The sequence below is a fragment of the Falco cherrug genome, chromosome 14 (assembly GCF_023634085.1).
Source record: "Falco cherrug isolate bFalChe1 chromosome 14, bFalChe1.pri, whole genome shotgun sequence".
NCBI lineage: Eukaryota > Metazoa > Chordata > Aves > Falconiformes > Falconidae > Falco > Falco cherrug.
In genome coordinates, this window is record NC_073710.1 from 4,995,950 (window position 1) to 5,507,706 (window position 511,757).

At 39.1% G+C, this 511,757-nt stretch overlaps 4 protein-coding genes across 14 annotated transcripts in view; 3 read left to right on the top strand and 1 right to left on the bottom strand.

The window, feature by feature from the left end:
• Positions 1 to 3,755, top strand: part of IRX3 (iroquois homeobox 3) — a 4,019-nt gene extending 264 nt beyond the window's left edge. The window contains exons 1-4 of the mRNA XM_055726759.1: positions 1 to 379; positions 907 to 2,032; positions 2,596 to 2,662; positions 3,404 to 3,755. The exon at positions 1 to 379 is cut by the window's left edge and continues 264 nt beyond it. Coding sequence (XP_055582734.1) covers positions 158 to 379; positions 907 to 2,032; positions 2,596 to 2,662; positions 3,404 to 3,458 — 1,470 coding nt within the window. The 5' untranslated portion in view covers positions 1 to 157 and the 3' untranslated portion in view covers positions 3,459 to 3,755. The remainder of the gene's footprint in view (positions 380 to 906; positions 2,033 to 2,595; positions 2,663 to 3,403) is intronic.
• A 110,411-nt stretch (positions 3,756 to 114,166) lies between these two features.
• Positions 114,167 to 374,679, bottom strand: FTO (FTO alpha-ketoglutarate dependent dioxygenase). Its single transcript, XM_055726390.1, has 9 exons — positions 374,491 to 374,679; positions 327,774 to 327,851; positions 321,712 to 322,372; positions 313,245 to 313,388; positions 303,877 to 303,956; positions 301,917 to 302,060; positions 294,741 to 294,860; positions 259,917 to 260,041; positions 114,167 to 121,156 (listed from the first exon to the last, which is right to left on the bottom strand). Exons 1-9 carry the CDS (start codon positions 374,527 to 374,529, stop codon positions 121,006 to 121,008), a joined length of 1,542 nt encoding a protein of 513 aa, XP_055582365.1. The 5' UTR covers positions 374,530 to 374,679; the 3' UTR covers positions 114,167 to 121,005.
• Positions 374,353 to 449,632, top strand: RPGRIP1L (RPGRIP1 like). 7 transcript variants are annotated; one of them, XM_055726383.1, is made up of 26 exons: positions 374,353 to 374,486; positions 379,052 to 379,143; positions 379,929 to 380,073; positions 382,377 to 382,675; positions 385,536 to 385,635; positions 387,614 to 387,757; positions 393,803 to 393,908; positions 397,584 to 397,730; positions 398,906 to 398,979; positions 403,011 to 403,150; positions 408,225 to 408,331; positions 408,559 to 408,609; positions 409,696 to 409,875; positions 410,509 to 410,626; positions 411,691 to 412,143; positions 412,955 to 413,106; positions 415,363 to 415,729; positions 418,051 to 418,265; positions 418,533 to 418,616; positions 419,868 to 419,930; positions 421,484 to 421,658; positions 422,787 to 422,884; positions 432,488 to 432,671; positions 438,592 to 438,676; positions 445,575 to 445,708; positions 449,039 to 449,632. In XM_055726383.1, the coding sequence occupies exons 2-26, from the start codon at positions 379,059 to 379,061 to the stop codon at positions 449,140 to 449,142; spliced, it is 3,810 nt and encodes a 1,269-aa protein (XP_055582358.1). In that variant the 5' UTR covers positions 374,353 to 374,486; positions 379,052 to 379,058; the 3' UTR covers positions 449,143 to 449,632. The 7 variants fall into 7 exon arrangements, with proteins under 7 accessions (XP_055582358.1, XP_055582357.1, XP_055582361.1 ...); XM_055726382.1 differs by lacking the exon at positions 374,353 to 374,486 and adding an exon at positions 374,701 to 374,820; XM_055726385.1 differs by lacking the exons at positions 374,353 to 374,486; positions 382,377 to 382,675.
• A 46,548-nt stretch (positions 449,633 to 496,180) lies between these two features.
• AKTIP (AKT interacting protein) lies at positions 496,181 to 510,918 on the top strand. Of its 5 annotated transcripts, none has more exons than XM_055726363.1 (10): positions 496,181 to 496,273; positions 500,769 to 500,884; positions 502,178 to 502,383; positions 504,366 to 504,430; positions 504,530 to 504,630; positions 505,929 to 506,017; positions 506,099 to 506,197; positions 506,415 to 506,522; positions 507,209 to 507,269; positions 509,998 to 510,918. In XM_055726363.1, exons 1-10 carry the CDS (start codon positions 496,264 to 496,266, stop codon positions 510,103 to 510,105), a joined length of 963 nt encoding a protein of 320 aa, XP_055582338.1. In that variant the 5' UTR covers positions 496,181 to 496,263; the 3' UTR covers positions 510,106 to 510,918. The 5 variants fall into 5 exon arrangements, with proteins under 5 accessions (XP_055582338.1, XP_055582337.1, XP_055582340.1 ...); XM_055726362.1 differs by having other exon boundaries at positions 496,182 to 496,273; positions 509,995 to 510,918; XM_055726365.1 differs by lacking the exon at positions 496,181 to 496,273 and adding an exon at positions 496,281 to 496,373 and having other exon boundaries at positions 509,995 to 510,918.
• The last annotated feature ends 839 nt before the right edge of the window (positions 510,919 to 511,757 follow it).

A 511,757-nucleotide genomic window follows, 5' to 3' on the forward strand; every position in this document is an offset into this window, starting at 1 on the left:
CGCTGAAAGTGCGGGCGGCCGGCGAGGGCGAGCGACCAGGCTCCCTCCTCCGCTCCCGGCCCTGCTACTTTTTCCCCTTTCTCTCCCTTCTTCCTCTCTTTTCCTCCCCCCCCCTCCTCCTCCTCCTCCCCCCCTCCCCTGCCCCCGCTCCCCCACCATGTCTTTCCCCCAGCTGGGCTACCAGTACATCAGGCCGATTTACCCGGCGGAGCGCCCGGGGAGCGGCGGCTCCCGCGGCGGCGCCGAGCTGGCCCCGTCCGGGACCCTCTCCAACGTGCTTTCCTCCATGTACGGCGCGCCCTACGCCGCCGCCGCCGCCGCCCAGGGCTACGGAGCCTTCCTGCCCTACGCCGCCGAGCTGCCCATCTTCCCCCAGCTGGTAAGAGGCCACCCCGGGCTCGCCGCTCGCCGCCCGGGACGCTCGGGCCGGGGCCGGCCCGGGCGCGGTTCGCGCTGGGGATCGGCCCGCGGGGCCGCTGCGGGGAGACGCCGGGAGGGGCTGTCGGGGGAGCCGGGGCGCGATCGCCGCCCGGCCCCGGGAGCGCCGCCGCCGCCGAAGCGGGGCAGGGCTGGAGCGGCGACCCCGCGGCTCCCCCCCACCGCCGCCCGCGGGGCTTGACGGCTGCGGTGACCGGCCCCGGCCGCCGGCGGCCCCGCCGCGCACACGCACCTGGGGAAGCCGGTTCTTCCTCCCTGACGCGCCGCCGGCAGCCGGCGGGGCCCGGGCCGCAGCGGCCGCAGCGTGCCCGGGGCCGGGGAGCGCGGCGGCGCGGGGAGGCGGCTCGGCTCGGGCGCCGCCGTGGTGCCGAGCGGGCTCCGCTGCCGGTAACGGCGGCGGGATGGAGGGGCCCCGGGCCGGGCCCGGCGCGCCGTCTCAGCCGGGCCGCCCCTTCCCTCTCGCTGCAGGGTGCCCAGTACGAGCTGAAGGAGAGCCCGGGGGTGCAGCACGCCGCCTTCCCCCACCACCACCCCGCCTTCTACCCCTACGGGCAGTACCAGTTCGGGGACCCGTCGCGGCCCAAGAACGCCACTCGGGAGAGCACCAGCACCCTCAAGGCCTGGCTCAACGAGCACCGGAAAAACCCCTACCCCACCAAGGGCGAGAAGATCATGCTGGCCATCATCACCAAAATGACCCTCACCCAGGTCTCCACCTGGTTCGCCAACGCGCGGCGGCGGCTCAAAAAGGAGAACAAAATGACCTGGGCCCCGCGCAGCCGGACGGACGAGGAGGGCAACTCCTACGGGAGCGACCACGAGGGGGAAGAGGACAAGAGGGAGGACGAGGAGGAGATCGACCTGGAGAACATCGACACCGAGAACATCGAGAGCAACAAGGACGAGCTGGAGGACGAGCTGCAGGACGCCGACCTCCTGCACTCCGACTCCAAGACGGACTCGGAGGGCTCCGAGGGCTTCGAGGACCTGCCCGGCTCAGAGGAGCGCTACGTCAAGGCCGCCGAGGGGGAGCCGCACCACCTCCGCCACCACCACCTCCACCACCATCACCACCACCACCACCACCACAAGTGCGAGCTCCCCGCCGCCGCCGCCCCCGCCGGCCTGGAGCCCCTCAAGCCGCCCCTGCAGCCCCCCCCGCACCACCTCTCGCCACCCTCCTCTGCCTCCTCGTCCGCCGCCTCCTCCCCGACAGACGGCGCTTTGGCAGGCACCCTGCCGAAGCCCAAGATCTGGTCGTTGGCCGAGACGGCCACCAGCCCGGACAACCCCCGCAAGTCTCCCGGCGGTGGCTCCCCGCCGGCGGCCGCCCCCCAGCCGCTGCCGCTGCCCCCCCCGCCGCCCCCGCCGCCCCACAGACTCGTCTCCTCCTGCCCGCTGGGCAAGTTCCCCAACTGGACCAACCGCGCCTTCCCGGGCCACCACCACCACCACCCGTCCCCGCACCCGCTGACCTTACTGAACACTCCCCACCTGCTGGGGCTGGGGGCTGCCCCCGCCGCCCCCCCCGCCGCCGCCGCCGCCTTCCCGCGGCCCGCGGACCAGGCGCAGAGCGCGGAGCCCGCCGGAGCAGGTGACCGCTGAGGGACGCGGCGGGGACGGGACGGGACGGCGGCCGCCGCGGGGGTCCCGGCGGTGCTGCGCGGAGCGGCGCGGGAGGCCCCGCGGGACCCTGCGCGGGGGGCCGCCGGGGGGGGGGGGCGGGGCGCCGCGGTTTTCGGACCGGGTCCCCGGGCCGGCGCGGCCGTCGGGGCGCAGGTGGCGGCGGGCGGGCGGCCGCGGGGGCGGCGGCGGCGGCAGGGGGGGTGCCCTGGCCAGGCTGGGCTCAGACCCCGGGAGTTACCTTCCTCCGACGGAGATAATTTTTGTTGCTGTTGTTGTTGCTGCTGCTCAAATCGTCTTTGTGGGAAGGACCCGGCCGTAAGGCTTGCTCCGGGGCTGGCTTGTTTTCCTTTGGACGGTCGCTGCCGCAGCGGAGCAGTCGTTCTGGCGTGTTTGCAACTCGCTGAGAAGAGATCTTGAGTCTAGAGGCTTAATTCAGGGATGTGTGTGTGTGTGTGTGTGGGGGGGTGGTAGAAGATAAAACGGGGGCTATAAAGGAACGCTTTTTTTTTTTTTTTTTCTTTCTCTTTTTAGATCGATCTAGTGCCTTGGAAGTAGAGAAAAAGTTAATAAAGACAGCTTTCCAGCCAGTGCAGAGGCGGTAAGAGATTGCTTCCTCAGTCTCCTAAGGATATGTGGAGGGAGTTGTAAATGGTTAGCTGATTTTCTCCGCTGCTTTAGTTCCCTTTCCAGGGCGGTTTCTTGTTCTTCCTCTGCGTGCGCGGTGGGTTGTTCTGATTCTGTATTTTTGTCGCTGTTTTTTCTCTTCTGGACTTTGCGAGCGATTCCCGCGGGCAGGCCCGAGGCGCGTGCAGGGCCCCGGTCCGTGTCCCTTTCCCGGTCCGTGTCCCTTTCCCGGTCCGTGTCCCGGGAGGGCGGCCAGCAGCGGCAGCCAGCGCCGGCCTGTCCCCCAGCCCCGCCGGCCTGCCCGCACCGCGAGTAGCAACCGCCGGTGTCGCCGGGGCTGAGGGCCAAATGCAGCGGCGGCAGGGAAATAGTAAACTAAAATATATCATCAAATAAAATAAAAAAATCCCCGGCTAGTACTCAAACTTGCGAGGCTGAGACTTGCCGTCCTGGGCTCGGCGCGGCAGCCCCTGCCGTCAATTAACTCTTGTGATTGATTAGAACCACGGGGATCGGGCCCGTGGCATTTTCATAGCGAAATAAATTTGCTGTGAGTCGCTCTGAAAACTTTTTATGTTTAGAAATCTATTTTTTAAAACAATAACAACAACAACAACAAAACCAGTGCTACCTGCAATGAAAAAATATTGTGCCAGCCCAATCTGACTAGAAATCCTATTAAATATATTTTTTTTTCTGTGTCATTTTTTTCCAGGCCCCAGAACCAACTTGATGCCGCTATGGTTCTATCGGCGTTGTCATCATCATAGTTAATTTTTTAAATTGTTGTTGTAATGATTGTAAAAAAAAAAATAAATCTCTGTATAGTTACAACTTGTAAGCATGTCCGTATATTAAAACTAAAAAGGAAAAAAAATACCCGCTTCTGTACTATCATCTGGATTAGCTGAGTTTGTGAGGTTTTTTGGAAGTCCAGTGAGAATTAGGTGTTTTGATTTTTTTTTTGTTGTTTTTTGTTTTTGTACATACAGTAAAAATGTACATACGTGTGAACCAAATTGTACAAGAAAGTATATATTTTTGGCTAATAAATAAACTGTTGCCACTTTGACTACACTCTCTTTTCCCACCTCTGGAGTTATTTTTCTCCCCCGCCCCCGCAGCACCCCCCCCCCCCCGCCCCCCCCCCGCCGTTACTGTTTTGCCGGGGACGCGGCGGGAGCGGTACATCCTCAGGCAGAGCGCGGGGCGGAGCGGGGCTCGGCGGGGCCGGCTCGGTGGCGGGGCCGGCTCCCGGGCCGGGCCGGTGGCGGCGGGGCCGGTGGCGGGGCCGTGCGGCCGTTGCGGCGGCGGCTGGGCCGAACGCTGGAGCCGCAGCGCCCCCTGCAGGCGCCGCTGCCCCGTCCCGGTGCCGGTGCCCCGCGGTCGGTCGGTCGGTTCGGCGGTGGCGGGGCAGCCGCGCCGCGGACCGGGTGTTTGTGTGTAGGGGGGGTGTCGGTGTGCGGGGCCGGGGGCAGCGCCCTGCTCCGGGGAAGCAGCGGACGGCGCCGGGGAGGAGCCCGGGGGCAGGCGGCAGCGGCCCGGCGATGATCCATCGCCCCCCGAGGACCTTATTACCGGGTGCCGGCTATCGACCGGCCCGCCCCCTCGGAGCGCGGCGGCAGCACGGGGCGCCGGAGGGGTTAATTGAAAGGAAATTTCGGGGGCCGTCGGTGTCGCAGCGGGTCGGTAACAGAGCAGCGTTATCCCCTGCCCCGGCGCAGCCCAGGGGTCAGTCCTGGACACTCCCCCCCTCGCCACCGCCGGGTCTGCTGAGCGGGGAGCGGGCCCGGGGCTGGCCCAGGCCGCGGGGCTGCGCGGAGCGGGCGGCGGGGCCGGGGGTACGGCCCCCCCTCCCGCTCCCAGGGCTTGCAGCCGGGCGGGAGTTACCGACCGAAACGGCGGCCCGGGGAAGCGGGACAGCGGGGCACAGCGGGCAGGGACCCCCGCTCGGCCCCGCGCCCCCCGGGCTGCCCCCGCCGGGAGCTCGTAGCTCCATTTCCTCGGCAGAGCGCTGGGAACTGGCCCGATCCGGGAGGGTGCGGTGGCTGCGGGCGGCGGGGGGAGCCCGCCCCGGCCCCCTCGCACCTCGCAGCCAGATGAAAACCATCCCTAGGAAATTTTGGGTGGCTGGGTGGGTGGGGGGTTCTCCCCCCTCCTTTCATCCCCATTGACCACCGGCAGCCGGTGCCCGCAGATGGCCTCACTCATCCCCAGGCCCCCCGGCTGGCGGGGGCAGCTTGGGCAGGTAGAGCTGGCAGGGGCCGGCTCCCTCCTGCTTTTGTTTCTCGGCTCTTCCTTAACATCTCTGTCTGGGGAGGGTGTGTGTCTGTGTGTGCCCCCCACCCTCCCTCTTCTTACAGTCCTGGAAATGGCATAATTACGGAGGTGGTGATTAAATAGCTGGTGCTTTTCTCATTTTGGTGACAGACCCTGCGGAGGGGGAGGGTGCTCGGAGCTAGGAAGCAAGAGTTAAAATGAAGTTAAAGTACAAACAGAAGCACATAGCTGACATGCTTCAAGTTTAGACAGTACAAGATATGCAAATGTGCAGGGCTGCGCGGTATTGACATTTTGAGGTCATACTGATAGGAATGTATTATTTATAGGATTGGGTTGCACTAGGCCGATAAACTACATTTTAAATCCTAGGCATTTGTAAGTGATAAGATTTATATACATGTTTACACTGTATATGTATGTGTGTGTATACACACGCATTTTATATACGTGTGTTCATATTTCAGAATTAATGTTCTTCCTGGCAGATACGGTGGGGAGACCCCCACCCGGTGCACGCCTGCTGCCTCCCCGGGCCGCTGGCAGTGATGGCTGCAGTGGAGCCAGCCCTGGTCCTCCAGGGAGGCCAGGGAAGGGACCCACAGATTTTGTGGCAGCATTGCCATCTCTGCTTCCTTCCCTTGGCCTCCCTTTCCTTTCCCCAAACGTCCTCTCCCTGTACCGTCTGCCCTAGACGCGGCGTTTGCCTCCTCGCAGCCCCTGCAGCTCTGCCTCTCTGCCAGCAACTGTTCCCCCTCTTTCCCTCCGACAGGCTCCCGAAACCAGGGGAAACTCTGTGGGTGGGTGGTTAGAAAACAGAGTGTTTCTCATGTAAATTTTACCCAGTCTCTGCACTTTGTATCCCCGCTTTTTCCTTAGCCAATTCTTGCTGAGGAAAAAAAGAAAAAAAAAAAAAAAAAGATTAATGGCATGTAAAATGGGAGGGGTGGGGGAGAGAAAGCTAGAGGCAAATTTCCACATCCCCTTCCTCTGGACATCCTGGTGGGTTTTCCATAGAAACTTTCACACAGTGGCCAGACAGATGCTTAAAGGGGATGGAAGAAAATAATGAGACCACGATGGGAAAACAATTGCATCCCCAGCTTTCTACCACCATTAAAGGCTCCTTTGCTTTTGTGGCGGAGCCCCTCGGCTCCCCGGCCCCGCAGAGCCCTCTCCCTTTGCCGAGGCCGGGATGCTCCCGCAGCAGCCATGGGAAAGCCGCCCCTTTGGCTTCTGGAAGTGAGAACTTGGTTTCTCTGCAGGGGGAAAGCAGCCTTTGTGCCTGCCTGGCTTCCCTAATGTGGAGAAAATTCCCATTAATTTTGTGAGGAAACATTTTGTTACGCGTGTTTCAACAAAACATTAAAAATCCTACTCCTATTTTTTTTTTAGAAATCACTCTCGCAGCTTGACAGCCTCACTGGAGCCCCAGCCAGGCCTGCCCGAGACGGCGCAGAGAGGCCTTTCTCTCCCTCTCCCTCTCTGTTGGCTGCTCTTTTCCTGTCTAATCAATTATCTCCCTAGCTAGTCCTTCTCAAAGGTGAGAGCTCATTATGCATATTCATAAATCACAGCTCCCAGACCTGACACTGATTGATGTAATCATCTCCTGCTCCCTCCCTGTCTGTGCGGGCCGGCTGGAGGAAGCTCCAGCGAGGAGGAGGAGGAGGAGGAGGAGGCAGCAGGAGAAAGAGACTTCCAACTTGTCAGACCCACTTCTGCTGGGAGCGGCTGGCCGGGCGTAGCGGCTGTGTCAGGCTTCCCATTCACCGCAGCCAAAGTGCCCATCACAGCCCGGGGATCAGAGAGGAGAGAAGCCCTGTGAGCTGAGAAACACCAGCGAGCTGCCTCCGGCACAGCTAACCGCTATGCCGACAAAATTACAAGAGTAAGGAAAAGGTCCAGCACAGTTCTCACAATCAAGGATCAGACCATGCATTAAAATATGTGCCCACCCCACCTCGATCTTTCACGTTAGCTCATGCGCTCGCTGTGATTTTTTTCTTAGATAAAGCTGGTTCATCCCCGTAAGAACAGATCTGTTCTGTGTGGATTCTGGCCATGAGTATACAGATACAGGATATAGCAGATATCTATCTTCAATATTATACCTGCAGCTGCTCTCAGTAGCTATACTGTACAAAAAAAAAGTATTACAAAATCCTTGTAAATGATAGAAGTCACTGCTGCGAGGGTCTGAGGGCAAAAGGGCTCCTCAGCACCGAGAACCAGCTTTCCAGACAGGAACGCAGCGTCTCAGCTATGACAAGTTTCCCAAAGCGTGCTTCAGCCTGGCAGTGTTAGAGATGCCGTTCAGATTATGGGGTTTACCTGTACGGTTAATATTTACACTTTTAAAACACCTCTTTTTATCGCTTTGATCAGAACCATCAATGTACTAAAGTAATAATACAAAAATATATGCCCTCAAAATCACAACAAGATACAAATCAAAGGGAGCCCTAATCAAGTACTTTTGAAAGTGTTATCTGCCTTGTTAACAAATGGTAATAAGAAAATTAAGGCTTATAGCTTGCTTTCGTTTTATCTAAGAAAACCAATAAAGATATCAGATGTTCTTTGTTTTATATGTTTGAATGTAAAGCAGAATAATGAAGAACATGTACCTTCTAAGGCTTCATTTGCTTTATGGGTGTTAACCCTTTCGGGTGCCAGTGAAATTCTGAATTTGCAGAATGAGGACGAGACTGTGCTGCCACCCGGGGTTTTGAGGCCTGTCTTTGCTGCAGTCAAGACAACATCTTTTTTTATTAAATGCTGAAATTGGAACAAAGCAACAATGGCTGCTTGCTAACTGTGCATGTCCAACAGGCCTCTTCACTATTCAGCAAATGGAAGATATTAAACAACATTTTGCTTAGAGGTACACTGAGGCCATTTCCATTAGGACATGGTGTCATTCATTTATTCACATGTTAAGTGGATGTCCTTGTGGCTAATGAGTAATAATCAACAGTGACTCCACTTTATTCCTTTGCTCCCAGCAATGTTAAATACTCTGATGGAGTCTCATTGCTGACACACTAGAGAATATGGTTAAAAAGTGCTAAAGGACATTTTCAGCGTGGAGCAGCCACATGCACACATGCTGGAAATAGCACTTTTATTACAGCCGATTCTATTAGGCTTTGTTCCTGTTTAAGGTATGGAAACTGCTGATATTTATTTGAAGGTACTTTATGCCTGAAAAGCCAAGAGCTCTTTCAGTTTGAGAGTCAACATGGTTATTGCTGGGAGACGAGCTCTCGTCCAGCTGGTTTATAGAAAAAAAAAAAAATTAAAAAAAAAAATCAAACCTCATCTTACGGTACTTTTCTAGATTCTGTATGCGACTTCAGAAAAACGTTTAGTGGAGGAGTGATTTAGGATGAAACCTTTCCTGCAAAAAAAACCCTAGTGTGACATTTATTTTATAAAATAAAGTAATTCCCCTACCAGCTAATTAATCCATTTTATTACATCAACGGCAGCAGCTAAGTAGGCTAATAAACTATATTAATATATATATTTTCCTTTAAATGATTGCTTACACTGGAGTCTGCAGCTTGGTTGTCTCCTATGTCAATTCCTAAAGTTTGAAAGGTATAAATGAATCATTCTTGGCCACGATTAAGCTTAAGTTAGAAATAAAATATGTCAATCAATCTGGCTGGAAATGTTCCTGCTGTCTAAGTTGGTTATGCAAAACACTCTTAAGGTGTGTAGGCATGCTCAATTAGGTCAAGGGATCTGATGGCACTCCTAGCCATAAATGCGTGTCACTTGGATTCCTCATTATTTTTAGCAGTGGTGAAAATGCATGTCAGTAGGCCAGCTAGCCAGGCTAGAATAAAATTACTTACCAGGTATGCATAAAACTGAGGTTTTAATACGTTAATATTATACTTATTTTCAAGCAAAACAGGGAAAAGAAAATCTCTCTCTCTCAAATATATGAGTCACTCTATTGGATTTCTCAGCGATCATCAGTATAATTCACATTGGACTAAGCAATACTCAAGATACCTTTGCAGTAAAATTTAAGTGCCTAAAAACATAGATGTAACGTGAAATTAGATATAAGGAGTAAAACATCGATTTGCTCTTTTGCAGTCTAACTTGCTTCCAAGAGAGATAAAGCTTCACTAGGAGATTAGACCGGCCCTATTCCAAAATAATTTAATGAAAAAGGACACTTGAGATGGCTATTGAACAGTAGCGCCAGTGCTGCTCTTCTCAGGCGGAGACTTTTGCAAGTGATTCCTACAACAGACAATGCCAGAAATTTATGCTTGATAGACAGGTTTCCTCTGGTGTCCCAAATCATAGCCTGATACTAACAGAAATATTTCCATGTAATTCCAGGAAAAAAAGATGCCAGGAAAAGCAAGTTTTAGTGCTCATGCTTGTCCTCCTGGCATCTCGTGTAGCTGCTGAGATTACCTGAATCGGCTAAACGACCAGGGTTAAATCCTCTGGGTTTAAACTTTCCATGCTGGTACTTTGAACCATGCCGAGACCTTGGGCTTGGGCACAAGAAATTGAACGAGAAACCAGCTAAACACGGCACTCCAGCCTGGTTTTGTTATGCAACAACCGCCCCCCCCCCAAAAAAAAACCCCATAAAAACCAACCCCGAAACAAACCAACAAAAAATACCCCAACCCCAAAACCAAACCAAACACCCCCAAACCCCTAAATGCAGGAAACTGGCACACTAAAAGGAAAATATTGCTTCCAAGGCTCAGAGGCAGGACTAGCACTGCAGGTAAGGCTGGTGCCTCTCAAACGTGGTTCTTAACTGCGGTGTTAAAGGTGGCGGTGTCCCTTTAAGAACAGCACCATGCGGCTAATATTTTCTTTACTGCCAATAAAATGCGGTTAAATCTCATGAATTAATATATTCACTTCAGGAAGAATTCCCATCCTTTCTTCAGATATCAAAATGGAGCCATCACCAGTCAGTTAGTTAAATAGGGGAATCCGGAGAGTAAGTAAATGGAAGAGCTTTCAAATGCAGGGCTGAAAATGCCCAATGAATGTGTAGGGGGCTTCAATAAAAAGATTTTGACTTGTGTTTTCACCCCTTTCCCACTTTGCTCATTGTTTACTGACACTGCTATGGACACAGTATTCAGTCCCTGCCCGCCCCAGCCCTGGGATGTAAAAATGTCATCTCTATTGTGCTGCCGGGCTGGCTTTGATGCTGCCGCAGCCCTTTGTGTGCCCTTCTCAATCCCTTTATAAGGCTGTCCTGATTGTCCATACTGAACATCGCCACAAAAGCTCGTCTTATTGAGAAAATAAAAAAGTCAGAGAGGGGCCAAATGACGGGAGATTGGGCCTTTGCTGTAAAAGACCTACTATTCACATTCAGCAGTCATTTTTTTTCACCAAGGAATTACCAAGTTGGGACTGCGGCCATGTCAGCAAAAACATTTTTGACACTTTCTTCTTAAACTGTATTTATCATTACTATTATTATTTTTTTTTTTTAATAAAGATTGTGTACTACTGAGGACGAACATTAAATCCTACAAGCAGGTGCGGCAGGCTGTTTTCGCCTTTCCAAAGGAGAACTGCTGTATAACTCTTACGTGCCTGTTTCATCTGGGAAGTTCAGACTGGCTATGGAAATTCAACTACATATATGCTACAAAAAGGGCTCGTTGTGGTGATGAAGAAAGCCAGGAACGGACCCCATCTCCCCCCGCTACGCGGGAGCACGCATATTTACAAAGAGAACCCAAGAGCGAGGGTTTAAATCGTTGGTCTGGAAAACCTCTGCCGGTTGTTCTTCCCCCTAACGCTCTCCTGACTTGTACCGAGCGTCCGTGGGCAGGCTGGAGACAAAGGCTGGATAAGGTCTTATTCTTTGGGAATGGGCTATCGGAATGGGAGGACGGTGATTTCATGGCTTTTGTTACCGAGGTTAGGGACCGAATTCTCTCACTGAATTAGAATGGTAACAAGTGGGACTGGGGATCTCTGGGGCTTTTGTAGTGCACTCATCTGAGAGATTGCGCTTTTCTCAGCCCTTCAGATTTATTTTGCCAAAGTTACAGGGCAATTATGGAAATGCGCCCTTTGAAGCTGGGCCGATTTCTCTTTATTTTCTCTCCCCCCTTCCCAAAGCAAAGCCTCCCTCGCCTCCTTTCTTCAGCAAGTTGGCAGTCATTAGGCAGCGGGGTTTCGAGTGGCCATTCAAATATTCTTTTCAATAGTGCGAGAAAGTTTTAATAAATATGTGTTAAAAAATAGACTTTGAAGCTTTTTGGGAAGGAAGTGTAAAATAACAGCAAGGTAACAACGTCCTGGAAAATAGGCTCTGTGTGCGCAACGTGCTGGACCATGAAATGCTCCCCATGAAAAGAGGCTCAGTGCACCAGGGCTGGGGCCGGCCGGTGGCACGCGGGGTGTTTGGCCAAGTGGCCACCTGGGCGCTGCCGGTGCTTTGCCACAGCAGCAGCGCTTTGCTCCTCGTCCCTCACATCTCCCTAACGGGAGGTCCAGGACAAACAGAATTGCACTTTCGCACCTTTGTACATTATTTACCATCCGAGTCTGGAATCTCGGTGCTGCATGTGAACTAAGATGACATAATTTCTACTTTACTTGATTTGCAGACGGGGAGCCAGACACAGACTGGAGTGGGGCAGGCTGTGACCAGGACCACTTTTTGCCCAGGAATTCAGTTCTCCACACCTCTGTTCACTCTGTTTCTTTATTGCATCGGGCTACTTTGCTCTTAGAAGATAAACTGGCTGTTTTCTGAGCCAGTTAACAAATGCTATGTTACAAATTCAGTTACAAATGCTAATAACAAAATTCAGACTTGATGTAAGAGTGAGGAAATATTGGTATCCTTGAGAGTTATATACACTTACACAGGGCCTGAGCCTGGCCTGAAATGTGGACCTTCCATCATGAGCAAAACACAGTAGGAATATTAAAGTTTCTTGTCTGAGTTTTGTAACTGAGGGGCAAATATCCATTTTGCTCTCTATGGAGTTAATGAGGGATCCTAGGACTGCATCTACAGCAGCACTGGACGTAAGAGATTTGTGTTTTCTGGACATTAGGGCTTACAAATTTTGCAGCAGAAAGTTCCACTTAATCATGAATCTATTCAAAAGCATGACAACCCAGCTCAGACCTCTCCAGAAGTGCGCTTACAATAAATTAATACTAATACCTCTCATGATGGGTGCAGAAAGTTGACTGCTGCATCTGTAGCAGTCAAGCACTGCGCACAGAGGCCTCAGCCAACAAATGTCATGTGAGCTGGGCTCAGCGGAGTTGCAGTGGGTACCGTGGGAATACCACCACCTCTCCAATTCTCCTCGTCCTCCTCCCCTAGTACCCTTTCACACACCTAAATTTCTTCCCCAGCCTCGCACAAGGGCTGAGGATTCCTTCTTACTCCTCTGTACTTTCCCCCAGTCTAGGATCATCTTTAATTTTTTCAGGAACTTATCCCATTATTGGGATGAATTCCAAACCTGCGCAAACTGGATCTGTTGTTTAAAAGCCCTCCAGGAGCTTTGGGGTATCTGATTCATTTCAGTATGCAGCTGGGTATGGTCTGCTCTCGTTTTGTTTGTGATAAAGAGAGAAGGACTTCTGGGATACAGATCTAGGTTCAAGTTTGGCTACAAAACCTCAAAATGGGTTTAGGTTCCAATATGCTGGTCTACTACAAGAACATTTCTAACCTTAAAAACTTAAAAGTCAAGTTAAGAAAAGGCAAACTTGCTAATAATTTTAAGAGCTATCCCACACAGGGTGGGGAGTTGACTCCTCTGAAAAATGGTAGTATTTGTACCCTCGGTGCCCTTTGACATAACCCTAGGAGATGTTGCAAACCCTCGCAATAGCAAATGACCATGCCTCGCTGGGGAAATAATTTAGGGAAATTAATGCAGTCCTTCTATTTCTGCCTTTGATGATTTATATTTATTTATTTATTTCATAATCTACATAAACCCCAAAATGCACACTTGTGTTTTGAGCCTCAAGCTCGTCACAGATGCTGCAAAGGGTCAGCTGGCAGCCTACAAGCCAGATACCACCCTCAAAGCCACAGGCTGAGCTTGCCTAGCTGGTGGCCTTATTCCTGGGGGAGATAGAGAATAGCTGTCTCGGCAGCACAACCTGCCTTTCTAGCTCCCTCACTGCCCTGTAGAACCAGGCACCCGCGTCCTCAAGTCTGCGTAGGAGGAGGAGACATACCTTCAGGTACCTTTGAGATGAGGAGGACCTGTGTCCTGTGGCAGAGGACAGCTTTGCATGCTTTCATTGTAGCGTGTAGCTGTATGTAATCGCTGTGCACATCCCCCCTGAAACGCACTGTGATGTGACGTGGTGCTGGGCTCCTCAGAGAGTCTGGGTTTCTAACATTTTAAGCTTTAAACACCAATAATTAAAAAGGTTTTGAATCATACTTACTAATGTGGCTTGCCATGCGCAGGGTTCGCCAGCGTCCCCAGGTGAGGGCCCTCGAGCAGTCACACTTCTCCTCTCGGCAGCTCCAGCCTGCAGGTGGTTTTGGGGCATGCGTTGTAGTAATCTGGCCTTAAGGCCACAGGGACATAGATCACCATGACAAAGTCTCTGCCTGGAGGAAAAGGTCACAGATTTTGAATACTTTAGATATTTTGTAAGACATTTTTGAAGATTGTAAAGAAATGGGTTTCCGTGTTCAGCGGTGTCAGAAATGACCCTCGGGATGCAACGCTTCTCTGCGTGCTTGGGTCAAAGCCCACCAATAAGTAGGGCAGTCGTCAACAGGGTGAGGTCTTCCAGATGCCTTGCCTTACAGGGAATAATTCAGCCTCATCCAGGCTGAGTTTTAATCCCTGGGCCTTGTAGTGCAAACAAAACAGCAGGTCAGAGTTGCGACAGTCAGTGTCTCGAGGGTTTAGAAATAGAGGGATGGGCATTATAAACTATAATGATAAACTCATTTACGGTACAAGAGAGGATGTCTCCCTACTACTGCTACAAATAGGCTCTAGATACGGGTGTCTACTATGTGACTGTCAGTGGGAGGTGTATATCTCATAAGGCTCTGACCTGGTTATCTTCTAACCCTGAGCAATTAATCACCAGCAGCTAATAGCAGCTGTGCGCGGGAGCGCTTGGTGGCCAGCCTGTGCAAAATAACGCCTTCACCTGCTCTACAACTGTCGGACTTACAGCTGCCCTCAACGTGGGACCACTGCTTTCCTTTGGAAGGAGAACCAGCACAAAATGAACCTCCCTCAGTAAGGTGAACCCACCAATTCCAGTCTCTTTAAAAACCAAATCAAAATAAAACCCACTAACGCACCCAAAACAGAGCAGCTTTATGCAGTAAAGCCACCAAATACCAAGGTCTCAGTTACCAACCATGCTGCCTGCGGAAGCAGAGGCGAATGGAAAGGGTCCCTGTTCCCCCTCCACGTGGGTTCCCTGCATTTCTAGTCCCTGGGTCTGCGGGAGGGGACTGGTGAGGACCAAAACCTGCTGTTCTGTCACGTTGGTGGGGAGGGCTGGGGACTTCACCCACCGTCTCAGTCGTCAGCAAGAGGAATGGCTTTGCCTGCAGTGGGCTGCGCAAAGTTGGAGTAAGGTAGTGAAGAATCAAACCCCATCGATTCTTTGTAGTACTGGAGCTTTGTTTTGAAGTGCAATAAAAATACAGGTGGCGGAGGAGATAATGCACGGTACTGTTCCTTTGGGACACTCGGGGAGACGGTAAGGAATTCCAAAATACGGAGCGTGTTTTTTTTTCTAGCATTGATCACAAACATTAGTTCAAGAAAACACCCAGAAGTAGTAAATACGCAAATCGGTTGTGCAAAAAGAACCTACAAGTACCCATTATGTTACAGAATTTGTTTAAGGATATTTGATCCTCATGCAGAGTTTATCAGATTATGGGTTTAATTTGTCATTCAGGTATTGTTTTTTTAAAAAAGGGATGATTTCGCTTTTTAAAATCTTCTCTCCCTCTCCTGCTCCAATACTTGCACTGGAGCTATCTCACTTCTGCTAAGATACAAGAAGTGTGTTTACAGTGTAATATAAATCTGGGCTGGAGAATACCAATTTCATATAAATTAGATGGCAGAGTACTGTTCCGCTATTTTGTTGTCTAAATTATATGGAAATTGGTCTTATGCAAGGAGTAAGTCCTCACAGAACAGGGCCCTTAGGCTTTTGGTTTAATTATCATAAGCTTCCATTTAATTAAACTTATTAAATGGTTTGGTGTAAGAGCAGACTATCATTTTGCAGAAGCTTTCTGGAGGAGAAAAATGTTTATGCCCTGGCTGCTTGGGAAAGAGGGAACTCTTTCCTTCAGAGCGTTTCCCTAGGTTTAAGAGTGAGGGTCACCTGGGCCATCCCCCCAGGCACCTTCAACCTCTTCGTACCCAGAGGCATTTCAACCAGTTCCTTACTACAGGACCAGTAAGTTCAGTTTGTCCTGCACCTGGTATTTCAGTTTACAGGCTAGAAATTCTAGGACAATGTTGGCATAAGAAGAAGCAGATGTAAATGAACCACGAATACCTGGAAACTAAGAGAAAGCCCTAAGCCATCAGAATAGGGAGGTTTTGTGCCAGAACAAATCCCCAAACCAACCAACCCCCCCACCCCCCCCGCCCCAAACCCAAACCGAAACCAACCCCCCCTCCCAAACAAACCCTTATTTGCTTTCAGATCAGCTCGATAAATTCATTTTGGACATTACGTGAGAAGGTGCCTGTATTAACAGGAGATGGGACCTGATGACATGGGAAGCCTCCTCCAGTCTTTTTTTCATAGTCCACCCTTTTGTAAGCCTTTACTTTCATGAAAATACGTAGCTAACGTGGTTCACCCCAAATGTGCTTTGGGCCACCTTCATATGCAAACATTGCCCAGCATATACATCCATCTATGCAGGAAAGACCTTATCTGAGATTTAGATATTATAAAAATCCTTATTCTGATGATTTTGACTCTCGGTGACTCCCTACAGAATCCTGGCTGGCTTTATTAAGTCAAGTCTATAACACAATTACTGGTACTGCTGGCTTCTGAGAAACGTTACACCTCTAATTTTATTCTGCAAAACATAAAATCTTGTCTGGATTGAAAAAAAATAAATTTATTGATACTATTTCTCCAAACACAATGCTGTGGAATAACACTATGTATTGAAACTTGTGGCACTGTGTACTGACTCCTTTAAAAAAGGAATAATTAGAAGAATAATTAGCTGAACATGTGAAATTGAGATGCTTCTTCAGGCACATTTAAGAAACTGATTAATAAGAGGAAGGAGGGCCACTGTGTGTCATGGACCTAATACATATATTTAAGGACAAATAGGTAGAAAAGGAAAGTACACATTACTAATGTTGATAGAAAGCCTTAACTGCCTAATGAATTTCAGAAATTGGTTGAGAATAGTTAATCTGTGTGATAACATGACCCTCAGGGTTAGTTAGATCTGTGAATTCTTATCCCCCAGGGGACTTAGCAAGTTTCCAGAGATTCACACCAAATTCTTACAAGGAAAAGGCATTCACAGTTAGAAGATTTCATGCAAGTTTTGCTTCTGAACGCTCATGTTACACAAAACCCAATATACTGAGATAGTGGCAGAGAGCAAAACTCGGTACTAGCCGCACTGTTAATTAAAATTTTCACTTTCTAACAATCACACACATTTGGATTTATTATGGAATCACATATAACTCCAGATGAAAGGAAGTCTTTTACCATAACAATACTTGATTCTTACTTGCTTCTCTGTGCTAAATTAAACTCTGCATGTATGCCGAAAAGCAAACGTATCAGTTGGTATTTTCTTCATTGGATCAGGCATTTCTTACACACCCTTTACAAAAATTTCATGGGAAACTCACAGAAAAACCCACCTAAACTTACATAGACTAGAGCTATAAAGTGCTTCGTAATTGCAGTCTCATCAGTGTTTTAGGAACACTGCCAACAGTAAGGCAAAACACGTATTTTAGAGGGTTCAAAAGAAAACCCAGGCGGTGTAACGCGCCGCTGACCTGAGCAGAGGCGTGATCGACAGATTTCTTCTTCCAGATGCAGCGGGCAGCGGTGCTGCTGGGGGATCAGAACGCATCCCTCTGTGAGCAGGGGAGCCTGGAGATGCCGTTTCTTGTGTGCTTGAGAGGCTGTGTCCTGGCTGGCCTGGGAGAGAGGTGCGCAATGAACACTCCCCTTCACAGAAGACAGTTTTTACACCCTGTCCCAGAACTATTAGACTGGGATTTCCAAAAGAATTTAGGGCAGTTAGGCACCCAAATCCCACTGAAATCACCTCTGGAAAATCTCAGCTGTAGCCATTAGTGACACGGTATAGCTTTTTCTTTTGAAGAATAGGATGGATTTAATCTAAAAGGTGCAGAAGGGGGCTAAAAAGGAAAGACCCTGAGCCCGCAGAGTTGGCAGTACTGTGGATTGAAAGGATGTGTACATCCCTATTTGTGTGGGGAATCCATAGATCGGGAGCTGCATTCACTTCCAACCTGTCCTTTTGTCCATACTGTAGCCCAGCGTTTGCATTCTTGCACAGCATAAAAAGAGGTAAGTGAGCGCAAAGGGTGATGATCCTGAAAATAAAATGCAGATACACATTTGGTGCATGTATCTCTGAATATATACCTCCTGCTCACCCTCAAAAAAAGAAAAAAAAAAAAAAAAAGGCAAGATTTGTTTGTAACAGTGACATTAATAAAACCGGTATTGAAGGTATGATTTTCAGCTGATACTGCAAAAGGGAATGCTCACCGCATAGTTCTGCATAGGAGGTCCTGCTGAAAATACTTATATATAATTTAACAAAAAAGAAGCTTTTGTACTAAGAAATTATGGCTTAAAGCTTTCTTATTTGGGAAAATTCCAGCCTCTGTGCACATATCCCAGTTATTACAGTAAAGACTTCCAAATGGGAGATATTTTAGAAGAAAACAGTACCAGAGTGATAAGGATACTGTGCTTATTTTTCTTCAAGCAGTGGTATGCTTTTAGTTTGAGAAGGAATTTTAAAAGGTTCTAGATGAGATGGCACAAATCAAACATATTCTTACAATATTTACATGAAGTATGTCAAGAAAAAGGAATGACAGGGACTATTATAAAACATTGCCTGAGACACAAGAACACGAGCAGGGCCAGAATGCATCTTACTGACCACTGCTCTACAGAGCAAAAAATGCATGAATTGGTCTGCAGTGCAGGTCAATAAAAATAATTTCAGAAACACAAATGAACAACATCTCATTTGTCATTCCATTTAACTGTCCATTAAACATGGCTTTTGTGGGAAGACGTATACCTAGAAGACTTGCATGGACTGCTGTTGATAAAAATACAAACATTGGCCAAACCGAGGTGATGCCTCTTGACTCTGGAATTAGTATTTGCTACTACAGTATCTTTTCCTGTAGGGATATTAACGTACAGATAACATTAACAGAAAGAAAATTTATTAGCAATGACAGAAAGGCAAGGAAGATTGGTGAGGAAGATCCAAGGGTATGAGGGGAAAGATCAAAAAAACATCACAGAGTCTATCATCAGTCTGTACCTACAAGAGAAAGTGAAGCTTCAAAAAGATGAGAAGAAAGCTGATGGTGGGGTGACAGAAGCAGCTCCTCTCCAGGACAATGACAGAACAGTAATTATAGACAACGATGACATGTGATGGAGAGCTTTACCCTCTGACTTTACAGGAAATGATCTAGGCAAAACACATGTATCAACACACTCTGTGATAGGAGGGATAGGGAATGATCGGGAAGGTGAAACGCGGCCTCTGCCACAGCTGTATCACCATGCTTATGGTGCCAGGAGCGAGGCCAGCCTAAGGCAAGGGAGGCAGATAGATGTGTCCCTCTTCAGAAGACAAGGGGGGCACTTCAGGGTCGAACGTGTGGCAGCTGGGCAGCCCCTGCATCCTGGAGGATGCTCGGGGCTGTGCCTGGGAGGCTGAGCCCTCCCCCCACGGCACGCCAAGAGCCTGCCAGACCCACAGCTCAGCGCTGGATGCCACCAGCAGCGATCCCCAGAAGCAGTACTTACATAGGCATTTAAATCTGTAACATATATTTACAGCGCTTCAAGATTTCACAAAACAAAGAGAGCGTCACAGGAAATGAAATGCCCGAATGGCAGCTGCTCCTCCAGAGACACCGAGTGCCGGCCGAGGTCGGACGCCAGCCGACAGCCCCTTACCACTGTGACCACCCCTGCAGGCCCACAAGTTGGAGCAGCAGAAAAGCAGCACACAGAGGTGCTGATTCAAGCAGGGTTTTTTTTGAGTCCCTTCTGAAATACGCGGGCAGTGCCCGGCTGCCCCCCCACACCGAGGGCTGGTGCTCGCCCACGCTCCCTGCCCACCGCCATCGCCTTCCTGGTGCCGCGAGGGCAGCAGTGCCGCTCGTCCTGAGCTTTCCAGCACTGCACCTTGCGGTAGGGCGTGTTTTTATTCTGAAAAGAGGCCAAAGGGAGGCTGGGTGTGAGAAGGACGTGGTCAGGAGGCTGTTTCAGACCGTAGGGTTGGGTGCCTTAGCGTGACTCCCGCCACGGGGCCAAGCCGGTTGGGATCAACGTACCACGGCTTCGCCCTCCGTTACCTCCTCCACGCAGGCAGGGGCAGCCCGTTTGCCTTGGGCTCAAAGCAGAACAAAAGCAAAATACAGAGATTCCGTGTTTCAGTTTCAATAAGGCACCAGAGAAGTACCAGTTAAAAAAAAAAAGTGGCTTCAGTGAATAAAAGTCTGCTTCTGAGACCTTCACTCTTTTCATAGATAATATTCAAAGTCGTAATTTTAATTATATCGCCAATCAAGTCCTACTGACAGCAACCAGCCCACTGCTAAACTAGCAGATACTATTTTCCGTTAAAACATTCCTAGCTCGTTTGGCTATAGTTATTAAAATCTCTTTTACATACCTCATCTTGGCAAGAACAACTGCTTACGTGAAGCTCCTGTCAAAACCGCGTGGCTTTCTGCTTATGGTACATCAGCATCTACAGAACCAGGCAGGGCCCGATTGTTGGTGTAGGACGGTACATCTAATTAACAAAGACCATCTAAGGGGACACACTGAATGCTCTCCTGTAAACTGGGAGCTCAAGGTTGCACTCCACGGATTTCTGTCCCACCGTACCGCTCACATCCCGACCTGTCCTTTGCTGCTGTGTGTGCCAGGCAGTGGGGCGACCAGCTGTGGAGCGGTGGGAGCATCCTGCCAGTGCCGCCCGCTCACGCCATGTGGTGCGGAGAACTGGGGCCCACGCACAAGCATTAGATGTAGCCGGACATCCCAACTGTCAGCTCAGCACAGCGCCATCGAGAGCGTGCTGTGAGAGTCTGGAAAGAAAGAAACGCAGACATTTTTCCTGCTTGCATGCACACATGTGTGCTCTCTCTCTCACACGCACAGGTACTATAAGGAGCAGTAAAAGATCCAAAGCAAATAAACAAAACAAATTAATGAAAATTAAGTGAAAGGCTGTAATCACACCCAACCATGCCAATAATAATGAAAAAAAGGGCAGGAAAAAAAAAAAAGCAGCTCTGAACAAATTAGTATGTAATACACTATTTCAGACAGATGTTCAAATAGGAACAAAAGGAAATGAGGAAACCCATACAATGCTGGCTTGAGAGCTTTCAGGCATATGAAAAAAAAACCCACCAAAAAACCAGAAGGGATAATTTCCCATTTAGCCTGGAGCAGAAATAAAGCCAGATTCTGATCCATTGAAGATACTCTTCCCGTTGCCTTCAACAAAATCACCATCCAGCCTCTGCAATAACAGCTGAGAAACATGTTTCCTGAACAAAAAAGGGCAGGGCTGTGCCTCACAGGGCCCTGGGCTCCTGGGCATGGGTTAGCAGTTAACCCCAGTCACAGGGCTCTGATTCACTTGCGCAGTATTTTTCTTTCTGTTCCTCTATTATTGCCCACTATTTTTAACCATGAAAATCACAAGCGTTTTCTTTTGGAGCGTTTGATTTCAGTTGGGATTGTAAATAGATAAAAGAAATCCTTCTGCCAGTGTGAGAGCTGCAGTGTGTAACTTTAGGGAATGGCTACAGCGATAAACAGGGTACAGAGCATCACATCGCACCTTTGCAGGCACGACTGCCAGCTCTCCCAAACCTCAAAAGTTTCTCAGTCTGCTCTGTCTACCCCGCAAAAAATTAAACATGTCACTGTCTGAAGGGAGAGGGTACCCACAGCCCTCAGTGCTTCGCAGGAGTTTCACGTGCTCTGCATTTTCAAGCATCAAAATATTCAGTTTTATTGCAGCCATGTAACTTGTTTTCAATTGACTTCTTTAAGACAAACCATATTGGATGTGGATTGATGCCGGTAACTTTTTGTAGATTTATCACTGTTATTTTGCCATTTCAGAATCACATTCTCAGATACTAGAAATGCGCGTCTTAAGATGCAATATACACAACAGATTAATAAAATGGTCTTCTCAGTGGTGCCTGATATTGTTAAGAAACAGAAGGATTTGGGAGCAAAACCAGTTGTTGAAAAACAAAGCAAAACACCTTCCCAGAAAAGATTCACATTTTGGAAAACCCATTGCTTTCTTTGCCTCACAGCACAAATGGCCGCAGGAGCCAGCCATGTGCTGACTCTCATGTCCCCCCATGGTCCGGTTTGTCCCGTGACCTGCAGCATCACCACCTCTCTGCTGCACATTTGGTGCATCACCTGCCCACTGCCTGCACAAGCAGCCCCTGCTCTGCTGCCCTCTGCAAGTTTGGTCTCAAGCGGGTGGTTATCCTTCGTCAAGCAGATGCTTAAACAGCTGGGACTTCCCCCTCAAAAACGCATCAAACAATTATCTTTTTTTGTACCTGTTTTCTGGTTGTCTCATTTCTGATGTGTTTCCACTGGCTGACTTTACTCAGCCATCTGCAACACCTCATTTGAAGGTCAGCAACCTTTACACGTTGATCATCCTGAAGGTCCGTGTTTGTTACACAAGCCATCCTTACAAACAAATAAAACTTGAGCAGCTTGAATTTTCTCCAGCGGACTATCCTTCACCTTTCCTTACTGACTTGAAGCCCTGTGTTTTCCCATGTGGATGGGCTTTCTCATTAGCGTAAGACTCTGCACTGCCCACCTTGTTGCTTGGTTTAGGTCCTGTTCAGCTCTTTCCTCCACAGAGAAACATTGCCCCAGCCACACTGGTGTCCAGTCTAAATTATTTACTGGTACTGTGGAGGATGCTCCCTGGCTCAACAAACCCTTCATCTCCCAGAGGGGCAGGGTCATCGGTGAACCTCAGATTACTGTTGGATTGCCAGATTGTCTTCCACCTGAGGTCTTGACCACCACAGTTCTTTCCACTGCCTTCTCAAGATAGATCCAGAAGGGGCCAGGAGACACCAAAACTTGTCCATTGTTGCCTGTAACCTTGAAGCTGCCACCTTGCCTTGCTGTTGGGCAGACTTGATGATTGAGTCTCTTCAAATGGGGTTTTAAGAGTTCTTGACTAATCTTAAGTGGTTCTTGACTCATCACCCAGATTGAGCAAAATGCTTTTTGCAAGCAAGCAAAACAGTTGAAGACTTTCCTCAATTTGCCTGCAGTCGGTTCAAGCACAGGACCTAGTGTGCTGCCCTACCTGCACTCTGAATCTTGGAAGAATTTCTGAAGAAATCAACTCCCTGAGTGGTAAGATCATGAGTCTGTATACTGTAAAAGGCTGGAGTCCAGGAACATAGCCACAAAGCTGAAACCTCATCCCTCCATATCTCAGTTACATCTGATAGCTGGGGAAAGGGAGAATTGCTTATCAGTAATGTTATACTGCAGAAGTGCAAGCTGGACCACCCTGCTGCTGTGCATGAGGATTACTCATGACACTACCAAATCAACTGGGAGTATTATTCTGCTGTTCTCTGTTAAAAAGCAGGGTGAGAGGCGCTGGAGATCTGGAGCGCTTATGAGCGTCGCAGTGACAACACTGCAAATTTCCTTGTATTGTAATTATTAAGAAGGGAAAAGAAACTGGCCCTTGCTGAGAAGTATGCTGCTGCAGCAAGATTGCTCCTGACCTACCTTGTTTATAAAGTTATACATTTACTTTTGAAGTCAGTGGAGCTATCACGGATTTGAACTTCATGTAATTAGAAGAAAGCATCAAGTCATAAAAATGCGGAGTATGTCCTACCAAGTGAGGCAGGCAGGCTTTGGTGGTCTTGATTGGAAGGAACAACACAGAACCAGAGAAAGTATATTCAAAAGCAAACTGCAAAAATTGCCGTTTGGCTGTGACACCCATCTTGATGGGCTTTACAACATTATCATAATTCATCTGTCCTGTTCCCTTCTACCAGCTTCTTTCCCACCCATGCAAATACTCTTCTCTGAGCTAAAGCTCCTTACTTTGTCCTGAGGGACATGCCTCTCTGGCTTGGTATTATTATTTTTTTTTTTTAAAAAAATCTATTCCCTTATGCCAAAAGATAAACATGACAACTCACTCAAATAATTAAAGGCTTATTATTAAAACAGAAAATATGGAGTAAGTTAATGAAAATATTTAACGCATTGTGTCTTTCCACTATTTTACATAGTGCACCAGGATAATACTGACACGCTCTTGAAGTGAATATACTCGGAGACTCAGATTCTTTCCTAACTGCCGTAGTACAGAATGGAAGCTAGGAACTGTTTAACAGAAATGTACATTGAGGAAGATTTAACAGAATTAACTGACAGAGAAAGATGCCTGTGAGCCACCATTTACCCTCAAACTGCACATATTTTTTTCAAATACCCTCAACCCTTTTGGGGTAAAACGAAAATGTACTTGATTGAGTACATACATAGTTGTGTGAGGCAATAACAAAGTCTGGAATTATATTATACCAAAATATTTTTGTAATTGCCCCTAAAAGTCAGCAATTTTCCGATGCTTTATTAGATCATAATATAATACCCCTTACCAGCTGAATATATGTCCAGGGCCAAGCAGCCCTGGAACAGTATTTATGTTAATTAAAAAGAATTTCTTTGCAAAAGTCTTAGTCTTAGCAAACAATTTAAACTTAATGTGCACCTCTGAATTTACCTTTCTTCTTATGTCAAGAAAGTATTTGCAGCAACATTGTCATTAGGCAGTTATGTCTGTGATATTAGGTACATATGATGGCAATTAGAGGCAGAACCTCCGAAAATCCTGGTAGTACACCCAGGCATGGTTATAGCTATTTTAAGCAGATTTATACTTAGAGCATCAAAGAATGTCACAGAGAGAAGAAAATATGGTAACTGTTGCTTTAAATTATAGCTATCATTACTTCAAAAGGATATTCAATCAGAAACCACTGCAGACTAAAACTATTTATGTCTTCTGACACTGAAAGGAAAGTAGGCAGTTTCGACCTGTCATCTCTTAATTATTTTTTTTCCTCTTGTTTTTTTTTTTTTCTTTTTAATAAAATAAAAGTACTGTTTGGTCTGTAAGAAACAAGTTATAAGTAAAGGAGGAATGAGTCAGAACAGGTCTCCTGCTTGTTTTTGACCTTTTTCCCTGCCTGTCAGCCTCATTAAGTACTGCAGGTTCTTTGCTAAAAATTCATATTATATATATAAAAAATATTTTGTATATACAAAAGCTATTGGAAAAATGAAACCAAACTGAGCAATGGTGCTGCTCTGGCTGCTTGGACATAACACGCAGCAGTGTTTGCCCAGCAAAACAGTTCCTGTGCCAAGTAGTAACAGGTAGAGCTTTTTTAACTCACAGGAAAACTTTTCCCTACAAATCAAAGTGACAGAAGTGAAGCCACGGTTGCTTGCGGAGTAAATTTTGAACAAAACCTTAAGCTCATGATTAAATTATCCAGGGGGACTCATGACCTCTTCTAGCAACAAGAATAAATTAGTAAAAAGTTTAAAAGCAAGGAACGTTCTATTCATCAAAACCTTTAGAGGTTGGCCATGGGGTGGCCTGCAAAATTAGCAGTTAGAAGCTCCAGAAATTAAGTACAGTAAGAAAAAATAATATTATAATAAAAACAATTAAAAAAGGGTCATTTTCTTTTGATCTGCTTTCTACCCCTTCCCTTCCTGATGCACTTAATGTGCTGAGCAAAGAGTGACGATGAAGTGTCATTAAATAAAAGAAGAAACACCTAAACATGGGTGAAAAGGATCTTGTGGCATGAGGGAGGAGAAAAGGATTTGTCCTCCACGCAGAAAACATTCCTGGAGCGAGATGAGCCCCCCCATTGCCAGCTGTGGGGGAGAAGGCAGGCAGGCAGGTCTGCCATCAGGGGGGTGGGTGTGGGGTGGTGGGTGCTGGGGGGAAATTCAGGCGACATCGTGGTCCAGGCTTTGAGAGGCTCCAACTTGGAGGTGAGTAATTACACCAGGCAGACGTAAAGAGCTCATGGCTGAGCTTGTGCGGTTCCTGTGTTATGACGTAGTTTGAATTACAACACGTGCATTATACAGATGTATGTACACGAGGCAAGAGCAGAAGAGCCCACATCAAGAATCAAGCCTGTTTTGTTGTTTCCAGAAAGTGGGACCGTTTCTGGAGAACATTTCTGATTTGAACCAAGTGGCTCCAAAAGCCCTGGCCACAACCACAACAGTGACGAAGGGTTTCTGTGAGGGTCTGTGCAGCATGGAGAGCAATACACCAGGTAAGCGGCCAAGCCCCTCCACTCTCAGATGCTTCTTGGTTATTTTTGTTCTCAGGATAGCTGGTTTAAGACCCAGCTACCCAGCAGAGTAGTGCTAGGCAGGATCACAGCTTGGAGGAAGGCAGGGGGGTGCTTCAAACCAAAAAAAAAGGGCAATTTCCAACCCAGCATCCCACAGCATGTAGTGCCTGGAGTGCCTCCAGAGCAGCCGGCTGCATCGGCCAGCATTGCTAACACCATCCTTCCTTATCCAAGCACTGATGCCACCCTGGTTCTGCTTGAAGTGGATCCTCTGCACCTATGGTGAGAGAGAAGTCAAAGTCAAACACGTTCAGCACAGAACACAGGATCTGAAATTTAGAAAACTGTCCAGCAAAAAAACCAAGTGTACCATGTGTGGCCGCTTTTTTCATTGCTGGAGTTGTAGCTGTGTTTCAAAACATGCACATAGCATTTTTCACTATTTGCTGTTGTGATTTTTTTTTCTTTTTTAAAAATCTTTCCTTGGTAAAATCCATTTGTGAAAAAAAAACCCAAAAAACCAAACAAGCCACCCACAAACTTTTACCTTTCTCTGCTTCCCTTTCCAATTCTGCAATATCAGCTGATCAGCAAGCAGTTTGCACTGTTTATAGATTTCTACCGATCACCACAGTGAAAATGCAAGTTACCCGACTCACATCTAAATAAATTAGCAGTCTCCTGTTGATATCTACTCTCAGCAAAATTACTGACAGTAGTTTGCTCAGGCACAGAGTCCAAAACAGCTTTTCCCCACTGAGATTCATGTGCCTTTTGGTCAGAAACGTCATCTCAGCTCGCTATGCTGTTTTTTGCTGCATGAGCAGGAGAGAGCACAAAGACTAGGGAGCAAGAGCAAATATCTTCCCTTATGTGAATTAAAATAAATAAGTACTGCTAAGAAAAAAAATAAATCACTGCACACCTGAAGGAAATTAAAGACATAGCAAACACACAAATGCTACATGGAGAAGTAGCTGAAGAATAAGCATGTAAATGGCACTGAAAACAGGAAGAAACGATCAATACCTTCTAAATGTTGCATTCCACGGGGCCACAGCCCCTTCCCAAGGGAATCACTGCTCTTTTAAGATGTCCTAAGCTACCTCCCTGATGATAGTTGGTCTCAGCGGAGACACAGATGCAACAAGACCGCTGGCACCGGAGCAGTCGGTGCGGTAAGTCATGGAACGGGCAGAGGGCCGCTGGCAGTCAGCGACGCGTCTTTCCATTACAGGTAACTACCGCTTTAAGCACATTGTTTCAGGGATTGGAATGTAGCAATAACTGATCTAATTAGCGTAGGCTGTAATTTAGGAGGGTTCGTTATGTCACACGCATTATGACTCTCGGGTATTACTAAAGGACTCATTTGTAGTACTTGAAATGAATTTCTCTGAACCCATACAATGTCACCCATATAACTAGTACGTAGCTTTAAGATGATCTGACGTACTTAAAAATCACTGACTTTGAACAGCATGAAGTTTCCAGACAGTAATAAACAAATCAGCAAATAGTACAGATTTACTTCTTGCCAAGAGAAGGGGAAAAAAAAAAAAGTAATTTTAATGGCTATATCAGATTGAAATGGCAAGTAAGCTCTCTGACAAAACTACAAAGGAAACTAATAAATCATGCCAAAGGAAATATATATTGTGATTAAAGACACACACATACAGAGCTCACATACGATACCTGTTTACTTCATCCAACAAGGAAAAAGTTTAACGGCTTCTCAAGAGAAGTCAGTTATTTATTATTTCTGCTCTAAAAGCTCCTGTGAGCCTTCCCGCGGCAGGAAAGCAAGCCTACACTTCAGGTAACCAACCCAGTTCCATGAAATACATAACAAGACAAGCACATAAGCAGGTTTCAATAGTACAATGCTGAAATAAAAACAGTTATAATTAAGTTCAAATCGGTAATCTGAAAAGGTTACAAATATAGCCTCTATTATTTGCTTCCCTTCAGGAGTCTCTCACCGACTAGGTATTTCATAGTTCTTTGCTTTTATGACCTGAAAAGTTCAATCTCACAAAGATACAAATGTGTTTTTCGTTTTTACTTACATAGTGATCTAAAAAAAGGAAAAGTCTTCTGGAGAGCGCTTATGCAAGTGCTTAACATTAAGCAGTCCATGGAGCCCCTGCCTGCACCTTCTTAAATCAATATTAAAGCCTCTGATAATTTCATTTGTTCATGATCCCCACTCAAGGGGAAAACGCTATCATGACATTGACACTAGTGACTTCTACAATGTTCTATTCAGAACACACTGATCTCCGGACCTGATCTAAAATTAACTGAAACTAATTAATTCTTTACTTACTTTCATATGATTTGCATTGGACCTGTCTTATTTGGGGGAGTCAGAACTCAACGTGTTATTTCTTTCTCAGCTTCCTTTTGAAAATCTGAATTTTAGAGAATTAATTTTAAAAGTCCTACTTTATAAGGTAGAATATTGGCATTAGATCCTGCACACAGAATACAGCATTGCTCAATCAGAAATGGGTATGTCAAGTTGTGCGTGAAGCCACAAGGAAAATGCTGCAGCACGAGCTGCTTTTGTTTCGTTGCAATATGTTCCAGGGGCTTGGAGCACCCCTGGGCTTTAAAAGGTAAAAAAAACCCAAACCCTTTAGAAACTTTAAAAATTATTTTGAAAAAAATCTTTCCTGTGAAAGCTAAAGACCTAACTGGATGACTTATTCCCATTACTTCCCAATACAGATGGGGGTTCAATATCTCTTAAATGTTTTTTAAAAATCTCAGATATAAATTTAATTTCCAGATACAAATTAGATTCCCATTCTCTTACAAAACCTTCCTTAATGTTGTTACCACTGGTGTCCTTTTTGGCTGCCTAGGTATCAAATATATTTCTAAGTGGGTACTGAACCAGCTAGGAAGACTGACTGCATTTAGTCTTTAATTAAATGCTGGTGGATTTCCTTCAATAGCATTAAGCTCAGAAGTGAAAAAACATAATTAAATGATGCTTCTACGCAGGCAATGATCAGCATTCTTGCATGCAAGGTGTGGTAGCAGAGTAAGCTAAGGATTACTTCTCAGTTTTAGTTTTCATATTGAAGTTCTCATAGTTCATGAGGAACCTTATTCCGTATGCATGAAACATAAACCAGGCAACTGTCCTAAGGATGCAGTGGATTTATAAAAGTCCATTAATCTGATTAATAATTGGATTGCTGACAAGTTAAGTGTCTCAGTGCTGTTAAAACTAAGTATATTTTAAACGTATCTGACTTCCTCCCATTATCTGTCATCTCACTGAAGATGTGGGCAAATAAAAGGTTGCCATCATAAGAGGTTGCTGTCCCGTGGAAGCCCCTGTAGTGTTAGCAAGCAGAGGAAAGCCCCAACACAAAGAGCTGGTGGATTGTACAAGGTTTTTGAACATACTGAGGAACAGAATGACAGCAGAAAAAGGGCTGTCAGGGTTAATCTTTAACACTCCTGTTCTAAATGGAAATATTTCCAATACTGGCGAACTCCTGCAATTTCCACGTGTATATCTAAAACATTCCTTTCGTGTGGACATGTTCTACGTGATGGCTTGACAGAAACCCAGAGATACAGACTCTGATCTGAGCTTTGCCACTGACCCGCCCCATGACCCTGGATAAATCATTCCACTGTTCCATTTCTCTTTTTGCTTCTTTAGAGCACAAGTTCTTCATACGAGGAGCCAACCTCTAGTTACCTTTTTATCCAACATGTTGAGCCCTGATCTCTGATGAAACCTTTAGATACTCCTGGAAATAAGGGGAAGAGTGGCGAGGAACAAATGGTACTGACATTCACAACCCTCATTCCATCTTGGGAAATACACTAGAGTCAGCACAACTACACCTACAACACTTCGTCATGGATTTTGGCCATGAGTTAGGGGCTAGAGCAGCAGATGACTTAGCTGGGGGTACGGGTGAGAAAACAGACCTCTCTAGTCATTTCTGCTCACTGCTGGAAGTCTAATTTACATTAAATAACAGAGTTATTTTTCCATACTGCAAACATCATACTAAGACCACAAACTCAATTAGTCTGAAGAGCCAAAGGAAATTGTATCACCTACCCAGGCTAAATTGAGATGAGTCATTCTTTGTCTTTGACTCCCTTCCCTAGCACTGGCAGAATGCAAAGATAAAGAAAGAAGTGCTACTCACGCTAGAATAAGGCAAATCTGCTAGTTAGGACAGTCCCGAGATGTGAATTTGAACCCCTCCAGCCAAGTAGATGCCACATCTCACCCACCTCCGCAGAGCACTTGAATGATCAGTGTCCTTTACGAAAGACTGGACATACTTCTGCCTCCTCTTGAGGCTACGTTTCATGAAGGGTTGACCATGCTTTGCTGCTTTGGGCCACAAGCTCAGGAGATATAAAACCTGCTCTGACTTAGGGTCTCCATTAGGAACACACAGATTCCCAAGAAGGGCACAACTCCAGAAGGGCTGTCTCTAGCACCTCCTAAATTTTCCTTACTCAGCATTCTGGCTGCTATGATTTCTGCTCCAAGTTGCCTGAAATCAGCTGACTTGGCTGAATCCCTCTACACCCTCATCTTCCAGGACGACATGCTCCAGCACAACCTTAGCAGCGGCGTTACAGAAGGAGCAATGTAAGGAGGCCCATCCTACCCTCCAGCATGGGGATGGCCAACCGATGACACTGGAGTGTTGTCATGTTCATAAGCAGATGAAGTATCGCTCCCATGCTAAAATTGCATCACGTGCCTGGCACCAGGACTGTGTTGGTGGAAAACCACCTGGGTAATTCACATCTTCAGCTGTGGGACGCTGTAGGTCAGCAAGAACTGCCAAAAACAGTATTCCAGGACTGCGCCGGGATGCAGCTGCATGCCCTCTCCAACCCCAGCGAGTGCTGCAAAGCTGAGATTCCCCCACACAGCTTCCATCACCCTATGCCTGCAAACTTCTGCCTGTGTCTCCAGGAAACGTGTACCTGCCCAGTGCCTCTCAGCCACAGGGAAATTTTGGTGTATAGCCTGAGCTGGAGGAGGGGTTGACCATTTCCTCACTGTCACCTCTGTCTCTGCCAGCAATACCATAGGCCTCTTTCAACACCAGAATTTTGGTTCCCTGGGAACTTCAGCAGAGAGGTGAAAGCTGTCCTAAGGAAATTAGATAAATGAATATATACCCTAAATTGCTAGGGCGGATTATTTATAAGAGCTCTGCACCACTTTTGAGTTGAGCCACATAAAAAGCAAAGGAAACTAGTGCCAGCTTTGGTAAACAGGCTTTACTAAAGAAACTACTGTGGACCCCAAAACCTACTCAGAAATACTGAATAAAGCTAGGACTGTAAGGCACAAGAGACTAACAGTTTTCATCCTTTCCTCCCTTTACCCTTCCTCCCTTTTTTTAAAGTAAGCTTGACCTAGTGTGACTCCTAGAAGTTACCCGCTGGGCACATCAGAAATATATCAGTAACTAGAGAATGAAGAATATATCTTAGGCTATGGAACAGAAACCAAAATGAAAGCTTTACCATTAGGAATATTAATGTCAGTACTGTCTGAGTTAAGACAGCTACAGACTGGAAAAATCAGTTGCTGCTCTTCGTTTGTGTAAGTAGGAATATCAGCAATTCATCCTGTGAAAAATAGTACTTCAGCTGGTAGAGTTGGAAGGGAAGAGAGAGAAATTGAGGCCTTTTGTCTTGAATTACATGTCTAAGGGCTAGAAAAAACCCTACTACCTCTTCTCCCCCCCCCCCCCCCCCCCCAAGAAACGAAGAAATAAAACAAAGCAGAAGGAAAAAAGCCCCACGACCAATATAGCAACATGACAGTGATGTGTATAATGATCTCTGGCAGCCTAAGGTAAGATCACAGCCCTTGGGACTGGTGGAGCCTGAAGCTAACAGACCCCTGCTTTGGGGAAAAAATGAGAAGTGTACAGGGAAAAAAAGTTCAGTTCTCAAAAAGAAAAAAAAATGTTCAGTTCTCAAAAAGAAAGGAGAGGTATGTTGCTAAATCTGTTCCTTCTGAAGAAACCTCCAAAAACATAAATGTATGAAAACATCTGAGTCACTTCTGCATCCATGAGTGAGTGGTCCCCTCTACCCTCACCAGTAATTCCAGGAAGGGCTGCTCGACCCCCCGTTTGCCCCAGGAACTACTCTGTGTGCAGATAGCTCCATCGTTTTTTTTCAGTACAAATCACTCTGCAGATATTATTCTCCTGTTGTAGTCACTTTATGTTTCTTTTTTTTTTTTTTTCAATGCCAACTTGTGTGTAAATTTAAAATTGAGCATGAATGAGGTTCATCTAAATTACTGCTTTCACTATCCTACCTCCAAATCTCCCTCAGATATTGCGATCATGCCTGTTCTTTCAGGAAGGTTATTTGAAATGTCTGTAAGATAATGAAATTAAAAAAAAATAATAATCAGTGCAGTTCCAAGAAAAGATGCAGAAATTCCTCAAAGTCCATAAGTGGCTTTGTTGTTTCGATTGATTTTAGATGGAAGGTGTGAAATACGACAACTAAAAGGCAGTACTGCTGAAAAATCAAGTTATTTACGGTTCTCTTCAGTTGGATCAGGTTCTCTAATTCCTTGGTTATCTGCATTAGTGTTTGGACTAGTGCAGTGCAAGGCAAGAGCGGGATGGAGAAAACTTGCTTTTTTGGGATGCTATTTAAGCACATGTCAAACCGTGCCCTGGCTGCTGCTGAATATCCTGAGCTCTTAGGAAAATCCAGTCCTTTCACTGGGTACCGAACAAAGGCAAGCCATGTTCCTGGTTAGCTTCAAAGCCTGGTACCAAAAAAAAAATATCACAGGGTTGGCAGCCCCATGCACATCTGAACAGAGGAAAAGACACTGTAATCAAATACTGAGTGGGTGGAAAGAGCAGGGAGCAGTGGTTCCGTGAATCACTGCCTCCCCAAGGCCTTGCTGTCACTAGGAGTACAGGTGTGGGGTTTTAAAAACACATGTTGTCCATACTGATAGTTTAACAAGCGTTAGTCAAAGCAGTAGCAGTTTTAACAGGCATTTACTGGTCAAGATAAAGCTTAAGCTCCCCCCTCTGGGTTATTGCAGTCAGCTAACATGTTAAAACTGTAGCTGCCTAGTCCAAGAAAGGATTTTAACATGAGTTAAAACGAGAGTCCTTTTTGTACACGCATGGCTTAAGAAAGAAGAGTCCAAATCCCTTCTTCCAGCCAGAAGAATAGAAAGAAGCAGAAGAAAAAGGATTAGAAGCAGCATATGTGCTCTGTCCTCTCCCTGCTTTCTTCCCTAGCTTTTATTTTGCTTTGCTCCACTTACAGAGGGTGCCGCTGGATGCCGACCCAGTTCATTTCTGTATTACCTTTCAAACCAGGCCCACATACGGAACGGGGTCACAGCAGGGATTCCTGCTGCCAAGTGCCCGCTGGTAGAGGAACAGGTAAATGTTTTGCGAGGCAAACGCTCCTGAACGCGGCGGTTGCCGTCAACTCCAAAGCTGTCATCTCTTTAAAAACATTAGAAACAGAGCGAGGGAGATGTTCTCGCATCTATCCAGCTCTGCCACAGGCTATACGTCAGAAAAGCTCCCTGGCATTTTCCAAGGTGTAAGATGAGGCAGAATTTGCCCCAGAAGCATGAAGGCAAAGTTTACATCCATTGCTGTGCGACTGTATTTACACTAATATTGAATTCGGAGCTCAATGCCTGGTACTAATCACTCATTCTGAGTCAATTTGAACATACCTCTCTCTGGAGGCAACAGAAGTCTAAACTGAAACACCGTAGGAAATAAAATGTCATTTAACTGGGAAGAGGAAAGAGCCTTGTGAAAGTAAGAGAATCCAAGGGGCACTCCTTTCTGCTGTCATTTGTCATGTATGACACAGGAATGTTGACATCATCCTCTGATAAATGACACTGGCACCTGCATCAGAGAGATATTCTTCAGCAAAATAGAAGTTTGAAAATCCAGCAGCAGGGCACTACTAGGAGGTTCCAGGAGCTTGCAAGAAAGGAAAGATAGATGATGGTAATTTTCTTCCAAAGAGAAACATAAGACTTTTTAAGAACCATTCTCTGTTGCTTCCCCTTCTGCTCCCTCTGGGCTTTGGGAAATGATTCTGCTTTCTAAATATAATAGTGGCTTAGACACAAGCTATACGTTATCCGAGAGCTAACCTGTGGCATTCATGCCACCACCCAGTCCAGGGGGTAAGTGTCAGGCAGAGCTCTCTGGAAGGCATGCCTGGGAAAGGGACCCTCAAAGAGGCCAGCCTGGCCGCCTCCGGTCCCAGGCCGGTTAGAGACCTCAACAAACAGCCTAGTCCAGCACTAATCCTTCCAAATCTCACCTTTGCAACCACAATCTGCAATGTGGACACTTTCTCTTCTTAGAGAGCACGGGAGCACCCGTCTCCATCCCACCCCAGGAGGGATGCTGGGCAGCTGCAGGTTGGGCATGTGGCAGAGGGAGGTCCTCAAACAACTTCTGCACAGCTGTGCAAAGTCTGCCACGGTGGGGTCTGGCATCAGCAGGCAAAGGTAACTGAAGAGGCCTTTTTACCTAAGACAGATGCATCACAAGTTTTCCGTTTTGAAAAGCTGAAAAGCGGTGGATTACCAGTGTTTGTGAGGGAAAGTCCTGCTACTCTTAAAAACGAAAAGCAACTAGATCCATTTTCTCTGTCAGAATTTTCCACTTGGTTGGCTCATGGAATTTATGTGTAGCTTGACTTTTCTTCTAATTGTATGATGTATTTATCCCAGAAAAGAAGGAAAAAAACCCACCCCTTATTTGCTTTGGAACAGCAGGTTGGGAAGGTGAGTACACAAGCTCTGTGAGCAAGTAGCCTGGTTCAGCCCCAGGAAATCTGCGTCCCGTGCCAGGGACCTCCGTAGCTACCGGCCAGGCCCACTTTGCTCTAGCTTGCTAACTACTGTCCACTCTATTTATCATTTGCCATCTCTAGGGAGCACGGCGCAGTGATACGGACTGATAGCCCAGCAATATGCCAAGGCACATCCTTTTCATCCTGCACAGCCAGCACTGTCTTCCAGACCTCTTAGTGCATGAGGGAAGCTGGAATCTGGATGAAGAACAGCTGGCTTAAAACACACCCTGACAAGCCAAATCTGGCTGAAGGGAGAAAACCCTGGAAGAATGAAGCAGTACACAGGCTCACCTCCATTTGCAGGGCTCTTTCTCCAGGACAGTTAAAATATTATCCTGCTTTGGGCTCTTACTGAATCCACCTTTGGTACTGAGCACCGGAGCAGAAGCACCCTCCCCACTCCTGATTCTCCTGCTGGGATAAGAACCCCACATATGTATCTTCATTTTTTTCAGGTTGGATTATCATAACCTGGGCTTCATAACACCATCACTGGGAAAGTAATTCCATCATCCAACCCAGAGAAGCGAAAGAGAGCACATCATACTGTTGTGCTTTTCGGGCTGCTTTGGACTAGAGGGTTATTACTGAAGCTGCAGCCTTGTGACTGGTGAGTCCCAACCAGCCGGGCCGGGCGCCTTCCCCTTCGGAACGCCCAAGCCCTTCTGCATCCCAGTGCAAGGGGAACCAGAACCCCAGAAGCTGGTCCCTTGACTCGGTGGGGTTAGGTCAGCCCCATTGGAAAAGGTTGCTGGGCAAAAAGCAAAAAGGCATTTTGGCTCATGGCGTCACACAGATGCACGGCTGTGCTCAGCGCAGAAGACAGTGCTGCAGTTTCCGTACTCAAGCACATACCGGATTGTAAGTGTTTCGGCTTGGATGAACAACTTTCAGCAGCCTGTTCTTCAGAAGAAAACCGTAACTTCAGGGGTTGAGGGAGAATATGAGTTATTATGATGGAGGGTGAGACAGGGAATTGGTTTTTATCGTACACATTTTCTTCAGCAAAATACAGACATTTATTACCTTTGCAGTCTCGATACTTTAACAACTTTTCTGTAGCAACCTATTACTTGATTAGCTTATACTGTTTAGAGCACAGCAATGATGACATAATTCTGCTGTAATGAAGATAAATATTGTCTCAGAATGTCAGAAGGCACCACATTACCCATAATGATTTCAAAATACCCTGAAGAAAAGTCTTCTGGGCTAGTTGCAGGAAAATACACACACATACGCGTCTGATTTTGATTAGAATACAAGTTATTGAAATGCTCAGTTCAGTCCAAGACTAGAATCAACTGTTAAGCCCCATAGATCAAAACACAGAATAAGAGGGGGGAAAAAAAAATCATCCTAGGGCTCTCCATATTCTTTATGCATCGGCCAGACAATGATCTAATAACAGCAGCGACTCTGGGGATATTTGTTTATCTGCTCTGAGCCCAGTGAAGTGACTCAGAGGCGACAGGGCATTGCACTGCAGTTCTGTTGGACCAAGCTGTGTCTTACTAGTAACTTTATCCTAAAGGAGGCTATTCATGGTAAGCGTTCAGTACTGCTGCCAAAGTGACAATTTGAAGCCAGTTGCAAACACATTTATGCATACAAACGAGGCAGCCACAAGTCTTCCTATTTTACCTGTGCAAATGCAAGCATAAAATGGCAGGGCGGGGGTCCTGAGGGTTTCTCCCAGGGTGGCGATGCTGGACTGATTCTTCTAACATGCAATGGGGTGGTATCTTAATTGTTTTGGTTATTAGACTCCTGACTATTAGTCAGAAGAGCAGAATCAGGCCCTCAGCAGTTACAAAATTCTGAGCTCAAACTTTTCTGACCTCTGATTTGAAAGTATGTTTGCAAAATACAGAAGATTGAGGAGATGGGGGCTAGAAGGAGAAGAGCTGAAGGAAAATCTGAACTGGGTCATATAAAATGATTAAGTATAAAAGACAGCTTTCTTGTAACATCCAGCTGTTTCTCCTAAATATTTCTAGCAAACCTACATATGTACCATTTTAGAAATGTACCAAGAGGGAATATTAGTACTTCGCTTAAAAAAACCCCAACAACCCACTCCATAGGATTACTAGTGGTTTTGAAGCTCTAGCTCTGAGATCTGTCAGGATAGGGCAGGAGTTATTTCAACAGTGCTAAATAGCTCTCCCACAGCTTTACTGTGGATTGATCCATTTTCACCCTTTCTTGCCTTTTCTGCAGTCACACACAGATGTAAAACAGATTAAGGCTCTGTGGAAGTAAAATAAAATAAAAAAGACACCTAGGACTTCTTTGACTTCTCGTTCTATAAGAGTGCAGGGTGAGCTGAATAAAGCCACAGGAGAGACAGTAACAAAATGACAAAGGTCCTGGCTGATAGTTTATTGAGATGACAACTCAGTGAGTTTTTAGACATCTCTGGCATGAAGACTATTTTTTGTCTTTCCACAAGTTAAAACACATGTACGATCAAGACGCCTGCCTGCCTATCTGTTGAAGCTTGTTTCTTCCCATTACCTCCCTCTAACAGAACCCTACCTGGCTGCAAAATGTTCCTTCTGCATTTTAATGTACTTTAAACCAACAGATGACAATGCTTGAAAAGAAACCAAAGCAAAACAATACACCATTATCAATATATTATTTATGCAGGATCCAAAAAAGCTGAGAAACATCGCTAACAAGTCACTTATTTTCAGCCACAGATCTTGAGCAACGTTATCCCTACCTGGCTGCCGGGGAACGGCTGCAGGGTCACAACCAGCAGGGTTTGATTGCTGCCTCTTGCAGCAATTCTCACCACCGTGTAGCAAAGGCAAGAGGCTTTGGCTCTGCCTTGGCAGCATTTTATACCCTGTTTCTTTTGGTGCAGAACTCTGCACGAGCTCCAGAACCACAGAGGACTGATCCCTGGGCTCCTATTCCCTGCTAAGCCCCCGACCTCCGGCACTGGGTCCTTTGGTTCCCAGCCCAGAGCACTGTCAACTGGACCTCGCCGCACACGGCATCTAGGCTCTGGAATCCTCAGATTTAGCTTCAGAAACAATAAGAGTTACAAGTTAGAGAGCACAGTGGGAATAAAAGAGATGTGTTGTCCCTCTGACTATCCATCACTGTTTCTCATGTCTCTGGGCAAAAGCAAAGCAAAGTAAAGCTTTCTCAACAGCTCCAAGTAAAAAATAGGTTGTATGTGTTTTTAAATGTTATATTTTCCCACTCTTAGGCTAATAAAAGTCAGAAAATAGAGAAGGCATTGATTTTACACTTTCCAAAGTCACCAGCATGACAGCGCCCCTACAATTAATATTTTCAAATGATAAAAATATATTGAAGCAGAGTGAAGTAGTTAAAGTAACATTTTTCATCTCAAAGTGCTTAACACTTCCATGAAATGCAAATTTTGCCATCTCTTTTTTTTTTAAAAATCTACAGTTAGTTTAGGCACCAAGCAATTAAACAAGCTGCTGCACAGTCCTATGGCAAGTGAGAACCAGCGAGGTTGTATATTTGTTTTGAGGTTTAAAATGTGAAATTGACTGAAAACTGGATGGTTTTGAAATGAAGAGAATGCTCATACCGAACCTGAGCCTGTCATATGATCGTCAGCTCTCAGAGACGCCAAACAGAATTTAAAAAGAACGATTTTTGTGATGATAATGCCAAAAGTCAGAACAACATTGGATACTTCGAGGAGTTCTGGTTTGTGTCTTCCTGGCCAACTCCAGGAATCTGTCAGGGACTGTTGACTGCTGAAGGCACGACTGTCATTAGCCTGAGATTAAAAGATCTCAAGGTGATGGCTGTAGATGGGGCAAAGACAGAGCGCTGAGTTACAGATACATATGTCTAGTAGTTTATTATTATTAAATTTTAGAAAAGCCCTGAATACATACACAGATACACACAAACACTCATGCACAAAAGCACGCATTTTAGAACAAGGCTTCCCTGACAGCATTTGGTGTACTTTGATGTCAGTCTAAGGAAATATGTTGGCAGCTCCTCCACACAAAAATCTATTTTCCACAAACAGCATATTCTGCCAGTATAAAAATCATCATCCAGCCATACAAAGGACACAGGGCCAAGGGGCTTGAGTGACACACCAAAAACCTCAAAACACATGTCTGAGCTGCCACATGACTTGTATAACACTATTCATGTACGGCATGAAACCGGAGCTCTGCAAGCTGCATCTTCATAATATTTTGCAACATCCTGTAAACTCATTGCAGGGAAACAATAACGGATACTCAAAGCGGTTTGGCCACTGCAACGACAGAGATCCACTAATTTTATGATTTTTTTTTTTTTTTTTAAAGGGGCAGATGATGAATGGAGGGGAAGTTGGTCATGCTGTTCATTCAACACTAAATACCTGAGCCATGCATCTTGGTAAAGGAAAAAGGTACGTCACATCTCAGCTGCTATTCAGTAGAAACAAGGTACTGCTGAAGTCATATAGCCGGTGACTTGTGACCACAGGTCACCTCTGAAATTGAGATAATTCAAGGAAATATTTTAATGATATAAGGAAAAAGGGCCACTATGGGGAAATATCTTTAAAAAGTATGGGAAAAAAAATAATCTTCATGGAACATTGCTTTAGTTGGTCCTCCAGGACTGAAATGGAAAGATAAATGTCACAGCCAAGCCAAATGGATTTGTGAAAGAGATAAGAATTATCAACATCCTCTATCCTCAATTCCTTCTGGTTTTATCCCACTTTTCAACACTGGGAGAACAATTTAGAAATTGTTCATGAAATGAATACTAATAAACACCGAGGTGTTTTATCGTTTGTCCTGATGGATGATTCCTCAGAAGGCAACAATTTCTGCAGGCTTTAGTGGTGTGCAAATAAACCAGCAACAACCCAAAACTCGGAATCTAAAAACTGCAGAAAAGGAGAATTCAGCTCTGTTTTCAGATCTCAGTTGAATAAATCTTTTTGGTGGTTTTATGACTAATGTAAGACTGAAAGTAGGCACATTCCATCTGTGGTTCATCTGAGCAGGGGCAAACAGGCAGCAACAATGTCATTCTATGAAAAAAGAGCTGGACAATTTAACGTGAGACCTACAATATTTTAAAGGCAGGAAGTATCTTTGTGAAAACGCCCTTTTCCCTTAATTAGAAAAATCAATATAAGTTGAACAGAGAGAATATTTGTATTTTAAATAAGTGTGACAGATTGTTACAGACCACTTCTAGCTTACTAATACCTAGCTGCTTCGCCTGCCAACACCAAGAAATATCTTTATGCGTTGGGTGAGCAGCCGCCTTGCACAACAGTTGTGCTTCCTTGTCCAAAGCCGGTTTGTGTGCAGGAGGGTTCTGCAGCCTGAAACCACCAGCGCACAGCCCAGGAATTACCCCTCGCTGTGCTCTCGCGGGTCAGCCTCATACCTGGGCTATACACCCATGACTAGGGGCTTGCAGCATCCAGCTTGTATTAATTTGCCTCCTTAGAAATTATTATTAGACTGCTGGGGCAGTACCTGCCCCAAGGGGGATTTGTTCTCCTTGCAGCAGCCCTCTCCATTGCTGCTTCTCGGGACCCTACGCTATGGAGAGCTGCAGCGAGCCCTGTGACAATATTTCAGGGGTAAATTCTCTTTTGATGCTGTCTGAAAATCCTTGCCAAGCTGACACTACATATTAAAGAGTCCACAATAACAGAAGGCAGAAATTAAATTGAACAGGATATTAATACCTTGTAGTTGAGGAAATGATATTTCCTTTTGATTTTACTTTTTGCTTTGTGCATTAGCCAAAACCTGCAGCCCTGCATAAACTGAACCAGCTCACCAGGTTCTCCACAAAGAAACAGCAGTGGCTCTCCTCCCGCCAAGCACGCAGCGACAGCAACCACCTCCAATGCCTCCCCCGCTAAAAACTCTCTTCAGAAACCTGGCAAGTTTAAAATAATCAGGTCTACTTCATCCTGCATCCCCTCCAGATCTTTTTATCCATCCTATTAGTTTCCACAGCAGCAAATATTAGTTGGCTTGTGATTAACTCATCTGAACAGCCCACAGATCCGAAGAGAAGGTTCAAAACATGAAAAAGGGTTTTCGCAGTCCGATGTTTCTTTCTGCTGTGCGCTAAGATCTTTTATTTTCCCACTCCCTTTATTGCTACAGAGAGTACTTGAGCACACCCATCCAAACCCACGAACAAGCGCTACCTGGGCTAAGGCAGCTGGAGAGGCAGAGCCCCCCCTCTGATAGCCCCTCTGTGTTTTGAGCTGAAACACCACAAACTTAGTAACAAAATTATTTCCAAAAAGATTGGAAGGGTTTTCTGTTGCATGACATATTCTGGCGGGTTGAGGACACTTTGCTTACACAAGAAACTCTTACTGACCCGCTGTGACTTTTTAATGCTTCCCACTCTGGAGCGTGAAGTGGCGATTGCACGTGGCCGGTGAGACATGTATGTTAAGGTTTATGTAGGGTAAAACATGCTATGGTCTTTCAGAGAAGGATCTATCACACTTTGCCAAGCTAGACATGAGAAACCACCTGTGTCAAGGTAAGAAATACCATTTTCACAGCTGCTAAAACTGCCTCTTTACCTTCAGTGGTAAAGAAATTGACTACTGCAGCCAAAAGGTGCAGGTTTGCAAACCTGTAGCAATAGAGGGCTCCAGCCCTGTGCACAGACCCTGGCACCCCCAGCCTGCCCTGCCCCCCCTGCAAAGCATCTTCCCAGGACTCCATCTCCCGGTGTCCTCCAGGGGCAGGACATGGGTCCACGGCATAGACCAGGCTGTTCTTCCTTTCCCCTCTATGCAGCAGGTGACAGGAGAGAGCAAGGGCTGGCTGCCATCCCTTTGTTCAACAAGTTTGAGGAGGGCTGTTTTGGTTATATCTAGGGAGCTCCAGCACGTAACAGAAGAACCACTTCAGGAATAATGTGCCAACATACTTTTGTTAACTGGATCCTTGCTACAATCTGTATACTGGCAGGAGAGGCGCATGCATATATGCACGTATTTAACAGAAACTCATCTGGATGTATGCTCTTTAGGGACTAACTCTTAAAAAACATTAGGTTGCAGTATTTGTACATTATCCAGGCTCAATTTAATACAGCTTTCAGAGTGCTGGCATGGCGCAAATTAGTTGGTCTGCATGCCAGCAGCCATCACTAGTGTAACAGCAGAGCCAAACTGGGGAAACATTAAGAAGCACGTTTTGTGTATATAATTGTATGTTTACAAATGAGGCATTTGAATATTATATAGTTAGTCCAGTGCAACATGGAGATGGGAGTCATAAGACTAAGAAAATTTGGCATCCTGGTATGAAACTCTGGCCAAAACCATCATTTAATCCAGACAAGGAAAGAGATTGATCAATTATGCCAGTAAGTTTGAAACAGCACTATAAAAAGAAAAAGTGACATGGCACAGGTCTGTGGTTCCCAGCTAATAGAGCTAAACCCTAGCATCAGATGGTTTGTATTTTACATTATTGTCAAACAAAAATAAATCATCAAAAACATGGTAGAACCAAGCCTAACTGGCAGGACATACCATTAAAAAAAACAGCTAGCGGTTGAAGTGAAAATTAAGAAGTGCTGTTCATTCTCCCAGAAATGCCAGGGCTAACCAGAAGAAGCAGCTTGCACTTACAGGCTTTGCAATTAATTCTCTTTTTCTGCAAGCAAAAGGCTGTTAGGCCATATAGCTGAGTTCTGCTCCAGTGAGATTTTGCTTCCTGATATTCAGAGATTAGCATACTAAGTACATTATGTACTGGATTTACATAACTATTGTATTAGGGCACAGTTAAAATTTTGTTGCCGTTTCTATTGTAAACCCCAGTTTCAGAGCCTAGAGTCGTGATTAAAGATTATCTCCAGACGACCATCTTTACAGGGGTCGGAGAAAGGGGAGATTATGTATTTATTTTTAAAACATATTTCGCATTTCCAAAAGAAACAATAAGCTGCCAAAGACACAGCAGTCTAATCAATACATCAATACTGGAAGGGAACAAGTATTCTTCCAGGAAGAATTGACAGGCAGATGCTCAAATGACTTTATCATTCTTTACATTAACCACCAACCCCAAACATTCACTCACCGTGACCTGGGCCCCCAGGTTAGAAGCTCACCTTAAAAGTCATGGGACCTAAAGATTACAAATGTAGAGATGGTTTTATGTTCCTTCCCCTTTTTGAGGCTATCAGCTTCAACATTATCAAGCTTTTCTTGGCCATTGCACAGGCTATACATTTGCTAACTAAAGAGTACACCATCCTTTGCAGCCAGGAGATAGACCTATGTAAATGAGAGTCATGATACAGCCAGGAAAGTTGCCAGCCCTGTATTATAGTGTATTCTAGGTTATTCTATGCCTTTTGTACCTGTCAGAAGGAGAGTTTAATTTCAAACCCCTTCTAGTCTGTGTTTCTAATCGCTCTCATTGCCCTGTGCTTTCCCTGGACCAGCATGATGTGCGAGGTGGCACTTTCAGCGACACCCTGGCGCGCTGCATAGCTGCTTGTCCCCCTGGCCCTGCAGCCGCTGCTGCACTTTATCACTTTAAAGCCATCACTGGGCCATAGGCTATGGCTCATCATCAGTGGGCTGCGCTTGGCTTCAGCCACGGACTGATGCAGAGGGCTCAGGAAACCAGGAAAATCTTCCTGGCAGGGTTTGCCCAGCAGAGCTCTGTGCTAGTCTCTCCTGTGGCCCTGGCATCACGGGCCACCCACAGCCCTGAGCGGCCCTGACCCCTGCCCTCCTGGCCAGCGCAGGATGGTACAAGGACTCCATGATTTCATCTGCTGCGGTGGGTTTCCCTGCCGGCACTGAGCACCCGCGATGGCAGCAGCACTGCCGCTGCCTCTCCCACCAGCAATTTCCTTGCAGCAACCGAAGCAGAGCGTTGGTTTGCAGCGTTTGCGCTTGATGTCCTCCCGTCTTTGCTATAGTTAGGACGGGGAATTAATTTAGATTTAAATAGCCACATCAAAAACTCAAGCAAGTTTTACTTTAAATTGCTAGCGTAGACAAACACATTGCTCCAGCTGACTTGGCACGGTGTCAGCTCACTTTCTGAGCGCAGGACATTCAGACGTGTCTCAGGGCCAGATTCCCAAATGCAGTCAGGTGTCTGAAAGAGCAGGAAAACCTCTACGTGCGTTTGAAAAACAATGCAAGCGACTATTTGAATCTTTAGATGCTTTAATTCTGGTGTATAGGATTCTAAATCCCAGTGACTCTTGATGAGACTCAGGCTCAAAAGTGCCTTCGTTGCTTTATCGAGAATGAGTCTAAAGGCCAGATTGGAAAAGCCATTTACATCCTTAACTCTCATCTGGCCCTAAGCCACTGAGCAGCTTCGGAACTGGTACCCACTCCCTCTTCTAACCAGAATGGAGAAACGGAGAGGATGGTGACATCTTTTATAACAAAAATTAGATCCTGCTTAAAGGAAATGGGACTCTAGAGGAACACTGGGGTTGCCCAGCACCACAGCCCTGCTTCACAGACATCACAGATGCCTGTGCATTGTCACTCAGAAAAATGAATAAATCAAGTCCTCATTCATAATTTTTCTTTGAGAAGTTACTTCTTCAGGATAGAAGTAATACCTTTCTACTTGTAAACTTTGTGTGTCAAAATAGGTTTTGTTAAAAAAAAAAAAAAAGTTTTTTTGGCTTATGTGACATCCCAGATCTTTGTCATGAGGAAATGTTTATCTATAAATTATAATGTCCTGAGAAAACATGGTTATAGTAGGAATAAAACCACATCCAGACCATTAGCTGTAACGGCAGGCTGGGGCAGCGTTGATACTTACACACACATATCATATTTATTGACAAGTTACAGAGTTTACCAATTTTTAAAGTTCTGAAGTTGGAAAGTCTGTACCATATGCTGAGCCAAAGGCTAAGGGCAATATTTCACCACTAAGGTAACTTTTTGAACCCATGAATTTACCTGGCAGTAGATCATCTTAAAATATATCATGTGGCAAGTCCACATCAACGAGCAGTTCTCTCAGTCCCCAAGATTACCATAAATAACATTCATCGCACTGTGCGGACGGAGGTAAAAAAATCTTTAATACACTGAAGCATCTCACCTTGCTAAAGTAAACACCTGCCTTGTTTTGATTAACAGGAAAGCGGTCCAACCCGTGTCGAGCAAACTTGGCCATTCTCCACTCAACCAAACACTTAGGAAACTTCAGTTAGTTTATCCTTCCAACATATTATGGAAATATTAGTATTTGCCGCTCTGAAAAATACTTTTTTTGGCATCTTCATTTCCCATCCCTATTCTAAGATAAACACTGACAGCTGATGGTATTCAGGAACATTGCCATATGTTCCCTCAGAAATGGAATTCTGAAATATGGCTGTTATCCACCAATCGGCATATTTACTAATTAGCACAAGATTGCTCAAATATATTCATTTCTCCCCCAAGGGAGAATCCCTCTGAAGAGTTCCCATCTGATGCATCAGGATCTCCTGCTCACCACTTACCCACTCTCACAGTTTCCGATTTAATGGTTAACACAAGGAATCAAACAACTCTCCTAGGGAGCAAAGTCAAACTGTTCAAACTGTACATCTTCAATTGCTATTTTTTTCCAGACAAGCAAGGCAAACAGCACTCATAGAGTTAATATTTGAATGCCTTTTCTAATAAAACTGGCTTCCAGTTTTTCAGTCTTTTGTGCAAGTTTAATAAAATAAATTTTGAATATCAATGGAGTACATTCTATTTTTCTTGGCATGTCTCTGCCTTGCTATGTCCTTCTATTGCAGGAGTCATGCCATAGGGAGAGCACTTTTCCACAGTCCATTGAAGTTGTGCCATAAGGGCTGGAGATGATTTGCTAAAATGCTCCAAAGGTATTCAAATTTCTTTAAAGAAGAAATTCAATTTATGTGCATTTATATTGCAGTGTCTGTCAGGAAGAAAGGTTATAATCACCAACATATTTTAGATTTACATTTTCTTCTATACATGAGGTAATGGTATTAGAGGTAAACTATGAGGTTTAAAGTTGAATTCGATGTATGGTACTATTTTCATTGCTGCTAAAAGCATGTTTTTGAAGTTCTTGAGGAAAGCATATGTTAGCATATGTTACTGAAATATCAAGAACAGGATGCTGGGTGGCTTAGAGGATAAACCATTTGTCTTTTTTCTCCACATTCTTATATAAAGCATGGCTGGATTTCACGAGCAAAATGAACAGAGGATTCTCAGCTCACAGATTAGCTCACATCAGAAAGTTGCAGCGCGGTTTTGTTAAGCAGAGCTCTCTGTGAGGCGCATTTCTGAATTAACATGCGAGCTAAACGTGCCTTTCAGTGGTACCACGGAGGAAGGGAAGGAGGCGGCTTCGAATTTTGTGATGTCGCTTATGTAACCCTCAGAAGAACAAATACTCATCAAAAATTAAAAGGAAACCCTCTCAACCATATTGCTGTGGGACGCGCTTCGCCTCGTTTTTCTCTGAAAATTTACTTCATTTAAATTTCCTGTGATGGTATTAAATATTTAGATGTTGATATTTTCACTGAGCAGAAAACATTATCACAATTCTTATTGAGTTGGAATCCTTTTAAGCATATGTTAAAGTTATCTGATAATTAAATTGCCACGCTTATCTCATTTAGGACCCCACTAATTATAGCCTGAGTTTTTCAGTGCATCTGCAACCTGTTTTGGAACTGTAGCCGAATGTCCTCTCTTAAATAAACACTCATGGCTGGCCCATAGATTTCTATTATAATTTCATTGCTGCCCCTGCAATCTCTGTCAATAAGGAAGCGTCAAAGCTATTATGCTGGGTTTTTCCATAGCAAGCTAATTGTATTTTAAGCCTGCTTCCAAATGAATTCCCGATAGCTATCCAACTTTGTAAACAGTGGTTTAAGCAGCACTCTTTGGGGAAGCCAGCGTGCGCGTGCACACGCTATTTGCTTCATAAATTTCCACAGACAGAAATCCTGTTTCATTTCTCACAGAGTGTTTATTTTTAATACCTTGTAGCCAGATACAACAACATGTATTTTCTGAGTACCTGAGTGGCCCTAGTCGGGACTGAGCTTCATTCCCTCAGTCAGGTTTAGGAGCTAACACCCCCTGCCATGACTTTTCTGTGTGCAAAGAGTATCAAGATGCAGACATACTTGGGGAAAAGAAAGGAATCTCAAGAGAGCGGCTCTTTTATTTGTGTAATTGTCTATGGTTTATCTATGTGTCAGCCTAATTCACAGAATACTCTTTTCCTTGCCCTTCCCTCACAGGCTTCTCCTATCAGATATGACGCGAAACATCGCCATAACATGGGGTACTTTGGGAAGCCTGTGTGGAAAGTTTTGTATGATATTTAATACCATTGCGTGTGCAGACACACATGCAGAGGGCTTCCTTTTGTGAAGCGTGGAAGTTTCGCTTGGTTGCACAAAGGTCCAGATACAATGCAGGACATGAGCATCTCCTGACAAGAGCCAATCCCTTACCTTCTCACCAGGAAATGGCTAACCCATCGGTTGGGAGTTCTCCACTGACATGGATGGACCACCAAGTGAACTCTTGTTTTCAGTCTAAAGTCCTACCCCAAGTATTCTCCATTACCATCTTCCCACCAACTAACCCCCCCCCCCGCAACAAAACGTCATCTACAAAACCTGACTAGCGGAGACACAAGCAGTATGTAAAAAAGCTTTTGCTGAAGAAATAATACAGAAGAAAAAGAAACTTGGGGTGTACCCTGCACATGGGGCCATGCTGCAGGGATTTACTATAAAGCAGACAACTAAAGCAACTGAAACCAGAACTACCTATAAAACAGGGTAGGAAACACGGGTATGTTTCCCCCATTACTTTGCAGTTTGAGCTTTGAATACAGCTCAGTGTGCTCAGCTTTGGAGGGCTTGTTCTGAACGTTTTGCATTCTGTCCCTTTCTAAATGGAAGTAATAGTTCAGTAATGCATGCATTATCATTTATTTAGGACCTGAGGACTTTTTCTTTCTTTCTCTTGTCCATTCCTACCTTCCAGTTATTTTCCAGAGCGGCCCAAGTCTGTTTTTCTTTTGTTTCTTCTCTGCGGTGAAGCCAGCCATCATTAAGAAGGCCAATAAACTGCACCTACCATAAAAGACTTTCATAAAAATAAAGTATAAATTTCCAAAATTGTATGCTTAAAGTCAAAGTTAAAAATCAATCACAAAATTGCTACCAGATTGCTATTTACATTTCTGTTCACTCATCTGAAGGCCATTTGTTTAGCATGGGAAAATTAAAATGTTGCACATGATTTACCTGCTCTACACTTGCCTGGGAACTCTTCCAACTTGCACTATATTTTGGTGCAACCAACAGCGGCAGGAGTATTAACACACAACAGATAACAACGTTCTTACTATGCTGTATTATCTGGGCGGGTTTTGTGCTCTTCCCATTGTTGTTAACAGGCACTGGAAGATATTGCCCATACAGTAGAAATATTCAGAATGAATCCATCTACTGGGTAAAACCAGGACTTTTGTGCACCTTCCAGTCTTTAGTCTATACAGTACAATATGACCAGAGGTTAAAAAAAAAAAAAAAAAAAGTCCAATAGCTCAGTTGTCGACAGCATTACTTAATTCTACGTGTAGTTTTCTGAGAGCTTGATTGCAAAATGGATTTCCAGCAGCAGCAAAGCCAACTTAAGGAGTTCCCATCACCCTCAAGCTGATCACTTCCATGCTGGGTAACAGCTTGTTCACAAAACCCATCCGTACAAGGTGCTGGGGCCACAGCTGCATCACTACCATGATTAAGGTTAAGAAAGCAAGCATTTTGCCACCAGAGGGAACATACTGACACCCTCCATGCCTCAATAACATCAGCAGTGGTGACATCACCAGCTGGTGACCAGGTTTCCTGAAAGGGTTCCCATGCAAGGGGTTCAGGTGACACCTGCCAGCACCAGCGAGATGCAGCTCTATGACTGTGCTCCTGCATAAAGTCTGTTTGCAGCAGGGAGGGGAGGAAGCTTCCATCAGCCACACAGAAGCGATCAAACAAAGGAGAGGTTAGCATGGAGGAAGGGACAGGACAGCATGTACAGTATTAGATAGCAGATGTCATTTACAAGAATTCTGCTGACTCCTGAATCTGATGAAGTTTGGAGTGAAATCAGATTGTTTTAATTCTTACACTCTCCATATTCACCTGTAATAACAACAATCTATGCTTCCATACTGTAACTAGAACGGCTGTTTTACCTAGTGCTAAATAACGAATACAAAGAGCAGTGGCCTGCTACTGGGCTTCTCTGCATTCCTTCCTGCACGTTGGCTGTAACAAGTGTCTTTAATGCTGCTAGAGGTTGGGGCTGATTTTCAGCTGAGAAGTGCAGAGTTGCTCCTGAAACACAAGAAAGGAAAGAGCCGAGTGACGGGCCCCCTGCCACTGCTGGATGGGGCTTTTCTACTGAGATCTTTTCAGGAGGAAACACCAACTGATAGAAAAAGAAATGTTCTGTGGCAGCACAATAGATTTTAAACTGGGAGGAGCCCAGAATTTCCAGGTCCACTGCATGGCACGTGATGTGCTCTGGAGCCCAGCACCAAGGACACCCCTGCCCCAGGACAGCTCTAGCATCTGTATGGCACAGGTGGTCTTGGAGAGAGTTTGGAACATGAAATTTGGGGCTCTTGCTCAATGCCATGTGCAACACACCGGTCTCAAGGATACCTGCTGCTGTGTTCAGCCCTCAGCTGCTTCAAATTCAGGGAACATGAGCCCCGAAGGCAGCCAGGAGGTCGGGGCTGCCTGCAGCTGCAGGAGGGCCAAGAACAGACTTGAAACTGAGGTGGGCTGAGCAGCCCCATTCATTTTGAAAACGTTGTGTTGATCTTATTTCTCTAAACTTATTTCAACAGGAAATACCAATATCTCTGCATTTTATTCCAGCAAGAAATGACCCCCTTAGTATGTTCCTGTTTCCTCCAGCTGTAGCTAGTGAAGAAGATGGAGATGAGCTGTACCACTGGGAAAGGAAGGTTTCCGAGGCTCAGCAGTCTCGTAAAGGTCTGACCTATGCTCAGAGCTTCAGGAATGGGGTTTTTTTTCCTATTTCAGTATTGCTGAGCTTTTCCCCCTCATGATACTAGCTTGTGCTGAGCTAAGCAGGCACAGAGATGCTACATGGTGTTATTGCTGAGCCCAGGACAGCTCCTTTCTGCTTAATGCTCACAGGTAGGCAGGTCTGTACTGGTACGACTGGTGTACCAGGAGCTCTGTACCCTTCCTGCCCTCACTTGGTGAACGTGGGCACTGCTTGCTGCCCAGGTACAGGTACCATGGTGCAAGTCCTCTCCAAGGCCTGGCTCCACAAGACCTGGCAAGCTAAAGAAGTGGAGATTCATCCCAGGAGCACGGAGTGGGCTAAGGCAAAAGGAGGAGCATGGGAAGGGGACCAGTGGAGCAACAGCCTAGTTCACAGACTTCCCAGGTCACCTGGTGCAAAGACAGAGCAGGGTTTTGCCTCCTCACTTGCATCCAAGTCTGCCTTTATACCTCCATATGAGAATTTATGTTGTCAGCACAGTGCAGCAACACGGGCACTTCCTTTTGCTAAACAGATACAGTTTTCTAGAGGCAAAAATTTCCTCCCCCCTTAACACCAGCACCAACGTCTACAAGCAATACAAAGGCTGAGAAGTTTAGTTTATGTGTGAATTGAATCACTTGCCATCTCATCGCAACATGTAATATTCAAATTCCTCGAAGGCTCCTCAGATGTACTTTCTGATGCCCAGTTGCACCACTCTGAGCAGCAGTTTCTCACATGAAGCAGCATCCTCCCGCCCTGGCACTCAGAGCTGTGCTCTGCCAGGTCACCAGGCACAGCATGGCCACTTGGAGCAACAGTGGGGAAATGCTCCTGCTTCTGAAAAGGTACTTTTGAGTAGGGATGGATTATATTTCCTCACATTTGCATTTTCAGTTGATATTCAGAGACAGAATGTAGTTCCCTTTACACTGGCAAAGCAAATAAGTGTTTGGATTCATGACGATACGGACAAGGATGCAGCCCTGTACTTCCACAAGGCTTTGTAACACTGAAGGGTCTCGCCCACCTTAAACCTCTTGCAGGGCACAGTCTGCAAGTTCCTCCCAGACTGAGAGGAAACTGCAAAATAAGTAACAGTGATAAATCTGTACGCTCATCTGCTGCCCCAGTCCGAAAGATATACATTCCAATTGCTGACACGTGAAATCAAAAACATAGGAAAAAACTTTAGGAGCTTGAAAGAATTTTCTGAAGGGAAATCAATTAAAAAAAAAGGCACATCTGAAATTCAAAACAGTCCTACACGTTTGGATCTGTTGAAAGATATTACATGAGAAATCACAACCACAGTCAGTTCAGTGAGTAGCACAGACACTTGTCTGCACTGTGTTTCATTGCATCCCTGCACATGGTACTTCAAAAAGCATGGTAATTTGCAGAAGTAATTTTGTAAAAGCTTCCATACATCTCCTGTTAAGAGCAATTTGGCTAGTATCTGTTGCTAGCTGTGAGCATGCTTTTAGATATTAGATGGATGAGTGCAGACTAGCAGAAGGAAAAAAAATGGAGAGGATAAATACTTGGCAGTTCTCTAACAACTTTCACTAGAGGATCGCAAAGTGATTTACAAACATCAATTAATTAAGCCTCAAAAAGCCCCAGCGAGATAGGTAAGTATCATTACTCTCATTTCACTAATGCGTAAACTGAGACACCGAGAGAATAAGTCTTTCACCCAAGGTCACACAGCAAGCAGCTGGCAGAGCCAGGGATAGAAACCAAGGATGCTGCCTTACCTTGCTCCTTTCCTACTAGACCATTATATCTCTCTTAAAACAGTCTAAAGCTTCTCTCACAAGTGATATTAGTAAATACAGTGCCCTGCAAACCCAGTGAAGTTTCCCTCTGCGTCTGGGATCACCAGCCAGAAGGCGTCACCGGTGCCAGGCCGCACATTACTCCTCCTGCGTAACACATGAAGGTCCCTAACCCCTTGGTTCCTAGTTTCTATTACCTAGTCCCAGACAGGTCATAGGGTCAACAACTGGAGATAGAATGGACACCCCTGCTCCATTAAAAACAAACCACTCAAGCCAAAACCAACCAAACAAAAAAACCCCTCCAAACCATCACCAAATCCCATGAACCCCGGCTGGGAGCGTGACTGGTACTGTGCTCTGGCCCTGGGACATGCAGCACTGTAGCATTGCTCAGCCCTGACGAAAAATATAACTTATTTTTTATTGTAGCTCAGCTGAAGGAGCAGTCAGATTCACAGGCAGCACTTTTCAGGCTGGGATATATGCATGGATATACAGGCTTGCCCCATACAGAATAAAAGCCAGAATGGTCACGTTGATAGCACTAGGTAACACCATGCGCTTGACAAGTGGCACATGTTTCTGTTTTAAACCAACAACATTCAAGAAAACACCTTTTGGTGCCTAGGGTTACTACTGAATACATTACCAGAGATTAGTTTACAAGGATTAGGGCATTACTTAAAAAATTGGAATAGTGTCTAGAAATAAATATTTGCAATATTTAATAGGTACTCAATACAGCTGCACCAGGACACAGACACTATGTATAAAATATACATATATTTTATATCAGCATATTACGTGTTATCAGCAGAAATAAACTCCCAGAAAACAAACAGCTCTAAATAGATTTGTTTCAGCTCCAATTACGTTCATTTATACACATACATATATACGTAGACAACCAACAATAACCCTTCACAGGCAAACAGATAAAGGATAGAAAACCTTTGCACTGCTGCCCAATAATCCTCAAATTTGGATGAGCCAGTAGGAGAAACAAGTGCCAAAGCCCCTGAACTACCCATATTCATACAAAAGTGCTCTGCCTGGTAATAAAGTTAACTAGTTGGCTGCTGAGATTTGGCAGCTGACCACAGAAAAAACAACAAAACCAAAAAAAACCCCGCACAACTGCCACGTAGCTAGCTACATGGTCATAGAACCAGGAAGGAATTTGTTGTCCAATGACCATAGATATGACAAGAAATGCCCACGTTGTCCATTTAGCTATTTAAAATTGAAAACAAATCAGTGCAGAAAGGAAAATCCTTGCTGTTTGCCCACCCTGCTGTCCCATGGAGAGAACGGCCAGGACTGGCAGAGGAGAGGTATCTTCTTTCACATGGATCCATCGTTACTACCAGATTCCCTCACCAGAGAGCATGGCTTTCTTTTCAGCGAGAATTAGGTGACAGCCCCTGTGATTTTGTGGCTAGGAAGGCCCCTCACATGGCTGCTTTAGCATCACTTGGGTAATGGGTCTGGGAGCTGGACCAAAACGGTTTCAGGAGTTACATCCTCCCAGAGCTTCTGTGCAGCGAGAGTCTACAGCAGAATGGGAAACAGCAGCCGCGGCCCCTCCCCCCCCCCCAGCCTTCAGCTCTTGCATTGGCCTAATGACTCAGTCTCACTGTATTTGGTACGTGCGGTTACAGCAAAGAACTAATCAAACCCCATTCTCAGTTACTCGTGGGTGAGCTGTCAGGTTGTGGATTAACCCCTTTCCTCTCTAATCAAACGTTCTGCCAGGGGCCGGGAGCATACACCACTTGCTCGCTCTCTACAGAAACCCACCTACAAGCAAACACACCAAATTTGTCCTTCGAGGGTAACTTACATAGGTTTTATTGTATAGGAGGCTTGGCTTTGCATTTGCCTCGTTCCACCGCTGCCCTGGTTCACAGATGAGTAACAGAAGACAGATGGGCAGAAGGAAGCCAGCATCCCCACGCTTCCCTCCGCGCACCCTCTTTCTATTCCTTACAGCCAACGCCACAAACTAGCTGCAACCCCAATCTGCTAGGTTAGCACATCCACAAAAACAGAAACATAAGAAACAACTAAAATCCAGGCAGACTACACGCAAGGTCATTCTTTTTACATTTATCCATTTATGTGTAAAACAATATTAGTAAAACTGTAGCTTTTCTAAAACAATTGGCTAATGTATTTACGTGCAAAAAAGGATATATGCGGTATGCTCAGCTATTGCAAATAATTCTGGTGTACTCCCCCAAAAAAGAATTTCAATTTAAATTATTTATTCAAGATCCCATATTAAATCATATAATAAAATACCATTCCTACACAGAAAATAGATTTATTGCATACAGATGTGCTAAAAGCAAAACATCTGCACATGAAAAATCATCAATACCACCATGTTTTATCTACTTTGTGCAGATAAAGCAACCAACTAATTGCTTTCTGAAAAATTCAGGGCAGAAATTTAATGCACCAAATATTTATGGGTTAAAGAGAAATGTAGTAATTACAGAATCCTGTATCACTTCCATTTGTACATGGTATATTGGGTGTACGCACATGCCATCAGACCTCAAGTAATGCTTTGTAGATTGATGAAGTCTGACTCAAACAATATGTCACAACAGGAGCCTGACAACTGAAAGCATGCTTAATGTAAACTTGTAAAGACTTCGAAAAGAATGCTAGGTTTTTAGCCAGTTAATGATTTGAGCAGTGGGCTCTTTTTAGTGCTACTGAAATGAAAGACTTCAGCAATCCTTGCGCAATTTACAGATGTCCTTCTGTATCAAAATCACGTGCCACTTTTGCTTCTTTTAGAAATCAGATGAAACTGAGCTGGATCTTTTACTTCTTCCTAACTGGCTGCAATTAGTAGATAGACATTATTGAACAGGACTATTGAATGATTTTCTCCCCAGTCTAATCTGTTTTGCAGTTTTCTGATTAAAAATGTAAGCCAAGCACCTCAGCAAACAACTCCGTTCATTACTTTTGATACAAAGGTTCATAACATCTTGTTAGGTGGGTGGTTTTTTGTTTCTGTCTGGCTACCAACGCTGAAGCCATTTGGGACGTTTATTAAAATGCATTCAGCTGCCCTTTCATGTGATGTTAATTCTGAATTTACGCTTCCGTAGAGCTCCGTGTATAACACTATGTTTTTTAGTACTTTACCCACATACAACTTTAGCTTGTTTAGTACTTTACCCACATACAAAAATGCTGGCTGGAAAAAAAATCAAGGAATACTAAGAGTGGTTGAGTTGTGTGAGAAAAAAAGCACCCTATAAAGGTAAAAAATCTACTGAAATTGAGGCAAAAGTATTCTTGCCTCTTTTGAAATATACTTTTAAAGAGCAAGGACGTAGGTGGAGAAATTTGATTAGCAAATATCATTTTAAGATCCCTAGCTTCTAGAGGAAAGATGACTATAAGGATGGGTTTTGTACTGTAGGAAGGGATTGTAAAATTTAAAAAGTTGTGCCACATTTTATCCTAAGATGTTGTCTTAAATATTTGATGGATACAGGTGCTCGACCCTACAGCTTATGTGACACACCTGATCTTCTGAGATAACAATACTACAGTCCTCATTTTTATTTAATAAATCTCATGTTGAAAGAGAAGAAAAGAATGGTTTCTGAGTAGGGAGTGTATAATTTGAAGGAATAGGCAAATTGTGACACTTGGGCAGCTGTTACTGTGCCTAAACAAGATGCCATAGCAAAGCTGGAGCTCTCTGTGGGAAGGATGGATACAAAGGTACAAACATTTGGTTTGTGATCAATGTAGAAAAGACAATGGAAAAAACGTCAGTATATCAGATATAGCCAGCCTATAGCACCAACCTGGAAACCAGCCTCACCGGACAAGTTTCCCTAAAGGAATATCCCACCTAGTCATCAAAGGGAAGGATGAGGAGTTGCTTCTTTCCCACAATATTTATGAAAGGTGTTGTGTTCAAGCTATTGAAGGGGAAGACGGCCTTTCAAATTGGGTCTTGGAACTGTTATTGCAACAACCTAAATGACTCTATGATAAGCTCTTTAACTATACTTTTTCCACATGTCCAAAATCCATGTGGTCAGGGTTCTGCTAAAAAAAAAAAAAGACAAAAAAAAAAAAAAAAGACAAAAAGGAAAGCCTTCTAGGAGAGCCTCATACCAGAGACTATTAATTTGTCAGCTGTATATTATCAGAGGCAGTTTCCACATGCCTCTCCAGGCCTTTGAAACTTCATGGTACATCTGTCTCCCTGTAACAACATTTACAGATGCTCTTTTTCTGGCATGCCTATGGTGCCCGGACCTACGCTATTAGCACAGCAAGCTCTGTTTGAAATCTTGGCTAGCCTCTATAAAAAAAGCACATGTAAAAGAACAATTAATATTTTCTACCCTCTTTATTTTGCAAACCATTAAATATATTAAGAATCAAATGAACATATAAATACCTTTAGTATTAAAACTGTATGTTGAACGCTCCTACATTAAGAAACCGAGTAACAAGCAACAGCAATATTATATTGTACAGGATTCAATAAGACCAATAGCTAAAGAAATTCAGGATTTTGTTTTGCTGCATGGAATCGTGAATGCCTTGATGTTTTAAAATGAGACACTTTGTCAGCGTTGCTGCTATTTAATAGTGCTGTGCTTGTTTGATTTGGGAACCGGCTTTTATCGCAGCTGAAATCAGCTGAGTGTTTGAAAGAGGAATAAAGACAAAGTCTAGTTTCCAGATCTCTTTGGGGATGTGATGTTCATCTGAGGACAGTGGAACAAGCTCAGCGCTGCAGGCCAGCTGGAGAAGGGGAGTGGAAAATGGCTGTAAACCAGCTATCTGTCGGTGGCTTGTTCAGCGCCCGATGAGTCAGGCTCTAAAAGCACAGACCCAGACAAACGCCTTGATTTGAGTCTATGAACGGCCAGTGTTAGGCCTAAGGATGGCAAGATAAGAGTGAATGAACCTGTTTTCTATGACCTCCTAGAGCCTTGCTGTGTTCCAGCTTTTCCTTCCTGAAAACTCCATGCCTTTCCTCCATGGCACCACCCAGTTTGAGGAGAGGTTTCTGCTCCAGGGTGCTGCTCATACATACAATCTATATCTGCATTTGTAGAGATTTGGGGACGTGGCGCAACAGGACTGTGATTGCACCTGGGATACTCAGGTGTTATCACAGGCTGAGTACGTTACTCAGTTTAGTAGCATGTGAATGCTCACTATACAGTCATATGGGAGCCACAAAGGGAGTCACGTATTTGTCTTCTTGTTGATGTATGCTTAATAGTAAGAAAAAAAAATAGCAGAAGAGTGACTGGAACCTTGACAATTATCTACAGAGTACCTAACAATTCTGTTGATCCAATTCTGAAGCTTGGAAATGAGCAGGTTGCTCTAAATCACTCACCAGGTGCTCAAGAAAACCCCATAAAAACCCAAAGATGTAAAGAAAGCTCAGCTCGCATCTTCTGGTATTTTACCATAGAGATTTTACATGTATTTTACACAGCTAAAAGTCACTCTCGTGAAGGATCTGGTCGCTCAGATCCCCTGCTGTAGGAGAATTTCAGGGACACAGCAAATCGGCACTAGAAAAGACCTGTGACCATACCGACTGTGGATGTGCGGAACCACCCAGGTCACCTTAAAGCACCCAGGGGTTACCAGGCCAGGGAGAAGAACGTCCTTTCTATTTACTGAGGATCTCAGTCTGTATGTCTCATACCTCCCTGTAGCTCTTTAGCCTTCCATTTTGCAATCACATCTTATTTTGTAATTATTGAATAGTTTTGTGATGCCTGCCCTGTTTTTTGAGAGGCACCTGGAGCATCCAGCCCCTGGCGAAGGCCAGGTGTGCCGTGGTGCTCTGTGCTGGGGCAGTTTCGTTCCTTGCACTGCTACAACTGTTCTCACAAAGCAAAGGTAAACGTCTGACATTTTTGTCTAGCACCCATTTCGCTGTCACTTCTATTAAGTGTGAATTGCTGCAACTAATACAAGGAAGTAGAAGCAAATCTTTCAGTAACAGAGCTTTGCACAGCCTTGTTGTGCGTTTCAGTGTTTTCATCTAATCGCTCCATGAAATCCTTCTGCTGTGTCCCAATGCATATGGAGGGAAATCAATTCTAAACAGAACTAGGAAAACAGAGCTCAAAAGGAAATACTTGGATATAAATTATTTCATTTACCGTCTCTCCTAGGAATGTTGTTGCCCACTATTTAAAATTATGTCTCTCTTTGTTCTTTTCTTCCCTTTTATGTGCTTCAAATATACCAGGCCAGTTTCTACACAATCCAAGCTAGAGAATATTTTTGGGGAAGATGGCTGATGTCACATCTCTCGCATGAGAATGGGAGTTTACATCACCGGGAAAGAAGCGTAACACTTAATTCCTGGAGTCAAACTGTGTCCTCCCTCTGTCCTTACAGCACTGAGCAGACATAGAAGAGGAGTTACAGGGATGTTTGCAAATCCAGGTCACATTTTATGCCACGTTGTGCTACCTGAAGGCTGGTGGTACAACAAACTTTTCTGTAAGAGGATTCTGTCCCTTATTTATTGTACAGAACTTCAGATGCAAGAAAACGACAGAATTGAGTGCATCCTGAGAATAACAGTTTGCATTACAACTTTGCCAATGTACGCTTTGACATCGGAGAAATAAATGTCTTCTTGCAGAACATTTAAGTTTCGTTAGAAAATAAACACTGCCAAGCGTGGACTGTGATATGTGTGACTAAAGATCGTTCTTAGCCCTGAAGCAGCGTACTGCAATTCCGTCGGGCAAGAAGGGTTTGATGGTGGGACACAAACACTCCGGTAGCTGGGCAGTTGGGTCAAGCAAACATCGAGAAAGCTCTAGGAGACCTTCCCCATCACCTCCGTTTGGAAAACCATTCCACATGCTGACACTGATGCTCAGCTGTTCTAATCCAAACTTAAAACCTGTAACAGGACCTAACATTTGGGAATCTGAAAAGCCTTATTTTTTAACACATGTTTTAAAGAAACACTAACTAAAGTTTGGCTACAGTCAGATTCTAAGAACCCCAGCCTATCCTCCCAGCCATAAAGATGTTTTGCTGCAGACTGTGAAAGAATATACAGTCTTTCATTTAACATTATTATTTCAAGAACTGAAAAATCCATCATCTTTCAGTCACAGATTGTGATGGTGTTAACCATTTCATGTATGTGTACAATGACACACATGCACACATACAAAGAAAAAAGATTAAGTAAAGTAGATGTGTAACCATGCAAGTGCTTATGCAATGAAGACAGATAAATGTCAGCAATCCCCAACCTTAACTGAAATAATCTGCCAAAACAAAACATATAACATAGGGCTGCAGACCAACTCCTCTTTTCTTGCCATGTTCCAGGAATCTTTCCCTAGTAACCCGTTACTTTTCTTGCTGATTTTTTCTGTCCACGTTCTCAAATTTGGCTAAGTCTTGCCAAAGGAAATGTAATGACACTGATTTTATTTAATGTTGTCTATCAGCATTCAAAAGCCATATTTCTTTTAAACTCCTCTAGCTCCTATTTCAAGCCTTTTTTTAAATAGCTATTACATTTTAATCATTTTAGGAAAATGGATGGAGGTAAAATAGCAAAACAGAAGAAATTGCTAAGTTCAGCAGTACAATTAATGCAGTCATCATTGGCAGGTTGGAAGAAGACAATCAACAATCGATGGCTGGAAGGTGACCTGGCATCACAGTTTTCTGCCATCACAATCAATATTATTCTTACTGCGGACAGGCTACTCTAGATATGTGATGTTTAATCTCCATGGCTTTTATTCTTGTATAAATACTTTAAATAAATAGCACAAGGAGAACACCTAGGGCTTCTTTAAATTACAGCCATATCACACAAGGGTGAAAGTACTTCTACTCGGTAGAATTTGCCCTTCTGTCCAAGACAAGATACTTTAAAAAGGAAAAAATGGAACTTACGTGTTATTTACACATTGTGCAAGTTTGCATTATGCTGTTTTCACATTAGCAGAAACCATATCCAGTTTGACAGAATCTAGCCTTAGTAAAATGGCAAATTCCTGTAATTCCTTGTTTCCAGATGAAACTTCAAGGGGCACTGATTTTATTTATATGTTATTTTAAGAACAGCAAAAACAGTCCCAAAGCAAGTACCATTTGTCTAACCATTTTTTTCTTCAGAAAATACTGTATAATTCCCTCAAAGATTATATGATTTTTTTTTTCAAAAATTATTTATCAGATAAAACAAGCTTTATCCTCCATCCCTTTTTTGTAATATATAAACAGATTGGAAAATCATTGTGCAGTTGTTCCAAGATAAAAAATAACACAAAACTATTGACAAACAATTGGTTTGGGATGTTGTTGACTAATAATATTACTTATGTTTGGACCAATATAGTCAGGAGCACATCGGGCAGATCCTTTACAAAGACACTTCTTCAATTTTTTCCATATATGCAAGGTTTCCCCAAGCATTAACACCACCTTTTTCATCTCTACACCCAGACTAGCTTCTACAGAAGCCTGTGGGAGTCTTTCCATCAGCAGAGAGACACAGAACTGTGAGTTTCTTTCAAGTGTACTCTGTTAATTTAAGACAGGCTAAGAAAATGCCCTCACATCTGAAACAAAAAAGTTCCAGTAAGCTAGTAACTAACTTCCATGCCAGGCACTATATTCTCCAGATATGTCCCAAATAAAAGAAATAAGATAAAATTCTTCAGATAGAATGTATTTGTAAGGAACAGTAACACACTGTTTAATTATATGAAATCAAATATTTGAATGGCAGTGCATGACCTTACGATTACTGCTGGAAACCATACTTTTAATTATCTGAACAAATGCATCTTAGTAGCTCCTTATGGCACACAGATTGCGAGACAGTTAGGCACCTTCTTCAAAGCCCCGAACATGGGGTGACCCTGATCACAGAGCAATTTGTCCCCAAGGCTGAGCACTCCCATGCTAGATGGTCTGAGAGGAGCAGCTCATTGCTCCCATGTGCAGATTACGTGTGGAATCGCAAGCAGGTGGCATCAGTTCAGGAATTATTTTCAGATTTGTTTTGTGGTGGCTATGTTTCTAGCAAATACTGAAAATATTATACTAACTACTGAAAGCACGCCCATGGCCCTCAGGGATAGACAAGTACATTTTATAATCAAATTACTATATGCTTCTGGTCCTTAATTCAACAAGCTGTACCAGTACACACTCACATCCTTACATATGGGTATATGTAAGCACATGCTTAAGGATAAGCACATCAATAGATTTATTTTTTTATGGCCAGGATCTGGGAAAAGAAGAGCAGAATAATTTGGGTGCATGATATCTTTAGGAGAAGGACAAAAAATATCATCCAAATGAAAACATACCCTGGACAATAAACTTCTGACACTAACCAAATGCCTGTTTCAAATTATGCCCCAGTCCTGCACCAATTCTTTCAATCTCAAAGAACTTCAGAAAAAAAAAAAAAAAAAAAGGTAAAAGCCAAACAGAATGGAAGTATATACTCAGTAACATTACTTGTCTTACGGTAGTTAATGTTACATTCCTTTGGCTCAAGGAAAAAGAAATTATATTCAAATTGCTTTATTAGTGAAAGATTACAAAATATCTATTGAAAGCACAGAACATTTTTGCCTCTGATTAATAGGTGGGTTTTTTTAAATTATGAAGGAGCTCATCACCAAGCTTTCTTGTTGCTAGAGTCTATTAAAGAATCTCAAAAGTTGCAGAGCGATGTGCTTTTAACAGCCACTAAGCATATGTAAGGATAAGGCCTGGTTTTAAATGCACGGATGTAAGTTATCAAACATAACCATTCATTTGATGTCAGTTGTAATATTCCCAACTTCATATACTTTTGATGACTAACTGCTTGACTTGTATCCTTAGAAGCGATAGCCTTTGTCTCACGACACCCAAAATGAAGAGTGGCAACTAGAGTTTCAGCTCATCTAAGCACGTCAGTAGTCTTACCAACTTTGATTAAACTACTTACACGTTTTAAAGTTGGGCAGATGCTTTAGTAATTAGCTGGATGGGGCACAAAACCCAGTAAGTATAGTTAGATTTCCTCACGTTCCATTATATAGAAATCAAGGCATAAAAATTTTTAATGAACATCAGAAGACTGTGTCAGCATTGTTCTAGGAGAACTACAGATTTGTACAGTTTAGATATGTTCTAATTTAAAGATTTCCACAATGGGGAATTAAAAAGACCTGAATTATAATTCCTTTAATGGCAGATCACTTGATAACACTGCCATCTCCAGCAGTTCTATTTTAAAATGCATGGTAGTGCAGACAAATACTTTTTGAAGGAAAACTGTTTAACATTATCTTTTAACTTTGTCTAATTAGCTGAATACTGTGTTTTTTCACCCTGCAGCTCTTAAAAAGCCGATCTAATTTCACAATGAACACTTAATGCCATTATATTTGGAAATAGTTGCATTTGCCAACTCTTGTGCAATCACCGTTCACCCGGCTGCCCTCACCCCTTGCTTCTGTTTCCTTGGGAAGGATTCTCTACTTTCTGCCTAGATAAGCTCCTTCCATTAAAACAACTGTTTTGCTGATTCAAAAAGTCAGAAAAGTTTCTCTGTGGATGTATGCAGATATCATACCACTACATACTAGCTCCTTTTCAAAGAGAGGATGTTCACCCTCCACATGTATATTCTACCCCTTCCATCCTTGGAAGCTCTCCAACAGCACTGAAATTCAGATTCAGAGGAGATGCCATGCTCACTGTGTCCCTCTTTGCAACTGCCAAGTGCCAGAATCACCCAAAACAGATGAGGTGGGAAGGGACCTCCAGAAAGCATCTAGCCCAATCCCCCTGTTCAAACAGGGTCAGCTGGAATAGTGTGCCCAGGACCATGCTCAGGTCTCTTTTGAATATCTCCAAGGGTGGAGACTCCACAACCTCCCTGGGCAACCTGTTCCAGTGTTTGATCACCCTTACGGTAGAAAAGGGGGGGTTATGTTTAAACAGAATACTCTGTATTTCACTCTATGCTCTCTACCTCTTGCCTTTTCACTGGGCACCACTGTGAAGAGCCTGGCCCTCTGTCTTCTTTACCCCCCGTGGCACCGGGTATTTATTTGCACTGATGAGGTCCCCTGAGCCTGCCTTGAGAAGCTCGCTTCAGCTCAGCTCGCTCAGCCCCTCCTCGTATGACAAACGCTCCAAACCCTTCCTCACCTTTGCAGCCTTCTGCTGGACTCGCTCCAATACGCCCATGTCTCCAGTACTCAGAACTGGACACAGCACTCCAGATATGCTCCCACCACTGCTAGGCAGAGGGGGAACGCGCATCGTTACCACCATTTGCAAAATAAGTTTATCCTTTGCAAAAGCCAGCAAACCACCTGAGCCCTAGGCTGTGAGCACACACGTCCTTCTGAGCTCAGCTCCCTTAGCTGACAGATGCCTAACCCTAAATGCCTGGCAACACTTCCCTTGGCAAAGCGAACAGGACTTGCTTACGCAGTTTTCGTGACTGGTCTATGCCAGGTTCACCCACCCGACACGAAGCAAGGTGCCCAGCAGGGCAGCAAAGGTGGCAATGGCCGGGGAAGGGCAGTCCGCACCCTGCGGCAGGAGCTTCCTTCAGCCAAGCAGCTGGATGTTGAAGAGGGGGTCTCTCCACTGCTTAACTCACTAGTGGTGAGCAGGCTTAACGGTGCCAAACTTGTGGCATGTTCTCGTTGCTCCAAAGCTGGGAAAGCCAGTTTCAGCAGCACCGGCTGTAGTGATGCACATCTCTGAAAATACATCTGTAGTGATATGTACAACTGGGGCTGCCCAAGATGAAATATTAATATAATTGATCAATCAGGACAGCTATTGAGCATTTCACCGCTTCAAAAGATAAATACATTATATAGTAAAAGGAGACATTGCCTCAACCTTCCTTTGACTCTATGGCTGCAGAGGGAGAGCAGCTCCCAGCCGGAGAAAGGGGCCCTCAGCACCTATAAACTGCCCGAGACATGTCTGCATACATTTTAGACAAACATTTCTTCGAAGCCAGGCAATTGTTTTTTCTTCCATTTTCATTTTCCATTTGCTTGCTCAACCTCTGCAGCCCCTTTGTTGCCTGGTAATAGGTGAGATAGGCAAATACAGGCTCCGGGCACTGGAACGAAAGGGCCTTTCATGTTGTCGGCACCGCAGAATGAGCAAGTGGTGTAAGCCCTCGCTGCAGTTTACATACTGTAGTGGCCTGCTATAGAAACTATGTAATTTGGTTTGCTTTGTTATTTGATAAACGGCAAAGGAAGCTTTGTAGCATGTTGACTGACCCTACTTGTAAGGTCATAGGCCAGCGCCGGAGTGAGAGGACACAGCCGCCTGCATGGTCCCAGCATGCCTCGAGATTGCCTGGGAGAAAGCAGGCTTTATTAGAGGTACAAAGAACTCGTGATGAAGAGCAGCAGCTCTTAATCAGGAAAAAAACATTGGAGGTGTTTTCAACAAAAAGATACCGAGAAGTCTTAACACGACACATAACGTAGCACATAGCGCACAACATACAACAGTAAGTCATATAACTAATGCTGCCTGCTTACAAATCTACTCTAGCCCATCCCGGAATGCTCCTTTTTTGACCCACTTTTTCATCCTGGATGGGCCTGTTCAAAATACCCGAGCTGTAAAACAGTCTTCCTTTTACGTTTGAGAAAAATATATTTCAGGGAGCACTGTGTTCACTTCACTAGACTGTTACTTGTAGCAACACCCAAGGAGGGGTAAAGAAACAGAGGGTGGAGAAGATGCAAACGAGCCTGTTCATATCAGCTTTTACCTCCAAGAGCTGCCTGACACAAATTTGTTAAGAGGAGGCTATGCTCAACATTAGCTCTGAACAAGGGGGACTTCTGGACCCCAGTTGGTTGAAACATGTGGAAATCGAAGAGAAAAGGAATTTTAGTCAACAGTTTCCATCCCTGCTATATTCTCCCCCGGCTCCCACTCCCCTCATGCACCAGTGGGATCACAAACTGGAATTTTCCTTTACCAGGTCCGAATCGGCTGGTATATATTAAAAAAAGCTTGCAAAACACAGCAAGGAAGAGGCTGTGGAGCACCAGCACAGTGAGCAGACTGGGTAGAAGCGATCTGAAACAGGGCTGCCCACCTAGATTTGAATCAGAGCACAATTACAGTACAAGCTGCTGTATTTTTATGTATCACAATTTTTCCCTCTGAAAGTATTTGACTTACCCTCGTTCAAAGCCCTGCATTTCTTATGTACAGTTAGATCTGTCCTACTGCTGAGGATGCACTGACACCAGCTGACCCTGAAGACATTCCACAGAGGTACCAAGTTAATGGGAGTAGCTACTGTATAAGAAAAATTCAGCCTTCCACAGTGGAGTATATAGGGCAAGAATTCAGTTGTCATTTTATTCAACACCTTCTGCTATACAGTTAACTTAATATTCTGAGATGCGTACAGATTATAGACCTATAACCATCATTCAAAGCACTGTGAATCCAAACTCTGTCTCTAACGAAGGGTGGGAAGTTCCCAGAGAGCAAAGGAATGGAGGGGAGCCTGAGCCACAACAGTTCTGACCAGCTGGGAAGATGCTGATCCCAAGGAGCAGGCTCAGTGCTCCCGATGAGCCTGCTGCCAAACGACAGATGTATGACAGGAATAAAAGTCAGTGCCTGGGAAGCCTGCACATTAAAGCTGGAATTTACACCTACCATTTTGATAGTAGATACAAGGTAGATGACAAGACAAACTGAGCTCTCTCTTCTGAGTTATTTGGCTTGCTTCTTGTTTATTTTACTTCATTCCCTACCAGCTCAATGTTGTGAGTCAATGAGAAGCACTAAGTGGAAACTCCTTCTTCATCACTTGGTCAGAGCTGGACTACAGAGAGCGCCTTACCAAGAATCTCTTAAAACACAGAACCAGGGCTGAATTAGCCCAGGAAAACTCACCTGGAAAAGCAAGCTTTTATGAAGGGTCACCAAAGTCTGACAGGCAAGGGACGAGACTCTAATTAAAGCTAGAGAGGGGAAGAGAGGAAGGAATTAAATGCTATTTGGGATCACACAAAATATAAATAACTCAAAATATGAAATATTTATTATTTGTAGCTGTGAGGGGTTATTTGAAAATATTTTATTGCTCTTCCTCTGTCCCCAGTGCTTTTTCTGGGAAGGGAGAAAAAGTGGATTACTTCAAAGGATGTGAAACAGGAACAGGAGGAAAAACTGGGCAGGGGTTAACTCACATACTTCTGGTCTCTCTTTCATTCTCCAACTCATTCCACCTGAGCCTTGGATCTTACTCAGGTTGAAAAGCCAATGCACACAGATTTGGAAGCGGTAGGACTATTCTCACTCCAAGTGATGGTTCACTCTCCTTATCAGGAAGCTGGATTTGGGGTAACTCATGGCACCCTTCCCTGGCTTTGAAAGCCTTCCTCTTCTGGGCAGCAGAAGGGGACGCATTACCAGTAGGAGGTGTGGAGGTATCCTCACCCCCTCTTCAGGGGTCAGGTTGCTCACAGCATAGCCGGGCTGTAATATGCTTTGAAACGTGGCAGCACATATGCGTATAAGCCCTCCTTTGGTTCCTGCAGAAGAGGGATTCAGCCTACTCCTAGCCTCTTTGAGGTGTCAGGCTTACTGAATTATTGAGCTTTTCTGCTCCTTTGAGCATGCTTTCAAAATAGGTACTAGCTAGTCGTTAAACATATGGATGTATGGATTCCCCATATTAAGCAATACTCGTTGCAGTATCTGGGTTCTGTTGATTGCAACACTACTATCCTCCCTTTAATCATTGCCATAAAACCTTTGTAAAATAATAAGTTCATTCTGGATTTTGTTCCCTTTTCCCTGATGCTAACTTTATTACACTCACATTATTTTACAATTTTCTCCATAACTGGATAGGCTACAAATTTCTGTGTGTATATTTTAAATGAAATCTTAAAGCTGGGGTCCAAGAAAGCCATCAGTTATCATAAGACATACAGAAATTCACAGAAGTTGATAAAGCTGGAATCTTCATCCTAAAAGCACATTGTAAATGTTAGGTAATCACTGCAATATCCACCTGAGTAAATAGTATTATCTTCATGTAGTGGGAATGAGCTAAATCCAGAAAGGGACGTGTGTACTACTCAGCCAAGCAGTGCTGCCTCCAACTGCTGCTGGCTGCAGGGAGCCCAGCATTTCACTGCCTCGCAATGCTCTGCGGAGCCGAGCCTAACATAAATTGAAAACTGAACAAGTCATCAAACTGCTGCATAACTTCACACAGTGACACATTTTCTAAGGTGTTTAAAGTTTGTCTTCTATTAAATACCATAGTTATTCATGCCAACTTGCTTATTCACCTAAAACTACCTTCCTTTCAAGCTTTCTTTCCCTGGAGAACACTAAATGCTCTTGTGTGACCGTATCTTTAAGTTAAATAAGGAATTGCAAATGCCTGTCTTCCAAAGGAAATGCTGTACAGATCCAGTGCAGCAGGGGAACGACATTAACAGAATCCTACAAAAGAGAACAGCTTAAAGCAATACAGACAGGACAAAATGAGAAGGTATCCAAGAGTCCCCTGTCCCTCCTCAAGCATCCTAAAAAATTCTGAAGTGCATTTAAGAAAGAAAATTCTCTTTATTATCTTCAAGATGAACTAACACTTTCAGCATCTGGGTAAGGAGGTACCACATAAACAAGGTCTCCAGCCAAAGATTTGAGGAATAAGGTAGCACTGTAGAAACTGTCAAAACTGCACACAGCTTCAGGCAGCAGAAAAGATAAAGCTAAAGCCACCAAAGGACAATGAAGTTATGAACGTAGCCTACAACATTTTTGTGATAGAGACTGCTGCTACCACGCTACAGACAGTGGAATCCCTTTCTTTATATCCACCAGAACATCTGCATTAGCTGCTGCACCAAAAGGGTAGAAGCAAAGCTGGCGTGCAGAGCTAAAACTGCATGTCTACACGCAGGCTGAGGTCACCACCACCGAGCACAGATCCCCTGCTCCAGCACTCATCCAGGCCACCCTCTGCACCCCGAACCAAACCAACACAGGGGCACTCCAGCCTGAGACAAAGAACATCACTGCTTGTTTCCCCAACGCCACTTACAGACCATGTCAAAGGAGAAGCCCCCTCACGTCCAGCTGCCTGCTGTCCAGGCCAACAGAAGAGCCCACCCCAACAGGCTGTCGTGGAGGGTGCGGGCCAGTTGCTCTCCAGTAGTTGGTAATGTCAGAGCCACCAGGGCAGAGCTCATCCCACGGTACAAGATGAAGCCGAGGTCAGGCCAGGAAATCAGTTGAGTTCTGGGTTCTGGCTCAGCAGCCCATGGCTTGGCAGGGGACCGGGCGAGCTGGAGCCCAGCACCACTACAACAAAGATCTGACCACCCAGGGCTTAGAGGCTAGGGCTGAGCTGAAGCAAAGCACCTGGGCTGGAGGTGTGGGGAGAGCCCAGGTGGGGCTAGTCAGGGCCATTGAGACTTCAGAGTGCCCTCAGGGCCCTGACAGCTCCAGGCCTTTTATCCCACCTACAACACACCCAAAGCTTTCCCTTGGAAATAAGTTTCTGCTGAGAACGGTCTGTGCCCATCTGATAGCAAGAGATGGAAAGTTTGAACACCTAGTGAGCATCTTTTAGCCAGGAAATCCATGGTCTGGTATTCAAACCTGAAAATAACTTGAGGAGATAAGTAAAGAATTAATTCTGGATTAAGGTATGATGGGAATTTAATTTGCTACAGCATTGCAAAGCAACTGAATTAGCTTAGTTAGAAAAAAAGCCACTTATTGTCTGGTTCCTGGCTGAAACTCAGATGGGTTAGGAGGTCATGGGTGCCTCCCCCACACGGCTCACCTCCCCTGAGCCCTGCGGCTGCTCCCTCATCTGCCATGAGCCATTGCTTTAGGAAAAGAAAGTGTTTAAATGAAACCAGATAAGCCTGACAAAATATGACTGAGAAATGTGTACCGTTGTGCCAGGAGATATGGCAAACAGTGACCTTTAGTAAGGTGAGTGTATGTGTGTGGGGGAAGCTCCTGAACTGCCCAACCCTGCTCAGCTCGAGCAGGATGGCACAGCTGGCTCTGCTCCCCTGAATTCCACAACTGGGCTGTTTTCATCTCCCTAAGCTGGATGTCCCTGGTCGGTTCTGTGCTCATGGGATATCCCACTGACTGGATCTGGTTATGTACCTACTCATAAATAATCCCTTGGAATACAGGTAAACGCTCTTTTACAGTTATATCTAAAAAAAAAGAAGGGATATAAAACATAAACTGAATGCTGTTTGTGTTATTTCCCATGTAAAACACCAGGCCAATATTGAACAATCACACAAGCTTTCCAAGAGAACTGGCCATAAACCAGTTCTTTTACCAGGTGTCAATACTGCAGCCAAATAAAATCTTTACACATTGCATTGATCTGCATCTATCACATCTTGATCAAAGTTTCCTGCCTTCTGTATAAGGTGCTAATGATTTCCTAAGCAAAATCAAACATGGCTACTTCAACCGCCTGAACAAGTTAGATGAAGTCACTTTAATTGCTGACTTTGATGCATCTTTTCTTGCATACCAATTTCAGCTAAGTAAGACAGTGAACAAAGATTAAGTGATGAGAAAAGGCGGTAGCAGAGCTAGCTACAGGTAATCTTGCAAAAAGCATCTCATTCCTAAGCCTCAGTTTTAGGAACTTTTTGTTCTGTGTCCAGACAGACCTGTGACAAAAGGTCTTGCTCCACAACCAAATAAACAAGAATATCCCAACGACAGTTGCAACTAACAAATACAAAGATTCACACTATTTTTTCCTGCTATTGTGCTATTATTATCTGCTGCTGCTTTTGTGGGGAACCTTTTACTCAGATCCAAAGGGGGAATCTGAGGAACAGAATGAAAATTTAAAATATATAGGCCTGAAGTGCCTTCTCAAAACAGCTGTGGCACACGCTCACCCTGAGATTTCCTGGTGCCTCAGCCCTCGGCAGCATCTCTTCTGACGTGGCTCCATCTTTGCCTCTTTAAAATTCCGTATGGAGAGGCTCATGTTTTCTGTCTGTGCTTGCAACGTGATGAAAGGGAAAAATTAAAGGGAATGGGATTCTTATAGTAACATATTTGTATTGCTATTGTTAAACTTGTGTCAAGAGCTTAGAACTTTGCCATAGAATTATTTGTACTTGGAGGAAATCTGGAAAGAAAGTGCTTGGCCCCGGAGGGTCTTTCATAAAATACCAAATTAAGAAATGTCAATTGGGTTTTTAAATTACGCAAAGGCAAAGCAAATAAGATACATCAGTGGCTTGAAGTGCTCTTTTGTAATCAAATGGTTTGTGTTTCGAACCTGAAATTTGGCAAGTAATTAATTCCTTCTGCAGATTTATTTTGTATGTATTTTTCGCGTTTTTTAGAAAAGATAGATTGCATCATAACGTAGAAGAATATAAATTCTATGGCATGAATTTTTTAGTCTGTGTCTGGTTTTTTTTTTTTTTTAATTACTTGTTAGAATATATGAGTGCTCTTGGAAATTCTTTCTCTGATTTTACAATCTGCGTCTTGCAAATTTTATCTCTGACACGTTTGCTTAATTTTTGGATGGCTGCCATTGTGTGCACCAATTAGGCCTCCTGTTTTGAAGTGCCAAGCCCCTTATCCATTACATTTCCCATTGCTTTCAACAACCATTCAAGCTGGGATGTAAAGGTCCTTCCCCTGCACGGTGCAGGACCGGGCCATTGGGTCACATGTGCGTATCAAGGAGTTGAACATCTAACCTGCCACTTGGCTCTCGCAATTACTGCTCGTGAGCTTACGTGCCAGTATTTGCACACATGAAGGTTTCCCACAAAAGAATAAGTTAAAGAATGGTTTTCAACTCCAGTGGGAGAGCTTAGTGCTCAGGACTTCTACAAACCTGTCAAAGAAATGCTTAGCATAGATTTAAAGCTGAGTTGATCAGCAGCCTGTGGCTTCTGAAAACATGGGGAAGTCTTTCGAATAGGCACATACAAGCAGTCAGCATCTGGCAGATACTCTTAATTCACTTTTCTCCTTTTCAAGTCCATGCCTGAGTCATGATGTTTCATACCTGCATTACACAACCTAGAAAGAAGCTCACGCACCACTCTGTTCACAGTGCAGGTGTCCAAGAGATTGATCATCTGCAAACTACGGGTTTCCATTAGGCAAATTGCAGTGGAAAGGATGCGTGCGGGCTGTTGTTTCAGTACACACAAGTACATTTGGAAAAGGTCAAATGTTCACAATATTACATACCACACTAATTTTTGCTGTGCTGTCATATGATACTTCCAATGGATTCGTGCTGAAATTTCCCTCTATTCTGCAAGTCACTACGTACATCTGCCAGGCTTTGGTATGGCCCTGGTTGTCTCTGCAGTCTAAAGGAGGGAGCCCTTCCCAGGGCAAGTAAAACTTTGCCTAGCTGTGCTTCAGCAGCAGTGGTGGAGAGGTATCACTTATTACCAGCCAGCCAGCCCAGTTCTGACCAGAGTGAAGGACTTCACCAGCCTCAGAAGATACCCAGGAACACCTCAGCAGTGAGGGGGACGTTTGCCTGAGTTGTGCTTGCAAGAAGCCTGCTATAGAGCCACCTTTCTAGTCTCAGGCTCCTCTTCTCCAGGCACAAGTAGTCTGTTCTGGGGACAGAAAGAGAGCATTGCCAAGACAAATGTGTTTGTACAAGCAAAAGTAACAACTTGACCCCCTCAGGCTGTTCTGTCCCCTAGCACTAATGACCTGTCTCTTTGTGGGACTTCAGAGGAAGGAGGATACACTGACCATTCCTCTGCCTTGGGTGAGTTCCCTGAGAGAAGAGATCTGGTGGAGTTGACAGTTGCCTAGCGTGATGGGAGACAGCTCTAATACAAGAAAGTCTTGTATTTTGATCTCCACAGGCAAAACTCTGTGACCACTGAGAACTCCACAAAGTTCTCATGCACGCAGGGATGTACTGGGTGCAGGGCAGGGGCAAAACAAAATAATTTGGCCTAGATCTCAAGAAGTCATTTTCTTCAGCTACGATGTTGCTCTCATTATGACTACCAGCATATTAAAGTGTTAGCATGAGCCTAACCTCATCATATTCATTGTATCAAAGCATAATATTTGTTATCAATGGAAGGAACGCATCCCTACCTCAAGTAATGAAAACAAGCGCCCTTTCAAAGAAAGTAGAACAAGGTACCTTTTAATATACCACAGGCCAAATTACTTCGCTCACTGAAAGGTACATAAATCTCCTTGCAATGTCATGATACAGTTTTTAATTCGAAAATTATTTTCTATCCTGTCATATAATCTGAAAGTCCTGAACCTTCCTTATCAGAGTGAAACAAGGTGCATCTTTCCCCCTCTCTTTTTGTATCTATTGTACCTAATGTTGCTACCATGCAAAAGGTAAACTATTTTGGATTTGTATTTCCCTTTATGCCATAACACTATTCATTTAGCATTAACAACAGAAGTGTTTGCAATCTCCAGGTTTGAATGAATGCATTAATTGTTCTTTGTGTTTGTGAGAGGCTTCACTTTTGAGGTTGGGAAATATTTCTACTGTAAACATTAGACCAAGCAGCACAGATTCCGTTTTCATTTTTCTCCATAGTGATCTTTGCATACAACTTATGACACAAAAGTGAGTCAATGCGTAATACAACAGCAACAAAATGTTTCAATAAAAAGAAATTCCCTTTTGTTAATATTTCAGTTGCATCTACAAACAAAAGATTTGCTGCTATGCCTGTGAATGGCTGGTTCAGCTGTAAGGTGCAAGGTTTGTGTAAGGCTCACAGTGTATGTGTTGCCCTTGTACTGAACTGCCCTGAAGCAGGATGGCCATGAAATGTCTTCCCATAAACTTATTTATGTAAGACTGAAAACCAGCAGGACTTCAGCTGCAAAGCTGTGAACTCTAGCATGTACATGGATATATATTATGGAGTAGAACTAACAAGAACTAGTGCAAGTCTGAGACAAAATCTTGCATGCCTCGCCTACTTCATGTGTCTGAGTTTTTTGTTTGTAAAAAGAAGTTCAGTTATTAGGCCATTTACTTCAATTATATATAACAAAATGTTACTCTGTGCCATCATATGTATAGGTCACTCCTAAAAAGCACACATGTGCACAATGTTTTCTTTTTTAATAGGTACCTTTTGTATTAAAGCCTCATCAACAGCCAGCGAACCAGGAGAATGCTTGTTCTCAAAGTCTGATTTCCACTCTGATAGAGGTTCACACACTTCCCAGTGTTACCCACTCTTACCAACACACCCATCTCAGTGCTGCGCATAACCAAAAGCCACTGAAATTCCAACCTGAAATCATTAATTAAAGAGGATGCTCTCTTAAAATAAGTGATCAGTGGCTTAAAATCATATTCATGTTGGAGACTCAACAATCCATTTTTCTACTTTCGTGTTAAACTACTGCATTATGAAGTTATAATAAGAAAAAAGTCTGATTTCCCTTTATCAGCCGTGGGTCTAAGTCAGAGTAAGATTTTTGCTATTAAAAAGCCTCCCTAGGTACACCGCTCTGTCACAGATCTTAACTCAAAATCATTTATTTAACATCTGTTCCACAATAATTTCTTAAAGATTTACTCCTTTTAAACACAACTGGGACACTTGATCCTCCCTTGTTTCAATCTGCAATATCCTTAAAAATAACAGTAAAAGATGTTATGAATACAAAACCAAAGCTGACACCAATAAATTTCAGTGACTCATTTCTCTTGCATTACTCCTGCTTGGCTGCTTTCTGGGAGGAGATGAACTGTAGAGACACTCAGAGGCAATGTAGTGGTATTACAGAAAGAGCCATTCATTCTGGGTTGAAAAGATATTCTCAACATTACAGAACACTTTTTTTGGGGGGGTGGGGGGCGGTGGGGGGGTGGCAGCGAAAGAGAAAGAGGAATTTCTCAGGTAAGAAGCCCCCCATCACTGCCAGAGCTCTGTTCAGAGCGGAGCGTGCCCCCAAGCCTGGCCCGCTGTCCCTTGAGAGCAGGTGATGCACGAACACCATCACTCTACGTGGTCACTTTCAGATTAAAAAGTTGCTTTTCCTTCGCATAGCAGGTTATCTCTGCAAAATTCACCGTGGGTTTTTTTTTTTTTGCCTCCTTAAAACTTCTAGTATATTGAAAGTACGAACGGATTTACCAGGTGTTAGGAGATTTTATGTCAGCCTACGATGGTGTTGCCATGGACTTGTCCTCATTTTTCCACCTGGAAATTTTGCCTCGGCTGAATTTAAAGATTCTGGCCCTTGTTCCAGGATTTCTGGCAACCCAGTCAGAGCATTAACTACTGCCAAGCTGATGGACATCCAGAAATGCCAAACAAATGGCTCCCAAGCAAGTACAGATCAACTGTACAGCGTGAGCACCCACCAGCCGCACGGGACACGTGCTGTAGGTCTCGTGTACCATTGATTTGCTGCAAATGCACAGACCATCTGTGCTACACATGAGCATATATTTAAGTCCAGGAAATCCTGGACAGAAATAGGACTACCTGAGCTTGCTGCTGCCCTCCCCCTTCCTCAGCAGGCATGCTCCAGATTACAGCTGCCTTCCCGTCCGTACCCCGACTTTACCAGGTCTACCACGGTGGGCTGCTTTGCCATTGTCTTCAGCAAAGCTCAGGATCCGCAGTGCACCCTCTGCTCCCAACAGCCAAGCCAGGTTACATTTCCAAACAAAAAGATGAAGGTGACAGTGCAAATCTTATCATTTCATCAAGGGTCTTGCAATGGTGGTTGTTCCTGCGGTTGAACTGCTGGAGTCACAGGATTTTGTGAGAATTGTAACTTTTCATTTAAGAAAAAAGTTTTTCAGATTAGAACTCTGTGGCTGGGAAAATGTCAATTATCTGATGATCTGACTCTAGACTATAGCTTGTCCAAACACGTAGAATAAAGAGCTTGCAAATGTGACCTTAGAGACTTGAAAAGCATAGGTATATAAAAAGAATCCATAATATTTTGTTCCTTGTTAATAATTTAAGCCACTCATAACTCAAAACTACTGATAGGTCTGAAAGACCATATCCTGCTGATAAGCTGGGCAATTTTGTGCGGATGAAAGTTTGACTTAAAAATTAGATTTAAAATGTTGGGGTTTTTTTGTGTGCCTCTGAAGCGTTAATAATAATTGTTGTGCAACAGATTTTCCTAGATGGAGGCTGTAGCAAATGATCACAAGCGCCTGTGCTGGAGATATTTCTCACAGCGAGTGCCCGAGGTCTGCTCCCAAAGGGCTGGAGGGTCCGTTCCAGCCGGCTGTCGGGTCGTCTCAGTGCCAGCCTACTACAGTGTTTCGAATGGTGTGTGGTTGGGATTGAATTGGCATGGTCAGAGATCATGGACCCCAATAATTTGTGTCAAGTATCAAGGAGGCGGAGGTGGGAGGGTAAGCTGACATGCAAAAAGTGTGACTTATTCAGAAAAAAATAATGGTGTTTTTCTCAGTCTTACAGTTTCATGCAAACATTTGTAAGAGATGGCAACTGTATTTTCAATTCTATTCTTAATAGCAATGTTTGTGAAAACAGGTTTTTGTTTAAAGTGAAATAACTAGAAATCTAAAAAAATTACTCATTCTAATTTTGGTTAGTCTTAAAATTAGCAACACAAGTTTTCTGAATATATATAATCTGTATAGGTTTCCCTTAAAATTATTCCAGACGTATTAGCTTACAGATTTATTTCTCTTTTTTCCAACAGTACAAATCAGAAGAAACCCACTGAAATCAGTGGTGACATGTCAGTATAAGAGCCGTATGAGTAGGTGGAAAATCCATCATGACTGGAGTAAGGCATTAAGCCTGGTCCTCCCTCAACCATAGCACAGTTATACAGCTCCAGCCAACGAAAAGTACTTAAGAAGGGAAATGAGACTCACTGTGTAACGAAAGAAGTCTCGTGGGACGTGGTACCTCTTACTGAAACGCTGTTTCAGGAAAGCCAGTCAGTGCGGATGCTGCAGGAGGGCTCTGCCTCACCCAGCAGCCCTGCCCCATGCACACCAACCACAGCCGCATTGCCGCGTCCTGCCCAGAAGTTGCTTTATTAAGGAAAAGCAGTTCCACATCACTAATATATTACATCATATATTATATTTATATTACATAATATTGTATATTATTATAGTACACAAGAATAGGGAACTGAAAGCTTTTCAGCTATCTCCTACGCCATCATGACTTTACAGATCACGTTTTCAAAGTGACTCAGAGTTTCCCAAGGTGTCTAGCTTCAAAGAAGCTGGGCAGACCCAGTGACCCTGTGCTAGCTTCCTCTCTCTGCATTACGAATCCCCAAAGTTACTGTGCCGTGCTCCTTCACGCAAAAATCCTGATGGGAACCAGCCAGAATTCAACCAACTAGTGAGCGAACAGGCTGCGGTCCTGCTCCCAGTTGTAAACCCATGGGACAGAGCCCTCATTAGCTGTGGGAGGAGAGATTGCAGGGCTGTGGCCACACTTGGAATAAAGTATAAATAACCAGGAGTTATTTCAGTTGCTTCGATGCCTAAAGGGCCATCACTTTTCTATAGAATCAGCTCCTTAATCCTCCAGTGCCCAACCTGAACCTGGCAGAGAAGCTGGAGGCAATGTCTGAGGTGGCTTCCTCCCTGCCCTGGGTTTGCCAGCTGTCCTGCTGCTGCATGCCCTCCCTTTCTTGTCACTGCAGCCTCTGTCCCTTTGTCACCAGTCCCCCACATGTGACCCCCCCACCCCAAATGCACCCTATCAATCACACACTGCTCACAGAAATTCCTCACCCACACAGCGCCTGGCTCGCCTCCAGAAGAGCGAGACAGCAGAGGTCTCCACCAAATTCCTTCTCAAATGCCTTCTTTGCCATCACACCCATACAGAATGTGACAGCTTGGTGGTGGCTTAGCTGTGCTCAAACCTGGGTTTGTTGTTCCGACCCTTAGCGCTGTCTGTGCCTTTCTGCCTTGGCCCCCTTGGCTAACCTGCCCCACCGCCACGCGTTTGCACAGCGCCGAGCGCAGCAGCATTCCGGAGTCCAGTGAAGCATCTGAGCCCATAACTACAGCTCCTCAACACTAGAATACTGTAAAACAAGGCGTGACAACTTGCCTTAATCCTTTTTGCCAGAGTCATTGAGTATCATTATTTTAAGAGAAGAAAAGCTATCTCGATTTGAGGATATGCTTGTCCTACTTGTGAGCATCCAAATTTGGAATATTGCTCAAAACAGTAAGCACAACAGCAGATTCCCACACAAACGCAAATGTACACACACTTTTACTTCACCTAGTCAACCTTTTTTGCTGGCGATGAATTGTTTTAAATACTCATCAGTGCTGGCAGCAAAACCTCCTGCGTACAGCAGCAGGAACCACCCCCAGCTGTGAGTGGGTGTCTCTAACTTCTCACTGCAGTGGGCACAAGACCCCGAACACGTTGCCCACTGTCTTTTTTGTGCTTCAGTGCTACTAGGATGATTGCACCCAGGTTTGTGAACTTTCTAGTAACAGCAACGCTGTGCATTCCCACAGCTCCTCCTGGCAGCCCTGGTCCTACACGGCTGAAAGCTGCGTTAGCAGCTGGATGGGTGGGTGAGAGCTAGAGGAATTTCAGATCATGTTATCCTGAATGCATCAAGGTTGCTGCTTGTATTTCAGACCTGAAAAAGGAGCTCGTATGCTCAAATACTTCTCTGTTTCTCCATAATTATGTCTAATGTAACTATAATCCCTGGAGGTATATAAAAGATGTGTAGATGTACACCACTAGATGTGTACACCACGTAGGGATGTGGTGTGGTGGTGGTCTTGGTGGTGCTGGGTTAATGGTTGGACTCGATGATCTTAAAGGTCTTTTCCAACCTAAACAGTTCTATCATTCTATAATGTCTATATTGCCTATAACTAATAAGAGATACTGAATCTTCTCGAAATATCTTGCCTCACTTGTATTCTAAGACTACCATGACTACAACACCACTACTAATATGAACACTTTAAAATCATTAATGGATTAATCTTCACAGCACTATTGTAGAGATAGAAGACAAAAGCACAGAGATAAAGCAAATAGCTATTTAAGTCAGACACATAGTAAAAAAGGGAAAAAAACACCCCAGAATTTCCAGTTGCTTTACGTTCTTGTGTCTGCATTGCAGCTCAGGCTTGTTGTTTGATTTCCATTTTAAGTTTTTTCATAGCATTATTTAATATTTCAGAACTCAAATTTTTCAAAGCTATGAAAACCTTTTTGTTTTGAATTGCAAAGAACACTAAACCTCCACAGAAAATCCTGTTGCAATCTAGAAGAAACTGTTTTGCTCAGCATTTTCCATATAACAATTTTGACCAGTTCTGGTTTTGACAACACAGCTACCAAAGCAAAATATGATTTTGCTGAAGGCTTTATTGTAAAAAATAATGGCTTCTTCAGTAAAGCCAACTTTACAAGTCTAATTACTTATAGGCAAGAAATTATTGTCATTTTACTGGCATAGGGATACTAAATAACTTGTGAGGTTAGGATCAGATAGGAATCTAGAGCATGGTCATTGAATTCCCACAAAACCCCCGGCTTCCCGCAGGTGTGAGCTTTTGTGCGGTTGTTTTCATTTGTGAGCAGGGAAGAGCATCTGGATTTTCAGACTAACACATTTTCACTGGTTAATGGGCTAAAGTGACCAACACGTACGTGCTTGAATACCAGTGAGAAATATGTCCAAACATACACACTTGTGTGAATACAACAAAGTTAATGCTATCTGTGTGTTGGGTTTTTGTTCCCAGCCAACTATATGAAAAAATGGAATTTATTTATCTTAAAGCTATTGAAAAAACCTCCTCTGCTGGATCTGCTCTAGATTTCCAATTCCTTCACTTTTCTGTATCAGCTATCCTGCACAGATGCTTCATTCTTCAATGAGAAAGCCAGAAAATTAAAATCAATATCTTCGTTATGTTTACAGTGTTTTTCTTTTCACCTGAGTTTTCCCTATCTTAATGTCTTACTATAACTTAAAAATCACTGGTTGGTTTTACTGAAATATTCCATCTTTATTCCTCTCATATAAAGGTTAGGAATATGGCAGTGTACATCTTAATTTTTTATAATGTGGATTATGAAAGGACTAAAGTATAAATTTCAGTCTGCTTTCCAAAATGTCCAACTGAGTGTGGTATAAACAAGTGTTTTTATAGTATCTTCTCCTGTATTGTAAAAATAATAATAATTACTCAAAAATGGAACAATTACCAGGGATCTTTTAAATTCATATTCTCATTTCCTGACAATAAGAATTCTTCCTGCACAGCTCTTCTTGGTTTTTTGCATATACAAAAAATAAATAATTGACATTTTGTACTATATGAACTTCATGTATTATTAATTTGATGGAAATGAACACATGATGGAGCACCTTCTTTATCTTTGTGATTGTTTTCACAGATATGTCAGTAACACTGATACTGAATTGTATGATGTGTCCTAGGGACTGTAATATTTCAACAAAATATCTCCAGAAATATATGTGCACCCACAATGTCATCTAACAAACTCACCTTTCATTAAAGTCATCTACAGTAAATCTGAGCTTGAATTTGCAAGGCAAATCTAAAAACCTATTAAATGAACGCTGAAGGTAAAAAAATAATAATTATTAATACAGCAATAGAGCCTTAGAGATTACTTTTCCCATAATTCTAATGATACAATAAAAATAAAAATTCAGAGATTCAGACTTGACGGTAACATAGAACTTCCTTCATGAGAATATTTGGGGTCTTCATTAAATGATCTCATCTAAAATTCTGGCACCTCTTGACAATGTATTCTCCCAGTGATATGCACATGTGTAATCACTCATTTACATTAATGGGATTATGGATGTTTTGTATCTAGAAGGGAATACCTTTTTTTGTTGTGGTTGTGGGGTTTTTTTTTTTTTTTCCCTTTCCTAAGAGTAGTTGCTCACTATGCACTTGGCAACTGAGATGTATTACAGTTTTTCTCTAAACAGGAATTAAGTCTGTGCTGTACAGCATGTCATACTTGCCTGAAAGCAAAAATGCTGCCTACTAAGCAATAGACACCCTAATTAAAGTTGCCCAGCATAATATCAGCCCATTAGTATAAACTAAAGACCAAAGAGAATAATGGAGGTGGTATTAGGGTACCCCAAAACATAACCTAAGGTCAAACAAAGATTACTTTGCTTTGGGTAATTTTGTTCCTAATTTATACATTTTCAACCCATTTTCAGAAGCTTTCTGAAGACAAATGTAGATAGGAAAACGCATATCAGTTTTTAAGCCCCTGCCCAAGCAAAACCGATAACAAATAAACTGCAATAAAATAATTGTCAATCAGATGCTTTTGCATCTTGCAATAATGAGATATAATAAATATTCATCAACACATAATCCATAAAGGCACATAGAAGCATATTTTATGCTTGCGCGTAACCTATTATGCTGGACAGTTACAACTGATCGCAGAATAGTAGCAGTCTTATTAAGCTTTCTTGCACATTTACAGTTTCTTTATCCCTTACACATAGTCTAGCAAATCTGAACCCTAACAAATTGTGGGGAAAGGAGGGGGTAAATACTGTGCACTTTTCAGCCTAGTCCTTTTTGCAAGGCATTTTTTAAAGCGGGTGGGCAAAGCTCCAGAAAACAAGCAAGCTTGGAATTTCTGTTTTCAGACTTCATGTTTCTTCCATAATCACACCTTTAATGGTGGAATTTTGAATATTCTTGGATTGTTTCAGATTGAATCACTTTAAAATACCTCACAAGCAAGAAAGTAATTAATTAATTAATACTGCTGAATGATGACCTGTAAAAATAAGTGTTGGGTTTTGTTTTTTTGGTTGTTTTGGTTTTTTGGGGTTTTTTTTTTTGGTTTTTTTTTGTTTTTTTGGTTTTTTTTTAAGATTCTGATCCTTATAGTTTAACAAATAAAGCAGTAAATTATCCAGGTTCATTAAAAATGGCTTTATGGCACTTCAACAAATAGCAATGTGCTTCAAACCAGGAAAATCCTCCCAGCACAGCTGATAAAGGGAACAGCTTGCAGACAAACTGTTTTTGTTTCATATTATAAGCAGCACCTAAATTGTTTCTGCTGCGTGTCTATCATACAGTTCTTCGAGCTATTTATCACTGGATTCAGGGAAATAAGCATTAGGTGGAGCCACAGGCACTCCTCAAATTAAGACAAAGGGCCAAATCCTGCCCACACAGCCCGCAGCCCTTTCTGGCATCCCACCCCAGAGCTGAGGTTTTTCAATAGACACCTCTCCGAGGTCACTCCCAGCCCTATTTTCTACAGCTCCAGAAACCTGGCTCAAAACATAGGTTGAAGCCTTCCTTTTCTCACCATCCTCACCCAGGAGGACAGGGATTGCGCACAATGCAGCAAAGCCCAATGATGACCAAGGGGTACCTACAGCTTCAGGCTTCTCCATCCCCTCCCCCCCCTACAGCCCTATAGGGCACTGGAGAAGATACCTGGTGACAGGGTCCATCCCAGCCTCCACCTGCTGTGAGGAGGAGGAAGGAGAAGGTGATTTGGGGAGCCAGGCTCCCCCTGGGCTGCTTCAAGGGTGACACAGGGCTGCCCAGGAACGGCACAGTCCAGCCCTTGATCAGTTCCCCTCACTTCTAGGAATAACCTGAGCTCTTTGGCTTGTAATTTAGACTTGATTGCAGGAATTCATTAAAATAGCATATATTGTGCCAGGGATTCTGCCTCTGGTGCACCAAATTAATTAATATGTATATCAATATTTAGCTGTTCTCTCTGTAAACAGCTACCAGAAATGCTTCTACATCTAACACTTTCACCGGCTTTTATTTTTCAGAAGTTAGGGGGGGTGATATGGTGCATTCATGTTATAGGCTCATAGTCTAGATTTTCTCTACGAGAAGTGTGCCCAAAGACCAAATGTAAAAGGAATACATCAGTAAGGATATATTAACAACCTGATTGCCCGCGCCTGGAAAGCAGAGCTCTGATACAGTGCAAGCTTTGTAAGGGCACCTGGAATTTAGACATGATACGTCTTGTCTATTTGCCAGTGGTCTGCAAGTATTTGATAGTTACAAAATTGTCACTGGTAGGTTGTTTGGCTAGAAAATAACAATAGCTGCAAGAAACATTTGAAATCTTTTGCCCGAGTGACTGCTTTAGTGAAGGTCTGAGCTGTTCTCATTAAAAGTCAGCAGAGAGGATCCTACTGCTTTCAATGCTACAAGCTCAAATCCTGCAAGCATCATTGTGCAACTGAAAGTAGGTCTGTAGAAGAACAATTACATAGCACAGATCCCAGATACTTGAGCTCTCTTCAGCTGTGCAAGACTTCTGTTATCACATTTGGCAGTGGTGCTCAAAATAAGGCTTTCACAGGTTTAAAATGGAGATGACAGAATATCTCGTAACGGGACCCTTTGGGTGAACGAATTCCTGTGCTCCTTGAGCGGTGTGATTAGATAGGCCTGGCTGGAAGGCATGGAAAGAATGACCTATCTGTACCGCCGGCGCGCACAGGTTTTTGGAAAAGATGGGTGAGACCTCTCATGATTGATGATGACCTTCCTAATCTTATACGATGGCGTAGCAAGGTGGGCAGGAGCGGCTAGAATGGTCACACATTGGGCAGTAACTGCAGTGCTCGTGATTTGCTCTAAGGAGAAATTAGGGAACCTGGGTATGACTCAAACCCCCCAAAGGTGGCGAGTAAGTACGAAGAGAAGCTCTCTGGACCCAGCCTTGCTATCATTTCTGCCCAGGACCCTTCCAGTAGCACTGCAGGGCTGCAAACCCCGGTCGCTGCCTGATGCTCTGGTGCTGTCTGTGGGACACTCCTTGCCAGGAACAGCTGGGCAGTGATCAAGGTGACACTGGCACATCTGAGCCTCAGCCACCCGCCAGCCCTCCTCAGCCCCCAGGGTTCCAGCGGGCTGGGCTTTTTAGCTGGGCCAGACGCATAGTCTTGTGGGTTTGATCGTCTCTACGTTTCATCGAGGTAGCCTTGGGCCACAACCCAGTAATTGCCAGGGCTTTCCAAATGCCAGGATGAAAACAAACCCCCGTCAAAATTGAGTGGCTCTGCCAAGTTCAAAAGGTGAAATAAATGAATCTTTACACATTATAAGAACAAAATCAACATTCTTCTGTGGCATAAAGTGCCTGAAAAACTAGCAAGTAAAAGCAGGTGTGATGTGCTCCCTGTCAGCTAACGACACTGATAAGCTTGCCATGCCTGGTTCTGCTTCATTTCAAACAGACTGCTGGAAAAAAGGGGGAAAAGCCAGAGCAGAAATAATTGCTGGAGCTTCGAGTTAGCTGAGAGAGCCTGCAGGCTAAGATCAACGCGACTGATTTCATCCTCTTCCTTTTATTTCTATAACCTTAAACGTTCTGCTATTATAAAAGTCATCATGTCAGCTTTCCCCCAAGCCTTAGCCGCGGCCTATTTTAAAATTGTATCAATTGGTAAAGCTCTTGGCTGGAGTATTTTCATCTTGATTTATGGTTTTCGAGCTTTAAAGATGAAGAAAACTCCACTGACCTGATCCAAGCATGTATGCGCGTTGTCCCACGCATATGTTTATAATCAGACCCTACAGAAAGAGCGCACGCTTAGGGAAGTTTTAAAATTACAGGGAAAGCAGCAAATTGCGAGTGAACGCTGATTATCCTGTATTTGTCTCCGACAAAAAAGCTCCACCTATTTTGATTCTCGATGTTTTCTTTCTCTGCTTAATATCAGGGATTTAGGGCTTCCTGAGGCCATTGATAAGGTAAGGGTTTTAGAATTAAGAAACTCGTAAATCAGTGTAACAAATGCGGACATATAATACTGTGGCCTTGTCCTTGCTTCTAGATCAATGTAACTGATAAAAGAACTCAGGCTGGTGAGGAAGGGGGCAAAGGGACTCCTGCTTTTTTTTTTTTTTTTTTTTTTTTTTTTTTTTTTTTTTTTTTTTTTTTAAGCAGGGAGTGATCAAAAGCAAGCCCATAACTTAGACTATTTCAGCAAAGCAGCAGCCATCCAGTGCTAACGCATATTGCTTCCTTTTAAACACTTGCAGCACGGACCCCAGAGATTGCGTTATTAAAATGTTCAAGAGGATCATATTGGGGCTTCAGAATAAATACTAACTTCCCACAATAATCTTCACACATTCGTCCGTAGGGAACGATGGAATAATGACCCTTTGAATTTGTAATACAAAGGCGAGGCTTTTCTTCTCCCCCTCTCCTTGCCAGCAGTGCAGTGGCATCACACACTACAGAGCCTGCCGTTAGCAGAGAGGTTAAACTGCTGGAGGAGGGGGCTCAAGAAGAGAAACTTCATGGAAAAAGATGGCAACGCAAGCAGGCGCATGGAGGTGAGGCTTCCTCACCGAAGGGGGAAATGCATATTGCAAAGAAGACACACTGGTGGTGCCCCCGGGTTATGGAGGGGATCACCTGCAGGGCCGTTCTGACCGGTCCATGTCTGCCCGTCACACATGGAAAACACTCTCCCTGACACAAAAAAGGTTGGAGCGTTAGCAGCATTCATGAGGTCCTCCGTCCAGAGGATTTCATTTTTTGCTATGAGAACTAACCCAAATAAGACCTTAAATAGTCTCAGGTAAGCCATCCATCACAAGCGCCATTTCTTACAATGTGGGCAGAACAGAAGCCCCATCCAAATCTGAGAAAATTCTCTTTGGCTTAAGTGGAATTTCGACGGTCCCCTAAAAATGATCTATATCTACTCTTCAGACAGACAGCAGGTCAGAAAATGTTGTTGTTCTTTCAAGGCGAGCTGGTAGCCGTGTTTCTGAAACAATTCTTTTTCCCTGTCTCTTCTCTTTTGAGAAATGGCTCGACAGAGCTCACCTTACCGAGGGAGATGCTTGATAGATTGCACGCGAAAAAATCTGATCTATCCCTTTTCCCAGGACAGAATTGTTCCCTACAATATACTTTCGTATCCATTATCAAACAATTAAAACATGCAAATAGGAGAAAGGTCTTTCAAGTTATCCTGTTGCTTTGAAAGAACCTAAAGCCACAATTTATGGCAAGTGGGAGTCTTTTAAAAAACAGCAACTGCTTTAGCTGAGCTGGGGGGAAGAGAGGTTGTGCATGCAGTCAAAGCCATAAACGCAAGCCTTAGTCTGAAAAAAGGTAATTGTGCTGCGAATGCTGACAGGTTTGACAGAAAGTGTCTTCATTGAGAAATTGCATTTTGAAGTTCTTCCCGTTCCTTCAGAAATAAATGGACTAAAGCAACAGGGTTGGCTCTGACAGGAAGCGGGGATTCGGGACTTCAAATACAAACATTATGAAAAACAAGCAACATCTGCAAACAGTAAGTACTTATTTATATTTTATGGAGTGTGTGCTTGGGATTTTGACAGGTTTTTAAACAGAGCCTATATTAGGCCCATACAAAGGCGAGAATGTCCCTTTTTAAAAATACATTATGCTGCTGAAAAGCAGTCTAAATCTGCAGTCCAAGCCTCAGGTGAGCTCTGACCCCTCCTAACCTGGTCTAACAAAACACACATGTGGTGTTTGCAATAGAACAGTTTACTGCTACTTTCTCAAGGTCAGGACAAGACAGACACTTGAGGGTTAGTATTCAGCAAGCTTTTCCCTCAGCTGCCAGAGTGCCTTTGAACTTTTCCCTTTTGAACAAATAGGAAGCGAAACTGTGAGGAAACAAGTGCTTGGAATCATAGAGAGGAACACATACCAAAAAGAGAGCAGGGGGAAAAAAAACCCCAAACTATAAACAGACCTTTTGCAAGCAAATAAAAAAAAAAACCCCATATAAAAAATATCCAAACCCCCAAACCAGCCTGACATCTAATTTAAGGGTTTAAAATTATTCTGTGTGTAGTTCTGAAATTTTAACACACACTCCTTTTCACATGCTGCCCCCTTTTTTTTTATATAACAAATAATATCCAGTTGGCAGGTATGGTGCACTGTGCACTATAAAATATTTAGTAAGGCAATAACGACTCCCTGGGCAGCATAAGAAAACCGCGATTATATTCAGAGAGAAAGCCATGAACAAACAGAGGGGGAAAAAAATACAAAGAAAGATAAAGGAAGGCCTTTCATCAGGTCTTCCTGTCCAATAACACACTCAGGCTTGATCCATATGTTTTGAGAAAAATCAAAGTGTCACGACTACCAAAAATGTCAATAGCTCCAGTAAGGAATATTGTCTAACATTTTCTATTACACTGTTGAAGAATTTGCCTCCCAGCGCAATTTGGAAGAAAAGTCTTTTATTTCTAAAACACTAAAAAAAATGAACAAGGCACGCTTCTGTGCAATGTGTAATACAATAATGCTGTGGGCTTCCAAACTATCCTGGAAACCGATACTTTGATGAAAGTGAGTCCTTCTCCACACCTCTCATATTTTCTGTCCTCTGCGCATAGACAGGGCTGCGAGGCACATCCTGGTCAGTGGGATCTGATAGCCCAATGCGCCGCTCGACTGGAAACTGGAGAAGGCAAACTTTCATCAGCCTTAATATTTTTATAATCCTGCATAATGACCCCCAGGAGTGGCCAACCCAGCAAAAAAGCAAGGAAGGGGAGGGGGGGACACTGTCCGGGAAGGGGGCATTAATTGTCATTTGCTCAAAGATGTGCATCTGCCTGTGCACTCTTTGCATCCCTGTGCATAGCTTGCTTTTAAGGACATCCCATTTCTGCCTGTCATCTGTAAACAGGCAATTTATTGCTGTCTTGGCAAAATGTAAACAAAACTTAGCACCTTGCCCTGGGGAGAGCTGCAGCTAACATACGGTTTGTCTGTACCTTGGTGCACAATTTCTTTTGTATTTGTCTTTTCCAGCACCCTTCAAATTCCAGAGGGAAAAACACATCAGTGCTGCTGTGTCTTTATCCTGTGGAATCTAAACCAGAATTGAGCGTGTTGCAGGCAATCAATATTACTGTGCAAATTAGCCTTTATGACTGAACCACTGTTTGCTCACAGGAAAAGAAAAAAAAAATAGCTGGCCTGAGTACAGTGCACCTAACAAATTGGTGCTGTGAGCACACTGCAACTTAGCTGGTGTCCTGGGGTTCTTTTCCAGAGGGTTCAGCATCAACCTGCCCGAGGAGTGCCACCAGGGTCAGAGAGCTACTCAGCACTAAGAAGGACCCAGAATTAATTTTTTAGGTTTAGGCTAGCCCGCTCCTAGCGTCTCGCTGGAGGAGCTTGCTGACAGCCAAGGAAGCGGGTGGGCAGGGGTGCTGCTGCCGCCCTCGGGAGGGCTCACCGGGTGCTTTCAGTGCTTGATACCTTCCCAAAGCAGCAGGCACAGCAAGTCCCTGCTCCTGTCCCAGCAGGCTGCCCAAGCCCTGACAGCCTTAGGGAGGAGGTCCAGCAAGATGGTTGGGGATGGAGCGTGTGCCCTGTAAGGACAGGTTCAGGGAGCGTCACTTGTCCAGCCTGGAAGAGGGAAGGCTTTGGGGGACCTGGAAGCGGCCCCCAGAACCTGCGAGGGGTTTAGTGAGGAGGTGGAGGCCAGGCTCCTTGCGGTGGTACATGGTGGGAGAACCAGGCGCTGGGGCAAAAGGCCATGACACAAGGCAAGTACAGACTGGAGATCAGGCAAAAATTCTCCCAGAGGCCAGCCAAGCAGGGGCACAGGGTGCCCACAGATGTGCAGTCTCCATCATTGGAGGTTTTCAAGAAAAAGCCCTGAACAATCACTTCAAAGCCCACAGGTGACTTTCAGCAGGAGGCTGGAGAAGAGACCTCCTGAGACCCCTTCCACCGCAAATTACCCACCCTGGCCGAGTTACGGATAGGAACGCCTCTTACTTCAGTGAGACAGCTTTTTGGAATGAGATGCATGGTAGAGCATTTCAGAATCTGGCCTTTGGCACACTATTTGGCATTAACTTTTGTACTCAACATATTCCAGTACAGTATTTACAAGCTTTTATGTGAACACGCCTGATTACATATTGCTGCATGCAGAAAATCCAACAAGGCTGCCCTGTCAATATTTGGTTTTATAGCTCAGTGCAAAGTAGTTTGTTTTCTACCTGTGTGTTATTAAAGGGGAGAGCTAACACAGTAATGGACATTAGTAGTCAATAAACTAAGCATTGATACTCATCATGTTAATAAGAAGGCGTTCAAAAGTGAAAATAAATATTGCTTGCCTGAACAAATCATGCAGCAAGCGGAGGAAATGTTATAAGGATTTATTTTGCAGAGGATAAACAATAGAAAATAACTATTACTGCGATATGTGCAATGAACTAGTTATTCCACAAATATAGCTCCTTTTTCTTGTTTGCAAATTATCTGCAGATAGAGAGTGAGCTTGTGTATCTATTTGCTACTTAGAATTACTCAGCAAATGGGTCATGTCAGCAAACTGCTGCCCGTGGTGCTTTACTGGCAGGTTTTTTACCACAACTGTTACTTTGAATATATGTTCTTTGTGCAATCAACTACTTGTGCTCAGCACTCCCTCACCTGAGTCACACGGTGTTTTCCCTCCCTCCCTCTCCGTTGGGTTAGCCAGTTCCCATGCCAGCAGGGAATGCACAAGATGACCACCTACTTTTGGCACCAGTGGTTTGTAATCACGTGGGTTCTTTCCACAAATGCTTTTGTGCACAGAAAAGAGCTCATAACGTTCCCAGGAAGCAAACAGAGATGGGACAAATACTGCCAGAGTCACCACAGCTTTCAGTTGAAGTAACACTCGCATATAATTTTTGCAAGCATTCACACCCCACTGAAAATAACCCCTCTTGACTTCCTGCTGTAATAGTGGGCTATATTCTAAATAACAGGTTTTAAAAGGATCATAGAATCCATGAAGTCTTCCTTCCTTTATGCACTGGACTTAGGGTGTTTTCTTCAGCTATCATACAACCTAGAGATTGCTTATGAGGTTACCATACGTAGGAAAAATAGCCAGAAAGGATAAGACTGGATCAGCAGTCCTAGCTTCATATTCGTTAATCCCCCTTCCAAACGGATGCCAGGATGCGATCCTGCTCCTCCTAAGGCCAGCTGCGTTACTCAGGGCACACTGAGCCATCACTACTTTGTCAACAGCATTTTTATTTGCACTCACTGGCTTTCCTGTGGGTCCGTTAGCCGTGTTTTCATTGTACATCACTCTAGCTGGAACACACAAAGACCGAGCGGCACGATAAGCGTTTCAACCATTTTCACTGCTTACGCTGTGGTTTTTTTTTGAGAAGTCATCCAGCAAGAGATACTACAGCTAAGATCTCAAGCATAATACTGCCAGAGATATGACACCGTCTTATTCCTTCAGAGGAAAAATGGTCCCCAGATGACTGAAATTTTCTTCTAGTCAGTGTCAGTAAACAGCAACAGAAATCAAAAGTCACAAGGGTGCAATTGTCATTAGTATGTAAATTTTAAAAGCTCAGCCAAAAATATCAATACTTTCCACTTAATTTATTACTATATAAAGATGGATGATAGTAAAGTGAAGCATTGATTTTCAATGCCCTTTAAAAAATGGTGACGAAGAAAATACTCAAGGACAACTACTTCAAAATACACAGACTCAAAATTAATTATTGTATTTTTTTACAACTACTTGTTCAGTTCAATCCTATTTGATTGCTTTTTTTAATGAAGAAAAGGAATAGACCATTTATGTAAAGAGCCATTTCAAAATTGATTAGATGTAAAGACAGGTTAGCATTTTTACAGTATTGACAGAAAACCATTAACCAAGCAGCCTATAGACACGGTCACTGAAAGTTAATCGAAGTGAATGGTGATTTGGTAGGGCTTTGCGTGACAGTCATACAAGCTCACCGCTTCTATTCACAGATTTCTGTTGTAACTGATCTCTGAGACGCATTGAACTGTCTCTTTTGAATGCAATGTATAATTACTTTTTGATGACAATCATTGAATTTAAACATTTTTGATAGCCTGTAACTATTGTCACACTCTTGTTTCTAAAAATTAACTACAGCATCTTTAACATTGCATAGAGACTTGGATTTAAAAGCACTGTAAGCAGTCTTGGGTAATAACTTTTCTTTGATTATTTACCTTTCAGATTACTTGAGTCTACATTGTAAGATAAGGCTAAAGCTAAGAAATTATTTTAAAGGAAACAATACTTGTGGGCATTTTAGGTCGATGGTTCTGCAACAAATTCCACGCCACCTGACAAACGTCACATGCTTGCAGCAAACATGTTCTTACTAGTGATAAGCTGCACCCAACCGCTTTGTCAGGTGGTTCTGAAGTACGAAACAACCCGCAGAAGTGAAACATGCAGGGCAAACTCAATAGAGGAGCTGCCGATTAAGGGGATACCCTGTCTAATAATGTAGATAGCAAATAAACATATTTCCTTCCACATGTGTAATTAGACTGCAGATTATTAAAATCAGGGCAATTAAAAAAAATTTTTTTTCTTTTAACTCAACTTCATGCAATTAACTCAACTTTCTTTGTTTCATTCACATTCTTAGTGCGTTATTTGAGCAAAATGCACTGCAGGTGCTCTTTTTTTTTCATTTTATTAAAAATATAGGAAGAAGTGTCTGCCTAAGTATGAGATAGTTCAGTCCCGTGTTGCAGGGATAAAAAATGTGGAGCTTTAAGCTTCTTTCTAGATTTGAAATATTTAATCAACTAGCAACCTTGTCGACAACTTCCTGGAAAAGGCTCATTCCAGATAATTAAGCTCTTGATAAAATTTTATTTGCTGGTATCGGGAAGGTCATGAACTTAATACAGAAAAGACGAAACCAGGGTTGAATTTTATTTGCATTTTCCATCCCCTGGCTTGCATGCCCACTGGCAAGGTTTCAGCAGTGACACGGCTAAGCTGGAGAGCAACGTCCTTGTAAAACTAGTTTTTCATCACCTTATTCTCTAATAAGAACAACAAAACCCAAAAGGACGGAGCATTTTGACACAACTTCCCGAGTGATGCTGAGGGAAAGCCCTGCTTTCCACCAAGCCCTTCAGCAGCAAACGCCCATGCTGGTTTCAGAAGAGAACTGACTGCGGCGAGACCATCCAGAGGGACCCATGTGAACGAGTTTGACTTCCCTGCACCTTTCCCTGGAGGTAGTTTTTAATACAGCTAGAGGAGGCAAGTTAGCCCCTGTTCCCTGCTAACCTAAGGCTACCCAACTACTTGAAGGGCACACAAAGCCACTCTACGGAGAGCCCTGGCTGTGAGCAGCAGGAGTAACCGAGGAGCTACCGCATTAATCCTCCAAAGAAAAAGACAGAGGCTGTTTTCCATCCCTACTGAAAAGTGCTCCAAAAACATACCTGGGAATTTTTTTGCTGAAGGTCAAAATTTGGCCCTTGAGCAGAACAATATTAATGGGGAATTTAGAACAATGTCCAGCGAGAGAGACAAACTGGTCATTAGGACAATCTTTAATCAGCCGAGCATCCAGCAGCTTTGGGAGACAGAGCTGCCTCCGCACACCTAAGCAACAGCAAGAATCATTGCTCCTGGTTAGCTCCATCACGGAAACGTCATGAAGAGCATGCGCTAAGGAGCTGCAGCGCTGCCAGCGTGCACCACGCCATGGTCGCTGGGAGCCCACCAGGCTCACCGGGTGATGGGTCCCTGCACTCCTCCATGCATTTCAGCTGTCAGGGCATTTTAAAGAGAACAAAATGAGAAGCTGGAGTATATTCCTTGTCAAACCGAGGTGCGGTTCAACCTAGAGTTTGAATATGCGGACCTTCCTAAAAGGCTCGGTTTGAAAAGGCTAAAATTGTTTCCTTATTTGTCTTGAAAGGGAAACAGGAGGAAAAACGCAAAGATGCCAAAAGCTCGGAGGCATGCAGACTCAGAAACACAAACTAACGGCTGTCTCAACCTGCAGCTGTTCCACAAAACACGCTCAAAGCCTTCCCTGAGTAAATATCTTCCTTGCCTGCCTCTTTATTAGCAAAAGCTATGAACCCTGACCCAGCTTAGAAAAATTTAATATTTTCCTCCTAAATACTTTAAAAAACAGATTCAAGGGGCCTGGTGGAGTCAGGAAGTCTGGCGAGAGGTAATTTGACATCTGAATTATTTCAAGGCCAATATGGAAAGCTATTCAAAGGCTTGTTTGGAGATACATCAGTCAAGAGACCACTTCTACCAGAAAGATGGTGTTAGGAACCTAGGCAGCTTCCAGAAAGCCACGCTATAGAGCAAGGGAACTACGGTGGATGTCACATCTCAATCAAAGATGTCTACGATTAAGAAAATTATCTTGGTAACAGGCCTATTTCCACACCTGTAAAAGCATTTAAAATGTATTAAAAATGATAAGCGTAAACAATGAACATGGTGTAAAAGCTTCCCTCTGCTAATTTGGTTGCACTGATTAAGACTTTACGTGATGCTTCTAAATCGGAATGTCAGCCCCGCGCTTCATGGTGGGGCTTCGCAGCTCGGGTCCGCGGTGCTTTGGTTAAACAAGTGGCCTTTGAGGGCTTTGCTGCGTCGGGGGGCTGGCAACAGTAAACATCCCTTCTTTCATTTTAGATAGAGTGTGGATTATTTAATTATTCTTTACTGTCTATGCAATGTGGCTTAAAATAAAATGGCCAAGCTTCTGCATTGCCTTCTCTTAAGGTACTTCACTCCATAAAAAAATAATCTAATTATCCACTATTAAAATTTGAAACTGCATCACGGTTGTAATTATGTAAATTTGGAGCCATTTTGCTAAGAAATGCCCAAGCTGTGTCTGAAATGTAAGCAGCAGTGGAAAAGGAAAAAAAAAATTCTGTTCATTTCTGCAAATTATTAGTAGCAGCACGTGGCTAACAGCTACTTGGCAGGGAGAAAGGAGGTGAATGGATCCTGGGATTACCTATGTGAGATTCTTTTTTGCAAGTAACACAGAACAGTTGCTCAGCCTTTCAGTTCATGGCCTGATTGTTTTTATACGAATCCTGTTGTAGGCACTGCTACCACGCGTCGGTAGCAGCAGTGACGGGGTTTGCTGTTCCACCGCCCGGTGCTGGGGAAGAAGTACAGGCAGTTGTAACTGTTCGGGGATCAGCTCTGGCATGAGACAGTTGGAAGCAGTTTATTTTCATGGGTCATTGCCATACATTACAGACAATTAAAACTATTTCTGCATTGTGCAGGGACACATATGACACAGGGCTACACAAGCAGAGCAGTACCTCTGACTGAACAAGGCAGGCTACCACTTTCTGAATGCAGACAGAGTACTTGAAAGCACCCATGCACACATACATTTTAGCTTTAAATGCCCAAGCAACATGTATATATGTAAAATGACATTTCTCATCTATTGGTATAGCTGTGTTTGTGGCATTTATCACCAAATATTAATGATAAAATTAGACATAATGTAGTCTAAGGTGCTGGGCAGGCAGTCCCTCCTAAAGGCAAGGAGCATTGCCTGGATCAGGTCTCCAGGTCTTTGGAACTGCAGCCACAGAGCTAGGTTTAACTTCACAAAAGGTTCTTTTTTCTGGATTTACACACACAAAGCTGCTGATTTGTTCCTTAAAATAAAAATAAAGAAAATAAATAAACTTTCTTTCTTCTGCCATTGGCATTTTCTTAGTACAAGCAGCTCTTCTTACCTTGTTCAGCATGTTCTATGTTATGGCACCCAGGCTCAGATTCCAACATCCAGAATTTTTAGGTAATATCAGAAATATCACCTCCCCCCCCCGCCCCCCCCGCCCCCCCGCCCCAGGTGCTCTCCAAGGACAAGAGCCAGGCGTGTGCTGGCCGCCGTGTGCCGAGGCACCTCTGTGCTAGCTGTGCCCCTGCACCTCTGCTGAGGGATCCACTGGGATACAGCCGAGCCGCGGCGATACTGCCCACCTCCTCCCAAGGAAAGAGAGGCCGGTATTAAAAAGAAATCGGCACTGTCAGCTGTAGAAACAGATGGGCTCCCTGCTGCTGTGCCATTTATCAGAAGGGTGAAAGAGCTCCCGCAGGTTGCGCCCTCTGTTCTCCAGTGCAGCCATCTCTCAGAAGCTGCTTTTCTTTCCCGTCACTTGCCACCACTTACATCCCAGCGCGGCAAGAAGAACAGGCAGGCCCAGGCCCTTCCCTGGAGGCCAGCTTCGCTCCAACCTCCCATCAGCTGCCTTAGCTCAGCCCCACTCTTACGCTTCCCAAAGATTTTATCCACCAGCAGATCTCTTGCTAAAGGCTTGCTAATGCAGCGCTGACTGGAGAGATAGCTAACGCCTTACTGCCAAGTGATTCCTACTCTAATTGCATGTTAAGTCTCTTTTAATTGGTCCTCTCAAAGTCTGGCACACTGTAAGCTGCATAAAGTTATACCGTGTGTCTTAACTAGTTGTCTCGCAAAGTGTGTTCTGTAGCGGATTCTGCCCTGGCGTTCTGGCCTTTCCATTCATTACCTGGAAGGAGAAGATTAGCCAACGATTTGGATGTTACTGGTGAAACAGTGGCTCTGGAGTTACAAATCTTCTCCTTCCACTAGAATTTTTAACAATTCCACATATGCAACACAGTGGATGACACCATCCTAATCCTCACTAATAGTTTCTGACCTTTAGCTGCAGGCATATATTTTCCTGGGTTTTCAGGAATGAACCCCAACGTTTTGCTTCCTAGCAAGCTGTTTCATCTCTCGGCACACTCCTGAGTTTAAACTTTCTGCTCTGTCTTGGTATTCGCAAAGCCCACCTATATTAAGGCCATACTTCCATTGACTTTACTTTTAATATTAAACAGGCAGTACATGATACCCTCAGTATTGACTCTACTAAGTCCATTAATGACCCTTTTGTGGCTTCACTTTAATTTATGCTTTGAAGGAAACCTGCTGCATTATGAGTCAGGGGTGAGAGAGAATATTGCTTATATTAAAGATCTGTATAAAAAGAATATCATCTCTGACCTACTAAGGCAAAGTTGAACACTCAAAATAATTCCTACTGTAAGGCACATGAAAAATATTATTATGGAATGCCCAGGCTTTCATCTGACAGGGATGATTTAAGGATTTCATTGTTTATGTACATAAGAGGAAAAGGTCTGTAGTTTTTTGTTGCAGCCAAGCTGCAATAGAGCCAGAGTCACCCAAAGTCACAATACATATATCTATCTCAAAATCCATGTAATTATACCGACCCGAAGTGCCGCACAGAGTGTATTAAAAACATCGGCTGTTGAGAGACATCTTGAGTACTTAAACCATACAGGTCACATTAAAGACAGAGTTTCAAAACTTCCCAAGTCTTGCTGGTTTAAGTGGAATTCTTAATAATTCAGTATAGCTCTGTACGTGTATATCAGACCCTGCGGTAGACCTTAGGCACGTTGTAATGAGATAGGAGCAGATCTGCATTACAGTGAAGGATGACATGGGCTAATGGCTTCAGCTACAGCATAAAGCATGAGATTTAAATTGACTAAAGTGAAATGCAAGGGTGAGATTTGCTTGAATGCGGTCATCTGAGGCATATTCCTTCATATTGCCCTAGGGAAGAAGCAGGTTAGGAAGGACACAGTGGAGTCTGTCAAGGAGACCATGAGGTCTCCAGCCTGCTCCTTTCAGAGCTGCTGGGGGTGAACAGGAGGGTCCTGCCTGTCAGGGCTTGGGGCCCACAAGGCCTTACCATTACCAGCCTACAGACAAGCATTTAAAGAAAGAAGTCCAAAGGCTCCTACTACATGCCAAAAAGGTGCTCGAGACACTGAGCAGCTGCAATAAAAAAGGTAAAAGACTTACAGGTCAATGATGCATTAAGAAATGCTAAAAATAATTAAAGGCAGGGGACAGATTCAGAGGGGGGTTCAAATCAACAAACCTCTAAGTGTACAGGCACAGAAGATGCCCTGCAAAAGGCTGATGAGCTGTATAGCTACTACATAAACATTTCTAGTGCAGGTTTTGCAATAATAAAGGTGTGTTGCTTGGGAAATTGCAATGAACTGTAAGACCATTGCAAGGAACACTTAGAAAATTTTATTTTAAAAAACTTCCTCAAATAGCAGTTGGGAAGAAACTAAATACTAACAGTCACTGGTCCAGTGAAACTGAATTGCATTGGATGATAACTATAAAAAGGGCAATTACTGCACTTTTCCCGTGAGTCTGAAGAATTTTCTGTACCATCTCTGCCAGCCTAACATCAGCTATTGACTACAACTTTGAATAGGAAAAAGACAGGCACACTCATCCAAAACCAAATCTACTGGAAGGAGAATATTTTTCTATAAAGATCAAAGGTGGAGAAATACACATATATATGCGTGTGTGTGCATAAATTGCATCTGGTGCACTGTTTCTCTTCATCTGGCCAACACTCAGTAATCCAATTATATTTAGGTAAAAATGTGAAACATCCCTTAGCATTTTCCAACAGAGTCCATGCAGTAAATTCTCAAGCAGCAATCCTCTCCCCCACCCAGCCACTCACCCTCAGTCCCAAACCCCCTGTTAATTTCCATTAATTAAGTCCAATTCCAACTGAGGAAACCAAAGCAAGGCCTTTTTTAAAGCTGAGCGAAGTGTGGAGTCTCCCAGTCCAACAACAAGAACCAAGAAACCTGTTATAATTATACTGACCCTTTTCCAGCCAACAGCTTCCATAGCCAAAATAAAGCCTGGCAAGATGCAGCTGGGCAAATGTTCACATAATATGCTATTATTTTTTTTTTTTTTTTTTTTTTTACATTTCTGAATGCCTTGTAAAAATCTTCAGTGAAAAACACAGATGTGGGAGAAACATCTCTGCAGCCTGGAAGGAACAAGGCTACTTGTTGTTAAGGGGGCAACACAAGTTGTTTTGGTCTTCTCCGTAATTGCTCTGGACTGGTGCTGGGGAAACAGACTGGGATCAACCTGAATAGCAAACAACTTGCCTTCCCAAGCCTGAGCTCAGAGGTCAGTCCTCCTTACAGTGAGCAGTGCCACTGAGTTGCAGTGGACCAGCGCTTTGCCCTGCCAATACTTTAACAGGGGGCTGCATCTTTCTAACACTTCCCAAAGGAAACTGTTAACTGAATCCCCACCTGCGTGTCTGTGTCCTGTAGTCATATCCCTGTGCGAGAACTCAGACACGGAGGAAGAACAAAGCTGCTGAACAGAGCTCGTGCGTAAACCAAACATAGGGCTTCATGCCCCCCAGGTAAACACCGTTCCTGTCCCCACACCAGCTGGTTCTGCTCACCTCTCCTCCGCTGCAAAGCTGCGCTGTCTCCCTGCGCAACGTCCCTTCCGTAGGGCTCTGCCAGTCTCATTGCCATGCAGGGTACGGGCATCGCACCTCCACAGATTCCCATGGAAAGGTGACGCAGCAGAGCCTGGGATCCCATTACTTTCACTGCACAATGAGCAGGTGTTCCTGTGCCCCTGGGAGCGTTACTGCAGAGCAGCCACACTACATGGTGCCAGCGGGAGCCACAGCTACTACAGGTATCCTCAGTGTATCAGTGCATGTTTCCTTTTGTGTGTTAGTACAGACATGGAGCACGCTTTTGAGGTGACCTGACCACCACCACTTCCCATGCCTTGCTTTACACTGCAGAGCAGAAAGCCACCGTGTGAACTAGGATCCTCTCAGGTGAAGCTAAACCTCACGTTCTCCAGCTGCAGGCAAGCATCAGCGTAGGGGAACAGACCCAAGCTACATTTGCAAGAAGCTTGCCTGCAACACCCACGGTGTGGCCATCAGGGCTTTAGCATCATCTGTTTTGCTTTACAGAGCCACTCTGGCTGGGTTGGATGACCTGCTGATGTAGGCTTGGCCTTGCAGACCCAGAGACGGCTAACGACAAACAGCTGGTCAGGAGAGCAAACCTGCTCTGCAGGAGCCGTGCAAGGCAGTGTCTCTGCAGGACCTCATCCCAGCCCCCTGCAACCACAGACGGACAACATCAAGCAATGCTTAAAGTGCTCCAACTTCCCCCTCTTCTCACTGTCTAACCAGAAATCACCAAAAAACCTCCAGTATTTGGGCTATTTTCTCGATAGGTGCCACTGTTCCCAAGCTGGGGACCAAGTTCTGCAGCTCTTCCCTAATAAATACATGATTGCAGTAGGAATTTTTTGCTGAATGAAAGACTGCCGACTTTAGCCCATTAATTTTACAAATGTCTTGTCTTCAAATGCTACAGTAATTAGCTTAACTCCTTCACACTTTAAGATGCTTTAAAGTGTGCTGCAGGAATGTCTTAGATTTTAGGGCAAAGCTAATTTAAACTTCACTAGCAGTATGATCTCCTGGGATACTGCAGGCAATATTGATTTTTATCTGCAAACTCTCGTCTCTTAACTGTTGCCAAGGTTTTAAATTTTATCATAATGTATTCACAAATATTTATGGAAACTATAACTCAAATATGCATTGGTTAAAATTAAATGTATTTTACACAAGGTAATATCAGGGCCAGTTTATATAAATAAGACTTCTTAGCTGCTTCAGCAGGCTTATTTGTCATGTTTAGGAAAAAAACACCTTTAAATCCCGACAAAGCTGTCTCATAAAAGAAAGCTAAATCTGTGGTTATGGCTTACTTGCCAACATACCTTTCTAGCATTGCGGTAGCTATTGCAGAAGTCACCGTGGCGCTCAGAGCACGGCATTTGTCTGGCCCGGGGGGTGACGTTAGTGTTGAGGTGCACGGGCTGCTCTGTAGAAAAGTCAAGGGTTCATCTGCCGTACAGAGCGCAGCAGAGCAGCACGGAGCAGGGCTGAAATCTCCCAGACGTGGGGAGACCCATATCTCTGAATCCTGTACATTTCTGGGGAATGAAGATTTTCCCATGATTGATCTGACTATGGGAACACTTTTGACACCAAAATGATGCAGGTAAAATAATACTCATTGAAACTTTTCAGAGAAAATAAGGAAATGCAATATGAGAACTCGTCAACTTCTGGACGTTACAGATACGGAACTTGTTCAGTGTAATAAAAGAATCATGGGAAAAGCAGAGGCAGAGGAAACAAAGCAAAAAAGGTACTCAACATTCCCATGGCATATAAACCTAAATTCAGTATTTTAAGTGTGAATATTTATTGTTAGCCCTGAAACCTCAAAAATGCCTATAGTATGTGCATGTCATTCATGATTTTCTACAGTTTTAATTCAGCATGGTACTCAAGTGGTGGGGAGAAAATTTGTGGGGATAAAGGGCGACATTGAACAATGGTAAAATTAACTTTGCGGTGACCAAGGCTGGAATCCAGCTTGGCTTCAGAAAAATGGATTTATATGTTCTTTGCACTGGAGTTGGTGCTTGACCCAGATTAGGCTAGTTAAGGGTTTACCCCTGTGAGGACAGTTGCAATGCAGGAAATCTTTAAGTCATGCTGCCACTATTTTAGTTTGGCCTAATTAATTGTAACTGGCAAACCTTCTCATTAACCCCATAACACCATCACTCCTATGTCATTGACTAGTTTTCTACCCACTTTACCTTTCTTCACCGGGTAAATTAGCCTATACAGAGGTCTGTGCTGTTACAGTTTGGATGTACGTTAATAGGATCACTGAAGGGTTGAGGTTGGAAGGCACCTCTGGAGGTCATCTGGTCCAACCTCCCTTCTGTAGCAGGGCCACCTGGAATAGGTTGCCCAGGACTGTGCCCAGATGCAGGTACTAGACCTTTTAAAGTTATTCAGCCAAAAGGAGGATGAATCCTTCCGAGCTCATTAAAAAAGGGAATGGCTACCAGGCAGAGCAGATGCACAGGATACAGGGGTTATAAGAGCACATCTGGTATTCGCTTACAGTGAACCTTTCCTCAGTGGCAGATGACAGTGACTACAGTATGTCTACCTGATGCTGGAGTCACCTGTATGCATGGACCCAGGGCGCTGAAGACAGTTTTAACTATTTTTCCCTACTGCGTTGGACTAGGTTATTGCTCTGTAGAGGCGTTGTGCTATCACAGGTACTAGCTAGGTGTGTCTATCACCTTTAAAAGCCCTCAACTACACTTTTAAACCACTTGTTCTCTGGTTATTTTCTTGACTGGAGTTTTTTAAGTTCCTTTGACTCCAACAGAAATGAAGAACCACACGAGTGAAGCCATCAGCTTAGATTCCCTCCCCCAGCCCCCATAAAAAAGTGTGACTAAACTGACAGTCCTGCCTTGATCTTCTATGCAGGTCAAACAAAAAACAGGGAAGGAAAAAACACTATCAGTATTTGAAACACTTATTCCTTTTATATGTTGTTTTCGGTTACATACTGTGTTGCATGACCCTCTATTTTCTAGGCCTTCTTGGATTTTTTCTCCATTTCCACTCGTGTATGATATGGCCACTGTTGGAATTATGCTGCAGCCCACCAGGATTGAGAGCTAGGTACTTCTCATAATGGGAGGTCAAACTAAATGAAAGTCGGAGCCCCACCAGTTCTCACAGCTGAATTCCAACACTGGATATGACATGGCCAAGGGGAAAATATTGGATTTATTTTTATGAGTTAGTCATAACCCTAATGCCCTTAAGAGGTACTGTGAGAAGTGAATCCATTCATAAGGCCAGCAAGGTCACTTTTAACTTGTAAAAATAAATCCAATATTTTTCACTATGTCTTATTAGGTTTGTACAATGCAGCAACCACAGTGGTTCGTTTTAAAGACGTCACTTCCCACAACTGCTTATATTGCTTTTTAGCATGATTCTCCCCTGTTCCTCTGCCTCTCAGCTCCCGAGGTCTGTACCGTCTCTTCCAGCCGTTTGTGCTGTGAGATGCACCGACAAAACGTGTCCCCTTACTGAAAGGCCTCTCGAGTTTTATGTTTACCCCTTGCTCTAACACAGCTTTCTTGTCACAACTCTTTCTTCCCTGCCTTACACGTTTAAGGCCTCCTTGGCATTTCTCCTTATTGTTTCCACACAGCCGTAGCCTTTGCTGACCTGTCTCAGTGCCTACTGCTAATTGAACTGCAACCAACAGAAATTCCAAGTAGCATATATAATTTGTGGGTTAGCCTGGTCTGAGAAATAGTCTAATCATCAGCTTAAATCTGATAACTTCTTGAGCTTTCTCTTCCCCCCTCAAGGCTTCAGTAGCCGTCCACTTAGAGAACAGAAGAGCCGGGAAGTGACCTGGGATACTTGTCCGAGCCCATGAAATCTGCCATTTCAGGCCACGAGAAGTCCTGCAGCCCTCCGGAGTGTTTATATTTGACCATCGTTCCCCCCCTCAGCCAGCAAGGGACCATTACACATTTGCCTTATCTCTCTTGTAGCGCACAGCATCATTTCCAAACGGGCAGGAGAAGGCAGAGGCTGCCCCATGTCTGCCACAGCCTCACCGCCGAGGGAGGGAGGTTTCCAGTGACTGTTGACACGCAGGGGAGTGGGAAGACTTGGGGTGGCATAGTCACACCTCCATGTTTGCAAGAGAAAAGCAGGGCAGCACTCCGTGCCCGGTGGAGTTTGAACAGCTGAGCCTCAGAAAGGTCAGGAGAGATTACCGGGGTAAGGCAGGGAGCGCCTCAGAGGTGGTGAAAGGCGGAATGAGATGCTCATCTCTTCAAAACACAGGGCAGAATACTATTTCAGGGATGACACTAATACTTGCCACCAAGAAAGCGAAGGAAAGCAGTGGATCAAAGAACATGGACAGAGCAGAACAGTTTGCTCTTAATATAATTCAAATTTGTTGGCCAGCTTCTGCTTCTGGGCAGAAGCTTTACGGGCATTCATAAAAACCTAATGAGGAAATAACATCTCTCTCATGAATTATTAGCTCTCCTCATATCTGGTTGTAATGCATTAAATTAAAGTCACAAAACTAGCAAAATATACTACATCAATTAAAAAGGAGATTTTTATGTCAATCACATTCTGTTGCTTCCTTTTCAAACACTTAAAAAGAAATGCTGGTTTGTGCCAAGAAGCCTCTTTAGAAAATATTTGCTTTTTCCCTATAGGAGTGTTCAGAAGTTTCCGAAAGCAATGAAACTTGTGTTTTCTCTCCCCTTTAAGACTAAGCAAAACAGAAACCAAGCTGTGAACAGTTAGAGGAATTTAAACCCCTGTCTCTCTTCTTGGTTTTCCCCATGTACCCATCTGTACGTCCCCATTCAATGTGATGATCCGGCATTTTTCCTGGTGAAGGCAGAGCAGGATTTGCCTTTGACCGATCCATAAATCAGATCTACACCACTATAACTTGTTCACCACCCTTTACCCAAATCCTGAACTATATTCTTTCCCATTTTCACTCCCTTAATACCAATGTAAATGGTTGCATAAGGCGCAAGGGACAAACAGCTCTCCAGCTGTGCAGCACGGGGAGAACCAGCACTGCGCCACCAAAACAGCTCGAGCCGCTCGCACACAGTTCCCCTAAAAATGGCACGGACATATCTGTATAATTTCAAAGCTCCAGCTCCCTCTTTGAGTAGCAGCTCTGGATCATACAGTGCAATTTGAAATCTTGGCACTTGGCTTTCAATAATTCCCTGTTAGATTACTGTCTGTGGAAGAGTATATAACACAACTGCTACAAATGCTGGGAGCAAAATCCTCAATAACAACTTAGCGCATATGATAACTTTCCCAATTTCCTGCATCTACACCACCTATCTCTTTACTCTGGTCTGTAGCAGCTTGTTTCTTTATTGAACATCTGCCTTGGGATCCCCTGTCATAAAAAGTAATAAACACATCAATCCAAAAGAAAGCGTATTGCAAGGCCCAAAACTACTTAACCAATCAAATTGGCAGCTGGTAGCATGAAACTAAAGGGATAAAACTCAGAGGTACTTTTTATACAGAGCATTTCTAATGATATTACACACCTGCTGCCATTTTGCACACCTAGCTGCCTGAGTGCTTCTAATAAGTTAATTATAGTTTCTAGCACCAACTATAGATTTCAACCTTTGTGGAAATACCAAGCAATGGGATTAATTTGTAAATCTGCTATCTCACTGATATTTGACAGCTATTGCTTTGGTTCTCCTTCCTACAAAATACAGATAGATCATCTTGGGAAAAAAAGAAGCAGCATTCTTTAACTAAATAATAATAAAAAAGTACAATAAAAATGCCTTGTAGCTTATTATCTACAGACCCCACAACTTGTAACTGTGACTGTAATTATAGTTGTTCGAGTTTCCCCTGTAGGTTTTGCTAAACAAACAAATGAAAAAGATATCCAAAAGGAAAAACAAAAGCAATTTATGCTTTCCAGTTATCATAATATAAATATCCGTAGATTACTTGCATAAAGAGTAGATCGGATCTAATCTTTCATTGGAGTCTCTTGTAAATTAGAAATTACATTTACTCCAGGTGTATGTTGTTTGCCCAGTTCATATCCAGCTGTAAATTAGAGCAGTTGCCCCTTTTGGGAGAAAAAACTCACTTTTGAAATGTGTCTTATTGACTGTGTATAGATTACCAGCAGCTGATCCATGAAGTAGATTTAGAAGGTAGAACTGCCTATAGGCAATGTTCTTTATTGATTGCAGATTGATATTCAGTTGATTTTAAAGAAAAGCAAAACAAAATAAAGCCGCAATGTAATTGCCAACTCTTTGTAGGAATAACAGAAACATTATTTTGTGTAATGATGGGATTTGACAAGCTATTTGTTCTTCATCCTAGGACTCGGTTAGTATGTCTGGGTCACCTTTCTTTTTGGTGTTCCCTTCCTGCGAGCTGAGGGAGGTGGTAAGGGGAGGGAGCCTGCAGCCAGCTGGCGACTGAGCATCCCACCGCCCCCACAGCCACGGAGGTCACCCGCCTCGCTCCTGGGCAGTGCTAAGCTCTGCATTAACCTGCAGCCTGCCACACATCTCCCTTAGCGAGAAAAAGATCCCCACTTGGGGTTAAAAATTCTGAACAGTTGTTTTGAATATGGTGTTTGCTTTTTAAGCTTTATCACAGTAACAAAAAAGACCCCGGTAGCTCCCTGAGCCATACGACCCATGAATTTTCACTTGCTGTGGAGCTCTGTCCCATAATTTCACACCTGTGTAAGTTAGCCGACTTCTAGTAGGACTGAGCTCTCAAAACAGCCTTTTCCTTACTGGTATTAATAAAACCTCTATTCTATTTTTATGAAACCCGCAGGCATTTACCCTCTCCTTCAGTGAAATTTGTTTCAAATAGGTCCTTGGTTGTTAAGGTATAGAACCAACAGGCATGTGTCTGAGAACACAGCGCAGCTGTGACCATACTGCTTTAGGAAACCAGGTTAATGGTTTATTCTTCTGAAATGACCTCTGCTCAAAAAGTTAGAAAATTGAGGTGCAGAGCACCAGCCCAGATCCAGCAAAGCACTTACATATTTTCTCAAACTTGTAACTTAGATGTAAATATACAACTCTACACAGTGTGTCATGCTGACTACTACAAGCAAACATGAATTAAGAATGTGTGTCCATCATGGATAATTCTTGGAAGCCTGATATACCTTAGCTTTCATACAGCCAGATCACTTTAAATAACATTACCCCTGATTTACAAGTGTAAAACAGAGAAACCCCTGGTTTTCCCAGGGTAACCAGAAAGAAGTTGTTTTGTGAGCAGCAGAACTAATGAAGCCTAATTTCCCATGGATTCACATTCTTTGTCGCCAAGATCCTGCCCCTATCCCTTCCCCACAACAGCCCCGCTCTCTCCCCACCGCTGGGTGTTTCCTGCACAGGACGCAGACCCTGCTGTGACCCCCTGCCCCGCTGGCTGCCGCAGAGGGACGGCGAGGGTCACCTTCTGCCGTTCCTGTACATCTCTCTTCTTCTGCTGTGTGCTGAACTCCACAAAAAATGCTGAACTTTCATCTCTGATACTTGAGTTTTTGTTTCATATTTGATTAAAGTTGGGCACAAATTAACAAGTCTTTAGGACACATTCTTAGAGGCTTCTCCCAGTTTAGGGGAAAGAGTCAAAAAGCATCAGAGCAAGCAACAGAGCCTGCTTTCCCAAGCCAAGCTTGGCCCACAGGGGCACCACAGACTTGTTCCTACAGGTGGAAGAGTCATCCTGGAAGACTTCCATGCCTGAATTTGATTTAATCACAGAACATGTTAACTTACTCTACCAAAAGCACAACTTTCTGCTAAACACTGTAGTAAGCTCAGGACTGTGAAGGAACCCTCCCACCTACCTTTCTGCCTTCAAGCGTGTCCACCAGCTTCTTCCAGCCTCTTTGAGTTCCTTCCCATCACATTTCTAGCTCACTCCATTGCCACAGGCAGCTGGGAAAGCAAACAGAGCTTGTGGACGTGCGCTTCCATCCCCTGCCACCTCAGGCTTACTACAGCTGTGGATAACCCCGTCCGCCATGTTTCAGGCCCGGAGGGCTGTGGCATCTTGTGACATCAATGAACTGCAATCATCCTTCACCAAAGGGAGCCATCCTTGTGCGTTTGATGCCACTATTTTGATTCTTATGTAAGCCCACACTTGTGGGATAAGCACCTTCATGGCTTACGCAAGGCAAATTGAGGACACAAGAAGCCCACCAAAGCAAAACACTACTATTTCCACTAACACCACCCAAAGTATCGTTACTGCAGAGAGCACTAAGTGGTAACTGTGAACTGTCTATGGAACGAACTACTAAAGCATGCTCAGCAGCGCATCAGATGTGTAGAGTGCATAATGTGATGCACTGCTCCTTCCTAGCTGGGACTTCTTGGTTTTCCTTTAACAGGAATATTCAAAGGACAGTATTTAAGAGGAGAAACTGCTATAACAACAAAAGGTTATACTCTGGTGCACAGTTTTTGAGGTGGGCCTATGTCTTCTTTCACTGTTGATCAATTCATTTCTAACCCAGATTTCAGTTTCCATATTGAAAAAAAAAAGTCCTCCAGCTCCTATCTGGTACTGGTGCCTTTATATAGCTCCACAGCACAGACTCCAGTAAATACACCACCTTTGAAAGGTATATTAAGTATTTTATATCTAAATCCTAATTCCTAACGAAAATCAGCTGGTAGACAGCTAATAATTACATGCAGCTGCTTCTCTTATTTGGGGCAGTTGATTTTGATGTATGTGGTTCCTCGTAAGTGTTTGAGGGGTTTTCTTCTCTCTGATTACATTCTCTCTAAAGCTGCTGGCCAGGCCCCTTGCTCGAGGAGGGTGGAACTGCAGTGCAGTACTTCAGAGTACATCATTTGGTGATAGGCAATCAAAATTACTTCACTGGGTGTTTATCTGCCCTCCTAATGGACGTCAGGTCTGAAAACCTTTCCCTGTACGGCTTTCCTCCTATGCTTAAGTACACGAGTTCTCTGAGCTATTGAGTTTGCTTTTTAGCACTGGGCATGGCACAACGATTTACGTTGCTCTGTGTGACCATACCAATCATCCATCACTATTAGTTACAATAAAATCTTTCTCCTTGTTTTAAAAAGCCCTTTGAATTAGATTCCAGTACGAAGTTACACTGCAGATGGTCACGCGGAGAAGGCAAACGCTCTTCAAAACTACCTTTGTGATCTATCTAGGCTTCTGTGTCTGGAGAAATTCAAGGGGCTTTGATGACTAAAGATGACTTTCTCCAGCCAAATTTAGCTACTTGAAAGTTAGATAAGCAAGTTACCTTAGCTCTCCCTAGAGTCCGTGGGAAGAGAAAGGCTTCTTCAGAGACAGTTCATCCTAACCTGAAATAAATACCAAAACCAGGTGGAACGATTAACCCTCTGGGGCTGCTTCTTGCTTTTCATTTGTTAGGGAAACCATCTTAGAATATGGACCTAATCATCAAAAGATCTTCACTTAGATAAAAGGGACATGCAGTTTCCCCAGTGGTTCCAAAATTATGGCAAACTTGTATGTAAAAAAGAAACAGATAAAAACATCTGAGGGGAATTCATAAATATCTGAACACAATTATGCTATTTAAAAACCAGATGTATCATATTCTTCTACTGAAGGTGGGGAAATCATACTAAGGGTGAACACGACAGATAGTTTTGTCTCTCACAAAAGAAATAGCATAGGCTACCTCTCTTCTCCATCTGCAGAATTTCCTTTAAAGTAGTTACAGCTAGGTGAGAAGACAGTACTTCATTTCTATTCCAAATAGGAAACGCAAAAGTATATTTAAACTATGCCAAATCCTTCCAGTGAGGGATTCAACTGCACATATACTGCATCTTTTTAAGCACCGATCCCATCCTATCGCCCATCAGCTTGTATTACGTTTATTTTTGTTCGAGCTGCCACGCTAAACTGCAGGCACTCCCAGTACCGCCACCACTACACGGGGCAGGCAGCAGCGACGGGGCTGTAGTTTTGTTGCTCATATTTCTAACTGCTGTGTCTGTATTTGCCACCTAGTGTCTGAGCCTGCAGAGCTCCCTTCCATTCCGTTCAGCTGTCAACACAAAGCCTAGAGACTGGCTTCTTGTCTGAGAGCTAAAACAACGTTCCGCCAGGAGCACTCATTTCCAGGGCTTGAGGCTTTAAGTAAAATACCAGATATTGCACGCCTTCCAACCGACGGGAGGACACTGATGTGAACTGATCAGTGTTACGGCAAATCAACCCCCTGTCTTTTGATACCTTCCTTCTTCTTGGATTTGGAAGATCCACACAGAATGGCCTACTTCCCACGTCACCGACCTGCCAGACCCTCAGCCTCTGTCTGGGCCGCTAAGGGCAACTGGAATGCATGTCATAGGTTAAAGATGTTCTTTCATCTGTAAGAGCTGACCTGTGTCTTCTCCCCCCGCCTTTACAGCCGTTTCACTTGTCGGTAGATGAGCAAGGACAGCAAGGGGTGTTGGCAGAGGCAGAGGTGTTGAGGGGGGGCTGGGGGGGCTGGCTCACGCGTGCAGCTCTGCCAGGCAGGCACAGCATAGTCCTTGCTGACATGCACTTGCAGGAGCAGGAGACGTTCAGTCAGCAATACCTTGGCCACTTCTTAGGTAACAGGAACATGCCAAAACCAAAGGCTGAAGGGATTTTTTTTTTTTTTAAATTTTAAAAGAATTGGTTCGCCCCCTCCCACTTCCTCCAGAATGTGGCCGCCACTCCCAGTCAGCAGGGCTAGAGCATTAGCATTGCTCAAGGACAGACATACTGGGATAAGCTTGCACACAGTGTCTTTGTACTACCTGATTTTTCTGGATTCGCTCAGTTTTATGCCCGTATTCTGAAGAAGACTACTTACCGCTCCCCTGAAAACACGGCTCTTGCAGTGCAGAACAACCCTCCGTTGACCTCGTCAGTGGCATACCCACCATACGTCTCCAGTTTAATTTTGCTACTTTGATCTGGTTTATGTTGTAAGGATATTATCCCCTATGACCCCCTGTTTATCTATTTTTAAACCAAACGTATTAGGTGTATTAATGTTTCATCATCTGCTCTTACTGCCAACTCCGGGAAGCCGTGCTGCAGTAAACTGTGGATATTTCAGTGGGACCTTACTCATCCTATGTGTCAAGAACAGCCCTCCGAATGGCTTTTGCTACCTGTCTGATTATGAAGGAGTTAAAATCCTAATTTTTCTATTGCAAGGCACTTGAAAGATAAACCCCTTTTATTACAGCGTGGCTCAAACCCTTGGCTCGCACCAACATTGCTCAGCAGAGCATTTGGTTTTCTCTTTACATCGCATTTTAGCGAATGTTGTGTTTTATAAGATAAAATGATAAATGGCCTGACTTAAATGACCGGAGGGTATCTACTTTCCTGCTACTCCATTTAAAAGGTTTCTGTGAACATTTTACACACCTTATTGTGTGACTGTGGCTGTCTAATAGCAAAGGAAACAATAGCCTCTGATGTCCACAAAGGCAGGGCATACCACACAGGTGCCATGTTTTACAACACCACTATATCTTGTCATTCAGAAGTGCTCCCTGAACAAATTGCCTGTCATATTTAAAGATAAAATCTGACAGTGCCAGAGCTGACAAGTAGTCCTCAACCCTGACATACAACACAGAGCTGAATTTTGCTAGATTCACTGTAGATGGATTTGTCTTTAGAGATTCACAGCAAAGCCAACCGCTGGCAGAGCAGCAAAAATTATTTCAAAACATTGCTAAGTGTCAGACTTTATTAAATGGTTGCTTTAAAAAAAAAAAAAGCAAAAAGAAAAAAAAAAGCTTCTGTTAGCTCTGGAAAAGAACTGTACAGAAATGTTTTTACATATTTTACTTCATAAAATAATGCTCTACGGTGTTTCTAAATAACAGAAAATACTGCAGTACATTTCAAGAAATGTATATTCATCGCTCCTTAACACCAGGACGTATTTACACTACAGGAGCTTGTATTCTTTTATCTTTTACCCTGTGAGTCTCTGAAAGGTCTGTACAGTAAATAAGAATTAAGAAGGAATGACACAGCTGTTTCAGCCCTTACCATACACTGCTTGGGTGGGTACTGGGGGAAGTGGGGGGGTTGCCTTGGGTGAGTAAACACGGCTGCTTCGGTTCTATTTACCCCCAGCAACATGGGAGGGAAGAGAGGATTTACGTTACAGACCCATTGAACACAAGTGGCGGAGGCCGCAGCAGATGGGCAGAGGCAGGCGGGTTCCCTGCAGGTGTGTTCACATCCCAGCTCAGCCCCTTTAAGTTCTGTTTTAGGGTTCTGAGGGGGGAACGAGTCACACACACATTTGTCTGCTCACTGTAACCCTTTTATACCCACATTAGAGCACTCCTTCCTCGGCCACAGAACGGAAACTTTCCATGTATAATTGGAGAATTTTTTCTCTTCCTGCTCGTTAGCCATGAATAAGGAGCTGCATTTGCTTGCAAGGAGGAAAAAAAAAAAAAAAGGTCCTAAACCATTATCTAGGGTTCAACGTGCCACCTTGTGTCAAATCATTTCACGCAGATGGCCCTGACACCGAGATGTCTCTTCATACCTATTCCCAGTCAGGCGCTGCCCTGAGGTAAAGGGAAGATTCCAGAAGCATCGCCCCAGTGCCACTGCCTGGCCAGCCCGCCCGGCACACCCTGTGCTTTGCCTTAAATCAGCCCCCGCCTGGGGGATGGGGGGACGGGAGAGGACCCCACCGACCTGAAGACAGGAGGCATTACACAGAGTGCGGGTAGGGGCCAGTCAGGCCGCAGGACGTGAGTGGGGAGAGGCTCGGCTCATCGCCAGCCTCCCCAGACGGCAGTCACGGCCAGCCCGGACGGCGTGCCGCGGGGCTCCTCTTCTGCAAGGAGAGGGACCCTCGCTGCCGCGTGGCAGAGGCCAGCAAGGAGTGCAAGTAGGTGTGAAAAACCAGGGAAAGAGACAAAGGGGCTAGAAGGGAGGGCTGAGGCGTCTCCCACACTGGGTGAGAGCCAGAGCCGGACAGCGAGCACGAGGGCTGCGGCCACGTTTCCAAAGGGGCTGTGGTGCCACCGTGCAGCTTGATCTGCTGACAAACTAGTGCCAACGTAGGAGGCTGGGCCAGGAGCATGATGCAAGTGTCCTGGGTATCCAGAATGGATGACTGATGCAGGTTAAGCTAGGAGCGATGACTGGAGAGCCTACTGTTACATCCCACATGGAAAACCAGCACGTGCAGAAGGCTGTGGAATTACAAACCCGAGGATGAAGTGGTCAGCCCCTCGGCTGAGATTTAAGCCATGGGACATGCTAAGCCCCAGAAAAGGGCTGCTCAGGTGCGAATTCTAGTTATGGTTCTAACTTGATTGCGGCAGCCGCTTCTTAGTGGCTCTTTCACTCCGTGTCTCAGCCGCCTCCCTGAACTTCAACTCCAGGGGCGGCTTTTCTGTTTTTCACCTGTTGGATAAAAATACCTATCAGCATCGCCAGCTGTGCTTAGCACAAGAAGAAAATAACTTTGACTTTACCAAGATGACCCGCACAGGGACACTTCTCACTGTCTCCAACAGAAGAGCCACTTACGTGAGCTTCATTTTCTCTCTCACAAAACGTTTCCATAGCACGGACCTATCTGCTAGTCACTACACTACAAAAGCTCCCTGAGAACTCCATCATCCTCTTTCCTACAAAGCATGACTTTGCCTTAGGAACAGTGTTAGTAAAAGATGTAATTGTCATTCTCCTGGGCTGCATTAAATCTTATTTAAGGGTGGATCTTCTCTCAATTTCTCTTAGAGGCACTTTGCCTGAGAGAGAACAAATCCATTATTGGAAGATGTTTTGACCTGATTAGCTGGGCAGATGTGTGTTTGAAGTACAGACCTCTGAGCATCCTCAGCCCAAGAAGACAGGCTCGGGCCATGGTGTTGACAAGGGATGCGTCCTCAGAGATCCCTTTGCATCCCGCCAAATGCACGTTGCGTAGGCAGCTGAGACATCGGGATGTCCAACGGGTGATTGAAATGAGTGAACATAAAGGTATGCAGATGAATAAAAAAACCTGAGAAGTGTTACTTTGGACATACACTTTGTTTAAAAATCAGCGTTGAAAAGATATTCTGTATGATTTATAGTTCTCATATTGGCACGTACTAAAAATTAGTGTGTAATACGGACATTTTTTAAAAGACTGCTCTGCTCCCAGCTTGCTTCATGCATGTTTGATTCTGGCCCTCTGAGAATACCAGAAGCTGCATACTACAAGCGTTTGTAACCTTTAAAAGTGGAAATGTCATAACTTAGTCTTAGTTAGTTAATTGTGGCCCTGACTCTAATGAAAGTGCTGATGCCCAACAAGCTTTGCACTACATTGATTTTTCTTTTATCAGCTGGGAGTTCTGGTAAAAGAACAATAGATCTAATAATATCAGCAAAGGAAAGAAAGAAAGGCACGGTGAGCTCTTCAAAATAAGTAGGTCAAGCCACAATCAATTTCCAGATTTGAAATTATGTTTTTAAAATTTATGTTTAATACAAGACCTTGTTCTATGACTATCAAGTCAAAGCATGTACAGTTTAAAGTTCCTGAACGACTGCTTTATCAGGTAGCCCAGAGTTAGGCCCCAGAGGTTCAGCAATAAAGAAGAAACAAAAATAACTTCACAGTTTCTGCAGCTAGTAGAACCCAGCAACAGCTCCTTAAAACAGCGTTTAGATTCCTACGGTTTGAAATGCCATAAAGCCACAAGATGCACTGAAAAGCTATGAATTTGTAAAGTAGGATTTCACTTCCTCCTGTTATTAGCGGTTATAAAATTTATTAGATGTTAGTAAAATCCTTGTAAGCAGAAAAGATGAAGGCTTATAATAGTGCTCTTTATTCTAACCCTAATAATTAAGATGCAACCAGGAATAGGATAACAGAAGCCTAATTTATGAAGTGCTGTTAGTTCCAAAATCTTAGTGATACTTACACAAAAATTTTCACACATATTTGCTGAAATGAAATATAATTGTGCAAAAAGGATATCATAGAGATTAGATGAAAACTTGCATGTATGCTATCTTCAGTGGGTGAGATGATTCAGTTACGAACTCTCAAATTGTACTCTTCACTCACTGAAAAAGCAAGTATCCAGAGTGATACAGACGGTCTCTACTTCTTTTTACCTATTTACAAACCCCGTGTGGCTCTTCTGAGATGATGGTTCTTTCATTTGAACGATCTTGGAATAAAACTCCCAGCACTTCAGAAAGCATTTTGTAAAAACCTCTTCTGGTTATGACCATATGACCGCAAAATAAGGACGCTCCGGCTGACAGACAAATTGCACGCCCGCAACTTCGATATAACTTGAGACCTTTTAGTTCAGAAACAAAGTCTTATCACTGAAAGGGAAGGGAGAATATCTTTTAGCTACAGCATGGCATATAAACTTTGTGAAACTTATTTGAGGGGTGGCAGCTGTATGTAACAGGGTGCTAGAGTTTTTACAATTAAAAGGACAACTACAAGTCTCTCTCCTCAAAGACAATTTAGGTTTTCACAGCAGATTTTCTACAGAAAGCATGGAATTAGGGTAAAATTCCAAATTCAGCAAGCAATGCAACCTGATGTAGTCTCTGCCTCACATAAGACAAACTGCTTTTGAGTGCAGAGACTAGAAGAGTACGTTACCCACGCCCCCCCCTGTGAAGATACCTACTCTCACGTGGAGCGATGTCTCCTTGTGTTTGTATCCCTCCAGAAAAGGTTCCCTGATAGTTGCATCTTTTTTGGAAAGGTCACTACTGCCATGAAAATATTTTCCTATGAAAAGGAACAGGAAAATCTAGGGAATCTTTGGCTCTGAGAGGACCAGAATAAAAGGAACTGCTCAAGGAACTCTAGATCCCAGGGGTGCTCATACTGGTCTCTCTAGGTAGATGTAATATATGTTACAATGAATTGTAAGAAATGTTTCAGAATAATGCGAGTTTCGCAAACGAGCCTCCATCCAGTTGCTTGTATACTGACTTTTGATTAAACCAATCAAACTTTTTCTAAAGCCAATATAAGAATATTTTAGGCTAAAAAATCAAATTTCTTACCTCTTGGATGCCTTGCTGACTCTAAGCTGGAGTATCTGTGAGTAATGCTGTCAACTCTTCTTGGCCTGGAGACTCCATTCCATCCTGGCAGGGAATGACCTGGCCTCTGTTATTCACGCTTTCGTCACCTCCTGGCTGGAATCTAGTAATGCAGAATAACTTGGGCACACAGCCTTTGGCATCAAGAGAACTCCAAGTAACAGAACACTGCAGTGCATCTCAGCCACACAGGCATGTGCAAATCAAGTCATGCTGCTGCACTCTACATTGGCACTCTTTAGAGTAGGAAATTTGCAGTATTGGTCCTCGCCTTGCTCTGTGACCTGGATCTGGGGTAGCTTGGACTTTAGTCTATCCCCAGCCCTGAGACAGAGACAACTGATGCTAACTATTCCCTTGACGCAGTAGAACACTCGACAAAATCTGCTGAGTGAGAGATTAAACCGTGAAATGAAGTTCCCTGGAAAAACCACCGATCACAAACCTCACCACCTTTTACTCTATGTGCAAGACACATTTCTTTGATATTGCCTTGTTTAACATGACTGTGTATGTTTTAAACTGCAAACTACTGTAACAACCAGAGAACAATCTGTTTATTCACTCAAACAGGTAGATGCAGTGCTGGGAGGCACCAAGTTCCTACTATTCACATAACATAAGCGTTTGTGTCAAGTATGGGAAGTATGAGGTTGCACAGCCAGAGGAATATCTTCTAAACATAGCAGCAGCGTCACAAACTTTTGCTGAAGGAAATTGCTACAGGGGGTAGAAGTGAGTCATGAACATTTATGGCATGTCTTACTAAAGTAACAGAAATTAATCTGCCTTCCTTACTAGAAGATTTGCAATGTAACCAGAATTTAATTCTCTTAATTTAAAAAAGAACAACAAAACCCCAGCATCTTTTTTATCTATTTCCCATTATTAAATTGCCAGCATAAGCAGATGAGGATAACTATGCCATCTAACTTGGACTTGCAATACAGGTCAGGTGGAGAGAGATGCCCCGCTAAAGACTAGATTCAGAGCATCTTTGAGTTTGCTTCTTTGAAGAAGCTTACCTCTCACTATTCAACATCTAAGAAGCTTAGTGAAATTAATTTTCTCATTTTCTCAGTAGGCATCTGAAGTTAGATGGTATGAAAAATAAACTCCTCTTCTTCCATGCACTGCAACAAGAAGGTACTGAAGACAAAGCCTATCACCTTCTGGAGGACAACTGATGGACAAAGAGATTCTTTAAGTGATTTATTTTATAAATGTCAGTAAATTAGCAAATACATACAAACTTAAACATCACTGCATATCTCACAGTGTTGTATAAACAGTCCTTAATAAAATTTACATGTAGTAGTACCAAGTAAGCAAGCAGCAAAAATATTCTAATAAACTGGTTTGCAAATATACATACTTGAGAGAATGCCAACCTGATAAATAGTTTTTAAGTTTTCTCACTTTAAAGACATGTCAGCCTAACAAAGCACACAACTTGTTAATAATTTTACTGTTAATCCTGAGACAAAAAAGGAAAGAAAGGGCACCAGTGGATAGAAGAGAAAGAACAGCAACGGAAGAACTGTGGAATGCTTTGATAATGTTTGGGTAATAAATTATTAGGATGCTCGTCAAAATAACTAGAAAAGTAGTGCTCTCAGTAAAGTACTACCAGACTACCAAATAGGAGCCAGACAAAAGTGCTAACAGGTGCATAACCAGCATTCCAGTTTGTTCCAGCAATGCATCTTCACCTTAAAAAACAGCACCCCAATACCCACAGGGTATTTTTTTACGAGTTTACTAGTAGAGCAGTCATACCACCTTGTGGGGTGCACAGTGGACACACTTCAGATAGAGCTAAATGAGTGTGGATTGTATAACATTACATTATATCGTACTATATAATGCATATCTGCATATTATCCATGGAAAAATTGAATAGTTCCAATAAAATTTACCTCTCCCATTGAGACCTCAGGGACTTGCAATGTAACTAAAAGATTCACTGCAAAGTTTAATCAAACATTAGAAGGCCTGAAAGATCTCTGTTACATGAGATGTATTATTGTATGTGATGCAACTAAATAATATGTCAAATATGACATGAGGAGGACAGATTCCAGCTCCATAAGATATATCTTTGGAGAGAAAAAGTTCTACGAGAGCATCTTTTAATCTGTAAACTGAGCTGATTAACGGGAAGTAATTGAGACACATAGCGATGGAGGATTACGTATGCTCGGTTCCAGTGTCAGCAGTCAGAACACAGCCGCACTTTTGACCCCTGCCTCAGTTTCTCTGTGTAAAGCATCCTAAGATCTTAAGATAAAAAGCCACTTGAAAATATTACTACAATTAGATGTTACATTTTTCAGTGAAGCTTTTGAGCAGAGGACCTTGGAAAATTTCTTCCCATTCCATATACCTTATATGTATATGTACATATATAAGTATCCTTGATGGATACAATGAAATAGAAGAAAAATGGAGGAAAAGCTTCTGCAAATATACAGGTGATTTCACTATGTTTGTTTTCTACTTTTTTATGTAGACATTCATCTTCTGCAAGAAACCAAGCTCCTCAGGACGTGCTGGATAGCAACAAGCCCTAGTCATACATGCTTAGTTTCAAAGTTACGTTACTCCTCAGAGGGAGAAATCAATGTATACTATATTAAAAACAATCATCACAGCCCTTTAAATGATTGGATGGTTTAGCTTTGAATGCAATTCAACCTAATAGAGGCTTTAATGACTTTTGACAGATTGTTCCACTGATCAAGGGACATGTACGAAAATAACTGCCTACCAAGCCCTGATTTGATTTTAAGAAAAGAAAACTGAAGGTTAATGGTAAACAGAAGTTGATTGTTCACATTTTCACTGAAATAACTCTATCTGACCTGTTCTTAGAAGCAGTGAAATAAAGGATAATGGGAATCCTATACACCTGACTTTTTACTTTAGACTCTAATCAAGGAGACTAATCAGACCAAGATGTGTTGGCATGAAAGCAAGTATTTGATAATACAGAGGGGGAGGAGAACAACTTTCATGACCAAATTCTGATTTGGCATGGACAAGCACTGTAAAACTGGTGGGGTATTAGAGGATGTACACCATGGCTTAGTACGTCCTTTTCTATCCTGTGAATTATGAATGCTATCTCCAAAGCAACAAGAAGATAAACCATAGTTTTCACGTCATGTGTGAAGGGCTCGCACCCAAACATCAGCGTTTTAATGTGGTAATTTTATCAGTTATTTGTTGGCTTTTATTTGAGATGTTACTCAGCCAGTTCCGCAGCCTCACTAAGTACGGTCTTTTTTCAGTCGTATAAATGATCTTCTCTTGTTCAATGAGTGCCCCCAGGCTAAGGTGAAGAGGACATATGGCTGTAAATGAAGACGTAAGCCCAGCCACATTGAAGGCAATGAGTCTCGGTTTGGGCTGGCAAGAGAAGAGCAGAGGCTCCATTCAGGATTCCCTGGGCACTCGCAGGTGGGTGAGGAGACAGCCAGCACCGGGCAGGTTGGGAGTCCTCACCAATATTGAATGTTGGTGGTTTTGCCCGAGTCTTTCATCACCAGCTGACAGCTCCCACCCTCTACTGCCAGGTTAGTGCAGGGCTGAGCTTGTCGCTCTGCCGTGGGCAGTGCAGTGCTGCCTTGTTTCAGCCAAGGCACCTCGCTGTGACACTGTTCTGTTTGTTTGTCTGACCCTTCCCCGCAGCAGCTCGCCATCCCGCTGGGATCGTTCGGAAGATGAGCTGCAGCAACTTCCATCTCAAACGGGAAACAGATGCTGTGTGGAGGTACTCAGTCCATGGAGGTGTAGTAGGATAGTGGCGGAGGTTGAAGCTGGGGATCAGGGTTTCTCCTGCCTGTGCTACAGTGGAACAACTGCTCTTCCCAGCCCGCTAACCTTAGTGCAAGAAGACAGTGGTCGGCTCCTAGCAGAAAGCTGAGGACCAGCTGTCGGGGGCACGAGGAGGGTTAAGGAGCCAACATTAACTTTGCACCAGGTGGTAACAATTAAGGGGGAGATCCTGACCTGCACTGTACATGTTACTGCTCAATGACTCCCATATGGGTTCAGTTAATAAAGTTGTGGCCTTGAGAAAGCTCATCCCTTGTATCTCATCTCATCTCTCTTCCCCTCCTCTCATCCCAGCTTGGAAATCAGCTCCTGGGCTAGTTTAATCTCTGTTACGTTAGCCCAAATTCCACTGCATGGACTATCGGCATGACACTACTATAGCTGAGAAAGGAGCAATGGCCGCTCTTAACACACTATAATATTTAAGCCATCTATCATGATGGATTTCAGTATTCTTTTAATTTCTTTTTTTTTTTTTTTTTTTTTTTGTTATGGCACCGGAATACCTGAATCTGTCCCACAGCATTAAGAAGTCCAGTATGATTTTTAAGCACATCTTGCATCATCACAAGTGGAACTAAAGCTATACTCGGATGATAATAAGACAACTGATTTGGATATTTATTATGTTGCATGTTACCCATCCTGGACAGTCTCCAGCTGGCAATTCCTCATGGCATTCTTATTTATACTTTAGATAACCAGAATCTACTGTAAAGCTTAGAGCATGAGCATGATGCCTTCAAAATCTACTGTACTGCGATTAATATTTTTTATTTACATAACCTTTTAAAAGGAAGAAAGGACCTACAGGATAAAGTATTTTCATATACAGAGATATGAATAAAGCATTACAAAAACATTTCTAATTACATTGCATAACACAGCAGTTTTCTATCAAATACTTAAAAACGGCCTTCACCTTTCATCCCCCAAATCACAGAAACAATGAAATTTTTCATTTTCTGCCAACATTTTCTTTCTATCAGTGTAAAACCAACTCTGTATCAGATTTTTTAAAGAAAGCCCTTGCCTCGAGCATTTCATTTGTATTGGTTCCATGTTTAGTCAGTAGCTTTTGTAAAACTGATGAATATTGTCTAAAGGCAAGTGCAGACAGGCAAACAGATCTGTATCTTCTGCAATCCATTTAGCCTGACACACACGTGCAAGTGAACTATTTTACCTTAATTCTTTCATGGCTGATGAAAAGTAAATGTAAGCAAAGTCGTGAACTTCACCATTTAAAAAGAATCACCGAACCTAATGTTAGAAGCTAATTTATGCTCTCACCTCTTCCCTGAAAAACACTGACCTTGGTCCTCGTGCCTCTGGAGCACCCAGACTTGGCAAACAGTTGCTATACACAGAACAGCGATCAGAGGCTGTGTCTTTCAGCTCATCCTAAATGGAAACGGGTTATCTAATGCTGAAATATGCATTAGATATTCATATATATGAAGAATATATATAATGAATAATAGTGCTAAAATATCATGAGCTGTACTATAACTATTTGAATAAAATAAAGAAAACTTCCAAGTATTTGTCTGCTTCTAGTACATAATCCAAACACAACAATAATTTACACTTGATCTCTCCATTGCTTTAATAGATCTTTACCTGTAACCACGTCCTCCCTTTGGGGTACCCTTTGGCATTACTACATGCTTCAAACAGTTCCATCCACCTTACTTATGTCTTTGCTATCAGCTCCTGCGGGTTTTGGAGATATGAAATCTTCTTACACTTCTGTACTTCAGCTGAACTCAATCAAGTTATATCCATTTAGGATATACATATGGATATACTGGACTGCCACACAGAGCATTAGTCCCCTTTAACCACTTGATTATTGGGATTTTGCCAGCGAATCCTAGGTCTTAGCCATTCCAAAGGTGTTCATGTGTCTATGTCATTGCCATCCATGGCTCAAATGAGCGCTATCTGACTGCATCGAGGCTAGTACTAGTTCAGCTAATTTAGTAGCTTAAATCTTCAGCACAGACAAGACGTGGAATCACGTATTTTTTAAAATTCTATTATTGCTGCCAGCAGTCTCCTAATACAAGAAAAAACCCAGTGGTTTTTCTTCACTACTGCTGGAAATAATTATTTGCCAATCATTTTTTTATAGCTGTGCCTCCACTTCAGCTAAAAACTACAATGTTATGTGCCTTCTCTACCCTTTATGGCTGTCAGATTCATTTCAATACTGCGATCCCCACGGTTTCTAGCAGCGCTTAATTAAACACAAAATAATCATAAAGTAACAGCATAAACAAACAATCCCCTTAAATGCTGCGTTAACAGTGTTACATCATTAGCTTGTTTGAATTCATCTTGCTCATTTCCAAAGTAATATCTGTTTCTGTGAGAACTGCCTTTTCAAAAGCAGAATTCCCACATCTTCAGCTCATTTTTCTCTAAGTGATCTCCAAAGTAAACAGCATTTAGTGTGGCATTAATCCAAATATATGCTATTTGCCCACTGGTAAAGCCAGCTTTAGCTAGTGCAGGAAAGAAAAAGCTATGCCCACAACAGTATTTCCAAATGTTAAGAATTAGGTGGCACAAGAGACAAAGGACAAATGTACGGATCAAGGGTACAACATACTCAAACCTGCTTTAAATAGTAATTTATTCTTCAGAGACTCTTTACATCCTACAGGGTGGCTAACAGCTTTTGCAGAGTGAAATGCTGGATGCAGGTCTTTCTACTTTTGCTGGCCTAGCTACGTCAAAGGTGTTAAGAGGTACAATCTCTACTCGATATAATTGTCCTGGCAAAAGCTGGTAGGTGTGGACACAGTTTTATACCACTAGAACTGAATTTTTGCTGGCACAGCTTCTTTAGCTCCAGGGAGGTCTGGCATATGTTATACTGTCACAAGTACAATTTTTGGCGGTACAAGCCCCATCCACACAGGGAGCACGCTGCCAGTACAGTATACTGGTATGCTCTGGGTAAGCCTGGCCTCAGCAGTCATTTTAAACATAAGATTAACACAGGAGGCACATTCATTTCTTGGTGGCAACGTCAAGCTCTGAGTCTTACTGGTTTCTTTTGTAGTGGTAATACAGACTGAGTGCTGTTTCACCATAATATGATTTGTTTCTGCTTTTTATGACAAAGGCGTACACCAGCTCAAGTTAAAACAGCAACTTAACCAAATGAAAAATCTCTTTTATTCAGGAGCACCCTGTATCATCCAATGTAGAACGGCTCTTTTTTATAGCATGTTACTACAAAACAGATCACAAACAGCCTAGTTTCTCAGAGTCTTCTGGTTTTGCTCTCCTACAGCTCACTAGGTCAACACAGATGCTGCGGTGCTCCGTATCACACAACCGAAACATAATCTGTCAGGGGACCCCACACCCCAAATGGAAACCCCTACTTAGGTCTGTCAGCTCTTTAGACAATGTGGTGAGAAACCTGGCCTCAGAACAGGATTCACAGCACGCAGAAACAAAGTAATGGTTAGGAACCAACCTCTGAGCTCAGGGAGCCCAGGAGGTGCAGATCCACGTGGGAAATCTCCCCCAGTACTACTCAATTGCCATGAAGAACAGCACAAAAGTCTTGGGATCTGCATCAGGACACTCCCCCACAGCTCCTCCTCTGAAAAAATGCTCCAACGAGGAGCCAGCCATTGCAAAAAGGACATTCTCCACCATCTGCTGCACCTCTGTGTTAGTGGATGAAGAAATCAGAGCTCTATTCTGAAGGCATCCAGCAGGCCCACCCCGAGTGGGGTCTCACCAGGATGCCCAGAATCATGGGTCCTGCCTTGTCACAGATGTGAGCTATGCCTTGCGCTGCTCAAACCTGCCAAGCCAGAGGCAATTCCAGGCACTCATGGAAGCGGAAATTTAGATGCCAAGGGAACTTGTGGAAACAGGGATATCCATGGGCTGTAGGGTCAACGGGAGTTAGAGCAGAGAAGGAAAGATCTGAGGCTGGTAGTGTGGACCTCAGGGCTCCAAAGCCACCTGTTTCTGTAGATTTGGGGCCTGTTTTTTTTAAATTATGAGGCTGTAGCAAAGGTACCATGTGGAGCCCAGTAAAATCTGCACTGATGCATAAAATAACACCTGATCAAGGAATCATAAAGCTGAAAAGATTTATGTTGGACTAAAACGCTTCTCTCCAAATGACAAGCATCAATAATTCTAGGCTGGAAGGTCACTTGTTATTCAACCCACTGAACAAGACTTTGTAGATTAGCAATTACTTCTTCAAGATCATATGGCAGAGGCATATTACATTCATCATCTGTCCAGAAGGGACGGCATTCTGGTTTCTGGTCTTCTGGCAAGCTCTCTGCCGCTTCTGACTGGCATCTGAAAAGAAAGGTAAGAAGATGAACTACTTAAGTAAAACTGTATCAAGAAACTGAATACTCAGCGAGGATATATTTGTGATTAATTTAAAGAGAGAGATGATAATAAAAAAGAAATACCCCATCTTCTGACCAAATGGATTGCTCATTTCCAGTGAAGTTGATTTCTGTTGTAGGCTTTCTGTTTTCTATAGGGATTTCTCAAAAAGCCAATCACAGAGAAAACTCAGTTAGTGTACCTTTATATGGTGAATTATTTTTTCATTATCTCAGCTGTTATTTAAAGTATGTGATTAAACCATTATCAGATTTAAATGTTTGCCAGTTTCCAATGTATTACTAGATTATTGAGAAAGATTAAACTGAATTTACTGCATTAAGGTCAGGGGGGATAGATTAAACAATATTAAAGAAGCTGGACTAGCATTGTAGATTCCGGAGATTTACAAGTGTATCAACCTGCTTAGCTCTGAAAAAGGCAATATAAAAAGAGAAAATTCTATAAAGATAAATGGAAATGGAGGTTAATAACAACTTCCAATGATGAATAGGTGGGCAAAACTTCAATAAAATTAAATTAAGAGGTTAGTGTATGTTAGTCCCCAGAGAAAATGTTTAAATTACAGTGTTTTTTATTAAATGGATTATTCATCAATACTAGTGAAGTCTAATTATAATATTCAACTGAACTGCAGCCTGCAGAGGAAAGTTTTATGTGGCAACCATCACATCCCTTAAGATTAGGGTGTAATACAACATGCTGCATCAAAAAAATTGTCACAGTGCAAGGACGATTTCTCCCCTTCTCTTTTCCCCTCCCCTCAAACAATTTGCATGTTGCTGATTAATTAGTTAACATTTGCAATGTGGCAAGACAAAGGAAAACGCTAAGCACCACTGTAGTTTTGGAATATACTGCAGGTCTACATAGCTCTTTGGAGGAAAAAAGCAGATTGTAGAAATACACCTTTAACTCTTGGAAGACATTTTTTAAAATTCATGTTCTGTAAAGCACATAATTACTGCAACAATTTAAAAGTTGTTTTAAATGTATATGCGTCTTTCATCTCTGTAAAACGAACTCTAAAAACATGGACACATGCAACTTCCTTGTCTACACCGTCGGCCTTCTGGAGGGGACTGTTTCCAAATGAAAGATGCCTTCTTCTCTTGGGAATTATTAATGGCAGTGTAATCCCCAGGAGAAAACATACTTCAGCTTTACACCCATGTTGGTGTGTGGTTAATTGCCGCACCAGCATCCTGGGCACTCAATCCATCGTACATTACACTACAAGGACAGTATTAACACATAACATTCCAATATATCTTCAGCTCTCCACATCAGCCCCTGATAATAGCATCTGTTAACATGCACTAAGTACTATTATGTAGCACATCACTTCATAAATAATAAGATTAGCCGACCTCAGGGCCCTGGGAAGAGTAATGTGTTTAAATGTTCTCATTATTTATTTAAAACAAGAATTAAAGGAACAGAAGCTACTTGTGACAATCCTCTTAGCATAAATATTAAACTGTTTGCATTGATAAGCTGCACTGTACAGAATAACAGAGGATTTGTTTTGCCGGCTGCTTTATAATAGTTGTTAGAGCAAATGCAGTTTAGTGTATGAGTTCTGAGAAGTACTTAACTGATTGTGCCATCATGTTCTGAAGACATTTTCCAAATTATATAAAGGAACAGGAGAAAATTAATATGCAGGGGAAGCTGAAACTAATTACAGCATAACTCTATAAGGCTTTAAAAATCTCGCTTTATTTTCTGTCTTGGCACAAAATAATATGCTCAGTTTGCTGGGTAGTATAAGATATTCCAGTTAAAGCATTTCAATCTAAAAATGGATAAATTAACCATGTAGAGATTATTGCAGATGACAAATCAAGAAGCGCAGTCGGTAAATACTGCAGGCGTGTTATGTGGTCTGCAAAACTCAAATCATAACAATAAACATCCTCTCCCTCGCACATCTGCTATTAACAGCAGAGCTCTCACTGAGAGGAAAAACATATCAGCCCTTAGCCTCCTCACCATTTCAGTCCGTTTTTACCCTTTGTGTCCTCTTTTTTCGCCCTTGCCCTTGCACATAAATGGATAGACCAGCTTTCCCCTCACATCTGAGGCTCGGGCATTGGTGTTGCCATAAATGTGGCAGCAGCGACGGCCCTGCCATGGCTGGACAGCCCATCACAACTCTTCTCATCGTGCTTTCCCTTCTCTGCTTTTCTTACCAGCAGAGCCACCTCTGAAAGGTCACCCCACAACGAATTGTGTGCCCAAACTTCCAGGCACTCATGCGCTTGGGAAGTTTTAGCCATATCGTGTTCCACGTGAGGGATTAGAGGGATAGAAGTGTGTCAGGTCCTCAGAATTCCTGCACAAATCTGATGACATAAATGCACCAGTGCATAATGCAAAAGTGTAGAAAAGGGGAAAGCAGTGCCACAATATTGCAAGTTCTGCAAACCCATAGCTCCTTCATCTTTCTCTCCAGGGTTTCTGTTGCTTTGCTTTCTAACACTAGCAAGAACAGCAGCGAACATTACATTTTTACATTTTCCAAGGCACCTATTTTGACCAAAATTGCAATCCCTTGTTCTGGACCTGCTGCCATCAAAGTCAGCTCAAGTTGCTCGTATTTCATATGTAAAGATACGGGGCTGTGTTCTGAGCAGCCATCGCTGCACCTAGCAGTTCATGAAGCAATTCACCAGAGTGGCATCCACAAGCTCGGACGCAGTCACCCAGATATGTGCTTTCTGACTCAGAATTAAGAACAGTCCCAGTCCTTTCCAGAGGATTATATTACTATTTATTTTAATAAATTTCTGTGGGAGAAATTGTTCCTACAGTGGTCTTTAACTTACAGCAGAGTAACAGAAGATCCTGCAAAAGGACAGCAACATTTTTAACTGAAGCAGAACAATCAAAGGCACTTAAATAATTGCACAAAACTGTTTCAAAATCCTTTGTACCTGGGAAAAGATAGCTAATGTAAGTTAGCAATGATCACTTGGGATAAACAGAAATGCTGTCTTTTCCCAGATACAAAAGAATTTATGAGGTTCCACGTAGGAAACACTGCAAACATCAAAGTACGGTGGTAGTGGGAAAGTGCCAAGATTTATAATATTTTAAGTTAACTAAAATATTAAATATCAATAAACCCCTGTTATAATAAAGTCAAACCTCCGAAGAGCAGATCTAATCTGTGTACATCGCATGCACAGAATGTGTTGAGTGGAAATAACACATGCTCTGAGATACAGAACAGATGCCAAGTCAAGGGACGCCTTTCATACCTTATTTGCAGCAGGAGAGCAGAAAAACTGCTATGATATATTTCAGAGCAATTTAGCTCAAACACCTTGATAATAAATGTTCACAAACATATTATAGAAAGGATGATTTGTCTAAAGATGTGCAGCATGCACAAAACTCCACGGTCCCTACTTTCTTGCTAGAACAATCAGGACCTGTGCCAGTTACAATTAAAAAAGCCCATTTTTAAGGAAGTTAGTTTCTGTTGCAGTGCACATTCTTACTACCCCTCCTCTGTAAACTTCACAGATTTTTGATCCCCTTCTTGACTATTTTTACCAAATGGACTTTGCTCATTAATATTTACCCATAGCTGTATATTAATATAATCTCAACTAAGTCATGACAAACATTTATGTGACTGGATGACTATTTGTATGATAATATATGATAATTTCCCTTGGAAGGTGGCTACTTTCACTGTAGGCAGGTGAACATTCACTGAGACAGACAGTTGCCTGGTTATGGTCCCCTGGGCTACACTAACATTTTGATGATCAGGGTGTCAGCTACATTAGAGGACACTGATCATGATGCTAAAATTAACCAAGCTAGCTAAAGTGTGTGTTAATTATGAGTATGCAAGCAGTCAATAAAAGGTTAATGCAAAAGTCAAAGGAGAAATTTATTTCAGTATTGCATCACTCTACTGACTAAATGACTAACATTATGCTTTGTTTTTAATCGATATATTTTACAGTAATGCGTGAGCAATTGATTTGAAAAACAGTCTTCTTTCTAACTGTTAAGTTTTGCAACTATTAAGTATCAGTATACTTCAAACACTTTTTTCAGAGCAGGTATTTTTTTGGGTCTGTTGTCAGGAACAGGAACGCATATGAGCCAGGAGGTGGCCTCGGGTTCTGCTGCTGAATGTGATTAATGCAAATAAGAATTAGTACCTAGGAACCTAAATAAGGTGCTGTGAATTAGGGTCCCTGGATTCTATTGCACTGTTTGTCTACTCCACAGAAGTGTAGTCAAATCAGATCAATAGGGGTCAAATTGTGGCTCAGACTGCACAGGCGTGTTAAGAGTGAGGAGGTGACATGAACAGTCCTGTTTCCTAGATGGTACTAATTTAGCTGCCTACACCCGGCAGCCCAAGGACCAACGGAGATCACGTGGAAGTTCATAAGGTAAGTCAAAGAGCAGGGGTCTGGCCATTTTCCCCATGGACTGATATGGTCAGAAAGGGAGGACGGAATATTTGCTCTACATGTACAGAAGTACACACTCACGCATACATGTTTACTCCAGCAGTCCTGAGATTATTGCATTTTATATGAGAGTTATTTCCTCCCTCCATTCATGCTAGAATAAAAGTGTTATTGAGCTGCTATTCAGAACTTCAGAGCATCATTTCTAACAACGGCCCAGGTCAAACCAGCATTTGGACCACCCTACTAAGCCAAATCCATTCATTAAACCCATGCTGATGTTGGTTAAAATGACACAACACTGGTAACAGGGATGCTGTTCTGAGTAAGAGTAACAGCAGCAGCTTCTTTAGACAGCATCTTCCATTCTTAAGTTTCACAATGACTTTGCAAATTTAGCTCTAATAAAAAATGGGTTACTATTGCTCCAACACAGCGCTCTGCTGTGGGAACACAAATCCTGACAGTGCAGGTACCTGGTACACCAAGGTTTGCTTGCAGGTTTGGATTTGTTCATCCTTGTCCTTCAAACCTTTCCTCTGCCTGGAAATTATTATGCAAACTATGTGTAGTTACTCTAATCTCAGCGTTAGGATTATCCCATGTCATTTCAAGCTGACATTCTTAGTTGCCAGAGCATGTACAAGAGAGTACAGTGCATTCCCAGCAATCTGAATTGTTATGCAAAGCGCAGAGAAAATATGAGATTACATATATGAGAACAATTACTCAAATCAGCCTTGATTTTTCTTTTTTCTGAATAGTGTTTCATCGACAGGTATGATGACAAACCTACTTCTGCTGCTGAATGCGTCACAATTAAGACCCAATACCACTTAAGTCAAAGTTGAAACTTCCAGTGATTTCAAGAAGGCAAAGATTTCAATGCAAATGCTTTTCCAGAAACCACTCAGAATAGACATGAGCTAGTAAGCATAATAATAAAAAGGATCCAAAAGAAACTATGGAAGGAATGAAATACGCTGAATATAGTATCTCAAAGTGAAATTTAGCAAGGGATACTCCACTTAGATTTTTTATCCATTTAAAATGGTGGTTAAATTACTGGCACTGTAGGTCAGCTAATACAATGCGGAGTAACAAGATGTGACGTTCTGTAACTTCAGAGTTGCCACAGAAAGAAAAAAAAAATATTTATTTTATCAATCTGAATTGCTCAGTAAAGCACAAAAAATTCTACTCAAATTGGTGCTGTGAACAGACATTCTCCTTTACCTCTGGACATGGATAGGCTATTGGGATAAAGTCCCTAAAAAGGATTGAAAAAGTCACCCCATTAAAAGAAGAACTGAACTTTCATTTATCTTCATGAAAAATTAAAAGGTGGAGGGGATAACCGTCACTCACGATAAAATGGAGTGGCGGTGAGTAATCTGAAATGCAGCTGCTTTCCAGTCGAGTGCCCTTTGCAGCGTCAGCAATATCAGAAATTACAAGGTGCCTAATTTTAAGTTTTCTTCTAGTCCAGGCACCTGTTTGGTCACAGTACCAGCTAAGAAGCGAAAATTTCCAACCACTGATGAAGGTTTGAGGCCATCGCATAGAGTGCTGAGAACAACCTTTGACCTAGATCCATTTGTCAGCATGCCCATTACATCCCAGTGGTGGTCGCCACTGACCAGTTCAGAGCTTCTGGCCTCTGCCATCAGGCGTGGGGCACCTGAAGCCTGCCTTGCTGCTCCCTGGCCACATGGAACAACACAGGGGTAAAGTGGCGAGGGTGACTACACATGTCCTACCTCAGGCAACGCTGCTCGGGCGGTAGCGTACCCAGAGTCGAATTCCAGAGCTCAGCACAAACCCGAGACAGCTGTAGGAACGGACGAAACAAAAGGTGCTGGGTTTCAGAGGTATAAGGTGGCTCCCTCACCACTTGGGAGAGCGGGGACATTGTTCTCAGACAACGAAGAAAACAAACACGGATGAAAAAAATGGCAACTCTCTCATTGGGAGCAGAAAGTGAAATAGCCCTCGTGTCACTGGTGCCCTCATCCTGCACGGACACAACTCCAGCTTGGATCAGCTATATCAGGGGAAACCATTCCTACGCTCTCCCAGGAGCACTTTTTCTGGAGAACTAATCCAAGACATGAGATGTACACAGGGAGCTGGAGCTAAACTCTTTTATAGTTCAAAAATGTTGAAATCTTGACTTCTGGTTTGGCTTGTTTTAGAGGAGATAAAACGTAAAAAAATAATGAGTATTTCAGCTGGAACTTCACCAAAATTTAAGGGTGTTCGGAAAATGGGCATTAGTTAAACGTAGAATCATTTAGCTTGGAAAAGACCTTTAAGATTATTGAGTCCAACCATTAACCCAGCACTGCCAAGCCCACACCACCACACCGTGTCCCTGAGCACCACGTTTACACGTTTTTTAAACACCCCAGGGATGGTGACTCCACCGCCTCCCCGGCAGCCTGTGCCGATGCCTGACCACCCTTTCGGTGAAGAAATTTCCCCCCACACCCAACCGACCCCTCCCCTGGCACAGCTCGAGGCTGTTCCCTCTTGTCCCGTCGCTTGTTCCCTGGGAGCAGAGACCGACCCCTGCCCACCCCCTCCTGTCAGGTACTTGTAGGGAGCGACCAGGGCCCCCCTGAGCCCCCTCCTCTGCAGGCTGAGCCCCCCCAGTGCCCCCGGCCACCCCTCAGAAGCCTGGTGCTCCGGCCCCTTCCCCACCCCCGCTGCCCGTCCCTGGGCACCCCCAGCCCCTCTGCGTCCCCCCTGCCCTGAGGGGCCCAGAACTGAGCCCAGGGCTCCAGGGGCGGCCGCACCAGCGCCGAGTGCAGGGGGACGGTCACTGCCCCGGCCCTGCTGGCCACACCGTTTGGGATACAGGCCAGGGTGCTGCTGGCCTCCTTGGCCACCCGGGCACACGGCCAGCTCATATGCCCCATTATGACACAGGGTTAGGGGGGAATGTCTTCTGATCTCTGCTTCAACTTTTAAACATAATCAAACCAATAATTTAAAAATCCCTCACTTGGTATTATGATGAACTTTCATAATTTATAACCTAAAAACTGTTTACCAGAAAAACACAGGATGGAGAAAATAGAAACACACTAAAAAATAACAATACAAAAGATATTTTCTTTATATGGCTATAAATGCTTTGCCTCTATCACCAACAAAAATCTATTTTTTCATGCTAAAACTTTTGGAATTTTGAAAGCTAGTGAGTTCAGTCTAAACCTTAAACCACAGATTTTCTTAGCTTTTTTGATTATCTGATCAGAAAGTTGTCAGCCTTGGCACAGAGTACTTCTTTCAGTTGTTCCATGCTTGTCCCTACTGTGACTCTGCAGAACTAAAACCTTCCCAGGTTTACTCAGCCTTTTAAGAGCAAAACAAATTACATCAATATTTGACTTTGCAAACCAGATTTCAGAAGTACTGGTCCCAAACAGGCAGTGAAATGAAGTGGCCAGATATAAAGACAGCAGTTCTTTTGAACATCTAATCCCCAGAGTGTTCCCAAGGAGTCTGTCCCATTGACATTGTCACTGCTGATGTTCTTTCATGTGCTGTAAGTGGAGTGTGCCCAGCCGCAAGTAATAGCTGAGACCAGGGCTGTATTTATAGGAGGGACAAAATGAGTTTGTTTCCAGGTAAGATATTTGAAAAGACAATGCCAGATTTAGAAAAGGGATGGAGGCAACAATACCAGTTAAATTTTAATCCATGAAAAACACATGTATCAGCTGTACAAATATGCAAGTACATTACACATGATGGCATGTTGGAAGATCTTTCCTGTCTGCCTTTTTCAAAAGTTGGTGATGAGTTGTACTACTGATGCATTTGGCCCTCACTACAGAACCAAAGTTAACAGTCACCGACCCAAGAGCTTTATGCCTCCAAAGTCAGCTCTTCCATTGGAAATGAGGATTCTGCTAAAATATCCTGAGGCATCACTGGAGACACAGTAGGATAGCCTGAAAACAGCCGGTGTCATCCTTGTGTGTACTTCTACCCAGTGAATCTATAACAGAATCCATCTTTCTTCCCTGGCCTGCAGAGTGCATTTTGCTGTTCCACAGGGAGGCAGGAGAGAGATCAATGAACCTGACACTAAAGAGGTTTAAGTGACAGTTCCGTGAACTTGAAAATGCCAGTTTCTATTATTAGTCAAATTGTAAATCAGGCAAACATGAGAAAAACTCAAATTGTTAATACCCTCCAAATGTTGAAATAGCAGCAACCAAAGCATTGGTGGAGTCCAACTGCAAAGGGTTTTCAAGTGGTGCACCAACATGTTTCACACATATTTGTAGAAATACATGAAAAACTCACAAAACTATATTTAAAGAATGTTTTGCTTTGCCTTAACTCCAGAGAAATTAAAATAAATTTTCATCTTTTTTTTGGCTACAATATTAATTAAAATCTGTAAAAATATACTTTAGTCTTTCAAAACTATTTAGCTGACAAACCATGGGAAAGGATAAAGATTTGCTGCACAGTATCTTCAGCTGCAGAGTGGGGATTGTAAAACAAAGCCCCAAAACCTCAGCGACCTTCCAGCTCTGGGCAGAAAGAATGGAAGGAAAGAGGACACCAGAAGCTCCTTTCTCTGCTATATAAATCTCTACTGTGGGTGAATAAATAAACAGAAATCTACCCAAAAGACACCTCTGATGAGATTACCAATGACCTTCCTCACCGTGTCCACTGATTCCACCCTACCAAAGGGGTAGTAGTAGTAGTAATAGTAGTAATAGTGCTGGTAGTAGTAGACAGCAGTGCAGCAACCGTAATGCCACTGAGAAGAGTGCAGGCATCGGATGCATGATGTAAACTTGACTTCTTCAGACAGAGCTTTTCCTCTGCTTTGTGGCCTCTGTCCAACAAGCCTAGAAACTGTCCATGAGAAAATCAGCATGCCTCCTATTCCCACAAGAGACCAGTAGTGTGGGGCAGCCTCCATTCCATGTTTGTTCGATTTTTTAATTAAGAAACATCACTACTCTCTAGAAAGTGTAGGGGGTAGGGAAATCCCCCAGAGAAACACTGAATAAATAACATGGCATTTGCTGAAAGATGAAGTTTAATCCAATTTAACCTATAGGTCTACAAATTTTTCCCTTTCAGCCCTGCTTCTCAGCTGCTTTTGCTTCCTTTTTTTAGAATAATATGTGTACAAGTAGTGTGTCCTGACTGTATGAGAAGCACGTTTATGCATATTTATATACACAGCCCTTTATACCCATACTTGCAAAAAATCCCACCAGTCCAAAAGAGACAGCATTTAAGAGGAAATTTTCAGCACCACAGACATGGATTTAGTTACATACTTTTCATGATCAGCAATGGGATGAGAGTTATTTCCTCTGTGCTGAGAATATTTGGCTTTGACTTCAAACAACGTAGAAATATATCAACCTCAATATAATTTATATTCTCTCCAAAGGAACCTAAAATGCTCTAAGCCTTTGCCGAAGCAACTGATGTTCCAGTCCCCTCTTTTGCACTGTATGATCAGCTTTTATTTCACTTGCAATCCTTGCTTTCCTATGATTTTTTCAGACAAAGAAACAAGATGTCTGCTATATGCTGAGTATAAGCACAGCTGACTCGTTTTCCCCAAAGTATTGATTTTATGCACTTTTAAAATAACTATTTTCATTCTGTTTGCATAATCAGCTGGGGCATTGTTCCTCTACATTTGCAGAAACACAGATGGAATTGCTGATTTGGAGCCTTTGGAGAGATTTTACAGTATTCTCCAGAATCTAAGCTTCTATTAAAATAAGGTTTCAAGCACTTCTGGTTGTGAAGATAGCCTGGACAATGTAAATTGATGCATGGTTATCTTGTTGAGTCCACCGCCAGACAGACAGACGCAATAGCACCAAGGGAGCCGTCAACTTCCCCCACTTATTTTATTGGGTGTTTACGTGGGGCCAGATGCTCCCCTCTGTTGCGCAGAACGGTGTTAAATGACTGAGAAAAAGAGAGGAAAAGGAAATGGAAATAAAAACCAATAAAGAGGAGAAAAGGAAGTCTCCGCAGCCTGCTTCCCAGGGGGCTACAGATGCCCTCCCTTGCCAGCATTAGTCTGCTGGGAGATTTGGGGCTGAGCCATGCTTATGGCACGTTTTCCAAAAGACATGGTATTTTCTGAAAGAATGCCACCCGAAAAGTTAATGATGCTTCCACCATCACTCACTGTTCCACTTTATCTTTTGCACTCCTTTTATGTGGATGTCATACAGCCCAAGGAAAAACGTAAACACAAGGTGGTTTTAGATGACATCCTGCAGGATGATGGCTCTTCCATGTAAACAAATCCCATTTCCCAAAGAACTTCAGGGTCTGCAGGCTCTGCCCTTCTGAATTCTGCCCTGAAATGTCCTCCTTGTTGATTGTGCATTTTTCCATAAGGCAACTTTTCACCTTAATAAAAATCAAGTGCTGTATGCCAAACCCCTATTTTGCCATATGCGGAAAGTAAAATCAAAAGAAGCATGACTGAATGCAAATAACAGCAACCACATTACTTGATCCTTAAATCAGACTGGACAGAAATGGGCTATATCTTCTCCTCATCAAAGCTGTGTAATCCTCTCAGCCTGAAATGCTTCCGGCACCAGTCATGCCAGCTGCCACTACAGTCCCCCCTCAGAACCCCACAGCTGCCATGGGGCCGAAGAAAGGTGACACAGAAGGGAGCAGAATGGAACCGCAGAGCCCAGGTATCTGTAGTAACTACTGTGCAAGAAGGACACCGCGTATGGTTTGACATGGAACGGTCCTTTGTGGATGCGAGGTTCTTAGGGAGAGCGGTCACAAGGGGAGAACCGTGCCGCCTGGCTGCCCGCGGGCTCTTACTGAAACACCTACAGCTCTCACTACCCTCGGTCCATTTCAGCGCATTTGCATGTTCCATCAGCCAAAAGGAAACGGCGACAGAGCACCAGCGAGCACCGTATGGGAAAGCCAAACCACCACAAGACTAACTGTATCTGCAGACTGAAATTAAGATCTTGCTTCTCACCATAACTTGCGATATAAATACGTATGTGTACATACATACATCTTTCTCTGTATATATAGATACATACATAGTCACATACATATATGTGGGGCTTATACCATATTTTCTTCGAAGAGATAGGGCCTTGAACTCCTACGTGGCTTAGGGAACAAACAGGGGGGAAAGAAAAAAAAAAAAAAAAAAGGGTTTACAGTGCTGCAGAACTACATTGTCTTCCCTGTGTTGTGCAACTCGGCTGTAGCCTGCAACCAGAATGTTTATAACATACATTGGAACTAATACTATAAAAGCAATGCAATCCTATGGACCAAAACACAGTTTCCTTTAGGTCAACATGAGGTCAAACAGAAGCAGAAGGGAACAAATAATAGGGAAACGAGAAAACAGATACAAGAAAGGCAGAGACTCTCAAAAAGAGGAAAAAGAAGTTTAGGAATAAACCAAGAAAGCCTCATGGAGCTAATCACATTTCAATCGCTGCAGAATTTCTCCATGGCTGCTGCTTTACTCAGTGATATTTTATGGATAAATCAGTATAAAAATATACCACCAAAAAAATTCCAGTGCTGGCAGAGAAACAAGACTTGATGTCCCAGGAAACAGTACAGTACATCCAGGCACAAATACAAATCGTATGGCAACAATATGCTCTGTATGTTTTTCCTCTGCTTCTGTAAGTGGAGTAAATCTCTCCGATTACCAAACAAGACCTCAGGATTTCTTCTATTTACCATTTGCATTTCAAATAACTGGAGACATTATACAGAGATGTTAAATATCCTTTTCTACTTCAATTTGTGAATAACTACCACCACCATCCATGTACAATGCAAATAAATGCTTTTTTTTTTTTTTTTTTTTTTTTTTTTACTTATTTTCAACTGCATTAAGGGAAGAAATTATGTGTAAAAATTCAGCATCACTATCCTTCAAAATTATGCAATTAATGTAATTCTGCAATACTCTTAATACCAACTAAAATTCCTGTACAGACTGAATGATGATTTAAAGTTACTAGACAGGAACACACTTTCCCTTATGGAATACGATTGCATTCCAACAATTTAAACGCACGATAAACTACATGCATCGGATCCTGCCCTACTTTCACAGACATTATTTCCATGAATGCCTAAAAAAAGTGGAATATCCTGATGTACAACGTTCTGTCAGTGGACTTGAATTCTCTCAGCACCATGAAGACTTATCCTCCCAAGTGAGTGCCAAAACACTACCAGCAGGCGAACCTGAAAATATCTATTGCAACAAATGCATATAGCTCTTCATATTATTTTCTGTGGTGTAAAGAATCATTCTGACTGCAGTATCAATGACTTTAAACCACAGACTAAGACTTCAGACCTTTCGGTTGTGCCAACTCACTTGTTTTATATGCTATGATACATAGTCCTGGCTTTCAGCTCTCTCTCACTACTGATGCTTTTGATGCTTTGTTCTCTTTTTACTTTAGGATGGAAAATAACAAATAATGCTGAGTTCCCTTCTTACTCTTGAATTCTTCTGATGTCTATCTTCAGAACTCTTCTAACATCCAATTTATGTCATTCTTTTTCTTTCTTATGCTGTGAATTTGAAACGAAAGAAGGTAACATAATATCATAAGATCTACGGACGACTGAAATGGCCTTCAGAGTAAACTTCAGAGTTACTTGTAAAACTATCTTGCCTCAATAGAAAGTAAAAAATTGCTTTTCGACAGATAATGCAACTACTCTTGAAATTCTTCTTGGATGAAGTTATTGCCATAGGGAACACTCTAATGTTAATAAAGTATATGGTGCCAACGCCTTAAGAGCAGTTCAGGTGGATTATTTTGTTAGTATTTGCAAGGCACAATTCAAACTCATTCTCAAACACTTACATGCTTTCTCTTGACTAACTCTTTAATACCAAATGGCTACAAAACCTGAAGTTTGTTAATGAGAGAAGCTGTCCTCTGCTGTGCTGATTGACCTGCAATGCTACTCTCACATTATTCTGCAATAAAATTCCTCTTAAACATCGCATCAGAATTCAAAAGACCTCTTCTGTTAGTTAATTAAGGACCTGATTCAATCCTCTATCAGTTTTGAGCAAAATGCATAGTCACATATTGAAATCTCACTTAGTTCAGTGGAACTTTCAAATATATTTCAAGTTCTGCACAGGCTTAAAAGCTCACTGTGCAGGGTCCGCAGAGACCAGCTCTACAGCCCTGCTGGATGCACAGCCGTATATGTACACATGGTTAACTACAAGTTTTCTCAAGGACCTGAGGTAGCCATCCCACCCCTACCCCAGTCCCTCTCTGTCCTCACGTTTAGTCTCCAGCCCCTGCACTGCACTGACCCCTTCTCTCTAATTCATCACACAACGGGCACGAATCTCCCATGCATTATCTGAAGTAACGCAGGACTACAATCGTGTAGTAGCAGCACCTTTCCAGGGTTTCTGTCAAGTAACCTACACGGTCTGGTTCAAATTCTGTGAATAACGGTGTAAATTTTTGACCCTGAGGAAACAGAAAGCTCTTGTTGGGTCCATCCAGAAGCCGCCCACCACTCTGTATTTTGTGCAGATTCACGCTAAATCAAGATATACCTAATGAAAAGTACCCGTTTCCTTACTCTCACAAGAGTCCTACTGCTTTGTTCCATGTCTGCTAGAGAACAGTTATTTAAACTTCAAGAGAAGTGGCTGGTCTTGGCCTTCCACATGTTTTATCTTGTCTATGAATGTTGCATTTCAGACTCCATTTCCCCCAGTTTATTGCTTGCCAGCTGAGCTACATTAGTCACTCCTTTCAGTGAACTGCTGATGAAATTTCTTCTCTCCCGGTGTTACAAGAAACACTACTTCCCTGAGCGTGCAACAGACCTAATATCCCTCCTACTTAGTTTGCTTTTTCAAATGATATTGTGATGATATGAATCTAAAATGCAAAGTATGCGTTCACCTTTTTCTTTGCTGAAATGCTGTTACCCTAACGTGTCTTAATACCACAGAATTAATGTAAACTTTAAGGGCTTGGCAATAGCTACATAATCCTCCCTTTTTTTGGTGCAAACAGGAGGTGTCTTTTCTTCTTTTTTCCTTTCTTGAGCACTCCTGAGGAGTTATTAATTTGTAGCTGTATTTCTTGGGTACGTGCAGTTCTACAGGGACATTTCACACACTCTCCTGTTTATTGAAGTGCCAATGAGAGCATCTAGGGAAGCTAATGACATTCCTCAGCAAGACGAAAAGCCCATTTTCTTAGATCCTCTCCCACAGCGTTTGTCCTTTCCACTTGCACTTCAGCTTTTCCAGCATTTCACCACCACTGAGCATGTAGAACGCTGCCTGCCCAGACGGTGCCAGGCCTGGGTTAGCTACTTGCTGTTAGCAGATGTGAATCTGATCTCCCTTTTCCAAGCCTTAATGACTTTACCAGGCTCAGTTTCCTTCGTGTTGGCTTGTCTGCCTAGCCAGAGCGAAACGCTGGTGAAATCACACTGTAACCGCAGGTTCTTTTCAAGCCCTTGAGGGCTGCTCCATGCACCTCTTCCCCCTCTTCCCCCCCCCCCCTTCTGACAAGATATTAGAAAAATACTGTAAATTTACATTTTTCTCCTAATTTAAACCAGGTACCAATCTTGTAGAGATATCTGTGACCTTTCTAGTTGGAAGGCTTAGAATACCTTCAAGAGAACATCTCTGCATTATGAAAACTTTGGTGCTTAAAAACTTTTGTTTGCCAGTCTGCCTTTTGTATTTTTTTACTCAGAAACAACGAAAGGTGTTATTCTCTGCAACTCTGGATTTTAGGAATCAAATCGTCTTCTACCAATGTAAAAAGCCCTCTCTGCAGAGGTCGGCTAGGGCTGTGCCAGGAAGCTTTTAGCAGTGTTGAGACCCATTTTTTTCTCCATTTGCTCCGGAATACACATACACACACACACACACACAAAAGAGCAGTATCCATATCTGCACACTGCCAGCCCTCTTCGGGATGTTAATGTCTGCCACTATGCTGTGGTATTAGAACAGACTGAAGAACTCTGTGGCCCAATAACATTGATTTGAATTCTGGAAATTATAGAGACCGTTACAGTGCTACTATCACGACAAAGGACACGGAGTGATCCATGTATCTACAGGCCCTGTAGCACATCATTCGGAAACAGAGAAGCTGGTACTGGATTCACCTCACAGGTAATGTGAATATATAAAACATGCCAATCATTATGTTTTTTTTCTGGAAAACAAATATTATTGGACAAACCCTTCAAGATGAAAAGTTCAGTTACTAGAAGAAATTATGGAGGAATAGGATGAATTGATTTAAGCTAGCTGGTGAATGACTTTTTTTCCCCCCAAGTAGCACTGAATGTCAGCAGAACACACCACAAGTAAGTAATGGCAATCAAGTAGCGTAAGGACAATCATCAATGGGGAATCACCACTGAATGGTGACCCTCGGAAGGGATTCCTCCAGGGACCAATACGGTGGCTAGTACTGGTCACATTTCTTCAGTATTCTGAAGGTAAATGGTGATGCTGGCAAGCTACTGGACAAAATTGCAGGTAACACAGAGACTGATATGGTTAAAAAGCCTGTGGACAGGACTCAGCCATGCCAGATCACTTAATGATCAGGAGCAAATGTGTTCTAGAACTATCTGCAATGATAGGGAGAAGGATGACTGGGCAATTGATGAGTTTATGCTCACAACCACTGCATTGGAAAACAATGTAGATATTATCCTAGACAACTCAAAATTAATTCCCAGCACAGTACCTAATCCTGCTGTATTTCACTAGGTAGACAAATATGAGAGTAACGTGGAATAACCTTGTTTCCAGCTTTCTAGAAGTATATTGAAGACAGCAAAGAGACTGTGGAGACAGGTGGAAAACAGGCAATAATAATTAACTCAATTTGCTTCACTTACCAGATTTAAAACTGATAGATTGAAGGAAAATATCTTGTATGAAAGAGCTCTCTTGTCTAGCAGAGGAAGCTGGAATTTGAAAAAGAACCCAGAGAAATTCAAATATGCCTGCTTTTTACAGTGAAGTCAATCACACACTGGGACAAACTATTAAAAGAACAGAATATTCTTCATTTCTGACATCTTTGAATCAAGAAAAGATTCCTGCCTGGAACCCATGCAGTCACACAGCTAGCACAGGGATGAAAGGATAGAATTTAGTAACTTGTGATAGAAGTCAAAACAACTGACATAAAAAATCCTAAGTAAAATGATGCTCCAACTTTTACTCAACCATTCTTTAACAAGTTTACTTTGAGTAAGACTTTAAAAATTTCTTGTAATACACCTTGCTGTAAAATTATACATTCTGATTGGAATGGATATTCCAGGAGAATGAAAGAAGACAGAAGACTTCTGTTGTCAAAGCCCCCAAAGTATCAGCTTAGCCTTTGAACCCAATACCACTATGGAGAGCAAAACCCTGGTGCAGGGAATAAGCAACTTCAGAAGCATCTGTATTTTCCATTCTCTTGCACTTGGTATAGACAGGTACAAGCCTAACTTTTAAATATACATAGGTTTAACTGAGAAGAGAATTAGCCAAAAGGTACACACTCACACACACACTTAATTAATATTACAGTTTGCCATGTAATTTATGAAAAACATTCAAGATACGAAAATGTAAGTAAACAGCATGTTTATAGTTTCTTTTACTTAATTTCTCTTAAAGCACCCTGGAATCACCAAAACATACAAGGTCACACTGAATCAAAGGACATCATCTGCTTGTTCAAAACATCATTATGGAAGAATCAGGAAAAAGCAGCTGTATCACAAGTCGCCTTTCCAGCTCTCAAAACCAAGCTATTAATGGAGAAAGCCAGTCCTTTACAGCGCATTACAAGACCAAGATCACCTGGGAAACCATAAGGCCCCACTGGCTAGCCACAAGACCAACCTGAATAGTCCCAGTGACCTCCTGCCCTTGCCAAGGGACTGATGGAAAGTTCAGTTCTTCAGCAGACTGCTATCTTGGTGTTCAAGCTTTTTAGATGCACAGTTATACAGACTAAAGTGTCTGAGATTCATCTGAGGCACCTGCAGTACTGCACAGTGTTCGCTACTGTCTATCGGAACTACCATGAGCATTGTAATTATGTTGATAGTCGCAAATTCTCCAAGTACAAAGACAGTCTAAACTCAGGGTTTATGTCAGAACTCATGTCTGCTAGAGTGTAACTCTGGCATAGTAACTTGTTCCTTTTGACTGCCATAAATCAGGCAATAGGAACGCATCACCAGGAAATATGTTGTCTTGAAAATAACCTGTAACCACATGCTAGACACTTTTTAAGTGCTATCTTCAGAATACAGATAGGCTAAAACCACGCTTCCAATTTCAATACCTGCAAAAATTATGCACTCTGTGTTTTCCATGTACAGAATCCTCCATCACATTCCCATAACAGCAAGCAGTTTGACCTATTAAAACATAACCAGCTCACTCCAATAAACAAGTTACATAGATTATATGAAATGTGTGAGAACCCAGTGCACTTTCCTTCTATATCTTTATTATGTTTTAGTAACCAGCTACATTAGAACACTGGAGAATGTTTCACTGCATCAATGACAGGTTATATTAAATCTGTAGACTGGGGGAACCTCATAAAATAAGGTGATATGGAAAAGGGGGAAAAAAAACCCCTCTAGGTTGTAACCATTTCTTCCACACATAAATATTTGGTTTCAGATTCTCTTTATTACATCCTGTGTACTGGTAAATGAACAGGACTAAGTTCTTTATGTATCTGCCATAAGCCCTTTGAAGATATTATGGTTTTTTGTCATGAATCTAAGAAAAGTCCTGTGATTTTCCTCCTAGGATGGTCATAGTAAAAAATGCGGTATCTTTACCATCATTTTCTCAGTAGAATTACACAAATATGGGCCCACTCAGCAAACAAATTGGTGTGTTTTATTATACAGATTTTTTTTTATTTGCTAGCAAAAAGCAATTTCTGAATAATGGTGAGAGCACCCCCACCTTCACTGACTTTCTGTGTAACTCCTGAATTTGACCCCAGATCTGAGCCTGGCCTGGGGCATCTCATCTAACTTTATGTTGCTGCAGTCTTCTGAGCTGCAAAGAATCAATCATAGTTTCATACCAAAACACTGATGAGAGGGTGTCCATTATGTTTAATTGTTTGGCTTTCTCTTTTTTACAGCTGTCTCCACTTCAAAATGTTCAGCTGGATGCACCTCTAAGGGTAACCAAGCTGTGAGTTCAGACAACAAGAACCAATATTAGGAGAGACCTGAACATGACATTTATGCTGCTTAAAGAATATATAAACATTTTTCCTGTAATGCTTAAATCTGCCACCTGAAAGGAAATGCAGTTTTACAAATAGCTATAAATTTGTTTTATTTAAAGCCCTATACAATTAAATTAAAGTTTTAATTATGTACAAGTAAGTGCAATTAATTCAGCATTATCCTAAAACAGTGGAGAATTTTGGACAGCTTTTCATTTTGGTAATTTAAAAATTTTATTTCTGCGAATTAGTCATCATAATATGAATCTTCAAATATGTGTATATTTAATTTATTAGGAATAATTCCCCTTAATTTCATTATTACTATGGATATAGAAAGTGCTTTCTTTGACTAAGGCTAGAATAACAGAAGTCATACATCCTATTTGCTCTAATTCTCTGTAAATTTGAAAAGAAGTAACAGCTTGTTTTAATTCTCTACGTCTTTTTAATAACTTGTTCCATTTCCAAGACAGCTTTCTTGCATTTTTCTCCAAAGCATTTCATTTGGTTTCAGTTAAGTAATTCTTTGAAACCTCCACACCTAACTTTAAATATACCAAATTTAAAATGAAGACTTCATGTTTTAATAAATGCATTCAGTACTATATACCGCTTCAGTATATTGTATTTACCTGTAAGCTCATCTGCTTTTAGTGCATATTTAATTACTTTCTACGCATCTATGCATCAATGCATGGGAAATCAGCACTTGAACGAGTCAAGAACTGAATTAACTTCACTAATCTTGGTATGGTGCCTAACCCACTGGACAGGCTGCCTTCCCATCAGCATGCTGCTGCCTCCTCCTCCTCCCCGTTCAGTTCTCTCTCCATTTGGCCAACGTGCCACGTGCTTTCAAATCAGCATCCGAACTTACAAACAGTGTGATAGGGAAAGAAAAAAGCCCGCTGAAAAGCAAAAGAAAAGATAGATTATGGGTGTGCTGAGCATCTTTGCAGAAGTTCCAGAAATTTAATTCTGTGATGAAACGTATTTAAAACACTTCCTTCAAAGTTCAGAAAGTGCTCTGTCACTTAATGCCTCTTCATCCACTCCTTCATAGATGACAACCGGTTTGAGAAAAGAAACAAGTATTTTTCATCACCGATCCTCATCTGATCATTGCTGTACAGCAACCTGGCACAAAGCTTCCCTACTTTTCTACAAAAATAAAAAGTTATGACAAACGTACCTTTAAAACATTTCCTCATTAATTTGCAGCAATCTCTCACTACTTTGGAGCTGCTAGAACTCTCTGTTCTCTAGAGATTTAATGCTAGAAGGTGCTGAACATTCATTCTCAGTGATGGAAATGGGAGCTGACGGCTCTCAGCAGCTCATCGCATTAGACAGGAGGGATTGCTCACAAAAAGAATGACAGCCATACCTGAAAAATGTTAAGCAAGGTCCTAACAGCTCAGTTACTGCCTGGCGTGCACCCAGAATTGGACCACAAAGTGACGAAGAAAAAGAAAGCATCACAAGTTACGCTTACTTAAAAAGCATTACACTAAAAAAAAAAAAAAAGAACCACCTATGCATTTTATGCTTACTTAAAAAGCATCACATTTTAAAGCTATGCTTATTTTAAAGCATTTATATTGTTTCCACTTATCCACAATCTATTCTGAGAGAATGAGCACAGTGACACAAAATTCTCTATCAGAGGTACTCACAGGCAAAGTTTCTGTTCATAGCACGATGCAAAGAACCTTTGCAACAATGACCTAGTCATCTTAAATTTGAACACACCAGTGTAGAGCATTTCTGAGAATTGATCATATTATAATATTTTAAATATATGAATTTCTGTTTAATATTTGCCATTATACCTTATAGTTGCATTAAAAGAGTCTTACTTCCTCATTTAAAAAAATCCACTAGTAAACGTGGTCATTCTACAGCGAGTATATAACTACATTTCAGATTTAAACTTCTTAGATGGAAAAAGATGCATAGTCCAAGTCTCACACCAGTTCTACATTGCCTTAATCAAACTGATTTATCTTCAACCTTGTCTATCAGTTTTACACTTACTTTTAAAATTATTTTTAATACCATTTAATAACCATTGAATTGAGCTCAATGGTTATTCTTATTTACACCTAAATAAGTGATCAAGGCCACCGCATTTCTTTTCATGACTCGAACACGTTGTCCAAGGATCCAGTAAAACTACATGCTTTCAATTCCATGCGGGTTTTTACAGACACATGACACACACACAGACAGACTTTGAACAGTTATGCAGGTGATGAGGACTGATGCCATTTAACCTGAGTCGGTTTTTTTTCCCCCTCAAAAGGCAAGGACATTCAGGCCATTTCATGCAGTCATATCAGGATACATACAGCATGATCTCTACTGGTAAGAAATTTCAATTAGTTATTCTTGGCTTTCAGGTACTGTAGCCACTACAGCAATTTAACTTTAATTCCATCTGACTTCAATTGTGTTCAAATTATAGTAAAAAGGAAGAAGACAACAAGCTGTAAATATGAAAAGAGACAGAAAATCATTGAGAATCATGCCTTTATGAATATTTGATGAAGAAAGGTTAGATCTACTGCTGGTAAATTACAAGAAATTATGTCCATCATGTGACTCTGTCAGCAAAGGTTAATACAAATAGGTTTGGATTTAGTTGAGATGACAACAAGGATTAAAAAAGATTTGTCCTGTCCTTGCTGCAATTAGTTTTTCTCCTATTATTATTGTAACAGAGTTTATCATTGGGATTATGGCAACGGAACTCCTGCTGAATGAAATAATTTTGTTTTTCATAATACTGTGGCAGTTTCGCAATAAATGTTTCATCTCTACTAATCTACCTCTTTATTGCACATTTGCTGGAGTAGAGAAACATTCATTAACCCATTTCTTGCTGTAGTAGGTCTTGTTTTGCCTGATGGGCACTTGGGGCACTGTCTCACAGGCTGCAGCCATGCTGCCCCACCGCAGTGCTCCATCGGGCAGCAAGGGAGGAGCCCTTACTTAGGTGGGACATCACACCAGACCCTTCAGACAAAACTAGCGATCACATCTGATTTTGCCTGCAGTATCAGCCCCTCTGCGCTTGTGGCAATGGGAAAGGGGGAATCTGGAAGGTTCTACCGTATACACATGCACACCAGCCCAAAGGAAGAGGTCTTGAAACATCACACCCATCCTCTCACACTGTAACTGCTTTGCAGCACAAGCTAAAGCTGATTGAGAACTTGATAAATGTTTTCCATGGTAAGAATTTTTTCATAGAACAACTATCAAACAACTACGCAACAGATATCAGAAGCTAACGTGAAGTTAGGTTTTCTTCAGGCATGCATTTCAAATTTTAAATTCCAAGTTCCAATGCTACATTGGTTCCTGTTCTGACAAACTGCTTTAAATACAAAATTATGCCATCCTGGAGTCCCTGTTTTCTTTGCCCACTTTTGAGTTCGAATATAGACTTTTAAGAATGCATGTTGTAAGTGAATCAGAAATTTAATTCAGACTTTGTTTATGTCTGATGAAAATAAAACTTTTTGGGTAATCTCATAAAAGCATGAATTAAAACTCTGGAAGTTACATAGTATATTAGCAGGAGTACACAGAATTGCGAGAAAGCATTAAAAGTGACTGGAAAATGACTAATTGGAATTGGCACGCGCAGCACGGTTGATGGCAAGCAGTCATACTTTGGTGGTGTCCACTGAGAGTTACTTCTGCAGCTACACATACTTCTGCCACACTTAACGCCACGTGAAAGAAGGGAATTTAACACATCAGGAAGCTTGCTAGATTATCAGACCATCTAATCAATACCATTGACAATGATTCTGTCTAAAAGCATTGGGGCAACCCTAAGTAAGACATGGAAAGAGACATTCAGGACCTTTGCCAATAGATTACCTTTGACCCCGTGTTTCCACGCCGTACCCCAGAGGCAACGTGGCTTCCTTTCCCCAGCTTTTCCACCTAACCGCTTTCCAGCTGCCTAGTTTAATAAAATGAACCCTTCGCGGTAGCTTTGACCCAGCTAAAACCAAAACAAATAAAAAAAAACCCCAAACCCCCACGAGCGCCACAGCTCCTGAGGCACGAGAAGCAGTGATTCAGGTCATGCGGTTGCTACCCCCACTGCAGCCGTCTCATCACTTGCATAGATTGGACTTGTGTAAATCTCGGCGATGTTCTCAATCTTATGGGACTCAGTGGGATACAAATGGCTTCTTCATGTACCAGGCTTGCTCACGGAGATTTAAGTTACCTGTGGAGCAACTTTCCCACTCTCTGACATACACCTGGTGGTCCTGAAAGACATCACGACAAATTTCCACTCGCCAGATTTAATGCTCTAAAAAGCACCCAGATTTTATTGCTTAAGTTGAAGTTAACTCTGAAAGACAGAAGACAGGGATGCATATGTCTCGGAATACCTCAGGCAGCGTTAGGGAAATGAAGTGCAATGGAAAAAACATTAAACTCATAGTATGTGCAACATATCAAGTTTGACTGTTGCTCCCATGTACTGGGATGGTAATGGCCACCTTTCTTAAAAAAAGAAAAGAGAAAAAAAAACCAGGGGAAAAAAAAAAAGGAAAAAGAAAAAAGTGATCAGCCTGTACTGAAAAGGAACATCTTGAAGCACCAATGTACTACACAGGAGTCACGGATCAGTATATAAACTTATAAACATGTTGGCTGCTACAAAAAAAATCAGGAAGGAGTACAACAGGGGGATAATAACTATTAACTAAAATACGCACATAACTCCTAGAAAAAGAATTGCACATCACAGGGCAGGAAAAATGATTTTGTCATGTTATCACTGACTTGACTGTGTGTTTAGCCCTGAGCCCAGGCAGCCTGTGAGAATAATTCTTCTACGTACCACTGCAAGGCAGTCCATGGAGGGCAGGTTATTTTAAGGACAATATCTAAATTCCAATGCTGCATCAGTCACTAAATTTTGTAACTTTTAAATAAAAATGCGAATATTGCTTTATGATTGCCCAAACTGTCACTTTTTCAAAGACTGCTGGATGAGTCCCCAGAGACAGTCCTTTAACTTAAGAATATCTTTTTACAGTGATATCAAAGTGAAAAAAACCACCACCAAAACCAACACCTGAGGCCTTCAGCTTTAAAGACAACATAATGAGATCAGAGATTCTGCCTGCAAAGAAATTAACTTATGGCTGATTAATGAAAGTAACCTTAAATATCTGGCATATTGCCAAGAACAGGATACTATAACATATGGGTAAGAGATAACAGGTAGCTTTCAGGGGGCGTGAGAGCGGCAGCCTAGAAGAGAAATTTGAGCAGGATACCGCTTGCAAATTTGATCCTAGATTCTAGGAATCACCACATAAGTCACATCCGCTATAAAGTCCTCTGTAAATTTCCCCCTTCCGTGCATCCTATAATAATGCAGATAATGGGTTTAATTACTTTTTGGTGAAAAACGTTACTATATACGATCCATAATAAAAATTTTGCTTGTTTTTATAGGAATTCCCAGAAATAAAAAAAATCTCCTAGGCCCTATGAACCCTAAAGGTCCTCAGCTGTACTCAAAATTTGCTCCATTTTATGTCAGCAGTATCTCTTGTCTATTGCTGTAATTCATATTAAGTACCTTAGGACTCACTCAATTACTATTGCTCCCTCTTCACTTTGGTTGGCCTCAAAAGAATGAGCTTCCAAAAGACAGTTAGTTGGTCTCTTTGACCTTTTTGCTACCCCTTCTGGCCTCAAATATGCTTGGTTTCATGTTCATACAGTTGCTTCTTTACCAGCCTCCCACAGTCCCTTATTACATTTTAGTACATTCTCTGGCCCACCCAAAAAAATGATCCACCTTAATACTTTATTCCACAGGATTGTTCAATTTCCTTTACCGTAAGTGCTGAGGCCTCAAGCAGATGTAAAATGACAGGGGTTTTGGTTTTGTTTTAATTAGCTTTGCATATCTTCAGCTTGTTTCACCTTGGTAACTGAAAGTAAAACTTCTCAAAAAATAAAAGTGAGAGGCAAACACACATTGTTGCTTGGATTGTGCCTCATTTTCTTCTCCTTAATTTGTTAGCAGGAAATGCTTCTAGGCACACAAACTCTATACCATGATTATCATCACCAATGGTTTGTAAGCTTGCCTGGGTGCTTATGTTCATTTCAATGATAAAACTAGTTTCATTTTTACCGATCTGGATGACATTTTTCTTGCCATTTTCACCTGCCTACATTTCTTCCAAATAATATCATAAGCTGCCCAAAAGCTGGTGGAGGTCATTTGTGTATGCTTTTTCCAAGCCCCTGATATGAAATAACAAAAAGACTTTTTATTCATAGTGGACCTCTTTTGTTTTGTTTTGTTTTTTTAATAGGCTTGCTGATATTTTCTTACTATATCTGCCAAAGAATAAGCAAGCTTATAGTCTGGTACCAAGGGAAAATCCTACAGGCTGTAGTAAAGGACGGAGATGCCGTGGCACTCTTATGTGCCCTTCTTTTTTCAGTTACAACCCAGTCTTCATCTGCTTAAATTTATTTTAGATCTCCAAATTATATCTTTAAAAGTCTTCATACTGCCACTTAAAATATTCAAACAGAACTTACCCTTTGCTACTCTTAATAATTCAGGGGGAATGTTTTCAACACCGGTGCTTTGTTGTACCTGAACACTTTCACTGCCCCTTCAATTTTTTCATGATTTGTTCATGTTGTCTATATGTCTGGTGGGGGTTTGGTCACCTGCAATAATCTCAGCACCAGGCAGCTCATTAAAGCACAATTTTTGGCTTTCTGTAACTAGACTTTAGCTACAACTTCCACAATTAAGGTTCTTGCCTTCATCCTTTTGTATGGTATTCAAACACTGCCATGTTTTGTTCTTTGTTGTTCCAGTTCTTATCTTTTACCTGCTTTTATCTCTGATTATCTACCACTCACTCTTCTTAACATTCTCTCAGTAATTTTTCAGACTTTCAAACATGTTAATTGCTATCCAGTGTTCCTGCCTCTACTTTATATCCATCAAAGAGTTTCGTTTTAGATCTGTTTCATTCAGCACTTTACTGTCACCAGGAGAGGAGGACTGGAAACAGTACATACTTTGAACTTGCGCTGATCAGATATCCTTGCTAAACTGAGGGAATGATGGGAGACAGGTTACGTGCAAACGTCACTGTCTTGCAAAAGACAAAATGGCAGGGAAACCGGTCACTGTATTAGCAAACCTACTTTCTTCTACAGGGTAGGAAAGAGTAAGTAACGCTATATACTCAACCATTACTAGATTTGTAATCTAGTAATCAGTAAACAAATTTGCTATTTAGGAATCAAAGGAAAACAACAGAGCACTGAATTCATCAAAATACACATTCTGTCAAAGAATGAGCAAATTTGAGTACGGTATAAACTTGATGAAGAAGTTCAATAGATACATGATAGTCTTCCAAAGTAGGATGTTCAAATCAACCTGTATGACGGTGATGCTAAAACTGAGAAGAAACAATGCAACACCGACAGAAACAAGCCAGTTTAAGAAAAAAATATTTTCATTGAATATACGGTATGCCTGTGAAGAATCTTATTTATTCATGTTAAGAATAATCAAAAGGTATGATGTATGTGCAGAAGGGGGTTAATGTCAATCAGATTAACCATACACTTCTCGTTTCAAGACACGACAGTAATATCGATTACAGCAAAAATCTAGCAGATTAACTGAGTTCAGATTGCTGTCTTCTAGGAAGATGGCAACATGTAGATTTTCCACAACAAACAGCTGAGCAGACGAGCTGCCTAGACCATTTAGACCTAAACATTAACACACTGGCTTATGCTGTCTTTTAAAAGCTGCTACTTCTTTTCCCCTTCAAAAACAGTGAAAGAACGATTACAGAAAAACATTTTGACGGAGCATTAGAGATTAAAATAAAATCAAGACATTTTGCTCAGGCACACTTAAGTATCTTATCGACCCTGCATCTCAATAAATTCCTAACTCAATCCCACAAAATTTTGTGTACTCTGGTTCTGACTCAACGAAGTCACTCAGCACGCACTCATCTTCAGACATGGGCCTCAACAGAATTACTGATTCTCTTACCCAGAGATCCATATAGCCTGCATAAGTAGGCCTGGAATGCTGAGCCATCTGCAGAATGAAGCACACATGCAATATTGACATGAATGTATCCATAGAGCAATTCATGACTTCTACAGGAGGAGGTTAGAAGCTCCAGTTGCCGTCTGAAATCAGCAAAATTACCCATTGCAACAGAAACTGCTATAAATTTGTATGTTATTAGAAATAGATTTTCCTGAAATAAAATGAAATCGTTTCACTATGACCAGGTGAAGACAGTAATTTCAGTGGTCTGAAGGAACGGAAAATGTGTTATTCTACAAATCAGCTGGCTTTATCAATGGCTGTCAGAAGTAAAGAGTTTGATATTATCAGGGGGGTTATATTCATCTCTCAAAATTGCTCATGTGTGGCTTTGTATTTGATAGTTCAAGAAGAAACCAGGCAACCATACATCGGTTTTCATGTACTTCCTCTAAACCTAATGCCGGACACATGAATCTGATACAGCTTGTAATACTATGACATGCTGACAATGAGCTTTTTCTCATCAATCTTATATTAGCTTCAGTGCTCAGTTTCCTGTGCAAATGTAAACTGTGCACTTCTGTAAGAGCATATACTACATGCCATGTTGCATGAAAATTAGCGAAGTTAACATGAATAAAGTGATCAAGATGGGCAATGTTATACCATACCTTGTTTGTTTAACTAATGTCTATTTTAAGGGGGGTGTGTGTGTGTGTGTGTGGGCAGTTTTATCCCTCATATTAAAGACATTCATTCAGAACTGAACCTAACTGAACTCCTGCTCCAGGTCTGTGGAACGCTGAATTGAGATGCGTGTGAAATATGTATTGGCAGGCTCTTAATAGTGATTATTGTAAATGAGCTCATGGTGCAGACTGCACGGATGCAACGTAAAATTGATTTTATTTTAATTTTTCAAATATGAAAACTTTAAAATGCTAGTTATAACTTGGCGTGAATATGGTTATACATCACTTTTATGCTCCTGTAAGACTAATGATTTAATTGCGTTTCACCTACATAGAACCTAATTAAGACACTGAAAAACCAAATGCCTTGTGCACATTACCAAATGCAGGATTTGTCTTATACAGGAACCTACAAACAACCACTGCAGGAAAAGATCATCCCAGGTCGAACAGACAACACCTAGAAAGGTAAGAAAAAATAAAACCTGCTTTGATGATGTGTGTGTGTGTGTGTGAGAGAGAGCATAGTGGTTAATAGTTTGCACTCCACCTGGATGTCAGTAAACAAGTGAAGTACCACAGAGGTTTATAGTAGGACCTCTTGTTTAATGGCTTCATCAATGGTCTGGACCAGGTAAAGGACTGCATGCTGATCAAGCTGGTAGAAGACACCAAACTGTCAGGGGACATGACTACTAGTCAATATATTCAAGGGCATGGGACACCTACAGACTGGAGGAATGGGTCAACAGGAACCTTATGAAATTTAACACAGAAAAATGTGAAGTCCTCTACGTGGGAAGGAATAATGATATAGGACTAACTGAAGGATAGCTCTACTGAAAAAGACCCGAAGCTCTTGGTAGACAGCAAGCTGCATGTGAGCCAGTAATCCCTCTTGGCAGCAAGGACAGCCTACAGTATTAAGGGAAGCATGGCCAGCAGATCAAGGGAAGTAATCTTCCCCCTCTACTCAACAGTTTTACACATCTGGATACTGTGTCCTGTTTGAGATCTTCCAACACAGGACAGATGTTGAACAACTGAAGCAAGTTCAGCAGAAGGCTGCTAAGATGGCTGGAGGCTGGGGCACCTGCCCTGTGAGAAGCAGCTGATGGCATGGGGCTTGTTCAGCCCGGAGAAGTAGCAGCTTTAAGGGGACCTGCCAGCAGCTTCCTAGTATCTATGAGGAAGTTAGCAAGAAAACACTGGAGCCAGGCTCTTCGGAGTGCTGCACAGAAGGAGGGCAAGAGGGAACAGATATAAACTGAAGCAAGAGAGATTCTCATCAGATATAAGAAAAAAACTTTCCTTCCATGAGGACAGCCAAGTAGTGGAACAGGTTGCCCAGAGAAGTTGGGCAGTCTCCATCCTTGATGGTTTTCAAGCTCCAACTGGTTAAAGCCCTGAGCAATCTGATCTGACCTCACCGACTATAATGCTTTGAGCAGGCTGGCCTAGAGAACCCCTCAAGTCCCTCCTTCCAACCTCACTTGTTCTACAAAACTGCAAACTAAAGCTTCTGACCTTGTTTCATTAAAGATATTTTAAATGCAGATTGTCTGTCTCTTTTCAGAGATGTAATCTTGTATCTGCTTCCATAACAATAGACAACTGAAACCTTCTTATGTTGCAGCTAAAAATGTTGACTTACTTCCAACTTCCCAAAGCAGGATGGGCAAGAAAGACAAACCCCAAACCTTTATTGACATAAACCAAGACAGTGTGGCTTAAGTTTTCCCAAGTATTAACATTATAATTAGGAAACAAGAGGTTTTGTTCCAACTCTGGGTTTCTCACAACATCCTGCCTTAACAGGATCTCTCGGAATTTGTGACTACTTTAAGCACAAATTGTTCTTCCAAAGAGATGTTGACTTTTGTGGTCTATTAAGCAAGCAATACAAAATTGTACAGTGACGCAAGTGCTTCAGGCTAAGCTGTACATAAATCAGCTCCTTTTCCCTAGGGATTTTGTAAAAGTATAGACAAGATTAAAAGTAAACTTCAGTGCTTCAGCAGTAAGTGGTCAGGAAACAAAAGCAATTCATACAAGTTTGCTCACTGTTTCATTTCCAGGTGAAAAGAGATCTGCCTACCTACAGAGAGACGGAGTAATTGCAAGGGGAAAAATACAGACAGCCCAGCCTTTGGGGTGAGTGAACACCAACATGCATTTCCACACCTTTGGATCCTTGTTCCAGAGTATCTCCCATTTACAGAAGGCTGCTGGGGTAGCCCTGGCCAAAGACACAGAAAAATCTACACTGCTGTCTGTAGGACAAAAAGGCACAGAATCAACAAGTCAGCACGAGCAACCACAGCAGGAACTGTTTTAGCCTGCTACTGCCTCCAAGAAATCCTAATGGGCACGCACCTGGGCTCAGACGGAGAGCAAAAACCAGAAGGTAAAAAGAAATCTTCACAAGACAATGTTTTACAGAGCAGAAATTCCACAGAGGTTTTTTGTTTATTTACTTTTAAATTTTGCTGTTGTGCACTTTTTTCCTCATCGGTGTGGAATGACCTACCAAACTCTCTGCTGGAAGACCAAGTTCACCAACAGTATGAGGAAACAGAAGCAAATAACAAAAAACTACCCACATCGGTGAAAATTCTGATGACCTCATTTGCAGAAAAGTTTTCTATGTCATTTTTTGGCTAACATGCTAGATACAAGGACAGTTTGAGTTTGCATTTGAACTATACAGATTCTAGAGGAAGTCAAGGAATGGGTGGATATGAGGTTTTTATTTTAGGATAGTTCTGTTCTGCAATATTCCACGTGAAAATTAACCTGGAAGCTGCTAATATACTGACCGCAACCAAGGGCCCAGCATAGGACTACTTCCCAAGTACTTAGGCTTTTAGACACATTTTGCTTAATTGCATTTACAGTCAGTGGTCCCCACCCATTGAGAAAGCTGTCTTGTATATAAATAACAAGAAAGTTTCATGAGGCTTTATTTACTTTTGCCAAACATACTCGCAGTTCGCCGTGCCTCATATTAACATATACAGTTTTATTCTGTTCTTATTCAGAGAAGACTTGTGTTCACTTTGATACGATGTTCAGTATTATGTAGGAAGCATGTTCAGAATTAATTTATCCCAAAAGGTAAACAGCAAATCTTTGGAGAAATTATATTAATATGCCAGCAAGATTAACACTATACATTTTTTTCCCCCAAATATTGGATTACCATTGCTTTTTAATGTAGACCTTACTTCAAAGTGTTCTTTTCTTTCTATTCAGATTTCAAAGCACACCAGACGCTTGTGCCAGTTTCAGCAATTAGAAGCATTATTTTCTTCTAAAATAACCTATTTTAATTGATGTTTCATAATGATACATGAGTTCAGGTATCTGATATATGAATGTAGTAAGTCCACCGTTCATAAAAGACCAAGATGTCATGCTTTGTGAGATACTTTCTTATATTCCAGTCAGCAAAGCTGTAAACTGGTAAACATATTACGCATCAAAATTTTAACTTCAAAAATAAGTCCTTTCCACTGGGAGCTCACGCTCAGTTTGACAATTCATGAGATTTTATTTGGAGGCTTTAATTGTTCAATTGATCTCCGCCTGTATCTCAGTAATCAAAACAACAGCATCGAGTTTTTGACAACTGCAATAAAATATTAGTAATGTGTGTGGAAGTTAACGCTTGTACAATTCAGAAGGGGAAGAAAAGGACTTTCTTTTTAAAGTCTTTGACAATTAAAAGTTTTTCTACAGAACAAAAATAACTCTGCTTATAATGTAACTTCCATGTTCCAGCTTCTATTTCTCCCAGCTCAAAGCACTTTATAACATTGGTCCAAATAGTTCATGCTTTATGCTTGGAAGCACTTTCATTAACTATTTATGCAGGTACAGAAAGCAAGATTTGGTCATGATAAATAATAAATCTTCAATAGATTTAGCTGGGATCTTTTCAATGAAACATGCTTTCCCCAGAAAATCCTAATTTCTTGAAACCATAAAAGTTGGTGGAAAAGGTCAGCTTTAATTTATTAAACAGTTCAAAGGTATTTTGGAAAGACATTTCCAAATTGTAAAAAAAAAAAATATCATTTTAACATATTCAAAACAAGTAACTTCCATTTGGAAATTTCAGCTAAATGTATCCAAAAGACTTCTCAAAACTCATATATGTTTGGGGAACACAACATACTGTCACTAGCCTGTGCTACAGTGCCTTTTGAATTGAAGGTTACAGTAAATTATTTTAAAAGAATTTGGCTTTTTGTCTTTATAGAAAATATCCCAAATGTTGACATTTTTCCTGAGACCCTCATCTGCCCTTTACATCAGTATCACTTACTACTATCTACATTTTTCCTGCAGAGATACAGGTAAATTACTTAAGATGACAAAGTAATTGGATTTTAGAACAGCAAGAAACAAACCCAGAAACATGCTGAAACCGTATTGTTCTTCACTTCTGTGAATATAAACTTACTAAAGCCTAACTCACAATCCAAAGGTGGGATCGCGCTCCTCTGAGGATCCCTGAGCTAGCCGGGATGCAAGGAGCGGTTTGGCTAACAGTGGGTAGCGTAGAGTAAATGTCTTTGATCTTACCAAGTAAACCAGGACCTCAGCAAGGTGACCAACCCTATATGGCCATGCCTCACCCGTACCCAAGGGCAGTTCATCTAAAGCCATCTAAGGGATGACTATCCAGCATGAATTTACTGCACTGCACTGTAATTTACAATAGTGGGTCCCATCAGCCGATCTGTAGATGAAATAAGAAGGGACACACGGAGTGTTTCTCCCATCATTTTAATTACTGGTAAAGAACTGGACACAACCCATTCTGGCTGAGTATTTGCTTGTTCTCTAATCACAGTAAGTGCTTAGAACCTGAGAGAGGGAGGAAGCTGAAGCTAAGCAAAAAATCCAAGCCAGACATGGCACAGAAAGAATATCACATAGATGCCAAGAGTGTAATTAAGAGAGCCCTATCAAACTAAGGAACCAGTCTCACCCAGTCTCACCTCCCCAGCCTGCTGCTAAACCCCATAGCAGCTTGCCACCTCAGCCATTCAGTCTTCTATGGCCCCACCAGGCAAATACTGATGTTCCTGGTCCAATTCCCCACCAAACGCTAAATTCAGCTCCAGGTCTGTTCCGAGACAAACCCTTCCAGGATATTACCTGCCACCACAGAGATTCCCAGGATCTCCCACAACAGCAACCCCAAAGTAATGCAGTCATTTGGGTTAAACACCAGAAATTACTGATTTTGGACCAGAAGTGAAGCAAAGGTGATTCCTGCAGCAAGGCGGTCCTGTCCAGCCTGTCCTGCACAATTCCAGAATTTGGCTAGCAACTTCTCATATATGATACATATTACAATATCATAAACATTACAATTACTTATGATAGCAAACAGGAGAGTCTACCATTTGTACATAAATGGATTCTGGAAAAAAATATTTGTAGGATATGTTCTCAGAGGTGGCTTAAAGAACAAGAACTTGAAAGAACTTTCTCTTCGTGATTTAGTTTCAGCAGTTTTATGCAGTTACAAATAACCTGAGGCATTCAAAATTGTCACGCTAAGGTATCATAAAGGCTGAGTCAGGACTTACCGCCACCATCAAAGACCCTGAAAAGTAACCAGAATGCAGTCATTTGTCCTTTGGATGTTGTTTTGGTACTAGCTCATTTAACAGGGTGCAGGGAACCCAACAAAATCAATGTCTCTGCCAAGGTAAAGTTGAGGGTTTGGCTTAAATTAACAAAGCATGCCAGCAGATATATAAACTTAACTAAACACAAAAGTCTCAACTGAGTGAGAATTTTAAAACAGCCCAAGTGGAGAAGTTTTCATTTTCTATAAAAAAAGTAGGAAAAAAGTAGTGATTTTGTCACGGGGGGTGGGGGGGGGTGGGCAGGGGGGCAGGTTCTGAGCCCTCCCTTTGCAATGGCAACAGAGAACCCACTGGCATCCACCAGGAGACCACCCACAGCACATATAGTATATTGGAAATGTCAAGAAAGAACTGCATGTGAAAATAAAGAATATATGCCCTATTTCCTATGAAACACTTTAATATGGCATGCATAATGTTTTAAAATTTTCCACTGAAATATTGGCTGTAGCTCTGGACCAATCTGGATTGTCACTCAAATGTCAGGACAGAAGGAGAAAATGCCAAGCTAGGTTTTTTCCTTTGCTTTAAACTTACCCGTAATTTTCCTGTCAGTCACCACCTCCTTCTTGCTACTACTGGTAGCCCCGACAAATCTGAGAGCAGATTTCTAAAACCAGCGCTCAGCCTACCTAGGGGTGGGCAAGGAGACGGGGACATTACACTGTGTGACCTCGTAGCAGCTGGTCCCCGCAGGTCTGAGTTGTCGGATTCCCAGTTCCAACACAGACACTGATTTCTCGAACTGTAAAATAAGGCACTACGTGCCACACTGCTATCACACTGCTGTAAGGAAGGGTCTTTTCTCTACCAAAAAGATGACAAAGTGCTGAAAACAAGGGCACATGCAGCTGCACAAATGTAGCCCGACAGTCCAATTCTTGAGCAGTCAGAATGTTGTTACTGAATTATTTTCCTGAGAAAAAAAATCTTCAGAGAGACAATGGTGAGATGCTTTATCAGATAGACACGTATATTAATACTAGGTCATGCAGCAAATTCCACAAGGTGAAGCTGCAAGGTACAAATATGACATCATATTATAAAAAAAATAATCCTGGTTTAGATTATTTTCCAGTATGGAAAAAACCCAAAATCCAAAAGCGTGGAAATGAAATATGCAGGTCATCTGTGTTAATTTGCTGCTCTGACTCAAACCTCTAGATTTTAACATAGAAATGCAAAGCACAACTTGCTAACATTCCCTGGTAAGCAGCTGCTTTATGAATAACTGGAAGAAAACCTTTATGCTTGGTCACACCACCAGCAGGAGACAACTGGCTTTTCTCATGTAATACAGGGAATTGCAGCCAGTACTTCATTAAAACACAAGACACTTTGGCAGACATGGATGCTGAACATTGCTTACTGTTCACATCTGTGGGTAAATGACAGCAGGCTGAAACTGTTGCCTTCCACTAAAGAGCAAGTACATGATCCAGTGCAGTTAATCAATAAGATAATGGAATGAATCAATAGCAAAGATTTTTAGGAGGTCTTAATTAAACAAACACTTGCAGATACAAATGATGTCTTCAATCTATTGATGATACCAGGGTGAGGGGTTAAACAGGAACAAAACCATCAACTTTATTTTACCAGCATGTATTTCTCTAAAGTACCACATAGCTTCTTGGCCTCTGCATCCCTACTCATTTTTACCATCACGTCACAGAGGCAAATCAGCCCATATTAAAGGAAAAAAAAATAATAAAAAATTACTGAACAATTCCAGATGTGATGACAAAGTAGACAAAAGTCACTGTTATCCACTGCTGTTTCTTCTCTGTGAAAGGTGCGACTACCTAGCCAGAAGTCCTAACAAAGTCAGTTTCCAGCTGCAAGGGGTACAGTTAGAATAATTAAAGAACACCTAAATTGATGGACCCATTAATGCAGGAGATCTCCAGTGGGCCTTCTGCACAAACATGGTAAGTCGATATTTTTGATTCCCCCAATGGTTCTGTGCTAGGCACTGTTTTAAAGAGACATCAATCTATGATGTCAGCATTTATCTAATGAACCTTCAAAAATCAATGTCAAGATGGCCTGCTACACATATGCACCCAATTTGTCTGTCCTCCAAGGGATACTAGGCAAACCAAAAACATTATAAGAGCAGTGAAAACTGACGGTGACCACTCTACCCAGCCTTCAAGATGTTAACGGAGGGAGTGAAACTTGACCTGGCTGTAAGGCATAAACAAGGTTGCCAAAGACAAATGGTATTCCAATACCTACTATGTAATATATATGTATAAACAACAGATGTTCCAAAGAGAAAAGAAAATGAGGGGACTTAATATAAGCTAGAAGTGCCTTTGTCAGCCTTACAGCACAATGACAACCCGGGGGTTGTCTTTTAAATGACTATCACCAGGATTCTTAAGGATAATAAAATTGCTGTGGCTATTAATACAATCCTCGTCCCCGCTGCCAGTAGCACTTTCCTTGGCAGAATTCTGGTCTACACCCGACAGCCAGAGCTCAGTCCATCTCACGGCCGTTGGCAAGGATGGCCACAGCTCTGCGGAAGCTGCAGATTCCTTTAGCTATTTTCTTGTTAGTGTTCAGACTCAACTTAGCCTCGCTATTCTGTCCACAAGATTCCCCGAAACCGATGTTTTGACACTGCGTCAGATGGAAAGTGGGGGTCTAAGTTAGCTCCTTCCTCTCTCCTGTTTGAATAATAAACTGGTCTCTCTCGTTGCTACGAGGTAGGGCTGCCTCCGGCTTGTAACGGGAGGTGACAGGTATTCTCGAGCAGATGGGCTGTCTTGTAATCTTTTTCTTTATTCACAGCAACTCTGTCTCTTCCTTCTGTTCAGAGTATTTACTCTTGTTGGTAGCATGTAAACAGTTTGGTATGCCTTAGACAGTTCAAAGATATGTTATGTGGGTGAATTAGCTGTTGCAGGATGCCTGTCTGCCTTCATTCATATGCTTCTTTCAAATGTTCCCATTGCCAGATTTCTGCACAATTAACTGACGATGGCGGAGCCCAGTCCTGAGCTCCTCGCCCAGAGGAAACCTCCCCTGGATTCAGGAAAGTCCTCAGGGAGCTGGGGATCGGTCTGAAGATGTCACAGTTTCTGCACTGTAAAACGCCACATTCCAAACGTGTAGTAGACTTGCAAAACTTTTACAGTCTTTTATCAAAGTACAAAGCATGTAATTTAACTGCTTTATCATAAACTTTGCATTTCTTAGTGCTACACAGGAGCTGGAATGGATTCAGTTGTTTTTTTTTTTTTCACCTAAAAATTACAGGGAAAAATTTCCTTAAATACATGTATTCTATGGCAACCAGGGCAACGCTGACAAACGGGACAGTTTCTCCAAAATACTGTCGTCTCACAACACGTACACTAATGTTTCATAATGGCTTTTTTTTTCTTTGCCTGTCGAAGTACTGCTGATTTGTCTTTATTCACAACCTACACTGTGGGGCCAAGTTTTCTGTTTGATGAGATCACATGAGGACTGAATTTGATTGCTGATATTTTGGCAAATGTAGCCAGGTTTTGTATTTTAATGCCAACAATGTTCCAACTCGTCTCCTTTCAGGAAAACTAATTCCTCATGGAATTAAGTTGCCCTCCACATAAACATCCACTCTTGCATGTATATGAAATATTCTAACTTTAAAATTTTTTTTTTAAGCAAGTAAAATTTTTAAAAGTGTCCAAGCACTTCTGGCGCAAACCCCCACTGACCTTCCTAGGGATTCTGTATTTAATTGTGTTTAATTTATCACCTTTCTTTTATTAAACAGAATGCAACTCCATTTTCAAAAATAAGCATGCAAATTAATTTCAAAAACTACGATTCAGCTCTTCAAAAATATATCTTCTGTGGATATCTAATGCTATAACAAGCTTGGTAACACAGTATTTGCTGTGCAACGTGCACCGCTGGTCAAATAAGTAAAAATTTGGCAGTTAGCTCACATTTTAGTGGCACAAGAGAAGAAATTTTTCTATACTTTATAGCACCTACTTTACTCTGATTCTTTGGAGGGTTATGTCAGGTTTCCTAATGATATGTAAACTGAAGATAAAGATTATGGTCTACTGCTGTTGGCTAAAAGAAATAAAAATAGATCTATTTATATATCTAATTGATAACAGTCAATATACATGCTCTACTGGTCAATTTTACTAGGTAATACCATAGGCTTCTACTTCATCCTTGGGTATTTCCTACTGTAAGTATTTTAATTTTATATTCAGGCTTTTCATTCTCTGGGGGATGCTGCTAAAAGCATGTGCCTCCACGGCACTTTGACAGGTTAACTTATTAATCAAAACTTCTGTGGAAAGACTGAATAGGACAAGCATAAACCAAGTGAAGTCACTCATTCTTTAAAGATAAGCACTTGCAGAAGGTATTCAGCACTATACACCCATCTCTAGCAAGTGCTGAAGATGAAAGTTGCCCCAAAGTCCTTGTTTTACAAATGGTAGGACATGCAGGGAATGAAATAACTGGCTTTTCAACGTCTTTGTGAACCTAAGCCTGAGCAACTACAGACTTGTACAAAAACAGGTCACCACTGTCAGCATAGCATCCCTAGTATTTATGCCAGAATATTCCTTAATAGCTCAGAATGCCTGCAAAAATAGCCAACTATTCTTTAGGAAGCATTAAGATACTCCTTCATGATGTCTCAAGAACTGACTGGTCTCAATCTTGCTTGAGAGACCTTTGCAAAGCAAATCTAGACTGGAAATATTACGCTCTGGCGATTTTAATATGTGGGATTTGTATTCTTGTTAAAAAGGTTGAACTGAAACTCTAGCCGGACACAGCATGTGTGCTATGGTCTTCTGAAGCATGATATAAACCCAATCTAAAATCAATAGCAAGAAACAATTACAGCATCTGAATACCATTTGGGTGAAATAAGCTGATGGTGGTGAAGCAACCAGCAGATGTATGTCAATACTTGCAACAAAGTATTCTACAGCGTTTGCACAAAGAGGGGTTGAGTAAATATCAATAAAGTAACTCCTACTACAAACAGTAAAAATGATAAAATCAATATTATAAAATAAAAAGTTAGCACACGGATGAACTCTGTGATCTAGACAGTGCCGCGTTAGGAGTCTTCCGAAGCTCCTGGATCTCAGTAAACGAACAGACAGTGGCTGGATTTGTCCAGTGCCCTGATTAACCAAGAAACCGAAGTATACAACAAATGGTATGCAAGCGTTGTACCATAGATGCTCGTACAAAAACACATTTATGTCCTACAGCAGGAGGAATCACATCTCTCCTGCACCTGCTAGTCCTGTGCACTGTCAAGAATCCATCTAACAGCCCACAACGTGCTGCACACTGCCAGCACTGTCTGCTTAATGGGAAGACCCCGAAGGACTTCACATTGTCCGTGAAAAAGGACAGATTAAGAAAAAATAAACCACCCTTGCCAAAAATTTATACGGAAACATCAGATCTCAGTAAATTCTTTAAAAACCCAGCAACGAAAAGGGAAAAACTGTGAGTGACAGCCCATCTGCAAGATGCTGTCTGTAGCTCTGACCTGCATTTAAAACAGGGCTGTTTAGCCTTTTGAGCACCCAAAGTTGGTTCTGTTGTTTGCATTTCATAGAAACTACTTTTGAAAGTAAACAAGAACCTTTAGTGAATTATTTAGCATACAAATAAACCAGCAAAGAAGCCTAAGTAGGCCAATATGAACTAACTGGATTGAAATATTCATCTGTAAATAACTTTTCAATCTGCTGCTTTCACGTACAAATACTACATGGAACATTAGACACAACTAGCTTCTAGGGATATTTAGGCTCACTGGAGAGCAATTTTTATGTCTACTGGCATCTGTGGGTAGTGATATGGACTGACTGTTAATATAACCAACATAAAATTTATGTGAACACTCACTGCAATAGCAACACACTGTCAGACAGCTGGTGGTTGATGCGTAGCACATGCGGATTTTATATGCACTGTGTAAACTAACCTTTGCAATAAAGATTTAGCAGGTTTATTAGTTTAGGAAATCGCTATAATTAAGGATAATTCATAATGGCCGCTTATCCACTCTGCAGCAATAGCTGCTTTAATTTAGACTCTGTTTCTTTGAGCCATAAATAAGTGTGCTGATATCTTCTGCACAGATGTGGCATTCAACCTGTTCAAGTTGGTTGAGTTTTGCTTGTGTTTTAATCAAAAGAATTAGTAGATAAGCCCATAAAATGCATTTTGCTTGAAATAAATTAGCAAGAAATGCGGTTTGGAAGTTTTGAAACTCTACTAGTAGCTTCTTCTTCTGGGAGGATGGAGGAGAACACAGAAATTTTCCATAAAAAAGGAACACCCTACATGGTCATAGACCTGACCTGAGACAGAACACCAGATTTGCATAATTAATCATAGGAAAAGAGATATGTCTGTGACCTGAGTGTATTATTTACAATCTATTCAGTTTGTAATTGAGGGTTTGACCTTTGTGAGCCCTCCAAGTAACACTGTGACTTTCCTCCTTTTGTGCACAGCCCAGGGCTTCTCCGCAGAAGCATATGTGTGGTGTCTCATTACTTCAATTCTATTAATAATTCCTGGGAAACAATTCCTTGTGTCCACACCGCTTATTCAGTGGAAAGTACTTTTCTTGAATTTTCAGCCACCCCAAGTTCTACCCTGTTGGAAAGACTGTGGGTCTCTCTAACCATAAACACCCACAGAGGCAGTTTTCTTTCCATGCCCTCCCCTTGGACAAATTACATGGTCTCAGCTTAGGTATGACACTGACACTCAATAGCATCACTCCTAAGGAACGGAGAGGGAATTTGCCCTTTCGGGTACCTACGTAAGGCAAGGCAGCCCAAAGCATTTCCCGTTGGGGTCCACTGAAAGGACCACAGATGTGTCCCAGCAGATGTTCCTGGGGTTTTTGCTGGTATCATAAACAAGGGGGCTTTAAAATGTTAAGTTTTTAAAGTGAAGACTCAACCTCTTGTGACTGGTAGTTGCAAGAGCCACTTTCTTTCCAGCAATTAATTTACTAAAAGATGACTCTACTGTAAATGTAACCAGGGCTTTCAGATAGCTGGCCCAACTCCAGAAATGCCCATTCCCCTCCTTATCTAATGCTCCCCAATGCTTCTCAGAGAATTTCCACACCATCTCACGATAAGGGCCACGTCTGCACACACAGACACACACACACCCATCCCCATACCTACACTTACACAATTCTAAGAGCAGAAGCCTCCCTTGGACTAATAGTCTAGTGAGAAGTGCAGTACATGACGTACCAAGCTGTAGATTTGTAGGAGAGAACAGAAAGTGACTGTACAATTATTAAGGAGGATATTTGCAGGAATAAATATCATAAACAATAGAATCAATACCATAACTGCCCTACATTGCTCTTCTCTACACATCTGCTCGTGGTCACTGCTGGAGAGGGACACTCAGCCAGATGGATCCTTACCCTTCCTCCTCTGCACGTGTCTGTATTTGTGTGAGATGAAAAAATATTCTACACTAGCTATGATCCTGATGCAGGAACACCTGGCTTACTGCAGTGTCACACCCAGATATAACACAAGTACTGGCTCTCCACGGGCATTCTTAGTAGAAACTTTCCACAGATAACTACTTTACTAATCATGGAGTAGTACCAAGGCCTACAATAACAGACATATCAAATTAGCTGTTTTGACAAAAAATCTGCTTTGTTTGCCACTTGTGACCCCATTCATACTTTCGTGACATATACATATAAATACACATAGTTCATTTCCATGGACAATGAGTATCGGCCTACCCAACTAAGAAATTACCATCTGAGGTGTCTATCCGAAAACGTTTAATAAGATGGTTGATGCAGCAGCTTGAACTATCAAAACTTTAGAAGTAAATATAATCCAGATTTCCCCGATCCCAACTATGCTTCTTCTCTTTCTTTGGGAGGACCCCAAAGCAAAATGCCCAGTAAGAAATTTGGGCACTGAGCTTTGCGGCAGATGAATAACAGCTCAAGGTATTATTTCCTCCTGTGTAAAGAGAAAAATCTGGAGTGTTATGGAAAACTATCTAGCCTTGTAAGTCTCCTGCCACAAAATTACTAATACATTGCCTTTTCGGGGGGTGAGAGTCTAAATTTTTTTTCCATTTAGATTTTGCAGTTACCTCAAAAGCGACAGCAAAATGACAGACATTCACAGAGTGGCATGGCAGTCAGTGGAACACAGTACACATTCACTCATTGGGACCAAGTCAGTAAAAGATGAAATTCTCCTGGAATTTTTCCCTCTTTTTTTCCCAACAGCCCAATCTACACTTTGCCTGAAAAATGTGTACCAGCCAAAGCACTGGATCTATGAGTTTAGTAGCATGGTCCTTCTCTGAAAAGAAGATACACCATTTTTTTGTAAGGAAGAAAATACAACAAAATGAGAAGTAACCTTGCTTGCAGTCACCAATAAAATGCATGATAATCATGGTTATCAAAGGGAGACGATGTAATCATCATGCATACTGTATTTCAGATTATGTAACCCAACCATTTTCAATCTCCTCATGACAAGTGACCACCTCACTACTCATTTCCAGTCCAATCTGAAGAGGTATTCCTTCTGACATTCATACTCCATTAATAAAAGAATTCTTGGCTAAACAAAATACTAATTTTGTAGGCTATAAAATACTGCTGAACTTCAGAATGCAGAAGCAGGTTCGGTCAGACTATGGCTTTAGCTTTGCATCATCAAACACCCAGGCTAAGAAAGGTAAGTCTTGAATGCAAAATGTATTTACTAGCAAAATCTGTAAGGTTAACTAAGATCAATTCAAGAACACAACTCCTAAAGTCTTTAAAAAGTTTCAATTACACTAGTGTGCACAAAGACGGCATACATTAAAAAACATAGGTCATTCATTATTAGCAATATTTATATTGTATATCACGCACATATTTTATATATGCATAGGTTATACATCAAGCATGGACAGGTCAACATAGCTTCAAAATTCTTTTCATGGGGAAGACACAGACACATAAATGGAAAACAGTCAGAACACCTAGGCAAAATGAACATTGTTTAAAGAAATGTGAGGACAGATACCCCATTATCAGTTTTCTAAAGTAAATTATGTTTCTAATATGTTGAATTATTACATTCGATTTTTTTCATGAGTGTACGGAAGAAAGTATAAAAGCATAAAAAAAAATCTTACAATTCCCTTTGAAAATCCATGTGGCAGTAAAGCACAACTACTGCTTTAGCACCATTCAAAACACAAGAATTGCAGTCATTGTGTACCTTCTGGGGAAAGGCACTACAAAAAGAGAAGGAAAATAAAAAAAAATGTTTCTAAGCAGCGACAGGAAACAACTTTATTTTCCTTCCCCAACTCAGAGCCAAGATTAGAATGGAAATGGGAGAGATGAGCTCTAGAGCTAGAAGTTTTGCTGCCAGTGCAAGACACCTTTTGGCAGTATCCTCTTGCTCTCTGGGTTCCGACTAATATGTTTCGAAGGAGATAAAAGCTCCTCCATTAGCATTCAGTTCAACCAACAAGAGCAAATGACTATAGAAGAGAATTGCTTTGCCAATGGCATATTGCACATAAGCTGAGTGAAAACGCAAATCTCTGTGCCAGAGGAAGATTTCAAATTTCCATTGCTTTTTTATATATTGCATTTTTTTTAATCAAATAATGCCAAAATAATTCCAGATTGCAATGTTCACTGATTTGTAGACCTGAGCTGAAACACTTGGGTTTTAGTCAGTAAAATATTGACCTGGATTCTTCATAGTGCCATATAGCTTGATGGGAGTTGTGGCAGGTGACCCTGACATTCACATTCACACTATAGTCAACATCCCTTATGGGAGACCACATCTCCTACAAATTTATTCAGCACTCATTTAACTCCTACAGGCCATTACACAGCTTTATCTTACAAAGTCCAAAATACATCAAAGATATACTATTTTTGCCAAGAAGCTGAACAAACAGAACAGTTCTAGAAAACAATTTCAAATCACGCAAAATGAAATGTTTATAAATAATCAGAAACCTGAACTATTATACTTGAGATCAAAGTCATAGAAAATTAAACAGTTTTTCTTTTAATAATCCAGAGATATTTACCATGGAAAGCTTTAGCTTTGGAAAAAATTGCACTCTTTAGTGAAAAAAGATTTGACTTTATTTTCGATTAGCTCAAATAATTTTATCTCGGCCAAAATGTTGTAAAATGGTAAGAGTTAAGACACCACTTTTAAAATTCTCATTAAAATTTCACAGTAATTGCTGCATCTTTATTAAATAAGTTTTTTGATGTGAATAAAACAGGAACCTTAACCTCTGCTTTAAAAAGGTTCTACTGTTCAAGATTGCAACAGAAATACAAATCCCACCTGCCTAAAGTAGAAGCTGAAAACACATTAGAAAGGGTATTTTAGAATCTAAAAATGTAAGTTAATTAATGACTGGAGGACAGGACATAATCTTTAACACTTGTGACATAAACTGATGTTTATTTAACCAAAATTTATAAATATCTCTGCTTTTCTCCTGAGACTTTTTTTAATGTAAAACTGTTCCACAAGTATTCCACAAAGTGCTGTAACAATCAGAAAGAATCAGAAAAAACCCCAACCCTTACACTAGGCTAAAATGGCCACACATGATTCTCAACAAAGGTAAAGCCTGTGATAGCCTTGGACAAGGAGAAGGAAGCAGATCAAGGAAAAGAACCCACCTGCACAGGCTGGTAGACATCAACAGAAGACCTGCGAGTGACGGAAGGCGTGTCGGAACGGGGACTCTACCGCAAGGGATAGGCAAAATTTAAAAAAAAAAAAAAAGAACAAAACCAACAGAAAAGGCTAAAGCAGTGCAGGAATGTAAGGGGGAACATCCTGGGGGCTACAAATATTTTGACTTAAGCCTGAAAAGTATTCTGTGATGAGGAACCTGAGACAGGGAGGGGCAAGGCATAAAATACATTTCAAAATCTATTTATTAGGGTTTGCTCTGTGCTTCAGAGAAGACATGGCACTGGAGAAGCAAGCTAGACATTTGCTAAATAGTTCTGAAGTGCTGGTGATGATGACCAGTGTACCTTTCCGCACAAAAGCTCGTTATGTGGCTTGTCATTACTGGGATGGGTTCCTGAGGTAACCCAAATTCATCTTCTTCAGGACCTCCAGAGGAAGGCATCCTCAGGAAAAGATGTTCATGCCAGAGCAGCGCAGGGAGAGGGTGCCTGTGAGGTGGGGAGGAGGCCAGAGGGGCCACCATGTCCCACCTAGCACAAATCATCCAGAAAACCTGTGCCCAACGCTATGCCAAAGAGGCAAAGAATAAAAAAATGGAACCACTAGAGTATGAATTCAATAATTTGATAGGGTTTGCATGTGACGTATGTAAGCGTTCAGCACGGGAGCTGGGCCTGGCACCCGGGGCCGAGCAGGAGCCCGTCCCATCCCGCTGCCGCCCAGCTAGGTCACGGCGTTGGAGGGAAGGGAACTGGCGCTGCCGTTCCAGCGTGCTGCCGGCGTTATTCAGGGGCTGGTGGTGTGCAAGGGAATTGAGGACACAACAATGAACTTTCAGTTTAGAAGAAAAAAACCCCAACAAACCCAAACCACTATGGAAAAAATAATCCTGAGAGTCTGGGGTGTGAGGAAACGTAAGAGTGGCGGTTCTTTCTGCTCTCTGTTCCAGGGTTCAAAATGACTTCAGATGCTGCCTGCAAAGGATGGCTTCTTAAAAGTGAAAGCCAGAGGCCAGACTGAGAAGAAAGGGGGAAAAGCAGAGATTATGAACTAAATAGAATAAACCCCCAAGCACATCATCTGCCTTTGGTTGTAACTTATTTCTTTCCTGTGAAATAATCTTTAAATTACCAAATATGAGTAACGAAAAGAAGGTCACGAAGAGCGCCCAAATTCAGAAGCAGTCTTCACGGTTAGATGACATCCCTTTGTCCTAAACAAACAAAAGAAGCACTGAAAGTGTCATTAAGTTTCTAAAGGCTATTTTAAAAACGGGAAGTCACTATCTTTTTTACAAAAAGAAATGCACTTGCAGTAGGAATTAAGACAATCTTGAACATAATAAACAGCAAAGGGTTCGGTACCAACTTCTAGCACCTATGGTTGAGTGCAACAGCTGAAGTACAGTATTTTTAAAAGCAGAATGTATTTGTTAAGTCACAAGTTTCTTCATTTGATTTGCAGATGGGGACCTCTATTGGTACAAAATAATTACTAAACAAATGACACCTAGGAACGGACCCATTGGCTCCCATGAAAATGCCATTGGCCAAGTTCTTATTTTCATTACGTCGATGTTAACCTATACTGATTGCAATTAAAATCACAGGAATCGGCCCAGTCAAATGTAATTAACAGAAGAATTTGGCCCTATTGTGAAAAACACCAAGTATTCTTCTAAAAAAAATAATAAATCCTACAAAGAAGAACTAATATACTTTGAAGTTAACCTTCTCATACTTATGCCTGAGGGCTCTTCTGTGCGCGTGCCTTATGTGTATTTTTACTACAACCTTCGTGTAACCGTGCAGTATTCTAGCTTTGGACTGACATATCTCTGTGTTGGGCAGGATTTTCAATCCTTCATGACTATCTATTTGTCACTGCAGGTGAGTGGTAGCACTCAGGCTGATCCCCAGCCACTTTCACAGTTACTTATCTGTCTTTATGGATTCTTCCTGTGTGTCAAGTTGGTGCATAACAGCATTACTGTCAGGGTGACAAAATTGTCCCCAGAGTGTCACAAATGATTCCCTAGCCTTATGGCTGCAAGCAGGTAGTAACACACCGACACTGCCTTTCTAAGCTCATCTTTCTCCAGTCCTGCCACCTGCCCATTATTCCACACACATGTGCAGACATTCCCCTGTACAGATGTAACTCTCAGTTAAGAATTAAGACGGTTCTCATTTTGGTCCTTTAAAATTACCATGAAAAATGAGCACCGGTTACTTTCAGGGTGAAATATTTTTCTCTGAAGACCGTTCCACTGCCTTATTTTTGAAGAGTTTGGGGGGAAGGAAGAATACACTGCAGAATTCCTGTTTTCCAAATACAAAACCCGTGATTACAAATTCAAAACAGTGGCTAAGACAGCTGTACATAGTGAATTTTGTTGAATTCCTTATGCCACCCGAGCTCTTACCTTCTTGATGTGTTTCTATCATGCAAAGCCTGGTGGTTTTTTTCCCCCTATAATTTTGTTGCATTTTTTTACTTAATTATATTCTGCATGCAGTAACATCTTTTTTTTTTAAAATAACATTTTCCCCACTTCAGCGCTGGGTGTGAATCTGTGATAAATGAAAATTCTTATTTGACAAGGGCTGGTTTAAATAGACACCCCCCACACATGCCCCCCCACCCCCCAATGTAAAATCATTCCAAGGAGAAAAAAATCCATCAAGTTAAAACAATTTATATGTTATTTGGAGAAGGCTGAGAATCTTGATGAATGTATAAAAAAAGAACGCTTCAGCAGCAAAGCTTGCTCAATAATCTAAAAACTATTTCATGGTCACATAGTGCAATCTAGGATTTCGATGACTCTTACATGAACCATGTTTTATGTAAATAAGTTTTGTTATCTTTAAGTCCACTGTACTTCAATTCTTCGAAATGCCTTCCAGGGAACCGTTGGTGGAGCTGGCAGGGCTCCATGAAGGAGAGCCGCCGGTGCTCCTGGGCTTCCACCCCCTTGCTGAAACAACTCACCTCCCCCTGCCTCAGTTTCCCTAACCGCGAACCAAAGAACATTACACCTATTTTTCACAAAGGCGCCGCACAAACTGCTGAGCAGTGAACCTAGCTAACGTGAGCCGTGCGCTGAGATAAAATGGAAGCCTTTTGTTTGGAAGATGAACCTTTCGAGAACGATGGGGGGAAACGCACGGTCAGGCTCTGCTGCCTTGAGAGACGCAGCCGGGCCAGGGGTGGGTGATCCTCGTCGATGCTGGCACAAGGGAGGACAGAAGCGTTCCGGCCAACACGCCTTTGGGTGTCCACACACACCCCTGCCACCCCTCAGCCCATCCGTCCTTCACCTGATGAACGCAGTTGTCTGCATTTCCAGAGAGGTTCGGTATGATTTCTGACACTAGAAAAAAACAACCTAAAAGCAATTTAGAAATACCTGCCCATGAAGTCAAAAGGCAAAATATCTAAAGCTTCTCCTGGAATCTCTGACCTCAGAGGCTGACATGGTTTGATGGGAAATTTAATGTAATAGTCTGAGAAAGCCAAAAGGCCTATTGTCAGCAATGAAGTCTGAAAGTTAGCAGAATTAATATAACTGTACAATGGAAGTGCCCTCGAGGGACAAGGCGGCGGAACCAGGGCAGAGGGAAAAATGACTTTTGAAGTCATTTCACTATGACATTCTGTCATCACTGCTAAACGGAAATAAAAAATCATCTGAATCACCACATGCTCCAGTGTGTGTCCCTTCCTTATCTAATAGAAAGTAATAACACTGACGTCCCGCGCCCCACCTAAGCTGGGAAGGGGCTCTGCAGGGACTCGGGGAGCTCCATTTTGAATTGCCAAATGCAATAAGAATAAATGCAAGTGGGAGTCTGTTTAGCAGAGAATGATGTCTGGTCTGTAGCCCATCAAAGCCCAATAAATCTCAATGCTTCAACAAGAGATGAAAATGGTTATCTCATCATTTCAGTGCCAGGGTGAAATTTTCTCCGAGCCCGAGTATTTTTACAGATGATTTATGTCTGGGAAGGGTAGTTGTTTAACAAAATGGCAGATAATGATAAATAGAAAGCAAATAGAAACAGCAGCAAGGGAGTGGTTCTTAGCTGCAGCAGCGGAATAAACAATATACTTACATAAAGTATATGTCACATATAAGTGCCATTATTCTAAATCCTTTGAGTTATATGTTACTCGTAACACCACGTAAAAGATGCGGTAATGCGATTTACAGGATAGAGAATTTAACATGTATGCAAGGCAAATGAGTATCAAAATTCTTCTTTCTGTTACACCTGTGTTAATCCCACTTCACTGAAATTACTGGATTTACAATTTTACAATAAAAAAACTGCCTCTGTGTTTGCTAGGTTGAATGCATTATTATATTAACACGACGGGGATCAGGAGACGGGCTAATTCTGCCGTCCCTAGAATATATTTTTAAACACAACACTTGTATTGACAGCTTGCTAAAATACAAACACTTTTACGGAAAAGGGAACGACTGATACATACACTATCTGGACATGTTTTTTAGAAAGTCAACTGAAAAGAAAACTTTTTTTTCTTTTTTTAATATCTTAGTTGGGATGACATGATAAAACAAATATTCCTGGAGTTAATGATGAGAAGGAAAAGCGTAAAAAGCACACAAAGCTGCCTTTTTGAGTTTTTTGAATGAGAGACACTGTAAACAACGTCAAATTGGAGATAGAGATTTGAGGTCAGGGTGCTTGGTTTGGGTTTCTTTTTCTTTTTCTGCATTTTTTTCCTGTGGCTGTACACAAAGGAAAAAAAAATCTAATTACAGCTTTAAATGCCCAAAATGCCATGTCCACCAAAAGCCCGATGCTCATTAGTACTAGTAATTAACTTTACAACTGTCAACACAAACACCACACAGGCTGACAGATAGATAGTAGCTCTGAGGGTGCTAATAAATCCGGAAATAACAACTTGACACGCAGATGCACAAAAGGATGCAGGTGATAAAGAAATGTTGACATCAAATCTAATTATCTTCGAAACGGCCAACTACTGCACAATCCACAGTAATGCACTGTTATTGCTAGTGATGAGCCCCACTGGAACGGCTCTTAACCACAGCATACAACGGAGCTTTTACAGCCCCTTGTCATATCTAGTGAGGACAATATCAAAAAGGAAATTATGAGTGTCATGACCCCTCCAAGTCAAAAATCTAGTGATGAATATAGGCTCAGCAAGGCATAGCAGATTACCCCCTTACGAGTTTTAAAGCCAGGATGATATATGACATTTTTATCAGGCACTTTCTCAGGAATGTCACCAAGAGGGAAAATAAAGGCCCTGAAAAGAGACGACTAGGTGAATTATGCAACTGTAATTGCCGATCATAACCTGATATGAGCTGAAATTGCTCTGTTTTCATATTGAGATAGCATAAAATTGTCGGGAAATGCAATGGCTCCTTAATGTGGCCTAGATGAGTCTAATATTCTGATCATTTTTCACTCAGCTGCTAGGTAAATAGTGCTTCTTTAACACAACCACCGTGGCCCAGGGCAATCTGGGGGCCCAATTTTACACTTGAATTGAGAAAATATGTGTAAACTACAATTTTTCATATTTTCTGCATACATAAGAAGATGAAACATCTTTATCATGTGTATTGTCTGGCTGAGCTTATACAAAATATTAGTTTATCTCTCCTACTTTGGTTTATTCCATAAGCAAAACACATAGATCTAAAGGACAGGCAATATTCTATACCCAAAATAGGTCCATCTTTTATGCAGCCTCATATGAAGAATTCTACCATCTTGTCTTTGAAAAGCGGGCAATTAGCAAGTGCAGATTTTGCAAAATAAATTAAAATATTCTAAAATGCTCACACTTTTCTGCAAATAGTTGCGAAAAAAACAGAAAACAAAAGGTCACAGAAATATTTATCTGCACAGCCTGAGATATTATTTTAAACAATAACCTCTAGGAGAAAGGGAAGGTGAAGAGCAGTTCTTTATTACCACGCTATAAGAGAAATTTATTTTATCAGAAATCTGCTGTATTAAATGGTTCATAAAATATATTTGCTTAAAAAACAGCTTGAGCCATAACAATAATAATAAAAAACCAACACAAAACCCCCAATGAAACAAAAAGCATGCTACTACCCATTCTCAGATAATAATCAGCAATAATACCTGGGGCAGAAAGGTCATAAACCATACTTCCAAGACAGGAATAATTCATTGTACTACTATGTGTTTAAGAATTAGTTTGATAGAGTCACTATCTAGACTGTGAGATATTGTCTATCAATCTGACCTTCTAAAAATGAACGAACAGACTCACACTTGGTTCAAAACCTCTTTGCTTTTATGATATGCAGCGTCTTATTTATGATGAATTTTAGGACCGGTCTTACAATGACTGCAGCATCATTTGCAAAATACATCAATGTAAAAGTGAAGCAATACAAACTATTAAATAATTACACCTGTCTTTCTAAATTTCTAAACATCTTTTTCCCCAAAAGGTACCATACTGAAATCCAACCTCTTTTTGCTCTTCTGCTTAAGAGTCAGTTCAGAAATAAACAAGTACATAGGAGGTCAAGAGGTTTAAATTTCTTTGTTTGCATTTATGTTATCTGCTCATAGTTCCTATACATCCACCTTATCTACGTGCTCCAACGCTAATTGCAAAGCAACACTGACTAGCAGTAATAACCAGCCCTTGGAAAAACCCGGCGTCTTGCTGGTTACTGCAGATAAGAGCCCCTTAACAAAGTTGACTATTTCTGCCTCAACTTAACTTCGAGCTCCCTTTAACATTTTATGCTTTCTAAAGGCTGAGATTTTGTACTAAATAACATAGCGAAGTGTGATACCTCGCTCTACAGAGAGGCTCCAAGCACAGCAGGTTTCCAAAGGCTTTGGGGTGTGGGAAGTACGGTACTGAAAATAACACTGTCATACTTTAGTAATCACACGAGTCTCTGTAAAATATTTCACTGGATAAAACAAAACAGGATTGAAATAGTGTTCCTAGCAATTAATACTGTGTGATCCTAAATGTCGACTTGCTCAGATCTCAAAAGAATTTAAAATTGTAGACCCATCCATATTTATTACATTACCACTAACCCTATTATGAACAGTCTTTATGTAATTAACATACCAGCAGGGAATTTAAGAGGTACTTGGCATTAATTTTCAATCCCTATTCTCCATGAATTTGGTACTCAATTGTAGTGATAAATAGAAGACACATGGTTATGATTATGCATTTTCTGTAACGATTATGCACCACAGTAGAAAATACCTCGTAATGTAACACAGGCTCGCAGTGAGCAAGAAAACATTTACTGCTACATTTTCGTTCCGTTCTAGTAATTCAGAAAGTCAATGACCAGCTTCCTTTTTTTTTCCTTTTTTTTCCTTTTTCGCAGGATCTATTTACAGAAGACTTTTCCCACAGTCGCTGGCACTTAGCAGAAAAATAACTTACAACCTTTATCATTCTCTTACAAAGTCAGCCACGCCGAAACTGTATTTATTTCATCTTCCTGTCTCTGTATCCCCCTTCCGGAGAGTTGGCGAAGAGGCTGCAGCGCCTGTTGCTAAGCAACGACCCCATAGCACTGCATCACCAATTACAGATTTTTTTTCCCATCATTTTCAGCCTCACAAATTTGGGAGCTGGTATAATAATAGGAAGTAGTGTGGATAACAGAAGTATTATCCATAGACCGGTAAGTCAGCAGATAAAAACTAAAAAAGGGACTACTGTAACAGTAACACTGAACAATTATATTTCAATCAGGGGCTTTTTTCTTCTTTTTTTTTTTTTTTTTTTAATCAGTGCAGTCTCAACAAAGAACTTTACATATTCACTATGTGTGAATGCAAAATTAGTTTTGAATTCTGACGATTTCTTGTGGGCCTTTCTGTGCGAGAGAGCAGTGCAATATCTGTGCTGCTGAAAGCTAACATGAGATCTATTAGTAATCACATTTCAGCCCAGATTTTATGGTTAGTCTAACCGAGTTAATTTCTCTAATGTTAGCAATTCATGGAAGAGGTCTCTTGTGGCAGCACAAACCTGGGATCCACAGCAGCTGTCAGAAGAGACTCTGAGGAATTCCTTATTAGCCAGAATGCAACCAGGCAGAAAACTCATTACACAGTGCTAAATATACTTAATCACATCTATTAGAGAAAAATGAACTTGATAATTACAACAAATAACTAAAGAGCAAAAAGTGTTCATGGAAAAACCCACACCAGAACGTGTAAGAAATGGGGCTGCATGCGGACTGTGCGCCGGAGAAAGCCGTGCCTCGCAGGAAACCCTTCGGATTCTAACAGGGAAGGATTGCACCACAATGGAGAAATGATTTAGGTTCCCCTTGAAAGTGAAGCATTTACATTGAACAGCTTACATAAATTTAATGTAATAAGTAAATTAACTCCTTAAATTTTAAAAATTAATTTGGAAAGCTCTTCTGAGAGCTGAGAGAACCAATTCTTCCCAACATGCTTCTTGGAAGAAGGAAGTCTGCTACTGACATTCGGCACGATAAATGAAGGTAATTTCACAATAGCTAATACTGTACTGCAACATGTAACACCAGCGCTCAAGGTCTTTCTTGCTGTCCAGCATTTATTTTCCTTCCAGTGGGGCTGGGTTGTGGGGTGACACGTGGTCTGCAATTTGGCCCGTGGAGCTATCTATACGTTAAAACACAGTTGTTGAAACTGAAGGTATCAGATATTGACCTCATCAGGTAATTAATCATAGGCTGAAACCAGACATAGGGTTCACGTAGTCTTCGTGGAATCACACACCAGACACAACCAGATCTGAACACCACCAGCCGACACCTCCCTCGCTGCGCTGTCCCAGACGCGCCCGACGCCTGCACGTTTTCACCTGCCAAGTGGCAGTGCTCCAGCCTCCCAGCAGTTGATACCTGGATAGACAGGCACCTGCAGGAGACAACAGAGCCCCGAACTGGGCTCCTAAGCCCTAGAGCTGGCCGGACTTTTGTCACTTCCCAACAAACTCCCCCCATATCTGAGGGGCAGCAGCTCATCCTCAAGCAGATCTGTGAGCTTGGTTTGGAGACATTTTGAACCCCAACTTTATTTTAAATTCCCACCCAACCATATGTATGTTTAATTCTATGACATCTAAATAAAGAAATCAGGCATCCTGCAATCACCAAATAAAATCTGAGAAGGGATGCTCTGAGGTTTTCGTATAATTTTTGACTTTGTTGGAAAAGGGCAGCTAAATAATGCACGAAGCAAGGCACTTGTGTTTTCTTTTGTATTCAGCCATAGAACATTTTCACTTTGATTTCTATGAAATAAAATATTACATAGCACCTAGCAAAAATAAGACAACTTCTTCACAGCTATATACAAATAAAGGCAGTACACAATGGCCACAGAAAGTCATTACCTAAAGGCTGTCAAAGACGGAGTAAAAGTCAATGCTTTTGGAAGCCAGAGTTCGGGACCTAGGTAGGTTCCAAGTGAGAGGTCTACACTGCCATCTCCCTCTCTTCACCTCATTCCTTTCCTCCAGCTGTCATGAAGAGAGGCAAGAAATGCCAGATTTCCATTTCCTAGGACCATAACTTAGAATGGTGGAAATTAGGAAATAGGATTTGATTCATTATGTGGCCTAACAGCAGTGAGAGATCCAACCCCTGCATGATGATAAATTAAGAGCAGATGGACAAGACTTTGAACTGACAGAAGAAAACTTCTTTTACTGTTCCTTTGCACTTGCTTTCCTTTGTTTTAGCTGATTCATACCTTCCCCGGGTCATTTCTGCTGTCTCTGTATCTTGTCAGATTCTGAATTTTAAAATAAAAATAAAAAAAAGTAGCCACAAAGCTCAGGCAGTAGCTACTTCACAGACGTTCAGCGCCACATATATACCATTTTCAAATATGTTCCTTCCAATGAGTTGTACTTATGGACTGATGTTATTTAAAGGAAGAAAAAAATGCAAAAGGTATTCTAAAATTGTCTAAAAATTGAACGCTTTTTCTTTTCCGAGGAAAACCTACCATCCCATACATACATGCATACAGTCCTTTGCTTGGCTGGGTTTTAGGGCAACAGAGTGTAATTTGGTGGTGACAGTAATTCTGGGGATCTTTTTGCTCTCTTACAACCCACTGTTTATCGAGCAGACAGTGTTCTTATAGAAAGAAGCTATCTAACCTTGCAAAAATTATTGACTTTATGATGTGCATTACTTATCCTGTAAATCTGAAGAGTGAACCTTACTATAGCGAACACAATACAGCATTCCTCATGTGTGAACAAAGGTATCACAGAACATATATAATTGCTTCCTCAGTTCTGTACATCTATTAAATCATTTGTTTTTATTTGTACAAACTGAAATTCTAATTTTAGGCCGTCACTCAGAATTTAGCACGTACATCACATCATGCTGAAATCAAAATTAATCCAGGCACACATGACTTAAATTATGGGCACAGAACTGTACGTGAAATTTTAAGTTGGCACAGAATTGTACGTGAATTTTAAAGTTATTTTTACAACTTTCTACTGTATTTCAACAAATTTAATTCCCACTTAGTTATACCAGATCTCCTTCACATAAATATCCAGTAAGGTTGAGAAGTGGAAAACTGGTTTTTGTCTTCCAGCATCCTTTCTCTCTGCTTTTTATGCTTTCAAAACTGGGCACAGTTCAGATTGGATTACTGAATTAGCTGGACCTTTCACCTGAACTTTCATAGCAGTTTTTGTATTCTTATGACTTAGATACTCTTTACCCTAGAAAGTTAAGTTGGCAACACAGATGTGACATTAACTGATATGAACAGAAAGAGAGCTATGGTAGCAATGATAAGATAAAAAAATGAAACAAGCAAGTTTTAAAGGGCTTAAAAGGCCACGATCTTTCTTTATGTGTACAGAAAATGCCTACAATTGCATCAGGATTTTGTTCAAAGAGTAGAAGTCGTCACTGACTGCTCCTTTTAGAATATCAGCCTTCATTGCCACGGTTAAAGGTTTGGACAAGAAAGGTAGGTTCTGTAATACTTCTGAGTGATACAGTATGAACTCTGAGCATAAAGAATCCATACATGTATAATTGTGCAGTGCCAGCAGTGACACAAAGGAGGTATAATATCCTTATAAAACCATCATGTTCAGGAAGGCTAAACATGATGAGAACACCGTCAGAATTTTACCGTTAGTGTTTTGGGGATAAAGGTCCATTGCAATCTTTTCTGTCCTGCTATTCAATAAACAATAGTAACCCCCCCGCACTTGAAGCAGAAATATCTATTTTAACAAAAAAGTTCATTAGAATTTACTGGGAGTTAACAGGAATGGAAAGGCTGCTGTAGAACTAGAGTATTAATAGTAAATTAACCGCAGATATTTCCTTTTTAATCTAGATAATTCTTGCAGGGTTATAAATCCCTATTCTTATTTTTAATTCTTACTATTAAATTTAATTCTTATTATTCTTATTCTCTCTGTTGGGGAGCTTACGGATTTCTTTTTTGTTTTTTTTGGTTTTTTTTCTTTTTTGAGGAAAGTTGTGTTCTGTTCCATAAAACTGTAGTATTCTAAACAGGAAAAAAAGAAATCTGTGAGATGTTTGTAGAGCAAGTTTATGTTTGAACATGAAGAACAGTTTGGAAGTCATGGCAGAGCGATGCACAGCAGCAAACACAAGAGCAGAGGAATCATTCCTTTTGCCCTTTTGCAGTCCTCACTGACGGTCCCAGGATTCCACAGGCACCAACTTTTCCTAAGAAAAAAAGAATTCTATTTCACAGCAGCAAAAGCAGAAAATCTGACTAAAATGCCTAAACCAGAGCTTTGTTGTTACGAAGTACGGGAAAACCTCAACAGCTCCAGGCGTTCCAGTTTGTTGTGAAGCTTTTTGTAGTTTTTTTTCTGATTTTCCAACACAGTGTTGCACCGAACACCCTTGAAAAATATGGAAGAGTTAGGAACAACAGTGACAAACAGCGCAAGCAGCAGCAGCACGGTGTGCGAGCAGCTGCAGTAGCAGAGGACTGGCAGTAGGACTGAACACATGGCTGGCACTTATCAAACAATAGAGACAACCACGATATACCAAGGATGGGGTATATCTCTGCGGGGTTCCACCACAAGAAATGACAAGAAGAACTGTATCTATGACTTTCTCTAATGTTCATAACTCAAAAACTCCGACCTTGATCACTTTAGCAGATGGTTTTGCTCTGCTGTGGTTGCAATTAAACAGAGTGTGCCAAAGTGAAGAGCAAATTACCCATGCTATCTATCCCAGTTAAAAAAATCTGCAGTCCTCCAGTATCTAGTGGGACAATATCCAAGATTCTCCAGCCCCAGCCCATGCTGGATTGCCATTATATTTTATGTCAGTCAGTACTTCAGAGAGTCTAAGACCCTTGGCATATGTTCTTAGTTAACAAAATGGAAAATTAAACTTTGTAGCAACCCCCTGCCACTCCCAAAATAAAAGAAAAATTCTATCTACATCAATGAGCAGGAAGTCTGATCTTCCTGTGCCAGCCAAAAAGCCTGCAATATAAGGACGTTTGGTTGAAGAAAGGAATTTAAAATAAGCAAACTAGCCTAAATTCACACTCCTGCATTTCAGGTACTGAGGAATATCTGTGAGGAATGAGAATTTTAAAATCACCTCTGATACGGACAAGTGTAAGTTAAAACTTGACAGAGCTTTCATGCTTTTTAAAAATGAGTTGATGGTTCGAAAATGTTACCCCACAGAAGAACTGCTCCCGAGTTTCTTCAGCGCACTAGAAATACCAAAGTCATGAACCCAGTACATAAAAAGAAAAAAAAAGTACCGCAATAAACCAGGAAGAGGTATCTAAGCATCGCAGCATTTTCACTAACCAACGACCATGTATAAGACCCCATGGAGTTGGAAGGACAGAACATGACAACTTCTGAGTATGAGACCCAGCCCTCAGTTCCCAGCTATCAGAACATACTTGCCTCTGGGCTACACTGGGAAGGAAACATGAGCAGCATCTGCTCGTTGCTTCCCTGGCACCGCTGAACTGGAAATGCCCAAGTACAGTAGTTTTTCAAATTAAACGCATGAAAACCGCAATGAGCAGACCTACGAAAATGATATTTGAGAGTAGGCATGAAGATGAAGAAGATATGTAGATAAACTACCTCACTGGCAAACTCGCATCAAGTTTTTTACAGTCCAGATGGTAAGGGGTAAATGAAAAGGGCACATTTATGTCAGAGCTTATACAATAGGAATAAGAACGTTGATATGGTTTCTTTTTTTATATATAGCTGGGTAAAGAGATCACAGAACACTGGAACGTTAGCCAAAACAAGTTATCCAGCTGCACTGTGTTTCATCACATATCAATTTTTACTGAAAGAAAACCATACAAATTCAATCAGTTCTTCATATGGTAATATTTAACATTTTTTCCCAAGTTGTTTGATATTATTGTTTTAAAAGTTCCTTTTCCCCCTCCCTCGAACGTGATGTGTGATAGTGGTGAACACAGGGAAAATATCTATCCCTGGCAAGACTGAAAGTCTCATTTACAGTAGACTCAGTAATAAATGCACTGGCGTCTGTGTCAATTGACTGTCTCAATGAAGAACAGGTCGCTATAGGGAACAGTACAAGCAGCGTCTACATTTGAACTCCCACATCCTCATCCCATGCATGTTTGTAGCATCAGTAGAAATTAAATTACCCTAATAAACCTTTCTGCCTCCTTCCCTCCCCAAGAAACGGGATTTTTTTTTTTTCTCCTGACATCTTAAACCACATGGGTTTTCCCTCTTTTTTGTAAGGCTATCATATGGCATTTGTATGGCACTTTTAATTATTTGAAAATATATAATAGAGTGGAGACATGGATCCCACTTATATAAATGCCTATTAAAAGGCCATTTATTCTCTCAGTAACCATAAAACATAAAACACCTCTTAAAAGAATATAATTCCTTTGTTTCTAAGCCAAACACATATAATAAGACAGCTTGCTCCTTTTAAGTAAATAAAAATGATTTGTATTAAATAAAATGAAATATTGTATGCACTATATAATTTAACAATAAGACACATCAAAGTATGCATTACGGCGAGCTAACCCATGCCTCAGAGGTGTTGCTAGCCAAATACTTTAAACGATCCAAGAAACATGTTGTTACAGCAAAGCAAAAACCACAGCGCGTCATAAACCATCGGTCAGATGAGATGTAAAACCCAGCTCCTAACCACTTGTGGTCACTAAAATCCCCTGGCGCTTACTGTACCCTCAGAATGTTGATTTTGCCCACGCTGGAATGTTTTTAATACACAAGTTTTCTGCCACCTAGCTTTATTCCTGGGTTCTTTAGCGGGAGCTCCCCCACCCACTCTACGCCGTGCGCCCTCGCTGCACTCCGCCGTCAGAGCGGCTGCCGCTCAAATGCTTTCAAGAAGCGTCTTGCACGTAAACGCGTTCATATGGATCTCTACATGCTCTCCCAGTTACAGCCCATTAAAATGGGTGAAACTAATGGGATTTCTTGGAGGTACTTGATCGTGAAACTTGAGCCATAGTTTGTAACACAGTTTCGAATCCCTCAACTATAATGCAAGTAATAAATAACATGATTATGTTGTATATAACCCCCAAATAAAATGAAACCAAAAATGTAATCATTGAGAATATGGCAAACCCCATGACAGAACACAAAGGACGTTAAAAAACACAGCAAAAATAATCAGCATGGAAAAGCTTATACATTGTTTGTGTCAGTTTTATATGGATTTAAACCACCACAGTGCATCCACATTCCCCATTTATGAACTGCTCCATAGTTCTGACTGCTCTATTTGTAAAACCTTTCAATGGAAATACTGTCCGCTCCATCGGAATGCTTACAAAGATGATGAGTCAGTAGTTTTTCTGAAAAAGGAGGAGTTTTCTCCCCAAGAGCACTGGCAAATACAGTGTAGTTTAGGTTCTAGTTATGCCAACTGCCTAGGAGAAAAAAAAATCCACCGTTGCTAGCAATAGTAGTAAATTTCTTTTAAGAAATATGCCCTGCGGCAACGAAATACACTGTAAACCTATGGATTTCTATTATTTGTGAGGAGTGCGTGAACGGTGCCACAAAGTGAAATGTGAACTGGAAAGTTAGTGAGTTAGAGAAGAGTTTACAAACACTAAAGCTATTTAATGAAAAGAAACCTCTCCAAAACACGACAGAACCGCAGACCTCCCACTGCATCCCAAACCGTCAGCACTACATCATTAACTAAGATAGTTGCTATATCTTAATTGTCATTTCCATGACTAAATATTTATTATACAGTGCTCCTAATCCTGAAGAGATCAATTGTTGTGACACTTGCCCTGCGGCTGGCACTGCGCGTAGAGCAGCACAAAGAGCCGCTCTCCGTGGCACAGATGGGTAGGAGACGGGAAACTCACGCTCTGCTCATCACAACACTTGTACGTTCCACCCACAAAATGCCCCACCAATGGCAACAGTAATTTATTTTATGCTGCTTGAGAAAACTCTTTTTAAGTAATAAAACAATCCTAACTAAAGAAATAATGAAGCACAGTGGAGTTTTTCCAAATAACTGTAACCCCCAAATATTTTACTTTATGAATCTAAATACATTTGCTGGGTGGGAGGAAACCCACTGACACGAGCACACCATCCTTTTCAGTCTATTTTTACAGAAACGGCAGAAAAGACATTAACATATTTCAAACATTTATATAAAAATATCCACGTTAAATAATAATATTGAGGTAATTTTTTTTTTTTTCATACCACAATGTCAATGAAAAATGAGAGCATGATTATGTAATTTTTTTTGTTAACTTTAATTAGCAACTGGACCTTTTGCTGTTATTTTGCAAATTAACCTGCACCTGCAGTTTCTTATGGCAATAGACTTCACCACCAAAAGTCATATGGTGGTACAGTAATATTTAATAAACACTTTTTATTAACCTTTCTTCCATCCAGAATATTACTACAGTCAGTAAATGTTACAACAACATTATTATATTGCCTAAAAATTGTTATTAATTTGCATTTGATCGACTCCATGTGTCCTACGAGCCTAACGGCATTGCTAACTGTTTCTAGCATGGAGCTGAAGCTCTTGTGAAGCAGATTCACACCCATTCACACCCGAGAGGATGTGCCCATCGCACAAACAGAAGCCAAATCCTCCTTGGTTTGGTTGCTCTAGGAGCGCTGGTGAACTGTTCATACTGATGGGCATCATTCAGTTTTCAATAAAGTGACAGATACTTGTGGAAATAAACCGTCGACAGATTTGCTAAGTTATGTGAGTAATTAAGTATGTTAAGCTACAGATGTTGAACAATAGTGCCTTCCACCAAGATGTATGCCGTAACATCAAAAAATAACCTGGCATCTGGTTTCTTTATTTAAGTACCTTTCTTAGGGTTTGGATCTTAATTTTTTACAGTTGACAGCAATGTTATTTGAGCCAGTCAGTGGCATCTGGTTGCTGGGGGGGTGGGAAAAAAAAAGGAAAAAAAAAAAGAGGAAAAAAAAGAGGGGGGGGGGGGAAAGGCTCTGTGCACTTTAATTAATTGTGGAGAGATTACATGGTCTTCCAACCGTGTAGTTTGTCATCAGAGCACATTACAGATTTATATTAGATGTTTCTCCACAGTGTCAAGAATAATTAAAAAGGGATAGGAAATGATGCCAGCTAGCAATGCTTTACATCAGTGGTGAAAGTTTTATATTTATTACAGCCAAACAATTTTAAAAGAAGATGTCAATTTTGTAGTTATACTGTGCAAGGAATAAATATTAGGTGGGTAAAGCAGCCAATACATTTCAGCTGCTTGAATAATGAGAGGTTCATGTTTAATCTATCAGACCTACCAGAATTGGTGTGACATGTCAGAGTTATTAATGAAGCAGCATCCCCTTTTCTCATAAAAACATCCTCTCAATACAATAACTAACATATGTTTTTCTTTTCTTCCTAAAAGGATCTCTGCCCAGCTCTTCCTTCTGATTCCTGTAAGAACAGACATGCCAACTGTACACAAATTTTTTTTGCTCAATTAATTTGCAATACCTTTGGTCTTGGGCTGTGCTAACAGTGCAGTGTTTACGTGTACTCGAGCTCCCAAAGCACTCACCATGAAGGGCCACATTTCTCTCCTCCCCTGTGCACAGGGGATTTCTCTGTACGTGGGGATGAGAGAAGCATACGGACCTAAATGCAGCTTGCAGCCTAAGGAACAATTTCTACCCAAATACTACAGGTTTCGTTTCTGCCCTCATGTAGAATCATTCACAAATTGCATCTCCCAAATCCCCTCAATGCATTTGCATTTATTTCATGCAGTTTTATTAATTTAGTTTCTGTTGCTTTAAACACTCCGTAGCAAGAAACCAGTGTGAACAAGTCGCCTCCTTTTGCTATGAAATAGCTTTCAACCTCTGAGCTCAAATGGAGACCTTCTTTCATGTGTCAATGTTAAAATGAATTATTAAAAGCAGGTGTAAATTGTCCCCTCTTTCCTCCTCTTTCATGTTTTCAGAATCACGATGAGAAAATGATTTCAGACAAATTACTACACTTAATGGTGATCAAATCACTTGGCCCTCGCTGTTGTTTTTACGAAGCCCCAAACGGGAAACAAGCACTCCTGAATAAAAGGGCTAGCTCTCACATTCAGCGCGTCTCCTTCAGTGAGCTATATTCTATGCAAGTAAAAACGTAAGAATTTACATCCGACATCTACAGTGCCATCCAAACACGTGCCGAGCTCCCAAAGCCACGTGCTGGCCCGTGGGAAGCTGGAGCTTCTCTCCGCACAAGGTAGGCGGGGAGCTCTGGCCACACAGCTCCGGAGGGAGATCCCGAAGATGGTGATGCTTGACCTCGGATTGCTGGGAACTCATTTACGGTCTTGAGTAAGTCTCTCTCTTTTCTTTCCAGTTTGCGACTACAGACAGGGCCATTCGTTTCATTTAATTTCAGGCACTTAGGCATCTGTTCTTCGCCATACACAATGTTATCCCAATTAAGAGATGGAGTCCTGTATGTTATTATAACGCGCATAGCTTGAAAAAAAATTTTCAAACAGTCTTTCAATCTTCAGTTGTTCTGACTTCATTTGAGGTGTGTAACCATGCAATACAACATTACTGGCTTAAGGTACCGCAGAACCTTTCTGCTTATTGAAGCTTTTCTGGCATGCTTCGTAATTGCTTCCTAGCTAGCAATGGACACCACACCACCTGCTTTGGGTTGGTTGTGTTTTCTGCTGAGTGATTACTTCATTTACCATAGAAAACAGTGCAACGACAGTTCTGTAATGTTTCGTATCTATAATAAGTCTATTTGGAAATGGTAGCCAATGCACAATTAGTTTCCTAAGTGATGGTTCTCTAAACACTGCAAAGCTCTGCAATGGAAATTTCTATTTACTGCTGTCTTTTAAGCACATTTTAAAATGCAGTTTGTCCTGTAAATTTCTAAAACTTGGGGGAAATTACCCGTCCGAGTGCCCTTTTTCTCTCTTTTCACCTGCCCACGGTAGCGACTGCTGCAACTGTACACAGAAGAGATGCCTAAGAGAAGCAACACCGGCGAGTGAGTGGGATCTCTGAAGACAGATTACTGGCATTTTTTTTTTCTTCCCTGGCATTCCCTTTTCCCTCAGAGTTGAGGAAGCATTCCGAGCAAAGTCAGGTAATGGCTGTGGGGAATACTCAAGAGACTTGCTCTGATTATTTCTAGGTTGATAAGGTATTGGATTTGATCGGAAGAGGGAAGAAGAGAAGAAACTGTTGGTGGTCTTATCAAATAGGATCAGATTTATTTTAAGATTATTTGGAGCACTGACAGCAAGATATAGTAAATAAAAGATGAACACCAAAAAAGGAGGAGGAAATTGTTCGCAGCTACATACTGCATTACATACTGCACTTTACTTAGCTGATGTCTTGCAAGTGCCAGTCAAAACAAAGTTTCAGCTCCGCTCAGATTTCTGTGTGCGAGTACATGTGCCACTGACAATTCAAAGCCTTTTCAGTCTTCAGAGAACTAATAAACATATTCCAGTGAATTCAAGAGGTGCTAAAGAGGCAAAGAGAAGATATCTTCCCTTGTGCCCAAATGTCCTTTTATTTTGAAATTAAAAATTAGTCCTCTAATCTCAGTTCAATTTCCTCATCATAAAAGATCACTTGATGAAAACCCACGGCTAAGAGGAAGAGATCAGCTATTCACAATGACCGACACAGCTTTTCACGTACGGCTAATGTCAACGCACCAAACATCACACCGAGTAGTATCTCCTGGAGAATTAAACCTGGACCTCAGTGTATCTCCCGAACTACAACTCCCAGCTCACTCAAAGTCGTCCATCTAAAATTACAGCGTAATACTCCAGCCTCTGGTTTCAGATACAACCCAGGGACTCGAGTATCACAAATGTGTCTGGGAAAATGATCTCCCCACCATGTTACTTTGTCCTCTGAACTGCTCTCCCCCTCCCTCTCTCTACAGTTCGGTGACAGGCAGACAGCAAGAGCCATTAGTAGAGATATGGCTGGTACAGTAGCTACTGCATACTTTGATGATCTGCTTTGATCATCTTGCATCATATTCATTAGAGAGCTTTTTACCCTTTCCATTCTGTAGAGGGTGGATATCTCGTTTAAAAATCCCCTTCTCTGATTACTATCAATACTAGGGAATTCATAGCTTGCAATGTAGCCTTCAGCTCTGACACGCCCAGAGATGACAATGTTCAAATTTAATGCTTCAGTTGCATCAATATACAACTGCTTTACGGTCAAATCAATCCACTGATTAACAATATTTTATTATTGACTTGCAATTTTGCCAGGCAGAACACAAGCAAGTTATTAATATTTGTTCTGATTTTCCCTACCCTAACCAACACTCAGCTGCTACCTATTTTAACTATAGAATATGTATTAACTAGTATTTAGAAAAAGAAAAGGATTATCTAAGTTTTGGACATCTTCCAAAGCATATTAATTTCTTATGAGACCCATTCAGCCTTCCTAAAAAAAATAAGCACAAAAGCCATTAGTTTGCATGAAATCAATGAAATGGATAAAGCATAATTTTGGCTATTTCTCAAAATATTTATCATAGCAATGGCTGCCTTATCCACCCCCACCCCACCCCGAACTTTTGTAAGGAGTAGGATTTAGAAGAAAAGGTCACAACTTCAGCTTTTCCTAGTCTGGTTCTTTACATTCTATACAAAAGCATTAAGTAATTATTCCACTTCCAGCCCACCCTGCTAACACATCTGGGGGCTGCAAAGGCAGCTAAACCACAGTTAAACCATAAAGACTAATGACAATTTAAAATGTCTTCTTTTAGGAGGGGATTTTGAGGAAGGGACATTGGATGTGGAAGCTGAGGAACATTCCCAAGCCAAACACTTACTGAAACAGATGGTGTTAGAATGCCAACGCGGTTTTCCAGACTTAAAGTTCCCAGATACTTTGTGACTCATGCTACAAAACGATGGTGAATATTAGCAGGACAGTCAATGGGGTAAGAAACAAATTAACTCTTTTCTTCTGCATTTGTATGTTTGCTCAACAGATGAACTAATTTACAAAAATACTTACCGCTTACTTTAGACTGAGCGAGGTCTAAATGTAATCAAAGTTTGTTGACGTTTTTAGTCAAATGAAAAAAATTAATCACAGTATTTTAATCATAAAAATTAAACTCATTCATGCAACTGCCAAAAAAAGTGATGCTTTTTCACCAAAAGCTTTACATCAGAAATTAAAATGCTCTTTCACCGAGATGTTTCTTGAGAGCTAAAGGTGTGCATGGGCTGGCTGCTGTTGCTCTGTTCTAAGTTTCTCAAAGCTGAGATAAACCCACTGGCCTTTGGGAAGGGGATTTTTCAGGTCTCTTCCAACAAACTGTTATTATGACAAATATTTAAAGTGAAATATGCTCTCAAGAATGATAATGTACTGTATATTATCGAGGTCTTCATCAAGATCATATGTTCTTGATAAAGGATATACGCACATTTTTTCCAGAAAAAGAGTTAACACCTCTTGTATTCCCATCGGGTGATAATGCAGTGGGTGATTTTTTGATCTACGCCACCATCTTCCAGTACTTATTATGACTCAGAATTATGAAATATTTCACACACAGCAACCACAATTGCAAACATTCAGATACTAAACAAAAAAAACCCCAAACACTTCAGTGGTGTCGGTACCGTTCCCAGTTTAGCAGGGCCTGTGAGACTACACTGCCTGCTCAGGTGGCACGGAATACCTGGGAGAAAGACAAAACCACACTGGTCAGACTCGGGACCCAACTGAAGCACAGCCAGCACTGGCGATGAAGAATTGGCACCGGTGGCTTTATGCCAGAGCCCACCACTATGTCTGGACAAGCTCGGGGTAGTGCGGCTGCTGGGGCTACAGCCCCTGGCTGGGTGCTGGATGGCAGCTGCAGCCAAGCACTTACCCGGGCAGTGTAAACAAAAACTTTGAGAGGCAGATCTTTTGGAAAGACCACAGCTTTGGTTTCTGAGCAATTCACACGTGAAATGGCACTACGTGCAACCGGGACTGTCGGATTTCCCTGGCTGCACTAACATCACCCAGGCACCTCTGCTTTCGGGTGCAAACCAGCAGCTGTTCAGGCGCACAGGTGAATTTTAGATTCACACACCTTGCTACAGGAGTTTTCATGTGCAGTCAGGGGTATAGCCTTGGGCAGCTGTCCTTTTGGAAGTTAAATCAATCCAAAAATAGCAACAGAAGGAAAACAGAAAAAAAAAAAAAAAGTCTAACTAGGACTTGCCCAGAGTCCATAGCATGCAGAAGCGCAATAAGGAAACTACCTAGGTTCATTTGGTAGAGGGAAACTATTTCCACTTTCTTTTCCTCTACAAATCTTGAAAGCATTTCTTACGCATATCACCAGGAACTACACCTATGTAAAGAAAGATAGGTAGACAGATAAACTTAATGTACTTTAACATATGTTAATATTTCTATTTATTTATTCAAAGCTCATCAAAGTCACCATCATGATTTCTCTTCACTGCCGATGACAGCAAGATTGGATCTTAGTATTATAGTCTTATTTTTCTTCAAAATAACAGCATCTGTTCTAACCCTAGTCAAACTCCAGTTTCTTCACTAACTATAGCTCTACTAATTTACAACAGCAAATATTCTTGAGCTTAGGTACGTGCAGCTGAAAGTTAAACTGAAGTGGCTTAAAAAGTCTCTTTAAGATCTGAAATCATAAGCAGCATAGAAGTGATTCTGTAAAACTAGAGATTATTTTTTGGAAAAAAATGGAAAGCGCTTTTCATTTTTAATCTGCCAAATAAAATGGTGACATTTCCCGGTATTTTTCTTGTGTACCTCCCATCAAAATCAATGGAAAGACTTTATTGGCAGTTGACCTGGATGCTTACTGTTTTTTGTGTCAGTACTTTTGAAAAGAATTTTACTTCTTTAAAAGGCTACTATGTGCTGTACCACAGGTGCAATACCAACATATGTTAAGAGTTTTCTAAAGTACTTTGGGATCCTTGAGGATATCCTTGGGGATAAAAGGTGCTACATAAATGTAAGATGTATATTTTTAAATAACAAAATAGTGTCTCCCTTATAACACACATACATCTAGATGTTTGCTGTCTGTACAAGAAGCTACATTTTTGTCACCGTGAATATCTTATCACTTTGACTCCTTGTGGGAGACCCACTAAAAAAAGAAAAGTTAGTAAAAACCAAACCCAAACCAAAAATAAAACCAAACCCCACAACCCATATATTTAGATTTCAGGCTGAAAACCCGACAGGCCTTTTGTTATAACACCCATATTAAGCTCCTAGTAAATCCTGTTCTAGGTGTTTATGAAAAAATGCATAGATAAATAGGTACATGTTAATTATCACTAGAATGGTTAAAGAGCTTTTATGCTGAATTCTAAAATATGTGCAAGTGCTTCAGAAATAAACAGCTTTATATTTTATTCCTTGATTTCAAATAGTCCAAACATTTTCACATTTGATGTGCCTTTACGCTCACAGACTTTGCAGTGCACCTTTTGACCTTTCAGCACTCAAAAGTGAGGCTGAGATAACTAAAATCTGGGAAAGGTAGTAAAACATGGAGCACATAATAAATTAAGGAGTTGGAAAATTGTGGTAATAAGCCCTTTGGGGTAAGCCTCCTTTAAAGCAGTAGCACTGTTTAACGCTACTGGAACAATTCTTGTTTTATTTAAGACTTGTGTTATGGAGCTTCACCTACAGGTTACAGATATGAAATGTGTTTCTGTTAGGATGACACGATTCTGTTCCAATGAGTTTCTGGCTTAGTTCATGATATCTTTAGCTCTCTGTCTAAATAAAAAGACAACAGTTGGGTGAAATGTTTAGTTCCATGTACCCAGAAAGACAAGCTACTCCCTGCATCAAATGTTTCCATTCTCAAAGCGTGAGGTTTGGGGAAGGAAAGTAGGTGAATCAGTTGCCTAAAATGAAAATTAATTTTGGCAGTCTTCCACAATGCCTTGTTTCTGCAAAGCCATGTATGAACAGGAACCATCATTACTGTCCAGATGTCACCTACGCTCCTTTATAAAAGTGCATGCTAGAGAGGGGACTGCCCTCGCAGAAAGGCAGAAAAACCAACACCTGGATCCAGATGCTGGAACTATCATGGTCATGAGAAAGAGGCAGAAATGATAAGGAATACCTGACACCATAAAGAATATTTGCATGAAGCCCTTAAGGAATGCCAGTAAGTTGTGATAAAAGTAGACTTGTTTTTCATGGAAATTTGGTAATGCAGAGACGGTGGTCGTGTACAGGCACAAACTCTGGGGAATTCTGTTCTAAGCCGAGTAAGCTGAGAATCATCGAGGCACAGGAAACCTGAGCCTGTTCTTTAGGTCTTTGACATCTATATGAAGGGAGGCAGACATGTATACCTGGGGAAAACACCCAGCCACCAGGCTCCAGCATTGAAGCTATGAGGACAGGCACTTGATGAAGGAGTTCTCGTTGCTGCCTACAAATCCGCAATGAGAACAACGGATAAGCAACCAGCAATTTCGCAATGCATGAAAATCAGAAATTAATGACTGTTAAATAACTGTTAAAAAACAAGCCCAGGTGACTGTCTAGTCTATCCTCCTGCAATGGGGCAGTACTGATGTAATTATCAGCATTCATGCTCTCAAAACAACCAATGTGAAAACATGCTAAAGGTGTCAGTTGACAAATGATAGCAAACATAGATCAAAATGAAGCAAGCAAATTGGCAGGAAAAATGAGTGACTGAATTGCCTGAGGGATCACACAGGTGTTATATATATGACCATGTGAACAGAAATGCATACAAGTATTCACACAGAGCATCTTTTTACCAAGAACATTTTTTATCTCCTCACCATTATAAAACTGTCAACTCAAATACATTTATTAGCATTCTAAAGAAAAAAACAGAATGACTCATTGCTATTTATTAGTTTGATATGTTAACTAGCAAAAGGGAAAAAATCCGGATGAATTAAGTACGTGGAGGCTGCCGACTCTTAATAACTCTAGCAAATCTTTGATCTATGTTAATCTCATGTTATTGTAGTATGCATGCAGGACCATCACTCATCTCACATGAGCAAAGCACTCTTGCGTGTCATGATAGATTTTATCAAGAAGAAAATGAAGTCAAAGGTGGCTGTCAAGGCAGCTGGGTTTTGAGTGAGTGGAGAACCCCAGAATGGGATTTTTAACTTGCAGAATTTGATGGAGGAACACACACAATACTTCAATGATCATCAAAAAGCTTTCCTTATCTAAATTTGTATAGAAAAAATATCTTGCCCTCTTTACCAGGTAGAGGGAACTTGTAAGGTAATCAACAGCAGTTTGGTGCACAAATGAAACAATAGAGGAGTTTGGTACTGGAAAAGGTGCCCTTTCGTTATTCCATTTAAATGTTACGGAGAGATGGGATTTGAGCACAGCAGTAAATGCAGGGCATGAGACTGTTGACAGGATATTAGAAGGAATCCTGTGGTGGCAAAGTCAATGTAATTCTCATCACTCCACAGAAACAGGTCTATGGTATTTTATGAGCAGTGAGTACAAATAACATTCACTTCGGCTTTTAGCAAAGTAGTGACTGGCAAAAATACAAGAATTCTTTTAAAAACAAAAGCCATAAAAAGGTGTTGTTGTTTTTCTTTTCTTTCATATTTGCCAGGCTATGCTAAAAAACCAAAAAGGTAAAATTAAAAGTACATTTTTCTTTGCCCTTGAGTGTCACTTATTTAACTTTGGTGGTTTTTTTTTTTTATTATTTTTTTTTTTAGCTAGTCAGTGTTGCATTACAGGATGGCACACAAAAGTTCTCTCTGACGTGCAGCAGATACTGAAGGCAATTCACTCGTGCTGAAGTGAACCAGCAAAGCATCTCACTGATCATCACTGAGAGGAGTTATTGTCCTCACTGTCTGCAACAGAGTCAGTACAGACTGGATGAGCATTAGAACCTGACTCAGTTCACCTGCTGATACTCTTTGAGTGGTTAGTGCTACTGGCATCCTTACTCCATAGCAGTTTTCAAGAAGTATTTGCACTGGGACTTCAGACAGCATCTGTGCAGGCATACTGGAAGTCAGGGAGCTTTTGAGCTCCTAGGTAACTGCAGGAAAGCATCTAAAGCATGGTTGCAAAGACCTAGCGTTATGGTTGCTTATTTAACCTCAAGTGAATACAGGCATTTATACCATGGTGTTCTGAGCTTATCACTAAACAACAGTCTATTTCCTATCCCACCTTGCTGTTAGCAAGGTATTAGTACTGCAAGTTACTGCTACACTGTACTGAATTCCCTCACAGCCAGAACAGTAAAGGGCATTTGGACATTAATTTCTGCTATATAAAACATTGCATCTGCACATTGCTGTTTTCTGGGCTTAGGGGTGAATACCTAGACAATAACTGGTACTTTGTGGCTTTTCCTTTTACTTAATTATTTCAATTTTTAAAAAGGTGATTAAGAGAGAAACTGTACCCAGGCAGAAGAGTTTACATTCTGCTGGTAAGGGACTGCTTTTAGCTCTGCGTTAAGGGCTTTGACAGAATTTAAATGGCACACAATTCTCACGGTAGCCTGCTGCACAAGAACCAGCATCACGTATAACCACCGTCTGCACAGAGGACTTCCCATCACATTAATATGTAAATGCTACCTGGTCCCCACAATCACAAGCACTGTAAGATTAGCATAGCAGAAAGAAGATGTGTTGAGCTGATGATGAAATTAGAGGTCCACACATATATTGTGCTCATACTAGTGACACACCCTAAAATTAAATTAAATGAGAATAAAAGGTCTATATTTAGGCACTGATGCTTGAAGGTTTTTTCTTCTTCTACATGGAGACAAGACTCCACCCACACTAAAAAAGAACACAAATGAAACATCAATTCTCTCCTTCATTTTCCCACACTAATGCATTATTGACTACAATGTTCCAAACTTGCACTTGCAGTCTTACCCACTATTACAGCACCTTGTATCAGTACTTTAAACATTGCTTAACAAGAAAAATATGTCAATATACAATGAAAGCTTTCATTTATGCTTTCAAATTCAGCAAACTGCTGCAAGCTATGTTGTAAATTACCCCCAAGAATGTTTAACTGGGCAAAATAAGAGAACAAATTTTAGTGACATCAGACGTGACTGGATTCATAATTAGCAACACTTAACAATATATTAAGTTTATCTCCTTTCTATTCCAGTGACCCTTTCAGTTCTGAGCACTGTTTGCATACGCTACCATAAATCATGTCTCAGATTTGTCAACAAGCTCCGAGTACTTTCGTTATTCGTGAAAATTACAAAGTGAACTAACTCCAGGTTCAAAATTTTTTCGACAATGCTTTACAGGATGGGTGGGAGCTGCCTGATCTCAGCTTCACTCCAGTCTCTCCTGAAACTGAAAAAGAACTACAGATAGTGTCTGTGCCGAAGTCCATTGCTGCAATAACTGATGCTACTGACTGGTGGGGCCATGCCAAACTTATCAAAACCAGGTGCTAATGCCAAGTTAGCACTCTGCCTAAAGCAACTGTCAAGCAGTGATAGATTAGACAAATCTGATTGCTCTATCAAAACATTCATCTCAAATCTTGATTAGTAAACCTATTGAATTATGATTAATTCACAAGAGTGCTGCTGACAGATAAGGTACTTTATCTGACAATGTGTAGTAGTTGCTTTGCCTGAAGCAGAAAAGCTCTGAAGTTGCTGGTAAAATAAACAGTATCAACTGCAACGTACCAAGAAGGATAATGAGGCTACACGCACCTTTTAATTTAATAAAGGCTGATCTATGAGAACCTAGCTTCAGCCACGAAAACATAGGAAATGGAGGATAAGGGCCAGGGAATCACAGAAGTAAACGGCAGGAGAGGAGGCAAAACTGCCAGACGGAAAGTACAGAGCTGAAAGCTGCACTGGATGGGCTGCAGGGACTTTTAGAGCATCTAGGATGACTCAGGAAATCCAGATATCTCTGGCTCTGAGGAAAAATCTGTTTCAGAAATTCTGGCATATGGCCTCCACCTATCGCATCACCTTGGTTTTACCGTCTCATGCAGGAGTGCTACGCTACGGAATATAATGCCTGCATGAGATGTGATTATCATCTGCCTTGAACATCAAGGGAATGAAACAAGTGGTTAAAAACTGAAAATTTTCTTTTAATACGTTACACTAGAAGAAGAGACTTGCTTCGGTGAGACAAAAACGATATTAAAAGACTATCTTTCAGTGTTTATAATTTGTCATAAAATTCAATAATAATAAAAAAAACCCATTATGTCTCTGCAGCTTTTAAAAGCTACCTACAACAGCAGCATTTTTACAATTAATGAAAATGCAGTGTCATGGAATCATCGAAAATCTCTCAATGCCACCTCTGCACACTCAGCATGAATTTGTCCCGGACTCCGTGTATCATAACAGACCTTCCTTCACAGGGTAAAGTGAAACCCTCCCCGTTTCAGCTGAGTTTTGCTATCTTGATAGCTGCATGTGCACAGAGGTAGATCAAGAGAAAGCTCCCCATTACTGGAATTTACAGCACGGTCAGTGAAAAATAGGTATTGTAATACTCGGCTCTGACTTAATGAAGAATCCACCTTCTCCAAGGCACTTGTTAGCTTATCCTGACCTAATAATTTTACAAAAACCCTAATGCACTATAATTATGTTTCTCCCCAGCCAGTATTAACCTTTCTGTGACTCTTTTTTCTTTCTTCTCTCTCTCACATATTTATTTATTTTACCTAGCCTCTGTTAATCAATGTGAACTGCAGATGGGGTCAAGGAAAGCTACTTCCTCCTTTGATAGCCTCCAATGCTTTCACTCCTGGGGATAAAAATGCTTTAAATGGAGTTATATTCTAGGAAAATCAATATATGATTACTGCAAAGATTTGTATCGATTGCCCTGTTGCACTGCAAAAAGGCTAAAGAAAAATTGCATGGCACATTCCCTTCATTTTCTACTTCACAGAACTTGCTGCAAATATTTTGAGTGAGTAAGAAGCGCTGGAACTTTATTTAATAACCTAAACTTTTCTTAGTTTAATCCTGCTTCTTGTATTTTCACTTTGAAAAAAAATCCCCTTTGACTTCTCTTTTGTGATGCCTGAAATCAGAGTGCTGCTTGTGACCCTGACAAACAAACGCACCGCAGTAAATATCTAGCTCTCAATAACTTCACCAGTTTTACGCATTTCACAAAAACAGAAAACCAAACCAAAATTCCTATTTTCACTAGTTTACCAGAATTGTTGATGCTTCTTCCCAGCACAGACACCACACCAAGGATTCAGGCTGGATCTTGTTTTCACAGACTGTAGTGGTGGAGGAACTGGGTTTCCTGGCCTGGTTTCATTTCTCTTGATGTAACCAGAGCTAGGCTTGTCCTCCCCACCAAAAGTCCTAAGGATTGGAAATACAGCTTCAACAAATATTTCACCAAAATAAAATAAATTCTCCAACAGAAATGGATTCTCACTCTCTTCCCCCATGCTCCCAGCAATTAGCTTCAAGTTTGAAGAGGATCTTATTCAAATCCTTTACAGGAATCTCAGTTTTTTTAAATGCATCTTTATTTTGCAAGAATAGCCTTAAATGCTTTTGACGAATCATTTTCAGACAATGGTTTCCGTAAACTTGTTTCATGTATCACCTATTTTTAATTTACATTACATGGTATATTATCCAAATATCAGACCTTTGGTCTTATTGTTGGAAAGAATAATTTAAAAATGTTACATAACTTAACACACCATGATACTTCAAAGTCACTTTGTATAAGTTATTGCATTTCTCTGCTCATCAGTTTCCTGAAAGTTAATATTATTTACCTCTTTGTAAATTGTTCAGAGATCTATTGCCAATAAGTACTATGCAAGAACTAACATAACAACGTTTGCGCTAGTGAACTCAAAATACAAAAAAATATTTTAGAAAGTACTGGATTTGTACCAAAATGTACAAGCATTTCCCTGAATGCACACAAATACTTTGAATATTCCAAAGCATTAAAATGAGCTCCGAATTTTCAACTATCTAAACTTACTGCTTTTATTTCCAAACTACATTTTAAAATCAGTTCATCTAATCCTAGTACCCTAATATTTAAAAAGGAGTTGTTAGTCAAATCCTTCCCGATTACAAAATGTATATCATGCAGATCTGATTATTTTCATATGTTGAGTGATTCACATTTAACATACAGCTTCTACTGCGGCTCTGGTAAAAAATAATGAAAAAAAGCACAGAATGATTTTTCTAAATATGTTGATGAATGTAAAGTTCCTTAGATTCTTACTTTCCCCAGTTTTATAAATCAGTGGCTTTACAGTTTTATTAACATTTCTTTTGTACAGAGATCATCTCAAAGCCTTTCTTTCTCTAGTCTTCTGTCCTAGAAGCAGATCGTCCTGCATGTGTGTTTTATGACCTTTGTCCTTTTGCTCAAAGTCTTCAATTTAACCTTTGTTATATGTCTTCTGCTTTCTGTTCCTTTCCTTATCCCTAATATATTTCAGTTTTGAAGAAGTCCTGAGGATATCACACTGGATCCTTCTGTTACCTACATTTTTCTATTTCAGGAGTACTGCAAATTATTTTAATTACATTCAAAGGTACTTCATGGCATGCTCCATTCCAGTATTTGGTAGAATTCTTCAGACTTTTCTCATATTGCTCATTTTCACAATGAATAAATTCCTGACACTAGGTTTCTTTTGTTAATCCTTCCCAACCTTTCTGTAGTAGGTGCTAAACATACTCATTAACTGAAAAGTCATGTCATTTGCATAAAGAAAGGGTAATACTAAGCCCCATCCGATTCGTAAGATTCAGAAGGTTTTCTTCCAGAAATATACATGGCTAAAAAAAATAAATTATAAAATTCTGTTTAGGTGGAAAGTCTGGTGGATGTCTGGCCATCTAACTGTTCTGGTGAGAGATGGTAAAGACTAGGAATAAGGTTTGTTGCCAGATTATGATTTATGTTAATTATTGGGTCCCAAGTAGTGTGTGTGTATAATTGCACCTTTGACAATTCACAAAAAGTGCCTGGAGAAAGACAGGCACACCTCTTTATGGAATGTATATATAAGCAGAGTAAATATATACATGTACTTGAACTCCTATGAAAATCTGTCTCCTTTAATGATATTGCTAAATAGAAAGTGTTAATTGCTGAGCTTTTTAAAAATGTGAATTTTTGTATTTTCCCATTCTTTCTCCTGCAAGACAATTTTACTCGGTACCAGACCGTGACACGGCTAGCCAGCCTCGTGCACCACTCCTGTATCGCTAGTGTCATCTGGAAGAGAGCAAAAGCAAGTCACACCCCAGTCGTGTCTCCACGCTGCCCCAATGCAAGTGTGAAGTGTTATGAGGCTACTTCAACACACCCCTCTGATATACCAGCACCGATGGGACAGCATGGCACGCGTCGGGGCACTCGGCACCGATGGGACAGCATGGCATGTGTCGGGGCACTCGGCATACCAGGTAGAAACCCCCTTCAGGATGCCCCTTCGAGGCTGCATGGGAGCTTACAGCAACTTCTCTAGGGAAAGGTGTCCCTGGTGGCCGTGGCAGGGGGGAGGAACTAAATGATATTTAAGGTCCCTTCCAACCCAAACCAGTCTATGATTTACGATTCTGTGATTTATACCTGCCCTTTTCTTATTCCCTATGTAACTGCATATGGCCACTCTCAGGAACCGAACAGGTTAGAGTTTGATGGTCCCTTGGTCCGAACTAACACCGCTGCTCCTGTGTGTATCTCCATGTCACCCCACCCACCCCTGAAAGGCAGATGCTCCCCACTGCCTGGAGCAGTGATGCTACTCCTCACCATGCCCAACTGCTCTCCATTCTTCTGCAGCAGTGTAAAATGGCATTAACTTGGTTTGGGGTTTTTGGGATACGTGTTCTGTTAACAGAGTAATGCATGGAACATGCACTAACAGTTACAAAGCTAAGGGTAAAAACAGGAAAAGAACTCAATTCTTATTATGATATATAAAATAAATTTGTACAGGAAGCACCACGTGCCCTTCTCTGTAAAATGAATTACACTAGCTAGTGCATTCACGTATGCACAGAGGCTTGGTCCTGATAAAAGCAAGTAAAATATAAGATCACTTTATATATTTTTAATAATTCTGCTTTTACCTATGGAAAAATAAACAAACAAAAAATTTGAATTGAATACTGTACATTCAGAATGACTGGCTGTCAAAACACCCCTTAGAATTACAGACAGCTTTTGCTAAAACAAATGGAAGACTATACATAACATTTTGAAAATGAGTTTCTCAAATTACCTTTCAGGTCAACTTATGTCAGATACAGTACATTGTTTTACAGGAGAAAAATCATTACCAGCAAAAAAATAAAGTTTTTTTTTTGTCTGCTATATCCCATTCTAGAAATTCCAGCCAAGTACTTATGACCAAATTTAAAAGCCTGCTACTAAACATTGCTAGTTTACCCCACATGACAACACTAATTATCAAATAATTTAAGACTGTACCTTTTAAAAGGATAAATCTTTACTGAAGCCTAGACCAGAACCCTGGCGGAAGCACACGGCTGTACTGTATAAGAGACATGAACTTTAGTGCCACTCTGGATCTCCCCCAGCAGAGACAAGTAAAGATCCATGCCATACGTATAAGCAAGTTTGTTGGTTCTGAAATGCACATTCTTAACTACCCCATGAAAATAATGCCGTAAAGAAGAAAAACAGCCTCAGTCCAGCTTTTCAGCTACTCCCCAAACTCCTGTAAGAATCAATCATTAGCTGGCATTAAATGTCTTTGTTCCACTAAATTCAGTAGAACTACAGTAGTTCCCGCTAAGTGAAAATCTACCCAAGATTTACATACGAACTCACTCAGTTCTCTCACAAGGATGTTTATGAAAAAGTGCGGTGGTACCAGATGAAGAGCAATCCTCCTGTATGTGTTAGATGAATTCTCTGAGTGAGCTCTGGATACGTACGGTGACAGAGCAAAACCTCCTCCTCAAGCTTTTCCCCATTGTAAAAAAAGAGAGAAATTATTCAATTAGGCAAACCTAAGCATGTTTTAATTTGGCGATTTTCTGACTGTGACAAATAACTACCCAAAAAGGCAGCACTTTCACCTTGCATTTTCAAACTGTATCGATGGTCACCCACAAACACGTAGTCAGACCCATCGCAGAGCAGTCGGTGTTTAGATCGTGACTCTGCAGTTCAGGGAATTCTCTGGCATTTGAGGAGCACCAAGGACTGACCACAACACTGGGAAAAGGGTAATACCTGCTAAAGGAAAGGTGACGTGATATAGCCCACAGAACAGAAGTCAGGGGTTTGCAGAATCTCTTCCAGACACTCGGGCACCACTGGGTGGTCAGGGAAAGTAAGATTATCATCACCATTAGAAGAGGTGTTAGGCTTTCACAAAATAAATTTTCATTTTAATTAAACCAGATAAAAGATATCACTCAAAACCTGGAGCAATTACAACCAGGCAACCTAGCAAAATACCCTGGGCACTAGTAAACAATTCCAGAATCAAGGCTTCAATTTAAAAATTCCAGTAATACCTATGTATAAACATAAACACACGCGTGCACACACACTCTTTCTTGCTTTAGTACTGTCTCATCAAAGTATTAAGTCAAAATTGAATATAGACTCAATCAAATACATGGAAATCTAGACCCCATTTACTCCATACATATATAATTGCTATGCTTGTGTAATCTCCAAGTAATGTTACATTCAGAAACACAATTTCTTCAATGTACACAACTATAGTTTATTAAATAAACACAAACTGGGATATAATGGCATACATTTGTTTTCATTACAAGTAGTAACACAATTATTTCTCTAAGGCTTACTACATTAGCATTTCTCTCCATGTTCCAAATGCCTTTGAACTTTCTGAAAAGCTGCATCTGTTAGCTCCCTTGTACGCAGCCGAAACTTACCAAGTGAATTAACTTTTAATATAAATTGCTTTGTTCACTATTAAGATTGATGTTGGACACACTGTACTGTAAGTTGCAAACTGCAATTACAATTCGCTGCAATTATCTCTGGTTGTTAATAGCACAAGATAGCATGTCACTTTCTACCAAGTGTATAATTTATCTTTTTTTCCCCCCTTCTTTCTCCCCACCCCCACCACCCCCCCCCTTCATGAACTCTTGTGGTATTCCAAATGTATAATCTTGTTGTATTTATTTCCCAGTGGTCCAACAAAATGCACAGCAAGTGCTGACTAGAACAAACTAAAAGGCAGTGCTATTGACAAGCCGTCACTTGAGCAGTAATGAACACTCTGCCTCTACTTTCACCTCACCAAACTAACAGCTTTAATTTATGATAAAGCAAACGAGAGACAACCTCCAGTTTTATTATACCCTCAGTGCTGTTTCAAATCAAGTAATTAGAAGGTCAAGAGGCAGGTCTAGAAAGCCAAATACAAATGCAAGCCCTCTGCACTGACATTTTTAAAAAAACTTGACTGTTCAAAGAGCATTTTATCCATCCCTCTTCTGCAGAGCAGCGCAAGGCAGTTTTTACCACCGTAACCAACCTGAAACAGTGCGGTTCAATTCTATGCTGAGTAATTCAGCCCATATGTTATGAGAGATACCTAGCAATGTCCCTTCGCCAGGCCTCTAATTGAAAAGAAAGGTACAGGTGAGTTTTAAAAACATGTTTTTCCAACAGAAACTTTCAGATAGAAGTGGGTTTTTTTTTCCTCTGCTTTTTCTTAGGAGTACAAGAAATTTCATGGGATACCATAAAAAAAGCAAAACAAACTATGAGTGAAATATCTGAATTGAATAAATAAGAAAAAAAATATCTGTGCTGGCAAGGTGAGCTTAAATCCTCTAAAAGCTTATTTATAACTTGATGAGTAAACTCTTCCTAGAACTACTGAAGAACTAGTTTTTCTTGAATGTTTATAGACCAGCTGGAATAAAAGCACATAACTATATTTGGTCTTTGCAGTATTGTTATATAAATATTTACAACTAGAGAGATACAATTATGCTAATGCAGCGTGTCTCCATTTTCATTATATGATATCATCTTGAATTTAAATTTCAGTCAAAAGTATCTTCTAACACCTTAGAAGCCAGTGAAAATCGTTTCTCAGCTAGATACAATGAAACCTGTACAATTAGGCATTCTTATTAGGCAGCCGTCTGTCTTACGCTACATCAAAGGATACTCCAGTGCCTTACTACAGTTCTGTTATATGTTGATTGGAAAATTACTTCCCATTAAGAAACTGTTTTTGTTGAGCCTTTGATGAGTTGTCTCAGACTAGCTTCACAACCTAAGATAAATCACTGAACTCCAGCCAGGTCTGAATAAAAGGCAGCAGCTGTTTAACACAGATCAACAGTTTTAGGGAAAGATAAATCGGAGTCCAAAGGAAATGGTTGGGGAACCAAGTCTCAGTCTGCACGGCCACTTGGACAAAGGCTCTCCTCTTCATGAGCCTGCTTCTGGAATACAGGCTAGGAATCTTCACAGTCCCTTGAAGACAGAACTTTTGTCTCATCCAAAATGCTGCTGTTCCGCCAACGCCCTTGGATTTGTGCAAATACCTCTGCACTGATGCTGCCACCCCAGGAACAGAAAAAAAAGGGCCACCTGCCCCACACGCTGACTCTTGCGGCACGTTTTGCTGTAATGCCATTTTGCAAAAATGTCATTTAATTTGTATTTCCTTAGCTAAATATGGCAGAAGTCATACACAAAGTTTTACCTGGCTACATCCAGAACCACCGTTCTCAACTACTAGTACTATCATTACTTGGCATAGACATTAGATAAGTTTAATGTCCACAACCAAAACGGCGCCTAATTAAGGCCAAGGTCTCACCAGCGCGTGCATTAAGAAAACACTGAGATTTTGCACATAGCGGTGCACCACGGGGCGTTTTGAGCCTTTAGTGTATTCTATATTTTGGTAAGCATGTCCTACATGCTTAACAGTCTTTTAATTAAGATTCTGTTGTGTCCTTTTTCTCCAAGTAATTTTTGCTCTATCGTGGCAGACTGACAGAGCAAGTGCAGTCACACTTAATGACACGAGTGGTGTAAATGTGTGATTACATAATTAGAACGTGCAGTTATGCTGTGAAAGTCCTTGTGGAACTGAAGAAACCCCAGAAGATACTGTATACATACATGAGATAATCAACGTAACGCAGTGACCTCCACTTTAGTTTTTACAGACAATACAAAAGGAATTGGTTCAGAGGTTTTCTTAAAAAAGCTGTTCAAACAACAATTCTCTCTACAAACCATTATAAGTAGCTTCTACCTTCCCCCTCCCATAGTTGCTAATAATGGTTTAAATGTTTGTCGTGCTGACAGGGACAGAAAAGTCTGAACGACTATGGTGAAAGCAGAGAGGGAGTTATATGGATGTTCTGGTGAACAAGGACTTCTCCTTCCACATTGTAATTACTGGCTCTTCATAACTGATGCTGTTACCCTGTTACTTGCTCTGAATTCAATTATTTGGTCTAAAAGTTCAAATGTACATAAGCTGTTTTCTCAGTATGATTCAATTCTATACAAAGAAGGAACATCACACAAATACATCTACAGTAGTAACAAAAAACACTTTGAACTGTGAAGTTTCATCCTGGCTTACACAGAAAGTCTGAAGCTATTTTACCCCCGACATAAGCCTTGCAGCGGGTCCACCAGGACTCCATTGTTTTTCTCTGACAATGGTCTTCAGGTTCTACTTCCTCAAAGTGGTGTTTACCATATGAGGTTGAATTTCTTTTTCTCTCTGTTGCGTACCCCCACCTAACATTTTCCACCCTACAGACAGAGAACCTGCTTTCTTCCTACTTCACAGGTCAACAGCACCTGCAAAGATCACTCTGTCACCCTTTCTCACAAGAAACTCCAGCTCTCAAGCTTCCACTCTCCTGTACCCTCAGGGTAAAGAAATGGTTCGCTGAGATGCAGCTGACATTGATGGCTGCCCCTTGGCTGTCCCCTCACCTGTATCCATCTTGTGTTTACTGCCTGCCTTAGTCAACTGGGTCACGCACCAACAGTGAACACACAAGTTCTGCAAACCTTCCATGGAACGTAAACTGTAAATACACAATGTATGAAGTTCAGAAACATCAGTTGTCTCTGTTCAGCTCATTTTCAGATTGACATAGTTGATGTCAATATACATGATGCCAATATATGATGTCATAGTTTGTTTTATTCTATGTGTAGGGGGCTAAAAAGTAACTGAAACTGTGAACGTTGACAGGTTGCAGCAGGTAAATGTGCGTGTGTGAGACTATAGGAAACTGAACCTTTGAATTAAATACATTAGAGACTCTTCTTTGCAGCATTACCTGCTGAAATGCCATCCCAACTCGCAAGATTCAAACCAGATAATATTTGGTGTTAAGCATTTCTTTAGCAAACCTTTGATGGGTTCTCAAATTTATGACCTTTCGACAAATCTCATTATGAGATTGTTTTGTGTTTCTTCTTCTTTTTTTTTTTTTTTAAAATCATTCAATCCTTGATTCAGATGCAGCCATTGCAAAGCACAACAGCAGCTATCTTCAAACTACTGTTCTAAGATTGTTAAGCAGTAGAGGAAGTACTGAGGATATAAGGAAATCTGTGAATCAGTGAAAGATGTTGGTATGCAAGAGCGAAGACATACCAGCTGGTCTCCTGCTTCAGCTGGTTACCAGAGGGCCAGGAAGAAATTAGTCTCAGACATCAGTTGAAAGAACACCTGGACATTAACCTGGGGCACCAATTCCCTTATGAACAAGGTAATCTTTGTTTCCTCACCCATACATCTAGAAACGAAGTAATGACTATTAAAAAAAAATATAAAAACCTTGCTCCCAAGGCTCCTTAAATCACTTAACTTCAATGAAGAAAAAAACCCCAACAAACCCAAAAACCTATTTAAGAGAAGGGTAGGGGAAAACACAACAACAGACTTTGGTCTAACTTTGAGATACAAGTGAAATAAAATGCAGCACCATCTCTTACCTACTTGCACAAAGGCACACAAACATAGGGCTGTGTGGACAAACTAATTTGGAAGTCTGCATCTAATTTGTGTCTAGCAAAGACAATAATAAGTACTTGATGCTTTCCTCAAGCATTTGGCTTGCTGGATGAAAATGTAGCACCAGGTAATGGAGTTCACTGTTTGGATAGACAGGACTTCTACACTGAAGATGATACTGGTCTCCAAAAACCCCACTATGCTGTATTTCGGCTGAAGACGATACTGGTTTTCAACATAAAAACTATTCTGTATTTTGACTAGTGGCTTGTACTTTCTCTTATCTGGAGATCTTGCCTTAGGATACAGAATGAAGGCACAGTTTGTGTTTGCATACAAAGATCATCCCCAAAATACGAGTATTGCACAATTTCCATAGACATTTACAAAATCTCACATATGGCTAAGTCAAAACTATTAGTGGTGTGTGAATCATATTATATTTGGCAGCACTGACATTTAGACTGCCAAATACCACCCAATTCAAAATACAGGACTAAACCTCTGTTTTAATACTCCAGCAAACTCTGCCCTTCAGAAATCTTCAAAAGAAAATGCTAAGATTTAAATTAAACCATTACTTTTGTCCCTATAAACAGGGCTTTTTGAAAAAAGCTCAATATATTTTTCAGAAGAATGATATTCTTCCTTCTTACAAGGTGTCTGATTGCTTTGAAATCCAAACCCAAGAAAATGTTATATTGATTCATAAAAATTTTATATTTGTCTTTTGGTTTCTGTTATCCTGTGGTGGGGGAAAAGAACAGAATGATTCCTACTGCCACACTGATATACATAAAGAAAAATCTATTTGTGACTTAAATTGGAAACAGAGCTGATAAAAATAATTGATTTTAAAGATGAAATTCAATCCTTAAATTATTTTTATTTAACTGTCAGTACATTTTAGAAGAAAATCCAACTTCCACTACAAATTTGGCACAACCTGCTTGCCATTTTATTTTTTTCTTTAGTATTCTTGGTGGGGGGGATGTTCTCAGTATTTTCATCCTTCTCGATGGGAGCCAGCAGCATCCCACCATAGCATTTGATGATGGACGTTCCGTCTGCTTACTTTTTATCAACAAATTATTGCAGTAAAAATTTACATCGCTGATGACAGGTACCCTGTTACTAGAGAATTAGGAAACCTAGATAATGTGCACACAGAAGGAATGGGGAAGGGAAGGAAGGGAGAAGCAGACGGAACCCCCCGCAAGCTGAAGAAGCTAGAAAAGCTTACTCAGAGACATGAATTGTCAGCTAGAAACCAGCTTGATACTTATTCATCATGTCAGATAGTGGTGCTTCTCATGGGCTACACAGCTTCTGGCATGAAATGTGGGTTACTAACGTTGTAAAAATCTTAGAATGATATTTCTCCAGCAGCAGATCCAAAAATCCAGAAATAGTTTTACATGATCACTTACATTTTCAAATAACTGATGTTTTTTCTACCACTCATGTCTGCAATAAAGTGCCCAGCATATTCTACGTTTCTACAATAAGATACTCTTTTCTCCCAGTTAGTGTTGATACTAAAGCTTCCCTTTGGCTATCACCGTGCAGTGATGGATAACACTAGATCGGAGTTTCCTACCTATATTTGGATATATTCTTATATTATTACTACCTCATACAAGTACATGCTAATTATGGAAACACCTATTTTGCAAAGATTCCAAAGGGAGCCAAAGTAGTCTTAGCATGCTCTTTTATGCCAATTTTCTATTATGTTTTGCATTAGTTTTAACCATCATCCTTCAGGTGACATGGACCAGAACAGAAATACTCTTTTCTCTCACAACAAATTTTCTTACTCTAGTAATGCAATACAAATGCTACTCCAGCCAGAGAACGGAGTCTTCCATTTTTGGGTCAGCCTTCATTTGCATGTTATAAACACACTAAAGATGTATATTTTATCTCTCAATCAGTTCATATCAGTACATGAAAGACACTTCCTAGAAATTCTTTGCTACAGCTTCTGATTCATGATGTATCTTATGGAAGACAGATTTTAGGTTGTCTGTCCTTTGATATCCTGCAGAAGCTAATAAATAACCAACAAAAATATGATTAAAGACATTGCTTGAACTCTCAGCCAAAATGAATACTAGCTAGCTGAAAATCTTTCTGATCCAAATCTTTTCCTTAGAAACAGAATTCTAACTTAGGTTTTAAAAAGCCTGATGAAGGGTTGATCTAAGTTTTGACAAGGCATTTTCATATTCAAAATAGATCTTGAAATAAGAGGGAAAAGGTTATGAAACTTGAAATTACAGAGGAATGAGATAGAGCTTAACAAACTAGAAAAATATTTATCTGTACTTGCAATTCTCTAAAAAAAATATCCTTTGGAATCTTATTCAACTAATACTTGATGTATTCTTGTGAACACTGCTTTAGGCAGCTTCGTTTAGGCAACTATAAGATGATTGCCAACAACAGATAGTAGATTAAAAATATTCTGACTTATGCCTGACTTCCAGAATCAAAAGGTGAGGAAAAACTAAAATTAAATCTTCAAACCAAGTATTTCCTGTAATTCAATTCTCTGTAAGTCCATCTGTTTATCTAAACCTCTATTCTAAACTTCCCAAACATATTCAGCAAATTAGGAAGTGGGCTTATATTATGTTTATTTTGAGAATATACACAGGGCTTCTTCCTTGTCTAAACTTGCCTTTAAAAGTATAGGAAAAAATAGAAAAGATCTGGTTAAAGAATATAATTTATCAAAACATATATGACCTCTAGTCTTTTTAAAGAAGTATTTATTTTCATATAGGCAAACCTGAGATGCTTTTATAGATCAGTTGTTGCTATCTGTAAACGCCCAAGATCTGACACATGAACCTTATATTTTGCATTGGAAGAATAGTTTTAGCTCAGAGGAACAACATCAACTAAGTAAACAGAAACTGAACCAGCAAAGGAAGGGATTCTTTGTAAGAAGCTGAGTAGTACTAATCACAATTTTCAGTAGTTTTCACAAAAAAATATTGCTGATTGACTAGTAACTATTAAAAAGGTTGTGTTACAACTCAGTACAATAAATACAACACTTGATAGACTCATATTTTTGTCAATCCTATCTTATTTAGCCAATTCATTACATTTTAGGACTTGGGAAATACTCACCAATTATTTAAATATTTAGTAAAAATGCCAAGTGTGATTTAGGTCTACATTTGGAAAATTGAAAATTACAACATGCTCAGTTTTTAATAGCTTTTTAAAATAAAATAATAACAAAGTTAGTGCATTGGATAGATTAAAAAAAAAAAAAAAAAAAATTTGTTTTTCACGTCCAGCAAGCATTTAAAACTTGTAGCTCAAGCTCTCTTATATATCAAGTTATTTAAAGGTTAGAACAGGAAAATAAGCTTTCCTGCATTTTCAACTCTCAATTGGTTTCTCAGCTTTGAATGAATTAGTCACTGAACTGAACCATAATGGAGGAAAAACTCTCTGCAGGCTGCTACTGCTGCCAGGAGCCAGCTTAGCAGTTCAGCAGACTTGCTCCAGGTGTTTAACTCTTTCAGCCATTTGACTTCAAAACTTCTGCTGTAAAGGAGTGTGCCGCCTGATTATTGTTTGAATACAAATGGGTTTCATCCATATCGATCTTAAGCTGCCTGTACGTTAACACTGACTGGCATGTTTATTTTTAGGTACTTATTTCAAACCGGAATGATTCAAATACAAACCTAGTTTTTTATATATTTCCTTACACCAATTTCTTTTTTTTTTTTTTACCTACTCTAACTTCTATATAGCACATTTAAACTTGCCTTTCTATTTTTTAAGAACAGCACAGACATTTACCTGGCTATACAAATTCTCTGCCAATCGCTTTTCCACAGGGTCTGAGGAGAACAGACCAAACTCTGCTCATTGTAGCTTTCTGTGCTGGTCCTGCTCGGCACTTTCAACAGGTAGATCTCACAGCAAATTTTACAACTGGGGCAAAGAAGCTGCTTCAACTTCAAGATTTAAGGGAAGATCAGAAGGAAATTTTACTTCCTAAAAGCATCCGAGGGAATTTTAAACACATAAACCCAAGCAGATCGACAAAATGCCTCCTTCCTCAAAGCCACGCAGATGCAGCGTGTTAGTAACATGTCCATAAGCACATCAACCCCATATGCAGTTACTTAGCGCTCCAGTAAGATGACTTTCTCCGTTCATGGTAATGAGCGTTAGCAGTTTAGAAATCTTGGTGATAAAAAGCAGATGCCCAGAAAAGCTTAATTTCATTTGGAAGAGAGATGTATCTCTAATACATGACCTAACACAGGGACTGGCTCTGTTTTAACACGAGCTGACACAGATTGACTTGCAGTCAGTCTTCTGTGGTAGCACACCAGGAAGACCTCTCAATTTAGAGAGCATCCCCTGCGGTACAGTTGTTTACACAAGACTTCAGATGGTAACAGCTGAGTGATAAAGTTTACACATAATCAGTAGGAACGAGTCATCTTTCAACCCTTGTTTATTCTGATAGAAAATCAAACTGCTAAAAGTTCACAAGCAGGGATAATGCAGTGTTCCCAAGAATTCCATTTTACCAGCGTTACTGCATTCTAAGTACCCTTTTCATCTGACTTGAAGCAACTATATTCTCAAAAAAACCCCCAGTTTTCAAACCCAGTGCGGCATCCAACAAAACACAAGGATTAAATTAATCCTTGTGTAGAAAACCTCTCAGTGTGCCAGACTGTTAGTAAGCCCTAAAATATACAGACCTGGTTTGGGTTTTTTTTTTGACAAAAAGGACCTAAGCATAACTATTTACTACACAATTGAAATGCTGTTCCCCCCTGCGCCCCCCCCCCCCCCGCCCCCCCTTCTGTGCAAACATAGTACCTTTTTTCTTTATCGCCTATAGATGGTAGGCAAAATGACTTTACAGACTTGCAAAGAAATTTTGCAAGGGAAATATGAGAATTTAGGTAAGGGGAGTATATACACCTCTATAGTAAACAGTTTATGCCTTTGGAATGTTTTCTTTCATTATGTAATTTATGGGAAAAATCAACAGCATTGAAACACTGTCACAACATTACCTGCTCTAGCAAAAAACCAAAACAAAACAACAAAAACATATATATATATATATATAAATCTAGCATTCCTGAAAGATGATCCAACATTTGTCAAATGAAGGAACGCAAGCAAGTTTACTATCTCCTGCTGAAAGGAGATTCACACCAGAGTATCTCAATCCAGTCTCGATGCACCAACACATTTCACTAAAACCCTTTTGATTATTGGTGTTGCTCCCAGCACCCGTTAAATGTAATGTGCTAGTGTAGTGCAAACATATCATTTAGCTTGTGAGTAAATGTGATTTTAAACATACTTTACAGATGGAGGCTGGAGACATCTATTCTCCTGTCTGTACAAGCTGCTCCTTGCACTTAACTAACTAATGCTTGCTCACATTTCACGAAAAGACTCATCCAAACTCACTGAGGGAATTCCTGAAAGGACTCCAAAATTTCAGCCAGAGACCCAAACCAGAGCACGAACCACAGGAAGACTCAGCCTTCTTCAAGACATCAAACAGCCTCCAGTCCATAATTTAAAAAGCAATTAAAAATTATGGAAAGCACAAATGTCTGTCTGTGCAATCGCAGCAACCACTCTGTGGGTTGCTTCGTCCCAAAACTGTGTAAACTATATTTTGAAGAAGTATTTCCCTCCCTGTGGAAGTCCTTTGTGCATATTTCATCTCACTTATGGTATTTAAAAGGGAAACATCAACAACATGAGGTGTCTCAGTACAGCTGGCTCAGAACTGAATGGCACACACATTGGCAAATACGAGTGCAAGGTAACTTCCACGAAGAAGCAAAAGGATTTCCTAGCAGAGAATACAAACAGTTGAAAGAAGTTGATTAAAAATTATTTTTGTGCTACTTATACTCAACAAATAAGCGGATAGGATTCAGTTTTCTATATGAAAGTATAGGTCCTTTATGAACCATTTTAACATAAGAATTTTAACAATTCAACTTTACACCAAACACTCTATACTGGCAAATATTTAAAACATCATGGCATCCCACCACGTGCAACAGTTGTATGTAGAGTTGAGTGGTGATACAGTAGGCTGAAGATAAAGGTGCTGCTTATGCACAAATTCGCATAGTTTTAATTGGAGATCTATTGTATATGAAGAGAGAGCTAAAGGCATGTGTTACTGTGCATGAGTGATGAGCATCGATGATAAATAAGCCCTGTAACTCAAACTAAGCTTTGCTTACCTACTGCCTATTTAGAAGAGGTATATTAAAAAAAAAAGTTTTTGCACTTTTTTTAGAAGAGGTGTATTAAAAAAAATAAAATATCTCATAGCAACAGAACTAAAACCATAACTCAGTGAATATACCAATATATTTACTGGTTCCAAATAGTAACATTATTTCTTCCTATGCTCCTCTGTTCTGTTTTGTTACCTTAAAAAAAAATAATTCTGGGATACCATAATAAATACTTACCCATCACAAACAGAATATATGGAAAGGCTACAAATGCCAACAGAAGTGCCAAGAATGCACGGTATTGATAACAGTTTTTGTTGACAAGTTTGTGAATAGCCACCTTATGAATCCTGCCATGAACAGTTATGAGCTGGTGCTCACTAGTCACATTTAAGAGAAAACAGTGAAACCAAGCATCTAGAATTTTAATTCTAAACCTGAACAGTACCAACATCCATTTCTACATAATTAATCTCTGGCACGCATCTGATTTTCCGTAAGATTATTAGGCCACTTCCTCTGAAATGTGATACATACATTCTCTTCGATCCTAGACCACATTTGTAAGACAATATTTGTAATTCTGTACCTGAAAAAAGCAAAATCTCTACGAAACTCCTGGGTGAAATCCTGGGTCTGCTGTAGTTAATAGCGATGTTGTCACAGATATCAACGTGGCCCTGAATTTCCTCATTTTAGGAAACTTAAATGATGCAAAATATGAATAAAAAGGGCATGTTCCAGTGGAGACTAAAATACAGGGCTACAGTCTGGCTCATATTGCCTGTTTTGAAGATACAAGGCTGAGTAGCAGCTAGGGAGAGTGAAGAAACTACATGGGGAAGGACAGCAACACAAATTCTCAAGCAAAGCTCCTGAATGGATTTGTACACCTTAAATCCCATTATTGTCCGTTCTCAAGACAATACTACTAACGGGAGAGCGGAGTATCCATTTTGTTTAATGCAATCCACCATATTTCCACTGCATACTGTCCTTTGAGAATGTCTGAAGTGTTTTAGAATTATAAAAACTACCCCCCCCCAATTATTGCATCTATAAAAACCTATTTAATGACTATATTAACAAAAAGGAAAAAAATGAAAAACAGTGGTCAGCTGTGATGACCAATAATCATACACTCCCTTCAACCACAGCCACTCCTGTGTCTGAAATACAAACTATTTGTCTTTGAGAATTTTTTTTAGCTTGTATGAGCACAGTTAACTGTTTGACTTGTTCTGCAAGTTGCTTTTAATTGCTCTAATGTGAAAAAACAGTGATAATTAAATTATCATGCAGATCTTCCAACTGTGTTGACAGTTTCAGTAAGAGAAACATCACAGCATAGAGTAAACCACAAACAAATCCTTGGAAATTGGCCATGGTGATACCAGCAGTGAAAGCTGACTAAAAATATTACGTTAATGCAAGATAAAGTGCTATAACAAAATTACAATTATCATTCGTTTCAATGATTATTTTCAGAGCCATACAGAAAGAAGAAGAATATCTAACATACAACTTTTGTAAACTAGTAACCTGGAGGACCGTGTTCAGCTCTGGGGCCCCCAACATAAGAAGGACATGGACCTGTTGGAGCAAGTCCACAGGAGACCACAAAGATGCTCAGAGGGCTGGAGCACCTCTGCTGTGAGGAGAGGCTGGGAGAGCTGGGGTTGTTCAGCTGGAAACGAGAAGGCTCCAGGGAGACCTTGGAGCGCCTTCCAGTACCCAATCAGGCTGAGTAGGAAGCTGGAGAGGGGCTTTTAACAAGAGCATGTGGTGATAGGACGAGGGAGGATGGCTTTAAGCTGAAAGAGGGGAGATTTAGATTAGATATTAGGAAGAAATCCTTCACTGTGAGGGCAGTGAGACACTGGACCAGGCTGCCCAGAGCAGCAGTGGATGCCCCATCCCTGGAAGTGTTCAAGGCCAGGCTGGACGGGGCTTTGAGCAACCTGGTCTAGGGGAAGTGTCCCTGCCCATGGCAGAGGGGTTGGAACTAAATGCTCTTTCAGCTCCCTTTCAACCCAAACCAGTCTATGATTCTATGGTCCTGTTGTATGAAGCCAAAATAAATCCTTTTCTTTAAAATTTGTATCGTTGTGTGGATTTGGTATACCATTCTGTGTATATCATCTAGTTTTTTTGAATGCCATTATATTCAGATTTGCTAGAGACGGAACTGAATTCTTCATTGCCGAATACCTCAGATCACACAGCACAACATGACAACCCCTTTGGCTCCTACAGAACTATTCCAGAGAGCAGAAAGATGTTCTGGAAGTTTACAGCATACCTTTTAGCCATTCTGATTTTCACTTGTCTCTTCTGGAGGCGGATCTGGGGTACATGGATCTGCACAGGTGGATTGCTCAGTCTCTCAGAACAGTCTTTTCTGCTCAGGCTCCTTTACCCTTCAGCCCTGTCCGACTTCCCACGGTACGTTTCAGAGCTGTACTAGACGAGTTCTGCGCACAAATCCCAGCATTTACAAAGAGTATCTACACACTAGATTCCCACCACCACTGCTGAACTTTCTCGACTTAAGTCTTCCACATTTCTTTGCCACCTTTCTGAAGCAGGCTAAGCTAATGGAATCCACGTCCCAGCTCCTCATCCTCTAGACTACGAATCTCTGGATAAATCCACATAACGTTTCCTGAAGGACACAGGCAGTGACTCTGATGTGCTGCTGATTTTAAACGAAGGCTGAATTTTTATGCCTATGGCAACCATACGAGTTTTCGAAAGGAACATTTATTTCAGATCTTATCTTGAAGAATGACCAGAATTTTGACTAACTGACGGGCTGATGCCAACAGCAGCTCGCACCGAGCGTGGGGCCGAGTCCTGGGGGACGGAAAGCCGAGCGGATGGAATGCAAGGTGACTAACTACCCACTTTGTACTGCCAGCCAGCACATTCCAAAAATAGGGCACTGCATTGGCTAGGGAAGGATCTGGTTACAGCAGCCAGAGGATATTACTAGCACAGTGTATGGCAGCTACTATTTGTCTCTACCAAATAATACTCGGGGCCAAGCGTTTTCAAAGACAGTTGAGACCGCCCCTTGGTTTTGGGCCAGAAGGTTTAACCCCAGAATTCACTGCTACCGTAACATCTGTGGTGTAAATAGAAGGCTAGCAAAACAACGTTTGCAAACGTGCTTACAAATGAAATAAATTATTTCATTTGCAGCTAACCTTTACTGAAAGTGCAGAAGCATGAGGCTACTGATTTTTATTGTAGGTTTCCACACAGCTGTGGAAGCGGTATTTCTGATAGAAAAAACTTCATTAAAACAAAATGAGGCCAGTCCCAATACTTGTACTACCCTTCAGAAGCATAAAGAGCCTCTTCTAGACTAAAATACCCCATCCCCATATATATATATATAACACATAGTATACACACATATATGTACAGAAACACTATCTATATAGTTTAAGACAAGCTTAGCTAATGTGATTTTGATTGCTTTTCCAAATGTTGTTAAAGGATGTGACTTTTAGTTCAGTTTTATCTGTCGGAATTTAGGCTTGCCAACTTCCCTAGCCTAGCGGAGCGCAGACATTGCCATCTGCAGGGCACACATTCCACCCACCTTGATCCTGCTTCTGCTAAGTGCCAGCAGTCGCCTCGCACGGAACAGCGCTGCGGCCCTTCTCTTTACATGCTCATGGCTCTTCAAGCTACGCACAGCTCTGCTGTGGAAAAATAGGTTCAAAAGACACCATGAGCTACCTTTATTCGAGCATTTTCTCACACTTCCTAGCACATACTAACCAATTTCTTATTTGAGATATACTGGTACGTAATCTAGAAAACGTGCTTCTAAATTTGTGTAACCAAGATTGCGCTGCCTCAGGATTTTGTGAGCCCCTCCCCAGACAGATATTGAGATGTAAATGGCGTGGGTATAGCTAGGGGGGTACTAACGGGTGTGTCAGCAGAAACCCAGGCAATGGTTTCAAGCCTTTTGGGAAACTGGGTATCCAAAGGAGCACGTGCCCCTGGTATGGCTGACAGCTCCAAGGACGTGAGAGAAGGCACCAGTCATCTCAGCCTCTCCTTTCACTTCTCTGTCCTTCTCCCTGCATTCATAATCATGCCAAACTGACACTTTTTTCTTCCATGCAGCGTATTCAGTACAATTAAAATCCAAATAGAAGAACTTGAAGTCTTTCTCTAAATGTTTCAAACGTAAGAACCACCACCTCTTCAGGTTTAGCAGCGCAGACTCCACTTCCAGCCATATTAAACACCGATCTTCAAGTTATTAGAAGCTTAATCTAATAATCACAAAGAAACTATTATCATATTATTAAAGAAACATCTGCCAAATGTGTTTATACTTTTTAAGAAACCATGCGTTAATGAGATGCTATGCTTTGTGTTCAGACAATGCCCAGTAGATTATGTCTGTGCCCTACAAATCCTGCCATTACAAAGTACAAAGCACAGCTTTTACATTTTATCACTCTTATAAAAAATTCAACAAGATTTTCTTTCAAAAATAACACCTTTTTTTTGGATTGGAGTAACAACAAAAAAAAGGACACCTTCTTAGCTGACATCATAGCACCACCTAAATAAAACTGATACTGAGGTTCACGTTAACATGATAAACATTTGAAACACAGAATTTGATTATTTCAGGGGTCTTAAAAGGTTTTTTGAAGAGTGAGACATAAAAAAAAAGAAATAAAAATGTAAAATAACCCACTCTTCTGCTATAAATCATCAAGCTGCTTTTCCCAAATCCATTAATAAAAACAGTGATTGTATTTCATGTTGCAGTTATCTACAAAAGACCATTCTTAATTGCTCTTAAGGCATCATGTTTTATTTTAGCCAGGTTCATGTTTTATTATAGAAGACTAATGGGGCATAGACTCCCAGCAGAACTTATTTTAAACCTTGGACCAGTCAACTATAAAAAGGGTATAAAAATAGTTATAGAGGCAAAATAAAAATTAAAAACTATAGCTAAGCTTTCAGATTTACAGGTGTAATAAAATGTGTCATAAACTTTTGCTTTCATTCCAGAGCTTTGTCGTAAGAACCTGCAGATTCTTTCTCCATTTCAAAAGTGTATGTTCAAATGTTAAATCTTTCTGTTTCCATTCTTATAGTCTTGTTTGGGTACATGTAATTTCTTAAAATGTATTGCTATTTCATTAAATATCCTTGCTGATCAGAATGCAAGAGTGATAAGCAGGAGAACCATTACAGGATAATAATAATAATAACTTAATGGCATTTCTTGTTAATGAGGTAATAACAAGAAGCCTTCAGGCTTTCTGCTTCAAAGTTTATTTAACCAAACTACTTTGTTATTATCTTATTAACCAGAACCCTCAAGTTGTCATTGCCCTAACAATAATTCAAAGACCCACTGGATTCATTTATCAAATTAGTTAAGGAATCAAATAATAAGTTAAAGCTAAAAACTTATAAAACCTAATGATATTAGACAGAGATGACCTCATCTGTGTGTAATACTGAGCTAGCGCTGATTCGAGGCGATAGGTGCTGCTATGCTGTTTGCAGCAAGATCTCTCAGGAAAGACTGAAATCCTAATCATTTAACATACACAATTATTTTCTAATTCACTGGAGAAATTAGCACTTGTGTCCTTAAAAATTCTAGCTCATTTATGCCATCTTGCCTACTTGCTTCTGCTTATCAGGTGCAGCTGGGTATTGTTCCATTCTATTTCCAGACTTAATTGTATTGATGCAGCTGAGCTGCAACTCAATCACAAGTTTCTTGATATTGAGGATATGATTTGAGAAAAGAGTTGCCTTAAAAAAAAGTAAATCAATCAAGTTAGACTTTATTGTCACAGCGGAAAGCGATCTGAACAGTCAGAACTGCCCCAGTCTGGTGGAGGCTGGCTTTATATATTTCCTAATTTTCAATCTGTTCTGCAGTTTTTGAGGTCTATAATTAATTCCAAAGACTGTTTATTTTAATGGTAAAGCCAGATCTTCAAATGGCTGGCACAATTTACCTGGCAAAGAGCCACAGAAACAACACTATTGCCTACCGTGGCAATGAGTAAGGGAAACAGAGAAGGTTATAAGAAGAAAAAAAATGTTTTTCCACAAAGTTAAATGTACCTGAATATTTTGCAACAGCCAGCCTGATAACAAAGAGACAAAAGGACTTGAGTCAAAGTCTACTGCTGGCAAGGTGCAGTCACCCAACGGGTTTTGCTCAAGTCTAACTAAAACCGTGGTTATAGCCACGGAAGCACCATCTCTTGTTCGCAGAGGGGTTAGTTTTTTAGTACAGCACTACAATCCTCAGTTTTATGTACCATTGTGGCAGGCTGCATTCTGCTAAAGGTAACAAATCTTCAGGCTGAAGGAGCTATGAACATCGGTACCACGTGAACTGAGTATAGGTTCTCTAGCTGTTCTGCTCCAGTTCTGGCTGTACTAGAATTAACCAAGGCAAATTATTCATATGGAAATATTCTTATTTCCTAGGTGAACAATAAGATCTCCACAAACTGCTTCATTATGCACGTACGCAAAATGACGTGCGCCAAAATGTATGTGCAATAGATATCTCTATTACCCCAAGATATCAGGAGCTAACAGGTTTATTTCTAATTCCCCGTCATACTCTCCTGCCACAAACACTTTCAAATAGAAGAATCTTGAACTGGCTCAGGTTTGTTACCAGCAGGCATACTTGTAAAGATAAAAAGAATAGGATTCCCCCACCCCCCCCCCTCCCCCCCCCCCACTTATGCCCTATTTTGGTAGTTATTAACGAAGAGAAGGGCTAAGGAAGGAATGGAATGTTTAGCCCAGCACCACAGTCTGATCTTGCTGAAAAAGAAAACAAGAGAAGTCAAGCAAAGTAACTATGTTCCTATTTCTGGGTCTAAATTTCCATGCCAGGTTGCCTTTTAATGTCTGGTTTTCGAAGTTTTCTTACTCTTAATCCTTCTTGCTAAAAATTTGTTTTGTTTTTTCATCCTACAGCTTCTGGCAGCAAGTGGTATGTAAATGTTCAGTAGCCCATCTGAGCCCTGTTTCAGAACAAAACAATTTCAGTTTCTAAGTGTCTGAATTACTTCAACTAAATCTGAGGATTTACCTATTGAAGCTTGAGCAGCTCCCTTTCAACTCTGAATGAAGGAAGAATTATGAGACTGGAGTTATTCAATGAGAGCTATCTGTCCTGGCACTTAATCAAAGGGATTAGGATTTGGAAAGAAAAGCCTACAGGTGATCCTCCAGGAAGCATACCAAGCAGTTATCAAAAACATACAAGTTCAAAGCAGCTCAATTTTCATATGTTAAAAGTATTTGGATGAAGCCTCAGGCTTGTTTCTAGGTAAAGAATTGTGTTAAAGCTGTTTGTACTTGCATACTTAGTAGACAAGGGAATGAAATAGCATGTGGTGAAGCAGTACTAGGTCCATCTAACCCTGATGTAACACAATAAATCAATCTTGTTCTCTTAGTGAAACATGATCTGATACTGAGGCCAGGTTTCAATGCTCTTTTCTCACTCTGGCAGTCATAACAGACACCCGTTTACCTCTTCAGCAAAGAAAGCTGCCATAACACAAAGGGAAAGATGTTACATGCTACATCCAGTGTTTTAATAATTGTTATGAATCATGTAGCTATGTTCTCCCCCTCCACACAATATTTTTGGATTCAGAACATCTTAGTTTGTAAGACTATTTTTAAACTACGAAAGCACTAATAATCAGAGCTCTTGGTCGATTAGAGGTGCCAATAATCAAAGTCAATGTTGAATCATAACTCAACTACAATGATTTTATTTCCCACAAGCATTACATCGTACTGGCATAAAAGGGCAGGTTAGGGACAGCAAACAGCGTGTTCCACTGCATTGCCAAGAGAGCAAGGAACACCTAAGTAGCAGGGCTGGACCAACTGGGGATTCAGGACAAAGTACTTCAGGGTTACAAGCCTGCCCAGCACATCTCTGAGATGGCTTTCCTTGCCAGCCACCGGCAGCTACACTTCACATGTAATAAATGGAGATACAGTCGTGCAGAAGGAGACAGAAACAGAAAGAATCCACTGTACATAGTATGTTCCCACCTAAAGTCACCATAAATCATGCAGCCAGTCACCACGTAAGCTAACACTGAATCACTGTGCAAAGTTTACCCACACGATCCGCGAATACCAGGAGAGGCGCAGGAGGCTGAGTCCTACTCCGCAGCAGCAGCAGCTGAGGTGCACTTGGCACCAGCAGTCTGGAAACCCAGACAGTTCCTAAAAGCACTGAGTGCATGGCTCTGGGCCACACAAAAATGCTTAAAACTCAAGAGGTTTTAAATATGTATAAATACATCTCTCTATTTATACATCTGTGTGTGTGTGTATATATATATATTTATACATCTCTCTCTCTAAATCATTATCTGAACTTGAGGGTGAGTACTTCAGAGCCCAGTCCACAGGAAAGGAGAATGCCACTGATTTCCCAAAAGGGAGAAAAAAATATTTCCACACAGAAAGGAGGAGGAGGGGATACGTTCAGCACCCCAGCTTTCAGTCTTTGCCTAAAAATATTTAGAAAAACACCTTTGTTATTCTTTCCGTGTTGTTAATATTACCGTCCTACGTACATATCATATGTATAACCCTGCACAACAGACAACAAATCAACTGAATTCTGTGTGGGGGAAGGAAAAGATTTCTGCATCCATCAACTTCTCTGGCAAAGTAATGAAGAAAATTTGGAATATCTTCTACAGCACAGTTAACACAAAATCAAAAGATAAATTCTATGAAATGACTAAGCTTGGAGTTGCACAGTATATGTAGAAAAAGTACTTGAAACCTAGATGTTTAAAAAACTCTATATGCTTAAAAAATGTTAAGATTTGTCAATATTTACAAAACTACTTAGCAATAATTTTTAACCAAGACTTGGATTTCATGGATAAGTACTAGTCTTTTTTCATTCAAACCAATAAGGAAAACCAAATAAATTATGGATTTGGAGAAAATTGAGTTGAGTGGGCCATTACGGATCATTCAGAATAATTAAGTTACACACTCCTGAAATACAAACCTTGTAGCAAACAAACTGTAGCAGAGCTATCAGACACAACTGAGGAACAATACCATAGTACTGACTCTCTGTGGCTTCTTATCACCTTTGCATTAAATTACCCTTCAGACACAATCTTGAAGTCCTTATTTGGGCCAAATTCACACTTACAGGCAGCAAGATTTAGCCCTGAAGTATTTCATACTGAGGAACTGGACTAAATTCTGTCTCCGTATAGTCTCATGTGCTTATGTTCTCAGCTGCAGAGTCAGGGCCTTAAATGTTCATAGGAAAAAAGTAAGAAGAAAAACATGTAACGATTTTCTTATTGTCTTTCACAATTATTCTCTAAAAGGCAGTTATTGAAGAGAAACATATATTGAAACAATAAAAGTCTACTAAAATACACCCTTGCTCCAAGTAAAATATACATAGTTTATTTTGAACTTATGTTTATATAAGTAAAACTAAACGACTAAGAAGTCTTACTTTATTAACGTGGGTTTCAAGGCATTACATTATCAAAAAGTTGTATGCTTCACTACAAAAGAAACATATTAATGCTTAATGTTTTCAGCCTATTGGTAGAAAAATTAGCTATTTCAAAGGAAATCCAAGTTTTTAAATGATACTAGCCGTCTCTAGAGAACTGCCAGGTACCTGAATTTCTTTATATTTTTCATATAGAACTTGACTTACAGCTGTATCAATGGATGCTACTCTCAGTCCTGATACTGTGCTAGATACGATATAAACACAGAGTAGTAACCAGCAATGAAGAGTCTATAATCAAAAGAAATGAAAAGGACAAATACAGCAGGAGGAATTCTGTGTTCCGATTACAGTAGTACAGGACATCAAGTACCTTCTCTAAGTACCTACACGAAGACCAAGGGGAAGCTGGAATTGAATCCGTGCCTCTTATCTCTCTCCCCAGAGCACAGAAAAACCCCCATCAGAGTCAACAACAGCCGAGGGCACTCGACACTTTCTAAGATCAGCCCAGCAAGAAGTTCATCTTTCTTTCAAATAAAGGTATTGAAAGCCAAATATCACTGTCATTCATAATGGTGTAAACCCACAATGATTCTTTATTTCAGCAGAGATCCTTAGAACGGAATTTGGCTCTGGAAAGAGTCAGTTATTGAAACTGATGAGTTTGGTAAGGAATTTGAACTAACTTCAACAGAGCTCCTTTGGATTTGCACCAGCGTTAACAGTGTACTTGTCCTTGTAGAACAAAAATAAAAGGCAATACCGGTTAGTTATGACCCATGCTGTCTCCCATAAAAATAGAAAGGGTTGTTACCATCACAACATAAACCCTGGAATACATCTTGTGTACGCTATTAAAAAAAATAAAAAAGAAAAATAACGTATTGCATGATTGCTACAATTCTATTCTTATGTCTTTTTGCCAAAAAGAAAATATGGCTTTAATATAAGTTTACATCTGCGTGGTATTACATGCATGTAAAACAGATGTAACCTAATTACATTTTCATTTAAATTGCTAAATAGCTACTTAAGTAAAAAGCTAAAATAACATACAAACAACAGTTACTATAATAACAAGTGTACTTAGAATTAAATGAAAGGGATCAAAGCTACAGCATACAAAATTTGAGCTGGTCTTTGAAAAAGATACAGTGACATAACAGTGCTGTATTGATTTACTCAGTAATTTAATGTCTCTACAACTCAGCCAGAAGACACATCTCAGTTTAGCAGAGACACATGGAGGAAAATCCAGAGAATTTATACAAAGACATTGGGTCTCATAAAGATTAGACATACTCTACTAGAGATTATGTAGCAAAATCCCAAATTGGAAATTAGAATACCAGTGCAATACAATCAACTTGCTTATAGTTTTAGGCAGACCTGTCTGAACTGGCTGGACTCAGAAATCATGTCTAACAGTGCAATCAGGGTGCGCTTTTTTTATTTTTAGCAGAGAACTGCAGTCTTCAGAAGACACCACATTTATTTCTATTTCTCTCTGTGCAAACAGATGTTCACTACAGCTAAATTTGGGGGACTAATCAACATATAGGCAGTACAGTGGGGAGACTAGAATCAACTCTCCTGGGTCTTTAAAGAAGGGAAAATAAACCTAATATTCCTTCCAACATATTTACCAGAAAGGGTAAAATTTCAAAGCGTCGACACAAATACTAAAGGATGACTTGCACGGGTAAGGCATGTTTAAGCATGTGAGACAGTCAGGAAGTACAAACATAGGATTCTGTACTTCTGCTGTCACTCTCAGGAGCTTAAGATAGTGGTAACATTTTGTGTTAATATACTCCCATCACATGCAGATAGCTGTGATGTCTATTAGAGTACCACTTTAGGGAAAAAGTAATCATATGTTTTCATCTGCACTAAATCCTACCTTACTTGCTCACACTTTGTATTTTACGGAGTTCACCTTCTTCATGCTTGTCTGTCCAAGCAAATTGTGCAGGCTTTTGTAGGGGGATATAAGAAAGTGAAATTTATATGTACTGTTATGAAGCAGCTATTATGTAGGTTTTGTTGTACATCTATGCTTTGCTAGAGACCATTCTCTCTATCCTATTACACTGCTGTTTACTTGTGAGGTTGCATATGACTAATGAAGGTTCAACAAGCTGATAAGCAGAGCTTTGTAGGAACACGCAAAAAAAATGTCCATTTTTTCTAAAAAATATTTTTATATTAAATAAACAGCTACGGACATTATTGAGTATTCTTTCAGAATAATGCCAATGTAAACATTCAAATTAAACTGATGCCTTCAGTACCTGTAGGCCACTTATCACTGGTTGACTTGAATTAAACTCTGTCCTTTTTAGAAACACATCGGTGCAAGGATGGGCACTTGCTGCTTTGTTAAAAAAAAAGAGAAGACAATGACACTCACGCACATGACTGCTGCACAAGGAGGTGATAGAGACGTAGCAGTTCTTCAGCACCAAGGAACTTACTAAAACGTTCAAATTCACATTATTTTCACGAGATCTTATTTAGTTGCCTCTATACATAATCAGTTATAAACCACCTAAATTCATAGAATTGGTTAGGTTGGAATAGACCTTTAAGAAAATTGAGTCCAACCATTAACCCAGCACTGCCAAGTCCCACACCAAACCATGTCCCCCAAGTGCCACATCTACACCTCTTAAATACCTCCGGGGAATGATTCTGTTTTTCCCTAACCTGGCAGACCCTAACCAAACCCCTTAAAAACATTTTAGTAGCAAGTTCAAGCACCAGGTTTCGCAAACCACATAGTTTATTTTGCATATGCCTCTACATACATTTGCTGAAGTTGTTATCTGTTTAATATCTACAAACATCCAAATTCCATCTAGGAATTGCTTTTTTTCTATTAGATCATTTTGTTGACATTGCAAGCAGCAGCAGTCTAACCATATTCCAGTTTGACTCCAGGTAGCCACTCAGTGATAGACAGCACCTCTTGTCCTGTCATTATTTGTCTTGAAATTTTAATCTTGAATTACAGCAAATTCTAAGGAAAAGCACAGCTGGACATGTGTTTCATCTACCAGCAGTTTGGAGACGGGAGAACAAGTTAAGTAAAGAGCACAAGCTATTTAACCTTCCCACTCACACAAAACCATATGTAATTTGCAACAGAAACTTGGGAGTTGTTAAAGTGATGGGAGACACATTTGAAACAACTTCAGTTCCCAACCAGGTCATCGGGAGTTCAGATGGCTCAGCATTTAATTACACGGACTCACTATGAGTCGAGCTCAGGACTAAGTGGAATTCCCATTTAGGGTCCCCAAAATCTATATTGCTTCATTTCTCTTTTATTAACAGACTACTCTTCTCTTGCTTTTATGCATCCAGACATCACTACCAGAGGTTAAATATGTATAGACAATTACTTAATGCATAATATACACTGCGGTTCTGTACAAAAATCCGACCTTGAAACCAAACGTTGAAAGCAAAACAGATACTGCTGTTACGGCACAAACCAACCTGGGGGAATACACGAAGTCAGGAGGCAGAGCTGCGCACTCCCTGCCGCCACTGCACATCGGAAGCAAATAGGACTACTGGGAAGCCCCATTATTAGTAGCCTACCTTAAAAAGACAGATCAAATAACATCATTGACATTAGGTGCAAGATGGTTTTGCAGCAAAGGTTTGGTTTCCTCCTGCATCCTTTATGGCACCTAGGACAAGTGGGAGCCTTCGCTGATGATGCCAGGCTGCTGAGATGCAGAAGTCTGTGGCTTCCAAATAGATAACCTGGCACACCTCTCTTTGTGCACTGAGGCTGAGCGTATACAGGCTGAAGTACACTTTTACATCTTTTGGTATTAGACATGGATCAACCGGAGAAAAGATACATTTATCTCACTGAGGCACAGCTTTTTCTTCCCTTGTTTTAAAGAAATTATCTTCATTAAAAGAAACAAGAATTAACTTGCCAGGCAGATGTTATTCTGGTGGTCTCTTCTGTGCGGTCTGGGTAGAATGAATCATCTTTCTGAAAACTTCAATTTTTGCATAATGCTGAAACCCTGTATTACTATTTATAGAAATCTTGTGATCTTTTGAAATAAAAAAGAACTCAGTGTGTTTTTTTCCACTGGAAAAAAAGCAACAGTAGTTACTTTATCATGAAAGGTTCAGTGTATGCAGAAATACACAGTAGAACACTGACACTTCTAACGGAGGAATCAGCCTCTGACCCTATTTTGAAGTGCCAATACAACTTTAGTGCTTGCATTTTAAAATATTTATTTCCTTCATAGATATTTTATGCGTAGATTTCAGTCCCTCAGCAGTAAATATTCTTATTTTCACATTAGCAGAAGCCCAAGACTAACATGAAATTCTAATATGAAAGACTTTCCTTCTTGGAAATCACATTGTCTTCTCCTGTCTTAAACTCCAAATCAAATGCAAAAAATCATGTGTGCATTTGGTGATGGACAGATGTAGAATCATAAACATGGAAATGCAAATTATTCACTGAAATGCTGAAGAATAATTTTTTAACATTCTTTTCTCTGCGGAGGAAATACTCTTTGTTTTGAATCGTCATTTTTATGCTTTGATATGATTTACATCACTTTCCAATTTGGCTCTATTTCCTCTATCTGTATATATAGCTTTGTAACTTTTTTTTTTTTTTGAGGGGCCTACAGAGAAGACTGTGATTATCTAAAAGGCAAGAAACTGAATCTGAAGAGTTTTTGAGTTTTTTGTTTTTTTCTTTTTGCAATTACCAAGTCATCACACTTTCAAGTGAGTTTCTCTCCCTCACAAACAATAGTTACACTTCTGAACGCTGCCAGAGCTGAAGGTAACAGTTCTGCACAGAAACCTGTTGCCCTTGAATCGGTAAGCACTAGCACAGTGGAGCTGCCATTTTTTTTTTTTTTCTTTTTTTTGTGATACCTTCTACACAATCAAAATCAATGCTGCCTGACAGGCTGAATCACTACAAAGCAAAGCACTTCACCTCCTGACACCAGCTGCCTTCCATAACACAAGAGCAAGCCGAGTTACCCCCAAGACATGTATACCCCTTTGTTCCTTAATGGCCAGTATACTCCAGTAGTAAGTCCTTTTGATCGTATTTGATGTCAACTACTAACTTCCCCTTCACGTTCAAGCCCTTTCTTTCCCCATCTTCCCTTCTCTTTTCTCTCAGTCATCTTTATCGGCAAAGCCCTCCCAAAATGCTGATGTTTATTACCATGAGAAAAAAACCTGGTGTTTTAGATCTCAACTTCCTCTTCAATCTTTACTTCAAGTTTTATTCCTCCTACATGCACCAAACGTCAGTTTACTACCATTGTGTCAAGTTCCTCTCGATTCCCTTTCTGATCCACTCGGCCTCGATGACCTTTTGTCCACAGAAATCACTTGCGCTAAATGTTGTAATACTTTCCCCGAAAATTTTTAGAGCCTTTCCCATTTCCATTCTCCTTTACATCTTTACTGCCCTTAATCTTGCTGTGCCTACAGTCCTTGAAATCTGTGCCTGAGCATTTGAGATTCATTTGATATTCCCTCCCACATGTTTTCTAGCAGGTCCTTTTCCTCCCGTGAGCCATTCTTGGTCCACTCATCTCTTCAAACGAGCAGTTCCTTCATATGGAACTTATTAACTTGGCCTTTCCAACAGAATAAAGCCTTTGCTGTTTGTTGACATGACTCCACTGTCAAACTCACATCATGTCCCTAACATCTCTTTGCAAATTTCTTATCAACTTAAAAACTTCAAATGACTCATTCATCTTCTACGACTCCCTGAGTCCCTGTTTTTTGCATGGTGTGTTAGGGAATTCAGAAAAATTACTTCACGACACACAATGAAAATACAGTAACATAAAATGTGTTAAATTTAATCTTCGCCAGTAATTGATCTGGGAGCGTACATGCGCAATTATGAGCTGATCAGGCTGCTGCTTCTAAGGAAATGAAGAAATTTTTCTTTCTTTGTGAAATTTAATATTGCAACACATATTCCTTCGCTCATTCCTAAGAGTCAGAGATGTTCCTCACCTCTGTCTTTCTTGTCCTTGTTCTACACTGTGTTTTATCTTGGCATCATGCAAGTCAGTATTAACTTACTAGTTTGATAAAGTAAAACATGCAACTTTTTACTGACCTATTAGAAACTTATCCTATCCATTCATATGCTACGCAGACACAAAGTGGCCACATCGGAGATAATATGCTTCCAGAGAAATGCCAGACCCAGATGAAGGAATACGTAAGAATGCAATCTTTCTGAATTTTCCTCTAGAGGATGAGACAAAATACCAAACTAACTTTAACTATTTTCAAGGGGGCTTCTGGAACCTGTAGGGATGGAAAAGTACTCCCAGGAATTGTTTCTTTGACTGATTTGCATGTTACAGCAGATACTTTTCCCCATGCCTGGCATAACAGAAAAGAGGATCAATTCCCAGACTTGTGAAACAAATTTAGAATTCAGTCACACATGTAAATTTCACTTGATTCTTTATATATAAATCTGTTGAAACAAACCTCTGCCTAAAAGGCTAAAAGAAACGTTATTTTATTAAGTAGCATATGGGAAAAAGCCTAGCAATTTCTAAGACATAATATGGAGCGAGTAGCAGGGATAAAATGAAAAGAATAAAAGTATAGAGAGATCCTTCTGGGACCCTTAAAGTTTTATGAGAATAGCCTTAGTGAAAGATCTCTGAACATGTAAATGTAAATTAATTGATGGAATTGAATCTTTACCTGCATAAATTTGTTACATTTAACAATTAAAATCTATTTAAAAGTTAATGATCTAAAATTTTAAGTGTGCCCCCTATTAACAGCAATGAAACCCTCTACAGTTTAATCAATATTAATGAAAGAAAAATGTTAAGGTAACAAAACCTGGTGCATTAGTAGCTATTGGGGAACAGGATTTTTTTTGAATTAAGTTTTCTATAATCAGACAGATTATAGCATGAGACAGATGCATATTGTATAAAGCAAAACCTGAAAAGGATGATTTTGAGAAGAAAGAGACTAACAATTTTGTATACGCTCTGGGAGGTCATTTATCATTAGGAATGTTCCCTTACATACACTAACCAGCAACTTGATATCAGAAGTTGAACAAGCAACTCTTAAGCTGAAGAATGCCATTTGAAATAATCCACTTATCACTACCTAATACATGCCTCCTCTATACATAACGTCAGTAGCAAACTCACTGCCCCCCAAACTGCTAGGCAGCAATCATCTATGGAAATGAAGGAATTATCAGATGTGTTATACTGTATCCTATAGTTGCATCCCGTATTTGAATTCATCACATTTTCATGCAATTGCTAGCAGTGTCTTCTAAAACACACATCCTGTCTGATAGACACATCTTTCCATTGAATGATAATTTCTGGGTGAAGATAAGTAACAAACAGCACTAACTGCTATATACATTTTTTCATATTTCTCATGCCTCCACCCCCTGGCTTTTAAACTTCACATGTAGGCTCTTTTTACTTTCTGTGTGCAATTTATTTCCCTCCTACAATTTTCATATCTCAGGGGGGAGGTAACCTCAAAATCTTTTAGTTGCAGGTAAATCCATACAAACATTAAGACTTGATCGTGAAATCCTCTTCAACCTAAGGCCTTCTAGGAATCATTTCATCTCATGTATTACTAGGTCCTCTTTCAAGATTTGTCTCCTCTTCCTGACAGTAGAAGAGGAGAAGGTGGGTACAGATGAGACCAAATTCAGCCAAAGAAAAATGGATGACTGTTACTGATAAATTTTGCATCCTGGGAGCCAGGACGTAATCTGCAAAACCATTGTAGGTTATTCAAAACCGATCTCAAACCTGGGTGTCTCAAAGAGCTTCTAAGATTAATCTAGGCATTATTGACTTGAAGGACAGGTGGTGGAGATGGATCTGAAAATAACCTTAAAGGAACTCAGCATACAGATGCTTGCCTTTTCTCCTCTAATGTTGCATCAAGGTTTTTATGAAAGCTTAAACATGACCTGGGTAGTGATGGGGTCCCTACCCCTGAGCCGCCCCCACCGCCGGCTGTACACTGTGCCGTACTGCCAGAGGGCACCCACACGGTCAGGGAAGACACCTCGCTGGCATGAACCCACCCACATTTGTAGAAGTCGGTGCTTAGGTTCCTTGTCTCTCCTGAACCCAGAAAAGGAATAATGCCAACAATCAACTCTGAAATGCAAAACTGCTGACAAGAGCATTCAGGGTTAAAAGTCACAGCAATCATGCAGAGTCATTTTAAGGCATTTCTACTCAATGGCACATACCAGACTGGCCTTCACTTATGGTTCTCCAAGTGACCACGGATTCAGCCTAATCACATCCCCAAAATCCCTAAAAATCATATCCCAAAGGTCTTAAAAAAATCCCATGGAACTTTTTACAAACCCCATGTTCTTGTCCAACACCCAGCTTGAATTATGCTGCACAGTGTATTCAGCTTCTCTTTTAATTTGCTTAAGTTACTGTTCTTTCTTTCCCTACCTGTATGAAGAAGATGCAGGCTGGCAGACGAGATACTTTGCATTCTCTGTCAGGTGGCACAGGGCTAAGGGATTTTAAACAATCTGTCCGGCAATCACTTCCCTTTTGAAGAGCTGAATCTATATACAGCATACATTTGACTATTATTATGCCATTAAGGACCATGCAAAACATTTTGTTTTCATATAAAAGAAAGTCATTAACTGAAAATTTATTAAGTGACTACATATGGCAACCACAGCAAATAAGAAAACACAATGAACGTTAATAGGTTTCCATGCCTTACAAATCACTAACATTCTTGGTATATAATTTTTTTTTTTAAAAAAGACATTTCCTGAAAGGAAATATTTAGTTGCTAAAACTTAACAACAGTTGCTATTCTTAACAGAAAGCTGGCTAGTGACTTAAATAAACAGAAATGCTGCGCAGGAGATAAGGTTTTGAGAGTCATGATGAAACTTCTGATTACTGATAGTCGGGCACTAAAATGAAGTGACAGTCACCATATGCAAACAAGCCTTCTGAACTAAATATTACATGCTTCTTCAACGACCTGTTTATAAGCAGGAGTCCTGCTAGCACAGCTCCTGAATTTAACTTCTGCATAAGTTTTCTACATCCAGTGTATTCCAGACAGAATACAACCTCAGTTCAGAACAGTTGTGAAGTTTCTTTACATGTACGCTGATATCTCCACACCAGTGTTCTGCCTTGCAAAGAGATCCTAAGTGTCTTTGCCCCTTTATCCAAGGCAGGTAAATAAACTCTGATCTGACTTCAATTCCACCTTGTATGTTTAATAATATGCACAATTAAATGAAGATACAATTTTATAGCTCAGTAGCAGATTCTAGACATCTACTGTGCTGTGAAAGCAATAATTACTAACCATGCATATGTCAATTCCTACATTTCACTTCACAAAAAATACTTGGGTACTTTTAGCCAAAGAAGTAGTAAAACCCCTATTCAAACTAGGAAGAAAAAATTATATGAATATGGTCATTCATATAAAACTCATTTATATGAATATGGTGGTTTGTATATTAGATGCCAAAGCATGAGGAACTAAACAGTTTTTGGTTCCCCTCTTCAAAGGAGATACACTACAATTAAGAAAGACGTAAAGAAGAGTAATATGATTCTCTGTATGAAGAATGACTAAATAAAGACTGCTCAGCCTACAAAAGTGATCGCAAAAGGGAGATGCAATGGAACTCAATAAAATCATGAATGAACAACAAAAAAACCCAACCCCAACTTACCTAGGAAATTACTTTTCACTGTTTGTTAATATAAGAAACAAACGAACAAAAGCAGATAGGATTTTTGGTTTGGGTGGTTTGTTTGGTTTTTTTTTTTGGGGTGTGTGTGATCATAATCTTTAATATGTAGCACAACTGCTCAGAATAGAATATTAAGGCTATTAAAAGCCTATATAAATAAAAAATGATTGCATAAATTCAATGAAAAGAAGTATCTATGCAGACCATTAAATTCAAAGATATCACCTTTGCATTAGAAATTGTGAGCCACAAATTACTGGGGCTAGATCAATATCCAAAGAGAGAATCACTGTATACTTCCCTTATTGTCATTTTTTAATTTTGCTATCTGCTATTGTCCAACATTGTATGACATTGAGCTAGCAACACCTTTGGTCTGACCTGGCATGGTGCTGCTTACCACGGGGGAAGGACAGCAGCACAATAGATTATTATAGCAACATCCCAATGCTCTTCTTCCCGCGCCTCTTACTGATGGTCACATTCTTCTTTACATTACTGTATTAAAACCACGAATGGAGATGGTATTACAACAACAAACAAGGATTCTACTTACAAATTATTAATCTTGACTTGCATAAATATGATATTCAGTATATAGGTACTTGGTATTCAGACCATGCACACACTATGATACTCACTGAACGGAGGGACCACTGGGAGCAACTATGGACCCTAATGAGCTACAGCTGAAGTGCAAAGATGCAGAATTATTCCTGAGTAAATGTGTGTTGGGGATGGAAGTTCATACAATAAGGTACGTCGCTTTCCTGAAGCGGGAAGGTGGAGTCTCTAACTTGCAGTTTTCATGGATGAAACAATGCCAAAATAGGTGGCTGGCTCAAATAAATCTCTCATTCTCAACCCACTACCTTCCCCTCTCTCTACCGCAACAGACTTACCTAGAACAACAACTTAACTACCAGCCTACCGTATTCATTCTTGCCAAAGCCTTCCTTAAATCATACATGCACGTGCTTAGATTATTAAGCTATTCAATTTACCTGCCAATAATTACCAGAACTCTGGAATGCAAAAAACCCAAACCAAACCAAAACCAAAAAACCCACAACACACAGACTAGAAAATAGGAGTTTAAAGAACCTAAAAATTCTTTGTAAGTTTTGTAACTTTCTGTAACAAAGAATTTTTATTCAGAATAAAGGACAAATGCTGTCCTTTTAATTATCAACATTTATCTCTGGGACAAGAACATCAGGTATATAATATAGAAGATTCTTTTAATATAGAGGACAGATGGCAACTTCACTCCTGGGACTTCCTTAGACTGCCCCAGAAAAAAAAAAACTATCAACCCAAAACAAAACAAAACCAACACCAAAACCCCCATAATTTTAAAAGGCTTTGAGAATTCCCAAAGGAACGCTAGTCTGGATACAGGAAAGCTGAACTGCCTTGTTTGCAAAGCAAATGATAAAACATTTCAGGAATGTACCGAAACTCCTCAGGATAACGATGTACCAAATTAACTTAAAGAATATGTTTCCCTGTTGTCTAATCATACAAACATAGAATCCATTCACACGCTTTCAAATTGCACTTGATTCTTTATATATAAATTAATTGAAACAAACCTTTTTGGAAACAAAATTATGTTAGCAGAATTTATCACGATGTAATAGGTGAATGCAGTTTGGCAGGTAGGAACACTTAGGCATGAAGCTCTTTGCTCATTTTGCAACACAAAAACATTTCAATAAACTAACACCACCAAAACAGCCTTCACAATCCTTTTAAAAAGCACTTCTACTTGCCTGAAATCATACATACATCCATATATGCACATGGCATTTCACAGGCATGTTTCATACTTCACTTACAGGGTGTTAATATTGTAAGCTGTGAATCAACACTTTCTCCCTGAGTGTTAATACTATTAATGTCCTGCTGAGTAAACAGCCAGAACCAAACCGCTGCTCTAAACCGCCTCTGACAATAGTTAGCCTTCTTACCCTTGGGTTTCAGCACAGTAAAAACATTTACTTATTTACTTCCATAAATATTAAATTTTCCATGGGGAAATAAAAAGTCTGAATAAAAGAAAAGTTTAATATTGGTTTAAGAAAAGGGGAAGAGCTCCTTCTTGCAATAGCATTGATTGAATATTCTGCAATTGCAGCGTAATGTGATTGTTACTGAGGGTTTACACTTCTGTATAAAAGACTGGAGTCTAGTCGACTAAATCACGTTTATCTCCATTTCTGGTGCTTTGGGCCACAAATGATAATTTCCACCTCTCCCAGTTTTGTTTACACTGGCTTAAAAAGCAGAGAAAGTAAGTTTGGTAATTTTTTTCCTTAAGCCTTTAAAGGTACAGAATGAAAGAATGCAAATATTTTTCCTCCTTCAATTTACACCGAAGTTTCAAAACAGCCATATTTTATATTTCACGAAGTGCCCTTTAAATAATTAAACCATTCAGCTCCATCCCTAAGTAAAAAAATATATAGAACAAGCACAGCCATCGATACAGGATTTGCCCCTCTCTGAATTAATCCAATTATTCAAATGTCAGTTATAACTGTCAGAGAGCAGTTCCTTGGGCTGGACCAAACTGTTAAAAATTAAAACTGTTTTACCTCGTTTAGTCTCTCTGCCTTTTTAATGTAAAATCCACGGTCTTGACAAAAAGTTGTGGGATTTGACACCCAATGCAACACAACCCTATTTCTGTCATACATGCATAATTCACTTTGGAAATTTGCACTTGCTTTAAAATATTACTAAAATATACATGTAACATATGCTAATTTAGCCGCACTGGCTTGCAAGCTCCTGCCACTAGGTTATATGTAAACTTTGCCAAGTGCATACACTGTACATAAAGGGATTATAAATGAAAGAAAAGATCACTGTCCCTAGCTCTCAGTTTCCAGCCTTGGCCAAACTGACAGCCCCAAATCCCAGCAACATCTAACACGCCCTTCCTGTGGAGAAGACAGCCTGTTCTCAGAGTCTTAATTACATCCCAGCTGACTGCCCAGCGTTGCCAAAATCAGGCAACAAACGATGCACCTTCACTTGCAATATGGTCTGCTAAACAGACTCCCAGTCACACAGAAAGAAACTTTCACAACAAGGAGAAAGAAAGGGACAGGCTAGAGAGTGAGGGAGAGGGCAAGCAGCAATCAAGGCGAGGGAAAAAACCTCTTCCCAGACTCCTGAGGGACCGGCGAGCAGCAGCATGTAACAAACAAGGCTATCCCTGGCTCAAAACAAATTCGCAGCCCAAGGTGCCTCATGCCAAGGACTGCTGTTCTCCAAGATGGGCCACTGTAACTAAGACTCGCTAGATTAATGATTGTTAAGGAAGGCTAACCAACCCCTCACTGCTCAGGCCATTATAATTACAGAAGAACAGCATGCCGCATTCTGCAATCGCAAATGGTATCATATGTTTTCCTGGCTGGCTTGCAGGAGGAGCTTTATTTACACAGATGAAATACGAGAGCTGCGGATTTAAAGCAACAGAATTTTAAAATTAACAGAATTACGTGTGCTCGCGGATACCCGCAGAACAAAGTGACGCTGAGATCTGTTTTAGCTTGCAGACCTACGAAGATCAAAGCCTCCACGAGGGAAAATGCTCACCCATCCTATCGGAGCCTGATGGTGACACAAAACATTTACAACCTAGCAAAAGTTGTATTCTCGTAATGAAATGAGCTCAACTGTACAGAAGTGCTAATAAAACACATACTTTTACTAAGACTACATGACTTTTTTAGAATCTGTAATATGCAACTTCGCTTTTACTGAACACGCTAAGGAAACGTAGAAATTATTTTCTACTAATTCAAAGAATATTGCTATCAAAATTAAGTCAATAAGCTTCAAAAAGATGGACGTCATATTATTTTTCACAAAACTTTACTACATGCAAATATATCATTGCATTCTAGAAATATAACGTGTGCACTGACCTTCAGTAAATTTTAATTAACATATTTCCAGCATAGCTTACAGTAGTTTAAAAAATATTTTGGTTCCTCCAAGTACCAAGGTATCCCATTGAAAAAGCTAGTTAGTTCTACCTAGTGATTATGCTTCATTTTTAAATTTGCATCCTTCTCAAACACACATTTGATGAACTAGCATAATATATTTATATAAAAAGATATCTACCCCATCAGCTTAATATTCCTTCAATTTTATCTCCATGTTTTAACTTGTATATGATAGACTGTCTTCTTCCACAAGAGTCAAAGAAATTTTGCCATTGCCTTCACTGGGAACAAAACTAAGCCTGAAAAACCAGCTATGTAACATTTAAACCAAGAAGGATATGCCTCAAACAAGAAATCTTGAGCTTGATGAATGAGGGTACAGGTATCTCTTGAAAATCGTTCCAGATTAGTCAACCTTATTGATCAAAGTTTACCGGATGGAACCCAAACATAACAACTTGCACAGAGCCTGGTTAGACATTTTTTCCCTTTCCAGCACTTTATAAAAAAGATGCATTATAAAAATCCTATAGTCAGAGTACATCACATTTAAACCAAGGACTAGTTACTACCTTTTAATATAAACCTATTAAGGAAAATTCTTAAAACAGAGGACACTTCCCATCAATACCTCAAAGGCAGAAAAATTTAGCTGAATTCATCAGACTGTGCTCGACAGAAGGTAACACTCCTTTTTTAGCACAGGAAAAAAAACCCTCTGTTACTCTAAAATTTTATTATTCAGCCCTGAAACCTATTAAATAGGATGCACTGACCTGCTGGGGGGCAGAAGGCCCCGCAGAGGGGGCTGGGCAGGCCGGTCCTGTGGGCTGAGGTCAGTTGTAGAACACTAATTTCTAGAACATTCTATTTCTGTGAATAGCCCTAAAGATCTGGCGACAACGTCTGCTTAAAACAGAGTAAATTCTACATGAAATGAGACAGATTTTGCACCAACTAGGTAAAATAGTTTATTTCTTTGAATAGCAAACTACGAATTTCTGAATAAACTCCACTAAACGCAACGCACTGTACTTTTGCAGCCCCACGTCATTCAGCTGGCAGACCACTGCTTCAGCAAGCACAACGAGGACAGAGAAGTGGCACTGGGGATGCAAGTTCATAGGCGTTAAAAGGTGTGAGGAAACTATTATGACAAGGTGAAAGATTCTGTGACCTTCCTGGAGATGTAGGTCTCTTCTGCATATTGTGTAGACGGGCACATAGCTTTTTGGTGAGTCACGTTAAGTTCAGTGTTATCTCTCTTGCAAAAATATTACAGAAAAAAAGAGCCATATCCAAGCTTTTTATGGTACGAACAGAATTAAAATTGGTCATAACCCATCTATTTCAAGAAATCCAATCCTACAATACCAAAATCCTATTTCAAAAAGAAAACAGACAGTATTTTTGTTGGCTGCTGTTCGCTGTAAAGGACAAATGCTAAACACAGAGGGAAGATAACACCTAGCAATCAGCTGAAATTCTATAGAACTCTTTATATGTGGTAGGAATAGTATTTGTGAACAGAAAAATAATGAACAAATTTTTAAAGCAAAATAAAGTGCATCAGACACACTACTAGTCATACAGAAAAGATGTGAATCAGGTAGTTCTTGGTTATGTAGTATTAATTAAAAATTAACCACAATACCATTTCAGCCAGCAGATGCAGGAAGCCATTGAAAGCAAACCTAAAAATCCTTTTTTATATTGCCAAGTTTATATTACAGCTTTCAGGTATCACTCAGAAACAACATAATAATACTTCTACTACTGATCAACCTGGAAAAGAACAAGGCTTGAACTTGTTTTTTCTAAAATAAAACCCCTTTTCACGGAAAATAAATGATCTTTAACCACTTATGATTAACCAGTTATATTGTCACCCAAATATCCTGAGTTTGGAACCCGCCTGCCTGGTGGCTGAGGGCAAGGCTGTGGATGGTGCCTGCCTGGACCTTGGAAAAGCCTTTGGCACCATCTCCCACAGCATCTGCTGGAGCCAGCGGCTGCTCCCGGCCGGGCCGGGGGTGCCCTGCGCTGGGGTAGGGGCCGGCTGGGCGGCCGGGCAGCGGGTGGTGGTGGATGGAGTCACATCCTGCTGGTGCTGGGCACACGGGGGTTCCCCCCAGGGCTCCGTGCTGTCACACGTGTCACCCCGTGGGCACAGCGGCTGGGAAGCTGCCGGCGGGAAGGGGCCTGGGGTGCTGCTGGCGGAGTGTGAGCTGGCCGTGTGCCCGGGTGGCCAAGGAGGCCAGCAGCACCCTGGCCTGTATCCCAAACGGTGTGGCCAGCAGGGCCGGGGCAGTGACCGTCCCCCTGCACTCGGCGCTGGTGTGGCCGCCCCTGGAGCCCTGGGCTCAGTTCTGGGCCCCTCAGGGCAGGGGGGACGCAGAGGGGCTGGGGGTGCCCAGGGACGGGCAGCGGGGGTGGGGAAGGGGCCGGAGCACCAGGCTTCTGAGGGGTGGCCGGGGGCACTGGGGGGGCTCAGCCTGGAGAGGAGGGGGCTCAGGGGGGCCCTGGTCGCTCCCTACAAGTACCTGACAGGAGGGGGTGGGCAGGGGTCGGTCTCTGCTCCCAGGGAACAAGCGACAGGACAAGAGGGAACAGCCTCGAGCTGCGCCAGGGGAGGGGTCGGTTGGGTGTGGGGGGAAATTTCTTCACCGAAAGGGTGGTCAGGCATCGGCACAGGCTGCCGGGGAGGCGGTGGAGTCACCATCCCTGGGGTGTTTAAAAAGTGCATAGACGCAGCTGGACCTGATGGTCTTAAAGGTCTCTTCCAACCTAAATGATTCTATGAGTCTTGAACCCAAGACTCTGCATGTCACCTTACTGTGTGAGTTAAATACCCTCATAGATCTCAGTTGCCAAGTTGCTCAGAAACAAGAGAGACAAGTGAGATGACAGCTGTTTGTATGTGCTTCCGTAGATAGAAAGTCCTGGACACTAATGGGTTTTTTTCCTGTCTAGCAGAAAAAATTATAGTAAGGACTGGAGACTGAGAGATTGCTGAAACCAAACATGTGAATAGAAAATAGAACTTTGAAATTGTGAGGCCGATTAACAACTGAATGAAACTCCAGAGAAGTGGTAGACTTTCAGTTTCCCAGTGTCCTCAGACCAATGGACACCATTCCAAAAGATGCACATAAGCCCAAAGACAAATCATTGTACTTAATACAGGAACAGCCAAGTAAAATGTAATGCCTTATGATACACAGGAGGTCAAACCAGATGACCTTATGGTCCCTTCTGGCCTTAAACTCTAAGAATCTATGAATCACAGAAAAAGAACACAGAACAAATACAGGAGATGGAAAATAATCTACAATTTTAAAAAAAATGTTTGTTCCTTTAAACAGAACTGAATTTTACTCTGTAATTTCAGCCCCGTTAATTTTAGCAACGGCATGCAATTATTTTGATGTGCTATTTCAAAATGTATTAAATTTTAATGCAAGGTATTTGTTTAAATTAAGAGTGGATAAAATCACAAAGGCAAAATTTATCTTCATTACTAAACAGTACAGACTTAAAAACGGCATTCCTTTCAGATGAAGGAAAAGAATCCCCTTACCACGGTATTCTGTTAGCACAATCCTTGAATCCAGCTCGGAACATCCACCGAAATGTGCTTTTGAAGAATGCACAAGATGAATGTCATATTCACTCAGCATACATAAATCAACTTGAATAATTTAATACCTGTTGAAATTTTCCTCCAATTTATTATATGAAATAATAACATGAGAAGTAATTACAATAAAGAAAAAGTTCAGGTGCAACAGCATTAGTTCAACATCTAGGATCAAGTGTCAGTGGAGATTAACAAATTTCATTCATTTTATCTCCAGTACTGGAGACATGCTGCTCCTAGCTTTAATAGTCAGGAATGTCTGTTAGTTAAATGACTTTGTAAAGGCAGTCAAGTGAGGGCAGACAGCGACAGTTTAATTAGGGAGCTTGCTATAACTCTATCTGGGAGCTGTAGGCACTGGACTAGAACAAGTGTAAAACGGCACTCAATACTGACTAGCAACCCCTGCCCCCCCAACCAGAAAAAACCCTCCCAACACAAAAAAAACCCCAAGAAGATACTTTTCATGGCAGGTTCTCTTATTTATTCTGGCGTCAGGTTGGCTACAGGTGAACAGGCGCAACATAACCGCTGCAGCAGAAGAAAGGTGAGGTTAGGAGAGCAATCATTTATCTTGTATTGATTTCTGGACACTATGTCCTAGATACATTGCAAGATAGAATGACAGCTTTCTGGTTTGTGTCGGTAAGAGAAGAAAATGACTAGCACCAGTACCCATTGTTTTCCTATCATATTTCCTTTTAGAAACATGCCACACTTAGATTTTTATTCAGACAAGGAAATCCAAACAAGTTTATCACAGAAAAGGAGGGTTAGCGGATGGTTAATCAGCCATTTGTCTTTGCTGCTGGGTAGTTGGGAGTCAAAGGGTCAAAACTGAGCACAATTGGACCATTTGGTTTTATCTCAGGTAACCCTACATCCCTGGTAATTGAACCCATTTCACTCGGTCAGAGTTCCTGTCACTCATATTCAATGTCTGTCATTACTGAGAAATGCTTCATGACATATTACACTGACAGAACCACCACCGCAAGACTAGAAAGAATCCCCAGGCACCAGAAGCAGAAGACAATGGAAGCTTCTTTCAGACCAGTGATGTTTAACATTTTATGTGCTGACATTGTGACTGTAACCACAATACAACGAAAGTATAGCAAATGGAAGATCAAAAAAAAAATAAATCCATAGTTTATCTGCTTCAGGGACTAGCAGGCAACATCAGAAATAAAACAAACTGGCAGCTCCAAGGTTACTTGCACATAACATTAATACCTTTCAAAAAAGTTGTATGTATAAACACACACACTGAATACCGGACCTCAATATGATACTGATTTTATTTCTGATGGGTATTATAAATATTACACTGCCGTTAATGACAGACATTGAAACCCTTTTCTTTCTTCTACAGGTTCTTCACTTACAAGGTGCAGACAGGAAGCACAATTTGCATACCCTCGGATACCCTGAAGACAAGGGAAAAACACCCTTGCTTTTTAAAACCTCTAAAATGCTCCTGTACATAAATTCTAAATGCAAAAATGCCAGTTATCCCTCCACTTTTCAGCTTTATAATCCATACATGTGTTCCCCTAATTTATTTTTTTTTTCCACAGAGGCATTACTACACTTTGCTAGGTCACCTCTACTGTGTTTGACAGGCACACCACTTACCACCACCACACCTGACTTCATCACAGACATTCAAGACAGCTTCCTTGGACCATATATATTTTTGCCAGAATCTGTCTCAGTCCAGGGGCTTAAAGTTTTAAACACGTATTGCACATTAACATTCTATTAGCACCTTCCTTAGAAGAAACAGTGGATGGAAAGCTGAGAGACTTGGTCTGGGAGATGGGGGAGGAAGCAACAAAAGACATTGAAAATTTCATTGTGATCTTGATGGCTTTAACTCAATTTTTTACCTTCTTTTGATAAAAACATGGAAGCAAGTTATCTAACAAGCCATTTAACTGAATCTCTTCAAGTAACGGATACGAAAATTGATTTCACCATATTTACAATTTCATTTCTAAGAACCAGCTTTAAACTGAGTTACTAAATTCCCAAGACCCTTTGCTAGGTGTACCCAGTCCAAACACGAAGACTGTATTAGCTACATTCTACTACTTATAGTAGTTTCTTGTGCTGCTTTAGCAATGTCCAAGCCCAACAAGCAGAAATAATTTCTTCCCATCCTAAGTGCCCCGAATGAAAAACAAACAGGATTAAGTTCTTCTCCCAAATTTGGTGGAAGCCCAGAATTTTAGCTGAGATTATTATATTAAACACTCATAGCTTCAAGGCTGAGGCAATACCAAAGGAACATCAATAGTGTGAACAGTTAGCTTCCATCCTAGGATTATAATGAATTTCACACAGAATAATGGAAAAATATCCTTAAACTAGATATCTCACGTTTTATGAAATCCATTTTGATTAATTTATAGGATTAAAGCAATTTTTTCCACTGCTCTCACGCAACATGCAAGTGACTGCTTTTAAATAAGGAGTTGCTAGGAATTCTGAGATCAATAAGGAACTTCAGCATTATTCACTATCAGCAAAAGAAATTTGAATGGCAAACATAAAGTCATCTTAAACTATGAAATTGCTCCATGAAGATCTGAGAATATACTGCCTGAAGTTCATAAAAGTTCCAATATTAAGTACATTATTTCTAAAGCAACCATTATTTTCTCTTTGAGAATAATCTGTATTTCATTGTGAAGTACATTCACACAAAAAAAATCTTAAATAGATTTAGAAACTACAATTTGCAGCAGTAAAAGCAGTTAAGATGTCCAGTAAGAAATATATGAAAAAGAACAGCACAATAATTCAACCATTAATAAACGTGGCACAATAACCGTTATCTTGTCATAAAGTAAGATAATACATCTCCAATCCCTCCATGCTGGATTTTTATACTGTATTTATATGCTAAAAGCCTTCTTAGAAGCAGATGCTTCTATTCAAAGCTCCAAAACCCCACTCACACATACCAGCTCTATTCAGCTACCTATTTCTGCCCATTGCCCTACGCTGAATATTTCTATACTTAAAGCAGTGAACAGATTTTGGAATACTATGCCCAAAGAATCAAAATGAATGATATCCAGGTCTATAGCCTAGCAGGGAAAAATGTGTTGCAACAATTTTTCTAATGCTGAAATACCATTTCACCAAATGTTCCTGTCAAGGCATGGTTTAATTACCTTGGCACCCATGCCACTTATAATCACCTGTCATTAGCAACAATGCTTGCATCTGTTTACACGTCTGTCAGAAATGCCAGCCCAGCTGAAATCCAAGAATAAGACAACTTTTGCTAGCAGTTGACCCCAGATGTGGAAAGGTCCTCTTAAGGTTATCTACCCCCAGCATGAAATGTGTAAACTAAAAGGCTCTTCATTAATTCTTTAGTTTATAATCCATTTGATTGCTTCTACTATATAGAATTAGAGTGCTCTAAGCTAACAAGACAATACAAGACAATATCTATATTTTCTCAAAACTCTCTTTCAAAAAAAATTAATTTTTTTGCATTTGGAGAGATTTTTGTGAAACCATTTCCAAATTTAGTTATCCAGAATGCAGTTATTTGCTCTAGTCCATTAAATCATAGAATCATAGAATAGTTTGGGTTGGAAAGAACCTTTAAAGGTCACCTAGCCCAACCCCCGTGCAGTGAACAGGGACACCTTCCACTTGACCAGGATGCTCAGAGCCCTGTCCAACCTGACCTTGGATGTTTCCAGGGATGGGGCATCTCCCACCTCTTTGGGCAACCTGTGCCAGTGTTCCACCATCCTCGTAAAAAATTTCTTCCTTATATCTAGCCTAAATCTTCCCTCTTTCAGTTTAAGACCATCACCCCTTGTCCTATTGCAACAGGCCCTGCTCAAATGTTTCTCCCCGTCTTTCTTAGAGGTTCCCTTTAGGTACTGAAAGGCTGCAGTACCATCTCCCCAGAGCCTCATCCTCTCCACACTGAACATTTCCAACTCAGCCTGTCTTCATAGGAGATGTTCCATCCCTCTGATCATTTTTGTGGACCTAACTGTTTATTGACTAGCTGCTTTCCTCAGAGGTAACTTTAAACAGAGAAAAAAGAATACTATTTTATGGCCAATACTACCTTTAAATCTAAAGCACACCAGTGAACATTTTAAAAAGCTGAGTCATTAGGCAGTGACACTGTGAAAACTTCAGGTTTTGAGAGACTACAAATTCAAATGTCATCTTCATCCTGACTCTAGAAATGTGCACTTTAGGCCAGCTGCTTTAATAACTGGATTAATGGCTTTCTCAAAAAATTCTGGTTTTAAGCCATTTCACAGCTATCTGGTTTGCCATTTCCTCCACACAAGGTAACTCTCTACTGAGGCAAATAGTTCTGTTCTCTATGCTGTTTACATGGATAAAGGATTGCTGTGAATTTTTCAAGTACTGAAAGTCAGGAGTATTTTGGTCTTTGAACTCTAGTCAGCGACTGGGAGTTGAAATTCAGAGCAAACATTTTCCTTAAAAGAAGCAGAAGAAAGAAAACTAGGTAACAACCTATGGCTCAAAGAAACAAGTACTACATTCTTTGACAGAAAAATATGCAATGTGTATCTTTGTGGCATGCATTTAAACTAGATGTTACTGATTGTTACTTCACTATTTTGATTCAAAACTAATTACACACAAGAAGGGTCTTATCCTCAAATGCACACTCTGGTAGGGGTCATTCTTGACACGGTTTGTCACGGTGTTGTTCTACAGATGACGTACATCTATCTCAAAGGCATTCAGCAATGGGTAACAATGACATTCAAAACTCTTCCACAACTTTCAGCTGTAAATAACTCAGTACTACAATGTTTTTGCCATACTGCTTTCTCAGCGTGGATTTTGCAACCATGCGGCTTCTCTCTTTTTCACTGTCACATATATTGCATGGTGATTCATCTAGGAATTTCCAAGCACTATATAAGGTAGAATAAATAGTCTAAGTATACTAAAAAGATCTTTCTGCAATTCTATTGTTGCTCTGCATCTCAAGTTATTTATAATGCAGGAGGACAGGGCAAGACAAGACAAATTCTGAATGATATTCTGGCAAACTGCTTACTAGAAGGACTCATCATGTATCAACTGAGCATATATACCAGAAAATCAGGTGTGCATGCAGATGCATGTTGGGTGGTAGGGCAACAACATACTAAAATGAGGGGAAGAGCCCATTTTGACAGTTTTTATAATTCTATGACCAAGACTCCTGAAGCAAAATGAATATATTTTCCATTTCCGTGCTATGCAAAACTGGGACACTCACTATAAGCTAACCTAGCTATTTGGCAAGCACCTCTAGAACAAGTAAACAAGTAAGTTACGAAAGCAGTTTTACAGCTTAGTCCTGCAAATACTGTCTGCTGCAGCACTTGCTCTTTAAAACCACGGCAAGTGAGCTGTGCATTCAGAAGCATTTTAAGGGATCAGAACTCTTAATACGTGTCAGCACTCTAAGGGCAGTGCCCCACACAGAACAGATGCACACCTGCCCTTTCCTTTGCATAAGCACTTGTAGGGCACCGGTGCTATCACTGCATTCTGGCTTTTGCTTGAAGGACTGGAGATGGCTTTTTGCATACGCTGTTTCTAGTAAGTTAAAGGGCCATCCATCAAGCTCTTCAGCTAGTAAATTAAGAGAGTTTTCTGCACAGGTATTTTCACATCTTTATAATGTTGAAAAGAAAAGCTTGCAGATGTTACAGAAACACGCAGCTATGGTGAGTACCACAACTTAAATGCACTTTCTAACCTTGTAAGACACATGAAACAAAGCCAAGAACTCTCTGGCTTTACATTCTAGTGAAATCCAAACTGGTCTGAACGACTATAAATGGTTACTGTTTGTCTTGGCTCCTACCTATATCAGATTCAGACTGAAGAATCTTAGTGAAGAAATTATAAGGGATAAAATGGATATTTCTAAATTACAAGACTGCAATTCCAGTGGCTCAGTATATCAGTTTTCTGTTTCATCTAAGTCTGCCATAAAGAAAATTGTGGGATCTGACAACAAAGGATCGAAAACATTTACTTTTGTGAGCCAAAAGCTTCTTGCTTTGATTATATTGAAGATTAACCCCCCCACCCCAACAAAATAGATGAAGATCAGTTACATTTTGTTAATGACTCAAAGGGGCATAGGTTACCAACAGAATGGTTACCAGCAGAATTTTAAAGTGCACTCAATTAAAAAGGTATATAATTGCAGTTAAATTAACCTAATGCTGAATTTTAATCCCAGAATCTTGTGTGTATTTCTCAAGTAACCTTTACGTTTGTACCATTAAAAATTACAGGGAAGCAAGCACTGCCATTGCATCTTCCGTTTGACGGGGAGACATAACGCTTAGGACTGACAGTCTACCACCACTGAAAAACGGCACCTCTTGTTTACATTGTTTTTGTATCTGACATTAATGACTTCTTGGCCAGATAGCCAGGCCATGTTAGTGACACATTAGCCTTCAGCACTACCCACGTCCCGTGCGGAAGGAGGGTGCAGCATCTGTGAGAGTAAAGGAGACCAGTATTGCCAGCTTTTGTTTCACTTTGAGTCAATCAGCAGAATTGGATGAACAAGTAGAAAGACATGATCTGTTGTACACAGAATGCTCATCAGAATGAGAACTCTTTCCTCAAGGTTTGTACCAAAGCCATAACTGGTACCTGAATAAGCAACATCATAATCATGAGATCGAGTTGAAACATAATGCTCATGGTAATATTAACACTGATATACAAAGCTTCCTACAGTTGCTACATAGTTTGCCGGATGGCAAATATAATAAAATGTATGTGTTTAATCAACCAGAAGCCAGCTAGAAGCGTCTCAAAGACCAAGCTAATCAGTGCTGAGGACGCATGCTTCACAGCAACCCATGCAAGTCAAGGCAACTACCACTGCTACCCTTGGCCATCAATAATTGATTTCCTAGTAATCATAGACGAGATTAATACTGACAGAGCATTTGGCATCACATAAGCTGAGAATCATAGTGGATGAAGCACACAGGACAAGACAGACAAGGATAGTTTTCCTGCCTTAAGTGGACTATAAATGCTATAGAATATGGACCATACACCATTCTTGCAAATGCTCCCACAGTCAGCACATGATGAGAAGCTTAAAATATATCATTATTATTTTATTATAGATTACTGTTTCTATTATACCTTCTCATAATAGATGATGAATATAACTAGAAGAGAGATGCATTAATACAACATAATCCTTAAATTCCAAAAATGGAAAAGGATTAGGACCAAGGATACACAGATGGCAGGGCAAGGAGGAAGCAAGGAATGGAAAATTTCTGAAAAAAAAAAAAAAAAAGTATTTCCCCTTATTTCCCCTTGAGGCCTTTGTTGAAAGCATTGAAATCTATGGGGAAAAAACAAAGAAGTTTTTAGATTGGTTTTGTGTTTTGGTTTGGTTTTTTTTTTGAGTGAATACTAAACAATTTGTGGGGTAACATTTCAACTATTGTGAATGGTTAGACAGAGGCTTACTGACTACTAATGAAAGACCATAAAAAGTTATATTACTGCTAGAATGCCTCATTCTGAATATGGCTTAGTTTCATGTACATAACCCTAACATAACCCTAGCATTTCCTCCTTTCACTCCATTGTTCAACAGCGATTAAAGATGGGATGTTATGTAAGAATCACTCAATATTCCAAGCCGCAATTTAAGGTGATGCACAATGCCTAAAGTTTATGGGTACTTTCTCCCATGAGGTGTATTGAACCAAAAAAAAAAAAAAAAAAAAAAAAAAAAAAGCAAGCCTAACTGGTATTATTTGTATAAGCTCATTATGTTCATGCTCTTCACTGTCCTATAATTGAAATAATTATTACAAATAACTGTCCCTTAAAAGTAAGCTCGTGGATACAGAATTCAATTGTGAACCATCTGGTTAGTTTTCCACCTTCCAGCATCAGTGGTGATAGTGTTTATACACTCTAAAATGAAGTTTTAAATAATTTTATCAATATGCACAGCATTCAAGTAATGAGCCCCAGAAGTTTCAGCTTTCAAAGATATTTTTATATCAGAAAAGACAGATGACTTATGAAAGATAAGGTAGCATATCTGCAATAAACATATTACCACAGTATAACATAAGACATAAAGCTTGCCATTTGCACCATTAGGTTTGCCACAACAAATGAGACATTGTAAGTGATGTATAGCACAGGAAAGAAACCACAGCTGTTTGCTTCTGTCGAGGAGTACGTAGGTGCTCTGCACCTGAGTCTGCAAATATTTATTAAGCCCTTAACAGTGAGGTTGTGATGTTCAGAACAGCTACTGCTGAAAACCATTATCTGTGGATAATTAACTATGTCAGGACACTGAGGTCCTAACATGAGGTCCTCATAATTCCCCACTAAGGGAAAGACAGTGCAACATTATTGTAATATATTAGTAATATTTAACAACAGGATCATACTATTTGTGTTTTAATAATGAAGGCTGAATACCATAGCAGGGTTTAAATCAATATTAGTTTCTGGTGGTGCTGTTTAAGCCAGGCTTAACAAATTCTCAGCTTTTGTTACTACCAAACAATGTGATACACCTACAAACAAGGACAACATCTAATTAGAAAATGATTTTATTTATAAATAAAGTGTTTGTGTCCTTGCAGGTTTAATTATCATGAATACATTTTTTTCTGTCTTTTGCCAGCAGAAGTCTAAACTTATTGGGAAGAAAAAAGAAAGGGGAGGGGGGAGGAAATCTTATTTTTTACTTGACCAAAATAATTCACTTGAACTTTGGAAGCCCTTGTATTTTTTTCAAGCATTTTTAGAAACAGCTAGTAAAAAAAAAAAATTTCATCACGCAATAAAAAGGCTTTTTGACACATGAAGACAAAAGCTTCAGGCCGTTTATTAAGACTACTTCCTACTGTGTTGGGCTTTGTTTTATCTCATAATTAAAATCACACCTGAGCTGGGCCATCTGTGAGAGTGTATTAAGTTTCTTACAAAACATGAAAATCCTTTCATTTTTTCCATACAAACGCCAATAAATCTTGTAGGGGGTTTTTTGTGTGTGACACAGAAAAATAATATGCTTAAATAAAGGTCAGGCTTTGACCAAAAAAATGAGCAGGCAAACAAAATTATTTTTCTGTATTCATCACCAATTGCACCTCATAATAACCAATACATTTTTTAAAAGTTGTGCACTTTAGCATAAGAATGAAACCTTTTTTTTCCCGCTATTTTATAGTGTATTGTTTTCTTACAGTTTCTTCTGCAGGATAAAAATAAAAATCAGTAAAAATTGAAGGATTATTTTTTTCCATATTAGTTAGCCGTTAAAGAGTGTACAGAAAAGGTCAGTCAGCACTTTTCAAGATCAGCAACTACGTTAGGATGCTAACGCATACGCTCATGGGTTCTAGTGAGAAAAAAAGTTTTGTATTTCATAAATGTAGATACTTTCTGAAGTCCAAAGCGTTTGGTTTTTTTTTTTTTGGTTTTGATTTGGGGGACGTTTTTATTTGTTTTGAATGGTTGGTTTGTTTGTTTAAAAACACTGTGAAGATAGACCACGAGGATTTCCTTTTACAGAAGGACATCAGGGAGTGAGAGAAATCCCTAAATCGATCAAACCACAACTATGGCTTTTCAACAAAGTACTTCCGTGTGCACAGTTAAACTGAAGTCAGACATACACTTAATGTAGCTTTCTTCAAACACCTGAAATTTCAAACACTGAAGTGATTCCGTTTACTTTGTTGCAAGCTATATTCCTTCAAAGAGACTATATACATTCTTGAAGTTATTTTGTTTAATGCTTCAGTCGTGCCAGGAACCAAATACATATCATCATCATGCTTATTAATCGTGTAACTTTAATTACACAAATTTGCATAATATCTTTACTAGTCTAGCAATCCTACTCAGAAAGTTTTGAGCTTCTCACCCAAGGCGCAGTATAAAAGTATAAAACATCTATCTTACACACAGAGAGCAAATAGATCAGAAGGCCCTAAAACCAGCAGCAAAGAACAGTGATTTTCCATCTTAGAGTAATGGAAGAGGCAAGGCATGGGAATATTGCGAGATGAAGGAGATTATTTCACATCCAGTCGCACTATATTGTATATATACAATTCAATAAGAGAAATAAGCAGTATGTAACAAGTAACTTGCTTGCACGGGCAAACTGAATATGCAAGTGGTCAACGACATGCAGTGCTCCACTGATTTCACAAGATTCAACATGCACAGAGGTCTTCCCATGTTACTGGAACTTCTAATTAACAAGCAGAAAACACAACCCTCCATTTTTTCTATTACAACAATATTAAAAGTTATTATTTCTTTTATTTATACATTTTGAAGCACCAAGCTTCAAAACTGATCCACACAACATATCACTGATTTAAAACCCTTTGATATTTACATATATTTTAGCTACAGAATTATTTTTATTCTTAGAAATTAATTTGGCTGATAGTGCACTTGGCAACTATATTTCATTTGAGTTTCTGTTCTTTTAAATTACTTCTTTTACAACAAAAACCTCTAAATTCTGTGTGTCATGAATAAGACTCTAAAGCCATAAACCCCACCCTTTCTTTCCCCCAAATGTTTTTTGGAGTCTAACAGCTATCTCATACTGACGTTCTTTTGAAAATTCATTTTCTTCTTAGGTTGACAATATGAAAGAACATACTAAGTCATGTTAAGCAAGAAACAGCAACATTTTTTAAAATGCGCCTGCCTGTGACAACTAAGTGGTTGGGATCCAACTCTTAAGTCATCCTCTCTCCCATTATTTTACAGCTGCTTTAATCCATCTTCCTAAAAACCAAGTTTGCAATACTGTAGAGTTCAAATAGCTTTCCAAATGCAGTTTTTCCTATTGAAGTTGGCCAAGAGCCAAGAAACAAAGGCACTTTATTCGGAAAAAAGGTTTTCTTATTCAACTGCACACACACACACACAAATTTTTATATTTAAAAGAGAATTACTTTGGTAATGACCATTTTACATGCCAAATTACAAACCATAAAGACTTTTCCAATCAGATGCATCTTTCTGCAGCGGCGTCACAGTGTAGTCTGAGATTCCATCACAAGAAAACGGGAAGGATATTCACCAGGGCCTGTGCCCTGACTCTCTGCTCACTTACACTAACTTAAATCAAGAGTAACTCTCCAGCTCAGTGCTACTGCAATGGTGTAAAATCAACCTGAGAAGAGATGATGATGGCAATGATCATGCAGATACTTACACGTGATTTTAAGCAAGAGGAGTGTTACATTTTTGGGTACTTAGCAATCATCTTGGATTTCCCTTTAGAAACCAGTAAGGGACACGAAAATTCTCAGACTTCTTCCCTGTCACCAACCTTCTCTACCTACACAAATTCATCAAAAATTTAGCGAGAACGATCCCACGGCAACTGTAGATATCACCCAGTTACGATGCGAGACTGTAACTGGGAAGTGCCCAGCAGTGGAGGAACTGCTTTGGCAATATGATGGATAAACTTTGTACTGTAACTGACATCCTACAGTGTAGGAGATGATGACCTAGATGGCCAGGTGAGCAACCGGCATGGAATGGTGCATATATGCTAGCAACAGTTACAATTTTTCCTCTCTCTCTTCTGTGAGAGACAAGGAAAGGATGGATGAAGCCAAGAAGCAACTCTGCTTCTGGAGAAGCAATGCCTCTGGGTCTGCTGTTGAGGCGATCCTGGTTTTACACCTGACTTTGCCCAAGGCCGTGCCTAAGCACAGCTCCCACCGAGTACGCTACACTAACAGGAATACTGGAGGTTCTCCTCTGAATACACTGAAATGTGTACTGTTGACTCTGGGGAAAAAATGGACCTCTAAAAGATATCCCAAGGCACATTTACTGCAAATTCCAAGGGAAAAGTAATAATGAACATACATTAGAAGTGTACTAATTTGCACTCTCTAATCAGCCTTCCCCTCCCCCAACTTTGCAAACATATGAGGTACAATCTACAAACTCAACATTATTTTGAATTTTTTTTCTTCCCCGTATAATGAATGATCACAAATAATTAAAACTGACTCAAAACCATCAAAACAAATGGATAACGTATACTTAGACACAATATCCTTGCTGGTTTTCACTATTGTGTTTGTTCACTTTCTCCTCAACCGAATTCACAATGTTCACTCCTTCACAGTGGGTCTGTACATTCACATCCATGCAGTGGTTGCCTATGGAAATGCGTTAAGTATCAGCTTTCAGCGCTCCTTCTTACATACCCTCCCAGCTGAAAATGAGGTTAGGAAACAACACTGTAAACACAGAAGTCCTTTTGAAAGGTAAAATAGTGGAAGGGAAAAAATAAAAAAAAAAAGCTTCTCAGGAAATTTGATTCGCACTTAGGTTTCATTCTTAAAGGAACACCCAAAGCTTGACAGCATTTAAAACTACTGAAGTACAAAATATTAAAGGAAGAGACAGCAGAGTAAGGCATTATATCTTTATGGCAGCCCTGTATTATTACTACAAAGAGCAGAATAAGGCATTATAGTAATCACACAAGCGTACTGCAAAAATAGAACTAGCACTGAACGCCAAGCTCATTGTTCTGAGGGCTGCCTTATTTAATTTTTTTTCCGTCTCTTCTTTTAAAGATGACGAGTGTTTGCAATTCCTTCGGCAAAACCCCAGGACGTGCTCCCGCAGGTGTCATCAATAATTCCAATAGAAACGCACGCTAATTTATCGAACGTGAAACGCCAACGCAAATGACTTAGCAGCGAAATCGCACCTCCTCGTATCGTGCGCGCGGAAAAAGCAAACAGATGTGCTCTTCCAAAGCGAGCTACCGCTACAATTAAACCTGCAGTCATTTTACAAGCCAGCGAGCTATTTCATGTGCGTCTACAGCGCTAATCGTCTTTTCCTCGCCGCCCCGGCCCCACAGAAGAGCGAGTTATTTATAGAGTTATCTATCTTGCACTTTGCAGATGATGCCTAACATTATGACAACAGTGAAAAGGTCTCCGTACCTGCCTACCTAAAACAAGTTTCTGTAAAGTAATGAATAGAGACAGCTTGGGGACTATCCACCTGCACTGCCTGCCTTTTACTGCCTGCAAAGTGAAACCACCAGGGACTGGCAGAAGGTACGTGTCTGACAGGGCCAGGACAGCCTTTCTCCTCGGTGACAGCCTGGGCCTAGCCTCTTAAACCTGACCCACCATAATTCCTTCACAATGCAGCAGCGAGGCAGCTGACAGTAGCAGCTGCACCTCCTAAGCGAGATGGATGGAATTTTCATAACTAGTTCCCCAAGTTACATTTTACCTTCAAGATAATTTATGAGCTGCTGTGGAGCCTTGAAGAGACAATATGCTTGCCATAAAATTAACTGTAACAGTCTTGTAGGTTATAATTAACACTGGGAGGGTAGCACCAACTGGATGAAACACATGGCATAATTGATGGTGAAACTGGAAATTAAGGAAGCTAACAATATCATTACCGTACACATCACTTCAGTGAAACCTATGCTTTCCAGGGGTTAATTACAATCCCCTTCTAACGTACACATTCTGACGGGGAGTGGATGAGTGTCACAGCTAGAAGGAGGCAGGTTTGCTGGCAAGGCCACCTTGCACCTGGACTGATGTATATATTGTTTTTTTGCCTGGAAGAGATATACATGTCAAAGCAGCAGCACCAGCACCTGAACATCTGGCAGCAGGCACACTGTAGCTTAGAGATAGATGATTGCTCAAGCCTCATAGAATATTTCATTTTCTCTGTAGCCAGGATACGTAATGGCAAAGAAGAAAAAAAATCCTCTGTGAGATTTCACTTAATGGCACACATTATTAATTTAAATGACTTGAGCAAAGAAAAACATTTTAACTTTATATTGCCATAACTTAGCAGCAAATTAAGACATTTTTTTTCTTCTTCATCGGTGTATTATCATCTTGGTTTATTACGTTAGTCTTTAGAAACATGCAGAGCAATCCTTTTAGCATCTCGCCTGTCAAGGGAATACTGAACTGAAGATTCAGCGCAAGTGAGCTAGTTAATCAGAAATAATATCATAAACTGCTGCCATATTTGTGAAGGAGAACATTCAATTCATCTATCTGTACTGAAGACTACTCTCTACCCAAGGCTTAAGGAATCATTAATGTAATATATTTATTTGAATCTCTCTCAAATTATTTTAATGAAACATTTTTTTTTTTTTGTCCCTGGACAAGATATGTGAAAATGTACAGATAAATGATGCAACAGTGTCACCTACAGGCAAGCAAACCAGTTAAAAACCTTCTCCAACATTGCACCCTCTTCCCTCCCAAACCCCTTGCCTCTCCCCGCCTCTCCCCTCCTCCAACCTCCCCCTCAACCCCCACACACACGTCTGGATTTTGGGATAATCCGTATCTCCAAACACAAAAAGAAGGACGAACATCTAAAATGCTTTCAGGATGGCCTAATATAAAATAATTAGACCTTAGATGTAATAAACTGCCTTACAATAAATGTGCTGTACAGCTAGCGAGTCATCTATGCCGGTGTTGCCACTTTACAACCGATTACCTTACAACCCCTATGCAAGTGTTCAAATCCACCTTTTACTAGGTGGTCAAAAATAATTCTGGTAAGAGTATTTTTCAGATCTCATATCAAATGCTGACATTACTACATATGAGAAAATAAAAATGAGAAAATGTTGACTTGCTTAAAAACAGCTGGCACAAATTTAAAGACTGTCATCTAAACTTGTACCAAAAATGCCCTCCAGCATTTTTTGGAACTAAATCTAACTCTAGAACATCCACAGGCGTAACTGATGTATCCATTCCATTTACCTTTGCAGAAACAGCAGATCACCCTTTTATTAGTAGCCCTTAAAATTCACATAACTCTCCTTTTCCAACAGAATACTTTTTTTTCTTAGTGTTAATGCTTTTACTTTAACACTCTAGAGCCTTTTCTTAGCTTCTCCCACAAACCCTGCATTTTGAGAGCCTGTTTCTCAGTGAATCTTTTTGACACATCTCAAGATATTTTTTCATTTCAGTTATTTCTCTCGATTTCTACCTATATCACTGATGTTGTTTTAACGACCTTCTCCCCCGTGAGCCCTACCTGCTCCACCACCAACCCAGGCGAGATAATCGCTAGAATACAGCAATACGGAAACATGAGTATTGTGAATTACCAGTAAGCTGGTGTACTGCATACTCTAGGAGTGTTCTTGGTTGCCCAAGCTACTCAAGCAAGTTACAGCAGGATTTTCTTCTGCTACTATTACATATGCTTTAAGCACTGTCTCCATTTGGGACTGCTATCATTTACCAAAATAACACAAAGTATATGGAAAAAAGGCATGCTATGTAACAAGTTGCCAAGTTCTGTTTTTACAGAAAATCTAAAGCATAAGAAATGCCATCTTCCATTTTTAGCTATTTTAAACATCATCACAGCTTATAATTTAATAAGTTCACAGCAATGCTATGTGAAGAATTCAAAATTCAGACAAAATAAACCGAACCAATAACACAGCCAAACTAAAGTGTTAAAACGCGCAAAAGATCTCATCAGTAGCAAAAATAAGCAAGGAAATTTAATTCTCTTCTCCAGTTGAACTTTGTTTCTCTGATGAGCAGATACACCTCCAGCCATGCTTTGACCTTCCAGCAGACTGCCCTTCCCTCTCGCCCAACGCTGGGGTAACGCTGTCCAGTAATTCACCGCGGCGCTCACCAGCACGTGACTATCGGGGTAGGTTTCCATAACTTGTAGTACAAGCAAACTAGAGCAACACAGCAGACCGCCACGCTCTTTTTGCCCACCGTCAGCTACGACATTCATTGCCTTATCACCATCCCACAACCACGGCCCAGACCGCTCAGAGCATTGACAGCGCCTCGCTCAGTTTCTACATCCATTTAATTTTTGGCTGCTTGGAAAATGCCAGCAAGGGTACCAATTAGTGTCAGCTCTAACAGTTGCTTTACGTGATATACACACCTGCCTACTAGGGCTGGAGAACCGACGCATTTTACATAGGCCATCTAACACAGATACCCAATGGGAATAATCTTTGGCACTATCTACCTGAACCATATTTGAACCACTGACCTGAAAACAAAAGGCTTTGTATTTCATTACCAATCCCTGGAGCCATCAAGTTCTGTATATGTGGAAAAACTTTAATAACATAAGGCTGACAGCAGTTAAGACTGAAGTCATGAACTTCTGTAAGCATCTGCTCACTCATGCCTCATGCTAGTACAGAAGCACGCCATTTGGCTAGGTAAACCCTTTAAGTCACCCTCTCTTTCTTCTGTATTCATAATGTATACAGATTTTTTAATGCAGACCCTCCAAATCAAATTTATTTAATTCAGCTTTACGACAGAGAAAGCTGCAACAACAGTGGTACTAACATCATTAACAATGAAGCCCCGTATGGATAAGGCTTCTATTATTTTACAGAAGTGAGAATTTTACCTTTAGACTCATTTAATTTTAAATGTCTAGTTTAAGTTTTAGTTCATGCTAAGTTTGTGAGTAGTTTTGCGGACACGTTACATCCCCGTGACATTAGCACGTTTTGCTGAAGGCAAAGGAAAGCATGGATGATATTGCAGAAGAAAGAAACCCTGGAAGATAAAGCAAAATAAATCTATGATAATTTTTCATTCTCTGGACCAGTCAAGCTTTATCCCTAGCTTATAACACCAGGTCTTTAGCTAACATGGGCAGCTGCAGAGCACTGTACAACCCACTGAATTCTCCCAGCTTTTCTCCTTTTCCCCTGCCTCTGGTGGACACCATTCTCTCTTAACAGGAATGATGACAGCTGATGCTAATGCTGCTTTGTGGTTCAGCTGTCTGATGATGTGGCTAGCACTTTGTCTCCACAGATTATAAATTTGTCACCTCTGTGATCTATTCAATCTCCAGTATCCTGCGGCCTGCAAATGCAATAATCTCCATTTCCAGCATTCAGATCTCCCAGTGGTAGTGAGCAAATCATTGTCAAAGCACTCGAAAAACAACACTAACTATCTTTCTTGTACTACAATCATGAAAGCTTACATAAATAAGGAAATGTCACCCATGCCGACTTTAAAAGCCTGTCCAGGTGAAATACAGTGGGAAAAAGAATAAAAAAAAGTAAATCCTCAAATGTACCTTGATACAGTGGGAAAATTCTTTATGACTTTTTGTTTTGGAAACTTTAAATGCACTACAAATAAGGATCAAATTTGTGTCGGTTGTGGAAGTGTCATCTTTTGAAAAATCAAACACAGCAAGAAGAAAAGCATAAAGTCAGAAAAGAGAAATGTCAAAGCATTTTGGTTCCGTAGCTGTTCAGGTATGGGATGATGTACCATGATGTGCCTCTTTAGGGTTTTCAGAAGCGGAGCGCTGAAACTAAACTAAAATGATGAAGTAAACCCTTAGAGTAAGCAGTCCCTACGAAGCGCCTTGATGAAGCAGTCTGATGCACAAAAGCCACACACAGCTGAAGTTCGGCGCCTGTCACTAGCCTGCCCTGCAATGCCATTTGGAGTCCCCACACCAAAGGACCTTCTTGGCACCCCGTTTGCTGTGCACCCAGTGACAGCACAAGGTAAGCAGCAGCTTTTTCTGCAAGTAGCCGCAGCTTGTAAACAGAAAGTCTTCCCAAGGGTAAAGGGTCAAGACAGTTTCAAAGGAAATAATAGTGGTGGTTAAACAGCAGCATTTAATCAAGCAGTATTTCCATTGTTCTGCAGAGCACTTGTACCTATTGATCCCAAGCCTGGCCACTTCAAAGACTCCTCAATACAAGAAACACAGGTGAAAGACAGAGGCGGAAAACAGGAAGGGTCACGAGAAGCAAAAGGAGTCTGGTAATAAGCAACTGGAGAAAAGTCAAAGGTCAATCAAGGCAGCTGATGTCTACGCATAACTACAGCAGGAGACCTGACAACTTCATTGAAGTCGCAGTGTTTTCTCCATTCATTTGAAGGCTGCGAGGCTGGTTTTCAGTCTGCCTCAAAGCGTCTTCCTGATTAACACACCGGATTCAGCATTATCACCTAAGTCACAAATGTACATCGACTTTCTGAAAAACTGTTTTAGGTTACACACCAAACAGTTTGATTTTCTTCTTTTAAAGAACATACACAGGCACACATACAAAATATGAATATCAAAGGACGGAAAGATAATTTTCTTTATTTCCCCCGTGATTTCCAAAATGACGACTTGAAATTTTTACCTATGCTTGTTGCTAACTTACTGAGTATCCATCCCAGCTGATGCACATATTGTCCAGAGAGGACAACTGTTACAAAAACAAAAAAACTACAGAAGTTTTAAACAACTCAAATACTTCCCCCCTGCTCTGTCAGACGTTGACACCTCTGCAATTTGTCTGTTAAATCTTTAGAACTAGTGTAGCTCCCACTGCAGTAGTTTCTGTAGAGTTCACAATATTTCATATATTTCTCAACTTGGCAGGCCTGTGAGAGTGTAAAAAAATTCAGTATTTGTCAACTAGTCTTTCAACTGGTATTACCATGTTTCATTTAAAAACTAGCATTTAGTCAGGTCCTGAAAAATACAAAGTCTGTGACAGAAGGAAAAAAAACTGCCCCAATTTTCCCAAAGCCCACGATAACTTCTTAACCCGTGGACTTTTCTTCTGTTACAGTAGGAAATATGTTCCTTCTTTATGCCAATGCTTTCTCCTGCTGGAGCTAAAAAGCATCAGCTGTACCTCAATTACCTTCGTGGATACGATCTAAAATTCCAAGGCAAAAAGAGGGAAGGCATAAGAAAAAAAGTAAGTTTTTCTTCAAAACAGAAAATAAAATACATATAAATCTTCCTGTTTGTATCTCATTTACCATGCATGTTATTTCAGGATTCCACTCTCATATTCTTCACTGCCCTTATTATAGAACCAAATAGCCTTATCACAGATTAGGACTCACTTATCAGACTGTGTATTTATAATTTAGATTCCTATATAAATATCCACATAATAATCCAGATTTCATTGCTGAGATCTAATACTATCTAATATTAATACTGATATAATACTATCTCAGTAGTATTATAAGCATTCACTGTAGCTAGAAAAAACGCATACCTCTACATTGTTATGTCAGAATTGTGAGGTCTGAGAAGATATTTGACAAAAGGCAAGGAATTATAGCTCAAGTTTTACTTCAGACCTGAAACGTATATGAATTGCCGTGAGCAACAGGTTCTTTTTCAAAGTGCTGTGCAAAGATGGAAAAATATAACAATACTGAAGATCTACAAAATGTTACGGATTGTAGAATGACCTCATAAACCAGATTTTTTTTCATTGTGTTATTTCAATAACGCAAGGTTTTAAGTTATTGATCTTACAAGATATAATCACTTAACACTTTTCTGGTGTTTATCTCATGAACCAGAAGAATTTTCTGTTTATTTTGGTCCAAATTATTTATTGAATGTTTATTCTGCTTTCACTATCTCAATTTGTCATTACATAATGACTTAGAGAGAACCTGAGATTTCAGAATTTGGCTAAATAGCACAACTATGAAATACAACAACATAATTTTATTCGTCCTATCAAACTTTCCGCTTCTTTAGTCCTTCTCCAAAACTTAACGTTTTCCACTACCTGGCTGAATTTCCCTTAAGAGAAATCATGCAATTTCACTCAGGAAAATAGCAAAATGGGCATAAGAGCTTGCGTCATAATAAAACCATTTTGGACTAATAACATTTCTGTGTGAAAAAGATTTTAGTAATGATTTAACTAACCATGTTTTTTCCTAGCAGTTAATATTTTCAATGCAGTTAAACATCATCCTTTAAATCAATCTATTGTTGATTTACTGATGAAAAATTAGTTTGGTAGTAAATGTATCTTTATGGAAAACACAGCAAAAAAGGACTAGGAATTAAGTGCACCATGTCACACAACCATTAAAGACATTATTATTATTATAACATGATACGACTTCTATTAGGAGAAATAAGAGATACAATTTTTATCGAACTATAGTCCAGTTCTCTTGGGCATTTACTGATCAGGAAAAGTGCAACATTCTCTCTTGAAATTCAAGTACTACTTGTTCTTTTTTTTTTTTTTTTTTTTTTTCTGTCCAAACTGTTTCTTTATCACCACTTTCTGGTTGCAGTTAAAAAGTAAAATAAAAAAAGTCAATAGCATCATCAATGGGGTAAAAATATTAAGGCCTTTTCTGAAAATGAATCAGGTGCAGATATTGAACTGTACTTTTTCATCCTTTGTCTCACTTTTCAAATGATAATTTCTTCCACAGCCACCATTAAATCTTGATCTATTCCAGCTCTCTGTATGGGTCATTGATTCTAGATGTACCATGGTTATTTTTAAATGTTTCTCTTTCGTAGAGAAAAAGAGGGCTGTCTAGAGCCAGATGGGTAACTTCACACTTCATTTATCAAACCCAATGCGTGAGACCCCACCCTCTCTTTCCCACTATTGCTGTTAAATTTCCATATAATTTGGTAACAATTTTCATTATCATACAGTGACCCTAAAAAGTCTATACAGGTTCGCATGGTTAGTCCAAAATTCACAGCTGTTCCCTTCACCCTCTATTTGTTACAGTAGAGTCCAAGGTTCCCCTTACTTTATAAGCTGAAGGGTGACCTTCTAGAAGCAGAGGTCAAGAAGGGGTCAGTTCAAAGGGCTAGAGCAGTTCCTTAACAGCTATAACAACCTGTCCATCAGGCACTATCGTGCAGTATAAACAAATCTGGGGCTTTAAAAACTCTGGACCATTTCTGTTAACACTTAGAGGACGTTCACTGAGTCCTACCTGAAGTCTTTGGGATCACCGCCACTCACCCAACAGAGAACAACTTGAAACCCCGGAAGACCTGCTCGGATACTTAAGATACTGATGGCACCTTTGAGTCAGAAGTATATGAAACAGTGAACCGTAACACCGAGCGCACTGCCATGTGTTTTGGACTATGGAGCTGAAATAAAAACTTAAAAGAGTAATTTCAGCTCATTAATATGCGGAAATAGTGGTACCACTTAAAAACAAATAATGCAAGGACAGGCTTCAACCAAGTAGATACATATCAAAACAGTGTGTATGCCTTTTTCTGCAAAAAGCTAAACTTTAAAAAGTTGGATCAGTTTGTATAAACAGTTCCCAGCACATATATTATTAAGGTGTCAATGACACAAACAAAACCCATGAAAGAACAGAATGTCGACCTAACTCTGCAAAGACCAAGCACAGAGTAAAGTTTTTGCCAGCTGCCCTCCCTTCGTTGACCTAAATTTCTTGAAGTTGTACTGTTCATAATGTGCTCTCTAATGCACAACGTAAGGTAATTAGAGTCATCTGTATTTAACTTCCAGAGGAAAAAAAAATTCTATTATCTAATCTAGCTGATCCCCTGATAGCCTGTTGAAAGTAAAATACTGTAACCTATTGCCTGCCCTTTGACAAGTGCTAATTATTTCCTGTCCAAGCACATTTTTCTCATGTAATTCCAAAGTACACAACAGACTGATCTCTAAAACATGGGCAGCCCTGCTAGTACCACGGTGGACGTTTTATAACTTTCACCGCCGTATGCTTGATGGCTACCACAGTCACTGCTTCATTCCAGACATCTAGCTGAGGCTTTGATGAAGTAAAGTGAGGTGTACGGTAACGGTCTGTTTATGCAGATCATATGGATGAGACACTCAGATAGGTCACTGGAATGGGAAACATCAAATGGAAAGAAAAAGGATTATGGATATTTAATACTCAAAGGACACTTTCTTTCAGAACTTCCGAGGCACAAGGCTCTTGAAACTTTCTTTCAGGTGTTTAGTTTTAAGAAGGCCTGCACTTCGTCTGCTTGTGCCTCTCCCCACCCCTCCCCAAGAGCTTTAGCATTTCTGTGTCAGACTAGACTACGTCTACAACCGCAAGGCTGGCCCCAGCCTCCGATCCCAGGGCGAGCGGCGAGCAGAGCCCAGGAACACCGCAGCCCGCATTACATTTAAATGAGCCCCCATGGCCGTGAATCCCAACAACTTCATATATTAGGAAATCATTAAACTAAATGAACACTAAAAAGATGTTCTGCTCACTAAAATTGTTTATCCTTTTCTTATCTCTAGCAAGCTTTCTGTTCCAGTTCACAGCAAAGATGCGTGCGTCCCACAGAAAAGCCTGAAGTGATTTCCTCAGTTTCCACTGTAGCCAAACCTTCTGCACTATTTGGTAAGCATGGTGATGGAAGGCAAGAAAACCCCCACAAAATCCCTTAAATCCCTCAAAAAGGAAGCGACAAACCCCACCTGACAATACAGGCAATACCGTATTTACATTGCTGAGCTCTCTTCCGCTCTGAGATCTTAATGGATCGGTGCGCAAGTAAACATTCCATACTGATAAGAACACAAACTTATAAAAGCCTTTAATTTCTATAATAATTGCTACTATGTAATAACATTTAATTTATCTAAAGCTTCTAAAATGTTTCAAGTCCATGGACTCTAATTACTGGGAACCACAAAGCCACTCGAGTGCCAGACCCAACACCTACAATTAAACTTTCAAAATCAATCCCGTAGAATTTCCAGGAACTTGACAAAATCACACACTGACAAAACACAGGAGAACTCCTTTAACTGGAACATTTAGCACAGGTAAAAGAATCATGCCAATTAAGTCCTAATTTGAATTAACAAAATCATTAAAAAAATATATATTTGACTGAAAACTGTATTTAATTGTAAGCACAGGGAGTCTTCTGGTTTTAAAGGAAAGCTGTACATTTGGTAGAAAAGTTTAGTGGACTGTTAGATAGTTTATGTAAATATGATAAATAAGAAAAAAAAGAGATGATATTAAATCAGTATGAATCTGTTGCTTTGAGAAATAGATGGGAAAAAAGGTAACATTTAGCAGCTAAAAAGGACACAAGGTGGTATATGGTGGAAATTCTTTCCAAAATTCACATATTTCTGAGCAAACCAGAAGTATCTGCAGTTTCTGAAATGCATTCACCTGACTACATTCCAGCAAAAACTTTTTCAAATAAAAACATAAGTAACTTTTTAAAAATATTAACATCACCTAATTTATTACCATAGCAATGAGTTCAGTTTAAAAACTCAAGTATAATAAAACAGCCACACGACACAAACTCCAGCAATGCGAACACTTAAGCCAATCTCACCCAGCACAACCCAGTTAACCGCAGTAGGGCACCACAAGAACATGTGAGGACCATGAAGAAAGCGGGCAAGAAGGGTACCTATTTGCATGGCATGCCAACAAGGAGTATTGCTCATATTGTTAGCAACACAAGGAAAACCTTAGAGCACTTAAGGTGATAGTAGTCCTCAAATATGTATGCTGCCTATGACGCTGTTACCAATAGACTGCAATATATAAGCACAGTAAAGGAGCATTCTAACCCACGAAGTAACTCTGAAATCAGAAGCAGAAACCTCAACTATTCTTTTCACGGAAAAACACTATTTGAACCGTGAAAATTTTGATTTTTTTTTCTTTTTCCCCCTCCCAGTGTCAGCTTGCCCCCCTCCCCACCCAGGGGATTTAAAAGTGTATAGTTGAGATAATTGTTTCTAATTTTGTTTTCTTAGTATTTTTCAAAAATATCTCACCTTGCTGCCCATTCTTTACGCAGCTTTTGTCGCTCAGTAAGAACTAGCAAGAAGCAGCTGATGGTTTCATTCCTTTGTTCATCAATTTGTTCCTCTTTTCCAACTTCAGAGAGGACCAGGCTTGTCTTAAAGGGAAAAAAACACATAAAAATTATAATCTAGAAATAGGAAACAATGTGTAAAATTAATAAAAAACCCATAAGCAAATAAGGACAGTAAATCAATAGGGTTTTTTATTACAGTTCCACTGCTGACAAATCAATACAGTAAATGATGGTTAGAAATGGCCACCATATATTTGGTATTTAATCAATATACATGGCACATAAGGTAAACCTTAAAATCTCATTGCCTTAAGTAACACAACAAGGCATTGTGCATTCTAGCTCTCACTGCCTTGAGACATAATACTCTTGTTTTCTAAATATTTACTTGAATCAAATCATACCCAAAATGTTTCCCTTAACACAGCATTCATTTGGGGGGGTTTGCCCCTTCCCTTTGATCCTTGGTGCTAAAGAAGTTCCTTGGAGCTAAAGAAGAAAATGCTTGTTTTTATTCTGTCTTCTGAAAAGAATTTCTGATAACGTCCCCCCGTTCCCTTTATTGTGAAATATTTCAAGTAAACAAGCAGTAAAACTACCTTTTTTGCATTTATGGAATAAATAATAGATATATAACCACACAATGGATTTAGGTCATCTGTGGAGTAGGATGATACTCAGTCTCCGCAGAGCAAAAGCTACTGGCCTTCCACAACTGAAACATTGCATCGACAGTTAATGCTGATGTAATGAGACTGCAGATGATTTTTTTGTCCTTCATTCACCCGGCAAGCTAACTCCAACCCCCTCCCTCTATCTTCACCTTCAACTACTAACTCACCCACCATTTTTTCTCCTCTCCTTTCTCCTATGCTTCCCCATGTCTGCCAACTTGGAAAAGACACGGCACGTGCAGATGTTGATGCTACTAATGCACAGGTCAACCGGTGCCCACGTGGTGCTGTGATGCGCAGCAGTGCGACCGCAACAGAGATCTAGAGTGGACGCTACAAGCCTTTTCCTTCAGTGAAGATTTGCCTTTCTCGCCTTAATCAGCCACTGATATTCGCTTAATTATTTTTGCTATTCTAACCTTCAGTCACATGTTCTGCAAACATATCAAAGCATTTAAATGGTTTCCGGAAGGATGACTGAATAGACAGAATGCTTGCACAAACCTAGTTTTTTCACAGAAAAGGAGGCAAAAATATGTTTCTAACCCGAGCAATTGTAGAAATGAGTTTGAAAGCTCATCTCAGACATCACCAAGAACTGCACTGCCTACTCCCAGCATGGCCTCTCTTACAGGAACAACACAATGGATCGCCTCCTCCGCAACATTGCATACACATTACATCTGCCCTGCCCAAATGTACACCCACAAAAATTCTTCTGGGAATTCTGCCAGATAAATGGTGGTTGTTATGTTCAGTTTGTTAAAAGGGGAAGATCTGTCCTTGGTCTGACAGGTGGGGTGTGTATCTTTCCCCCCACAACACCCAATAATATGCAGATTGTACACTACTTAAGCTATGTAAAGTTGCAGTAACATTGCTACTGCCATGGTGGTTCCAAGAGACAAGTATGACAGGGTTCATAGAGTCAGAAAATACTTCTATTACACCAACATCAGATTACAAACAGCAAAAAGCATCTCCCTCCCCTCCTCCCAGCTCTATCAGTTGCCCTACCAAAAGGTATTACCCAATCATATGGGACTTACACATCAAAAAGAACATTTTCTTGTAAAAAACCAAAGCATTCAAAACTGTCTATACAGATCACATTCTTGACCCTGCTTTGACATTACAAAGCAAACAAAAAGCCAGAGAGCATTTTCAGATAAGGATTCCCTGACATGGTTTCCCTTACGCTGACCTATAACATCTTTTCCACAAGCTCTAATATCCGCCAACCTCAACAATCCTGATCTTACAGCCCCACTTCCAGCAGCTGCACAGTTTAAAGCAGTATTTGACAGAGGACTTCAGCGTGTGAGAGAACATTCTCACATAATGTAGAGATGCACATTCTTTAATTGATGTAAATTAACAGTCTTTGTCATTCAGAATAAATATACCCATTTAGGCTTTAAGTTTCATATTTACCAGACACAAGGCTTGACACGGCACTGTAACTGATGTGTATCTCTGTATTATAGGGCGGTCAGACCTCAGCTAGATCACTGTACACCAAGATTTCCTTTTCAGAATCCTCATGCGGCCTTATTAATCACAATGGGATAGATAAACCCACTGGTGACGATGTAGAAGTCTACTTCTCTTCAAGACTGCAGAAAAGCCCCAAGTGCAATGACGCTACGCCTCACGCAGCTCACAGGATGGTCATTTGCGGGCAACAAATATCAAGATCCTCCTAAATAAGTGATTCCCAAAGCATACAGCGCGGAGAACTGAGAGTCCTGAAGCATTTTCAGTTAAAATCTAATGAAAAGATGATGTGATTAGAGTAGTATCAGTCAGAGAAGATGGGTGAGCACTTCTCCAAGTATTTACAATCACATAGCGCTTCTGTACGAACCCTGATGGCCTGGCCAAATTGCAGCTCTGGTGCCGAGTTCTACTGCCTGAAGCCCCCTCCACCTACAGAAACATCATAATTCTGCAATTGAACATAATTTAACTTTTACTGAGAGAACAACTACACTGCTCCAGCCTTCTGTTAACACCTGTCAGTTCTGTGGTGACGGACGCAGTTCGACTCAAACTCATAGTTTGGGACCGATATCATAAACACTTCTTTACTGAGCCCTGTGAGTACCGCTGCAACTACCTGGAGGGTGAAATAGTACTACTAAACCACATACAACTACAATACATAGCAATTGAACTGATTTACTTGTTTTCTAAGGGTGCTGAGGGCAGTAAGGTTACCCGGAACACGAGGGCAGGGTTTGATATGTAGCTTTTACAGAGGCATTTCTTAATAACTCGCTATTCTTATCCTCTCAATAAAAATCCCAAATTGTAACAAATAAAGCAGCGATATGGGTAAAATAATAGAACTGCAAAACGTATTCCTTGGAAAGTTTTGTTTTCCATGCAACTTGTTTTGGGATTTATTTTTAACAAGGGGATTCGATATATAACTTGACTGATAAAGGTCAAGGGTTCAAGAAACTCGGTCAAAGATGTTATCAGCTGGGAAAGCCATTTCCTCACATCAACACTGATAAAAATCCATCAGAAACTCAGCCAATACCACCCCTGCTCTAAAGGGCAGGAATGACCTTCTTTTGAACATCACTATAGCCGCACATCCCATCAAAGAAAATCCGATCTTGTGTCTCAATTCTTTTAATGTTCTTTAATGACAGATAATTGTCTGCAGAGGCCCCCTTCGCCCACTGCTGAGTGAAGCCTTCACATCGCTGAGCTGGACTCACCACGGACTCGGTGTTTTCCAGCACACTTGGGACCACAGGACAGTAGAATAAATAAACACGTAACCAGCCCTACAGCCTGTCTTATCTCATCCTAGTGTTCACAGAGATTCTTGAGGGTGGTAATGTTTACAAATTGTTGAAACTTTCTTTCTTCTGCTTCCTGAGCTGGCAAAAACGTATCCTGGACAACCTAAGCAACAAGATTACACAAACTGCTTATCACTTGAGGGAAGCAGCTTCTTGTCTCTTTAGCATGTCTCTTTAATAAGTAGTACTATTCATATTTGCAGTAAGCTTTCCCTGTGCTCTTTACAGATCTATTACTGTATTTATGGCATCTCCGTGTAAATCCCAAATGGCGTGGTCTTAAAAACACGCACACAACCTGCCTCTCAAAAAAACCCAAACCCATTTATGCATATATATATATATATATATAAATATATCTATCTATCTCAGATTCCAATCCAGCCTTCTATGTTAAAGATAGTATTTAGGTAATTAGAGCCTTTACTCTCCTGCTGGTACAGCGGCAGAACTAAATCTAGTGCTTTACTGACATATCAAGCAACAGCCATTGAAACATCTCCTCTTAGTATGTAAGAAAAAGGTGCTACAGTAAGATTTTAAGAGACCAACATCATATTCCTCTTATTCCCACGGACAAAATGCACCAGCGACACAGGACTGAATAGCAAGTGTTATAACCAAGTCTTACTCTTCACCCAGGATACACACTCAAAACCTCTTATGAGACTGAACAGAGCTAACCTAAGTATCGTTACAGGATTACAATAGACATTTTTTTTTTTCTTAAATACACAGCAGAAGAAACTACGTTTCAACATTGATGGGCTGCTACCCTGCTTAACTGTGTGTATCCTGGGTGACATGCTTATGAACAAGAAAAAAACCCACCCAAAAACCAGAAACCCAAACCAAACAGCAACCTCTAAACACTCCAAAACCCACACTGGTACATTTTTAGTCTTTTAAAACTAGATTTCCCTTCCTTCAACACAGACCTCTCGAGGAGCCAGACTTAAGGTTAGAAACACTGTATAGCTGGAGACGTGAAGCCTAGTATTCTGTCAAACAAATTAGCCTTCAGTCTGAACTAAAGTGGCACTTGGGACAGTTTGTCTCTTGGTCCCACTTTATTGGGTCAACAAATCAGATTTTTCACTCTGAGTTAAAGATTTAATTTACTCACCACCAGTTTAAATAGGATAAGCTTCTGAATCTTTACTAACCACTTCTACTTTAATATAGCAGTCATCTCTCAATAATCAATAGCTAATACAGAGAGGAAAAACATGAAGTGTAAAATCTTTTAGCAGAGCTAAAATTTTAAATGTTGTTCTGCACCTTCCTTGTTATGTCGGTGACTTTATTTTGCTTTTAGCACAAAAGGCGTCCTGATGAAATTCTGTAAAACTGGAACACTGTGTCTTTTAGAGAAGGGGGGAAAAACAGGGCCTGAAATCTATTAAGCCATGTTAATTTAACATGTCATAACTTCTGTGTGATAAAAAAGCTAGCAATTGCTTACAAACCACTGCTCATTTCTTCTTTACTTTTAAAATTTTTACGTAACATATGAGCAAATGCACCCATTTTAATTGATACGATGGAAGCAGGCAGTAAGGTTTAAGTTATCACCCAGTAATTTGGGCACATTAAACCCACTCCTGTGCCTTTTGTTTATTAATCCATTATGCCAGATATCACAGTTTCACTCAGCAACCCTCATGTTTTGGATGATATTGAAAAATGGCTCATGTTTGTCAAAGAAAGAAAGGAAAAAAAAAAGGGTAAAGAGGAAAAAAAGTGTTGTTTATAGAAGCCAGCTGCTCTGGCTTCGGCGCCAGCAGCTCTTCATCCTGCTATTTTACGCTCGCAACCCCCACTGCCCCCACTGGCACAGGTACAACTAAATGTTGACTTCAATGCTTCAGAGAGCACTCAACTGATTCTGTACATGATTAATTGCCAAAGACATGGCTGACCATATGGAACAGAGAAAGCATCAAGTAATTCATACTTCTGTATATGATCATTTGGCCCCTGTTGTTTTAATGTACAGGAAAGAGCTAGTATAGCACAGACCTGGTGTCTTGCCCTTGACAGCCCATTAAGAAATCTCAAAGCACCTAGTTGAAGTTATGCTGTTGGCTTTTCAATAGCAGCCTAATAAAACAGAAGCAAAGCTTTCCAACTAGTCTTAAATCTTTCACATACAGTACATTAACCACTGCTGCTAAAACAACTGGTTTCTTATGATAGGAAATGGGATTTGATTTCTAGCCTCTGCATACTTACTGAAAGCCTTTTTCTGACCTTTGGAGGGTTTACAAAATCATTGTTCGTTTTTCCTGCCATTTTCCCCAGTTTCTTGCCATAGTGATCCTAATAGATTTGTTTAAGGTTCAGTACATTCTACTCTTACTAGCTGTTATATGCAAACTGTACAACAAAGGTAGGCTCGTGGGAGCCGAGAGGAAAGAAATTGTTATTAACTGTTTTCTTCCTGAGAGTCAGAGAAGTCACTGCAACATCTAAAACATAATTTACTTGTAAAGAGCCTATAAAACAGAACAAAAAATTCCCCAAAAGAAGCAATATACTAGCTCATGCTTTCTTTTATCAGACTGGAGACAAATCATCAAATTTCATTTGAGAAGGAAGGACAATTTATTTCAAAGCTGCAGTATTCTCAAGGATGTCTGACACGGAGCTCAATGAAAAGAAAAAGGTGCAGACTTGGAATAGATGTCAGTATCATTAACTGCTTTATATTAGTTTTATCTACCGTTAACATCTTTTCAGTCATATGCAGTCAAAGAGAAACATTTAAATAATGTTTCCCTGTCAAGGCCCTTAAGATGACAGTGCTAAAAAGTTAATCCCCATCCTCACAGATCTTCTGGCAGCTTTGACATATGTTGGCAAGGATGTATTTGCTGGCACCTTCCGTTAGAAAATATTTACATGGACTTTTCTTGTCTGGATTTTCTAGTTGTCTAAATGATCCTCAAGGTCTTATGTGGGAAATCCTAATCACTGGACACTCATCAGCAGCAATCTCTCAGGCTGCTGAATTCAGCTAACGCTATTAATACTCCAACAGAATACATGAATAATCCACAAGACAGCATAAAACTCCGTGACCATTCTGGTTATTGACAGAGCACTTCCAACATTAAAACAGCTCGTCACAGTCAAATATTATGTCTGTATTTAAATGAAATATGAAGAGAATTTTATGAAAGACACATCATTTTTGTATTTTTTTTAAAGGTAAAATAAATGGCGGCTCAAAGTGCTGGTGTAAAATCTTTGTCACAGAGATTATATCTTCTCCCCCACCATTATATTCAGTGGTGCACATCTAAACTAAGCAAGTACATAACCCAATTATAGAGCAGAATGCTTAAAGTTAGACATATGCTGAAGCTCTATATAAAAGCCTAAATGCATTAAAATGTAGGGAGCCCTGCCTGTCTTTGAGGTATTCACTGCTGACAACAAAGGATGAATACCTGACTTGATAGATGAGTCGTTCGACCTAGAAAAACCTACAGAGAGTAGATCACTTAGACATTTCCAAAGAAACTTCACGTCTTGCCTATGCTAGAAAGTTGTACAATTTAGCTATACCCGTGGAGCTCAAGCAGTACATTTTCTAGCTATATGAGTTTAAAGGTCATAAATAAACCAGGTAGAGCTTATTCAGAAATAGCCACTACCTTTATGCCTATATAAGCGGATTTATACTAGGGTCTTGTACCATATATTTAGGAAAAAGGAATCCAAACAGAAGTAATGACCATGTAATTTTAGGTTACTCTGGCATGCCAAAACTCAATGAATTTCCAGTGGAGAAAAAAATAATATCTTTTTTTATTGAATGACTCAATGCAGTTATGATAGGTCTCCAAAAGATTTTCAGTATTTGGTTACATAGGAAAAAAAAAAAAAAAGTATAAAGACCAACACTGTCCGAAGTATTTTTGCTGCGTTAATCTGTTTGACAATGTTCTAAAGGTGAAGTGTAACCCATCTCATCAAGAAAGAGCAACCAAACCACTCAAGATATTTGGAATAAGAGTGGCTTAGCATCTTCAGATGTATGGGTGAGCAAAAGGTTACCCTTTAGCCACATTCTCCCAGAGCATGGCCCCTCCACCTCTGAACCATCAATAGCACAAAGGCTGAGGCAGGCCTACCATGCACAGTGGATTATATGAAGTGTAAAACATTGTGGGGGAAAAAGCTTTTGAAAGAAGTCGGGAAAAAGAAATCACGCTTGCAAGAAGATCCAGCTGACAGGCTAGTCCCTAACAAGTGAATATGTTTGAAAACATTGTGAATGCAAGAAAAGAACATGCCTTTTGTTTCCAAACCTACAGTGTGTCTTTACCCCAACTGTTGCCTGCATGGCTGAACATATGTTTTCTGAACAAGAACTGAAGCAGAAAGTGTTCTTTGTTATAATTCACTCCTTTGTATACACCTCCCTTTTCCCATTTTGGTCACATGCAAACAGTAGTTATGCTGAACACTTAAGTTCTGAAGGACTGCACAGCAGTGTATGCTTCAGTGGTTATTTACTATTGCTGAAATCAGTTGAACTAAGATGCAATACAAGACTCACTTCACTAATGTGCACTCTAGACAGCTTACATTCTGCGATACCGAATCATGCCGAGTACAACCTGCGCACGGTCACTCAGCCAGCAGACAGAAATTTCACCATTAACAATCATGCGCAGTTCTAATAAGCACTGAAGAATCTTACAACAAATGATCTTATGCCTTCACAAGAACTCAAGAATACCCTATAATTTTCTTAGCATATCAAAATTAAAATGATCAGCTTTTATGAAAAATTTAGGAAGGCAGGGAGGAGAGGAAAAAACGATGGGCTTCAAAGCCAGAAGCAGGTAATGCCATCTCACAAACACTGACATGACCTCTAGTTTGAATTGAATACTCATATAACCTTAATGATTCTTATGAAATAACTCTCCACGTAAGCAAGGCTTTGCTTTGACTCATTTATACCGAACCCCTAATACGCTGAGCTACATATACAAGGTTCTTCTAAAATATTTACAGATGCAAACTTGTACCCAAATCTCCAAACTAGCCACCGGTCCTTGTAGCACTCAAAACGCACGCTGGAATCACCGAACTTAGTATTACTGGTCACACGGAAAATTGTTTTTAAACATACCCAAACCATGAAAAAAGATGGAAAATAGTGAGTGCTAGCTTCTGAATTCATTATCACATTTTTATTTGCAACTGTCTCTTAGTGTTTAATTACATGTCATACTGCGGATTTCCTTGAACAGCACATCTTAGTATCTATATAGTATGGAAAAGCCTAGAACACCAACATTTTCCTCCCATCACTGAAGCCACTACCTGATGGCATCAAGCCACTTACTGCCTTCGCTACAACACTTTCTAGCACAACCTTTAGCAAAAATACACTTGCGCAAAAATTTGGGACACGTTCCCGATGCCATTAAGTTTACTGCAATAATTTAAAACACAGAAAGCCAAGTTACCAGAATGGGTTAAACGTTGCAGAACGAAGAAGCTGCAAGCCACAATCAAGTGGAATAGCAAGCCACTTGTCCAGAAGTGCCTGTGGGCATGCTTCATCTAAGAAGCATGCCACAGCAGAATAGCAATTCAGTACATATGCAAGATAACCACATACAGCTGAATCGTATCTTCAAATGGCATAAGGGTTTCAATGCCTTTATGGTCCTCACAGCACTAAACGCACTCGGTCTGTGGATATCCCTGTGAGAATGGGACTCTCACCACGTTGTTTCAGAACTGAAGTTTTGTCACATTTGGCTCAAGTCAGGGCTTCATGACCCCCAGCGACACCATGGCACACCGTTATGAAGGTTTAAAACTCCTAATCATGTAAGTGCAGTAGTAATACTAGCTGTCATGGCAGAAGGGACAGAAAAATAATTTAGAGCACACTCCTGGGAAGAGCATAGCAAATAAAACCAAAACAGAAGCTGATACCCTATATGTATTTAATGTATGGGGAATATGACATTGTCAAGCAGCAAGAGGGACACCACCACCCCTTGCTAGGTGTTAATTATCCAAGATCTGGAAACACACTTTTTTGCAAGCTATGATCCTTGTTACTCAACTGAAAATTACACAATCCAGTTTCAGTGCCTTATCCTCCTCCAGCCTTGTTACAGCGTGGAATTGTATTTTTATATCAAAACATGTGCTAGGTACTTTGTGTGCAGGCTTGCAAATGGTGATGACCTGCCACTGAGGGTGTGCAGTGTAAAATGTACAAACAAAGGCAATATACCAGCAAAGTAAAAAAATGGGGGACTGACAAAGAAAACGTACAGAGAAGTTTAATAATTTCATTCTCATCCAACAGTCACCCAAAATACGTAGTCACTATTTCAGATGCAGTACGTACAGTAAACAGATTCCTCCTGGGAGGGCAGGAACGACTTCTTTTTAATTCTCTTGCATTCAGACCATGTTTAGGAACAAAGTTTTGCATGTCACCCTGATTTATTAGAACATAAAGCTACATAATCCTGTAATACATACGTGCCACCTCTATATGGACACTAATTTCCCGTTAAGAGTGATAAAGGTGAACATACCTTACTAGTATATATAGACAACACAAATCTGACAAGAAAAGAGATAACTGCAAAATTAAATCAGTAGTCCAGGTACACCTGCAGTGATAAATAAGGCTATGCTTCATCATAATTAATATGTCTGATTAAACTTATCAACCTGTGGGCTCAAGAAACCTATACTTTTTTTCCCCAAAATAAAAAAAAACCCCAAACCATCTCCTCCTAATTTAAAGAAAATTAAACCCAAAGTAAACTCTGCCTAATCTTGTATGTGTACGCCCGTACATGCTTTACACAGACACACACAGACCAGGGTACAACACCCCCACAGTCACAGGTTTGCTCACGTCCTGCTCACTTGCAGTATGCCACCATGGAGCTGGAGCACTAATCCCTGGTCCACGCGGGCAGACCCGACCCTGCTGCGGACCAGTCACTCCCACAGAGGTTCTCGTCCTCCTGAGACACTCCGTTGCCTATCGCCGTCATGCCAGGAACACTAACATTCCTGGCTGTTTATTGTTCTGCATGCAACGTGTCTGTAAAACCTACGCTTTACAAACCTGTTAACGCAAACTGTAGCCAATTACTGACTATTCTACTTTGATAAGTGTTGTGTTCCAGTAAAAGTTCCCATGGTTTGGCTGTACAGATATGACAAATACCAACATGTTAATAGTCTGTGCTATCGAAGCACCACTTTTCTTCCATCAGTGTTCCCTGATACCCCATATGTGTTTGTTTCCACTTCATTCTGATTTTGAGGAAGGATTTTTGCACTGTTTCACACTCTCGGGAAGGGAGCAAGAAAGCTCTCAGTAATTAGTTTATCTCCTCAGGAGAAAGAAAATAAAAAGATCATTTTTTAATCTTAAAAGGAAGATTATCAACTCATTAACCCAACAATTAAATGTACACACAAGGAAAGATCACAGAAGAGCAAAATAAATCATTTAAGACAATTTTAAAGCTTACTTCCTGTCACCTACTAATGCGTTACAAAAAATCGTCTTCTGGAAATATTTTTATTTAGAGTTTAAACAAGTTCTAAATGTTGTCAATTGGTCACATTCATTTCCCATGAACTTCCAAGTATCTATAGATGGATACTTGAGAAAGAATTTAAAGCTTGAATAGCCAACTACTTGAAAACATCACTATATCAAAAATATAGACAATTTTCACTAATGACACAGCATTCAATCAGGGAAAAATAACCTTTCACTAATGAGTCACATGCCTAACAAAGAAAACTAACAGTGTGATCAACAGATCACTGTGAATATGTGCACAATGTTTACTCTCTGAAACAAAAGTCACACGCTGAAGATTCTGGCGGTTCAACAAATATGACATTTGCATGATGTGTTCACAAATTATGACAATACAATTTGGAAAACAGAAAACATGGTTACTCTGTGACACCCTGTAATGACACATTCTGTTAGGCTGCACTGCGACATTCACAGCTCCTGCCTCACCATTCACTAACATCTCTTTCTGTAGGCGCGTGAAATAAGATACGGGTTCTCAAGTTCAGCTGCAAAGTCCAACTTAAGAGAGAGGTCAAAGGTGGCTGACTAATCACTTCTGCACTATTCAAGAAGGATCAATTAATCCACTAGCAAAAGTTAAAGCAATGTCAAGGATTAACATAAACTAGGCAAACGTCCTTAACAGACCTGTAGTGAGGACATGCCACAATGGAGATGTTCTCCAGTTACCTAAAAAATGCTTTCGAATCTCCTGGCTTGCTGCAGAAATGAAAAAGAGCAGTTTGTGGAGGAGCGTTTGACCCGTGTTCTCCCATACAAAAACTTCTGCCCTTAAAGATACACCATGACGAGCTACACTACAGCTCTAAATCTCCATTTAATGTTACTGCCCACCTACTTCTCATTCTGCTTTGACATGGCACTACAGGGCACATCACACCTCGCAGCACTCAGATGCACACAAAAGAGAGAGAGTCTATGTCAACAATCATCCAAACTATTAATGTGGTATATACAAATATTTCTCTTACAGAGGAAAAAATGTAATTTGATTAAAAAAAAAAAACCCAGTCTCTCTCACTCTCCAGTATTTGGATTCTGGAGTTTGTGGTTGGTTTCGGGTTTGTTCTTGCCTTTTAGATTTTCATTTAAGATGTTATTATGCAATCTTTTTATATATACCAAATCAGTTTTTAGGGATAACTTTACATTCATTTAGGAAAAAAATAAGCTAAACCATTTTCATTGGGATACAGATTGCCTTTTAAAAATATTTTACTGTTTTTTCATATTTGTCAACAACAAAGACTGCATGCTGGAAGATGTATTTGTCATATAGTAGTTAAGACTGTAAATAAGTAGCACATTTACTTTTTGTTTCACAAAAACGTTTCTTAAATGTTTATTAACAGACAGACCTACTCTAATATCAAATGAACATTATGCTCTTCAGTATTGAATAACCTTCTTTCAAGGTTGGCAGATATCACCCTGTTTCAACTGCTATGACTTCCAATCAGTTATTCTCATACTGGAGAGGTCACTTGATATAGTAAGTTGCTCTATAACACCTATGAAAAATAATGCAGAAAGTTTCGATGAGTTGTAAGAGATCTAAAATCAAGACAAAAAATCTTTGTCAAAGGCTAAGAGCGTAGCAGTTATTATGAGGAAAAAAATATTTTGATAATCACTTGTGAAAACATGTTGCCACAACACTTCATTTTTAAAATACAGCAACCAAATACTATCAACTGAAGTTCAAACTGAAGAGCTCTCACCTCAAGGAAGTCAGCACTTTTGTCTCAACTGGAAGTTGGCAAACAAACCCCAATTTTCTACCTTGATTAACAGTTTGAAAATCACCAAACTACTATTCCTGCTAAGCTACAACTTGCTGTATTCAGAAGTGCTTTACTTTACTAAGCATGTATTATTGCTTCACCTTCTAGAGATAACATTTTCCCCTTGCCTTGTTCATTCAGTGCTTATAGATTCAGTACATGCACAGAAACTGTTGCGTACAAATCAAATCTTGGATCAAATTCATCACACTGGATGGATCACAGCCACACGTATATACTCTTTCATGTGCTGGTACAAATCTATGTGTCTCAAAAGCAGACACGACTCAAAATTGTATTCATGGTCCAAAATTATAACCAAATATTAAAAAAAGCAAACAAACTAGAATGGAGAAATCCTCCCCCCACCTCCCCAAAGGCTCAATTTTTGACACAGTGCAGCACTTAAAAGCACAAATTCCAACTTTTTTTGGCCTGCAAACACAACCACAGATGCCAGCCCCAGATAACAATCAGCACTGGGTTTAAAATCACCTAAAATCCTGGGACTCAGGGCCAATGCTAGATAATCAAAACCAAAGTAACTCGTAAGATTTCAACAGTATTTCTCCTCCATACTTCAATGACTCCAGGTAAAAAAGCACAAGACTTAGGTAAAACTCCTGAAACCGCTTTAAAAGGCTACACTTTGTTCATTATTAAATTGACTCAAGGCACTGAGCATACTACTTTGACATTTCTACGAAGTCTTGATTTTAAATTTCTACATCAACTCATGAACAGCAACTGGTAAATTGTTATGTAAGGGGTTTTGGGTGGAAAAGAGTAGTTCCGGTCTTGTTTACTACGTTTAGGATGTCAGGAAGGGAAAGAGGACAAGCTTCTACGTTTTGTATTATTTGAGGTGAATCCATCAGCTCAGTTTCAAAAAGAAAGAAAAAAGTATCACAGGTCAAAAGAACAAAATGACACACAAAAATCCATTGCCAAACTGGCTGTCGGTTGGATGCACAAGAGTAATGCTAAACAACTGTGGTATGGAGACAAAATATGCTTTCTTTAAGACAGTTTTACAATAAGTTATTTAAGCCTTGTGAACAGCTTTGCCTTGCACCCACCCCTCACACATTAATGAAAACAAAGGGGGCCCATTTACATTGTAACCGTGCAGTGGGGTTAAGCATGTGACCTTAAAGTATGGTGCGCTTGTGCTCAGTGGAAAGGTTCTTGACAATATAAACAAGAATTACTGCTGTTAGAGAAAGGGAAGACAATTAAAAACAATCTAGGATGCATGTTGTACAGCTGTTCAAGTTTCAGCTATGTCTGACCTCTAAAGATGCTACGTGTTTTCCTTCAGAAACTTAAGCCATTTTAGTTTTATTAAAATAAACCTTCAACAAAACCTGAAATTGAATGACAAACATTAGGTTTTATACGGGTAACGCAATTACAATTGTGTATTGCTGGCAAAACATGCCACCACTGCAGTTAAAAAGATGTTGTGGTCTGCACATCATTTCCCAAACCTTAAGCTTACAAACAGCTAAGCAAAAAGGAAAACCTGAAGAACGCTTAGAAAACCTAAGAAAAAAATCAGTCATCGTTCTTGAAACAAGAGATTTCAACAGGTCAACAAATGCCACAACCAAATTTGTTTGACAGAACTCTGGGCCCAAGCAAAAAACAAGAAACCTGTGTGATTTCAGCACAACTCCGCAGGCACAGTGTCCCAGTATAGATCAAATTGCAGGACCAAGCAGCCGCAACATTTTTTTAAGCTTAATTTTGGATACCGCCGATTCCAAATGCAATAAAGACAGACTGCAATTATGGTTAGTATTTTCTTTATAACAGGCCTACAAATTTTCTAATAACTAAATAAATACTTAAGTTTTAAGGACAAAATGATAGAATGAGCTTTTTTCCATCAGCCTCCACAACTAATTGTCCTAATACTGTCCTTAATAGGGTTAGAGAAGAAAAACTTCTGAGAACATGACAAAGATCTTGGCTAAGTTTCTCAAAACCACAATTTTCCTGCCTGTTTGATCTTTGTACAGTCAGCATAAGCCACTGAAACTCCTCCACAAATGAAAGGCATTCATGGGAAGCCATCAGAAAGCATTGCCCTTCCTCTGGGACCCAGGACAATAAAAGAAAAGTTTGTGTCTGCCACGTGGGCCTACGATTCAGCTTAAATGAACAAACCATTGCAATATCCTTCGGCTTTGTGAAAGCGATACTTCCTACTTTTTTGGAAGAAAGGAAGTCATATATAAACAGAACAAAGGGAAGAGGCAACACAAGTAGAGCCTCTCATAATAAATATTACAGTGAAAGTTTTGCTCATCAAACCAAGATTAAAAACATATTTTAATCTCCCTAGTTTTACGCCTTTGATGTATGTTGAAAAGGAAAGCTTATATATTTTGTAAGATTTACAACATTTCTAGTGGGAATAGCTTTATATTTTGGTTTTTTCCCTGTTTCTGAAATTAAGAATATATCGGGTTGATACCCCTTGATGCTGTGTCATAACGAGCACTTCTCTAGAGAACAGAGGTTAGGATGTGCTTTGGACGTTTTTTTCCCCACAAGCAGGCTAGCGTTCCACCGAGCAAAGCACTGCAAAATCCTTATAGTGCTGTAATGGTAATCTCTGTAACTACGAAATACTTCTTAAAATGCCAGCTTTCCTATGCCACAGGAAAGTTCAAATATTTGCACTAAACTCCATAGCACAGAGAACCACTAAATTACATTTCTTTGTGGTGCTAAAACTAGGAGAAGGTTATATAGCTTCAGTAGGAAGAGTAGTCATTTATTATCTGTAATTTCGCCACTACATGCCCACAACAGCCTGATGGAACACACAAAGTATTAATTTTCAGAATTACAACACAAAAAGCATAAAACTTGTGCATCAGGGACTCCCATTATAACATCTGTTAAATTCCACATAATTTTTTTGCCATCCCCCCTGCACCTTTCTGTGCAGCTTTTCTTGCTCTCTTGATATAGCACCCATCGCTATGACAAAAGGACCTGCACTTAAAATCCTTAAAATCGCATTATCTTGCTGTAACACAGTCACACAGCTGCTCCTTTCCACATCCTTAGGTGAGGGCAAACCCAAACACACTAATGGTCCCCTCAGGTGGCCTGAGGCAAAACAGCTGGAAGTTTCAATGCAAACTCTCCGCTTTTGCATGTTGAACAAGGCTGTTGCTTGGGTCTGAACAACCAACCATTAACCTGGGGGGACATCATCAGAGGAGGAAACTGGCAAGTATAGTGTCACAAACACCGAAGTCAGAAGAGCAAAGGTGAAAGATGCTGGAACTGACATTTTACACGACTATTACAGTGAAGATAACTATTGAATATTGGTAGACTTCAAGTTTGAAGATTCTGTTAATTTCAGACAAATATGAAACTAACACAATAACAGTTTTAAGTGAAGAAAATTCTCGCAGGAGACAGGTTTGTCGTTCAGCGGGTGCAAAGGAGGAAGCAGCTGAGGAGGTGACAAAAACCTTTTCACAGCTGTAGCAGCCCCCATAAAGCTGATGAAGGCCCTCCTATGTATGGTTTCCACGGCACACAGACCACATAGCCATCTTCCCAGAAACCAAATCCTTCCAATGTCTAGTACTAAAGTACTCTCAATCAGTTCATTCCATTCCAGAGATAAATGAAAAGAGAGATGCAGAAAGTTGTCCAGAGATAGTAACTTGCAGATAAAGGCAAAAAAAGAGGATGCAGAGATTTCAGAGACAGCCATAACATAATCAGAGCACACTGGTGTTCTTCAGCAAGGTGAAATGCTCTGAGAGAAGAAAGGGTTATAGTACCGGAAAACTAATGCAGATGTCAACCTGGGAACAGTCAAGGAAGGAGTCTTCTAGAACTATTAGAAAAACGACAATAAAATCATAATCAGAACTGCCAAAGCTGGAATGACACCAGAGAAACTTCAAGGAGCCTGACAGGGAAGACAGGTGTCTTGTCAATAAATACTGTGCCAGAAGAAGGTTCAGGCACAACTTCTTAAGTCATTTGCCCAAAGCAAATAGCAAGCAAATGGAAGTGTGAGGAATAATAGGATTCTTGTCTCCCACTCTCCATTTCCCTTCATGTTGCCATATGGTATCCATATCTGTGAGGATAAGCGGTACTTTGTACCCTGGTGTTTCAGTTTTCATGACACTTTACAAGTCTCATTGCTCATTTCACCGCTTTCCACTAGCTACTCCTTAATGACACCCGGCCATTGCTTCCTTTGCTTTCCTATAAAAACAACATACTCAGGAAATAATGAATGTATATTTGTCTCTTTCAAGTAACTGCAGCTCCGTTTTAACCATTTACTTGGTAATAAACTTTTTTAAGAGAGGTTGTTTTATTTTTCCACAAAAATGTCTATATATCTTAAGGATCACGATATACTGATTTTTGAAAATATACAAATAAGATCCCACAGCCTATTTCCTGAGCTACAACCTAGATGAATTCCCCCACTCTGGCAAAAAATAAAAAACACGATAGATGCAACAACTGAGCACTCCATAGCTCGTTTTGAGTCTCCAGCCCAAACAGAAATACCCGGTAACTGGTATAGTTCACAAAAAAAGACTATCAAATTACTTCTAATAGTGAACTGCTACAAAGCATACTTTGCTGGACAGAGTTACTTAAGAAGTTGCCGTGGAAAAACAAGAAAGCATCGGCCCAGAGAGGAGCAGCGTAAGCTTATTAACCACCGCACGCTTAAGCGCTTCAAGCCTTAACTGAAAGAGCCACCTGAAAAGACAGTCCCTCCAACCACTCTGACGAGTGCAAGCAGTGGACTCAAACCAGTTGTCAAGACTGAGCAGGCCTGGTGAAGATGCAGATAGAGCCCGAGGAGAGGCTAGAAGGGAAAATGAATCCTCCAGAACTACAGAAGACAGGAACGGACCTCAGGAAAAAAAAATAAAAAAATTGAGATGAACATAACTCAAAGATGTACCTTTTGGCAGGGCAGTCTCTCTCTGCTTATTCTTTCTCAGTGCAGAACTGCTACATAGTCTATGTGAGAAAATTCTGCATCTTTCTGCATCAAAGTAGCCTCTGAAGCAGGTATCAAAACTTACGAAGAACAGAATTCTCTGTAGAAGACTCAGTATCTGTGAAGTATCTTAATCAGGGTAAGATACTGCTTAATATTGCTGAAGCCTCTGAAAACAGAGCACTGTTCATAATAAATTAAGAGAAACAAAATTCCTGGGAAACTGGAAATCTTGCTCTTCTCCCCAAACCCCAGTTTTTCATAGAATTTTAAAGCCTATTCCATGCACAGACGTTGCAACTCTCTGGAAATTATCCTGGAGGGTAAAATTTCCCTGTGTTCAGAGAAGCGTTTGTAATGTGCTTGATACCATAGTCTAGGAATGACATTCTAAATTTTTCATCTTTAAATAATGAACTTAAATATGAAGCACATATAAAGAAACCCAAGTTGGATTTTTTTCCTTTTTTTTTTTTTCTTGGAGAATACAATAAAATTAATACAGCAAAAGGAAAAGATTCATTACTGCTCATAAGAATTCATTCGCCCACGGATTTTTTTTCATCTGTCCTCTCCTTTACTTAGGTAGACAGAAAATAGATTTTGCTGGCTATGTTTAATTTCCACAGCTGTCACTGTGATCTAAAACATTTATATTGGACCAATCACATTTATCCTCAGGAAACCAGGATCTGGAGTACCGGTTCAAACACTGTGCAGGCTACCCACTATCTTCTGACCCCAGTGGCATCTTATATTTAGAAGTAGTACCGTGCAAATAAGCAGTAAAATATTGACTAAAATAAATTGTAAAAAAGCAATTAGTTCTTGAAACAGCAAGAGTTGACATGGTTCATACATGCTTATTGACTGGGTTAGTATAAATGTAAGAAAAAAGGCGATACGACGATAGAATGAAACCAGGATACAAGTACTTAATATTTTTGTGTACATCTCTAAGCTTATTTCAAGTAGGTTACTTTGTATGTCTAGTAACAGATTTGATTGTATAAATTCTGCTTATCAAAAGAGTCACCAAAAAAGAGCAACACAAGTAACAGATTCACAGCCCTGGTGAGAGAGTCATGTTATTTACTTAAGTCCATTATGCAAACTTTTCAAACAGTTGTTTTGAAAAAAAAATAATATAAAAATTACAGCACTTCTGCAAATATTTATGGTTCAAGTCAAGCGAATAAATAGTTGTTTGTGACAGATGTAAAAAGGAGTCAAGCAGATGTCAGCAGACTTTGAAACAAGACTAGCAAAATTATAATAGTTTTTATATTGAAGATTATGTTGTGTACAAATATAAGTACATTGTTCTAGTTATAACAGCCACATCAGCAAACAACTTTCTCCATCTTTCCTGAAGCAAACCTTACTGACCAAGCTGGATCTTATTATTCACATTTGAAGTGCTGATATTTATATAAGTTTAACTTACACCTTCAGTTTTATGTTCTTTCAGTCTTTTCTTGCTACACCCTAATTCCTTTCCTTGCCGCCCCCCATAGTAGTAAAAATGGATTTACACAAAACCTGTAACAAGTTTTACTAAGAAATATATTCTGGTTTTAATCAGGCAGCTCATCACTTAAAATTCCCCACATACACCCTTTTGCAAACGTTCTATCTGCAGACTTTCAGGCTGAATGTTCTGCTACAGCAAGACCATAAGACAACAACTTCTTCAGGAAAGCTGACTCAGAAATATGTCAGCAGACAAACAACTATTGTTGACATATAAAAGCAAACAAATACATGCACACAGAAGTCACATTTTTAACTGGTCGCATTATTTCTTATTAGTACTTTATATGTTTATTTTTCAAGAGCAAGACCCTATTAAATGCCAACAAATTAAACAGATGACAATTCAGAACTTTGTATTAATACCTCGCAGTTCTTTTGATCCCTGAAAGCCAGTATCTGCCCAGTTTCTCTTTCCTGTTCAGTCACTCACTGTGGTATTTCTAACTGTGAGGAGTAACAGGAGGTAAAGAAAAAATAATTTTGACAGATGAGGCATCAACTTTGACATTAGCTTCATTATGCTGACTACAAAGTTTAAAAAGTACAGACACTTTCTAATTAATTACTGTTCTCTTCCCTGTTACACTATTTCTTGCTCTTCCAAGATTCTCTAAATTTCTGCTACTCTTATTCCCATTTCTCTCTATTTTTAACTCCTTCTCTCACTTTGTTATACTATTTTCCTTCCTGCAGTTGTCTCCTTTCCTTGTTCCTCCCTCTTTCCTGCACTTATTTCCTCTCCATTTCTCTCTCTGCTCCCATCACAAAACCACCTTGGCCTTTAATTCTGCCTCATACTGAACCCTCTGTCAAGTTCTTATGCTTTCCATACATTTTGCGGTGCCAGCCTACTCACAACCTCTCTGCGAAAGTAGAAAAAACCCCATTTTTAAGCATACATGAAACCACTAAACTACAAGCGAAACACTAAAAGAACAAAAGAAGGAGGAACGCAGCCAGTGTCGTGCTTAGTATGTGTGCAGGGGAAATAAAGCTAACCACAGGCCAGCGGCCTAACGACAGACGGCAGTTAAACAATCTTAAACAAAAAAGTCATGTAGGAAGCCACAGTGCTATATGCTGAGTTCCCCTGGAGCATGTACAGGAAAAAAGTCCCCCTAAAATTTTAGCATGTCTGCTTTTTATCCCACAACATCGGACTAATTGTCCCCTGTCTGAGCTGGATTCCTCGCACGCTGGAGCAGAACAAATACTACTTTTTCACCTATCTGTCACAGCAAACATGAAAGATTATGACAAAAGCAAACCAGCACTAATCTTAGCACCTCACAGAGCTCTGAGCAAAACACCAGAGAAAAGCAGAGAGAAAGCTAGCACACAACAGAGAGTAAAAAAAAATAAATCATCAAACGAGTAGCTGGACAGGACCACCTTGCTTCCGTGCTTCCACTTACTTAATAGTCATCCTATTTGCTGCAGAGCAACATTAAAACACCCACAGATTTGTTACACAGATTAAACATAGATGATTATAATATGCTTCAGGTTTCTGACAGATTGAACGACTTCATCCAGCAGTTCAGGCATTAAGCCCATAGCTGGTAACTGAGTTAAAACACAGCTTTTATACACCAGTGAACTCCTCTTCCAGCTCTGCAAAATACACATTGTTAACGCTTGATCAGCCTAGTCTGATGCTGAGTTTTCTTAAAACACCAAGTCAAGACCAGTTATGTCTCTACTGGAAAATGCAGAGGCAAGCTATCCCATCCCTTTACAGTTTCCGTGATTAGCATCACTTGAGCTGAGAACATATTATGGTCCTGAAGCTTGAAATACTGACCCCATCAGAGAAGCTGCTCTCCTTTCATTTTTGGCCTCCTAACATTAATGTTTCCACCTTTGCTCTTCCATCACCTTCTCTGTTCACATGCACTATGCGAGTCAAAACATTGCAGAGGGCTACCATGTATCAACGCAATTCTTTAACGGTCTTCCAGCAGCTTCAGGTACTACCAAAGAGGTTTTAGAGTGGAAAAATGCCAGTGAGCGAACCCTTGCAGGTCATCTGCCATCACCATGGTTTTCCAGATTTGCAGCTGGTGGAATGCCCAGAGCTCAAAGAAACTTCCAGGTGGAACACAAAGCTCAGCATTTATAGTCAAGGAATGTGTTAGGGTTGTCTTTATAGTGGCGAGCAAAGCCAGTGTCACAGCTGATGATTGCCGTAGACCACTGGGAAGTCTTTGCAGTTGGACACCGCACCTCAAAAAACCTGGATGCCTGACGGAATTTCCTGGTAGAGGTATGAACGGTTACACAATCCCAGAACTGTGTGAAAACCAAAATGGCAAAAAGCCTTTGCTGCTTCCCTCTCACCAGCTCGAGCCCTGTAAGGAACACAGCTCAGCAAAACACAAAAAAAGATGACGGTATTTAAAGAAAGGCTTGAAATACGAGGGGTAAGGGTAACTTCTGCACAGCTACAACCTTGGAAAGAATTGAAGGCTTTGAATGCAGCTCCTCAAGTCTGAAAACGCAGTAATTGGGAGACAGCTGGCAGCTGGACAAGAATCCCTACAATATCTCCAAATCAGCTGGAACGATAGCCATATCTATTTATTTATACATTTTAAAGCTTGTGTGTGTATATACTCGTACACAGAAATCCATATATAGTGTATACGTGCACACACATATAATCTTTTCTTTAATAAATCTCTCCAAAATGGCTTAGAATGAGACACAGGTAAGTATCTACTCTTTTAGAGGCCAAGCAGAGAATGCCTTCTTCCATGTGCTTCTTTCAGTTAAGAGACTGTCACTATTTTTAAACGGAGGATTTCTGGAGCACTTACTCATAGAAAAGAGAATTTATGTTTTAATGACTACAGCTTCAACAGATTTGGGCCCCTAAGGAAGAAGGATACTACTCTTCCTCACCCAACCCAAATTACCTCAAAGTAATTTTCAGATAAAACAGAACAAACGCTTTAGTAAAAAAAAAAAAAAGAAACACTGCAAAAAAACCCCACCATATAAAAGAACGTACCTTTGACCTCTGGTAATTCAAATAGAGTGCTAATCACCAAAGGATTAACACCCTCTGCATTATAAATAATATAACCAGTCGTCAGGAAATTATAACACCCCATATAATCAAGAAACACTGAACTCTACCACAGAATTATGCCCAAGCAGTGGGAGGCACTAAGATGAGATACTAACGTATTGTATCAGTTCAGTAAGATTCTCCAACTTCAAGCATTACAGAGAACAGCTCGGTACTTGAAGAGATAAACCTCTTCTGTGTGTGCACACCCACGTGTTTACATAAATAAACACACAAATAATTCACATATTTTATAATTATATGCATTTTTTAAATTGTTGAAAATCTATGCGTATATAATCTCCGTGATTTTTTTCCTGGGTAATTTTATGTGTTTGTTGCATTAAAAATCAAATAATTTTTTACATACCTTCTTCCATCTGACGTAATTATTTTTTGCTTAAACAAGGACCGTTTCTTCCTTATTTGGTTCCGTAGCATAACCCAGTAGCATATTATATGTAGTATTATTACTGCACAAAAGCATCAATGAAGAAATGTCTTCAACAGTTTTTTTAAAGGGATTAAATAATATATATTTTTTTAAAAAAAATCTAATAAATCACTACCCGCAATATTCTGCTTTGAAGGAGACACACAGCTACCTTATCTTCTACCATCTTCTCTACAACCACTTACCCACTGCAAAGCTTCCTCTATCCCATTTTCTCTCAAACCACACCACACCTTTTTGCCTGAGAGCCTCTGTCATCCTTTCCTACTCTTTCTCAATCTCCAAAGCTTTTCCTGCCAAGCTTGTTTTCTATTCCCACTGTACCCAAAGGTCCATTCCACCAACACATCCAGTTTCAAGTTTTCCAACCCCTACAGCACTCCAACACTCCCGTCCCAGGAGTCCTCACCCAGATTTCCTTGGGTCCTGCTATTCTGCCAACACAACGGCTCCCAGCCCCTCCTTCCCACCTCTTCGCTGGCTGCTGGCACCTGCTGCCACTCCTTCCTTGGCCAAATGCAACCTGCAGTCTGCTGTCCCACTTGCTTTTTTCCCCCAACATCTTACTCTTGCAAAAACCTGTGCAGGTAAATAAGCAAACATTAACACGTGAGATGAACCCAATGAGATGGGACACAGAGCTTGCTCAGCACTCACTGCTTCCAGCTGTGCCTGTGCCTTGCTAATCAATCTTCTCTTCCAACCTCCCAGGCAGGAGGGTTCCACTAGGACCAGGATCCCAATGTTTCCCCAAGAGGAAAATCAGACCTGTCTTAATTTGGAGTACCTCATGAAAAACATAAGGAGCAACTCATCTCAAGGAAGAGCAAATCGGTTCAAATGCCTTTAATCTGTAATCATATTTTCTGCTGAGACCCAGAGATCAGGGAAGAGAAGATCCACATCCTCACAAGCACACCGCACTAGTTCACCTTCTTCCAAAGAATGACAAAAGAAGGCAGTGTCACAGACTCTGGTGGCACATCTGCAAGCAGGCAAGGCGAGGTCAGGATGAACACGGACAGCTCTTCCCATCGATAAAAATGTTAGAATTAGACAGGGAGAAACCAAGAAAAGTAGACTTTCTTAGTTTGAGAAGCCTTTACTATCTAAACTGCATTAGAATTTCTCCTTTAAATCTTTAGTAAAAAGACATACTCCTTTAATTCACGTCTTCACATTGCAGAATAACTAGCAAATTCCACCTTTTTCAAGCCCACTATAAAAACTCACAGAATTTCTCCAACTCTGTGTCATTCCATAACTATGAAATACTGTTTCTACATGAAATACACTTTAAGGCTGTACCATGACAAAAAGCACAGCTTAATTAACTAAGCTGATTAAGCCATGCTCTTTCACCTATTACAGGAAGTATTTAGCCCTGGAGCCATCCTAAAGGCACTTCACACTGCGTATGACATGTTTTCCAGAGATACTGTATATATTTAGTGACTGCAGAAGGGGAAAAAGCAAACACCCCATATGTCAGCATGCCAACAAAAGAACAGAAGTATCAGCTGATAAAGCAGCTGTTTACATCTCACTCTTGTCTACAAGGTGGGTATTTCACTGTAAGGGAATAGATGAAGTTAAGAGAACATTATCCCAACACCTCAGATCTGACTGTTACAAAATAATTGCAGTAGGAACACTCTCTCCCAAAATCTCAGTCACTGATATTATTACTGGGATCTTTGTATGTTTACAAACAACTCTGACAGATCAATTTAAATCTGAATAATTACAGCAGCCCGATTTTTAAATTATTACGATTAATTTTTCTCCTTTGTTGTATTGAAATGAGTTTCTATCATTAAAAGAATTCTTTAAAAATTTTCAATCCTTACAAAACATCTAAAAGCAATTTCTAAAATAAAGGTGCAGCTAAGTAGCATTATTCTTATCTGGCTCTAGCTGGTACAAGGGTGCTGCTCTGTGTCTCACAAAGATTTCTGGCAGAGTGAGAAAACCTGGTCAGTATCAGAGTCTTTCCTGGGACCTGTCTGAAGTGTCGACAAGCAGCTAAGCTGAATATTAATACACTCTCCATCATCAAAAGCTGTTGCATACCCAAAGGATGAAAAATATTTTAATCAGCTTTCAGCTTGTCTAGTAGAAGTCAGTTTATTCCTTTGGGATTATACATCTACGTGCTCAATTTTTGTCTTTGCACTCTCTCTCTATTACTTTTGAAACTAGCAGCAGAGAGCCTAAATCTGCTGTTTTGTTGGAAAACGCCAACTAATGCTGCAATTCAATTACAGTATTTTAGATTTAACCAGAAAAAATGTAGAAGGTGAAAAGCCAAGAAAAAAGTTGAGAAAACAGTTCAGTAGGCTGGATTTTAACATTAGGAATTCTTTAGGAAAGCAGTGTGATGACTTTTGTTTTGTTCAATGTTTGCAAATTTTATGAGTTTTCAAGACCGATTCATCTGTTGTCTTACCCAGCTTTTCCCCTCCCCAGCAGATTCCCAAGTTTTCATACTGGAAATTCACAATTCCTTTAGCATAATGACCACCAGCAGAACTGACCCATGAATGTATACACGTTTCATAAACATGTGTATTAAGTATGTGCCTACACAAGAGCCAACAAAAGATCAGTAACGGAATAATGGTCTGAAAAGCCTTGACTGTAAAACTGTAATTGCATGGTAACCTCTCCTTTCTCTACTGTCGCTCCTCTGACAGACCAAGTCAGTCACTGGAAGGTTGCATTAATGAAGATACCACCTACCACCGCGGGCGGCGGGGGGAGCCAGCCAGCCGCTGCCTGGCGTTCAGCTGCCTACCAGGTTAAACCATGACAAAAAGAAGACTTTTAAAAGTCAGAAATATTCATAATCCCAATTATGTGTATTTTTAATCCTTTTAAAAGCATCATAACATTTCAGACTAAGATACAGCCAGGATTTGTATTAGCCTTTGCACTGAGCATCTACATAAACGCAATATAGAATTAATTTCATGTTACTTCATCCCTGCTTCCTTGGGGATAGATCTATTACCATTGTACATGTAATACCGTGGTGCACTTTCCTCTTCCCCGTAAGAGAAGACAGAAATATAAAGCTTAGCTGCTGAACGATTTTCAGATACTCTTATCGCCTCAAGAAATTCTGGGATGTACAATGTTTGTGTACGCTGGTACTGCACAGCATCAGCCTAAAAGGGTTTGTACAGGCTGATCTTGAAATTTCTATCCAAATCTTCCATCAGCAACATAACCCATCATTAGTTTCAAGCAAATAAGTGAATTCTGTGGTCCTACTGCTGCAAAGATTTCTGCACAGAAACTCCTATTTCATGAAATGGAAGCATGATGTTGGACAGAGTAGGAGAACAATCAGTAAGGTACGACAAACAGTAAACTTACTCTGACATGTGTCAGAATTACAAAGGTCTTACAGTTCACTTATCCTAGCCGAGTCCCACCACCACAGTGACAAAACAACTGACCTTCTAGCCAGCTAGTGAAGCTTTAATCCATTAGCGTGTAGCATGCAACTTTAGATCAAGCAAAAATGCAATTATTAGCAGTGTATATATGAACACATATAGACACAGACATAAAAATAACCACTTCATTTTTTTTGCAAAATTATATTGATCCCTAGGCAGCCAGACAACACAAACTGGTGCACTATTCCCAGCTCTTATCAGCACACTCTGCAGAACCGCGCATGCTAGAGCAAGAAGTCGGGTTCACCCTGAGCATAGCTCCATTGATGCTATTCCTATTCACAGGCAACAATCTGGCCTGTTCTCACCATTCCTTTAATCATTCTGTATATTACAGATATTCAAAATTACTCCGATGAAAAGAGATGCCATTAGTCTGATCGTGATAAGCAATCACATTATTTTACAGGAATAATTTAGAAGATTTGCTACACTTAAAGTTTACATTAGAGCCTCTGCTGCGAGACATGGAGTTCAGATTCACTAGCAGTCCAAGGAGAACTGCCAAAACCTGATGTTAACAAGCAACATTCGAGGAAAGCCAGTAATTATCTTCCTACTGTAGAAGAGTAAGCATTACATTATGTCTACAGCTTCAGGTTTATTAAGCAGAAGCATGCATAGTAAGAAATGAAAAGTGCAAAAAAGATTCACGCAAAAGCTCCTGAGACCTAGAACTGGGAACTGCCAGGGGACAGTCAGGGTCAGCCAGAACAGAGTCAGCTCCTTCTGCCATACTTAAATGGATAGAACTTGCCAGTCTAAAAAAAAAATAACAACTTAGATGTGGTCTAAATTCTACAATTTCCAATCATGGTAGACAGGGAGGCAGAAATTTGTTGGGTTCCTTCAACTGCAGAACGTTGTCTCCCTAGGACAGAGCCAGTAAGTAACCGTCTCTCAGTTACAGTAAAATCATAGCCTCATTTTATTGATGAGGAATATAAGCTCAGAAATAGTCTGCAATCTAAAACCAAAGTTAAGACCTCAGTGTTTTTATCTCCACACTGATTTTGAAAAACCACACTTAAGTTACTTGCACAAGTTAAACAGAGGGTCAGTGGCAGAATTAGCAGCCAATTCATCAGACCATAATGCTTTCCACGGCAAGTACTGAAGCCAAGTTTTATTTTTTTATATGTGAAATGAAAGCTGTAATTTTGATCAAAGATGAAGTAACTGTTAAAAAATACACTGCAAAAACACTATTCAGCCACGACCTTGTCAGGACTTAGAAGGACTGATGATCAGATAGGAAAGAAAAGGTACCAATGCAGCAATAGCAGGTTTTCGGAAGGCGTCACCTCCTTTGCTTACAAAAGCTATCTGGAAAGTAAAACAGCTGTAATCTAGTTTATAGCAGTTACATAGCCACTAAGATACAATAGCTATAAAACCATGTTTAGCGATACTAGTTGTACTCTAAAAAAAGAAAAAAATTACACCATGTAGATGGTGACATTTTAGTCATACTGCCATTTGCTTTCACTTTCATTCAAAATCACAACCTCCCCCAGTTTAAATTATTCCCCTAGTAAAAATTATTTATGCCAAACCATTGTAATTCAGTTTCCACGCCAGACCAAATCTTTTGTATCTGTGTAGCACATCCATAAACACACATACACAAATGTACAAATCCCTAAGCTCTATAGCTGATCATTTCTGATTGCATAAACGAGAGCTAGAAATCACTTTAACTGCACTTAACAATTAATCAAGTTTTATGTAACATACAGATACACAGTTTTTCAAAAGGCAGAAGAATTTCTTTTCAGGAAATGTTATTCTCAGTGTTCAAATACAATCTTTTATTCAGTTTTTCTACTAGGAAATGGATTTCTAAGAACATAAAAGGCTTTGCAAAGATCATTAGACTAGCAAAACAATAGCACAATACTACTACTTCCCTATTTCCACAGCAAATAACAAGCCTTGACAAACACTGTGTTGATAAAAAGTTCTTTTGTTATTCCTGTATATGTCCGTCCAAGGTTCTGGGGAAAAAATGGTGGAAACAGCACACAATTTTATCGAATCTACAGTAGCCTCATCACACGGCTTCTGCTTCCACTGAAATTGATCACGCAGTTCCCATTAGCAATGAAAGGGTGGCAACGCCAGGTTCTAAAATATCCTTCCAGTTCCAGGATTGACACTGGATTCACAGGGATGCAGCAGGAACTGCAGTCTGAGCTTTCGCCTCCCTGCCACACACTGGGTGACTTGCAGTGCTGCCAAGTATCGTCTAACGCTCTCTAAACTCTTTCCCTACGTTGTTCCTGTTGCCAAGCAAGCAGTTGCCCCCAATGCTCATCCCCTATAAACGCCTTCTCTCTAAACATAACTTTCTGTGATTCAGAAGTTACATAAAGAAGTTAAGAAGATGATCCTCACAGCTAAAAACCCTGGTATACCTGTGTGTATATATATTTGTGCATAGAAGGACGCACATACCGCCACGCTATGGACCAGCTCTGGCAGTCTATCCAGCATGAGAAAACTTTGACACGTGCTGGAGAACCCTGTTTAAGGCACAGTGCTCAGCTGAGACTCAGAGATCTATTTACACAATTCAAATACAAGATTTGGGCATAACCTACATGCACAATTTTTATTTCAGCTGATTGTGTGCATTTATGTTTTAAATACTAAGGCAGAGCTCATCACGTTTTACACGCAAGTGCCTGTATCTACTACACGCAATCATATACATCTGATAATCTAAGGAATGTTGTGAAGGTGACAGAAAGAAGCCATGTCACGGTAAGAGTTAAGCACAAGACAGGAGAATTCTAGTCATCCAAAAGTGAAGCTCACCAAGACACAGCTGTGTGCACACCTACAGACGTCAGACTTGCAACTCAGGTGCAAATCCCCCCCAACGGGCACGCAGAAGCAGGACAGCATGGCCACCTCCACTGCACCATCTGGTGCAGCACACACCACCAGCCACATGACACGCACAGCTGCACAAGCCACCCATGGTCCTCCCATTTGTGCTGTCAGAAAGACATCTCGCTTTCCCACAGGATATAAATTGTCCTAAACTTTTCCTGGCTTATGCCAGTTTACATTATAACCTTAATGTTTTCAGCGTAATTCTCACCGTCTGCCGGGTGAGTTGGACGACTGCCCTTTTAACAATTCTCGTTTCTAACAGAAATTTTATAGCAGTTCGTATCAACACAGCTTAGATCTCCACCAGCTCACCTAAGGGTTAAAAATAGAAAGTGCTATCCACTGGTTTGCTCTGATGTTCCTGTAGATATTGTCACTGGATGTATCCTCAGTAGAATTCTATTCAACACCTCTGTCTTTAAGTACAAAGCTGTAGGCTGTAGCAGCTTTAGGAAACATAAGTATCCTTTTTTCTGCTGCACAGTATCTGTGTGTGAAATTCTCTAAAGGGGTTTAAGTATTTACCCTGAACACTATCAGACAGTTTCTAAAATTTTCCTTATCCTGTTGCAAAAACACTTCAAAGAGAATCATAAACACAGTCCTTTGTGCTTTCAGCACAAACGTTGTTTTGGAAGCTTAAGTCTGAATTCCTTCAGAATTGTAAATATTTTTTTTTTTTTCTGAAAGATGTGCAATACAACTTTTCTTTTTTCTTTCCTTTTTTTTTTTCTTAAACATTGGTAGTCATTCTATGACACACAATGCTGAATCTTTTCTCCCATTTCTGACAGCTAAAAATATTGGGGTCAAGGAAATTATCGACAAAAAAAAAAAAAAAAAGAACAAAAAAGAAAAGAACACCAAACAACCCCCCTCCAAGTTTTCAGGATCTTAGGATCAGATTTTGTTGTTGTTGTTGTGAAGATAAAAGGTACATTTCCAGAAACATCTGACTCTCAGTCCATATTAAATAAAACCTTTCAAAAATACATTTATTTAAAGGGTCTGGCCTAAACAGATAAGAAGTGCCCCAAAAAGACAAGAAATATGGCTAAAATTTGGGTCTTTAAGCTGCCATGTTGTGCCTACATTTCACAGCTCATTAGGCAAATACGATCACCCACCACCACATGGCCCGCCAATAAAGGAGTGTGACACCGCAATACCTAAGCAGCACAATGGGAAAACTAAAAAAGAGAAATTAAAATAATACCTCAGAATTTCTCGAATTTTGGCTGACCAGGTCAAACCAATTCAGTGTCAATTAAGTTGCTCTCCGTTTTCTGAAATAAGATAAAGCACCAACCAGCCTGTTTGTGAGCCCATTGTCTATTTTTTTAATATAATTGGTTAGGTGTTTGAAGTGTCGAGCTCTACAAAAGCTAGGAGGATTCCTTTTAAAACCATATTTTATCTTATAGCTTTCCATAGTTATTGTGGAACTGAAATACTCTGATTTAAATACATATTTAAGCTCTTGTTTTAATTTGGGGTGGTGGTGGTGGGGAATTATATTATGGCCCTGGGCTGAGATTTTGTAGCTCAAGTTTCAGCCTAAACTCAATTCTAACTGTCAGGCTGTAAGCCCCTGACAATAGTGGCTTCTAGCTGAAACTATGACATACTTCATATGAAGCAATAGTAGAAAATAATGAAATAGACCTCAAAAAGGGAAGAAAAATAATTTTACAAGAAAATAGCCTTGCTCTCCGATTTCAATTTAGTTGTATAAACTGATAAAAGCATGCTACTGAGAATAACTGTAATAATAACATGATGAGTAAATAGGATTTGTAAAACTTACTAAAAACTAAGACAAAAGTTATGCAGAAAGGTATCAGTTTACATGAAATGCCACTTTGCTCGTAACTAAACGGAGCGCGCACACTTCTGCTTTTATGCCACCTCTATAAATTAAAACGTGTGCTGCATTTCACTATCATCAGCTGCATTTTAGGAAGCCCAAAAGTGAAACAAGTAGTGTAACGATTGCTTGTGTTTCAGTTACGCCATTAAAAATCAGTTCTTGTTGCATTCCTTTAAGCAGATCCTTTATAGTCGGCAGACGGTGATGCTGTTAAATGTACCTCCAGATCAGTCATACTTTTCTCTACATTTTAGTTCTACATTTTTTTTCACCTTGCCAAATTCCTGCATAAATAGGTGGGATTAAATGGAGCCTACCCTACCTAACATAATTATATATGTTGTGATTTTATACTGCAATGAAACGGATACATTTTAATAATCCCAGTCTTGGCTCTTACCCACTGAAGTCAATAAAGGTTATTAAGGCCAACTGCCATATAAATACATTGCTACATTGCTAAATGGACTGTCAAAGCAGGAAATACAATTCACACCATACAGCACTGCTAGGGTCTTTTTTTTTTTTTTTTTTTTTTAAGACAGGAACGCTAGATATGTTAAAAAGTGTCTTTAAGATTCAATATTTAAGTGTAATCCTATACGTTTACATTTCATTCCACAAACAAAAAATGTTCCATTGATTTACATTTTACTTATTCACACGTGAATCAGCCTAGAAAAAAAAAAAAAAATAAAACCCCAACCAAACAAAAAAGACAGTAGGACCTCTGCAGTTCTTACTGATTTGGCATGGTGTTAAAAGATTTTCATAGCTAAAATAAATGTCAGATTGCAAGGTTTGCATGATATCAGACCCTGAGAGACAAATTGTCTCTCCACTGAATCTCAGAACAGCTACAGCAAGACTTCCTCACATCACATGAGATTTCAGCTTTTCAGACTTTTCTTTACCCAGAAAGCAAAGCTTGTACAGTCTTTTTTCAAATGGTAACTCTCCCTTTGAATTCAGCAAGCATCTATCCTGATGCTGCAGACGATAACGTGTTAATCTTGGATGACTTTTAAAAAAAATACCTCAAACATTTGAATAGCCTTCATATTTTCAAGGGAGGGGGAAAAAGAGAAGAAGATTGGTTAAACTGCTTTGGATTTAATGGCTCATAAATTCATGAGGTAATATTGTGGGAAAAGTGATGTTTTATCAGAATGTCATTCAAATGAAAGGTTTAACATTTACATCACAAGAGTGAGCTCTAAGTAAAACTATCCTCAGGGAAAGAAATGCCAGGAATAAACATTATGATAAAATTGTGTGCTTGCTGTGATGTACAGAAAATATTAAATAAAGCCCAAAGGTTTGAAGACACTGGGTTAAACTTCCTACAGTATCATACTCTGCTGTGACACTGGAGTAATTACAATTAGCAGAATCTAAAATTACTTTGGAAAATTTATTTCCTTCTTTATAGGGCTTTACTAAACAAGGGCAAGGGCGGTGGGAAGTGAAGGGGGGGCATGCAGGGACCCCAAGACTGACATTTGTACCACTCTGGACCCTCCAAGACAAGACCAACAACTCCAAGACATTTTTACTATTAGCATTTTGGAATGTGGGTGTTTTTTTAAAAGAATCATCCAGCTAAAATTACAAATTTGGAGAAAAAACCATCAACTGTAGACTACTGGGTACCTTCAGAAATACCTTTTTGATTTAACTTAATGCTGTGGAAGCTAAGCATGCACCAAAACACTGCACTTTTTATGTTAAATTGCTGTTGAATTTGTTAACCCACAATTGATTTCCTGTGTTATGGAATCTTAGAGATTACAGCTAACTTGAAGCAACAGGGATAATTCTTGATGTTAATGCTACATTTCTATGTATTTTTATTAAGTCAGTGCCTGTTGTTGCATGAAAACCGCGGCTCAACATTGCCCCCTACTGTCCCCTTGTGAAACACCACGGGACAAAATGTAGGTTAAACCCAACCCAAACCCACCCTACCTCCGAATCCCAAACACAGCAAGCATCAAATTTACTTAGAGACTCAACAAAACAGACATTCTCAATTAACATTCTCTTCTGTCTCCTTCCATAGCTGAAATTAATTGTGATTAATATGTTATAAGTCATAAAACATTAAAGCGATTTTTAAAATTTAAATTAGAAGCAGCTTCTGTCTTGGCCAACCTTCAGTTTGCTGATAAATATCATCCTGAGGCCTGTTGAAAGGAGATACACTGACGCCACCGTGTTTCTAATTAGAGACACATGGTAATGTCACACCAATTGCAGAAAACCTAGCCCTTGAGAATTCCTGAGTTTGCTGTTTTTCCATGTTCTCAACACACAATGGATATAAAATAACAATCAAACATTCTTGTCTCTACCTCATCTAAGCCTGTGTTACGAGCGAGTAAGTTGTCATTTGCAAGAAAAACAAACCAAAGGATTTTTTTAAAATTATCACAGCGACTCAAGAATGTGAGCACTTAAGAACACAAAAATGAGGGAAAACCCCCACATAAACAAGTTATAAATAATTTCTCTGTTTGTAAGAAAGTTTAACGTTCACTGATTCCTTGCAGCAAACTGATTTCACAAACGACAGTTCCACTTTTCCACGCTTATTTTCCAAGTCTGAAACCTGCCATTCCTGGGAAAATCGTACCATACGTTTGAGCAGGTTAGTGACTCCCCACACTTCCCTCACAATTCAAGAGCATATTCATGTTGCACCGTACCTCCAGAGATTCAAAACCAGCTCTACCCCAAATCATGTCCAGCATCCTCAGCTACATCACAAACTTTTCGAAGTCAGCTACAGGAAAAATGAGGCTTATGCTGTAACCAGCAGAAATGGCCGAGAAGCAGCTTCTAATGCAGACGTACGGATATGAGCAAGACAGGTTTGTCAATATAGCTCCTTCTGTGTACAAATCTAGAAGCAGGCACGCTGGCAATCGTATCGAACACCTCCACTAGCAAAGCCTCCCAAGGGACTCTCCACTGGCCAGCAAGAGCAAGCAGGCTAACGGCACTTGAATCCGTTTTCAAGGAGAGCCGGGATGTACTTTCAAGCACACAGGAACCACCACTACTAGAATTCCTTAAGAAACTCTTCTCCTCTTGTCAGTTCTAGCTACGGTGTAAGTGTGCCCGTGGACTACAGACAGATAGCTATACCTCCAGACCATCAATTTTATTCTCAGCTTCCCTCAGAAGCACTCACCATTGTCAGCACTGGCAGAGTTGTCTTTCAGTGTGGTATGAAAAAGCTGATAATGCACAGTTTCATGTACCAATTTGTGTGATGTAATATACAACTGTCTTCTTATGAGGCTGTCAAACTTTAAAACCAAGCAAAGTCAGGAAATAATTAAGATCTGGGGGTTTTGGATCTCATTTTGCTCACATTTCTTCTGGCTACTGGGGGAGAAAAATAAGAGGAGACAGTGGAAGGCTGACATTGATTCTACTTTTCATATGTTCTGAATAAAGTTTAAAACCCGTTACAACAGTACAATTAAAAACAAACATAATTGTGAGTGCTCTCAGAATTAAGCTCTAGAGGCTTTAGACTACAGAACTAGTACTTACCATAATCTCCATTTTTCTCCAAAATTCTTCCAGTTTAGCTATAGGCTTAAGCCACCAATCAGTGCACTTCAAATATCGCTTGCCTTGAAACCAAAACTGCCTAAGCCACTCAAATTCAACCTGCAAGATAAAAACATATGGGTTTTAACACAAAAACATAAAAAGATACAGTAGCATAAACATCTGTGTTTGTTATTTGGGGCAGGAAGGGGGCAACACATGAATCCAGCTCTGCCTGGACAGTCCCACAGAAAAGGAGAAGGTTACCAAAGGACTCATTTCTATGTGCACCCTTACACCCAGCTGTTCATTTTATTTCTTTTCCACATGAATTTGTGACCTGAGTGACTCCCTTCAAACCCAGAGAGGTGCAAAACCCAACTCTTTTCTTCAGATGCGGTGCACACGCAATGAATGCTAAACGCTTGGGCTCACTTGCAATGCAGTCACATGAGAACCAACTCTGGCTTATTTTGATTAACGTTGCAGGTTTCAAGATGTTTCAGCTATATCAAAGATTGAAAAACTTGTGGTCATCCAGTGGCCGGAAAGCAGCCTAGTGAAGTGGGAGGGATGGGGCAGCAGCAGGATGAGGAAGCCTGGTTGCTCCCAGGGTAGCACAGTGCATGTGTGTACACTCACCTGGCACCAAAAAGTGGGTTTCAGCTTGCTGGGGCACCAGACACAACAGGTTTCTCTAGGACAAAGCTTGTGTGGGAACTGTGTTTTTCAAGGAAAACAAACGCCCCACTGAAGCAACAAAAATTCCATGCAGAGCAAGCTAGTACTGGTGTTCAAAATATGAAACACAGCAAATGATATAATGCTTCACTAGTTGGGGATTTTTTTAAAAAAATAATGTATGGATGGGCCGATCAGCTTTAAGACACAAACATAAATATCTAACTCATCAAATATTCCTTAAGCAAAATGATTCTATTCATCCTAATTTCCACTGAGCCTTTTCTTCCTTTAATAGTAATCCATAGCTCTGCTCTTTAGCATTCTGTAGTTATCTTTCTTGTGGTAGTTATGTTTCACACAGAGTTCAAAGCTGCTTTAATCATTATTTGTACCACAAAGAAGTTTTTGTTTATCCCTGCTCAGCTCAGAGGATGCAAACAAAGACAACCTGCCAAGGTGAAAGAATAAAGAAAACTGCCCAAAGCTGTCACCCAAGGCTTTCTTTCCTGCAAGGGTGATCAGAATGGCTACAGAACTCTGAAATGCTCCAGTTAACATTAGCCAAATATTTGGTCAAAGTAGGTTAAAGATTACAATAAAAGATACTTATATTTGCAGTGTGGAAAAAAAAATACTAAATCAACTCTTTTGGTAAAATATAACATGATCAGTTGGCAGACACTGATCTTAAAGGTATTTTAAAAAAACCCTGACTGCTGGCCTAGTAACTTTTTAGCACAGAAGTTTGAGGACATCCTTCTTCAAAAAAGCTGAAGGGAAGTTTGCTTCCTCTACAGTCTTAAGGAGGAATGAAGAATCAAGTTACGGTTTGTTAAAAAACAAACAAACAAAAAAATCAGTATACAGAGTTTGGGAAGGTGGAGCACATCAAGGGTTCAACTACAGTTTTAAGCACTCGATACTTTTTTCTCCCCTCGCTTTTTGGTTTTGCTGGCCTCTACCACGAAAGGTCTATAACACATGGTGTCTGGCAAGCATGTTTCATGAAATGAATCACGAGGCCATTAATCAATGAAAATTGTTTTAATTCTTAAAAAAATATATGTTACAATATGGCTGGCTCATCATGACAAGAATCCATTCCAGTGAATTTTTGACTAGTCATATTGATTTGCTACATTAATCTACGTAATTTCAGTCTAATTCAAGTCTGGCACATCTTGGCCAAATTTTAACTGTATATTGATCTATATAGAATACACAACCTGACACAGAAGACCTGTTTTTTAAGTATAAGAGGTAAAGTTTAGCAACAGGCTAGTTAATTTTCTGCAGGATTAGCTAGTCTCATCAGAGGTCAGTGTACCAAATTGCAACATGCAGCTGTCTAATGATGCGGACTACCATTTACTAGCAAACTTGGGTCCATACATCTCAATGTCTCCATTTAGCTCTAAACTGAGTTAACAAAATGGGGGCTGGGGAGGAAACCAATGTTTCACCCACCAGCTTAGCCATCAAGCTGCTTGACAAGTGACTGGTCTGAACTGTCACCTCTGAACAGGTAACTGTTGATTCAGGAAAAAAAAAAATCATCTTCATGAGGCAATGTGGACATGATTTCTCTATCACTCTATCTTTGTTTTAGATATATGCAAGCATAAATACTTAGAGTTGCTAAAAATCTCCAAAGATTCCAGTTATACTAAGTCTGACATTTTTAACACATGAACACCTTTCACATCACAGCCATTACCAAGGACATATTTTAACAAGAACATATGCTATCTGCTTTCCAAGTTGTTTTAAAAGCTATACATCCTTTTGCTTTCATTCAGTACCACCCTTCCCGGCAGCAGGAAGGCACTCCTATGGGCCTGCCTCCTTCCACAAACACCAGGAGCTGCACCGCAGAAAAAAACCCGCAACAGTAAATACTGCAGAAAAATAAAAAGCTCAACTCTGGCCTTGGTGGAACTGAAGTTCCAGAACATTCGTGTTCTGTGACAAAACTCTCAGGTTAACAGCTCTTGCCAAGGCTTTTGTCAAGGTGTTTTAATTTGGAGACTCCCATGTATCAGAGCTAACTTCAGGTATCATTGGGAAGCATTTCACGTGACTGAACAGGGCAAAGCTTAAACATATTTACATGTAAAAATATGTACGCTATTTGAGGACCAATTTTCTTCTCCTAATCAATATGACTTCCATCTGTGCAAGTAAGCTCAGAATCAGGCCTCACACGTCTAACCTCAACGTATTTTCAAGTTGTCCTTTAAACAATGATTAAAAGCCAGTTTTGGGATATAGTCAATACTGGGTAGTAAAAAGCCAACAGTAGCATTTGACATTTTGTGAGGCAGTGCTCCTCAGTCAATTATTTAAAAGTATTGGTTATTAAATGCCACACATGTAGGTGATCTATATTTTCTCTCTGCCTTACTAGCCAGCCACCAACCGTGCTGTCAGCTCACTGTGATGTGCTAAAACGTATTAACCTTCCTTTGGCGGCATGTACCACTACCCTTTCTCAGCAGTGACCTTAGCATCTAACACCGGCGTACCTTCAACACAGCTAGCCCAGGCTTTGCTACATCCTTGTGCATTCACCACAAAATTCATCTACTGCTGCCAAACCCCCAGATCGGCTGTAGGCAAAAGTGAGTGTACCTCACAAGCAACAGAGCAACCAATTCAGTCTCAAGTTTTAATCACAGTAATCAGCATTTGATAATCACAGCTGAGCAAAACCGTGATGAGAACAGACCCCTACCTTTTCCAACTTCAGTACTTTGAAACCTGCTACATTTTCAATACAATCCCCAGATGCTAAAAAACCATTTTCTCTAGCATTTTACTTCATAGAGAACACCGGATTATTAGTTTGGTGTTGGCAAATAAAGAAGCCTTGAAGCTACCTCATACAACATGAACTATTACCAGGTTCTGCATTACTCAGAGCAAGCAAAACAAATTTTCTTTGCAATGTGAAGAATAGGCTGGCAATGATCTTTTCTGCAATTTATTTTTAAACATATAAGCATTTACATTGTCTGTCCAGCAGTGGTTTATTACTTGAAAAAGCATTTATTTGCCAAAGGGTTTCCCCAGGTCCCCTGCAGCTCTGTTTGGACATACCCAGCAGCTGTATATATTTTGGAAAGCCAACTGTGATTCAGTAGGGGCAAGAGGTTCACATGCAGTGAGCTCTGCGAGATCATTTATTTCAGGATAAATTATTACTGGCCAAACAGCAATGGGACTGCTTAAAGGGGTGACTTCAGTCTCCAAGACTGTGCGCGCATTGTTAGGCTATTGTACTTGACAGCTGCCCAGGTAATTACGTCTGTTCACCCTGCTACACCGTTCACCAGATCCCTGCCACTGAAGTATTCCTTCAGACTTCAGGCCCATAAGCTACTCAGACAAGCAGCACGTGAACACCCTTAATTAAGGTTATCTTTACTTACAACTACAAAGTACATACTGGGAGTGAAGTGACTCACACATCTAACAAACAGCACATACCTCGCAATTACTCAGACATTCCTTTGAAGGCTGTTTTTCGGGAGGGAGACCATGACAACAAAGCCAAGGCTAAAGAAATATTAAACTTCCAGCATCTCTAGTGGGCAGCAAGGTAAAAAGCTCCTCGGATTAGCATCTTACTTTTTTGACAGGAATACTTCTGTCAAGACATCCAAGACGGGGCTCTGACAAATGAACTCTGGGAAATCTAACATCAGTAAAGGCAGCCCCCAGATACTCACCCATACCTCTTTTAGAGGTTTCTCTGCCCACCACAAAAATGGAAAAAACTGTCTACACCTATGCTTCAGATCTTCAGTTCAAACCTACTTTATCAGCCCTGCAAGTCAATTTCCCTGCCCAGGAATACAAAAGCGAAGGCACAGAATCATACCTCATTCTTTCAGACTTGCTCTTGGGCTTTTTCCCTCCAGCAGACACAGGTAATTCATCCAGACCTCATTTGGCAGAGCAGTTAATTCCAGCACAGACTGAATCTGTGCTAAACTACTATATTTTTAGCTTAGTTACACATGGGGTGATGGTACTGTGATGGTTCTGGTTTGGTCAATGATTTCAGGAAGATCAAGAATCACGAACAATGGCTGCACCGAGTTATCTGAGTTAAACCCTGTGAAGAACTTCAGTTACAGTTATATTTGAAAATAAAATATAACTGTATCACCATCTCTAGAGACAGGAATATTTCCTAATTTCAAGCTGATGATCTCTGGTCCAGAGGAATAGAAAAAAAATTACAAAGATGTTTAGAACCAGCACAGAAAGCTGTAGATCAGACAGAAATACACAGGCAAAATTTAGTGGCCGTTCTTCATTAATTCTGTTTGGCTTTTTCTGCAATTTTGTGTTCAGTATTTAAAAATGCTAAGAAACTAAGGAAAAAGAGCCAAACAACCATTGACCAAATCCTGACCACACTGACCAAAAGGAAGACTCATTTTCATCAGTAAACAGTTTGATTCTTGAAAGAAATAAAACATGGTCTTGTTCTTCACCTGCTTGAGAACCTAAAACCTGTATTAGTGCCTGCAAATACAAAGATTTATCATACAGTGAAAAAAAGAAGGTAAAAAGCTCTTACATGAAAAAAAAAAGTTGCATCAGCCTAGCAGATCTGAAAGTTTTCACTTCAGTGAAGTTCAAAAAATAAATGTGCATTTTACCACAATGATAAGCCACTAGTAATTTTGTCTACTTGTGCAACAAACAAATGAAATTTAAGTAGCAATTTAACACAGAATCTATCCTTCAAGTGAAGAGGTGACCTTGGCATTAAAAACCAAAAACCCACAAACCCAAACAATACAAACAAAAAACCTCCAACAACAACAGCAAAAGGTGAGTGGGTAGCCTCTTTTCAAATGAAATCTAGATCCAATGTGTCTCAGAAGTCCAGTGTGCAATATGTACAAGTTAAACAATGAGTTCTGTTGGAGTACATCCCATGTGCGTAACAGGAAACATCCCTGTATGTCACACAGCAAAATTACTCAGGTGACTGCAAACACCAGGGGCTAGTCTCTCACCTGATGTAAACGGCACACGTCTTTGATGTTCAAGGACCCGTGCAAATTTACACCAGCTGTGCATGTGGCCCTAGCTGGGCAAACCACATATGCGTGTAGTTTTATGGACTAAGCCTGATTAATGTTTTGTAAACCCCTGCATGCATCAGACTTCTTTAAATTGCTCTAGGAGCTGTTTTGCTAGAAGTCAAGGGTGCAAATCTTTTGCCATCACTACACTCAATTTACCAACTGTAAACACAATACAGGCAAAAATGTGTTCTATGAAGTTTTAGAAACAACACACAATATTGCATTCCTCAGCAGATAGCAATTTAAACAGCTGATAATTAAAAATACTTATGTACTATATGGCTTCTAAAAGTGATCACACTTAGCAGAAATACAGCACATCTCCTTCAAATTGTCTGAATACAGGAGTGCTGTAAAAACTGATGTTTAAGTAAAAAGTGGTTCAGAAGTTTGTATTGTGGTCGCTATAGCTGTTTTAAAGGAGATTATCATTGGTGGTTTACAGTTAGGAACAGCTGAAAGGGTTTTTTTTTCCAGGTAGAGGACAGCTTTCCAGAGCAGCTAAACAATCTGTGATTTTAAACTCTATGTAGCCTTGACTACATTTTCTGTAACTTCAGAAAAATAAAGAGAGAAAAAAAAAGTACTAAATTTACCACCTTCAGAAACACAACCCTTGTAAGAAGACCCAGTCCACTGTGTCACATTTGTGACTATCCACTAACAGAGAAAAAGGCAAATTACAATTTTTGTGATACTCCCTACTTTTATAACACAGGAGAAACTACTTCTTCCCATAGTTTCCCTAAATATTGTCCAATATTTTAATTTAATTTGTCAAATCAGTGTGTGTGTTAAGACTCCAGACCTATACTTCAAGCAAGGAAGTGCTGCCAGCTTCACTGGCATCCTGTGAAAGCGTGTTGTTACACATGCATATGTCGTAGCACAGGACAACCTGCTTAAGTGTGTTCCTCACAATTATTTCCACTGTATTTTCTTTAGAATATACTTTAAAGCACATAAAACTGTGTCACACCTGACATTCTTAAAACACTGGTTCAACACCTGGCATACAACTGACAAATTTTACCTGCTCTTTCCCTCTAACGTTTTTTCTCTCTCCCTTTTTTTTTAAAGCAGCACTAGTTTGGTTTGTCCACTACACTATCAGATATGGTATAATACGGCTGCAACTACTCTTTTACTCTACCAGCAGAGGGATCTTAAAAAAGAAAAAAGAAAACTTCACGGGAAATGAAAGAATCAATCCATGTTGATCCCAATTACTGTAGCCAAGCAAAAAAGTAATAAAAAACACACTTCAAACTTGTACAGAGCAATGCCTTGTGAGCAGCCAAACACACTTAATTGCCATTAACTCCACAAGCAGACGGCACCTCCCCAAACCTGGCTGAAACATTTTCAGTGCCCATCATCTCACCTCATTATGTATTTCTTCTACTTGCTTTACAACTGCAGTTTCCAGTGATTTCAAAGATAAAGCCACTGAATCAGAATCAGTCTGTAAATTCTGGAGTGCCAGTTCACATTGTCCAAATATGTATTCCAATGTTCCTCTTGAACACTATAAAGATACAACAAAAAATTTATATGTAGCCACTTCAAAACATATGTATTTCTCAAATATACTGAACTACTTGCTTCTGAAATAATCGAAGTGAAGGAGTAGAACGGATGTATTTCTACAACTTTATTTCATAGTCTTTTAAACAAAAGCATAATGCTTCTGCATTGTCTGCATGGTTATCAATATAACATATGCAAAAGTCTAATCATCAAACATCTAGCCCACTAGTACAGCATAGACTGAAAGGAGAAAGAAAATAATTTCTTTTAAATTTACAAATACAGCATACAAAACCACAGCCATGCCCTCCCTTGCTTCCCAGCCAGTTTTTGACATTATTTCAGAATCAGTTGTGTGGGTTCCTAGTAACACTAGAATGGAGTTCCATATCCAGTCCAAGACAGTATGGATTCTCACAGTATGGAGAATGAACAAAACGATTTTGCACTTCTGTTCCTTTTGTTTTGTTTTCATTAAATTTCCTTCAAAATTAGAAGGAAATCTGTAAAAACCCTTCTGAAACAAAAGAACAATGACATCAGCATATTTTAATTATTTTCAGTTAAATATCTGTACCTTGAGTTAAATTTCCAGGAATAATCTTGAATAAGGACCCCCTGGCCTCGCATTATTGGGGGGAAAAAATAAAATCCATACTATACAACTTGATATCATAACAGTTTATAAAAACAAAGCACAATCACTTAACAGAGAAGTGTGTGAAATAAGTTTGCATTTTCCTGCAGAAGTAAACACACAGACGAGAGCAGCAGGTCAGACGACTCTTAAAATGAAACAAAACCCACAGAATTATTTGTTGTAAAATGTACAGCGTGCTTCAACTTTATGTCAAAACCCAGTTCATACAGGCAGAGTGTGTATTTTTTGGGGAAATAAAGGCACTTTTTTCGTATTACAACTTATTTGTGTGTGTATGTCCATGTTTGGTGCTATTGCTTTATTTCCATTCCTGCGCAAATTAGAAAGAGCAACGGGGGAAAAAGAAGTCCCTAGATACATGTATCTCTGTTGTTTCAATAGGGTATATTTTGCCTTGCTGAGAGAAGAAAGTGGTGATCGTAATTTTTTTAAGTACCTTTTTAAAATACAGTCTTTTTATTTTTCTGTATGTCTTCCCATTAGAACACTACATAAACAAAATTACTGCTAACACCACGGAAAGGAATAGGGAGGAGAGCTTTAGTAAAGAAACCCAAAGAACCCCCCAAAAAAACAAAACCAAAAGACCACCCCAAAACGTGTCTTAGCACTTGAGAATTTCAGGCTGAAGCCTTGTTATCTCAGCATGACTCTGAGACAAGGGACTCTGTATCACTCTTCTGTTTCTTCGATCCTCAGATGCTCAGGAGGATCCAGCGTAAAGCAGAGTCATGACTGCTCTTAGCTGTGCTGACCTCCTGAAGGCCATTGTCGGCAGTGCACACTGCTGATGTGTTTTGAGTGTTTCTTTCTCACCACGAATGCTGCCTTCTGACTAGGACCAGGATATGAACACAGCAAAGAAGTTTTAAAACATTTCAGGCAAAAAACCAGTTGTTTCTACATTTCATCAGTAATTCACAACGTGTGGTGTAGTGGATTCTCAATTCGTATCTTGCATGCCTGAGTTTAGGCAAGCTACCAATACAGAAACAAGTGTAACCCAATCCAAAAATAAACAAGCAGGAGCTGTTCAAGAAAACCGTTTTAGTCATAAGATATTGTGAATCACAGTTCGGATAAGACAACACGATGCAGTACCAGAATATTAGTTTTAACAATGACCAAACAGCAAAGCATTTCTCATACTTACATCTGCTACTCTGTGAGTAGAGCTGAACCGAGGTGAAAACCCAGCCAGAACACAGTGCTGATGTGTCATATTGAGATCATCTAGGGACAGATTTGAAAACCTTAAGTACATGGGAAAATTATACTTAATAAAACTTATTCTGGCTGAATATGAATTAAAAACACGACATTAAGCATTTAAAGGAAAAATATAGAGAATTCAGTCAGTACTACCCTCATAGCGCTGCAATGTTTAGCAGAGCATAATTACTCACTGTCCTGGCGTTACAAAGATGTCTATTCATATTAGTTTCCTCCCAGTTTACACAGTTTAGAAGTGGCATTTTCCCACCTCTTATGGGAATAGTTCAACTAAACAAATCAATACTTTCCAAAGTTGAAGATCACTTTAAACAACAAACTACTCAGAAATTACAAACTCTTTTCTCAAAAAGCCCTGAACAATACTGACATGGGGGTGGGGTGGGGGGTGGGGTGGGGAGGGAACAGAAATAAAGAAAGAGAAAGAAAAAAACCCAAAGATGTTATTTCATCTTTTTATCTGAAACTTATCTGAAGTTCTCCCTTCAGCTCAGAGCCAAGGGACTGGGAACCCAGAAAGCACAATCTGCTCAAAGACTTGTCTCCAAACTTTTCATAAGTGACTTTCTTGCAGACTGCCAGTGAGCTGTCATGGACTTGGGTTCACAAGCTGGCAAACCAACAATGCCACAAACCTTATAGATGGAACCTATTTGGTTGCCATCGGAGTTTTGTCAAAATTACCGTAACTGAAGAATGCTTGAATTCTGCACTTTTAAGAGGAACTATATTCCTCTGGAAAATTTCAGACTAAATCTAGTATCAGCACTCACACTGAAAACCAATCATGAAGCTTTCGATTCAAACAGTTTTGGTGCTACGATTTTGCTGCCCTCTCAACCTTAACAAGACATTCAGGAAAATCTACCAAAAATTTCTGTAAAATCATCCCTGGGTTAGATTTTTGTAAATCAGTAGAAAGAGACTAAAAAACCCCACAAAACAGGTGACCTAAAGTGTCACCAAGCAAAAAACAATCCTATACAAAATTAGAAAAGAACAGGAATAGACACTTACAAGATGCTAGTTAAGTTGGAGCCTGTGTTTTCAACAGTATCCATTCCTTCAGGGAATTTAGTTTCAGTCATCTTAGTATGACATGATGGAAGGATGAAGCTACATAATTTCTCATCACGTAAATTCAATTTCTCTTTAACAGATCAATATTTGCATACCTGAAACCTGATATCCCAAATCCCTACTAACTTTTGAAAATGCTCTTCTGACCATAATAAGATTATCAGACTGAAAAGAACACAGTGTGTGGGGTTTAATGGTATTCTCTTTATTACTGAAGGAAGAGATACTCTAAAGCCTTCACCTTTACATAGACCCAAGCCTTGCAAGGGCGACAGAACTGTATTATCTCTGGACATTGCAATATTTAAATATCACAATTACTTTCAAGAAGAATTGCGACAGAAAACAAATCTAAACACTTCCACCACTCCATTCAGTGCCCGTTCACTGTGGTGTGTTTTATGTAGCAACCACAGCATCACAAGTATTACATTTTGATTTGCACCTTTATTCAAACCCTTGGCAAATCCTTCGTTGTAGGGCTCCCTCTTGAAATTGCTTCCAACTATCTTTAATCCTTTATGAGTCTTAGAAAGAAGCCTGTAATTTTAATTTATGAGTTTATAATTCATCTAAAACTGTAATTGTACAAAAATAGTTGCAGCTTCTGGATTGGAAGTCTCAAAGGATATTTGAAAAATACATTCTAGGTCTTAAGAGATTACAGTAAAGATTTGCTTTACTTTTTCTTCTAAAACTATATTAATCAAAAAGAAAAAGCACTCCTTGTTAAATTGGCCATTGTACATTTGGCAGCAAAAGCTTTTAATCAGATACAGAACGTTACATCCTGATTCCCATGCTGGTTTTAGAGCCAAACCAGAACTGTTACCCCCCTTGGACACCCATGTCAAAACTACCATAGTGCTCTCGCAGTTTTAGGTAAAAATACATACGGAGTTAACATCAGATCTACATGCATAAACACTGACTGGTGAGGTTTGGAAAACCGAAACACAGCCTCCAGTATCATGCATCACATAAAATACATGCATATAAAAGTTGGAATATACATATCAGTCCTGCTTTGGCAAGTTAATTGTCAGACAGTTCTCCTGAATTTGTGGTGAGGCAAAAGCCAACACAGCATCTTACTGCCACCAAACTGCGGCCCCTTATCTTGCCACAAATTCAGGACAATGATGGCAGGGGCATCCCGTTTCAATATCTACTACAAAAAACAAAACCATGCAAAACTTAGGTGAACTGTATAATGCATATGAGAAATTACCTTTTTTTTTAAATTTATTTTATTTTAAATCACCATCAACACCAAATTTGCAATGTATTTAGCACAGTTTCAATAACCGTCACACGTTCCCTTCTTAAAACAGTCTCGCCTTCCATATGGATGCCTCTGAGATGCCAACTAACAGCTAGATAAGAAAGAAGTTTTGAGAATTGGACTACAGTCTTCTGCTTAGATGTTCCTCTCCCAAAGCTGTCCCACGTCTATGAAAAATGCTATCACATGCAGACTATTTTTCTGAAGTCTGATCAGGCCTTTCACTTGTTTATAAATTTTAAAACGCTACTAATTATCCAAATTTAAAACAGTAATTCTAGAAAACAATCAAGAAAAAATAATGAAGTCCAGTACATGCTAGAGTGGCTATCCCGATCAAAGAATTTTCTCAATCAAAGTCTGATCACACACATTGAAGCTATTCATATTTACCCGTATGAACAGGATTCCATTGTGCCACCAGTCACCGTGCAAGTGAGGATGATAACCTGCGCTTCAGGCAGCGGAATGCCTACATCAGTTTCCTCAAAACCCTGACAATATCACAAAGGGCTTGTTTGCATTTAAAGGAACACAACTCGGTGGGCAACACATGCTTGGTGTTTGAATGCTGGAAAAAATAACTTCATTTTTCTGTCTGAGGTGGAGCACCTAAGAAACTAGGAGACTATTTCCTGCATAGGTTCATATGGCAAAAATTCATACTTCTTTTAAATGGATTGTTTTATTCTTTTATTTCTACTAGTTTCTGCCTGCCACTTCCCAATGAATCATCTGCCACCTTACGGCCCGATCCTATTATAGGGCTACTATAGCCAAGGCAAGATTTATTAAAAGAAATTAATCACATGTATGATAGTGTACAGGTGGTCAAAACCACCTTGGAAAACAAAGTTATCAACTTGAAGTCTGTTTAAATGATGTGGAGGTCAGATTTTGACTTTACAGATGAAGTACTAGTAAGTCAAAAGAATGTTTTGCAGATGATCTGATTAGTTGCAAATGCATACCATTATTGGACAGAGAATTTCCAACTACAGAAACTTCAGACCTGTATGAAACAGTTGTAAAATGGAGGTTTTATTTAATATGGATGTTTATTCCTCACACCTGTAGGAAAAAGAAAAAATATAAACCACCAAAACCCAAGCAATACAAAACCATCTAAGGTCCTTGGTGCTTTAACACATTTATCCATGCAAGGCCTCCGTACAGTTGGTAACCGACACAGAAAAACGTATGAGTAAGGGAGCTTAGGGGACTTACCAAAGTTTGCAATGAAATTCTGAAAGAAGCAGAATTACAGCCCCTAAACCTAATGCTACTGTTTTATCACCCGAGCACGCTTCTATTGTCAGATGCAGTCTGTTCTCTATGTGGGCTGCCTTACCAGGCAAGCTTCTCGGTGATTTTCCTGCTATTTACAGACAATTGATACATTTTGGAATTCAGATGCTGCAAATTCTATTTCAAATTGTGGGAGCAAGTTCACGTCATAGACCTTTCTGTCCCTCCCCTGTACAGATTTCTGCCATCCTGCTCTTTTCTCAAATACATCCTCCCAGCACAGAATCTTAGCCCGGTCCTCTCCACTGCTTAAAACTACTGCAAGTTCCTCTCTATTCTCTCTGATCCTGTTGTTCTTCATCCCTGCCCCGCTCTGTCCACACCTCACTGTATGATTTCTTCTAGACAGCTGAATTGCCTAGGCACAAATGGCACAAACACTGAAAGCACTGTGCGTGTACAGCCTTTGTCAAAAGGGCTAATGGATACGTACATGTATATACACTTAAATTTTGAACATATACTTAACTAATTTAATAAACTAATTATCAGAGCACCGGTGAGGTGAGGAGCCAAAGCACTCGAGAGAAACAATGACTGCATACACATGGCGCTGCAGACTATTAAGATGTAACAAATACAAGGTGGAGAAAAACTAAGTTAATTCTTAGCCTGTCCTTACTGAAAGGAGTAGGAGGGTCTAAAGGCCCAAAACTTAGTGCTTCTAGGCAAAGTAGTTCCCAGGAAAACAAAAACCACAACGGGAAATGCTCTCAGACTTAGCAACAGGGGGTTATAGCACCTTTCCCATCTTCAGGTGGTCTTCCTGAACTTTTTAGATAGTTGTCTTTTTGTCATCTATTTCATGAAGCAGATAAAAGGAACAGTGGGGTTTACAGCACTGGCAAAAGCTTTGATACTCCAAACATCACAAATGCCTACAAAAGTGAAATGAACTTGTGCTATTTTTTTTAAGTACCCTAAAAAAATAAAGAATTTTCTCTTTTTAACTGTATTACAATGCAATTTTCAAAAGCACTAAAATGCTTTTCCACCATTTCCAAGCCTACTGGAATCCAACCGCACACAATGCTTCAACAGGAAAAAACCAAACCAAAACTGATTTTACTGTAGGTATGTCAGCAAGAAGCACCAGGAAGGTACGTCTCCTTCCTCAAGAACTTATGGGTCCATGGAATACTACTTCTGTAACAGAAAGCTAGAGGGATGATCTGTCCCTAATTAACAAATATTTTTAGTTTTTAAATAAGAAAAGCGTGCACAAAGAAAACACAGAATGAATTAAAAGGCTGAACTAAAAAAAAAAAAAAAAAAAGGGAAAAAAAAGAAAGAAAAGGAAAGATAGATGTCTGGGATTTGCCAAACTTCATGATCAAAGTTTGGTAACGAGAAAAGCGTTTCAGGGGTTCGAAGTCTTAATAATCAAGGAATATAGCATTTGGATTAAATGTGGACTCAAGGAAAAAAAAAGGTCAAAAAACTCCAACACATTCAAGATGCTAGAGAGCAAAGAGGGTTCAAGTTAGTTTGTGGAAATAGAAGCAGATTAAATATCTAGAAATAGTTTAATGAGCCACTATATACATGTGGAAGTGTTTCCATTAAATACTTATCTTTAACCACAAGCCAACCTCTGCAATGTGTGCACCCTACTTCTGGTTGGTTACGAAAATAATTTTTTGATGCTTCTTGAACTCTAATTTGCTGGGGGTGGGGAGTGGTATAAGATTCCAAGTTCATCTTCATGCTGTTTTAAAACCCTAACCTTCAAGCAAGAGCTTGATCTATGGGAAACAGCTGCAGAAAAGTAAATCTCCCTTTGAAAAAGTCCAGAATGTATTTTTGTTGAGTATGTTTTGAAGTCATGGTAGGAAAATTAGGGAAAATTGTAAATCTGCTTGCAAATCTGGTCATGTCTAACTCAAAGATTAGGGGAAAGATTCCAATTTAATAGTAAGACCATGACAAGCCTAGTTAAGCATGCTCTAGGACAGAGCAGATGGGGCCCTTTGCTCACCTCCACGCGTTTTGGATTTATTGCATGCACCCAACACGTTTCATATTAGACACCCCTTGACTGTGTACTTGAGACAGCAGGGTTCAGTATGCACTTCCTCTGCAGACCAATATATTATTCTAAATTGAGCTAAACTGTTTCCGTTTCATGAGTGATATAAAGTTCAGATTTGAGTTTTTAGGCAGCAGATCTCCCATCGTTCACCAGATTTTTTTCTTCATATTAGGAAAAGTAAGTCTTAAAAAAACCAAAAGAATCGAAACAAAACCAACAACAACAAAAAAAAAACCCAAACCCCAACTGTCTTACTGAATGTAATTTTGAATTTTGTTCCATTTTGCTTAAACAAAATACATTTATATTATTGTAATAGCTTACTTGAAGAATGGATTTGATCACCTCATGTTTAGGACTAACATACATTTAAATTATGGCTTTGGCTTATGATTTCATCTGAAGAGGACTGCTGAGAATGCAGGTGTCGATTTATATTTTAAGGCTGCGCTTTACTAAAATTCTACCTAGAAAAAATGGAAAGCATTTCATAGAGCCAAGGAAGAGAGGAACATAAGCATTAATAAATATCTACTGAAAATGCTAAAACACCACCCTGCTCTTTTGGTTACTCTGATATGTCCATTGATCAGGATTTACCAGTTACTGTAATTGCATTTACTATTAGAAAGATCAGGTTACCACATTTTCTTATCTGAGATTTGTGTGTATAATAAGAGGAAATAGTTGGGGTATTCCAGGTACAGGAATTGGTAGGACCTGACTTTTTAACTGTAAGCAACAAACTTAATTCGACATGCCAGTTGACAGAAAGCCGTAAATACTATACCATTGCAACAACTGGAAGAACAGACCTACAAGTTGCAAAGTTTTTCCCTAGAGTTGGACGAGTCAATGGTAGTCAGAAAAAGTACACAGTCCTACAAATTGGCCCCTGTACATTCGCAGCTAATATGACCTGCAGTACTCTTAATGCTGTGTTTCCTAGATGCCTTGCATACTGCTGCCATTGCTTTTAAAATAAGGCCAGCGAGAAGACTCTGCTTACTGAAATGAGGTTCTGGAACATATGATGCATAAATGGACAAGATAAGTCACTCTAAAATTGGCTTCTTTATTGTCAAGTTGATTCCTATAGAGAATTTTCATATTTTATCTTTTAGATGGCACCCTCAAGATGCCTCCTCTTAAAAGTCAGTTCCAAAAAAATCTGAACAGTAAAAACATACACTAAAACTGTATATGCCCATTTATATAGTCTTTCATGTCAAGTAAAAATTATAAAGCCAGTTCTGCTGTACTTCAAAGCCCAATAAAAGGGCCAATTTGAGAATATTCTCCCAGACTGTATAAAAATTATTTTTTAAAGTGTTTGAGGAAAAAAATATACAAAGGCTACAGAAATGCAGAAGAAATTATCAAACACCTGGCCTACAGAGCTCAAATCTGTAGCTTTCCATGAAGTATTAATAAGAAAGTGATTTACACATCATCTTCAAAAGAATGTTTAATATATCCTTTGTTTCCATCTAAACATGATCATGATGTTGTATGTTAAATAGATGTTTAATAAAATAGCTTTCTGACCCACCCTTCATATAGCATCCCTGATAGTACTTTAGTTACTGTATATAAATTCCATCGGGGAATGAAAGAAAGTCCTTATGATCTGGTAACCCAGTCAACGACAACGTACAGTATTTTGCAGTAAAAATACTGGTTAGACCCCTTCTTTTATTAATTGCCTTCTGAATGTGTGGCCCAGGAAAGCTGTGCATGCACAACCTTTCCAGTCAGGAAAGATCGCAAAGGAAGTTTAGCTAAGGCCTCAGTAGCTATTCCACAAAACCTAATTAATAATTCCCTATCCAGGAATGTTTAGCTGCCACTTAAAGCTTCCCTTTCATATAAGAAATGTCTCAGTTTCCCCCCCCAAGCTGCTACTCTATATCCTCACAAATACAGAAAAGGGAGGCGCACCCACACCACTGTGCCAAAGGACCTCACATAGTCACACTGGGTCTGTTCACGTCTGGACATACTTCAGAGCACAGACATACTTAGAGTCCCGTTCTTTTACACAAGATTGATTGCAGTGCACAGGATCGGGTGAGGTAACTAAGAACAAGGAATGGTATATGTTTTTTAAGATTGCCCACAAATGTATTGCTTGTAGGAAGTAAACTGTTTTCCTGTCGCAGCACTCTCCAAACTATTAAGCTGCAACAAGGTCTTTTACCATCTCATACCAACACACTCTTCACACCAGTCCCTCTGCTGCCTTCTCCTGGTCTCTCCTCACCCAGGGTGTGTGCTCCCTCTCTTCTCTCTGCTTCTTCCTCGGCTGCCCAACCACTTACCAGAACCAGCCACAGCTGCACCTTATCTACATCAGCCAACCCCCGCCCCTGAAGCCAGCCCACAGCTGTATGTTATCAATCCTAATTAACGCAGCTTCATTCCTCTACATTTTCCTATTTGTTGGAAGATAAAAGTGAAAGGTAAAAGTGAAAAGACTGTTCAGGCCAACAAGTCAGAAGCTTGACAGGTCACACTAGGGACATTCCATGGAAGATACCTTCCAAGTCACAAACACATAAACAGGGAACACCGCAACTGCTCTCACTCTTCAAAGATTGTGTCTGTCAAGCCAAGTCACAAAACAGGTAAACATGATGTTGTCAGAAGCACTGTTCATGTTTTGAGTCATACGATTTATAACTACATTTGTTTAAACAAAAATGATAACCTAGAGAAACACAAGCCAAAAAAGAAAGTAACAGATTTTGTGCTAACAAAACTTCGCCACCATTCTTGCTTCATTTATTTCAATGGAAAAACCTTAAGTGTGTGAGCTCAGCTGCTCAAGTAAATTAACTGAATTTAATTTTCTTTTTTTAATCCTCTACACTTGAGGCATTGGGACTCACTCTTGGAGTATGACAGCTCTGTTTATTATGATCTTAGTATAATCCCACTAGTAGAAGAAAACCTATGTTTGAATACATACAAGAAAAAGTGTAGCAGAATGAGAGAAGCGTTATGTCTAAAATCGTTGACCAACAGATCATCCACAGATTGTCATAATGGTTGAAACTTCAAGAACCATGGTACTAGAAAGCTGTAAGACAGCTACAGTCACCACACATAATACATAGCCACTCTGTAATGCAACCTCAGGAACCGGATTTATTTTTGTTGCTGAACAGAACAGACACAGATTCTCACAGTTTCTCAGGAAGACTGTATTAAGAATAGAAAAAGGAACCAGCATCTACAAATACACAGATGGGACAGATACAGCTCAGCTTCTCACAAGATCTGGGGAAATCCTGCTTATGGCCTGGAGCCTGACATGAACTAGCAATTCTGACTGCACAGACAGAAAAGGCTCAAAAGGAGTATTGCCTTTCTTAGCCATGAAGCAAAACATTGGGAAAAAAAGTTCCCCAAAATACACTGGAAGAGGGCAGGGTAGGAGGAATTTATTATACACTCTAGCCAGATCTCATGTTTTCCTAAATAAGCAAAGTCCTAAATGAAAGGAAGGTGTCTTAATTAACATTGTGTCATTTTCTCTGTTTTCAACAGCAAATTCACCTTCTTAGCCCTCGAAAATTACCAAGCATCAAGTAGAAGTCTCCTTGGTGAAGTGGTATTGCTAATCCAGGTGTCTCTATGTCCCACGCTACCTTCAAGCCTACGTGCCAAACAGCTGGGTCTCTTCCCTTCAGTTTTTGTTCGTTACTTTCTTCCATGGCTGAACCTTTAAAGAGAGAGGGAAAAACACCACAAAGACGACAGACAAGGTGAGAACCATAAAATACAAAATCTGCTCTAACAATACAGACTTAACAATATCCCACATTGGTACAATCTTAATAGGCTTAAACTTTTTATAATCTCCATCTGGTACAATCACCATCTCCAAATCCAGAAGTATGTAATAGGTAAAAAAAAAAAAAAAAAAAAAAAAAAAAAAAGCCATATGAGATGAAGAATTTTTTATAACCAAGTGTAAGATTAAAACTTCACATTAACTACAAAGTAAAAGCAAATCAAGGCAAATTTTATAATGGACTCACGCTTTTCTGAAGTTCTCGAGTACATGCAATGGGAGTTTTAGTTAATCTTCACTCAATCATTTTTTTTTACTTTCTAAAACATTACTAAAAACACAAGCATAGAAGAAAAAAAAAATAAAATGCAGCAACACTGATATAAAGCCAGACAACATCTGAAAGAATTTCAAGTCAGAAGCTGCCAAAGCACTTCATAAACAATTTCATTTGTTTACATACTTGCAATTTCACCAAATCATAAACTGAGGTAAAGTAAGGTAAAATAATGGGCACAAACGCCATCTAGACCAAAGCTGAATGCATCTCAGAATCATATCTGTCATTCCTTTCTCAAAATTATTAGTCAAGCATGCTAGATAACATGTTCAATAGCCAACGAAGCTTCAATACATTTGTCACAACATTTTTCTTATCATTAAGCAACATGAAAATGTTGAGCTTGGGGAAAAAAAATAATCCACTGCATAGAAATAGTATTTAGAGCTTAATCCCTCAGAACTATTTTCATAAGCTTACTTCACTGCAGTATAAATTGAAAGATACAGTCAGCATTTATAACAAGGTATTGGGGAGCTATGGTATAACAGCTTTATGGCTAAAGTAACAGACCATTTTGAGAGAGGAAGGATGAAGTTTTAAAGAAGCAGTTGGCACAGGACAGCAGTGAATGGTTAGAAGCCATCAACTATGTAGCATGCCTAATTGTTGCTTAGGAGTTTGCGACTGTGTGTGTCCATTTCACCGTCCATTTCAAATGTGCTTTCATGTTATTATTTTTAAAACTTTTGTCTTCATCTAATTCCAGAATAAAAATGCCAAAGAGATCACTCTTATTATAACACGCACACATAAAGAGTGACCTTGAACTCACACTTTCAAAATACTCAAGTCAATCACCTCACATGGCTACTGCAATGTTCAGTTAGTTGGGAATAGCCTTTCATAATTAATAAATTGTCTTAATTTTCTATGTCAGTTAAATACTGCTGAAATTCACGAAGCGGAGAGCCAAACCCTTTTAAAAACCCAAACTAAAGTTCTTAGTTAAAACTCCTACAGTAAATTCCCTGCCTCGATGGCTGCAGCTCTCACGCAGCCAAAGCCGTGGCTCAGGAGCAGCTCTAGGCCTTTCTATCAGAGAGCACACAAATGAGAAAACAAGAGCTAGCAAACACTCAGAAAAATCAATACTAAAGTCTTCAAGGGGCTTTCATATTTTCTGCCCTGTTCAGATAAATTGTAACTTAATTTAAGAAAAATGTTTTCTGAAAACTGCAAATAGGATGGCTTTCAAGGCATTTTTAATGCAATACATCATGGATATTATAAAAAGAGGTAACCTTTCTGGGTTAACTCTCTCTGTTATGCTGCTTTCCCATTCACTTTGGCAGCAGCACTGCTCACAATATGGCACCAATAAAATATAGAACTACAATCAGAGACAGCAATTTCAATCAAAGTTTCCTGGGGTCTCCTCATAAATCCAGCACCTCTGGAATGTGCTCGTTAAAATGACTTATTTTTTGCAGTTTGATAAATTTTTTATTGCTTAAGTACAGAGTTCAAATGTAGCTCACAGTCTCCTTTTCTCCATATTCTCAATTATTGCACCTTATAATTATCAGCAGCAATTGAAACTGATTGCTCCTACCATGTTATTTTGGTAACAAATGGAAGCAAGCTGCTACTAGCTTTTAAATGCAAGCTATTTTGAAAGTGAGAGCAAGGGGGAAAAGCAAAAAAAAAAAAAAAAGACACCTTAATATTTGTGGTATCTCTCTAGGTAGCGCTGACAAACGTTTACACAACAAGAAATTGTTACTAAATTCTGTCACACCTCAGGCATGACTGAAGGCTGTCTATTGATTGGTATAATTACAGTTCTCATTTAAGTGAAAACATTTGGAGGAATCTAAACCATAGTTATATATCAGGGTAAATCATGTGGATCTTGCACACATACACAGCACCTTAAAAACATGTATTTATTTTGGGGTAGACCACACAGAAATGGTCAAATGTAGGCATATTCAATGGAAATATAATAAAACTATCTGAGAATTTAAATTCTGTGCATTCAAGACTTAATAATTTGGCTGGCAAGAAACCTTTATGCTTGGCACCCGAAATGAAATGGTGAAAGCAGGTAACCAGCTTACCACAACATAACAACAATACCTCATCAAACCTGTAATTAAGGTAGAACCATGAAAGAGAGAATGTAGCTGCAGAAAATTGGCCGCAACATTATGCTTCTAACTAGACAGCTCCAATTTCAGAGATGTTCCAGCTCTAAGACCTGATCTTATCACGTTTGGGTCATGGTTAGGTTCAGAACAACATGAGACTTGTTTTCCTGGACCTAGTTTGGTTACTGTTCCACAGCACGGAAAGTAACAGTAGCCTTGAAAGGTTTCTTTCCTATCCGGTGCCAAAATCTTCAAGAAGAGTTCTAAGAGTTTTTTTTATACTCTGAAACCTGAATGTTCTCTATTCAAGTCAAATTGTAATGTCAAACTATACCCTAAATGTACCTGACTTCCTGAGATGACAGAATAACTGCCAACACATGGCTAAAACCAAGGACTGTAAACACCTACTTTGCCACTAAATCCAACTGACCATTTTTATATAGATATATATTTTTTTTTAAATTTTTCTTTTTTTTGGTTACAGATGGACTGATTTTTCCAGAATTTAAAGGCATTTGGGTACATATTCAGTGATTCATGAAATATATACATTATTACTGTCTTCCATAGCAATTTATATGTATATTATATGCCCATATATGTGTATATAGATACGTATATATGTAAAAAAGTTTGGAAGATTTGCCAAACATTGTTCGTATCAATTAATACTTGAAATTGTGTCCAAATATATCAAGAACAACAGCACTGAAGTAAGGAAAAAGAATATTCTGTCATCCCCCTCATTCCTGAGAGACTTCATTTAATCAAATCAGTGAGAGGATGGTTAAAAAAATCCACAGCAGTTAAGTCAAATGACAGTTTTTTTTTAGAAAACAGAGATTCAAATGTATTATAATAAAAGTAATTGGATCACTAAAAATTTGTGATTCTCTCACAATCTCATTCCAACTGGCCAGAACCTGCAAGTCACAGATGTGACCGTTTCACTCTTATATTCATTTCTTAAGTAGTAATACATATTTTTCTACATACCATTTCTATTTTTTTCAACGAGCAATATTTCTACTACATTACTGACATTAGAAACCATACAATATAATTGTTCTCATCCTGTACAAATGCCTACTCCATGACTTTTATCCATTAATCAGTACATAAAGAGAATTATTGGTTAACTACAAATTTAGATTTACTTCAATTTTGAAACACTTTTGCAGTTTCAGGTTGTTTTGTTGGGTTTTTTTAACCTGGTGAAGAAAGATACATCTGTAGTTAATCCCAACTATTTTTAGTCGCAATTACTGTAGACATGAAATAGCCAACAACAGCTTTAGTGCTACGGTATTGCTTCATTTTATTTTATTCTTATTACACATCACAGTGTAAAAAAATCCAAACAGCATTTTACAAAAACCCCCAAACATAACAGCTCCTCCATGATCAGTCCTTACTGCAACCAGGTTTGTTAAACCTTTCAACATCACCTTGTCAGTGAACAGAGCCAGTTGCTTAGTACTTCAGATTTACAGAGCAAGTAGGCATTAAGCAAGACGACAAATGAGAAACGGTAAAGAATCTAGAGAAAACTACTTATCTAAGCTCAAACACACTTTGTGGGAAATCCAGGTAAAAGAAAGTTGGATGTTTCCCATGACTAAATTATTTTCCGTCTCCTTTAGGTTGGTAACTGAAACAAGTCTTTACTTCAAAGAACATCTTTAGAACCAACTAGTACTCTGCTAAGCAATAAAACTTCCTACAAAACTTACAAAGACCTGAGGGAAAACTGTTCATTAGGAATTTTTCATGGATAAAATCCAATTTTTGAAAATGCCCTTATTCCACCAGTGTTTGGATTGCAGTTCACTTTCATAAATAGAGCAGGAAATAAAAATGAGTTATTAGCTTACCGTATTGAAATCCTGAAAAAAGTTTTTACCTTAATGCTCTCATGTGATAGGATATTTGTAAGCTAATTTTTAATTAAAAATCCTAAATTGGTCAAAATTTGGAATTCCTGTTCCATGGTAAATTCCAAAAAGTAAATTACTTCCAAACAGCATTAGTGACAGTACAATTTAACACACATTCCCTAATGTCTTCAGTTCTGCGTATGAACCATGACTACCACTCATACACTTTCATGCAGTGCACACATTAAAAGAAAAATTCCCCAATTTTTGCGTGGGCCTATTCTCATCACCTGATAACCTACTTTTAACCTAGTGTAATCTAATGTGTTTTATTTTAATGTAAATAAAACCAAATACTATTCAGATGAGCATTAGGCAAAACGTCTATCTTATTTTGTTGTTAGATATGTACCTCATTTGAAGTTGCTTTGAAACAGTTTGACACTGGAAACAAGAACATAAACAGTGAGGCTAATTAGAGTATCAGCTCCTTCCAGTATCTTTATGTTTGCTCTCAAATTTCTTTTCCAGCATATTAAAAACTGCTTCTACACCAATTAATACTGATCAAAGTTTCAAACATTAATTTTTCATTATGGCATCAAACACTGAACAAGCAAACAAGCAAATAAAGTTGTTTCACTTACAGCAGTATCTGTTTTAATACTATTTAATCAAATAAGTAGGTACCAAACAAATAGTGATATAAAAATGCAAATTAAAGTAAAAAGAAAACCATATAACCCGGGTTAGGTAACTCCCGAGTCCAGCAAACAGCTGCCATAATGCATTAAGATTACTCGACTCGTAGGACTTCTGCTGTTCAAACCCTGGAAACCTGGGGATTCTGCATTTGTGGCAGGATGGATTGGTCCTAGCGATGAAGCTCTGGAAGCCCAAGGTTTCCCACGCTACAGGCTGCCACAGATCCTCAGTGTCTGCAGTACCAAGAGAGCAGTGAGAATTTGAGGGATAGAGCACTGGGGAGAGGGGGGGAGGGGAAGAGTGCAAAACCTAGCAGAAAAGAGAATCAAGCTGCTTTTAACAAAAACCCAACATGCTTCATTTGTGTTTGAATTTCTCACAGAATCAGTGTTTTCTTCCAGAAAATTACTAATCTATGTAATCGCCATCTTGTAAGGAAAAATTGTTTCATCAAAAAAAATTCTGACCACCTCTACTCTTTTTATTATGTATTCTGTAATGATTCTGTGATGGTCATTATACACTACAGTGAGAGTTTTGCACTAACTCAATACTAAATGAATTAATGGAGTAACTATTAATAAAAGGTACTGGCATGAAAAGCAAATATATTTATGGCAAATGGGAAAAGGAGTCAAGATACAATTCTATGAAGATTTAACAATGATCTTCAAAAAGACGTGGAGCTTCCTCATGCTTCACAGTTATGGAGAGCTTGGTACGAGATACAGTAAATATTGACATAATTTTGAGTTGAAATATCTTTGTGAACCACAGAAACCACCAACACACTGAAGTGATACGCAACTGGAAAGAATTATAAGCACTGATAAGCTTTTAACCACTAGCATTTGAAAGCTATAAACAGGAAATCAGAAGAGCAAAAAAGACAATCTGTTTCTCTAAAATCAAGTAGACTATTTACCCCTTTTGGATATGCCGAGTAGAAAACTTCAACACACAAGTATTTACTGTCACTTTAACTACAATGCTGTATTCATAAACTATAAACAAGTTCCATTTCCTCCCATTTATGAGTAAGTAGGCCAACTATAAATACAGCTCCACCTGAGGGATATGCAATGACAACCACAACCTGGACACAGACAGATGTGTGAACTGGTTTCACATTGAGGTAGGCTCCAGGACGTTTGCTGGTGATGCTCAGGGAGACACACAAGGCACCTTAAACTCCCTCTACAGTTCATTAAACCAACTTCAGCCACGCTCAAGAGCTATCAAGCAGAATTCAATTTTGTTCAGATTTAGATCTGACTTCATAAATAATTTTCTTCCCCAAACAGTGTCTTTTACACTATCTCCAGCTACACTGAGTTTTTAATATTGCCACCTCCTGCTAAGAGCTTCCCCCCATCAATACATAATCAAATTTCAATTTGATCAAAAACTTTTGGAATCATTGCAAAGATACAAAAATTCCAAGTAGTAATTTTAATTTTTTTCCGCAAACATAAATGACAGAACAATCAAATTATTCACTGGAAAGCTCTCAGCGTTTTGAAGTTTTCATGGCTATCTTTAAATCCTTCAGGAAAAAATATAAACCCTTAAGTATAAATGTATGGAAAAAATTGTTTGTGGCAAAAAGATTAATTACATATAAATATCAGAATAATTTTTCATCTAAATGTGTAAAATGCATCTTTCTACCCTTGACAATTAAATATTGCATAGAATTTGCAGTGGTTTTAGATATAGGTACAAATTATACTATTTTAACTTGCTGAACTTGAAGTAACAAAATCAAATTACAAGCTATGAATAAACATAGCAGCCTTCTTTGTCGTTAATTTATAGCACTCCGAACTTAAAGGGACTGATTTTTTCCCCTCCACAAGCAAGTTTTATGTTCAAGTAAAAAGTTTTAAAACGTATTATAATAAAATCTCAGGCACACTATTATTATTTCAAGTTCATGGTTATGTTTTTAATGTAAAATGTTACTGAAAAATATTTATCCTCAGTACTACTGAAAAATAATAAATTTAGCAGATATAAAACATCAACGTCTTTGGAAAATAGGACAGAAAAAAGCTTATGAAAAAAAAGACACTTCTACTGGTCCTGGTCAGGGAATCTCTTCTATTCAGTTTGCTGAGCCAGCTGATATTTTATGTTCAGAAAAATGTAAATATAACGATTTCAGCTGAATATTAAGTAACAAAGTGATCCATAGTTTCAAAACTAACAAGAGAATGCACATGAAAGCATAAGCTATTGTTTTTACATTATAGTCTTTAGCCAAAACCTACCAAAGTCAACATCAATTCTTCCCGCGTTTGAAGCAAACATCAAAGGACTTTTGGAAGGACCAAAAATCAGTTGTGAATTACGAAACATAACGGACCATTTGCAAATTCAAATCAAGCATCTAGATTCTAATCTTATGTTTGCAAAACCGGAAGCCATTAAAAAAATATTCAAGGGTTTGTTCATTGTTAGGAAAAAAATAAACGAAAATCCTCATGTTTCTTAAATGAAGATAAAAATAGGAAAGGTACTTTAAACTAAAAATGAAATATTTAATGACTCTTCCAGTACACTTCTTTTCCCCCAGTACTGCATTTAAATGGTTTTTAAAGAACTAAGAGCCTGCAAAGCCTGTCAGACAGCAGGTCTTTTAATGGAAAACTTCCACCCTTCTCAACTTACAGAAACGTTGGCAATTCCTCCACCAAACATGCATTAGCAGTACAGCATGCCTAGACAAAACGTATATACTTCCAAGTAAATACAGCAATACTTTTATACAAAACCAATTAAAAATGATCTTTCCAAAGAAAGAAGAGTAGTAAAATAAGCACCAAGAACAAGCAAGTCTGTATATGATAAATAACACAATAGAGACTGTGATCTCAACTACAATGACACATTTCACAGGACAGAAAAATATACATGTGTCAATCCAAAATAGGTATTTGATGGCTTTTGATTTCCTGGCTCTTAGAAAGTTAATCATACCATTTTTTAAATCTACTTAGAGAACAACTGATAAACCAGCTGCAGTAAACACAGGCATATTTTGTACAGCTTTTAGTAGAAATAAAGATAGGGCTTCAATACAAGAAGTACCACAATGTGTTCAGAAGTACATGACAAATCCAGACTAGCGCGCAGGTGTGCTTATGCACGGACACCCAAGGAAGCACAAGAGAGCTTCCAGGATTTAAGATATTTCTATCACTAGTCAACTCCTACCTCCCAGAACTCACCTTCACAGCTGTAACTGTACACAGCTACCGTTGACCTTTTAACCAGATTCTCGTCATGATGCCAGCTCACTGCCATGTTCCCCATTCCAAAATAAGGTTCTTGTTTCAAGTACAGCATTTGTAGTGGATCCATATAATTTAATAAAGTCAAGTTATAAGCTGTTCTGTTCTTTAGACTTATGTAGTCATCCTCTGGTACACAACAACTGCTTTGATCCTTTGAAATGGACCCTGTCTCTGTAATAGAAGTAGCAAAATTTTTCTCTCCATCTAGACTAGTAGTATCTTTAATTTCTTTGGTCTCAAACAAATTTTGTTCTTGTAATGCTTTGACTGCTTCAATATGCAAGTAGTCATTAAGTCTGATTAATGCATTACAAGCATCACGTATCTGAGGATTGCAATAGTTTATATCATAACCTTCAGTAGGCCAAGGAACTGTAAATAATCTTGTGTTCAAGTATTTGTAAGTGCATCCTGGGTTTCCAATTAATATACGAGACACTGGGGTAACAAAATCTTTTCCTTTGATCCTTACAAGATCTTGAAAGAAACAATCGTGTTTTCGCAAGGTCAGAAAGCTTTCTTGTACCATTTGATGAAGCTCTTCAGGTACTGTATCAGATTTTCTTAAAACCAGGTTGGAATATTTGGTCTTCCACTAAAGGAGAAAAAAACAAAACAACCAAACAACAAAAACAGTAAAAGAATTATTCTTTTTATAGGAACCAAAGTATTTCATACATTCAAGAACAGACAAAACTAAGTTGACAAGTTATCAAGCATGAGTCTACAATATGGTGAAGAAATAGATGCCAGTATTTGTTACTTTACTTTCATATTCTAATATATTGCACAAACTGTGGATATGTACCAGTGGCCTGTAGCCAGAGAGTACCTCCAGGTCAAATCTCAAAATGAATAAATAAAATTGAGGATTCTGGCAGAAATCAATAGAACATATAAGCTCCCCTGTTGAATCTGTAGATAATGCTACCTTTAAGTATAGAAACAACAGAATTATCAAACACTAGCAAAGCCACTCCTCTTTTTGCAATGGCTGCAAAGACCATCCTGTTTCATTCTGATATATGGAATTCTAGAAGGCTACATGGTAAACTGAATTAATTTTCTATAACAACATTCGAGCAAAAATAACAAAATGAAAATGTACATTTTCAAAAATGGTCAACATTCTGCTGCACTGGCAGGTCTGTCTTCAAAACAGTCCTCAACATAGTGGTCCTTTCTATATTCAGATTCCTCAATGCGTGCCAATTAGCTCTCCTATTTTATATAAAGGTTCCCCTTTTAGGTAAAAGAAAATTTCCAAACTTCTTTTCTTCCTCATCTCCCCACCTATAATATCCATTTTCTTCATATCCTCTTCTGACCACACCAGCTCTGGTACCAGTGGGAGTTCAGAATCCAGCAGTGAGTGGAGGCAACAACTCCCAGCAAGGTATAACACTGCTAATCAGCAGTATCTTGCTTTGTATGCAAAATACTGCCTCCCACTCCAGGAAGGCTTGGATAATTTTATTCTGTTAATCTGGTTTTCTAAGGAAGTGAGTATCACACAATCACACCTTTTATTGGTTGCCTGTAAATCTGCTTTAACTACTGCTGAGACTGTTTGGCAAACTGGACAAAGGCTAGAGAATAAGTTCTTAAATAGACTAAGTTCCTATGCATTTCATTAAAAATAATAGTTAAATAAATAAATAAATCAGACGCAAACTAGCGCCCTTAGTAAGGGAAAGGCTGTAATGTGAGTCTATCAGGTATCAATTAGCATGTGCGAAGCTCAGAACTATTCACTACACTTATTTCCTTTTGCCCAGAAATTAGTCACTTGTCTGGGGAAAGGGTAGATAGATGGTGGTGTGGGGAAATAAGAAAATAATTAAGGTAAACCGAAATCTGAAGGCATTAGGCAATGGGGCAAGAGCACATGGATGCACAAAACTGATGTCTCAAAACTTTACTAAATAATAGCTTACGTTCAAAGAGCTTTTAAAAACCAAATAAAAACCACCAACACAAAAGCATCACACTGACCTACAATCCATCCGTGGGCTCCTTCTGGTACAAAGCAAAACTACTTTACTGGTACTATCTACTTCCAAGCCAGACTTGAACCCGCCTTTCAGGAAATTAATTTTAAAATCTAGAAAAGGTGCATTTAAAAAACATAAGCCAGGCCGTAAAGTCAGCATGCACATTTTCTACTGCACAAAACCAGACTTCTGCATCATAACACGTTGTTATCCCACAACAGTGAAGAGGTGGCTTTGTAGGATCATTTGTTTCTACTAAAAAGAGGAACATGAAAGGAAGCCTATTTTAAAACTAATGATTACACATAATAAATCTTAGTTTATAGATAAACCTTGCCACCATTTCTTGTGAATTTTTTACAGTGAAGCTAACTCCCTTTCTTTATACACTCTAATGGTTTTAAAAATAACTAGCTTCCTAGACAGAGGGAAAAAAACCCTGTAACAGTATCTACAGATAATAATAATTTCTGACAACAGTATTTACATGTTAACTTTAAATACCACAGCTTGAAAACAATCCCAGATATCTGTTTGAAAGTCCCTCTACAATCCCCAGCACAGAACACTGGATCCCAGCTTTCATTAAAAGAAGCGAATATGATAAACGCAATTCGCCTGGTCTTGCCAAAAGGCGGAAACAATTCCTTTCGAGATCCTGAACTGCCCCCTTTGTTTCAATCAGCACTCTGTATCTGTAACCTTTGAGGAGTACAGTGAAAAAATACAAAGAGTAACTACTGAAATCAGTAGCTGCAAATGTGAAGGATTACAACTATAGGCTGCAGTCAGATGTGTGGGTTTATGTTGATGGGAATCATAAGTATTCTTTCACCTTCATACTTAATGACACAACATTATATACGGTGACATAAAGATTATTACTGCGTGATTTCTTTCATTATGCAAATTATATTTATAAAAGAAAGAGCACTAACAGTTCTACAGCAGTATCCCATCTTCATACATCTTTAAATAACTCTATATTGAACATATTCAGGTCAGATTCACCAATTATCAATTACATATGCTATTATAGTATCTTTAAAAAGTGACTATTACTACATGTTTTTAAACCATTTAATAGACTGAGTTTCTGACAGCAATCACACATGTGAAATATCAAAAAGAAGGGAGGGAAATAACAATACAACGTGAAACAAATAAATGTCTGAAAACATGCCCTAGAAAGGAAGCACACAGATTGTACAAAGGTAAGAACATTGTATTCCCCTCCTGAACTGCAGAGGTAATGTCTTCCACATTTTATTGCCAGCCAAGTCAGATGCGTGTTACTTTAGGGTTCTGTTTTAAGATTACATGCTTCAGAACTATTTTTTTCATTATGTTTTACACAGTATACTCAGGATTCTACCTTAAAAAAACACCTCACACTGATAGCTCAGAAGAAATCAGGAAGCGGAAACACATTTCCGACACGACACATCACATGAAAACATTTGGTCTTCTTTAAATCTCCAACCAGCCGTTGTGCTATGTCCTACATAAGGAAAGCATTAAGGGATCAGAACGCAGGGTGAATGCTGGGTTCACACTGGACACCTTGTTATTTTGGGGGGATGGGGAAGGGGGAGTAATCATGTACTCTGTGTTGTAACTGACAGCAAGTATTAAAGGTCAATTCATTGTTCACTCCAAAAGAAGTGGGTACGTTACTGGCAACCACAGGCCAAAAAAAAAAAAAAAAAAGTACATCTGATGCTTAATTCTTCATATGAGTGTTACACACATGATTTTAAATATATACGTGCTTTCACTTCTAATGGTGGTATTCAACACACAGAATCACCCTACAGGTTGATCCAAGAGATAAAATGAAGTTAGAAATCAGCAATAAGGACCCTTCAAAAGCAAACTGCCACTTACATCATGAAATGAGAGTCTGTATTTCAGATACTTGTCATTTGCCTTTGTTAACAGACTTTTCCTTGTTCATAACTTTAAACATTACATTATTGCAGCCTATGGTTTCTTAGTTATGTTCAAACTATACCTCTCCATACCTGACAGGATACCGTAGTTTTTTACTTGCATCCTACCCAACCTTTTCAACACATTCAAAGAATACTGCTTTCTAAGGGGTGGATCCTTAAAGGAGTAAGGCAGGTCTCTCCAGGAAAGAAAGACTCTAAAACTAAACTGTACGCGATATTTTATTTTGTTAATTTGTTGTCTTCAAGCTCTCACCCTTCTTTTCCTCCCCATCTGTAGTACATTGAAGCTGTAATATCTACAGCAGTGATTACAGTAACATTTCATAACCACCATGAGAATTTAAAAGGTGCCTGTGATGCTTATGAATATCACCTATACTTATAAAAAGATTTAGCATGCACACAAACACTACGCAAAACATATAATTCTATATGATGCAAAAAGAATGCATCTAAACTCGTAAGGCTTGAACAGGTCCGATTTCACTGCTTATCTTGTTCCCATTGTCTTCTATATTTATGGGTTAGAGATACTAAGCAAAAGAGGTACCACTTGGGCAACCATGGCTCCATCTTCTCTTTTCACGTCAGCGCCACAAGACTTGGATTTACAGAGGTGAGAAAAAGAAAAAGACGCCATGCATAGCAGCTCTTGGCAGCAACAGATATAAGAGAACAAACAGGAGCGGATGTAACAGGACTAGGAAGGAGAAAACAGTAGGCTGCCTGAGTCTCAAAAGGGGGAAGAGCTTCCTGAACATTAGTTTAAGAGTGAAAAGAATGTTTTGGTTTGTTTTTCTCTTTTGTAAAGAAAAAAAATAAAATAATTCTGTTTGGCTCTTCTACATTTTTCCAGCTCTTCTACACTCTTCCTTGCCCTTATCCACAGAAGTGCTTCTTATAGTTAACAGCAAGCTATGTGTTGTCATATTATCCTTAGAGCTGTTAAAGATGCCAGTCAAGACCTTACTTCCACTGTCTTCAGCACTGTAAGAATACAGAGAAAACCATGCTTTCCCTGAGCACCCTACAACCCAAATGAGTGAGAAAGGTGAGGGAAGTATACAAATCGCTCAATATCACCACTGTAATCCCACTGGCAAAACCAGTCTGACTTCATGCTTCTGAGTCGGTCTGGTACCTGACCCATAAATGCATCTTTCCTTTTCTATAGTGTGATGGGGACTAAATTTTCCTTGGCCTTGGAATCCTGCAAAAGAGAAATTCATCCTTACAAGGAAAGAATCAGACCTATTTCCAGGCTACCATATACACTTCGAGCCATATATCAATACATGAAAGGTGACATGCCTATAACGTAAGCACCCTTGCTGTAGCTGTTCAAAATACAAGATCCCCTCTTATGCTTTCCATCTTAACTGTGTTTCGATTTGATCTGATTGAACTTACAGTTCTTGCCATATGTTTTGGAGCTGACCTATAAAGATCCAAGATAGATAGATATTTTATTAATTTCAATATATTCTTCCATAGACTAATTTGGTTTACTATGTGGCTACTTTTTTCTATTTTTATTTGGTTTCATTTGAGGCACCCATTCCAGTTTTCACAGTTCATCTTGTAAGTAAAGTTTTAAGGCTCACTTACTGTTTGAAAGTAGAATTAAGCCAAAAATTTTCGAATTTCTACATTAATATCTTCCCTGTTTTGCCAAAGGTGAGCTATAAAGAATAGGCCTTCCTCACAGGTCAGAACAAAACCAAAAAAACCTTAAAAGAATGGTGACATGTACATTATTTGAACAAAGCATAGGAAACTGTGATTCAGTATTACACATGTTACCTGGTACTCAGGACTGATACTTAGGGCAAAATACTAAAAATAAACTAAGTTTAAAAAGTTTTCATTATTGAATATCCCAGTTCTAGAGGTCTTATTTTGCACCACCTGGAAGTACACTATCAGCCAGCAGGATACTTCTGTCATACCAGATTTCACAGTGTCTCTTTGCAGAAAGATTTATTTGTTGTTCAGTGCAAACAACCATTTTAATTTAAAACAAGTACAGCTAAAAGAAATACATTACCAACTGATGGAAATCATCATCGGCTGGTGTCTTATATGGAAGTGTATTCTCTCCAAGTTCTTCAAGGAGCTTTTTTTTCTGTTTTGGAGAAGCAAAATTGAAACAGAAAATCAGACTAAAAGCCAAGTAGAAAAGCAGTTGTATTGAAGAGATACAAACATATGCAATTATTTCTCTCACTATCTTCAATTCTGGAAAATTAAACATGGAAAAAAAGATGCAAAAAAAAAAATCAGTGGAGTTTTTCCACTTACAAAGCAGTAATTCAGGTTAAGTAGTTTCAGAGCACCTAAGTGTTTCTCCTCCTAAATTCTTTTTTAAATAATCAGTTGTTATTACACTGATGAAAATCTACCTTCGTCTAATGGTCTTCAGAACTATGCCTACTTTATACCTAGATAATAATTGCAATTTTTTTCATTTTATTTTCTACTTCAATTTGTGGATCCAATGGGTACAAAGCTCATACTCCATTAAATGGCTCAATAATATTCACAATGAGCCTTAATACTGAGCATAGTATAAAAAGTCCTGAAATGGTGTATTAAGGAAACATCATCCACTGCACACCAAAGCCACTACAACCTGACAACATTTAAAATGCCATCCTCAAGACCTGCCATCCCAGCAGACAGCCAGAAACCTTGTTGGGTGTCGGGAGTGCACTTCGAACCAGCTGACTGTGAAGAGCCAGTTTTCTCTGTCCCCCTTGTTCTCTTAACTCCCTTTTTCCTTCTGTTTTAGACTGAGAGTACCTCCACCAATGTTTAGTCAACATGACCACTAAGAAATTGTTAAGATTAAAGCCTGATTTTCTCCAAACTGCACTTTCCAGATTTTTATTAATAAGCATACAGTTTTTGTATGCATTATACAATTAAATGTGCAGCTAAAGATTTGGAAAGCGCAAGAGACTCAAAACATGCCACCAGAATTTTGGAATCAAACAATCCCAACCCATGACAAGTCCATCCACATTTATCCATCCACAGTCTAACTCAACCCTAAGTCAACATGATGTAAGTACAGAATAACAATGTAAAAATCATCACAGTGGAAGCACTGGCCTAGAAAATTAATACACTGTTGCCTTTATTTCTTCTTTCTTTTAGGTTGCAAGGATGGTTTCTTTACAAACTTTGATCGTTAACAAATATTTACTAATAAAAATGCAACTCAAAGATTATAAAACTACATCTGCCATAATGCTTAAATATTTCAGATAACAGGATTCAAATTCTCATTTTTATTGCAATATTTTCAACTAAATAAACACTGTCACAAGAAATAATTGAAGTTTCAGCTCACTCCATACTTTTATGTTGCAAGAACAAGACCAGATGGAAATGAAATACATTTTTTAAAAGAATGGTAAGGGCGTAGTACAAAGGAAAACAGAGTAAGTTAAAACCAGGTATCACTAACACTTTCATAAACCCAAGTTCTACGGGAACAACTTCCTATTTCATCACCCAGATGTCACTGCAAATTGATTATTCTAAAGACAACATAATTCACTGTTAAAAAAGCACTTTTTTTTTTTCCCCACTTGCAAATTCCCCTTTTCATAATGTTTTGGGTTGCATACACAGGTCAAAACAGATCTTCCCTACTCTGGCAATCCTACTTAAAAAAAAGACGACATGACATGTAGTAACTAACTCCTGGCTTACAGCAAACACATAAACAAGGAATGTTGAATTATGAAAAGTGTTACTGTGTATTTTTTTCTGTGACAGTGAATTTCCTTTATTCAGATTTAAGCATCAAGGAAGATGACAGAGGCTTAAAATCACAAGGAAGTGTAGAAGATGTGAAGGTTTATAGCAAACAGATCGGTCAAATTAAAATACGAGCAGGAAGCTCTCACTCATCTCCGCACTCACGATCTAATGATCGCCAACTCTTAACTAGACTGAGAAGAGCAGCACTGAAAACGATGACCCAGCAATGTAATTTCTCTTGGTCCCTAGTTTTCTTTGGGGACAGGTTGTTGGTATGTTGACATGAAGTCACTGGTGAAACAGCACATAATATGGCTTCAGATTAAGTTGGCAGAAAATGACATGCTAATTTGCTGCATATTCTAAAACAATAACACTTCTCTATTACAAAAAGCTTGCTACAATTCTATTAGATGAAATCACTGACAACATTAGATTGGCTTTGTTGTCTATAAGATAAACCATATTTAACTGCAGAAAAAAGATATATATTTCAACATGGACTCATATCTGTGGGGGAAAAAAAAAAAGAGGTGGGAAGAAGAGAGATTCTAACAATTTCTTTGTCAAGTAACAGCCTCTTGGCAAAAAGCACACAGCATTAAAATGCGCTCTTGTGTATAGGTAATAGTAGTTCACATTTGATTGTCAGATCTGGCTAAGTGCCGCTCTTCAGCTTGATGTACAGACTAATACACACAGCTGGGTGGTATAACACATTGCTCATCTCTTATGCAAGAAGCTGTCACACAGATGTCAAAAACATCAAGCTACTCACAAATACCTCCACAAAGTAAAAAAAAAAAAAAAAAAAGAAGATCTGGCTATACCAACTGGCTGATGTGTAAGTCTAAGCACTGATACGTAAGCACTGCTCATAGACTCTTCCAACACCTAAACCCCTAAATAAAACATTTTAAAAAATTGCTTTTACTTGAAGGTATCAGGCATCTTAAAAAGCATTCTTCTACATCTGATTTTTAAATTTTAAAAATTATGAAAAGCATAACAGTTTATTCAGGTACCAGTATTACGTTTCTTACACTTTAAAAACTAATGTGGTTTTTATGTATATATTAGCGATGCTAATACTTGAAAGACAATCTTACATGCGCCATCCTTATAATGCCATCACGCACTGTGCACTGGTCAAGAAACCTTGATAAGTGTTGTACCAGGGCCTAGGAGAAAGTATCTGCAAATACCTTATTTTGTAGGCTGCTGTAAGTGTTAATGGATCGATTATATCTGAGACTGATAACTGGAATGAAGACCTAATGCATCAATGCTCAGTTTTAGAGTGTGTGATGAACTTCCTGCAGACATTAACAATCTCTGCTCATTTATTAGTAATAGCAGGGTTTATTAATGAGATTGTTGGTTGTAAAATTCAGCAAGTGGAATAGTCATAATTGGAATCTCTCAATCACTATACACAGTATTTTTATTTTTTCTAAGTTTCTTTGTGGCAATAGCAGTACTGCATTGTATGTTACACAGCAGAAGTAACAGAAACACAGCTAATGCACGTCAAAGTCACAAGACAAAATGTAGTTATGTTACAGACACATGGTCTGTTATTTTCAAATTAAGTGGTATAAGGGAAAGATGGACTTAATGGCATTTTCTGACAGTGTGAAAATTTTTGCAGTTGACATATTTCCCTGCAGGGTGTCAATAACATTCTCAAAAGGTTTTATTTCTCTCTTAATTGTAAGACAAAAGTTCAATATCTAGGCTATAAGGGCTTGTGAAGGCCTTAGACTTTCCAACATAGAATTCCCACTTAGTTTCATCATCAAACAAGTCAGAAGACAATAGCCATTTTCCAATTCACAGGTTGTTGTCTTGGCTGAAACAACATATTATAAAAAACTAATTTTACCGAAGCCACATTGAAATATTACTGAAAGTAGTTCTGACAACAAATCTAAGGCTGCACCATCACAACAATTTAACATGTAAAACCAGTGAAAACATTAAGAAGCAAGTTTGCTTTCCCTCCCCAGTACTTAGCATAAAACACACTGAAGAGTTTATTGAAGAAATTGCATTTGTTAACACAAGGGAGACTTAACTCAATAAAAGTTGTATTCACCTCTAAAAAGATAACCCTGTTTGCTGCCCTGCATTCCTCCTGAAACAGGGAAAATGTCAGCTTCACTACACCAAGTAATCTCTCTGGACCTGGAGCAGCATCCCATACAGGTGTAAAAAGCCAGTCACACAAGCCCAAGACATGGAGGGATAAAACAGTGCCTATGAAACATTTAAGGATGTTAGGTTTTAGTTATACAAGAACTCACTCTGACGAGCAGTTAAAAATCTATACTTTATTCAAACTAGTAGACTGCCAAAACCCATGACTGTTACTGTTCCGGAAAAGTCTATCTGATTATTGCCTAATTTTATTTTTTTTTTCAGGAAAGACAGCAATCTGAAGCTTCTAAAAGGCATGTTCCTGACATCTGAGGGGATGCAAGCAACCTTTTTTTCCCAGCCATTGATTCCTTACTTCCACCTTACAATCAGCATTACACAGAAATGCTATAAAAAAAGACACATGAAAGACAACAATTCAAGCAAAAACTGAATATCCCACCATTGCATTTAACCTCCTATTTTAACAAGTCTTGGATATTTCTTAGTTACAAATATTTCATATACACACCACACTAGGGAATAATCATTTTTAATGGGTGAGAACCGGCTGGACTCTTTGGGCAAGCAGGTGCTTGCCCAATGCAGAGAAAACAGCACAACCAGCAAAACAATTTGACGTACTCATATACACTCTTCCCCGCAAAATAATTGAATTTTCTGATTCACTACCTGCCTCACCTTACAGCGACCTAAAGTCCCACCTAACATTGCCTTGTTTTCATTGGGTCAGTGATTTTTTTTTTATTTAATTTTTTTTAATAAAGATTGAAAATGCTCCTCATTTTTACTCCCCTCCAGCCCAGCAATCTTACAGCAAAGAAAGGTAGCAGAAAGCTGAACATTTTACCTATCTCATGTTTAGATCTTGACAAATAATCTTCCTGAGGCTAAAGGAGGGAACAATATATATTACGAGGGGTGAGAGTCCAAAAGGAAGGCCTAGTAGCTTTGAAACATCGTCGCCACTCGCAGCCTACAAAAGCCCTTCTGCCTTAACTCCTTACATTAGAAGTCCTTTGAACACTGGCCAATTCTTTTGCCCTAAAAGCTTTGCTAACCACCCGTTGCAGTTTTCACACTTTTGAGAACGCTGACTTGTGACCAGAACTAATAAAACACTGAAGTTTTTGTTTGCAATGCAATCCAAGGTGTTTGCAGAAATTTCTGGGGCAGCTCCTAACAAACAAAAAAGTATCTATTCAAAACAGAAGAAAGTATCATCTCCATCTCCAATACTGTTTTTCCCAATAGTCTTTTGTTTTCCAAAAGCTTAACTGGTTTAGCAAGGCACTCTGGGAATGCATACTGTCATGAAGGAAACATCTGAATCACAAGTTCAGATGCAAATCTTTGGTTTTCCAAAAATCCCTCCTTTCTGTTAGCTTCTTCCCCACATAAGAATGTACATTAGGGCCTGTGTTTCCCTTTCATCCTTTTTTTTTTTTTAATCAACTATAATAAAACATGGATTTATTTCAAGTCATGCATGAAGAAAAGGGCTAGTGCTATGAAGTGAGAGCTCAATGGCTTTGTAGAGGAGGAAGATCAAATACTTTATACAGTAAAAATTTTGTGACACGATACTAAGAGCCCATCTACAAAAAAGCCATGACTTTACAGGAACTTCCACAATCTTACCTCCTAATATTCTTTCTCAGATTTTTAAATTTATTTTTTTAAAAAATGACACATTAACTTTTGGATAGTTTCTTAAGGAAGGAATGTGATTTTTAAAGTTGACATTTGTTTAAACTACAAGGCTTTCCAAGTGTTAGCTATTAAAACTTCATAGCAACCAAGATCATTCAACTGGCTCACTAAAACCAGTTATGTCAGAAATGAACCTAGAGTAATAAAAAATACATTCTAAATGCACTATTACAGCTTTCATTTCTCCATTATCACATATATTAGATTTCAGATATTTTTTTTCTTCAAATTATTTCTGTAAACTCCGATCATTAAAAGATCTTAAGGGACCGGTCAATTTTACAGCACCATTTACTCACATGAGAAAGTTGTATTTCCAGGTTACCCTTCATTACATTCAGGTCTTACCAAAAGCCTTGTCTGTGCTACAATCTTTCTGTAATCCAGCCTTGTCAAAAATACTGGCAGGCATATGACCACACTGAACCATACTTTGTATACTACAGCTCCCCCCACCCTAATACCATATGCCAAAACCATTTTCATTTTAAGGACAGAAACTTGCATTATTCTTCTTCTATATAAATTACCTATGACTCTCTAATACTATTTAATAGCCTATAAATGCATTTCCTAACTATACTATGATAAAATATGCTGGTTATTGTGCGTCTTGCTCTCCCACTGAACAAACCAGTGCAGTTACAGAAGTAGCAAGATGCAGTTCAAGTGATCCGATCATGAAAAAAATTACATAATGAACAATCTACTGTGATGCAAAGACCTAAGGCCTAACATCAGTATTTCTGACCGAGCAGCTGTCTAAAAGACTGTTTGATATACCGTCCTGCAAAGGTACTGTTTGGCTTTGCTAACTAATTTCAGTCTCTTTTACCCTTTCTCATAAATCAACAGGCCCAGATTTTGGTTCACACACACACACAGATCAGTCACGCGTATGCACAACATACTTGACCGATGTAACTGAACTAAGAGTTAATTTATGCATTGAAGCAGCTTTGCAATGTGTGAAAAATGTCTTTGCTACCAGTACTCCCTCTCTCCCCACCCTGACGTGTTAACAGCCCCTTAATTGTTGTTTCAACCTACAGGAACTGTTAATGCAACAGAACTGGCAATTTTCTTACCCAGTTTAGTGTGCATTTGTCACACATGGATTAGCACTTTAAGTAACCGTAATAAAAATTTGAGAAGATAAATAGTTCAAACAGCCACTTTTTGATGGCAAAACACCCCTAAGCCTCCCCAGCATAACTGTCAATAAACTTCTACTACCACTGCAAGCATCTTGACAACAATGTCCATTTCTTGTTCCTTCTATCATTTGTGCATCCTCTTCCAGCGGGTACCAGTTGGTAAATGGATCGCCTGTATTAGGTGACAGTATTCAAACTTCATTCAAAAATAAAACCTGGAGATCTGATTGAAACTTGGTCTTCCAGTTTTCATCTTATACATACGGACACAAGAGCATACACGCACCTAAGAGAATGCTTAACACAGTGGATACTTTCAGATAAACATGTTTTGACTCACAAGGAATAGATAAGGACACCAGGCCATTCCTGCATGTCATTCTTTGCATAGTTTCACTGAGAAATGGCCAATCGTTGCTGAGAAACTAGATTTCTTCATCAAGCAGTTCTTACCCAGTTCACCTCCTAAAAATTAGCAGACAGAAACTTTAGTGACTGTTGCCAATAACTGATGCTGCATGATATAGAAAAAATACCTCTAAATACCCAGTCCCAAGATACCAAGAGTGTTTGACCAGTTGCAAAACACTAAGCACCAATCCTTTAACAGGGAAAACACTCAATAAAGACTGAAAACAGATGAAATAAAACCACAGATTATAACAAGGGTTGATGTTGAAAGGATACATTTGGCATTTCTGTCTGTAGACCTCTCACGTTCTAATGGCACTAAGGAGTTATCGATGTTGCCTAGCTTCTAGTGAAGGCTATTGCCAGTATGTAGGGCCCTAGAGCTGTGCACCCTTAGGAGCTGATGCTATGCTTGTGAATGGGAAATGCACCGATGTGGTGCTGTTTCTCCTGGAACAACCCAAGAAAACAGAAAGAAGCGTTAGGAATCACTGCAACATTTTGGGAAGCATTGCATATGTGCAATGTGGAACTGTATAGCCTTCACTAGGGTATAATATCCAAGGAGTGTAGCAAAATAAGAGCAAACATACTGACCAGCAACCAGAGAATGAGCCACCCGAGGACCTCCAGAATGAAAACCAAGGGCTGGCACTGCTTGAGATGCAGATTCAAAACCTTTGCGACAGGCTTGTAACTTTTGTAGATGCAGACAGACAACTTGCAAACACACACACAAGCAGGTCACATTAATAGTTTTTCAGAACCGCTAGCAAGATCAAAGATGCAATTAATTTTACTTGCAGCTTTTCATCATTTCCAGAAAATAATGAGCCTTGCAGAATTCCTGGTCTGGACATATATTTTGATAAGTAATGGTAGAAGTATCCAATGTGTAATAAGGATACTTTAAAAACTGGGGGGGGGGGGGGGTGTGTGTGTGTAGAGAATTTTAAGTGTTAAAGCATCACCCAGAAGAAACAGCAGTCAAAAAGTAAAGTAAAAAGAAAATGGATACTTGAAAAAAAAAAAAAATTTCCTTAAATATTTCAGTTTAGCATCAAGCATGGTTTCCAAAGTCCCCTTGATAACACTGCTGAAGATGGCGTTAATGTAGAAAGAGCAGGTGCTAAGTGCAAATGCATGTGCCATGCAATCGGCTACACAGAAGATCAATAAGGAGCTAGAGCATTAAATTTCACATACTGTAACTGTCATGCCCATTACATAGCATTTGAACATCTTCGTAGGCCATTACAAAATTGTTGACTCTTGATATTTTTTATTGAACTAAATCATTTCCTAGAGATTTTATTAGCACAATAAGTACTATAAAAGTATAAAAGCACTTACAAAAAAACTTGGCAAAATTTGAAGACCTTTACAGCCTTCCAAGGCATCATATCTGATTATTTAGCTGTATTCTTCACTGTGGAATAAAAAGACAGGAAGGTGGTTGAAAGACTTAAAGATAAAAGGAAATGCATTCCAGGAACACTTCTGTGTTAGTCACATAACAGATACAGAGCCGATGTATTTTAAAGGAGGTATTTACAAGATAATTCTTGAGAATATATGCCACAATTAACAAAACCACTGCAGACAGAACACACAGAAGGAAGGGGTATGCTAGGTCCCCCGGGGTTCAGCTGCAGAAGCAGCACCATGCTTCCTGCCTCTGCTCTTCAATCTCTGTGATTTGTCCTTTTCAAGGACATGATAAACACAGATTTTCCTTAAAACATTTCTCACACTAGAGGAGCCTTTGAGCAGAAGCTTTGTGCAACTCCCCCTCCTCTCCCCAAAACAATTTAAAGGCAACCATCACTGATTTGTTATCATAGTTACAACAAACTGGGTGTCATACAAATAGTCAATCTCCAAAACAGCACAACCATCAAGGTGTTATTTTTGAAGCTACACAGGAGTACAAGTGTTAATACAGTTGCACCATTTTCTACAATTATTTTCAAGGACACAGAAGTTACAAATCATATTATGCACAAGACAGGAAATTGAAACTTATGTATCAATATTTGTACAAGACTATTCAGTGGCCAAAAGTGCCATTTGTAACATTTTGTACATTTATAAGAGTAATCTGTGCAATAAAAGCATGGCCATTGTTTAGTACTTATAATAATTTCCTAATTTTGCATAAACTATGCCACTGAACAAATAATAACAACACTCACTCAGAAAACCTATAAACTGTAGTTGTTGCCTCAACTTCATAGTAAGACAACTATTAACGAAACATTGTTGAATTTTGACATCTAAGTTCAAGAAGGATATTGCTATATGTGGTTTCCTGAAAGAAGAGGGTGTGGGGTTTTTTGTAACAAAAAGTAAAGAAAAAAATCATTGTGAACAATGCAAATGCAGTGAAGAATTCAAACTTAGTTTGTTTTGTTTAGCTGGAAGGCTTTGTTTCGTTCACAGCCTCTGGAATAGGCCACATGGGGAACAGAAAGCTGACATTTAACATTTAAGTTGGCAGACAACGATTAGCAAAAGTCAGGGTCTGAAGAAGGTTAGGCAAGTTCAGACCAGAAACAGGGAGCACAATTTAAAAGAAAGGATAATTAACCATCGGAGGAGATCACCACTTTATGAGATGAACTCTCCCTTGTGGGAATTCTTTTTTATAGCAAGTTTGGATGTTTTTGCTAAATGATACATTTTGGTTCAGTGGTTCCCAAACTGTTTAGACCAGCAGACTACAATGAATCATCCATATTTCCTCATGAAGTACTGCACATACAGCCTAACCAAATCAACTGGCGACAGCAGAGCCACACAGACTCAAAGTGTGATGCATCTTATTCCTCACTTTGGTTGTGATTCATCACTTCACCAGTCACCCACTGAATCCAGACACCCTGGTCTACTTCTATAAGAATATATTTTACTGAAGTCCTAAAGCTGGTGTTAGAAATTCTCTTCTGCCTCACAACTCACACAAACTGAGACAAGAGTTTGTCAAGATCTGTATTTCATGGTACTTGGAACATTTACAGTAACATCATAAGGTTTAAGAACTACAGCTAAAGTATGGACTACTCAATTTTCTTTCACTCTTAAACTGACTTAGCATAATTTAAAGAATAAGCTTAGGGTAAAATACAAGAGAGCACCGATTTGCTATGAAAGTACATCTGTTAAGTCATTTCCTTTGTGCCAAACCCAGGCAAATTTCGTAATGCAAATCAACATTTTGCTTAAGAATACATTTGTCGACCAAACTTAAGGCCTGTTACTTTTTCAAATAATGCTGTTTTAATAAAGCAACCATAACTCTTGCAAATATTTGCAAGTTAATCTCCAGTTTTCATTTTAATTACTTGCATATACACACCTTATTTCTTGTTAACTTTTTCCTTCAGTTGCAGTGATGGCGTGTATAATTCTGCAGAGCAGCACTACTCCACTAAAACGGGCACGCACAAAAATTATTTCTTAACTCTTCTGTGTACATCTGTCCAGGGAAACTTTTGTCTGTCCTTTCTCCCCACACACTTATATTCCTAACTGATCTACGAATCCAGATAGTCCTGCTACTATAAATGTCTGCACTTTGTATTTGTGAAATAGTACAGTAGTGACAAGACTTTTAAAAAATCATCTCTTACCTCTCCATGCTATTCTCGAATACAGGCTGGTTTTCTGAAGGTGAAAAAAAAAGAGGCTGGCAGAGAGAACCATTCCAGATTTCAACACAACTCTCCTTTGTCCTACCTGCCCCCTTCTGCTGAAAAAAAAAAAGCAAAAAACCCTCAACCAAACAAACCTAGACTTATACTACTGCATATTCCTATTACCAAATTTAATAAACAATTCCTACAAAGAGTACTAATTCATTCTAGAACAGTTTGGATTCCTCGTCTAAACAGAGGAAGAGAGACTGCCATACTGATCAGTAACAGATACTAAAGCTGTACAAGGCTGATAGGAAAATACAGACACGTTATATCAACTGTGTGGTAACATTCAAAACTGAATCCATGAAATGACCCAATAAAGAAAAAGCATCAAATAGTCTCTTGACTATTTAAGTAAATATTTGCATATGTTAAATAAGAACATCATCAAAAAGCCCACAGGGAAATTAGCACAGGGGAAGGAACAGGGATGGTGAAGAGAGGTAAAACCCCTTTATTAAAAAGAGATATGCACACCCAGAAAAATCCTAATGTGGACGTACAACTTGACAAAGAGAAGGACTGGTCTGAACTATGGTAAATTTAAATGCACACAGGAAAGTCCCTGTCCAAATGAAAATACTGTGGTCACCTTAAAATTCTAACCTCTGGCTTCCTCAGCGGGTATGTCAAAATCAAGAATAAATAAATTTCCTTCAGAATGTCTACAACAACTGGAGTCACCCATTTTATCATTCGATAAGGTGGTTTTCTATGTTGGGGTACTCTCAACCTGACATTCAAAAATCTAGGCCACCTTTTTTGACACGTAGTATGCATGTCTGTGGTAAAAGCATCTGAGTGACAGCAGCTCAGATGCATTAATAAGGGAGGCTGAGGGCAAGGAACTGACATTAAGAGAAAGCTGCCAGAGCCACCTTTGTTCTCATTTGCTGGCTTAACATGCTGTATTACTTCCCCTTCTACCATGGAGTCTTCAGTGGTAACTAGAATTCAAGAAGGGTTGGGTGAAAAAAGAATGAACAATGTCAGCTTAAAAAAAAAAAAAGGAAGGGAGGATTTTAAAATTAACTACTATCAGACAACTGCAGGAGCTTATGACCAGCGTTTAGCACTACGTATGCTGCAATTCCCACTAAACTAGAAGTGACAAAGGTTTGATGGTCTCCATGGAGAGCTGGGCTTCCATATGACAAATGCCTCAAATCACTGTTATTTGCATTAATTCATTATATAGGACTTAATTAGATTTTTACTTAGGAGCTTAACTAAAAAATAAACCAAACCCAAACCCCTTTTACCCAATACTTTTGGGAACCCTTAACTCCATCTGTCCTTGTCACTGCATTTGGAAAGAACCACAACAGGGATCCCTACCACAGCATTTACTCAAGGACCTTTTCTTTTCCTTTCCACCAGAAAAACTTTTAACATACTTACTCATTTCCAGCCAGTAAAGCGCAAAAAAATAGCAAGAGGTGTTTAACGAGCTTCCCACCTGTATTGTCATAGTAAGCAGAGTAACTGTTTAAACATTGTGACAGCAGAAAGATCACCTTTAGCATGCATATGAGTATGCAGCAAACTTCGTAAAGCATTACAACAGGCTTCTAAAGCATGTTGTTAAAAGACAGTGTACTCTAATTTTTATAGCTCCTTGTTCAATTTCTTTTGTTCTTTACCTTGACAAGTTAACTGTTCTGTGCTTGCAAGTTTTCAATAGTCTGTTACAAAAAGACTTAAATTTGTTTGCATTACACACCACAGGGATTAAAAAGGAGTTAATATATATCTATTCAAAACTATTGTGCAGAAAATAGCTGTGTTGTACAGGGCTTAGGCTGTGACCCGCTTAACTTTATTCACAGAATGCACAATCCATCACGTACAAAAACACAGAGGAAAATGTGAGGTGTTAGTAAGTACCGCTGTTAGTGAGAAATTCTGCTAATTATTACACCAAATAAGCATAGTCAACAGGCTAGAGCTGTGAGAGGGCGTGTTTCAGGGCATTAAATGGCTGCCTTGGATGGAGATGAATATATTACACTATGCCCTTTAACAATAAAACAAATTCCCTGACACTTACAAATCCAGGCGGCTCTGGTAGCGCAGATGAAGAGCTCAGGACTGTACTGGGCATACAACGAGGTTTCAGTGCCACCTAGTGACGTGCACTTTAACTTTATTGTCTCTTAAGATTTACAGTATATGAAAAGTTCAAAAGCTAATTCAGCTCAAGTGCAGAGTCCACACAGTACGGACAAGAAACCTCACTCTTTGCCAAGAGAAGACAAAGAGAGGTCATGACGAGACAAACTCCTCCCCTTTATAACTAAAACATACGCTTCCTTAAATAGCTGATAAAGTGCTACATATGTTTTTATTACAGCCTGCTCTTACAGTAAAAAAAAAAAAAAAAAAAAAAAGAAAAGAAAAGAAAAGAAAAAGAAAACAAACAGAAGAAAGCCTTGCAGGAAAGGACAAACCCTGATATATTTTAAAGCCTATACTATGCACAAGGTAGCTCAGATATTGATTTTAGGAAAATATTCCATCAACTTAATCATTTTCAAAATATTTTTTCCCCATTTGAATGGGCTTTTTTTATTATTTTTATCTGGAGTGCTTCGGCAGCTTGAGGAAGTGTTTCGGAAACCGTAAACTTTGTACATTCGTTCCTTGTTTGCATTTTGATACTTTATATACTTCTGCCACCATATTTATTATCACTGCAATGGGGATTACAGCCATTTCACACCTCCCTTACCCTGCTGCTGTGCTCCAGCTGATGTTTACATTGAATATTTATGTTGAATGTTTACGTTGATACAAACTAAACTCTGCAGTGCAACCTAGCCCAAGAAAAGCTGTGAAGAAGCTGAAATATTTTGTGCTGAATATAAATTGGTGTGTATTAAATGCCAGCACAATTGTCCACTGATGCAAAAAAAAAAAAAAAATTATAAATTTACACGCTTAGGTCAAGTTAAAAGCATAGATTGCAAAAAAGATGCTAACATATACCCTGATATTACTCTGCATTTTTATTTCGCAAGATTTTTTACAGGAAAAGGCAAGCAGAAATCTTTGTGTTCGCTAGCCATTTTAGCACATAGACACCATTTATTTATGGACATATAGATGAATAAAATAAAAATTCTCCATCTGACCCCCACATCTATCATCATGACATGGATAGCAACATAGTACTGACTTCAGTAGAAAACCACCCTCAACAAAGCTGCTTCCTATTACTGGCATTAAATTGCCACTTCAAGCGCCTCATGACTCTGAATTTCATATTCTTAGCTTTATTAAGCTCAACGAAACTAATATATTCTAGGGTACATTTTTGAACTGCATACTATGGAACAAGGAAACAAAATCTGAAAAAAAATCTAAAATCCCCACAAGGCAGACTTACTATTACAGGAAGACACTAAATGCCTGTTCTGATTGAAATATAACCTCTACCACAACATTTAAAGAAAGGTGTTTAGAGATTGCTTTAAAAATAATGTCTCCAAATTCTGAGACAGCAAGGTTAACTGTGAGGGAGAAAAATGAAGATGAGGAATAGCAGATTTTAAACATGGTGACAGTATACAGGCTGCAACAGAACTATACGTGCAGAAAGTTTGTCTAATGTAATTATCTTACTCCAAACTCAGTGAAATCAAAATACAAGATTTTAGTGAAGTTTTGCACGTGCATAGATCCTGAATATTACAGGCTTTGGACCTTGAAGATTATACGATGAACAAAGATCTTCATTTATGGATCTGCATCAAAAAAACACTGAAATGAGATGTAATGAAAGAAGATTCTGAAGTTAAAATTCTCACCTTGACGGTTCGATTAAGACAACACAACCTTGTGGGTTAAACCTTCTTCTGTATTAGGCAAATGGTTACCATGTAAAGTGCTTAGATACTGCAGGACTAAAAAGCCCTTAGAAGTCCAGCTGGGAAAAGCTTCACTCAGTGAGTGGGAAGCACACTGTAAGTTTGGAAACCTCTACTGCAAATATACATTAGATGTCTTAATCTGCACCTCACCTTCAGACCTAAACTGCTGCCACAAGGATCAATATTGCCCCTACTTTAAACAGCAAATAAATAAGGAGGACAATCTTGCTCCTTACACATCATAAAGAATTCTGCTCGTGGCTTCTCAAATTACACTTCCAGCTTCAAAGAAAGTACTTGCGCTTCCTGGAGTACTTTCACTGCTATCGCATCTTGGAAAGCTTAACCCAGAAGACTGGAGGAAAGATGTGCTGGTACGAAGCAATGAACAATGGTACAACAGTTCTGGAACCGCAGTGTCCACAACAGAACACAGGCAATACTGACAGCAAAAACCAACTATAACCCCTGTTTCTGTTTACCATAGTGATTAAAAAAAAAAAAAAAAGCCCAAATTTGATGATCACTGAATTGTATTATTGTCCAAGCTTTTAAGAATCTGTGATTTTATTGCTTTTACAAGAATACTTCATTTTATCTACCAGCAGTTGTGTTAGAAAGCAAAAGGATTTAAACGAGTAACTTCTGATTAGCTTGTTAGAAGTTTTCATCCAAAAAAATCCCAAACTACTAGCTGCCTTGAGAAATAAATACAGATCTACTCCAAATCAGGTACCTTTATTTAAGGATCCCAATACGCGCAGCCCTCTGAAAGCCAGGGGTATGCTACTTCACTAGATTCCAGATGCAGTCTTAGAAGTTGAATGCTGCATCATTTCCAGTTCTTGCCATCCAAGAAGCAAACCAGGAATATGGGGCAAATTTTAGACAGTGGAATGAGCCCACTTGGGCTTCACTTCACTTCAGTCTCCATTCAAAACATCTCTGCGCACATCCACTAGCATCAGGTTATCAACACTCTAGCTCTGTAGTCCACATCAATTTTATAGCCACAGAGGAACACTTCTGAGAACAGCTACCACCTGCAAAACTTTTTACCTCAAAGTAAAACTCATCCTAGAAGAGAACATGTCACATTACATTTATATCACATTCTTTTTGTAAAAGGTATCATTCACATACGTGCAGGAATATAATATTCCCCACCCCCACCCCACCCCCTGGCAGTATACCAACCCTTTCCTCCACAGGATTAAGATTCTTTCCTTAAAAGCTGGAAAAACACATCTTCCCTTATAGCTCAAGAAACGTTTGACTGACCAATGATTGATCAACTAGTCATATGCCTTAGATATTCACTCATATTCTTAAGAATCTGATACTTACAAACACTAAATGGCTACCCATGCTGAAGCCATCTGTAAGAAATGAATTGTTAAGCATCTTTTTAACAAAAGCAGTAAGCAGGGGAAGCATTCTAAGCAAAAAAGTAAAACAGTTTCCAGTGTTCCAATTCCAAGGAATTATCTTCACTATAAAATATTAAAACAAAAAACAACCAACCTCACTGATAAAACTTAAAAGCAACAAATTCTAAAATTGTGGTCTATGTTCTCTTCTGCTATTACAAGAAAATAGATATATGACAAAGTGGCTTGATAGTAATCCATTTTACTTCATTTTCAATATTGTTTTAATTACATGACATGACAGATCATTAAATGTAAACAGGTTCATCATAGCAATACAAGCATCATGAGTATTTAAAAAAAAAATCAGTTTACTGTGACCTTTGTTTTATTTCTTTACTATAAGTGAAAGCTATTTGGAATGCATTAAATAGGCTAAAAACCTCTACCAAAATTCATCTACTCTTCACTATAAAAACTAAGTTGTTATCTTATGCATCTGATACAGTAATTTCCTTTTAAAATTATGTGGAAAGTCAATTGTGACCTATTTTTAAATGTGCAGTGCAAGCAATACCAACTGTTCTACAATCATAATTTGCAGGTTCCCCCCAAAACCCACAAAACCAGGGCACATAAACAAGTATATCATGTACTTCAAGGACTCTGGACATCAATAAAATGGATTTACTTCCATGAAACTGCTCACGGTGGAGAGGGTAGGAGGGAGAAGGATACTGCTTCTTGCTTTCATGAATTCTTTTGAGTATAGCCACAGTACAACTTTCTTTTGGACACAATTCTCAAGGCAGTTCCTATGCTGGAAAACCCCATGTAAAACTAACGATAAAGGAGAGTGATTCTGAGCTTCTGGTAACATACAAGTGAAAATGTACTTTTGGTTAACATTAAGCATTTTATTATTTCCAATCATTAATTCTTATTCCTGAATTTAGTAATATTTTTTAGATTATCATAGGTATGGAGTCATATCAACACCAGGAGATTATAACAATGAAGTTTTAAAAATGGTCTTGTATGATAGTAGATTCAGAGATTTTAAAGTGTTGTGTACAATGGGTACACTGAAACACAGGACCTGAGAGTCCCAAAGAACTACTTTTATAATATAAGTCTTACAGAGAAATGCTACTAGTTATTAACAGAAAGTAGTCCTATAGAAAGGTACAGTATATTACACCGAATTTTATCCACCTTACTGCAGATACAGCCTCTTTTCTGCTGTCAAGATGCTTTTGCTATATGTAAATATTTAATGTTATTACCACAATTCGCTCAGTGTTCATATTGTCTGTTCAAGCATCTATTACTGTCTGCTAGATACACTTGAGGATAACATTTATTCATGTCTGCTACTCAGTCACATGCAGGCCCTACTTCTCAAAGATTCTTCAAAGTTCAATAATTTATTAAACACTGTACACAATGGTCTGTATCATTTCCAAAAACACCTAACTGTAGAGTATGCAAAACTAGGATTTTACTTGTGCAAGTGTATGCACCGAATGCGGAGCAAGCTAGAGCAGTTTATGTAATACCAAGAATGCACTTCTACTTAGGATTCTGTGAGCAATTTAAATTACAGAAAGAAATTTTGTTACCAGAACTCCCAGGTAAGAAAAACAGATTTTAATAGGAGCACATTTTACTTAACATAATTCTCTGAAAATAAGTCAAAATAGACATCAGCAGTCAGTTTCATCCCTAGCTGTAGAGTCACATGCAACACAACATTTTTGTGTTTACCTAAATTCATAGTACTGTCTGTAATAGACACATCATGTGTCATACAAGATTTTATCATCAACATTATCACTTGTTACACCTTCCAATAAAATACCTTAGAAACCAGATTTCCAAAACACCAATGTCCTGTTAAGGCAGACAAGACAAATTGCCAGAGCCCTCAAAAGGTTTGCCTATAAAACAGGGTTTTATTTATTAAAAAACCTAGGATTAAACAGGTGTCTTCAAATCAATCTCTCTGTTAGTATGTAACAGAGAAATCTGGGTACGAAATACATAAAATGAGGCATGATATTTTATAATCTGTATAGCCTTAATTTCACCTCATACAAAACATCAAAAGAGGACTATACAGGTGTTTAAGGCTGGTCTGTTTGTTCAGTCTTTTAAGACTTAAGTAGAAGCACCTAAGCAGGGAAAGCTTATAAAAGACAATGCTGTTGAAATAAAAGAAAAATAATTAGCTATACAGGAAGCAGGACAGTCTCTCTAATGGACTGAAACAAGTTTTTCTTTCAAATCTCAGTTTTAGTTTACACCAAAGGGGATTATTTTTTTTCTTTCCTTAAGAAAACAGTAAGCATCACAAACAGATCATCCTAGAAAGTGCAAGACAGCACAATTATTCCTTCTATCCCAGTGGACCATCACCCTTTATGAACGTATGACTAAGATCCAGCTACTCATCAATGAGGCTAGAAGGAAATGAAAACATTGAATTCAAAAGATCTGCCTTTCAGTTAACATCCTTAATGTAAATTAGGGTTAAATGTGAATGAAATTAATATTTAAACACTTCAAAAACTTCAATTCCTTTCTTCTCTTTAAACACTAAAACTTAATTATAAAATAATGTAAAACAAGTGTAAATTTAAAAGAATCATTTTGAGGATTTGCATTAATAGTTCAAGACCTACTGACACTGAAGAAAAGAAGGGGAATCCCAACATTATGTTGCTTTAAAGTAATGTGTGATTCTATTCCTTGCCAACAGACAGCAGGAGCCCAAAGACACAGGGGAGAGCTGCGGTAGGGAAGAAAGGAGACAGCAGCGTGGAACGGCATTGCAGGAGGACAGCACGGCAAGGCTGACCTAGGTTCAAAAGGCAGTCAAGTACAACTGCAGGGGTGGGGGAGTGGTGGGGAGAAGGAACCCAACGTTCAAACTCCTAGAACAGGCTCTCAATGTATTGCTTCACATATCACCATGAAATAAAAAGTTCACGTCCTATAGGGGCGCAATCCAATATTTAATTATGATGCAGCATGATACACAGACAATAGTGCAAAATCAGGAAAATAAAAGCACCTGACATCAGCACAATACCTCCCCGAAGTTTTGCAGCTCTTGTGTAATGTAAACTGCTGCCCTCTCATACTTTCACTACAAAATCCCACACAAAGAGAATCCTATATGCCTTATGGTTTGGCACAGTGGTTATTGTTACACAGTCTACATTTACCATCAGTTCCCATTCCTTTCTGGAACATAACTGAAAGAATTTGTCACTTGCAAAAAACACTGAAGTGGTTTAACACCAGCCAGCAACTCATCAGTACCACACAGCCGCTCTGTCACTCTTCCCACAGAGGGATGGGGATGAGATTCGGGAAAAAAGAAAAATTCATGGGTTGAGACAAGAACAATTTAAAAATTAAAATAAAATATAGTAACAATTAATAACAACAACAATAATGATAATAACAAATGTAATGAGAAGGGAGAAGAGACAGAGAGAAAGGAATAAAATCCAAAAGGTGAAAAAAACAAGTGATGCACAACACAATTGCTCACCCGCCGCTGACCGATGCCCAGTCAGCCCTTGAGCAGCGACCAGCAGGCCCTGGCCAGCTCTCCCTAGTTTATACACTAAGCATGATGCTGTATCATACGGAATATCCCTTGGGCCAGTTTGGGCCAGCTGTCCCAGCTGTGTCCCCTCCCAATTTCTTGTGCCTCTCCAGCCTTCTCGCTGGCGGAACCTGAGAAATGAAAAGTCCTCGACTTAGTATTAAACGTTACCCAGCAACAAGTAAAACCATCAGTGTGTTATCCACAGTATGTTCATACCAAATCCAAAACACAGCTACTGAGAAGAAAATTAATTCTATCCAGCTGAAACCAGGACAAACGTACACAAAAGAGAGGCACAGTGAGCTTTCAAGGTCAGCAGCCATCACACAGGGTATGCATTGAAATGCTGAAAATTCGAAGCCAAGAACTTCTTTCAAATCAGCTTTTGACTACTCCGAGTTGAAAAGTTTACCACCTTCCTCTCTTACACCCTAAAACTTCCCCTTGCACCTGTGCTACGCTTCTTTTGAATGGAATTCTCTTAAAGTTATAGCCTACTATAAAAAAGTCTGCCTCTACGAGGAGGCAGCACATTCTGCAAAAAAGTTACCGAAGTAACATGGCGAATTCTAATGTTAACATCATTCAACAAACAAATCCAGCAGCGCTGTCTATCACTGAAGCATACCACTCCCAAAAGGTCGGTTTTACCAACGTGAACATGCCACTAACAGACACCACTGCTCAATCTCACAAACTGTATTTGAACATAATGCAACTTTTGCTTCCAAAGGGAGAACTCCAAACCAGTTGAGTGTTATGGTTAACCTTTCCAAACATGGACAAGCTCAGTTGCTGTACAGCATATTTCTCCCTGGAACAAGCACAAATGGTCATTTCCCTGCTCAAGTCAAAGAGAGAGATATATAGAGACATATAAAGTTGTTTTCAGCAAACAGCATCAAAATAAGAAAGAAGAAATGGATTACCTGCAAAATATTTTTTTCAGTACAAAGAACCGAACACTCCACCAAAACTATAAAGATTTACTACACTTGACCATCACAATGCTGGTATTTTGTTAAATCCCTTTTTCTACTTATTTAACTCCTGCTAATTGAACTTTACTCATGCCTAGTAAAAGAAAGTGGTCTTATGTCCTGTCAGATAATAGGTTTTCTTGCCCCTTTCTGCAATCACTTTGTTTACACGGACTTTGTTGACTATACTCTACCACGCAACATTTTAAAATGTGAATCCCAATCAGGACTACCCTCATTAAAAATATGACCTTTCACCTTCTATGAAGGACTGCTAACATAAATTACATTTTGTTGTAGCCCAAAGGTGATAGAGATGAGAGTAGGATAAACAAGGTATAATACAAAAGCCAGTTGGGTCAGCCTTTCATTACAGCCCTTTCAAAAGCTATTAATCTCGCTTGTAGTCAGTACGCTGAAAATAATTACTTCTTCTAACCTATGTTGTACTCAAAAGTAGCAATAAGGACAGGTCATGCAAGACACAAATAATTCTTGGTCCTCATAAAACCACTTCAAATGGTATTAGGTGAACATCATGGCATGTTACTTCAAATCTCACTGACAGGAGGAATCTCAACAGTATCAACTGTACGTGAAGCTACATCATATCATTTGGCCATAATATACCACAAAGAATGGAGAAGAAATAATCATGGTAAATTCAAAACAACTATAAAATAGTTCTTTAGCTTTTAAAATGCTAATAGAAAATTAAAATTCAGCTTAATTTATCTTTTAAATCAGGGCCCACATTTAAAGTTACAAGAAGAAAATAATCTTAATTTTCTTCAGTCTACTTAGTGTGTCTTTGTTGCCTCCTGACTTACATGAATTAACACTGACCTTTATCACATTAAAAGGAAAAAAAGATTCTCATGTTGGTAGGGAACATAAGGATCCTGGGAATCACACAGTACCTGACAGCAGCTCAGGAAAAAAATGAAACATGATAACTCATTGACAGTACTAAATACCGTCTGGAGAATAGACAGTTACTTCAAAACTACACATTAAGAAAAGCTTGCTGACAGTGACCGGGCTACTAACAAATTTGTGATGAACTGAATACACAAAAGGTAGCATTCCCCCAAATAAAATTTGCTTAAAAAAAAATTCTACTGAGCATAATTCATGTGCAGATGGTTCTAGAATAAAGTGAATTTAAGTAGTACCTGAGAGTTCCACCAACTAACAGCAACCTAGTCCTCCTTCATATGGACTAAACAGCTACAAGGGAGGTGTAGGGGGAGAACCACAGAAATTTTGGGGTGTGCAATGTGAACAAAAATTCAATGCCACATTTAATCCCATGAGAATTTTACACATAACTGGGAGTGACCACATGCATAGCATGTGGTAAAACAGAGGGGCTATTAAGGCCTCTAAGAGCTACTGTAAGATGAAGAATACTGTGGGACGCTAACAAACTTCAGTGCTTCTTGCTTTTTTTAATCTACTGGTCAACTAGTAACCCAATTACTTAAAAGTTATAGCCAATTCTTATCAAAGCCCACTACAAGTCTTCTACTGAAACCTCTGAAAAGACAACTAAACATTTCACGCATTGGTAACAGATAGCTAGAGAGAGAGGGGGAAAACCCCAACAAAACCACCTCCCCCCAAAAAACCCAACCAACTTTCCATTGTATTTTTCAAGTGATAGCTTAGATTTCTTAAAGCTTTTTTTGGGGGGGAGGGGTATCATTGCTACTAGTATTATAAAGTGCTAACCAGTAAGATATGCTGTTAGAACTGACATGGAGCCAGAAGAACCTTTTATTCTATTTCCAGTGCTAATATCCTAATTTTGCTTTGAACACTACCAAATCAGTTCTCCTAAGGCTTATTTCTCCAGCCGTCTCTCTTCCTCAAAGATTGTTTCAAGACTCAAAATACATCAAGACACTCTCATATTAATAATTTCAATCATATATTAATTTTTTCCCTAAACTAGCACATAAACAAAAACAGTCTGTTGTAAAACAATGACATCTGCAGATATAGAAGCGATAACATCTGGTTAAACTTGGATCCAGGCAAAGAGAGTACAACGCCGGCAACTTCAGCACAGCTACATCATGCCACATCAGATCTACCTTTAATGTTCGAGAAAATCAGAAAAAATAGGTTCAGTGCCTAGCTATACAGCTATCAAACAGCTCAGGAATCTGCCCAAGGAGAAAGGTAAACATGCCAAAATCAAAACAACAAAAAAGGCAGATACCAAATACCAACTAACATTCAAGAAAACAAAAGCAATTCTTAAAGAGACTAATGCAACTACAGGCATTTTAGATACCTAACCTCACTTAAGCAGCGTCAAAGGACCCAGAGAAAGGTCCAATGCTTTGGAAATCTCTTTCTTCCCCTTCCAAATAAAAGTAGGCGTTCCTGTATTTTAGAGAATGAGGCACAAACCCAGGTACAAGCCAGTTCCTATGAAATACAATGACAGATTGTAGTAGTAGGCAACAATGATTTTGTCTACCTGCATCTTTCTTTTGGTACTTCATCGCCAATTACAGTAAAAGTTGCTCAACAGGATGCATACATAAGAAAATTCCTGTCACAGAGCAGATGCAAATTTAATTACTTTAACTTAAACCTTCCATCTTGTCTAGAGGTCCTTCAAAAATGCAACTGTAAACAAGTACTACATTGCAATCAGGTGTCAAAGGCTTATTTGATCTCTTACAAAATATGTCACAAATCACTGGCAGAAAGTGGGTCGAGAGGGAGAACAAAGGAAAAAACTGTCAATGGACTAGGTAGCTCATGTGAGCGTGCCTATTAGTGCACTGGATCTTTCTGCTCCTGTCTAATGCTGTCCATATAAAACCTTCTTAGTTTGACAGTGTTCTGTTATCCTGCATTTGATGTAATTTTTCTGTAGTAAGCAAAAAAAAAAAAATTAAAAAAAAATAATCTGTGAAAAGAAAGGATAGAGTAACCAAAGGAAACATTGAAGGTGCCAAAATTATTCTGCTAAAATACCAATTTTGTGTTAATCTTCATTTGTTACATAACTTCTAAAAGCTGTACATTTTAAAAAAATGAGGAAAAAAAAAATCACATAAGAGCTGGAAGTAAATTAACTTTACTTTGCAATAGAATTATAGATGGGCCCAAACAAAAAACAGGTAACACACTCTTTTAAGAAAGAAAATTACAATATTTTACAACTGGCTGGAAGCAAAGCATGTGTTTGTGGTGCGTACAGCTTACCTTTCACTGAAACATCAGGTACTTTTAGGGACTAGAGGTAAAAGAGCAGAGAGCTCTCTGCAGTCCTCTGGAGGTCCTAAAATTCTAGTAGATCACTGCTTTTATGAATCCCTGCACTATGCTGTAGCTCAGAATGGACAGAGTTTACATGACCATGTATCAGTAATGTTAAAAAAATTGTGAATGCACAACTATGACGACATACCTCGTACGACAGGAAGACTGGGTATTTTATTTAGCAGAAGAATCCCCTAGATGTCCATAGGTGTACCGAGAGTTTCCTGTACATGCTCAGTTAAACCCTTCGCCACACAGTTAAAAAACATAATTTTAAAATCCATTAAAAATTCAAGACTGAGTATGCCAAACATCTCCGGGAGTTCTTTTGAGATCTGTGGTGTTAAACAACAGATGAATTGTGCAACTTCAGCAACAAAGATTAACTGGTGTGCATAGTGCAGCTTGCCTGTTATGAAGCACACGCTGGGGGGGCGGGGGGAGCTAGTGCAAACTGCAATGTGCTGCGGTAGCCGTGCCAGTTGGAGGCAAGGTAATAGCTGCAGTACGTCTATTATAAAGCAACCCAGAACCACTAAGCAAAGTCAGACTACCTTTAGGGCACACGGGCCCTTCTTCAGCCTTGCCTAACTTTTATAACCTTACAAGCTGGTCTAACACATATTACACCTCTGCCTATCAAACTCGTCTTAGCACAAGGAGGAAAATACCAGAACTGCTATTCTTGCTTACTTAAATACACTGCCAGAACTCTGAACATCATTTTTGCTGACTCAAACAGCATAACTTCTACATAACATTAATTGGAGATTTTATGTTTAAGTGCCTATCTACACTGAAAAAATAACTGAAAAAACCCTTAGTTGTGGCTATTACTTATGGTTCCTCTATGTACTGAATGAATATTCCAACACATTTTCATGAAATCAAAGCATATCCTTACTACCTGTGATACAATGACATTTTCAAAAACAGTATCTTAAGGAGTCAACCTAGAAAAGCCCTACTTAATCAGACAAAACAGGCTAAGGAGTTTCTCTTTCATACAATCAGACTAGAAAAGAAAATTAGGAAAAAAAGATTCTTTCCCTTTTAAGCTTAAAAATCCAAGCCTGCCTATGTTGATCTAAGCCAAAAGAGCAGACAGAGAACAAGAAGAGATAGGAAGCCAACTGCCTAAAAGTCATTTCCACTTAGCCGAAATTTGATTAATGCCCACCTTCTGATGCGAGAGATAAACAAGAAGTGAAAGTAACTTGTGCTTCAGTAACACACAAATACTTTTTACTGTTGGAAAACCGAAGGTGAATCAAAAGCTGGAGGCAAACAGACAAATCCTGTATGTAAACAGGAGGAGTCCCAAAGCTTCTTGTTTACCATCTTCCTCTAGCAATACTGGCAACCAGACAATCCAAGCATAAACCAGAATTTTACAATCCAATCTATTTTCCTATGGAAATTATTGATTGCTCCTTTAGAGGGACAGTCCAGTCTCTCTCTCATCTTGAAGTACACAGTCCGAATACTATGAATTAACGGTGGGGGAAGCAAAGTTAACACAACTCAAGAAAAGAATCAGCACTGCTGTGCAAGCTCCTCAAATCTCTCTCAAAAAATACGTGTATGAAGTGAAAAAATAGACAAAAGCAAGAAACCATCAGAATTCCTAAATCGAGGAGGGATACTACATTGGCCAAGGCCTTACTTTGCTTCCTTATATACATGCTGCTATTTTTCCTATTTCAATAGAGCTGTATGTCATATTTACCAAACTGGTAAATTTAGTTTAGCTGCATTTAATAGGAGATACACACGTCATGTACACCTCCTCGCTACTTGGCAGAGAAACCAAATTGCCAAGGTTTTCCCACCTAGTTCCCTTTATTAGCAGATTACACCCCTTTAAAAAAAGAAGTTGAACAGTTGATACTCACTTCTGCCTTTCAAAAGGTAATTTTCCTCTTGGTCCAAAAAAAACTCCCCAAAACAACAAACCCAAAACAGTGTTTAATCTAAATTATTTTATTCACATATTAGATAACAGAGTAGCTGCAATCACTTTGCCTAGAACTGACATTTTTTAAATCCACCAGATGACTTTAGACTGCCTTTACCAACAAAATGCACTAGATCTATTTATCTCGTTCCAATAAAATTTAAATAGTGCAACACATTATTCATCTATCCATATTATAAACTGTTGTGTACATTAAATGGATAATATTATTAAACACTAATGTCTCTGTAGGCTATTCATAAAATAAATGGCGGACAAAGTAATTCCATCTATTACACATGGAGCTCAATAACAGCTGTAAATGAGAAAATTGCAATAGACATACTGAGCAATAATCAGAACTAAAACGACAACTGTAACAATATATCCATTGTGTAAATGTTCTGATTATAGAAACACAGACTAATCTGTAATTTTTCATCACTGATAAACATTGGTAACCAGCCAGAATTCAGATTATACTTTATCCAGTTACTGTCTTAAACACAGCTGCAAAACCTACTTGATTTATTAATTTAATGAGATAGACATAATAAATATGTTGTTTACCATGATACAGGAAAGTGTGCAGCACACGACACCAAATCATTATACCTGCCTAAAAACTACAGTTCACAAAATGTACTATACCTTTCCATATATGTAGCTACAAATATGACATACACAGTTTTTCCAGCATACTGTCATAAAGCTATACTGGCTTGTCAGTTAAGTTCTCTAAGGCTTCTTGTTAACATTTACAGGCACCACGTGATCCCAGTTTAAAGCCTACAAGAGCAACTGCTCATGTTACAAATAAGATTGAGGTAATTTTCTAGAGAATTATTTTTCTAGAGAAAATTTCTCTAATTTTGAGAGCTTTGGTGGTCAGTTAAAAATCTTTTAATTACCTCCAATATCTTAACATTTTTACTACTGTGTATGTAATAATGCCTAGAAAGTATCTGTAGAAGCACCAAAAACTATATGGCATGCTACAAACACAATTGAGTTACACTATAAGGTTAGCCAAGAAAAGTCTGGCTAGTTTCTAAGAATGACAATAAAAGTGCTGATACCTGGGACATGATGCACTAAGTCAGCTGATACAAAATTGCTGCAGTCGAAACACCAGGCATGATTTTCTGTAAACAGTGTTTATTTATTAACAGGAAAAGACTCAATGTGGCAAACACCAGTGATTATTATATAAGGGCTCCTTAGGAAAATACCATCTATTTCACATTTTCTGTGTGACCAAGAGTCACACAAACTTGCCAGCTAGAGATGAAGGAAGGTGGGGTGTGGTCCAGCTTCAGGATACTGACCAGATGGGGAAGATGCTGCAGTTGGCATAAAGCCCAAGCAGAAAGAGATCTGTGGGGAGTTAGGGAGAGGCAAACATATTTGACAGCAAGACAAGAGCTCTCTCCCAGAAATCATCCATAGGGATCCTTCATTCCCCTTTGCTTATATTGTCACTACATATGCACAGGTTGATTGAATATATTATGCATGGGAATTAATCATGCCACTGGCACTGTCAAGAAGTCACTAGGCTGTTATTATGCATGCAAAATTCTACCAGTTTGCACATGAAGATGAAATCTGGAATTCTCAAACAAGGAATTCCAAAACTAAATTAGAAAGGAGAGAAGATTAGGCCCAGGGTCCCAAGAGCAAAGATTTCACATACAAAGGAGATTTTCTGAGAATAAGTGAAGAGGTCCTGAACATTCTCTCCTCTGACAGAAGAATTCAGACCTTTTCAGCCAGGTACCTCTCTAAAGGACTCAACACCATGTCTCAGCAGGTACTTATGCATGAGCAGGCCATGTGTTCTCCCCAGCCCTTCTTTTTGTTTTGTTATTGTTTTTGGTTTTCTTTATTGTAGCTATGTTAACATTCTATGCTAAAAAAACAAACACACACTTTTTTTTCCCTCAGTGTCACTTACTCACTCTGCTCACTACTTTCCATAAAACAGGAAGCAGCAGATGCCCAAGTAAAAAAATTACTTGTCCTTTGAAAAAAATGATGCACTTATATTGCTGAACAGCCTCACCTGAATTAATCTAAATATTAAAAATAGCACAAGCACAACCTTCTCTTTCTAAAATTCAGTTCCAATACCACTAAAGGTGAGGGAAACAAGGAGAGAAGCAAAAGCATCCTCCTCCTGATCAGGCTGCTGGGTTTACAAAAGACTTGCTCCTCCTCCTCCGTTTGGCACAGCAGTCATACAAACGTGGCTGGAGAGAGCAGCTTGTGACAAGAGTTGGATTGTCAGCCCTTCACATGTCCTTACGGCAATACCTCCTTTTCACAAAATGACAGTAAATCTTTTAAACAGCAAAATGCACATGTATATTCATTTATATATAGTTTACATAACATTCACTCATTACATTCTGGTCAAATAAATGCTTGGATATTACACTGGAATCCACTAGGTGTCTGGCTTTTTAATTCATGTCTTATTGATTCTCCATCACTCAATTTTGTGTCACTTTTCTGCTTATTTAATCTCGGCAAAAAAAATACCACATTGCCTTAATATTTTACCATCTTCTAGCAAGTCCCTATTTGCTGAGTTCATATTTTGTTCCTTCATCACTCATTGCCTGCCTCCACTACTGATTTCATTCTCTAATTTATTTTTCTTAAGAACTGGATTATCTCCAGATCTTGACTTAAATGCCTTGGAATAAAAGTATTTAAAAGAAAAAATTAAAAACCACAGAGATTATGAAACAAACAAAACAGATGGTCAGTAAGTGGGCTTGTTAATGCAAATTTCTGAACACTTTCTCAAAACTCATGTAAAATGAGGGCCAGCCAAGTATGAGTCAACGTAATATTGCATTCCATATACACTCAGAAACTGAAAGAGAAAAGTTCTGTAAAGCAATAAGCTTTTACTTTATATCTAGCTACCATCTTTCTAGGTTACCATTAAAAACATTCTAGAACACTTGATAAATCCAAATTCTTGGGATTTAACTGTTCTTTCACTTTTTTAATCCATGTATCGGTTTGTAACCATAGCTAAAGTTATAAGGATTAAATTGGTATTTCCACAGATATTGCTATCCTTTAAATAGTTAAAAATAAACTCTATTTAATTCATTAACTCATCAGACTCAAAATACTTTCAAGTGGAAGTCAACTTTATAGCACTTGATACCATGGCAAAGCACCAACTTCAAGGCTACTGCAGACTTCTGAGGCAAAATTGTCCCAGCATAAGTACCATTTCAACAAGATAAAAAGAATTGCCTGCTTAAAGTCCTTTCTCAGGATGGTCTGACAGCTATGTCCTTTTCCTTAAAAAAAAATTTAAAAAATATTCTAAACAATTAGGGAAAATGAAAGCTAAACTGTTTAGGCTTCTGAAGAAGAATATAATACCAGAACATCCAGGATCTAACAAGACACTTCATTGATCTGATTTAAATGTGTTAACAATTGTTTCCTAGTTTCATCTTTTTCTGCTGTAATTCAACCCAGTATCAACAGATTTCTACCACCTTTATGAATACCTGGAGCTTCAGGTTATACACAGTTTCAGGAGTTTCATTTGCAAATGGCAGAAACTAGGCCTAGGTTTATGCTTTTTACACTTTAAGAGGCTCCCATGCCTTTTAAAGAAACTTTTTCACTTTCTCTTACGGATATCACAGCTTTACTTCACGCAGAAACAACAATTAAAAAAAAAGCACATTTTGGCCACAGATTTCAGTGTTACAAAAAAAGTACCAGTTTGGCAATAGGAAGTCAATTTCCTATACCCTGGAATTTCATTCCAGTAACAACTTTTTTTTATTTTTTATTGAACACTCGTCAACAAGCACCAAATTAGCCCATCTAAGTGGCCAGATTTTAAGCTAATCATTTATTTTTCAACTTCCAAAAGTTAAACTATATAGAGTTATGCGTTTTCATTGCTTCAACAAACTACAGATTAATTCTCAGGCTTTTCTGACTGATAAGGAATAAGTGATAGAAGTGACTGATTCAGACATAAGGCCCACAGAGCTCCCAGTAAAGCACTGGTAAAAGATACTGTACTTTTAAAAGGATGCTGTAAACAAATCTAATTTATGGACCTGTTTCATCATATCTCAGAAAGCTTTCAAACCAAAGACAAAACGATTATGAAAGTAACTCTCACAAGAAGCACCTTCTGCATGCCATTACCATCTTGCAAAGTGTGAATGAAAGCTGAAACACACCCTATTCTTAAATATTGATAAAGAGCACAACAGAAATCTTTCCTTCATCCTGAAGTCCAGTTCTGATTAGCACGAAGAGCTCCTTCATTTAGTTTACAGAATGCCATAGAAATGTTACTAATAGCTTAAAGTACATTTAACAGTTTGAGACGTTCCAGCTCTTACAGTTGTCATCAACTCCCAAAGTTATTCATGTATTTTTATCACTCAGTTACAGTAAATGACTAACCATAGTAACTGCTAAATTAATTGTTACATAACTATAAATGCTTTGGAATACTACAAAGACACCAGCTATTTCTAGAATATAAGAAATATTGTTACTTGTATTACCTAAGTGCATGATTAAACTAAGTTGCTCAATGCACAGGTACACCATAATTTCAAGATCTAGAATCATTTAGGCTGAAAAAGATCTTTCAGATCAGAGTCCAACAATTAACCCAGCACTGCCAAGTCCACCACTAAACCACATCCCTAAGTGCCACATCTATGGTCTTTTAAATACCACCAGGGATGGTGACTCCACCACCTCCCCAACAGCCTGTGTTGATGCCTGATCACCCTTTCGGTGAAGAAAATCTCCCTCATACCCAATGTAAACCTGCCCTGGCGCAGCTCGAGTCTGTTGCCTCTTGTCTTATTGCTTGTTACTTGGCAGAAGAGACCAGCCCCACCTCACTCCAACCTCCTTTCAGGTATTTGTAGAGAGCAATAAGGTCTCCCTGAGCCTCCTCTTCTCCAGACAAAACAGCCCCATGACTCAAGAGATGTCAGCTTTTTGTATACCAAAAGGCCACAGAAAGCAGAAAGTAGGGTTAAATGCACAATTTGAACCTTGAGTGTCTGAAGCGGTCCAAAGGAATCTCTTGATATGTAACACATGTCCTGTGACACCAAGGGCTTACACTATAAAGAATCTCTGCATTTCTTCGCAACCTTGTTTAGTAGCATAAACCAGTTCCTTCTTTCTACCCCTGAGTATATTTTATCAGTAGCTAGGAATGTCAAATACTTCTATGGTAAACAGAAATATCCTGGCCTTTTTTTATTTTTCTACACACCAATACTGAAGAAGGTGACAATATAATCTGCCCCAGGCAACACTATCACCCCCCACAGTAGACAGGTCATTTTCCTTTTTATCAAAGAGGAGAGCAGGTCATCACATTTTAGTACATGTTGACACCACTGCTAGTAAAAAGAGATAAGAATTCAGTGCCCTTAAGGTGCCTTAACCTCTATTTTACCTAATACAGATATTTCACAGCTATTGCATTAAAGCCAGAAGAGAGACAGATTTGTACCCTGAAAGAATGCACTACAAAGGTCTCAACCTTTGTGACAAGCTGATATTTGTACTGCAGAGAGTATAGGTGACAACAAAGCACTTCCCTTAAGGTATCTACCTCGCTTTTATTTTGGTAATAGGATTTATTTTTTTCCTATAACACCATGGAGAATCATGGATGTTTAACCTCTCAAGTACAGGTATGCAGTTTTTGAACACTTTTGGAAGTTGAAATGAAAAGCACACATACACCTCCTGTCATTCTGAAAACAACTTCAGAAGTTTCTTCACTCAATTAAAACATTTTGCTTTCAAGTCAGGATACTCTTAATTCAGAACACATAACAAAAACTTAACTGCTGTTTTCTTTATTCACTGTGTTTTCACTTTCAATCATTTGATTCTAATGCCTAAAGAAAGTTGGAAAACACTTATGGCAATGTTCTTTATATCCTTTGGGACAATTAGAAAAGAAACCACATCGTAATTATTAATACTTAGCTATCTGTACATTAAAACTTACTTTTCATTGCATTTTCTGTTAACAAAATGGTTTCTCTACATCCTTTTAAAATAGCAGTAAAGCAAAAAGATCTGCAGGCGAAGAGCAAGAACATCAACACAAATTGCTTAGTTATTACACAGGCTGGACAGCATTCACAAAAGGACTTTTTGTATTTGGAAAAATAAAGATGTGAACACATTGCCATAAACTGCACAATGATGATCAGTTTCCTCTGCACTGAAGTGTAAAATGTTATTTCAAAATGGGCAAAAGAGCCGCCTCTGGTTAGCGGAAGAACAGGTATTTCATACTTAAAGTGAAATAATAGATTTGTGCTTGAAGAGTCTAAACTTTTTTTCCCAGGAACCCAACTACAAATAGTATTATTAATTCCATTTATTAAACCTTGATTTGTAAGGTAAAACAAAGAGCAACATCTTCCTGAAAGGGAAAATAACATGCCATTATTTTGAAAACAGTCTTCTCAATTTTTCAATTTGTTTTGGTTACACTTTCTTAAAGCAACATCTTCCTGAAAGGGAAAATAACATGCCTTTATTTTGAAAACAGTCTGGTCAAATTTTCTATTTGTTTTGGTTATACTTTCTTAAACCATGAAGAGGCCAAGAAAGTAGTTCTGAGTTCAGAGACCATATCAATGAACACAGTGGCCCATTATTTAAGAGCTCATTGCTTGTTTGTATACTTAAACACATTTAAATGATTGCAGTTGCATATATACACTTTTAAAATTCAGTCCTCCTTCACCAAAACATACTGCGCACGTATACATTACACAGGAGGAGACAAACACAAATCAAAACTTAGTAACAGCAACTTTATGACCAAAATAAAGTGAGTAGAAGAACATGATTTTTAAATCTAGTATCAGACCACTTTATTTGCCAAAGAGTTTTGTACATTTATGGCACGCATCTATACATATATATAGGCAAACACGCATCTCAATGCATGCACTTTACACTCCAGTTCAGACTAGTGACACATTAATGCATTAACAAAGACTGAAATCAAAGGATTAGACAATTACAAAACAGCAACAGCATTTAAGATTAAGAGCAAGAAGACCAAAGACTAAGAGATCTCCATGACACAATCTAACTTTTTCGATTAGTGCATCTGAACTCAGGTCTCTTGCAAATGACATTGCAAGCAGAAAAAGCCCAACCAACAACCACCTAGTCTGGAAAATACAGAGGGTAAAAACATTAGGAAAATAACACTCTTTTTGTTTCTAAGCAATCTAATCACTAACCACTTCCTATGATTCTATTGTTTTTTCTAAATAAGCATGAAGATCTTTTGAAACATGAAGAAAAAAATAATTCCATAACCAGTTAGCAAGATAATGCTATTTTTATGCTTTGGATAGAAGTCATTACTAACAAGGTCTAGTGAATCTCTGTTTTTTCAAGCTGATACTTATATTTTGTGATGTCATTTTGATATGCCATTTCAATTGCAAAGGAACTGGGATATTTTGAGAGAAGAAAACAGGTTTGAAATTCAATAAAATAAATTGCAGTTACAGATGGCTTTTGCCCAAGTGAATAGTGAATATTACACTAAAGCAGGATATGACTCTTCCAAGCATGAAGCAATTGAAGGTATTTGTTAATACATGGTACTTTGCATAAGTGATTTACCTACACACCAAGCTTATGTTCCTAATTAACCCAGGAGTACAAATCCCATTCGTTAAATTAAGTATGAGGTTCAGCCCCAAATGTCTTCAGCATTCATTACCAGAAGATACAAATGTGTCTGCCTGTTAAATATTTTCGATGTCAAGCATTTATTACTTAGTTAATTTCAGCCTTACTGACTCTTCATGTTGAATTTTGATGATGTTTTATGCACCATATTCTGTACTTGAGAGAAAAATAACCATTTTACATTGCCTTCGGTTTCTTACTTTTTCACAATATATTCTATCTTCTCTTCAACTCTTTCAAGAGGAAAAAAAAAAGTACCCGAAAAACAACACTTCAGTCATTTTAAGTTCACACAACTGCTTTACAAATCACACAGCCTGACCTCCTTCTATAATATTACATTACAGCAAGATCCAGAATAACATTCCAGTTTGACAGCTAACCTCAGGCACCACTGGTCTAGTATCTCGCTGCTTACACTGCTGGCTGAAAAGCTGATAGGATACGCAAGACAAGCTGAGAGTTTAACTGGCAGAGCTGTTCAAATCTAAATTGTGCTATTTGAAACTTAGACCACAGGAGACAACAGTTCACTTTTTACCATGGCAGCAGATTCAACCTCTTGGCCCTGTGAAAGTCATATGAATACATTTAGCACACACAAAAAAATATCTCCCTATATTATGATCAAAGACTTATTCAACACACTTTTTTTTTTTTTTTTTATGCACATTTGATCGTTCTGTTGACAGTCTTGGAAGTTAAGTAATATGGACTGCTGCACATAGGTTTCAAACCTTGATGGAGCCCAATGGCAGGCTACTTTTGACAGTCAAATAATGACAAGCACGTTGCAGGCCAATGCCCGTCATTCATGAACATCCTGGCCTGCTCCAAGCGTTGCACAGCAACTAAGTGGACGGTCAAAGGTTAAGTTCGAAGAAGACAGCAATGAAGGGCAACTGTCATGCACCACTGAGTACTGTGAGGCAGCAAGGAGTGGTTGTCTTCTGAAGAACATGCAAAATGTTCTCATTCTGTCCAGGCAGACACATACTTGAAGGTCCTAAATGAGACCACTGCCAATTCATGAAGAGCCAAACTGACAGCGTGCCATTCAAACTGTCTCTCTTAAATTTGACTGGTTTTTTAATATATATATATATATATATTTCAAATCACAAATGCATGCAAACTATAACGTTTAACAGTACTCCCCGCAGCTGTTTTAAGCAAGCCAGATTTGGCAGGGCAGGAAGGGTGAGGGGAAAGACACCTAAACTTTTTCCCTTTTCCTTCTTTTAATATTTAAGAGTTTAATTATTCCACAAGAAATTCTTCGATCTTCTTGTAACAACACTGATTTATTTCCAAAATTACATGTTGTACCCCTTGTTCTAAATATCTGGGGCTTCTTCCAGTATTAAAAAACAGAGCCTAACACCTTATAATTAGGACTAACACAATCACCTGTAATTTCAATTCTGTATTTGTATATTAACATACAATAGCAGCATACATTAAAGCATGCAAATAAATACTTTGCATCAGCCTCTAAAGATCCTAAGCATTTCTGTTATAAATGGTACAATAACAGCATTTTCTATTTGTTTAAAAGCATTGTTTTGTGTGGAGTTATGGCTTGAACAGCATGATTAACAATGAAATTGCATTATTTTGCATAAAACATATACATCTTACTTTTAACCCATTGCCACTAGAGATGTGTATTTTTTACTTACTACTTAAATTATGTGATCATGTTCACGTTTGCCTCTATTAACATATAAAAGACTTCAGGAAAAATAGAAATACTTTTTTTTATTAGATAAACAGTGATGCCGCTCATCTTTCACATGAATGAATGCTTGACACTAAATTTAATCAGGCTGACAAAGGATCATATGGGTTAGCTCTTTCTGCCCTTTTCATGAACAGCCCATCTCTCCTGCACTTACAGGGCCAAATATTGCCCTTTAACAAAACAGATCAACATGCAAAGTGCTTGTTTCTTTTTGCTGGGTCACTGGTATTATCCCACTTGTGACATTACTGCTTTGCACCAATTTCTGTCATGATACCAACACATTAAAGACCCGATTCACAAACTGCACTTTGCAACCCGAAGAGAAAATGAATTGTCATTATTTATGAGGAATGCGTGTGGATCATGAAGCATAAAACCTCTTGTCTGTCATGTACACAGACACACACACACACAGAGCACAAACTCTTTAAGCGGGAATTACATTTGTATGTTTTACTGCACAAGTCATACTGTCAATGCTTTTCAAATAATTGATTACGACCAACCTAGTGTCCTGATCACAATGAATGGCTTTCAAGAAGCCAGAAGCATGAAATCATAATTCAACTTATTTTGGACTCAAGGACGAATTTCAAGGCTTTTCTACATAGGCAAGAGGGTCCAATCTATAGCAGACATTTTAAATCTGGGGAATGCTCATCAGCATCTTTTACACTCTAGAAGGGTGAGAGGGAGGAAAAAAAGCATGCTTTAATTGTTAGAGGACTTGCTTGGTTACACATCCATTTTCCCCAGTTGCTTCAACTCTTTCTGTCTTATAATGAGGTCCAAATCAATTCAGGAGCACTTCTGTATTAGTCTCAGATTTCCAGATCTTAAACTCCATGTGTCCTGACTTCACTCTTCACTGTTCAAGAGCATCATGCTACTGCACTTCCTGGCTCTTCCATCACGAGCTGCACAGTGCGCGCGTGTGCACACACACAAGCTATTTTAGGTACTCAAGCTCTGTCTGACTGAACTGGACTTACTGCACACACACCACTCAGTCACAAGGAACATAAGCAGCGTACCTGATGCCTATCAGACTCTATCAGTTTTCTTATTATGAGAAAGCTAAACTTTCCCTGCACTTTAACTTCCATTTGCAGAAGAGGGGAAAATACCTCCCTACCACAGAGATGTTTTGTGAGGATAAACTTATGAAATAATATGAGATGAGAAGATACTCTAAGGAGCCACAGCTGTACACCATATAACACAAATACTTCAGTAACTTAAGACATTTTTAAAACGATTCAGGGTAAGACTGACCAACAATATCTTTTTATTATTATTATTACAAGGGTTTAGGCTAGTATGCCACTAAAAACTCTGTCATATATATTCGCAAGCACCACAACTTGCAACAGTCAAGTGATTATGAGAAGTTTTCTAAAGTATCAGTTGCTGGAGTCAGGAAATTTCATACAAGTTTCAGCTCTTACCTGCAACAATACTGGAGCAAAGCTCATGGAACATAACTTGAAAATATGAATACTAATAAAGCAAAGAAACCCACAAGAACGGAATAGCTCTGTTCCCAAATACACAGAAATTCCCCATAACACATTCAAGCCAAACTGGTTAAAGAGGAACACATCCAGGAATACAAGTTTTTACTGATGCAAGTAAAAGCCTTTTTAAGACTTCTGAAGTGAAATATAAGACTAGAAAATCAAAACATTGGCAATACTCATAATCTGCTTTTATCTCATTTTTGCCTAGGTATAAATGGTTTCCGTAAACACTTTCCATTGAACCAAGACTGATGTCCATATGACTATATCACAGGACTATTTTTCAGACACCAGCAACAGAAGTACGAGAAACGACAGACAGCACATACAAGAAAGCTTCCAAGCTTCACAATGCAGAAGTTTAACAGTTTCTGTTTTCAGGAACAGGAGAAATCTGTGCAAACTAATATTTGTCCCCGCAGTTTTCCTCTTGAAAGGTTCAGCTACCACCATCTTCATGAAGTTCAAAAGGAAACAAAACCATCAATATGGTACACTTTTAAATTTTGCATGCCAGGGCAAAAACCAGAGCACTGAACACCTATTAAAGGTAACTGCCTACTGACCTAGTCATCACAGTAAAAAAAAAAAAACCCAAAACAAAAGTTTATCTTCCCTATTACAAAGATGCAAGGAGCCACACAACTGATTCAACCCATCTTATTCTAAAGGATTGACAAGGGAATGGCTGGGAAGTGGGGAATGGAGCTGCCTTTTGATCTTACCTCCTATCAGGGCAGTTCCATTATATTCAGTAAAAACAAAACCTGAAATAACAAATTTAGTAAAAATTACCTTTTGGCTTCTACCTGGATAGAAGACAGAAGTGGATTTTTAAAATTTTTTAATAGCTGCAGTAAATCATTTTTTTTCTTCTATACTTCAGAAAAATGCCAGACTTACAAAAACCATTTCAAACTGATCAGAACTTAGGTATAGTTTCCAGTGTTTTTACATAATTGAAGTACTCTATGTCATTGGAACAACCTTCCACATTTTTTCTGTGTAAACGTCTTGCAATTGTTACATTTGACAAATCCTAATTTTCTTTAAAAGAGTCCATTAGAAATGTCTATCTAAACTCTGACTCTAAGTAAGCTTTCCAACTTAGAAAGATGCTCATTACCTTGTTGTTTACATGCACCGTTTACAGTGAAGGCCCCAAAAAATTTTCTCCTACATAGTTTCTTTAGATAAATTATTTGTTCTGTTCTCATTCTGCAATTAGGTACACACATACGCACCACAGTGCCCTGTTCAGTATTTTGCAGCCATCTGCAGTTGTTTGTCATCACACGATTTAGATACCAATGAAGTACTTTACTTTGAGCACAACACCATCATTACCTGTTGCAACAACATCGTTTCCATTAGAAGTAAATGTGGAAGAAAATCAGAAGAGAATACAGCCAAATACAAATTGTTTCCAGATCTACAAGCGGTAATTTAATTAACTTGCATAAGCATGTCCTTCTGTACACAATCTTCAGTTCGTCCTTTCCAAATACAGATGTGCATTTCAAGCAGCCTACCACTTTGAGACAACAGGCAGATTTTTTAAAAGCTTCCTGCCCAACTTGAGGGCACAATCAATATCCATCACATTGGGCTTCTAAAGTCCTTTAAATGCTTGTGAAAATCCTACCTATTTCCATTCAAAGTTTCAAAACTAAATAAATCTATTAAGTGAGTATTTGAACATGAATTTTACCAGTTAAACTGTTAGGTGTATGATTCTACAGAGCAGGAATAGCAATGTTTTCCAATCCCAAGGTTGCTTAAACTTACTGTTCACTTTCTGGAGAGTAAAACCTTACCTGATCTTTACCTCCACCTTTTCTCTTATAAGCATATACAATGTAACATTCCTGATCTTTCACTGGCAACATCCAGTGCCTGAAATTTTTTGCATTCAAAAGAGAGGACACACCATGCACCAGAAGTGGGGGGTTTTGCTTTAAGCAAAATCTTTTGCCATTATAGACTGGAGCCTCTCCTGTAAATTACAGGCACAAGTTTCAGTAATTTTATTATCTGCACAGAAATACACAAACCAGACCCTGAATTTAACAATATGGGATGTTTGATTTCAATAAAATTTAAAACCTTAGAACAGAATCAGCAACATATTTTAATCAGGTACCTTTTCAAGTATTCACTGCATGAAGTACCAGTTGCCTGGGGGTTATGAAATAATACTAAAAACTTTATAATCATTCATTGATTTAGTTTTGAGCATAGTATATCATTTGAATCCAATGGGAACATAAAGAGCTATTTGTGAGGTCAACCACAGTACAGACAGAGGCTGACATGATATCGATGGCAAGGTGGAAAGAAATTGCCAAATACAGCAGATCAATACCTCGTTTCACTGTTACACCCTTCTGGAGACATAAAATATATATCTTTACAGCTACGAAAATAATAATAATGGAAGTGGGAGATAAATGCTTCCCTCAAGGTAAACTATTTGATTAGCTGAGGGCAAAGGTGACAACAGCATTCACACTGAAGTAACTTTACAGTCTTAAATAAAAATGGTGGGATGAGCAGCAGATAAAAGGGCAAAATGAAACTCAAGTTCTAGGAGATAAAGACGTAATTCTTTTAGAAAGTGGTGTAGCATGTGTACGAAGGCAAAACAGCTGTTAAGCTAAATAAGGTAGAGCAGTTTACTCCTATAGAAAGACTCAAGTAACTAAAAAAGAAGTGTTTTGAAATTACAGCACTATCATTTTCTATCCTGAAGACTTCAAATACACATTTTATGTCCCATACTTTAAATGCCAATAAATATTCATAAGCATGTTTTGCACTTCACTAGTGAACCTAATAAAATATGGTAATACACTATAGTGCTTGTTAGTCTCAACTGAAGGGAAGAGAATCATCTGGTATTTTGGATGCTCATGGTCATTAAAGGTTAATCAAATCATTTAAGAAATGGATGAATTATTAAAAGCACAAGAACCCAATCCTGCTTCAGCTGAAGCAATGGCACTGAGACCAGAAACAAGCTTTAGGTATTCACTATTTAGCCTGTCCAGTTTTCACTAACCTGGGTCAGATGAAACTGAATCCTACCTGTTGTAAAAGGGAGAAGTATAATCATTCATTAAATGTTTTCCAAATCTATAAATAAAAGTGAAAGTGGGCCCAGTACTGCACCTGCAGCAGGGTCATTTCACTATAGCTTCATTTCAGAAATGCCGATTCCCATCTGAAACTTCTAAGACTATAAGCTAAGCTCCAAACCAGAAGAAAACAGGGTCTGGGTGACCTACATCTGACACGACCTAGCTTTCTGAAATTGAATCACCTGCTAACCACTTGCAAAAAATCTCTCTTCAGAAAGAACTTCACTCAAAACAAAATATCTAATCCACATGAATTTTTATTTTCTACAGAGAATGGGAAGGTTTTCCACAACACACTTTCCACCAGTTTTTTGAGGTAAATTTAATTTTCCTGAATGCTATGTGATAGAAATATTTGTAAAAGAATCTAAACAACTAACATCAATGTTTTTAGACACTGTCCTACACTAGATTGTATATGATAGTTTTCTTTGTCTCAGTGTTGCTGTTTGAGAACATACATTTAGTAACAGCCTAGTTGCAAGTACACAATGACAACAGAAAACTAAAGTTCATCTTACATTTGACAGCATAGCTTTCAGCTGAATAAGTCAACTCCTCCAAATCAACACATCATCGCACAGGATGCTTTACTGTATGCACTTCTAGTATGTTGTGTTGAAAATTACAGTAAAGAGACTGTTCAACAGGGAAACTGGAATTAAGCAAGCAAAATATGCTCTGTTCACAGTATTTATTAGAACAGGAGAGAAAAAAATTAGTGTTCTGAGGCAGTCAAGGAATCAAAACCTCTGCAAAAGTATTGATACTCCCATAACTTTTAAGAAATGTGACAACTTTCTAAATGATACAAGTTGAACGAGTTAAATTATGACAAAGAAAGCAAGCAGAGGGGTAGTTAGGCAAAATAAACATATGGTTCACTTTGCCCAAGCAAAAATGTAATTTACAACAACAAAAATAATCCAAAAATGCACGGAACACCACCAGATCCTTTAAAATAATCAACCAGTTCTGCATCTTGTCTCACTTCTAGGATACTTCTTGCCCTGCATAAGCTGGCAAGATACCAATGGCTGTCATGTGGCAGGAGCCCATATTAATATGTCTAATGAAAGGTCAGGGTTAATGGAACCATTTCATGCAGCCATGTCCTACGAGGTATCGTGTACCTGTAACAGCTATTATACTTGTGGCACGCAACCGAGCCAAAATTCTAGTTAGCTAGAGGCTATACAAGTAAAAGACATGAGCTTACAATCTTAACATACAAGACTATGAAAAAACAGATGAGGCAGGGATGGAGGGAGAAAAAAAAAAAAAGGATAAAAAAAGAAAAAGACAAAGGAGAAGCCTTCCCAAGAGTGCATATGTGTATCCAGATACGGAATACGCACAGCTCCCACACCACTCACTGTCTCATGTAGTGGATCACTAAGATCAAAGTAAGCTGCAGACCTTTAGATCCTCAGCATTTGACTTCTCTTACATTACTCTCATACACAACAGCCTTACAGGTCACAGTAAAGAAAACAGGAATTAGTGTTTTCAGCATCCATGCTCCTCGCATCTTTTGCTCTAAGATCTTAGAAGATTCTACAATGTGAAGCATAGATCTGTTCTTATTTACAGCAAAACCAAGAGACTGAATGTAAAACAACATGTTTAATAAATCTGCAGAGCCTAAAGTACCAATATAATTCAGAGCAGCAAGATAGACACGCACTTCTTAATTAAGTGGGTGATGTTCTAGTTAAAACAGAAAGACAACCCTGGGCCATAGCTAAGATTAAGCGCATGCTCTTGCAAAGGAAGCTCCTACTGTTATCAATACAAAGGCTTTAAATCACAAAAAATAAACCATCTAATAGTCTGTATTCAATAGTAAGTAGAAAGTCAGGACACAGACTGATTTGGATTAACACATTTTCAGTTATAACAAGTAATTTTACAGAGGATTAGTATCTTGATGGTCTGATCAATACCAGGCACTGCTGCTATTACAGATGAAGAGAAAATTACCCCTCCAGTAATAAAGTGTGTATGTCTTGGTTCTCCTTCATTTGCTGAGTCCATTACTGTAATGGTTCCAGCATTAGCAGCTGAGGCAATTTAAGCAGCAGGAATGTGACGAATTTAAAAGCAAGGAACATTTGCCACTCATTCTTTCTTGTAGTTTATTCTGCATATGCAAGGCTCCTACGTGAACATTTCCAATATACAAATCATGTGTTACGTGACTATCAACACTATTTCTTAATTATTGTCTCATTAATAATGGGAAGGGCCAATAATGCGATTACCACAAAAATTGCTACTGGCATATTGGCTGCTGATTCTGCTAAAACTCGCACACCATTTACCTAAGCAGAAATATGACATGACCAGAAGCTTACTTAACTGCATCTAAGCTGTTCCATTAACTTTAATTTTCCTAAATACAACTCCTAAAAGAATGTATTTCATCTGTCAATTAGAAAATTTTGCATGGTTTTTTTACCTTAAGACACAAAACAAAAACAGGAAACAAGAAAAGAACATAATATTTAAACAAACTATGATATGACGTTAAAGATCATTATATTCCATTGCATGGTATGCGTGACATTTTTCAGCATTAATCCTAAAATCATTCCCCTGCTCTTAAGTGCTCTGAGAATATTTGCTTCTTTTTTTTCCCTGAGTATTAATATGTTGAAGCAATCTATTTAATCTCATAAATATATATTATTTTCCAGCCAGAAAAAATGAGGATGATGCAGAAAATAAGACTTTCATTAAAATCTCAGCTAAAATACTGTATATTCCCTTTTCCTCCTTGTAAATAAAATACATGCAAAGCTTTGTGTGATTTAAAGCTTTGTATTTCCTTGCCACTTTGTCTAACACGTCTCACAAATGTGAAATTGTGCATGAATATCTTTGTAAAAGCCCTTGTGAATATTCAGATATGTGCATATTGATGCATTTATTATTTGTATAGCGGTAACTTTATTGGATTGGGGTCCCAGCTGTGCTGGGAGCTGTACAAACATAACAGTAATGTCTGTGGAATACATTCTCTGTAGTCAGTTCTGGTTTCACAGTAATGTGAATTAGCATAAACAGCTACATAAGGTAATTGTGAACTGGGCTTAGCGGTCTATTCCAAAGACCTGTCAATGTAATCCTTTTAAAGTAAAAGAAAATAATACTCCAGACTAGGGAGCATCTTATCTTTCACACGGTAATGACCCAAGGTCTTAATATGCAAAGGCTGGCAAGAGAAGGCATATAAAGGTAGTTACTAAAACTTGACATCTGTCACACTGAAACTTACCAAAAAAACCCAAACACAAACTAAGCAGGTCTTGAGCACAGTCACACTGAAGTTTAGCTTATGTAACTAACCTGTGAACATTAATCAAGATAATAAACATTCTAAAAGCAAACAGCTTTCTTCTCAAGTTTATAAGGAGAAAAGAGTCTGAATAGACTACAAAATAAGAGGCTTGTGTTTTGTTTTACTTTACCTGGTACCTTTTCTTCACCTGGCAAATAGTTTACTGCAAGCTAACCAAAACTCTGACCAGCAGTGGAAAGAGAAAAGAATCAAAATAACTATAAATTATACTAAATAAAACTGAATTCTAAGTTAAAACAAACAAAACACAGGTCCACTGGACGGTTTCATTAAAATGCCTTTCCAGCTAATGAGCAACATTCCTATAACAGCTTTGGTTTTATGCACAGAAGTAATATTTGCTATGGCGAAGACCCGAGAAGGTGATGGCATGCAACATCTCTAAAGATGTGTTTAGAAACTTCAGGATAATTGCGCCTTGCTGTCCACTTAAGACTCAGAGAAATATCCCACGGGACACTAGCATCCCCAACACGGTGTTTAAGACAGTGAATAATTAACTTCTGACTATCGTTTCCCAACATTTTTCAGGCCCTTTTCCCAGGAACAAACTTGCGTCCTCCTCCTCTTGGGCTTAGAATACCAAACACTAGCATAAACAATTTCATTTCTGCTACACACTCAATCTTACTCAATCCAGTTGAGTGATCTGCAAAGTGGAAATTACTATATGACAGCACTGCACTCTAAAGAATGTCTACCACATGTACTTGGAACAGAAATATTCTTCTATAACAGCATAAATCAAAACTTGCTATACACATGAAAATTTGAGAGAGAACATATAAGAAACATACTGCATAATTACAAAGCAAAAGCCAATCACCGGGCTTCTGATAGATAGCATTTAACTGTACACAGTTGTAGCAAAACAAGGACTTTTATTCAGGATTCAATTCTCCAGAACAGAGACATTGCCAGGAGATACATAATCCAAACCAGCTTCTCTATCCAACCACTTCCCTCTTATTAGTAGGCCTCATAAATCTTACTCTCCAGAAGAGGTCGGGTTAACCCCACTGATATTTGGTTTGCTATGAAATATTTTGATCAGGACCTAAATGGAAGTTTTGGCAGAACTACTACAGTGACTATACACTTCCCTTGGCCAACAGCATTTCTCAGGTGAGCAACACAAACGAACAACAGTTAAACCTAGGGAGTGAAGGGTGAATTGGCATAGTGCCAGGAGCAGAAAGATTACATTTCTAATTAAGTTGTATCAAATAATACGAGTATGAGTATGCTCTTGTGAAAAGAACAAATACATTTCTTCTTGTATATTCTGTCCACTTCTTATTGCTGCCTTCTCCTTTGGCACCTACTCTTAAGACATTCTACAGGCTCCTTTTGCTTCACTTCCAATATACTCAAAGCTTCTGTCAAGTAGCACCCAACTTACAACTTCCCTCCAAGGTATATGATAAGTATTCACACCTTTAAATTCTTTTTAAGGATTGCTTAAGTTTCATCCTTTCCTGTGGACTCGCAACATCTAAACCTGTCTAAGGCAATACTTTTTCTCTCTAGCTTCCTTGAGTTTTTCCTAAACATTGCTCCTCTGATACCTCTTCAGTGCTTTGTCCTCCCACAACATTTGCCAGTGTAGCTTACAGTTCCACCCTCTTACCCCCTCACACACATCCAGAATGATTACCTTGTCAATGGCAATTATCCTCTTAACGCAAATGATTCCCAAACACATTTGAGATACATTGCAAAGACAAAAGCCCTTGGATGGATAGCATAAATATATAGGCTAAAAGACTTCCGGGTTCCTTTTTCTATTCTGCAATGTAATTACGTTGGATTGGATGGGATAGCTTACACCTGCATGTGTTTCACTTACAGAGAAAGAGCTGAGCACAAACAAAACATTGAAGTTACTGTCCTTCAGCAACGAGGGAGAGCAGAAAGATTAATTACAAAATGATCAGGTTGTCCTCCAAGAATTAAGACACTTACTACTGTGAATAAGTTATTTTTCTGTTAAAATATTTAGTTAAGAACTTAGGTCAGACCTTTTCCCTTCCCCTATAGTGAAATAATTTCTAATGTAAACCAGTAAATTAATAGCAATACCAAACCCAGTAAGTTCTGTATGCAAAGACAGGTGAACCAGATTACCATTTTAGAAAGTTTTTGCTAAATTTATAATGGAATTAGCCATCACTAAAATCAGCGCTGTGCTTTCAAACAAGCAACTTGCTGCTTTTCTGTACTATTTTGCAAATATAATCAGCAGGGGTACAACAACCATCAGGACTCGCAGTCAAATATTGTACAATGCAGTAAAAAAAAAGCCCTCCAAGGGCACCTGAAACAGCAAAACGTTCAGCAACACTGTGCTTACACAAACTTTGTTAACTTTAAGAGTTACTTTTAAAGAGTGTAACTACATCCTGAGCGTTGGCATGCAACAGCATGGCACCTACACACATTGTGGAGCAAAACCATCATAAACCTTGGGTGCTGTAAAAGTTTGTTTAGCCTAGGCTTGGTGTAAAGTAAAAGTGCTTGTAAAGTTGAAAATAAAATGACAGTTACGTGAATTCACCGAGGATGTTTTGCGAAAACAAACATATATTTACTTGCCTAATTTTTTTAATGTACCACCACAGAACTCCCTTTTGAATGGAGTATGGAGATATCTTGCCCAGAAGGTAAAAATATTTATTACTAGTTACTGTAAAAGCTGTTACGAGGTTCTCCTCCGTAGAGGGAAAGGGGAAGCGGCGATGTCCGAGCTAAGCAGCGCGGCGCTGCCCAGCCAGCCCGCCCCGAGCAGCCCCCGCCCGCCCGCCGCCCCTCCTCCCGGCCCCGCGGCGACTCGGCACCCAGGGCAGCTTGCCCAAAGTGGCTAAAGCGGCCAGGGCAGGGTCGCCAGCGCGGAGCGGGTCCGCCAGGGCCGGGGCCTGGCGCGGTGCTGCCGGCGGCCCGGCGGAGCCGCGGCAGAGAGGGGCGGCCGCCGGCTGCTGTGCTGCCAGGCGGGGCAGGAGCCCCGGCTGTGCCCCTGCGGCTGGTTGCTCGGTGCTTGGCTACTTCCCCTTCACAATAAACTTCGCGGCGGGCTCGGAGCCACGTCACACGGGGCTCCGGCTCCAGGAGCGCGGGCGGGCGCGCTCTGCCCCTCGCAGCCCCACAAGCCGCGCCGCAGCCGCGGGAACAGCGCGCTCGCCGCGGGCGGGAGCCCGCCTCAGGGCGGAGGGGCAGCAAAGAGAAGGTACCTTCCATTCTTTCTCCCGCTCCCCTGCTCTCCTTTTCATGGTGCCGCCGACCAGCCCGCCCGCCCGCAGCAGAAACCGTCCTCCCGCCGGCACTCGCCCGCCGCGCCGGCTCCAGGGCGCCTACAGCTCCCGGCAGGCACCGCGGCCGGCGGCGGGGGCAGGCGGCGGAGCGGGGCTGTAGTCCCGCGCGGAGCGGGGCGGCGCTGCTGGGCCCGGCCGCGAACTGCAACTCCCGGCGGGCAGCGCGGCCCCGCCGCCCCGGAAGTGGAAGGGCCCGGTTAGCAACGGCAGCAGTTGCTAATGGAACGTTGAGAGGGCTAGCAGTGAGCTGTGAGTATGGGGGAAGCTCGTCCTCCTCTGGGGCACGGCGGGGGGAGGACAGCGATGCCCAGGGGGGTGCGGTGTAGTGTCCCCAGCCCGGGGGGCCGCTGAGGAGCGGGGCCGGTGGCGGGCGGCGCTCGGCCGCGCTCCTGAAGCGGGCGCTCCGGACCAGTGAGGCGCCCTCGCTCGCAGCTTGGTGCCCGTGGGGGAAGGCAGGGTGCCTCACCGTGGTGTTAAGAGCAGCCCCGTAGTCCCCCTCAGCTGTGGCCCCTGTTGTGAGTGTAACGAGGCCGCTGGGCCCGAGCGGGAGCTGTGTCCCTGTGTCCCTGTGTCCCTGTGTCCCTGTGTCCCTCTGCCCGAGGGCGGGAAGGGACGGGGAGCGTTGCCGTTCCTCCGTGAGGCGGGCGCTGCCTCCCTCCCAGCCCCCCACCCCCCCCACCCCCCCGGTACGTTAGTGTCGGGTGCGACGGAGCTGAAGAAAAAAATAGAAAAACTGTGGAAAAAATACGTTGAAGGCTAGACACGGCTGTTTTGATGTTTCTGCGTTGCTGTAGGGCTTACGGGTCTTACAGCAGTGTGTTGTGATCTACTTTCATAGTATCTTCCCATCTTCTTTTTTTTTTTTTTTTGTCCTTCCTTGATGCCTCCTAAAACTCACAACACCGCAACAGATGATATTTAAAAGATCATATGTGTGTGTATACTCCTACGAAGTAATAAATGAGATTATTTTAGATAACAAGCCCAATAGAATCCAAACGTTTATCTCTAAGGAATCAATGGGGAAAGAATATAGGCTGGAAATACTTTTTGATAGGCTGAGATAGGTGGGTGGTCTGTCTCTCCTTTTTTTTTTTTTTTTTTTTCTTCTTCCTCTCTACCAAAGAAGTGGGGTCGGGTTTTGCAAGAAAATCATCATCTTGGCCATGGCTAAGACTCACGAAATTCTAGAAACTGTCCCTTCTAGCCCTACTGGCTGAGAACTTTTGCAAATTTAAGTAATTCTTCAGTTTTGCTACATTTGAATGATGTTGGGAGAACAGTACGCTTCTGTGAGTTATGTAAGAAGTTGGACCTAAGCATGAGCTCTGATAGTGAAGTATTCATGCTCATTACTGTCCGATCTCGCATGAAACTGCAAACTTGTGTGCAGCGGGTTTTTTAGTAATTTGTCAGATACAGGTGGTGATAGCACCAGTTTTGTAACTAGTGCAGTGTGTAAAAAAGTTAGTGCTTTTTTAACTTCAGTAACTATATCTAAAGTTCTTGCTTATACCAAACTTGAAATTCTTATAAGTTAATCCCAGCGATATGGAAATTTTTCCCTTCTTTGTATGTGAAATTATTTTTTCTTATTTTTTAGGAACGAGAACTACTGAAGTGACTGTAGGGTAACTCTCGGAAATAAAAACTCTATTAAGTTGTTGAGATTCAGCATGGAATGTGGATCTGTCCAGATGCAAAATGATCTCTCTTTTGCCATATTATGCTTTATTTTAGGAAGTGCAGGGCTCTTAGGTGCTATCACTTTTGTGGCAGTGTTGCTGTACAATTTTGTCAGATTTAATTGCTTTAGAAATGCCTTCCAAAGAAATAATAGGGAACTCTGGAGAAATCTCATATGCTTTTAGGAATAAGGCTGGAACTGTTGTCTGCAAAGGAAAGTAATTTTGGTTTAGTGCTTGTGATAGACACAGAGGTAACATTCAAAAAGTGACTGTAACATATGTAACACATGATTTGCTGTTTGAAGTGTCTTCTCTGAGAAGTATAAATGGTGGTTGTTAGTGATTCTTGAAGACAAAGGTGGCTCTTACGTTACTAATGAGGCAAATAAATTGCCAGGCCAAATTCTAAATCTGTAATTATATTTTGCCTCTCTGAAACCAGGAGGCAAGTTTATACTGTTTCCATCTAAAACCACACTTTTTTATAAAACCAGTTAATTTGGTTTTTAATTTTCATGTGGCCCAGGACAGAAAAGAAAACAGAATACTTAATTTCTGTGACTCTGTAATGAAAATGAAACAATTAATTCTTCCTTTTACTTTTGAAAACTTCACCTAAGTTTTCAGAACTTCAGATTTAGGACAGCTTTGTCACTGGTCTTCAAGTCATGTTGCCACTAAAAACTGGCTTTCATGTACAGCCCTCCTATGTTTGTTTGCTTACAACTTAAATACTTATGTTACTTTTGCTACATTTTGCTAAATATTTTTGCTACAGCCAGTAATGGATTACTACTAAGTGGGGGATTGTTTATTTATTTGAGGGACAAACATGTGTTGTTTCGTCTTTGTGTTTTAGATCAATGGATTTCTTTCACACTGAAAAAAACAGGTAGATACCCATAGTAAAGTTTCTTTGGCAGGTGGCAAATAGTGAAAACCAATGATGTTTGCCTGTGCCCATTATTGTGCAGGAGTTTTGGAAGCTTGATTTTGATAGATCACAGACAAAAATGATAAAATATTTGTTTAGCTCTTGATCTCTCTGAAATTTGCCAAATAACTCTTGTCTTTTTTGAGATGGGAAGACTAAGACAGCCACATTTTCTAGAAAGACATATGATGGTAGCATGTTCTTGCTGCCATCAGGACCAAATTTGGATTGATCATCTAGAGATAAAGGTTTCTGTTTCACTTTTAATCTCAGTTGCTGTAGTGATATTGATACAGTGACATATAATAATGACCACAATAACTAACCTAGACCTGAGTGAAGTCAATGACTACAGATAGTGCTAATTTAACAAATTACAAAAAAGTTCTGAGGGATTTGAGTAACACAAAAAGAGCTGAGAATGCTGAGGATCTGGATTCCAGCAGACATGTATCTGTCATTAGAATTGTGCCATTGGTTACAATGGCTGCATGCCATGGACCTCAACATTGCAAAGTATTATTCCCCGTTTCTGTGACTGACAGCACTGAAACTGCAACCTGATTGCTAATCTACAAGTGTAGATCAGTTCAGGCATTTCAACAGCCATGACAAGGAAACATTTGTTCCACATGAAAGAAAAATGTGTTCAGGTTTCTATAAACAATGAAAGCTGGAAATAATACTTTATCCTGAATTTTAGTGATGAAAAAACAAAAGATTGCAAGCAAGATTGACTTGTTGGAAACTAAACTTCCATTAATCCTTTTCATTCCTTTTGGACAAAGCCATAATGAGACTTATGATAGAAAACTTCACTGGTAGAAGAAAGGTATATCTTTAGCAGCAGTTTTGGTTATGACAGGATTGACAGATGCTTCATAGATGATCTGTGGATTATACTGTGTCGCTTCAGTCCTCTGATGCAAGTCTTTAGTAACATCATTGTTAATTTCCCTATGCTTTCCTAGATGTCTTTTGATGCACTAAGGATTTATATCACCTGAAGAGTGTAACAATAGGGGGAAGACTGTCCAAAGGACTTTATGTCTCTCTTTTCATGTTTTTTCAGCTTCACTTGACTCTATGGCCAATATCTAATTTTCTGCACTGGAAGAGAAGAAAGAAACAGTAGTTCTTAACAAGTATCTTCATATATTACACTGAAACAAATGTACTTTCTCACATTAATACTTTCCTAATCTCACTTTGTCATGTAGCTAAGCTTTCTGTTGCCTCAAGAAAGAAATGTGTTCAGATTTATGAGAATCATTCATAGGAGAGTCTCTATCTTAGAAAGTAATTTCTCTTATGACAATGATTGAAAGAAGACTAAGAGAATGGTAGGCAACACTGAAATGACTTCATAACCCCTAGCACCTCTGTTTCAAAGAGTCCCATTCAAAATGTGGAAGATGGCATTACTCATCTACCAGTTGATGCCTTAAGCTCTGGCCTGTCTTAAATTGAACAAACAATTAAAAAAAACCAAAAAACCCACACAGGTCCACCTCCCACGTGCACTTAGAAATATGGCCTTAGCCCAAAGATTGCTGAAGACAACAGAACTAGAACTTAAAAACTAATTCTGCATACGTTAAGCACAATTGAAGCTATTGCATAACAAAGAAGATGTATTTCACGCAGAGTAAAACTGGCATAACATTAAACTTGAAAGTTTAGATCGTCATGTGAGTGATACAGTCGAGAAACGAGCATTTACAGTAACGTACGAACCTGTAATTTTAGTGAATCTGTCATTTGTCCTTCATTTTATGTAATGTACCGTAGTTCATTCTAGTCTCGCAATTTAAGTTACATATGGAGAAGAATTTAATTTGAATTTTGTTATCCATAGATAAGCCATGGCTGTTCCAGCTGATGAAACTGTGGGGGACCTGCCTGTGAGAGATGTAGGTCTAACTGTGGCTGGAATTGGAAGATTACAAGGTTTGTACCAGCTGCTCTTTATTATAGTTACAGACTTTGATCGGTGGCTTCTTTAGTTTCTTTCTAAAAATGTTTCTGACATTCCTCCTCACAAAATTTAGTTTAAATACCATTCAGAACCTGGGTTAAATTCTGGAAGAGACTATGACCCATTCTATGTTCATGTGACTTGTTATAAGAGGGAAGTTGCTGTGAGGTGCTTAAAAATGGAAATCTCGTTGAGCTGTAACATTCAACCTTCCAGAAGAAAAGAGGACTTTTTTTGCTAGATTGAGGACAAGGCCAGACCCATTTAACAAAATGAGAGCCAAGAGTACTCTGCAATTCTGAAATGTTACTCAGCTGCTATTAGAATGGACCTACTGGGCTTACTCATGTATCTGAATAAATTTAGAGAATTATGAGTTAATCTTGTCAAGTTTCAAGTTGAGTATGTTAACTTTGAAACAGACTAGAAAGCTTCTCTGTGATAACTGTGGTCTTAATTTAAGTAGTATATTTGACAGTACGTTGCTCCTTGTTAAACTGTTTCCTTTGTATTGTCTAGGAGGTAGCCAGTTTGCTGTATCATTTGAATTGCTTTTTTTATCCATAAGAGGGAAGAAAAAGGAAGTGATTTATATGCTGAAAAATCTGAAAAAATTAATCAACAGACTCATACAAGTGTAAAATATCAAATTACTAGAAAACTTTATGGGTTTTTTGTATTTCAAAATGACTTAGACTTTGAATTAAATGTTTTTGAATGTATTGAAGGTAATTTAAAGTTGTCTTGGTTTGGGTAGAATCATCAACTACACAGAATGTAAAAGCTCGACAAGCTGTATCACGAATCAGTCGAGAGGAACTGGAAGACAGATTTTTTCGTTTACGTGATGAGAGCATCTTGCTCAAACAGCATGCAAATAAGCAAGAGGAGAAAATTAAAAGGTATGCGTTTTTATTTTAGCTCACAATACATTTTGCCCTTTGAAGCATTGTCAACAAATTAAAAATCATGCTGATTTCTCTCAGAGCACTTTTTAAACCATTAGCAAACATCACTCATTAGAATTCATTTTTATATTGATTTCTGGTTGTCTCTGTGGTATGTGGGCTATTTTTTGCAGTGGAGAGTATTAGATCTCCATGCAGGGAGGTACAGCGTTCATAGATATGCTGTCTGAGTACAAATATAACAGGTATTCTGAGAACTGAAGAGGCTATAGAAGCCTAATTTTTCATCAGGAATTTCATCCTAGAATCAAAATATATGGAGAGTTTCTGCCCCTTTTTTTGTCTTTCTCTGTCTTCCAAGAAAGTAAATAGCATCTAGCCTTTTATAGTTTAGTTAACCGTAAAATATCTTTATAATTACAATCAGTTCCCCATTATTCAGGGTGATAGATAACTTAATTGAAGAAGTCCCAAGTAGCATGGGAAGCACAGTATACCCAGTGTACCCAAACATAAGCAAGCGACTCTAAGCTTATTATTAAACTTAATGCCATGCTGGCACCCCAGTCTGGACTCAGCAGAACTGTTTGTGGTATTACTATATGCCAGGAGGGCTAATTAATCCAAAAGCACAGTGACTCCACGTTCACATTTTGCTATACTCAAGCTAATAAAGTCTTACTGCATCTAAGCTAGCTTCTGGTCAGAAGCTAAACAATTCATGAAAGGGCATCTGAAGATACTGCCTCGGTAGACCATTTCATGCTTATCTAAAGTCCAAAACTCTTTCCTTTTGACTCGTTATTGAGTGAATCAGGATCAAATTGACCGGCATAATTTCCATCTTTTCTGTTCAGGCTACTGTCAAATACAAAATGGTGGAACAAATGAATTGTTTGCTTATTCCAAATGTAATTTCCTGTTTTTTTGTTAGATGACTTATCAAACACATTCATCATCCACTTAGGTAAAACTACCCAGAAGTACAAATAGGAATTCTTGAATTAATATTCTGAGGCACAGAAAATATAAAATACAGTGTTTGTTTAGCTTGCCAGAGAAAAATCTTAACTACTGAAGCTAAATTTCTTTCCCAGCATCCCTCATGCCAAAACCCTTGTAACTAAAAGTTTGGAATGAATTTGCAGTAGAAGTACATTGAAAAGAACCCAAATAAACAAAAAACCTGCTTACAGACAAGTAACATTTTGTGACATCCTAAAGTTATTACAGATTTTTTTGGGTTTTTTTTTTTTTGTTCTTTTAAGTAGAAGCTTCTGTCCACAAGTATACAAAAATAAAACAAGTCCCTTTAAACAAATGAAGTGTGTCCTTATTTTCAGTTTTCTTTCTGGGCTTGCAAAAATAGATTCCCTGTAAACTACATACAGGTCTTGAAGATGTGCGACCAATTTTGTCAAGTCTTGAACTTGTCTCTCTCATCAAAGCCACCTTTTCTTTCTTTATATGCCAAGTTTTTTCCATTCACTGCTGGGTATGTTTTCTGTTCTCGTATATTACATCACCCCCATATGCCCTTTCTGCCTTTTGTTCTAGCTTACCAATGTTTATCAAAACTAAAGGAAATCAAAGGTACAACTCTTGAGATGCCAAAAGCAAAATTTGTATCCTTTTAAAGATAGATGAAAACCATACTCTCTGTATCTAATTATATTCTTTGGCTTACCGTTCCTTCTCTGAAGCACATTCGTAATATTTACCAAGTATAAAATTGAGTATGGTAATGAGAACTATTAAGTCTCTTTTTCCGGACTACCTTCTTAAATATCTCTACCTATATATTTTAGCCACTTTAGAATGGAAATATATATTTAAATCCTAAAATACTAGAAATGATATATCATTGAAATGTTGCATATTATTAGCATTCTTTCAATAGTTGAATGTTTTGTGGAATTGTAGCTTTTAGAGTTTGCCCCACCGCATCCCGAATCTGTAACTTTACTTAACAGCATGCAGAGGTTCCTATATAAGGTCATGCGTTAAAAATTACATTTAAGCAGCATATGGAGTAAATATGTGTCCTCCCTTTACTAACCTTAAATGATAAGCCCTAGGAAACTGTTATTTGTCAGTGCTATAAAGCAGATTGCTGCACAGTGGTTTCAATTATCTTCAAAGAGTTCTTCACAGGCAGTAATAGTTATATCAAAACCTGAAATTTATTATTCAGGTTCTATGCTGAAGTCTTCACAGTGATTATGTTCCTTTCAACAGAATGCTTTTTATGCTGACTTCTCACATTCTTTTTCATCTTTTTTTATTATTTTCCCCAGAATGGCCACCAAGTTAATGCGGCTTGCTAATGATAAAAAAAGTCCTGAACAGGTTGGTGGCGGCCCCAAGCGGCTGGGTCAGGTTGTGGAGCTGGAAGAAATGATTGAACATTTGCAAGAGAGAGTTCGTGAGCTTGAGAAACAAAACGAGAGCCTCCGCAGCAAACTCATTTCAACTAAACAGCAGCTCCAGATTCAAGGCCACAGGCCTAATCCGTACAGCTATGTTCAATCTCGTATTAACACGGGTCTCAAAAAAGCGAATGAGGCTGCTGGCCTGCCAGAGCTCACAAACAAAGGTATAATTCACATTTGTTAAATACAGCAGTTTATATAGGTACCACTAATTGTTGCTTCACAGTGACAAGTACACGCTCGTTTCTGTTCATCAGTGGGCAATAGTACCTGTAGGTGTAGGCAGAAAGGCTGTTCTTCCCCCTTTTTCTTGAATTTATTTATAATAGCAGTCATGATAACTTGTTTGCCTTTAAAGTCCTTGTTTTGAGAATCTGCAGTGGTAGATATAAAACAAAAGCACAGATTTGAAAATAAAGGTAGTTATCAAACAAGTTTTCCAATAGTTAAAAATCATGGGATTTTCCTGGTATAACTTCTCTACGTGTTAAAGGCTTATAAAAGTAGTATATGAAAAAGTTTGCATTATCATGTTATAACAAAGTTTTACATCTGTAGTGTGTTTGCACATGTTTTTCCTTTTTTAATTTAAAGTTTTTTTCTAGTCTCTTGGTACATGTGTGCACAACACTGCAGACTTGAAAAATCTGTTACACGTGTGGACTTTCGAAAGTAAATACCACAATGCAGCCATCTTTAATGATGTTCTTTGCTGTCAAGACTCACAGCTTAAGGCAGCCTCACTCCCAGTCCTTTATTTATGGTACCTACATTTGGAAATTGCGTTTTAAAATCTTTCTATTTTCATATGAACATTTGTAGAACTAGCTGTACTCAGTTAACTTATACACTGTGCAGATAACGTGTGGGGTGTTTGTAAAAAAAAAACCAGCTGTGGCCTTGATTCAAAACTGAGTCAGCAGAATTGTCTCTTCAAATTCTACAAGCTATGGATCAGGCTGATGGCCAGTTATATTGTGGTTTTTCGCTATCTCACCCTCCCACTAGTCTTTATTTTGGTTACATTGATTATTCAGGTATATGAAAACAGAAACAATTCTCATGCTTTTAGACAGGCAATAAAAAGTAATTGGCTCTACCAAGTTGCTTCTTTAATTTGAGTATAGTGCAAGTTTTGATGTTTTAAAACATGTATATTTTAACACTTTACATAATGACTTAAGCAGGTTTATTCCCCAAATCAATCTTTTATTTGTTTTACCAATGCACAAATAGGGTAGAAATATAATAAATTTATTCAGACCCAGTGCTAGAAGAGAGAAAAGGGCAACTTGGTTCAAGGATTAAAGATCGTATGTTGACATGGCATGCTGTGAGGACTTATCTTGGCATGAGAACAAATCCAGATCAGAGATGTCCTGTGCAGAGCTAGGACTGGGGCCATGTTGATTGAAGCGGTGGTTCATAAACTGAAGACAACATGAGGAAGAAAAAAAACCCACCAACTGTCCACAGAATATCCAGTTCAGATAAGAATGTTCATAAGTTCTAGTGGGCCTATCTCAGTTCTAAGACCATGTCCTAACTAGAAGGGATTCTGATAATTTGAATGTTATGAATATGTAGTTTCCTGAAGACACTTTTCTAAGGTGAAGGCTATTATTAAAAGTCTAGTAGTCAGTACTCGGAACCTGAGCTCGGTAGTGTTGTCTTCCAGAATGTCAGAGAACATTTTCTATAGTATTCGTTAGCATAGGGTGTTTTGTGTTTTTTTCTTGCGTGTTTCCTCATCCTACCCTTTTGATTAATGATGATAAACCTAGCAGTCTGGTGTCAGGTAGGTGCCTCCTATCTTTAGAGACAGCCAGACTCTTAAATTGCTCTGTGAAACCATGAGGCTGAACTTCAAAACATATTTAGTGCAGATCAGAAAATATTCAGAGCAATTATCCAAAAATTAAGATACCTGGAAAAATTCAGGAGACCTTAGCTGTCTCCAGGGTATGAAGAGGTAGGAGGAACCCACAAATAATAAATACACCTTCCTGTATCTCTTTTGTATTTGGCTGATTTAAGTTACCATACAAAGTGGACACAAAAGGTGTGGTCAAGTATGAATGTCCAGTAAATTTACTCACCGGTTTCTCACATTGCTTTCTTTATTGAGTACAACCATCTAAGATCTACCATGATTTGAACAAAAAAAAAACCAACAAATATATACTCTATGCATTTATATATACACATATGTATATAGCACAATTACCAGTACCTTAAAATAATTCTTACAGATTGAAATTCAAGATATATAAATAAATCAAGTTAACTCAGCATGAATGCAAAGTAGGCAGTTTGTTTTTCAAGTCATTTTGTGAACCTGCTGGTGGTGGTTTGCCTTGAACCTAAATGACTGAGTTTTGGGGATTAAGGGAGCGCAGCCTTAATGCTGTATTTGAAATTTAACGCATAGTTTGAGCCTACCTCAAACTTCACTAATTTCTTCATGCTGAAGAAGAGGAGAAAGAGATTTGGAGAAACCATTGCTTTTCCTGCTGGACTAAAAAGTCTTCTTCAAGGAATTTCTCACCCTTCTTCTTCACCAGGAAATTAGTATGCCTCCAAAGGACATATGGAAATTATTTGCACTGCTGCTAAAAATGGTGCTGTAGTTGCTTGTCTAGGTGAATGACACTCGTGATTTTGTAAAGAAAGTGCTATCAGAGAAAAAGTGATTACAAGTCCATGTTCCTGTTTTAAATTCTTCTTTGAAAACACCATCACCATCTCTGTTCCCTGTTTTTAAAAGTAAAATCTTCTAAGAAAACATTTCAAGACGTGTTTTTAACACCTCTCTTAAACAGTGCATGCTGTATCACCCATAGTTCAAATTTTACAGCAGCTATGTTCTGGATATTCTGATTATCTCTTTCCATGTGAATCTGATGTAAAAATACTTTTTATGGGATATGTGTATGGCTTGTGTTTGTACTGCATACAGATTGTTGTTCTATTAAAGGCTTTTTCATTCAACATGACAGAAATTTATCTTTCCTTTGTTTTTAGGAATGAGATATCAGGATTTAGAAGTGAAATCACCAAACCTTGTGGCCCCAACGTATGGACAAAGTCTGCTCGATGATCCAAAGGCTGAAATAAGAAATTTGTATGATTTTCATATTTCTTAATTTTTGTCGTTATGATTGTTAAAACTTTACCATTTTCTTGAAGAAAAAAATACATTTTTCAGAAGTTTTCACTTCAGAAAATGAAGTGAAGTTGTTGGATCTGAGAACAGTAATACTGGTAACAATGCAGAAGTGTTTTATTATAAGGAAAACAGGATCGAGAGTTTAGAATGCAAAATGTAGGTACATAAGAATGTAGCTGGAAGTTAAAATTGATCTTCAATGGTGAGCCTCTCTTTTTGCTGGTGTGCAATGCTGCTTAGCTTACTACCAGACAAAACTGACAAAAGGAGAAAGAACCATAGCTGCAATGTTATTGCCAACACAGTCCTGAAAAGTGTGGGGTAACCCATGCAAGTGGGACCGTATGGATTGTGTTATGCTGATGTGTTTAGGCTTCTAGAAATGAGTGGTGGTCAGACTTTATGGATAAGTTGTAAATGCACAGTATGGGATTATAATGTAAATTATTTTGATGCACTTCTGCATTTTGAAAGTTGGTTTATAGTCCCGTTGCACATTTTGACTGAAATTGAAGCTCGGGAAACTCTTGATAACATCTTTAACGTAGAGACTGCGTGAAGACAGAGAGGTGTTACACAGGGTGGAGAAAAGGTAGTTAACATCTAGTTTAAAGGTACTGAGGTCTGATTAGGACATTTTCCTTCTCCAAAGTGTATCGGAACCAATTATTCTTTTAAGACATCTGGTTTTGTAGAAGCTACTTTCAGTGTGTGTGTGTGTGTGTGTTTCTGTAATGATTTACATAAATCAGATTTACTACAGTATCAATAAATGCTAAATTTCCAATAAATGGGCAAACTAAATATACAAATACATAAATTAATGTGCAATTATGTGTTTTGTAAACACAAAGATTTAGTGGGATCTTAGGAAGTCATTTTATAGAAAAGGTCATAAATTATTATAATAAATAAATTTGAATTCTTGAACAATCTTGAAATTGCACTTTTGCTAGCATCCTGTCTGAATTTAACCCTTGCTGAACAGATACTCTTTAAAAAGAAAAAATTATATGCATTAAAATAGAATGTTGTTACTGAAGAAAAAATCTTTAGTAATTTTATAGTGATGGGCCTAGAAAGGGCTATTTCTCCTATACCTATCACTTTTGAAGACTAGGAAAATAAGAGCTATTGACTAAAACTGCCATGCGTTATAATGCAAGAAACATCGAAATAGCATTTTTTTTCAGAGATTTCAGGTCTCTCAAAGGTAGAAAAAATAACCACGGTTGCTCAGAATGGTACATTCAGGTACAAAAGCAAACAAGGCCAAAAACCTCAAGGTACGTTTAAGTCTATGATAGGTATATGAAGTAATGAATAACTAGCTTATGCATGAAAAGCTTTAGAGTGGAAGAAATTGTAGATGAGTTGTTGCTTATTCTTATTAGAAAAAATGTTAGTAGAAAGGATAGCCGAGATTAACTTGTCAAAAAAATCAAAATTGCAAAATATAAAATAAGAATAAAAACTTAAAAATTATTTTCACTGCTCCATCCATTGAAGTTTTCATATTCTTTTGATAGCTAGTGATAGTGTTTTCCTGTTCAAAAAACACTTGGTACTAATAGATTAGGAGGAGGATACATGTAATACAGAGTATAAGAACCCATGAACGATGTTTTCAGCTGCGTTCTGCTAAACATTATTTGGTCCACATAAACATTTATTTTAAGAGTTAGTGTTGGTTAATAATATGTTTGAATTATTTATCTATTTGTTATACTATTCACATCTTTTCATGTGGTGACATTTTATTTATTTTCATAGTAAGTTGAACTATTAAACCTCTGCTGTAATGCATGTAATTAAGAAATACAAATTTTGCTGAACACTTTTAACTTATTTGCTCTCTTGAATATTTATTTAGGTTTTTTTCTTTTATTAAATACTTGGCTGGTTTGGGAATGTAAGATGCTTGTACTTGCAGGAAGACTGTGATTGAGTCCCAAAAGGAACGCATTGAAGAACTGGAACACGCCAGAGAGGTACTTGTGAGTCAGCTAAGAAGAAAGGACAAGGAAATTGAAGAATCCATCCTACGGCTGAAAGAGCAAGAAGCAACAAGCCAAAGGTATTGTGAAAAATGAAAACCTCCATGGTGGAAACATTATATATAGCTGTGAAAATTGCTTGTTCTATTAAGAAATATGTGCTTTGTTCGTTTTTTTTCCTTTGGTCAAACTGAAGTCATAAATTGATTTACCATTAGCCATGGGTAATTCTAAGCAAGGAGATTGTTATGATAATGTTACAATATTTTTTCATAAATAAACAAAGGAGTTTATAATTACCATTTTAGAGAATTCATTTCCAGCTGATTCAGATTCAGTTGAAGTTTGACTCATTAAATTTTAATCATCTATTGTTTCTTCAATATAGTTCTTTAAAAAATTCAGATATAGGTTCATAGTGGGTTATTTAATGTTTATTAAAACTCATTGATAATTTGGAGTCTACAAATAGTAGAAACATAATGGCATTGTAAGGGTAAATTAGCGAATTTTTGAAGGAATGTAGTATAGCTGTGCAGTGAAACAAAGTCAACGTGTGGAATGTGTTTCGCAATAAAGCTTCTATTAATCTCTTCTGTTCTATCATTTTTAAAAAAATATATACGAGATTATATAATTTAGCATATATTTTCCCTCTTTTGACTGTTTCATTTTCAGTCTGTTACTTTTATTTGGATTAAGGATGTAATACTGCATGATCCTCCATTCCTTACTCATTTGATTTTAATGCAAGTTTTACTTGGATGAGAAATACAATTGCCTTTGAAGGAGGGACCCCGTTATTATGTGTGAGCATTCTTTTGTGCATCAGTGGTGCTACGTATATAATACATCATAGTGTTTGCTATTCAATTATTCACAAAGTCATAAGCTTCCCCTATTCAGAGTTTCCTTTATATAGTTTAAATAGGTTGAAGAAGTTGTTATCATAAATAATTTCTTAGTCTGTGCCTACAATGAAATCAGAACATATTTAAGATTTTTTCATTATTTGAAAAGAATCTGATACAAATCTGAAAGAATTTCTGTGCTCACTTTTCTATAGATAAACACTGTTCTTTAAGTCAGAAACTGAATGTAACATCTAAATTTGATGTCAACTACCATATTTCTGTGAAACTTTTAAGAGGTTTTAAAGCATACAGGTTAGAAAAAGTGGTGCAGATCCTTTTTTATTTACATTTATCAGATTGCATATATGCAATCCATGATACCTGACCTAAGTTACTATCTGGGAATTCATGGTTGAAGTTCTGGAAGTATTTCCTTTGTAGTCTATTTCTTGTCTGAAACCTGATAAAAGATACATTAAGAGTTCCTGTGTTTGGCTGAAGACACTGGGAGAGAAATTGAAAAACATCCACTAGTGCATGTTTAGAATGGTGTGTGCAGTCTATGATTTTGCCACTAGAATACTTTATGGAGGACTGATAATCCCCATGTTTTTTGAGTTTTGGGGTGGTTTTATGCTGAATGAACTAGAGCCAGAACTGAAGAGGGATACTATTCTCTCCAGGTTTAACTGTAACCATGGGTACCTATACATAATATCTTTAGGAGATTTTCATTGGCTTGCTTTCTTTGGAAGTCTTGTAACTGCTATCTAGAACAGTCTGTGTTAGTTGTTTTATTACACAGATAGATTTATAGGTTCTGTGTAATTCTTGTTTTTATTCTTTGTATTAGCAGAGAAGAAACTGTCAGTACTGGAATATTGGAGGAAAAATTGGAAATCTGGGTGACTGATGAGGTCATCTTATTTCATCTTTGTAGCTTTTGTCTTTGAATTTTGGTGCAATTGGCAGCTTTTTCTTGTTTAAGAATACACTTGGCTGTCATGTAGTTGCATTACTACCCAAACCCAGTTAATTTGTTAAAACTCTTTAGGAACTGTATGGTGCCAAAAGGACATAATTAATGTGCTTCCATCAATCTTCATGTTGTAGTACCATTTGATCTTAGCCTGGTGTTAACAAAATTAGGTTACTTCCACCCTTTAGGAAAACATTCTTTATTCTGCTACATGATTAAGAAAGTCTTGTGATTGAAATAACTGTAGCTTCCAAGTAGTGAAGCAGCCACAGTTAATACTCACTGATCCATCAGCGGTAAGGGAGGGAGGTACTATTTATCATGAGTCCTATACCCACAAGAAATCCACTAATATTTTAAAGCCACCATTGCAGCTTCACTCCAGTTCCTGTGTAACAACATGAGAGCTACATGACAGAGCTGAGTTCATATGCAGTGTACTCCTTGAGATAGTTATTGTGATATGGCTGCAATAAATGTTTTTGTCAGTATTTATTTAATAGAGATTGTTTGGGGATTTTTTCAGGAATATATAATTCTGATTTAATTCCAGCTTAAGGGAGAAACTTGGCCTGTAGGTTGTTAGACTAAACACATTTTCTTAAGTACAAAATTTGACTGCATTTAGCTTGACTGTTTTTAATTTCAAGATGGCCAAAACCAGAATAACCTCATGGTTTGATGTCCATGTGCAAGTTAAAACATTGTCTAAACAATCACATTTTGCAAGCAGCTAACTTCAACTAACTTAATTGCTCATGGTACTATCTGAAAACATTTTTAAAGCCACCCCAAAATGCATTTGTGAAACAGGTATTTGGTATTTGCACATGTTTATGTGGGCTTTTTGTGTTTTGTTTGGTTGATTTTTAATGAAAAAAACTTATTTGCCAGTCAGTTTTTAATTCCTTTGGCATTTTTTGCTGCAACATGACTTTGGAATTAACCCTATTACATGTGTGGATTTTTGGACAGGAATATCGTATCTGACACACTTGTGACTTCTGTGTTTGCATTACAGCATTACAGACCTAGATTAAAATGTGGAGCATGTTAGTCACAATGCATTATCTAAAGGGTTTTGAGAGACTACAGCATGTATACAAATTTGCTAAATCATGTCTAGTGTAAAAAAACCAACCCTTATATTTGCATTTGCATATGTGATTTTTTATATTTAACCAGATTCCCTAAAGATCATTACTTTTTTTCATTTGTTGATAGCCAGGCAAACAAATACAGTATTTTATGTTGGTATTTAAATAATCCTAATAACTTAGATGATGGAGCTATTGATGCAATGTTGGCGTTTTGCCTATTGCAAATATACTATCAATTACAACGTAAAGGTGGTTTTAGAAGGTAAACATTGTTGGCTGGGGTTTTTTTCCCCTGTATATTTGACTTCCTATAAGAAGTAAGAGGTAAAGGAAAGAACATAATGTCTATCAACATATAATCCTGTTAGTTCCTAAGCATAGTAGAATGAGAAGAGTACTTTACGTTGATGTTCCATTCTTTACTTCTCTGCTGGGGAGTCTGTGTATGTACATCTTGGCCATTGAGGCATTTCTGATATAGAACTACTAGCCTAGAAACGTTTTGTTTGTTTTGCCAGACAGAATGTAAGGGATTGTGAGAAATATGGTGGTGATATGTGTTTACTTCCTTGTTTTTCTTGTTCTGAATGTGAATGGGGAGTGTTTGTGAGCCACTGGTCCAGTGGATACAATAGTCAGGACTGTGTAAGAGTAGTCTCAGTAGTGTATCCATGTTCTGCTCATATGGAAGAAAAGACAAGATGCAAGGGATGTGGTTTAATTAGACCTCAATTTTATTAGCTTAGCCATCTGGGATTTACTGGCATAAATTTGTACAGTGCAGGTCAAGATCCTTTCTTTAATCATTTCCTTCTGGTGTAGGTTGCTATCAGTCCCCCATACCCACACAGCTGGTCCCCAGCCTGTTATTGGGACCCCACTCTCTATGCGTTTAATCCAAATGATAAGAGGTCTGGAAAAGAGATTGTCTTTTTGGTGTACTTCAGACATTAACCCCAAATGTAATTCTTAGCTTTTTAAAGAGTCACTTTCTCCTAACTTCATTTCCAATTTCAGACTTTTTAATCCAGCTTTAAGGAGGATAGTGTTCATGTTCCTTATTTCTGCACTTGTGGTAGAAGGCATGCTACAGCTAAATGAGTATGCGTGTTAATTCAGGTTACTGCCCCAAAAGGGATGTTAGTTACTTTTCTTGTTCTAACTTCTGCTCCAGGTCTACCTCCATGACTTTGGCTTCTATGGCATTTGTAGCTTTTTTTGGCAATAGAGAAAATATTGAATGAGGTATCTTAGTACAGATTTATTCTTGTGCATTATTTTGTATTGTTTGAGCAAAATATTACCTAAGTGAAAGGTAGCATTGACTTTTACATCAAATCTGTATATAACCTCTATTTTCAAGTTATTTCAGAATACGTGGGCAGATGTTCTGGGAGCAGAATACAGCAACTACCTGGGAGGGAGAAAGCTGTGTAGATAATGAATTCCTATTCTATTCCACTCTTTTGTGACTTCATTTATAGAAAAAGTCATCTTCCCGACAGAAACTTTCTCAATTCACTTTGCCTTGCCCGCAAAATCTGAAATGATTTTGTTCTTCAACAGCAAGCTCCTTGTCGTGTACCTAGATACATTGGACATTTCTTAGACATATTTTATTTCAATAAATAAATAAAATATTATAGAAGTACTGTAGAAAAATATTTTTGCTCTAGCTTATAATGAGAGCTGAGATTGTGTCAGTGTAATGCACTAATAAGAAACTAATTGCACATGCTTTCTGTAGCTAGAAATTTCATGAGATAAATACTCCTACAATTGTAAGAACTGAAATGATCCAAATAAAAGTAGGTTTTGATTTCTGAATTTGAATAATACACTTCATAATATCAGTACCCCAAACATCTTTAAATCAAATGCTGTTTCATTCACTGCTGAAAAAATAGTTAATGTTGATTGTCAGAAGCCATGGAGTTTACATCTGTACATCATAAATTTCACTATCATCTGCTCCTTTTTCTACTTAAAAAGAAAAAAAGGGAAAAAAGCCCCCTGCTTAAAAAAGAAGGGGATGGGGGGGGTGGGTATAGAAAGAAAAAGCCTTTGAAGGCATCAGAGCCTTTTGTTTGATGTGTGGAACAAGATTAATAAAAACATGCCACTACATTAGCTTTTAAATAGCTAGCATGAGACACTGCTGCTGTCTATACTCGCCACAACTTTAATTTATGTAGATAACATGTTTTAGACACATGATAGTTTTAGGATTGAGTTAAGGCTGTTTCTTAGGGAAGATCTCAGGTTTGTGAGTGTGTTTATCTTCTGTGTAATTAACTGGGCAATGCCAAAATACAATAGGATTTTATATTTTACAGAATAAAAGGAAAGTATTTCATGTACTCAGCTGGTTTACAGATGTGTAAGCTTTGTAGTCCATTTTCTTGCTCCAGAATGGCATTGTGACAATTTGTCCAATATGTCTAAAACAGATAAATATTGGAAGATAAATGACCTTTTCAAATGCTAAATATTTATTCTGGTTTTATCATTTTATATTAATACAAATCAAAATTGGTCTCTCTTCCCATACGTGAAGAAGCTGTGAAAATAATGGGGTTTAGTTTCACTGCTTGAAATAAGAGAAAAGAGCAAAATAAATATTTATTTAAATTTTTAATTATTCTAAACAAACTTTCTGTTAAACAGCACATTCTCAAATTAATCTTAAAATTGTGACAACATAGAATATCTACATGGATATTAAGTGATTTTCATGTAGTTAAGACACACCTGCAGCTTGTTTGAATGCCAGTCACTTTTTCTTAGCGACATTTGATAGGTTTAAAGTATAAGAGGAAACTCCATAAAATGGTGATGTACTGGTAACAAATACTTTGGAGGGTGGAAAAAAGTGAATGGAAGACAAATGATCTATTTAGGTATAGGATTTTTTTTCTTTTCCTGTCACATAAGGTTTCATACAATAAACAAAGACATTAATGTATTGATTAAAGCTGCTATGTCATCTTTCGGTACAATATTTACTTACCTAAATTCTGTAATGTGGATTATAGAAGAAGGAATTAATTTGGGTATTGCACACTAAATCTTCTCCCAAATGTGTTGTAGAACACTGATTTGCGAAGGATTTCAACTTTTCAAAAGAAAAAAAAATAATACATTTTGTATCTTTAAGCTCATGATGCATGTCTTCTTAATACAATTTTGAAGGTTAAACATTCGGGACAATGTGGAAATGATCAAAGTCCGTAAACAGCTGGTTGAGAAAACCAACGCTCTTTCAGCAATGGAAGGAAAATTTCTCCAGCTTCAAGAGGTAATTGCAATTTGGTCAGTAACATTCCTTTACTCTCGTCACATAAGCATGTGTAAACAGAAAATAAATATACAAAGTTCTTGATTCTGACTCAGTGCTGAGTACATGAAAATGAGCCACATAATACATTGCACCCAAGCTACTCCAAATGCATGGGGATTTTTAGGGGTTTTTTTGGTTTTTTGTTTTTTGTTTTTTTTCTTCCCCAGAAGGGTCTAGCAGGTCTTTAAAGAGTTTATCTGCAAAGCCATCCCAGGCAAGTTGTGGATAATGAACTGAGTTGTCTGAATATTGAAAGAGATTGCTGATCATGTAAAGAGAGGGCTTTGACTTAAATGTACTGATTTACCAAAGAAGAGGTACCAGACCCCCTTCACTTCATAAGTCTTTGGTAAAGTTGGGGAGGTTTGGCTGTTTAGAGTTCTGATGTTAGGGCTTAACTTGTGTTCATAAGTTCATGGAACATATTTCAGAGGGCTACTGTAAGTAATAAAATCGTCTTCATAAAAAGAGCAGTTTTATGAAAATATCACCAGAACATGAAACTGCATGGTAGGTTCTGTATAAGATTTAGTTATACAGCATTTTCCTTCTTCTTTCTGTATGTATTTGGAGAACCACATGTGCATACAGGCAGAGGTAGTATGGTAATGACTTGGAAACAATAGTTCCTGTGAGTAGCAATCCTTCTCACAATGGAGTACAATAGAGCCTTATAAAGTATCCTACCATTAGGAGGTGGAAGCACTAGATACTTGTTATTTTAGCATGCTAAATAACGCTTGTGCCATTAGATTTTTGTTCTGTTCCTTCCACCCCCCCATGTTTCTGCCACCACATTTTGCTTTGCTTTCCTCCCTGCCTTCAGTGTAATACATATATCTTCTCTGCCAAAGCAGTTTTTCCTAATTTTTCACAAGGTGAGCTATGTAGAATATAAATTCCAGGAGAGACAGGTTTCACATGGCTTTTTGTGCTCTTAAATAGAAAGCAGTAAGTATATTGTTCCATTTTAAATCATATGCAACTTTTTGGTACTTTACAGCAAACGTCAAGTACTTGTGCCTCTTTCTTGGCAGCAGCTGAATAGAAACACATGCCTAAGATTCATACTGGTATTTGAAGATATTGTTTCTAATATTCAGAGTGAAAGTTGCATTTTTGCAAAGGATGAGTGTGTTTTCTGTTGTTGGGGGTTTTTTAACAAGATAATGGATATGATTTTCCCATTTCCTATCACTTGAATGTTTGAGACGTGTCTATTAAACATGAATATCTGAAAAGCCAAAATTTCTAGTTTAGATGGCATGTAAAGTACTTATCAACAGAGCAGGCTTTAGTATTATTTTTTTATGTTTTCCTTCATGATTTTTCTGCCTATTGTGCTTGTTATTATTTACTTTCAACTTCTACCAATTGAAACCCATATAATTCCTCCATGTTCATCTTAGAACTTGGGTCAGCCCAAAATGTGAAGCCACAAAATAAAGGCCTATAATTCTGCTCCATCTAATGGTATTGAAGTTGAGCTTGCTACCCAACATTTACAGGAGAGTTTTGTTGATAAAGAATTGTAATTAGCCAGTTGAATGAAGGAATTATGCAATCTGCTTAGAAGAACAAAGGCCCTTGAAATTGTTTGGATTATATATTTCATCCCATTCGTATATTTATTTGCTTTAATTACACACTGACCATTCAGGGTTTAATGATTTCTAATACAAAATGTGCTAACCTGTGCAACTACCATTTAAAATACTATAGAGAGTTATTTCTCTTGAAAGTTGCTACAACAGTTTCACAACTGTAATTAAGAGCAGTTTATGTTCATTTGTGCTATATTTCTAGGAGGTGTTTATATATATATAGAGAGAGAGGCGTGTTTCCAAAAGAAATAAAATTCCAGACTAGAAATATTAAACTGCAATCATCATCCTACTTGTTGCTATGATTTGAGTCTTGAGATACTTCAGGTAGAGCAGGATAGAAAACAGTATGAGCGTAATGGAAAAACAGTGCTGACAGAATGCTCAGATATAGAACAATATCCAGGTAAAGACTTGCATTTGGGGGGGGGAGAGGGGAAATAGCAATGGTGAAGTCATGGTTCCCCTTAAAGTTGATGAGGAAAGTTATCCAAAGTGGTCAGGAGAGCAGCAGAGACACTGAAGGGTTAGAATGGAGTTGAAGCAAGGAGATTTCTCAGGAAGGTACTTTTAGTGCTTTTAATGAGATGGTTCAGTAGGATGAATATGATTGTTGAATTATTTTTCAACTGTTTTTGAAATTAAGGAAGGAGCTGAAGGTGAAACAGTCTATGAAAGGCAGCTTTGCCAGGGTAGTTTGTTTGGGGGTTGGGTTTTTTTCCTTCATATATTGTCTGTCGAAGAGACACAAGTTACTGAAATGGAAAAGAACTTCAGGAAGAAGTAGAAGGTGAGAGATGGGGAAGAAAAGATTAGTTCGCTTTGGACAGCTGGGAGGGTTAGAGTGTAAGGATTTTGATTTTTAGGAGAAAGGGAAGATACTTGGAGAGAAAAATAAAACAGTGTGAAAATTATTTTTAAGGTGTCATTGTGTGAACTGTATGGAAATACAGTTTCCAGACAAAGCAAGAGGAATACTGTAGAAAGACTTAAAAATTGATAATATAATTATCTCTGAAATAAGGCTGATTGCTAATATTATTTATTCTCCATTATATTTTTCTCTACTGAGAAATGGCATGTGGAAGGTTGAGAATCAGGTTGGTGATTGGGTTTTCTGTGGGTTTTTTGTTTGTTTCTAGGATATTCAGACTGCATGTGAACCTAAACAATTTGTACAGAATTCACATTCAGCTTCTCCATTTAACTACTTTGTAGGAATAATATATGGAAAAAATGAGGATAACTTTTGTCTGTCTACAATCATTAAGCATTATCTACAGTCTTACATTTATTTGTCATAAATTTGCATATAATCACTTTATTAAATGGAAGATTGGCTTTTGGGCCGTTTTGTTTCAAGTTACACTTTGAGTGTGGTTTACATTTAAATTCTTGATGAATGAGGCTTTATTAAAGCATTGTGGAACGTAGACAGTGTAATATTAACCGATATTCTGGAAATAGAGGTTCTATCAGTATCCTCCATTTAATACTATAATTGGTTAAACGTGCCTTAATATAATCCATTGAAGTAAATTAAAATCTAAAAGAAATCATGAGTCCTTAAGCTACTGCTAGGAGGGAAATAGAACCGAGTGCATTAGGAATATGAAACAATTATCCATCTAAAATTAAGGGTTAACAGAGCTGTTGCAAGCGCTGTGATTAACATAACTGTGGTCAACACTCATTTTTGCTTGCTACTGCAGTGTTTTTGGTCAGTATGTCGAACCGCTGTAACCACAGCAAAATCTTTTAATTGCTTAACAGATGTATTTCTTGGTCGTTTTCATCATGACTGAACTGAGGGTTTAATGTTCATGAGAGCAGCGAGAATGCCACCTTGTCCTGGCCATGCGTAATGAAAATTGCTTTCAGTTACTTAGTTCAAGAGTGTCTCCTGTTGACCACATTGAGAATATGTATTAAATACTGCCATGAGAGACCACAGGTTGAATATGCAGTGTTACATTCTACCGAGTGTGATTTGTTTTCTTTCTGAATTTTTCTTCCTTCCTTTTCACAGAACCAAAAGAACTTGAAGACCAGCCATGATGCTTTAATAGCAAAAGCTGATGAACTGAATCTACAGCTTAAAGAGGAGAGGTTAAAGTGCCTCTGTCTTAACAAAGAGTTGCAATCAATAACTATTTCAAACAGAAGAACGGAGGAGGTGGGTTTGCGTTCAAGAGAGCTAGAACCTGCTTTAGGTAGTACACATAGATAAGGAAAAAGTTAACAATGGGAGATACCTTTTAATTGCAGAGATGACCCTTCAAACACACTTAGAAGACTGGCCTGGTAATATAAATACTTCTATCCCATTAAAAAAAGCCTGTGGCTGCTGCTTGCATTTCACAGAATCATGAACCATACCTGATGCCCATACCACATAATCACTGCACCGGTGGTTGGACAATATTTGAGGTTAAAGCATAGGATTTCACATCAATTCTGATACTAAACAAGTGGTTTGTTAACCAGAAAAATTTTTTACTTGATTTATTGATCACATATTGCCAGGTTTTGGTATTATTTCAACCTAATTTAATTACTGTACAGTGTAGTATTACATCTTACTCAGCAGTCCAGATCAGTCACTTATTTTGTCTAGTGACTCTTAGAGACTAGTGTCATCACTAACAGTCACACAGATACAGGGCTAAAAATCAAGTGGTTTATTGCTCTTTAACATGTGAGGAGTAAGAATCTGCAAACATTTTGTAGCAACTGAAGTTTAGTTTTACTATGTTGTTTACCTGTTTTTAATGTATTTTACATGAACTAAGTTTACAAAAGTTACCTCAGATATTTTCTCCAAACCTTTAAGCTATTGTAGTGCATGTAGGGTATGTCTTCTGAGTTAAAGCATCTTGTATTTTTAAAACCATATCCTGCTTTGAGTACTTTAAAAGCAAGGACTTGTTGTTTCTATAAGGTTAATAAGAAAATATTTATGATACAGGATCTATTAACTCGCTAATACCAATACTCACTTACAGGAATGGAAATAAAAAAATTTAATGCTATGGATATTTTGCTTTTTTTCCTTCTTCCCCCCCCCCCCCCCCCCCCCCCCCCCCCCCTCCCAAGGCAGAATTTTATAAGCTATTGTTCAACTATGACATGCTTGTCTCAGCTTCGTATAAATAACATGAAAAAGACTGGGCCAATTGTAAACCCATGTGGTAAAGAAGGTGTTATTTTGAAGCTTCTAAGAGGCTTTTGTATGAAAAGAACAAATAAAAGCCTGGCAATGCCTACAAATTATTAACTATTTGCCTTTAAACATTCATTGTAATTTCCTTTTGTGCTGTGCATTGCTTGAAACGTCCTTCTTCATATTAGTTACAGGCAAGAATAAATGATCTAGAAAAAGAGAAAGAGCTTATGAGGGAAAACTATGATAAACTGTATAACAGGTAAGTTACGGTTTCTGTATATAGAAAACTTGGTTCCTGCCCTGTTTAATAGGCTTTCATATACTGTGTGCTTGAATGTGCATGTGCGTGTGTTTATGCACACGTGTAATTATATTCATGCTACAATTCATCAAATCAGTAAGTGTATATGGAAACTTTGATGGTGTTCTCTGTATTACATCTGTTCTGTTGAAATGGAGCAGCTTCCATGCTTGTCCTAATATTCTCAAAATAGTAGATTACTACTTTAAAAAAAATTAATGAAAAAATAAGTAGAAGTCACTTCGAACATCAATGCAAAAATTTTTTAATTGAATTTCTAATAATTTTTGGGGGGTTACTATTGAAAGAAGACTACATCTAGGTAGACATTCCTTTGGGTTTATTTTACTTTATTCCATTTGGTTTGTTTTATTTGGGGAAAAGGGGTGTTTGAACTTTTTATATAAGCTCTTCCAGCACTTCTCAGTGGATATATATAAAGTCTGATATTTGACAGCTTCTCCAATGTTTATTTCTGAGGGGTGGTTTGTTTGTTTCACTAATAGCTACCATTTCACTTGTACTGGTTCTGCTTGAAATTTTTTATGGCCTTATACGAGTTTTCACAAAGGTTCCTATACTTAAAAACATAAGTTGTATACATTGTATCAGTAGTGCTTACAATGAAAATACATTGCGAGATATGATTCAGAAATTCTCTGGTACAGAAAAGTAATTATAGTCAATTGCCAGAAGCAAAATGACCTTCAAATGAACTTTGCCTTTAGTGTGGATTCCATGTGGTCTTCTACACTGATGAGGGCTAGAAAAAAAACCCAACATCCTAGAGCTAGTGATTGCCTCGAAGTAGTTAAAATGCTTGAAGTCTTTCCTCATATCAAAATTATTTCCCCTCTTAAAGCTGGTTTGTCAGGGTGATGTCTGTCAAAAATACCAATGACTAAACACGATGTTAGTGGTATCAAATGTCATTTATAGTATTCTTACAATTTTTATTATACTTTTTGTACTTTTTGTGGTGAAATTAAAAATTACAGTAGTAAAAAACTCGTTACAAATAGATTAAAACTTTTTTTTTTCTTTTACATATGAGATGTAATAGTTGTATAATCACAATATTTAGAGATTTGTACAGGGGCAGTTGGTCAGTGGTCTCTTACTTAAGTTCATTGTTGTAGATTCCTCCAAAGCCTGATCGTGTTACAAATATTTCTGATTATGGTGGTTTTTTTCTTCTCTATCATTATGCAGAGAAATGACTCTTACTAAAAAATCAACTTACAGTCTTGCCTTGAAATTTTCTGTTCTATTTAATTCATAGTCAGGTAACTTGAAAAGATGTTTAGCTAGCTAAATTTAAATATGATTCTATCATAATGCAGTAATCTAAAATATGTGGGTTTTTTTACCTAAAATGGTCTCATTTCATACACTCACATTTAAACTGAGATTCATGTTTCATCATTCCATGTTATACAAAGATAAGAAGAAATCAGGGAGAGAAATGCATCATTTCATTATAACTGCTCTTTCATGGCCAGATTTTTCTGTTGCCCATTTGAACAGTGCAGCTTTGCTACCCCTTGCCTGTTCTTACCAGTGGATAGGCCAGTGTCTGCAGGTGCCAGATAATTAATAAATATTTCTCTTTTTTTAATGGAGGAAAAGAAGCATGAACTCATTCTTTGCTAATGTTATTTTTTTGGAAATTCATTTGAAGTTGAAGGGGATTTTGTAAAAGCCAAGACTGCAGAACTGGATCTGAAAATTTTACAAAGAACAAATATAAGTTTGTCAGTTGACTCTTATTATTTAGTCAGTATCCAAGAAAACAATTCATTTGGATAAAAGGTTTGGATGAATTGTTTTCATATGACCTTGTAATGCAAATCTAGCAATGCTTAAACTCTCTCCAAAGGAAACGTTGCCAGATGTGGTTGACCAATTATAGTTACCCAGATGGCTCCAACTCCAGTGAAATACAGTAATTGTGAAAGAAATTCAACATGAATTCAAGTAAAAGTAATCTTAACATTCAAAGGAAGAAAGCGACAGAAGTGGACTCAATTCAAAGTGACATAAACATTGGCTTGGTTAAAACCTGTCTTCTAAAATTTTCTTCATTTAAACATCTAAATTCTGAATTAATATCATAGTAAATGTTAATGATTTTTCTGCTAGCATAGTCTTTTGACAAATTGCAATAATGTGTAGCTACATCTTCATGTGAAGTAATTGTACCTAAAGCTAACAAATGCATGTATAACTAGGTATTGTGGTCATTAAAACTTGGAAACATTTTGAAAAGTGTGAAAACTAAGGGTATTTGATATCCCTTCTTGCAATGATTTATTCTTTCCTTATGGGCGCCACTCAAACTTTGAAGAGTGGTAAGTCTAGGCAATTACAGAACACACTGTGTCTGTACCTGTGCAGTATTATGGAAATAATTGTGGGTTCAGTGCGTTATATCTGCAAATTATCTTCAAAATTATGAGTGAAGTATGTATTACAGTAGGACTTAGAAGCATTGTTTAAGTTCATGCATGCTGTAAAAGACACACTGTAAGATGGTGTATGCCTAGAGGACTGTATAAATAGGTGAGATAGATACAGTATGAGAAAAAGACAACATACAGAGAGGTAGGACTGTTTTTGTGAAGATCACAAATCAAAAATATAAACTCTTACTATACACTTTAAAGTCTACATTCATGCTATAATTGTTTTTTCTTTAATCTTAAGGTCATTCTTCAAATATACTAGATACAAATGCGCTTATGTACTCAGAACCACTTTATGTAGTCATAGCCATCAAAACAGGCAGTTCTCTTTCAGTCAGCATGTATAGTCTGCAAAGCTATGTGGGCTGTCCCTTCTACAATTTTTATTTCTTCTCCTTTTGCTTTTTTCCTTGAGGCTTTTGTTACATAGATCTCTGGGAGAGATCGATAAACAGATATCAGAAGGGGGTTTTTTGCACATTTATATATGTAAAAAATAACCTTTTAAAACTATTGAGCTTTACCAAAGTGAAGAGTTGAGGAACTGACTCTTCCATTTAAAAACAAACAAACAAACAAAAACCCCCAAAAAACTACAATTTCTCATTTTTAACAGGATACAAAAGTGAATAAGCTGATTTGTGCTTGGTTAAGATGAAGGACACTTTTCCAGTCCATAAAAATGCAAGGATTGAATAATAGTATGAAGACCATAATACTTAGTGTCCAAATTATATGCAAGCACGTTGCATTGCTTTGGTTTTTTACCTACTGGGAGTTATACTGTAAATTATGTGATGTGCTCAATTTTGTTTCAGTTTGACTAACACATTTTGTTGTGGTTTCAGCAGTTCTGATTCTGTGTCCATGCAATCCTTATTGCACATGGATTGGTAGTTTACAAGTAAATAATGTGTTACAGGCAAAATAGTTATTCTAATTTCTTTGCCCACCTCTGGTTTTTATTTCTTAAAGTAAGAGAAAGATTACTTTATATGTGCTTCTTAATCAGTATCAGAATTGTTGTTTTACAGTATGAGAAAACTGTTGTCACTTTGTGGTCAACATTTCTTTGAACAGGCAACTGACTTCAGGCTCTGTATGTTTCACAGATTTAAAAGAAATCAGGTGGGTGATCCCAGTCCTCTACATTAAGAGGTTTTGTATGCGGAAAGAATGGTTTTGTCAGTTGTCAGTTGCTGAAGTTTGGAGTTGTGGATTACTCTGGGATATGCATCAGAATTCCTTTTCTCGTCCCACAAATGTTGCATGCTGCCAACTTTTCTGACTTTGGAGCTCTAAATTAAGGCCAGTTCCTTTGCTCATCCCACAAGCTCTTTCATGTTTTTTAACCGCAGCCTGAGAAAGGCGCCTTGGTTTCAACAGCAGCAGACCAGCATATGTTTACTTAATTCCTAAGACATGATGACAGTAGTGTCAGTGCCACTAAAACCTTCTTTCTTTATTATTTTCTGTTGAAGTTGATTTCTAAAAGTTTTTCACATGCCACATGTTGTATTGCAGTGTCTTCAGTATGACCCATGAACAGGAATGGAAATTAAAGGAACAGCAACTGAAACTGCAGATTGCTAAACTGGAGGCTGTTATTAAATCTGATTTAGCAGACAAAAATGAAATCCTTGACAAGATCAAAGTAGAAAGAGGTATATTTCTAAAATAACTATCATTTTCTTGTGATTTGAGATTCTTCTGTGTTGGAGTTCAGGTATATTGCCCAGAAAAGTGTAGATTATATTCTTAGTGATTTCAGAGCTGCCTTTTAAGCATACATTTGACCAATGCACTTATGTTATGACCAGCTATTAAGTACAAAAATTGACCCAGTGCGGGTTACATGCTGTATAAGGATCGTATAACTCCAGGTATATTCATTTTTCATCTGTTTGGTTAATACTTGACCTTTATTCTGCATTTGCCCTCTCCTCTGCATTGAAAATTATTATGGAAAAGAGGACCATCTGACAGCCCCTCTTAAATTATAAATCAGTATTCTAATTCTGTTTACTGTACAAAGTTGCATGCAGCCTATATAGACCCTTGAAGATGGTTGCCTTTCATGTTTGTGAATTCAGAATTTTTAAATGTTTTCGGTATACACTTCTTTTTGTTTTACAGTTTTGTACATTTACAGCAATGCAGTTTTCTACTGAACTAATCTAAAACCAGATTAGTTCAAGTGTGGTTTTCTTCCCGTGCTGTAGGACAACTTCTCAGTGAATCTTTAAGACCTTGCAATCTTTTCTGGTTTTTATCTCAATACTGTGATATGCTGTGGCAACTTAAAAGTTTACAAAACAAGAGCATAGCCAGGAAGTAAAATAAATATTTTTAGAATTGAGTCTTCAAATGTGTAGTTTTAGAAGGTGTATTTCTGTGAACAATCTAATGGAATGAAGTGGGCCAACTTGTGAATAATTCTTCTTGTGGTTGTGGCTCAAGTTCAGCATGTGCTTACCATTAAGATTCTGAGTAGCTCTACTGACTTCAAATACCAGATAAAATATTTAAACACATAGTTTCCACAGCAACTGTTTGCAGAATTAGGCTTAAGTGATACTAAAATAAATAAGATGCCTTAAGCTGAAATAATACAAAGTTATGACACTGACAGAGACGGTTGTTAAGATGGTTTGATTATGGAATGCAAGCTTTAAAGTGATATTAAGAGCATGAAAACGTTATAGGCCATATTATTATTTGGTTAAGTTGAACATGGAAAATCAGGGAACACATTCCATTTTTATCCTTCCTATGAGCATTATGTTTAAGTGGCAAGTCTTTACCACCCCTTCCCTAGACTGGCACTGAATGACATCTACCCTTAAACTGGATCACCAAGTTACTACACTCTCCATTTCTGTTGAACTGAACTTGCTGCAGTTTCAGTAGATGTTGCAATACCCTTCAAGATCTATATATCTAGGATTTGAGTACAGCTTCTTGTCTTTGACCAGACTTAGGCAGTATAAGTTTCTTCAATCATACTTCAGAGTAACATCCTTTTTTTAAGTTCAGCAGGAGAACTGAAGTACTGTTTGTCTTAACCTGCTGCCAGGAACTAGTGTAGAAATAGTGTCTCGTCTACCCTTTGTAGTTTAGCATACGAATCTTTCCTCAGAAGTTCTTTTACAGGAGTAAGATAGATGTTAAAATAAATGGAAGTCTTGAAAAAGACTAACATTGCTGGCTTAATTCCATGTCCTCCTCCTTCAGTATTTCTCTTTCAGAGTGATTATGTAATTTGGATCTAAATTTTTTAGTAGTATTTTTCTGTCCATAACTTCATAATGTGTTTCATAATACTTAAGAAATACATTTAGACAGAAAACAGAGTAACTAATAACTTATTTTATATAACTTCAAATTGTGATTGCTTTTTTTTTAATGTGGTGTTTGCTGATGCTTTATCACGCTTTGGCCACCATGTTTCCCTTCGTCATTTATTCTTGTGTTTCTTGTCTATTTTTTATATCTCCCAGATTCTCAGCCATAAGTAGCTGTTTGGTTCATGTTCATTATACTTTCCTGACAATGTTGTCTCACGCAAGCCTCAAAAGGCTGAGATAAACTAACAGTTACTATGCCAAGGATTGGTGTCACTTGTCATGAATTCATACAGTGTATGTCTCTACTTGGTAATTTTTATGTCTAAATAATTTTTATTTTTCGTTATTAGAATCTCATGCCTTGCTGCATTTGTTGTTCATAGTTACAGTACTGTTTGACACAGAGTACACTATTTACTCACTGAAGTTTTTTACAGTTTTCTTAATGGGAAAATATTTTTTCTGTGTCAATAAAAGCTGACATGTGAAATATATAACTAAAAAATATTATTTCACTCCCTAAATATGGTTCCTCTGTCCATAAAACTACCAAAACCTCTGCACAAATGCAGTTCTGGTTTTATTCCATGGGCTAGCAAAGAAGGCAATCCTGTTGCCCTAAACTGGACCTAGAAGACAAAGAGAGGGTTTGGCAAGGAAGAAGGGGAGGTTAGATGCTCTTATACATGTAGTAGGTGGATTATGGGATAGTGAGCAAAATAGGTCTTAGTCATGCAGGTGTGTGCTTTTTATTTACAGGAAAAGACAGTGACTATTTTATTTTCTTCTGCCCTGCTACCTGGTTGGTACTGGTTGGTCTGTGAGAATACTTTCTATCAATTTATGTAGGAGGTCAACAAATGTGGAGCCTTTTGCTGATTAAGATTCAAATTTTCTTGTTTTGGCGATATGTACAAATATTTAATGTGGAAGACACCCACGCGAGGGTATTCAAATTCTGATTTTGGATGGGATTACATATATTGGCACAATTTTTTATTACAGCTGAGAACAGTACTATTGCACAGTCCCTGAAGTGTCTTGTTAGGCCTTTATCAACACAGAGGGCTATCTGCAATTCTGTAGTCTGCTTCCAGTTGTGGCTTTGCAGCTTTTCTTGCAAGCTGCTGCACCAATGTTTTCCAAAGCATCTGGGGCAGTATTTTTTCCTCTTTTCCTTGTGCTGTTACTGTCATAGCTTTGCTGATGAAAACCCTGATAGCGTTGGAATGATGTGTTCTTGTGGGATGTGCTCACCAGTGGTGTGTGAAATCACCTCTGCTCTCCCCCTTCTTCTTCCCCTTCAGTTGCAGCTTTTGGGTTAAACTAGTGGAAGCAAACTAAGCAGCAGGCAGCATGCAGGACCAACCCTGATCCAAGTATGCTCCAATCAATGCTGATAGTGCTAGAAGTGGAAAAAAAACATAGAGAGTTTGAGTGGCTGCTGATGAAAAACAGTGCAGTTATATGGGAAAGCTGAGTGGCAGGACCAAGGCTATTGCGGAAGTGTTCAGTTTCCTCCTGCCTCTTTCCTTGCATGTCCTGCACTTTTTATCTTTGGTTGCAGTCATGGAGACACAGCCTGTTGAGAATCTGGAGAGGCAGCATGGACAGTGCTAAGACAGACTGAGCTGCACTATTGGAATATTGGCCCATTTTGTTTCAGCAAGCTGTTGAAGTTGCCTCAATTTGAACAAAAGCTAGTTTCCTTTCTATGTAGCATTTACAGTTTTAAAGTTAACTTTTAAAGCATCAAATGTGAATGAGTATTAATAATGTGTACAAAAAATTCACTGGGGTTCATGTTAGAAAAAGAGTGGACGGAGCTTGCTGCTCTTGTCAGAAAATTCAGGACTGCAAGATAGAAGTACCTGAGGAGGGATATCTTGTCTCCTTAATCCTGGAAAAAGTGCCAGTTCAGATGTCAGTTTATGTCGTAGGAAAAAGAGACATCGGCATGATGGCCTCTTTTCCGCTGTGGGAGGCCTCCCAACAGACACAGGTCTTTTGGGTATATTATTTGGAAGGGTCCAGAAGATGCAATTGCTGATAAGTGTTTAACCATCTTTTATGAAGGCCTGCCTTCTCTGCTCATTCACAAGGATTATTTTAATTGTTTTCATATTAGCGTTCTAATTTTTAGCCCTTAGTGTTTCTAATTATATTTTCTTCTCAATTGCACAAATGCATTGCATTTTCCTCATCACTACAGAGAATTAAAACCTTACTGGTGATTATGTTTTTGAATTGAAGGTGACTTTTGTGGAGTCCCAACACATGTATGAGGCAGGCTACTGTGTATAGGAGCAATGGCATTACAGATGATTCATTTTTAGTGAAGATGTCATTTAACATATAAACTGCAAAATTAAAACTAACCTGATGTTAGTTTTTGAAACATTTCAAAACCCTTGAGACTAGCATGTCAGCCACCTGTTTCCTGTGAAGTTCAAGCCTCTAAACTAAAAAGCTATTCTTTAAAAACAGTGAAGTTGTGCATCATGCCCTGAGGGTCAACAGGGAAGATACCAGCATAAAAAGATTCCACCAGATACTGTGGACTTGCTGAAAGTGGTAGAATATATTCTCAACTAAGTATTTAATGTTTTACCAATCAACTCCCAGAAGTGCAGATGGGAATTAAAAGGCTAATACTTGCACGTCAGGTTGACAGTTAACATTTATATAATTCTAACCGAAAATATGAATTTATAATATTTCAGTACTTAATATGAAAATATTACTTCAGGACTTTCAAAAAACACAAGGGGGGAAAAAAGGGAAGGAGAAAAAATATTGCTATCAAGATAATAAAGAGTTTGGCCAGGGAAGAAGAGTGAGAGAGTAGTTTTCTTCCTTTGAAACCTCAATGATTTCAAGAAAAGCTTGCTTTTAAAACTTTTCTGTGTGAAGGAAAGTATGTTGTTATAACTAAACTAGTTTGCTTAAGCTTTTTCTTACATCTTATTTGAGAAATCATTGAGGATTTAGCTACGCCTAAGTGGGTATTTGTGTAAAATCTGTGAAACGTTCAATTGATAAGTTTAATGGTGTTTAGTCATTCAGATTGACCCCCCAAAACAGAAAGCTGTACTTACTTGGGCATATCTTTCTATTTAGAAACACACAAAATACAGATTTTTGATGCTGACTTCTAATGAAAGAAGAATGTTTTGCTTTTTTGTAATCCATACACCTATACAGTGTGTATGGATTTAAACCAAACACGTCCGTTTCTGTTTGTTAATACCAGATTTCCCAATACAAAATAAATCAGTTTCTAGATTTGAAAATGAAATTTTCATGCATAAGTTAATGCGAAAAAGAAAGTTTATAGGTTTTATAATCATGTTCAATTAAGTAGAATGTTTTGTTCTTTTTCTATGTTAAGACCAAAAGGAAAAGCTGATGCAAGAGAACAAGGACCTGCAGTTATGCTACCTGGAACATAAGAAACAACTAGATGAACTGAAAAATCACGTTAATTGTTTGACCAAGGTGAACTCTTTTTGGTTAGAATATGAGCAAAAAAACCTCATTCTATGTTTTATGCATAGTGCAAATACTTCTTGAAAGCAAAAAATAGAAAAATATAACTGTTTGTTTATTCATGAAATCAAGCAAGATGTCATGTCTAGTGGGAATGCATCTTGTTATTCTGAATGTATTTCTTCGATATTCATTCACATCTAATAACACCTTTTCATTAAATATTTCTGTTTCAGGAAGGTGATATTGATGCGGCAGAACTCAGTGAAGCCCTCCTGCTTATAAAGGTAACTTAGAAAGAATGACCACGTGGGGTGTTGGAACTAGATAATTTTTAAGGTTCCTTCCAACCCAAACCATTCTGTATGTTTATATATTTTGCATTTTTTCTTTTTTCTTTTTTTCTTTTCAACCTTTACTTGACCATTTTATGTTTTCTTCACAATGCATGGAATTTTCAAGGGCTGAATTATTTGTGCATCTTTTAGTAATTAACGTTTTAAGCTTCTATGCTTTTGTCATTTTTCAGTTACTGTGAAGCAGAAGGGAAGACAAAAAATTGCCAGGATGAAATCTAGATTTATGTAGATAATTTGTTATAACATCAAAAGTGAATTAAACCAGGTTTACAAGCATTTTTTTAAAAAAACTTACTTTTTCTCAGTTAAGAACAAGATGGCATGATAATGTTTTTTTATAAATTCTGTAATTTATGGGAACATGCTATAAGCATGGAAATTCAAAAATGCAATACGGTGATGCTTAGCAATTCTCTGTGTTTATTAAAGCACAAAGTCCAAAATACCCAGAAAATTTTGGGGTTTTTAATCTTGCACAAATTGCAAATGAAGTGGGGGTGGGGAGAAGGCATCAGTGGAAAAACAGGTTTGCATTGTTTGCACTGTTCCAGTGACTAAGGTTTTATTTTCTTGAGGAAGTGTTTACTGTAAATAGAATAATAAAACCTACCCCAGATGAAATTTAAAAGCCCAGTATTAGTAACACAAACAATGTAGATTTTAAAATAATAATTCAGGTTTTGTACATTTACTGAAGCAGGATTATTAATTATATAAAAAGCAAACATATTAAGGGGTTTCTATTTTCATTGGAGAGGAATGATTGCTTCTGAATATCTCATAAATTTTAATTGGTTCCTGATAATCATGAGATTACATTACTGAATACAATCCTGACACTTACTGGTCTACCTCATTCCTATTTTTTGCATTACCACATGCTCAAAATGTAAAGTTATGCTTACTGTCTTGTTCTTATTCCAGAATTATATCCCAGTGTTACATTTAACCAGGCACAAATACATCCAGATATTTTGCAAAAGTTTTTCTAGTAATTTTTCAAATTTGTTCCAGGTTCAAAAACAGCAGACGAATGGGGACCTTATGTTTTTGGAGAAAGTAGAAGATGATATCAATAAAGATTTAGAACGCTCTATGCAGGAGCTGCAAATAACACATGCAGAAACAGTGCAAGAACTTGAAAAGACAAGGAGTATGTTAATTCTGCAGCACAAAATTAACAAAGATTACCAGGTACAAAACTCTGTTTACAGTGGAAAGTAATCTGACAATAACATTTTAACATTTGTAGCACTGGAAATTGTTGTAATTAAGCAACACAAATTCAGCAGCAAAGCCAGTCTGTTTACAGGTAACCTAACATAAGATTTGCTGTTGTTAAAAGTATTGTTTATAAAGCATGAGATTCAAATGCCTCTAACTTTTAACTCACCCTGATCAGATCCCTCAAGCTGTGCCTTCTTGGGATTATCTCTGAGCTCTTATCAGGTCCTCACAGGAAAAATATTGAGTGTACTTACCAAATAAGCCTCCTTTTCCACAACACTCTGCTTTTACTCTCCTCTGCTGGATTATTACAGATCATATTTTGACTTTTCATTCAATTAGTCTAAATTTAAAATAACAAAATCATTACAGACACTATTAGGAACATTGTACTGAAAGAGTAGCTAGTCTGCTTAATAATGTTTTTTGGTGAAATTCGAACTGACTGCTGTATTGTTGAATAAAAAATTGCTGCTATTTTTGTGTACTTTAAATGTTCTTTCCTCACATCTAACTGTATTTTAATTTGTAGTCAAACGCATGTGCAGCATCAGTGCATACAAGCCTCAAAAGTAATTTTTAAGTGCAAATTTTTTTCAGACTGAATTAGAAGTAGTAACAGAAAAGATGGAAAGTCTACAGAAAGACTATGAGTTAAAACTGCAACAGTATGTCCATCTTCTTGATATTAGAGCTGCACGCATCAGAAAACTAGAAGGTATCTTTAAAACATATTATTCTCTGATTTTCATATTTTATCTCTTGAAAATTATTGTTGTAAATTTGTTCTTCATTTGAAACACTTTTCCATTCCTGAAAGTAGTAGAAAGGTCATTCCTTTCATGGAAAATTATCAGTGTGGTGTTTCGTTGACTTAAATTATGAAGTTATTAATCAAACAAAATTAAAAAAACAGCTTATGCTGCAGCTGTTGCTGAGTAAGAATAAAACTACTAAACATAGATAGGTTTGTTTGTTGTTTTTTTTAAAGAAATCATAAATTTATGGTCAGCCTTTTATTCTCCTGTCCTATCATTACATAATGAATTTATGTATTGCTAAAAATCCCAAAGTCATGGTGTCATTTACTGATGGGATATTTCAATATGATGTATTGAAAATGCTGTTTTAATCGCTGCAGTGTGTAAAAGGTGCATAGAAAGCCTGAAATAGAATACCTTACAAACCCCATAACAGTTTTCACGTTTTGTCTGCAAGTTGCATCCCATGTACTAAATGATTACTGTGTGATTATTTGTGTCCTGATTCTGTAAGCATGCATTTTGATTTGTTCACCATATACCACCTGTGAAGCCGGGCAATGGGTAAAGGTCTTTGCTGTTAGTTCTGTCCGTTCAAAATATTACAGAGGTTAAAAGTCAGTTGTATTCTTTCTTTCCCTGGCAAATTTAGTTCAACCCTACAAAAAGGTGTATCCTAAGTCTCTGCTACATTTGCACAGTGATACTTATTTTGATCATTGCATAAGGTTTCTGAATTTTTTCTTGTTAACTCTCTTGTAATCTATTATTGTTAGGGGCCTGTGTCTATTTTTATGTATCTTGAAGCAGCTTTGTTTTGGAGGTATTCTTGAACATTGTCAGTGTGCTAAATGAGCCATAGATGCATGATTCTAAATGTGTGATTGCTTTTTTGGTAATGTGTTTAAGAAAGTAACATTCTTAATATAACTGAAATACTGTTTTTTCCTCTCCATTCATTAAATTATACTTGATTTTTAAAGATGATGATCATATTGTAGCTTATTTTATTTTGTTGCAGCCCAACTAAGAGAGATTGTCTACAGTACAAAACCACATAAATCCAGACCAGAAAAACTGCCAGATGGTCCAATGGATGAATTTGATGAAACTGTACACTTAGAAAGAGGAGAGAACCTTCTTGAAATTCATATCAGCAAAGTGACCTTCTCTTCTGGAGCTATACAAGCTTTTGGTGACCATAACCTTGCAACTTTTTGTACTTATGCATTCTATGACTTCGAACTTCAGATAACCCCAGTAGTTTACGGGTGTACCCCATCATATGACTTCACTTCTCAGTATCTTGTGCAGGCTGATGACTGCTTCTTCCACTATATACAGCAAAACAATATCACACTTGAGGTTCATCGTGCATATGGCATAGATTATGAAACAGTTGCTACATGTCAACTGAAGTTGCATGAAATCTTGGAAAAGAATGGGAAGATCTACAGCACAGCAAATTTAATTGGTAATTAACATACAAAAAAGTATTCTATTTGTGGTGTTGTGACAATTAAGTAATGGGTATTTGGCCAACAATGAATGTATGCATTAATATTTAAAAAGAGGGGGGAAAAAAGGTTTACACAACATGCTGTTTCCTATTGCATGGGTCTTCATATAATAGTCATAGGGCATCAAAAGTGTAAATAATGATTACAGTTAATGATACTTTATATAGTAGCATAATGTGTGGGAGGAGTTTGTTTAGGTTTTGTGCATTTCTTTCCTTTAAATTTTGGTTTAAAATAATTTTAAGATAACTTGGAAAAGCCTTTTCTAAGAAGCACTCGATATTCTGTGCTTCTTACTGCTTCTTTAAGAAGCATTTTGTCAGATCAGTATATTCAGAGACCTCTAACTGCCCGCTTTTGTCAAAAATCTGGTTTAATAAGTATTATAAAGTGGTATTTTTGCCAGTAATTTAAACTGCATACCACTTTGTGGGACACTTCCAACTGTTGACATACAAAAATGTCCTAAGCTTTATTTGCCTTAGAGAGATTAAAATAAAGAATTTGACTTGACTCCATAGCTTGGACGCTCAATTTTGCAGAGTACAACATGAAAAAATGGTCATGTTTCTGTTTCGGGTCATACATGTAGAGCCAGAGGAGTTGTTTCTGTTTCTAACATGAGCTACATATCTCATGTAATAAACATTGTCATACGGCATAGTCACAAGATAACTTAACTTTAATTTGTGGCATTTCCCTGCTTTTGACGTAAGTACTTTGAGTAAGAAAATTAATGCAATCCCATATGTATTTATTCCTTAGGAATCAAAAGAAACACACAAAATTATGGTACCTTAGAATACTGGATCAGGTTACGAGTTCCTATGGATCAAGCTATTAGTCTCTACAAGGAAAAGTCAAAGGCTCTGGGGTATATGACACCCAGTTTTAGAGAACATGAACAACCATTCCAGGTATGTTTGGGTTTGTACTTCATAGTTTTGATAGAGTAAAATGTTCAAAGTTACTTTCTGGTTCAAATGGTTTACTTCAAGTCTTGATATGTTTAAGGTTAACAAAGAACCAGTTGAATTACTGCTTTCCTGAAGAAACAAAGTCTTAATCTTCAGTCACTTATTTTTACTGAAACTAATATTTGTTAGAATATTTGAAATGAATATATTTACGTTCCTTAACCTGTGAGTGCCAGATTTTGTTAACATTTTGTTCTATTACAGTATTCACAAATGTTAAACCAACTGGGTGTCAGATCAGTAGAACAGGTGAAGTGGTTGCTCAGAAAAGTCTCAAAATTTGTTAATATTTGAGTAATACAAGATTGAGATATTTCACATTTTCTTTCTTCTTTTTAGCTGGATAAATAAGATAATTTTGCTAATGTAATGCAGTGAATAATCACATTTAAATAAGGGTCACAGAAAAAGGAGGGACTTTCAAATGTCTTTAACAATTGTTTAAGAAATAAAAACAATCAGGTTGAAATGTATAAATAATATAAATATAAAAATAAATACTTTGGAGTTGCTAATGAGCAATTTCTTTAATCTGTAGCTGTTTAAATTACTGTAAGTCTGGAGTAACTTTAATGTTTTATTTTGTTCCATAATGTAAATTTCATATTATAATTGAATCTCAATGGATTCCAAGATGTAATCTGAGAAGTATGTTTACTGTATGAATTCTATTAAAGGCCAGCATAGGCATTTTCAGAGTAACTTCATGTTTGATAACATTGTCACATTTGCTTTAAATCTGATTTTTAAAATAAGCAAAGATATTTTTAACTAAGTCATGAAATCTGGCCGTTGTTAAATGCCATAATATGTTATTTAGTTTTCTCTATTTTTGATTATATTATTTCTAGCTGTGTTAGCAATCTAAATACAGTTGAAAGGTAAGGCATGTGGAAGAGAGCATTTTGTTGTAATTATTGTAAAATTGCAAATTCAAACATGGCAACCAAAACATACTGATTATGCAGGACAAAATAAAATAGAAAAAAATGGCAGAAATGAAGAACAGCTTCTACAGAGTGTTTGAAACACTGCAGTTTTCAGAAATGTTTGATAGCAAAAACTGAAAGTCATATAGCTAATAGCAGATGGTTACATTATGTTAAGGCTTCTGTCAATCTGCATCTGCAAAAGTAGCTTCAGTTGTGCATTCCAAATTTTAAGTTTTCACTAGTTAAACATACATATAAAATTTTCAGTCCTGTATAGTGGCAGAAATAACGGAAACATGAACTGCACATAAACTGCTGTAAATTATTTTTTTTCTAGTTCTGTGTGTAGCCAGAAATAGTAGCCTTGAAGTTGAAAACTGTCATGTTTGGTTTTCTCATTAACTATTTTAGTGTGGGTTATTTAATCAAAATATGTTAACATTTTATCACACAAAATCAAATTGATACATGTTTCCCCATATACCAGAAGACAGAACTCTGACTTTGACAAGCAAGATAATTATATACAATTCATGAAAATAGCTGTGACATATTACAGTAAAGGAGAGCCTTTTGAGATCAATATAGATGGGGATTATTCATTTAAGAGTCATGTTATTTGTTTTCTTCTTTAATTTTATTAAATTGAGTTTCCCGGTTTGCCAGCTATGGGTTTCACAGTATCTACAAGCCGTGCTGATAGGTAATTCAAAAATATGTGTGATATCATTGATCTCTTCGGTTTGCTTCATGCATTTATTATTTCTCTTCACATGCAAATTTCTAATTTTTGCAAATGATCTAAGTAAAAGTTTTGGAGGAAGGAAAAAAAAAATCAGAGGCATCTGCAGTGCAATTTTAATTACTAAAAAGTACATATATAAAGGGAATACAGTTATAAAAATTTCTTGACACATAATAGCTGTCAAGATGAGAATCCTTAGTGGCACTAGATATGAATCACTCTTAAAACTGTGATCTTCACTGCTTTGTAGATAATCAAATGACAAGTAGATCATAAAACTTTAGAAGAATAAAGCAAACGATCACAGATCTGAAAGGATTAACCTCTTATTTCCTTATACCAACAACCCAAGAGAGATGTCATTGAATTTATAGAGCAAGTAATATTTTGACATACAAATTTAAACAGTAGTTTGAGTGTCATTGAAATAATCAGTTATTTGTTCTATTTATATAGGTCTTAGAGTTCACCAGCATAAGAATTCTAATGTTTTTAATTTAACTTCTTTTTCATTTAAAGGAACAGATACTCAGAACTGCCCAAGTCAGCACTTCAACAGATGGCAATTTAAATGAACTCCACATTACAATAAAATGTTGTAACAATCTACCATCCCGAAAAAAACATCTTCAGCCAAGTCCTTATGTTATCTACAAGTTCTTTGATTTTGCAGACCATGATACTCCCATCATTCCTAGCAAGAACAACCCACAAATAGATGACCATATGTGTTTCAAAGTGCCAATGAATGCAGATTTAGACCGATACCTAAAATCAGAATACTTAACCTTTTATGTATTTGATGATGGTGAAACGGAAGAAGGTGCTTATGTAGGGAAAGCCAGTGTGCCTCTTATTTCTTTAGCACATGACAAATCTATCTCAGGTAAGAATTAGACCTCTTTAAACTTAACAAAATCTTAACTTCCTGTTTTGTATCTTTTTTAATATCTTTAAGAACCAAACTAAAGAAGGGCTCTTCAGAGGGATCTGGACGGGCTGGATTGATGGGCTGAGGCCAATTGTATGAGATGGAACAGGGCAAAGTTGCCAGGTCACAACAGCCCCATACAACACTACAGGCTTGGGAGAGAGTGGCTGGAAAGCTGTCGAGTGGAAAAGGACCTGGGGGCTCAACATGAGCCAGCAGTGTGGCCGAGTGGCCAAGAAGGCTGACAGCATCCTCTCTTGTGTCCGAAACTGTGGCCAGCGGGACAAGGGAAGTGATTGTCCCCCTGCACTCGGCACTAGGGAGGCCGCAGCTCAAACCCTGGGTTCAGTTTTGGGCCCCTCACTACCAGAAGCACACTGGAGTGCATCCAAAGAACAGCAATGAAGCTGGTGAAGGATCTAGAGCACAAGTCTTATGAGGAGCAGCTGAGGGAGCTGGAGTAGTTCAGTCTGGAGAAAAGGAGGTTCTGAGGAGACCTTATTGCTCTCTACAACTGCCTGAAAGGAGGTTGTAGCGAGATGGATGTCGGTTTCTTCCCCCAAGTAACAAGTGATAGGATGAGAGGAAATGGCCTCAAGTTGTGCCAGGGGAGATTTAGATTGGGTATTAGGAAAAATTTCTTCACTGAAAGGATGGTCAGGCATTGGAACAGGCTGCCCAGGGAGGTGGTTGTGTCACCATCCCTGGAAGTGTTTAAAGGATGTGTAGATGTGGCACTTAGGGTTTTAGAATCAGAATAATTTGCATTGGGAAAGACCTTTAAGATCGTTGAGTCCAACCGCTACCCCAACAATGCCAAGTTGACCACTACCCCGTGTCCCTATGTCATTCATCTGCCGTTCTTGTCTGACATAATTTTAAAGTGAAATCCTGGAAAGAAATTTTGTGTCTCAGTGTTATTTAAGCCATAGCCAGTGAAAACTCTGTGTCAGAGTTTTGAAACTGGTGAATGATTTATTTTTTTAAATATAAGTATTAAACTTTAAATATTACAGAAAGAAAAGACCTGAGGGAGAGAAAAAGTTTTGAATATATCTTTTCTTTAATAAGATAGTACTAATAGAATGTTCCAGCATTATTGCATTTTAACTCAATTTTTAAGGTGGTCCTTGGTTTTGTGTCTGTTGGCTGTCCTCCTTTTGCGGTGCGCCTCTGGTTCTGTCTTTTCCACAGCCTCCCATGAGGTGGCAATAAGATCCCCTCAGCCTCGTCTTCTGAAGTTTCTTTCTTTCACTTCTTTCAGCCTCTTCTTTGTTATGTACCTCCAATGCTCTGAAGCTCTTTGTGGCCCTCCACTGGACCTGCTCCAGAATGTCAATGTCTGTCTTGTCCTGGAGAGGCCAAAACTGGGCACAGTATTTCAGATGCCATCCGATAGCTGTCGAACAGAGAAAGTATGAAACTTCCCTGGACCTGCTTGACTGCAGGCTGGGTGCAGTTGGCATTCTTTGCTGCAAAGATGTAGTATGGCTGGCTTATGTTATTTAACAGGAACAGCTCTTTTTCTGCGAGGCTGCTTGTGGCCAGTCAACCCCCAGCCTGGACTGCTACTCGAGGCTATTCCTGGGCCAGTGCAGGACTGCAAGTGCTTTTGTTGAGCTTCACGAGGTTTCCCTCAGCCTATTTTTCTACTGTGTGAATATCAGCCCTGCCTTCAGTGCATCAACTGCTCTCTGCACGTTGATACCAGTTATGAATTTAATATGGTGGTTTTAATATAAAAGTGCCTTACTGATTATTTATTGTCAACTATTTGAACATTTCAACATTTATGAAAATTTAAAAATATGATTCAATAATTATTCCATGTAAAAGGATAATAGAACTAGAATGGGTAATAGAAAATTTGCAAGTTAATTTAGCATGTTTCTTCTTCAGTAAAGATTTAGCAACTCACAGATTTGTAAAACTCTTATATTTAACAGAAGTTTAGTATTAGTAAAACATGTAAATGTTTTAGTTAGTTCTTTTGAAAGATGTCATAGGAATTAGTTACCTGGTATTGAATTAGCTGAGAAACCTGCAGGACATCTCAAATGAACACAGTAATCCAATCTCTTTTACATCCTGTGTTTTTGAATGTCCACGGTGTTATAGTGGATACAGCTGGATCTACAGAACACAATATTTTGAACTTACTAGCTTCTGAAGTGAAGGCTATTTACTTAATTTCTGAATCCCATTCAGTTTTGCATTGCATTTTCTTGTATATGTATAAATAAGATAATCCGACAAGATTTGCATTTTGCTTTCAGGTACTTTTGAACTAACAGATTCTGAAAGACGTGCTGCTGGCACCATCACAGTTGAATTAAAATGGAAATTTGTCTACCTACCACCAAGTGGATTGACACAGGCTGCAGACTTAACAAATTACATTCAAGATGAGGAATCAATAGCAACTAAATTGGTAGTAGAGGAAAAAATGAAAACTCCATCTCTTTCTCCTTCTCTTACTTCATCAGTGATAGTAAGTAATTTAACAAACACAAAGAAATGAAAAGATGTTCTGTAGAGTTTTATACCTGCTTGTGTCTGAATTCCAAAAGGTATCTCCATTTGGGGGCAGAGGGTGTTTCTCATTCAAACAACATCTACATCATCTTGCCTGTTTAGAATTGAGTTTAGTGCAGTTAGATTTGGCTTTGAGAAAACTTAGGCTCCCTCAAAATTTCTATAAAACAAGATGGTTAGAATATGGCAATACATGTCCTTCAACTAATTTATTTTATTACAGAAACCAATACCCAAACCAAGGCAACATGCAGCCAAGGCAGACAAGAAGGTGACTTTTCTGGATCCTTGTACAATACAGACAGCCGTAAGTTTTAAGAATTTTGCTCGTGCGTGTTGAAGCAAGAAAGGCTACTTATGTCTCAGTATGGACAATTTGTTGAACTAATAATTGAGAACATTCAAAGATTTCCCAGGCAGTGAATGATAGCATAGTACTGCATATATGTGGGGGAACCAATACAAGGATATTTGTGTGACTCCTTCAGGATTGCTTGCTATCCTCACTAGTTTACAACCTTCAACTTTCACAGACTTAGGGCACATTCTAACAGGACCAGTTAACTGTCTCTGCACTGTGTTTCTCAGCGTTCTTGGTTATTAATTAAAGCATCTTTGTACAGTGTACCTCTTGTGCATACATATAAATGGCTCTACAGAAATCAGCTTGATCCAAACAGATCCTGAGTGTTGTGCCAATGAGATACGTAATTCAACACATTTCAGAGTCACCGAGTCACCTCTGAAACAAGGTTTATCAGCTGAGACTACATACACTGTGAGCAAAATTGTACTTCTGAGCCTGGGATGCATTATCATGTGTACATCCTTCCAGACTCTAGGAGAGTCTTCATAGAACAAACTCAAACATATCTGCTGTATGGTGTAAATTTTCATTTGACCTTAAGTATCTGCCTTCAGAGAACTAAGAATAGTCTGTATTTACTCTTAATTAAATCTAGTAAGTTAAGGTAGATTCATTAACAGCTAACTATAAAAGATTATGAGTATTATTGTTAGTTAATAATATAAGTTGCATTAATTAGTTAAAAACTAGTTGTGATCATTTTTTTTCCATTTGTAAATGCCTTGATTGGATTTATTTCCTGAAATGTTAACATCAGTTTTCCGTTCACAGGTGGTCTTGCTATTGTTTAGTTTACCCTCACTAGAACTTTATTATAAGCCATACAGTATAGACTGGAAATAAGAATTAAGTCAGTCACTTCTATTTATTAACTTAAAAAAACCCTAATAAGAAACAAAACAAAACCAAAAAAACCACAAAATGAAAACCCACCAGGTTGAATGTTGGTGAAATCAAATCCTTTGAGAGCTTAGATAGGGAAAATGAATAGTTTCACTCACCCAAACCATTTGTAAGCCTCTTAAGTAGAAGCGATAGCAGAAGATACAAGCAGGAATGCTAATGCAGGGAAGCAAAGGAGGACATAATTACCTCTCCAAATGCTTCTCCACCAGTAAAATTTTACCGACTTTTGTGTGTCAAATATCTACCATATATTAAAGTCTTTCCCTCATTTTACCCATAACTTAGGGCTCTGATGTTGAAAATAACATGGGACTTGCACAGAAGGTGAAGGCTTCAAGATTTGCAGAGGTATGAGTTTATTCGGGTTTTGTGGTTTTATATGACATTGCATTTGCATTCCATGTGTATGTTACTTCTTCAGAGTCACGCATCAAAAATCAAACTACAGTAAAGTAAGATCTCAGACTTCTCTGAAGTACAAGAAAAAGTAATTCCTTGTGATGACCATCTTTTTTTGGCCATAAGAAAGGGAGGAATATCTCTACTTACTTCTATGTTTGAATGAAGTTCATTTTGTGTTCCCCCTAAAAATTACCATTATATAGTGGGGGCAAATGAAGAAGAAATGGAGTAACTATAGAATATTACTAAATATGTAACATTCCAAGGAGAAGAAAAGCGTTAAATATTGTAACTTGTAATGGTCCAATTGGTTGTGAAAGTAAGTTGTGGCAGATTGGCAAACTGTAGTTTCTAGTAGTGTAACAACATTTAATCACTGGCTTTTATTTTCCTTTCACTGTTCTACTTTAAAGAGAAGTTAAGTCTCCCACCAGATCATGTGGTCAAGTAGAACAATCAAAAAGTATTCTCAGTCTGAAAACTTTATCCACAAAATGCAACTCTGTCACTGAAGGGAATGAAAAAGAACAGCCAAACGTTGCCTAAAACACAGTAATTATAACACATCATCTACGCCAAGGAGGAGCATAAGAAGTATAAAGACAGTTTTCTACCACTTGAAAACTACAAGAACTTTTATTTTTAGAATAAGACACTGAAGTGTTTGTTAACATTGTTTTGCAGTGTGTGGCTCTAAATGTGTTAGAATAGAAATAACTCTTCAGGTCCAGTTTTGGCAAACCTATTCTGTGGACAGCTGAAAGTTTTATCATGGAAAGAATCTTATGGATTCCGAGGGTGGGAGGTGAGGCATCAGTGTCTCTGTAGAAAATTCAGTCCTAGAGGAGAATTGTTGGATAATAAATAATGCATAGGTCTCCAGCAAATTTCCATGGAAGATGCCATGTCTTTAATGTTATATTCATTGATGAGGTTTTATTCTATGTAATTGTACTCAAAGAGGAAGAAGGGAATAACATTACTTCAAGGTAAGTTATGCACTAAAGATATTTTACCTTAGGTAACATGTTTGTATTTTGTAGCAAAACAGAGTCTTTTTTATATGATTTTAGTTTGCTTTTGAAAGAGAAAATCTTGTATAATTTCTTATAAAATTGCCAACTGAGTAAGGTGGTGGTGGTGGGGTTTGTGGTTTTGTTTGGATTCATTTTGAAACTGAGTCTTGTAGAACGGAAAGAGCTGAAATATAAATGAATCTGGAAATCTCACAGGCTGTATATATGTTGACAGGTACCAAATGATTATAATAGTTACATTTTCACAAATATACATCGTTAGAGAATTGTCTTTTTACTGTACCAATTATTTGTTACCGCAGTTGACAACTTATTATTGTTTCCTGCACTGCATAAACAATGTAATTGTTTAAAGGCTATGTATAATGAATGTGAGCCATAACTCTTCAAGTTTTGAAATTCAGTAAGTTTTACTATTCAAGGAGTGTTATAAAGACTGTATGTTTATCTATTTTTATATAGCATGTGGTACGTGAATTTAAACAAGAAAGGCTAGCAGATGATAAGGTGAAGGAGGTGGCAGAAGAAATTCAACAGGAAAAAGACCTCTCACATCCATCGGAAGGACAGTTGACTGACCAAAGCTCAGTTACTTCTGGAGATGAGACAAAAATAACTGAAGAATTGGAATCAGAAGGTAGAATTCATTTTTATGAATAAGCACCTGTATTTTCTTAATAAAACTATGTCTCTTTACACTTCCTTAAGTGCTTCTTACTAGCAGTGGGAGCTGCCTCATTACGAGAAGCTTCATGACAGGAATGATATTCTGGTGTACTTTATAGCTGAAGCTGGGTGGTGGGTATGGTGGTGTTATTTTCTTCCCAAATGGAAACTGTATTGTAATTGAATGCAAAAATCCGGTATCTGACCTAGATTCATAAAATATTAAAGGAAACCTGGCTTCTATTTTAAATGTCTTTATATTCTCCCTTAGAACTGTGCTGTTCTAAAGACTATTTTAATGAATATGCTCCTTTTGTCTGCAGATAACAGCCAATGCTGATATCGGAAATCCTTTCAGACAGTGAGAGGGGTAGTACGTCTTATCACATCTGTGACATAAAGTTGTTAGAGGCAGATTTATTTAAAGATTGTAAAAGCTGGGTCATCCAGTTCCACCTCTGAGCTTAAAACTGTTTATCATTGAAATAAACTAAGTCCACATTACCAAGTTTAAAGTAAAAGTAGAAGCAAGATGCTAAAATTTTATGTTCAGTTGTTTGCAGCTTCTGCATAAGAATTCATTAGAAAAATTGGAAAAGCGTGATGCTGAATCCCTGTTGCTGTTGTAATTTGCTCCAGAGAAAAAAAGACCTGAACACTTTAGAAAATAATCCCCCTGCATACAGAACTACTTTTTTTTTTTTTTTTCTAAATAAAAAAAGAAAAATTAGTACATTCTGCTTTACATGTGCATGGTGTTAAATGTAGTCAGAGGAAATCCACAAATTCAGGCCATATTCTTGTATAAAGCTAACTTGTTCATGCTTCGGTTCATCACAGGACTTAAATAGTTTTACTCATCCACTTTCATCTGGGAAACATTACAAATTTTTTTAGCAAATCAGAAAAAAATGGAGTTTAGATGACTTGATTTGCCACTGTTAATCTTCTGCAAGGAAGAGAAGATTTACTTGGCATTTTGACTTTATTTATTAGAAAAGCAAATATATTGCTATCAGGTTTCTAAGCAAGTCTCAGATGGACTACAAATACAAGGGGTATTTAACTGCACTGATTGGTTTTAATTATTTTGTTTCAGATCAAGGTGATAGACAAGAGGATGATGCCATTGAATCAGTAACAACTGACAGCGATGACTGTATTGTTTCAAGTCCAATATCCAAGGATGTTAAACAGGTGAGTCGTAGTATATATGGCAATTATTTGGTAAGTCTAAGAAAAATATTTTCAGCCTAATGTTCTCTAAGACTAGCTTTGCTATATGTAGCAGATTCTAAGGCATCTTCAATGAATATATATTTTCCCATTTCCTGTTCAAAAAGACACCTTTTCACAGAAAAAAAACAGTTCACCTGACTGTATTGTGCATCTGATTTATAGGCGGTTTTTTTAAATGGGGAAATTTGTTGTCATCTTTTCCATTATTGGCATACACACTTACAAGTAGACATTTCTAATCAGTTTCAATCTGAACTAAAATTTCAGTCCTGCACAGAATCTCCCAAACAAAAGTTACCTAAAATAATGTGAATGTCTGAAGAACTTAAGTCTTGTTGTTCAGTCCTACCTGTTGCCTTTATGTGGGAAAATGTGCTTTTCTGCCTCTTCCAGTGCTTTCTGAGAAGGTGGAGGATAATTTCACTTGTAAGGCTTGTAGTAAATCTACAATGCTTAGCTACCCACTGTGTTTATCCCAGTATGTTGACTTGATTGAATGTTGTTGAAATGGCAATTGTGTTAGCTTGAGGCTGTTAAAAACACGCAAATCATGCATAGATTTTCTAGTTCATTCACAGATTTGTTTTTGTTCCCGACTTCCCAACTGTTTTAGAACTGAACGTCCATTTTCAATAAAGCTTGTACTTATACGGTATCCAATCAGTTCAGTTTACTACTTCTTCTATTATTATTTGTGGGCATTTACAGTAATGATAATCTCTTGACTTGTTCTTAAAACTAGCCATTAATGAACATAAAGTCATACATACAAAATAACATAGCATAATACAAATTCTGAAAATTTACTTTGAACAGTATTTCAATACTATAGTTCTCTAAAAAAAAAAAAGAATTCATACTCTTAGATGTAACATTGATTGAACAATCTTAAAAAATATAAAGCTATCAGTTAAAATTGATAATAATATTTGTAACAGTTAATACCTCTCTGGTTTTTCTTAGCCTTCTTTTAAAGAACCAGAGGTGTACTCTTATATCCTGTCGGTCTTAACTTTTTTTAATGTTCTGAAATGTAATAACCTAGAAGTAGTTTGAGGATTGTTTTTTTATTTTTTACCCTTTTTTTCAAGACTGTGACATATTACAAAGTAACTAGCAACAAGAAGCAATGCTTCATATGAGAAATATTGCTCCTTTTTTTTTTTTTTCTAAAGCTGTAGAAGGGATTTATAAATGCTATCACCTAAATGCTAGAGAAGGGTACAAAAGGTACTTATGAATACAAAATTACATTGTTTGTGTAAAATGGTAAAAACTCTTCACCTGTAATTTTCAGAACTAAAATGACTGCTACTATCACCATTAAGTCAAACTATAGTATGGTTGGTCTATAAATTTCTAGTCATCCTGTATTTTATTTTATCAAAATTATTTAAGAACAATTCTGAGAGGATTTTGAGTGTAGATTCATTTCAGGTACAGTCATTTCTACCTCTCTATTGATCTGTTCCTCTGATAACAAAGTGCATGTTCAGGAAGAGTAGATAAGACAACAAAAGCTATAAACTGTTAAGGCAACATGTTTGATACAAATTGGATTTTAAAAATAAGCATTGGTGTATTTGAAATCTTGGGTTAATTATAGAATAGAGCATGTAAAAATTGCGATTGAATTTTTTATTTTTTAAGATTAAAAATCAGAGTCTTTTATCTTTCAAGATAAATATCCTGCTGGTAATCAAACACGGTAAATAAGACCTGTGATGTTTAGAGATTGTTATGCTAATTATCCTATAAAACTGAGTTGTGTGCCAAACTGTTTAAGCCATTTAAGATCGTACTGTTCCTTTTTTGCATGTTGCAAATTAGACAGTTCATGGTTATTTCTTAGATATGTTGATCATAAAGGGTATCTAACAGATTTTCCAGTACTTAGCTGTACCACTTGCTTCTTTCTCTTTTATTCTTGTCTGTGATGTATAATTAATCATAGATTACTTCATTTTGTTTCATTTCATTTACAACATTTATGAGCTTCACTTTGTCGGTATGAAATGCTTGTCCCCTTCTTTCCTTTCCAAAGTGGCGTAATTAGTGTTAGCATCTTTTTTAACAGGCTACATAAAGTTTAGTGGCTGGATTAAATCAAGTCATTAACATAATGTGCTATACAATTTGCCCCTATCTCTTTTCGTTTCCAGTACATCAAAGTGCCACAGAGTGCCAGTGTAATTGGGCCTTGCTAGCTTGTCAGGTTCAGTCAGGCTGATGGCTGCTGCTTTTACTAAAAAGCTTCCAGGCATGATAATTAATAGAGAAAAGAAGTCTGAGAAATGTAAAAGTTTGGACAGTTCTCTATGAATATTTCATACATTTGAATAATCAGAAGTTAACATTATCAATTTGATGTATAATACATTGATTAAAAGCCTTGTTTCAGATCCTCAAAATAGACATCAAAACTGGGAATTTGCATTTTCTTTGGCATGGTCTTTATATTTTAAAAAAAATATATTAAAAAAAAAAATCTTTTCTCTTCCATCTCCTCCTCCCTTTCACCCCCATGTCTACACTGTATCCTTACAGGAGATAATATAGCATTCAATTATCACAATAAAATTTACTGCTGTCAGCTTCCAAGTTGTCTTAAAATGGGCCCATAAGGCAATTACTGGCAAAAAGAATTTATTTGGTGGTGGTCCCATTTTTTCTATAGGTGTGCTTACATCTTTCTTTTTTGTTGCAGATATTGTGAGTGCGTTATCTTGTGCTAATAGTAGTTTATTGAAAACTGTCATTATCAGTTCTTGTAAATTAAGATCTCTGAGTCTAAATAATTTTGACATGAAAATCTCTTATTAATTAAAAAACAATATCAATCACTTGGGCTTCTGCTGGTCAATGAAATGTGTTTGTGCAAAGGTGGGAAGATGTAAAGCATAAAGCTTATTTATAGCAAAACAATAAAGACTTTTCCTTTTATTATGCCTTTTCTGTACAAATACTTTAATAGTGCATTTTCTCCTAGGAGATATTGCATTCATTGAAAAAAAAGAAAATTACTTGGACATTGTATTGCAATTTTCAGTTTTGACTGTCTCGATTTGTCTTTACCGTTATTTTCTGCAGGACTTGAGTACCTTTGGTGTAATTCAGGGAGATTTCTGCTCAATGCTTTTCTTAAACTGGCTTGTTCTGTGAATATCTACTCTAAATTTAGACAACTAAAATTTTAAAGTTTTAGTATTGCCTTGGGTTGCTGAGTTGGCTTGATTCTACTGTGCCAGAATTACTAATCCTTTGTATTCTCTTAGTGTTGCCTAGATCTAACCTTATGTTGCTTTGTGTTTTTCTTCTATAAGAAATTGGGGAAGTGCTGCACCAGCGTATTTAATAAAACAAGAAATAAAATTCATGAAACAGAACTATCTTACAAGAGTAAGATAAAAGTAACATTAAAGCTTTATAGTCACTATTTTCAAAGACTACTGATGGGTCTAAGATTAAAAAGGAACATTTGACATTCTCCATCTTTAAGGTGATTGTTTGCTATTGTGGTCACTACTAGACGGGCACCAAAGTAAAAGTGAGGAAGTTTGAAAAAATCCCGGGAAGACCTAAGTTGTCTTTTGCCCCTGATAAAGTTTGAGATGACAGTAGTTTGAATAGGCCGTACGCTGAAATGATGGATTTACAACTTCTAGTGCTTATCAGATATGCTTTGAAATAATAAGCAGGAGCATGTACTGCAAGTCATTCTTCCTGATGAAAGAACTGAAAGAAGAGGGAGACCCCAAACACCAGCTTTTAAAATTATTCAAAACAATAGAATCTTAAGTCATTAGGTAACCCATTAATTTTTAGGTAACACCTAAAACTAGTTAGGATATTAAATTACATAGAAAGTAAGATTTAACGCTAAGTGCGTAAGCCCACAGGAAAAACATTAACAGGAGCCATTCTTAACGGAGCTGGTAATATTTTTTTGTGGTTGTGAATATGAATGCCCCTCAGTTGCTTGCTTGAGAGGCTGTATTTATCAGAGCTCATTGACATCTAAGTAAGTTATGGTGACTTCACAAGTAGAAAGGAGCATTTTTCTAACTGGAGGTCTAAAAAGCAAAGGTTGGGATTTGAAACTGAATTTGAGTTTTGATTAGCTGTGATATATATCACCAAGCATAGTTTTTTTCACACTGTGGGTAATATGAGAGAAAATCGGATTCTCATTTTTGACATTTTTGCATGTCTATATTATCCCCACATAAAACTATCTGGGGGGCAGGGGATGGGGGTGGACATACAGTATCAAATTTTAAGTATTAAAGCTCTAAATGAAAAGAACAGCTGTATTAAAAATGTGCAATTTGATAGATTTTTTTTTTCGCTACAGATGCACGTTTAACAAATGAAAATGCTATACTGATACTTCTGCTATACAAAGAGGTTTTTTCTAAATGGATTAACTTTCAAATACAGCTTTTTAAGAATTTATTTTTAATCAAACTAGAAGTCTATTATCTACATATAAAAAAATGCACAGGTATTTACAAAACCAGAAATCCTATTATATTTGTCTTTGTATAGTTTTTGACATAATACTGCTACTTATTTCATCTTACTTCTTCAACTTAAATGTTGACATGTACGAGCATATGGAAAATGTAGACAGAAAGACCTATTTTTTATCGAGAAATTTTGTAGTTCATGCTTATTTACTTAAGGATCATGCTTCCTCTTGAAATGAAAGGTAATTACGGAGCATTTGAATTACTTAATTGTGTGACTGGTTGGTACTGATGTAGCTAACTGGCTTTGAATTTTGATAAAGTTGGTATTTTTTTTATTTTATCTGGTGATATAATCAATGGAGAGTGTTTAAACACTAAAAAAAAAAAAAAAAAAAAAAAAAAAAAAAAGAAGAAAATTAACTGTCCTCTTTGAGATAATCTGTAATAGAGAGTATAGCGTATATCAGGACCGTAACAATATGTAGCCTTCCCCACTCCTTGGGGAGAAAATGAAACTTAAAGTTAAGGAAGGTTGTATCTCACCAGTCAGATAGCTCCAGCTCTATCTTTATTCATCCCTAGAAACATTTCATCTTTAAAAGCTGTTAGTTGGGGCAGTGCCACAGGCAAGTTGTGAAACCAAATCTTTAAAAAAATTCAACTTCAGGAGAAACACTGAACAATTTTATGTTTATTCTTCCAAAAGGGTGGGGGAGGCAAGCCATTTAAGGGGAAGAAAGTGTAGTATTCAAGTTATCAAAAGCTGTATTATGAGCAAAGTGCAAATGTGACTAAGTTCAGATGTATGGTCACCATGGTGGTGGTTGGAAAGCTTCACATCCCTTAGGAACTTAGCATAAAACACCAAACATTTTATGAAATACTGAATTAGAAATGATCTTTTCTGTAAAAAAAAACCACAAAAGCAATGCATTGATGGGCATGTTTCAGATGACCATAGAATTGCATAGTAGAGATTTGCGTAGAGGAGGCAATAACTAATCATTGAATTGTCTCAAGCTGTAGCACGTAATTGATGCTTTTGAAGATACTAAAGATGAATTCATGCTCTGAAAAAGATGAATTTGGACTCTGTGCTAGATAAAATGGCAGCAACCAGAGACGTACTCGTTGTCACAATAGATGTTAGTGTATTCTAAATTGCAGACAGAGCTGAAGGGATTGCATCAAACCTTATGACAGTGCAAACCTAGTGCCATTGTGTTGTCCTCCTAGCACGTGACAAAACCAGCAATGCTGGGGCAAGATTATATGTGTCTTTCTGTCCTTCACAATAAATCCAGCTCCAAAAGAGCTATTGAATAAGGAGAGAACACTTTGCCCCAGGTCTTAGGGAGAGTCTGAAGCCTGTGCGCTTTTGCAAGTCACATCCATTTGAAGAAGAACCAGGAAGCATTTCCATATCTCCCTTTCTATACTCATGTCTACACCGTTGTGAGGAATATCTCAAAACAGATGTTGTTCCTAACCTGAAAAGTCAGTGTATACACTTAAGGACTAGAATATTTTTTTATAATATGTATTTTTCTCTGTATGTGTAAGATGATAACCCATTAATCATAGTTACTTAATGAGTAATGTTTGTTAACACTCTGCAGTTAAATTAGATTGACATTGAAGTGATAGCATTCCTTTGCAGCTCTGTTCTGACATTGTTAATAGGATGATGACAGGAATTTGGCACTTGCTAGAGGAAGAGGATGATTTTTTCATTCAATAAATATTTGCCAATCGAGTAATATTGATAGTGTTTGAAGTATTGATAGCAAAGCAAATGGGTGATTACTTGAGCTCATTCAACAATAGCTCATAGTTTATCTGACGGGCTGTCTGCTTGAAATAAAAGGGAACAAGTAAGTGGACTGTGGAAATAAATACATAAAATATAAAGGAGTAAAGCATAAATATTGTGGAGCATTGGTACAGATAGGATTCAAGTTGATCTTACAGTTAAGAAGTTTCCTTTATTTGGAGTTGTTCAAGGGCAATATTACTGTGAGTGTAAAAAACAAGAACATTATTTACATTGTTCCTATAAGCAAAGCATTTTCAATGTTGCTGTTCCATGCGGAAAGCACAGACTTTTTTTGTAAAACACTTAATTCTTCAGGGTACTATTGCAGATCATTTGAATCAATTGGAATTTTATTATTCACATCAAAGCCTTAGCATGTTATTGTGACCAAAAAGGATATTGAAATATGGACTATACAGCTTCTTAAAGACAGCAGTCAAGACTTTTATGGAATTAAAAAAGCTTTTTTAATCATAGAAATCAGAAAGATGAGAAAAGTTATGTTGACTTTTCAAATTCTCACGTAATATCCAATGTATTTAGTATTTGCCCTAATTGTAAAACTTGTTGGAGTTCAGTGATTGTTCCAAATCTCTGGGTGGTATTAATTACAAAGAGTCAATATTAAATGATAAAAAAAGAATATTGACATAGACTAAGTATGTTGCCCATGTTTTGTTTTCAGCACTCTAAATGAAAGCACTGAGCCAGTTTCTCAGAGACAGTCTTTGAAAACATTTAGTATTCTTTATTTTAATATGTCTCTCCAATCTCTCTGTTAGAGGAAATCTCATATTTTATTTCAAATAGCAAATTTAAGGACTAATTTTATTCCCATCAAAGTAGAATGATTTGTAGGAAGTAATTTGTTATGAAAACTATCCATTTTTCACTTAAATAGTACCTAATAAAGGAGACCAAGCCTTAAAAAAAAAAAAAACCAACAAAAAACCCACAACAACTTAGAAAAGGTTTTAAATAATATACTTCACCCTGCATCATAGAAATATAAATGATTGTTTAAAAATTAATTCCTATTGTATGTTGGATGCTACGTATATTTTCAGCATGGCTACATAATACGAGCGGTTTCGTATTAGTAGTGAAATATGACATGCTAGCTATGCTGTTCTTAAGCAGTTATATTTTTTTTTATTTGTAAATATCTTTTTTTTTTTAATCAGCTTGTGTTCTCCTTTGTATATGCTGTATTTGTGTTTAATAAACCAGGTATTAAAATGTTCTTGACTGTTAAGCTCTAAAGCAATTTATTGTATTTTTAAATTTTCTAACAGTATGACTCAGTTATTTGTTTCCTTATAAGTTAGAAAGCAGAATAGTTTTTACCCTGCTGTCCTTAAAAAGCTGTAATATTCTTTGCCTACAGTATGCAATTACAAGTGTTAAGTATGTCAAACAAATTTTAAGGTATGTAAAAGGAATACTGTATAATACAGGATATTGTGTTTGGACTCGATTCATAAACTACTATCTGTGTACAAAATAGTCTGACATAACCGCTAAATACTTTGGGGTGAACAAAACCACTCAGCATATCACTTTAAATGCAGATGCTAATACATCTGTTCAGTGCAAGAAGAGAGTTGTTTCTGAAGTAAAATTAGACAATAGAGCCAATTTCATTTTTTATGCATGTGAATGTAGAGTGCTTGAGGTTATTAGTTGAAACTGAGTAACCTTTCCAGGCTTTCATCTCTTTCTTTTCAAATTTGAATATGAAAAGCATATTCAAGTCAAAGACCATCACTTTAATGACATTTGGCAGTCATTTGATTTATTAGATTTTAGAAAAAAAAAATTCCTTTAAATATTTCATCATTCTATGCTAATCCTAGTAATATTGCCAGCTGAAGCCGTGTACCTGTATTAGTGGAGACAGAATGGTGTGGAATTTTCTCTGTCATCCTAGTAAAATTTCCATGAATCTACTGAATAATAAAACAACCGTATTGAAATATTCAGATTTGAGTTTTTAGTTAAAGTGTCTTAGGATACATAATAAAAGGAAATGTCTTTTGAAAGGAGGGGGTAAAATTACTTCATCAAATATTGAAAGGGCTTGACAGCAATGGAAATTGTTCTATATGATGGATATTTTCACAATAGGATACACCTGCTTTCCAGTTTGATTAATTATGTAATTTGCTTGGGAAAATATAAGCTATCTCCATAATAAATTAGAATATTGACTTGCAGTTCTAACACTGTATCTAGAAAGCTAATCCTCTGAATATAATTTATGACTTCAAGTGATTTAAGTTTACAATCAGAAATTGTCAAAATATTTCCATATAAGGGGATTTCTTTTAATAAGGTTATGAACTTGAAAGGCAAAGAAAGAAGTAAAAAAAAATATTTTTGACATTTCTGAACTCCAGCATGTTCTGTTTGCTCTTTGAAGAATCACATGTTTGAACACTCACCTATGTACTCCAATTTTGAAACCATAGTAGCTTTTCATTCTTTGAATTACAGAGTTACCTAGGGAAATATTTGTGACTTTCTGTTGAGTCTGACATTCCCACTTAAATACATAAAGCTTATTACAGTTTATCTGTACGCAAATAATACAGACTTTGCGGAACAGTATGAAACTGTTTCATATGAGCAACAGAAAAATGAAATTTTAGTTTAAGATAATAAGAAAAGGCTCTAGTGAAGAGCAATTGGGATATTACTTTTATTATCATTTTGTTAATTGTAACTTTTAAATGTATATTTGATTTAACTAGAAAAGTTCAGTACATGAAGTTGAATTCCATATAAGCATTGTTACTTCACATGCCTAACTACTTTGTGACTTGATGGATCTTTATGGAACTATTTGTTGTATAGTTTGTAGTAGGTACTGAGTAACAATCCTCTTTCATTTAGAAAACTTTGGTACATAATATTACTGAGATCATTTCAGACAGTTATAGGATCAAGAAACAAATCACTTTGCTATGCAGCTACAAATAATGCCAACTGGAATTCCTTGTTCAAATATCATTTGTACATGAAGATAACCTTAACCTATCTTCTCCAGCAGCCTTGTGACTATTGCAAAAATAATACCACATGTAAATCTGTATCTGTTGCAACAGTATTCTTAACTAGAAACTTTGGGCTTTAGAATCTCATTGTGTTGTAAGTCAAAATCAATCAATCGGTGTTAATCATACAAAATAGCCAATAATGTACGTGTTTGTTTGTTTTGTGTTAACACTTCAAGAAACAAAATAATTTGTGTTGTGTTTTGTTTTAAAATAGGCAGATGAAAAAATCTATATTGAAATTATGTCACTCAGTCTTACTGACTCACAAATTACTTCAGATGAAACAATACAGCAGCTGTTTGTAGAATGCACATTATACAATTTCCTTTGCGAGGAGACCCCACTGTCACTTCCAAAGCCAACAAGTGGTCAGAGGATTCACTATAACTATAGCAGTGGTAAGTATGACGTATTCCTGAGCAGGCTTCTCTTAAATTCTGTCTTACGGTAATGTCTGCTAATAAAGCCTACTTCCTCTATGCATTATAGTTGCATTTATGATTATATTTGTCTATTTTCCAAATATTTTGGGAAATATTGGAGTGGGTTTTAAGGATGAAATTATCAAGTGTAAAATGAATTATTGAAGGAGCCTTGTTTATGAGATGGTAGCATCTCAACATACTTAAATATGCTGCTAGCGCATAATTTTTTTCATGTATTCTTCTTAGAAGAACATGAACAGATTTCTCTATTGGTACATGATGATACAGCAAAAGAAAAACATTCCATGTAACCTTGTACAATTAAAATAGAGTTGAAAAGAGGAAATACGTAATAAGACTGGATCATCACTTGGGAATTTTCAGTGTTCCTTGAATAAGAATTTTTTGAAAAAGGAAATTTTTCAGCCACATTTAATACTAATACATGGCTATTTACTTAATAATACTTAATCCAACATGCTCCATATGCTGTTCTCTAATAAATGAATGTTTGAAAATACTTTATGTCAATACACAATTTAATTTACACTAATAGCATACATAGAACTACTGTAATTGATAATTCTCTTGTTAATTATTTTCCTAGCTATGTCATAGGATTTCAATTATTCATTAATTTTGTGTTTTCCCTGTTAAAGTCTATTTCATTTAAGATTCAGTCTGAGTGCTCCATGTTGGCTTGGACTTGAAGTATTGCATTTTTAGCTGAGAGTATCCTGACCCAGGCGAATCAGTTTGCTATTTGTGACACACCATTAATACAGGCATTCAAATTAAGTGTTCTTTTAAAAATAATTTTGTAAAAAGCAGCTTTGCAAAAGTGTGTCACAGTCAGAGCTTTACACTAGCTTTACAATAGCTACCACCTAGAGACCTGATTTTAGAGGGAGGCTTGCCAAAGAATTTACCCATTTATATTCTCCTAGTACTCAAACTATTGGTTTACCCTGTAGCTGAAGACTGAAGTCGCTCATAGATGTCACATCAACCATCGCTATAGTGGGATTGCCCATTTTAGAGAAAATACAGAGGGCGGGGCACAGTCTGTTGGCTTCCGTGACTCTGAAAAAGGCAGTAATCTTTGTAAGGCTCTAGGGAAAAAGAAGAAAGAAAGAAAAAAGCCTACAAACAAACAAACAAACAAAAAACCCACACCCCAAAACTACAAAAACTGATAGCACTGCAACCTCTTTCATTCACTGAGGCTTACTTCCATTCAGATGGGATTTCTGTCATGATATTCTACATGAGACATCAGATAAGAAAGAACGCGTTTGGTTTTATTGTTTTGTTTTTAATTGAGCTGTACAATATTCATTTTGCTAGCTGCTGTAAACACTTTTCCAAACATTCCAGAAAGGCAGGTAATAATTGAAATAAATTCTTTAAAACTTAATTGAAATAATAGCATAAGTCAATAAAAGCTGTTTAACACTCCTAGTTTCTCTTGCTTCTTCAATTTTTATTGCTTTGAATATAAGAAGTATTCAGAGGGTGTAAAAATTCTTACACGTTATTCTGTTTCCTGTGTACAGTCTATATGGTCTAAGTGTAATATTAGTTTTTTAAGCATTGACTGCAAAATTAAAACTAGCAAAGTGCAGCAAAGTTATAATGACTACAGAATGAAATTTCAGACTCTTAAGACAGTTATGATAGTTAAATATATTTCAAGCTGTGATCTTTGAAAATAGTATCAAGCCTTCTAGAGACTGTAACACATAAGGGGTTCCAGTCTGGTAGTGCTGTATTGTACTATTTCTGCTAATCATAACCTGGCTTCATAACTTTGTTTTTTCTATTTGCTGCTTATGTACCAAATACAGAACTGTTTAAAATATCCTAATGAACCAATATCCAAAGGTGTTTTTTATCTTAAATTGCTTCAGGACTGTACTCTGCAGCATAATACTGATGTGGTTGTTATTTGCAGAGTTTTGCTTAGATAATTGGTCATCTAATTTCTACTCAAGATTAGCTTTGTGTATAGGGGGAAAAAAAATAATGAGTCTCTTTTTATAATGTCAGTTGGAAAGCCAGTAAGATAATAGTAATGAAATCTGCATGTGTGTTTACTATAGCTTTACTGCACCTCTTATTCATGTCTAATTAGATTTGAGTATGTTGAATATTTGAGGTTAATTGAATATTTTCTTTAATAAAAATGAGATTTGCATGGGTAGAAAGAAATTTACTTTGAGCTTAGAAGAAAACTAAGTGTCTTATTTTTGCATGGAGAAAAGCAGGGTAAGTCCATAAATCTAAAAATCATTAGTTCTTATAAATAAAACATTTTATATTGTTTATAAGTGGAACCACTTGGCTGTTTAGAAAACATGTTAACTGATACAGAAGCTTCATAAAATCTGTTGCTTAAAAACTTTTTAAGTTTTTCCATACTTTTAGCACATCTTCTCTGTCATTGCTTGACATGTAAGACATGGAAGATTAACGGAATCTTGTTGAAAAACAATACAGTAGAACTCCATTGATGTGGACATACGGGATGCTATGAATTTCCTTTTTCACGTGTGGTTACAGCATGTAACTTGACATTAATTATTTTGACGATGACTTTTTGACTAGGAATTGTCAGGTCATTTTCTTTCTTCCAAGGTCTTGAAACAGAAATTTGAATGGGCAGTTTAAACACTCTAGGGTTACACCATGTAACTCTTTGATTTCCCATGACCTTAAAGTGTTACATCTGATGGCCATACTAACTGAGGAGAGGAGGTTTTGTAGTTGTGGAAAGCATTATTAGAATATCCAAGAATGCTTCCAAAAACACTACAGTCCCATAAATGCAGAGAAAAGTGGAATTTGTCAAATTGTGCTCCCACTGTAACTCTGTCCTGTAATTTGGTAAAAAGGAAGGTTTCTGATTTTTTTTATGAGGTTTGTGTTAGTATGATTTGGGTTTGATGTTAGGGTGTGTTACAGATCATAGTTAGCCATGAATTAATTTTTTATCTTTTGATATGCAGTTTAAAATAGTGTGCCAGAAATTATTTATTTCCAGTCATTTTACAACATATGCTTTAAAGTGAACGTAATGGCAGTTTTGCTGTCAGAATAAGAGGGAAACATTGCTTCAAGCAAACAAAGATCAGTCTCCCTCACATATAAATGCATCTACTGATATTTGACTCTTAATTTCGGTACAATAAACATTTTTCTTGTCAAGGCCGCAATAGTTCATAAATACTGTTAACAGAAAACATTTATATTTTATTAAATATGAAGACTTAACTATGAAAATGCTGAGATGGCAAGAAAGTTACTAGAAAGTAAGATTGATAGAAGGTGGGAAATGTGTCGTTATCACTGTTTACAGTGGTTCTAGAGAACAGACAGCAGAAGTAGAAGAAAGACTTACAAAATTCTGCAAAGATTTTATTTGACATTTAATCCAAAAGCTTGAGTCAACAGGTGGTTATTTGAACAACTTGAAGTACAAGTGTAAGCAGACCAAAGGAAGGGGAGGTGGGGTAAGATGATGGGGTTTATTCTTTATTAAAAATAAACTTCTGAAGATCCATATTCTAAAAGGTGTATTCCTCAGTATAACTCAAATGAAAATGTTAAGGCCTTGCATCAGAAAACATCGTTACACTTGTAATGTTTATTCCTTTTCTCCATTACAGCTCAACACTGTCAGGCATTTTTTGTTCATCGTGATAAAATTCTTGTTCATTTTGTTAGAAAATGAACTATGACAAAGACATGCTATAGCAGAACCAGCTACGTTAATGTTTGGAATTGCAGTGATTTTTAAAGAGGTCCCAGGGTCATTGTAATCTTCAAGTTTTAGTACTTTTTTAGGACAAACTTTAAAATTATAATTTTACATGCAAACTGTCACAATTTAATTTTTACTTATGTTTGCAACTAATTGGACAGACATATGAGGTGTTTTGTGCCTTGGAGCAATGTTATAATTCTAAGTTCAGGCAGTACTAAGGGGTGATAGGAAAACATGTTACTCATCAGGATCTAAAAATATTTTTTTTACTATGGTTAATCATTTTCCCCAGACTTGAATAGAGTTCTTGTGCTGAATGTTTTACTTGCTAGTCTGAATTTTTCCATGGAGTGAAATGAATTTGAACTCTTTAGGTTTGTAAATAACTTCCATTTAAAATTGTTTTAGTTACAGAATTAGTAAACTTAGGAAATTCCATTTGGGATGCTTATGGGAAAGGGAAGAATCTGTTGATGTGGCAGCTCCTTTGAAGTTCTTTGGCTGTCCATCTGTCTCCCTGCTGCCTCCCCATCACTTCCTGTGGTGGCCCCGGGAGCACTTGGCCATGAGAGTAGCACATGTGGAAAGTCACCCACATGCCCAGAAGAATAGCAGATGGCAGTAACAGCTTCTTTTTAACCTGTCTACGAACGTAAGAATATTGTGGGTGGAAAATAAGGATTCCAAGATAGGGCACCGGTATTTTCCTTTCTGTTAGTAGAGGAAAAGGTGTTAAATTGCAGATTCCTTTGAATGATTCAGATACCAGTTCTACTGGCTGTTTTCTGAAAGAAGTTTCTAATAGCGATTCTGCTGGCCAGGTAACAGCTGAGGAGCTGCTTTGGAGAAAACTGGAGAACTAGCAGCTCTGGAAGGTTTGCTTCCTAGAGGACTTTTAATAGAGATATGTCTCTCAGTAAATCCCTCTGCAAGGAATTAATTTGAGCCTTCTTATCTCTCTTCCATACTCTTGTGTTTCAATACTCTTTGCTTCTTGATAGAATTGCTAATTTCTGCTTATACAAATAAGATTATTTTGGATAGTAGAAGACAGTATGAAATATGTTAAAGACTTCTGTCAGCGCATAGGAAAAGGAAAACTTAATGGGATGTGGAGAGTAAAAAAGAGCTTTTTTTGAATACAGCATCAGAGTAACTAGAAGAGAGTGAATATTAAAGATGTTGTAATTTCAAGACAGGCAAATTTCTAGCTCTTCCTCCTGCTCTCAAAAACAAATGTAAAATATTCCTAAGAGCTGTGTTTCTCAGAGGTTTATATTCATCCTAGGTCTGTCCTAGCAACATTTTCTCAGCTTCATTTCTTATTTTAAGGGGGGAAAAAAGTAAGTCCTTTAACACCATTTTTCAGTTTTCACATCCTGAATTTTAATAATCTTTCACAGTAGTTTACTGATACTTGTAGGCTGATACCATTTGCAAGAAAGCAGCTACTGTCTTAATGTAAGATGCTCAAAAACTTCTTAAAGAATGTCCTAAAACCCTGTTTCTCATTATTTTATTGTTTTTTCCGAACCAAGGCTATCTTTCACTGTAGGTCATATTAATGGTACACAAATTAAAAGCTGGTCCTTGTGTTTGTATTTTAAATTAAAACAATAAAAAGCTTTTAGAGCACTCACACACACTCCCCAGGCTGTGGATTTTCTCCAGTCCATTGGTCTAGATGTTTCTCTTACTGAAATATTGTGGCAGGAAAGGAGGATTAAATTACTGAGGCTGTCAAAAAGGACAAGCACTCTGCCATAAGTTATCATTATCACTAGCTTCCTCAGTGGAAGAAAATGCAGTAAATCACTTCAAATACAAAGCAATAAAGACCACTGGCTTTTAAAATCATGACTGCTATTGCCATTAACAGAAAATGACAGCTATGTGGCATGCTTAGATGCTGCTTGTATCTTTTTTGACAGTGTGCACATAAACCTGCCAGTGACATGCCATTAGATCACATGACCTTTCAAATTTGATTCTAACATTGTTGCTTTTCCTTAGGAAAGACAAGGGAAAAAACCATTTATTTTTCTTTGTTCTTTTCTTCATCCTCTTTCTTCTTAAAGATGAAAAACAATTGATAAATAATTATATGAATTCCTATTTGCTTTGCAGTAATACATGTGGATAAGGTGAATAATCTTGCCAGAAGAGAGTACCTCAAGTCTATGCTTCTAAAGCCAGATCTACATACTGACAGGTACATATTAGTGCTGAAAAACTGTATAAAAGGTCTCTGTAAATAATGCTTATTGTCTGCCTTGTTTGACTTCATTGAGGAGTTATTCCTGAGAAGTTAACTCAACTAAAACACTAACTAAAGAAAATTTAGTTTCAGCTAGGAATGATTCCTGTATTCTGATGTGGCAATTGATCTACATTTCTTAGCTGAGTAGCTTCACATGGCATGGGATATTGCAACCTCTCTTAATATTGTTTTAATACTGTGTTTTGGTTGTGTTGTTTTTTAACAGCCTCATTTTGCAAAAGAGAGATTCTATCAGCAGCATTCTATCAATAATGAATTTGAAAGGCACATTATCTACCTGATGGTAGCGTAATACAGCTTTTGCTTTCTGAATACGTAGTACTAAAAGAAGTGTAAGAGCTTCCGAAAGTGTTCCTCGGCCCCTGGAATTTCCAAAAACCTACATATATATTGATGAATCAGACATCTATTATATGGATACGTATGAGAAAGAGTATAAATTGATCTTGTACAAGCTTATAGTAATAAAACTTTTCTTATTCAAATTTTTGATTGAGATAGCATGCGCATTACTTTGAGAGAACGAATGACATCCTTTGTTTGTTTCCTCTTGAAGGTCAATCTTCATTAAAATGGAACAGTTATTAATTTAAAGATTTATTTAATTCACAGAAGAGTAGAATAGCTTCTGATTGTAGTTGAAGTGTACGAGTTACTGTAAATCTTTTAAATACGTATTTATTCACAAATCACAAAAGCAGTCTGCAGTAAGAAAGAGGGCGGTCTCTCTTCGTTCTGTTTCCCTACTAAAGCTGCATTACATATCTTGGCTAGAAAACAGATTTTGCTGGAATGGAGCAGGGAACACCATGAAATGATTACATGTTTGGATGGCAATATCACACCAAAACATTGTTAGGAGGTTTTTTTTTAAAAAAAAAAGTCTTCACTTAATAAGCAAGCAGAAGACTTATTTTACCATACAGATTAGGAAAGTGGGTAACATGTTCTACTAAGATTTTCACAATACTGAGGACAAAATACTCTTTTTCCTGAGGGATAATTCAGCTAAGGAAAATAGCTAGTCTGTGAGCTGCAATTTCACCTATAAATACTTAGACATCTATACGAAATATTTACCAAACTGAAGGCAAGAATAAGGTAAAATAACAGCAGTGAGCTTTTTTTGCCCACAAACAGCATTTCTTTTTTGCGTGTGCCATCAAGGTACTGTCCTCTTTGTTACTAGGTAGGTTGTTTTCTGCATTTATTGGTGCCTGCGGTGACTAAATAGCAAGGCAGGAAGTTCATCGCTAGTCCAGTTCTTCCCCACTTTATCCCAGCAAGAGGACCACCAAGAAACAAAATTTATGGAGATTCTGCCTATACACCAAATGTTTTCAACTCTATGCATTTTAAACCTGGCCTGGTTATATCTTCAACACATGTTTTCTATCACAAGCCTTACAAACTAATATCAGAGTTTTTTCAGCTGAAACAGGAACTGAACTAAACTAATGCTTTAAAGCTCAGGAAACCAAATTATCAAGGATATAAATATCATTGAAAATTGCCTGCACATGGTTTAGCCTGACACTTTATTGGTGTATGTGCTATGCCTGCTTACAGGAGCATAGAATAGTGTATTATGTATATTAAGCGGTGTATTAAGATTTCAGGTGAATTTTCTCCCTGCCACAATAAATGTTGTTAGTAATGATACTCATAATGATTTGGTCTCTGTTAGAATATAAATAAATAGATACATCGCATGCTTATTTTGTCTTCACAAAGGAGAGTCACATTAATGAAGGTGTTAAAAGAGATACTAATACAATATGTAAAATTACTGCAAAGCCAAAGTTGCAACTACAGCCTAATCCTGTAGTTGAAACAGGAGCCAACTTGGCCCTGAAAATAATGTATTTCACAGCTTTATACTCTTTTAGTTAATGCGTACAAATAAATGTAGCTTCACATAACGTTTAAGTGGGAAAGTTTATTTCATAGAATCATGTAATTGTTAAGGTTGGAAAAGACCTTTAAGATCATCAAGTCCAACCGTTAACCCAGCACTGTCAAGTCCATCCCTTAACTGTGTCCCTAAGTGCCTCATCTACATGTCTTTTACATACCTTCAGGGATGGTGACACAACCATTTCTCTGGGCAGCCTGTTCCAATGCTTGACCAGCCCTTTCAGTGACGAATTTTTTCCTAACATCCAAGCTAAAATTTGTTGGGAGTGGGGTTTACTGTTCATTAAAAGGTTTCAAAACAAGGTTATTTTTCTCTTCTTTCAGTTTCATTTCTTGATATGGAATCATTTTAAGAGTTTATTAGAAATGTTGATTTTTGGTTCCACATTCGAATAAATGGCTTTAGTGGCAGAAAATGCAAGAATATTTAGCATTCAAGGAAGTAAAGAAAATATATCCCTAAATAGAATGATACAAAGTCTAATATGTATAAGCATGATGTAGGAAAAAACTAGGAAAATTGTTTAAAGTCCCATTTAGATTATTAATTGTTGCACACCACAATGATGGTTCTTTTCTTTTGACAAGCATCTTTGTCTTTATGTTTTCAGACAGACAATGTCTCTATCATTGATATGGAAATTTTGCCAGAACACTTGCTTTTTCTTATAGCTGTATCGTATGACAGGGTAGCCCTTTTTTTGTTTCTTTTTCTATATAATAAGGGTTCAAATTGCATTCCTTATTTATGTTAGGAAGCTATACTTATTAATATTTGTCAAACAACAAAAAAAGACAAAATCATTTTACTTTTATCATCTGAACCCCATAGTTTACTTACACGTTGAAGTCTGTAGATCAGTTAATAACAGGAAGCATTTCTGGCAGTCCATTTAGCTTACTGTAACTGTGTTATAGTTATCTTTTATTCTTTATCCTGTTTGTATTCCACTGTCAGCATTTTAAGTGTGTAGAAATTTGGGTCTTAGGAGACTTACCTGATAGCTCATGCCAGATTGTACTCGCAGTGCTTGCAGACCTGGCAGTAGAGTATATGCTCTGCTGACAAGTGTCAAAAGAGACATATGAGAAGAATGGAGGAATCCATTCTTCTAACAGTAACCCTGCTGTGATAACAAGAGTGAACAGGTTTATGCAAGAGGTTTCCAGGCTGATCCTGACAGGTGCATCATTTCTTGGTAGGAAATGATTGTTACTCTAAGAAACTGACTATATGAAATCATTGTTTTCCAAAGTAACAAAATCTATGCATCCATGTTATAGGAGTATAGAGCATGTGTACAGTGTTAGCTTCACATAAATATACTAACTATATAACACATGAGGTTTTCTCCTTGCTGCTTAAAAATGACTGATCTCTATGAATAAAGAATTAGAATCAAAATCACCTGCATCACAAGCTTTTTTCCAGGCACTCCAAATTACCTGCTGGTGAATTACCTTTAAGTGCAATCATAACAACAACAATAAATATTTGTCCAGGTTTTCCTGCTTCATTGTATACCACATTTTAAGCTTAAGGCAATTATTTTTTTTTTTACTTTTATTTTGACCCTTAATTAGTAGACAAGTTTCATTTAGTTCTCTAGTCTTTCTTATAGTGGCTAGCAAATATGTTCTCACACAGTATGTTTAAACAGGTTGTCAAAGCTACTTCTAATGCTGCCTGTAGGCATGGGGTTCCTGCAAGGAAGTGAGTACTGTTACCTGGTATGATGGAAATGTAGAAATGAGCTAGAAAGAAAGTCTAGGATTCTAGAGCGAAGTATGGGAGAGGAATACTATGCATAGCTTTATGTAAGAAATTGTAGTAGAATTTGGTATTCCAACTTCCTTCAAAGTTTCTTGCATAAGTGAGGCAGGGTTAAGGTAACACTGGGTACTAGCTGCATGTTGTGCATTCTGTGCTGATGCAGGGCGAGGAGCCTGTTAGTGTGCAGTACGTTCCAAGGCAGTGCAGCCTCTGTCTTTTTGTCCAGCTTAACCTGAAAACAAAACTCTTGCAGTTTTTGGTAAATGAATCAAACAAGTTAAAGCATGGTGAATATCATATTTAAATATTTTCTAAGCCTAAAGCATTTGTAATGTTTTTTAAAAATGCAAAAGTCCAAGTGATTGTGTACCATTTTTGTGGTCTACCAGTTGGAATATTCGCGTGGGATCCAGAATTCAAATCGCCCCTTCCTGATTAGCAGCAAAGATTTAATCCAATGATCTTTTAGGCATATTGGAACTGTAAGGTGTTAGAGATGCAGTTCTTTTGATCTGTTCTATTGAAGCTCGCTGTATGCCTGTAAAATGCTTGCATATGAACCAAACCAGAAAGTGGACCAGTATGAATGACTGTCCTATAGACTGTCCTGACTTGGCTATAAGGTACTTTCCCAAATGTTACTAGGCTTGCTTTTAGCTTGTGTTTCAGTGAAAATTTTAGTAGCAATTGGCACCTTTAAGGGATAACAATCCAGCACTAATCTCCTCCTCTTCTATCACTATCTTAACTGCTTGGCTGGTTTCTCCAATTTATTCGATTTAATATGGACACTGAATCATAACAAAACAGATCTTTTCCCAATACCCAACAGTTTTATCAGTTATTCTTACAATTCTTTATTTCTTTTTATTTGATTTAAGATTTATTTTCAATACCTAAATATTTTTCTTTTTCACTGAGTTTTGGCAGTTTTGCTGCTGCTTAGCTTTGTGCCAAAATCATTAAGTTAGATCCATTATACTCAGGAAAGCCACCTGCTGTGGGAAATAGCTGTGATTTTTCCTTTTTTTGCCTTCAGAATTTTTTTTTAAAACACAGATTTTTAATAGGTGTCTGCTTTTAGTAACATATATTTATGTATATATTTTCTATAATAAATATTTGTCAGTAAGAGCCAAGCACAAAAATAAACCACTATAAGCACATATTGCAGTTATGTTTGAAGTCTTTTAGTAAGATTTGATTATACTTTGTCTAAGATATCGTTTCCTGTAGACTTGATTTTATGCAACTTGATTGTTACTTATTTGGAATTATGTTTATTGTAACATCTTTAGTCTGTAAAGCTCACAGTTTAAACAACATTGCCAAGACATACCAAAAAATTAGTTAGCTCTGAATTCCTGTCATTTTGTCAGTCTCTGTGTTTTTGGCCCCAACACAAGCCACTCAAATCAAGTCAGCTCCAGCACAGTACTGGAATTGTGTTTAAAAGAAAAGCCATACTTGGATGCAATGTGTGTAATTTAAGTTCACAGGAAAAATGCAAATATTTAGCATAGTTGTTGGGCTTAGATGTTTGGCGTGGACAAACAGGCTGTTTAGACAGCACAGTAAATACTCAGAGACTTTGTATCCAGTCTGTGCTCACGGGTAGTTTTTTATGTGTAAAACAGGAACAGAATAATGAAGATAAAGCATGAGAGGGAACAAGTGCAGGAGAAATTGCTGTGTAAGGTCCAACTTTCAAATAATGAATACACAAGGCAACATTAGAAAGATACTATTTTGAGAGAACTGCCTTTAGGTTCTTGTTGGTTTTGTGGAATGTGTTCTTGGCTAGGATATGCTCTCCAAGTATCTAAATGGGGTGTGAAAATTCTCAAAGACTTTCAGCTAAATATTTTACACTTGGTGTTTGGAAAGAATTGCTTCATTGAATATGGCTAGTATTTCTGATATCAGGAAAACATTTGATATGGTTTGTCTTTCTGAATTGTTTTTCTCACGTCTCCCACACCACTCAATGTAAAGCCAAGAAAATGCATGACTTAAAATTTACTAAGGCTAGATCTAAATTATGAAGTGGTACAGACCAGAGAATCTCTAGTGCAAAGCAATTGTTGCTAATAGTCTGTTATTTGCATTTCATATATGTTTAGGATGATTTTGAGAATTAAATTGATCCTACTGACTGAATGTCTATTGCAGTGAAGTGCATTAGGTGTAGGTACTCCTGGCGCACATCTTCAGTTTACTTTAGTCTAGTCCAATGGGAATCCAATTAACGTGTTCCAAAACTACTATGCAAACAAAGCACCATAACTGGGGACAACTGGAAAGCTCTACATCATAAGCAAGCTCCACATCAAAGCTGAAATTTTCGTACAGGTTCATCTTATGTGGCCTGACTGAATTGAAGTAGTTGAATGTTTTTAACAAGCCTCTGATATTTAAGGTTTTAACCAACAAAACATAATTACATGGAACCTAAATGTTCCATTATTGCTTATGAATTGTTTTTATTTCTTCACATTGACTAATTTGCGTGGTATAGTCAACACAGTAAAAATCTAAAAAAAATAATATCAAAAAGCCCCAACAAATCACTCAAAAATAAACCCACTAAAAAATCCCTAACTATATTTTTAGTTACTTTATATAAATGAGTTTTTTCTATAAAAATATCAAAGTACATGGATATAATCTTGGTTTTACCTATGGGGAAGTAGATATGAAGAAATTGTGACAGAACAGTTGGATTCAGCAGCTTAGCTAAACAAACTTATGAGTTTCAAATGTGAAAAAGTCTTTAATCCTTAGACTATTCTGCCTGTCCCTGCCACATGAACAAGGATTGTGCCACAGGGTGGTGTGGAGGGTGGAGAAAAATCAAAAAATTCTGGAAGCCTGCAGATCTGCGGTTACAACCTCTCTGCCCTTCTAGTACTGCTAAATAATGCTAATGAAGGCAGGAATATTTAAAAGAAAGGTTCTCAGGCGATTCTTGTCATGGTAAATGTTGAATATAATTGATAAAGAGTTCTGGTTTATGTTTAACTGGTAAAATAGAGTGTGATTTTTGCCTTTTTTTTTCTTGTTTTGAGTTAATTTTCAACCCTTTTTGAAGGTAAAATTTCTTTACTTTTTTTTTTTCCTTTTTGTTTTTACACTTAGTCTACGATTTACAGTGGTCAGTGATCCTCCAGAAGATGAACAGGATCTTGAATGTGAAGATATTGGTTTCGCTTATGTCAGTTTGAGAGAGATATTCCAGAAGCAAAGAGATATCCTTGAGCAAGATATTGATGGTATGCTTTAGAGATTAATTTCTTGAAACCTTTTGTACCCTAAAAACTATTTGTTGAATTTCTGCTTTACTCTGCAAGCTTTGCTATGTAAGTAGTTGTTTGACATTGTTTCAATAAGAAATTCTTCAGTATTTGCTAGTGGCTCCTCCATTTGTTTGCAATAGTCAGCAAAAACTGTGTACTATTGTTATTCCTTAAAACCTGGTTAAAAAAACCCACCCAACAACAACAACACACTACCACCTCACCCCACCCCAAAACTGAACAACACTCCCAGCTCATAGTAATTAGTTTCTAAAACCTAAGAATTTTCAGGACATGTCCACTTAACTATAGTTCTTTATTTTGTACAACATACTTCATGCTAGTAGGACTATAAACATATATTTTCTTATTAAAATTTATGTCAGTAATTATGTACTGCTAATGTCTGTATCTTATCTGAAGTTATGTTATAACCCCCAAAGTACCTCAAGCTTGTGTCCTCTATATGAAACCTATATCTGAGGCAATGTGAAATACTCGTGGCTTTGGTTAGGAATCAATTTAGAGTGAGCATCCTTCTGTAACAGACTGTGACCGAACTTTCACAGTGACTCATGAAAGCAAGGTAAGGTGGGTAGGAGCTGTGGAATCTTCCATTTCCTGGGTCTTACGGCAGCATTTTTATAACGCTGATAGGAAGCCTTGAGAAGGCTACTCAGTCCTTTCATAGACAGTGAAGGAAAATATTCTGCTTGCTTAGACCTTCCTGTTCCCCGTGGTAGCAGGGACATGGTTATCAATGGTACATTTTTCTCCTTATCAGCTCCTCTCCATCCTCCTTCCCCATTGTGGTAAAGCTCAGTGAAGAAGCTGTGAGTGTAACTTACAAAACCATTCATCTCCTATAACAGCAAGTGAACGCACATGATTACTAGATGCAGTGCACCCATGTTGACAAGGTACTCTGTGATAGCGAGCATTCTGGTTAGCCCTAGTAGAACGCTGTGACTTTGCGACTTCTACTGCTGTGTCTAATTACCATACCTTGAGTGACAGGGAACTGAGCAGTGAGGAAAAGAAACAGGCTTTCTTATCCATTTGCATTATCATGCATGATTTGCATCCATGCTGTAGCTAAAATACTCAAAGTATGTATCAAAATTCCAGGAACACGATAAGGAAAATTCTAAGAAGAATCAAATTTCCATACCCTGGAAAAATAATATACAGATTTGATGCACTTCTTACTGTGGCTGAACCACTTAATCTTTTATCCACCAATAACTTTTCCCTAAGTAGTTCTATGAAAGCCCATCTCCAAAAAGGTATTTCATAGTGTCTCACTGGAAAATAGGTTTTGTTTTGGATTCTATGGCCATAATTCCTAATGACATAATTCCCATTTGATAAGATTGATTAGTGATATAAATATAATTTTTTACCCTTGAAAGTCGCCTATCACAAAACTTAGAACTGATTGTCACCGCTGTGATAATTATAATAACAGGGACAGTTTTTGTTACTACTTGTTGTTCCATCAAAAGGTAATCATTATTATGTAACGACAACTACTTCAACACTGTGAGGGGAGTTTCTTCCCCTAGTTATAAAACATTTGAACTATTTTTTACTTATGTACATTATTCCTATCATTACTATCACCTTCATAGATATATTTTTATTCTTATTCCTGTCCACGCTTCTTCCCTTCCCTGTAGGTGTTGTACAGTTAAGGTATTTTTATTGCATCTGTAACCATATTTTCTGAAAATGTAGAACTTTCAGAGAACTGAAATGCATTTCACCATAATATATGTCAGATCATGGCAAAGGTAGAATAAATCAGTATATTTTCTTGGATGAAGTCATTGTAAAATGATGTGTTCGTAAGATCTGGACACAGACTTCAATTACATGTAATAGCACAATAAATATAATTCCTAAACAATATTGCACACTTTCTCTGAGGTAGATGTTGGTTTGAGGGAAAAAGAATAAACCTAGACACAGGGAAATTCATATGAGGCTACCACATGACGATCTAATCATACTTAAGTTAGATACCATAAACTTCATTCTTTTTGAGGGCTGCAAGCATATATCCCTTTCATATCTTTTTCCTTTCATTGCCGGTGGTGTGAAAGTGGCCTGTGTGAAATCTGAAGCAATTAAGTGAATGGGTCAGCAAGAGGCTGGATGAAAAAGAATATAGAAGCCTGTCCCCTGAAGTCTGCTCTTCACGTTGACAGTTCACAGAGTGATTTGTCCAAGAATATACAAAACGGTTTGGACCTCTCAGAATAGCCTCCAGTCTGTCCTGTAATAGCTCCATTAACAACGTAAACGATGGAAGGTTTATCCCATGTTTTTCTTTTTCCAAACCTCTTCTGAGCTCTCCCAGCGGCCTAGAAGTAGTAGTAGCATGCAGTATCATTGCATGTCCTAGAGTACTTACCCCAGTTTACACAGTAAATGCATAACCTTGCCATTTGTCAGCTGTATAATTTGCTTTGAAAAGATGTGCTGTCAAGATTATTTGTTTTCATTCAAATTCCTTTTAGAGTCATGTTAGGCAGCCTCATTGTTTTTTATGCAGGACTGGGAAAGACCCCCATTTTTGATTGTTATCAGTGTGCTTTTAATGACAGCAGCAGAGATTGTGGCTCTCTGGGCTTAGATGTTGTAAGAGTGCAGTTTAAAATCATCTTCGCTAATTTCTGTAAAACAGAAATTTTAAATAGTCCTTTAAAACCCACATACACAAAGATGAAGGTAGTTAAATGGTTCTGTCTAGGCGAAGTACCGTCTTCATCTACACTTCACGATTTTACAACACATAGAGGCCTGGAATAAGAATAATTTTGCATTGCACCAACTGTAAAAATTTACATACTAGTAACTGTCCAAGCTGATTTGGACCAGTCATACACACAGTGTAGAAAATTCACTAATCGGGTATTTTTGGGGTTGGGGGTTGGGGGTTTTTTTGCTTATAACTATTTATAAGTATGCTGTATATGTCTTTAGCAGAAAATGGAACCTCTATATTTACATATTGTGAAAAATGGTGAATTTATATAGGCAATTATCATGCAGGTAATATTGTTTATTTTAAGGATAATTCCAACACTATACTTTTATTGATGTACTTTCTAGTTCTTGGAGTGCTCTGCTTCTGGTAGGCTGAGTGCCTGAACTGGAAGATTTCTTATTTATTTATTTTTCTCTTTTTTAAGCATACGCTAGGAGCCTTTTGATCTGTCCAAATGCTAAGGAAAATTATCAGAACAAAAGCAAAACCATAAATGAAATTGCTAATGCTGTTTTCTGATGTTTCCTTTCTAGTTTTCGATTCACAAGATGATAGTGCAGTAATTGGAAAGCTCAAAGTAACAGTGGAAGCCCTCCATACGCTGCGCTCAATCTATGAGGAATGCAAAGATGACTAGGAGGCATGAAAGGGAAGTTTGCCTACAGAAGCTCCGTCTCCCAGTGTAAATACATGCTTGATAGTGCTTCAAAGATGAGATCTTTGTAATTTTTACAGTATATTTAATGTATAATTTATATGGAAAGGATGCTTGATTTGTAGTTGTAAAGTTTTGTATACTTTTCAGTCTGTTTGTTTTTATATTTCCCCCCTAAGGCTAAGAGTCTCTCCGAGTCTCTCCACAATGGACAACGTCTTGTAAATAATTAATACCTACATGATTGAATGTTGTGCTTTATTTGCATTTTCAAGTTTTTTCCTACTTAAAACAGTAATAAAAATGCAAGTAAAATTTTTAATTTTTAATAAAAAAACCATAAGCCTTAGAAAACTGATTAAAAATACTTTTATGTTATCCCTAATCACCCCACTAAATGGAATGCCTGTGATTAGCCTCATTAAGAATTTTACACTGTGAAGATTTTATTAAAAGCAATATATGAAAATTACTTGGATTAATGTGTTAATCTGCCTCTTTAAAATGCTAATATCCATTTTATGCACATTAAATCTCAGTATGTGTTTTCTTTGATGCATGCAGTTCCTATCAATTAAATATAAAAAATGAAGCTAGTTGCAGGACTTATTAAATTACTGCAACCTTTTTTTAAATAACTTTTACCCTTCTACGAACATTATAATCAGCTGTTTATGATTACCATGATTTGAAGTAGGGGAAGGGCAGGCACAATCATTTTTCTGTACAGTAAAAGATTTACTTTCAGCCAACATCTGTCAAAGCACAAAAAGAAGCCATAGAGTATGAGGTTTTGCTTCACCTAGTTTGAGCTGTAGGGACAGGCAACTGTGTTTTCATTTGGTTTTTGTCACTCTTAGAACTTACATCAAACATATACAATGAATTGTTGTATCTGAATAACCAGTGTCTGGCTTGGAAAGTTAATTTTCCAGCTTTTAACCAATCTCAGTGAAGGATTTAATTGATATTTTTAATGGAGCTGTGAATCAATGCTGCAAAAGGATTGTCTCTTGAGAACGAGGATATAATACATTTCATTTTTTAATTTACTTTTTTATTTGTCATTTTCTTCAAAGGATTTTATAGGCTGTGGATTTCCACTGTTTGCAAACAGGCTATGTTTCTTCATAAGCATATGTAAAGTATTCAGAGAGATAAGTAATTTATTAAAATCTACCTAATTTGCCGTGATATATTAAATCTCTGCTTCAGTGATCACAGACCATTTCATTTAGAGAATTAGGTATTCCCTCTTTGTGTGATTAAAGCTCTGGAAAATGAGTTCTTTGCTCCTATTTGTGAACATTCAAAGCCTGCTAATGGCAAGAAGATGGAATAGATTATGAGACAATTCATTACAGTTCAACAGAAAAAAAAAACCCCAGCTATAATGCAGAAATGCAAGTATGAATATCTGCATATAGTTTGAACCATCTGGGCTCTAATGGCTTCAATAATAGCTCTTCGTCTTCAGTAGGCTTTGAAATGACATCCATACAATATTAATTTGTTGATGTACATTATGAGGCCAATGGAATGAATATATTCTGACCACAGAAATCTCTGAATTCCAATGTGAACCGATGGTTGACTCCATTTTAGGACCTACCATCTTCAGCAGCACTTCTCATCCAGACTTTGCCAGTCCTCGCAGTGTTTCATTCCTCTGGAACTTGTACGAGACCACAGACAGCTGCATTCCTAAACCCCTCCATTCTTCAGTTAATGGCCATGTGTTTGTTGTCATTTGGGCTGGCGCTTAGTTCATCATTTTGGCCACTATTTCTAGCTTTTTTTGGCTCTGTGCATCTATATTGTCAATAAGACTGTTATTATACATTACAATAATTTGAAACAGCTAGATTCAACACTGAGATTAACTGAGTGGCTTTTTAGAAATTTAGTTGCGGTATTGTGTCAGGAGGTTCTTATTATTCTTTTAATACTTTGCAAACCAAACTAAATATCGTGCACATAAACAAAGAAGCAAATTGTATTGAGTTTTCCTGTGTGACTGTTTACTGACTTGCAGGAGAACTATGTAACTGGTGCTTGTTTTCTTCTGAAATAAACCATGTGGTAAAATTAGAAAATCAGTGATGTTCATCTCACTTAAACGTTTACAGTAACACCCTTAGCACTTAATCTTCTCCATCTGAAGTTGAAAACTTAGAAACCAAGCGTTCATATATTCATTAAACACAGACCTCTTCAGTAAGTTACTGCAAAATACTCCAGTTGACATTTGGTTACATTGTGTTAACTGTTCTCAGTGACTCCAACATTAACATGTATAATTTGCCTCAGGTTCCTAAACATATTTCTTTGTAGGGTTCACTATTACTCAGTTTTGGATTTTTAAAAAATCTTGATTTCTATTCATGTTTATTACTAAGACAGATAGAATATTCCATGAGGATTTTTCCGACGGATGTATTATATTATCTTATGCAACATAAACATACAAACATATTAGAAAGTTTTGTTGTTGCATTAAGTAGTCTGTATTTCCAACGTGCTCTTAAATCATAAGTCTAAATGCTACACTGTACAGGGAAAGTGGAAAATATAATCTAGTACTACTTTGTCTGGATTTTAGCTATGAATACTTTGAAGAAAACTTCCATCTACATACTCTTTAGCCTAAGGCAGAAAGTACCCTTTTTTTGTGTGCAGTATGTAAGCCCAACCCTTTTAGCATTTGAAAACAGAATCCTTATTAATGCTGGGTACTATCACACCCAGCATTAAAATGTTACTTAATTAAAACTGATCTTTGTAGAATAGATAAATTTTTTCTATGGTGTAATTTGGGTTCAGCAGTGGTCCTGCATCAGATGAATTGGGCAGGGTCAGATGATCACTGTTGTTATTTAATATCTTTCCCTGTTAATTGTTACAGCTTATAGCTTTGCTGTGATATCTTCTTATGTGATAAAATAGCTGCTGTTCTCCAGGTGTCCCGGGTATGTTTATCAAGATGGAAATTTGAGTTTAGTTTTTTTCTTTTTTCCTGTTAACGTTTTAACCGTTCTTAACCTTAACCTAGGGATGGAAGTTATAAAAGCAAATACATCATGAACCAAGGTGAACTCAACCAATTTTGCTGTACAGTAAGTTGCAGTTTATTATGATATATGCTTATAAAAGTAGATAAAACAGGATAAAAAATTATAATAACTTGCCTCACAAAATTTCTGCAACTGAAGGTCAGTATTTAAGTTAATATTGTTTTAAAATAGTTTTTACTATTTCAAGGCATAGTAAATCATTACAATAACTCGAGAAGTCACTGAAGATAGACTAAATATTAGCTGTTAAATTTAAATTTGTTTTGTATTAGAACTGAGAAATAAATTCAAATACAAACTTAAAATTGTGCAACAAACCTTATTGCATGTTTCAGAGCCAAAGAAATATTTTATGTTGCAGTTAGATAGACAGGTCTTTTTGCAGGTGATGATATTTATCCATCAGGTTTTTGAGATATTCCACAACAGAATACCTGTTATAAGACGTCCTTAACATTACTGTTAATAGGACTAGATCGCAATCCTGAACTTATACCGCATTGAATGTGTTATGTTGCCTGTATGAAATGATTGCTGAATAGAAATTCAATTTGATACCTTTGTATGCATGTGACAAAAATTTGCTTTTGGCACAGTATGCTACAGGTGTACTGCTCTGTACCTTTCATTAGTTCCTTTTTAGTGTTGCTGACAATTTTTAATTCTCTTTGTATCTTTCAAAATGGGATGAAATAACTTTTGAAGAACTTGATTTTATCAAAATTCTCGAGAGAAGAATTTGACCTTTATCCTGTTCCTTATAATACTATAATATTGGCACTCACAGGACATGACCCTGAAATTCACATAGAAACTTTGATCTTAATTCATGAGCACTAAACTCCTAAATCATGCGCCTGTGTGTTTTTGAGGTATATGAAAGCTTTTCTTATTTCTAAGGTTCTTGCTGAATCATGCTTCAAGCTCTGAATGCTTCACAGGATCAAGGTCTAACTGAGTCCTAACAAAGTCTCATTTTGAATGAAACCTGATGGTAAATTACCAAATATCAGTTGAGGATATTTTGTCTGAATAGAACAAGCAATCATGAACCTTCAAATAAATGCTTATAGGTTCTTAGTAGTAGTAGTTCTACCACAATACTGGCTCAGGATAGGTGGGACCTCAGGCAGTCTCCAGTCCAACCTGCTGCAGGATTAGCTGTAAGGTTATTCCATGTTGCTCAGGGCTGTATCTAATCTGGCATTGAAAACCTCCAAAGGTAGACACTCCGTAACCTCCCTGAGAGCCTGTTCCAATGCCTGACTGTCCCCAGGGTGAGAAAAGGAGATACATTTCTGTACGTTACTTCAGTCTAGTTTGAAGCCAAATATAGAACTAAGCACATGAAAACAGCTTTTGCACTTAATATACCACCTAATGACTTTATTCTTTTTCATTCTATGGATGGCATAAACGTGACTTAGTTTGTCGTTTGTTTCAGTCACGTGACGTTTTGCACAGAAATACAAATAACTAGGTGTTTTAGTGTTGGGGTTTATGCCTATTGCCTTGCATGCCATCAAATTTCTATCCAGTTTTGTGAAGCAGTTGACTAAAAAATAGCTGTGTTGTTGTTAACAGTGTGGTTTGTTCAGGTAATGTTTTGGTAGATTCCAGTAGTAACCAATTTACCGTGGTTTAGTCCTAGTTTTGTTACGTTATTATAAGCTTACGTTATTTTAAGAGTAAAAAAACAAACAGATAAATCAAGCAAGACTAGGCTTACATTGAAATTACACTGTTTATGACCCTGATTCATTAATTCTTAACACATGGTAGATTTACTAAGAAACTGTGTTTCCTGAGCTGTGAGAAACAGGGATATAAACCTGGGACCTCTGTCCACACCCACCCTCTGTATCAAAATATATCTTACTTCAGTAGTCCTACATCAATAGCTGCAACAGTGCAAGACAGGTCTTGCACATGATCTACCAGTGATTTGTTTAACATTTTTGTGGATTTGGAAAGGACTCTATTTTCTATTTAGACAAACTGTCATTCTTGTTGAATGCGAAATTATTTCCTTACACATTAAATCTGCAGGAACTGAACTTTCCTTAAAAAATCATTGGGAAAATGTGGTCCTTCTACTACAAAAAAGATAATTGATTTTTTAAAAAATTTTATTTTAAGTGAAGGGGTTTTTTTCTTGAAGAACTGTCATGCAACCAGTGATTATTCTGATTACCCACTTATAAATAGCTACAATAGCTGATAGGTTTTGATTTCAGTGATAATGAAAGAACAAAGGTGTTTTACTATATCTAGGACAATTTTCCTAGAGAAATGAAAGGTGGAAACAGCAATCAACTTCTGATTCCAAACACACAGTACATGAATAGTATATAAAACACAGTAAACTTGAGAACATACAGAAAATCTTTCTACATTTTGAAAGCATTCTTTAACCTTCATTCCTCTGCATTAAGCAGTCATTACAGTACACCAAAACCAGAGCCATTTGGAAACTTTCTAATAGATTGGTAATGCCAATAGTATAATTTACATCTTCAACGAAATGCACAAAAACGGAACTATTTGTAAAGCAGTATCAGCTGTGTGTCAGCATATGGTAAATATAACCTGAGCAAGAATGCATGTGGGCTTTTTGTAGCCTATCTATATTTGAGTCAAACAAGTTAGCGTAACTTGTAATTTATTTTAGAGCGGAGTTTACAGTTATCTACTCAGTCTTTAGTAACAGAGCTTTTCACAGAAGTTTGTGAGAGTAAAAAGGGATTACGTTTCCACCCACAACATCAGGCAAATAGGATAGGGGCCTGTAACATGGCTCCTCTACAGCTGTTAATGGATCCTACATGTTGTGGAAAGCGCTGATTACTGCAGCGTCCTTAAATCTCTCATCAGCATCTTCTCTTTTTGAGTTGGCCTGTTCAGGGGGAGCACAAAAGTTGACTGTTAGGAGGTTTGTAGGCTATGAGGCACGCTGCTTCTCCATTTTCATCGTTCTCTGGGGGACAGTTTCCCTACAGCAGGTAAGTGGAAGGAAGACTTTTCTACTAAAGGTGAGTTTTTTAAATCAACGTATAGAAAGGCTTTGGGAAAAATGGACAAGAAATCCTTAGCTGCTATAAATCAAAATACTTTTTGCATTTGACTTGCATTCTAGTAAGTGGCAAGTCCACACCCTGTCAGGCCCATAACCTTAGTTCTTGCAATTGGTTGATCATCAGTTTTGATGAACTTTTGGCAAGTTGCAATGGTGACAGAAAAAAATAGAGCTCAGAAAGATACAGAGCAAAAAGATTAAGTTCTTGGGATATAGAATTAGTTTAATAGTTCAGAGGGCAACAGATTGGGGTATTTCTATATTGTCAATATTATCTGTTAGAATTTCTTTCCTGTTGCACTTTCAATGACTTCAGATATTTTCTTTTTAACCAGAGCGCACTGCCTCAAAAATCACAGGATGGCAGACAGGTTGAGGCTGGAGAGGACCTCTGGAGTTACTTCATCCAACCCCACCATTTCCCCAAAAGGTTCCTTTCCTCCCAACAAGAAGAATCCTTGAAAAGGTACCAAATAAAAGCATGTGAGGTGTTAGTGAACTAGAGGCCTTTATTCAAATGAGAGGTGAAAATAGTCAGTTTCTGGAAGCTTCCCTTCTATCTTTATGCTTACCATGTGAGAAAAAGAGGCTTTCTAATTAATGAGTGAAGAAACATAGCGACTTGCGACTGTCTGTTGTAGTTAAGACAATCGTACACCTCTGCACCAGTCATCTGGGAGAAAGCAGAAGGGACTAGCGATCTGTCCCAAGCTTTCCACTTCTGCTGGGGCCGTTGGAGGAGCAGCCCGGTGAGTGCCGTCCTCCAGCCATGGCACACTGGGCATGGGCGGCACGGCCGCACTCTGCCCTCACCAGCCGGCCCACCTGCGCTGCGGTACCAGCTGGTGAAGAAGAAAGTGGAGGGTAGGACCTGTGAGGTTTAAAAGTTAATGTCTACCTAGAGAAGTTAGGTGGCTGCAAAGGCTGTGGTGATTTTTGAATGCCTGAGGAAATCGGGCTCCTTGGGATTGCTATACATCGGTGAGGAAATAGAGGGAAAAGGTGGGTCTGAGGTGGGCAAGTCATACAGAAGGTATCCTGGGAGACAAGGAAGGAGAAAAAAATAGGATGAGGAAATGGAGAGGGAAGTAAACATGTCGGTGTCCAGTACAAAGTGAGCTTTCAGACTGAGCTGCTCCTCAGCTGGTGCAACCCGGGTGGCTGCAGGCGCGGAGCGGGGGGCTCCACAGGAGCCCTGGCGGGGCAGTGGGCAGGCCGCCATGCCAGCCTGCTTTGGGCTTTGCCCGTTGGCCTGCTTCAGTGCCGAGCCTGTTTTCTTGGAGCTTTTACGTCAGGAAAAAGGAGGTTTCTATAAACCTCTGTGGCATTTTTGCCTTTGGGGCACACTTGTCAGGGTTTTAACAGAAATAAGTCTTTCATGTATAAGTTGTTTTGTGCTGAGGGAAGAGAAGGGCCACAACTGCGCTTCACAGTCCGTTTGGCTGTCCCCCCAGCATGACCCTTTTCAGGGCCATCTCAGGAACCATGTTTCCTACTGTCCATTTGGAGTCAGACCCTGGATACAAGTGAGGAGGCAAATGGACGGGATGTTGATTCCTGGCACACAGCTCCGGAGAGGGCCCTCAGAGAGAAAATAGTCAGGGCAAGGAAAAGGGTGTGGATATCAACTCTTGGGTTTCACCTGAAGTTCAGTCCTGTCAAAACACAGTGTTACAACAGCGTGATGTTTCTGAGCCATAGGTCAGAAGACCAAAAAAACCCAACCAATCAAGAAAAAAAAACCCCACCCAGTAATTTGTAGAACAGCACAAATTATGGGATCATGAGGTAATCTCCAGTAATCTCTTGTGGTAAAACGTCTACTCCGCTTTTTTTACTATGCTTTTTATGATTAATTTTGCTTGTAAAGTCGTACTGTTGATACCAGTCACACACATGCTGTCTGAGTATTAACATGAAAATGTAAGTTCATTTCAGGAACTGCTGGAGGGTGGATGTTTTTTACATCTTGTAATCTTTGTTTATGTTATGCTCTGTCTAATAAGTAAAATGTAGTTTAAGTGCACTAACTGAAACAGGAGATTTATATTTTAAGGTGGGGTTATGTTTAAAGAAATCACTGTTGGCCATATCACTGAGAAAAACAAATACATAGAGTGTTTTCTTTGGATTTAAAGTCAGACGAGGCTTTCTTAGTAACTTATTATGACCCTTTAATAAAGGCTGTTGCATTTACTTACCGACCTGAATTGATGAAGGATCTCAGGACACTTCAGGAGAAAGGTCTGCAGCCAGTTTCTCACTTTGCTACGGCAGTTTGTATTTTATTCTCAAGTCTGAAGCTTAAATGGAGCAGGAAATTTTGTATGATTTGGTTCCCAGTATATGACATCCTTCACTTGAAATCATGTTTCTGCCCAGATTTGCTAAAAGCTCACCCTAGGCCCAACCACTTCATTCTGTGAACCCTATAGCAAGACTAGCTCTAGTTTTGTGGGTTTATTACAAGTATTGTTGTTCTACTTGACTATGTTTGGTGTGAAAATACTTTCAGTGCTACCCTACTTCTTTACTTTCACCAATCTGATCATTTTAAAAATTAAATATAAACGTTAAAGGGAAATGATTAGTTGCATATTATATAAATTCTATCAACTTTTAATCCACAAATAATAGTTATACAATATAGTTAAGCACGAGTGGAAAAAAATACTACTTTGTGTGACTGGTTTTTTCCTTTGATGGCATGCCTACTTTTCGCATTTGCTGTCAGGGGAAATTCATGGCAAAACGTTCATTTCTCAAGTGATACAAAATTTGACAAACAATATAGAACATCAATTAATTCTTAAATATGGATTTATTGTTAAACATACTCTAATTATGCATGTTAATATCATTAATGAATATTTTGCTTTTGATACCAACTTTCATATTAGTCTGTGCTCTGGTTTTTAGGGTATTAAATTACTGCTTTTATAATTTGCTTATTCCAGGAAGAATTATTTATCAAAATGTAAGTGTGGAAAAATAATGGTTTTGAGATTGGTGTATCACAAATCCTGTGACAGAAAACTAGAGGAAGATAATTGTCCTTCTCTTTCATTTCTCAACAGCTTTGAGATTTTAGTTTGCTATTTTATCTTGCAGCATTTTTCTAGTATGTAAACCAGATATTTCTTCAGTGCACTGCCTGGAGAACAAAATGGGAGTTTAAAAATGAAACCTTCCACTTTAGAAAATTGGTATAGACCACACAATATACTTAGGTAAGTACTTATACTTAGGTAAGTACCGGCTTCATGTCATTGTGTTATATATAAGGATGCATAAAGTATGACTTGTGGGTGAAAGTTGCCCCCTACTGTCTGATGTGCCATTTGCATACAGAATAGTAATTCACAAAGTTTGAAATTAATTTGTCTATTGTTTCTTTAAAGAACGTAATTTAACTCTGAATTTCAGATTATCATATGGATATATGGTACATGCAAGATCAGGTGTTACAGGAAGAAAATGAGCTCGAAGTGTGCACCAGTGAAAGCTAACAGGTAGCACTGAGCAGATTTAAGTATTACAATTAAATGATCTGTTCAGTTTTATTTAAGCCTGTAGATGCGTGTAAAGCAGATCTGGCATTCAATTTTTAGAGACAGATAGATAGATAGATATAAAATTGGAGGAATTAAATTGAAATGACCGTATTGTTTTTCCTACTTGTTTATTGCAGTGGGAATTTCATGTATTTCTGCACAGTGTGACTCTACCATTCAATGCATACAATGTTAGATAAAAGGTGAAAAACCAGTTTAGGAGAGGAAAACAGAGATTACAGACACAAGGAAATAAATGTGTACTTAACAAAAACATTATTGAGATACTGATTGGTGGTTTATTCCGTATATATAAGACTTGGAGTTAAAAAAATATGTGTAATTCTTAGGGAATCTATATCAATGCTGGTGTTATGAACCTTTAAATGGATTTTGTTTAAAATACTCATTTTCAGTGTCTAGGTAGTTCCTGTAGACTACCCCTTTCTGACCTCTTATTTCAATTATACAGTAATCATAGAGTATCCTTCTGTGATATACCAACCACATATGGTTAATTTGAGTGATTGTCTTTGGTGAAATCGTTGTGGACATTAAGAAAGAAGGAAATATACAAGCTCTTAGGGTTTTTAAACAACCGTTTTCAGAATACTGTAAATTAACTTTTTGTTTATCCCTTAAATAGTAGTAGTTAGTTCAGCATAACTACCTATGGATGCTTACTGAGAATTTTTCAGCAAAGGAAGTTAACTGTTCACAAGCATTGCATGCGTTAAATGATTTAAAGACTGAGAAGAAATTAATCACAAATAGCAAACCTCTGGGAAGCCTGTAAAGCATTGTGCTAGTCACAATATGAGTGTGTGTTCTTACTTACACTGCACAAATGGTACTTGAAAACAGCTACAGTGGTAACAAAGCAATTGCCAATGTTTATGCTTCCAAATTATGTCTGTCAGAACAATTTGTGTGTAAGGATCTTAAATGATTCAGTAATAAATGCCAAACATAAAATTGCAGCAGATGACAACTGGAATCATATTGATCTTATTAATATTTATTACATTGTTATTAAGTTTTAGGTACCATTTTTGTTGGATACTTTTATGAAATAACATTTTTTTCAAATCCAGTCTTTGATTTGCAGTTTCCAACAAAGAATCCTTAAAGCGTTTTACAAACTGTATAGCACATGGAAATTATTTTGAAAAGACAAAAAGTAGAAAAAAAAATATGCCTGGAGGCAGTTGGTGGGAATTGAAGATATGTCAATGACGAAGTGGCAACACAACTGTACAAGGACTGAGATTGCAGGATAATGGTATATTTTTGAAGGCAACGCATATTCTTTTCCTCTCAGTCCTAGTACCTGTTGCTCCCGTCTGTACTACTTAATTTCTGTGGAAGACCCGTTTCCCTTTTTGAGGATTCATTGGCACTGTCGGAAATATATCAACAAGGAGTGGCAGCTTCTCCTTGATGTCCCTCTAAATATTAAGCTTTGCATGCCTATAGGGGACAACAGGACAAGTTTAAGGAACAGAAATCCACGGAAACTTCCTAAATACTTTAAAACCACTTGTGGCTCAGAAGTGCCCTGAGCTGAAAATAGGCAGAGAGTGAGAGAACATTAGGAGGATGTGTTATCTATTTTTTTCCTGTTGTTATTATTTAGGCACTCTTAGACATTGCAGCAATCAGGATAATCAGCTAGACGAACCTTTGATCTGACTCCACAATATAAATTTTAAGTCATTTAGATTGGAACATAAAATTAAGCCTTATATGTTAGTAGATTGTTAGGCTTTCTACTTTGTTGCTCAGAAGAGCTTTTCAATACTATACAGCATTCAGCACAGTCCCCCTTGGGACAACAGTATAGCAGATGCTTTTAAACTGGAAAAAGAAAAAGCAATCAGGAACTGACACTATGAAAACTGAGGCACAATACAGGTCATGTATTCTAATTGCTCAAGTTCTTTTTTTCTTCTTGAATTCCTTGCATGCCAGAGGTCGTGAACTGTACACAGTTTAAGTTTGGGGTCACAGTGGAACTTAACTATTCTGTAACCCAGTAATCAAATTATCACTCTGTGGTTTGCTGATTTGCCACTATCTCTGTTCTTCAAGCCACTACTACGGTTTCAAGAATTTAGGGTTTAGAACATATGCTTTGAAGTCATTAGTATATGTGAAAATACATACTTCAACAAGCAGCCACTGTTGCGCAAGTTTGAACTTCCTCTCATTTGAACTGTGATGTGGTCCCAAAATGTTCAGTTTAACAAGGTTTCACTATAACCCAAACATACATTGTAAATTTATCTGCATTAAATTAAAACCAAAAAGAACATAGCAATCATATTTGTGAGCATTCACAAACAGGGTCAGTCCAAGGAACTAGATCTGATTCAGTATTTCTGAAAGGATGTAGAATGAACCACCTGAAAAGCGGGCATCTGGCAATATTACAGATGTCTTTCTCAGAAAAAGAAGGGGGGGGAAAAAGAAGTATATTAATCCTAGAGCCTTAAAGGTTGACCAGATATTTGAAGAAGAGATGTTTCCAAAGTTCCAGGGTTTAGCTTTTTGACATTTACTATTGTAATTCAGATTTTATCATATGTATGAATGTTGAGTCACTCCTTAATTTCACTTTTATATTGTCACCTTTTAAATCAAATGTTATTGAGTGCATTGCTGTTGTGGCACAAGCATCATCGCCAGTGTGTTTTATCTTGCCTATATCTACCATGTTCCTGCTGATAAAAGTGACCAGAAGTGAAACCCTACCATTAGTTGTGTATGTAGCCGTGTACAGTTGAGACAATATGTTGTATAAATTTAAAAGCATGTACTAATATGCAGTATAAATGCAAATGTGATCTAGACTATTGACTTTTTGTATTTTCCTGTCTATTTTCACCTTATAGATTATCAATCTTAACATATTCCTGAGCTGCTATAGCACAGACGTTGGGTAAATTCTTCTATCGATTGTGCCTTGGATCAGCATAAAAGCAGCAACAAAGAGAGATATTACACCGGGCAATCTGAAGTATCCCAGGGCAAAGGCTGGTTTTTGTTTTGTTATCAAATGTATAGCAAGGCAAAAATCTGTCTGTCAAAGTAATAACAAGGTCCTGTTTAAAGAAACAAATTCCTACTTGTGTCAATACATTTACTGTAGTTTCCCATTAAACCTTGTGCAATTTATTTCCTTATTCACTAGATGCAACGTATTTGACTGAAGAATAGTTGCAATAATGTGAAGTTTTCTGGAAAGTCATGAATACCTTATGTGAGTGGAAATGCGTTCAGTTGCCTGTTGCTCCACAGCCATTAATCTGATGAATAAAGAGTTTGCACATGGGTTCACTCAGAGAGTTAACATCTGATTTTACATGGAAATATTTGAAAGAAAAAGTACAGCGTAGCCTGAAGCCTGTTAGAAAGATTTTTAGAGATTTATTTAATGCAGTTTCTTGCCTTGGTTCCTATTGTCTACTTAGAAAAGAATGTTGTTTTGAAATGTAAAACGAAATAAGGGGAAACAATTCAAACAACATTTCTACTGGACAAAAAAAAAAAAAAAAGGAAAGAAAAAAAATCCCTTACCTCAAACACATACAAAACCTGTCGGTTTTCATTACTTATCTGTTGTCCTACTATTTCATTATCATCTACATCAAATCAGATGATTCCCCACCTCTACACTGGCGCTTTGGAGATAAAATAAAGGGGCAGGAACTACCTTCATTTATCAACATGAAATAACATCAGCTTTTGTACTGGGATACTATTTATGTCAATAACTCATTTTTAGAACAAAGGATGAAGAGAATTAGTAGTTATTGTTTCTATCTGTGGAGATAAATGCTCGATGCAGTAGCTACCAGTTTAGTTGAACACCTTAAGTTACAGGGCAATACCAAATCTCAGTTGATCTTAACATGGATTCTAGTTTCCTGGTGAATTCAGGAAATCTTCAAACATAAGTTGTGTCTCTGTTTGCCGTTTCTGTTACTGCTTTTGAGTTTATTGACCTAAGGATGTTGTTACTTGGAGTTGGAGAGAATGTGAAATAGGTGGGACATCTGTATTAATTAGCTGAATATATTGAGTGTTCCTATTATTAGTAAGACTGTAAGTACATCACTGTTTCCTTATCACAGCGCACTGTGTGTGGATGATTGGAATAATACTTGATTGGAATTTCACTTGCTTCTTTCTTTGTTTTTTAATGACGTTGAAGAGACTTAGGACTACAAGCTAACTCTCACGCCATCAGAAATTGCATTGCTTTGACAAAGGGTGTGTCATGTTGCGTTCATATTCTGTACTTGGCTTTAAAAGCAAGACTAGATGTACCACTTAAATACTTTTGTCTTCTCCAAATTCCTATTTAAGATGCACTTTGCCTCAGATTTTTTAAATCTAATTTTAGAATCTTTTCTGACCTGAATTGTCTTCAACAACCTTGTTGTGATACAAAAGGCTGCATGACATAATCTGTTCCGTGTCTAATGCCTTTGGTTTAAAATCTGATGCTCACTCATTTCTGAGTGAATTCTGTTCCTTAATACAGTTGTACACGCAAAGTTTTGGGTTGTTTTGTTTTAGAGTTCGCTCTGCTGACTTCTACAGATTTTCTAGTTACAAGTAGCTGTGAACTATACTCAAATGGCAGTCGAGTGTCCTTAGATTATAAACATACAATGTTCATATTCTGACCTGTGCTCTAGTGCATATGTGGGGTTGCCCGTAGAGACCAGCTGGCCCATGTGCCTGCAAGATAAGGCAGGACTGTTTAGATAGTTCATGACCAAATACAGAGAGCCAAGGGCAAGAAAATGAAAGCTTATTTCTTTACTTTTAGCTGCTCCTATAGATAGCAAACACTGACTATGCATGAAAGCCTCAGATCCTTCAGACACCACTTGGAATGTTTGGCTGTGACTTGTCTTCTAAGAAGCTTCTGTAGGAAGGCTTCCTTTTCTTGCCAAATCTTCATGTATTGGAACAAAGCTTGTTTCAGAGCAGGCTTTGCCTTCATTTAGCTTGATTATTAACTTTGGAAGATTATAAAAAGATACAGATACAGGCTGTGCAAAAAAAGGGGCTTTGTTGGCCTGCTTGAAGGGTGAAAATTAAAGCCACTGTTTGAATAAGAATGGAGAGTAAAAATAGTGCTGTGAAATGAAATGTTGGTGAGGGAGGAAAGGCCTTTAACTCTGAGCTGCAGTCACTGCAGTCTGTGCATTTTATAAGATGTCTCCAGAAGCGAGTTATTCCAAATGGACCATCATTGAACTGAGATGAAATTACTCCTATTATATTTCTTTACCCAGTGCCTGAGAGATGTAACAGCAGGTACTCAGGGTATGTTTTCAAATGGGGTATTGACACCTATTGGATGCTTGTGAAAACTTCCATCTGTGTTCCCTTGATTGATAAGAAAATATGCTGTTCACAGATCATATCCTGTTGTTCTATTACGAAATGGAATTTACTTAAACTCGGCTTTCCAGAAGAGGTCAAATGCTCTTGAATGGATAAAACCACTGTATTTAAAGAGCATATTGAGTAAGTAAATTCTTTAACGTCTTAATATATTGTCCAGAACAATAGAGGCATATATGCCCTGGAGTTAATACACGGATGTGTGTGGCAGATGCAAGGCCTGCATATGGATGTTCAAATCCACATCAAGGCTTGTATCAACTCAGCATGATACAGCAATTGAGAATGGCTGTCTGTAGAGCTCTGGTCAGCATTAGAGGGGAAAAAAAAAAGGCAAAAAAAAAAAAAAAAGCAAGCAGGGCTTGCATTCCACAGTGCTGTTGTAAGTCAGCCTCTGTAAACCTTCCTTCATGTGGGTGCACATCATTCTTCAGGCACATCCTTGGTCTGGAGTGTGACTCACATGGATAACGTGTTAATCTGACAGCTAATCTTGCTAAAAAATGGATTAACTACGATGTACACATGACAGAAAATATCTAGCAAGAGTCATGATTTTGCTTTTCAAATACTTTTTTCCAGTGGACTTCTCCTTTTGTTCAAGGGGACCATCTATCTGCTCATCACAACTGGGTTATACTTGCTTCTATTTCTTGAAGAAAGATGGCTCCTTATTGCCATTTAACCTCAGAAAACTTTTTGAGATTTTTTTTCTCCCTGATAATTCTTCTTGACATTTTCATATCATCAAAGTTCACTATCTTGCTCATAAAGCTATTGAGGATGCAAAAACATCTGTGAACCATGCCCTGCAGTTAAATACTTCCCAAATCAGTATTAGCAGTCACTGTTTTCTTTAGTTGTTTGGTTTTGGTTGGGTTTTTTCCCCCAAGGAAAAAAATTGCATGAGTCCTTAAACAGAGGAAGGACTTCTGATTAACTGAAATGACACCTTCTAATTATTAGGTTTCTGGTAATAAAATGTGAAAATAATTAAATCTTACTTTCAGAAGACATTGACTTCTGCAGTATATTGTTCTTAAAAGTCTCTGAAATAACTTGACAAGAGCCTCAAAAAACACATTGTAAAATAGGAAGGGTAAAGGTCATTCCACCTGCTGCGGCAATACGAAAACTGGCTTTGTCGGCCTAACTGAAATTCACAAAAAAAGCAGGGTAGGACAGAAATCTGAGAACAATAGTGAGGTAGATTATATACCTTTTATTCTTGGAAACAGAAGTATGGATAACTGCAAGCTGTTATCCAAAAGCATAAATGGAATTAAAAACATTTAATTGATAACCGAAGATTCATTTTCATGACTATCATTCAGAACTGTCATCTTCTACAGTTAGTAAAATTAAGAAAAAGTTCCGCAAGTGTTATCATATAGATTAGATAAGCTGTAAAACTCAAAATGTGTTATACAAAATATTGGAGATAGATAATGCAATGTTTTGGTTTGATTTTATTGCAGATGTTCCAGTTGTATTTTTTGAAGTAAAAATAAATCCCAATTTAAATTTTCCATTATTTTTTCCCAGTAAATGCTGCAGTGTATTGGTTTGTATTTTGACTATCAGAGGCCTTCTTGCACAAGGCTGCACACATCCATGTGTTTGGAAATTTGCTTGTGTATTCACTGCCAAGCAGGGTTTAGCTTCTTCAATAGTGATCAGATATTAGTTTGACTGTGTGTGGAAATGTGCAGTAAATCAGTGATGAATTTTTCCATATGTCTTGCATAAAATCAAAAAATGGCTATCTAATGTAAGCCAGAACACCAGAAAACAAATTCTACTGCCATATATTTAAAAAGGCCTTAACAGAGTTATGAAATAAATAAATAACATGTTGACCTTAATAAAATAAATTGCTATAACTGTTTTAAAGGATTCTTTTATTTGGCTAATGAATTTTTTGAAATATGAGATTATTTTGTTACACCTAATTATGTAACGTATTTGCTCCAGGGTTTAGAAGCCACAGATAACACAATTCAGTCTGTGGGTCAACAGGTACCCAAAGATGCTTCATTTAAATCCTGTTTCCTCACTTTGCTTATGTGATCCAAGTCACAAAGTAGAAGCTCAGATAAGTGCTTTCAAACACTGGAGCTCTAAGGGGAGTTCTGCGAACTATGTTGTGCTGGTTTAAATATATTGATTCTGCCACCATAGGACAGAACTGACCTTTTTTCTTCATTTTCTCTCTGCTCGTTTCTTTTTTTATCTTTATAAAGAGAGAGAGTTAAATAGGTCTTGATGTTATAGAGCATCTACATCTATTGGACAGTATTGTATAAGTGATTACAGATTAAACTGATAAATAGCTCACCTAGGAATTTATTGGCTGTCTTTTGGACAGGTTAGCTTTTAAAAGCAACGTAACTTTAATCCATGAGAATCTGAAAAATTGTATTTAAATAGAACACAGAAACATCTATGATATTGCGTACAAGGTAACTTGGAGCATATTTCAGCATCTGGACAAGACTAAATTTAATGTCATTCATCTGCACTGACTGCTTTTCCTTGAGTTAAAAAAAATCGTATGTAAAAATTACCAGATATCCTTGTCTCATGACTGAATAAAGAAATTAAAGTAGCTGAAGAGGGTTATTATCAGTCATTTAGGGAAATTTTCTGAGTGATGAGAAGGTAACTGTTAGCTCATTGGCTTAAAAAAATTCACCTCCCTATAGACAATTTTGTATTTTGTAAATGGCTACTAAATAATTGATTCTAAAATGAGGTAAATTAACAAAATCAATCTGCAAATCAGTATAGTGTATTCTTAACCTTAAGTACATTTATAGTCCAAATCTAACTGAAAGAAGCAATTTATAATGAATAGGATATATTGTATTCCTCTTCTGAGAATCCATTATCATGCAATAAACCTAGGTATTCCCAAGTGCTTTTATTATTAACGTAACATGTTAATTGAATCAGCAAATAATTTTCACTCTGAAAATCATCTTCACGGCAACTACTGATATTAAATATACAATTTATATGAAATACATAGGCTGTGTAATTGACCCAACTAAACTGTAGTTTGAATTCTAGTTTATATTCAACTTATTTGTCTATATTCAATGTAAATGTAGTGAACCTGGAAGCACTGGCTTGTTCAAACTGAGGTATCTGTCCCATTATTAAGTAGTGTAACATGAACTGATAGTTGTACAACTTTACCATACAATCAGAAATTCACTTTCATGAACACATACTAAAAAATAATGTTTTTTGACAATTAGTGCATGGTAAAACTGTGAATTTCACAGATGTGTACCCAAAGTTAACCTCTGTCTCAAAATGAACTCATGTACCTGTTCATTTCACATAAATTAAGGGATATAAAGTATTTGCGATCCATTGCTATCTTTTACATCACCTGTGGCTCATATGTATTTAAGCGTTGGTCAAGAAGCTATGTCAATGTCAATATATGGGCTTGGGATTACCTTAAACTGTGGACTTCAAGAGGTAGTAAGTGAATGAATCCCATCCCACAGTGCAGTACAGGGTCCCTATTTCTACTCTACCTGGAAGCTGTGCTGTTCCTGCCCTTTTATCGCTCTGGCTCTCGAGTGACCTTCGGTCGTGTGAACTTTTTGGTATGCAGCTTTTAGAACCAGAGAGATTTGCCAACCATGACCTAAATTCAGGGTTTTCATTAACTTGGTAAAATAATAATTGTAATGATAACTACTAGTAATAGTATTCTCAAAGTGTTTTAGTAATTACAGCTCTCCATGTACAGACCCCGCTTCCACATACCAGTCCGATACCAACAGCCCCTACGTATATATTTTGACTTCCAGAACATTAGTGATACCAGTTGTTTCTTAGAGCTTGAAACAGACCAAATACCTTGAAGTATGAAAGAATGCATTGTTTTGATATTTCTGCTTATTTGTTTTGTGGAGGTTTAAGTTTGTTTTGCTACAAGGAATGAAGAAATACTTTGTTTTTTGAAGAAGTGAGTTATAGGAAGGAAAAGATTAATTATACTCATGAAGCCTGTATTGTTAGCCACGGTGATAACTGTAGACATATTTTACTTCTATAAATAACTCCTCTTTTATCTAACATCTTTCAGTCAGATGGTGCTAAGATCCCTCCTTCCTCACTAAGATTCCTACATCTCATATTTCAGCAGCATGTTTTATATGTAATACAATAGAATCCACAAAATATGCTGTTGCCTTGCATTTTAGTACAGTAGCATAAAAATTATGAAAGGACTAATGGGTATAGGGGATGAATCAGAATAGCTGGGTTTGGGTTTCATTTCCTAAATCAATTCAGCTGGACTGACAGCCCTTAGAGGTGCCCTTAAGTAGAGAATTTGTTAGAGAAGGTTAGATTAGGTGATAATTGCAGGACAGAATAAAAGTTGAACAACTGTTTTTCTTTTGTTCTGGATTTCTGCAGAGAACTGGATCAGTTTGGAATATTGAGAAACCAGGAAAACAGCGGGCTCCTCACATTGTTTGTCCGAAATGAAAACCTCAATAACGTAAAAATATTTGAAAGCCTCTGAACAGATTCTGTAGAATTCCAAACTTGGATTGCTGAGAGGGTATTTACTTATGTTAGGGCTCCATCTACAGTTATGAGGAAGAAAATCTTACCGCTGATGGCAGCTATCTGCTTCTGGGGCTTCACTGATTCACCACGCTTAACATAATAAACTCTCTCCTTTTGTTTGGGTCAGCATACTTCAAGCTGATTTGCAGCCACAGTTAACGTATCTGATCTCTAATTAGTAAAGCAGCAAATAAGTTTATATTAACTATTTCTTTATATGCCAGTGTTCTGGTAGGGTTGGCTTAAATTTCAAGTAGTTTTATTATCAAAAGGCTAGCAGGCACAGGGAATCTTACCGTATGATCTCACTCACAAATTTGTTGAGTTCCACTTTTAACATTGTTAGGATTTTTCCCCCGCACTATTTCAGTTTGAGGAGCTCTTCAAGAACGTCATTCCTCAGATGTTGAGCACCATTCCAGTACTTTCAAGCTAAATGTATTAATGGGCTTCTCTTTTGATTTTAAGCCACTATTGACTTTGAGTTAAAATAGATTGACTGTAATCCTCGTCCTTGATTTAAGATAACATATAGAAGCAGTTATAGTACTTAACATAACTAAATAACTGAAATAGTGCTCTTTTATGTGGTACATTTTGCCAGCAACATATGAATTGGAATTTGCCTTAGGTCTTCCATTTCTTCGGAACAGGCAACCAGAAGAGCCACTTGTGAGGTAAACGGAAGCTGAACAATATGTAAGTGCAAATATATAAGTGCAAGAATGTTTATTTTTCTACTACTGTCTGTATGCTAATTTACTGAATAATTAATCTTATATAAGTAAAAACAAGCAAACAAAAAAATACCGAAATCATGTACTTATGAAACAGGTGGAAGTAGGTAGTAGATTAGGGGAAATAGTTAAATATAAAAAATGGCAATAAAAAGGAAGGCTAAACGTGGGACAATAGAGAGCATTGCCGTGGCTTACTGAAAGTCTCACACTTAAGCAAATAGACACATGAAGTTGATAGGACACAGCTTAGCGGTACAAAGATCAGTCTCACAGATTTTGTATATAAACAGTTAATCTGTACGAGTGAGAGTTCATCTCCTGACTGCCTAATAGTAGCTAAGAAATGGGTGGAACAGTGACCATTTGCTTGGGCATGACCAAGCATGTTAAAAAGTTGTAAGAGTCTAAACAGAGTGTTGTTAAAGAACGTGACAACTGTCTAGTAACTAAGGTTGAACGGTGATCTTCCTAATTAGAAAAGAAAAACTGAGTAATTGAAATAATGGAGAAGCAAATAATTATTTAGGGTTTTTTTTGTAAAACAGTCGATAGTTTTTCAAATAAATAGCACAGAAAAAGATCCAGTTCTCAACTTTCTTCTAAAATAAAGCTCACACAAAGCAAATGCTTCCTCTGCATCCGTTTGCAGCAGTCCTCCATGCAGTTGCAAAAGTTGTAGCAATCGCTGTCTATTGAGGATGAATTTAAGTCGCTTAATTCCAGCAAGCAAGAGCAGCAAGGTACACTAACTTCCTATTTACTGCAGGCTTAGCACAGTAGGAGAGTGCACACAGGATTACTCTGGAGCAGGTGATGGTACCTTCTGGTAACCTGTGTGTCAAAACTATTATTTGCTAATGTCCCTGTGAATCTGAAACTGGAATGGATGTTTTCTGAATGTTTGTGAAAAGTAAGAAAAGAACGAAACAAGAGCTGTGAAGCAGCTCTAGCAGATGCTGCTATAGGAAAATATTGTAAATAAAAGAGAGTTGGATGTGAGCCTCCCAGAAAATCTCTCTAGACTAGTCTTGTTGCAGTGTTCCCCACTTACATGAGGAACAGCAAAATCATTAAAGAAACTCCCTGCTTAAAAATCAGGAGTAGTGCTCCAGATAAACAAGACTGAGCAAATGTACATTTGAAAATATGGGAAAAACAGTTGTCAGTGCAGTTATGTCGCTATTTGCCAGTAGGGGGAAGGGAAATTTCTTTACAGTTCTTAGAGAGGCACAAAAAGTGCCCGCAGATCAACTAAAGAAAAAGCTTCAGTATTAGGTCTTTGGTGAACTATAGGAAGTTCAGTAAAATAATTTTGAAAGGTTTGTGTGTTGGGTTTGGGTTTTGTTGTTTGGTTGTGTTTTCTTTTTTAATGATGATTAGATCATATCCTTAACACTGTGGCAGGTTTCTGTTGTTCTTCTAGAGTAGATTATGAAAAAGATACCAGCAGTTAGAAGAAAATGTGGATGACAAGAAAGAACCTGCTTACAGAGAAGGACAAGGTCTGTGGTCATTTCAAGCAATGGCTTTTTGTCTTGTGGTGTTGTAAGTGTCCCCATGTTTACAAGCTTACAGAACATTGAAGCACTCCTTGTATTTCAACCTCCCTAAATTATATTTTGATGCATGCAAAATTTTGATGAGCAGGAACCAATATATTTATAAACACAGTAATCCTACAGTATGAACTTAAAACTTAATCCAAAGACATGTGAATAGTTCTTAAAACAAGTGAAATATTTTGAGTATATAATCAACAAGCAGAAATTTTGACAATGAAAAGTAGGCAGAGGCTGTCCAAAACTTGCCAACTCTTTGGATGCTCACAGATGTTAAGGGTTTTTAGGCCTCCTGTTACAAAAAGTTCATTTGTAGGTTGGTCAGAACAGCAAAACCACTACATAAGTCGGGTAAAGAAAGGAAACCATTTCAGGGATCAGCAGGGTGTGATTTAGCATTTTGAGAGTCAAAGAGGCTCTTGTGATTGCTCCTGTTTTAGTCTCCCTGCTTTTCAGAAACCCTTTCATATTGTGCCCAGCTGCTAACACTTACAGTTTGGGGATAGTGTTGACACAGGAATACAAAGGGGTTGAGATATTGCTAGCTTATTACCAGGGTGGGGGAGGTCACGGGGCGGATGTGTAAAGGTAGGAGTTTTCCAAAGACAAATTATTGCAAAAGTAACTCATAACTATAGTTAAAGACTATTCTCTTAGTTGGAAATTTATGGTCAAGATAGACTATGCATCTCATTCAATGATTTTGTAGGTTCAGGTATTCTGAGGGAAACTTGCCAAGCAGTTACAGATCTACCGTACTGTGCTGCAGACTTGAACACAGTCATGGCAATGCTGCTGTTGCACTTATATGGCATTTTGATTGCTAGTTGCAAGTATTTCCATAAACAGGAATGAGGGAACTTGGTTTAAAAAAAAAAAAAAAGCCTTTTGATTCTAGACCCATGAGTTGCTGAAACTGACAGTAGAATCTTGAAATTTGTGCTATATATGAACAAACAGTTGGTAAACTGCTTACTTGAGAAAGTTATCTTTTTGAGCTATCGCAATGAAAGCTTATTGTTCACAATGTGAAATATGAAGTATTGCACAGATGAAGAACAGTTGATGATAGCAAGGATGGGGGGCATTGGTGTGCAAAGGTAATTGTTGGTATGTCAGATCACAGGACATACAGAAAGATGATAGAATCTGCCCCCTCTAAGCATGGGCTCATTTTAATTATGCTGCTTGGGCCTCTCCAGTGATGGGTACTTGTCACATTAAACTGTACATAATTTTTTGATAAAAAGGAGATAATGTCATGATTTCTAAACTGTGGGACTGCAGGAACCCTTGGCATTTTGTCACATTATGCTTGGACCCAAGCGAGGTTCTCAGGGTCTAGCAAACACTGGACATTTTCACAAAACGGCCTATAAGAAGCCATGGAGAAGTTGGTTGCACTTGGGCTGAATGCAAGACCTAAATTGTTTTAGTAAGTTTGTCAAGCTCTTTAGTCTGTAGAGAAAGGCAGGTTGTTTGCTAAGTGACTTAGATCAGGAATTTAACTGGAGCTTGACAGACCACCTTTTGGGTGGAATCATTTCATACCAGGGAGAAGAAATCAAGAGGGCTTGGACCACTAGGTTAAGCATACCCTTTACCTTCAAGAGATCAAATACAGTGTCTGCTAGTGAACTGAAAAAAATATTGTTCTCATGGATGGAGTTCCTAAAAAGAAAAAAAAAAAAAACCCACACAAAAACACTTGGATGATGTAGAGAACTGTAGATGAAAGTCATGTTTCTTTCTGCAAAAATTAAACCACTCTAGCAGGTAAGAACATGTAGTTGTACTTTTTATAATGTCTCCAAGTCTCCAAAAGACTTTACAATCCTAGGAGAAAGAAAAGCAGGATTCCTTTGAGGCATCCAATAAAATACTGATACATATATAAGAAGTATTGAATAGGATACAATAGGTCCCAAGACTTTATTCAGAATTGTTCATACGGAGTAGATGATGTGATAACACTGATTTCAGTAAAATTGCCTCAATATAATAACTGTATGATGTGCTGACTAACAAAGACTTTGAAGCAAGAAGCAAAGAAACAATTTCCATCTGTTCAAAAATGTTGCACATTCTTTATAAATACACAGGATTAAAGGGAAAAACCACCTGATTTTGGCATCTGTTTCTTTTCAACTGGAAACAAATGAAGGTTAGTAAGCTTCTGGCTGTTGGGAGTGCTTTTGGTGGGTTGTTTTTTTTTTTTTCTTTCCTTGTTTGTTTTTTTCAAAACTCAGGTAAAAGAATGGAGTAATAATAAGTCCAATAGTAACAACTTGGTGTTGCATGCATAAAGAATCTGGATTCCTATGTGAAACATATGTTTTCCTGTAAAAGTCGGGGGGGGACCCCACACAAAACTATGAAGCTAAAGAAATTTTGTACAAAACAAACATGTCAGGATGCTTCAACTGGTGAACAGTGAGTTGCCTGTGAACTCTGCGCTGTTCTTACGCTGTGTGACAGTCACTGCATAGAGCTGCAGTATCACCTCATCACTATGATACAAGCGAGATCTTTACAATTCCGTTCTCCAGCTTTATTTCTGTGAAAATTCTACATGCCCTAAACCATTGCTCATATTCTGCTTGCAGTAACTCGATCTTAATGCTAAACTGTGCTATCAAATTAATTTTAGTGCTCACTGAAAACCGAGAAGAGTTGAAAAAGTAGGAAAACTTCTATTCCTTGACGTATCTTGCTGATCTTAACATCAAAATTCACGCTTTAACCAGCATGATTCAAATCAATCTGCCTTGTTACCATTAGAGTGCAGAGCATCCATCTAAAAAGAATGCTTAAAGCTTTGACACGTAAGGTGTCTGACTGGTCTTTCTCTCTGCTCTGCAAAGCATCCAGCAAACTGCTGCTGTATAATTGGATTCATAAAAGTCTCTTGAGCAAGGTCTCGACTTTGTCTCCTCTTTCGTCTGCTATCATGACCTGTTGCCTTAAAGTGCTAATGTGTCAAGCTCAATTGAAGTTGTTTGCAGCTTTCTAGATGTTTACAAGGTAAGTTGTATTTGTCCTTACTGGCTTTTGTCCTGTGCAAGGAAGTAAAGCACTCAGAAACTGATGGAGATGGGAGGAACATATATGGCTTTCAAACATTACAGGGGAGAGGCAGGAAAGACCATTATGATGTACAGACTTCAGTCAGAATTAAAGCAGTTGTATGTTTGGCCTTGATAGTTTTACTTTGAATTTATATTGATACTGTAGTGGGAGCATAAATCTAGCATGCATGTGTGCTTATTGCTCTTTTCCAGTCAAATGTTTTACAGACAGAAGTTTAATTGTCATTTATTTTTTCTGGTTAAATATGTATACAGAAAATACAGGGGACAAAACACGGGTTTGTTAGGACTGAAACCATGAGACATTTGTACCTGTGGCAAGCAGAGATACCATGTAAATAACTGTGAACATTTTCAACAGCTTTCTTATCAGCAAACAGAAGAAAGTTCTGCTTTAAACAATACATATTCAATCTGCTTAGTTTTGTGGTTGGATTTTGGTTGGTTTGAATGTATTAGCCAGCATAACACGGCTCAATGATAGATGTATGTGGTGGAGAGAAAGGAGCTAATATTTGAATTGTGTAAACGTCACAGATGATGTTTGCTTACGTTGCCATGAAGTGATGAGACTGACAGAAAGTAGATGACACTCAAGAAAGACAAGAAGCTAACGATGAGATGTGTAAAGTTTCACAAAAGGGGTTAGGTGTTTTTAAAACTATTCCAAGTATGATGCATGTTCTCAGGCATAATCTGGGACAGACTAAAAGGCTGCACTATGAATGACAAAGGCTCCTACTCCACCTCAGTACTTAGCATTTCACACTATGACCTGTAATAATCAGGGATATTAACAATTTTGAGCAACTGTACGCTAAAGAAGTAACAATTACTTCTTTAAAATCTCTGTTGTGATTTGAATATGACTTTGTTGATTCTTCACTAGAATAATCAACAGGAATTGTTGTGTTATTCCTTTAACTTTCTAAACCTTCATTTGTGTTCTCTGAAAAAATGCCAGTATTAAGAGAGTTTTAGGGCATGTGAAGAGATGCTGCTCTACACCCAGAAGCTGTGCTTATGGTCTTAGTTCTTGGTAAATGGAATGTACCAAATTTGCGGCTTACCAAAAGACATTTAAGATACCCTACACCTATAGATCTGTCAGTCAGCTTCCTTTGCAGTTGGTATTATTGCATAGCAGCAGTGCTGTCTTTCTGCTTTAAAGACCACGTGTGAGACACAGAAGGTCACTTGCCCTCCCCTGCTATGGGAGAGCAGTCCGGCGTGGGGCCGTGGCCTGCGAGGGGTTGCAGGTATGGGTCTGCAGCTGGGAAGTGCATCATGCAGCAAGGCGCCTGTTCAGAGGAGTCCTTTACAAGCATGTGCATCATAGTTGCTAATTAATGCCGCTCAGTCCATCGTGTTTGGTATGTAGTACAAGGATTTGCATAGGGAGCCAGGTCCAGACCTAGTTCACCTGGAGGAGCCAGTCTCTCCACGGATTTTCTAGCTTAGGGAGACTACAGCACCCTCCTGGGGCCTAACTGAGATGTGGCAACTTAACTACTCCTTTGTAAGTTCATACGCTAGTTTACTGAGTAGTGATTTTCTTGTGCAACAGATCTAATTTTCCTTATTGTAGTCGATCTCAGTAAATGATTAGTTGTGTTAAATAGTTATTTTTTGTCAATTGTTATTTTTTAACTCTGAACAACCTGATTTTTAAAAGTACAAATATTTTGCTTAGTAGTAAGATTTTTTCAGTTGTACTTCTGTACTTGTATAAAGTTTAATTTTGGCATAGTTTTTTTAAAAACACATTGTGCGCTATCAAGCAGTTATCTTGCTATTAGGTAGAATGATAACTATTTGACATTTTCTGTACTTTTATGGTTGCATGTTTAATGAGGTCTAACAATACCTATCTAACAATGTTGCATCTTCATTTTTGTAATCATAGTAGAATTAGTAAGGTCCTATGATAAACAAAATGAAGTTGTACTAAAGTTGTACCATTGTGTAACTGCCATTTCACTTGAGAAAGCTTAGCTATAAAATGTAACGTGACTTGCCTGAAGCCACACAGCAACTCTAAAAAAGCCAGTGTGGGTCCAGATATATTCTTTCTATCTTTTGTTTTAAATATAAGATATATTTCTTCTTCCAAATAAGTTAAGACACGTAGGAAAAAATTATCATGGTTGCATACCCCAGAAAATAAATGTATTGTGCAGTAGTGTATATTAGCATATATGTTTGCACTTGCAAGTTAAGATTAGTCATCAAAACTTCATATTAAATGAAAATTTTAATAAGTATGTGCATTTGAACAACTATACAGTTTTATTATCTGAACTGTGCCTTTCTCTAAAAATGCATAAATATGCATCTACTTGAAAGATTTCTAATATTGCTGTATTAAAATTCTTATTATCAATAAAAAAATCCTGCAGAATAACAAATGATTTTTCCATATGCAAAAATCTTTAGAACTGTGTGGTCTAAAAATGAGACATTTCCAAATAAAATTGAGCTATGCAGAAGAAATTGAGCGAAAAGTCCTTAAGGTGACTTTTAAATGAAAATGAAATGTCTTTTAGTAAGTTTCAGAGGTACAATATTACAGACTAGTAGAATTGTATCTCATTAATTTCAAACATAGATTTTATGTGAGGCTATTTGATTATAATTTGATTATCTGACCCTGTAATTAAAGTTTATTGCCAATTTCAAAGCTTATGTGTAAAATGAACTGGTTTTCTTCAAAGCAATATACAATCCATTGGACTCATTCACTGCTAGTTTTGCATTTAAATCGAAAAGTCTGTTGTAACATGACAAACAGGTTCAGTTTTTGATCATTAATCCTGCTAAGCAATATTCATAAATTCAATTTTGAATCAGTTGGAATACTTTTCTTTTATTAGTTTCTGTGTTATTAAATGAGATTGTTTCTGACTAATATATTTCTGGACTCAAACTGTAGCTCCAAGCTGTTATTCAAATCAAATAACATGCCCCTTACTTGTGCCTAGCACTAATAAATGCCAACTTGTGATACATTTGCTGGAGACTGTCGCGAATATTAAAGGAGGCAATAATGCCACTAATGTCTCATAAGTAAGCTTATTTTTCTAAAGGGCTGAAATCAGTCATCCTACTGAGGGGGGCAAAGGGGGAAGAACCTTTAAGACTTAGAGCCTAAAGCACTGTTTTACTCCGCTAAACATTATTATCGAGGAGGTAAATGACGAAGAAATTACCGCTGGAAAGAATGAAAAATATAACATGTAACTTCTGGTGCCACCCTGAGCAACAGAAATGCATCCACCGGTTAAGCATATGCTGGATTTAGTAGAATTGCATGTTCATTGGGTTGGAGGCATGTTTTTCTCCCTCTGAGTGTCTGAATTAAAGGAAGAAAAAAAAAAAAATCCCTTTGACTGTTATTGTCAACCACCTACTTCAGTTCTTTTGAGATATTACTGGTAATAGTTAGGGGGTTTGGTATAGAACACAACTTTAACGTGTAACATTAAATTATTTAAATAGGATTAACTTGTCTAAGTCGTCATTCCGCAATCTGTACAACTTGGGAAGGAGGGCAATGGGTGGGGCGGGTGGTATGACTGGGGCTGAGAGACCCCACCTGTGTCCCAGTTGAATACAAAGGCAATGCTGAGATTTAGACACAATTGTCTTACCTATTTTGCTTTCTCCTAACTCAGATTCTTTCCTCTTTTTTTTTGTTGGAGGTAGAATATTAATAATGAATGTCCATTCTATGATTCTACATATTTTTTAACGCCACTTTGAGCCAAATAGTCATCCCTTTGTTTCACTAGCTTTTCCCCAAATGTTTAAAACAATTTAAAAGTTGTAGTTGTGCTTTATATTTTGTGTAGTGTGAGTTCTTAGCTTTCCTACTTTCTCAAAAGTTCTGTGTCATAACTTCATTTTTTTAAAAAAATTAAAAAACCCCAACGCATCTTTATTAAATTTCATTAGTGTCAGTATCGCAGAATGTACCAATATAAATGACAGGTGCTAGTAGAGCAACTAATGTGTTTGAGTATGGTTCACTTCTTTTTAAAATTAAAGGTGCTTTTAATTGGAAAAGATGAAAGGGTTGAGACAAAATCTGATGGTCTGTTTTATGATTGCCTTTGGTTTTCACAAACTATTCTGCATTGTGCAGGATGTATTCCAATTTGATTAAGTTTACAAATTGCCTGTGACCTCTGCATTAGCTGTTTCAGAAAGGTGCTGTTTCTTACAGACGTCATTGAGAATTTTGTAGCCTAGCTGGAACGCCTGTACTGCTCACACACTTTGTTATGGCCTCCAGCCATACCACCTTACCTCGGGCAGTGATCTTGTCAGAGCTCATAAACTAACAGGTCATGTGAGATGAGTTATGAACTGGATACCTGCAAGGAGGCACCACTTTACCCTCTGAGCTAGCAGGCAACCCCTGACCTAGCATTTCACTTTTAGATTTTCAGTTTTTCACGTAAAACAGAAACTAATAATTACTTCCCATCACTAAAGATATTATTGGACTATCTGGAGCTGAGGTGGAGCTACAGTTCACAGAACAGATAAACTATCTGCCTGAAGGGTAATTTAGCCGATCACATATTTTTTTTTAATTCTAAAATGTTGCACAGTTTAACAAATACTGTGATCCTTCCCAAAGAGGGTTTCATGTCAGTGCCTCTTCTGTCTGTAGTATCTCATTATTTCTGAAGTGCAATGGAACTATTTGGTTTGCACGCTTCTCTGTTATTTTTTTAAATGGCGAATTTTTGCTTGGCACTAGTTATTATGGACATAATACTTAGTTCTTATAATGAATATAGTGAGGTGACTGTCACATACAATGCAGATTAGGACTGATAGCATGTGATCCCAAGCTTGGATAGTATGATGCAAAAATGACTTGAAATGTGTTTATATTTTCATCTTCTTGTGACCTTGAGATTTTTCCTCAAACTGTGAGTTTCAACAGCCTCAGCCTGTATGGTAAGAAAAGCCCATTCAAAAATTACTTTGGTATCTAACTGTCTTACCTACTTAACAGTAGTCAAGTTCTTCTGTCTACAGTTAGAAATACATTATATATTAAGTAATATATATATATTTATATTATATAAATATATATATATTACTTAATCCAGGCCAGGATTTAGTGGCCAGGTCCATTTCAACATGTAGTTTTCTCTAACGATTGAGTGCTTCTTTTCCAACTACATTTTCTTTCAGGTTTTTTGATTAAAAATAAGTTATTTTGGATGCAACCTATTTAGCTGAACAGGCACTTGATACCTGGATTTAATAACCAAGAAAATTTGGCTTGTTGTAACGAAGTTATCTGATGCAATGCTATCTCCATGATGGAAGAAAAGGTATTTTTTAATCTTAAAGGTACACTTCTTCTCATAACATGTTCATCCCAAGTTAAAAATCTAACATCAAAACAAATTGTGTGGTATACCAGAACAATCTTAATAGGTAACTTTCATATTTTTGGTTTTAAGAGTAAACTTGCTGTTATTAGTTCACATCACATCATCATCTTCAGGTTTGTAAAGATAACAATTTAGAAGTGTGGTTAAGACCCATATCTAGCATAGTCAGTTATATTACCAGCAGTGCATTGATTGCAAGGGATTCTCCAATAAGCTTTGTGAGAACTCCAGAAGGATGAAAGCTTTTGCCTAATTAAAAGATTAAGAATCTAGGGCCAGATGCATTGGCATTGTGGGTGCTTTTTCCTGCTTGCCATAGCCTTTTCATCTCTATAGCCATCGGTTAGGTTATACAAACAGATAGCCCACAATATGTTTTGGTTTGTCCTTCAATAGCTTATATCCTCCGGGTTTTCCAGAACAGTACAAGTTTAAAGTAACACTTAGCACATGCTTACTCTTCAATGTGTGCTTAAACAATTCATTAAATAAAGGTGGGAATACTGAATGTGAAAGTTAACAGTAACGTTAGTGTTTTTGTAAGTCCTTAATTACTATTACTTTTTAAGGAAAGCAGTTTAATTTTTCAGAAAAAAAAAATGGAGCATTGGAAGATGCTTGCTGTTTGACATTTAATAAAAAATTCATTAGGCTTGGCATGATGTTTAAACATCGCTTAGGTTGCAATTCTGCTTTGAAGTATTATTTTAGAGAAACATTATGATAGTGGTTATTGTAACATCTCGTTAACTCCCTGAAAGTGATCCCTGAAAATAATTAAGAAGTAATATTTTTAGAAAATAAATGTAAGATATTTTCAATTCATATTTTAGCTCTGGAAATATTTCTTTTCCAGTACTGGACTACTAGCAAATTTTTGATCCTCATAAATATTGTATTAAAATAGTCAGATAGGTAAGATTTTAATGATAGAAAAAAATGTATTGTCAGTGAATGCTACTTGCTCCACACTTCATTTCAAGAACTTGAGACTCTTGGATTAGGATTTAAAATCTGTCCTCTCTTTGTTTGATTCATTTTTTTTCCTTTTCTTTCCTTGCAGGAGAGCCAGCCTTACTACGCATTAGAATCAATTCTGATTCCACAAAAGCAAGGAATGAAGACTGTATCCCCAAAGGGCTACCTAATATTTGCATACCCTGAAAAGTGGGGTTACAAAGTGAGTCAATGTTTTGATCTGCTCTGCAATCATGGCTAAGTTAATGCCTGGTTTTGCTCAACTTACACACTTGCATATCAATACTCATTTTGCATAGAAAATACAGACATGATTTTTTAAAATATAATTGAATTGTTTCCTCACAGTGAACAGCTGCATGTTGTCTTCTCCAAAATTTTCAGGTTTCCACTATAAGCACAGACATTCTTCTTACTTTTCTAAAGGGGATCATGATAATTTTACAAAGAAGTAAGACCATAGAGAATTCATTCATCCTCTCAGTCTTGTTTCCCCAACTGTAAAAAGTTCAGGATTTTTTTTCCTTTACTAAATTTTCAGAAAAATAATAGCTTTGTGTGTGAGGATTACTTAAATTTAAATTGAAGATGTGCACACCTGCCATTTCATTGACACTGTTAAAGGAGCCTAAAGGTTGAGGAGGAACATGTGAAGTTCTAGACATACTCTAACAGGTTAAGGAGGGACATGGGAAGTTCTAGCTGTCCACTGGAAGTGGAAGGTAGTGCTTCACCACTCAACAAATTCAGTTCTTTTAAGAAGAGTTATTTATTTTCTTTTTTTTTTTTTTTAAGTGTGACAGAAGTGACAATAATTTTAATACAAAAGATATTTTTTTCCAGTGGTTGGCAAAGTCTTGAAATTGTTCAGTACTCCAGATTAATACTTTTCCGCATTGTCAGGGCAACAGGACAACATATTACTATGATTTTTGTAATAAATTTCTGTACTACTTGACTTTCCTATAAAAACTTTAAGTCTCAGTAAAATGAATAGAGGTTAACACTCTTCTCAAATCCACTCTCTGTAGCCTCAGAAAACATCACTGTGTCAGCTAACTTTGAAAATGCATTTAATATTTTTGTTTCTAATGCTTAGAGGTTCTAAATTGTCTCTTAAAAAGAAATTCTGCATTTTAGATTTGCATTTGCACTATTTTGGAAGCAACAGTAATGATGTGATTATAATTTACACCAGAAGGCTCACAAGCACTTTAAGAAAAATCATAGAACTGTTTTAAGTAGTTGAGATTTAGTTTACCTATCAAATAGTTTACTTCAAATTTAAATCGTAATATCTAAAAAATCATGTAATTGTAAAATATCAGACTTTCTCCTAGACGAAAATTATTTTTTTGAATGAGATGGTTTGGATATTCAATTGACTTATTTAGATATTTGTTTAACTGCTTTGTGGTTAAAAATGCTGCATATCAGTAATTTTGTTTTGAAGATGATCAAAAACTGGTAGCCAGAGTATTTACTTTTATATTTAATGACTAGGGTGCATCAACTTGGATACACTTTGAAGAACATTGAAGAACACTCAAAAATTGTCTATATTGTGTTATTTCTTAAACCTATTTACAAAAAAAAAAAAAAGTTTAAAAGTATATTCAAAATACTAAAAACCCCAAACCCACAAACAGCAATGTTAGAGCATAGGTAATTATTACACTGACAGTTTTTTTCCTGCTGTGTAGATAGTGCTGTCTATATTTTTGCTACACTTTGCCCCAAAACTGCAACTGTATGAAATTTCATTCTGATCTTCATGGGAACAACAAATTGCTAATTAATTTCCAACAACTGGACCAGGTTAGTACAGTGACTTATTTTACTGAATGCTTTAGTTCTTTTTTTGTGGAATTAATGTCATCTCATGCTTGTAAATAATAAATTACAATATTTGTGTGAGCACAATTTCTATTGTAACAAATGGATTATACAACAAATTATATGATTTTGTACTAAATATTTTATTGTATTGTCACTTTTTTTCTTAGTTCATACCTTTTGGACTGCTCATTAGAATATTGAGGGCTTACACAATGGAAAAGGTACCTGTGATATCTTTCATGTAAGTTAGTTATAGAGGAATTCAGTGTTTTTTTATCAAGCCTCAGTTATTCTGAGCATGTCAGCTCTTGAATGCCTCTGCTGAAGTCTACTTGCATAGTTAAAATCAAGCACAAAATTTGTAGGAATCGGCTCAGGGTATGCAGACCCTTGCAGAGCCGGTCTCTTTGAAATACGTCCAAATAGATATTCAGATCAGTATTACAGCATAAATCAGAAATGCTTTCCACACTTTACAGTGCACTTCATATGACAAGAACATTTCCTCTCAGATATAGTTCTTTTTCAAAGAGTGAAAATCTTCAGCTTGATGGTACTTGATGGCAAAAGAATGTTAACTGAAGTGTGGCATAATGCTGTTGCTTGTTCACATTCAAATTTAAAATAAAAAAAAAAAAAGAGTGGAGGAAAGCAAGCTATTTATCACATGGTTTATCCACTAAAACAATTTCAACTTGTAAACCCAAATTTATTCATGATGTTAGTACCATTCCAGCACAGGTGATTTTATCCCCGCTGCGAATTTTCTTCCACGGGTGTTGCTGTCAAAGCTTCCCAGTCACCTTGGTTAATTCATTCCATGTGCCAAAAGTAATTATCCTAAGTTCCACACTGACTGCAACGATGTGAAACTTTGGAATCTGTGCCGCTGTGATGTCATAAGGGAGTCATTAATGTAAGGGTGGCTTAGATGGAGGCCTGAAGGCCCATGCCAATTAATATGGAAGGTATTGATTTAATCATTGCGATGGCAGGCCTGTCAGAAACCTAATTGTCCGCTGAAAGTGCAAATGTGTAAATGGACATCCCAGCAAAAGGCAGCAATCTTTCAAAGTAACATTATTCAGATCATTCCGCTTGTTTTTCCTCTTCCTCGTGCCCCCAGCCTGGAGCCTGTTATTGATATAAAGGTTGAAGCTCAGGCAGCTTAACCGTTACGTGGAATGACCTTTACTTTTAATATTAATATATTATTGTAAAGTCTATGAGACTCATAAATGCAATTTTAGAATTCATATGAAATGCCATGTGCTGAACCTATTGCAACTTTTCCTCTAGTCCTGTGGCAGGTTGCAAACTATGTGAATTAATATGCATCATACGCTTTCCCCTTTATTTACTTAGAGAGGTTTGCCGAGCAACTTTATCAAGAGTAACATTATCAAGAGCTTTCCTGCAAGCTTCTTTATCATATTCACATCCGTGTCTGCTCGACACTTGTCACTGTCAATCAAATCGCAATAATACGCAGATGATTTGCTCATTTGGTTTAATAAAATCTCTCTGCTTATTTGCACTGCAGTCATTATGCCACATAATTGCTCTGCCGCTGAGGTGAAAGGCAGCCAGTTGCCTGGGGGATAAGAAGAGACTATTGCTATATGAAGGATTTGTTTCTTTGCCTCTGTCTCTCCCTAGTCACTCATATCCCTAAAATTAATATTGTATTTGAATCCAGTCCTGCTATTCTTATGCAGGCTAACATTGTTATTACTTATTATTTGGATGTGAAGTCATTTATTTTTAGTTTTGATGTCCAAGCTGTCAAGCTAAATTTCATTGTGTACTGCCACATACAATTTTTAACTGCCATTTAAACTCGATTCAAAATCCAAATTATGAAGAGAACATGTTCAAAGGAATGGGCTGACAGGAAGTATAGCTACAATTTTTATTTCCCAGGAAATCAAAGTATAGATCTTGTTATTGTTCTGTGGTGGAGATGTGTGCAGTTTTCATACTTCATAATCTGTTTTGTATTGGCTGGACACTGTGATTCAGAAACAGAAAAAAGGGGTCTATTTATGCATATGAGCAGCCCTTAGGGCGCAAAACAAAGGCATTCACTTCCAGAAATGATATAGCACAGAACTAGCTCAACTTACTGCTGTAAATTTGTGAGTGATTTGTACTCCATTTTCCAGCAGATTCTACTACGATGGATGGCAGAAGTAAAAATGAGGAATCTGTCCGTGTAGCACAAACCTTAGCACCTTCGCTGCACAGTTAATACAGCGGTCACTGCCATGTGATAACGATAATAATAGTCCTGGGGGTTTGGCTGATTCCATCTCAGTGGCATACTCATTAGGAGCCTACAATACTGGTGTTTTCAATTGTATTCCAAACAGCAAGTACTTAATGGGAAAATGAAAAACCAGACTACAGTTGTAAAATCTATTTTTCCATAAATAAATACTGTAAAATTCTATGAGAGAATATGTCTGTGTTCAGCTTCCTTCTTTTTATCAAAGTCCTGCACTGAGCTTAACCATGACTCTGTGGGTAGGTCAGAGGAAGTACCAATATGTTAAGGCAGCTGAACTTGGGGACATATTTTCTATTTGTATAAGCCCTGTCTAATAGTATTCAGATATTGAAAGAGACAGTGATTAGTTATAATATTAACATGGGGAGCGTTTCTTTAGCTGCCTGAATTCAGAAAGTCCACATTTAAACAGAAGAGCCTGTTAACTCACAGAAGACCAAAAAAGGCCTAATAAGCCACCTCCAGCCTTGGCGGTAGGGCGGCGGGCCATCACGATTGACCTGGTCAGCGCGATACTGAACCCAGTTGCGAGATAAAACAAGTTTAGACTGTGAGATTTTCAAACTCCCTTTGAAGAAATCAAGAGATAGAAAATAACCCCTTTCAGTAGTTACAGTGGTTGATCACTCTCACTCTTAATATACTCGCTGAATGTCTTGTTTGAAATTGCTTCCTGTTACGGCTTTCCACACTAGATTAAAAAGATATTTATCTCCCAGCATTTTCTCTCTGTTTCCTTTTGTCTTGTAATTGAGTTCTTTCACAGTAGTTTTTAGCAAAATTAACATATCCTTTAATATGGCACTTCACCAGCTTTTTATGCATACGTGGCTCTCTGTTTTTATCAAATGTAAGTAATGACATCAGATATCTGAGCAGTGCTTGGTATAACATTAATCTTTATTTGGGGGGGCAGGGAGGCATAGCAGTTGTAACAGGCAGCTAATATGGAGTTTTTTTAGTTCTGTATTTTTTTTTGATATAAGAAAGGACTGCATTTCTTTTTTTCTTTGCTGTAACATTTAGTTTTCTTTTTTTGTTTGAATGACCATAGCTATGAAGCACTTGTGATCGCCCTTTGACTATGTTGATCTTTATTTACCACTTGATCTTACCAATGATCAATAATCTTGTTCGTTATTTACCACTGTGGAATGGATGGAACATTTTAATATCTAATTATGCTCGCAACTTCTGTTTCCTAAGGAAAAGTGTTAGCAACCCGGCACTGGGATCTCTCGCACTAAGACAGGTTATGATATAAAACATTCTAAATCTGACAGCCTGTGCCACAGAGTTCAGCCGGACCGTGTGCTGCAGTGATACAGAGGTACCCGATCACGCCGTGCGGGGTGTAGGTATCAGAAGCACACTCTAGCCAAATGCCACAACGTTACTTGCCAAGGCTGCTTCTACTTCATGAATGATGTTGGATGCTCCTCTTCTACATTACGTGTGGCAGTGCACATTTATTCTAACTCCGAACTTGCATTATCCTTCCTGAATAACAAAATATTCATCAAAGTAAATGGGTAAAAGCATATGCATTTCCTTCAGGTAATTAAACATCCACAGATGGAGATGTAGTGAGTAGGAATGTGAGGTTTTTCTCTTAAGTTTGAGACCACTGCAGATATTTTCACCAGTCTGCATGGCTGTTACAGTTTATACAACATTTTTTTTCTGTAGAATACAGTTCCTCGTCCTGTCGCCTTCCACAGTTTGCCTTTGCTTTTACATCGTGTTCTGACCCAAATAGCTGTTCACTACAGACCAGCTGTTGCTACTACTTCACAGTAGCCTCTACAAACAGATCATGAAACTGAAGGTCTTGTGAGGAAGTAGTGGAACAGGTTGCTCGGAAAGGCTGTGGTGTCTCTCCATCTTGGGAAATAGTTAAATCCCAGCTGGATGTGATCCTGAGCAAAGTGATCCAGGTGACCCTGCTCTGAGCCGAGGGTTTGGGCCAGACAATCTCCAGAGGACCCTTCCCACTTCATCCTTTCTGTAATTCAAGCACACAAAAGTGCCGTAAGACTTGTAAAAGTTCTTTATATAAAGGATATAAAGATATATTATTTACTGTTGTAGTCTGGTAGGGAATAATTTTATAGTGAGATCAAAACATTAATCTGCGTTACCAGTTTTAAAGAACTTCATTTTGCCTGATTGATTTTTGTTAGGGTTTCTTTGTTTCTGGGTTTGAGTGTTTTGTTTTGTGGTATTGTGGGTTTCTGTTGGTTTTATTTAGGTTGGGGGTTTTTTTGGAGGGATGTGGTGGGGGGGGTGTTACCAAATACAGATCTACTTGGCTGATTTTAGGCCTGACTAATTCCATGCCATTTTAGTCAGTAGGAGCAGACTGAAAATATTTTCTGCTAATTAAATGGTAGGTAGGTTTTAAACCAGATTTCTAAAGAGGCAAGCCACAGCAAACTTGAAGACCAAGCCCTAAAGATTGTTTTGAAACAAAACTTTTACTTCAGATGAATCACAGAAGCACTCCGAGAGGAAGGAAGAAGAGTTTAATTTTCCTGTCTTTATGGTATTTGTAGATCCTTTTTAAAATCTAATATTAAAATGTTCTGAATTCTAAATATGCTTATTTTGTTGTGGTGGCTGATTTGGCTTTAGGAAACGTAATGAGTATTTGGAAGAAATGTTAACTGTTGTATGCTTAATGGTTTTTTCATGTGGAAGTGCAACTGTTGTGTTGCTATTATTTTAATGCTGGCTCGCTTTTCTCCTTTTTGGTCTACAATCCATTGCCTGTTCCTCTTTAAGAGCATGCTTATGCACTTTACAGTGGGAAGTAGCAACAGTCTTAAAAAGACATTGTTGCCTGGATTTTTTGTAGAGAAATTTTCTTTTTAAACAAATTGTTTTCAGAAGTTGATAGGATATTGAGTTGTGTATTACAGAGAATGAAAAGAGGATGACTTCTTCTAAAAATACGGTGCTTAGCTTGGTGTGCAGCTGCCATAATTACTTAAGTAAGGTATTGGTGTGTTTGGATTAGGACTCTGTGCATTTGTATATGCAGACTTGTGCCTACACATACACACAGACTCAGGTTATCATATGTCAAAGACGACTGGGAACTTCCCTGCAGCCCACATACCCAAAGCACCTGCCCCTCTTCAAAACTTTGGTGGGCACGATTTTCAGAGGTACTGAAAAGAGAAATTAATTTATAACTACACAGTCTCTCCTGAAAAATGGTCAGTAATTCAATTGTGATAGTAGCTCTTTGCCTGGCTATTGAATAAGTTACTTGACGGTTTTTTAGCAATATGCTCTGCTATAAATTAGAACCAATGTATAAAATAACAGAAAATACTGCATCAGGGAACATATTCCTAAGAGAGAGGAATCTAGTATTACACCCTGCTATTAATTAACATTAGATTTACTATCTGAAAGAACGTGTTTAAAATTCTGCAAAATGAGACATGTTTCTCTTCATACAGTCTCTTTCTCATAATCTTCATTTTCTAAAGGCACAAAGGGACATTATATTTGGAAAATGGAAATTATTTAAGGGTAGTTAAGATGGAAGTTTTATTTGGTAGAGGAATTCTCATAATGTTTGGAAATACTCGGTTTAAATCTCATCTCAGTTCATACTCTTGCTTTTTAGAATGAAATTCTATGTAATGAAGGGAAACCACAAAGAGCCAAGCCACGTTTCAAAACTGCAGAGACATTACTTGTGTCCCTTAAAGAAGAAGAAAAATTAAACTTCTCAACATCCTGCGGTTTTGGTAACCATCAAATGGATAGAAGATAGGACTGAGTTAAATAAGAATCACAGTACCTTGAGGAAACAGAAAGAACTGAATGGGAGGTACGAAAATACACTAACCTATAAAGAAATTGTTGCAGGTGGCATAGAAGGGCTGCCACATTTCAGCTAAAAATTAAAAAACTTGTAACAGATGTGGGCAGAGGTATTCTATTGAAGACTTTTTTTGCCATCCTAAGTTCTTATTCATAGATAAAGTGACTCAACTGATATCTTGTTGAAGTTAACAGGAATTTTGTCAATACTTTTAATTGGTCTATAATGTTCTGAAAGCATTAATTTGTGACTGGTCAAATTGGTTGTGAATAGTCTGAACTGGGAGGTGGACTGAAGTTTCTTGGTCATGACGCAGTAGAAGCTAACAACAATCTTATTTGACTTTAAATTGCTTCCTACTGAGCAGATACTTGATTTTCCATATGCCAGTGTTTGTTTCTCTGAGCCATACCCTGAATCCAGTTGCTTTTCCAAGATAGTTAGCCATGTGAGTCAGTGTTCTCCTTGCTTCTCTCTTGCTCATTGCAAGGAATCCATTTGCAATGGAAGCAAAATGTTACTCTATTCCTGCCCCCCCCCCCCCCCCCCCATCAGTTCAGCTTGTCTTGGCTAAAAATTTGAGAACAAATCTGAGGCATAACCAGCTCCCCCATGCCTGTTTCCAGGGGAGGAATGATGACTGTACCACACCTACTTCTACCCTAAATGTCAGGATGTGCAGGCTGTGGGAAGACGCTGGGCTGTGAAGTCTTTTACCTCTCTTTGTCTTCAGTCTAGCTTTAGAAGGAGCTAAATGTAGTCATTTTTTCTTTATATACTGCCTACTATATACTAAATTGTTTACTTTAAGCCAGAAATATCTGTAAAGAATATAGAACTAGAACAAAACTGGGGAGCAAGAGGGTGTTTCTGAGGTTTCATTCAGTCCTTTATGTTTGCAAACGTAGCCTCTCTGTCCTGAGTTATAAACTCCGTAGCGTTGGCTGTATTTTTTATATGGAGGGAAGAGAAACGATTTTTCTGACAAACTTGTCATTTATTGGAATACTGAGGTCACCAACCTCACATGTTAGACTGCACGACAGGGCAGGTAGCAATCAAGATTGGCTCACTGAGGGGTTGGATGAGCCCTAAAGAAGACGCGATGTTATGGTATGAATTGGAAGCGTGGGACAGAAGGTGCTGCTAAGTGGCATGCCGTTTATTTAAGCACATTTCTTTCTGCCTGGGAGTTTACCAGGTGACATGTTTGTATCCTGCTTTTTTCTTTCTGCCTTTGAAGCAGGGAGCCCAGTACTGTTTCATATGGTTGAGATGTGTTTGGTTGTTTTAGCTGAGAGGAGATAGTGTGTGTCATCTTTTAAAGTCTCGTATTTGAGCTGTGAGGTTTACCTGGTCTGTTGTGATACTTTTTTTTTACAAAGAGAGGACGATCTGCATCATTTCTCTAAGTATCAGATCTTGCTTATCCTTACCGCTGTGTTCTGGACTAAAGAGCCCTAAATCATCTCTGTTTGGAACTGTGTTAGTTGAGCTAGGCAGACACAATCTTTGGTAGCTTTTCATAGCTGTTTCCCATTGAATACGATACCTTCCTTTGCATATTCACCTTCTCTCTACAGTCTTTACTCTTCATACTCAGTTCTTTGATCAATCACACACTAAGTTTTTTAAATATGCAGCTTTTTAAAATTACCAACCACTTACCTACCTGCTTAATATGTCACTCTACCAGGAAAGTAATAAGAAGATGAAAGGAGGAAAGTGACTTTTGTGTAGAAATCTGGCTCAAGGTGTGAGTGGAGAAAAAAAATAATAGTCCTATTTCATTATGTCTTATCATCTTTGAAATTATGTAGGTATTTTTCAGTCAACAAATTAATTTTCAGATGGAAAATTACGGTATGAATTGGGTTTGGTCTGCCTTTCACTCATCATATCATACCATTACAGCAAAAACTGGAGTTCATAATGATATTGTGGAAACTGCTGATCAAAGGTTGTTTACACGGACTGTGTTCACTGATTTGCAAAGGTGTCTCATACAGATGCACTTTGATGACTATTCTCTGCAAAACTGTTTTTTCAGAAAGATCCTTTATGCTGATTGCTCTGTAAACTTAGCTATTCTTGAGAGTGTGAGATTACATACACGTTTGTTTGAAAGTATGTTTACATGACTATGATTCAAAATGTTTCATGAAAGGAAGGTATCGGGAAAAAAATTAAAACAAAATGTGATTTATAAGGAAATAGCAATTACAGCTGTAAGTCTAATTAACCCATTATGAAAATCATCAAAAAAATGGCTGTAAAAATCTAAAATGAATTTGAATTCATCAGTAGACATATGTAAGTAAGAATTAAATATAGGCTTTTATCCTGAAAACGTCGAACTAGAAGTAAGTTGTACGGATTTGTACTTTTTAGATTAATTTTACATGTTAGCATTTACAAGGCAGAGGATTCATATGATTTTGATACCCATGGAACATATTTTCAAAATGTATGACAAACAAATTAAGCACCTCTCAACCACTCTTCTGGGATATTTTACCCTATAAGCAAGTATTCTCGTAAGCAAGAAAGCAGTGCAATTGGGATCTGAGGCTACTTCTATGGAATTTATTCTGACAGTATAAGCCTCTAGTCAGATTCAAGAATCCAACTTGAAAAAAGAAAATAATTGATGAAGTAGTCCTTCCTATGCTCAAAATGGGGAATTACTTCCAAAATCATGCTGTGCAGAATCAAAATTCATCTCAGAACTGTAATTCTCACCATTCAAGTAAGAGCTACTAGGTAAGCAAATAAAAAAGGATTTTTAAAAGTACTGTAAGTCAGTTTTAGAAGTTTCATTGTTCTGAATTCTGCACATTGGGACTCACAATATGTAAGGCTTCTAGCTCATAAATTAAGGAATCCGAAATACATTCGGATTTAAATGTTTAATGTACTTTTTCCACAATGTGAGACATATTGACAGGAGTGTAGTTTAAACAGCTTCTGCTATCCAGGAACCATTAATACTGCCAGTCCCCCAATTTGTTAAATACATCAACATCCATGCAAATACAAAAATGTACAAAAGAATATTATATACACGTGTGTTCTTTTTTATATGAAGTTGGGTCTAGGTAGATAGGAGGCTTCCTATGGGGAAAATGTAAATTTATTATTTCTGCCCCTCTGTTGTTACAGGGTGTTTGCTGCTGACTGTGCAGAGACCAACAGTAGATCCTGCGATTCTGTTCTCAGAACTAAATAACAAAATTGGTGAGCAGTTAGTGCTGTTTGATCTTATTTCTTCTTCAGGGAAAACAAATATGCAGTCAAAAGTATTTTTATGTTAGTGCATCTATAGCTACATCCATTCTAGCAATTTCATTGTAATAAAAACATTAGGAAAAATAAGTACAACATCTTTAACTGACAGTACTATAAGAAAAAGTTTCCAGCTTATGCTTGGTTTAAAGAAACCAGAGAAATATCACACAGTCCAAGTGTAAGCTAGAAGGGGGTCTTCTATTTGATTTGCTGTTTGTTTCCAATCTTGATCCTAAAAAAAACCCCGAGTTAGAATTAATCTTTACTCATTTTGAGCTTTTTTTTTCTTTACGCTTTGTTAACAGGCTTGGTTTGTGCTACGGTAAATCTGAGTGAAAGTGAGAAAAACGGGACTTACTTTCAAACCCAAATGGAGCCGTGTGCCAAAGCAGCTGGGGAGACCCCCACTCCAGCACACGGGACAGGAACCACGGACCCGGACAGCATTTTCTGCCAGGCTGTGAAGGCCTGTGTGGGAACTAGTGTTTTGGGTGATAAGTTATACAGAGGCCTTCCCACATCCAATACTTTTCTGACTTATACCTGGCATTACCTAGCGAGAAGGGCCGGGGACGTTCAATAGCTCTAGCCTTACCAGAAAATACCAGTTCCAAACAGTTTACTCAGATATTGTTTATGCTACTGCCCTTCAGAACGATGAAGGAACTGTGATGTGCTCTATTCTTCTTTATGGACAACTTCTGTTGCTGTGCACTGTGAAATGACCTCCTTCCGTTCACTGCTTGAGAGATGTATTTAAATGAAAACACCATTTTTAAATATTCCTGTATGTTTATCATTATACTTGAGGGAGCTGACAATTTCTCTATCTTGGTTTACTGAAAGGAGGCACCCTGTTATCAGGGTATGTGTGCAGAGACCAGCATGGAGAAATTCAAAATAATGCCTGCGTCAGAATACACTGTTTCCACAAAGGTAAGAAAAAAGAAAAAAAATATTAAATTGATGGCTGCTTTTATTTTTTATTTTAACGTAGATTGTTCTCTAAAGTGTCGACGGTGTGTTCTTCTAGTATACAAATCACAAAGGAATTGCACTTGAAAGTACAAAAAAGACGCTCAGGGGTTGGGGGTTGTAACCACGTTTGCAACCCTGCGTTTTCGCTTTGAAAGACAGCACACACCATCTCTCTCCACCTTTGCGTTTGTGCAGAGCAAAATGCCCCGTTGCTCTCGGTAGTTCCGAGGCGCGGTCACGTCAGGGCAGGGACACCGGGCGCTTTTCCCCGCGCCCTTTGGCGCCCCGCGGTGCTCCCGGGCTGCGGAGCGCAGCTGCGGAGCGCCACCTCGCGGTGCCCGCCGGGACCTCCCCCGGCTGGGAGAGACCTTGTCACTTCCACCTCCCTCGTCCAGGGCCGCTTCCCCAAGCTGCCGCCACCGCAAGGTGACATTCTGACTAAATTACATGTTATTAAATGTAAATTAAATGACAGTTACATGTGATACTGAATATACCCGAAACGATGCGGCCATCGCGCTCTTCCTTCTCCCGCAAAGGTGCAGGTAGGTGCTGGGCAGTTTCAGGTTTTGGCTTATGATTATACATGGGTTTGGGGTATGAACGCACATATTACGGAAAATCATGGCCAATAGTTTTTTTCCTATGCTAGCCTAAAAACGTTGTTTGAAATGAAACTCATTATGGTATTTAGACTTCTCGAAAAAACGGGTACGAAATATGTAAAGGTAGGGGAGAAAAAAGTATCTAAAAGTTATTTAGACTCATATTAATCATACTATGTTTTCTACAGGTAACCAAGCCATAGGGAAAGAAATCTTTCAGAAGGTAAGCGATATCCAAAAAGCATTCTAGACAGGTTATCCTCTGATACCGGCCAAATTACAAAGGTTTTGTGGCGTTCATTCAGACCTGGTATGACTAAGAAGGGGATATAGTCTACCATATAATTTTTTGAGACTTCTGTGTTTTAGTTCAGCTGGCAGGTCAATTTTTTGCATTCCTTTTCAAAGTCATTATATTTAGACCTAGCTATTCTGGTATTTTCGATTTACCACTGTGTAAACTATATATTCATCTAACTTTCCAATGTGTAAAGCTCACCTGCAGACATCTGAGTGGTCTTAGGGTTTCAGAAGCAAAAGAGGGAGTAAGTTTTATTACACTACAAGCTGTACGATCAGTACTGCTCAGTGAGGCTTATGCATCTGTCCAAGGATTTACCACCACATTTTACTGAAGGCCATGCTTTCACGTTTCCTCGCATGATCACAGGACAAAATGATGCAACAAATCCAAGGGCCTAAGCCAGAGTGCTCTGATATTTTAGGAAAACATTTGAGCACAGAGACACTATTTTAAGTGATGACTTGCCATCCAGATTGCGAACAAATACTGTTTCTGGATTCACATAAACGCTGGTGGTGTAGATCTGTACAATAATTACGGGTGTTTCTAGTAAAAAATAATAGAAAACTGTTTTCCTTATCAGTGGTTCAGAAAAAAAGCATTTAATAATACGTATTAGGCAGAAATTTGCTTCTTTCTTGCCAAAGTATTATTTGTGTAGTTGGCAAAGCAGGAAACTAAAGCAGAGTGCGGTTTGGAGGATTGCCAGTGCTAGGCTCAAAGGCTTGATAAAGTATTCCTCTCAACCCTTGGTGGTATCAGAGTCAAAATATTATTCACACTATGATTGTGACATAGTTTTGCAACATCCTGAACATGTATATTCAAGTAACACTAAGACTTTGTTCAAGCCACAGAATTTTGCGGTAGATCTCTGACATCTGCATAACACGTAAATGAGCATTTAATGATCATCTTGCCTGCCTTAGCACGATCAGGACCTAATACAGCCAAGACACTTTGAAGGAAGTTTCGTCTGAAAAGCCCGCTGATGAAGGTAACCATGTCAAAAAGATTTCTGGAAATGCAACCTTCAAAGGAGAGATGGTGGGGAAAGATCTAGAGCAAAAAAAAAAGAAAATACATATAGCAGGAAAGAAATTCAGAAAGAAAAGGAGGTAACAGGTGGTCGCTACGGCATGTAGCGGGAGAAGGTAGATCGTTTCGGATATGAACCCAAGTGGAAGTTGCACAGCACTTCAGAGGTGCGGGCAAGGCGCTTGCATTTGAGACACTGAAGAACAGGAAATTGCAAAAGGGTTTTAGGAACTGAGACAGTGGTTTGGCCAGAATAATAACGTTATTAACTGACCGGAGATTTTAAAGTGGCACTGTGAGGAGAGGAAGATAGCAGCAGGTTGCGGTAATTGAGACAATGGAATAACCTCAGCATGGGATTTTTGGTCACAGTTTAGGAACAAAAAAAGAAATCTGCCCTGTATTAACTGATTTTTTATTTTCTCTTACTTTTTTATACTTGACATAGCATGGATTTTGTTGCCATTTTCCCAACCTTGACAAATTGCTTCAGTTTTGGTTATAGCATTTTTGTAATTCTACTGTGCTCAGCAGTAGTCTAATTACAAACAGAAACGCCTCAATTTTGTTCTTATATGCCTTCTCTTCAGCAGCTAAACTTTGTATGTGTATGTCCGTGTCTGTGTAGTTAAGTTAACACTGTGTGTATGTACACCTCTCAGCGGCAGTATCGGAAGCTGATCTGTAGTATTAAATTAAAGGAGGGAAAAATCCAGCTGAACTGTCGGGTGCCACGCCGGTTTTAGAAGCCTGCTAACATCGTGGCGAAGGTCTGTGGCTGAGGGAGGCGGCGCGGGTGCGAGGCGGCAGCGCCCGTGTTATGTGAGGGGGGCGCCGCCCGGCAGCTCCCTCAGCGGCCCCGGCAGCTCCCTCAGCGGCTCCCGCTGCCCTGCGGCTCACGGGCCCCGCCGCGCCCGGCTCGCCGCCTTTTCTCCGCACTCGTAACTCCGGCGGCGGCGACCCCGCCCCGGCCGCGACCCGAGAGGCGCCGTCCGGCAGCGACCGAGCCCGCCTCAGCCCGCGCCCCCAGGCAGCTGCGGACCGGCCGCAGGCTAATGGCCGCCCCGGCCCGAAGCCAATGGCGCGACTGCCCGCTCCCGCCGCCGGCCAATGGGAGACGCTCGTTTCCCTAAGCTCCGGCCCCGGCGCTTTCCTCCCGCTGAGAGAGTGGCAGGTGCGTCACCGCCGGCCCGCCCGCCCCAGACGGACAGGCACCCGGGCCACTCCGCAGCCGCAGGGCGGCGCCCTCGGCGGCCGCACGCCCCGCGCCCTGACAGGAGAGGCGCCGGCCTTCTTGCGCCGCAGACAGGACTGTGGCTGTGATTGGCTGGATTTCTCCCCGCGCCCCGCCCCGCGGAGCCTTCCCGGAAGAACCGGGCGGTGATTGGCTGAGGGGAAGGCCGGGTCCGGATGTGCGATGGTGAGGGGCGGGCTTTAAATGGGGCAGTGGCGGGGGTAGAGGGGAGCGGCGGCGGGGCCTGGGCCGCGCGTGCAGCGGAGCGGCGGGAGCCTCGGCGCGGGTGAGCGAGCGGCAGCGCGGGGCCCGGCCCGCCCCTCCCGGGCGCGGCGGTGGTGGTGGCGGGGAGCCGGTGCCCGCCGGCGCGGGAGGGCAGCGGACAGCTCCAGCCGCGGGTCGTCGGTGCGCCCCGCGGGGCCGTCACCTGTCGCCGTGAGGAGCCGGGTGGCGCCCGCTCGTTCGCCCCGTGAGGGGCTGCCACCGCCGCGCTGGGTGTCCGCCGGCCCGGGCGGCCCGCTCCCCCGGAGGGGCACCGGTGCTGTGTGAGGCACCCCCGGCCCTTCCCGCCGGGGCCCGGCAGCGGGGCCGGGCCTCCTCCCCGCCCTGGTGAGTGGCGTCGCTGTGCGGGGCCAGGCGCAGCCCGGGCCTCGGTCGGGAGTCCCGCCGCGGGCGGGCAGAGACTTGGCCCGGCTCGGGCTTTCGCAGGTGTTTCTATTTATTTTTATTTTTTCTTTCTCCTGTGACCCACCGGGCCCCCAGCTGACAGTCCCCTCCGGGTGCCCAGCTGCCCGCTGGAGCTTGGCAGGTGCCTTTCGGGCTGTCAGCCCGTGTATAGGGGCCGGTGCCGATCTCGTTGAGAGGCGCGTTAGAAGATGAAGCCGTAGCAGCAGGTGTTGGCCTGAAAGGTGTAATCCACCTGCGGAGGAAGGGTTGGCGAACAGGCCCAACTGGTCAGCATGCCTGTTCCTTCAGCGACTCCCCTGTTGGCCAGCGGGTTAAGGGGTGGGCTAGCCAAGTCCTTGGGCCCTAAGAAGATCGGGGGTAGGTGTGCTGAGGAGAAATAAGTTCTGGTGTAAACTGGCGGTTACAGTTGCTGGACAACCATGCAGTAGTGTTGTAATCAACACGTATTGTTCTCTAGTGCTCTGCTTAGTCAGCTCTGTTTATTCTCAGGCGTACAGGTGGTTCCTTTTCCTTCTAGGTAGGGAACAAAATGCATCAAAAGACATGCATAGAAATATACCTCTATTATAGATTTGTCCATATGTGTTTCGTTTTCTTGAGGAATTGTTTGTTTCCAGAAAATACTTAAGTACTCCGTTCCAGGCAGATGGAGTTTTTGTTGAATTGACTTAGTGTTGTATTTAATCTGATGACAGTGGAAAAATATGACACATGATATGGCGGTAGGTACAAATCATAGAATTAACCTTTAGTGAGAATAACTACTGTAGAGAAAAAAAAAGGTGCAGAACCCAAGTACTTAAAATTTTGGTTTTCATCAGCGGTGAGTTTGGTTTTTGACGTGTCAGCGTGGTGATGAAGCGCTGCATGAGTTTACACTTGCTGTGACTGCCCTCATAGATTGTGTACCTCAGTGCTGGTGAACATCAACAGGGGCTGTGCCTGGCAGCAGGGGGCTTTATTGGCCCAGGTGCGATAGGACCTTAGTAACGCAGTTCTGTGTAGAAGTTGGAAGGCTGTTCCACGAAGCAGCGTTTGAAATAATGTTTCTTCACAAGTTTGTGTTGTGCCTTTTTTTAGTTGCAGCAGAGAAAAAGATATCTATAAAAAGCCCATGGGAGGATGACTGGTTAGGAGGGTTGTTGTTACGTTCTATTCTTGAGCTAGTGGAAATTAGTAGAGTATTACTGAGCAGTACTGTTAAGCCTTTTCTTAGGTGAGGCACTGTGAATGATGACTGTAAAGGGAGACAGGGTGATGATTTTTAATGTATTTATTCCCTTTTCATAAAATGAGGAGAGTGTATAGGCATTTTTGGGAAGGCTGATGGTTTTGGTAGTTACAGTACCGTAAGATGCTGTAATGGTAAAATGCTCTAGTCCCGTGTAAGACTGAATGACTAGGCTGCCTAGAAATTGCACATAATGACATTGGGACTTTGCTCTTTGTCTGATGCAGACCTTTGGCATAGAGGATAAACAAACTAACTTAAATGTGCTGTTAGTAGATTATTTTTTTTCCTCATTATTCTCCTGATCAGTGTGGGGTAGTAAATTGTGAGGTGAAGCCACTAGAGAACATGAACAGTTGCAGGTAAGTTTCCTGTACTGATGCCATTCTCCAGTTCCAGGTAGTGTAGCTGGAAGGAGTGAGTGTGACTAGAAATAAACAAACTCTAAAAAGTCTTGAAAGGCTTTTTAAATGACCCTTCTCTGGGAAGCTGGTACTCTAAGGTTATTAGTTCTTAATCGTAAATGGTGTTTTAACAGGTAAATGAGACTGGAGACAGTTTAACAATAAGTTTAGGACAACATCATGTATGACTTTTTACTAGCAAGCAACTGGATAAAAGATCTCTGTACGGGATAGTCTCTGGGAGTTTTTTTTTGTAGTTTAGCGAGAGCTAAAGTAGTGTTTGATATGGAGATATAAACTGCTCTTAATAGCCTGTAAATTGGCATCTCCGTAGTGAAAAGCTTTTCAACAAAGCTGGAAGTCTGCTGAGGTGCATACTTTCTGAAAGGTGGAGTCAGTGACTGAACTCCTCTAGCACCAATTATCAAGCTTCTAGATCAGTTCCTTGTTTTACTGGTAATAGGTTAGGCTGTTTTTTATGTACGTGCATCATTCTTTGTACTGCCTAACTCCTGTATTTCATATCTCTGCTTCAGGAATAATGCGATTTATATTACCTAGTCTTAAAAAGCCACTAGGCTAAAATAAACAAAGAAAAAAAAAATCCAAACCCATAATCACTCTAGATTCCAGCTAATTGTCTTCCAACCTGTACCTCAGCTTCCAGCACTTTTCTGTCTTGTCGAAGCCTTAGCACTCGGGTGCTCTCTTTGTGCGTCAGTTCCTCCACCCTCTGGTTACACTGAAGTTTCCCAAGAAAATATCTTGTACCTTCTTAGCCCAGTGTCTTGCTCTCTTATTTAGTCTGGCTGGATTTCATGGAAGAGAAAAGGCCCTTGGCATAGCCCTGTGGCCTGGCTCAGCTTTCCACATAGGGGATGGGGAAAACTGAAAACATTTTCTTCCTGCTATCATAGGGCATGCCTCAGTGCAGTAGCCATCTCTTGACTTGGTTTTCAGTGGCTCGGCGTGATGAGAGACTCTCTCTGGCTGCTGAAGAGAAAAAGTATCTGAAAGAATCATGTGGAATGTTTGAGATAATTTTAGGGTGGGGTAATTTAATTTTCGTCACTTTTCTGAATGAGGTTTGCATTTTTTGAATGCTTGGCTGCTATATAGTCTAGAAGGATACCTACAATTTGCTGTCAGTCATCCTTTTAAAAAATTATTATTGCTAGACTTTCTTTGGATAAATTGTCTGGCTTATTTATTTATTTTTTAACAGGATTGACTTGCTTTCCTTTCAGAAAGGTTTTTGATCTCAATGTCACCATGTTTTCTAAACTAATCACGGCAATGGGTGAACAGGTGGTGCCGTTTACTGCAGAAAAACTTAGTGTGGACCACAATAGCCTGTGCTGTTCTCTCTCGCATCCTGTGAATTGCCTTCATCAATGTTGTACAACCTCCTGTTAAAGAAATTGAATGAAGTGGATTGTCTCAAAACCTTAGTTAATGTAGCCAGAAATGGGGGCTGGGGAGTGGCCCTTAGGGAGGGGAAGGGAAACTAAGAGAACCGGAGAAGAAAGAGTAGAGGAAATGGGCTATGCCAGACAAGAGGTGCTGTAGTCGAGAGTTCTTGCACAAACAATAGCAAGACTTTGGGGGGGAAGAGTAGACCAAGGATGTATTCAGTAGGTGACACACTGAAACTCCAAATACTGCTGAAGTCCTTGTTACTGAACTGCTGATCGGAAGAGCTCTAAGCCGTGGTGCCTGTAGTGAAACCATTAAATAAGCTCCAGAGAAGCTTCTGTGTTCTGCGGCTTTGTCTATTCCTGGTGGTGTTCCAATGCAGATGAAAACAAAATGACACATCCGTGATGCAAACTCAATGGGAGGATCATCTCTTTCACCAGGAATGACAGAGGGTTTTTTTTCAAACCGGAGCACTTCAGAACTTTCAGAGTCAGCAGCATATGCGAGGGGCAGCACTTAACTGTGCTCCAGGAGTCAGACACTGTGGTACTGTCTGGTGCTGGACTGAGAAGGTGAAGTGATAACTTCATATTTCTCTGTGTAGAGGATCTTCCCCGAGTGTGGTGAGCCAACAGATGGTTTTGTTTTTTTCCAGTTAGCAAGACAAAACATGGAATGCAGAATGTAGAGTCTCTTTCTAGCAGAAAGAAGGCAGGGATTCATGTGCAAAAATGGTTTCATAGACCACTGTAATATTGTCCTGGAGTCTAATACATAATACAGCTTTGGCAATTTTAACTGTTGGCAGTTTTAACTACAATAAATTTTCTTCTGAAGTGACAGAAATGTCAGCCTGGTTGCAGAACTGGATCTGAATCCTATTTATATATTGAGTCCTGTTTATCTGTTATAAATGCCTATGTATTGTGTCTATTTTTAGGGTGTAAAACAGAGGGACCCGAGGACTCTCTGAAGACACTGAGAAGTTGCAGGCCTTTGTTTGGAATACACGTTATGAACCCTTTCTGGAGCATGTCTACGAGTTCTGTGCGCAAGGTATTTAATGAATGGATGCCGTAAGGTGTTAACGTGCTTTGAGGGGTGGTAGCCGTGCTGGGAAAGACCATCAGATGATCTATAAATGAAGTTGGAATGTGCCGTTTATCCCAAGAACTGTGAATTGTCTTCAATAAAAGTGTAAGCTAGCTTTGAGCTGCGTTACCTGCAATGTACCTGTGGATGGAGTCTACTCTGGAATTTGTTGATTTTTTTTTTTTTCTTATCTGAAGTAGGAAAAATGAAACCACCTTGTTCAAATGGTTGCGATGCTTGTTTCTTAGGACATTTGTTTACTGTTGTGTAGAGCTCAGCCAGGTACTGCGTGTGGAGGGATGTTGACAAAACTGTGCCTCCATAATGCTATTGCTTCTGTAGATCGTAGCAGTGATAAAAGCGTCATAGTTCTAGGGTTAATCGCTTCCTAGGTATTCGGTGCTAGGGCCAGTGAGATAACTTCGATGATGCTTGTGACACAGGTAGTATTTTCTAGTCCATGTCTCGAGTGCTTCAAAACACTGTAGCTTAAATTATGCCTTTAGACGCCACAGCTAGCCTAATCGCAAGTCTGCAGCCTGCAGGTTTGTCCTGGCAACCTATAGAATGTACATAGTACGGTGTTTGCTAGCAGTGACCAATTAAGTCAAAAAGTTTTCTGGGTTTTTCTTTTCTTTTTTGATAGAAGACGACATAAGCATAAAAATGTTCCTGGAGCAAAACTATTTAAACTTGGTATCACTGTCAAATGGTGATTCTCTCACGGTGGGAGTGGGCTGTATGATCAGTTCCAAGTGGGATGTTGGTGTCTTAAGCACAGGCAGGAAGTGCGATAACGTGAAATTTTCTGTAGGAAGTTCTTATTTCATCTCGGCTTTACTGTGCTACTTCTAAGGACTCTTTGAAGTCTAGAACATGAGGATCCTTGTCAGTAGAAATGATTTATCTTGATGCACTGTGTGCTAGAAATAGATTGACTTCTAAGCTGATGTTACATGCTATCTGGTTCCAGTTTCTAAATAAATGTAAGCCTCCTTAAGTATTTGTCCTAATCTGCAGATTTCCTATCTAGCATTGATTACTTTTGTACTTGTAGGCTAGGTTTGACTGAATAAAAGTCTGTTTAAAAACAAAATCCAGAGACACCCCCGCAGCAATAGAACACTGAAACACAAGATACATTGGCCAAGCTTGTAATGAGCAAAGTTGGGTTTAAACCTGTGTTAAAATATGTTCATATCTTAAACGCTTATGAGATGCGGTCTGTAATTTCATGGTTCTCTTTTAATCTAACAGAGACCTGATGCTGAAGAGAAAACTTTGAGTGGAGAGCTGCGAACCAGTCCTCTACGAGCCTCTGCAAAGAAACAGTTGCCTTCTATTCCAAAGAATGCTGTGCCAATAACCAAGCCTGCTTCACCTGCCACGTCATCCCAGTCGACAAATGGAACGCATGCTTCCTATGGGCCTTTTTATTTGGAGTATTCCCTCCTTGCAGAATTGTAGGTTTTCACTTTTTTTCCTCTTTCTTTTTAGGTCACTGGGCTTATGCTTCAGTGGAGAAAAAACTAATTGTTGTGTGGTGCCTCTCCATAGTCCTTGGAGTAAAACTGAAGTTCCACAAAAGTCTTCTGGAGCAGCAGTCTCAATCTCTTGAGGTAGAAGGAGAGAGGAAAAGAGATGAGATTTTTCAGGAGTGTGTTTAGATGTGGTTTTCTTAGTCACTGTATTGCTCAGCCTTGAAGTGAACACATTTTGGGTTTAGGCATCCTGACCAGGTATCCTAATAGCTTTTTGGTCAGAAATACCAAATTTTTGAAACAAATATTTAAAATAGTAGCGAGCAGATGTCTGGTGGGATGATGGTTATGAATATATGGTACTGTCTTAATGGAGTTAGGATGTGGGAGCTTCCTTTGGTTGTTACATGGAACACTTGAACACCGCCTGATACAGCTTAAGCGGATATTAGAAAGACTATATTCTTTCCTGTCTACCAGTGATATTTTACATGAAACTTATGAGGGAGGAGCTAGTGTGATTTTAAATGGCTTTCTTTGGATCAGTTGCATTTGATCCAATCTAGTGGTTTGTAGACTGCTGTGGGAGCATACAGATCTCTGTCTGCAAAACTTTCTAGTTATATAAAGTTACATAAACTGTTTTGTGCTACAAAGCTGAAGGGACTTCCTCTGTAATAGACATGCTGGATTCTCAAGTATGTAGTGCTTTTTGGAACAAAATCCCTGGAGTCCTTATGCAACACTCTGTTTTTGCGTTTAACCATTCAGCTGAAAGTGAGAACTCTCAAAACAATATTTTTTTCAGGGAACTGACACAGACTTCTTAGTCCAAGAAAGATGTTTTTCTTCTGTAGCATGCGAAAATACGTTGTTACCCTAATGTAAACTCCTCTAGTTTAACAGATTCATTATTAGAAAATAGTAATGAATTTTATGGCAATTGTAAGTAGAGAACTGTGTTAATACTTTGCTTGAAGATTATTGTGTATTTGCGCAGGCATGTGGAATTCAATGTAATGGACCTGTATGCCAAGTAACTGGAAAACCTACAAAGTGAATAATTTTGTTTATCGCTTATAGTGTTCAATAGTGTCTGCATACCATACAGCTACAGCTGGTTAAACTTACTAGGAACTTCTTGTGCTCATTGGTTTGAAAAATGGGAAAAATAGCACATTTTGCCCCAGTAGCACTGTTAATTATCAGTGGACTTACCTAAAAGGCAAAGGACGAGGTAGAAACTGTTTTCATAGTGCACCAGTCACTGATGGCTGAAGGTTGTGACTGCATTATCAGTGCAAGAAGTGAAATGGCAAATAAGTGCAAGTTTGAGAAAATGGCTTGGTCCATCCTGTTAATGAGATGCCTGAGGTTGCTCGATCCGGATCTGTAATACACCTTGCTACTTGACTGTCCTTTTTATTCTCTGTTACTGTGTTTTGTCCGTTGCCAGTGTAATTTGTTTGACCTGCAGCATAATCTCATCTGAAACTGAAAGACTGCTTGTTTAAAATTGAAGTTAAAGTTTGGTCACGTTCCAGAATTAACTACAACTGACTGCAGATCTGCTTTCAAAATCAGTTACATTTTTTTTTTCCTTCTTTACTTTGAAACTGAGGATTCAGTAGAAAAGTGGAAATTTTGATACTGACATGACCTAAATGGGTTGACTGGGGAAGAATTTATTTCTACTTCTCTACTTACAGTTTTATCAGGAGAAAAAATGTTTCACGTTAGTAACTCTAAGCGGAGGGGTGGGAACAGCAAGAGTTAAAGAACACGCTTTCGCTGGTTTTCTTCAGTCTCCTTCTGTGAGCAATCTGCCCTTGGCAATTGAGTATAAGTTTGTGGAAGAAGTCCCCAGTTAAGCTATTGTTAGTAAGTTCTGGGTTTACTGTTGTCAGCTTGCTGTAGGCTTAGTGTTGTTGTGGGGCTATTCTAAATACCGATTTTAATTGCAGTACCTTGGTTGTAAAGCAGAAATTGCCAGGTGTCTACGTGCAGCCATCTTACCGATCAGCGTTAAGTAAGTTTAAACTTAACTTTTAAGATTTTTATGTATGTAGATTTTTTTTTTTTTTTGGTAAAAAATCTTTCACTCAAGCAAACTTTTTTTCCCTTGCAGTGTGGTTTGGTGTAATATTCATAAGACATGGGCTGTACCAGGATGGTGTGTTTAAGTTTACTGTTTATATTCCTGATAATTACCCAGATGGAGACTGCCCGGTAAGTGGTTATGTGTGTCTTGGGTTTTTCTTTTTTTCTGGTGTTCTAGGTATGACTTTCTGTTAAAGCTGATACACTGACTAGCTTCTCGTTTCCTTGAACTAAGTTTATTCAGTTGGCTGCACTCATTTGTGATACCTTATACATATTTCCTAATATCTGTGGAGGAATCCTGTTACTCTGATTACTGAGACTGGTGTAGAGTGAACTTCCTGAGGTTAGATGCATTAGAGTCTTAAGTAATCAACCAGTTCTTTACCTCAACTCTTGATCTGCTACTTCCTCAGCAAGGTGGTCAATGCTGAAACACTTGAAGAAGTATCCAAATTCTGAGTAGTGATAGAATGGAACATAAAATCTGGGCACGCCGGCTGTAGTGCTGAAGGATTTTTTGCCTGTTTTTCTTCTAAATTACGTTGAAACAAAGAACTAAAAAAACTTGAGGATAATGTTGGTGAAACAAAGGGAGAAGGAGATAGATGGTGTGGTGTTACTTTCTATCTCTGCTTTCTCTTTTTTCTCTAAGGAAAAGTATCTAGAGTTATTACATCAGTTAAAAAATAAAAATAAAATAATATTGTGCCAATCTGACTCTCCAGAGCAGAGCAGCTGGCTCCCTTGGCCAAATTCCTTTAAGGGGAGGATTGGGAGATGTGTGTGTAACTGCTGTAGCTGAGAACAAGTTGCTATGTCAGGAAGCTGTCTGTGTGGTGTCAAGTTTTGTGTAAAGCTATCATCTTTAAAAGGACAGAACTAGTAGGAAACAGTTTCTTTTGAAGATTAGACTTTAGTACTTCTGGTACAGCCATCATTCTCCTGTTGGAATAGGGCTTTAAAGCCTTCCTGTCTAAACTAAGTTTTCTTTTGGAAGAATGCACGGACACGAGAGGAAGCTAGCTGTACGGAACTGGAGACACCGCGATGTCACTGCGCAGTTTACTTGCAAATGTGTAGGATAAAAAAAGTATTGATTGTAGCTCAAGTATGTAAAAAGCTTTCAGTCACAAATAGCTAAACCAGAAAAACTCCTCTAATCTGATCTTATCTCATATTATTACCTGTGCTGGCACCAGTGCCTGTGCAGTTAGCTGGATTAGTTTCCTGATTTGGTGATAAGCATGTGAGAGAGGACAAGACCCTGCATGTAACATGGGTGTGTTGGGTTACAGTTTCACAGTTGGTATAAATCACTTCAAGTTGCTTTCTTTTCACACAGAAACAATTAGTATTTGGAAGCAACATCTGACTGACCTTCACCCAGTGATTTTAGCATAATAAATTACTTTTTTCTAATGCAGCGCTTGGTTTTTGATCTGCCCGTCTTCCATCCACTAGTGGATCCTTTATCTGGTGAACTGGATGTGAAAAGAGCATTTGCAAAATGGAGGTTAGTGGTAACATATTGATGTATAATTGGAAAGAAGTTTGTTCCATTCTTCATTGCGTGTTTTTTTTTTTTTCTTTTTAGGCGAAATCATAATCACATTTGGCAAGTGTTAATGTATGCTCGCAGAGTCTTCTACAAGATTGATACAACTAGTCCTCAGAATCCTGAGGCTGCAGTGCTGTAAGTATCTTCAGTGCATACAGACATGGTCTTCTAAAAGACTTTTGCATAGACTTGCAGAAACAAGAGGTTTATTAAATAGTTTATGAGTTCGTGGTCTCTACCTCAACAGTTGGTTGCACTAGGAACTCAAGTTGAGGCTTTGACAAGCCTATCTGTGCTTCTAGAGCAAACCTGTGCCTCCTTGCAAATACTTAACGTTGCTTCTCTCTTGCAGGTATGAAAAAGATATTCAGCTGTTCAAAAGTAAAGTGGTGGACAGTGTCAAACTATGCAGCAGTCATTTATTTGATCAGCCCAAAATAGAGGATCCCTATGCAATCATGTAAGTCCCATGAGCAAATTCGCCATGCCCTAATGGTTCAACAACAGGTTTTGGTATAGTTGTTGGTTTGAAGCCTTTTGCTGCCAAGTTCTGACCTGTTTTTTCATACATGTATAGCAATATTTTGAATATTCCTACCCTCATTTCTGTCTGTTTTGAGTTGAGTGAATCTTAAATATAATCAGATGCTTGTATTTGCTGGGTTTTTTTCACTAAGCAACCAAGAGTTAAAAAACTGTCAACTAACCCCCGAACAACAACAACAAAAAAAGGCCCAGAACACCCCACCTCTCTTGGAGGTACCCATGGAGTAAATGCTGCTTTTGGGCTTTCTTGAACTCAGTTTGCATTACTGTGCTTCGGTCACACTTTTTAAATACTTCTGACCTTGACTGCATGGGGGATGGAGCAGTCAGCTCCATGATGAATATGAGTCACATATTTCACATAGCACCTGCTGAATTGCTGGTTCTCATTGCAAACAAGAACAAAAACCTAAATACTTTTTGTTGTAAAGATCCATGACAATGTAAATTTAATTCTTAGGTGTATGTTTTAACACTGAAAACTCAGACCTGTAGTTTACTTGAAATTCAGCGAACTAACCCAAGGGAAACTTCTGCTTTCTACATGATGCTGCAGTTTGCAAAAATACAAAGTGAGACATAACTCTACTTTCTCCATAGTTTTTCTCCGTGGAATCCAGCTATACATGATGAAGCTAGAGAGAAGATGTTGACTCAGAAGGTATGCGCAAGGTCGAGATCCTCGCTGTAGGAAGGGTTTATTGCCTGATAAGGGAAAAAAGCTTCTCTGCCTGTTTGTGATGAATGAGTATGAGACAGACCTTATTCTGCCCCTCTTTTGGATCAGCTGGCGTGCTGGAACAGATTCGGACTCCTAACTAAGCAGTTATGTCACTGTTCTAACTTCAGTGTGTTAAGCAGTTAATCATTTGGCTAGCTTGAAAGCTTTGTCCGTACAGTTGTTGGCACACTTGGCAGATGTGTTTTGTTTAGGGATGGAAGGGAAGGAATAAGGGGAGAGAGGAGATTTGCTGACAGTCTTAACAGCTTGTCCTGCACTTGTCATGGCCATTACCGCTTCTGCATAACCTGGCAGCCCCCAGCGTCTTTGTTCTCTTCTGCTGTGAGATCTTTCACAACTGAACCAGAGCACAAGCAGAGTACCTTGCTCACCTCTCCAATGCTACTGATGTCTAATGAAGACGTCGGCTAATTGAAGGGTGCTTAGAGTTACTACTGACACAAAGCACTCTTACTGACACAGCAAGGATGTGTTGGTTCGTACAGCTTTCACCTGAGCAACACCTTTGCTGTTGGGGGGGAGGTGGTTGTTGTTGGGGTCTTTTTCTTGAAATTATTTCTTTGCCCTTGACAAGAGCTGTCACACAGCAATTCTGAGTCTGCACTGAGTGGCATGACAAGCCACTCCACTTGCAGTGCCTAAAGATTCTGAAACTGTGGCTGGTACCTTTGCCTGACATGCAAGGAAATGCCCTCTACGTGGTTTAGTTAGTGACTTGGGCTCCTTGCTCTAGAGCTGTGGTGTGGTTTGATGCTTTTTTTTTTTTTTAATTAATTGTTTGGGGGGTTTTTTTGTCAGTCCAAACCTCAGTCTTCCTTGCTGCAAGCTTTTAACTCGTGTTTTTGCATGTCTTCTGGCATGGGTGAGATTTTTACATTGATTTTAATAAAATGTGCTGCTCATAAACTCAGTGTAGCAATGTTCCCAACTGCCAGAGTCAGGGCTAGAGGTGAGGTGGCCTTTTTCCAGCCTTAGAGTGCACAGAAAAACATTTTGATCAGGTTCTTGATGTTCTTATAACTTTAAGAAATACTTCTCCCCCCTTCCTCTCCTCCATTCTCTACCTCCTTATTACCTTTCAAATCAAAGACCTAAAGAAAAAGAACAGGTTGAGGTGCCTGAAATGAAAGGGGTATGATGTCTTGGAGATTGATAGCAAACAGTGACTTTTCTTTTGTCTTTTTTTCTTTGGAGATGCATGTTAATTTCTTTAAGTGAATGCTGGTGTCTTCAGTAACTGTTGCATGTGTGGTACTTTAGTGCTTGAGTAGTTCGTTGGTAGCAACAACGGCCCAGCTCCTGTGCCTTAGATTTGTTCCAAAATGTCAGTGCAGCTGAGAACTTTCTCTTCCTTCCCTGTAAAAGGAAGTTTCCTAATCCTGGGTCCTTGTTTATTACCTGTGTAATTCCTGTGCCTTGGGAAACGGCTGGGCTATTCTAGAGCTGTAGCCCTGGGAAGGCTGCGAGTGTCCCGGTGCCCTGCTGAGCACTTGGCTTCTGCTAGACGGTCTCCCGTGTGCAGGAGCTACTCTGCCAGGCTCAGGCTTAACTGGTCCCTCTTGTTTGCCGTTTTCTGATGTGGTATGGCAATTGTGTCAGCATTTTTACACCTTTTACTCAAAACGAGGGGAGGGGCAGAGGAAGTGCAGGTTCAGTTTTCTTGCTGGCTTAGTTTACTTTGTTAGGCAAAGGGCTTGCCGTAGTGTGACAAAGTCTACTCACGTAATTACCGCTTTCGAGAACTTGATGCGTCATTCCAGGGTTGCTGTGCTCGGTGTGGAGGTGCTCAGATGAGCCCATAGCAGGGTGGAGGCAGGGCTAGTTCCTGGTATGCAAAAAACACCTGCAAGCTATTCTGTTTTTGACCTGCTAGAGTATGTATCCAATTGACTCATCTTAAACTACTTTAAACCTACAGATGCTTGAAGTTGCATCTTTCTTCCTCAGCTTGAAGACTTATTTGTCTTCGAAATCTCAGTAGTCTGTCTTGAATGTTTGTTGCATGGTGTTGGGTAGGAATAGTTACTGTTGAAGCATTTAACTGCGATAAATACTCGGAAGAGCCATCCTGGGAAGGCATTTGGAAACTCCATGGTATAGCAACTGTGTGTGTGTGTGTGTATATATATATGTGTGTATATATATATATAGCTGCTGCTTTGCCATGTTAATGTGTGTTGGGAAGCCTTCAGGGTGGTGGAGTGCTCCTCCGCAGGATGCCCAGCGTCACAAGGTACTATGCGATGGTTCTGACTTCAGGTTAATGACAGAAGTGTTCGGATTTGGGTCGGTGCGTCTCTCTGTAGAACCGAGCAGTTGGGCAAAGAGCAGTGCAGTGGTGCTGGGCCATGGCCTTCAAGCAAGAGGCACTATTCAAAAAGTATCTTTTAATCTTCATGGTATGATAGGGTGGCAGTGCAAGGACTAAGTCGGTAAAACTGTCCTGTACCATCAGGGTGTTTCTACAGACACCCCACACGTTCCCAGAAATGAAAGCAGTGCTCGCTTGGCTGTTCCCCTCTGAGCAGGGGAAGCGATGCTAGCCTCTTCTATGCCTGTACGTGCCAAAGAGAAAATGGATGGGGTGGGACTCGGGGGGGGTTGGGGTACCGAATGATTCTGACTGTGACTTTCTTCCACCTAGAAGAAGCCAGACGATCAGCACTGCAAAAGCATGCACGTTTCTGGCCTGTCGTGGGTAAAGCCTGGCTCCGTGCAGCCTTTCAGCAAAGAAGAGAAGACGATGCCTACTTAGCTCTTCCGGACGATGGTGCACAAAACACTTTCTGTGGGCGGAGGGAATGTAATGGAGGGAGAAACAGCGAAGCAGCAGTTTCCTTCTTGACTACGGATTAGTAAAAACAGAATGGTAGCAGTGACTCCAGTAAACCTGTTCAAGGGATTACTGACTCTTAATGTTTTACATATGCATTAGGTTTTAAAGGCTTGCCTGGAGTTTGGAAGTCTCTCGAACACTGCAGTACTTCTACCTGAAGACTGTTTAGGGTGGGTAATTCCTCAGGGCTCTGAAATGCCTGGAGGTTTTGGGTTGGTTTTTAAGCTTTTATTTTTTCCCTCCAGGAATAGCAATTTTTTTAAAAAATCTAAAATTACTGGCAGAAATATTAGTATTGGAAATATGATGCCAGAGGTAAGCTGTGTTCATGTAAACTAATATAGCAGAGTTAAACACTATATTTAATGGTTTTAAATACTTTTGGTTTCTATTGTAAATATATTAGGATTTGAAATTGTAAATAGTTGGTCCATTGACTCCATTTAGCACTTTCCAGAGATAAAGGTGGGGATGATGTATGATGTAGTATTGATTTGTAAACGGATATTGTCACTAAAGCGCACATTAGTCTGACAGGGCGAATGCAGAATGTCAGGCTTGTTAGACTTTTATTACATAAACACTAAAAATAAAGCTTTTAACGGTGGTCTCTTGAGCTAATAAAATCTTAGAAGATTTTAGATTCCCTAGTTGTCTAGGGGGGTTACTTAGGATAGCTTGACTAATGTGTGTTAGTAGTGACATCTTAAAATAAAAAGAAACCATGATCTAGCTTTTGTCCCTCTGTTTGTCTATATTGTAGGCATTTAGCAAAGACTGGAACCGGGGTGGAAGCACCTGGCTACACGCGTACTTGCCTGCGAGTGTGTTCAGGGTGTTAGCAGCCAGCAGGACGTTAGGTGCCAAAGAGGCTGGTTAAATAGTGGTGTTCCACTCATGGGAAGATCTTTCAAAAGCGTGTGTGAGCTCGGGGCAGAATCTGTTGCTTTTCACAAGAGTCTTCCTAATGTCGTAGCCTAGCATAACGCCTTATTCTGCCCTAATAGCGTTTTCCTATCAAAACCTGTAATGTTAACCCTTTTGTAGCTGGGCTGCTTTTTCTTTAGCTCCTCCTACCTGTAATGTTGGCATTAGTGCAGAGCCTGCTGTTGTCATGGGGTAGTATTTGAAGTGGTGTTTGGGGAGGATGGGGGAGCGGTGTGGTGCATGTCCTGGGTTTTGAGGGTTTTTTTTCCTCTTTTGTTTCTATCTGACAAGCTAAATCCACTTGTCACGTAACAATGTTTCCCTCTTCTCTTTGAGAAGAACCTCTTGGCTCTTAAAGAAATACACAAAGACTTCCCAAGGAACATGCTACCATATACTAAATGATTAATTTAATGTACTGTGAAGGATGACTTGAATGGTTTCTGTGCAGCATGTAACATTGTATAAATTACTTTGTTTTAGGTAACGCTGAAATCTTACTGCATGATGTTGCCTTCAACCTTTTAAAGGTTCTGCCTTTGAGATGCAGTGGTTTCCTGGGGCTGCCTGGGGTGTCCCTAGTACTGCTGGAATGCCTCTGTAGCCAGAAGAAAGCAGAGGGTACGTGGTGAGCGAGGATCCTC

What these genes read in the sequence shown, in the direction of transcription:
- FTO (XM_055726390.1), bottom strand. Translation starts at nt 374,529, where the DNA reads ATGAAAAGGAGAGCAGGGGAGCGGGAGAAAGAATGGAAG. An exon ending in AGCGGGAGAAAGAATGGAAG is followed by an intron (nt 327,852 to 374,490) that starts GTACCTTCTCTT and finishes TCTCCAAAACAG; the next exon opens with AAAAAAAAGCTCCTTGAAGA. An exon ending in GGAGAAAAATGGAGATTATG is followed by an intron (nt 260,042 to 294,740) that starts GTAAGTACTAGT and finishes TTTCCCTTTAAG; the next exon opens with ACAAGCCTGGTCCTCTCTGA.
- RPGRIP1L (XM_055726383.1), top strand. Translation starts at nt 379,059, where the DNA reads ATGGCTGTTCCAGCTGATGAAACTGTGGGGGACCTGCCTGTGAGAGAT. An exon ending in AACATGAACAACCATTCCAG is followed by an intron (nt 413,107 to 415,362) that starts GTATGTTTGGGT and finishes TTTCATTTAAAG; the next exon opens with GAACAGATACTCAGAACTGC. An exon ending in AGGCTTCAAGATTTGCAGAG is followed by an intron (nt 419,931 to 421,483) that starts GTATGAGTTTAT and finishes ATTTTTATATAG; the next exon opens with CATGTGGTACGTGAATTTAA.
- AKTIP (XM_055726362.1), top strand. An exon ending in TATTCCCTCCTTGCAGAATT is followed by an intron (nt 502,384 to 504,365) that starts GTAGGTTTTCAC and finishes TTTTAATTGCAG; the next exon opens with TACCTTGGTTGTAAAGCAGA. An exon ending in ATCTTACCGATCAGCGTTAA is followed by an intron (nt 504,431 to 504,529) that starts GTAAGTTTAAAC and finishes TTTCCCTTGCAG; the next exon opens with TGTGGTTTGGTGTAATATTC.